Here is a 576,716-nt window from a genome sequence, read left to right as displayed (position 1 = left end):
AGGAGAAGTCAGAAATACCCCTGCCATTAGTGAGTCTAGCTGAAGAATTAATACTCCCGGCACATTTTTATTTTTTCACTGTTCCTACCCAATGGGAGGTTAGAAAGTAATTTTGTCTAAGAACTAAAATTAAAGTAATTACTAATTTTAACCTATTCTGCTCCCATGTGGTTATCACAATTAAAACCAGAATTTATAACAATCACATCCAACCAGAATCCAGGTTTCACAACCTTTCTCTCTAGACCTTTAAGTGAACAGCTGATGTCTTGCAAACCTTCTCTGCTTAATTGCAGTTTACACACATTCTTTCTAAAAAAAACTATGAGATTTAAAGGTGAATTGAATCTGGGTGCAATTAAAAAGTTATTTGGACAGCATTCCTTGCTAAGAAATGTTACCTACATAATGTTTGTTGACAATTATAAAGTGTGGTTTGTCATCTATAATTCAGAAACTTTATGTGGCTCTGTCAAAATAAAAACATAATATACTGTAGTCCTGAGAAAGTATTTTTTTCCTGAGGAGCTCAAAACATTTCACCGATGTTTTCTCATTCGTCCTCAGCATTTCCCTAAGGTAAGTAGATGGAAAGTGTTGTGCACATTCAATAGATGGGGGAACAAGGCCAAGAGAAATGAGTGAACATGCCCAAGGTCATGGAATACGTCAGAGGCAGGGGAGGGATGAATCTCAGGTCTTCGAATTCCCAGGGATCTGGTATTTTGTAACGTAGGGCAAGGTACCAAACCAGTTCTTGTTTGGTCTGGTCCATCTGTATCCCCATGTATACAATTACAGGGAACTAATAATCAGACATCTGTTCTAGGGTATATCTCTGTGTCTGGTGTTTACATTGGCAAAGGGTTTTCAGTGTTATTTTTAAATGAATACAGTTGAAGGATCTAAAAATGCAGCAAGATTAAAATATTTATTTCATATATTGTATGTGGATGGTCTGTCTGTCTACGAACCTATCTGGCTATAGGAACTTTATCATTCTGTTAAAGACTAGATCTGTTGCTTGCTATGTAAGGAATTAGAAATATAAAAATACACAACTGCACAAACTTCATTGTATCATTTTCCCACGGAATGTTTGCATCCGTAATAGGATATTTGAAACTTGTGAGCTGCTATAAAAAGTTAAAGACGCTTAAGCTTTGGTTTTAGGTTTTAAAGTGTTTATATGTCCTCTCATATTAGTATATATTCTTGCTTCTCTGCCTTTTTCACTCTCTTCCCGTCCTACATCTGAATCGTGATTGTAAAAAATTTCAGACACACATAAACATAGCAAGAATAGTACAATAAACCTCCTCCCATCACCCTGATTACAATTATGTATAGTTATCATTATAAAAACTTTGCCACACTTATTTCATTTTTCCGCTTTTTTGCTTTTGCTGAACTTCCAAAAAGTAAACCTCACACATCATCTCACTCCTATATACTTTCTCTATGAATCTCTAAAAATAAGAACTTTTAAATCATAGTCCTAATGCCACTGTTACACCAAAAACTTAAAAACAGTGCCATTGTATTATCTAAATTCCATTCCCTAATGACATTTCTCAGGGTGTTCAAATCAGGATCCAAACACGTGGCATTTGGTGGCTGTGTCAGCCCCTTGGATGCCAGCATTTCTCTCCCTTTTTCTCCACCCACTGCTGTTAACTACAGTGGGCCCTCCATGTTCATGGGCTCTGCATCCACGGATTCAACTAACCTCGGATCAAGAATATTCAAAGAGGGGTGAGGATATAGCTCAGTGGTAGAGTGCATACCTAGCACGCATGAGGTCATGGGTTCAATCCCCAGTTCCTCCATCAAAATAAATAAATAAATAAGGGAACCTGATTACCTCCCCCCAGAAAATAAATAAATAAAAATAAATATAAAAAAACTTAAAAAAAAAAAAGAATATTTGAAGAAAAAAATTCTAGACAGTTCCAAAAAGCAAAACTCGAATTTGCCACCAACTGACAATGGTTACATAGCATTAAGTTTGGTGTCCGTGGGGTTCCTTGAACCAATCCCCTGTAGATTATGAGAGACTATAGTTGTAGTTGCAGGAATCCGTTAAGTTGCCCTGAAAAACACCCCACATTCTGAAATTACCTGTTTGCTTTTTTGGTATTATTCCATTTATTTCTTTATTTCCCTATTTACTAGCTCAGAGACTTGTTTATATTCAAGTTCATTAAAAAAAAAACTGGTGCTGCAAGAACACTTCATGGGAGGTACTGTGCGCATCCTATTATATCATGTAAGGAGGCCCACAATGTCTGATTGTTCCACTCCTAATGATGCCAAGATTATCAGAGGGTTCATATGGTGACATCCTGATTCTTCCAATGTAAAGTTCCCATCAGTCTTTCGACTAATGTTAGCAACCGTAGGTTATCTTTGCCTGAATCAATTATTCATGGGTTTCAAATAATTATTTCCTTCCACGTTTATTAGTAGAAATTCTTCTGTAAAGAAGAAACTTTCCTTATCAACTAAGCATGTTAGGTTAAAGAAAGAATTAACTCTTAATTCTTTCTTTTTATTTGACAAGGGGTTGGTATCCTAGTTACATTCATTGGTGTCCAGTGAGATAGGTTTCAATTAATTGCACTCATGATTTTTCTTGATACTCATATTCATGCACTGAATTTTTATTTCTAACAACAGCAAATAGTGGAAGAAAATAATATATAATAAATAATAAATCGACACATAGATCTTTGGGGAAGTCAATGGTACAATACATAGACCCCTGTTTCTAGTACAAAGTACCTCCTCATCTCAAACAAATGATTTTTTTTTCCTCCTTGGGCTTTCTTCTGCTCATGGGGCTGAATGCGATGTAGAAACCAAAGAGGAGGGAAAAGCAGGGAAAAGGCCAGGTAGATACAAGAGGAGAAGAATTGTGACTCACGGTCCCAAGCCGAGCATCTTGGAAAAAACAAACACAAATAAACAATCATTCCAAAGGAATTAAAAAAATACTTATACACCATCTCCAGCCTTAAAGGAAATGAACAACTGCAGAAGGTTTTTTATACCTCTGTTCAAGGCATATGCATTGAGCTTTATCAGTCTCTTGCCTTAATAATTGTATTATTAATTGATGAAAACAGCTAAAATGGGGAGATGCTGATGACCAGGACTTCTTGCAGTGCTGAAATCTTTCATGTTGTACATGAGAGCAAGATTGCTAGGAAGAAATACCTTTGTAAACACATAAGCCAAGGTAGGTGATACTTTCGGTTTTCCTGTGAGCCCACAGAGCTTGTGGGATGCTAACATTAACAGAGAACGTAGCCTAGTTTGTGCAACAACCACTGGCCTAACTGGTTGGATAAGTTCTTTCTAATAACAGCCCTTTATTCAACAACAGGGTATTTTTTATTGTCAGTATCAGAAATAATTTCATCTTTTGCTCATGTACATGAGGTTGGAGACTAGCTTTCAATAATGAAATTTATAACATTTTAATATCTGAGTAGGGATTGCCTGAGTGTATCCAATATGTAAAAATTCATTAAACCATAGATTTAAAATTTGTATGCTTTATGTATGCTATACCTCAAAAAGAAGTAGGAAGAAAAGTATTTATTTTTAACCTCATTTCTCTTCTTTTCCTTCTCCCATCACACACACGCACACACACACTCACTCTCACATCACACAAGCTATATGGCCCAAATACCCTGACCAGTTTACATCTGAGCATCTCTTCCTCAGGAAACAGAGTGTAGGGAGGGGCAAACTTGTGTTTCCCCTAGTGGTTGGTGCCAGGGATACAGTGGCACATAACAGTCCCAGACAAGGGGGCTGGGTATGGGTTGAACTTCATTTCCTGAGATTTGGGAGTGAGGAGGGGCAGATCTGGAACCCTAAAGGAAAGGATATCTAAAGAGATAAGACTAGGTTCTTAAAGGGACTAAAGAGACTTGCCCACAAAAAGCTAGATCAGAGTCCTTTTCTACCCAGAAGTTGCAAGAACAAAAGAGGATCAGAAACAGCGATGATTTTGTGGAACACCACAGAGCTAACAGCCCAGATTCTGTGATTCCGCTGCTCTAAGAACAGAATTAGCTCCAGAATCTGCAGTGGGGTTAAATGACAGGTAAGAACTGTGTGGCCCCATTTCTCTGAAAGGAGTCTGAGCAATCATTAGAAATACCATCTGAGGCCAGAGAAACCAAAGGAAACTAACTCTCACCAAGGGATTAACCTGAAACCTGAGGCTCATTAGCACTGTATTTTAATCAAGTGTCTTCCAAAGAGTTAACAGGCACTCAAGACAAAAGCAATATTGAACCTTTTCAGGATATGAGACCTTGTTCCTTACCTTCATGGCTTTCAGCTTTGAGAAAAATATAACGTGTCACTGGCATAGGGCACATAATAGGATGGCGGGATAGAATCTCTCACTGCAATCAGTAGATCCAGGAATATAAGTGTAGCTTGTCTAAGATCAGACATAGATGCTATTGTAACCAGAAAGACCGAGCAGCTCTCCATTGCAGTCATTTAAGGACAACGTTAGCCATTCTAGCACGCAGAGAACGCTGTCAGAAACGACAGCTGCATCTGAGAATGCACTGCTCATCAGAGACCAGCAGTGGACTGGGCGATCAAATGGAGGTCCCGTAATTAATTTAGAGATTGTCCCAAGCTAGCTCCTGGTCTTATTCGTCGTTGCCATTTATTAGAAGCTTTTTTTTTTCCAGCCAGGACAAGAGTACGGTTTATAGAAACTACTCCTCCCAGGGACAGGAACTGCTGCTGGATTCCCCTTCCTGAAATGCCATTTCCAGGATGCTGCTCCTCTGCTCACAGCTGTTCCCAGCTCTTCTTTCCAATGTATCAAATATGCATCATTTTAAGTGGTTTTCAAGATAGTCCATTTCTGGCCTCATTCTGTGTGGCAAAAATTTTTTCTAACTGCTTGCATGACTCCTTCTGCTTTGGCCAGTTTAGAAAGCCTTTGCTGGTGCTGATCCCTCACCTGGACCACGCTCTCAGCTTCCCTCTCACCTGTTCAAACCATGAGCAGGCTTCAGAACCCACTTCTAGACCTCCCTCTACAGACGTGCAACTCTTCTTGGCTCAGTCAATCTTCAGTGAGCTCATCCTCAAGTCTCTCAGCATGAAGCCTCCCCAGACAAGTTAGCCCTTCACTTTACAGAAACAATCTTTCAGGTTTTGCTCTTGTTTGAGATCATTTAGTCTTTTCTGGGACCTCAGAAAGCCCCATGTGGCACCTTCCTATTGACATCCAATCTCCCCCACCAAGAAGACCCCTATTGTAAATTTCAGTGGAAGAATTTCTCTAGAGTCCATACCTCAGAATGGAATTGTAAGTTGTAAGGTATATGGATCTTCCACTTTACCAAGTAATTCCAAACTCTTTTGTAAAGTACTCATATCAATTTACATTCCCACCAGGGAAGTAGACTCTGAGACAGAGATTTCATGCTGCAGGTTTACCAGGGAGTACTCTTGGGATCAACAGGAGTGGAGGGGAAGCGAGAGAAGCTGGATTTGACAGAGGGATTGCTGCAGTCTCAAGGAAAGCCTCAGCTTGCAAGGAGCCCTGAAGCTGGGACACTCTAGAGCTGTCCTACTGGGGCTGGAGGGCCGGGTCTCTGTATCCCCTGTGCCCACTCGTTACATGCAGGCTGCTCTCAAGGAGAGCATGTAACTTTGGACAAGACAACTCCTTTTAGCTGTTTTATGATGTTTTCTCATGGATCAAGCTTCTGTAATGTGTAGGTTTGTTTCTGGGCTCTCCACTCTGTTTCACTGGTCTACTTGTCTGTTCCTCTGCCAACACCACATTGTCATAGTCACTATTCCTGCATTGTGGCTGTAAATCAATTTGGTGAGAATATTCTTAAAATATTGAGTCTTCCTATCTAAAAAGATGGCTTATCTCTCCAGATACTGGAGTCTGTTTTAATGTCATTCAATAAATTTGTAATCATCTCTCACATAGGTACTTACACTTTTTATTGCTACTGTAAATGGTGTTTTCCAATAGCTTGCTGCTGGTGTTTAGAAACACAATAAATTTTGGTTTTTATCTAGCAATCTTACTAAATGCTCATATTAATTCTAATCATTTTTCTGTAGATTCTTTTCAGTTTTCCAGTAATCATATCTATTTTATATTCTGGCACTGGCAACCATATGTTTCTAATAATATTTCATTACCAAAGTTGTCTAAAAACAAAGCTAATTATTGCCCTGTCCTCTGTCGCATTCCACATTGTGTGTCTTCATCATTCTGAGTTTACCAGTATTAACTGTTTCCTATGCTGTCCTCCTGGTTCACTCACCATGTGTACCCATTAGCAGGGGGAGGGGGGATGGGTCATTGGCTTTTACTGGAATAGGACTATAACTAACATGTTATTCTGCAACCTGCTTTTTTTTCAGCTGCCTATTATCAAGTTCCCTAACTCCACCATTTTTCCTAATATCTTTATACATTTTTAATAAATAAATGCATAAATGATCTCATATCATATATGCTGGCTGTTTTTTGGTTGATTGGTTGGTTGGTTGGAGTGCCTCGCTCTTTAAAGAAATGAATAATTGATTAAAGAAACAAATAACATGAAATACGAAGGCTTTGACCCTCCATCAAAAGATTGCTGAACTAGTTACACACATAAGTTTTAAGTTTAAACAAAATGCTTAAGGCATCTATGTGTCTTTTGTTTGTTTTGAGGGGGAGGTAATTAGGTTTATTTATTTATTTAATGGAGGTTCTGGGGACCGAACCCAGGACCTCATGCATGCTAAGCATGCACTTTACAACTGAGCTATATACTCTCCCCACTGTGTCTTTTTTAATGACTTTGACTTTTTTCATTTTTGGACACAATGAGAGTTACATACTGCTGAGGGACAAAGTGTGTTTAACCCTAAAGTAGTGAGCAGACACATAAACCAAATAAGAAGCCATGCTCAGCAAAATACGTTTTAGGCCTCCAAAGACAGAATAACAGTCTGACTTTATTTGTTCTGGGGAAATGGGCTGTATCAGGTGACTCCAGTTGTTTCAATGGCGCTGTGCCGGGCCACAAAGATCGTATCTGTCCAGTGGGATTAAGTGCGAACAGAAACTGTTCCAATCAGGCTGCCAGTACCTCAATGGAGATCTGAAAGCTGTCATCTAGCAGTGATTTGAAACTGGAACAATGTGAGGAACCAAACATAACGAGACTTGGTCATTCTTGCTATGTCTTTGCAGTAGAGTATTCTACTTCTATGACAGCATAGAAAGTCCCATTATGTCAAAATTCTAGGACACCTGGAGACTTTGGTAGAAGCATGACATGTTATCTGCCAACAAGCTATTAAACCAAATTCATCTGCTGTTTTCTGTAAATAATTCACTCTTATTGTCTAGCATCTTGTAAGTATTGACTATGTTTGTGAAAATAGAATTCAAGGAATGACCTATCCTATTTTCTGTGATTTCACTGAAGAAAGAACCTGTTGTTATTTTGTATATTTCATGTCAGCAATGTTTCACAATTATAATTCCATGTTAATATGTTATTCTTGGTAACATGAAGTCATAGTATTTTCCAAACTAAGTGATTTGCTATTCCTTTGAAAGTTGTGGTATGTGTATTTCATAATCTTCATTGTCACCATTAACAATAAACATTAAAGGCTGAGCTTTAAGACCTGGGTGCACGCCACTCTGTGATCAGCTCTGGCCAACCGTCCCTTTCTCTGCCCATCGCTTCCTTCTGCACACCCTACATTACAGCCAACTGAATGGCTCTTGGACACACTGCAATATCCTGTAACCATGTCCTTGCATGTACTGTCCTACCACCTTGCATGTTCTTCCTCCCTCGTCCAAACACAACACTTCTTTTAAACACACACACATGCACACACACACACACACACACACACACACACACAAAGCCCCCAACAAATATGAAGTATCATATAGAGAGCTCTACTGCACAGACTCCAGAGAAGGACGCAGGAATATACGGTGTGTAATTTCTGCTATCCAGGATTAGACGGGGAGGGAGGTAAGATGTCAAAATATGAATAAAAGATAATCACGATACCAGCTTTTTGAACTATGAATGACTATGTTCTGATGTTATGCTAAGTGTTTTTCACAATCCTCACAATGACCCAATATGGTGGGTAGTATGTCTCCATTTTACAAATAAGAAAATTCAACTTGACAGAAACTTGAACTTGACTGTGAAGTTTCATTCCTTCACTTGATAATGATCCCTTCTTGAGTATCAGATATTACATAATACAGGAATTCAGGAGGGGGAGCTGTATTGATCTGATCTTCACAGCTTGGTTGGATGTTAGTGAATGGAGAGAGAGAAACAAAGAGCATCCCAAGGAAAAAGGCACTTCCAGAAGTTGAAAGCATGAAATTTGGTGAGAACAGTTGAACTCAAGTGAGTCATAAGTAGGAGAGTGAAGGTGAAACTCAATTCTATCTTCAAATATTTCTTAAAGCCTGGCAAAAATAGTTTGGGGACAAATTGTTGAATGCTTTAAGTATAAAGCTAGGGAGTTTAGACTTTATTTTGTAGAACGTGGTGAGTCAAAAATGATTTAACATGTGTTTAAATTAAGTTATAATAGTCTCGTGTGCATTTAAAAAAATTCAAACAATGCAGACGTATAGAAAGAATAAGGTAAAAGTTCTCCTCCCTCTCACCATAACATAATTTTACTTCTCAGAAAATATCACTGTTAATAGTTTGGGTATTAGCTTCCAACCCTTTAAAATTAATAAAAATATAGATTTATTTTTAAACTTAAGTGGAATTATACTATGCCTGCTTTTTGGCCACCTATTTTTTTCACTGAGTAATGTGTCACCAGCACTACTGCATGTCACTACATGCTGTGAAGACTTCTGTACAGCCTTCAGCATTTCAAAGCTTGGATGCACTAAAATGAAAGAAGTCTAGAAAATGCACATTAACATAACCAATGTTGCAATAAATATCTTTGTACAATCATCTTTCTGCACTTGTCCAATTATTTCTTTAGGCTAAATTCCTAATATTGAAATTGCTGAACATGCACATGTTAAAATTTGATATAAACTTTCAAATTGTCCTCTGAAAAATTATATCAGTTTATGCTCTCAAAGAAGGTGTTTGAATGCTTTTTTTTTCCCCTGTACCTTCAGCAATACCAAATCTTATCAGCAAAGAAACTTTTTGAGTGAGAATGTGACACTCACAGCTGTGCTATGTGAAGAAGCTGGCCTATTGCAGATCATTGTCTTTAATGCATGATTCATTGTCTATTTAAAGCCTGAAACCCAACAACTGGGTGAGCAGACACTAAGGAAATAAAGATTTCTAATATATTAGGAAGGTGACTAAACAGAATAAATCTCTTCTGGCAGAAAACTAATCTCTTCGCTTTAAGTCAATGGTACTGAAACCTGAATGCACACAGAATCATCTTGGGAGCTTTAAAAACTATCAGATGTCTGGGTGCCACACCCCAAATTCTCATTTTATTGGTCAGAACCTGAGCATTGAGATTTTTTTTAAAGCCCTTTAGGTGATTGTAATATGAGCCACGATCATTAATTTCCATTTTAAATGTTAATTTTAAAAGCTGCTGAACTCCAAGTCCACCCATTTCATAAAGGTGCCTGATGTAGCTTCCTTTTTCTGAGGCTCCTTGAAAACAGGTTAAGGGTTCCGCGTTTGGGGGAGAGCTCACTAGAACTCTCTTAATTTCATTTCTACCCCTTAAGTCACAGAGACTAGGAAACATAAGAATTCGCGGGCTTGAGTCAGACACCATGTTAGGCCTCAGGTGAATTAAATAGAGGCCTGGTAACTCCGCAGAAAACAAACAAAATAAATGGACATAGTCCTTAGAATATTCCCTGGAACATGAAATGTACAGGTGAGAACAGCTCCGGCCTGGCTGACGTACAGAGAAGGCAGGGTTTACATAAGGCAGTATTAGCAGATTAATGAGTGACCCAGTCCTGTGGAGAATTGTTCTCAGGTATTTCAGCTGTATGAGATCTCATTTCTCCCATCTGATTATAATATAATCTTTAAACATATTCATTGTGGTGAATAATATTGGGAGGAAAATCCCGTAGTGTTTTGAGGGGTGACTGTCCCCTGACTTTGCTGACCAGGAGAACGAATCACTCCCTTCCCACAGACCTCAGGATATTTCGGGCTCCACGTCAACCCTTCACTGCCAAGCGGCAGCTGACACTTTCACGTCAACTTCTGCCCGTCAGAAATGGAAGCTGAGCACTAAGTATCGGTATTCGGAGTTTCACACTTGCCTGGGTCGGTGACTTTCTAGGGACGGTGAGAAGCAGGGTGCTGATAAGGCAACAGAGCATCAGGCCTGGGGTGCTTTTCTTGACATCTCACCGGAGAAACAGGCAGGATGGCTCGATCCAGACTGTGATGGTAAGCCAGCTCTCGGGGTGGAAGCCGGGTGTAGGGGGCTGATGCGCAGCATTTGCCAATTTCTGGGGCGTAAATACTCTCATCACGGCTGACTTTAGGCTACCAGGTTTTAAAAATCAGCACTCAAAATCCTGAAAATTTAACAGTTGGCTCTCTCCAGCTGGCTCCAGCATGACATTAGTTCTCCCTCGCTAAGGACCAACAGTTCCGGTTTTCTGGTGGGTGATTATAGATTGACAGCTAAAATGTAGTAGACTTATTACATGTGAGCCCATTTTGTTGTTCACAATTCAGCCAAGGTGAGAAGCAAAGCCCAGCTCCCACAGAGACCCCAGGTATCTCAGCATCTCCTTTCAGAGACTCGCAGGGTCTAGCAACACAAGAGCGCAGCCATTAGCCCTTTGGAAAGATTTATTTATAAGAATTAGAGTCTAAAGAAAAACAGTTCTTTTGGGCTGGGACCATGGAATGTATTGAAAATTAAAAGACATTGAATCTAATAACGGAATCGTCTTCTCAGCTATAATCGTCCCACACTTGACTGTGCTCCTCTCTTCTCATCAAGTTCAAATGGTCTTTGAGGAGTGAGCAGCTGTTCCAGATCCCGTTTTATCCAACCCAAATAAGAGTTGTAATCTCTTTGGAAGAAAGGACTTCTCTGTTTTCCTTGCGAAGGCCTATGTCCATCAAGTGGATGGCTTCTAGAACAGAAAGAGGCACTGGTTGGCCTGGCTCCTATTTGGAAAAGGAACCCATGGACGTCTTCCCAGAAAATAATCATTTTTAATGCACATGCTAAATTTTTTATTTAGCACTGTTCCCTTAAAAATATCAGAAATGTGTGTGTAAAATGTGTAGGTAAATGACAATTTAAAACAATCACCTGCATGTTCTTTCTAACCACCATATCGTAAAACCCACTTATTTTATTACCATACAATAATAATAATAACACCTTGCATTTGTAGAGAGGTTAAGAGTAGTGTGGAGTCTGAACAGACGTTAGTTTGTATCCTGTTTGTAAATTAGTATCCTCATTTGTAGAACAGATATCAAATATGAGGTTCAGCATCTGAAAAGAAAAAAGAATGTATCTGTATAACTGAATCGCTTTGCTGTACACTTGAAACTAATGTTGAAAATCAACTACACTTCAATTAAATTTTTTTTAAAGAAACATGGGGTTGTTATGAGGATTAAATGAGGTAATTAATGTAAATAAAGCCCTTAACATTGGCTTGGCATTTAGTAGATACACAAGAAATCAAGAAATTATTATTTTATATTGCTATTCTTTTGACCTTATGCAGAGTTCTTTAACTAACCCAATTTCATATGATCTTTTATTAAAGTCATGTGACGTATGTAAGATAAGCATTATTATAGCCCTTTTAAAGATAAGGAAATGGATTAAGAATTTCCCAAGATGGAATAGCTGGTGACAGAGCTAGGCTGTGCTTTTCATCATGTTATATTTAATATAGGGTTAAACTAATAAATAGCAGTAAAACTGGTATTCTTTCATTCATGAATAAGGTAAACATTGCTAGCTACTGATTTTGGAAATAGTATTATTCCTTAAAAAACAACCACAAGTTTTTTCTTTAGTAGCAGCAGCAGAAACTATTTCTAAATGTTTTCTATGTGCCAAGCACTATATTGCACCCTGTATGTGTTCCACCCTTCTTGGTCCTCAGGACACAGATAATCATAACAGCTAACATTTATGATCACTTCATCTGTGCTAGACATTGTGCCAAGTATTTCACGTGCATTCATCTCATTTTAATCAACCCAACCAACTTCTGAGATAGAGAGCCACTATTAATATTATTCCAGTTTGCTAATGAAGATAATATATAGACAAATTTGCTGTTGGAATTACAGAGCAGGAAGCATTATTAGACGTTGTCTCTGTGTAATTATATAGTGTAAGTGTCCTGCTAGGATTATCCTGCTCAAGTCAGTCCCATCAAAAATAATTGTTCAGGTAGAGATTGGAAGGAAAACAGTTGTTGGGGCAAAATTATGTTCAAAGTGTGTTTGTGCGTTCCTTTGACACTACTCCCTCCCCTAGAGCTGTAGAAGAAACAGACATGCAGTGAAAAACTTGAATTTGAGGGAGTCATTTGAGGGCGTTTGAGTAGAAATTAGTTCAGTTTGGCAACTGCACACTGAAGAGGAAACTATTCTTAACACTCAGTAACACACCATAGCCTTTCCAAAGATAAAAACAGTATCGGGGTCAAAGAAGTATGTTGTTTCAGGGCATACGTTGCTAATAATAAAACAGTCTCTCTGCAGGAAGTATACACAGACAGCTCACAAAAACAGGAAAGTCACTCAGGAACCTGCTGTAAAACTCCTGGTCTGAACACATGAAATTGCCCACAAGTCACAAGGAGTGGATATATCACACCTTAGAAGTAAAAGAGAAGAACACAGGTTTCCTCATACTGTGACTCTGACAACACTGTATTTTCAATCCTGTGGAAACTGATCTAGATGGACTAAGGGAAAGAACTTTTTACACCAAACCCATCATTTTTCAGATAAAGACACTAAGATCACAGTTGGATATGATAAACATCTAGTGTTTTTGCCTGCCCAGAGTCCATTTCCCCTTCTCATAACAACCCGTCCCATGGGATTTTCTCTGGTGCTCCCCCTGACTCATGATCTTCCGGTTTGGAGAGGGCTGGTCACACCCCCAGTTCCAGGGGTGGGAACAGAGCAGGGATGGCCAAACGGGGTGACAGCGGAGCATTCACTGACAGGCACGAGGCAGAATCTGAGTTAATTTAGTACAGAGGTTAAAGTGAACCCAAGACCACACAGTTAATGCCAAAGCTACAACCACATTCCAAGCCCGATGCTCTTTTCATGCTGCAATGCCACAGCACCTATGTAAGTGAAAAAAAAAATTCTTAGCAATTTAAAAGAATAGTTGTAGGTTCCATTTCAGTGCTAATGAGCCAGACTCTCTCAGAGTCTAAGCTACTTCCTGTTTATAAGGTACCTAGAACATATGCCCACATTTTGTTCTATTTCCTTAACGGTTTATACCACGGTAAGGAGAGGACAATGATAATTTGCTTTATAGTCAATGTTCCTCTAAAGCCATTGAAAAATTTTCTCATGCCTCTAGGATACCATGATATATTTTATTCCATTAATGATTACACTATGGTTTATAGCCATGTTCTCATAGCTCCTTTTTCAAAAGGGGCTGGGAAATAAATGGAGAAAGTATAGTATTCTAAGATGTTTATAGTGGTTGCATTGGAGTGACAGGGTTATAAATAATTCTCTCTGATCCCTTAATTTTCCCATTTTTAAAGTAAAATTATATTTCAAAAATAAACAAGTTTCTATTTTTCTAAAAATATAATTATTCAAAGATCAATTATCTGTGCTTCAAATTATTTTTCACTCTTTTACAGCTGCATCTTGCTGTTTCTATTTTGACTATTAATCTCCTTCTTAATTCTGCTGAGAGAAAAAGATGTGAGTCTCAAACTAGACAATATACTGCCTGTCTCTGTGTGTAATTTTCCTAAGAGCACTGCTGTGAAAGTGTGGGTGGATCAGGACTGGCTGTATCAGGGCTCCCAGGAGAGCAGCCTACTCCCAGGTTATCAGTGAACAATAAAGAGAAGGTTTAGGAATTATCCAAATCAATTTTAATTAACTGTATCAACATGGTTTTTCATTACCTCAGAAAACGTGGAGTTGGCCTATCTTAAAATTACATTCAGGAGTCACACACAAAATGTCTGCACTAAATTCCTTATCTTTCCCTTTCCAAAACAGTTATACACTCTGCACACCCATACCTCTTAACTCTTCTTCGCTGCCTGCATTTAGAAGTCATCAAGTCCCAATGTGTTTTCTCCACCAAGATCATACTGCTGCATCATCATTTGCTATTTGGCTAATAGTTTCTCAGCCATCATTCTCATCCTCCTCCTCCTCCTTTTAATCCTTTATGATGATATTTTAAATACAAACTCAGTCCTGCCATTCCCCCGTCCCCCATCCACCCTGACTCAGTATAATTAAATGGTTCCTTATTTTCTTCAGGATAGCACCCAAACTTCCTAGGACAGCTTGCACATCCCTTCAGGATCTGGCCTTTGGCTATCATTTCAGCACCCTCTCAGGCCAGCCCCTGTACACTCACTGACTTCACTCCAGTCACATCAAACCGCCTGAAAGACCTAGCTGCAGCTGTACAGTTCACTCTGCACAAATTATTGCCTCTCTCTGGAATAGCTTGGTGCTTCTACCTGGGGTTAATGAATTCACAGTTGTTGATAAAAGAGTTTGTATGGTGTTGTGGCTTTGGTGTAAAACAGACTATTCATACATATGCTTTCACATACAGACTTTGTTTCTGGAAGAATACACAAGAAACTGGTCGTATTGGTTGCCTCTGGAAAGGAGAACTGTGACACTGAGATGTGGGGATAGGAGAGACACTTTGCACTGGATTCTCTTTTGTGCCTTTGACATTTTGCGCTGTGTAAACATACCAACAATTTGATTAAAGCTAAAGATATGTCCACTCTGGGTTCCAGCGGGATCCAGGAATTCTGACCCCTGGTAATATACCCAGAAGGAATGAATGCATATGTCCACCAAAAAATGTATGCAAGAATACTTGTGGCAGCTTTTCTCATAATAGACAAAACTGAAAACAACCCAAAAGTCCATCAGTGGGAGAAAGAATATATAAATTGAAGTATATTTATTTGATGGAATACCACATAGCAATAAAAACAAAGAAACAAACTATGATATAATCCATCAGTGAAAAGATAAAAGATCCAATGCAAAGGAGTAAATACTAGATGATTCTAGTTATTTCAGGTTCAGAAACAGGCAAAATTAATCAACTGTGGTAGAAGTCAGAACAGTGAATCACCTCAGGCAAGGGTCGGGCAGGGAGAGCCAGGAGGGTCAGGTGGGAGCATACTGACTGGGAAGGGAAAATTAGGGGGTTGTAGGACGCTTCTGTATCTTGAGGTGGGTGGTATATGACAAATGAGTATGTACCAATGTAAAATATACATATTCAATGGATATATACATATGTAAAAAAGAATTGAGTTTTATGCTATAGACTAGCATATTTTACTGTATGTGCATTAATAACATTTTTTAAAGTTTTAAAAAAGCATAGCAAATATATGTAACCAATTTGAAAAAAGTAGATAAAATAATTTTAAAAAATCTCACCCAAATGTCAAGTGACTTCTACCTTTGCATTGATAAAATTCGATGCAACTCCCATATTGAGTCAATTTAAAAAAAAAAGCAATAGGGAAAATACTAAGAATTTCTTTAAAGAAAGAGAAAAGTTTGAAGCAAATATTGATTGCAAGAAGAAAATTTTGATTAAACAAATCATAAAATAAAAACAGAATTTTCTATCTTGACCCTACAGCCTCAAAAACTGTAATGAAATGTTTCAGGCCATAGGGGCAAAAAGGTTTCTTTTACAAATGTATTAAGCAACTTTAAGAAATATAAGTGAGATGGAACTCAGACTGTCATTTTATTAGCGAACACCATGGTAACCAGGAGAGAGAATTCAGTTTGCGGAAAAGTGGCAGCTAGAAATGGAAGTGACAAGGGCAATATTGAGTAAATAAGGTTTACCTGGTCCACAGAGGCAGAACAATGGTGAGGTTTGTAGGGAGACGGACAGAAGAACTAGGTGGTGAAAAGAAAGGGAAAGAAGCAAGGAAGAGACAGAGCTCTAGGCATCCGGAATATTTACAAGTGAATTGTAAAAGGTGCGTGAAACTGTAAAAGAAGCAGCTTTAGAAGATATCAGATGAGCTCAAAAACAAGAGGAGGGAAGGGGAGGGTCACCCAAAGTGAAAGCAACATGGGCTACTTTTTAAAAAGACTCCTTTTCGGCAGGGTATAGCTCAAGCGATACAGTACATGCTTAACATGCATGAGGTCTGGGGTTCAATCCCCTCCACCTCCTCCACAAATAAGTAAGTAACCTAATTACCTCCCCTCCCCAAAAAACTTAAAAAGGCTCTTTTTTCAGTTCAGGAGAGGCAGTAAGATGTCAACAGGAAGTGTTTAGGTCAGCCCCCCCCCCGCCACTCCCGAGATTTAATACTTTGAACATCTAATTTGTCAGGTTTTTTTTTTCTTAAGTGTTTTTTTTTTTTTTTTAATGGAGGTACTGGGGATTGAAACTTTTTTTTTTTTTTTTAATTAAACAGAGCTTCATTGTAGAGCATTTGGAAAATACAGAAAAATTTTAAGGAGAAACCAAAAATCACTCGAGATGTCCACTGTAGCATTTCAGTGTAGGACACTTTCCAATAGGCAGAAAGTGGCAAAGCAAGAGCGGGGTCAGAGTTTCTTCTCCCCTAGGAACACAGTTTATCATTGGAGATTTGTCATTTTTATTTTATTGGTGCATTTTTCCACTAGAAGCTCCGTGAGGGTAGAGATTTTTGTCTGTTCTTCACTGCTATAACCCGGTGCCTGGCACATAATAGACACTCCAGAAATGTTTGTTGAATTATCTACTTTTTTCACATTTACTTATAAAGATTAGCTGCTACTTCTTATTTTTTCTTTAATTATTAAAACCTTTAAAAATCCTTTTCATGTTCCATTTCATGACTTTATTTATCAGAAGAATCTAGTCATTAAATGAAAATGTCTATTGAAGTTTAGGAAAATGTCAAATGTAAGCAAAAGCTTCATGATTCATATTAATAGCACGCTGTATTTCTTCTGTGACGCCTGGCTGCACACTCTCCTTGAATACTTGTAGAAACAGTTCCTTCCATTCCTTATGTTAATCTATTGCCCACATAACTTATTAAATAGAATTTGAAAACCAATTTAACATTTAGGGCTTTGTAGCTCCTTTCTTCTTAAAGACCAGGATTTCTTTTTTAAAAATTTGAGTTGGGATATTATTTTTTCCCCCCAAATGTAAGACTTGTCTTTGAATAGTGAAAAATGATGGAGAGGATTCCATTATGTTTAGAAGTCTCATAAAGGAAGTTAAGAATATTGAATATTCTAGCAGTAAAAATTTTCAGGGAGGGCAGATGGAATTACTCAAGCTTGAAATGTAGCCAGAATTCTGTAGGCAGCATTACTACTCTTGGAATTAAACAGGACCCTGGGAGTCTTCCATAATAAGAGGTATCCAGGACCCTTCAACCATTCCAAGACAACTAAGCCCTGCCAGGGGCTACAATACAGTTATTTTGGGAAAAAATATACACCACATAGTTGAGCAAAAGGGGGTTTTATTGGCTCACATAACTGGGATGTCTAGAGGTGGAATGAGGCTGGGTCCAGGGGCTTTCACAATGTCAGGGTTCTCTCTCCCAGGATCCATGTGATCAAATCTAGGAGACCTATTGGTCCTGCTTGGATCATGTACCCTGGATCAGTGATAGTGGCTAGAAAATAAGATATTTGAATTGGCAGAGCATGGGCAAGGCCTGAGCCACATACCCATCCATATACGGAAGAAAGTGGATGGATCTCACCCAAACCAAGTGAAGAAGTGGATTCTCCACAAAGGGCGTTCTGTCACCACCTGGAGTGGCAAACGGTATTGGAGGCAGTGTTGAAATCCCCTGAGCCCTGTGCTTCTGAAACACAACCCCCTCATACACATACTCACTCACCCTTTGTGTTCCAGGAAATGGCTCACTGCAAAAACGCTTACCCTTATGACTTAGAGAAGACTCCGAATGACCTCCTTTTCTACCTATGATGAGGCCAGACATAGATTCTCTAAATTCCCATTCTTTTTCTCAAAATGACGAGCTGAACCATTGGTTCCACTGATCAAAATGCTCACTAAGTCGACTTGAATAAGCTTTAGTCGGGCTTCTCTCTTTCCCCTGACCGTGGCCTACCTTTGAGCATGAGAACAAGGAATAACTCCTCCATAACTGCCCCCACCCTTTTTTTCTAATTGATGTAATGGGCATTGAACCCAGGACCTTACACATGCTAATCATGCACTCTACCACTGATCTATACCCCTACGCTCCCGTAACTGGCCCTTCTGACAATCAGCTTTCCTCTAAGGGAAGCATTCCCTGATCAGCTGCCTGATAACTCCACCTACCACGCCAATCCCCCCACCTGGTTCATTCCATCCTTTTTTACTCCTCCCTATAAAAGGACCCATCTGTGTGCTCTCTGAGATGCTTGCAGATCTTATGGCCTATGATCATAAATCACTCTCCCTGTTGCAACAGTCCTCCACCCCTTGTTGCAAGAATCCTTTTGAATGAAGTCTCTCCTTACCTCAGTTCATATTTGTGTTTTATTTGGCACTGGCCAGACAAAACAGTAGCTGTCTGCCACAACACTCTCTTATCCAGTCTGATGGATCTCGAAGGGATGAAAATTCATTATACCACTTCTTCCCACTCTCAGTTTTGAATCAATTGAGAAGTAGAAATGGAAGCCCCAGTCAGGCAGGTAAGAATTCAAAATGTCATCTTAATTGAAGGATAAATGGATAAAGAAAATGTGGTATATACATAGATTGGAATATTATCTAGCCTTAAAAAGGAAGGAAATGTTAACCCATGCTACAGCATGGATAAACCTTGAGGATATTAGGCTGAGTGAAATAAGCCAATCATAAAAGAACAAATACTGTATGATTCCACTCATATGAGCTATCTAGAGTAAGCCAGTTAACAGAAAGAGAAAGTATAATGGTAATTGCCAGGTGCTGGGAGAAGGGGGAAATGGAGGGGGTTGTTGACTAATGGCAGTTTTGCAAGACAAAAAAAGTTCTGGAGATTGATTGCACAATAATGTGAATTCAGTTAAAACTACTAAATTGTACACTTGGAAATGGTTAAGATGATAAATTTTATGTTATATGCACAATAAAAATAATTTTTAAAAAAGCTTCATTACTAACAATGCTGGTTGGAGAACGTGACATAGATCTCTGGTCAAGCAGGCTCACTAATACTCATGTTGCTGAATTAAAATATCAACTTCAGTAAGCCAGAAAGAGAAAGAAAAATACCATATGAGATCACTTATATGCAGAATCTAAAAAAAAAAAACCATAAATACAAAACAGAAACAGACTCATAGACAGAGAATACAAACTTGTGGTTGCCAGGGGGACGGGGGGTGGGAAGGGACAGACTGGGATTTCAAAATGTAGAATAGATAAACATGATTGTACTGTGTAGCACAGGGAAATATATACGGGCTCTCGTGGTGGCTCACAGTGAAAAAGAATGTGACAATGAATGTATGTATGTTCATGTCTAACTGAAAAATTATGCTCTACACTGGAATTTGACACAATCTTGTAAAATGACTGTAACTCAATGAAAAAAAAAATGCTTAAAAAAAAAAATCAACCAGGCCTTCCTGCAGGACGGGGCTTACTCTAGTAAGGTTATCACAAGGTAAGTCTTCATGGACAGGCCACTCTGAAGGAAGGAAGGAATAAGTGACACATTAATAATTCCTTCCCTCAATCTTACCAAAGAAGATGTTTATTCCCCAAGGAGAGAGTGAGCAAGGAGGAGAGGCTGGAGTGTGAAAGAGCTGAATTTAAAAAGAAAACTTTTTTCTTTCTCTTTGTACTTTTCAAAGAGAGTATGTTTAAATATATTTTTTTCTTTAATTTGTGGTGAAAGGACCAACTTAAAAAGTTGCAGTTATTTGCAGATTTTAAAGAGAAAAAGAATTTATTCATATTGAGTGTAAATTACACCTTAATTTAAAAATTAAAAAAACATAAAACAAGGTTAGGGAAAAAATTCCTCTGTGAGAACTTCAGACAAATACATGAGTGCATTCAGAATAGGCTGTGGTGTAACACTTTGCTTAGTATAGGGCGAAAATAGTTTGCTTCTTTGAAAGAAAGATGGATACTGTTATATCAAAAGAAAAATGTATATCCTCTATCAAGCCAAAGCACATTTGGTTTGAATACTTTCTACATCCTTAGAGACATTCTCTCTCTAAGGAATTAATCCATTTAGGAAATTACTTCGTAGAACTTGTACCAAAAAAAAAAAATGGAGAGGCCTTATCTATCACATGTGCTTTGAGGGGAAAATGGTGCCCCTTAGATAAAATATTACAGTGACCAAAATACTTCCCATCTGTCAACTTTATATTCCTCTCATTTAGTTTCACATCATGCACTTTGGCAGGATTCATAGGAGAAAAGGAAACAAAAACCTATTTTTACCATTGTTGAAAGCATGCCAAGTTGGCAAAGGTGTGGGACAATGGGCAGTCCATACACAGTAAGGATGACAATTGCTTCAGCCTTTCTGGAAGGTAATTTCCAATATGCAAGTTATCAAAATTTTAAATATGCATATCCTTTGGCCCAGAAATTCAACTTCTGGGAATTTTTCCCAAGTGAATGAATTGGACAAATATATAAGATATACATAAAGGGCCTTCAGGAAACATTGTTTACAACAAGGATGAGTTAGGAACCACCTAAATCTTTTATCACTAGTGGACTAATTAAATACATTATGATATAGCTATTCAGTGGAGTACTTTGTGGTGCATTAGAACAATCATGTATACCTGTGTTTATTGTTAAAAAAAAGTTGTAAGGGGGAGGTTATAGCTCATTGGTAGATTACCTGGCATGCAAGAGGTCCTGGGTTCAATCCCCAGTACCTCCATTAAAAAAATCAGTAAATAAACCTAATTACCTCCCCCTGAAACAAACAAACAAACAAACAAACAGCGTGTTGCAAAAAAAAGGAAAAGTTAAACAGTCTGGGTTGTAAAAATTTTTCCACATGCATAGGAAAAAGCCTAGAAGGATACATAGCAAAATAATGTTTTTACCCCTGAGTTGTGGGGTTTCAAGTCATTTTTACTTTTTTATTCCTTTTATTTATTTATTTTTTGGAACTATGCCGTGAGCATGTGTTCCTTAATTAGTCATAAAATACATGTGTTCTGACTGGAAAAAAATTAAAGCATGCCAACTTAAACAATTGTTTTTCAGGAGAAAATATTTGCAAATCTTGTATCTGATAAGGAATTAATATCCAGAATACATAAAGAATTCTTACAACTCAACAACAAAAACCCCAAACAATCCAATTTAAAAATGGGCCATGGACCTGAATTGAGATTTTTCCAAAGAAGCTATATACCAATGGACAGTAAGTGCATGGAAAGGGGCTCAACATCACTGATCATTAGGAAGATGCAAACTAAGCCCACAGTGAGATATCACTTCATACCTGCTAGGATGGCTATTACGAAAAAACAAACAAACCGAAAACAGCAAGTGTTGGTGAGGAAGTGGAGAAACTGGAACCCTTCTGCATTACTGGTGGGAAAGCTGCTGTGGAAAACAATATGGCGGTTTCTCAGAAAATTAAACATAAAATTACCACATGATCAAGCAATCCCCCTTCTGGACAAATACCCCAAAGAACTGAAAGCCGGAACTTGAGCAAATATTTACACACTACTGTTCATAGCAGTATTATTCACAACAGGCAAAACGTGGAAACAACCCAAATGTCCATTGACAAAAGGAATGGATAAACAAAATGTGGTGTGTGTGTATGATATATATATATATATACATATATATATCAGTCCAAAAAGGAAGGCAATTCTGATCATGCTATAACATGGATGAAATCTGAATACATTATGCTAAGTAAAATAAGCCAGACACTAAGAAATACATACTGTTTGATTCCACGTACATGACCTATCGAGAGAGGTTAAATTCTTAGAAAGCAGGGTGGTGGCAGCTAGGGGCGGGGGGAGAGCAGGATGGGGAGTTGTTTTGTGACGGGCACAGTGATGGTTTCCCCGCAGTATGAATGTACGAAACACCACTGAACTGTACACGTAAAAATGTTAAAATGGTAACGTTTATGCTATGTATTATTTTACCACAGTTAAAACATTATTTATTGTTACTATTTATTTAGTAAATTATTTATTATTTATTTATTTTCAAGAAGGTACTGGGGCTTGAACCTTGGACGTCACACATGCTAAGCATGTGCTGTACCACTGAGCTATACCCACTCCCCTATTTTACCACAATTAAAAAAAAAGCAGTTGTTTTCCACATAGAGGTATCTATTTCTATCATGAGTAAGAAGATCTAACTCATCCAAAAACCATCTATAGACTTTAGACCACAGAAAACTTATATTCATCTCAATCCATATTCTCTCACACACGACCTGGCCTACATTGGAAGATATAAGTGACGTTAATCCACATGAATAGGAATTGAGTTAATCCTCTTTATTTTTCCCTCAATCCAATTAGGTTTATTTATATGTGACCCCTATTTCTCCCGAATGTACCAGGTACCTGAACGATAAGGGGAGATTGCGGGGTAACCCGGGCAGACTTGTACTCCAGACGTGTCAGCTGTTTCCGCCCACCTGAAATAGTCTGGCTTCTAAGTGGTTACAGCTCTTGGGGTTCTTAGAAATAGACTGGGGGCTTCCTACCTTTTGCTGAGCCCCTTGTGGGTGTCCTCGACTTGGTTCAACTCCTCCCTGTGTTAAGGCAGCTGCCAGCGGGGTGGCCTGTTGTTTATTCTCCATTGTTCCCTTTTCTCCTGCACCTGGTCCCTGCCATTCAGAACTTGGAAGGCAATTTCAACACGTTGTGACACAGGCATCCCTAAGGCCCTTCCACCTTCAGCAGTTTCTTTTGTACACTGGGGCTCTCTGACCAATAAAAGTCATATTAACCGACTTTAAATTCTCTGGGGCCTCAGGCTCTATATCTGTATATTGCCTATAAGCTTTAAGGACCCTTTCTAGAAATTCTGAAGGATCCTTGCTGGGTTTCCGCCACACCTCCTGAACTTGATTAAGGCGTCTTTGTTCTGGCACCCCTCTTGCAGTCCCGCAAGAATGCAGTCTTGATAATGCTCAAGTTTTGGCCTCTCCCCAGCATTCACATCCCGATTCGGCTCAGCTGGTGGTATAGCTGTGCTGCTGCAGCTCCTATGGGGTTGCCGGGAGTTCCTGTGTGTAGCTGACCTGTCTCCTCCCCGGCTTTATCCAGCAACGTTCTACCTTCCTCTGCAGTGTGGAAGGTATTTAATAAATTCTGAAAATCTGCCCAGGTTGGTTGTGTGTTGCAAAAATCGATAAAAAAAGATTTTCTATTCTCTTTGGGTCATCTCTATAAGCTGGCATATTATTCAATTAACTACAATCTGAGCTTGTAAAAGGGGAGTGGACCCAGATCAATCCTGTTGGCTGCTGAGTCTCAGCATCCACACTCACAGTGGGAACTTGCCTTAATGGATACTGTCCCACATGAGTTTGGTTAGCTCCCTATTCTCCCCATACCTGGTGGGTACGAGAAGGTAAGACCATTCCTAGTTCTCATTTCCCGAGGTGGGGTCTGAGCCTGAGGCTGTGATTCAGCAAAAGGAGCAGCAGCACCATCGGAAGGGGGTGGAGGAGGAGCAGTCAGTGTTTGAATCAACAGCAAAGTCATACTCCTTTTCATCAGAATCAAACAAAACCGGTTTCTTTACCTTCCTTCCTGTTGGACCATAACCTTACATCTTCTTTGCACAGTAACAGTAACATAAAAGACCGTACATAAAGTATTTCATCCCATTTTCCTTCCAGTTAACAGAATAAATCTAGTTGCAAAATTGTATTGTAATTTAAGGATCCGTTTTCAGGCCATTTTGCTCCAGAGTCTCAAGGATATTTTGTCCATGCAGTGTTACAAAAAATAAAATCTTTTTGTTTTCCATGGATTCGTAACTGAAAGTCACCAAATTTTGGAGAATGCAGCATAGAGGACTACAAGACAGAATTAACATTGTCATTTTGAAGAGGCTTTGCTTCCAAGTAGGTGAAGCAACAAAAATCTCTCTACAGATCCTTTCTCCGGGCACCAAGAAGTTCAATCTCCAATAGCAAATTCTTAACAATTAAGACAGTCAGACATAGAGGGACATAGATAAACGAGACCAAAAACCAGAGCTCAGGGTCTCTAACCCAGGTATGAGGTACCTTAGCAGCTGTAACCTTTTATAGTGTCTGCCAAAATCCCCCCAGGTTGGCCTCCAACCCACGATTTGGCCAGGAGTGCCAAAATCTCGGCAGGCAAGATCCAGTTGGAAAGCTAGCGGTCCTGTCCAGTCTTAACCAGCTCAGCTCAAACTTGACACAGCTGACTTCTAGTTCCTGGAAAACAACTCCAGCACACATCTTATGGTTTAGGCTACGGGTCTCTTAGAAGACATGCAAGTCTTAAAACGACCTTGATTAGTGAAGGCAGGTGAATAAAGTTGACTAATCATTACCCATGGTTTCACTCCCCTGTCTCATGGCTATTTAAGTTCACAGAATTTAGCATAGATGTGAAATTAACTGTATGAACAGAAAGGTTAAGAACTACAGATAATACACCAAAATAGCTAGTTGGAAAATAATTTAATTTCTGAAAACAATCAAAGTCACAAAGTTAGGCATGTACACACACAAAGACAATTTTTTCAGTCTCAGCTTTGGAAAATTGGGTCCTACTTGCTTTTGGAAAAGCTCATATTCTCTATGGCTCAGCCATTCATGGTTAATTGGAAAAGGTCTTTCTAACCATCTTTTATAATTTATGCCATGAGACTTGGAGGCTTGATGCTCTCCGGTGGCTGCATGGAGTTGGTAAGGTAGGAAAGGTTTAGGATCTGCCCATGACAGTTGGATAGCAAGATGGACCTGGCTGCAAAGGTTGACTCCAGAAGCCCAGCCAGCTACTTATGAAATGTCCAAAGGACACAATCATTTCCATTCCAGAAATGGTGACCATGGAGCTTCCAACAAAGCAGGATGGGCACAGTAGTAGGAAATTTGGGTGGTACTCACTGCACAGGACTCAGATGAAAAGGGAAAGGAGTGGCACGAGTTAGAAGGGTAGGGAAGGGCTTAAGTCTAGTATAATTTAGGTATGGAGATCAACACAAAGTCCACTTCATCATAGACATGAGAGGGAAGAGACAGTAACATATCCATAATCATTCAGGGCTCTGGGTTCGATCCCCAGTGCCCCTACTGAAAATAAATACATAAACCTAGTGACCTCCCCACCCCGCCAAAAAAAAAAAAAAAAAAAAGAATAAACATAATCATTCAGGGCTCATTCCCATAGACACCCTAAGTCAGCTAACAACATGAATACCTAGGGATGAATTAGCTCCAGGGGTCATCATTAGGACACTAATAGTTGGAAGAATTCACACTCTTTTAGCACTCCTGCGTGCTTTTCACATAACAAACACACACGCAAAGAGAAAGAGATTTATTGCAAGAAATTGGTTTATGTAATTGTTGGGGGCTAGGTAGGCAAGTCTGGAATCTGCAGGACAGGCCATCAGGAAGGGTAGGCTGGAAACTCTCAGGAAGGAGTTGACACTTCAGTCCACAGGCAGAATTTCTTTTTCTTTAGGGAAACCTCAGTTCTGTTCCTAGGACTTTCAACTGATTGGATCAGGCTTCCCCAGGTGATGGAGTATAACCTCCGCTCCTTAGAGTCAACTGATTGCCAGTGTTTATCACATCTACAAACTATCTTCACGGCAACACCTAGATTAGTGCTGGACTGAATAACTAGGTACAGACTAGCCAAGTTGACAAATAAATCTGGACCATCATACCAGTGAAATATCATTGAGTAGTTGTCAAATGTCTATTTTAGATTTGGAATCTGAGCCTCTGAGAGGTAATGACTGTGGGTTTTTTTGTGTTATACCATGCCTCACAGAGGGAGACAAATATATTCCAACATCTACTTGATTAATGTTCCTAAGACTTAAAAGTGTGGGAGAGACAGAACCAGAGATGTGCCGCTTATGTCAGGCAGGTATAAATCTGGAAACAAGTGAGACCGAGCCTTCGTGTGAAGAACTCAGCGGGGCCAGTTGTGGAAACGAGGTAGGGCAGAGATCAGGGGAGGTGGCATAGCTTCATAAAAAGATGATAGACTTTGGAATCGGACACACCTGGTTTGAATTATAGCTTTACTACTTTACAAATGCTGATACCTTAAGCAAATTGCTAGTTAAAAAAATTCCCTTTATTGAAGTATAATTTACATACATTAATAGTGCATCCATTTAAGTGTATATGTCAACGAGTTTTAACAAACTCATAGACCTCTAGTAAGGTGTGTTTGAGCAAAGATCTGATGGAAGTTAGGACATGAGCAATGTAGGTATTAGGACAAGAATGTTCCAAGTAGAAAGAACAGCAAGTGCAATAGCCCAGAGGTGAGTGTTGCTGGAATGTTTGAGAAACTGCAAAGAATCCAGTGGGGTTGGAGTAAGGGGACAGAGATGGAAAGCAGAAAAAGATAAGAGAAGAGGCCCAGGTAGGAGAAGGCTTTATAGTCCACTGTGAAAACCCCAACTCTTAGTGCAACAGGGAGCACTGCAGAGTTTTGAGCAGAGGTGTGACATCATTTGACATATTACAAGGATCACTTTGGCTGCTGTGCTGGGAACTGACTGTAGGGGACAAGTTCAGAATTAATGTAAAGTGCCTGATACCCAGTACATGTTCAATAAATTTTAGCTATTTGGGGGTTATTGATTTCTTAGAACAAATGATGCTGTGACCTCTTTTTGTTTGTTTCTTTTTGTAGATTGCACATACAGATTCATTCATTTACTCAACAAATCTTTGTGAAGCATGATTATAGTAGGTGCTGGGGAATACAAGTTGAGTTAAGAAAGATAAGACGGCTGCAAATTCATAAAAACAGAAAGTAGAATGGTACCAGGGATGGGCGTAGGGGAAAATGGAAAGTTGTTTAATGGGTACAGAGTTTCAGTTTTGCAAGATAAAAAAGTTCTGGGAAAAAAAATTCTGGAAATCTGCTGCACAACAATGTGAATATACTTTGCTGAACTGCAAGCTTAAGAATGGTTAAGATGGTAAATTTTGTGTTGTGTGTGTTTTAACCACAATTTAAAAATTAAAACAAATTTAATATAAAAAATTGAAAGTTTTATTTTAAAAAGCAGAAAAAAGGGGATGAGTATAGCTCTGTGGTAGAGCACGTGCTTAGCATGCAGGAGGTCCTGGGTTCAATTCCCAGTAGCTCAGTGGTAGAGCACATGCTTAGCATGCAGGAGGTCCTGGGTTCAATCCCCAGTACATCCACTAAAAAAAAAAAAGTGGAAAAAAGATACCACTATTGTTAGGGAAATCAAAAAATTTATATGAGAAATATTAGGTAGGGATAAATATGATGAAAAAATAATGGTGATGTGCTGTGACCGAAGGGCTACTTTAAGTTAAAGAAAAAATAAAGATCAATAAGAAAGTATGATTCTGTTTATATATAAAGATGTACTTAGATATCTGTTACCTGACTAGACCCTACTCACTTAAAAGAATTATCTCACTATGAAAAAGTTTTACCTCTTTTATCCCTTAGGATGTGGAATCAATTATATAGTTTTAAAAATAATGCCATTTTTCCTTTTTGTACTACTAAAGATAGATGTGTACATATACGCATATAACATGTACGCAGGTGTATCCATATACATGTACACACATGCACACATCTATATGCTTGTGTACATGTATGTGTACATATGTGTACAGGCCACATAGAGCAGAGACGTGCCTGGTTGCTTATCCAGAATCCATGTCATAAGAGGTAACTTGGGGGTGACTTTCGTTTTCATTCCTGTACTTTTATCTATTGTTTGAATTTTTAAAATAATAGGAATGTAACATCTTGAAAAGAATGAAGTTATTTTGAAAATTAGACCTACCACAATGCAGCAATACTGTTGTGCTGTGGGCGTTGATGAACATTGATGAACCTGGAACGTAGTAATGTAGCAATGCTACTTCAGAGTTGGCTGTTGTTATTCTGCTTGTTACTATGTGGCAGGTCCTGTTCTAAGTATTTAGTTATTTTCTCCCTTAACCATTGCAGATACTCCACATACTGAGACCCAGACAGGTTAGGGCAAAGATCACATAGTTTTAAAGGAAGAAGACCGTATTTTACAGACAAATGTCTTTCAACTCCTTTAACATAAATGGCAGTTGACAGTTCCTTGGCCCTGTACTTGTGTAAAAACTCATCCCTGAAGATGTTCTCAACCGATACTATAATATGTAAGTGCTTTATATGATTCAAAAGAATGATGTGTACATTCTCATAAGGTTTCTGGAAGGATCTGTCACTTTTAAATAAAGGAGTTGAATAACTCTACATTCTAAGACAAACAAAATTCTTATCATGAAAAAAAATTTGTACCTCAAACTTTATAGCAAAATTAGTAACGATAGTACCAGTTTTCCCTTGAAAGGTAATTTTTTAGTTTAAAAGCACATTCACATACATTGGCTCATCTTGATCTCCAAAAACCACTGAGTGAAGCAGGAGGGAGGAGCAGGCATTAATATCCCTGCTTACAGTTGAGGAAGCTGAATCACATATGTGTGCGTCATTCAGTAAGAATGTCTTTGGCCACAAGTAACAACCACCCAACTCTACCTGGTTTAAAGAATACAGAAATAAATTGGCTTGCTCACTTGGATGCCCAGACGTGAGGTGGTCTTCAGGGATGACATAATCTAGATGCACTCACTCCGTTCTCTTTAACTCTCTGATTTCTGCCCTTCACCCCATGTTGGCTTCATCTTCAGCCTGATAGTTAAATGGCTGTCCTGGATCTCAAATCCATATACAACATTGCCGGAGGAAATGACTCTTCCTGTAGCTTTACCTTGAGAACTAGGGAAGTGCCCTCAGAAGTCCTCAGTGAACTTCTCCTCACTTTTTATTGGCACAGATTAATTTATATGATGATTCCCAGATCAATTATTGGCAGGGGTCATGGGATAACCTTTAGATAAATCAAGATACTTGGTGAAAATCTGGACTCTGTTAGGAAGCAGGAAGAAAGGGAAATTACAATGAATACCAGCGGAGCACCACAACCTGGGAAGGAGCTGTCCAGGAGTCTAACTCGCTCTTTTAGGGGAAGCCTCGGGGCCACTCAGGCCAAGATGGCAGGATTCAGCCCCCTAAAGCCCATGCTTTTCAGATAACCACCTCAACCATTTCTGATTCTCATTAGATTAGGATGCCCTTTTTCTGGCTTATATGGGGGCACCCAAGGGGCATTCTTAAACAGAAAGTTTGAAAGTGGGAATCCCATTTTTTTTTTTTTTTGTAAGATTGAAGTTGGATGGCCTGGGAAAAGTTTGCTTTGAAAGCTACATTCTGACAAATTCTCATAAGTATTATTCTTTTTTATTATAAAATATTTCAAGGAATAAAAAACAAAGCTTCAAACAATTTATTGTATTAGACCATATTTGCATTGGATTTTTGAAGAAAACAAATTGCACTTACCGCTGAACTCCCTGAGTATGTTTCCCAGATCGCATTCTTCCTTTCTCCCTCAACAGAGGGAATCACAGTCCTGAATGTGGTACTCATTTTCATGTGGACTTTTTTTTTTTTTTAGAATTCTATAATATTTATTCTCTAGTCAAAAAATAAGCATAATTACTTACAACCAACTCTTTTATTTAAGTTTGGGAAATTTAATCATTTAAAATACAACATTAAACAAAGCCAGCAAGGGTCTTCCTTCGTTATGGGGTAATAAAAAATGGTTCAACTTTTCTGATGGTAGTTGGTCAACCTGCATGTAAATCTGAAATAGTTATAGTCTGACTCAGGAGTTTTAATCATGTGAACGTTTTTATATTTTTACTGCTATGTATAGATCCAAGATACATAATTTTGTTTTGAATATATATATGTATAGATACAGATAGATAGATAGACGTTATATTTATCATAGCCTGAACAGCTCCTTCTACAATGGCACTTTCTGCTCAGCATTGTTCTCGAATGATATCTGTATTGATATATGCAGCTTAGTTCACTCACCCTGATTGTCATATAGCCCATTGTTCAAATACACCCCAGTGCATTATTCACTCTTTGTTGACAGATGTTTGGGTGGTGTTCACAGTTTTACTATTCCAAACAAAGATATTGTGGACACTTTAGAAGATACCTCACGTGCACAGGCAGAAGGGTTCGTCTGGTGGTACGCATTCTGGAGTGGAATTACTGCATGTGCTCATCTTCAACCTTAAGAGATATTGTCAGGTTGCTGCCAATCTGATGGCTGTGAATGGAAGTATAATAATTTCATTTTTTGGTGATATTCCCTATGAATTTGAAATTCTCCAGTTTCTTAAATTTAGTCCCATTTTCCATATTGGTAATTTATTTTCTTTCCTTTATCATGGGAAATTGCAGTGACTATTATAAATCGCTTCAGTTTGATATAGCCTAAGTTAGCCTGTTTTGTCCTTTGAAATATATTGTACCACTTACTGGACAGAGAAATGACACTGAAAGAAAAGAAATAAGCACATTTATACAGATACTTGTCATTTTCTCTCCGAATTGTTATTTAAGATGAGGTAATCTTTTCCTGATAATTTCTGCTCAGTTGATGAAGCACATAATGTAATTAGAATTTCTGTAAGTTGTGTAGGGAATGGAATTTAGCCCCCTTCTTCTCACTGGAGAAATCCCAAGATTAGAAGATTTAAGAATAGCATTGATAACCAATTAGTTTGATTAGTATTTGGCAACTGTGTCTGGTAGAATCCTTGGACTTGCACCTGGAGTGTGACAATGACACTATTGAGTGATGTCACTTTAGCATCTTAAAGCACCAGTCTATTTTTATACAGTGTCTACCCAAGAGATTCAGCTGCACTTGGAGTCACTTTAAGCAAGCTCCCCGAAGAGCTTCCCTGTATTTAGGGGAAGAATTAATGTCAGTAAATCAAAATTTACACCTTATTGACCTAGGAAGTGCAAAGGCAACACAAGAAACAAACATGAGATCATATTTCCATTTTGGTTGAGCACAAGGGGAACATCTAATCCTGAGCAGAGTGAGAGAGAGAGACAGGAGGGAACAAATGCACACTGCCTGAGACTGGACTGTTTTCTCTTGCAGTTTGCTTTGCAAAATCTAGATGGGAAAGGAATAGGCATTTATTTCTCTCATTTTCTATGCCTACCTTTCAAGCAGCTTAGCATCAAAAGAAATATCCAACCTGAAACTGTATTTTCTTTCCTCAAAGAATATGGTGTGAGAAGGTACATGAGAGGGCAGAGGTGCAGCGTGAGCTTGGTGGGCACAGAGAAATACTCAAGTCAAGTCACGATAAAAACGGTAATTTCCAAGACATTTCCAGATGCCTTTGATTTGGGAGAGTTCTTTTATGTTGATTATAGGTTCCTAGAGGGTTGAGCAACACCATTTTATCCTTCTGTTTATAGATCACGCTGTTTAGAAGTGTTACAAACTGTTGTCAAGTTTGCCCGACAGCTCCTACAATGCTTCCTCTGGAGTCCCCAGATGACAATAAGATTTTCTGGCATGCACAGCAAAGGTCACCTCTGGTAATGTTCTGTTAAAACATGACTATAGGACTTTTTATACCTAACAGGTAATAAGGAAGTTTTTAGGAGTTTCCTTTTAACTCATACCTTTTATTATTAAAGGTTAGCAAGTCCTGAAAACATTTTGAAAGTGATTTATTCTCTTGTATTGTTTTTGAAAAGTAAAACTTCCCCTACTCCTCTTGAATTAAAGTAATAGTTTGTTAATCAAGCGGGTTTTTGAAACACATTTTCTTCTCTTGAATATTAGTGCTCCCCCTTTGATTCTTAAGACAACCCTGGTACATAGTCAACCCTTCTAACTGTCAAGTTCTCCGCTCTCCATTCGAACACTAACACATTCTAACACTCTCAGCGTTTCCCTTCTGATAGACACGTTTAAACTTCAGCCTCCACACCAACCACTGTCATTACCCTCTCAAATAGCATAAACCTCAGTGTTCCTTAAGTGACACCTCTGCCTCACCAGCTCCTGGCTGCTAGGACCCTTCCAGCTGATGGACTAGTGATCTTAGCCTGGGAGAGTCAGTGTGTTCAGGGTGAGAAGTGTACTCTTGGGTACATGACTCATTTTCTAGTGTAATGACTTCATTTCTGTTATCCCAGAGGAATGCAGCAGGCATATTGACATTTTGTCTATTGGCCCCACAGAAACCTGTGTTGTTGAACTAACACGCCCAGGCTGGGTCCTGATTGGGCCCCAAGAAACCTACTAGGTGGACAGAGCAACTAATCAGGTCTTTGAGACTTTGACACAAATAGACACCACCCTTGTGACACAAGTTAACTAGGGAAAAGTTAAACTAGGGCTTAAAAAGTTTAACCAGGGCTTAGCAATTTTTTCCCCCTTAATCTGAACTTAAGTAGATAAAGGTCAACCAGGTAGCAGTCTGTTTGTCTGGAACAAGTTTGTAACCTTACTTAAAATTTTGTTGATGAGTCATGAAAAAAGCCAAATCTTTGAGAGCCCTTAGGTATTCTACACAGAGTTTTAGGACATTTCCCCAACCAGGCTCCCTCTTCCCCAAAGGAAGAAATATACTGGGATGTATAAGGGCTTGAGAGATGAAGTGTGAGAGATTTTTCTCTGGCCACCTGATCCCAGTTGGAAATTCACTGGCTAACTGTGTTGCTGATGGAACAAAAAAGAGAATAATAGCCTCTGGCTGAAGATTTTATAATTGAAGCTGAGACAGAGTGGGCCATGTGCATGTTCAGAACAGTGACTGCATTGTGAATTACAACAGAAGTCCCACTTGTCAGTCACACAGACGTTTAAGACCGCAGAAAGGCATCTGATTTGAGACAGGGATGACAAAATGGATCTTTTGGTTTTCCCCACTTTGCCCTGAATACAAAGAGACTGATGACGGCTTTGTTCTGGGATAAAGTCTTACATTCCTTTTAGGACCTACCCAATCATTAATAGAGGAAGAAAATTCCTATCTGGAGTCACTCCTACAATTTTCTGGAATAAGTAACCTTTAGTCCTCATCACCCAGTGGGGAAAGAAAGCAATATAAATGATACCACGCCAGATATTTTGCTTTGTTTGCTAATCACTTTTCCTTCTTTATCTTCAGCGACTGTCTCAATGTTAAACGACTGTAATAAACAGTGTAAAGAAACATGGCTCTAATTTGACAATCTGCCAACATTTAAAACACCTCTACTCTGAACCAGGAATTACACTTTCAAGAATTTATCAGACAAACTGACCAAATGTGGAAAACAACATATTTACAAAGATAATCTTGGCAGCATTGTTTTTCTTTAATATCCAAAGAGTGAAAACAACCTAAAAGTTCATTGACAGTGAACTGATTAAATAAATTACTGTACCTTTATACAGGGAAATAAGGTTAAATAAGGTTGTTTAAAGTCCACTTTCAGTCCTTGTCACGAACCCTGGAACTCTGAAGTTTTTACAGTCCTTCATTGATCTAATGTTTAGTTGATTGCTGTTCCCATATAAGGAAGTTACAAATAATAGGCACTGAGGTCTTGCAGAGTTCAGTGCTTTTCCTTTGGCTCTTATTAGTAGTAAAAGAACATTAACAACACTGATGGGAGAAGGAAGTAAGGAATCTTGACTAATTCTGGACCTTCTCTAAGCAGCTCAATAATCATTTTAACAGCCTGTTTTCTAGATTAATAGGATGTTCCAATGCCTCTTGGGTATATAATACTTAACCAGGTCAAGAAGAGTCATTCCTCTAAAGGCTAGAGGTTTATAACCATTTGATCACAATACATAAAAATAGTTAAAGTGAATATTTTCATCTCTTGTTTATGAGTCTTTTAACCACAGAATCTAAGAAACTCCTGGATGTAACAGATAGAAGAACACCATTAATCCTACTGCTGACATGCTGAAAAGAGAAAATTGACCATTTTGTTAGAAATAAGCCTATGGTGGCAGGTGGATGAGAATCATAAAATTTTGTGGTGCCAAGGTCTAACTGTACAATGGAGTCAGCCAGCGTTGGGGAAAAACAAGAGAAGCTCTGTACGCATACCTTTTTTTGATAATTTATCTCAATGTATTATGAACTTAATTGCTATCCTCACTACACTGTGAACAACCTACGTTCAAGGCTGTTTGTCGTTTTTGTGTCCTCAACCCCCGGCACAGCACCTGATACACGATGGCATTTTATAGTCTTCAAGCTGAATTCAAAAACAGAATTTTGAAAACAAATTAAGGCAGTAGTTCTTAAATTTTTCTGATTAATGCTAGGGATCCTCTCCCCAGAAAAGCTGCACACATCCAGAAATTTCAATATAATTTCAGGGCAGTCATGGACATCTGCTCTCCTCCTCCTTTCATTGACTTTCTAGGGAACCAGAGGTTCTAGATTAAGAGATTCCTAGGTTTAGAATACATAATCACAGAGAGAAGTCGAGGAATCTTTAAAAACATTCCCCATTCTCTCTCTTTTTTCTTTTTTTTACAAAAAGTATGTTTCTTCCATTACTTCACACAGAAGCTTTTTCAGTACACTAAGAAAAAGGGCCCCTTCTTGCGGAAGATGTAAAAACAGTTTATCTATGTAGTTTTAGATTCATTTACAAATTAGATATTTTGCAGTTATTGTAGAAAAATGCATCTTTAGAGAAAAAAGGAATTTTTAAGAAGGCATGTTTATTTAACAAACATTTATGGACTACTCCTTATGAGTCAACAACTGTGGAGGACAGGGGCTAGAAACAATGACCCAAAGAGACCTCAATATGGTGGAGTGCATGAATAATAAACTGGGTATTTGAGTTTGATTTTTGTCTCTGTGTATGTGCAGTGAAGACAGCGGTGGGTGGAATGGACAGAGAGCAACTGTAAATTCTGTAAAGGAAGAAAAAGAACCTTTATTCATTCTGTAAGAGCCTTTGGCTTTCTTATGGTCATATACAGCTCTTAACCTCCCATTCTCAGTTACCAGATAACCCACAAGAAAACGGATGATAATTTCTGAATAAATACTGGCTGATTATGAGGTCTAAGACAGTGCTTAAACTATATTCCTACAGTATAAAGGAGTTGCAGCCATCTAAACGCCATTTCTAAGAGCCAGCATTGTAAACATTTCTCTCATCTGAGTGATGTATTTTTCTTTTTTTGTGTGTGGGGGAGGGTAATTAGGTTTATTTATCTATTTATTTATTTAATGGAGGTCCTGGGGATTGAACCCAGGACCCCGTGCATGCCAAGCAGGCACACTACCACTGAGCTATAACCTCCTCCCTGAGTGATGTCTTTCTGATATTATGTATTTGCTGCATCTTAAACTTTGGAGGAGACCTCAAAGCTGATTTGGTATGAACATCTACTCAAAAGAGGAATTCCTTCTTAAACACTCCTGGCAGCCACAGGCTTTGTTTGAATACTAACAGCAGCAGGATGTATTTGTGATTAACAATAATTATTAGAAACTGCTTCCTCATACTGAGCTAAGCTCTCGTATTTTCCAACCATTTCTCTAAAGCTTTGGCTTCTGAAGCAATGAAGAATAACCCTACCCTCTCTTTCACAGCCTCCAAGTATTTGAAAATAGCTGCCATTTGGATGTCTGAATTCATCTCCAGAAAGAACTTTCTTAATTCTTTTATGTATTCCTCTTGAGAAGTATTTTCAAAGTCATCACCCTCCTGTTCCTACTCTTTCAAACGTAATACTTGGCCAAAGTCTGTGACACCTGGATTAGAACACAATATTCTAGCTGTGATTAATCTCAATGCATCAGAGTCCAGCGGGACTATTCTTTTGATCAGGACACGTCCTTCCATCAACACTCTTACAAGGCTTCAGTTCTCTCCTCCTGTCCCTTTGCCAGGTGTGCTGTACTGTGGGTTTATACTGGAATTTGGTCAAATAAAAATGCTAGGTTTTTTTTCCTGAAGATACCACTATGAAGGCAGGTTTCCCTTCCTTTTACCTTTGCAATGGAATAGGTCCAATTTCATCTTAAATTTGTCTCAGCACTGAAGTAGTTTTAAATCTTAATAATGTCATCATATTTAAACATTACAGCTCTCTTACATGCAAATTTGATAATACCTTCCATAGAATTCTTCATGTTTTCATCCAAAGGACTGGAAATTTCCTCATTTAATGTGAATCATTATTCAACTTGCTTAGGAGTTTCAATAGCTAGGAATCCACCTGGCTAACGATTTTCCCATCATAGCTTCCACCTTAGCCTTAAAGACGTCAATAGGGCTGTCAAGTGCCTTGTTGGACTCAGTGAACACTGTACTTTTAAACCTTTCTAAGCCATACAGTTTCTCTGATGACAAATGCTAGTGACATTTTATCATGGCAGTAAAATTTTACGTGAGCTTCCAAGCTCTATGAAATAAGCAGCTAGAATGGGTGTCAGCTCACAGGAGCAGAAATAAGAGAGCCTGGGTCATATTCACCTATAGCGAACCAGATCAATGGTTCACTGGACCTACATTTTATGAGGAAAGGAAACTACAAGGTAAATTCAGTGAAATAAAAACTCAAGAATCATTCACTGGAGAGGGGTGTTTAAAGGGTTGTGTTTATTACCCCAATTTTTCAAAAAGATTTTTATGAAGTATCCATTTATACAACTTTATTGTGGGTATGTTGAAAAAGGCTACATTAATCTAGTTTTTAGATTTTCTAACCTTCACCCTTTGCCTTGATACAGTTGGTACTAGATAATTATTTAGGCAGATTTGTTTCCAGTGGAAATTTCTCCATTAAAAATAAACTAAAAAAAAAAACTTTGGACATTGACTGTGTTTTAAAGAAAATGAGAGGGGAGGGTATAGCTCAGTGGTAGAATGTATGCTTAGCATGTATGAGGTCCTGGGTTCAATCCCCAGTACCTCCATTAAGAAAGAAAGAAATAAGTAAACCTAATTACCTCCTCCCACCAAAAAAAAGAAAAAGAAAAAAAGAAAATGAAAGCATGTTTATCTTTTTTTGCTTTTATTCTCACCAAACAGTCATAAGAGAAGGTACATTCAATTTCGAGGGGTTATCCAATTTCAGAAGAGACACATAACTGTGTAACAGTGCTGTGTTGGGGAAAGAACAAAGCTTTGGTCGTTGCATCTAGTCAGAGGGGATAAGGTTTCTCTTTTAACACTCTTTGGGGCTCAGCTAACTCTACCTAAACCCAATTTGGGGGATTAGTATTTTAATGCAATTTTCTCCAAGCATGAAAAATACTTCTTGTGCATGATAGAAAAGGAAAAAAATGAAAAATGCTAGCAGGCTCACTGGTGGGGAGCAGGCAGGATCGCTGTACACCCTCATTCATACACAAAGGCCAAAGGCAAAGTGGCAAAGTAGAAAGTTAAGTCATTCCCTACTAATTAAGGTAAATACAAAGTGCAAGTACAAAATCCTATCATTTTTTTTAAGAGCTATTTTCTTGATTTTGGTTTCTTACACAAAGCAGTCTGTCAAGTCCAAAGAGCTGCAGATACCTACCTGTCACCGCAGAAGTTCAGAAAGGCAGGATTTTGGTGTAAATAGCTTGGGTGCTAATTCTTCAAGATAATTTTTAGTTCTCTATCTAGGTAACATGCAACATTTATACTAGAGGAGAAAAAAAAATCTATATTAGACGGCATCACATTAGGACTCCTCTTTCTCTTCTCTGTGGCATCTTAAAATTGAAACTTTAGGAATCAGGCCTACTACATTTTCACCTAAGATGTTTAAGAACTTGCCCTCAGTGACATAACAACTGCTGGAAAACCTGAAACAGGCCCAAATCTGCTGGATCGATAACCAAGAAAGACTTTACTATATGCATCTTAGTTCATAAATCTAAAGTGTAGGTTGGTTAATTATAATTTTTTTTACAGTTGTTTACACCATTCAGAACAGCCACCAACACTCTGTGCTCTGATCTAGAAAAAAGGAACAAGCAGATGAACAGCCCATCCAAAAAGGCTTTAAAAAATAGGTCCTTAGTTTTGAATTACGGTAGGGAATGTTTTCTTGATGACTACTTGATATTGTTGCTCTTCTTTGGCAGATTTTAAATATGGGATGTGGATCCTAAATACAAAGACTACCACAGCACTTCTGTTCTGTTATGCATTTCAGTTTTAACACTGAAGTATGAAAGAAATGTGAATTCATTCTTGTGACAGTAATGTAACTTTATTGTGTGCAGTCTTATTCACATCAAGTATTAGTTTTCCCATGTGAAATAAGTTAAGATTTAAAATGAGAAAGTTATTGTTAATGAGATGCACTGGGCAGTAGAAAAAGCTGAAGAGAGTTTTTGTCTGAAACTAGAAAACAGAACATTCTGGGAAAAAAAAAAAAAGAGGAAAGTACCATAAGTTGCTAAGACCAAAAAAACAGTTTTAGGGACCCAAGGTGGTGATGCTGAATGAGCGTGGGGGAGAGAGGGCCAGGCAACTGTCTCGGGGATGGTTGGGTGGGGGGATTTTCTGTGATGTTTAATAAGGTATTTGCTTGGCAATAATAATCTTTGAATTTTCTCCTGCGTTGCTATAGCTCTTGGTTTTTCCTGCTGTTGACACTTTTACTCCGCAGCATGATATTTGTTTAGTTAGCACAAAGTCCACTTTGTCCTGGAGAAGGAAAAGGTTCTCATTTTGTCCCTGGCGAGCAAAGTCAAACCTCAGGTACACACGGGGGAACAACTGGAAGTCCTATGCAGAATGCATACACTCAAAGTTAGTTTTTTAATTAAAAAAAATTTTTTTTAATTATCCTAGTTTGGTTTCCTCACTGAGTAGACTCCTAGAGGGAAAATAAGTACAGCGAGTTTCCTGGGCTGCTGCAGAACTGGAGTTTAGGCCCACAGTAAACAGTTAAAGAGCTCCGAAGGTTCACGTAAAATCACCAGACAAGGTAGGCTGTGGCCGAGCCCCTCCCCAGGGCTGAGTGTGAGCACGCCTGACACTTTGGAGCAGCTGTCCTCCCACACGTCTGTGCAGAACCCACTCCACTCCTGGGCTTTCCGCATTCTTCACGCCCTGGGTCTGCTGCAGCTCTCCTCCCAGGACACGCTGAACGGACACTTGTGACGTATCTACCTGCCACGCGGGGTGAGGGGGGCAGCAGAGGAGGCGAAGTCCCTACCACTTATTAGAAACATGAGAAGAGAAAAACATCCTTGGACTTGCTTTCATGTTCTAATTGGCAAATATGCGAAAAGACTGACAATCTTGTATGCTGAAGCGGAAATGAACCTCCAATCCGAGACGCAAAATTCTCTAATACAAGATGTAAAAACTTGCAATATCCATTCGACCGTTTCAGCTAAAACTCATAATTTTTTGGAAGTCAGACAGAAGAGACAAAACCAATTGGAAGAACATCATTTAAGTGTGGCAGAAAGCTGGGGATCGTGAGGCCTGAAATACAAAGATAAATGCATTACTGAAGCATAGTCCCCTGGCCCTGAGGTGTGTGGGCAAAGAGGTCACACTTTACTGGGAGATAGTGGCAAAGTGGATGCAGGGCTCCAAGAAAATATTTATCGAGGAACGTGATGATTCATTTATCAGTTCAGAAATCCCAAGTACAAAACTTCAAGATATAAGAAGGATCAAATTATATAATGTACATGATTCAATTAAAAAATTCTTAGCCCTCTTACATTATATTATCTAGATTACAATAGTAAAAAAATCAAATTACCTTCATATGAAACTTTTATAAAAAGAAATCAAATCCATTTTTATGAAATTTTATAGTACAATTATTTTCTAATGGGTCTTTTCTTAGCTCACAGTATTTATAATTCCATTTACATCTGTATAATTTTTCAAATCAAAAAGCAAAAGGAAGTCAATGGAAACCTACATTTTCATTTGCAAAACTCCCTTCAGTTTCCAGGCCAGTAACACATGGTGATGTCGACTTGTCCTCCAGACATGGACTGCTCCCAGAGATCCCACGTTTATGGGGCATGCAGGCCTCTGCTCATTAGGAACGCTTTTTGGTTTGGCTCACGTTTCAAGAAATTCTGGAGCATGTCCATGCCGTCCAAAGATCCCCCAGGTTTCAGGATTAGGTTTCTGTATTTCATTCCAACCTAATAAAATAAACATGCCTAATAATTCATGGTTATAGCAATTTTCCAAATCTCCAGATGCAAAAGAGAAAAAGGGACTTTAGCTACACTGTCCGTCTGGAGGCTCTCCTTTGCCGAGACTATAGCTCTGCAGTATTTATTTATTTTGGTAGCTAAGAGATCTGGAGCTTAGACCTCCGGTCTTCCACACTTCCCCTCTATTACTGTCTTGTCTTAGATTCTCAGCAGCACACTGGGAATGTAAGCAAACAAACAAAACACAGTCAAATGGAATATATAACAGGCTCCTAATTTGCTACCTCATCTCAAATGCAATTTCAAAAGGGTTAGCAAAGCAAGTGTTCAATGAGGCTAAAAACAGGGGTTCTGTGCTGTCAAAATGGCTTCTGCAATGTTTTTAGGAGGGGCTTATAAACAAACCTTCCTTATGGATGGGGCAACAGCACACGTCCCACGGTGCAGGGTAAGACATTTTTGCGGGCCCAGCATGGAGAAGAGGGACCTTTGTAAAGTTTTCTTTGGGGACAAGGTCTGGAATTTTAAAACGTATCACAATTCCTCTGCCTTTATTTACACAAATAGATGAGCAGATAAAGTGAAAGGAAACAACTGTAATTCAATATCAGCATTATTCAGTATTTTCACTTCCTTTTCACCGACCTTTTAGGGAAGTAAGGCAAGACAATTCAATGAAGCATAACTCTAAACCTATGCGTAGGACAGCTCACAGGGTAACATTTAAATATACATCCATTGTATCATTTGAGCAATCACTGATAGTCCTTTTGAGTACAAGAATAGCTTGAGAATTTCCAGAGACAAAAGTAATCTCATTTTTGACTTATGACAATGATTCTGCTTGGCACAACCATCTGAGGTAAGTCTAGTCAAACCGTTGAGGAGAATAAAACGTTGAGGAATGCAATCTAACAGGTAAATGTCTTATAGGGGTCGTAAAATCAAAACTTTTGGGGTTATCTTTTAGCTATAAACAGAAATCTTCTGTACCTTACTACTTATCTACAGGCTAATAGCTAACTTTAAGATGAGCCTTAATCAGGAGTAAACAGTTAGTCAAACAAAGTTACCTTTTGTAAACTCTGGAGAGCACCGTCCAATAGAAACACAATGTGGGCCACGTATGTAATTTAAAATTTTCCAGTAATCACATTAAAAAAGTTAAGAAAATAGGTAAAATTAATTTTCATAAAATATTTTATTTAAACCAGTGTATCAATAATAGTATCCTTTCAGCGTACATCAATATAAAGTTACTGAGATTTATTTTTTGTTGTATGTCTTCAAAATCAGCACATCTCACTTCAATTCTTCAGCAGCACTGGCCACAATTCAGGTGCTCAGGAGGTACACGTGGCTGCTGTACTGCACCGGTCTGGGGCCTGGAACACAGACCGTCCTTAGAAGGGCTTGGAGACAATGCTCTAGTTTAACACTGAAGAGGTGAGTAGCAATCTTGTTGCCTTATTTATAAGTTTTGGGTAAAATTTTTTAAAAAGGGCGGCCTGTAATCACTGAGATTGGACTTCTTGAAAATCCTAGTAATGAGGGCTTGGAGGTACATTTATTTTTCTTTAGGAAAAACAAATGATGTGTCATTTTTTGCCTGGTCTGCAGCAATTCATGACTGTTACAGTAGTGATCTAGAACCTAAAATGTGAGTGATGGCCATCACAGACTTTATCATTCTAGCAAGTAGCAGATCAGAGTTCTTGAGACCAACACAATTCACCCCTTTCCCTGTCATTCACTGCCCAACATTTCTAAATTGGACCAGTGTTAAGTTAGTGGGTGGGGCAAGGAAGGTCTGTGCTCTCTGGGCATCGCAGTAGAGGAAGAACTTAGAAAATGAGAATTAAATTGATAGGAATGATCAAAATATTATAAACCACTTATTGTGGAAAAATTTTAAACATACACTAATAATAGAGACAACAGTATAGTGAACCCTCTCATACCCAGCATGCAACCTCAATGATTAGCATTTATCTGTGGAAATTCTTAATGCTCGAGATCTGAGAATCTTTTATTTATTCAGAAGACATATTTTGTTGCACAAATATTATAGGAATAGTAGTAAAAATTTAAATAAAGTAAAAAAGAAAAATCAGCAACATGCTGACATCTGCCAGGGTATTCTCTTATCTTGTATGGAGGGCTGTTATTGTAGGCAGTAAAGAAAAGCAAGCATTTGGGGAGCTGCACGTTGCTGGGAAGAGCCAGCTCATGCCTCCTCTGACCGGCAAAGTCACTGCAGGGCCGGGCACTGTTCAGTCTCACAATATGCGGCTCAGTGCAGCGCAAGTCCTCCCCTGCTTATAGCTCCAAACAAGCTGATTCAATTTCCTGAATTACAGAGCAATGGTCTTTTAATAATTTCATTTCCTTTGCAATGAAGTTTGGAGAAGAGTTTAAGAGTCATTTTGGTAATAGGATCTTGTTTTCTTAAAAAAGAAAAAGTGAAGTGAATTTTTCTGCTTTAGGAAGGATCCGGGCTCTCTAGGTGACAGAACCGTGTTTGCAGGTGGCAGGAGTCTCTGCTGTAAGTCGTTCTACTCTTGTTTATATCATAAGGGAACCTTAATTGTGAGCAAACTAGGAAGAGAAGCTCTAAGACAACCGCTAGAATTTCTCATGCTAAAAATCCTCCAGGAGGACCTGCGTAGAGTAAGAGCTCCTGAGGAATATCAGCATCGGTCACCTCTGTGGTTTTTAATCCCAGAAGATTAACGTGTATCTTCCGGCAGCTGTGCAGGTCCTTCCTAACACCGATGTTTTCTAAAGCAGGATGAGGAGTTCTGGAGTCAGGCCCAGGTCTGAATCTCAGCTCCATCCTCAGCTATGTGACCTTGGGCCTTGGTTTCCATACCTGTAAAATGGGAGTCTGCCTACCTCCCTCAGTTTATGGGGAATTAAAGGAGATGATTTCAGTACCTTGTCTGCTCCCTAGAATAATTCCTGCCATACAGGGGTATTCAATACCCCTGAGTAGTCATCCATCCTCCTTTCCTTTCCTTCCTTCTCACACTGCCTCAAAGTGCAGTTACTTATACACAGCCAGGGAAACAAATGCACTCCTGATTCAGCATTTCCTTAAAATTAGTTCTGTCTCCTAATAAAGCAAGAAAAAAAGCACAGATACTTCATCTCCACTATTAGCATAAAATAGAATACATAATTTGGTAGGAATATTAAGTAGGAGAGACAAGGCACTCACTTGCAAGAATATGTATGCTTTATCTGAGGTAATATTTTAAGAGCAAGCATGGTTACCTGAGTGAAGGATGTCCACCATCCATCAGTACCAAGAACATATAAATGGGAAACAGACTATGTCTCCTGCCATCTCTGGAGGAGCACATGCAAGCTCCCTCCCTCCTCTGTGACTGACCCTGGGCAGTGGAGCCAGGCATCTCCTTTCTACACTGAGTAACAGGCATCAGGGCAGAGGGCATCCACCCACTGGCAGGTACTGACAATCAGGCTTCTAACAGGCTCACCAGCCCGCTTTAAAAGTAGACTTTGAAATCTTTCCTTCCATAGCTCATCAGTAAACTCCTACCCAGCACAGCACACACTTTGTTTTCTACAAGTGAGGGTGGGGCGTTCGTGGGTGGAAAAAGACTACCTTTGACCACAAACAGGAAGGAGGGAGAGAGTGCAGGTTGGTGCTGGTAGTCAGGGAGATGCAGACAAAGTACAGTGGTAGGAATCTTCCCTTGATTGGAAGAGGTCTACTGGAAACCTTGAGCAAAGTTTCAGTTTGTGAGGATGGAAGAATAAATTTAAGGGGTGGGAGGAGGTCTGGAGAAAAATGGTACCCTAGGTAGAAGTTTGTATTAGGATGAAAGATGAGTGGAAGCAGATGGGGGAACTACCATTTGGGTCCAGTAATAGGTACATGTAACAGTTTTGAAGCAGAGGACGAACACAAGGACAATTAGAAGGGCCTTATGATCTACAAGGTGAGATAAAGGAACAGACAATTAACAAGGCAGATCATTAGGGCCCTAAGAGAGACAAAAGGAAGGGCTGTAGGAGCACGAAAAAAGAAAAATGCTTCCAGTTGGTTGGGATTCAAGGCTAAGAAGGTCTGGTGTTGTAAATATTCAAGAAGCAGGTTGGAAATCAATCCCATTTCCTTCCTTTGTCCCTTAAATCAGGCCAAATTTAAGGCTGTTCGAAAAGGCTCAAGTGTAAGACAAATCAGCTGTGGGGTGGCAGATCAGGGGAGCTGAAGCAGAACTTAGTCCATCTGTAGGGACCCTCAGGAGGGGAAATCTCACATTCTCTCTTACAACACATTACAGCAGGCACTGGGCCTAGGATTCTGTTTGAAGAGCTCTGGGATACCGTGCTTTGTAACACACCTTCTGTCAGCCAACTCTTTTTCATGTTTAACCAAGACTCTTCATGTGTGTCACATGTAAGATCTACTTCCTTATGGCTCGGGGCATAGTCACACTTAACTATCTTGACTTTCTCAGTACTCCTTTCTGCCTGGAATCCTTGGTTGTATTTCTTCTTCACTGATGGAAAAAAAACAAAGCTAAGCAATTACTCTCAACGCAGAAGAGGAGGACATAATTCTAGCTTAACAATATAATTGCCTTTGAATCCACAATGTCTATGACCTCTAAGGAAATTTTCCCACAATGAAGTCGCCTTATAAAAAGAAATAATCCTAGTTAAAATGCTCTCATTCTTTCAACCCTACGATTAGCTGCTGGATTTTGAAACTGTTTGGGAACCTTGAAGGGATCCTGAAAGAGCGCCTAAAGTTTGCTGGGAAAGCGTTATTCCCAGGCAGTTCCTTTCCATGGTTATTAAAGAGATGAGCTGGAAAAGTGAAAGGTATGTCTGATAATGACTCTCCACGTTTACTTAGATAATATTTAACAAACTAAACAGCTAACATGTTACACCTATTTGCTATGAAGAATATAGAAAACTACAGATAACACCAGAGATGGCAAACTTTTAAACTATTAAAGGTAAGGGGCCAGTTCTAACACTTTGATAGAGGCCATCAAAACAGAATGGAAACGACTGTGTGTAAGATATTCTGTTGCTAACACCTGGTGTCAGAAGACTGCAGGTTTACATTTGACCCTTCCTGTTACTGTTTTCCCAGTGAGTAGTGCACTTTCTACAGTTCTGCTTGTTAAGATCTGAAACGGTTCTCGCCCAGACCTGGGCTTTGCAGGGTGGCAGGAGGTGACAGAGGGAAGGCCTGGAGATGTTCTTTTGTTGATACCAGTGACCATGACCAATTATGTCAACAGTATGTGATCTTTCAGCCCCAGCCTATCTAGAGCTTGGGGACTAAGACTAGCAGGCACTGACTCTGTCACGAGCCATCTTGCTATCTTCTCAAAATCTCCAAATACGTACTACGGAGGCTGAGGGGCCTTGAGACAACAAAGTCTGCATGATATACCGTGCCTGCTCTGAGTTCCTTAACTTCTGATCAAACTCAGCATTTCTTTATACCATAAAAATTCTTTCTCTTCATCATAACACAGTTGTAACAATGATCTGTTTCTGTAGAACAGGATTGTTATTCCAAAGTATTAATTTTAAATGAGTATTTGAATTGTGTAAATCGGGTGTTTATTTTAGAGCAAACATTTGTAAAAAAAAAAAAAAAAATTAAAACCAAACAAGCAGTACACTGAAGGAGTGAATAAAATGGCTATATTAAAAGCTGCTCCCGTATCTGCCAGTGCAGCGAAGGGTGTGAGGGTCGGTGCAAAGGAATTCTCCTTGGCCAATGGGGCCAGATTCACTATGGCTGTGACGGCAGGGAAACAGGAAATGACATGATATCCAGAGTATTGGATAGGAAGGAAAAAGAAGGAATTAAAGACAGCTTCATGGCATAAGATGAACAGTAATATAAAGCACTGCTGAATCCAGAATTTTACTAAAAATGAGAACTGTTTTTAACATCACAAGGCAATAACTCCGAGTTGTGGGGAATCTGGCTTTCTCCACATTCAACCCAGCCCTTCTGTCTAAGTCAAGAGTAGTCTGGCTGCCTGCCAAGCTGAGAAGCTCTAGAAAAGAGGAGGTACGTAGCAGCATAATAGCAGGGGTGGCTCCTGCTGGACTGGCAAGTTCCTTCGGGTCCACTGGGATCAGTATTTTGGCTGTGACCTTGACAGCTGGAAGAGGAGAGGTGACGGGGGAGGGTCCTGAGGGTGTGGTCCTGTGAGTGGAGCACAGAAGAGGTGAATGATGAAGCTTCATCGAAAGAGGTGCCTTAGCGTTGATGCCCGGAAGCCTCACCAACTATAAGAGCTAGTGGGAGGTCAGATGGTACCTTTCTATATTTGGACCCTGTGTCTCTTTAAAAACTGTTTTCTGATTTCTATAACATACTCCATGTAAAAATAAGGAAAAGCTCCATAAAAAGTGCAGAAAAATATTTAATAATCACTCATTAACTTACCACCCAAAGATAACTTTTGGTAACATTTTGATGTGCTTTTTCTCTAAATGTATTTTTGAAAATAAAAGTTTGCATCCTATGATGTAAAATATTTTATAACTTGATTTTTTTTTTCATTTTGTAGAATAGTTTTGTTAAACAGTCCAGATGTTAAGAAGCAGCTTATTGAAACCCTTTCCCCATGCCTAAAACCAAGTTCCCTCTTATGTTTAGAGGATGGACAGATCACTTTTGGTTTGGAAGATCTGGAAGACTTCATACATGAGTGGCCATCTGAATAAAGGCCTTTACGCATAGTAGGATTTTGGAGCAGCACAGACAAGGAAGGTGTACATTTTAGGTGGAAGAAGTAGAATGAATAAATTTGTGAAGGAGGAAAGACCCAAGGGGAACACACAGAATTGGCTGGCACGCTGGGTGTTCTGGGAAGTAAGGAGGGGATCTGTTTGCTAAGCTCAGGGCTGGGACAGAGAGAGGAATACGAAGAAGCAGGAAGTAGAACAAAGGAAGCTGAGGGCCTTTGGGAGCTGGCAACTAGATTGTCAGAGGTCACTCTGGAGGGCGGGTCACTGTCCAGTTTAGCTAGTGGAGGCAAAAGCCAGGAAACAGAGGGGTGCAAAAATTGTTTCTTGTACCAAGAGAGTCAGCTGTGAAAGGAAGAACAACTAAGTAGGAGCACTGAGAAGATCAGGGTCAGTGCTAAGTTGCTTCCCTGAGATGGCAGACCAGCAAGTCTCAGTATTACAGCCATCTCCTCTGAGACAGGAGGAAAGAAGATAAAGACTGAAGTATAGAAAGAGAAAGAAAGATGCAGGTACTGACTTTCAGTGATCTTAATGTTCTTAGTAAAGAGGAGAGATCACCTGCTGAGAGGGGGAGGGGTGGGAGGGTGGGGAACCGGGGGAACCCAGTAAGGGAAGGAGGGCAGGACTGCAGAGGAACACTGAGAGTCCAGTGCAGGTTCGACAGGGTGACTGCAGTGGGGCAGGTAAACGGAGTCCCACCATCTTCCCCGGAACACTGAATCCCAAGGGCACTGTCTCTCAATGAGATGGCAGAGGACTGGGGCTGGGCACCAGCTAAAGGTCATGCCGAAAACAGGGTATTTATGAGAACAAGTCAGTGGCTGATCATTGTAAATGCATCGGCTAGGGAATGGAAGGAGACCCAGAGCAACCTAACAGCCTGGGTAAGGTGGAATGGACGATGCAGTAACTGGAAAGGCTAGTGTATACCATGCAGGTACCCTGGAGGGCATTTTCCTGGGGGGAAGGGTTGGGGGAGGGGGTGGTGATCTAAATTACACCGAAGTCTTCCAGTGCATGTGTGTAAGGTACTAGGAAATCCAGAAACACAAAGTTTGGAGAACAAATCAGTTGGTTGCAATAGGCACAGAAAGCCTGATTTTGATAATTTTGTTCTTCTAATTTCTGAATCAAACAGAATGAAAAACACACTGGAAAACCCATCAGCCCTAGAAATAATCTGACTGCTGACTCTTCAACGAGAGTGGAGGCTGAGGGACTGTAACTCAGGAAGGGTTGGCTGGCAGCCACCTGGCAGTCAATTCACTGTACACGGAAAGGAATGGCTCAGGTTAATGAAGCAGCTTAAATTACTTAAAGGCATTTAGGTTACAAACAATGCAGTAGGTGGGATATGCCAGTCACAGAAAAAAGGGTGCCTTCCACAGAAAATGTATGATGAAAGTGTGTAAAGTACATCAAAACATAGGCAGACCATTTATATCAGGAAGGAGTTCACCTTTCTTTCCCAACCTCCTATAAAACACTTACGGCACATGTCAAAACTAGCAGCTATAAATGCTCAAATGCATAAACAAAGCTTTGAATTTTCATTATGCAATGTATTGGAATGTTAATAAGCAAGAAAATGCAGTAGGTTTTTTTTTTAACTTATAGAATTAAGAGTTAATCACTTGTACACTACACTTAATAAGGTACGATGATGTGAGAAGATGCAAGACTTTAAAAGTTAAAAGTTGTTACCAAACCTCTTCCTCTAAAATCTAGCTGTCATTAACATTTTATACTAGGTATTAAAGGGGAGGGGGCAGCTACAAAATTAAAAGGAGGAAAAAAAAAACAATACCTCTGGATTCATTATCCCTTCTTTCTTAAAGCAGCTGTAAAACATGTCCGTGGAAAATACTTCACTCCAAAGGTATCCATAATATTGGCCATCATATCCGCCTGCCAAATGCCCAAAAGTAGCCGGCATATTTGTGCCTTTAAAGAAAGATACATTTTAATTACAGTGATGGCAAATAAATACCAGATTATCAGCTAGCCAGCTTCCCCATGGTGGGGCCAGCCGTGGGAGGAGCGTCAGGATCACTTCTAGTACTCCCGGGATTTACGCATGCCGTTGGCTGACAAGTTTAGAAACTTCTCTCCTGTGGCGGCTCCACCTAGGAGCTGGTTTCGGCCCTCAGCTCTGGAATGCCTAACAGTAGTTTCAGAGGCTTTGTCCACACCCATCACACAGCTCAGTCCTGTCTTATCCCTTAGACACACGTGTGTCTTACAAATACTCTAATATTAAGCCTACTTATTGTCACACCTATTTATATCCAAAATACATCAGAATGGCTCTTATTTTGGGTTCATAATTACTGGAAAAAAAAACTCTTTCAGTGGAAAGCTAAAAAGGTTTTTACCAAGTCAATCTACCTCTAGGGCTATTTTAAAAAAGGATTTCATCAAGTGGCCTGAGGCACAAAGCTGCTGTTCGGCCAACTAGAAACAAATCACAAAAGAAGCCTGGGTGGACTCAACTGACTATTCTGACCTTTATTATCTCTATAAATGTGACTGATTCAATGAAGTAACAATTTCTTTGGTGGAAAAAAAGTCACCTTTCCGTTCCGACTACATGTTTGCATAAAATCTGTAAATATAAATGTAAATGCATTATGGGTGAGCATACACCCACCCACTCTCATGAATCTCATAAATAATACTAGGTTAGAAGCTGCTAGTCAAACTGCCTTAAGTGACCTCAGGAACAGAATCAGAAGCAAGGTATAAGTCCGTGCCTCTCTAAAGCTGCCCCTTCCGCCAGAGTCTCACTGAAATACTAGGGAAGTCACGGTGCATACAGGGAGGGTGGGGCCAGGCCGGGGCTGCCAAACGTGAACGGCTTTCTCTGCTCTGGGGTGGAGGCCAATTGCTCACGCCTGATTACACTAAAATGCTGCAAAGCTGGAGCCGCCTTTCCTTCAAGCCCTTTTGGACAGGATAACTCACGAGGACATGGTATGCCTATTTGAAAGTCATGGCCTGATTATAGAAATCAGCCCAATAAACTGTACCTTCTCTGGCAGTGTTAGGAGTCAACCCTGTGTAGACTTCACAGGAAAATGGAACTTACAATGATAGGATTTACATACCTGGAGTAGCTGCAACACCTAAGATTTCTGTGCAATATTTGGCATATTCGTTTGCAGCATCCAGCGATGTGATGGTATGGAGAGACTGATCAACTTTGCTCAAAACAATCTGGCGTAAGGTCAGGAGACCTAATAACATAAGAATGTTTGGGCATGTTTTGAAGAGAGAACAAATGTGTTCTAATATCATGGACCACAGATTCATCAACTGATTCCTGTAGTACTCATTCCAAAATCAGAGCGCGGCATCTCATTCTATTTAAAATTTAAAAGGAAATGGTTTTTTTTTCTTAGACATAACTCCAGAGTTCAGTATTTAAATATATTTAGCGGTCCTCCTTCCTCATGCTAACACTCTAAGGGCACTACCGTTACAAAAGGGGAAATAAGTTCTACAGAAGCAGAGGCTATCGATTCTCCATGAAGAAGTTCTCATTTATATTCCTCTTATAAAATTATAAGTCATACCTGTGTTGACCAGTCTAGAAGCAACAAGTTTTTCAAGAAGATCATCCGTAATAGGGCTTCCATCTTTATAATGTTTTGACAGTCTTCGGAGGGAATCGATGTCCCACACCCAATTTTCAAGCATTTGTGATGGCACCTCTACAAAGTCAGTTTCCACATTTGTTCCACTAAATCTTGCAAAATCCGTCTAGAAAGTAAACATAAAGGTCTTTTGTAAAAAGCACTGAATGAAAACTACATATATGATGAATTATAATTAAGGCTCACCAAAACTTAAGTCAGAATCAGGGTCAACTACCTCTTCGAATGAAGGGTTAGGATAACCTCAAATTTAAATGAAAATAAGACAGAGCAACCAAGCAGCCTGAAAAATAATCTCCGAATACTCTATATTAAAGTAATATTTAATTCTTCTGAATCACAAACTTGGAATAATCATCAGGAAATCATATATGAAAAAAAATCAGTGTAAGTTAAAAGAAGACTTAGGTTTTGAAAGTGAAAATATTTTAGAAGAATTTCCCAGGGAAGGAGGGGATAGTTCAGTGGCAGACTGTCATGCATGAGGTCCTGGGTTCAATCCCAGGTACTGCCGTTAAAATAAATAAGTAAATAAATAAACCTAATTACCTACTGCCCCCCCCCATTTTTCCATTAAAAATGAAGAAACCCATAATCTGAGACAATCTCTCCCTAGCTCCCCTTTCTATTTGCATACTTCTGTTTATTCAATACATGCCTTTCTGGGGCATTCATCACTCTATTACTTAATCACTCAAGTTTTCATCAAAATCAATTAAAGAGTTACATTACAGACAGATACCCTTTTCATGTGTGTGATGCTTTGTGTTCTAAACTTTAAATAAGTGTTTCTAAGACAACCGTGCTGTAGAAAGCCTGAGTTGTACCTCTCGGATTGGGTAGAAGATGTTACCTTAAAACAAAAAGCCACCTCAGTGGGAGTTAGTGCTGTATATTAGTTGGCAAATAACGTGAGTTAAATGCAGCTATAAGAAAACAGAAACAAAGGATATACTCAAGAGTTAAAGCACCCCTCGTAAAAATAAAGGATTTATTCTGAGGGTGTGGGCTAAGAGTGAAAAAAGTTTTTTGTTTTTTTTTTTAAAAGGAAATTTTAGTAAGTTGCTGAGTCAATGTCAAAAAAGCTCTTGAGCAAAAAGATGAGAATTCACTAAACAGGCTGGTGTTTTTCAACCTTCACCCTGTCCAGAGAACTCATGTAAAACTGCCACTGGCAGGGGAGATTTAACTTTTATCCAACTGGATCATCTGCAGAATGGTTATTATTCTGTTATCTTTCCTGACCCTCTGTCCTGTTTCCCTCTTTAGATGCTTCACATCCTTGTCTCCCTGACTTCATCATCCCTGGGGCTTTAAAGGGAAGGAAGGGAAAGGAAGAGGGGCTGAACCACTGGAGAAGGTAGCAGATGGGATGTCGAATCAGCAGCAAATAACCACTCTGCTTTTGGCCCAAGGCAGAGGCACAGATGTCAATGCCATCTCACACTCTGCCTTCCTGTCTTTATGCAGAAAAATGTTTTGCTTGACTTCCCATTATGATTGTACCAGTTCTCGATGTGAAGAGCTGCAAATACTGAAGGACCAAGGGAAACTAAATTCACTAGGTACTGGAATTAGGTAACCTCCCAAAAGACTCTTATAGAGAAAGCTTCAAGGGTTCCAGAAAACTGAATATTGTGACTCTTTCTGGTATATTATCTTCTAAAAATAACTACATTGTACATTACAGATAAAATAATTTTACACAGTAATTATAATAGCCAACATCTATTGAGACTGTTTACTATGTCAGGCATTTTGCTAGGCTCTTGACATGGATGATCTGATTTAAATCCCAAAACAATTGTATGAAGCACTGTAATCTCCATGTATGAGATAAGGAAATTGAGGCATATGGAGATTAGTGGTAGACCTAGGGCTTGAAACCAGGTAATCTGACTCCAGAACCCCAATTTTAACCACAAATGCTATATAATGCTTCTCTATTTTACAGAAAAATGGGGAAAAGAAGGTTAAATTACAATGTTACAAAATGATGAGATCTTCTTGTAAGGGATCTAAAGCCATTATCAGACTTGCCTTTATGTGAAGAGTAAAAACCAGGCTTCAGTGTGCTTCCTTAGAAATCTGATTCCCTTTATATACTTGAAGCATTTTCAAAGATCAGACATGAGATTGAGGTGTAAAGGCCAGCCTTGGTAGCCATCGATCCTGGATTTGGAATTCTGTAATACTAATGGCATAATTTTCTAAAGATTACAGTTTTAAAATAAGTACTAACAGAGCAGATGAAGGCAGAATCACACCATCAGCTATTTTGACAAAAATATAAATTTTGATACCCTGCGTGTGTGAACATTTTTTGGTTAGTATTTGCTGTTGAGGGGGGAAATCAACCCCAAATAACAGCAAAATGTGTGTGTATTTGGTGGTGGTGGTGGTGTTTCAGAACCTAGAAAAAAAACACGAACAAATAACCCATGAGTTAAAATTAACTGAGAATTAACACAGTTATGTCATGCAGAGTAGAGAAGAGAGGGCTTATTCTAGCCAAAGCCACCCTGTAGCGGGGGAGAGAGCACAGCAAATGAATGAACAGATCAACAATGTCTTCTGAAGAACAAAAGGAAATGTTTGCAAGGAGTAAAAGCTAAAAATAACTCTATTGCTTACTAATTTCCCGAAAGTCAGTCACGCTGTTTCTCTGGGTGCCCTCTGGGCAACATCATTTAAATATTTTTCAAATGAGGGGAACAAAGAACTTACAAAATCCAAAAGCTCAATTTCCAGCAAATAACTGAATTTGAAAGGGAAAGGAATCCACAGTCGGCCACTGTGTGTATGTCCACAGAGAAACTCTGGGCAAGTCTTAGGATCCAGCAGCCTGACGGGGCCTGACACACGGAACAGCGTGGCTACTGAACTGCATTACTCATTGTTGACCAGCCAGCAAGTACCACTTCCCAGTATCGAACTGCAGGTTCCAAAGAAGCCAAGAAGCACTTGATGCAGTTTTCAACACGAATAATTCGACAATTCTGAATATAGTATCGTATGGGCATTATTGCTGCAGGAAATATTCTAACAATAAAAACCCAGAAAACAATGTAAATTTAAGATTCCTGTTTGGTTAGAAGTTCTTGAGAGGACAGTGTCTAAAACTATGAGATTTTTCTATATTATCTTTTTAAACAATCGAATACCTAAAATACACTCCGTTATAGATGCCACAGAGATTAGCTTCTCAGTTCATACAACACAGTGAGAGCTGGAGCAAAATTATATAAACTAAAGTTCTAAAAGTCTTGTGAGCTTTTGTTGTATTGAGAGACCAAATCCCATGGGTTGTTGTTCTAATTAAGAGACTGGCTGCTCTCAGTATTTACAACTGAAGTGTTATTTTCATGATAGCAAACCTCAACTCAAAGAAAAGGCAGTTGCTGAAATCAGGAAATGCATTGTGTTTAAAGAAGAACAGGGCTCGGGAGAGCTGACCTTGCCTGTCTAAGACGATCCCCTATTGATTTCTTAGCAGTCATTCCATGTCCTGACCTGTCTGATCTCCCCCTAAATCCAGAGATGATGAAGATTAAGTAACAAGCATTAAAAAAAAAGAAAAAGAAAAAGAAAAGAAAAGTACCACTGTCTCCTAGGCTTTGCCATAAACAGAGGGTTAAAGGTCATACTTTTCACTTCACATATACCTAGCAATCACTGGAAATAGTAACAGTAATAAAGAGAACCTGAATAACACTTCACTGCCTTTCACAACAGCCCTATAGTCCAACAGGTCAGGATCCACCACCACCATTTAAAAGGCATGTGAGACCACACATTATCTGCAGAAGCCTTGAGTACTACACCTTAAATTTACAGGCTTACCCCCCAAACTGGCTATACCTTCCTGACTATTATTTCTTACATATAAGTTACCTTTTTTAGATGAAAACAAATAAAAGTACTATTCAAACTCAAGTGCTAAGAATAACCTTATATATATATATATACCTTATTAACAACTGTACCTCCAAAATACAGCACATGCCCAGAAAGCTGTAGACAGTCAATTAATCTTTGTGAAATAAATGAAGCTGTGAGGAAAATGTTTCTGTATGAAAACCCAACCCTGAATAACTTGAAGAGATTTTCTCTTTTTATCATACTTGACCCAACCTCTTAGCTTCCAACCTAACATCACCTCTCTACTCTGTCTTCTTTTAATACTTAATATTTAATTTGTATGACTTTACTTAATAATATTGTTTTTAATTTTTTGTTATATTTCACATCCTCAAACTTTAAACATTCAAGATACTATCTCTTTTTCTTTTGAACCCAATGCTACCATTTCTAGTATATTATGTCAGACAATAGATAATCAATAACTCTGTTTCTAAGGAATTAACAAAACATTTCTCTTTTAAAAATATCTTTCTAATTATATTAAAAAAAACCCACATGGAAAATACAAAACAGAAATAGACTCACAGACATAGAATACAAACTTGTGGTTGCCAAGGGGGCAGGGGCTGGGAAGAGATAGACTGGGATTTCAAAATTGTAGAATACGTAAACAAGATTACACGGTATAGCACAGGGAAATACATACAAGATCTTATGGTAGCTCACAGAGAAAAAAATGTGACAATGAATATATATATGTTCATGTGTAACTGAAAAATTGTGCTCTACACTGGAATTTGACACAACATTGTAAAATGATTATAAATCAATAAAAAATGTTAAAAAAAAAAAAAAAAAAGAAAAACAAAAACCCACATGGACAAAATGCAGTAAGAAAATGAAAAGAATAAGTCCCCAAACAGAAATAAACAGTGCGTAGGTCATCACATTTGGTTTATGACTCCAGCATTTATTCTCGGTATATGTGTGTATGCGCTTGTGCATGTATAAACAAACAAACACAAGAATATTAAAATAAAAAAAATGAGACCTTGAAAGAAATTAATTCCGACCCTGACACTGGAAACTAAAACAGTGTGCGGGGTTGAGGGCAGGGAGCAGAGGCTACAAGGCTGTTGATAGGTGTTTGCTGTACTTCAGGACTGAAACCTAAAAGGTCACGTTACACAGAGGGACACCTGGAACTAGATAAACTCATCCATTCCACACAAGGTTACAGGAGATTGACTTAGAGGGAAGGTCATTTAAGAAACTTACGGGAAAGAAGTCCACCCCAACAGAATACAGACTTGGGTCAGAGCACCTGACGTAATGCCGTCTCCAGTGCACGGACTGGGGGCTTAACGAATGGTTACAGGCAATAAAGTAGAGTGGTGAGGAGCAGGGTGGTCAGATCTTGGGGGGACACTTCACCTTTCTAAGTCTCAGTTTTTTCCACTAGGAAAAAGGGAGCAATAATAGTATAATAGCATAGTAATAGAAGCAGACTGACAAGCCCACTTCAGAAATATTGTAAGGATAAAATTAATGAATATAAGGCACTGACTGTAATGCCTGGCACATGGTCAGTGCTCAGTGACTCTTGGCCACTGTCATACTTCTCAGCCTCCCCAGTTTGGCTGACCAGGGGTGGTCTTAGCTGGTCTGACCAAGCCTGTCCTCAGCTTCCTCCAAGTATCTATTCCTTGGTGTTAATACTGAAGATAAATATGCCCACATTTCTCTTCAACTAAACTGCTCATTCTGCTCCAGCTCCAGAAATCAAACTTCAAAGCAGGCAGTGGTCATTAAAACAAAACAAAAATACCAACGTGGTTTCCAATTACCTTCCACAGATCTCCACCCTAAACCCACTGAGGGTGAGCATCTGTGAACTCTTTGAAACCAGAAGTGACAGTGCTCTTCCTCCAGGCTATCCCTTCCCCACCTTAAATTCTGACCTGTGCGCTACTTATTGATCTCGAAGGGCTGAATTATATATAAGCATAGTTACAAGAACACTTCAAATATGCATGGCACTTTATGCTTCCCCAACTACATTTTCACACATTAGTTAATCTCCCCAGCACTCCAGGGAAGTAGGTCTCAGAATTGTTGTTGTCCCCACTTTATGAATAAGAAAAAGAGCTGGTTCAAGGAGGTCAAAAAACTTGCCCAAAGTCACACAGCCAGGCTCACAAGTACATGGGTGATTTCTAATCCAGGGTTCTTGTTATAACCCTAGGGTGCCTTCCTGACTGATATAGGCTACGTTTATTTAAAACAGTATCTAATTCAAAATAGTTAAAGCAGACAAGATGATCTATGAGTCTGTAGGCCAGATTAGATTATTTGAAATCTGAAGTTTTTTCACCCTTCTATCCCTTTCACTTCAATAAGGCATTATGGTGATTCTCACGTGTTGCTTTAAAATAATGATCTCTAACAGTCCAAATGAGTCCAAAACTCATTCCTGCTTTTAATGCACAACCAACACAGACATCTCATGGAGGCTGTTAAGAAGCATTAGTCTTGTCTTCCATGTAAGTTCAAAAGGCCAGTGGTTACTGAGAGCCCAAACCACAATAAAGCCATGAAACAGGAACAGATACTGGAGATGCCATCTCTTGATTGCTATCTTCAAAATTATCTACTCTGAAGTGTAAACACAAAAAAATATGAGTGAAACTCAGCTCCTGAATGATGAGATAGTAGACACCTTGAACCAGTGCATCTACATGTTTGAAAACTGGCTGTTCCCGCTGACACATTTAAATATTACCATGGCAAGCTCCAACGAGCTCTTCTGGTCATCAAACCTGCAAACTGCCATGGTGGAGAACTCAAACACTGGGCTGTCATATCTTAAAATCAATCTACTGAATATATATGGCCAATTTAAAATTCACTATGTATTTTTCAGATAAGTCAGAAGTTTTACTGAACACAGAGACTATTAAACTCCTTATTCACTGCCATCTAGTTTAGGTCAGTACAAAAGGTTTTGTAATTATTATAAAGCTGCAAATATATGGATCTGTGTCTATTACTTTTAAGACAAAAGCAGAGATCACTGGTTTCAAATGTGTTACCTTAAAAGATCTTAAAATGTTACAGGACACTTGAAAGGATTAACAGACAAACAAAAGATTTTTCAAAGATAATCTCATTAAGAGATGACCAGCAAGGGATTGTACTAACACACTATTCACCCGTATGACACATTTTATGTTCATGAAGGAGGTTAGGCTAATTCTAGGAACTGACTATAGTCTACTGTTTAGAGACAGAGAGACATCTTCATCAGTTTTTCAGTATATACAGATTCACATATGTATATATATTCACATTTTCAGTCATCTATATAATTATATACTCATGTATAGTTTATTCATATATGTGTATATATATGAAATATATATTTCATTCATCAGTATATATACTAACAGAAGTATATCAGTATATATACTGATTCATATATATTCATATATAAAGTTCAGTCATTTATATGTTCAGTCATAGATATACTTTTCATATATATAGTTCATTCATATATACATATATAAAGAGCAGTCATGAATTACAGAGCTTTAAGATGCCATAGTACCAGGAAAGTTATTTTCCAGTACTAAAATGGGTATTTCAAAGGATCAAAATTAATATAAGAATAACAGAGCTGCAGAGAGCTGTATCATGAATGCGTGATAAGCATATGACATTACGGTTACAAGAGAGCCATGTTTGAAAATGAGAACATGCATCAAAAGCACTGAAAACCCATTTGAGGATCAGTATTACTTTAATAAATGTGATTAAGACACCAAATTACTTCCTCATGAAATCATTAGCTGATAATTAACATCCAACTAAGGAGGAAACTGCTCTAACTCAGGAGTTCTTAACTTGGAATTCGGTATGGTCTGGGCTTCAGGGGGTAAAAGAGCTCTTTGAAATTCCATGTAAAAAATTTGAGTGTATAAGTGTATGTACATTTTTCTGGAAAGGGTATCCATAGCTTAAATCAGATTTTTATAGGTTCTCAGATACACAGAAGTTAATTAAGATCCACTGTTCTAAAAGCAGACTATTTGTTTATCTATGTATAAACACATAACTAGATCTTGAATAACCTAAGTAATATTCTTTAAGTCTGAAATTAAGAAAAGTATTTGACTTTTCTAAATTATTCATAAACATACTTTAGAAAAATGAAAACTAAACTTATCCTAATTAAAGGAAATGTCATCCATAGAATGGACATTGATGGAAAATAAGTCATTTCAGGAAACCAATTGCTGTAAAAATAGAATTTTAAAAATTATCTAAGAAAGAAAATTTAGGTTATTTTGAAAGATTTATTTACTTTGGATTAAGCAGAGGGTAGAAATGGCTATATCAGTATACCAGGATTTATTTGTCTGAATAGATTCATATCTTATTCCCCTCGGTTTTTAAAAACAAAACATGGAAGCATCAGGATGTAAAGACAAAATGTTGAAAGAACTAAATAGCTTTTAAACAAAAATGATAGTAGTATTTTAGAAATGAGTGTGTGCATTTTTGGTTGTTTCAATGATTAGGGGCTACTCTGGGAGTGGGATGCTGGATGTCCAGGACTGAACTGCACACGTCAGGACAAAAAATTATCCCATATTCTGCTTGTCATTCATATGTCCTACTGGACATGCATATAAATGAACAATCTTTAATTAAGTAAGCCTAGAAACTAATTCCATTGCACATATTTTTACAAAGTATTTTTGCACACTTACTGTTTCCAAGACTCTAACTACTAAGATGAATCATGCAAATCAAAGCATGATTTTTTGCGGAAGTTTCCCAGGAGGTGTTCATCACTTTGTAAAATCATGTCACCATTGATGCTACAGACTGAAAATCTGTCTCACACCCAAATTCATCCGTTGAAACCTAACCCCCCATGTGATGGCAGGAGGTGACAATTAGGTTATGAAGGCAGAGTCCTATGAATGGGGTTAGGAACTTACAGAAGAGATCCCAGACAGCTCCTTTCCATTGTGTGAGGACACAGAGAAGGTGCTGTCTCTGAACCAGAAAGCAGGTCCTCACCAGACATCAAATCTGCCGGCACCTTGATCCTGGACTTTAGCCTCCAGAACTGTGAGAAATTTCTGTTGTTTCTAAGTCACTCAATCTATGGTATTCTGTTATAGCAATCCAAACTAAGGCAACTGGTTATACCATTCTTGGACTTCGGTTGACAAAAAAAACCACTTATATATTAGTGTGTAGTTTTTGCTGCAGGATTCACGGTTATTCTCATATAACCTGAATACTTCATTATGTCATACTGCACAGTCATGTCAGGCATTGCCATTTGAAAAACATTTAAAAAAATGCTTTCTTTTATGTTCAGTGAGGAAATTACATAGACTTAAAAAAATTACCTGTATAGAAAAATACTATCAGGGAAAAACTAGTAAATTCCAAATACAGTGTGGAGTTTAGTTAGGAGTACTGTACCGATGGTGTCTTCTTAGTTGTGGCAAAGGTACTATAATAATGCAAGATGGTAACAGTAGGGGAAACAGGGTGTGGAGTACACAGGCAACGGCTGTACTATCTTTGCAACTTTTCTGTAAATCTAAAACTATTCTAATAAACAGATTATTTTTTCAAAGTATACCTGTAGAGGTGCATAGAGATTTCAAATTGGGAAAACTGTCCCTCTGCTTCTGTAAATATCAGTCTTTTAAACTGTTAGGCTGAACTACTGAACTAGATGTTTTCATATGTCAATAGTGGTTAAATATTAGCAAGTTCATATGGTTCATCCTAGAATAGTTTCAGTCTAGTTTACTAGACTGTGTTACAAAGTTGAGAATAAATGCATTTTTTTATTGTCACAAATAAGGAGAAATTAGTTGCAATTCATTGCACACATACATCCTCTCCCCAGTCAGTTCTCCACGTGGTTACACCATGTTACCTGTGATATAATTTAAAGCTAGTAAAGGAAGGTGTTACACAATATTTATTATTAGAAAAGGAGTATAGGGTCTGGACGGTTGAAAACTATTGAACTAAAGAAAGCATTAATAAGCAGAAAAGACAGAGTGAAGCACAGTTTATCTCTGAAGCTTACACCAAATTCCTATGAGAAAAGAATTAAAAGGAAAAAACAGAGTTGTGTAACCCTTGTTTAATGATAGCCTTCTTTCTTCTTCCATAGGGTGGTATTCAGTGGAGCTCTTTCATCAGCAAATTAACCCCTGAATAAAAATACGCTGCGAAAGAGGACCCAGTAAGAAAAATTTTGTGTCTTTGCAGAAGGCCTATGAAATTCCTGAACATGTTCAGCTTCTGAGAAAACATGTTAAGGGTCTCAAACCTGACAGCAGCAGGAAAAAAAAATCTGGAAAAGAAATTGGTAGGTTGACCATAAAAAAAATCCACTCACCTGTGCACAGATCTGATGCATGACATGCCCAAATTCATGGAAGTAAGTCCTCACCTCATCATGCCTCAGGAGAGAGGGCCGACCTGCCAGTGGCTGCGAGAAGTTCACCACAAGGGCAGCCACGGACATCATGCGGCTCCCATCAGGCAGGAGGCAGCCGGGCTGGAGACCAAAGCAGGCTGCGTGGTTGTATTTCCCTTCCCTGGAACCAGAAACACTGCTGGTTAGGTAAAACACTCTTCTCTAGCAACAACGGCCTCTCTCTGTCACCGGTCATACATGATAACAGAAGATGCTCTGAAACATTTAAGTCTTTTATACAGTAGGTCTATGCTTTGCTGAAATGAAAACTAAACAAACAAAAAACCCACCATCACTTGATCTGAATGATATTTCCAAGGTGTCTTTTTTGAAAAATCTTAATGTAAGAATTGAGAATATATAGCACAAGCAGGCTACAGTGGATGTCCGATGTATTTTAATGAGCTCCTGCTTCTCTTCTTCAAAGACGGGAGTCATTAAATGTTAAAATACTGTTGAAACAAATTCGAGATAAAAGATACAGTTTGATTCATTAGGCAGTTTTTCCTTAAAATTAAAATTGATAAAAACTAAATTCCAGACAGCAAGGCGGCTCCTTTTATTCAAGGAGGGAAGACTCCATGCTCACAATTAAATGAGCGCCTTTTAAACTAGATAGGGCTTTTTTGAAACAGAATCCTTTTAGCTACCCTGGGAAAAAGCATGAATTTTACTATAATAAAGGCATCTATTCTAGGACAATGTGATATCAGTGACAGTCTCTCCAAAAGCTATGGGCCATTAGACTGTATCACAGGAAGAGGTTTTCTCCTTTTTTTTTTTTTTTGGGTGTGTGTGCTCAGAAGACTAAACTGTTCAGTTTTGGTGTGGATTTTTTAGTTTGATGTGTTTTGATTTATGTATCTTTTTCTATATTATCTTTTCTTGGTGACTTATTACTGTGTGTTTTTTTTTTTCCTGCTGTTGCTATTCAGGTAAAACAAAAACAAAAACTAGTCTTTTTACAGCTTCCTTTTAAGATGTAGAAAGCTGAAAAGGGCATGCTTTTATTCTTATAACATGATGGACAACCTGCAAATCACAACTTTTCTTGAATCCATCAGAAAGTGAAGGTTGAGGGGCAACTGACATATAATCTAAGACAGGTGCCTCCAAGGAAAGAGAGAAAAGAAGAAAGCATTTTTTTTTTTTTTTTAAAACCTGGGGCAGACACTTCAGACACCAGTAAGACTACTTTTTAACAAACTGCTGAAGACTGATGGTTGACCAGCAAAAAGAAGAAACCACTAAGAGTTGTTAGATAAGGTTAGATAAGGGAAAGTTTGCATCCATTTGCAGGGTCATCTCTTTGGACCTCACTGGCTGCACATAAAAAAGACACAGGCAGGGTGAGAGCCCAGAGAAAGAATCAGTGCAGATGCAGGCCTGGGAGAAGGGAGTGTTGCCTAGATCCTTCTCACCTCTCCTCTAGAGAACAGCAGCCTTGAGCTTCTAGGGGAAGAGCAACACACCCTGATGCTCTAAGAGCACTGGTGAAACCCATTGCCAGTGGAGGGAGGTAACAGGAAGAAAACCCTTCTACCCCAGAAGGAAGGACAGGAATACATCCTGGGCCCAGACCTACAGCCGAGTGTGAGGCAGTGTCACTGAATACGCCCACTCCTAAGATCCAGGGACTCAGACCCTATCTAAGACTGAGACGTACTCAGAACAACAAAAAAGACCCTCCCCAAACCAGGCTAACCGGCATCCAGTAACAACTGCAATCTACTACCGGGAAAGGAACAAGAGCATGCAAAGAGACCTCCTCTAAGGCGTAGCACAATTGGAAGACCTCAAATTGAGGGTGGGAGAGACACTGAGAAAAACGCTGGCAAACCAGCTCTCATCCTAAACACAGAAAGGAATCTGAAGCTTTGGGTTCACTGCGGGTAACTAGCAACAACAAATCCCAAAGCCAGCTCACCTACTAAACAGAATGAGTCAAACACTCACACTAAAGGCCTAGCAGAAGTAAGTATGCGCCCACTGTCAGGTATGAGAAGCATTTACCTTAGTCTTTGCTGTCTTACATAAGATGTCTGACTGACTTTCAAAAAACCTGTAAGACATAGGGAGATGCAAGGAAAACATGAGTACAACGTCAAGAGGCAAAGAAAGCAAGAGAAACAAACTCAAATATGACAAAGATGTTGGAGATATCACAGTAAAATAACTAAAATTGCTAAATGTTAAAGGTTCTGGAGGAAAATGCAGACACCATGCCCCATGCACAGTCAGATGCATAATTATCACAGAGAGCTGGAAACTATGAGAATGAAATGAAAATGCTAGAAATAAAAAGCATAGTAACAGAGTAGCAGATAGCAGGTGAAGAATGCCCTTGATAGTCTCATCAATACACTTGCCACAGCCAAGAAAACAATCACTAAACCAAAAGATAGGCCAACAGAAATTACTCTATCTAAACACAAAGCTTCTAATTTATTTAATTTAATTTTTTATTAACACAAAGCTTTATAAAAGAGTGCAAAAAAGAACAGAATCAGAGCTGTAGGATAATACCAAATGATCTATTATACACGTAGCTGGAATTTCAGGAAAACAGAGAAGAGGACAGGAAAAATATTTGAAGAATAGCTGAGAATTTTCCAAAATTAATGACGCTAAATCATAGATCCAAGAAGTTCAGAGAACATCAGGGAAGAGAAATACAACAAAAACAGACAAAAATAACAAAAAAAAGAAGAAAATTATCCTACATGTCTAAGTGTATGGAACTATTGAAAAGCAGGAACAAGGAGAAAATCTTCCAAGCAGTCAGAGGAAAAGAACACATTACATATAGAAGGACAAATATAAGAATTACAGTGGATCTCTTGTCAAAAACTATGCAAATTAGAAGACAATATAATACCATCTTTAAAGCACTGATAAATATACCTGTAAACCCAGAATTCAGCAAAAATATTTCACAAAAGAAAAAGAAAGATTTTTCTCAAACAAATAAAAACTGGTATTCATTACCAACAGACATGAACTACAAGAAATTTTAAAGGAAATTCTTCAGGCAGAAGGGATATGATATCGCTCTAAACATTTCTACAAAGCAATTAATGCTGAAAATATAATAAATAAAGATATATATTACAATTTATTTATTTTGAATTGCTCTGAATAATAGCTACTTAGATCAATAATATTAACAATGTGTTGGGCATTACAGCATATGTGAAAGTAATATGTAGGCCAACAACAGCACAAATGATAAGAAATATAATATAATATAATATAATATAATATAATATAATATAATATAATATAATATGATTTGAAGGTAGGCCCTGATTAATTAAAGATGTATACTTTAAAGCCTTAGGCAACCATTAAAAAATTAAAAGGAGATACAAATAATAAGCCAACAGCAGAGAAAAAAAAATCAAAAGAAAACCTACCAACCCAAAAGAAGTCAGGAAAGGGGGGAAAAGGATAAATGCGACAAATAGTAAGATGGTAGACACAATCATATAAATAATTATTTTAAATGTAAATGTCCTAAGCACACCAATTAAAATTATTAAGATTATTAGCGTGGATAAAAAAGCAAGCACCAACTACACTGTAAGAAATCCATTTTAAATAAAAAAGACAAAGATAGGTAAAAAGTAAAAGGATGGAAAAAGAGACATTTTGCAAATATTAATCAAATGAAAGCTGCATGGCTACAGTAATAGTAGACAAATAGAACAAGGGATATTACTAAAGATAATAAGGGACATTACATATCGATAAAGGGGTCAATTCTCTAAGTAGATGTAACAGTTCTACATGTGTATTTACCTAAAAGCAGAGCTTCAAAATACAGGAAGCAACAACTTATGGAACTGAAAGGAGAAAGACAAATCTGTAGTCATTTAGAGACTTCATTCATCTCTTGGTAATTGACTGAATAGGCTAAAAGAAAATCAGTCTGGATATAGAAAATCTGAACAACACTATCAGTCATCTTCACCTAATCAACATCTATAGAACCCTCAACCCAACAACAGAAAGCAAATACTCAAGTGCACATGGAACATTCTAACAAGACTAACTACATGTTGGCTATAAAATGAATCATAACTGTATAAAAAGAATTGAAATGATATATAGTAACTTCTCCAATAATAACAGAGCCAAACTAGAAATAAAAGAAGGATATCTGGAAAATACCAAAATATCTGGAAGTTAAAAATGTACTTGTAAATAATAATCCATGAGTCAAAGAGAAGATCACAAAGGAAAACAGAACACATTTAAATTGAATCAAAATGAAAGCATGTAAGGAACAAGAAAAGGATGTCCTCTCTTCCACCACTCCTTTCAAAAATTATATTGGAAGTCATAGCTAATGCAATAAGACTAGAAAAGGAAATAAAAGGTATACAGATTGGGAAGGGGGAAATAAAACTGTCTTTGTTTGCATATGACATGATCATCTATGTAGAAAATCCAAAAGAATCAACAAAAAAAACTCCTCCTGAAAAGAAACCAAGAAAGAAAGAAAGAAAGAAACAAAAACCCCCAAAACCTTCCTAGAACTGATAAGTGATTATAGCAAGATTGCAAGATACAAGGTTAATATAAAAAAGTCAATCACTTTCCCATATACCAGCAGTGAACAAGTACAATTTGACATTAAAAAATATTACCATTTACATTAACATGCCCCCAAATGAAATACTTGGGTCTAAATCTAATGAAATACTATAAGATCTATGTGAGGAAAAGTATAAAACTCTGATGAATGAAATCAAAGAAAAATTAAAAAGTGGAGAGATATTTCATGTTCGTGGATAGGAAAACTCAATATTATCAAGATTATTTCTTAAAGTTAGTTCTTCCTAACTTCACCCATAGATTCGGTACAATCCCAATGAAAATCCCAGCAAATTATTTTGTAGGTATTGGCAAACTGAGTCTAGAGTTTATATGAAGAAGTTTATATGGAGAGGCAAAAGACTCAGAATAGCCAACTCAAAATTAAAGAACAACATCAAGGGACTGATACCATCTGACTTTAAAACTTACTGTAAAGCCTTACTAAACCAAGACAGTGTGGTACTGGCAAAAGAATAGACAATAGATCAGTGGAACAGAACAGAGACTTCAGAAGTAGACTTACATAAATAGTCAACTGCTCTTTGACCAAAGGGTAAAGGGTATACAATGGAGTAGACAGTTTTTTCAAAAAGTGGTGCTGGGACAACTAGTCATCTACCTGCAAAAAAGTGAGTCTAGACACAGACCTTACACCCTTCAGAAAAAAATAACTCAAAATGGATCACAGACCTAAATATAAAATGCAAAACTACAAAATCTCTAAAATATAAGACAGGAGGAAATCTAGATGACCTTCAGTTTGGCAATGCCTTTTTAGATGCAACACCAAAGGCAGAATCCATGAAAAAAAAAAAATCAAGAAGCCGAATTTCATTAAAATGAAAATTTTCTGCTCTGAGAAAGACACTGTCAAGAAAACGAGAAGACAAGCCACAGATTGGGAGAAAATATTTGCAAAAGACACATTTGATAAAACTGTTATTCAAAACATACAAAGAACTCTTAAAGCTCGCCAATAAGAAAACAACCTGATTAAAAAATACACCAAAGACCTTAACAGACACCTCATAAAAGGAGATACAGAGATGGTAATTAAGTATATGAAAAGCTGAAAAGCTGTTCATCATATGTCATCAGAGAAGTGCAAATTAAAACAGCAATAAGATACCACTACACATCTATTAGAAGGGCCAAAATGCAGAATACTGACAACACCAAATGCTGACAAGGATGTGGAGCAACAGAAACTCTCATTTATTGCTGGTGGGAATGCAAAATGGTACATCCACTTTGGAAGATAGTTTGGCAGTTTCTAACAAGACTGAACATACTCTTAGCATACAATCTAGCAATTGTACTCCTTGATATTTACCCAAGGAGACTGGAAACTTACATCCACATAAAAACCCGCACATGGATGTTTATAATAGCTTTATTCATAATTTCCAAAACTCGGAAGCAACAAAGATGTCCTTTAGTAAGTAGATGAATGAATAAATAAACTATGGTACACCCAGAAACCAGTTATATCTTGACAGAGAAATAGCAGATGGGGTGGCAAGAACTGCTATCTTTGACCATGGAATGAGAATCTGGGGACTGGAGGCTCCAAGGTTGAAGGATTTCCTCTGAAAGAATTCTTGGCCTAAAACTGTTATCCTGACACTATTCAATTAAAAACAGACTTAATAACATTTGGCACAGATTTATTTTTAGATAACATCAGAGATGAAAGTAAGTCCATAAAGCACTAGGATAAGACACCTCTGCCCCCTGTCTGGTTGGCAGCAGCTATCCAGCCTCCTTCCTGAAGTCACCCCAAATCAGTAGATTACAAACTTACATGTGCTGCTGATATAGGGAGATGCTATCATTTCCTTTGGCCTATTTAGTAAAATGGATTATTAATTGCAACAGGCTGGCTTTGTTTTAGAAAGCAGCCTACTGAGAAAGTAATCCAAAGCCTTTCATGTCTGATGAAACACTGTGGAGTCCATCGATACCACGTCTTACAGAGACAACACTAACAGCATTTTAAATTCTTGCCACGGACTGAATGCCGAAGCTGGGTGATTACCATATGTAGTCTAATGCACAAGGGATCCCATAGTACGGAGGTGGAAACAGAGACTCTTGAAAGGTTATGTCACGAGCATCCCAACTCGAGTTTGACTGACAGCCAGGATTTCGTTATTCCTTTGTACTGTGCTGCCTTTCAGCCAGATTGAGGGGAGTGGCCATAGATTTAAAAGTACTGGCAGACAGATTACCTGAACAGTAAATATTTTGAGGTCAATGTTAAAGTAAGTAAATGCAGTATACAAACCAGATGATGAGGATAATGATGATAATAAGCAACTAACATTTACTAAGCACTTGCTATGTGCTGCATAGTCTTCTAAATGCTTTGCACATAATTAACCATTTTAATCTTTACAACAACCTTACAAAGCAAGTATGACTAGTATTCCCATTTTACAGGACCTATAACATAGGTAAGGAAACTGTGGCACAAAAAGATTAAGAAGCTTGCCTAGTAAGTAATGGAGACAGACGTACTGGCTTCAGAGCCCATGCTTTTAAATCTCTTTACTAGGAACCACATATGAGAATTTTGGAAGACAAGAGCCTTAACGTGGGTAGGAGTTGAATCCCTAAGGTCCCTTACTACAATGTGATCCTCAGTACCTTGGATAGAGGTCCAAGTAGAACTGTCCTAATACTTCTCCTGAAGCTTTATCCTTCACAGTGTAGAGTGTAACACTTTGATTCCAAACATGAGCATCCGTCACCTGCTCAAATGAAAGTCCCAACAGCTCCTGGTAGATGTTCAGTAAGCCTTCAGTGACCACTTCAATTGGGAAGTATTCCTTGAGGATCTCTTGGTCTACAGAGTACTTGAGTTCTTCTGTCAGAGTCATGTAGTAATGAAGATCCCAGGCATTGATTCTCCCATCGTATTCAAAACCTCTCTCTTCACATTCCTTTTTCTTCAAATTTAAAATGAACTCTCGTTCTGCCTCACCCAAGGGTTTTAATTTCTGGCTTAAATCATCTGTGAGGGACAAGGGAAAAGTTTTAGCCATCCATCGCTCTTGGGGGCAAGCATATTCATACATACTACCAGGATTTTAACATGGCGCTTCCTCTTTTTCATACCCAATGCAGACATATAGGAGAAGAGGAGGAAGGTAGGAGGGAGGGAGAGGAGAGGAAAGCAGGCTTTATTATGACAGCACTGCTGTTCTTTTCGGAGAAATTTTTTTATGGCTCCCCACGCCCACTCCTTTTTTTCAACACCCAAACTAGGCCACAACTTCCTCAGAGCATCAACAAAGCCGGAGTTTACCTCAGAGAACTTGCACTCAAGAATGTTATAATTCAGGGAACAAAGCAATAGGCGAACTAAACTCATGTTCGTGATTATTTTTCAATGAGGTCAGGCTCCTCAGAGAGTCAGGGAAAACAAACCAGATGTGACCAGTGGTTAGGATTACTAAAAACTGCTCAACGCCTTTGACAGCCATGGGTTTAATCTATCACTACCCCGTTCCTATGGAGAAGGCCTATTTGGACACAGCAGTTCTACTTTTTAGATGCATACCATAATTTTTATAGTTTGGTCAATTTTTGACTGTTTCACTGTATTTGGTTAAATGAGTATGCTTTTAGCATGTATTTATTCTTCACAACTTGTAAACATATGTCAGAGAAAATGTGTTGGCTCTGTAAGGGGTAAGGCAGTTTGAGAGGCAGCCCTATAGTATGTGGTGAAGGCAGCAGCCTGAGGAAGGCTATGAAATGAAAGAAGGAAACCCATGGAAGATATAGAGATATAATTCTGATTCTATCTATCTATCTATCTATCTATTTATCTATCTATCTATCTATCTATGTATATATATATATACACACACATATATATACACACACACGTATGTATACATACACACATACATACATATATGTACACACACACATATATATATATATATACAGTCACCACTATAGGAAACATTCTCATCAAACCCATTAAAGCCCTTCTCTTGTATAAGACACATCAGAATATATAGCAATTGCCTCTTCACATCTCTGTTGTTTCCACTCAATGGAAAATTCATTGAAGAAAGGACCTTGTCTTATTCCTTTTTATAGTCCAACTATGCAGCATTCTGCCTATTATAGGGTAGTTGTTCCATAAATGTCTCATGAATGAGTAAATGAATCGTACAGATTGAATAGCTATCCTTTATGGAGCAAATGCTAGATGCTGTATGTAACACCAGCATATACATTAATAATTCAAGGTAAGGCCACTGAGAACACAGTGGAGTAAATTTCAGGCTGAACACTGTTTTTAAAACATCATTAGTCATCTTTAACTTAGTTAACCTACTAAAATTATACACTATTGTTAAAGGTGAAAAAAAATCTGAAAGGGATCAGTGAGAAAGTAAAAAAAAAATCATACTCGGGTAAACTCTGATTAGGGAAGATTAAAACAAAAATTAGTATCTTTACAATGGCAATGTTATTCAAGCATTCTTACTAAAATGAAAGAGTAAAGCAAAGTGACTGCTGAAACAGTGACACCAAGACTGAGAAGAGGGTGTGGAAGGGTGACAGAGGGCCAGTGACTAACTGTCATGGACATAAGAATCATGGTTTTAAAAAGATGAATAAAAAAGATGACTTTAAATGAATGTGAAGATAGTTATTAGACAGTTTTGATGCATATTATTTTGTATTTTATGTATTAACAAGTGGTTTCTGGAATATAAAATCTTTTTTTACATGCTCTATTTTCATTTATATCCTATTTACCACCTTATTTCATACAAATTCGTAAGCAGCCAAACACCTAGTAACAGTTGAACAAAGCCAGTGGGCTAATCCTCTGTGTAGAGCCCTAGCTATCTAGTTAGGAAATAGTATAAAAATCCCAATCAAGATACAAGACAGAATGAAGCAAGAACTAAAACAGTAATACAAACAACAGCAACCCTGAGGGCTAAGCATAGTATCTAACACACAGTAGGTGGTCAATAAACTTCTTTTGAATGAACGAAAAAAAGCAGAATGTTCTCAAAGGCATATGAGGTTCTGAGGCCCTCTATCAAATTGGTATCACGTGGAAGAACAGTCATAAGAAAAAAAAAGGAAATACACCAGTGACTGAGAAAAGGAGACCTAACCTAGAAAGGCAGTTACATGGCTTGTACTCTTCGCAGTGTTCATTTCAAGAACAAAGTCAGCATGCGTGCTGTAGCCCAGCAGTTTAGCTACTTTGGCTCGCAGTGGAAGTAGCTGCTGCAGGATTATGGTGTTTTCCTAGTAACAAACAACAACAACAACAAAGACCAAAATAAAGGTTATTAATTAATTGCATCCAAAGCACTCAGAAGATTCATTACAGTATTTTTATGCTGGTAAACCTGTCAAATATTTTTAGACCTTCTCAACTTCTAGTAAGTCATTCCATTTCAGTGTTACACAATTTTTTTTTGATTCATAATCCAATTTTATTTCTGAAATAATGGACTTTTTAAACCTCAGGGGATAGAGATTGAAGTCTTAACAAAATTTTAGGTACAGTAAACTTAGAGTACAAATACTTTATTAAGGACTAAAGTGATTCCACATTTAGTCTCATTGAGAGAACTGCACCAAATATCGGTACTTAAATTTTTATCTTATTGGTATACACAATACAAAATTTACCACTTTAACATTATGCCCATAAGTATGGCTATCTTTTTTTAAGGAAAATTACAAGTATTGGCAAGGATATGGAAAATTTGGAGCATTTGTGCATTGCTGATGAGAACATAAAATAGTGCAGCTGCTGTGGAAAACAGTATTACGATCCCTCAAAAAATGAAACCTACAATTACCATATGATTCAGTAATTCTACTTCTGGGTATATATTCCAAAGAAGTGGAAGCAGTGACTCAAACAGATATTTGTACACCCAAGTTCACAGCAGCATTATTCATAATAGCCACCCAAATGCTCAAAAAGAAAATGTGGTATGTATATACAATGGAATATTATTCAGCCTTAAAAGGGAAAGAAATTTTGACACATGCTAAATCATGGATAAACCTAGAAGACGCTATGCTAAGTGGAATAAGCCAGTCATAAACAGATAACTATTGTATGAGTCTACTTACATGAAGTTCCTAAAGTAGTCAAATTTATAGAGACAGAGAGTAGAATGGTGTGTGCCAGGGGCTGGGGCGTAGGGAGATTGGGGGAGGGTCAGTGTTTAGTGCGTATAGAGTTTCAGTCGGGAGAGATGAAAAAGTTCTGGTGATGCATGTGGTGCTGCACCACAATGTGAATATACTTAATGTCACAGAACTCTACTCTTAAAAATGTTCCAGGGATTTTTCTTAAATTATTACATTTTCTATATTTTATTTGCATTGAAATGCAAAAAAGTGACATTGTTTTATTAACAATAAAGGAAAAATTATGTAGAGAAATGAAATAAATATTGAGGCCGAAGAAAATGTACTTGTGATGATTAAATCATCCAATTATTTATAGACATGTTCCTAAGGAAAAATCACACAATGAGGTCAGACTACTGGGGCTCACAATTTTGCTCCACCCTTTACTAGCTGTCTGACTATTGGTAAATCCCTTAACCTTCGTAAGCCTCAGTTTTCTCATCTGTAAGACGTGGATAATACAAATAGCTACATCATAGGGTGATCATGAAGATTCAAATAAGAATATAAGTACAGCACATAGAACAATGCCTGGCACAAGAGCAAATACTATATAATTACGTGTTATAATTAGCATTATTTTAAAACTAGAATGGAAACATGGATATAAGAAATGCATAATTCTATATAATTCCACATAATTTAGAACTAAAGTTTAAAGTTTTCTAGTTTGAGTTTTTCTTTCACATTTTTCAGTTTCCTTAGAACTTTTCCCTAGACCGCCAATTTTCTCCCAGTATCTATTCCCCCATGGTTGTTTTTAGTAATAAAAGAATTCCTCTGAGCTTTTGCTGGACACATGGTCACCTGACTACCTCTCTTGGCCTTCTTTAAAGCTAGTTGTGTAGTTGGGGGAGGGTATGGCTCAGTGGTAGAGTACATGCTTAGCATGCTCGAGGTCCTGGGTTCAATCCCCATTACATCCATTAAAAAAATAGATAAATAAACCTAATTACCTCCCCCCCGAAATAAAAAACAAAATTAAAGAAAAAAAGCTAGTTGTGGCCATGTGATACACAAGGGAGCAAAGGAACGTGAATGAGGTAATGAGTGAAATTTCTGGATCATCTCTTTATAGATGCTTGTCTTGCTAGCTGTGAACTGAAGATGACAACAATGACCTTGGAAGCCATATAATCTGAGGATGGCAGAGCTGTCTTCCAGCTCTGGACCACTCACCTCTGTACTATTAGTTGCAAGAGATATAAATTGTTTTTTAAAAATTGTAGTATAACATATATAACATAAAATATACCATTTTAACCATTTTACATGTACAATTCAATGGCATCTATCACACTGTTGGGCAGTAACCTTTAACACTATCTGTTTCCACAACTTTTCCAACATCCCAAACAGAAACTTAGTAACCATTAAGCAGTAATTCTGCAGTCTCCCCAGCCATCAGTAACCATTAATCCTTTCTGAAGAAAAATGACTCACTGTGCTTTTGGTTGACTTTGTATCATTACTTAACCTGTACCCTAATGTCCACAGAGACTAATATTACACATAGGATGCGGCTATAGCAAAAATGAAAAATGTACAGGAACGGAAGGTGAGGACGCAGACACTGTTGGCTGGGAAGCTGGTTCTCCTCACTATACCACGGATAACATTTGTTGAAATTGTTGCTTGCCATAACTTGGAAGGCAGGCCAATCTCCTCCTCAGTCTTAGCTCTAGGCAGAGTGTTTGGACTAATAATGTTGGTGTGTTTGTCAGTATCTGTTCCTTTTAGAAAGATTATGTGAATTCAACTAATTCAACTGAGAATTAGTCAGTTTGCAAAGACGGAAGGAAAAGAATTTTGCTAAGAAAGGTTCTGCCCATGGCCCACAATCTGGGGTCTCAGAAGGCTGGAAAAGCCAGTTGCTCTGTATTCCTAACGTCGGGAGAAAAGATTGTGACTTACAGTTGCTGAACTGCAAAGACAGTCTGAGAATGCTGCCCTCCTCCTCAAGCCTGCCATATCAGAGGGTCTTGAAGCAGATGCCACTACACAGAGGAAGAGTAGGGTGGACACCATACAGGAGTCACATAGAAGTATACAAGAAAAGACTTGGTAGTTTTAGGACCTAGGACCAAAAGTGGCATTTGGGGGTAGTTATTTTAAAATAAATCTGATTGGAAACAAACAGATGAGAAACCTACTAAATTTCTGAGGAATTTTTATTACCAAAGATATCATAAACCTGGCCTAACATGCTTGTGATGATTTGACCCCTAAAGCAACCCTCAGGCTGTAAACTGGCACTAGTAGGAATGTACACTAGCAGCTGCCAGGTTATCATCATGGAGGGTAATGGACAAGAAAGAATTCCCTGCAGACAGAACCATGGGGCATGCAGTACAGTTACTAAAGGAATTCCTGCTAGAAAGGAGATCCAAATAAGTCCAACAGGCTATCCCAGGGACTTCGCCAGAGCACGGAATCGTCACAATTCCTGACAAACTGTTTCTGAAAATTGGTATGGGTCTGCTGTCTCTCCTCTTTCCTTTTCCAAACGGGAATCTTTAGCGTGGTTTTTCTGTTCCTATCTTATCACTGGTTGTGCGTGTTGGAGGTAAGGGGGCCAGGAAACCTGTCTTCCCTTCCATAGGTTTCTAGGTCATGAGAAGTTGTAACAGGGGAGGACTATGTACCACCTAGAGACACTGGTCTTTGAGCTCAAGGCAGTAACTGGTTGGGATCTGATATATGATGAATGGATTTTGTCTGGTGGGGCGGGGGAAGAAAAGGTGCCCATGATTACTTGGATGGCCAGAGAGGCAGACTGTGGTGGAGTTACTAGACTCTTGGGTTCCATTTCCAATTCTTCCTTTTTTCCTTTTAGAAACAGGATTCCCTCAGCTGAGCAAGTGGCTGTCAAAAGGAGGCTACATTTCCTAGCCTCCCCTGCAGCTAGACATGGTTATATGATGGCCTTTGGGGTCAATGGGAAGTGAATGGAGTTCATGCATGTCATTTCTAGGTCTTCTTCTCAAAGATGCTCACTCTGCATTTTACCTTCCCTCTCAATGGGTTGGAAAATGGTGACAACTGGAATGGCCTTGGAAGTCACTTGCTGAAGAGAGAGAGGTACCCCATCAGCCTTGGACTGTTGACTTGGGAGAACACAACTTTTAGTTTATTTAATCCATTCTATTTGTATTAGAACAGCTTAGCCTATGGTCATACCAAGCAGGTTGCCAATGAACAAGGAAAAAGCTGTCTTACAGGCTGGAGGAATTAGGAGGCAGAATGCTCACATAAATGGGAATATCAGTCTCCGAGCTGATTTCAACAGTAGTAAACAAAGCAAACCTTTTCCCTAAAGTCCTCCATAAAAACAAAAGAAAGGCAAACATTTACAGTACCTCTTTGCATCTTGTATTAAAAGCCATTTCCATCTTCCTTCTGGTTTCAGGGATACAACATTTCTTCATGACAGGAAAATAGTGTGGGTATTTTAAGGTAATTTTATACTTGTCATCATCTGTCTTTTCTAAACTGTCAATGAAATCATCAGGAAGAGCACCTGCAAAAAATCATTTTCTCACACATCAATTTTCCCACTCATGATTGGTTTATTTAGCACTGGCATGGTGCCTTTAAGAAGCTCTAGGAATTCTGTGGAGTAACTGAAATTAAAGTAAAATAATGACAATCCTTATAATAACGTTTTGATGTTACGGGAATGGGGGTGGTGGTTAGAGGACAGGTGGCCTAGGAGATGGTAATTTACAAGATGAATAGGCTTCAGTGCACTTGTACAGATGGTGTTCTGATGGAGACCAGGCAAAATTAAGCCAAGAAAAATTCATAACAGAACAAGAAGAGACTAGTTTAAGTTACAACGTAGAGGACACTGTGAGGCAAAAAAAAAAAAAAAAAAAAAAATCAAAGCACTGAAGGGTGTTAAACATTAGCATAAGTTACCATGAAAGATTATGAAATTTCTTCTGGACTGTCTCCAGAAATCGTACACACTCCTATAGCCTAAAATCTAGGCATGGTTTGGTTGGGTTTTGTGTAGAAGAGGTGGTGGGTTCTGTAGAAGGTATGTTTTTTAAAGAACTCTTTTAACTTTGATTTGGCAAACTGTGAGGTGACATTATTTGCCTAAATTATATGATCTAATCTAGAAAAATAACAAAATTTTACCAAGTTCAGCCTTGGAAAATACAAGGAAGGTATCATCCTCATTGAGGTTTTTGTTAAAGTCAATGCATAGTTCACTCATTCTTTTCTTCATTGCTTTGATTTCCTAAAACAAAGATAAAAATACAGGACATTAACAATAAAATGAAACTTCCATTTTTATCACCATCAGTGAAGTAAGTTTCACTTTTATGTGAAGACTGGGTTTTGTATCTAACCCTCAGGAAGTACTTTCTAGAGATGTGCTTGATCAAATAGTTTTCTTCAATCTTCTATGTGGTGTCAATTAGCATCTGCATGTGACATGTACAATAAGGCAGTCCTGGCGATGTGTTAGAAATTAGGCGTAAATGTGTAAGAACTAAATACATTTAGCAGATGTAGTCAAAGCAGAGTCTGGCACATAGTACACACACAATAAGTAGTTGCTGAGTGAGTGAATGAATCTAATAGCCTATTAATAATGAACATTTCTAATCTTTCCCAATTTAGAATTTTAATTTAGCAAATCAATGTTCGGTGCTGAAGTAAGCCAAGAGATAAGAACCGAGTAATTAATTCTATGGTTCCTTTGGAAAACAGGATATGCCTTAATTTTATAGGGTGCTTGCAAACAAAGGCAATTTATGGGCCCTAACATTTGTATAGAAAGTATTAGGTGGGAGAGCAAAGGAAGAAATAAGAAGAAAACCACAAGAAAACATATGAGATAATTTACTAATCTGCCATACTCTTCTAAAAATGCTATATAATAAAATTTATGTAAACCACACTCATTCTCAAAGTGTGTACCTGACCAGAAGCACCAAAATCACCTGGGAACGTGTTAGAAATGCCAATTCTTTGTTTTGTTTTGTTTTGTTTTTTGTTTTTCAGGGGGGGTAATTAGGTTTATTTATTTATTTTTTAATGGAGGCACTGGGGATTGAACCCAGGACCTCGTGCATGCTAGGCATGCACTCTATCACTGAGCTGTACCCTCCCCCATAGAAATGCCAATTCTTGAGACCCACACCAAACCTACTGAAAAACAAACTCTCAAAGGTGGGGCCATGTATAATCAGAGATTTAATAAGCCCTCCCAGTAATTCTGATGCACAGTAAATTTCAGACTGCTTATTTAATACACAGTGTCACTTTTAAGCACTCTGCTTGTCTCCCCAAGCCCCCTTTCCCCTTCTCCCCCACTCTACAGTAGCCATGTAGTTTAGGTGGGACCGGAACCCATCTGAAGGTCCATGCATGTGACCTCTACACCAGTTAGGTAATCCCACCCTCACTGCAGCAGTGACTGGTTCAAGTAATCCTGGCACTCCCCTGACTAACAGTGGATTCAGGATTAGGCATACTATCCAGTCTGGGCCGCAAAGACATGAGGGGAGGTTTCATGGGGCGCCTGCTTTTCAGTGGTGCCCTCACACGTGTCTACCGTGTTGACATCACTCGGTCTGAAATTTCTTTCAAACTTGTTTCCAGTTCTCCTGGCTAGAAGAACAACCTGGAAATAAATCATGATTATATTTCCTGTGCAAAAGAATGAGCTAATTCTGCAGTCAAGTTTATTTCTGAAACTGGAAGCTCTCAATGGTATTAGACAACAGAGAAAGTTTGAGAAGCAAATCTCTCCACCTTTAAGGGGCATATATTCATCATAGGGTGTTTCATTCCAAAATGCTAATTTTACAGAAATAGACTCATAGACATAGAATACAAACTTGTGGTTGCCAAGGGGGTGGAGGGTGGGAAGGGACAGATGGGATTTTAAAATTGTAGAATAGATAAACAAGATTATATTGTAAAGCACAGGGAAGTATACACAAGATCCTATGGTAGCTCACAGAGAAAAAAAATGTGACAATGAATATATATATGTTCATGTACAACTGAAAAATTGTGCTCTACACTGGAATTTGACACTACATTGTACAATGATTATAAATCAATAAAAATGTTAAACAAACAAACAAACAAAAAAACCAAAAAACAAAATGCTAGTTTTAAAACTCTATGTCCTAAGGATTTTATCACCAGTGCTCTATCTCTGTATGAACAAGGGAGTAAGAATACAAATCAACTATTAAGATCTGAGCTAGCTATCAGAGAATGTACAACAGAGAAAGGAAAATAAGCTTAGCATACGTGAAACAAATAAAGCCTGGACAGGATTAAAACCAATTAAGCTAACAGTTGTTGGTCAGTCATCATGAGGTTAATAGTTGCAGAATGTAGTCACTGACTACCGAATACACTGTACGTGGATTCGTATTATGGGCTATTTCTCATGTTATAAACATGTGTTTCCCTAATTCCTGTTTTTTGTTGTATTGTGTTTCATTTATTCTTTTGTTTTTTAATAAGAAAAGGAAACAAACTCACATTTTGTACTTGTTCTGGAAGATGGAGCCCATTCCTTCTTCCCATTTTAACTGATTTTTCCAAGTATCGTCGGGCTTCAGGCTTTATCTTCCCCAGATCACAGGTCTCCTGAAATTAAAGAGTGTGACAATCTCTTTCATTTCTGTTACAATAGTGCATGGGTAAATCATAAACTATGAGGCCAAAGCAAAATTTATTCATCATCTCTCCTGGGCTATGAAGCACACAGGTGATTATGAGGCAGCCCTTTTTGAAAACCTAATTCATTTTATGCTTTACTGAGTTTCTGCTCATTTAAAACAGAAAAATAAATAAAGAGCTGACCAGAATTTCCTTGCCTTGCATCAGAATCAAGTGTGCCTGTACCACTTGAAAATGTGACTAGAAACATTTGCATGATCTCATTCTGAGCTTTCTTTATGACTGAGTGGTCTTTTTCACAAAACAGGTTTCTTATCACAAATCATCTGGATTTAATTTTCTATCATTTGCTAACCTGGTTCCACTTGAGAGGCAGGAATAGAAAGAATGGGCGAATTCTACACAAATGGAGAGGAGGATTCTTTTGCCAACATACCCAACACGGACAGCTGGATTGAATGCCAGCAAAAGGCTTCCAATACTTCAAAAATGCCTTACTGTCATTTGGTAAGCGAGGTCAAGGGACCAAGGCAAGCTGCATATGAACAAGCATCTGGGGAAAATGAGTCAGCACTGCACACAGAGGAGGAACGCTGGACAGTATATGCGAGCCTGTAGGCAGCCAGGCAACCACACTCACTGAAAAGGACGAGGGCCCTGGAGGAGAGGGGGACGTTCCCCTGGCCACAGCAAGGCAATAAACACACCAGATGTTTCTTTAAAACAGATGGCAGAATACACATGGCACATCTGGGTAGCGGGTCAGTTCGTAGTCCCTGGGAAGTGTGCTCCAGACAGACTCAGCAGGTGTAAAGGATTCAGTCTGGCTGAGAGCCAATGAGGGACTCCTGTCTCTAGAGGCTTCGAGTCCGCTCAGCCCTCGAGCTCTACCGCTGGCTGCACTCTCTCCAGGAAAGACTCGGGCCGTTCACCCCAAGCTTTATATTTTCCCACTAATTAGATCTTTAAAAGGACTGTGTTTAGCTCTAGGGCCTGCATTTTAGATTGTTGGTAAAAGGCTCTTGCTGCAATAGTTCTGTCATTTTTTATATTCTGCTGCAGCAGGTAAACAGAGTCGTATTTCAGCTGAGGGTACTACTTGATACAACAATCTGTATCTCCCTTTACCTACCAGCAAATAGTTCTGAGTCACAGCACTAAAGCGCTTATTGTGCATCCATTACTCACAGTTTCCTCTGACTTTATCCTCAGTGGAGGCTGAGAACAGTTAAGACTCCTTTTTCCATAATAACCCGTTTTGTGTCCTTGGGGAATTTCTGAGCAGGCTGGCATGACTGGAGGTGGAACCCTCCCTAGCTGGTATTGGCACATACTGGGGTCCCAGCGGCAGGTGCCTGCAATGGCAAGAGACCCAGGATGGCTGGGGAGATAGCCGGGCTGTGGGCTGACTCCCTCAGAGAGGGCCAGCAGTTCAAATCACAGTGTTCATCCGGATATGATTAACTTGGGTTGATTGAGCTTCAACAGCGCCAGGAAGTCTGTCCTGAGGCATGGGGCATGGCAACAGGAGTCCCTAGACAGGACAATACTGGAAGTTGTAAGGCTGGGGAGAATCTAAGCAGCAGTTATGTGCAGTGGGGGAGAGGGAAAAAAAATCCCTGGTGAGAAGGGCCTGGCAAGGACACAGGTGAGCAGGCTGAGACCCAGAGCAGAGAAACCTTCCCACCTGGGCAGTGGGCCAAGGCAGAAGCAAGGCACACAGCAGGACAACAGTGCGGGTTCCTGGGCTTCACCTGGTCACACGTGGCCCTGAGCTTAGCAGAGAGGCTCATCGCAAGCCTTGCCAGCTTATGTACGGAGGATTCTTACTCTAACGCTTGATCAGGATGGGCTCTCATACTAGGTGGGCCTGGACCTGGCATACCTGGGAGCATCAGGGCTGCTACTTGAGAAAGCCTGTAGGTATACTCAGCATAGGAAACTCACAACTTCTGGTCTAGGTTAGGTAAAACTACTGACCTCCCTAAATAGGTAATCTAAGTGTAAACAGGAAGAAGGATGTTCTGAGAAAAATCAGCCCTGAATTAGGTCTAATTAACTATGACTAATTACCTGTCCTGAAATATCTGACTTACTACAAAAATGACACTTAACAAAAATCTGATTCAATTATAACCAGACACCTTGTGCCAATCAAACTCAGGGGGTCGGGAAATCTCCGGAGGTCCCTGGAGGGAGTAAAGCACTTCTAAAACGTGCTTCTACAGCACATTCCTGTCCCAAAGCTGATCATAATAATATTCTCCCTTATAATCTTCAGGCAAGGTCAGAATTGCTGCCCAAGGATTTTCTAAGAGGGAATCAGCCAACACTCTAGAAGGCTCTGCCACGTTGCACCTTCCTTTCCTGTAAAAGAATTTAATCCCTTGAATCTGAACAAGGTCTCAGAACTCTTTAGGTGAAGTTTCTTCTCTTTGGGGTTGGGGTGGGGGTACAGGTAGGAGCTAAAGTTCTCTGAAGTAATTTTCAAATTGATATAATCTGACAGCAGGGGATGGTATTTTAATCTATGTGGTGATGAGATTTATTTTTCCCCAACTTCCTCGTATAACTAAGAGCATTTGTATAAAAGTATGTATGTGTGCACGTGCGCACACACGTGTTCCTACACATATGCTCATATGCTCATTTTACAGACAGAAAACTGAGGTTAAATGATTTCTCTAAGATCACACAGCTGTTTAGTGGTACAAATGGGGATAGAAATAAATTCTTCAAAATCTTAGTTTATTACTTTCCCTAATATGCCACACTGCTACATTACCATCCTTAATTCATTATCATTCTTTAAAATTTCATAGTGAAAAAATGAAAAATTGTCTTAAATCGCCCCAGTGCTCCCCACCTTCTGACCCATGACTTTGTCCTTTTCTTTACAAGACCTTCCCATTTCCAGTTTCTAAAATATGAAAAAATATTTCAGTGGGATTTCCTGTATTGTGTATCAAACTAGAATTTACAGTTTGTTAAAAGAATGCTGAAGATTAAGATAGTATATTCCTCTGAATATCATTTAGAAAAGCTGATTCATAAGCTCTGAATACACTAAAGAAATCTAACTGAATAACAGTATGATAATATAGGTCTTACTGCAAAAGCTAAAATAGAGATACAAACTTGTATAACTCAATGTGGTATATATGCAGTTTCTTTCCCCTTTTTTCTGTGTTTTTTCAATCATTTACTGTCAGGTTTCTATTGTTTCACTGTGAAGAGGACATTCTGAGGCAGCTGCCTGCACTCTGGACAGGAGGGCTGCAGAAAGGCCTGCTTGCTGATCACTAACTCAATATGCTCACACAAGATTCTCTGCTTCTGTGTGGGCCTCGGCAGGGCAAGGACCTGGAGAGGGGAACCACACTACATGGAGACACACTGTAACTGGGACCAGTTCTGTTCCATTCAACATCCATTTACTGAGCTCCAATTTATGTCAGGCACTGGGGAAACAAAGGTGAATATCCTGGAGGCTCCTTAAGTCACAAGAAGGAAAAAAACCCCATATGTTAGCAAATAATGTTAATATCATGCAGTGAGTGAAGAGAGGTAAGTACCTGGGAAGTACAAAACAGGGGCATCTGGCTAACAGGGAAACGAAGGCAAGGTAGTTGAGGCTTCATAGCAGATCTCTAGGCTTTTAAGAGCCTGACAAAGGTACAAGCTTCAGTAGTATTATGACCAACAACAAGACTTACACATTTCAAAATCAAGAAGGCATGGTAAGTAAAGAAAATTACCATCACCATGCTGAATTTTGGAAGTGGCTTTTCCTCTTTAAAAAGTTTTTCTTTTTGTTCTCTTCTTTCTCTCTCTCTCTCTTTTTTTTTTTTTTGTCATAGTTTTAAGGCACTGCTTTTTAAAAAAATCTCATTTATTTTAAATTAATTAGTTATTTTTTATAAGGCATTGGTTCTTGTATTTTAATTTGGCACCGGGTCTCCATGGCTCAAAGTAGATCACATAATGCTTAAAAACACTGATATGCAATCTCGTGACTCATTCAATTACACTAGAACATTAAAATTCTGTTTAAATCACTAACTGGCTAAGATGAATTGGCAAGACCAAAGTCCATAGCTCTGAAAAAACATAAATATTACAATAGGTAATTGTATTTCTCAATTCAGCTTGTGTAATTCAGACTCAATTTCCTTAAAGAATTCTTTCTCTGTACTTACTATTTAGCAGGCTACTGGCATAAAATATTATATGCCTGGATTGTTTTATAATGAAGACAGTGTACATTTTCTCACCAATATGGCCTGAAAGAGTGTCTATAAAGCCTTTTTGATCTTTGCTGGCTTTTCAGCCAATGATTGAGAAGCCTTTGTCAGGCCTGGGAAACACCGAGACTTGAGGCCACAACTGCTGGCTTTTGATATCTGAACATTTTTCAGCTAAAGGAATAAGGACATCCTTGTTTTCATTTCTTTTTCTTGTATTTTTTCTTCTGGTAGAATTAGGGATAAATTAAATTTTATATTTTTATGTAATATTTGACATCTACAAATGAATATAACTACACATATATGTTATGAAGACAAATTGAATCCACTCTTAAACTTATTAAATAGAATATTAAAACACTGCTATGAATTGTGTTAAACAATTTTTTCCAGTTTTACTACTTACATATACATTGTTTAGTTATGCTTCTTTCTGACTTTTTAAAATTATATATTGTATGCAGTATTCTGCAACTTTGTTTTTTTTTTTCCTTGTTACTAAAATTTAGCCATGATGTTGCAAGTTGCTGTAGTTTATTTCCTTAACTTGTATAAAATATTTCATTATAAATATACTACAATTTATTGATCCGTTTTCTTATTGATGGAAATCTGAGTTGTTTCAGTGTTTTCCTATTATAAATAATGTTGCCATGAATATATGTCCAATTTTACCTGTGCACAAATACAAAAGTGTTTCCGGGTAAATGCTGAGGTGGGAGTGGGGAGGGTATGCTAACTTAACAGAGAATGTAAGATCCAACTTCATAATACTAGATTTCCCCCCAAATTAGTTATTACTATTATTTTAAAAATCAATTTATACCTTCATCAGTGGTGCACAAACATTCCCAATGATTCATACCCGCACAGACACTTGGCATTGTTAGATTTGTTAATTTCTGCCAATCTGGTAAGTGAAAAATGGTATCTTATTGCAGTCTTTATTTACATTTCCCTGATTTAATGAGTGTAAATATTTTTTCATATGCTTAATTGCCATTTCATCAGAAAAGTGTTTCATCTGAAATAACTTTCCATGTCACTTCCCCATTTTTCTATTGGGATGTTTGTCTTTTATTGATTGTAGTAGCTCCTTTTATACACTAGGTACTAATGCTTTGCTAGTTTCATGTTTTGCTAATTTCTTTTTTTAGTATTTGAGTATGTTTTAGTATTAATGTCTTTTCACTTTCTTTATTAATAAAAGTTCTTTATTTTAATGTAGTCACGTTTATCAGCCTTATATTTTATGTCTTGTTTAAGAAATACTTCCCTGCTCAGATGCCATAAAGGCATATTCCTATATAAATTTCCAGAAGCTTTAAAGTTTACCTATTTAAGACTTTAATCCATTAGGAATTGTTTTCACTTGGCTGTGAGGAAGCAATCCAATTTTTTTTCCCCACGTGGATAACCTATGTCCCAGCACCAATTACTGAAGGCCTATTTTTCAGATCTGTCATAGTTTCTCACTTTACTTTGATGAACATTTACTAAATGTTTACTGTACTTTGTACCAGGCACTCTGCCAGTGATACAAAATAGAATCAAACATGACACCTCCCTCCTTTGAGGGTTTTAACATAAAGTCTACATGACTTCTGGCAAGCATTTACCAGCTACTTCTATGCTGAAAAGTTATGATTTCTGAGCCTCAGTTCCTCCACTTATAAAAAGGGATACCTCAGAAGATTGGTGTAAAAGTTAAGTTAGATAATGATAGTGCTATACAAATGTAAAGTAGTATTACTAGCCACACTTGGGAAGGAGACAGGAAGACTAGAAGCACGCTGGTTAGTCTTGTGCTCCACTGTGATTTCATCCATCCAGTTAGTCAACAAATTGCTATTTTAAAGGTCCTGAAACGTGACTGCAAGTTAGTTGATACTCCCTACACTGAGAGGTGGTATCCCTTGAATCCAAGCAGATCGCAATGACTAGTCAATCAATATAGTACTGTGGAAGTGATGGTATGTGGCTTCTGAGATAGGTCACAAAATGCAATGCAGCTTCCATGTAGTTTGTTGCAACATTTGTGCTGAAGCCCTCTGGCTGCATGAAAGAAGTCCTACCACCCTGATGCTGCCATGCTGTGAGGAAGTCCAAATTAGTCCACATAAAGAGACTACATGGAGGTGCCTGGCAGGGACTTGAAGACAGAGCTGCCTGGCTATCCTCTACATGCTCCAGCTCCAGCCACCACTGCCTGCAACCACATGCGAGACTCCAAGCCAGAACTCCCCAACTGATACCTTTCTGAATCCCTGATCCACAGAAACTGTGATTGTTGCTATTTTTAGCCACTAAGTTTTAGAGTATGTTGTACATCAGTAGATAACTAGAACACTTATTTATTTTGCCATAAAGAAATGTGAAAGGTAATCTCATATTTCTATTCATCAATCTTAAGTGAAAAATAACATAAGAGCTAAAATAACACATTCTGTATCTAATTAAGATAATATAGTTGATTATCATCTACATTGGTGGTATCTTGAGACTTCAGTATTATTTACAGCACCCTCATTTTTGTAGAGCATGCCTGAAACTGATGACTCTACATAAACTTAAAATTCTATTACCCAGCCTAATGAAGGCTTTATGTATTATATTATGGTTGCCCTATTTTACTTACAGTGTTACAGAGAAACATAAATATAAGATTTAGATATATTTAACTTTGTTTTTTAAGTATAAATGGGATGAGTCCATTAAAGAGTCCATCTCTAGCAGAAAACTGATACTGGCAGTTTTAGATTTTTAAAAATATTGACTAAAAAATTGTAACTATTTGCCAAGAAAAGTATTTAAAGGTAACTAAATTCATTCACCAAATAAGCTCCAATGCATAAACAAACACAGTAGATACTTTTTATTATTCTGAAGTAGCCTTAACATTGTAAATGTTCTTAAAGATGTTCACACAATAATCCACATGTATGAGAATAAACTACTTTGGAAAGAGGAAAAATCATGTAACCAAATCCGAAACTATTTTAAGTTAATATAATAAATCCTGAAGTGAACGAGCTCAGATAAATGAACAAATCTAATGAATGCACTGGTGTTTATCAGGTCACTTATCGTGTGCTAGGCTACTGTCTAGTCTACTATCCAGGCAGCAATTTTTTTTCCAAATTTAATGGTATCAGAGCCCAATATATAAAAAGTTGAGAAGTATAAAAGAGAAGTCTAGAGTGACAAACCTCCCATATCCTGATAACATTCATAATAATCAGAGAAGGTGGAACAGTAACAAGAACATTGAACTCAATTAGTAACATTAAGACTGCAATAACTTTTTGAGGCAAGAAAATCCCAAGTGAGAACTTAGAAGTCAGGATGAAAGTAGAACTAATCAAGGGAAAGTAGAAATGCTGAGGAAAAGTTCTAAAGAACATATATACTATCCATTCGGAAAAGAAATTAAATTATTTGGGGATGAAATAAAAATAGGAGACTATAAGGGCCATGATTTGAATCACATAGAATAACAACTGGGGTCAAAAGGAGAAAAGAGAACAATTTACCTAATAAAGAATAACCATAGTTATTTTAACTTAGGTTATTTTTATAGAGCCAAAGATGAATGATTATGAACCACATAGATGAATATCAATTATAAGGTGAAAAATGTCTGACATGAGAAAACAGACAGTAGGCACATCTTACATGTCTAAATAAAGTCTTGATTACATATTCTAGAGTGAATTACAAATAAAATACTTGAAATAAAACTGCTTTTTATTTCAACTCTTGTTGTAGTTTGCTGAAAGGAACACAGTTTTGAGATTTTGCATGTTTTTATGCAAAATTAAACAAAAATGCCTATGTGAAACATTGGTTGTTTTCCAAACAAATTGCTGAGTGCCATGAAAATAAAAAGTCAAATAAAAGACATGAAAATGCTACGGAGCAAATTAACGTCGGTGATGAAAAGACCAAAACAACACGTGGCAGACCCACCTAGAGCATTCATTATCCGTAATCTCTGTGAATCCTGAAAAATGTGAGGATGACAGATAGGAGATCCTCTGGCCTGCAGCATCAATACTATGTCATCAATACTATGGCCAAAACCACACGATTTGATAGATAATTCAATTTCATTTGCTTCTAGCTGATCTGATCTAATATAGACCTTGCAATATTTTAAAAATTCAAAGAGGTTTTTACATTAAACCATTAAGTTCATGATGGTTAGAAAGCCTTGTATTTATGGATGTACACTCTTTTATACTTGGTATTAATAATTTTAAGTGAATGTAATTAGCAATTCAACATAAACCTAAGCGGTATGACATAACATTATATAACACTGTGCTGCACCCATTATAATAATTAGAAACAAAATCTAGGAACATTCAAATACTTTTTATCGTTGGTTAAAGGTTTTTACTTTTTTATTGTCAGGTTTTTTTTTCCTTTTTAAAGGATTTATACCATCATTTACCTTTAAATGAACAATTCTCAGAAAGATATCTTCTCTCATGCTCATCTCGATATCAAAGCGAGAGAGTTTTTTGTCCGCTTCTGTACTTGCTGCTCGTACTTCTTTGTCAGAGGAGACGTGCTGGGGAAAGTCTAGCATGGTTCGCTCCACTGTTAACAGAAGAAGACACCATAAGGACTCATCAAATCAGTATCAAGAAAAATATCTCGCACCTACAGGAAAGATTATCCCAATATAAGTTTTTCATTTCATACTTTCTGTAAAGGCTCCTGAGGCTGATGAGAAGCAGTCTCTAACGCAGGACTTGGCTATTCCAGGGCATTGTAAGGAACAATAAGGGTGTGCATGGAGTACTTACCAAAGTATGTCTAGCATGTAATTTAGTAACTGGGAATGTAGATTTAAAAAGATGTGGTTCTTATACTGAGGCATTTTATAGTCTGGGAGTTGGGGGTAGGGAAGAGTACTTAAAAAGATAAAGAACCATACAGGACAGACCAGCTTAGCTGTCAAATGAATGGGACAGTAACTCAAAGGCAGCAGCATGGAGGGCTGCAGCAAGCACTATGCGATGTCTGAGGGAGAAAGCGGAACCTAGAAGATGGGCAAGAGGAAGAGCTCCGTCAGGACTGGAGAAGCAGAGACTGCAAGCCTAGGGACTCCCAAACACAGAGGATGTTTAAGAAATGAGCAGACCAATTTAGTGGGATGGGTTTGTTTAGAATAGAAGTTCTCAACTTTTATGACAGACGCCTTAGAAAATCTAATCAAAGTCATGGACCCTCCTTCAAATGTTAACATTCATACAAATATAAAGACTTCCATATAATTTCAGAAGATTCCTAGAAATCTCAGTGGACAGATCCAGTAAGCAGCTGAATATTGGGGCTATTCCTGTTAAATGATGGTGGTAATGTTGTCCACTCTCATTTTCACATATTAAAGTTGGTTGTTGGATTTTTCATCATTTTTTGTTTTGACTTCAATAAATCAGTATCGTTTATAGGTATAGTTGGAGTTAAGCTGTGACAATGAATAGATTTCAACTTTAATATCTTTAGCACTTTGAAGGTATTGTAAATAGGTAAAATGTACACACGTGATAAAAGGTTGGCAGTAAAGCTATCCTTTACATACAAAGAAACTGCCCAGTTAAACAAGCTACCTTACTCGTGTCAGTCCTCTTAAGGCACTGTTACAAAGAAAGCTGTAAAAAAAATCGCCACAAATATCTGAATAAATTCATAATATCTGTTTAAAAAATCAAATTAGATCATTATTATTTTAGGATTTAATACATCATTTTTTGTTCCTTGATTAAAAAAAGAATGAAACATAAGATTTAAAATTCAATATATACAGCACTTGTTTAAGTGAGTTCACTACAGAGTTACAATTTCTGTTTCCTTTTAAAAATTAGCTCCAAAAGGTATTAAGAAGGAATCAAAATTGCTCAAGAACGTAAATGAGCAGAACAACATGCAGGAGTCTAAAACTGGAAACATATTCTTAAACAAACAATAATACTGAAAACCATTTCCTTCCTTACTTTGCCACAAAGACCTGGAACCAGACTTATGTTCTCACTGCCAAACTAGAAACAATGCTGGTGCCTGGTACCTGACACTAGACAAATGGGGTTTTAACAGCTACTGCAGGAGAGAGAATGAACTCTGAGAACATACACATTTAAGAGAAAGTTAGTCTTTAAAAATCCATTCTGAAACTCAAACATTTTTATGAATACCCCACAAAGATAAATTTGCGGGAGAGCAAGAACGAATGTCACAAAACTAAAGGTATACTTAAAAGATGAATGATTGGTAAAGAAACTGAATTTAAGATAATTCTGTTTTAAAAGGTTTCATTTTTCCCCCACCAGTTTTTACATTTGTTCGATGCACAGGCTACCAGGCTGGCACACTGTCTTAGCCATAAATGTCTCAAGACGTGAGTGAATATGTGAACCAAGGGCAAACCACATACAGTCTGGGAGCTGCACACGAACCTGCCTGCTGGGAAAGCTCTGCTGAATGGGGACCAACCCCATCCCTTTGACACTGACTATGAGATCAACCAGACCTTTTTTATTCAAGAGTTTAAACTCAAGGCTCATAGCAAGATTTAGTGGCTAAAAATGAGAGGGAAGCAGTGGGTAGCAAGAGGCAGAAACAAACAAAAATGCAGAGGTAAGAGAAAGTAGCCAAGCTCTGCTATGGTAAGACATAGGGTAAGGAACTCTTAGTGAGGGTAAAGAGTCACTAGGTCATTAGGGCTGTGCAGGATTCCGGACAACCTCCCAAATTCCAGAACACATGCAGATGTTTACGATATCCAGTTCTACAGATAGCCTTTGTTCTTACAAAGCCTGGGTACACAGCCAAGGTTGTTTAGCCTTAATTATCCTACAAAACATATCCAATCCTTTGAAGTAACTGGTATGAATCTTCATCCCTTATAATTCAAAGGGTCTTATATTATAGAAATAATATATTTTAAGGGGGAGGGTATAGCTCAGTGGTAGAGCATGCACTTAGCATGCATGAGGTTCTGAGTTCAATCCCCAGTACCTCCATTAAAAAATAATAATAAATAAATAAACCTAATTACCTACCCCCCAACACACAAAAGCAAAAAAAAAAAAAAAAAAAGAAATAATATATTTTAAGTGTAGGAAATATGGAAAATAGAGAAAATCTTAAAGAGTAAATTAAATATCAAGTATAAACCCAGTACCCAAGATACCGGCCTTTATTAAATTTTTTTCTTCTGATTTTCTTTCTCTGTGCTTTAAAAAAAATGTTATTAAATGCTGTCCCTAAACATGATTTTAATGGCTACATAATGTTACAGAATATGAATGTATTATAATTTATTTAGCTATTCTACTGACTGCCACCTGGGGGTTGTTTCCAACCTTTTGCTATGGTAGAGTACCTGTTTAGACATAAACTTACACATGATTTTTCCTATATCTGATTATTTCCTTAGATTATGTAAATGCCTAGATGTGGAATTAATTACTGGGCTAGGGTATGAACTTCTTACAAATTTTGATATATATTGCTCTCCAGAAAGCAGTTATAAAGAGAGTGTACATTTTATAGCACCTTTGCCACATAATAAAAATTTTTAATCTTGGTAATATAATTCTAAGCAATTATGAATCATTAACCATTTAAGCAGTTACAAATCATTATGTAAAAATCAATGTCTTGTAAAATTGGAAAACGAATTGCCAAGGCAGGAAGCATAAAATGGTTTATGATGACCACAAAGTGAAATATTGATGTGCTTTTGCATCCTACTCACCTATATACTTCACCTCTACATCTGCCAGGGCCTGCAAACAGTTCTCGTAAGTTACTTCCTCAACGTCCAGCATGCCAATAGAATCATACACCTGTTTGGTCTGTGCAATGAGCTCCTCAGTTCTTGTTTTGATTTGCTCTGGTGAAAGATCCCACCTTAAAACATTTCTACCAGCTGCAGTGTAGGAAGACATTGCCTGAAGAGGAGACATCACTTCTCTTCCTAAAGTCATTCTCAATAAAATCCTGGAACCACCAACTCTAAAAGGAATCAGAAAAAAGGATAAAAATTAGGCATTTCTGTTGATCCAAAGTGAACATACAAATGTATATTACCTAATTAAATTTTAAATTAAAAAGAACTTTTTAATAAAATTAAGCAAGTTTCTTTCAGGGGAACACATATACACAAAACTAAATGCACTTGTATTTTCTTTTTTTCTTGCATAGTTAACAGAGTTAATGGAATCTGTACTTTCCAAACACTGAATTGTTTATGTAATTAAATCACATAGAGAAAAAAAGTTAGGTGCCAAAGACATAACAATTGTCCTTTATAAATTAAACCAGTAATCGTTCTTATTTAAACATTTTTCCTGTGCTAATGTCTACCTACTATGTATGTAGACTCAAAAAATATTTTGAGATTCAGCAAGGAAACATTTTCAAAATTCTCTTTTTATATGGAACAATAATTTTAAAAATGTTTTACCAAAATTTCAAGAGAATCAACTATGGCAATTTGAATTTAAGACTTGGAAAATAAACTCTGGTATAACTATGGTATTATCCTAAAAGAGAAAAGGAAAAAAATTAAGAATCATGATACCCTTCCTTTACCCCCTTAAAACAATGAAACTAAAAATTGATGCCATATGTGTGTACATACATTTATAACATATAATTATGTATAATGTATAATTCTAGAGCTTATGAATAAAAATATTATAATTAATAGGTAATATTTATTGTGTTTGGGCACTGTACTAAATGTTTTCTATTTACTAACTCAGTTCTCACAACAACCCTCTGAGACAGATACTGTGGTTATTCTCATTTAACCAAAGAGGTAACTAAGGCATAGAGAGAAGTTAAGTAATTTGCTCAAGGTCACACAGCTGGCTATATGGTGGAAGCTAGGATTAAAAACCAGGTAGTACAGATCCAGAACCCACTCTTCTAACCACAGTGCTAAACTTACTTCCTATTATCGTACAAGACCCCAAAACAACCTTATAATGTAGACAGGACAATACTCCTTTTTAACAGATGATGCAATTGAGGCTCAGAGAGGCAGTGACTTGTTTAATGTTATTTGTTTTGCAAATAAATATGCACTGTGTCTGGTCATTGTAACAGGCACCCGTTAAAAAAGGCAAATTGACTGGGACCCTGCTATTTATAATACAGTGGAGAAGACAAATTGATAAACAGGCAATTGTACTACATTGAGATGAGTGTCATGATAGGGTAAACAGGGAGGACTTTGAAAGACCACAGAAGGAGCGTTTCTAGAAAGATTTTCTAGAAGGAGTAGAGTAAGACAAGATCTACACAAGATGCAGAAATTATCCAAAGGCCAAAGGCTGTAAGGCAAGAGAAGTCTGAAAAGGTTAAGTGGGACTAGAGAATGAATAGCTTTGGGAATCATTTAAGAGTTCAGACTTATTTTGAAAGCAATGAGAGAGCTACTAAAGGGTTTTAATCGGGTGAGAGATGAGAAAAGATATGCATTTTAGAGAAATCACTCAAATTATAGTGAGTTGAAATGTTTAGAAAACAGGGATCATTTGAAAGGAAAGCTCCAAGTGTAACTGGGGAATAATATTATAGTATACCTAATTAGGAAACACAGGGAACTGGAGTGATGTAAAAGATATTCAGGAAGTAGCATCAGTGTGATCTGGTACTGAATGGATGTCAGGAGGAGGTGAGAGAACAAAAGATGATGTCCAGACTTCTATATTGGAACTGGAGAGATGGACAGAGGTGCTGTTGCTAAAAAAGGGAATTTAGATGAAGGAGGAGGCTCTTTCGGGGGGGGAGGGAAAGAAAAATTCAAGTTTGGATTTGTCAAGTCTGAAGCAGCTGTGGCACATGTAAGAGGAATTCATTAATACTAAACGGTAATTGGAGTTACATGGGTGGTTGAACTGGCCCAAGGGAATCTGCAGAGTAAGAACAGAAGAACAACTGAGCTCTAACTCTAGTTTAATCATTAAGGTAGAAGGAAAACCAAGTAGGATGGGCTTTAGGAATTGTGAAAAGTAAAACTGAAAAACGGAGGGAGTGAGTAACAGTATGAAATGCTGTACAAATCTCAAAGACAGAAGGCTCTCTGCTGAATTTAGCAGCAGGAATGTCACTGGTGACTCTGGTAAGAGCAGTGTCAGTGGGGTAGTCGCAGGGGTGGAAGTCAGATTTCTGTGGTTGGGGGCTACAGAGAAGTGAAGAGCCAGAGAGAGCATAGCTCAGCAATTCCCCACAGAGCTGGCTGTGAAAACAAGGAGACCTAACGCAGTATAAGAGAAAAGGGGCTGAGACACAGGAGGGTGCATTTTAACACAGGAGAAACCAGAATACTGACCCCTTAACTGTCTCCACAATAACTGATGTCCCCCATGTGAAACCTACTGGCTGATGGTTACACTCACGATTGGCAGACTATTTTCTAATGCATTTCCTCATTTTTCCTTCAACCAGTTTACATATTTACCAAGAGTTAAGTCTGTTTGTTCCTAAATCTGTTTATGCCTATTACACTGGTTACCATGTAATTTAAATATTTAACTGATTAAATGCATGCAAAAAGAATAATCTGTTGTTTAGGTAAACCATATGGGGAATACTTTTTAGAAAGATAGTTACTAAAAAGCTAACCCCACCCCCCAAAAAAACACACCAGAACTGCTGTTACAGAAGATTGAGAAAAGAATTATGAAGATTCAGAAGGCTTCTAAATTCAGATTACTTATATATGTCTGGAGTGTTCTTGTTCTACTTTAAAGAAACTGAAATTGGAAATGAAAAATTTTCGGTAGAGTTTATACAAGGACAGTGAGGAATGCCAATCAAGTGATTCACACTTAACAAAAAGGCCTTGGTCCTACATTAAAATATATGAAAATAAATACACATTTATATCTCGTGTGAATACATCGTTTGAGCTATTTATCATTTTCTTATGATTCTATTTGAAACCAATTTTTAAAATTAATTATGAAATGACATACAGAGCAAGGTCCTAATGGAGGTCGGAAGAAACAGTATATAAACCATGGGCAGAGCAAATTGTTTTTGACAGGAAGATACTAAACTCTGGGTAAAATCAATGAAACAGGTAAAACAGAAGCAGTTAGGGTATAGTAAAAAAGTGAGATGTTTGAATTTAAGAAATCAGAGGTTAAGCCTGACAGAACCTAGATATTTTTCTAGAAGTGGATGGTTGATATAAACGAGTTGAAAAGAGCAAAGAACCGACAGCCTCGTATTGGACAGACAGTCTGTGTGAACACTGGAGTCAGCAGCTTGACAGCTGGGCCTGGGAGTGGAAAAGGAATGAAAACCTTCAAAGAATGAAGGGAAAGACCAGGTGGGTGGGAGAGGACACACGAGCCGGGGTAGAGAATGGCAAAACCAGACTGTGGGCCTTGAAGGTGTTTTACACAACGGTGAACAAATGCTGGTCTGGGAGCACAACTGGAGACGAGGCAGGAGTCTGGGAACCAAGATGTGGATCTTTCCTCCTTCTTTGTGGTCTGGGGTGGGGAAGAAAGAGGGATGTGGGGAAATATTTTCCTCAGGGTTGAGTGGATTTCAGGAAAGGGTAAGAGAAGAGAGGATCCAGAAAGTATGGAAATGGAGGGGTTTGCTTACTAAGCTACAAGGACTCCAGAAATAACAAAGGAGGAGTCCTAGAGTATAACCGATAGATGAGGACGTGCTGGTTGTCCAGCCGTTACCTCCTCCCCCATCTGATTACCACACACTTTCCTCCCAGTTCTCATGCATCCCCCACAAAGTTCATGGTCTGAAGGTGGCTGCCCCTGCCCTTCGAGCTCCTGTGAGAGAAAGGGGCCTCGTTCCTGCCGAGTGTACCTAAGCAAACTTGTGTCCTTACTGCAGCTGGCATCCACCTTATGAGAAAGAGTGGAACCTAATTTACGATGAACTAAACACTGTGAACGGAAGAATAAAGGAAGGAAACCAAATATTTACTGACATCACTGACCCCTTAGCTCAACTAAGTCTGAAGCCTGACCTAGAGCTAGACTTTCCAGTTATGTGAGTCTATTGTTTATGCCAGGTCAAATGTGGTTTTATGCTATTTGCTTCATACAGGATCTTAACTGACAAAGGAATAAAAATTGATAAAGGAATGAGCTCAGAAAAAACAGAGTATGAAGGTCAGGGTATAAGAAATGATGGCTGACTGGAGGGTCTTACATGCTTGGCGGTGGCCCAACATAATAGGGATATGAAGTCCAGTGTGTGGAGTTGGCTGAAAATTTCCAAAACAATTACTCCCTTAACCCCTCATGGATACGTATGACTGAGGCCTTGGCCATGACTGGTTGGGCTTCCAAGGAAGTTCCAGTGAAGAGGTTGGCCACGGGATTACTGAGGTAAGGAATAGTGACAGGACAGACAAACAGAACATAAGATTTCTGCATCTCAGTACCGTGTTCTTTTCACCATTCCTCTCAGTACAAACCAATTATTCTGGACAAATTTTCATTACTGTTAAACAGCTTTAAAAGAAAATTATATCAACCATTCCATTGATAAGATAACCTCCACTGGTCTTCATTTATTTCCTGACATTTATCAAAAGATTGTTATGTCACAGCACACCTGATTTCAACTCAGGTAAGCTGATAAAGATGTCAGCACCTCCATTTCGGCTGAACAGCTATTCCCATAACCACACTTGCACAGTTTCTGTTGCAAGTAATGAAAAGCTACCACCCCTTCCTTAAAGTAGTATTATTCCTTAAGTGTGGAAGGGGTAAAAAGAAAGGGACAAAAGTTAGAAATCATGATTTCATGGGTCAACAGAACACATGGAAATTTTTTATCTTCTTGCCTTCTGGGATTTTGCCTCAATTCCTTTCAGGACTTATAATTCTTGTTACCAAAGAAAATGAATGGAGACAGGATTTCCTTATACTTTTAACTAAAATAGTTTGATCTATTGAGAATTTTTGTCTCTGCATCGTCTCTGCTTTTCCTCTTCCATTTTATTTTGCTGAGTATCCCTCCTCTTCTCTTTTATTATGATTTCAGGCTCATTCAGATGCTGGTATGTTTGCCTCTTCCTCCCGTTCAGGCTCTGCAGCCCTGGAGAACCGGACTTGGGGGGAAAACCAGTGCACCTGCAGTCATTCTAACAACTGTGCTTACACCCTTGAGAATCTGGTGAGGCTTTTTTATTGATTTTCTGCAACTGAGAGCTACAAAATTTGAAAGCAGGCAACATACTGTGATTCTGTCTTTCTTTACAGGAGTTCTAATGTGCAATTACCTGAACATGAAAATCTAGATTAAATCTGAGATTCCTACTGTCTAATTAAACACTAGGTTTTTTCCCCTATAAACTTCCAGGCTCTCTGCTACTTCAGTTGCAACCACACTGTCTTCATTTTCTCCTTCGTCTTTAAAGCACTTTTCAACATCCAACTCTGTGAAATTTCTAACCAAGAAATAATACAGAATACCTCAGTGGAATTGACAGGAAAATGCATTTGTTATGGGTCTGGTCTCCTGTGTCTAAAAAACAAATAAAGTACTTAGCGAGAGGAAATAAATGGGGCAGATTTTGATAGAGATCACCGGGTTGCAGAATTTCATTTGGACAAATGAGCATGCCACAGTTATTCTGAGTTAATTATTGTCTTAAAAAGTTTAGCAAAACACTTTATGGAATGTCTTAAAAAGTTTAGCAAAACACTTTCAGAAATGTTCTGATTTGCTGGATTCATTTTCTTTTGAAGCATAATTTAAAGGCCTCCACTCCCTCCCACCAAGGTGTCTTTGACCATTCCAGTTCATACAGACCTTCTATCACCTTTTATCTGTGCCATTCATTTTAGACACTTAAATAACTGTCATCCACCTGTTCCACTGTTTGTGTTGTATTAAAAGTTAGACTAGGACTTTCCCTCACAATAGCCACTGTACATTTCTTGTGTCACAACCCCGGAACACTGCTGAGCACACAGCAGATGTTTGATATATTTGAAATGAGATGGCGCTGACATGGCTAAAACATTACTGCCAACACCATCTCCCTTCATCACCACAAATAAACATCCATACAGGGAAGTGTTTTATCAGAGCCAGGACTAGAGAGAAACTCCACTGTGTTAAATATTACAACTTCCATTTCCTCAGAATTTACATTTAATCCACGTTCCCACTCTTCCCTTATAGTGTTACTGTGTTGTAGTACGTGGTTCGCATGGTATTTCCTGAAATTGGCCCCAATTCTTTGAAATACTTAACAAATATTCCTAGAATTTACTTTGGAACTAATGTTTCTCTACAAGCTGCTATTGAGGGCTGCATTTCATCAACCCCTCCCTCATTCCCCTGACTGGAATTCCTTTATGTTCCTTTTTTTGGGAGGCGGGGGTAATTAGGTTTATTTGTCTGTTTATTTAGTGGAGGTACTGGGAATTGAACCTAGGACCTCACGCATGCTAGGCATGCATTCCACCACAGAGCTATACCCGCTCCCCACCTTATGTTTCTTTTAGTTATTTCTCATCTGGCTACTTTGTCAGAACCATTCCTTTCTAATGTTGATTCCTAGTGTTCACAAAGTTGTGTTTTTCAGCCACTGACTTAACTAAGTCACCCCTCTTCTTACAACGTACAGGCCACAGCTCAAGTCCGGGCTCCTTTCATCAGAGTACATAGGGCTCCTTAATTTCGGATTTCACCACGTGCCTCCTCCAGGCTTACCTGCTCCTTCAGGCACTTAGCCCACTTCTACCATGAAGCCTTCAGCCAAGGAGCACTCTGTCTGCTACATCTGTGCTGTCCAGCACAGTAGCCACATGTGGTTATTTAAATTTAAAGTAAACAAAATAAAAAACTGAGTTCTTCAGTTGCAGTAGGCACATTTCAAATGCTCACCAGCCACCACGGTAAGTGGCGACCACACTGGGCAGCACAGACAGAGAGCATTTTCATCACTGCAGGAAGTTCTAGTGGACAGTGCCACACCAGACGATCTCACTTCAGGAAGGAGATGTGCGCCTGTTCCCTCCTATGGGTATCCTTTCTCCTTCCCCTCACAAAGCAGCTCCCTCAGTGTCTTCTTTGGAGGAAAGAAAGAACAGAGCAAGTGAGGAAGGGAGAACTCTTTACTAAATAGTTCCTACGTACCAGGCAGTGTTAAAAACACTTATTCAATCCTAACACCATTCTGAGAAATACGTCTAAGGAAGCACTATTTTCATGAGCATCAGTGTAGTAGAAAAGACTTTTAGTTCTTTCCACAAGAAGCAGGGCCAAAAGGTACCAACAATATAATTAAAATATAAAAAAGGCTTTTCTACAAGATCGTTTAAATTTTACAAATCTTTTTTTTTTTTTTTAATAACCGGGAGTTAATCTTAGCTGTGCTTACCAAGATAGAGGTCAAGTTACAAAATTTGACCTGCAGATTCCTGGTGCTAGTCCCTCCACATATCAAAAACATGTGAACTTACTGTTTTCTCTTGACTGTAAGTGTCTTTTTCTCTCTCATATTCCTGCCACTATCCCAAAGGTTAAAGCATCTCCAACTGGTGAACCACTCCCATAGTCCCAGTCTCTCTCCTGATACTCAAACTTCAACTTTCTCACATCCCCAGTCTCTTCACATAACACTCTCTTTCCCACTCTGTCTTAACTGAAACCTCCCTGGAGAACATCACCTCCACTATGAAGCCTCTCCTTCTTTCAGGCTTCTCATGCTACTGGGCCTTGTGACAGGGTGAACTTTCTCCTAGATCCCCAGCAGTTTCCAAATCACTACTGTGTCACAACCCTACTCCTCTGAGGCTGTTGACTTCCTGGACCACTCGCTGCCATCAAATGATCTCTCTGCTACTCCCTCACATTTATCAAAGATTTGGCTCTATAGCCTTTCCATCTTAAGCTCCAAAATCACGCCATGGAGACTCTAAGGGTAGAGGGATGAGCTAGACCACTCCCTTAACTTCAGTGTCTTGACCCACTTCACTCCAAGAATCTTACCACCACTTGCAGATGCTCCTAAGAAATGACAAATTCTGATACTCCACTCTCTGACCACAACCTTCTAACTTTTTAGGTTCCATTTCGCTATTGCTATGAGACCTTTTTTTTTTTTTTTAAACCTCATTTCGATCTCAGGTCCTTTGATCCTTCCCTTTCCTCACTCTAACAGGCTTTTTCTGCAGCTCCACTTAGACCTGGGGAATTACCACACTTTTGAGGGGCCCACCCTGGCCTTCCTCCACCTGCACTCTGATCAAAAGCACTAAGAGGAGGTGCCCATGCAGAGCCTCGCCCCTGCCCACCACACAACTATGCTTTGAGCAGCCAGGGCTCCGGGACTCCTTGCTCAAATGGCTCCCAGAGCCTATATGGGCTCCTTCCCTGGGTCAGCACTCCTGAGGTTGAACTGCACCATTGGTACAGTGTACACCTGTTGGACTGAGGGGTGTCATAGGTAGGAGAGAGTGTGGTTGGAGCTTGAACTTACAGGTGGGGGTGTCCATGCACAAGTGAGGCCCCTCAAGGTACAGGAGGGGGCCAGGGTGGACTCCCAATTGGACTATTGTCCCAGGTTACATAAATGTGAGAAGTGAGCCTTATGTATTAATCCACATCCTTCTCTAAAACCCAAACTGCCCTGCTCCTAGTCCTTCTGCTATATCCACCTTAAAAAATCTCTGCCCCGAACCATTTTAACTTCCCTATTCTTACATCTAGATTACTGAACAAGGTGGTAGATGTTGATGCATTTATATCATGGTCTCTGATTCGAGCTGGACTCTCAAGGCTTTAAGAAAATCCATCCATCAAGGTCTGCCTCTCATTCCCCACACCACTTATTTCAAACTATGACCAGCCTCCCAACATTTCTCAGAGCTCTCACTGCTGCTAGCTGACCTTGCTGCCTATGTTACTGAGGCCATTACACAGAAATTCCCTCAATTTCCCACCTAGAAACATAGCTACATTGATAATCACCCTTTCTTCTTTTCTCCTAACTAGTAGAGGAGGCTATCTGTCTTGTCCAATTTCTCACTCTGTGCTTGGGTCCTCTCTCACCTCTTCTGGGAAGAGAAGAATTTTAAGTATCTCCTTTGTATTGTCTCTTTACACACATACACATGCCTGAGTCCTTAGTTTCTTCATCTAAATAAAGCAAAACAGTAACTTCCTTGATCCTGGGTCTCTCACTAGAAAACACCTTCTATTTCTCCCCTTCCCTTCATCACCAAGACTTTTCAGAATGGTTGAGCCAGCCTTGCTGTCTTCATGTTCTCATCTATCTTTGATTCTTCAATCTACTTCAGTCTGGGTCTTGGCCTCATAAAAAATGAAAACTGCTCTCAGCAGGGTCCCAATTTCTATTAAACCCAACTGATGTTCTTCAGTACTTACCTATCTTGACTTTTTGTGGTATTTGACAGTGTTGCAAGCCCTTTTTTTACTCCCTCTTTTTTGCAGTTTTCCCTTCCCTTAGCACCTGTGATAATAATTCTTTTCATTCTATGTCTCTGGCTGTATCTTCACAAGTTCCACCATCTGCTCTTCTTTTATCTTCTTCTTTAGGATTCCCCAGTATTCCTCAGGATTCAGTTCCATGCTCTTTTTTCTTCTCTTTTCATTTTATACACCCTTCTAGGTGTTCCGGTCCCCTTGTGTGGCTACATATGCGACCTATAGCTAAAGACTTCCACATGTGTATATCCAGCTCCAATCTCCTGAGCTTTAGACTCACATATCTAATGCCTATTAGATAGCTCCACCTGGATGTCAACGGTCACCTCAAATCCACTGTGTCCAAAAATAAAGTGACGACCTTCCTTAGTTCCTAGAACCAAACCTGTCCTCCTCCTGTATTCCTTATCTTAATTAAGATCACCAGCATGCATTCAGTTGCCCAAGTCAAAAACCTAGAGGACTTTCTAGATGCCTTCTGACATATCTTCCAGATCGCCTGCAGAGTAATTCTTCTAAAATGTAAATCTTGTCATGGCACTTTCCTTCAGTGCCATGGTTCGGGATCAAGTTCTGACTTCACTGACTTCAGGATCAAGTTCAAGCTACTTATACAAGGCCCTCTGGATCTGCCCCTATGTCACTGGCTTTCTCATTGCCACCCTTCTGCCCTTGAATCTATGCTCTTGGCATAAATAACTACTTTCACATCTCCCTAAAATTGTTAGGCTCTCTTCAGGCCTTTCCAATGTTTCCCCCTCTGCCTGGAATACCTTTCCTCTCCCTTTCCTGAGAAACATCATTTCTATCATGTCTTATTTACCTTTTATATCTCAGCTCAGATTTCATTGGCTCCAGGAAGCCTTCTGTAACTACTTACAGCTGTTTTATTAATTCTTCCTCTGTGCTCCTAAACTATCCCACATGTACAGTGATCAAAGCACTTATCACACTGCATAGTATTCACCTATTTACTCAGCTGTGTCTCCAACAGACCCTGAACAGAGACTGCGTTTCAGTGATATTAGTAGGCCCTGAAATTAACATAGTTTGTGGTATATTTATATTTTAACAAGTTTACCCCCCAAATTCCACTTAAGGTTATTTGTTTAATACTTTTCTTCCATTATCTATATGTCCAAAATACAAGTTCCATCTGAGAGAGTTTAACTTCCATGGAGTATTATAAAAAGTCCTGATATCCAATTAGGGAAGATGACACAGGTTGGATAGAATGGCATATAATGGATATGCAGGCATCCTGAAAGTTGCCAAAGGTTTTTCTTGTGAATGAACTGCCACACTGGGGAACCAGAGACAGGAGCAGTACTCAACAGTTAATGAGCCCTCCGCTTTGGGTACGCACAGCCCTTAACAAAGGTAAGCGTTTGGTATTCAAGTTACTAGAGTTCCAGACAATAGCTTTTTCATTTGTGGGCCTTTTAATTTGGCTTAGGATCCAACTGTTTTATGAACAGAATGTTCTAAAGTTAAATGCCTAAGAATAAGTCAACTTTAAAAGTAAACAGAGATTTACATTCTTAGCCAAAATTGTTTGTTTTGATGTTCTTTAGTGGAATTAATGTCCAGAAAGATCATTCCAGCTTTGTTTCTAAGTTTACAGAAAATGTAATTAAGTATGATCAAATGTGTTTATATCTCTCCTTATTCCCATTTTATTCCTGAGTTTTAAAGAAAAATGTGTGTCCTCCAACCTATGGTCTTCAGCTTTTCAGTCCTGCAATTTTCCCATTTACTCTCTTCAATTCCTTGCCTATAACTAATTCTTCCACGCTAGCACACCAAAAATGCTCTGGCAAATGTCATTTTCCTGCTTTCCTAGTCCTTCTTCCAGTTCTCTGACCATTTCTTCTCAGACTCCTTTGCTGGCTTCTCCTCCTGAAACCATTCAAAAAAGTTGGGTATCTCGCAGGATTCCAGCCAGATCTCAAGCTGGAGCTCCAGATCCACAGACATCTCAAATTCAGCATGTCCAAAACTTGATCTTTCTCACAATTCCCAATCTCAGTTTACCACTCTTCATCTAGGCTAACTTAGAAACACGTCACGAATATGAATGATGAGTATCATCATCAACCCTAATATATATTAAGAGTCTGTTCATGTGCCAGGTGCGACATCAAGAGTTTATTACATGCCTTTCCTTATTCTATCCTCCGAACAAGGCAAGAGGCAGGTATTATTAACCCATTTTTACTGGGCACAGAGAAGTAAAGTAGCTTGCTCAAGGTCACACAGCAGGGGCGGAGCTGGGATTTAAACCCAGGCCTGACTACACAGCCCATATTCTTAACTACTGTGCTATACTCCCATTGCACCTGCATCCTAGAAAAGGAAAACATCAGGTTTCTTACCACTTGCAACTCCCTGAGCTTTCATCCTGCTTGTAACGAGGAGAGAATAAGATAGGCAGTTAAAGCATACACATTGACATCACTTGTCTGATTTGTTACCCATTCCGCTCCCTGAAGGACTCCTGCAAGGGTTGTGGAGGAGTGCCCCACTTCAGCTTTCATGCAGCTCTGAAAAACAGGCTGTGTAGGCATGGGCAGCTTTTAGTCATCCATTTCCAAAGAGTAAAACAACTCAAACTGGGACAACCTGATGGCTACCGTTTGTACCCAGGCCTCATTTTTTTCCAGACTCCTTTGATTAACTATTTTTTTTTAATTGAAACATAGTTGATTTACAATGTTGTGTTTCTGGTCTAAAGCACAGTGATTTAGTTATACACTTATATATATATATATATATATATATATATATATATATATATATATATATATATATATAATTATTCTTTTACAAGATATTGAATATAGTTCCCTGTGCTGTACAGTAGGACCTTGTTGTTTATCTATTTCATATATAGTAGAGTGTATCTGTTAATCCCAAACTCCTAGTTATCCCTCCCCTCGCTTTCCCCTTTGCTAACTTTATTTTCTATGTCTGTGAGTCTGTTTCTGTTTTGTAAATAAGTTCATTTGTATCATTTTTTAGATTCCACCTGTAAGTGGTATCATATGATATTTGTCTTTCTCTGTCTGACTTACTTCACTTAGTGTGATAATTTCTAGGTCCATTCATGTTGCTACAAATGGCACTATTCCATTCTTTCTTTTTAATGGCTGAGATGACTAACTATTCTTAGGTAAGCAGTAAACCACTTTTGATAAAGCACTCCTAGAAGCTGCAAACACTTTCTTGAAGTACTCATGCAAACAAATAATCTACATTTCTTTTAGATGAAATTTAGCTGAGGCATTCTAAGAAATTTTCTGTGCAACAATTGCTACTTCTTTATTCCCTGGTGATTTCTCAGATAAGATATATTGACTTGTTACTATCATCTATGATTATACCTAAATTGTAGATTATATTCCCCCCTAAAAAGGCTTGTTATAAAGGGATTTCTCATAAAGTAAATTGGTTGATTCAGTCATTCCTTCAGTAAATATTTGCTGAAGTTACAAAGATAAGACATAGTTATTGCCTTCTGGGAGCTTACAGACTTGTAAAGAAGAGACATAGAGATGGATGTGAATCCAGGCAGCAAATTTTATACAAATAGAGCAAAGGGGAATTTAGAAAACAGAGCAAGTAACTACCTCGGGGAGGTTCTTAAATTTCTCTCTCTTTACACACACACACAAACACACACACTTTAGAATTTGGTTCTTCTCTTTCTTTTATATCCTTTGTATAAAATACTTTATTATTATTATTAGTTGTCAGTAAACAGCTAATAGAATTGATAGAGAATATCTTATTTTTATTTTATTTCAACTAATGTTTGTGGAAGGCCTTCTATGTATATTTCTGGAAATGTTACTCACGTTAGCTACTTCTAACTTCTAAATCCTTCAGTTTAATATTTTAGGGTTTATATGTCAACTTTCTCTATATAATCTGTACTGAGAAATTTAAAAATAAATGATAATTCTGTGAAGAGTGTTTTGATCTTTTAAAAAAAAATCTGTTAGAAAAAGAATATGTTTATAAACTAAGCCCCTATATAGTACCTAGTACTCGGTAAATATTTGTTGAATAAATTAAAAACTGTGTGAATACTGAATGCCGACCATAGGTTAGTTGGAGGTACACTAGGAAGGCTGAGTGGTATGTTATCCTAGGCCAGAGGGGAATGAAGAAGACAGCCTCCTTCTAATTCTACTAGAATGTAAGCTGTTTGAGAATGCAGATCAGGTCTTAGTCATCTTTTTATTTCTTGGCGAATGTGGAAGAATGTATCAGCACATTGCTTGTGTTGTAAATGTTTAATCGAGTACAAGCAATGAAAAATCTAAATTAGCCTGTCTTAGAATGACTATTAAGTTCAGCCTCAGACACTAAGTAAATAAGCTGATAAAGCAATCAAGAGAGGTGCTAAGACAATAAAGTTGTTGAAGAAAAGTAATTAAAGTGAGGGATGTATCATAAAGATACTCTGAGTCATGGATAGATTATCTACAGGACATGCCAGTGTACTTAGAAAGCAAAGTACAATTTGACTGCTCTTGCTTCCACCTGCTGGTATGGGAAAGTAATTTTTAGACAGGGCAGAAAATGTTCAGCAGCTCTAGAGAAAAAAAAAAAAGACTTTATGAAAAGATGGAACTTTCAAATTACTCCTGCCAAGGTAACGCAGTGTATCTCACATAAACAGCCATTCACATAAATGTACACCATGAACTCAGCTCCAAATATTTTGAGTTCAGAGCAGAACTACCCTAAACATGGAGATATTCCAGTGGCCTTTATTCTGAGAAGTCTCCAGCATCTGATAAAGTTAAAAGCATTACCCACTTTCATTGTGCCATCCATTTTTCTGTACTCAAAAACATAGCATTTAAATTTGAAGACTAAAATGATCAGTGCAACAATAATGGTCCAATCTTGGTCTTATATCATGAAAACATACTATTTTGGAAAAGTGCCACAAACAATCTCAGTTGTGTACAACTTCCTCTATAGATAAGGCTTAAAGATAGGACTAATTATATCATACAAAGGCTCCCCTAGGAATAAATGACTTACTTTCAACTCTTTTTTAAAATGTTAGTGATCCATTTTAAAAAAAGGCAATTTTATTTTAGATTTTGGAATGTAATGGAAATAAGTTGTTTCCAAATTTCATTGTAAATAAATGAAAAGGGACTATTCAAAGTCATCTTTTCCAACAAATAGGAATGAAGATTAAAAATGTTAGAAACTGCTTAAGGTCAAGTGAAGAATTATGTGACACTAGAAATATTTATAATATTTCTGCTCTAAAAAAACAACTTTTAGAAAAGGTTCATATTACTAAGGTTATAAAGAATGAAATAGAAAATCTCAGGTTCTGAAAAATAAGCAGCAGAAGAAGATAGTAGTCTAATTGATTTTCTCCTAACTTTCTGTATAGGACAAGTAGTTTTATAATTACAGTTTTTAAAACAAATTTATTATAAATGGACATGAAAAAAATGACTCTTCTTATTAAGACATTTAACTGGATTAAGTAAAGCCACCAGAGACCACAGAACATCTAAAATCAAGTGCTGTGTCACAAATGAAATCAAGGCTTCTTTAATAATTCATAAGTAAAGGGTCTACCATGGAAAACCACAACTCAAAAAAAGACATTCTGCTTTTATTTTTCTCTAGGAGGATGAATAAATTGCTTCTGGCACATTTAATTGGTGTTTGGGGCATACTTTCTAGAATTGAAATTCTTAGTAAATTACTCAGGAGAGTCTTCTCTCCTCAGTACATTATTTAACACTCAGGCTTTTTTTTTTTTGGGTCATTGACATGTGGATATTTTGTTGAGTGAATAATGATGCCTGGGGGAGGGTATAGCCCAGTAGTAGAGTGCCTGCTTAGCATGCACGAGTTCCTTGGTTCAATCCCCAATACCTCTGTCAAAATAAATAAATAAAAGTAATTACCTCCCTTCCCTAAAAAAATAAAAATTAAAAAAAAAAAATGATGACGCCTAAATCCTCATCCTAGGCCTGGCTAATATCTAGTTTGCTTTTCTTTTTAAAGACTGGTTCAACCACAAATAGGTGTTTATTATTTTTACATGTGACAATGGTGCTGTGATCATGTATTTTTGGAAAATGAATTTATCTCTTAGAACTATATATGGAAATACTTACGATTATACTTATGATTCAAGTAATATAATGTTGGGCATATGTTTCAAAATAATTAGTGGATGGAGAGGTATATGAAAAGAGTCGTGAGCTGACAATTTTGAAGCTTGCTAATGGGGAGGTTCATTATACTAATTTCTTAACTTTTATTTATGATTGAAAATTTACATAATAAAAAGTAGAAAAAATAACTGTTCATGTGCTTAGCTCCAGCTGCTATTCTAAATTCAGATATGTTGTTTAAAAAACATACAAATTCAACATTAAGACAACACTCATGCTGACAAGCATATTAAAAGGGATCATAAGTGGAGCCAACCCCAAGGGGAAACTAGAGCACAAGTGAGAATAAATGTATTTGATCAAAAAATGAAGATTTCATAAATTCACAGTTGAAAGGGTCTAAGAAACCAGCTAGTTCAAGTCCTCTAATTTAAGATGAAGCTCAGTGATGCTAAATCACAAATAATTAACTAAAGGCCTGTGCTTAAGCATTTAACTTTATTGCAGAGACAGCGAATGTTCTGCGATAAATGGATTATAAGAGAAGATTCAAAGTGATTCTGCTTTCTAGATTCTAAACCTTGAGGCTGACAACTGTAAGCACAGCTATCAAATACTTTAGCTAGTTACGAATAAGCCTCTAGCTGCTGTTTGGCCACTGCCAACCACCACCACGGCTACCATCAATAATAACAACAGTGTGAGCCATTTACACAGCAGTGTGGCTTTACATATACTAACTCATTTAACCCTCTGAACAATAACACTGCGATATAGACTCTATTACTATCTCTACTATCAGAAATGATGAAACTGAGGCACAGGGAGGTCAAATAACTTACCCAAGGTCACATAGCTAGAAGTGGTAACGCAGGCAGCCTAGCTCTGGAGTCAGTGCTATTAAGCACTATACTGTATCACCAGTCACACCAAACACTGTGGCAGTTCTGCCGTTCTCTTCAAGTTGTCCACAGCTTTTAATCTAGTACCTCATCAATGTCTGCTACTTTTCTTTATTCTCTCTTGTCCTTATTGAGAGACAGACAGAGACAAAATCACAAGGCGCAGCCTAGATGGCTCTGTGAAGATCCTTGCTGTGTCCCAGTGCTCCTGCTGGTCTGGCACAGCAACCCCCAGAAGACAACTGTCATTAACTTATGTGAGAAATGAGTAAATCCACAGACTATGGTGAGAAAAAGAAAACAATGATGCCTTGCATTTCTACAGTACATAAGCATACTTAGCAGATTTTACTTTAAGATGACAAAAATGATTTCAAATTCTTTGCCTATATATCAAAAGGCTAATCTTCCTCACCAATAAAAGATAAAAGACAGGTTTTCAAAACAATTTCTAAAAAGATGAAAGATGAATAATTACCAGCCTTAAGTCCTTTAGATTTGCAAGTCACAGTGAAAGCAGGGAAAGCATCTACTTGAATATAATGCAGAGTTGTTCATGCACTTATGAAGTGCTAATTATGTCCATGTACTGGCACTAAGTGCTTTTATGCATTATCTCATTTAATCGGCAGTCTATAGATGAAGAAACTGAGGGACAGAGAGGTTGAGTTAATCATGCCAAAGTCACACAACTAAGTTAAGTGGTAGATCCAGCATGTGAACAAGGCGATCTTAATCCAGAGTCTGAAATATTAGCTATTTACTAAGCTGCCTCTTTCAACCTAAAAATGTTCTATTATTTTGTATCAGCCAAGCTGCTGCTTACCAACAGAATAATAGCATTTCAGAACTGGAGGTCATCTAGATTGAGAGTCCCTTCTATAGCAACCCAGTAAGACCTGGTGAGATGAAGGTGGGAGGAGAGGGGGAGGCTCTGATGATGACCATGGGTTTGGGTGAAGAGGAACTTTACATACATTCAATTTTAGACACACCGAGTTTCTAAGGCCAGGAAGACATCCAAGAGGAGATGTATAGTAGGCATTTGGAATTCAGGAGAAAGTGAGCACCGGGCTACTTGCTAAAGAGAAAAGATGACTAAGGCTCCGAGGAGCTTACTGGCTAATACGGCAGAAAAACACATTAGAGTTAATGGAGCAGATACTTACTGATTTTCTGTGTACCAAAGATAACAACAATATAGTGTTGTAAATGCAACTACAGAGTTACATACAAGAAGCTATAGTTGGACAGAGAAACAATACTCAGACTGGGGAGTCAGAGCAAGTTTCCTGGAGAGGAAGCATGAATAGGAACTACCTGGGAAAGGAGGGGGTGGGGTGTGTGGAGAGGTGTAAAGAGTAAGCCTGGGATAGCAGACAGGACTAGCAAAGGGCCACTTTCAATCACTGGCCGTGTATTCCAAGAATTACGACCAATTTGGAAGTTAGAAATGGAAATTAGAGAAGAGATATGGCTGGAGAGGATGACAAACAAAATTCCATGGGCTATTTATGTCATTCTGGTGACCTTAAACTTTGTATCATAAGTCATGGGAAGCCCTGAGTGAGAGGGTGAGATCTGTGTTTTAGCCAGGCACTCAGAGGGGAAGTGCGGAAAGTCAAATTTAGGAGGCAATGGAGATCCTTTAGGAGGCTTCAACAATTCAGATCAACCACTAGAATTAAAAGTGGTAGCTGAAGTGGGAGAGGGAACCATGGATTCAAGAAATACCCAAGAAGTAAAACTGGCAGGACTTTATGAAAGATGGGATGCCGAAGTTTCTAATTTGTGTGAGATGGTGGTGGTACTACTACTGATAAACACAGCAATACTGAAACAAACAGAAAGTGCAAGAACAAGGTCAGGTTTGGAGAAACATTACTAGGTAAGTTTGGGCCATGTCGATTTTTCAGTGCCTGTGAGATATGCCAGGATGTGGAATTGTGGTGATCTGGCAACTGGATATATGAACCTGGAGGCAAGGAGAGGGCGGGCTCCAGGTGGGTGACACAGATACAGATGTCTTCAGGTGTGTACAATTCTTAGCATAAAGTGGGGCATCTAAGGACAGTATGTAGGTAAGAACACCAGGGAAGACTGGAACAGTAGGGAAAGGAAAAGAGCATACTAGGTGGGCTGAGGGAAGGTTTCAGACAGGAGGGTGTGTGGAACAGACTTCAGCATGTACGTATGTCAGCTCAAGGAAAGGAGACAGAAAAGAGACCGAATAGACACTTGAGAAAAACCAAAGCTTGAGAGGCAAGTGTCAAGAAAAGGAAGCTTGAAAGAAATCTGAGGAATGCTCATAATAGAGGAAAATTAGGAATTTATTTCTCTAGAAGTTGAGCAAATGTGTCTGTTGGTACAAATGTAAATTGGTGCAGCCACTATGGAGATCAGTATGGAGGTTCCTTAAAAAACTACAAATAAGACTACCATATGATCCAGCAATCCCACTCCTGGGCATATATCCAGAGAAAACTCTAATTTGAAAGGATACATGCACCCCAGTGTTCATGGCAGCACTATGTACAATAGCCAAGACATGGAAACAACCTAAATGTCCACTGAAAGATGACTGGATAAAGAAGTTGTGGTAGATACACACACACACACACACACACACACACACACACACACACACACACACATACATTTCAGCCACAAAAAAGAATGAAAGAATGCCATTTGCAGCAACACGGATGGGCCTAGAGATTATCACACTAAGTGAAGTAAGTCAGGCAGAGAAAGACAAATATAAGATACCACTTACATGTGAAATCCAAAATATGATATGAATGAACTTATTTACAAAACAGAAATAGACTCACATGCATAAAAAACAAACTTATGGTTACCAAAGGGGAAGGGGGTAGGGATAAGTTAGAGGAGTCTGGGATTAACATATATAAAATAGATAACCAACAAAGGCCTACTGTATAGCACAGGGAACTATCTTGCAACAATCTATTAAAAAAAAAAAGAATCTGAAAAAGAAAAGATTTGTATATACATGTGAAACTGAATCACTTTGCCATACATCTGAAACTAACTTAACATTATAAAGCAACTATACTTCAATAAAAAATTAAACTAAATTAGAAAAAAAAAAAAAGAATGTGTGGTCAACAGTGTAAATGTCACAAGGACACCAAGCAAAGTCAGGACTGAGAAGTATCCACTGCATCTGGCAACTAACACCCAAGGATTAAAGTGTCATCTGATTAGTGGCTCTTTCCTCCTTTGTTCTTTGGCAGCCACATCAAGCTGCTAATTCACACCGAACCGGAAAACAACTCAAGTTTCTAGTTTTTCCCACGTGCTGCACTTCCAGCATCCGGTTCTCAGGCAGGTGATGTGTGTAGCTTAAATATAAGACTTCATATTTGATACTCCTAAGAATCTCCTCCTTACTAGAATGGTGTTGCAGCGAGCAGAGAGCCTCTGGAACTTTAATTTTTTCCCCTTCACTTAGAGTCACCTAAAAATTTCATCAGTAGGTCACTTTTATCTTCCCCCAGTCACTGATAAAGCATTCGTGAGCTTCAGTATCCACAAATACAGTGTCCTCCACCGATAATTGCTAAACCTAAGAATTTTCCGCTTTATAATGCAAAAGCTATATGCACCTTCTAGAAGCCATACTTCAAATTGTTAATTTCATCTTTTCCTGGGCTAGTGATACCCGAGACGATCCCCTGCTATGATGCTGGGCAGCAGCAGCAAGCTACAGCTCCCAGTCAGCCAGGCGATCACGAGGGTGAACAAATGATACACTTACTATCACTCCATACCCACACAACTGTTCGGTTTTTTTACTTTCAGTACCATACTCAATAAATTACATGAGGAGTTCAACACTATTCTAAAACAGGCTTTGTGTCAGGTGACTTTGCCCCACTGTAGGCTAAGTGTTCTGAGAACACTTAAGGCAGGCTAGGTTTGGTTACAGTGTTTGGTAAAGTTAGGTGTATTAAATGCATTTTGACTTATTTTCAACTTATGATGGGTTTATTGTGGCATAAGCCCACCATAAGTTAAAGAAGATCTGTACTCAGTTCTTAATTGTACAAGTCCTTAGGACTACATTTTTCTTCTACCTTGAATGGAAGGGAGGAAACTATGTCACTATGTACTTAACTTGGTATCAAGCACCATGCTAGACGTTCTCACAACATTAGTTGCTGTAATCCCTACAAAAATTATGAGAGATGGTTAATATTATCTCTATATTAGGTTTGAAGAAACTGGGACTTAGATTACACAAGCATTTGAAACTAGATCTGCCTCTAAAGCTATTCTAAGCTATATGGTTTACACATCCTCTTTCCTTTTTTTTTTTTTTTTTTTTTTTTGGTGTAAATCTTTACATACTGAGATTTGAGGGGTTTTTTTTTTTCAGGCTTTACTGAGGTATAATTCACACATAAGATTACATAAGTTTAAGGTGTAGCATATTTTCCTTCTTGGAGTCATTTTATTAATTTCTAGCATGTTTGCCTTGGACATTGAACTAACTTACTCAGTGTGCTTATTTCTAAATTTGGGTAAATAGTCTGAAAATCCACTCCCCTGATCTTCACATGTCCAAAGCCTTCCATCCTGCAGTTACGACCTCACCTCTCCCTTTTATCCTGAAAGTCATCTCCTGCACCCCTGAGCTCCCATATCAGTTTCTCTGTCACTCTCTGTGATAATTATCACCTTCTAGCTTGTATTCTAATTATTTATGTATGTACCTTATCACCCTAAGTAGCCTGTACTGCCTTGGCCTTTTAAGAAAAGTCAGAATAAGAAATATCCTTTATAAAGTCTACTTCTGCACTTACCAAGTAAGTATTCTTGCAACTGTTATTCATTGCATTTACTCAATTTCCTCTATACAAAGCATCTACACGATAAATTTATCTCACAAACAGTACCAGGAAAAACTTTGTTCCTGATCATTTTTAACAATATGTTTTCCCTTTGCCTTTATTGCTAGAAAGTCCACAGCAAAATTCTGAACGCAGTTAAAACAACTAGACTGACCCTAATGGTTTAAAAATTTTTTTGCCTAATATACTTTTCTTCTTATTAATTGTAAGGTATATTTTTAAGTAAGCATCAAACATTAATTATGGTAAAGAGGGGAGTAAAAGTAAACTTCAACAAACAAATAATACCAACCTAGGTGCCTTGCAAACAGGGTCTGAGTTTGTTTTACATCTATCCTCGTGATATTTAGCACAGTCCCTGGCATATAGTAACTGCATTCGGTTAGTATTTGTGGCATGACTGAATGAAGATTTGCAATTTACATATATGTTTCAACCACATTCTACTACTACCATTTCTGTAACTTTACAATTTTTCAAAGTCATTAAAAACATTTTTGATGAGCTGCTATACACCTTACTGAGTAGCCGTGGGTCTTTTTCGCCATTCCGAGAATGTTTCCTTGTTTTTACTTCCCTTTAGCTATTTCAGAGCAGTTATGGGAGTATAGTTCTGATAGCACAGGGATGTGATTTCAGGATATGAATTCATCATCATGGCTTTTCTGGGGTTCTTCTTTTCTGGGGTACTTTTTCCGCTGGGTAGGGCAAGCTGCATGTCATTACCTTCTTGGTGTGACTAACAAGTATTTCTGCTTTCCTTAGGATTTTGCTCTGCTCAAAGTTATGTGTTTTCCCAGTTTCAAATAACTCCCACATCATACTAGTCCAGAGAGTCTGGTTTCCCTGCCCTGAGCTGGCCCCTGGCCCACTCATGAGAAGTTCACCTTCTATTCTTTCTCAGCTTGGTTTCTTCTGACCCAGTACTTCAGAGATTGGTACCTCCTCCAGTTTCTTCCATATCCGGGTTGACATATATGAGATAATATATATTATAATATATTAATATAATATATTAACATATATGAGATAATATATTATAATATATTAATATATTAACATATATGAGATAATATATTATAATATATTAACATATATTAATATATAGAGGATTCATTAATTAGACTGTTACTCTATAGACCTCCCAACTAGGTCTGTGGGGGTACCAAGTCATTATTTGAATGCTCCCAGTGATGACAAGGGAATATGACAAAGATCATGTCTTTTAATATATGGTTTCTCTTTTCCCTCATATACTTTGTATATACACAAAATTCCTATAAATCTGTTGGTTAAGTTAGTTTCCTACTGCATATTACTCGACTCTGTAATTTTTATTACACAACTAGGTGTAAATTAATACTTAGACACAGTAATTTCCTCTGGCAACTTTTTTTTTCACATAAAGAAATTCACAGTGAGCTATTTCATATAGGATTTGAAATATTTAGTTTCTACTGAAAGTTATACCTGTCATTGTCAATATAAAAATGCCAAATCTAGGCCTATCCTCCTTAGACATCAGGAATGAATGCTGAATTTTCAGTTATTATCACTGATAACATCTTTTTATCCAGCCACTCAAAAAATACATTTGTTAAGCAACTACTCTGGGAACAACTCCATGCTAAGTTCTGGAGGTACAGATATGAACAATAACCAGAAAACTGGCTCCTGATCTCAGAAAACTTGTGAACTAGTGAGGAAGACAAACACTATTAATAATAATGTGTGTGCTATGAAAGTCCTTGTAGTTGTCAGAGGAATCAGATTTAGTAGGAGTTTAGTGCAGTGGCAGGCATAGGCAAAATACACTATAAATATGCATTTCTGAATGGAAATCAAATGAAATATATCTAGAATATATAAACAGTACTTAAATTCAATATGAAAAAAAATAAACAACCAAATAGGAAAATGGACATAAGACACAAACAGGCATAAAATACAAATCGCAAATAAACATGAAAACATGCTCAAACTCATCAGCAACAATGGCAATGCATACAAAAACCAAGACGTACCATTTTACAGCCATTGGATTGGTAAAAGGTCTGACAACACCAGGAATTGCAAAGGACAGAGGATCAATGGCTACTGATTAATGCTACACAGGGAAAGGGAGTAAATTAGGATCGCCACTTTAGAAAAGGACTGGACATCATTTGGTAAAGTTGGGAATGTATATAAATCCTACAAACCCAGCAATTTTTCTTAGGTGTATATCCTTGAACATATATCAGGAGAGATTACAAGAATATTCACAGCAGTACTGCTTATAATAGCAAACAACTGGGAGCAACCCAAATATTCATTGACAAGAAAATGGATAATAAATTTTGGAATGGCCATACAGTGAAAGATCTTACAACCATAAGAATGAACCACAGCCATGTCAAATTAGTTTCATCATGTGAATCTAAACCATATATTGTTTTGGGAAACATACATTTGTGGTTACATTTTAAAGAAAAGCAAGAGGACAATAAATGTAAATTCAGGACACGGATTATCTCTGGGATGAAGAGGAGAGATATGGTTGGAAAGGGGATCATGAGAGCCTTCAAAGATACTAGAAATATCTTTTTGGATATATAGATACCTTTGTTCTATTCTTTTAAATATATAGATATAAAACATTTTATGTAAAATATTTTACAACAACTTTTAAGATGAATGACAGGTATTAGCCAGGCTGTGGAAAGATAGGGAAAGAGAAGAATGCTCCAAGTGAGGGATTAACATGTGTAAATTTAAGGCCAGGAGATGAGCATATGGACTCCAGCTGAAACCCTGAGTTCATGGAGTGAGAGAAGCTGGGAAAGCTAAGTCACGGTCAGAATGTATAGGGATTCATAAACCATGTGAATGAGTTTTGATTTTATCCTAAGATTAATGGCAATCAAAAGAAGAATTTTAAACTGGAGTGTGACACATCACATTTGCATTTCGTAAGGATCTCTGTTTTCATAAGGAAAGTGTACTAGGGGGAAGCAAAACTTGAGGCTGGGACTCATGGTGAAGATTTAGATTATAACCACAAATAGAGAAAAGAGAAAGAATTTGAAGACTTGGCAGTTCATGGAAAAAGCAGAGAGAGGAAAAGGCCAGGAACAGCTTTGAGGCTTCTGATTTGGGTAAACGGTAACGTTCACTGAGACAGAAAACAACAGCAAAAGAGCAGATTGTTAAGGGAAGGCTGTAAATTTAGTTTGGGATAAGGTGGCATTGAAATTGAAATTAAACAATAACATAACAGGTGCTCAATAAATATCTGTAAAATGAAAAAGTGTCTGAATATGAGCCCTCCAAAAAAAAAATCTGTTCAATTGGTAGCTGGAATCTAGTATCAGTCACCTACGTCATTTTTACATAAATAATTTGTGTTTCTCTGTTGTGCCTTGGCAGAAAAGAATTCCTGTGAAAACCATAAAGTTGTATATATGTAAAATCTTCAGTGTTAGAATGATAAGCTCTAACCATGTAGCCCTTATAGTATATATGTTACGCACTGTAGCAAGCAGGCTTCACCTCAAAGCTGTGATTATTTCAGTCACTACAATTCTGACTGCGACGTGAGGCAGAGAAAAAAAATAGGTATCAAAGATATCAGCTAAATGTGGTTGGGAAATAAGAGGGTACCTTCTGAATGCTACGCAGGAGGTGTAGATAATCTCAGAGTAGGTGAAATAGGACAAGTCTTCCAAAGTGAGCTATGGTGAATCAGAAACCCGTATTTTATAGGCTGAACTTTCTCTTATACTTACTGCAGCTTCTGTGTTGATTTTCTTTTTGTTTTGCATAATAATTAGAAAACGTCTTTCAAAAAAAAGTCAGTCTTCATGACAGAGAAAGGGTTTAATAGCGAAAAATGAAATATAACAGAAGAAATCCAGCTGATTTAAAAAACTTATAATCTTGGGGTAGGGCATGAGACCAGAGGGAGAAGTCATAAAGGAAAAAAGAATGATATGCCCTATTGCAGTAAAAATTTAAACTTTTGTAGGGCAAAAAAGCAAAAAGCAGTAACAGTCCACCTCAAAATTCAAAGACAAAAAAAATTTGCAACATCTACAAAAGGCTCTTACAAATGAATAATCTCAATTTGAAAACCTCCAAAATACAACTAGGCAACTCACAAATGTAAAAATAATAGCTAATATTTATTGAGCTTTTAGGTGCTAATGTGGACTAACTGCTAAAATGGCCTCTGTTCTCCATCCTTCTATGTATCTATGCCTTCTGTTAATTTGAATTTGCTGTCCCCCTCATCAAAAACAGGGTCTATTTCCTTATTTTTTAAATCTGGGCTGGTCTTAGGACTTGCTCTAGCTAGTAAAATGTGGCAAGTTGAGGGTGTTCCAATGCTCAACCTTGGCCTTAGGAAGGCTTTGTATAATCCCACACTCATGGAATCCTGCCACCGCCATCAGAACAAGCGAGGCGGCCTCCTGGAGGAAGGGCGATGACGTGAAAGAGAGCCAAGCGGCCAGAGCTTTGGCCACCCTAGAGCCTCAAACACGTAAGAGAGCTCAGCCAAGATCAGCAGAGCTGCCTACACAACCCACGGCTGATCGGAGGTGCAGAATGAGCCCAGTCAAGATCAGAAAAACTACGTAACAAACACGTAGATCTGAAAAATATTTATCATTGTACTCTATTGAGATTTAGTTTGTTATACAGCATTCTTGTGTCAATAGTAATTGATTTAGCCAGGCAATGCTCAAAGTGCTCTATATTTGTTATCTCTCAATCTTAAAAAGGTGATACGAGTTAATAAAAAAAATATATATACAGTGGTCTCTGCCTTTAGTTTCTGGCACAGAGCTCCTAAAACCCTTGTAATTTCCCAAGTGATAGGAGCACCAGGAACATATTTTGTTCCAATAGTTGGTCTCTGACCTTGGTTCCTGACACAGGGCTCCTGAAATCCTTATAGTTTCCTGGGTGATAAGAGTGTCTTTTGTTCTAATGATGTGACCCTGAGTGGGCTCCTGGATGGGGGCTGGTCAATGGAAAGACCAAGCCATAATTAAAAGCTGGGCATTTTCAGCCCTGCCACCCCCCACCCTCATCATGCCTACCTGGTGAAGCCTCCACAAAATCCCAACAGTATGGAGTTTGGAGAGCTTCCAGGTCAGTGAACATATCCATACCCGCAGAATGACACACCCCAGCTCCACGGGCTCCCACGCTTGGGATCCTCCCAGACCTTGCCCTACACATCTCTTCATCTGGCTGTTCATCTATATCCTTACAATATCCTTTAATAAACTGGTAAATGTAAGTGTTTCCCTGGGTCCTGTGAACTGCTCTAGCAAATTAATCAAACCCAAGGATGGGGTTGTCAGGACCCCAGATTTATAACCAATGGGTCAGAAGCACAGGTGACAACATGGGCTTGCAACCGGCATTTGAGTGGGATGGGAACAGTTTTACGGGACTGATTCCTCAAGCTGTGGGATCTGATGTTATTTCCAGATAAAAAGTGGCAGAATTAAGTTATGGGACATTCAGCCGGTGTTGCAGAGAATGTCGTGGGGAAAAACCTACAGACGCTTGGTGATGAGAAGCGTTGGAAGTGAAGGGTACTGTGTGAGCAGTAAAGGAGACTCACAGGAGAAGGGAGACTAGGGTTTCCTAGTACAGCTGAGTACAATTTTCCCCTCTCGTCTCATCCCCTACTCACCTGTCTGATATCTCTTCCATTCTAGTCACAGTGCCCTCTCCACTTTCTCAAATACATCATTTGAGGCACAGCATCACCTCAGCAAGCCCTTTCCTGTCAAATCTTTAATTCTGCTCCGACCAACACATACTAAGTACACCCTTTCCTGCTTCACTTTTGCTCCTTAGCACATTTCCCCATCTAACATACTCTGTATATTCCTTAGTTGTCTCTTCTTCAAAGGTAAGCTCCATGAACACAGGGATTTTGGGCTGCTTGGTCCATTGCTGTATCCCTAGATAGACTACCGTTTGGCAGATAATAATAAATATTCGGTGAGTGAAGAAATCAGCCAAATTTACTGATGAGGAAACACACAAAGAGAAGCTAGGTAACTCTGCCTGAAATCACAGTGCTAGTCAGTGGCAGAGCCAGCATTCAAACTTAGGCAAGCTGGCTCCAGATTATTGCAGCCTACCTGTCTAGTCCAGACGACTTTGCTACCTGTCTTTCTAACGCAGAGCTTAGCATACACATATACACCCAATAAACATCAGTTTCCTTCATTCTTCATATTTTAATCTAGGTGCTTCTCCCCATGGAAGTTCCGTGCTTTTTCTTAACCAAAGAGGCGACAAAACAACAACAGCAAAAATAAACCCTCCTTTACAACTTTCTAAAATTCATTTTTATAAATAATTTCAGTCTAGCCTCTGATACTTGAAACTTAACATCTTTTCTTCTTTAAAAAAAAAAACTTTATTAGTCTATTTTTCTTTTTCTAGCACCGTTGTTTTAAAAATTTGGGATATATAGCTACTGGATTTGGTGGGAAATTTTCAAGTTTATTTAATTACAGTCAGATACATAAACATTATTACATTTATGAATGACAGTAATTTAATTTGTATGACTGTCTAATATTTCTCATATAAGTAATTTCTCACATCAGAAAACAAACAACTTTTTTGGTTTCTAAATCACAAGTTCTTAATTTTTGTTAAGGAATTATAGTCACCAAATAAACCTTCAATAACATAAGTAAATGCAAATTATAATAAGAGGAGTTTCCACTTATTAAATTGGTAGTGATAAAAAATATTAAAATGCCTGGTGTTGGTAAAGGTGTAGGAAACTAACATTGTATATTCTGCTACTAAGAGCATAATTTGGTAGAAACATTTTGAAGGGTACGTAGTAAGTACCAAAAGCCTGAAAGATGTGTGTACCTTTTGATGTACAGATTCCATTGCTAAGAACTCATACTAAAGAAATAATTAAGGATTTAGGAAAAAACTTAACAGCAAAAACGTTTATTTAAGCACCGCTACGCATAGCATGAAGTTGGAAATAGATGACACGTCCAACAGTAGGCATTACTTGGATTGTCATCCATCCCCAGATAGACTACATTATAGGTGTTTATAGTATGGAAGGATGTTTATATTACATAAAAATTACAATAGAATGTATTATATAATCTTGTATTTATTAAAAATGTCTGTACATGGAAAAGAGTTTGGAAGCTATTAGTAATTGGTTCTTCTGGATGGGTGGATTGTATATATTTTCTTTTGCTTCTCAATATTTTCTAAGTTTTCTACAATGAACATGCATTGCTATTATAACTTTATAAATCAAACTTCCTTTTCTAGTTGAAAGAGGAAACTAGGGCTATTCTAGCTATAATTGGACAAAATACTGCTGAATCATCTCTCTCATTTCTTTGACCATGCCATCCATCCCTCACTCTATAGTACACATTAGATTTTGCTTGGCTCGTATGCTGTACAATCTGGCCTCAAGGAGGGGAAATTCTCCTGATTTTATTTCTATGGCAACAAGAGTTGAAAGAAACCTTAGATATCATTTAGTCTATTCCTTTTCATTCTACAAAATAAGGAATTTGAGAGAAATCCAAGAAATTGGATGATTTAATTAAGGTCACACGGCTACCTAAACAGCAATTGAAATCCAGTCTCCAGATTCCCCATCTGCTTATTTCCAAGTAATTGGCTTAACAGCCCCCATCAATGATCCTGGCTGCCAAGTTGGCTTTGGGGAGGGGGTACGCAGCAGCTCCACCAACAGGAAAACCCAAGAGAAATCATAAGCCAGTTGAACAAAAACCTAGTTACTCTCATAACACTAAAATGAATTCCCAAGTGTCAGAGGAACAGGAAAAATATATCAAGAGTACACAGAGGTTCTTCCATGTTGTCAAGTATTGACTCCTTTAGGAAGATACAGATGTTGAAACAAAGAGATTCTGTGATTAAGTCACTCACGAACCACACGTTGATGACTGCTACTACTACTGTAGGAGTTGATTAATGGCAATATATATCCTTAAGTAACAAAATAGTTCATATATTAATGGTAGATTGTTAGCTTCTAAAAAAGTAATAATTATATGGCTTTTAACATTTATTTTCTTCCATGCATAAACAAAGAATATGAATAACACATATCAATGGTTCTCAAAATGTGGTCTGCCATCCTGGGTGGGTGTATGGGGAATAGTTGTTGAGACTATTTCAATAAGTACGTGAGGTTGAAAGTATTTTGTAATAATACTAAGACATTATTCACCTTTTCACTTGGTTGATGCCTGCACTGATGGTGAAGCAATGGCAGATGAAATGGTTGGCACTTTAGAACAAATCAAGGCAATGGCACCAAACTGTTCTAGCAGTCACTATGTTCTTCACTGCCACTCCCTCAGGCTAAAAATAATGTCAACTTCACTTTAAAATGTCCTTGGTGTGATAGTAAAAATTATTAATTTTATTAAATCTCAACCATTAAATACATATGTGTGGCAAAGTAGCCATAAAGCACGCCTGCTGCATACCTAGGTACAATGGTTGTCCAGGGGCTCTGGCTGTCTGAATAAAAAGCACTTGTGCAACTGACTGAACTTTGAGCTGAAATAGCTGCTTTTTTCACAGAACACCATTGGTACTTGAAAAAAACGACTGGCAGACAAACTACAGTTACTCAGACTTAAGTATTTGACAGAGATTCTCTCAAGAAAGTATGCCTGTCACTTCAAGGAAGACTACTGAAAGTATTTGTTATCAATGAAAAAATGCCAGCTTTCAAATGAAAATTAGAATTTTGAAAAATTGTATCTGCCACCATGAGCTTGCCAGCTTCCTAATATTTGATGACTTTTGCAATGGGATGATGATATTAAGGAGTATGATTGCTTGATATTATATAATGAAATGTGTCAACATTAAGGAAGATCTGTGTAACACAGTGAAGATTATTTTCCAAATGATCAGTGTTTGATACTACAAAATCACTCAAACTATAAGACAGATCTATGGATTTTAATGTCACAGTAGGAAAAGTACATTGATAGTTTCATATTTCATGTTGCAATCATCCTTTAAAAAACTACCACTTGTCACACTTTGATGTGATATCAAAGAATACCCATGATTATCTTAAAAAATCTATTAAAATACACCTCTTTTTCCAACTATATATGACAGGTGGGATTTTCTTCATTTTCTTAATCCAAAACTAATCAATGCAACAGAGTAAATGCAGAAGCAGATGTAAGAATCCAGCTATCTTCCATTAAGTCACAGATTTGTTTTACAAAAGTGCAAAACAATGCTACTCCAAGGGTGATTCTTATTTAAGAAAACAAAACAAAACCCAGAAAACAAGTGTTGATGAAGATGTAGAAAAACCAGGACTCTTGTGCTTTGTCAATGGAGTGTAAAATGGTACAGCTGCTGTGGAAAACAGTATGGTGGTTCCTCAAAAATTAAACAAAGAATTACCATATGATCCAGTAATCCCTTTTCTATGTATATACCACAGAGAATTGAAAGCAGAGACTTAAACAGATATGTGCACATCAATGATCATAGCAGTATTATTCAAAACAGCCAAAAGATGGAAACAATCCAATGTCCATGGATGGATGAGTGGACAAATGAAATGTGGTATGTCCATACAATGAAATACTATTGAATCTTAAAAAGGAAGGAAATTCTGACACATGCTACAACATGGATGAACCTTAAAGACATTATGCTAAGTGAAATAAAACAGTCACAGAAGAACAGATACTGTAATACTCCACTAGCATGAAGTACTTAAAATAGTCAAATTCATAGAGACAGAAAGGATAGTGGTTACCAAGGATTGAGAGAGCGGGTAATGAGGAGTTACTGTTTAATGAGTTTGGGATGATAAAAAAAGTTCCAGAGACAGATAGTGGTAATGATTACATAACAATGTGAATGCACTTCGTGCCACTGAACTGTGCACTTAAAAAAGATTAAAATGGTAAATTTTGTGTATATTTTACAATTAAAAAAAACTGAAAAAAAAATCTAAGGAAAAAAAAAAAACCCATGTCACTCTTCTCAGACATTTTTGGAAACATTTTGGGAAATAGTTATTTCCATTAAAAATGTTATTTATGCATGTAATGAGTTTATTATTGTTTTTAAAATAAACTAATAAATACTTAAAAAATCTCCCTGGTTTCATTTCTAATATGGTAAATATGGAAAGATATAACTCATGTAAACAGAAGCTCTTAAGTCTTCAGTAAGTTTTGAGTGGTAAAGAGGTCCTGAGACTAAAAAGTTTGAGAACTACTGTCTTATTTGAAATGTATTCTCTTTTTATACCTGCGTTATATGAAGACATGTATTTCTTCATTTGTTGGTTTAGCTTCATTTGACAGCTATATCACTTGTAGCCTGAAGACTAAAAGGACATCCTGGAACATGGTCAAAATCATCACATTAACTCTTTATGATTTCTATTGTTCCTGCATGCACCAAAACTACAAGGACTGAACAGCACAAAACTCCACAGATGACTGGAAGCATACAACAGGAAACTGTTAAAAAGCTTACATGCTGATTGATATGTTCTAAAGTAGTTTTATAAGGATCTAGCAAGAAACACACATTTTCCTTTTTCTGTTGGATCTTCATTCGGATTTTCAGTTCAAGGCTAAATTTGGGAATGGGGGTGGTAGTGGCATTGTTTCTGAAAACCACTCCATCCAGCACATCCGTGCAAAGAATTTAATTCTCTCACCATCTTGCTACTGGTCTACTGCAGAGGGGTGTGGTTAGGGAGCTAGGAAGCAATCCAAATCAGCAGCTGAGGCTGCCCCAAACCCTGTGCAAGCAATTATTTCCTCCATTTTGGGCCAAGTCAATTTTCCCCGGCAAGAGGCAGACTGTTTCATGGGGAAGAAGTAAATAAAAAGGACACTAGAAAGCATGGGCAGAAATAAGTAGCAAAACCATAGCGGCTTTATCGTGTGTGGATGTTAAACGATTTGTAAGCCAATGGTATGCATGAGGGGCAAATGAAAATTGTTATTCAAGTCTATAGCTGCTGGCACTTTTAATGACAGATCTGCAGTTCCGGTTGCGGGAGAAAGTCAAATGATTTTCTTATCCCGACCATCTTTCTGCATCCGTTTGGGGCCGGCCTGTGACCAGTCTCGCTGCTTGCGGCTGAGGCAAGTCCCAAACAAAGAGGAATGGATGCCCTCCCAAGGGAGCGGAGGAGGGAAAGGTGGCCCCAAGTTCCCGCGCCAGGCGTCCCTTGGGGTAGACTACGCGGGCCACGGGGAGGGAGGGTTCCAGGAGCGTTGTAGGGTTGCTGCGGAGAAAGGCTGGGCCGGGGCGCCCGGCACTGACCGGGCAGAAGACCCCGCCCTGCCCACGGTCAAGATTAGCCCGCGCAGGGGAGGTACCTGTGGAGGCCTCGCACAGCCGAAAGGCACTGGGCGATCATGGGAGCGCCGAGAGGCGACGGCGGCGGCGAGCGCGTTGTCCTCGGGTTTGGTGAGGGGGAAGCGGGGCGCCGGGAAGCCGCGTGGCGGCCTAGCGGAGGCGACAGCAGCTGCGGCGGCCGGCTCTGCCCGCGCCCTCCCACGTGCGGCAGCCCCACGCCCGCGCCCACTTCAGCCCCGCCCCGGCCCCGCCCCCGCCGGAGCCTCGGCCCCGCCCCGCCCGGCGCCCCGCCCCGCGCGGCTTGTACCGCCCCTGGGGGCGGTTCTGGCGAGACCCAGCAGCCGGGAGCAAAGCGCACAGCCGGGTGGGCTGAGGGGCGACGGCGGCCTGGGAGCCGGGGAAGTTTGGGCCACCGCTGGCAGTGCTGCGAAACGGAGGCAGGCTCAAGCCCGTGGACCAGGGGGCAGGAGGACCGGCTTACGGACGCCCTCGGGACCGCTGCCACCATCTCGCGTCCTCTTGCCTGGTAAGGGGCTTCCGTCTGGGAAGGGTGCATCTCCCGCCGCCCCAGACTGGGCCTGCACCACGCACCTGCAGCAAACCCCTTCAGGGCCTAGGAGAGGCCCGGGTACTGAAGGGAGGGAGAAGGAGGTCGATGTGCTCTAGGGAGAGGAAAAGAGAAAAGCCCGGAGGAGGTTGGACTTCTCCATTTCCCCTTCGCACTCCCTTTCCCCCTACCTTTCCATTCTTTTTTCACCCTTCTGCCCTGGGTCCTTATTTAGTACTTGCAACCCCGTAGCCTATAGGCTGGACTCGCCTTTAAAATAAGCACACCAATAATAAACATCCTAGCGGTGGGTACCACACCCTGGCTTTGAATTAGGGAACCTGGGGCACAGATGGATGATGCGATTTAGTGGAAATAAGCCATTAATGCCGTCTGGCCCTGCGCCACTGTTTGGATGCGATAGTATTCCATGTGAATGAACATGACCCGGAGCTTCCAGGTTGTCCACGAGAGCACAGCTACTGCAGAGAGCACTGGTCTGTTTGTAGTATCATCCACTTAGGCAGTGATTCTCTGACATTGTCTGTTGATTAAATAGAAATGCCATTTTTATTAAAAATGACATTCAATGGTTGAACAACCTTTCATTAATATATTTCCTCTTCACATAATTTTCTCCTCCTTCAAAAGTAGGTGGAATGCAAATTATGCATACATTTAAAAAAAAATCTCATGAAATAGAAGAAGATGCTCAGTGTGGATCAGCTTCTGAGTCAGCAGTATGAAATCTCCCTCAACTTAGTACTAAGGCCTTTGGGGGATTTCTACACTGTATCTATACCCCTGGCCTTATCTGGATCTGTACCATATATATAACGTTAAGACACAGCAAGCTATTCGATGAGAGTCTCAGCTTATGTTGTACATGTTTTGAGAAAAAGTTTGCTTTTGCAAGTTTAACGTAACCTAATATTACTGGGTATAAATGAAAATATGTCATACATTTCCATATGGATACTTCTCTAGAACTCTTTAAAAAGAGGAAGGAGTGAAGGTAATACAGGTTTTTGTTCTTGCTTTTTTTTTTTTTTTTTTTTGGTTGGAGAAGGTAAATTAGGTTTACTTATTTATTTATTCTTGGAGGAAATACTGGGAATTGAACCCAGGACCTCCTGAATGCTAAGCATGCTCTCTACCATGTGAGCTATACCCTCTCACCTTGCTTTTCACTTTTAATGTAGCTTATGATCCTTGTTATTTATAATCTTCACTGATTCTTTAAAATTACTCAGTTCAGTGTTTTCCTTTTTCTTACTGAGGAATAGTGTTTACGCTTTTAAAATGTCATCCATCAAGCACCTGGTTTATGCAGTTATTCGTTTCTTACGGGAACAAAGTCAGATGGATGCTTATACTTCAGATGAACAAGAAAGTTTGGAAGGTAGGCCCTGTTCTCTGTTCACTTGTGTTATAAGTATAAATAAAGACTAAATTAGCTATAACACTGACTCTATGATCTGTAATGTCAAAATCGGAATATTTTGTTGATTTTTTCAAGGAGAGAGACCTAACGATAAGGTTATGATGTTTTTATTCTCTGGGGCTTGTTTTGTTTGTTTCAATTAACAATAAGAGGACTGTTATTTATTTATTGAACAACTGTTATGTGTCAGAACTATGCTATTCGGATTAGACGGAATTTTTTCTCCACAGTGAAACAGATCCCTACTTAACAGATAAGTAAGTGAAACTAGATAGATTAAGTAACGTAACACAGCTAATATGTGGCAAAGCTGAGATTTAGATCCTGGTTCTTACTCTGAAGGTCTTGTTGTCTCTTTCTGATAGGAAAACATCCAGTTTAGAATCAATATGGAAAAACACTTTAGTCATCATAGAAGCACTATGTAAAAGTCTAATAATTATATCATTATTAAGTTCTGGTGACTTACTATTGGGGAAGAGAAGATTTCACTCTTGTTTTATGTGGGCTTTAAATATTCGATTCGATAATCTGTAAAGTTGAGCAGGATTTGGGTGACAGCATCACATTTCTTTGACACCATTGTTTCCGCTTCATGTTTATGCATTAGAAAATTTAAATTCAGCTGAACCATAACAAGAGAGAATTCTGCAGATGGGCTTGTGGATGTTCAATGAGCCCAGCTTCCTTGTGGCCTAAAGACTTAATTATTACAATGAGGCAGTGCATTTGGGAGAATTTAATAAATAACAGTACTATTTGAATTTCCCATCTTGGCGACATGTCTATCAATTTCAACAAGGAGTTCCCTTATGAATATGTTTTTAGAAAGTGGGGATGAAAATTGGGCATTTGCTCTAAATCTGCTTGCAATCTGGTGAGATGAAATCTTTCCAGGTGGCAGTGAGAGGAGCAGGTGACACACAGTTGGAAAACATTGCAATTAGTCCATTTAATCAGTCCTTTTGTCCTCCTTGATGGTTAGACTGTGTGAAGACAAAGGTGATTGGTTATCTAAAGAAACTGTTTATGGTTGCTCGGTAGCAAACAGATCAATGAAATCATTTAATAAAAGATGTTTCCTTTGTAATTAAAGGCAGTAAAATACTTTCAAGGGCCAGAAAGAAAACTGAGAGTTTTTTAAAAAACCAAGATGTTATGTCCTATTTTTAGGATGGTATTCAGCCAAAAATGTGTGCCTTCAGCTGTGTGTTATATATGGCAGTCAGAAATGGTGCCAGTTGTTTTTGACTGACCCCTATTTTTGACTCTGTGAGTCTGATTTAATTGAATATGAAATCATGTGAAAATGTCTGCCCACCTTCTAGACATTTAAAAAAGACCTGGGAGAGGAGCCTGGTTTTAATACCAGCTTTACCACTATGGTGAAGCTGGTATATTATCAGCTTTGAGCCTTATCATCAGACTATGTCCGTCCTAACTGTTGTCATCTACTGACATCTGCCTCATGTTTTGATTGTTGTGGCTACTGTTCACTGTCTCTCTAGCACTACTCCTATTGTAATTGTTGGCAATTGCGGTACACTCATAGATGATTCTTCCCGTTCTCTCAGCACTCAGTTCCTTAACTTTCTCTCCTCTAGTAATCTCAGCCACTTACTTGCTTTGTCATACCCTGGACCAGTGGTTCTCAGTGAGGGGCAATTTTGCAATATCTGGACATATTTTTGACTGTTACGATTGGAGGGCTGGTATTACTAACATCTAGTTGTTAGAGGCCATGGATGCTGCTGACAATACTACAATGCACAGGTTGGCTCCCAACAACAACAAATGGTCTACTACAATATGCCAGTAGTTGCTGTGGTTGAGAAACTCTTCCCTAGATCTTGTCACTATCCTCCATAATCTCTGTCTTAAACATTTCACTTCCTGACCACTACTGCCTGCCTGTCCAGCTCACTTCCTCTAGAATCCCTACCCCAACAATTCTTTGACCCTACCAATACCTCTGAGCTGTTGATCCCTTACCATTTCACACCCCTCTTCCTACCCAGCTTAAATTCCATGGTTGATCATTAAAATCGTGACCTTGTATATCTCTCCCTTTCTTGCAGAACCCAACCTTGTTTAAATCCAGCTCTCCACCTACTCTGTGCCCATATCCACATGATTATGTATATAGATGAAGCAAAGCACACTGCTTTGCTAACTAGCCCCAGTTTGAATTTATGACCACGAGCCTCAGGTGGACCTTTAATCCTACCCTCTGTTCCAAGTCCATAGTTTTGCTTTCCTAGATGACCACTTTAACAGTTTCTTTTGTCTTCTAAAAACCCCAAACGTCCTCCCTTGTACTCACTTTTAGTTGATGACCTTGCTTCTTCACCAGAAAAACTGAATTAATAAGAAAACAACTTCCACAGACTCCCCCTGCCCCATCTGCCCACTCACCAGCATCTATGCTCACATATTCTGCCTGCCTGCCTAGCTATTACCATGTACTATGGACTAAATATTTGCGTCCTCCCAAAATTCTTATGTTGAAACCTATTGCTCAGTGTGATGGTACTAGAAAGTGAGGTCCTCATGATTGGGATTAGTCCCCTTGTAAAAGAAACCCCAGAGAGCTCCCTTTTTTGTACTGGGTGAGGACACAGCAAGAAGGTGTCATCTGTGAACCAGAAAGCAGATCCTCACCAGCCATCAAATCTGCCAGCACCTTGATCTTGAACTTCCCAGCCTCCAGAACTATGAGAAATAAATTTCTATTGTTTATAAGCCACCCAGTCTATGGTATTCTGTCATAGCAGCCCAGACTGACTAAGACACCGTCGATAATATCCATTGTCCTTTCTAAATGATACCCTCTGCTAGCAGACTGGATCCCACCCTGTCTCACCTACTCCAGGCTCTCACTCTAATTATTTACCTTCCTTGTCTTACATCAGTAATTTTTCAACTTCTGCTAGCTCATTTCCATTGGATATAAACTTTCCATTATTGCTCCCTTCTTAAAACCATCAAAAACAGCAATTGATTACTCTTGGCACACTACCACCCCTTCTCCTCCCCAGACATTGCCTACCTTTTTGGTCTCCCTTTTGATGGGAAACTCTTTGAAAGAGTTTATACTTGCTTCTGCACTCTCTCTCCTTCTATTCATTCTTAAACCCACTCCAGATAGGCCTTTACCTCCGTCTCTCCACTATACTGTTCTCATCAAGGTCATCAGTGATTTCTGTGTTATGTAGTTCAATGGCCCGTTTTCAGTCTTCATTTCGCTTATTAGTTGCCATTGATAAAGTTGACGATCAGTCCCTCATCCCCATCCACCTGTATACTTTATTCACTTGGCTTCCAGGATACTTCATACTCTCTTGGATTTCTTCTTATCTCATTGTTTTCACCTTCTCAGTCTCCTTTGCTGATCCCTCTTCTTTTCCCTGACCTGGAGTACCTAGCATCTAATGCTTGATCTTCTTTTCATTATCTACACTCACTTTTTTGGTGTTATAGTTCAGCTTCTTGGCATTAAATATTTTCTGTTTATATGCTGTTATCTGTCAAATGTGTAGCCTCAGCCCTTTCTTCTGAACTCCAGACTCCTATATCCAACTGCTTACTAGCTACCACCACCTGTATATGTAACAGGCATCTCAAGTTGAACATTTCCAAAACTGGACTCCTGATCCTCCCAGGCAAAATCTGTCCTATTCCATGACTTGCCTAACTCAGTTGATGACTTTCCTAACTCCATCTTTTCAGGTGCTCAGGCCAAAAGTTTTGTTGCCAAAAGTTTTGTTACCATTCTGGACTCGTCTCTTCTTAGACCCTGCATCTAATTGTTTAGTCAGTCCTGTTGGCTGTACTTTCAAAATATATCTTGGCTTTTACCCACCTCCACTGAGCTCACCCCTGGATAGAATTAAGTATTTCTCATCTGTTTTACTGTGATAGCCTCTGATTGGTCTCTCTGCTTTGATATTTGCTGCTTCATTGAGTATTCTCAACACAGCTACTGGTGATCTTTTAAAACAGAGTATGTCAGATTCCATCATTTTTCCACCCAAAATCTTGCACACTCTTCATGTTACTACATTGTTTAAGGAATCTGTATAATTTGGACTTCTGTGATGTGTTGTTTACAGACTCCTCTTTCTCATTTGGCTTTAGTCAGATTAGCTTCCTCACTCTAAATGCACCAAAAACTCTTTCCTAAGGGCTTTTGCTGTTTTCTCTACCCCCATCTCCTTCCAGTGTCTGCCAAACCTCTTTTCTGAATGCGGATCCATTAAATCTGCAGCCTGCTTCCCTGCTCTGCTCCCCACGCTCTCATCCTCTTTGCACTGTTCTCTGCTCTTTGCCTTTTGTAGTTTACTGGCTACAGTCTACCTCTCCATCCCCCACTAGAATGGCAGCCCCAAGAAGTCAGGGATCTTTTCTGTTTTATTCACTGGTATACACAAAGCATCTAGAAAAGTGCCTGACACACAGTAGGTGCTAAGTAAATATTTGTGGAATTGAATTGATGAGTCGAGTCAAGTGATCCTGAGCATCTCACTTAGTTGGTCTGTATCTTTATTTCTAAGTCTATCAGGTGGAGCTCTCTGCCCCCCTCCTGCTAATAGATTTGTCAAGAGAATCAAAATCAGTGATAGCAGGTATATAGTATATGGGAGCTTTGGTATAACGTGCTATACAGATGGGATATGGTGGTATTGACTAGAATTCTTCACTTGTCTTTCTCTTCATTGGTACCAAACAAACTATTATTGTTTGGTGTTAAAGTGGAACAGAATTGTATACAGAATTTCCTTAGATTTTTATGACTTATTCCTGAGTAGAACCTCTGAAAGGAGGATCACATGTAATAATCCCCATTTCATAAGTGAGAATCTTGAGGTAAAAGCAAGATAAATTATAATACCGAGGTTATTTGTTTTTTTTTTCCTCTCGATTAGTAATGATAATGAGATAGTCCTGAGTTCCAAGGCTGTGGTGGTTTTTTCAGTAAACCATATGTCTCTCTAAGTAAGTGTTAATGTTGAACACTGAACAGTTTGGCAGCAAGTTCACTTACCAAAACAATGGTGTTTACTTAATGAGGAATCTAAAATAGTCAAATGCGTAGAAGCAGAGAGTAGAATGGTTGTTGATACAGGCGAGGGTAGGAGGAAATGGGAGGTAATGGTCAAAGGGTTCAAAGTTTCAGTAACGTAAAATAAATAAGTTCTAGAGACCTACTATACAGCATAGTGTTCTATAGCTAACTGGATTGTATACTTAAACTCTGATAATGGGGTAATCTTACGTCAGGTATTCTTAACACACACACACACACACAGCATTAGAGGGGACAAGAGGAAGTGTTGGGAGCTGATGGGTATGTCTGTGTCCATGGCCTTGATGGTGGTGACGGTTTCATGGGTGTGTGTGTATCTGCAAGCTCATCGAGTTGTGTCCATTAAATATGTGCAGATTCTTGCATGTCATCATACTTCAGTAAAGTGGTTTAAAAACAATTGTGTTTAAAACAAAACAAAACAAAAAACAGTTACCTCCTTTAGTGATACTTGATTGTGTCTAGAATGTGCCAGATCTGTGTTCTCAGGTTAGTGGCAGCAGAGATAAAGGAGTTGGACTGGATTACCCTGACAAAATAGCACGCAAAAATCCCCCCGAGTCCCCTCAAGGACTTTTCACCTGTCAGCGTGTAGCTCTGAAGTTTCATATTCTGGTTCTGGTTAAAGCTTTGGTGGAGTTCCATCCATCTTTAACAAGGCTATTAATTAATATTTTGGGGTGGGGGGAAGTGCTCTTTTCCACAGATTTTATCACTTTTATTTCCTCAGAAATTAAACCATTACTTCCACTGTAAACAAAGAAGTAGGATGTACTGAGCATCTACTATTTGTCAGATTCTATTAAAGTCAAAGATGAATAAGATGCCAGTCTTATCCTCAAGGAGACAGTCTAATATGAGAGACAGACATTTAAGTGCATATAATATAGTGTATATGATACGTACAAAAATAGAAATATGAAATGACGGATCTGATCAGGGAGGAAAGATGCTGATCCAGAATAAATAGATACGTATACATACATACATACATACATACATACATACATACATACATACATTAATTGTTTTTAATCAATTGTCTTCATGGCCACAAGAAAATAGGCTCTCATCCTATTTTCTTGTGGCCCAGTGTTTTTAGTGTAAGTACAAGAACGCCTACTTGGTGTAGGGATAGAAAGGGAGAGAATGAAGGATGGGTAAACAGTGGATTATTTTCTATCGAAAAGACATTTTTGACTTTTGGTAGTTGCCAACTTAGTTGCTTATTCAGTGTCTTTTCTAAGGAACATTGTTCTGTGATTAGTGAAAGTAATAATGTTTCTTTTTATTTTCTCAGAACAACAGTGAATACATAATATATCTTTTAAAAGTCATACACAAATGTACGTGAATCTGTAAGTAAGAGTTAGACAAATACCCTATGATCTCTCTTATATGTAGACTCTAAAAAATAAATACATAAATAATCATAAAACCAAGCTCATAGATATGTAGACTCTAAAAAATAAATACATAAATAATCATAAAACCAAGCTCATAGATACAAACAACAGATTGGTGGTTGCCAGAAGCAGGGGGTGAGAGATGGGAGAAATGGGTAAACTGTTTTTGGTTTTGGTTTAAGTAAACCGAATTTTTTAAAAAAGTCATATACAAATGTAAGTGAATCTATTCCACACTGTCTGGAAGTACACTGGATATTTTGGCTACATTCTCATCTTGTTGAGCCAGGAGAGAATTCCTTTTCAAAGGAGAGCATTCCCAGGATAAGAATCTGCCTCCCTTCCCCTCACTGAATACTTGCAGAAAGGACAGGATATGCTTTATTCACTGCTCCTGCCCTAGTTTAGGCTCCTTGTCTGTTTAGGTCATTGAAGTAGGAACCCACTTGGTTTTTTGCTTCCATTTTCTTCTTCAGCTTCCCTCTGTAATCCGTTCTCAACATTCTTACCAGACTTGTAGATCTAGAGACAAATCCAGTTATGTTCTTCTTCATGAAAATCTTTAATGGCCCTCCATTGGCCCAGAGCATGAAGTCCACATCCTTTAAAAACCGTATTCAAGATGCCTTATCATCCAGTGAGGCACGTCTTTCTACCTGGTCTGTATCCAAGCCATACTGGTTATCTTGTCCTACACCAAATGTAGATGAGGCATGTGTCACCACTTAACATGCCATGGATTTTACTTACTGTGTTTGTCTGCCTCCTATGAAGTGTAAGTTTTATCATGTGGATCCTGATTTTTGTGTTAGGTTAACTGTTGTAGCTCTACCACCTTAGAACAGCATCTTGTACATAGTAGGTACTTGATAAATTTGCATGCATGAAGGAATTTTTAAAAGCCAACCTATTGTCACTTAATTAAGTACACCAGGATTAATATTTAGTGCTTCCTATGTGCCAAGATTGTTTCTCTTACTATTCTTAATCAGGTTGAGAATTCTACTTCCCACATTAAAAAAAGATAATTGTAAAAATTTTAATTCAAGACGTTAGGACATTGGTGGTTAATCAGATATTGGTAATGGGGAATGTGGTGTTAATGAGTTCCTTTAACAAGAATATGATGTAATCCATAAATTGAGAAGTTGTATTTTAGGTAACGTTTTTCTTTAAGTGAGGAATAAGAAACCAAGCTCTCTTCCCTCAATAGCTGGTCTATAAACAGAAATCTCTGCAGCTGAACCGTTTAGTTTTCCTTATGTTCTGTGATCATAAATGCTGAATTACCACAGATTGCACAGTACAGAGTTCTACCAGGAAAAAAAAAAAGGTTGTTTCTTTTTTAGGTTGCTAATTTTTTTTTCACTATTAAAATTTATTTCAAGTTGCAATCCAGTGCTTGGAGACAGTTTTTAAAATCAGCTCAGAAGATACACATCTAGCAGTTTCACAGCCTTTGACAGAAATGTTCACAAATTCCTTCTGTAAGGTAAGCTGTCATTGTTCTCTCATTTATCATCTGATTATCTAAGTAAAACTGCAGTATTATGTTGGATTGTTAGTATTTGAGGGACCAGGCCTATAAGTAACTAACTTCTTCTTGGGTATAAGATAGTTTGCCCACATGGATATTATTTGGAACCTAAAATATAACTTCTAATATGCTTAAATTTTCATGTTAGTAACTCTTCTCATCCTTTCACCCTCTTATATTTAGTATGTCTTAGTTGACTTTTTAAGTTCTTTATATTATCTGGGTGTTTTTAGGTTTCTTAGATCTGAATTAATATTCCCCTCAAACATGACATAGAAAACAGAAGTTTTAATGTTTAGGAGGAAACCATATAGAAAAAGATTCATCAGGATTTGAGTCATCAGTTAGAAACAGATTTTATCAAGTTTGGCCACTGATGGGGATCTTTAAAACATGGAAAGGTTCAGGGTCAATGTGCAAAATCAAGACTGAAACCCAAGTGTTCTGATCCCTGTTGCCGACCACTGCCTACATGATCTCTGGTTTCTGGCCTTTTCAGGAAATATGGACTGTAAGACTGAAAAATTTTAAGGCTAGTGAGTTTAGGGCCTCAGGGGGACCTCCCATGTGGGTTTTCATTACATTTTGGTGCCACGTGAACTTCTTTGATTATTCTAGCTCTGTATTCATGCTTCAGTACAGAATGAGGAGCTCAGGAGAGGAGCTGCAACAGGCAGGGTGTCCTTCAGCCTGGCAGGGACATTGCCAAGAGTGCTGCCATGACTGTTTCTAGAACTCGTTGGGAAGAGGTTCTTAGAGTTGCAACGGAGATGGTAATTTGGCAGTAAACTGCTTGCTCCCTCTTTTCATACTGGGAAAAAAGATAATGCAGTTGTACTTGAACTCATCGAATAGACAGATGAAGTGTATGTTTGCAACAAGATGTAAGGAGACAGTGGCATGTCTCCGTGTTCCTTATCAGGGAATCCCTTTTTCTTCTCTTTGGTTTCTGTGGTTATTTCATTGTCCCAGCTTGTGGCCTCCTTAGGGAGTCCTATTTCAGGGGACTCATGGTCATGGCTATGGCCAAAGCCGACCTTCTTTACTCCTTGATGCCCGAGACCCCTGTGCTTGGGACAGCACTTGGATTTGCTCACTATGTCGCCTGTCACCACTGACCTACTACTGCAGAGATTGTCACTTTTTTTTTCCTCCCCTCAAAGCTCAGATTGACTTATTGACTGTTATACTCGGTTTGAATAGAGCTCCTTTTTTTTTTTCCGGTCATTTCTTTCTGATTGTATTTAATTGTATCTAAAATATAGTTTCTTAAGACTGGCTCCGTAGTATATCTACCTAGTTGTATTTGTGGTGTCAATCCTTCAATAGTCCTTAACAGCTATGGCTTCATGACATATGTTTGTTAGCAGATTATGGCGGAGAAAGTCTAAAACTTGGTTGAAGCAGTATCACAACTATTACAACTAAAGAAGTTATTGCCTTACCAGTTGTATTGGGTTGTTATATTGGGCAGTTTATTTCTGGGATACTGTTTTTTCTGTCCCCGCCCCCCCCCAATTAAGTTTATATGCTAAATGGATTCCTTCCTTTTATATAAAGTGGCAAACACTTGTCCTCACGTCATGGGCTGCTCAAAGAGGTGTTCAGTGAATATGAGAATTAAATTTCAAAGTTGTAAAACTGTGGCAATTTCATTAAAATAATTCAGAAGGATGTAAAAGACAGAATGAATTATAATTCATTTTTCAATATGCCATTTTTCTGACCTCCAAAAGTCACTTTTTTCATGCATAAACTGTCTAGGCTTGTTAAAAGATTTGAAATAGATGGAACCCTGGAAGCAAGTACTGCAGGGCAGTAATATGTCTTTGAACTACACTTACATCCTGAGTGACAACACAGTCAGTTTTAAGTAGTGACCTCTGCTTATTAAGGTTCTCATTTTGATTCTATACAGTTTTATTCTAATACTTTATGGTTGGTAAAGACTTTTTTAAAGTAGGAACAACTCATATACTTTATCAGTGATCTTGTACTTGTGAATATTTATGTATAACTAGCACAGTGTATTTCCAGCGTTAGCGCTATCAAGTTTATTGAAATTTTACTCAAGACAAAGGTAATGGTGGATATATTTTAAATATGGTACATAGGTATATTGGTTACAAATCATGCTTTCTTGAAAATTATAAACATTTATGAACTTTAAAGTCAAGTTTAAGAACAACGCCATTTTAAAAAGAATCTTTCAAATTGGAAAAATACATTGTGTTCTCAGTGCCACTCAGGACATTTCTAGATTTTTATTTAGCTTCCCTAGATACCTTTAGTTTGAACCTTATTATTGCAAAACAGGTTTGAGGATGATAGTAGGTGCTAAGAACAGGAGTGTTATACATTTTTCTTTGTCTTATGGGGAAATAAATATATGTCCATCGTTTTAAATAATTTGGACAATATGGACTGAGAGAAAGAAGAGACTGAAAATCCTACTTCCAAATATTTCTACTGTTAACCTTTTTTGTATACGTTTCCCGTCTTTGATTTTCAGCCTGTGTGCATGTGTATGTATGTGTGCACATATTTACATAATAGGATCATATTATAAATGCTTTTTTTGGTACCTGTGAATTTGACTTAGTAGACTATCTCTTAGGATATTAACACTATGTTTGGAAATTATCACTAATATAAACAATCCCTTGAACATGTTTCTATTACCATTCTTTATATACTGATTCCATGTTTTACTTATGAAGTAGGATTTCTTGGTATGGGGAAAGCAAATAAAAAAGGTTTTGATTCACAGTTGCCCATTTTTTTCTAGAAAATTTCCACATAGTCACTCTTCTAATAAAAGTAGATGAGAGGACTTCCCCCCTTTTTCTTGCTAACATTATTATTTAGATACTTGATTTCATGGCATGGAATTACGGGTGATTTGCTATAGTGATGGGCAAGTCATGATTATTTAATGTTCTCTGGGATGACTCTTTATGTATCTAAATGGAAGTACTTTGTATTTTATTTAATTTCAGAATGACATTCTGCCCCTTTCAAACTCGGTGCCTGAAGATGTGGGAAAAGCTGACCAATTAAAAGATGAAGGTGAATATTTCATGGAAAAATTACTTATTTAGTAAAACTTACTGTAACTCTGGAGAAAGTGACTCTGTCAACTAATAAGATTCTGGTTTACACTGCCAAGACTGGATTGTCATAAGTCCACGTGGCATTTGTGAAGCAGAAATGAATGTGATAAGGAAGAAGCCTGGAAATATAGAAATGGCTTGGGGACAGTATAGGTATGGCTTGCTTCAAGAGGAGCAGATCTGTTGTGAGTAAAACTAATGAAACGGGTATCTGAAAAGGTGATTGTGTTTGCTGTGTGTACTCTAGGATCCTAGATTCTTTATGTTTAATTAAAGACATGAAAATGATTTTCAGTATTATTTTAACTTTTGTGTATTTAGTGTTTTTGAGTTTTTTGAAATTTGTTAATGTATGTGTATGGCACTTGACTTAAGTGTTTATTAGCCAGCACGTTTGATGACTAAGTTATTAAATTTTCTAACAGTGGTTATTGAAGCCTACTTGGTTTTAATAAATGAGACCATTGAGGATCTGTATTCAGGTTTTCCATCGTGTCAGTTATGTTAAGCTATAGAGGCAAGCCAGGTCAGGCCTACGAGATTTGTACTAAGAAACTGTAGGCAGAGTCCTGATCGTTAGCAGTGAATGAGGACCGACAAATACCCTGTCTTATAGGCAGAGAGTTATTAGGGAATATGTGATATTCAGAAGCTATACAAAAATGGTTCACAACCATTTTCTAGCCTTTTCTTTAGTGCATACCTTGAAGAAGGCAGTTGAGTTAAAAAAAATCATTTGTTGTCTAAAAAGGTAGATATCGAAAGAGTATACTTTTCCTATTCCTTGAGGCTGGTCCTCTCTATTAGGTCTATAAATGTTCACTGTATCACTGCTTTTAATGGCTGTGTAGTGTTCCACAGTACTGAGACCATGATTTTCTTACCTAGACAAATAATGTTGTAATTCTAAGTAACGTTGTCTTAGTCTTTGTCATTATTTATTTTCACTCTGGGGTGATTATCTTCTTTGGATTACATTAGAAGGTGCTGTGTTTCCAACAGACAGACTGGCTTCAGTTTTCAATTGTTTATTTCCTCTAAGAAATGATATCACTACAATGACTTAAAATTTTACAATTATGACTTTCATAAATTTCATGCAAAGTAAAGTAACAACCAGATCCTCATTGTCATTTGAGTTATAGTATTCCCTGAAGAATTTGGATTTAAACTATCCAGAGACATATGCATTTTTCATATAGTAGTTTGTAGTGGAAACAATTGAATTGATTTTTCTCCCTTCCACTCAGATTTCTGCAGTGGGTGAAATCCTCAGTGATGCGTCAGATGCTCCACTACCATTTCGCTTTTGCAGCTCTCTTGCTTTAGCTCTGATCCTAAACGGCAAATTGAAATTTTCTTTTTGCCTTTCATGTTTACTCCCTCTGCATGGCAGAACACTGGGAGACTGCATTCCCTGTAGAGTTTGTTTTGATGAAATGAACGTTAGTAAATCTAGGGTTGGAAGGTGCAGAATGAGACTCCTTTACTGTGGCAGCATGAGTAGACTGAATTCCTTACTGCTTTTGCCTTTAACCAAAAGCTCTTATTCTTTGTTTTCACTAAGACATGTCACATCTAAGACATGTTACACATAAAGTTAAAGTAGTTGAGATTTAAACAGGTGTGCTGTTCATGTGAAAACAGATGGCCGGGTAGACTGTCAAGCACAGGATTATTCCAGGCTGCATGTTATACTTACCTGCGTCAATTAAGGCTTCCAGCCAGCTAGTACTTTCTGGTACACACAATATTTTTGTGTTCTTTGCTTCTGAAGTGCTGCAATAAGATCAGACAAAACCAAGAAGGATTCATTGCTGTCATTCCCTGACATGTCACAGAAGTGCAGGCATGTCTCATAGGGTTATCTTGCTAATTAAAGGAGACAGGTGAGTACTGTGTATAACTGTAAAGTGCTCTGCACTGCTTAGTTATATTTATCTTCACAAATATCTGTGTCCGGAGCTTTTGTATATTGAATATTTTGTCACTTGAAGCTTTTTATCATTAATATGTATCAATATGCATATGTATATATACATACTATATATATTATAGTATCTATACATTTGATGTGGTTTACAGGAAAAGACATACAACAGATTTTACTCCTCCTCGTCCTCCTGAGATGCCATCCCAAGATAAAAAGACTCAACAGCAACAAGAGAATAACCCCCAAAATTTAAATTTTTTACAAGGAAGAAGCAAATCTATTTAAGTACCGAGGCTAATGTAATTTCTTGCTCAAGTCATAAAAATTATGTAATCCTTTTAGCTTCCTTAGAGGCGTTATATCTATTTCTTTTTGGGGTTGGGGATCTAAATTAATGTTTTAACTTTTAAAAAACAGCTTCATTGAGCTGTAATTGACATACCATGTGATTTACTCCTTTGACATGTACGAATTAATTGATTTCTAGTATATTCACAGAGTTATGTAGCCATCACCACAAGTACAGAACATTTTTTATCATTCCTGAAAGAAACCGGGTAGAAATCACTTTTTATTTTCATTTAGCAAGCACTCTTTATACTCATTTCTGCGTCCTTATTTGCAGTAACTTTCGTATAATGTTAAGTGCTTTCATCTACCTGTCTTTCCTTTAACCTTCCTGTTCCTGTTCTCTGCAAATTTACACTCTTCTTCTCTCATTAAGTAACTAATGATCTATTAAAAAAACAAGGCTAATAGGAGAGCTTCTGGTTTAGAGAAAGCTGGAAGGAATGATAGAGGCTTTTGTGATATAAATCCTTCCTCCTAATTCCAGTGTTTTAAAAATTTCAATTTTGACCATTGGTTCTTAGAAGTAAGCATGACACTTTTTTCTGTTTACTGGAATAGAAATGATAACTACAGGAAATCCCTTATCTAGCTGACCAGTTGTTAACATAGCTGAATATTGCCAGATGTATCTGCAGATGCCCTTCCTGAAGATCAGTACCCTGTGGGCTAGCTGTGGTTATCTGAAATTCTTTCTAGAAATTAATCTCCAATAATCCCCCTTTAAAAAGAACCTGTCTCCAGAAGGGATAGCACATAAATATATTATCTGCTGATAACATATTAACATGATTAGCTTTACTGGCTTAACCACTCAGCATGTCCTGAGGGCTTGGTTGTCAGCAGGTATACATTTTGACAGGGAGGACCAGGTCCAGACTGAGATGGTGATTGAGGGGGGTGTTCCATTTGGAACAGGATGGGGCAGCTCTAAAAGGAAAGAGAGATGCTGATAAGGAAGGTAAGAAGAGATTAGATTTTGCTATGAGATCATCACCATTGTTGCATTTACTCACTTATTGAAGTCTGGTTTTATAAGATACATAAACATTAATTTTTAAAGACTGCACTGTTAAAATAATTCAAGCACACTGAAGGCTAAGGAGTATCAACTCTATAGTACATATAAAATTTATCTCCAGTGTGGGGAGGGGAGAGTATAACTCAGTGGTAGAGTGAGTGCTTAGCATGCATGAGGTCCTGGGTTCAATCCCCAGTACCTCTGTTAAAGAAAAGAAAATTTAAATTAAATAAATAAATAAACCTAATTACCTATCCCCCCCCCAAAAAAACCCAAAGAATTTATTTCCAGTGTGACTGAAAACTCTTGTTGCTGACCTTCATGTTATTGTGGTTTCTATGATTAAAATTTATCTTTCAGACCTTATATTTTTTCTGTATATTATACCTACTGTGCCTATTGATTACTTCTTTTTTAGGCAATAACCACATGAAAGAAGAAAATTATGCTGCTGCAGTGGATTGTTACACACAGGCAATAGAACTGGATCCAAATAATGCAGTTTATTATTGTAACAGGTAAACTGGCAGTATTGTGACAGATTTATAGTTCTTAAACATTTGCACTAATAGCTCTGAAGGAGAACTGTAAAATTTGTTTTTTTATTTAGGAAATTTTGAAAGTTTGGAAAAGTAGAAAGAAGGAAAAAAATAAACCCGTAAACTTACCAGTTAGAGGCAGCCACTGTTACTAATAACCTTTTTGGCATCTTTTATTTAATGTAACTGTAATTAATTTCAGATTAATCTTTTTTCACTAGGAATATCATAAACATGTCCTTATTTTACTGAAATCCGTCTTAAACATTATTTAAATGGTGTAAATTAGTCTGTTATCACCTCTTAATCTTTTTTGTCTTTCTAGCACCTATCATTACAGCTGGAAAGCAGTACTATTTTTTAATAAATGGATAGATGTATCTTAATTTGCTTAACTCTTGACCTACTGGTGGACATTGAGGTTGCCTTTTTTTTTTTCCAATATTATAAAGCTGCAATGAACTTCTCTGTTTCTAAAATGATTTTCTGGACTCAAGTTTTTCTAGACTTTGGATCTATCCTTGGAAATGCACTTAATTGGTCTAACAGTATAAATAATTTAAAAAATTTGTTGATGCTAATTTCAAAATTGTTCCAACTGCTTTGAAAATATTTTGAAAACTAGTTTCCTCCCAAGCATATATGAGTATATTTGTTTTTACCACATCTTCTCAGTGCCAAGTACTTGAGTTATTATTTATTATTGTTAATTTAATATTAGTCTTATTTTGATAGTAATTTTTCTGATTTACATTTAATTACTATGAGGTTGGGCATTTTTCAAATATTAGCCATTTGTGGTTTTTTTCTTTAGATTATCTGTTTGTACCTATCCCAGCCCTCAGCCTATTTGACCTCAGACTTATTTCTTTTCTTCCCTGTTGTGCCCCAGGGTCTGACTCCTATAGGCTGCATTTCCCAGGATCCTTTGTCACCTGGGATTTTTCTCTGTATTCAGCCAAAGGAGGTGCTGGCAGGAGATTATAGGGCAGAAGGAAGGGAGAAGTTGGGTATTTCTTCCCCTCTTTTTACATCCGAGTATTAATCCAGCAGGGACTGCTTCTCTTCCTTATCTCCAGCTCCCACCCCAGACACCTGCTGTTGTCCCAGCTTTTGCCAGGCAATGTGGGGTTTTGGGCTCTGCACTCTGTCCCATCTTAGGGATGGTAATGGCTTCCTGCTCTTGCTAATCTCTGGACTGCTGCACAGCCCCCTGTTTGGCATCTCAGCTCTTCTATCAGCTATGTAATGAACTCCCTGCGCTAAATTATTCTCTTTTTAAATATTAAAGTTCCAATAGAACTTTCTGCAGTGATTGACATGTTCTACATCTATATTGTCCGATACAGTAGCCGCTAACCACAGTGGCTATTGTGCGCTTGAAATGTGGCTCATGCAATGGGGAAACTCAATTTTTAATGTTTAATTAATTTAAGGTCAATTTACATAGATTAATTTAAATTTGAATAGCCACGTGTGGCTTGTGGCCACTGCATTGGACAGCAGAGCTCTATATTAACGATGGGATCTCTCTGTTCTCATCACAGAGCTTATTGTTTGACTTTTAATGTTTTCTTATGTAAAAGTTTTCAGTACATGTGTAGACAAATTTGTTTTCCTTTTCTTTTGAATTTTATTACAGGGTTTTTAGGCTGAAAGCTCTCCCCATTTATAGACTTGGCAAATAACTTCTGTTTTCTTATTTTTCCTTTACATTTAAATTTTATCATCTTGTCTATTTTGGTCGCTGGTGTGACTATTTTAATCAATCTGATGCTTTTTATGACAGATTTATAAAGATTATATTTTATTATATAGTAAGTTCTTAGATTTGAAAGAGATCTTTAAGTTAATTTGGTCCAATCTTTCATTTAGTTTTTTAAGGTATGTTCATATGCTTCTGAGATAGTTCCTTCTCCCCACCTTTTCTTTTGTGGTTATATCTGTTAGAAAAGTCCTCCTTATGTTGACATTGAATTTGTTTCCCTGTAGCTTCTGTAGCTTCTCTCAGTTGACTTTATTTTTATTCTTAAGAGCAATTACAGAGTAAGTATGATTCTTCTTTTTCATGACAAAACCTTACAGTTTGAAGTGTGCTACTTCGCTTATTTGAGTTCTTTTCTCTGCATTAAGTATTCACAGCTTCTCCAATTATACCTTACATAGTTCAGCTTTAAATCTTGCGCTTGTGCTCTACACTTGTTCCAGTTCACCTGTATCCATTACTGTGTAGCTCCCATAAGTTAGCATGGCGTATCTGGCCTTGGTCTGAGTAGAGCAGTCTTGTGGTGTGCTCATTTAACCTACCTCTAGATAACATCTACCTCTAGATTAGTGGGTTTTTTTTTTTTTTATTGAAGTATAGTCAGTTTACAGTGTTGTGTCAATTATAGCTTAGTGTTTTGTAGCATTATTTATTAAATTTATATTTTACTTTCAGTTTATTAAAGCCTGCCCTTCTTTTTCACACACTCTGTCCATCCTGTCACTCAGTCATATATTCATTTGACAGGTTCTTGCCCAACACCTGCTGTGTAGCAGTGTTGTCACAGGAGGTAAAGTGGGTTGTCTGGACTCAAATGCAGGGTCTTACATTTTATCCCTATAGAATTGTATCTTGTTACAGTCTTTTATTCATTTGTCCCTTAGTTGTTTGGAATAATTTGTAAAGTAATATATTTGCTTTGGCTCCTAGTTTCATGTTCTCCACAAACTTGAGAAGAGTACCATATGTTACATTGTGTCAGTGTTATGAAGTCAACTAAGGCAGCAGTCATGGGGAAATGGTGAAGAGCAGGGGTTCTGACCCAGGCTCTTTGGATTCTGATTTCTGACTCTTTCACTTAGACCTGTGTGACCTTGAGCAAATTATCCTAACATATCTTAGTTTCCCCCATTAGTAAAATGTGGATAATAGTACTTATCTCATAGGATTGTTGTAGAAATCAAATAGTTAATACATATTAAGTGCTAGGAAAGTGTCTAGTAAAGAGTGTACACAACAATAGCTATTATTATTATTATTATTATTTATGCAGTCTGGGTTTTTATTGCCTTAATCAGCATATGAAAAGAGATCCAAATTTATTGGGGTCCAAATATGTTGTCAGTTGTTTTTCTCTGAGTTACCAGTCTGGTGGTAACACTATTAAAATAGAAAGGAAATGATGTTAGCCTGATAGGACTTGTTCTAGATTAATCTACTGTCATTTTTCTTCTTTTCTTGATCTCGTAACGTTTTTTAATGAAAATTTTCAAAGTGGAAGGTAGTTCACAGTGAATATGCATATACCCACACCAGGGCTGTACCATTAATATTTTAGTATGTTTGCTGTATCACGTTTATTCATCTCTCTGTGCCTTTCTATTCATTATTCCATCTTATTTTTGATGCATTTCAAGGTAAATTGCAGGCATCAGTACACTTTCCCCCTAAATATTTTAGTACTCATATCATTAACTAGAGTTCAGTATTTTCTAATTCTTGAGGTAAAACTTACTTGCAGTAAAAAACACAAATCTTAACTGTATGTATGTTCACTGAGTTTTGACAAACGCATACACCTATATAACTCAAAACCCCTATCAAGACAGTGAAAATTACAACCAGCCCAGGAATTTCCACCTGCCCCTTCACAGTCAGCTGCCTAACGCACTCACCAGAGAAAAGCATTGTTTTGTTTTGTTTTTCCACTATAAATTAGATGTTAGAATTTCATACATTAGGAATCATACTATATGTACGTTTCTGCGTGAGTTTTTTTGGCTTAGCGTAATTGTTTTGAAATTCAACCATGTTGTTGCATGGTTTTTTTTTTAAACTGCTCAGTCATAGTTTGAATGTATCACAGTCTGCTTAGCCATTTTCCTCTTCATGGGCACCTGGGCTGCCTTTAGTTGTTGTTATCATTGTTGTTGTTTTTGTATCTTATACACAATTTATAGTTGTTATTTTTGGAAGAGTTGGATCCATAAGGAATTTAGTTGGCCATATTGAAAACCTACATTTTCTTTTATCACAAATAAATCTCTTTATTAGTCTCAGCTCAGAAAAATAGAAAATACAGATAATTTGTGGAGAATTAATTCCCCAAGCTGTGCTTTTATATTTGGATTTTATTCTCTATAATCATATGAATATGCATGCTTTAATTTAGCATATGAAATCTTGAAATAAATACATTTAATAGTGTAATAAAATGTTATTAGCAGATAATGAATGTTACCAGAAAATTGAATATTTACAGACCTCAGTAAGCCATATACTTTTAACTATGAATATGTTAAATCTGAGCCTAAATAAATCATTTACTTTTAATGAGATTAAAGTTTGGTAATAGTCTTATGTCCACTAGTGCTGTATTAGAAGAGATTTTTGGCAATACCCATGCTTGCTTTTCGTTTATTGTTAAATTGAAATGAATAATTATGCTCCTTTTTTTTCATTTAAATAGTATTAAATAGTATCTTCTTCCCTGAGGAGTTCAGTAATAGAGCATGCAATTTAATATTACATAATTAGAAAACTTTATTTGTGCATTTAATACAAATATTGAATAAAGCTTTAGGAATGTTTTAGAGTCTAGTGGCTGTATCTCAATAGTCTATAGTCTTGCCAGCTACCCCTTGCCATTTTTCTTAGCCAGCTGACTGCCAAAGGTTTGGAAGCTCAGAATAGCAGATCTCAATCTTTCTTTTGATATGCATTTGCACAGTTTTATTACTATACAAAATATTGGTCACATATTAAACTTGCTAGGTTGAACCTAAGTTTATTTTTCGTAGAAGTGACTTTTTTATATGTTGTAGAGTGGTCAGTTGGTACATTTCTTAAGCATGTCTTTCTTTTCTAGCATTTATTTCTATTTTGACCTTTTAGGATCCTAATGATGCTTTAGGCTCAGCTTAGAGCCTAAAACCTGAGATCTTCCTTGAAAACCTGGGTTCTTCCTCGAAAATCTCTTATTTAGTTTTGCTTCTCTTCTGTGCTCCTAGTACTTACCACCACATATAACATTTGTATGTTTATTGTATGTGTTCTGCCTTATTTTATAATTATATGCATACTTGTTTTATTTCTTCTGTGGAGGACAGAGATTGGATATTGTATCTATTCATATTCCCTATGGTACCTAGCACTGTGCCTCACAGGAGTTCAGTTTTTGATGGATGTCTGGAAGACTATAGAAGAAATATAAGAAATTTCCAGTGATGTTGAAGTGATCAGACACTCTAACACTTAATACAACAAATGATTGAATATAGGTCTAAAACATTTCCAAGTCTTTTATAATATGAAATGACATTTCATATTGAACTAGCTATTTCTGTGACTTCTGTCCCTAAACAGTACAGATCTCCCTCAACCTGTGATGAGGTTACATCCTCATAAACCTGAAAATGTCATAAGCTGAAAATGCATTTAATACACCCAACCTACTGAACATCATAGCTTACCCTAGCCTACCTTAAATGTGCTCAGAACACTTGCATTAGCCTCACAGTTGGGCAAAATCATCTAACACGAAGACTATTTTATAATAAAGTATTGAATATCTCATATAACTCATTGAATATGGTAATGAAAGTGAAAAACAGAATGGTTGTGTGGGTGCAGAATGGTTGTAAGTGTACAGGTTGTTCACTCTCAAGATCGCATGGTTGACTGGGAGCTGTAGCTCGCTGCCACTGCCCAGCATCATGAGGGAGTATCATACCATATATCACTAGCCCAGGAAAAGATCAAAATTCATAATTTGAAATACAGTTTCTACTGCATAAATATTCTTTCGCACCATCATAAATTAAAAATTGTAAGTCAAACCATTGTAAGTCAGGGACCACCTGTATTTGAAATGAAATCCTTACAGATGTATCTTTTGTGCAGCCTCATTGCTGAGTACATTACCTTACCCAGAGTCTTCTCATGTTTTGGGGATGGACAGATGGTTGAATGTCTGAGGCAATAAGTGGAATTAAAGATATCAGGAAAGAGAGAGAGTGTGATGGAGAGAATTTGTCAGAAGGTCTCTCATGTGATGTGGGGCATTTGCGCTGAAGGTGGATTTGATGGACAGGTGGAGCTGGAATAAACAGAGGAGAGGGGAAGGCATTTATGTTGGAGAGCATAGTTTGCAAGGCAGAATTAGGAAGCAGAAAGGCATTGTACCAAGGAATGCTAGTGACAGTGTGAGCTCTGAGAAGGATGGGAACAGAGATCACATTGTTTTCCTCCACCTCCATAAGCAGCATGTAGTCATTAGGTTCACTGGGATTTGAATCTGGTTTGTTGAACTTGGAGTTGAATCTCAGTTCAGCCACTAAGTAGCTATGTGACCTTGGGAAGCCACTCAACCTTTTTAAGCCTCAATTTCTTCACTGGTAAAATAGAGAGAATACTAACCACTTCACAGGGTAGTTGTGAGGAATAATGAGATGTATATAAAATCCCTAGCATAGTTCTAGCCTTTCAATATTTTTGTTTCTTTCAAAAAACGATGTAATTCCTAGTTGTAGGAATAGATTTTTGTTATAATTTATGCGTAGTATACAATATGGGAAATGTTAGGTACCTGTGATTTTTTCTGCCTTATTTTTCATAAAAATAGAGCACAAGTTATATTCATGCTCTTGCTCTAACAAAGTAAAGAAAGCGAGGGTGTCTGCAAACATGATGACTCTGACTGTTTTGTTCTGCTGGAATTTCATTAGTTCTGCCCTGATAACCAGACAGCAAGGGCAGAGAGAGCAGACCACATTGTTATTCAGTTCAGACATTGGCGTGTTTGGCTTCATCTCACAGAAAATTCAAATACAGCCTGACTTCGCTTCCCTTTCCTAGACACAGATCCAGACGCCTCTCCTCTTTCTTTTGTGAGCCACACAAATCTCCTTTCATCCCAGCTTGCCGTTTGTGATCTTTTAAAGCTAACGCCATCACAATTGAAACACAGTTGTACTCTTTCCTTCTGCCCACTCTTCTTTCTGATCTGAATTTCCCTGCTTTATTCCTTGTCTTATCAGTATCTGAAGCTAAAGATCAGAGAGTCTTCCTCTATGATTCCCTTTTCCATATATCTTCCAAATAGCTCATTTGTTCTCTCCTTCATTCTTATCACTACTCCTTAGTCAGCTTCTTAATTTTTGCTAACCTAGTACCATAGTAACTTCAGTTGGCTTCCCGTTTCTACTTGCACTCATTCCAGACTTCAGTCAGAAGGATTTTTCTAAAATGTGAAATTAATCATTAACTCTTGCTTTCTGTTCACTAGTTCCAAATACCTACATGACCAAATTTAACCTCCTCCAAATGATACATAAGATCTTTTATAATCTAGGTGCTCTCTTTCTTTTTAACTTTATTATCCTCACTTTTCTTCCTACCCCATTCCTCTTCTCTCTGCTCTCTATGCACATGTAATTTGAAATTTACTGACTTCCTGCAAATGCCATGTTGGGACATCGCTTCATGCTTTTATGTGCTCCTTCCTCTGCCTAGAATATTTTCCTCCCTTATCTAATTGGTCAATTGCTAGTCATCTTGCAAGATTCTGTTAGGTGTTGCTCCTTTTAGGAAGACTTTCTTAATTTCTTCTCTCTCCAGCCTCCTGACTATGCTCCCCTTCCCTGCCATGCCCCATGGAGAGGTGCTGCCCAGTAGAGTAGCTCCTAGCCACATGTGGCTGTTTAAATGTAAGTCAATTACAATTAATAAAACAAAAATTCAGTTCCCAAGTTGCACTAGCATATTTCAAGTACTCTTTAGTCACATGTGGCTAGGGGCTGCTGTTTTGGATAGCACAGGTGAAGAACTTGTCTATCACAGGAAGTTCTATTAGACAGCTCTGCATAGGGTTAACCATCCCCTTCTCTGGGTTGCCTCTTCCTTTGATATTTCCATTGTTGCACTTATAATATTTTTTATTTATTTACATATATGTTTCCCTATTAGACAGTGAATGTTTAGAGGGCAAAGATGTATCCTCTTCATTTCTATATATTTGGTTTTGAGTTGGGTTTAGTTATTATAGGTATTCAACAAAATTTTGAGTTGAATTGATTCAGTGAATTTTGGAAAGGAGAATAGCCCCTACTTGAGGACTTCTAGTGGTGAAACAGCCACATGGCAGCATGTTGCTTATGTATGTATTCACAAATAATGTATATTTAGTATATATAATTTTTGTATGACATATATATTTAGAGAAACAAATTATTTGTGTATGCATATATACATGTTTGTACACGCACAGACACAATTTTCTTGCTGACTCTAAATACTTTAGTTATATTTCCTAAGAATAAGGATATACTTTGCATAACTATCTTACCATTCACATGTAAGAAGATTACCATTAATATTAAATTTCTCCAGTTGTTCTTCAAATAAGCAATCTAACCTTACATGTAAAGAAACTAGAAAAAGAAGAACAAACAAAACAAAAAGTTAGTAGAAGGAAGGAAGTAATAAAGATATAAACAGAAATTAATGAAATAAAGACTAAAAAAAAACAGAAAAATCAATGAAACTAAGAGCTGATTCTTTGCAAAACAGTATGGAGGTTACTCAAAAAGATTAAAAATAAAACTACCATACAGTCCAGTAATTTAAGTTCTGAGTCTTTGTCCAAAGAAAACAAAAATAGTTATTTGAAGAGATATATGCAGCCCAGTGTTCACTGTAGCATTATTTACAATGGCCAAGATATGGAAGCAACCTAGGTGTCCGTCAATAGATGAATGGATAAGAATGATGTGGTATATTTATATAATGGAATATTACTCAGCCATAAAACCCCTGAAATCTTGCCATTTGTGACATGTATGGATCTAGAGGGTATCATGCTTCATGAAATAAGACAGAAAGACAGATATTGGATGATCTCACTTATATGTGGAATCTAAAAAACAAAACAAATAAACCCAATGAGAACAGGTTCATAGATACAGAGAACAAATGCATATTTGCCAGAAGGGAGTGGCATGGTGGGTTGGATGAAATAGATGAAGGGGATTAAGTGGTGCAAACTTCTAATTATAAAATAAATAAGCCAGAGGACATAATATACAGGATAAAGAATATGGTTAATAATATTGTAATAGCGTTATATGGGGACAGTTAAATACTAGAATTGTCGTGGTGATCGTTTCATAACAAATGTAAATAACGAATCACTATATAACTTACCTGAAACTAACATAAGATTGTACATCAACTGTATTTCAATTAAAAAAAAGGAAAAAAATTATCTATACTGTCAGATCATGTGAATAATCCTGTTCCCCAATAATCTTTTACTCACTGTTTTATCAACCATTAATGATCTGTCCCCGAATCATTAATACACTGATGGTTACAAAATGGTAATTTTCTAATTTTATCATTTTCTTAATATTTATTTCCTCTGTATTTCTGTACAGAATATTTTCTTTCCTTCTCCCCCTTCTCTGCTTTCCTCTTCCTGTGTCCTCCCAAACTTTTTGAGTATTTATTGTATGGAGTCATGAATCTTAAAAACTTCACTATCCAGTGTGTTATCACCATAATTATTATTTTATGTCCTTAAATCATATGATATTTTGCTAGTGGGAGCCCCTTTAAGCTGGCTGTGTGTCCTTTTATATACCTTTATTTGTTTTTGCACACTTTATTGCTTTCTGGGACAATAAACTATTCCAGATTTGCCTTGTGCTGTCTCTGCCCTAGACCTGGGCTCAGCTATTTCTGCAAGGAGCTCCTGTTTCTTTTAGTGGAGAATAGTTTCTAGGAACCAAGATCTGGTTGCAAGACATGAACATTGCTACTGAAGTGTTATTGCTTCTAGGTTCTTTCAGAGGACAGAGCTAGGAAATACATTTTTTGAAAAGTCATCAGGAGGAGGAGTCCTCAATTTGTGTCCAGTGTCACAGAGATCTTCCTTACCTTCTGCCATTTTATGTTTGTATCTCTCTTCTACCAGAGGAGAGCCCTGCTTTCCAACAACACCAGTGTGTGTAGTCATTAGCTCTGTCCGTCAATTGGTATTACAACACCAGTGTTACGCCACTAGCAAGCCTACTAAATAAACTTCAGAATTTCTTTGCAATTTATTTTTTTGTCCTTGGAACGCATCTCACCAAGGATATATACTCAGAATACAATACTTGAAAGTTACGTAAATTCTTTCTTTTTTGATATACAGTTAGCTTCATTTGTTTCCGTTTTATTCTGTTTTAAGGTTTACCTTTTCATCCTTTCTGAAGTGTCATTCCCATTTCAGTCCCATCTGCCCCTGTCCAACCATCCTCTAGAGGATGAGAGTGAGGCTTTTAATGACTTCTGAGTCATGTAAATCTTTTTCATAAAATTAAACTAAAAAGGATGATAATAAATAATGACTCTCACTATCCTTAGTAATGTTCTTTGCCTTACACTTGATATTAATATTTCTACACCAGCTTTCTATTGCTTGGTTTTCAGTTTGCCTGATTGTCTTTTTCTATCCGTTTAACTTCAGCTTGTGTGTGATTATGTTTTAGGTGATATCTCATGTATACAATTTGAGAATCTGACATTTATCTAGGCAACTTTATGATTACTTATATATTTGAATTACTTTTTGTCTTATATTTTGTTTTCTTCTCCCTCTCTTCTCTCTTTCTTTCTTTTGTATTGATTGTTATTTTTACTTCATTTTTTTCTTTCTAATTATTTGGAAGTGGTACATTCTATATCTCTACTTTTCATTGTCATTTTAATGGACAGTCTTGTCATCCTGTTAGTTTTGTGTCAAGTATTCAGTCAAATAAACCCATACCTCTTTTTCGCATGAACTACCAAAACAGGTTTGTTGAATCCTATACTTTCATATTTACATTTTTTAACTCAAGCAAATAAGACTATGTGTTTATTTTTTTCCCCACATTTTATAGTCTTAATCAGAGAAGTAAGGGTCTCAGTCATGCTGTCTCAAGAAAGGTTGACAGAAACCTGGACTCACCACAACCTTTTCTTTACAGTCTGGCAGCCCTCAGCTGCACCCCTACCCCTCCACCCCAGGAATCTAAGCACGATTGAGGCCAGGAATATTATTTTGATTACTGCTCTATCCATTATATCTAGAAGAATGCCTGTGCATTAGCTAGCCCTTAATAGATGTATCAGTTGAATGAATAAAGTGAAATACTTAGTCTGGACGAGAAGGAGTGAGGTAAATGGTGGATGCAGGGTCGGAGACATTATGGGAATTTTTAGTCTGAAGGACTTGCATGTTGAACAGTAAGTCTGCTTGCTGAGTAAAGCCCTGAGGGTTGAGGTGAGCATTACTGCAGAGAAACAGAGAGCTATCTACTATCTGGGTTGCATGGAGGGGAGTAAGTGGCTTCATTATATTGTCAAGTCCCAGTTATTCTAGGAGAGTTTTGCTAGAGATAACTTGGAAGGAATTAAATAGTCCTTAGTTGCTCTGAGATTCTATGCTAAGTAGATGGAATACGTTGCCATACTTACCTACAGCCAGATTTGGGCACCCAGGTAAATTTCATTTTTCATCTTAGACTTGGAGATAATCTTAACCCTGCTAGTAAACTGATCACATAACAGTACAGCACTGTGAGTAGCCATTCACAGCAATCACTTAATTTTTGTTCCTCCTTCATAATCCCAAACATCCTGGTGTTTTCCATTTTCTGTCTGGGAGAATTAGGAAGCAGTATGTAGGTAGATCAGTTGTAGGATTCTCATATTTATCTTGTCTGTAGCCAAGCAAACTGTGAAAAACAGCCTGCATATTTTCTCTGAATTGTGTTTCTGAGTTTTCTTTTCATTTGATTATAGAATTATCTTGATTTGATTTAGATATTTACTGGGAGTGATATACAAATTGGGACAAGGAAAATGTAGTTTTATTACCACCTGAAAAATCTAAATTAGTGCCTTGAATGCTGCTTGTATTAAAAATCTCTTCTTTTTCTCTTAGGGCTGCTGCTCAGAGTAAATTAGGTCACTACACAGATGCAATAAAGGATTGTGAAAAAGCAATAGCAATTGATTCCAAGTACAGCAAGGCCTATGGGAGAATGGGGTAAGTTCTGGGAGAATGTTCAAAACAGTATATCAAATAGTATCAGATATGCTGTTCTTAATGGCTTGGTTGTGAATTTCCTGCTTAATATTGTACCCTCTAAACTAATAAGATAAATATGACATAGAGAGAGGAAATAACTGCAATTTCTGTAACTTGAGAGAGAAGATTAGTTGTGTGATGAATGGCTGGTTGTTGGAGAAAGTCATACAACCATACTGAGTAGATCCACTTCATATTCAAGGCCACAAATCTCAAATGAACTCTCAATATTTTGGCAGATAATCCTACTACACTTCCTTCTAAATTCACCTTCCCACTCTCCGAGTTGACCATTTCACACCTACTCTTCTCTTCACATTTCCCCCATACATTCCATGGTGACTCTCAACCTTTTACAGTTGAAAAAATAAATGCGTTTAGAAGAAAAGTAACTCTTCTTACTTGTAAGCCCACCAATCTATCTGCATTTGTATCTGTACAGATTGCCTTTTTTCCTGTTAAAATGGAAGGGTAAGACCACTTCCCTTCCCACTCACTCATGCTTTAGGGCTCATCCCTTTGTACCTTCTCCAGGACGTTACACTTGTAATCATCTCCTTTGTCTTTACAGCATTAGTTTTTTCTGTCTCTAACAATGGTAATGACTGCTTGTAAAAAGATCATCAGAAATCATCGGTTAGAACCATCCTTTTACTCAGCTACATAATTTCCCAGTTCCTGTTTCTCTGCAAAGGCCCTGATAGTTGTCTGACCTTGCTGTCTCACCTTCACCGTCTCTTATTCTCTCTTCAGCTCACTCTCGTAGGACATTTGTCTGTATCACTCTGTTGAGAGCGCAATTCAAGGTCTCCAGTTGTCTGTATTTTCCCAGGGTCAGTATTCAGTTCTATACCCTTACCCTACTCCATCTCTTAGTATTTGGCATGAGTAACTACTTTTTGAAATACTTCATTCTCTAGGCATCTGTGACACCACGCTTCATGGTTTTCCTTCTACTTCACTGGATGTTCTTTCCCAGTCTCTCTTACTGGCTCTTCCTCCTCTCCCACCTCTAAATAATAGTGTGCTCCAGGGCTCCCTCCTCTGCTGCTGCAGTTTTTCTGTCCATATTCTACTTTTGATTCCAGTGTGTCCCATGCTTTTAAATTCCATCTTTAGTCAATATGCATTATTCATGAATTCTGTATTTATGAATTCACCTACTTGCTAAAGCTTTTTTTTTTTTTTTAATGTAACCCCAAATCTGTACTCACTGTGCTTTTGTTGTCATCCACAGAGTGGTGAAAAACTTGAGTCACCTGACATGCAGGATCTCAGCTGAGGTCAGATAAAGCAGTGCTCTGCCTTTTGGTTTCAGTTCTCATGCTGTAAAATGAGTGTCTTTTTTACAGTCAGCGTAGTGCTATATTGCATTTTTGTGCTTTTTGTTGTTGATTTCCCTTTTTACAATTGCCCCCCTACATAGGTTGAAGTATTATCTTAGTGTTCCTAAGGGCAAGAAGGCTGTGATGTGCCTCACCAAGAAAATAACATGTATTAGATAAGTTTTGTTCAGGCATTCTTAGTGCAGTTGGCTTAAGTTCAATGCTAATGAATTAGTGATATGTATTAAATAAGGCTGCTTTAAACAGAAACACACGTAAAACAAGGTTGCATATTGATTGGTTGATGAAAATCTTGTGACCAGAGGCTCACAGGAACATAACCTTATACTTCTTCTAGGAGAAATTGTTCAGTGTTTGCTAATTCAGTGTTTGTGGTGACTTTGTAGAACATAATTACTGTGGATAATAAAAATAAACTGTATATGTTGGTGAATCTCTTAAGTTATACGTCTGAACTCCATACTCATATATTCAACTACTTTTCATCTCCACTTAGATGTTTCATAGATATTTTAAACTTAACATATCCCATACAGAACTCTTGTTACCTTCTTAAATCTCTCTCATCTGATTAAATGTACTATCATTCCGCCTACCCAGTGCTCAGGTCAGAAGCCTAGGAGTCATCCTTCATTCTTACTACACCGACACATCTAATCTATCAGCATGTCCTGCCAATTCTAGTTTCCAGATACTCCTTGAATTCAAGAATTGATTGCTATCTTGTTTATAACTCTAGTCCAAATTACTGTCTCTTACTTAGGCTATTGCAATAGCTCCTTAACTGGTCTCCCTGCCTTCACTCCACTCTCCCCATCTTGTTGGTCCTTTGCAGACAAGTGAGAGGGAGCTTTATAAAGCATAAATCAGATCATGTCATTCTGTTGCAACCAGAATGAAATCCAGACTCCAAACCATGGTCCTTTGTTGCCCTGACGTCATCTCTTCCCACACTTAGTTTTCTGTGCTCCCTCTTCCTCGCCTTTGTCCTGTTCCTTAAGCATCCCAAGCTTGCATTGTTTTCAGGGCCTTGGTGTTGATTGCTGCTTCTGTTTAGAATGCTTTTCCCCTAACTTTCATGACTGCTTTCTTTTCATTGCTCACATCCCTTGAATGTGGCTGCCTTTGAGCAGTTCCCCTATTTATCCTCTTTAATATTAATCTTTTTTATCTGCATGTTTATTGCTTTGTCTTCCCAGATAGAATGAAATTTTCTTAACCTCAGGAACTTTACCTTTTTCATTGTGGAATCTAAAATAGTGCCTGCTACACAGCAGGATTCCAATAAATATGTACTGACTGTTGAGTAATTGAGGATTCTGATGAAGTATCTTTCATGGTTGACTGGTAGGAAACTAATTAGGCTCTGAGATTTTTTTTTCCTATGGCTAGGCGTTGTATTTTATCTAGATCAGAAGTCTGTTAGGTAAGTCAGCCAAAAAAAAAAAAAAAAAAAAGAGTAATGCTTAAAAATAAACTAAGAAAAAAAAATTAAAAAACCCTCAATACTATCTTTCCATGTGTACCATTATTGTTTCATTCTCAAGTAATTTTCCAATAAATAAATTCTAACTAGGTAGAGGAAAACATCAAATTTGGTAACTCACTCTTTGACCTGTTCTTGGGGTAATAATGTGTTATTCGAGTTGTAAAGGCTGCTAATTTTATCTATTTCACAACTAATGTGTCTTACCCAGTAGTGACCAGCTAACACCCCACAGCCTACTTTGTGTATTTATTTAAATTATTTTTTTAATTGAAGCGTAGTTGATTTACAGTGTTGTGTTAGTTCCTGGTATATAGTATAGTGATTCAGTTATATGTTATTATTGGATTATTATAAGTTATTACTGGATATTGAATATAGTTCCCTGTGTTATACAGTAGGACCTTGCTTTTTATCTATTTTATATATAGTAGTTTGTATCTACTAATCCCAAACTCCTAATTTATCCCTTCCCACATTCCCTTTCCCCTTTGGTAACCGTAAGTTTATTTTCTTTGTCAGTGAATCTGTTTCTGCTTTGTAAATAAGTTCATTTGTATCATTTTGTAGATTACACATATAACTGATATATATTTGGTATTTGTCTTTCTCTGTCTGATTTACTTCACTTAGTGTGATAATCTCTAGGTCTATCCATGTTGCTGCAAATGGTATTATTTCATTCTTTTTTATGGCTGATTAGTATTCCATTGTACATATACCACATCTTCTTTGTCCATTCAGCTGTTGATGGGCATTTAGGTTGCTTCCATGTCTTGGCTATTATAAATAATGCTGCTTTGAACACTGGGGTGCATGTGTCTTTTTGAATTAGAGTTCCCTCTGGATTTATGCCCAGGAGTGGGATTGCTGGATCATATGGTAAGTCTATTTTTAGTTTTTTGAGGAATCTCCATACTGTTTTCCGTAGTGGCTACATCAAATTACATTCCCACCAACAGTGTAGGAGGGTTCCCTTTTCTCCACACCCTCTCTATCATTTATCATTTGTGGACTTTTTAATGATGGCCATTCTTACTGATGTGAAGTGATACCTCATTGTACTTTTGATTTGCATTTCTCTGATAATTAGCGATATTGAGCATCTTTTCATGTACCTGATGGTCATCTGTATGTCTCTAAGTTTTCTGCCAAATTTGTTTGATTGAATTGTTTGTTTTTTTGTTATTAAATTGTATGAGCTGTTTGTGTATTCTGGAAATTAAGCCCTTGTCGGTCGCATATTTTGCAAATATTTTCTCCCAGTTCATAGATTAGCTTTTGGTATTGTTTATGGTTTCCTTTGCTGTGCAAAAGCATCTTCTTTGTATGTTTGGTAGAATTCCACAGTGAAGCCATCCAGTCATGGACTTTTGTTTGCAGGGAGGTTTTTTTTTGTTTGTTTTTTGTTGTATTACAGATTCTGTTTCACTTCTAGTGATTGGCCTGTTCAAATTATCTATTTCTTCTTGTTTCAGTTTCATTGGACTTGTTTCTATTTTTTGATTTTTAAGGTAAATTGATATGTATTGTGGCTCAGTGTCTCTGCTAGGAAGGAAGAAAGTGAGATATTATGAAGTACAAATCTAGCTCAGAGTTCTTAAAACGGTTTTAGCATCACGGTGTTAAATGGCCATAGAATTGTTAGTCAGCTCACATCTTTATGGAGCTTAATCATTCATAAAGCAAATTGTTTCACATATTAGGCTTAAAAATGGAAAGATATGTAAGGTTCATTTCTAATCATTAAGTCTTGATTCATGTAGGAGAGCCAAGGTTATCACCAAGCAGAATTGAGAGAGTGCAGATTTACAGAATCTTGGAATTAGAAGGCAGTGATACTCCTGTGAACTATGGTACAATTGACCCTTGAACAATGTGGGGTTTAGGGGTGCTGACCCTCTGCACTCGAAAATCCACGTGTAACTTATAGTAAACCTTTTGTATCCACAGGTCGTCCGTATCTGCAGTTCCTCTCTATCTGCAGATTTAACCAACCTCAGATTGTTTAGTACTGTAGTATTTACTAATGAAGAAAATGCACATATAAGTGGACCTGCACTCTTCAAACCCATGTTGTTTAAGGATGAACCGTACATTGAATAAATTAAGTGTAATCTGGATTCAAATTGAATACAAACTAGGTGTTTGATTAAATTTATGATGTCCTGATGTTATTTAATTATATATCTTACACTCTTACACTGTATTCTTTTCAGGCTGGCCCTCACTGCCATGAATAAGTTTGAGGAAGCAGTTACAAGTTATCAGAAGGCGTTAGATCTTGATCCTGAAAATGACTCCTATAAGTCAAATCTGAAAATAGCAGAACAGAAGTTAAGAGAGGTATCCAGTCCAGTAAGTTACTAATGCCAAATGAGTGACTTTGTCATTCACAATTTACTGTAATCAACTTGTAGTGGTCAGACCATATTCTGAAGAGAAAAAAAATCTCACTTTTAATTGTCATAGGTTTAGATTACTGTTTTATACTGAATAACTTCTTCAGCAGAATAGGTAACATTTATTATATTCTAAAAGTAATGTTACAAATATGCTAGTCAAAGTAAGAAAAATAATTTTAGTCAGAGTTAATTGCATGAATAGAATAAGGCAGGGAAGTGAGATAAAGAGTCTATATTTCAAATCCCTCCTTTATTAGTTTTAATGAGATGAAAATTCAGAATTCTGCAAAAATTTCAGCTCTTTTACCATGTCTGAAGTTCTCAAGAAAAATAGTAATAGTCCTCTCTATGGAGAGGTCAGCTTTTTCACAGTATTTTATAGAATATTTATAAATATATATATATTAGTTTAAATTAAAAAAATTGTAGTGGTTAGTATAATTCTCAGATATAATTGTTTTACAGACAGGAACTGGACTGAGCTTTGACATGGCTAGTTTAATAAATAATCCAGCCTTCATTAGTATGGTGAGTATATTTCCTTTTCTGCTTTGCTGGCTCTATTTTCCACTAGAGCTATATAGTTCTAAACTTTTTAGAAACAAACAAGAGCGCTTTTGTGGTGGTGGTGGCAGGAGAGAGGTAATATAGTGCTGTGGCTGTTGTCTTTAACCTGCCCATGTACTGCTTTGTGGAAAAGCCATGGGTGGACTTCAGGAAGATAAAAACAATTCCCCTCCCACTGTGAGCACAGGAAGGAGTGAAACTACGAAGTCCTACGGAGCAAGGTCACGTCTCTTACTTTTTTAAAGAATTATTTATTTATTTATTGGTGGCGGAGGCAATGAGGTTTATTTATTTACTTATTTGGTGGCGGTACTGGGGATTGAACCCAGGACCTTGTGCATACTAAGTATGCATTCTACCACTGAGCTATACCCTCCCCTCTTCTCTTGCTCTTTTGAAGTGGCCCTTCTCAAATGTAGGAGGTTCTTTACGCTTTACCAGCTTGTAAAGAAGTTTGTAAAGCTTCTGTTTTCACTTTTGGCTTTTACTGGTCTGATCAGTAGTTAGTAGTAAGTAAACTGCTGTCAATATCCTTAGTCCGTAGTGTTACTTGTAATCTCTTTTTCCTTGAAACGTATTTTCAATACCATTTTTTCTAGTACCTCCTCTTTTTTACATTCCCATCATTCACTTTGTGTAGCACATTAAAACTCAGCAAAATGTTAGGACTTACATGGTTTAGTTTTTATTCCAATGCTTTTAAAAAAAACTGTTACTATGAACTGCCTTTAATGGTAGATGCCATTTTTCAATTCCAGGCAGCAAGTTTAATGCAGAATCCTCAAGTTCAACAGCTGTAAGTATATAGAAAGAGCATATATTTCCCGCTTCCACTTGTCAGCCTCCTAATTGAGCACATCAGCTCCAAAATGATAAAACTGGCCCGAATGCTGGTCAGTGGGAACTTAAAGTCATACCCATTTGGTCCAACCTACACAATGTGTGTTTATTTACCTGCTTTTCTTTGGCCAGTATCCTGCTTGCCAAGCGTATATGCCAATTCCAGTGATACATCTCTTGCCCACTGTAGAATGTCAGGAATGATGACAAACGCTATTGGGGGACCTGCTGCTGGAGTTGGGGGCCTAACTGACCTGTCTAGCCTCATCCAAGCGTAAGTATTATTTAAAATAGAAACAGTAAAAAAGTATTTCATGTTTTATAGTTTGTGTCTAAGGTGAGGGTACCAAGGCTTTCTTTTAAATTTTCATCTTTTACTGTTAGTATCAGTGACCTCATTAATTATTAAATCTAAAAGTAGTTCATAAATTGAAATTTTCTGATTGAAGGGCAGGAATCCAGAAGATCTGGGTCCAAGAAACATTTTTTTCAGCAGGTTTGAATAGCTATTCAAGGATGTATATGAAAGTCAAATATCTACTTAAAGTATGTGTGAATTTAGGTACGCAAACATATATATACTTAAAGAATTTATTTATTAAATTAGGTTTATTTATATAATAGAGGTACTTGGGGATTGAACCCAGGACCTTGTGCATGTTGAGCATGCGCTCTACCACTGAGCTGTACCCTCTCCCCAAGAATTTATTTTTTTAATTTTACTTTTTGAGGGGTGGTAATTAGGCTTATTTATTTATTATTAGTTTGTTTTTTTTAAATGGAAGTACTGGGCATTGAACCCTTGTGCATGCTAAGTATGCAGTCTACCACTGAGCTACACCCTACCCTTCACACATACATATTTAAAAATCATATATTATAAATATGAATGTTTCAGACCACTTAGGAAACTTTTATTCACTTTTTCAGTGCCCATCATTACTAAAGGAACTTGTTTCATCTTCTTGAGCACATTACCTTTACCTCCAAGTTGCTTAAGCTACTGTGCTTTTTGAATTGCTTTTTGAATCTGTGTGATGCTGCCAGTGGAAACACATGAAGTGAGAAGTACCATTTCCTGTTTGTGATCATAACTATGTAACCCTATTTGCATTTTTAGAGTGATCTTTAAGTGGCATGATTATAGTGATACCTAACACTTGCAGTTGTGAGTCACACAGAGGAATTTGGATTAAATTTCTTTACCTGTTTAAAGATCAGTGCTGTTAGGTGACTTCATAAGCATCCCCAAATGGGTGTAACACCTGCCACACGAGGGATGATTAAGACTTGACTACAGTAACAAATACCTTGCATTATATTTGCAGACCTATAAAAGCACATACTTGTTAGCCATTGGCTCATTTGTGGTTAAGCACTTGGGGATGGGGTGGTGGATTTCACCTCATTCAGGAACTCACTTTTTAGCTTGGGTGTCTCATTTCTTATAAAGAACACTGCACTGTAATAATGCTGTATGGATGCATTGGTAAACTTGCAGATACTAAAGTTATGAATCTAAAACTTGTTTCTATACAAGACGTTCCCTTTGGGTAGTATCCATATCTTTTGCAGTTCTTTTTGCATGTGTATTTTGTGACTGGAAATTCCCTAATTCATACTACTTTTCCTCTTTACTATAGGGGACAGCAGTTTGCTCAGCAGATACAGCAACAGAATCCTGAACTTATAGAGCAACTTAGAAATCACATCCGGAGCAGGTCATTCAGCAGCAGTGCTGAAGAACATTCCTGACTTAACCAGAATGCAGACAGTTATGGCTCTGAAGTGTTTGCTATAGATAGTGGCCAAAACAAAAACAAAAACAATCTAAAGAATATATCTGTCTAAACAATAGGTTTATCACAAACAGACCTGCACATAACATGATTCCTTTGTAAATGAATGATCAGTAGCCTTGTTAAGTGCTAGTATAGCACTTAACTGGACAGGGTTCCATTTTCAAATCTTCATCATGTTTGTATATTAGACTTAATAGCAGAGTATATTTATTGAACCATAGGGCTGTTTATTGGTGAGTTGAGTTCTCTAGCTTCAAATTCCCCTAAGCAAACTTTTTGAAAGGGGACCAAAGAGGAAGGTTTCTCATTCTGATTTAGGAGAAATATACTTACCACTGAGCAGCATATCTGGAGAGAAGGTTGTTACCTGGGTTTAGCTTTGATAGCTATTGGTAATGAATATATGTCATGGGGGCAGGTGCTATCTTTAATGCTGCTTATTCTGATGGGTGATGAAATCTTAAGAGCTGGTGGAAAGCAGCATTTGGTGCAAGGGCTGTTATTTTGAAAAGAAATAGATGCTGTGAATGTATAGAAAGTGGAGGTAGGATGCTCAGGTTTTAGTTCTTAACTAACCTCGCCTGCAGTTTGGTATTGATAACATTAGCATGGCCAATTATGCTAAGTACATAATAAAGTACATTTAGAAATCCTTAATGATTCTGGTTAGGTCAGTTGTATAACTGTTCGGTTTAACTATCACAATTTCCCCAGTGGTGACTTTACTGTGGAAACCCTCCAATACATCAATATTTAAATAAGCCGATGGCTTGGCCCTTAAGTTAAGGATTTTCTAAGTGGCATTTTATTATGTGCCTGTAAACACTGATTTTTTTTTTTAACTCAGTACTTATTTGATGGGTTACAAAAAGCATCTATCGCTAACATTGCTTGTTCATGTAATCCTCTGCTATAATTTGGCTTGGCATGTTGCTTTTATCCTTAACCTTAATTTGATACCACTTAAACGTAACAGGGGACTTGAAATATTTTATTGGAATTAGGATACATACTAGTGGAGAGAGATGTTAAAGTACCATGGGAGTGGCTTTAACTACAGTGATAGATGAGGCCATTCTAATCGCAACTGGAATTTCTTTTGTTTATTATGAAATTGGTAAAGTTGGCAGACACATAATGATTTCACAAGTGTTGTGAGAGAAAACTGAAATAGAAAGTAATATAAAAGTAAGTCAGTAATACTGATGATGATCAGAGCCTTACTATAACTGTCCTCAGAAGGCTAATTACTTGGTATCTTGAAGTTTAAAAACCAATTTTCCCTTTGTGAGATTACAACAGAGGTTCTATAATTTCATTGTAAGAATAACCTGGAAATTCATTAAAAATGCAGATTCAGGGGCACAGCTTCAATTTTTATTTAGTAGGTCCTTTAATAAGGTCTGGGAATCACCATTTTAAATAGCACCTATACTTCTGGCCAGAGAGAGCAGGACTTAAACCTAAGCTAAGCCTTCTGAATTAAATATGCTGTATTGCATCTAAACCAGCTTCATTTTTCATGAAGTTAAATTCATCTCCTAGAGTTCAGTGTTATACAGAATGAAGTGCTAACTAACCAAAGAAAAATGACGACTGCAATGGAAAAAAAAAAAACCAACAAAAAACGCAAAGTTGATCCTTAATAAAAAATTAGTCACTCCTACCCAGTGTTGAGTAAGAAAAAGTCCCCAGCATAACTATCTTGAGTTTATTAACAATGCTTTCAGATCAATAAAATTGATGAGCCTCTAGCTGACTGACTAGGAAAACAGAGAAAATAGGTAGCAACAGTATCAGAAGTGAAAGAGGAGATACCATTACAGACCCTGTCGACATTAAAAGGATAATTAGAAAATACTATGACCAATTCTAGGTCCATATATTTAACAACTTAGAGGAAACAGACAAATCCCTTGTAAGGTACAAACTACTAAAGCTCACGGAAGAAGATACCTCCAGAAAAGACAGCTACAGGCCCCAGCGATTTCAGTGGTGAATTCTCCCAAACATTTCATATCAATTCTACACAATTGCTCCCAGAAAAGAGAAGAGGAAACGCCTCCCAACTCTTTTTGTTTAGCCATTACTCTTATACCAAAATCAAAGACATTATAAGAAAAAAACACTTTAAAACAATACCTTGATTTGCTAATATCTGTAGTTAAGGTAGGCATTCTTTTTACATGAAGTAATGGGAATTGGGGTATTTCTTCCATTTTACCTTCTGGTTTGTTTGTTTTCTAATATATCACCCATTATAAATTAAATCTAGGTATCTGTCCATTTACCTGGATTTCCATTCTATTCAAGCCGTTTTTCCTCTTTAAGTGCTTTCACCACTTTGGAATCACTGCATTCATTGCATGCTATTTCAAGAAGGTTTACTCTGAAAATTATAAGTAATGCTGTAAATGTTACTTTGCTTGTCTGAAACAAGAGGATGTTAAAGTAAATTTTTATATACATTCTACCTGGGAATGACTGACTTCTATTAACCACATTTCACTATAGTAGCTGTAGCTGTTATACTGCTGTGTAAAACTTATAATGTCCTTTTTATGCAAAAGACATTTTCATTTAATGTACCAAACTGTTCATCTAGTTTTTATAGTATGGTTTAAACAGATCCTTTCTAAGATGACACTGTCTAACCTTAAAGAATGAACAATATGTGTCTAGGTTATTGCTTATAAAAGGATACTTTGTAATTAAATCAAATTATATAGCAGATTTTAAGTGATTGTTACACTTTACTTTCAGAATTTGAAACAGAAGGTTCAGTCATGAGAAGATGCTCGGAAATCAATAGAAGTATCCAGTGCAGTGGCTATAAAGTCTTATTTCATCATTTACTCAATTGTGCTCATTTTGGAGGAAAGGCAGACTTCAGTTTTACTGCTTGCACTTTATTTTCATTAATTACCTCTCCAATTTAAGGGCAAATCTCATTCTGAATATAGCTTTCATTTTGGACCAATTTGTCATGGCAATAAATAATTATGCATTTAAGAAAAACCAATTTCTGTATTTGACTTAATGCATTCTTACATTTAAGCAATTATATATACATGCTTGAAATTCAACTTACCAAAATAAGTCTTTATTTAACAGCATTAGTTTCTGTTTTCAAAATATTGAAACTTTTATTACACTCATGTTGCAAAGTTGTGTACATTCTTAACATTCTCAGTTTTGTTTATGGTGTAAGTCAATTAGTATGATTACATGCAGAAATACAAAGTTTTATAATATCAATACATGATTTACAGTTCAAGATTAAGTATCAGAAGCTGGAAATCCTGTAAATATGCCTTATGAAAATAAGTGGCTTATTTTTCAAAGGGAAAAAATCTAGGACTTTTTAACTTGGAAAATTATCAGGCTTCTTAGTTCAGAATTAACAGAGTAATCAACAACTTAAGAAATAAAACCAATTATGATCTACTGTAACTGAAACTTAGACGGGCGTGTTTGTATGTAGACACAAACAAAGATAAACACCAATACAATAATTTTGAAAACAACTAGAAAAACTCATACTGTTAGCAAATACAAGGTTACATAAGGACTACCCAAGTTGTTTTAAACGTTTTTGTTACTGACCAGCTAGGGGAAAAAAAAAAAAACTGGGGTTAACTGAATTATTTCTAAATAAAGTATGAAAAGAATTCTGAAGTTTTAAGACACGACGGTTATCTTCTAGATCGAGGCCGGTACACTACGGCCTGCAGGCCGGACTGGCGGCTGCCTGCTGTGAACGGACAGCTGCGCTCGGTCTGTCTGCTGGCTGCTTTTGCCCAACAGCAGCAGGGTTGAGTATTTTCAACAGAAACCACACAGCCTGCAGAGACCTAAGTATTTACTACCTGGCCCTTCACATGAAAATTTTGCTGACCCCTGTTCCAGATACCTGCTAGGGACAAGTGGTCTCAAATATAGACCTCTTGGGGAATAAAGTCCAATGGTCATTTAAAACGAAACAAAATAGCATATGTGTAGAAAATGTACAAATGTTCATTTAGAATATAACTCACAAGATAAAATCAGCAGATGGTTCTTTTCAAAACAAACATTTAATATTTAACTGCTTTACAGGAAAGAAATTTAAATAATACATACTTATTTTTGCTGTTGACTTGATCATTTTACAAAGGTGACAGAAGTACACAAAGTTCCTGGAAACTCAGTGAAAAGCACAACAATAGAAATTTTCTTCAGCTTTCCACTTTAATGGCCGAAGATACCACACAGACTTGTGCGATGTCGTCGTATTCATATGTTCTCTTTAAGAACGTGTCTGTGAGTCTTAAGCCGGAGACGCTCTATTGAGAGAAAAATATAGATCGAAGTTTTCATTCATTGGTAATAACCAGAGAAAATGTGGGTTAATATTTTCTACAGTCCCCAAATACTGAAATTGTTGAAAAGAGAGCATACTTGCAGTCCCTGTACTGAAGACAGTAGTGTAAGTGCAAGGCAGAGGGAGGAACTGGGATGTAGTTTTCCAAGCTGTCTTCCTGAAATGCCACACCAGTGGATGGAATTGGTATTGCACATCTCCAAAACCAGATCCATAGTCCTTTCACTGCTGGAGGAATCAGAAAAACAGGAATAAATCTTGTTCCTTTCACAAAGAGGTACTGCGATATTTATTCCACTCTTGCCAGTGAATTCCTTTTTTGAGTGTCCAATAGAAAACCAGAAACAGAAATGAAAAGCTATCATTTCATTTTCATTTCGCTTAAGATAGAATCAGGAAAATGAAAGGAGACAGCATCTTCTAGGATGCTCAGGGGAACTGAGACTAATCTGCCTGTCTGGATGCGGGCCTCCCGGTTCTTTTAGTGAACACTGGCTCCCTGATGCTGATCGGTTAACAGTTTTGCCACTTTGAGAGACTTCCAGGCATCTGTGTTTAATCTTATTGCTATATATTCTTCTTATTTTTGTTAGGTACTCTACAGGAAAGAAGAAGATTAACTGAGTCTGGTCCAGTGCTTTTTCTGTTTAATCTATGTTCCTTACCATTCACATAATATAGAAAATGACCAGCAGGATTAATAAGTAAAAGTATTCAAAATTGTAGAATAGATAAACAAGATTATACTGTATAGCACAGGGAAATATATACAAGATCTTATGGTAGCTCACAGAGAAAGGAATGTGACAACGAATATATATATGTTCATGTATAATTGAAAAATTGTGCTCTACACTGGAATTTGACACAAAATTGTAAAATGATTATAAATCAATAAAAAATGTTAAAAAAAAGTCTTACACTAGAAAAAAAGAAAAAAAAAGAAGTAAAAGTATTCAGGTGTTCAGTGTTAACATGAAAAGACTACTTCTGTGTATAACTGATATCACGAGTTCAACTTAAACTTACTAAGTTAAAAAACTTTTAATGAAAGTATGCACATTAAAAAAAAAAATAACCAAAAGGCTCATAATGAAAAACAATCTGCTACTCTACCACCATTCATGACTACTTTCATCTCTTAAAGCTCTTTTCTTCTTCTCATAGTTGGCTCTACATTTTTCAATTTAAACTTGATTTTTAGACATATTGATTTAATTTAGCTTTTACATGCCTGTCTCCCCCCAACAATCTGAAATGTCCACTGTGTGCCCAGACCAGTGTATATGCACTACATGAATTTTCTCATTAAGTTTCACAAAAATCCAGTAGGTGTATGTTGTGTGTGTATGTCTGTGTGTCTGTATGTGTTGGGGGGTGGTAATTCCATTTGTATAGATGAGGGAACTGAAGATCTGAAGCACAAGTGCTTTTTAGAAAGCCTATTTGAATCACCAAAAGGTAAAGTACCCAAAATAAATGAAATTTCTTTATTTATTACAGCACTTTGTCATCTGGCCAATAACTGATTTGTTATAACTTGAAAATGCAAAACAAAAAATCCAAAAGTACACCTTATTAGGTACAGGGTCTTTTATCTTGTGTGTGTTATTGTTTGTTGAGCTCCTATGATGTGTCAGGCACTACATTTATAATGCTAGGTAAGACATGGTCTCTTCTCTTGAATTATTTGCAATCTAGAGAGGAAGAGATTAATAATTATAGCAATAAATGAATGTCACTAAAAAACTGTATTAAATTTGCTAGACAGAAAGGGATGATTGTACAAGGGAAGGTCCAGTTATCTTCATAGGGAAAGTAGGTATTTTTATCATTTTGAAGGATGTATATTTCCTATCTCCCTAGTATCACAAAGTCAGGATGGATATAGAATTGAAAAGGATTATATATTCAGACCATGAGGAATGGGATTCATCGCTGCAATATTATCAAAGTGCCCCAAGTAGTAATACAAGTAGTGGCAAAAGTGACAGGACTGGGATTTAATTCTAGGTTTTTCTGGCTTCAAAGCCCTATCCTCTTTGCTTCCCAATAGCTAGATTATACTCTATTATCAAAGCCTTGTTTTGAATCTATGATTATTCCTTATATTAAATTCATAACCAATTTTTACCTTCTTAATACGAAAGATACAACTCGGGTATAAGTATGCCTCAGAAAAATCTATCTTATTATAGTAAATCTATAATGTACTGTTCTGTAAGAACCTAGTAGCTCATGTTTTAGTAATCTGAAGTGTGAAGGAAGTGTAAACAAGGAAAAGAACACGGACTTTGAAGTCAAATACACCCAGTTTCAAATTCTAACCCTATCTCCACTAGCTCTCTGAGCTTGAATAAGTCACAACCTCTCAGTTGGCTTTCTTTTGCATAGAATGTAAATAATTAATACCTACCTCATAGATATGGAAATAAAATACAGAAAATGTCTAATATTGTAGGATCTCTAAAAAATTTAATATACAGCTACGAGATGAAGAACTTCACAGTATTCAGTGTCAACATCAGAGATGGATATATGGCAAGAGGAAACTTTAAAGGAGACAGTGTGTTTAAAAGATTTAAAAATTCTCTCTTAGATGAAGAAGAAAGGACATCCATCCACAAACACTGGCATTACCTGCAGTTTGTTATTTTACAAGTAATATGAAAAGGTTCTTCTAGGTTTACAGTATCTGGAATTGCCTCCAAAGACAACCTAACATCTCCATAACCTGGAGCCTAAGAGAAAAAGCAATACAGTTAACATACATCTATTACAAAACCTTTCCATTTTAATGAAGGTATCAGTCATTCTGCTGTTCTTCATTCTAACTTCTTTTGTTGCTACTACGTGTAGGATAGCACTATAGCTCCTGACATTTTTGTTATAATTACTCCACGTTTAGGAGAAATATAATGAATCTCACAGGTAAACAGTAAAGAAGTTTCAGGGGGTTTGATCTTAAAGATATGCTTTCTAAAGATACTGTAGCTTATACATACTCTACAAGGTTACTGCCTGCACAGAAAGAGGAAATTCACTGAAATGATCCTGGAAGAAAATCATGTCTGTTCACAAGATACACTGGCAGGGACAGACCACAGAATCAACATGCCATGGTGGGGAGGGAAGCAGCTCAGTGGTAGAGCATCAGAGATGATAGCTAATGGCTGTATCCAGAGGTAATCCTTTTTCCCCAATTATTACCTCAAATAGTATAAGAAAAACAAATTTTAGAATGTATCTCAGTAGGTACTACTCAGTATAAAGTGAGGATTCTGTAGCATATTCTCACTAGCATAAGAAAAGGAAGACTGGCAGCCGTTCATACTATTCGAGTAGCAATCAGGCCAAATATCCAACCAATGTCTACAAGATAACTTGAGTGGGACTCACCTGAGTTTCAGATGACCTAGACCTAAACATCTTAAAAAAATGTAAGAACTGAGTAGGTAAATGTAGTGTAAGTCCAAGAGTTCCAAGACATTGCAAAAAAAGAAAATTTTAGTACAGTGGAAGTCAGACGAACAGCAAGCATGAGTTATCACATTCATTTAAATTGTTTGGAAAAGTAAAAAATCATGTATTATGGACAAATTAACATGTGAACATTTCTCCTCATTTAATACCCATTTTCTACCTAGAGACCAGTGTAATAACTAGTCTTTTATTCTCTACCAATATTAATGCTTTTTATAGTGCTCTGATTTTTAGTGACAGACCTAGGAAAATTTAACCTGTTCTAACTATTTGCTCCCCACACACCAAAACCCCCACCAATGTTTTTTCTAGACTCACCATTCTTTGAAGTTGGCTGGTCTGCAGTCTTCCTCTTTCACCTAGATTTGTTTTCCATACTATATCCAATTTTCCAATTACTGTTACTCCCTTAATGATGCCTGCTTTTTCTGCAAACTCCTTCTTGGGTTTTAGGCAGTACAAGTATTGGCGTGTATCCATTGGCTGCAAATACGCTCTTGACCCAAATGTAGTTACACTGAGGGGTGGAGACAGAGATGGAGACAATTCTCTAGAATCTTTTAAAAGAGAAACCAAGGCTGTGATTGTTCCTTTGAACAGGAATTGAATGATTTACCATCCAAAGTTCTAGAATAGAACAGGTCATTGGTTTCGATACAAATGAAAAGGACTTGTACTGGAAAGACTTATTTTTCTTTAATTTGTTTTCAGTTTATATGGAAAATCTTGAAATTCGTTATAACAGAATGTAATAAACTACCTAAAGTATTGGACATGTATCAATTAATTGAAAAAATGCAACAGAAATCAGAACCTTAAGTATCCTGTTCCTTTTCTCTAAAACTATGAAAGAAAATAGTTTAGAATAAGAAACATACCATTCTAAACTAAGTAATCATTTTCAAAATGAATTAAAAGATCAGGAAAAGAATGGAAGATTATTGTTTTTCTCTGTGGGGGTATGAGATGCTAAGAACTCTACTGTAGCCACCATAATAAGATAAAAGTAAATTTTTCTTTCTTGGTTAATAACATCAGGTACTTTCTACAGGTATTATCTTCTTATCCATGTAAATGTTAAACCTACAATTTATTCTTCTTCTGAATTACCTACAGAAACACATGTGTATCTCATTTTCATAAAAAATTAAATCCTTTATTCTTATGCTCATTCTTTTTGATGCTGAGAGAGTATTTCTTCTGCAAACTCACTGCTTACTCTTACCCTAACTTCTCCATCATCATTTCCTTTATCATTTGCAGCATAAGGATGAACTGTTCCATACTCACCTCACTGAAATATTATGAAAATTAAAAGAATAAATGCTTCAAATACAAATGGCTAGTATCTTATTTTTATGTGAAGGGAGGGACGAGTAGGTGGACTACAGGAGATTTTTAGGGCAGTGAAACGATTTTATAAAAAAGTCATGATGGCTACATGTCATTACATCTGTCAAAATCTATAGAATGTACAACATAAAGAGTGAACCCTAATGTAAACTATGGACTTTTAGTTAATAATAAGAATCATTATTGGTTCATTAATTATAAAAAATGTGTCACATTAAAATAAAATATAAATAATAGGATGGACACTGTAAGTGCGGAGGAAGGCATGTGGGAACCGTACTTTCTGGTCAATTTTTCTGTGAATATAGAACATCTCTAAAAAAATTAAGCCTATTAATTAAAAAATATATACAAACTAACCAAGAGTAACAACGTTAGAAAAAGTTCATGTCCTTCAAAATGAAAACAAACACTTCATAATTCATATTTACCATTCTCCAGCTAGGTTGACTGAATTTAATTCTGCTACATTGTACATTATAGATGGTTCCAGTGAAACTTTCTCCATAAACATGGGTGAGGTTGTAATATTCTGAATCTGGGCTTCGAGAAATACTTCATCAGTCTGAAAATATGAAAAAAAAATCCACCAAAGTATGATGGTGTTTAAAGTATTTACCTCAACAATAATATCTAATTTATATGAAGAAAAAACATTAACCACAAATGTGATTAGTTCATGCCTGCAAATCAAAGTTATCATAATTAATGCAAGAAAAGAAATCTTCATCCTACCATAATTAACAGGGGTAAAGTCAATTGTTAGTCAACTGATAGCTTTTCAAACAATGGATAGGGGATAACTATAATAATTTTTTGTATTAATGTCCAAAAATATTTAACTGGAGTTTCATTTACATATATCTTAGATTTTCTAGTAAGTTATTAAAATGTTAAAATGCAATTTAGTATAATGAATATACCTGTGCACCTATCATTTCAGTGCTACGTTAAGATAATGGGTCTTCATTATAATATTCCTGCATAATTTAGCCTCAATTTTCATATTACTTCGATTTAGACAGTATAGGGACCACTAGTATAGTTGAATGACCCATTTTATAATCTTATAGAATTTAACTTTTTAATTAAAGCAAACTTTTTAGTGGTCAGTAGCTGGATTTCTTGGTTCATTGTAAATGTACATTTAGGGCAAAAGCATCTGAATTATACTAGATAATCTTTGAGTTTTTAAGTCAAACAAAAGGTACTATGTAGCCTCAGTGACAGATTTGAAAACTAATGCTATACTTCAGTCAGTGGGTAACTTAAATATGTACTTTTTCATAATTTTTTAATTTCCTGATTATGCTAAACATCTTTCGTTTTATGCTATTTAGTTTTTTTGTGTGTTTATAATTAAGGATAACAAACAACTTGGCTCATTTTTAAACAAACCTATATACAAAATGGTACACTAAGGATATTTAAGAATTATTTTGTTCAAAAGTTTCATAGTAATAATACAAACAGAAATAAAACAAAATAAACTACGACCAAAAACAAATTGGCTCTTATTCAGGAAAATAGAAATCATTTGCAAAATTATAATGAAAGTTATAATTTAATGTATTATTAATCTAAAATGAAACAGTTTCTTTAGTCTTTGGCACATGTGCTCAAATGAAAATATAAATACAATGATTTACCAGTTTAAAAGAATGTACATGTTTAAAAGCATTTTTCTGTTACTTTTTCTCAGGGAAAAAAAAGTAAATATATCCCATCGATCCATTGCTTTAAAAAAGAAAAAAAAAACCACAGACCCACATTTCAAATTTTCAAATGCAATTTTCTGCATAAGTTTAGAAGCGCTTAGATAAAATGAAAGAAAAACAAGCAGCATAATGGAAAATTAAGTTAGTTTGAACAGTTAGTATGAAGTAATTTGACACCTGAAAAATTAACATAAGAATTCAGTGCTAAGGCAGTTGATGTTATAATATATGTAGTGTGTTATAAGCAAATGTTGCTTATATTTAATAGAAATTTGAAAAGATTTTAGCCAACTTGGGAAAATTTAATTTTCTCCCATTTACTGTTGTCAAGGGGCCATCTTTACCTGACCCAGACTTAAAACTAAAGCCACCGTGCATTTGAAGATGAATTTCAACTACATAGTTTATTCAAAAAATTATAGTATGATATTTTATATTAAGGCTATTTTAAAAAATGTTAACATGCCTCTTTTAAAAAATATCTACAAGAAAAATACTAAAAATGAGAATATAATTGTTTCAATATGATCATTTTTCTTTGGTTTATTTTTTTCCCACAGAATAAGACAATCAATATAAAATAAAAAGTACAAATTGTATACATTTTTTTGAAGTCACATAGATAGTATTCACAACTAACTTTGTTTTTCCACTATGTTTTGTAAAGAGATTAATTAGGCAGAGTCAAAAAGTGGTAAGAAAAGCATATAAATTTATAATAAAAAATCAAATTACCACAGAACTGAGGTCACTCTAATGGAAAAATAAAAAAGAAAAATTAGAAAAATCAGATTAAATGTTAAAGAAAAGGAATAACTTTAAAATAAAATGCATTTCTGCATTTTAAAAAATTTACTAAATAAGACAGCATTAGTAAAACAAGGAAGTAAACAGAAAGTAACATAAAGAGATATGACAAATCATTTTTCTAAAAAGGTGAAACTGCTAAGGTTAAATGAATAGAGAAGAACACTATATGTGAACACTCACACAGGAGCAACTATTCAAGGGCATATCTTGGGGAAGAGAGGTATATCCCATGCTTTTCTAGTTCTAAAAATTCTTTACCTACATGGTAATTCTTCATGGATTGCGTAGGATGGATACACACGATCTGCCACATTCAGAATATATACTGTATGCCTTCTCCTAAACTTATCTAATTAATAAAGGAATCATTTTATCAAGCAACATCTTGGATGATCAGAGTTCCATTGATCCCACTTTAGGGAATGCTGGGCTAGACTACTTTAGACAACTAAGAGTTTATTCTCTTCTTACTAACAGATTTGTTTGTTTTTTTCATATATATTTCTAAAGCAACTTATTTATTAAGGGCCATCTCAAATGTCAAACACAGAGCTGGAAATCATTTTTCACCTTTCTATGTTCCCAGAGTCTAATAACACTTCATGATCGTGGTGGGGTGTGGTGCTTAACTATAGTTATGTCATGTTGTCTCCTCCACCAGATCTAAGTACCTTGAGGATTGGGAGGATGTTCAGTTTATATTCATTTCTCTTCAGTACCTGGCATGGAGCTCTGTACCTAGCAGGTGACCAAGTGTTTGAAGTGCTTCTAATGTTACCAATTTTTTTTTTTACAAGTTTTTTCTATTTTAGAAGACTATAACAAAGTGTCTCATGAAATTTGTTTTCCTTTAGGTGATTCACATATTATTAGAATTATTAGAAGCAGCATAAAAACCATGTTTGAAACAAATGTGGGCTAATACTAGTCATCGTGTAAAGACTTTGGCATAGAGTAATAAACATAACTATGGATATTACTGTAGTTTACTAACTCCTACAATTTACCTGAATTGGGGACCAGAGATTCTGCCTCATGCTACAGGCTGAACAGTATTTGTTTGTCTAATTAGATAATATCAAATATCTTAGAGAGACACTAAATGCTATTTGTTCACTCTTCACTTTAAAAGAAATGTCTATTTTCAAAAGTTCAGAATTTTAGTAAAATTTTTTTAGCTTAAGTTCATTAGCAAAGTTGAAAGATTATGTCTGTATTTAATGTTAGCTGGAAAGCACAGCCAATAAAATTGTTACTGAGTATACAAACAGAGTATTATATATAAATGAGTAAAGACTGAAAGGGAATATTGATTAATAAAAAACCAATTATTTTTTGGTGTGGAGGAATAGTGGGTTTTTCCCTTTGTTTTGGGGGAGTGTGCTACTTTTTCAGTATTACTCATGGAATAACTAGCAATTAAAAAAAGGGTTTGCAACTCACTCTGAACATTAGTGTGATAAAACTACTTGATTAGCATCTTTATGTACCACCATATTTCAACAAAGAAAACCTAAAATAGCTTAATATATACTCTCCTAGGAGCTAAATAGAAAAAAAAGACCCACCTACAGCCCTGTTTGCTTTTAATTTTCCAATATATCTATACCAGCAGAATAGTTAATCAATCTCGCCTCTCACTATGAATGAAAACTTTCCCAGTAAAGACTTTAAAATTCCCCAAGCTGGATAGATATACTATAACTAATCAACAGTACATTATTAATAACAAAAAATGATAGAACAAATATGTAGTATCTCAACTCCCCTATGCCTCAAAAAGAAATGTCAATTCTTTAAACATCTAGTAATCTCCTTGATGAGACTGTATCCTCCCAACAAATACATATACTCCTCATTATGTAATCAATATTCCATGTGCATTTGCAACTCTTCTTGGAATGGCTTCACGGCTCTGACACTTGGACATTTCTAACACCTATTTCTTCCAGACTCTGCTCATGAAGCTTCTTCAGACTACTCTAAAATCTCATCCCCACAGTTCCTGTAGCACACCTTTTTTATCATCCTCTTTAGTTTCACTATATACTACTCTAATTACCTTTGTTATTTTATGTGCTTTTTTCTTTTCTCCTAATAGGTCTTTACTGCAGGTCAGGTTCCTTATCTTAAGACATCTCAGTATGGCCAGTTGTAGCACAAACTTTATACTGAATAAAAACTCAGCTGCTGATTGTAAAAATATGTATCAAATTTGACATGTGGCTGCAAACTTCTGATCATCTGGTTTTAGAGTAATAAAAATATACTTTTAATTTCAAAATATTGTATCTGAATATCTTCAAGTTTATCAATGTGTTATGAAACACGTGAGTTTTGGAGGGGAAGAGGCTTGCTAGGAAATCTGCTTTTTCTGGCGCTTTAGATGCCAGGATAAAATAGAATTTTGTAAAATAAATTTAAATAATAAAACCTTTCTCCTATGGCAAATTCCATTTTATCTCTTTTGTTAAGATACAAGATAGTTTGCCTTCTATTTAAAAGTTACTTCTTTCTATATTTTTGCCAAATTTGTTTCTGCAAAGGAGCATTTCAAGCCATTCACCAAACAGCAACGTAACTCTGGATGGCACAATGACTTCACAGGATAAAGAATTTAATGAGCTGAGCTCTATTTAATATTCTTCTACATGAATATTAAATTTTTTCCAGGGTTAGATCTACTACTTTAATTTCTGTAATATTAGAACCACATTTATAAATATATTTAACAGACTGCTAATGCTTTTTGACAGTAAAAACAACTATTCAGTGGAAGCATAGGGCAATCATTTAATGAAAGGGGTTGAAAGCCTCACAAAATTAACAAGAATAAAAATCAAGGCATACTGATTCCATGTAAGTTGAAAACAGCAGATTAAAAGAGATCTACAATGAAGTTATTCACTTTTGATTGAACTTTATGCTCATTTTTCACAAGTAATTTGTCGTCTTGTCAGCAATTTACTTTAACATGAAAAGAAACATAATAAATCAGAATGTTGGTCAAATAAGATCTTAAGGTTGAATGTGAAATACCATTAAGTGCCCAACACTTACCTCTGCATTGTAAAATTTGGTTTTCACGTCCAAAGGTTTGAGAACCTAATTGAATAAAACAATCAAAGGAGATTATTATCATTTGACCGTTTATTTTTGTTTATTTGTTTTAAATCATAGGGCTTAAAGTTGTCAAAGGCATTTTCCAACTTTAACTTTTCTAAGCCTTTTTTAATGGATATTTAATACTCTTGTAAAAACAAACAAAAACAATCCCAAATGCACTTTTTACAAAGCAACCATAATTTCTTGACTGGGTTATAGTTAAGTTATACAAGTTATATGCGTTTGTACTTCATAATATTTTGTTAAACAAAACATATTTTATGTATTTTTCTTTACATATTTCACTAAAATGTTTATCAAAATAAGCAATTGAACCTTTCGCTTTCTTTTATAAGGCATGTAAAATCTTAAACAAGTAAGTGATGCAGCAAGGCAACAGCAAAATTTATTTTCCTATTGATAACGCTTTTTCTTCCACTTACAAAGAGGGGGATAAAAATACACATAGCATCATATCTATGTAGCTACATATGGTCATCTCATCTCCCCATCCATATGCATACATGTGTTAAACCAGGGGTTTTTGACTATTTTTTTGATCATGGACTTTGAAAATTGTGTATAAATACAAAATTCTAACTACAATTTCAGTGATTTACAGAGTCTCTGAAGGCAGCTTGGTCCAGTTAGCCCAGGTCAATAAACTTTCACTTAATACTTCTTTAGAAATTTGACATTATTTACACTTAGTTTGTCTAGAATTTACACTCACTTTATCCCTCTTCTAGATTCCTGTATATTTAGTTAAGGCATGAGTAACAGTTTTTTTTTGGATAAAAATCTTCAAGTAAAACATTACACTGGTGATGACAGTTTCTCTGCTTTTATTTAACTTACTTTTGTATGACTTTAGATTGCTAGTAATATGACAAATCCTAAGATATTAAGCTATTTGCTTTATTTGGAAGCCAGTTTTCACTGCAGATAAATAGGAATAACTTCCTAAGGGGGGGAAAAGTAATCTAAAAACTATTTACCACTGTCATATTCAATACCTGAAATTTGAAGAATTTTCTAAAATACATTTTTTCTCCACCCTGAGTTGTATAACTCACTGCACACACCAAGCTGAAACAGAAAGACGTTTTAATGATTTTGAATTATTTTCAATTTTGTTTCTTAATAGTTAAAAATTCTATCCACAAATTTGGAAAATATTTATGCCAATGATGTGACAATGTAGCCAAATGAACCTAGAATAGGAAAAAAGGAGTTCCAGCAGAGATGGATATAATTCTATGAAGAAGAAAGCTCTGATTAGTAAAGGAAGATATACCAGTTTTAGAATAGGAAGTCAATAACTTTTCCTTCAAAAAGTGAAGTATAATCCAATATGTATGCCAGAATAACGAAATAGCTGAATGAAATATAAGTTCATATAAACTAGAATATAATTTTTTAGAAAGACACCAGAATAGAGAAAGACTTTTTAATATAAATGCACTGGAAAGAAAAGGTCTCTTAAAAATGTATAAATTGAATAAATCAAGAACACTAAAACAAAATTAAAAAACAAACTGGGATAAAATACTTCTAACAATACGAAGAGAAATTCTTGTAAGCAAAACTTTAATATCTCATTCCAATTAGGAGAAAAGGATACACAGGTCAATTGCAGTACCATAATCAGTTAACAAAAATGTAAAAGTGTTCAGCCTCACAAAGCAGTCAAAGAAACAAATTAAAATAATGAGAGAAGATTTTTCCATTTCTTAAGATTTGACAAAAATTCTTTTTAAGAGCTGTCAGGTCAGGGTTGGTAAGGAAAACTGACTCTCTTTACACTGCTAGTGGTTTTAAGAAATTCAGAAAACATTCTGTCAGTAAAAAAGTCTTAAAAATGCTTATATACTCCTATACTATCCCATTTTAAGTAATCTATCATAGGAAATATTATAGTGTTAACTACTGTGTTATTTATAATAGTGAAAGACTAGAAATAATGTAAAGTCCAACATTAGGGTAAACGAATTACAGTACATGGTCCAAGCGTATAAGGTAAAGGCATTTTAAAAATAATGTTTTCAAATAATACTGACTCAAGGAGGAAAATGTTCACAGTGCATTGAAAAAGATAAAACCATGGTAATATAATTAAAATTTTATAAAATATTTTAATATTTTAAATATACTTTATTAAAATAAAAATATTTATTCAATATACTTTAATATTTTGATATTTATTTTAATATACTTTTATTTTAAAAATTTAAATATATTTAATATTAAACTACTCATACATATCTGATATATATATATATACACATAAACAAGATTAGAACATAATATACCAATATTTAATAGTGATTATAGTAGGAACACAATATACCAATGCTTAACAGTGATTACAATGGTGACCAATATAGGAAATTAAATTTCTCCTTCATACTTGTACCTAGTATTAAAACAGGTGCTAGGGACTTAAGAGTTCACCAAAACTCAATACTTGCTCTCAAAGTGCTCACAGTCAGAAGCAGGATAGCAAGGTATTGCACTGGTTTTGAAGCTAGATTAAGATTTCTATTCTATGTCATCATGTACTAGCTATTTAATTCTACAAGAGTCTCATTTTCTGTAAATGGGGATTTTACACGTTTAATATTATTTCAATAAACTCAGTTCCAACAGATACTAACCACTGTTCTCTGCTAAATCCTGGAGATACAGCCAATTTTACAGAACTCACACTTTAATAAGGACGACAGGCACTCAGTAAGTAATTTGAAGTACAAAAGACGTAGAAAAAAATGGCAAGTTGTGGATGCTCCAGAATGTGCAGAAAGGGAGATTTAATCTTGTCAAGGAGGTCAAAAAAGCCTCTTTGAGGAAGTCATGCTAAATCTGAGATATGAAGAAGTAACAGTAAACTAAGCAAAATGACACGGGTATTCGTTTGTCAGGGAACAACACATTTTAAAACATGGAGGAGTTCAGAGATAACAAAAGACAATATGACTGCAGTGCAGAGAGCGAGGGAAGCATGATGAAGGGTGAAACCTAGAGTATGTTGCGCAGAACTCTGGAAAACCTACACAAAGTCAGAATTTCCTAGGGCTTGTGGGAGATCAGTCAAGTGTTAAGTAACTTATCCAAGATCACACAGTTACATAAATAATTGAGCTGAGATTTGGACTCCAGAAAATTTGACTTCAAAGCTTATACCAACCACAGAATATATATTAAGAAGTGTCTGCAACAGAGCTTATTATCAAAATGAATTAGTTAAATAATAGCTAACATTATATACTTCTTTAAGACAAAGAAGAGAAGCAAAAATGGTGATGTAAGTGGAGATGAAGAGGGGATACTGAGAGACGGTTAATAAGAACTAACAGGACTTTGTGAATCAACCGGATGTGGGGGTGGTAAGGCAGACAGAGAAGTCTAAAATTACTTGAGATGGCTCAAATTTTTATATTTGCCTCTCAGACAAACAGAAATAGAGCATTCACATTCAAATACATACAGAGGTTCAGGAATACAGAATTTGAGATTATTTTCCTCATCGCTTGTCTGACTTTGGTTCTGTATTTTTGATCTCTCAGGGTAGAGTGTATTTATATACAGTTAAATACAGAACTGAAAATTTTTGAATTTCAAAGTAAATGCTATAACATCAGTTGTTAGCAATTCAAGGGAATAAAGGTGCTTTTAGAGTGCTACCTGGGTTTTAAAGGTTTGCATTGATTTTGATTTTTTAGGTAAGATTTTCTGTAGATGCAAAAATGAAACTAGAGATAAATGAGGGTAAATTACATTTTTTTTCCCTTACAAAACACTTGTTTGAAGTTTGTTTCTGGCAAGCATGTTAACATGGAACATAAAATTCCTTCTGAAGTAGGTTCTTAGGCTTAATAATACATGGAAATAAAGCAAAAACGTCAAATAAAGGCATATATAAGTAAAAGCCTCTGAGATCTAGTAAAATTAATTCTTACATGTGTGTTCCAATCTCCTTTACTTCATGGTGTATGACATCATCAATACAACAATCAGGTTTTAGTTCAGCCACTGCAGAACTGGAGGCTGAAAGATTTAAACGCTGAGAACTTGTCTGAAGATCAGCCTTGAAAGAAAGAGAGAATAAAATCCAAATGAGACTGGTTACCTACTGGGTATGGACAAAGTATGGGTGGACAAAATAGGGGAACAGGAACAAGGAAGCAGGGATAAAGGGGGAAAAACACTTCTCTGGGTAAATCTTTCTGTATAGCTCTGATCTTTGAACCATGGTAATACCTTTATTATATATTCTGTCTCTTACATATTCAGTTATTAAACAGTAGTAGCTCACATTTACTGGGAACCTTCCTACATGCAAGACCGTGTTCTAAGCACTCATTTAATGCCCACAATCCTGAAATAAGTAGTTGCACCACCCCTATTTCACAGACAAACCAAGGCACAGAGAAGGAACAACTTACCAAAGGTTATACAACTAATAAGTAATGAAGCTGAAATTCAAAATTCTTTAACAAACATTTTAGAAAGTAGAGAAGAAGGGAAAAATAAAAAACTAAAATCCACAGGCTTTCGGTCCAATATATTTTCCTATGTGTTATTTTTTAAACCATAACTAGTGTATATATTATATGTAGCTGAGCACTTTTACATTTCTCCTTTTTCATGTTACAAATAATGCTGCACTTAACATTACCTACCAGGGTTTTTCCAGGAGCTGGAGATATATTAGTGAACAAAACAGACTAAAATCCCTGCCCTTATATAGTTCAAATGTTTGTGGAAAATAAAACAGAATATAGGAGGAATGGAGGGTTAGCTTGAGGTAGGGGAATACAATTTAAATTGTAGGGTAGGCTTCATGCTGCAAATTCGTTTTTGGATGAGTAGAATTAAAAAAAAAAGCCAGAGAGGAAAGGGGAGAAAAGAAACCATTCCAAGTAAGTTAAAAAGAGTTAGCAAAGCACCTTAAGTGTAAAAGCTCAAGATGCATCAGAGGCCATTAAGAGTTTGGTATAATTAAGTGATTCATGTTAAAAAGTAGGGAAAAAATATTTAAAAACATCAAGAATAAGCTTCAAGAGAATAGAAGCCTTGTCTATTTTGTTTCCTGCTATAACCCTAGTATCTAGAAATTCTTCATGCCTGGAACATGGACTTGTTGAATAAATGAGCAAATGCTTATTACACACCATTGGTTCTAAGAGTATGGCTCCCAGACTAACAGAATCAGCATAACCTGAGAACATGTTAGAAATGTAAATTCTTGGGCACCATTTCTGATTGATTAAATCAGGAACACTGAGGGGTGAAGCTCAGCAATAGTGTTTTTACAAATCCTCCAGATGATTTTAATAGCTTCTAAAGTTTGAGAACCAACGATACAGACCATAGGAGTTATCTACTATTTTTTTTTTATTTATAGCACACTATAATGTTTTTTGTTTCTAGAACACATTATTTTTTTTGTAGCATGCTGACGTTTTCACACTTACTGCTGAAAAATTCTTTTCAATTAAAAAACAAAAAACCATCTTAGTAGTTTCCAGTTAAATATAATAGATTATACAGCATTTTTATTCTCAAAAGGAACAGTAAGATATCAATGAAGGAATAAAAGAAAGTAAAGATTCATAATCTGTTTTCCACATTAGAAAATTTTAAAAGCTATAAACAAAGTTTTGAGGGCAGAATTCTGAGTAGCTGAAGTAATGGCAGTAGAGTAAACTGTTAATCTCCTAAGTAATCCTCAAACAAATCAAATAAAATAATTAACTATACAAACCCTGTGTTAGCATAACTAGAGGGCAGCAAATGTATGAACTTCAAATTACCTGTAAGGAGATAAATAACAAATTTCTGCAAACAAATTTCTCATGCTCTTGCCATGAGCCTTCACATCGGACAACAAAAGTTCAGGAAAGAATTGAGCTTAAGAGAGAAGATGAGAGTAGATACGGGCCTAAGAATGATCAAACCCACTGCCCGAAAGACAAAGTCTAACCTAAGCATGAAAATACTCAGAAAGTGCATTACTGGAAAATGAGAGCAAGTCTACAGGGAAGAGACTTAACTGTATGTTTGATTGTGGAGAGGCAATTTTGGAAAGATAAGACTCCAGGGGAAAAAGAGAGTTAAAAAGCTGAGGAACCTTTTGCAAACCATCAGTGAAGAGAAAAAGCAGCAAGAGGAAAAACATTTAGGATGCTGCCGTTCATAAGAAAAAAGAAAAACTGAGGAATACTCAACCTTTTCTTCCTCCACCACTGTACCAAAAGCCACTCAGTAAAGAAAACATACTTTGCTCACAATGCTGCAAGAGGGTGTATGTGAACTAGGAATAACAAAGCATGCCAAAGTGCATTTTACAGAATGCGAAGCCACCCGCAGTCATCAGCTATACAAAAATACTATAAAAAGAAAACACAATGATAACAAATAATTCATTGATCAAAACTGCCACCCAAAACCAGTGGCGAAACAGAAGAAAACTGTATCACAATATTCAAACTGAATTAAATATCTCTTTAAAAAAACTGGAGGTAATTGCAAGGCACCCAAGGAAATACAGATCTGAATGAAAATTTACTAAGGGGAACTAAAGAAAAGCAGATAAAGGAGAACAAACTTAGATGCAATTGCAGTTTGTAAAATGATAAACAAAATGCAAGTTCTTAGTTGAAACTAAGATGACTTGGTGACCACCGCACTGCTCAATAAACATTAGCTATTGCTGTTACTATTCCAAATCGCACTGCCTTTATAGAAATTAACACCGAGTAAAGCCCATGGATACATAAATACATATTTTATAACAAATATGTTCTTGTAATATCTGCTTTTTAAATATTGACTTAAATTATACACATTTGCTGATTTATTCACCTTACAAAAATAAATTTAACATTTACTGAATGCCAACAGTCTATGCCAGGAAAAAAGTTCTAAAGTCAGACTTTTTCATAATCAAATGCAGAGGTTGCCAAACTTTTTCTTTAAAGGTCAGACAGCAAATATTTTAAACTTTGAAGGTCATACAGTATCTCTTGCAACTACACAATTCTACTGTTGTGGCCTGAAATTTGCCACAGATAATAAAGAAATGATTGAGTGTGGTTGTGTGTCAATAAAACTTTATTTATGGACACAACATTGTAAAATGATTATAACTCAATAAAAAATGTTAAAAAAAACTTTATTTATGGACACTGAAACTTGAACTTGATATAATTCTCACTTTACAAAATAAGCTTTTATTACCTTTCTATCATTTGAAAATGTAAAAACAATTCTTAGCTTAGCATTAAATTGCTTTACAAAAACAGGCAATGGACCAAATTTGGCCTGCAGGCTGTAGTGTGCCAGTCTCTGATAATGAAAAGCGAAATCCCAACCATAGTATGAGAACCATATGCACATGTATGCAAAAATGTGCATCCAGTTTCTCCAAGTTGGGTCCTGTATGAAATTCGGAATATTTGCTCTCTGAGGTCCTTTTCAATTCTAGTACTTGATGATCATGTTCATCCTCATTCTAACTGGACTTCCCTTTTGGCAATGCTCTGGTGACCTAAACTCACCACTTGAAGACAGTTTTGACAAAGACTTCTTCCCTACATACAATGAATTTTTACTTTCTTTATACCCTTTCTCCTTGTGAATAAATTTCAAGTTGTTTAATTGAGTTAGCATATTCTGTCTCTTGATTTCTAAACTACTGCAGGAATTTTCTTATTGATCTATTTCCTACAAACCATCCTATACAATGCTTTCATGTTAGTCTTCCAACACAGTATGACTACCTCTGCTCAGAAGTCTCCATGGACTGTCCACTGTCTTAAAATATCCTTAGCCTTAGCTTTGCTTTTAAGATGCTCCACTGTATGGCTACTACATATCTCTGCAATCTTCCCGACTCTTGTCAAATGAATTTTGTTCACTGCTACAAGAACACATTATATATTTCTATGTCTCTTCCAATTACATTCCAATTACCAGCTGCTTCCAATTACCATGACCCTCTTTGTCTTTTTCTTTAAATCCTGCCATTCTTTCAAGATCCTCTTGTGTTCCCTCTCCTTCAATAAGCCTTCCTGAATGATGCAGTCCCCTGTGATCTTTCCTCCTCTTTCAAATTTTATCACGCTAATCACAAATTATTAACAAAATAAAAACAAAACCCTATTTACCTTTGGTACATTTTCTCACTCAAGCCATCACAAAATTTGAGGATAGGGAAAAATGATTCTGTGCTTAGCATAATATTTTATTATTTTAGATGTTCAATTAGTGCTTGTTATTAATGACAATTAAAAATCTAGTATCAAATGTGGATTTTAATGAAGTTCCAAAACATAAGAATAGAAATTAAAAAGATTTTTTAAAAAGTCCCAAGTTAAGAATGTCACTTACTTTTACCAATATATCTTTTACGACTTGATTGCTATCATTATGAACGCTGATATAACTGGAAAAGGTCTCTCCCAAAAATATATTCCTGTGAAATAAAATTAAATTTTAAGCAGAAATCTATTCAAGTTTGAGCAGCACTGTGAACTTCAAATGGAGAAGTTACTGAAAGATAGAGATCAGGTGAGATACTATTTCAGTATTTCTTTGTTTACACTAGGCTGGTCATTCATTACCTAGTGCAATTCAAAATACTAATTTAATCTATAAAACATGTCACATATCTTGGCCCCCAACTACTGCACAAACTGCCAGTTCTCCTAGATATAAGTCACTGAAATCAGATCCATCTTAAGAGTCTTAAGATTTGTTACTGAAGAGGCTAGAGAAATGCAATTTTTGAAATAATTTATGCTCTGAATCTACAAGAGACCCAAGTTATTGATGTAAGAGTATTTTTTACCAATTTATTTTATTTTTCCAAGTTATTCTAATGAAAATGACTAGTGACATTGGTTTATATTTTTATAAGTATATATTTTATACATATAAATACATAAAGATACAAATATATATAAGTGACCACATTCTATAAACCTTTTAAAAAAACCTGAAAAATTCCTTTTGGTATCAAATTGTCTCAGTTGCAAACAGAGTGGAACCAGGAGCTTCTACCTCATTAACAATCTAGAATAAGAGAACAGTTAAGAGCAAGAGAAGGAACAAAACATTTACAGCTCCTAATTAGCTGACTGGTCTGATAATTTATATTGGGAGAGGGCTCTGAAGATGTATAAAAAAAATGCTTTTGAAAGACATTTAGACTGTCAGTTAAAATAAAAGGAATTTGTGGGCATGAAAAAAATATGGTAAGATTTAAAGAATAAAGTTAAAATCCCATCATCCTAGGAACCACTATTGATATTTTGGAATGCATCTTATTTAACTAAAAAGACCCAGAATCACATAGTATAATTTTTGTTAAGACTTATTTTTTAAACCACTTAAATTGTATCATGAGCATTTTTCCATCTCATGGTTATTTTCTGAAAACATCATTTGTAATGGCTTCAAAGTATTGTTGCATTTCTTACCCAAAATTCTGTGGTAATGTCAACATTTCTCCCAACATTAAAATTTCTGCACCATTTACAGTTGAAGGATCATCTCTCATAAGCTGGTTAAAGAGATCTCCTGTAGAATGAGAAAAACATCAAATTTTAACATTTACCTTATAAATAACTTTTACTGACCTAAAGAAATAGCTGGGAGAAATATTTTAAGAAATAATCTCTTAACAAAAACTGTATTTTAAAAAATCCAATTTCTAATCTTCAATACAACAATGCATGCCCCAAATTCTGTTTCCACAGAGAATGAACACTCCAGGAACAAAGAAAAACGTATGTCATGAGATATAAAATACAGACAGCTCCAATAATTTAAATAAAGGAAATGCTAACATATATTGATGGAACATTTGATGATAAATGAAATTTTTATAGTGTCATTACTAGGAATGTATTTTTATCAAAACTAAAATAAAAGTCTCTTGCTGCCATGAGGTATCAATAGTATCTTGAATTATAGATATGAGTGAGATCTGTTACTCAGGTAACTACCACTCACAGAACAGGCCACAAAGAATGCAGCAAAGAGCATAAAATTGGAAAGGTTAGGCTTATTCCAAGGAAATACAGGCAATCCAGGTTTCAACTTTTCCATAGGTGCAAGTAGAATAAAGCATGTGCCATACCAGGTAAGTCTTTCTCTTCACATGTTACCGGAATATTGGTGAATAAAGTAGGTTTAGTCAACCGCATCACTGTGATTTAGGAGAGGAAAAAAAAAAACAAAAAGAAAAACTTAGATGCAATTGCAGTTTGTAAAATGATAACAGAATGCACCTAACATTTATCTAGAAAAACAAATAAATAGCTTAATATGTGCCTTCGTAGAAGCCAAATAGGAAAAAAGACCCACCTACAGCCCTGTTTGTTTTTAATTTTCCAATTTATCTATACCAACAGAATAGTTAATCAATCTCCTTTCTTACTATGAATGAAATCTTTCTTAGTAAAGACTATTTAAAATTCACCAAGCTGGATAGCTATACTATAATTAATCAACAGTATATTATTAACAAAAAAAGATAGAACAAATATGTAGTATCTCAACTCCCCTATGCCTCAAAAAGAAATGTCAATTCTTTAAACATCTTTAAAAAAAGTCCTAAGTGACTTCACTATAAACAATATCAGGAAAGTATTATCCAATATTAGCCTAAGAGGGAAAAAAAGTTTAGATGTACCATTTTGAATATGAACAATAGTTTTATTCCAAAAAAATTCCTTGTAAGTTTTATCTCTTGGTTATAATCATGGGCCACTGGAAGTTCAGTAAGTGGCCCTTTATGTAATACTAATTCTATGTAAAATTTATGAAAGTATCAGTTAAATGTATAGGTTTATAGAAGTCCAACCAAAATTAATATTTGTTCTTGGACTGTAACAGAATGTATCTAACATTTATCTAGAAAAACAAATAAAAGTAAGCTAAGGAAATTAATGGGAAAAAAATGAGAAAGAAATGGACTAAACATATATTACAACATTTCGGCCCATAACCAACTAATTGGCTTACTAATGCAAGACCATACAGATATACTAGGTAATTTTAAAAAAAATATTAGGTTGCGGCAAGAAAAATCAACATTACAAGGTGCTAGGACAAGTGGTTAGCTATCTGGGAAAAATAAAATTAGTTTACAATTCATTTCAATATCAATTAAATTGTATATACATCAAATTAAAATAGACAAAAATTAAGCTATAGAAAACTAGACAAAGTGAAAATTTATTAAACATAGTCTAGCAAAAATTAAAAAAATCTTTTTCAATTAATTTTAGATTAACATTTCGATCACATCAAAATAATACTAGACAACATACAATATAAAGACAAAAATATAAAATTTAAAATCACACAAACTTGTAAAATATTTCAGAAAATGAATCTCAGAAGACTCTCTTTATGCTCTACCAAAAATGCTCATTTTAATCAAAACTAAAATCTTTAGATTATTGACCTAAATAACTAAAGCACAATATGTGGTATTCATTACCATGTGTAAAATTGTAACACCTAACTACTAATTAACTAGCTCTATCATTCATATGAAATTTAGTGCCTTTTTCATCTTGAGCTTAGCTTAAATGTCTTTTTCAGAAAAAAAGTCACCCTGTTTCTCTCATAGCACCTTGTATTTCTCATGAACTGTGTTTACTTACTTACTTGTTTATAGCAGTCCTATCCTTCTTGAGGATTAGGATCATGCTCAGTTTTGTGGCCTCGGTGCTTGACACAGGTTCTGGCACATAGTATATTCCATGGATCTTTGTTGAAAGAATTAGCACCTCACCAAAATCCTCAAGTGGCATTATTTTGAAATTAAAGTTTTTTGAACTAAGACCATTAAATAATTTTATATTAAATAGATGGCTTTTGAAATAGTCAAAAGTGCTAATGTTAAAATTTCTGAAGTCACTTGGGTAGCTGGAATCTACTGAGCATTTACTAGTGCCATACACTATGCTAAATACTTTACAAGTATTAACACAATTAATTCCCATAACTTCAAGGTTGGTATTATCATTATCCCCCTTTAACAGATAAGGACACTGCCTAGGGAGGGTAATTTGCATATGAAAGATTATACAGCAGATAGATGATAAAACTAGATTTGAATTCAAGTGATTTCCCTCTGTTTAAAAATAATTTTCCCTATTAACTATAAGCCCAGGGTCATAAACCTGGAATCATGCCTTATCAGAAACATCCCAAGGGAACTCAAAGTGGGACTCTATCTCAAACGAACATTAACCATCAATGGTGTGGCAGGGAAGTGGTTAAGGAGGCGTTTCTGACTTTCTACTTTATTCTTATGTTCAACTAGGAAAACAGATTAAAATTAAGTACAATATGAAGGGGATAAAAAGATGTTCTGAAAATGATATACAGGAGATAGTTCTTCTCAGTTTAAATATCTGACTCTAAGCTCACTTTTAATACCAATTGGTGTTCTGTAGTCTCCATTTTTTTTTCATTTCAGATGAAACCAAATATTAAATAAAGAGGAAATACACTCTCAAGGGAATTATGAAACACTCTTAAAAAACTATTCTTGAATTCACTCAAACTGTGTAGCCAGCTTATTTGCTTATTATATGCTCAAATTTCCATTATGTACAAAAGTCCTATAAAGCTTAGTTTTTGGTGATTCCATGGTTTTCTAGGGAATGAGACAGCAGAGAGTGAATAAACAACAACCCTCCATTACAAGTAAAAAGATCCCAAACTGGTACTTAAAACACCTGTTCATATTTTCAAAGAGGGTGAAAATTAGCAGAGGGGATAGCAGTTTATGTAAAGTACTATCATCTTGTAGACTCAAAGAAAATTACTATAAAGCACCATTTGTCATACTGCAGATATTTAAACACAAACTGGGAAAGCCAAATTAGTGACATAAAACTAACTCATTGCTTGAATGATAATACAAAATAGGCCCATATCAAATAGAGGTTTAAAATTCAGTATTTCCTGTCTTAATATGAATTAATGGACCTCAAAAATTAAACTGTTGAAAAAGAGCAAATACCAATAAAAAACAAGGTTTAAAAAAACTGGCAGAGGAACTGTAAGAAAGCTCTGGTTATTAAACAGTGAATATGTACCCAATTTTGAATGTTAAAGCAACTTTTTGGTCAAAAATTAAAAACAGAAGATGTGTTTTTAGTTGAGTGACAAGTATTCACTACACACATTGCACAATTAGTGCCATGTGTAGAAACACTCTGAGTGGAGCTCACAAAACAAAGACATTTGATTTACTTATGAAGTTCAGGTTTCATCTAAAATATTCCAAAAAGCTTTTTAAAGTCTTCAATAAATGTAAAGATAGCCCTGAGGTTACAAACTAATGAATTAGGCCAAGTTCATCTTGCATGTACATTTTGCTTGCCCAGCACATTAAAAAAATATTATGGAGATTTTCTCCAGAGTTTCGTAGTTTCAGAGTCGTTACCACAGTCTTATTTGTCTAGTCCCTGAAGGCATTCAAGTTTGTGAACTTTGAAATAATTTAGGGCATTTTCAGCAGATTAAATCAAAGTGAATCATTATGCAGGAGCTCATCTTAAAATTTTTCAAAAAATGTTCTTTAAGATATTTGATAAGTTGGCAAAGTTAAATTCGTGTGATGCCCTCCACACCTTTTTTCTTAGAATTTGAGTTAGTATTTAAGGTAGATAGCTTGTCAGGGAAAAATAAAATTATGGTACTGTTGCTACTTTCCCGGAGTAAGTGCTTTGGCATTTTACCAAATGGTTTCAGATTCACCTTCCTGTATACTTCTTTGCTCCCCTGATTTGTTTTCTTGCTTATGACTTAACAGTGGAACCCAGAAATACTGCTGAGCCCAACTGTTAGCTAGTGCTAGAATCATCAGTCCTACGGTTCTAAATACTCTAAAAAGGCCTCAAAGATTCTAAATTCTTAGGTTTTGATTACTCCCTAAGTCCTGTCTAGATAGATGAGAAATGAATCTCTCCTTCCTTTTAGATCATAGCACTATTTGCAGTAAAACTCAATCTTCATATTGTCAGTTTAAAAAAAAATATTTATTTATTGTTTACTTCTCTTTTTTTTTTTAGGGGGGAGGTAATCAGGGTTTTTTTGTTTGTGTTTGTTTGTTTGTTTGTTTTAGTGGAGGTACCTGGGATTGAACCCAGGACCTTGTGCATGTTGGGCATGCACTATACCACTGGGCTATACCCCCTCACCCCATATTCCCAGTTCTTAATCACCTTTTCATTGTTTTTCAATGGGGTAGAAAGTAATTTATATAGAGTAAATTAGAAAATTTTTAATCTGCCACATATGAAGACAAAGAAGCTCTTTTTAACGTGAGATTCTTAAAAAGCTACTCATGAGACTGTCATAAGAAAATATTCACAAGAATATTTTCAGCTCCATATAAAATCATTTCAAAATAATAAAAATGTATCAGAAAAACCTCATTGTGGTCTATGTAAATGACCTTGATTTAGGATTACCAACTTTTAATCCTTGATTAGCAACCTAAATGCTAAGTAAGACCTAACAATAAAAATCAAATCCACCCTTTATGATTGCACAGTAATATTACCCAACTCTTGTTTGCAAAGCTCTCTGGCAATTATTCTGCATTCTGATTTTTCTTCAGCAATCTTGAAAATCGAGATGACTTAAATGAATGAAAAGAGGAAGTAATGACTGAAAAAGTTATCTTGGAAACTCCCTCTACACCTGGTGATTTTTTAAAGACTTCTGGAAGAAGTCAAGGACATGATGATTATTTTCTACACAGCAGTCTCAACTGAGACAATAAAAAGGTACTCAAAGTAGTTAAAAATAAAACAATGTTTGGATAGTGTGAAACCTGATTAGAAAAGATTACCTCTTTAGTTAAAATTGGTAAACTCCTTGTGTTTTAAACAAGCTCAGCCAGGCCAAGCTATGAGAATCCCTCCAAAGGACATATTTACTACGTATTATCAAGTCCCTACAACGCCAGGCACTGTACCACAAGGCAAATGTGTTTCTGCCTTCCTAATGAGTACAGTCTTAACCGATTTTTTTCAGGGATGTGGCTGACTCCATGTAAACTCTGTGAGGGCAAAGTCCATGTTTGTCTCCTTCCTTACTTTATTCTAGCACCAAGCTCATGGTAGGCATTTAAATTTGTTAAATAAATACAGTTTTTTAAAAATAAAACTTTTATCATATAATCACTCTGGGTATTTTTATGAAGTCATGTATAAACCCAATTTATAACATTTTGCTATGGGGAAACCACAGTGACTCCAAGAACCAGAGAACTAGTACTCAGCATTAATGGTCATTAAGACTGAATTACCTATATTAGATTAAATAAATAACAACTTGATCTCTTACCCATATTTCATACTTCACTTCAAAAGAGGCTGCCTTATTGCCTTAGAGATACATTACAGTCCTAGGCAAATTATATATTTTGTACTTGTGTTTCATAACAACATATCAACTATTGTCTATTACATATCTGTGGAAGTATCAACAGAATCTGGGCTGGTCTCTCAATCTGAACTACATTCATGCCACTTGAATATCATTCATGCCACTTGAAGACCATTCCCAACAGAATTGGTTTTAGTTTTATTTGGGATAAAAAATCACTACATTTTAGGTGAGTAAAGAACAAATACTGTAAAATTAGATTTTGGGGATTTATCAAAATTCAAACTATTCACTATATTTCACTATAATTCGACCACTGGAAAGATGAACAAAAGGAATAGAACATTTTACCTCTAAATTCAGTATAAATAATAATTTATCACAATTCACTTAAAAGAAGGCTGCTCAAAGTAGAACCCAGAAAGTTCATGACTTAACTGACAAGCCTATGAATTCACCTGATATTTATTTCTGGGATATAAACTGCACACATATTACCATACAATTATTTTTCACAATGTTAGGAATAAATAGCTTATATTAGAAAGGGGTCAAATAAAAAAAATAACTTATTAAAATTTATCTCATTGTTTCAGTTCATAATCAGATCATTCAGAATACTATTCTTTTTGACCATCAGTGGAATTCATTACATACTAAAAATAACACCATATTTATTCACAAATAAACTTATTTCCCCAGTAAGTGCTAATCTTCCTTTAAGAAGATTTCCCACATATTCACAGTACATAACATCACAGAACACCCATATCTCGCCTAAATGTCTCTGAATTGTAGCATTACAAGATGGAAGTTCATTATGCCTGATAATTCGATTGAGTTTTGCCCAAATGTCTTCCAGACTTTGGTTGTTACAAACAGTGTGTTCTATTATCCATCTTGCTCTATAAAATGAGTGCAAATTTAGTGCCTTTAAACTATCTTGCAATTTTTTAGACAAAGGAAAAATATTTTCAGTACAATTACTGCTGGGAAGTGAAACACTCCAAGACCTCCTTTTGTGTTGTCTTCCTTTTTCTGTTCGTTCATCCAGGTTTCCAGGATTAGTCTGTTCACTCAGTGTGTGTGATTGGATTAAGTGCCTCTTTTTTGTCAAATTAGGTTGAAACTCCAATAGATCTACTGTGCAATCATAACTCTGTGATTTAACATCATGTTCTGAAATGGTTAAGTATTGTCTCATATCTTCAGCTGCCTCTTCAGAAATCACAGGTGGTGATCTTCTAGGTTTGAGAAGTTTGGACTCGTCATGAGGAAACCAAGGAATAAATCTTGATAGTGGCCGAGTGGGAAAGTCTTGAATTGCTTTCTCTGCAATTTTTGGCAGTTGTGTGGGATCCCTCTCACTTGGTCGATAATGTATTATTACTTCTGTAGTCATTCTGCAGTAATCCAGTTACTCTTAATGAAGAGAAAATTTCTTAGCTGAGTTCCTCAGAGCTAGAATGTAATTTATAATTACAAGACTCTCTTTCCAAATCAGAGGGAAACAGGACCTAAAGTGGAAGTATTGCAAAGAATAAGATATGGTAGAGATAGCCTATATATAGATAGGCAGAGGAAAAAAGGAAAATCAAAACCAATCTCAATATATTTTACCAAAGGGCTACTGGTAAATGTGAATGTAATCCACACACTGGAAATCCTTTCTCTTACCAAAATAAGGGATCTGGATTAGATGCCCTATAAGATCCTTTCAGCCTAAAACTGCTAGTAGTCAACATGTTTAACTGAGCAGATATAATGGATCTGGGAGTATTGATATTAATATATTATACAGTAATGATCTTAAGACTATAGCAGAAACAAAGAGTAAATTAGTAATATTTAAAATGCTAGGTTCATAAGAAGATAACAAAAATGTAATAATCCTTAAAAATGTGAGACATCTGAATTGAAGACAACAAAAATCACTGTACTTTTTAATCTCTTGAATAAAATGTATATTATATGTTACAATTATATGAATTCTACCAAACAAATATACAGACAGAATACTTAATGATTTTATTTCATTTTTAGAACACTGAAAACATGAAAATGGCTTAACTTTGCATTTTAACAGGCTAGGAACTGGTTTCGTGACAGTCTCGTCTGTATAATTGGGGCACTTAAGCACTATCAAGACCTTAGTAGCATGGCTCTTAAATTCCAATTGGGAGGATGAACAAAAACCCTGAAGTCTTTTTTTTTTATTTCTTTTTGCTCTTAGAACAAAGAAGTCCTCAAGTTGCCCCCAGTTAAGTCATTGATAATAAGTTCTAGCACACAGTACACAGGCTCAAGAATGGAGCCTTCCAGCATCTGCAAGTTAGGCTTCCTAATCAGGCCCAAAGCTGCATAAGCTGTAATGCAGGCTCCTAACTACTGGAGACAAAAACAAGTTGAATCCCTTCTCCCATAAATCATTAGAGAACTACTTGATGGGGGTTTTTCCTTTGCCAGGACGACTGTGAGTGGGGATTCCTTGCCATGATGTCACAATACTCATTCGACCAGATTCTGAAGAGTCAAAAAAAGTAACCAATCTCAAAATGATTCTTTTCACTTACTGTTAATGTTCACTGAGTAACAGATTTGACAACTCAAATTCATAAATGACTGTGATCCTTAACATCCATAATTTTTAATATGAATCTAAATATAGATAGTACATTCTTTCAAGAAAATAATGCTTTTATCTTTTTCTCCCCTCTTCCTTACATTTTCATATTTTAAGATATGGCATTGAGAATTCTTTCATTGTTGTCTGAACTTAGTGTTGTATTCGAGGGACACTCAAGTTGTGAGAGCACCTTAGTATTTTACATATATAAAAAAGCAAACTTAAATGACCATGTATTTGACATCCAACATTGGTAAAATTAAAATCTGTGAAAATTCCTGGATAACTATGACAACAGGGAAGAATGGTATCAAAGAGCTTTAAGAAAGCTGAAACTATCAATGATTTTAAAGCACTTGTCCTTTTAGGTTGCTGAAATACTCTTCCCAAGGAATCTTCTATTTTGGAAAACAGAAGATACCTGGGAAAGACTATTTTATCAGCCTTGAAGGACAATGGCAGTTAGCTTCCACTCTCTGGAATTTAACTGTGTTTAATATCTTCCAATTTGTATAAAATGACACCTAGAAGCTAACGTAACTGTTCCAAATTCCCATCAAATTTTAAGGGAATGATGTCTGAAAATGCTGTTTCCTTCATTAGGAGGCAACTTGGAGTTGTGGAAAAATGAAGACTTTGTGTTAAAATATTACCTCAATCACTTACTAGTTTTGTGATCTTGAAAAAGTTTAACTTCTGAATTATCTATTCCACATACTTGATGTGAGATGACCGATAAAGAACATGACAGTTTCTTCTTTCTTCAGAGAAAACCCATTTCAGACCAGGATATTTGCTCAGGATAAATTTACAGGTCCTACTGCTATATCAGTTAACATTTCAGTTTCTTAGTTCTACAGTCAGTCAGAGACAGTTCTGATAACCCCAACTATCAGAATATGATTTTACGTTACAAATGGAACTGGTGAGCTTCTGGAATGTTTGATGCTTACACCACAACTGAGGGGTAAGAGTCCCTCAAAATGGACACCACAGGGAAGGTAAGTGCAATTCAACTGAATTCACATGTCTAACGAGCATTTTCTCAGCTCAGTGCAAGAAGATAATGGTAACCACACAGTGGCCTCCAAGAAATAAGTGCATTTGTGGTAGTAGAAAACAAATGAAATAAACTGAAAGCATTTCAAATAAAAGTATTAAGAAAACAACAGGAGTTCCAAAAAAGTATGCCCTGCTGGTTTTCCCACAATAATGATCCAATTAAACCATCAAAACTGTTTGCTGTGGACAGAAAAAGAAAATTGACCTGAATTTTCCCATATACACACAATACTTTGAAGTAAACGGCAGTGTGTTTTAACAAATCTAAATTATATGTTGTACTATGTATCTATAAATTCTTGCCACGATACTAGAGTAATTTCACAGATGAAGCGGAAGACTGGTAACTGTCATTGCCGCAGGAAGAGACGAGACAGAAAAAAAACCACTTTAGATACCCGCTGTTAATCATACTGGTTTACAGGGCTCTCCCCGGCTTGGGAGGGGACGCGAGCTTCTGCGGCTAAAATCTGTCTGGTGACTGCAGCAACACGTAACAGAGTAAGTAATTCACCAGTTATCTACTCCATTCTACAGGGAGGCTCTCAAACCTAAAAAGCGAAGAGAAATCCCTTTCTTCCGCTCAGAGCCAAGGAACAGAGCAGTAGGAGAGTACCGACAGTGTTTAAAAAGGACGAGGCCTATATCCCAGAAGCCAGGTCTATGTGCCAAAGGCTTCGAGAACTAGTGAGAGAAGGAGGGAAATTAAGGGGAGTTGGGCTCGCAAAAGTTTACCTTTCAGGGCCAGCAGGTGCTCCTGCTTGGGGGGATTCACTTCCATTTTGACCGGCACTTTTGACTCACTGGCTACGGAGGCTGAAGAGGTTCAACCAGCAAGCATGAAAACAGAAAAGCGCACGTTCGGGAAGACAGGGCATCAGTTTCTCTCTGCTGCCGGTGGTGCCTTAAATTCTCCTCTTACCACGTCCTTTACGGACTCAACGGCTTCCTTTTACCAAAGCCATCTCCTGCCTCTTAGAGACTATTCGTAAAATACTTCTTTAATTTCCAGCCACAGTCAACATACCGCGACTTCAAGAAACCACTCCTCGGGAACTACACACGGCCTCCCAAGTATCTACACTGCGGAGTAAAAGATGGAGATGGGGCCTGCTGGGATTTGTGGTCTAAAAGCCGCACGGCATGCAGGGAGATGTAGTCCCCCGTCCCCGGTCCGTTTTACTGTTGGGAAGACTATATGGTTACTGGAGCGGGAGTTAACCTTCGCCAACTTTACTTCTGTTTTACCCCTTCTTTTCCTCCTTAACTTTATTCCTTCCATCAACTTAAGACTCCTCAATAATAACAAGAAAAGTAACAAAGGCCCCCCACCCATGGCTGTGAAGCCAAACACCTAATGATCGGCGGGAGGAGGAACGAAGAGGCTGGCCGAACAGCACCCCACGTCGCACTGCGCCTGTGCGCAAGCGGCGAGCGCAGAGGCTTCTGGGTGGCTCTGCCCCCGCCCCTCAGGTGAAGGCCGTGAAGGCTGCTTCTGCGGCACCGCTCCTCCTAGGATGGCTGCCCTGATTGTAAACAAGCCTGGAGCGGGACTAGACAGTGGCCGTCAGGGCAGCCGGGGGACGGCCGTGGTGAAGGTGAGGGACTTTGCGTGCTCTGTTCTCCACCATCGGCCTCCCTTCGTTTCATTCTCGGAGATCTGGCGGCAGCGCCGCGGCCCTGGCTTTTTTGGGCGGGATGCGCGGCCTCTGGGCCTCCTTCGGCATTACAAGGCTTGCCCTCCCCACCTCGACCCTTATAACCCCACGCCTGAGGTTACCTGGTCTTCTGCTCGTGCCAGTCCTCTGCTTGGAGTCGCCAGTGGGGACATTTGTGTATCCACCTGCAAGAATGACCTGGGCTTGTCTTTGCCCAGGTCCTTTGCTTTTAGTTAAGCTCAACAGGCATTTATTAGCTTATTTTTTGTTAAATTGAGCCATTAGTATTGTCAGATGTAGTTAGATATTTTAACTCGTTCATGTCTACTTATGAGAAAGGTTAATTCCCGTTTTACAGGTGAGGAAACTCAGGTTTCAGTTAACGCAGTGTGTAGCAGAGTCAGAGCTGGCTGGCTCTACAGTATGCTTTTCGCTGTTGCACTACTTCTATAATCAGACCTGTATTATTGCTTGACCTGCTCTTGGTAGGACAATCTGTCAACACTTTTGAGAAGTCTCCAACAGCACCATAAATGCTGGGGGATGTGAATTGCCCTATGCTTGAAGTCTGAAATTCTACCATATGTAAATGCTCTAAAATGTATTTACTGAAAAATCAGTTGAAATAAGAGGAATTCATTTTCCCTTTGATTCACACATACACGGCAAAGATCTGGAAGGGTTAACTGATCTCAGTGGTTTGTAGAATAACCTTTCAGGATCATCTATAATTTGAGATATTAGTAATTCTTGTTCTTTTTTAAAAAATCTTAATTCTTTATTATATATTAGAATCACTGAGGACTTAAAAAAAAAATCTACTTAATCCCCCAGTTCTGATTAAGTTGACGCCAGTATATTTTTTGCATTGCCAGAGTGATTTTAGTTTGCAACCAGGTTTCAGAACCCCTGGACCAAATATCATAAATTCTTTTAAGATCTTAAATAATAGGCACCTATGATTTTTCACATAATTTTGGTTTTATATGACAATAAACAATATATTTCTGCTCACAACTGTATTATCAGTCATTATTGGTGGTGGTTGATTCATCTGACCATGAGGTATTAATGAAGTTATTCTGAAGGTACACGACATATCTGAGATGCAGGGGAGCCCTCTTACTAGGCTTGTTGTAAAGTTGAGATTTTATTTATTGAATTGTGCTTTTTCTAAGTAGAGACTACCTGAAGATTATTTTGTGAATTTACTTGAAGAAGTTGTAATTGGAATGGTTATTACTCTGTAACTACTTTTCTTTTTTCTTTTTTTAAACTTTTTAGGTTTATTTATTTATTTATTTTAATACAAGTACTGGGAATTGAACCCAGGACCTCATGCATGCTAGGCAGGCACTCTACTGCTGGGCTATATACCCTGCCCCTGTAACTAGTTTTATTATCCTATTTGTCTTAAAAATCTCAAAAATAAACCAAAGCCTAATGTAACTCCAGTTTATTATAGCACAGAGTTTGATATATTAGAGGATGATTTTGTTAATTTTCATTTTTGGCATATTGTGAAGTTTATAAAATTAAAAGCTTTTTTCCCTACCTAGGACTTAATTTCTTATGCTGTTAGCCACAATTTCTATTCATAAATACTGAAGAAAGAATTTTTTCCTCTGTTATTTACTGCATTGATGCAAAATAGTCTCATAACTATTTTTGGACCCATGTTTGGTTTACTAATCAGTGGAATTTTACTAGTGCTTTTGGAAAAAACCTAGGGTAGCAACATCAGGAAGTTATTTTATCTTGTGTAATGATGGGATCAGAGATATAAGGTATGAATGAACAAAGTAAAATTTTAATTTGGTTCTTTGGAATTTTTTGTCATATGTAAGTTTAATGTATTATGGTGTCACTATAGTGAGAACATTTATTTAAAATGTTGCATTTATTTTATAATATCTAATTCTTTTGTGAATACCTTTTCTGTATTTAACTGAATTTGATATTTAAGTGAGGATATTTAAGTGAAACTTTTTAAAACAGTAAGATAAATTGAAGTGTGTATTATGTATATATATAAAATTTATGCAGAGCTGTTCCCCGTTTCCCTTCCTTATTGAGAAGTGCAATTCCAATGTAATGTTTCCTGTGTATCTTGCCAGAAAGATAGTATGCTTGTAAAACAATATATATAAAAATATATGCTCTCTTTTGCTCCCCTCCTTTATGAAAAAGTTAAATATTCTGTATGTCACTTTCCACTTTGCTTTATTAATATGAAATCACTTTGTGTGTGTACATAAACCATCCTCTTCTTCACTAGACTGCATAATTTTGCAGTATATGAATGTGTCCTAATTTATTTTCCATGTATATTTGCTTTGTTTCCAGTCTTTTGCTAATGCAGAAAGTGCTGTAAGGAATAGCATATAGATCTCACACACGCGTGATATATTTATAGGACAAATTCCTGGAAGTAGAATTACAAAGCTACTCAAACATTTGATGGATATTGCCAAATTGCCCTCCACAGTGGCTATATTAGTCAATAAACAATTCACAGCAACGGCAATGTATTTGCTCTCCCACATGTCTACCAGCACAAAGTGTTACCAACCTTTTGATCTAATCTGAAAAAAGTATATTGGTGTAGCTTTAATTGCATTTCAAAATGTTTTGGGCGAGGTTGAACATCTTTTCATATAATTAAAGAGCTCTTTTCATTTTCTGTGAACTGCGTTACATTTAAGCTTCTTTTGAACCATACTGGGATGCAGGCCAGTTATGAATTATTTGAATTATCTGTTTACAGTGAAAGATGGTTGCATTTTAAACACTGACTCCAAATTAATTGCAGAGTTAAGATTAAAATTTGTAGTAGATCATGGGTGGCAGGCACAGGAATTTGTGGTACAATTGAACAGTTCAGGGTGGGTATTTTTTAAAAAGTCAATTTGTGAAACACTTAAGGTATATTAAGACATAAGAGTACCTTTGGTATTTACACTTTGTTGACTACTTATAAAACAGACTCATGAGCCTGGGGATCAGAATATGCCAATTCCTGTCACCTTTTTTTTTTTGACTGACTGCATGACCTTGAGCAAATCATGTACTTGTAATTGTAACTAGATAGACAAAATATTTTCTAACCCAGTGGCATATCTATTAATTGAGAACAAGGAATTGAAATTTAAGTCCAATTGCATTCTTACCTTTATATTATATAATGGAAGTGGCTACTAGAAGATAGTTAAAAATTACTTACAGTATTTTCTTAACAAGTTCTTTATCATTTACAAGGTAAATTGTCATCCTAGCAAATATTTCAGATTACTTTTATCCAAAGTAATGATGATTCTTTGAGAGTTATGTAATTGCAGAGAAATAGTTTAAGAATCCAACTTTGGTAGAGTTATATTTTGTTACGGATTTAAGTATAATGAATCAATTCATAGTTTTCAAAAGCTAAAGATGTTAATATACAACGTTGTCTTGGTCCCTGACACTTATCATTTCAAGATTTCACTATGTAGAGTCTGTCAGAGAAGGTGATAAAAAAGGTGATTTAAAGTTTTACACCTAGACAGTTTTTTCATGGAGAAATAAAGTAACTTAACAAGATTGATTCATTAAGTTATGCTTTTAAAGTCATTTAAAGATCACATGTTTCCTTTCCAATTATTAGGTGCTGGAGTGTGGAGTTTGTGAAGATGTCTTTTCTTTACAAGGAGACAAAGTTCCTCGCCTTCTACTTTGTGGCCACACAGTCTGTCATGACTGCCTCACTCGCCTGCCTCTTCATGGAAGAGCAATCCGTTGCCCTTTTGATCGACAAGTAACAGACCTCGGTAGGAAAATTTACAATTGTTCATGTAATACAAATGTCATAGAAAACAATTTCTTTCCATTGATTTTTAAAAATTTTAAATTCCAAGGAGGTTTCAGGTCCTGTTAAGGCCAGTAGTCTTAAAACTATAAACTAGCTCACTTTTAGGTACTAATTTTATTTCGCCTTCTGAGATGTTTATATTCAGTGCTTATAGATGAATAGTTTTAAGATACCTGAGAAAAACATTCTAACCTTATTCATTTGCCTAAAGCCATTATTCCAGGAAAACAATGTTTACCTTAGAAATGAATAGACCAATAATGGAAACACAAATAACTAATTTGAGTCTTAGCGTGTTGTTGACTGATATCAGAGACAAAAGTGTGCAGCTTGTGAAAACTACTCCTTGTTTTCTGTTAAAATGAATTTAAAGGTCTGATGGATTTTTTTCAGTTTCTTGCATACTTTTAAAACTTCACTTTATTTCAAAATGAGTTATTGCTGTGGGAGATCAGATTTGGAAATAACAACATTTATTAACATTTGAACAGTTATTTTACAAACATAAATTCCATGTTTATTCTTCTCGATAATGGAATTTTCTCCAAAATTAATAGTTTGAGGTTGTAATTTTTTTTTAAGGTCAGTAGTACTATTTGTTTTAAGCTTGTTTCCATGTATTCATACTGTATGTCAAGTGGAACACATTCAAAATAATTTAGCCACCAAAAAAAGAAAGCAAAAGTGCCCAGATTTTTAGACTGTAAAGCTTTAAAATGCTAAGAAACATGATTGTAAAATGTTTTGTTGTAGGGGATGAATAGGTTTCTTAAGGTTTTGGTAGTCTTTGAGGGTATCAGTCAAGACCAGATTTCCAAGCTAGGTAAATTAGGAGATGGCTGTGTTTTTTAAGAGGGCTTAAGGCAGCGTTCCTCCCCGTGAGGGCTGGGAAGGTTGATGTGGGAGGATTCAGAAACCGTTCCATCACCTTAAGTGAGTCATCAATCCCTGAGGCCTGTCTGAAAGCAGGAGGGAGAGCCCTGATTTCCGTGGAGGTTGCCTTTCTGTCTCAGATGGGGAGGAGTAGTCTCTGAAGACCTGAGGAGGGCCTCCCGTCGGCAGGGCCTCCTCTGGGGCCTTCTGCGGGGCCAGGAGGCTGTGGGATCCTCAGACAGAGGCATCTGTTGACTGGGCCACATAGGAGAATAGGATTTATAAAGTTAAATGGTAGAAAAATATAATAGAACTTTCAAGTGTGTTTCTACTTAGAATGCTAAGGAGTTATGTATTTTAGAGAGATTATTAAGACAATTGTTCTAACATAAACAGAAAATGGAGAAATTTTGAATTTGTAAAATTTAGACATTAATAATTATTAAACTATGTGACACAGAAATTACTATTGAGTTATGAGGTAGAATGAATAATATTCCATTTTGTTAGATTTAGTTTTTATTTTTATATTCCAGGAGATTCAGGTGTTTGGGGATTGAAAAAAAATTTTGCTTTATTGGAGCTTTTGGAACGATTGCAGAATGGACATATTGGTCAGTATGGAGCTGCAGAAGAAGCTGTTGGGATATCTGGAGAGGTATTAACTGAACCTGGTGAAATATTTGTTATGAGCATGAACTTTGTCTTTTAATTTAAAATACTTGCCATTATAAGTACAATATTACCTCACTTACCTAGCAGGTAGGATTCCAGAAACACAACTTTTCACTGCATTACAGTTCTGAAGGCAACGATATCACCAATAGAACACAAAACTGAAACTTGAATTCTCTGAAAATACTGTACCCAAACTATGTTTTAAATTTATCTCCTCATCATCATGAGTTCTACCTAAGGATAAAGTGAAAGAGTAAGAAGATTGTGGAAGAATAAGAAGGCTGTGTAAGCTCCAGTAAAGCAGAGGTTGCAAAAGTGAATCATTCAACAGTAAAGCACAGAGGAAGAAAGAGGATCTCCATGAAAGAGGCCTTTAGTGTAGAGGCAGGATGCCTTAAAGGTAGCAGTAGCTCCTGATGGATTACTATTAAATATCTTCATGAAAAGGTTAAATTGTGTGTAGGTGTATTCTCTTTATCCAGACATGTAAATATCCAGTAAATATTAGAAAAACCATTAACACAAGTTAAACTACATTTTTAACACTTAAAGAAATTGTCTGTATAGCTCATAGACTGTTCTGGGCATAAGAATAATTGTAGTAAATAACTGTTAATAATTTTAGTGATCAGCTTTTTTTGGTTTATTATTTTTATTGACAAGGTTTATAAGAACAAATTAAATAGTTAAAACCAAAGGCCAATTCTTAAGTCTCATTTAGTCGTTTATTTCACTCGTTTGTATTAAGTATACGTTTTTCTAATGTCTTAACAACTTTATCAAGAAACAAGTCAAATCTGTGAAAATATTTTAAACTTTAAAACCACATCTTTAGTACCAAGGGAGAAAATGTCAGATTGGTTTTTTTACTGCTCTTTGATTAGATCATGATTTCTTAATAAAAAGGAAGTTAGTGAAATGAATTTCAAACTGAAGCACTGTTTTCTAAAATTTTTGCAGTTCCTTTATGTGATTTATCTTTTATTTTGAAAGACATTAGAATATTATCTAATGTTGACCTTGTAAGTTATTTGTCAGGTCTGGAAAACAAGATGTGACATTTCTATTTTACATATATACATTTTTCATAATTGCAAATAAAACTGTTTAACTTTGGCTTTATTTTTTATTTAATGTAATATTGAATGACACCACTGATGTATTTGCTAAATTTTATTTCTGGAAGAATTTGTACCAAATCTTTCCCTTTCCAGCTATGACCTTCTTGTAATCAGTGAAAGTTTTCAAAGCATTCTTGATTATCTGACAACTAGAATTTTCCATCTCAAAACGCTTTTTAGTAATTTGTAAAAATCAGAAATAATATTTAAAAGCTTATATATAACATGCATTTTATTTTATTTTTTTCCCCCTAAATCAAAGGTTTTCAGCCAGAATAGTGCAATGTGGAGCTTTAGAAAAAATACATAGCTCAGACTTCATCTACAACCTATTGAGAAAGAAGTATTTCTCAGGTTGGAGTCTGGGCATCTATGCTTTTAAAAGCTTCAGGTTATCTACATAATGTTCGTGCTTCTCTTCTTCTACATATCATCATGACAAGTAATATTTAAAGCAGTGGGGATCTATTTAATATCAGTTTTTTCCGCCATAAAAAAAGACTTCTAACCTTTATTGTCAGTTTCTTGTGTGAAAAGTGAGGGGATTTAGTGGAAGATATGTTTTCACTGACTGAATCAATAACGATAGTTTTATTTTTGGCCTCAAATTCATAACATATACTGATGATTTTGGAAATAGTTTCTCTTTTATCTATAGAAATGAATAGCGAATGAATTTTGTATTTAATTACTGGTATATTTTTATATATAAAGGCTGATCAGTTAAAAAAGACGTATGGACTTTTATATTTCAAAATTTGGCATGTTATAATGATTGGGGTTTAGTTTTAATATAAGACTTTTTTGTTTATCAGAGCATCATTCGTTGTGATGAAGATGAAGCTCACGTTGCATCTGTATATTGCACTGTATGTGCAACTCACTTGTGCTCAGAGTGTTCCCAAGTTACTCATTCTACAAAGACATTAGCGAAGCATAGGAGAGTGCCTCTAGCTGATAAACCTCATGAAAAAACCATGTGCTCTCAGCATCAGGTGCATGCCATCGAGTTTGTTTGCTTGGAAGATGGCTGTCAAACTAGCCCCCTTATGTGCTGTGTCTGCAAAGAATATGGAAAACACCAAGGTCACAAGGTATGTATATAGTTAAAGTGGGTAGCTCTGCCTAGTTTACCAGCCCACCATTCATTTTCACTGACTTGGTTCTTTATGCTGGAAGTAGAGGTTGAAGGAGAGCTAAATGATGAATGAGCCGAGCTTGGTAGTGCGAAAAGAAGCGAGAGATTTATTTTCTGAATGTCATAACAAATTTCAGAGAGGCCTCGCTCTTGGGAACGAGCCTGATTCTTTCTTTACTCAAAAATGGCTTTCCAGTAGGAAACAGAAGTTCTTTTCTTTGTGTGCATGTTTTCATAATGCACTGGATTGTTTTGATAATATTTGTGTCTACTGATGGACTAATGCTCGTGATAAAATTTTAGAGAGAGTCTTTTGGATTCTTGTTTAGTGATAAATGGACTTCCAAATTTTAAAATATTTCTTTGAAGGATAAATAGTTTTGAGGTGAAGGTGAATTAGTATTTCTTAAGCTCTGCTTTTTGTAAATGTGTTATAAAAGCTGCTTGCAGCTGATGCCTTTTTTTTAAGTAATAGGAGTGACTTAAATAGCATTTTATGTCATTAGTCACTACTATGCATTGTTTTCTATAATTATGTTGCATCTTATAGCATTCAGTATTGGAACCAGAAGCTAATCAGATCCGAGCATCAATTTTAGATATGGCTCATTGCATACGGACCTTCACTGAGGAAATCTCAGATTATTCTAGAAAATTAGTTGGAATCGTTCAGCACATTGAAGGAGGAGAACAAATAGTGGAAGATGGAATTGGAATGGCCCACACAGAACACGTATGGATGTTTTTCTTCCCTACTCTTTTCCCCTCTCATCTTTTCACCTGCTAGTATTTGTTGAGCAATTACATTGTGCCAGTACTGCACTAATCATTGGAAATAAGTTTCTAAAAAAAGTCTCTGTCTTCATGGAATTTATAATCCATCATGGAAGAGAGACAGTTTCAAGGGTGGTAACTGTGTACTTTGTCGGAGAAGTACAAGATGCCCTGGCGTGGACATTTCGAATGGCAATAGTTTAGGTGAGGCAGGGAAGGCTTTCTAGAAGGTATGACATCTAAACTGAGACTTGAAGGAATTTAGTCAGGGAGAAGAGTAGGGTGGGGAGTGAGTTGTCCCAGAGAGGGAAGCATATGTTAAAATGCCTGGCAGGGAGAATTGGCCATACTGTAGACATTTAACTAAGTTCACTATGATTGAAGCTTTGAATAGGGTGGGGCATGGCAAGCAAAGATGTTAGAGTGTTGAGGGCCAAATCATGTAGGATCTTGTTTGCCATGTTAAAGAATTTGGACGTTATCTTAGGGGCAGTAATGAGCCATTGAAGAATTGGCATAGGAATAACATAATCAGACTTGCATTAAGAAAGTTTGCTCTTTAATGTAGAAAAGGAATTGGCAGAGCAACAGAATTGGAAGCAAGGAAACCTATTGGGAGGTTGCTGAAATTACCTGGTTGAGAGACTTGTATGGCCTATAATTCTAGAGTGGTGAGAATGGAGAGAAGGAGGTGGATCTGAGATATTAAGGAAGCAGACTAGGTAGGTCTTAGTGACTGATTGACAATATTGATTGGATAGGTAACTTAGAGGGTGAGGCATGATGCCTAGGTTTTTACCTTGCTCAGCGTGGTAGATGGTGATATCAGGCACTAATGGAAAAGAAAGAAGAGTTTGGGGAGGGGAAAATGGACCAAGGTAGTAAGTTTAATTTGGATGTTGAATTTATTATTTCTGTGAAATAAGGGGAGATACCCTCCAGGGAATTAAAGGGTAGGTGGTGTTGGGAAGTGAGTGTGTCTAACTTTTAAGAAGTTTGGCAGTGAAGAGAAGGAAGGAACTAAAGTGGTAGTGGTAGTTGCTCTTTAAAATTGTGCTATAGAGGAGAAAGGGATCTTTTCAGATGAGAATATAAAACCCTGGGACAGACAAAATGTAGTGTTTTTCTTTGGTAAACGAAAAGTTAAAGCTAAATCATTGGGGAATAATGCTAGAACTGCTTTCTGTCAAATATAGTAGCCATTAGGCTCATATGGCTATTTAAGTTTAAATTATTTAAAAATTCAGTAAATGCAAAGTTTAATTCTTCAGTCTCACTAGTTACTTTCCAAGTACCTTTTAGGTGGTATAACTAGTGGCTATTATATTGGTCAGCACAGATGTAGAGCATGTCCTTCATCACAGAAAAGTATATTGGACGTTGTTGTGCTGGAGTGGAAATATTTTATTTATTCCTTCAGCAAAACATACTAAATGCTAGACACTGTTCTAGCTAATGAGGCACCACTGTACAAGTCAAAAATACCTGCCTTTGCAGAGTTTACATTTTAAAGTGGGGGAGAGAGACAACACATAAGTAAAGTACTTATGGCAGAAATATGTTAGGTGCTTTGGAGAAAAAGAAGGGAAAGGGGGTTGTGCCCTTTTATGTCATGTTTGAGGACAGTCTCCCTGAGAAGGGCCATTGAGCAAAGACCTAAAGGAGATAAGAAAGGGAACCATGGCTAATATTTGAGGAAAGAGCATTTCAGACAGAAAGAAGGCAGCACAAAGGCTTTGAAATTGGAGTGTGCCTGGTGTGCTTAAGAAATTGTGAGGAGGCTGAGTGTAGCTAAAGTAGAATGATTGGTGGGGACCATAGCAGGAGTTGAGATTAGATAGGGCCTTATAGGCACTTGCTCTTCTTTCTGCCAAGAATGCTCTTCTTCATGATTTCTTGAGGTTCCCTCTCTTAAGTCCTTTCGGTCTTTGCTCAGATGTCTCTGTCTCAGGGAGTCTGTCCTTGAACATCCTATATAAAGGATTTTGGCATTTACTCTTAGTGGAATGGGAAACCGCTGGGGAGTTTGAGCAAAATAATAATTGTTTTTCTGACTTAACATTGAAAAAGGGTAAGTTTGGCTTCTGGGTGGAGAATACATTATAGAGAGCAGGAGTAGATCTAGTGAAGACTATAGAAGACTGTTACAATAATCAAGTGAGAGATGATAGAGGGTTGGATCACACTGATAGAGGTGGAGAGGCATGATCAGATTCTGGATGTATTTTGAAGTCAGCAGAATTTGCTGAAGCACTAGTTGTGGGATACAAAAAAGAAGTATTAAGAGTAACTCCAATTTTTTTAGTTTGAACAACCTGAAAGATGGAGTTGCTATTTATCAAGATGGAGGAAGCTAGGTTTGGGGTTAGGAGAGACTGGAGAGTAGGTATTCCATGTTGCTTGAGATGTTGTTTAAACAGTTGGACATCCAAAGGCTATGGTTAAGAGGAAAGATCTAGTGTGGAGATACAAATTTTGGAATTCTTAAGGGTATAGATGGTATTTCAATTTTCATTATTTCACATATAAAATATTTGTTAAGGTTACAGTTTAAAACTTATTTTTATTTCCTTAGGTACCAGGTACTGCGGAGAATGCCCGATCATGTGTCCGAGCCTATTTTTCTGATCTACATGAAACTCTGTGTCGTCAGGAAGAAATGGCTCTCAGTGTTGTTGATGCTCATGTTCGAGAAAAACTGATTTGGCTCAGGCAACAGCAAGAAGATATGACTATTTTGCTATCCCAGGTTTCAACAGCCTGTCTCCATTGTGAAAAAACTTTGCAACAGGTAGGTAGTTTAAACATGTTAGGACGTAGTTTAAGAAAGAGGATTTGTGAGCTTAAGTAGGTAGTTACCAGAGGTACACACCAGTCTATTTTATTAATTTAATAAATATTTTATATTATTACTGTATGTTACTGCGGGCATTAACGCTGTGCTTAGGACGTGGTCTCTAACCTCAAATTGCTGCACTCAGCCATATCAGTGTCTGCTTCTTCACATGTCCTCCCCACCGTAAAAACCGTGGGTTGTAGAACCTCTCTAACTTCTTGTCTATTCTTCAGTCACGCCAAGCCCTGTGACCCTTCTTTGCCAAGCATGTACTATTCTTTCTGCTTGGTGGGCTTATATCTCCCTTTTCTGATAGGAGAAATCTTTCTTCAAAGTTTAGTGTGAATGTTTGCCATTCTTTGAAGCTCCTCTTCATTGTTCTTTTTTTTTTGGGCGGGGAGGGGATTGCCTCTCTAGCATGTACTACATTTCTGCTCTAATTTAGTGGTTCTTAATTTTGATGTCACACAGCAAAAGTAGGTTTTTTGATGGTTGAAGTAGCATAAGCAATTTGTTACCTAGTTTGCAGATGTTGTGCTTTTAAAATACATTAGATTTAAGGCTATTCTAACAAAAAGTCAGTCTTTCTTGTTACTTTTTTGAATCTGTCTTCATGAGCATGTGATATAAGGCTAATTGTTGCCCTGGGAATTTCCAATAAGTTGCAGTCTATCTTATCTTTACTCTGTTATTTCTAATGATTATGTTGATTTCAAATCATTGTAGAGCTAAACTTTCTACTATTATAGAGCTTTTCCACTTAAATATCTGATTAGACTTATATGAATGTAGCCAGGCTGTAACCATATCAGTCTTGAGTCCTTTAGTCCTTATCACATTGAATTGTAGTAATTGATGTTTATGCCATTTATTAAGTTGTCTCTGAGCCCCAGTCCTATTCTTCCATCCTCTGCTTTGTGATGCTGGGACTGGAACTCTACCAATCATGTACCTACTTTGCCAGCTGACTCCAGGCTAGTTTAGTGAAGTAGAGGGAGGCTGGAAGGTGGGAGGCAGTTTCCTGTGTCTGCTTGGAGTTCTTGTGGATGTCACTGCTCACACAAAGACCGCTTTCCTTAGAGAACAGACTTTCAGCTCAACGTGCCCCTCCTGTAAGTTTCTAAGTTTTAATAATTCTAGCATCTCTACTTTTTCCCCTTCTCCCTGAGGGTGGTAGCTGTTTCCTCCACAATACCTCAGAATTCTTTTTACCCTTTCTGTTACCTAGTTAATAACTACACCTAATTAACAGGTCTTCATATTAATTTTTTTTTGTTCATGTTACTGGTGTGTTTTTTTGTCTCCTCACTTGAACCTAATGATATAATATACACATTTGTCCCTCTGATTGTTGATAGGATATATCTTTGTATCTCTAAATTCTTTGTATCTGGATAGAAAGAGCTTAATACTTGTTCGGCTCATGATAGATTATCAAGCTATACAGCAAAATCAGAAATGGATCATGTCCTAAATCATACTTATGTGAATATTTCAAAGTATTTTTATATTTATTTTATTAAAAAGTATGTTCATAGTTACTGAAACGTTTAGAAGTATTATTAAGAGTTTCTGAAGCATTTTGTCAGAGTGAACAATAATTATTAATGACATGGTATTATCTCACTATGTTAATGCAGATGAAATTGGGATCTTGGATTCATTCTTCATACAGACCTGTTAGTTTTGTTCTGATTTATGGCCACAGGACTCTAACCTCAACCAATAATCCTAAAAGTTCCTGGTACAGGGATAATTGAACAGAGGAATGGCTGGAATATCACATGTTTATTACCAATTTTGAGGACAAAACTTAATCATCCTTCCCTCTTCTCCAAAAAAAAAAAAAAAAGAAGATATATCATCTAAGTTCAAGGCGTGATGCTGAATGGTTAGGATTTGTTTATTTACTTAGCAAGTATTTGTTGAGGGTCTACTACATGCTATGTATAGTCTGGGTACACAGAATATGTCAGTAAACAAAACAAGCCAAAATCCATAATCTTGTGGAATTAACATCCTAGCAAGAAGACAATGAGCCATAACCATATCTAAATAAGTAAATTATATAGTGTGTTAAAAAGTGATAAGAGCTAAGGGAAAACACAAAGTGTAAGGATACCGCAGATTGCATTTTTAAATAGTCAGGGTAAGCATCATTTAGAGAAGGTGAGATTTGAGCAAAGACTCAAAGGAGAAGAAAGTGAAGGAACTGGTTCAAGACCTATTGGAGGGAAGAAGATTTCAGCTGAGGAAATGGTTAAAGCAGAAACCCTAGAGTGACATGCCTGGTGTGTTTGAGGAACTGCAAAAGAGGGCACTGTGGCTGGAATAGAGTAAGCGGCGGAGAGAGTAATAGGAGCTGATATTAGAGGTAATAGGGAGTATATGTAAGGAGGGCCTTGTGGGTAATTGAAAGGACTTCAGCTTTTACTGATTGAAATGGGGAGACCACTATGGGGTTTTGAGCATAAAAATTATTTGGTTTTACTTAAAAGAATCACCCTGGCTGATGTGTAAAAAATACATTGAAGTAAGGCAGAGATGGAAGGAAGGAGTTCAACAGCCAGGAGACTACTGTAGATTCCAATTAAGAGAGAATAGTAGCTTGGATAGTCGGGGCTAGAAGTGCCCAAATTCTGAATATCCAAGAGGATTTGTTGACAGATTGTGTGTGAGGCATAAGGGAGGAGAGGGCAAGAATGACTTCAAAGTTTTTGTTCTGAGCTATTCAAACAACTGAATTGCTGTCAACGAATGTGAATATACAATAGTGAGCAAAAACTGAACACCACTTCTCTCATGGAGCTTACATATTGCTGGGAGGTCTCTGTCTTATGATGAATGCATTAGTATAGAGTATCTCTGGAGTAAAATTTGAGAAACTGGAAAGTGCTTGACTTTGAGGAGAGGGAGACATCACAGTTTAACCTTTAGTCCTTTTTTTTTTTTAAATCCAATACATGTATATCTTAAATTATTTAGGAAACTTTTCATAGAAGTACAACATATACATATAGAAATACGTGCATAAGTGTTCAGCCAGCCAAATTTTCAGACCAGACATTACTGTGTAATCAGTGTCCAGATTAAGTAACAGAATATTTCCCGCACCCCAAACCCTTCAGGTGCCCTTCTAGTAACTATCTGTCTTTCCTCCTAAGGATAAACCACTGTCCTGATTCTAATGCATACTTTGTTTTTGCCTGTTTTGGTTATTAATATAAATGGAATCATACAGTTCAAACTCTTCATGTCATTTCTTTTTTTACTCTACATTATGTTTGTGAAATTCTTTCATCACATGTAATTGTGGTTCATTCTCATTGTAGTAGTGTTGCATTTGTGAATACGCCACAATTTATTTATCCATTCTTCTTCTGATGGGCTCTTAAATCATTTATTAATGCCTGGTTATTATTATCTTAGTCAAATTTACATATAAGTTAACTCTGAATACTGTAATGTTGAATGAGTTTTCTTGAGTTTTGGTGATATCTCTTTTTCTTGTATGTCTTTAAAAAGTTTACAAGACATACTGTCTTCTCTTTTCTAGGATGATTGTAGAGTTGTCTTGGCAAAACAAGAAATTACAAGATTACTGGAAACATTGCAGAAGCAGCAGCAGCAGTTTACAGAGGTTGCAGATCACATTCAGTTGGATGCCAGCATCCCTGTCACTTTTACAAAGGTAATATACTGTACTTCATTTTTAGGTGTGTTTTCTGACAAATAATAATTGTTTTACATTCCATGATAATCTGCTTGAAGAGACAACTAAGAAATTAATGAACCATAGATTAAAAAAAAAACTATCAGAGGAAAATAGAAAGTGGTGTAAGAAATTCCCTGTACTCATCACCCACTTTAACAGTTAAAAACTTTTTATTTCATCTGCTCTTTCCCTCAGTCTCTGTCTACCTGCAGCCTCCCAGGTTGCTTTTTTTTTTTTCAGATTTTAAAAACTTATTTTTTTTAATTTTTATTTTAATTTTTTTAACATTTTTTATTAAGTTATAATCATTTTACAATGTTGTGTCAAATTCCAGTGTAGAGCACCATTTTTCAGTTATACATGAACATACATACATTCATTGTCACATTCTCTTTCACTGTGAGCCATTCCCAGGTTGTTTTAACAAATTCTGACATTTTTCATCCTAACATCATATCATTCCATCTATGTAATATTTTTGTGTGTATTTCTAAAAGGTAAGTTCTCTTTTTAAATGCACAACCAGAATACTATTATCACACCTAAAAAATTTAATAATACATCTCTATTTTTTCTGTTATCCAGTTAATATTTAAATTTCCCAGATTGTTAAAAAAATATTTTTTAGGTTTTTTTTTTTTTTTTTTTTTTTTTTGAGACAGAATCCACACAAGGTATGTATTTGGCATTTTGGTTGATATATTTTGGTCTCATAAAATGGATTCTCCCTAATTTAAAAAGGCATATGTTTTCCATTTTGCTTTCTATTTTTAGGGACTGATTTTTTTAGATTTTAATCTTGTTTTATAATTATGTGAAACACTTACATGATCCAGAGTCAAATCTACAAAGCAAGTTTCATTCAGAGAAGTCTAACTTCTCTTCCTGCTGCCTCCAACCTTTTCCTTCCTTCTCCAAAGAAAAGCATTAAGAATTTTTCTTAGTTTTATTCATCATTAAAAAAAAATAGAGAAATCTATTTGTATGCACACTCCCCACATTTAAAGGTAGAATACCTTACACACCTTGCACTTTTCACTTGGGTGTTCATCCTAGAGCTCACTCTATAGCAGTATACAGTGACATTGTCTGTTCCTTTTTACAGCTGCAAGCTGCTTTATAGTGAGGATGTACCACATTTGTTTTTATTGTGGAAAAAACACATAATATAAAATTTACTATCTCAACCATTTTTAAGTATATAGTTTAGTATCGTTAAGTATATTCACATCATGTGAAACATCTCCAGAAATTTTTCATCTTGAAAAACTGAAACTATACCTTATAAACAATAACTCTCCTATTCTCCCCCTTCTCATCAGTGCCTATAATTATCATTATACTTTCTGTTTCTTTGAATTTGACTTCTCTAAATTTCTCATATAAGTGGAATCGTATAGTTTTTTTCTTTTTGTGACTGGCTTATTTCATTTAGCATAATGTCCTAAAAGTTCATGCATGTCGTAGTATGTGACAGAATTTCCTTCCATTTTCAGTTTAAATAATATGCCATTGCTCGTTTATGCACATTCTGTTTTTCCATTCATCTATTGGTGGTTATTTGGCTTACAGCTACCTCTTGGCTATTGTGAATAGTGCTCCTGTGAACATGGGTGTACACATATCTCTTTGAAACTTCACTTGTAATTCTTTTGGATAAATACCCAGAAGTGGGATTATTGGCTCATATGGTGGTTCTATTTTTAATTTTCTGAGGAATTGCCATACTGTTTTCCATAGTGGTTGCACCATATCATATAAATCCCACCAACAGTGCACAAGGGTTCCACTTTTTCCACATTTTCATCAATACTTGTTATATTCTGTTTGCTTTGTTTTTGATAGTAGCCATCCTAATGGGTGTAAGGTGGTTTTGATTTGCATTTCTCTGATGATTAGTGATGTTGAGCGTCTTTTCATGTACTTCTTGGTAAGTTCTTCAGAGAACTTTGTACATGTCCTTTGCTTGTTTTTTAATTGAGTTATTTTATTTTTTGTTATTGAGTTGTAGGAGTTCTTTGTGTATTTTGGATATGAATCCATTATCAGACATATGATTTGCATATATTTTCTCCCATTCTTTAGGTTGTTTCTTCACTCTGTTGATTGTGTCTTTTGAGTCACAGAAGTTTTTAAGATTGATATAATTCCATTTGTCTATTTTTGCTTTTGTTGACTGTGCTTTTGATATGATATCTAGGAACTCATTTCCAAATCCAATGTCATGAAGCTTTTCTGCTGTTTTCTTCTAGGAGTTGTATAGGTTTGGCTCTTACATTTAGGGCTTTAATCCATTTATTTATAATCCAAATATTTGTAATTTTTATATATTCTTTCTAAATTTACCCTTTTATCATTATATAATGACCATCTTTGTCTCTTATAACAGTTTCTGACTTAAAACCTATTTTGTCTGATATTACAGTAGCTACCCTTACACTCTTTTGGGTGTGATTTGTATCCCAAAAGGTTTGCATCTTTTTCCATCCTTTCACTTTCAGACAATGTGTCCTTAGATATAATTTGAATCTTTTGTAGACAGCGTATTGTTGGATCTTGTTTTTTTAATCCATTTATTCAGACTAGGTCTTTTGAGTTGTGAGTTAAGTCTAATTATATTTAAAGTAAATATTGACAGGTAAAGACTTACTATTGCCATTTTATTCATTGTTTTCTATATAACTTGGTAGTTTTGTTTGTTTGTTTCTCCTTTCCTCTGTCATTGCCTTCTTTTGTGTTTTATTTACCTTTTTATAGTGTCATGGTTTGATTCCCTTCTCATTTCCTTTTGTGTATATTCTATGGATTTTTTTTTGCTTGTGTGTTTACTATTGCTATTACATAAAACATCTTAGTTATAACATTGTATTTTAAATAACAATTTAACTTCAGTTGCATTCAGAAAGTCTACTCCTTTACAGTTCTACCCCTGTATTTTGTTATTGATGTCACAAATTAGGTCTTTATATATTGTATACCTATTAACACAGGCTTCTAGTTTTTTTAAAAATGTTTTTATTTCAATTCTATGAAGAATTAAATTTATGCACCCAAATTATAATAATACAGGTTGCTATTTGTCCATGTAGTTTTCATTACCATTTTAAATTTTCTTCATGTTGCTGTCTAGTGTCTTCATTTCAACTTGAAGGACCCCTTTAGCATTTCTTATAGAGCACATCTAGGGGTAATGGCTCCTTCAGCTTTTGTTTTTCTGGGAGAGTCTTGATTTTCCTTCACTTTTGAAGGACTTATGCCATATATAGCATTCTTGGTTGACACCTTCTTTCTTTTAACACTTTGAATATATCATTCCCACCCCTGAGAAATCTGCTGATAATCTTATGGAAGCCCCCTTATATGTGATGAGTCACTTTTCTCTTTCTGCTTTCAAGGTTCTGTCTTGACAGTTTGATGATAATGTCTCAGTAGGAGTCCCTTTGGGTTTATCCTAGTTGGAATACATTGAGCTTCTAGAATTTTTGTGTCCAGTTTCTTTCCACAGATTGGTAAGCTCTCAGCCGTTATATCTTCAAGTAATTTCTCTCTGCCCCTTTATTTCTGTATTCTCCTTCTGGGACTCCCATTCCTGGAAGTCTCTTAGGGAGCTTCACTTTTCTTCACTCTTTTCTTTTTCTTCCTCTAACTCGATGAGTTCAAATGACTTGTCTTTGAGTTGCTTATTCTTTTCTTCTACCTGATGAAGTCTACTGTTGAAACTCTTTAGTGAACTTTTCAGTGCAATTATTTTATTTTCACACACAGATTTTGTTTTTTTTTAAAGTTTCCATCTCTTAGTTGACATTCTCATTTTGTCTATTCAAAGTTTTCCTATTTTGTTTATTTATTTGTGTTTCTTTTAGCTCACTGAACATCTCTGTGACAGGTTTTCAAATTCTTTGTCCAGCAGTTCATAGATATGAATTTGTTGAGTGTCAGTTACTTGAAGTTTATTTTGTTCCTTTGATTGGGCTCTTTTTCCCTGTTTCTTGGTATGCCTTTTGATCTTTTGTTGAGATTTGGGCTTTTGAAAAAACCACTGCCTCCCCCAGTCTCTATGGGCTGTCTTCGTGCCTGGGAAACCTTTCATCTATAAGCCCAGCTAGAGATTCTAAGACTTCCCAAAACTCTTCTGGGGAGATGCCTTTGAGCTTGTGCGTGCTGCTTTTACCTCAGGTTCCCTGCTCAACTTGCCCCTGTCTTCTCAGAAGCCAGTAATTTCTTGCTTCCTCTGGTGTTTCCCCAGGGAACTGCAGCTCTAACATGCCATGTCTTTGCCTCTGTTTCCAGTGGCTTCCAAACTATGTCACCAATACTAAGAGGTCCAAGTCTGGTGAAACCGAAACTAGTGTCTAAGGCCGCCCCCAGATAAGCCAGAACACTGGGCGCTCAGGCCGCTCTCTCTGTTTCTGTCCGGAGGAAGGAGCCTGGTATGAGAGTTTTCCTCCCTGTCACACCATGCTATGCCAGGTAGGGGGAGGGCCACAGATGGGTGTGTAGAATTCGGTGAATTTTCCTAACCCTTTTGGTGGAATCCCTCCTTGGTTTTATGGCCTGGGTGCTGCAGCTTCTCAGCTGGTCTCTAGAGTTCTCACAAAGGTATTCTGATCCACATATTGTTTCTGAACAATATGTATTTCTGAAGCTTAGGACTGGACTGAATTGTAGATTTGGGAATCGGCATCATATAGATGGTAATTCAAGTGCACGGAGCAAAGGAAAACATGTAGAATGAGAAGGAGGCCTCATATAGACTCTGCAGAATGCCAACATTAAAGAGGTGGATCAAAGGAAAATGACAGGGAGCATCCATAAAGGTGAGATGAAAACCAGAAAAATTTGTATCACCAAAGTCAAGAAAAGAGTGGTCAAATGAGGAAGGAAAATAATTTCTGACACTTAAATAGCAGTTACCATATCCCAGGGACTGTTGTGAGGATTTTTAGAAATCTTATAAAAAATTAATCCTTGCAGAAATCCTATGTAAGTTAGGTACTATTTTTATCCTCATTTTATAGATGAGAAAAGTGAGACGGAGAGGTCATGCAGCTAGCAATATATACAAGTATGTTCATTGCAGCATTGTTTATAATATCAAAAAATCAGACATGACCTAATATGTATCAGTTGGAGACTGGTTAAATTGTGGTTCAAGGAATATAATGAAGCAGTTGAAAGAAAAAGGTAGGTCTGTATGTTTTGAAATGAAAGGACTCCATAATGTACTATTGAGTGTAAAAAGTTAGTCTCAGTGTAATGAGGGTTTTTTTTTTTTTAAGTATATTTTTGTATGTCAACCAGTGTGTGCACAGGGAAGTGTCATGAAATTGTTAACAGTGGATATTTATGGGAAGTGAGTATCTCTTTTCATTTTTAATTAATATATTTAGCACAGCATAAAAAATCTTAAAGAAGATTCAGTTTAGCTATAAAATCTGGGAAAATTAAGTGGGTGAGTGTATTTTTTTAACTTACATAAAAACGAAGTACATAGTCAGTTTTCCTAAGCTGAGATTTAGCAAAGCAATGAGGAATGATTCATCTTTCTAAGAAGATCAAGGGCATTTTATTTTATTTCTAAAGGTATTTTAATAGGGAAATTCAACTCAGGTTTTAATGGGTTAAGGAATGAATAGGAGACAAATAATTTAAGATATTTTGTAAACAAAAGTATTAGTGCTGATACTTTCTAACTCCCTGTCAAAATAAAAAGATTAAAATTTTTTTAAAATTATAGGACAATAGAGTTCACATTGGACCAAAAATGGAAATTCGAGTTGTTACGTTAGGATTAGATGGTGCTGGAAAAACTACTATTTTGTTTAAATTAAAACAGGATGAGTTCATGCAGCCTATTCCAACAATTGGTAAGTATGAATATTGCTTTTTACCTTAATGGACATTTTACAGACAAACCCTAGCTTACAGCTAAGTTCTTGGGAGTCTTATTTCGTGCCAGTGTGGTGGGGAGATTGGCTCTTAAGACAGCAGCATTTCAGAGAAAAAAATGCAAGATTCGTGGCTATGGGATGAAATGTGGCTGGTGGGATAGTTAGAAGGAGCAAAACATTGGTTGCTGAGGTTTAGGGGTGAGGTTTAGGGGTGAGGAGGTGGTAGTGGTACAGAGATGACATTTGGGTGCTCAAGGTCCTAAGGACTCTTGATGGTTTAGAGGGCTAACCCTGGTTACAGGTATATGTTTCCCTATGTATGTTTATTAGGAGTGGAATCAGTTGGGCAGCAGTAGATATTGCTGTATGAAAATGATTTGTAAGTCACATTTATAAATGGGGTTGCCTGTGTTTGATGTGTCACTTATTATAAATATACATTCAGTATTAAAGTAACTTTTTTTTGAAACAGGTTTTAATGTGGAAACTGTAGAATATAAGAATCTAAAGTTTACCATTTGGGATGTAGGTGGAAAACACAAATTAAGACCATTGTGGAAACATTATTACCTGAATACTCAAGGTAAGAGTGTAAAAATGACATCTTAATTTTTCACATTTTTAGGATGCCAGTTTTCAGTGGTTTGGCTTATAAAGCTGATATTCTAGCATTGACTAAATATATGACTATACTTTTAAATATTGGTAGCGAGCCCCACATTATTAGGAAAATTAAGGTGGAAATCCTGGATATGTACTCTGGTTTATTTCATGAAAAATTATAGCATTAAGGTATTTAAACTATATATGTAGGCAGTTAACAGTATTTACCTCTTGTTGCTCTCAACACCTAAAGTATGTTATTACCGTTCATATGATTGATCGCTGGCAATATTGTGGTGTAGGGTAGAATTTGTGGTGTATAATTCTGTTTAATTAAGTACAGTGCAACATTTATCTGATTATAATCTCTCAATAGCTCCACTTCTTCATTTTCATTCACAATTACTTGCTACCTGCAGAAGAACCTATAGTAGTTTGCTTTTGACCAAACTTTGTTATATCACATATATTCCACCTAGCATTTATTCACATTTGGGCTCCATTCTACACCTTGCTTCCTGTATGCCAACACAAATGTTATGTTCATGCTGCCTGTTCCATATGTCATCCTATTTTCCACCTAGAAGAAAGACTAGATAATTTTTACTTCGGGATTTTTTATACTAAGTTTAGTATGAGCCAGTGATTAAGGGGGGAAAATGAAATTTTGAACATAAGGAATGCTTGAAAAGTCTGGGATGTTTAGCTACAATAAGGTAGCTGGAAAGATTTCAAAACAAAATTAATTCAGTAGATATTTATGAAGTCTCTGCTGGTATTTTGAGTACAGTCTATGGAAAATGCTGTACTAGACACCTAGAGAGAACACTCTGGAGAGATACAGATGGTGATCTATTTGTTTTTAAAAGACTATTTTTTGGTAAAGGCAGTAGTAATTGAAGAAGTAGTATCCACAGGTAGATCATGAGAACTACATTTTCATTTATTAAGAGAAAAATATTCAGTGATATGCACAGCAATATGTGTTTGGTAGAGCAAGTGTTGTAAATATTGTTATTGATGGGGAAACAAAATTTGAAAGTTACGTGAACTCTTTGAGATCATATTATTTCTAGGTGATCCTATGATAATAGGCAGACTTCCTGTGAAAATAATGATGGTAGACTAACCATAATATAGTAATTAGAACATTAAAATATTTAGTCCATTTACTGAAACTTAATAAGTGACTGAATATTTTTGTTGTCTTTTTTTTGGTAGCTGTTGTATTTGTTGTTGACAGCAGTCACAGAGACAGAGTTAGTGAAGCACACAGTGAACTTGCAAAGTTGTTAACGGAAAAAGAACTCCGAGATGCTTTGCTCCTGATTTTTGCTAACAAACAGGTAACACATTTCAGAATACTTATTTTAGCATTCCACATAAGGTAGCTGTTACTATTTCAAGAGAAATAATTCAGTAGATATTTATAAATTTTCTGCTCTTTATTTTGAGTACAATCTATATGGAAGATGCTATACTTGGTACCTTGGAGTTTAAACAAAAAAAAATAAGGTAGTTGATGTCCATCAGAAACTTTTATGTACATAGGTAAGCCTGTTAAGTGTATATTTCTAATACAAAGAAAACTGGTAACTTCAGTAATATTAACAAAGTATGGTGGGAAATTAGAGAGTAGTTCTAAAGGTGGAATTCTAATAAGATTTATAAAAAATTTGAATTGAAATTATGATAAGAGTTGAAATTAGGGGTAAGACTTTGAGTCAATATGTGAAGGAAGGAACACTGCAGGCAGAAAAAATAAAAGCATGAGTATTTTTAGGGAGCATCAAGCAGATCTGTATGTAGGGGAGTAGGCAGAGGATGAAAAAATCTAAGAGTAACAGATGACGCCATGTCGAAAAGGCCTGACAGGGTCTGACTGAGAAATTTAGGTTTTACTCTGTGAGCAAAGAACCATCAAAAGGTTTTTGGGCTAGTTGGTGATAAGATCATATCAGTGTTTTAAGATTGTAATCCTGGGGGTATGATGTAGAATTCATGAGGGTCAAGGGAGTGGAGACAGGCAGATGGAGTAAATTGCTGCAGTAATTCAAGTGAGAGTTAACAAGTAGTTGAATTAGAGGAATAGAAGGGTAGAAGCAGATTGAAGAGACTTTTTCATTGAGATAGAATTGTTAGAATTTGGTGCCTGAATGGGGAGGATGAACAGGGAGTACTAGATCTTGAGCCTAAACTTCTGGGACGAGGAGAATGCTTTTCTTTAGTGTAGTAAGGGGGGCTTAGATATCATAAGAAGGAAGAACAGGATGAACAGTAAAGGATTTTCCCCTTAATTAAAAAAAAAAAGAGGCAAACTGTTAAGAGCTGATATACTTTGTTTTATTTATGATTAAAGACATGCAAATAAGGCAAAGTGAAATACCATTTTCCACTTACCGTATTGTTAAAGACAAAATGTTTGATAATCCTCAGACTTGCATATACTGTTGGTGTATTAAACTGAAACATTTTCTTGGAGGACAATATAATACTTGTCAAAGTTTTAGATGTGCATGCACTTTACCCTGTATTTCTATCTCTAGTAATGTATCCTGCAGACAAATATCCTAAGGTTATTCTAGGGACAATTTTGCAAATGTATGTATGTAAAAAATATATATGTTTGCATCTATTTGTATGTATTTGTAATAGCACAGAAGCACATGACTTCAACCTACATATACAGTATAGGACTGGTTAAGAAAACTGTGTTCCAACTAGTTGGCCATATAGCAGTTGCACTGTGCAATATTACAATAAGGACTGGGAAAATTTTAATGGATGTAAAGTCTATTACGGTTTGGGATAGTATTTCTGTCTAGTTCTCAGTGATTTAAATGTGACCAAGCCTTCTGTACTTTGTCACAAAAAGCGGGTTTTCCAGGTGTCTATTTTGGTGAGTGTCAAAATAAGAATTTATGGTGTATCACTGTCAATTCACTTTGAATTAAAATATATATATTGCAGAAAAAAAAAAAAAAAGAAAACTATGTTCCACCTACACAGTGGAATGCAACTCAGATGTTAAAAATAATGTGGAAAATCTGCTTGTCCTGATAATGGAAAGAACCTATATCTTCGAGATGTGTATTAAGTAAAAAATAAAAAGAAAACTAGAGTATGTTCCTACTTATTTTGCATGAATATGCATGAAAGTTTTCTGGAAAAATATGAAATAAATTGTTACTGATGCTTGCTTCTGGGAAGAAGTAGGTATTCAGTAGTGGTAGGAGTGAGAATTTAATAAACTCTTCTTATATAAACCCTATATAAAAGTCATTTTTTTAATGATATACATGTGTTAACTTCTTTTTAAGTTGATGCCTTATAATTACCTAGGCAGTATCATTCATTTAGGGGGCATGGCCTTTACTGATTTCATTGTGAGGCTCTTCTTGCAAACTATATTATAACCAAAACTCTTAATTTTTTTCTATTCTCATTAATCTCAGGATAATTACTGAACGGTGAATTTAGGTTTTAACTTTAGGCTTTTGTTAGAATGGTACCAACAGAATTCTAGATGGCAATAATTACAAAAATGATAATTTTGATGGGCTGATTAAAAATAAAATTCTGATGTGTATATATCTCTCAGGATGTTGCTGGAGCTCTGTCAGTAGAAGAAATCACGGAACTTCTTAGTCTGCATAAGTTGTGCTGTGGACGAAGCTGGTACATTCAGGGCTGTGATGCTCGAAGTGGTATGGGACTGTATGAAGGGTTGGACTGGCTCTCACGGCAACTTGTGGCTGCTGGAGTATTGGATGTTGCCTGATTTTAAACGCAGCAGCTGTTTACAGTTTTGTGATTAAGAGTTATTTTGCACACAGTATGTTGTAATAAATTCTGTATCTCAAAGATAATTAGTTAACTTAGGATGTGTATATAAAAGGACTCTTGGATTGGAAATTCAGTACAATATTGCTTTTAAAATATTCTGTAGTGAACTGTATCTGATTGAGTAGATTAAATTGGATTAAATAGGGACTTACTGAGTATACTTTTTTGAGACATTTGTTATTTAAAGTTTTCAGATTATATGTGACCCATATATTGGGAAAGAAGTAATCACAGAGAAAGGGTAGGTGAAGGTTTATTCTTTCAATGAAAAAGGAATATCTAACTGAGTGCCTAATGGAACCTCTGTATGAAGCAAGTGAAGCATGGCTTCATCTTTAACTTGCCTTTTCACTGGATTTGGCAGTATTAATTTAGCGACAGTGACTTAATGAAATAAAATCCAAACTGCATCTTTGGGTAATGGGATTAATTTAATGTTCAGTATAACAGAACACCTTTAATGCTAAGAACTATAAGCTATTGAAAATTAGTATTTTATACAGTGTTTCACTAAAAGTTTCTTGTAAAACCTTTTGTATAAAACCCAGTGAGTCAGAATGAAATGTTACCTAACTAGGCTTGTCAGATTAGTACTACACTGAAGAACAATTCATAATAGAACTGTGAACGTCAGTTATATACTAGTTGATCTTCACTTATGAAAGACTCATTTGTAGGGCTGAGCCTGGATGTAATAATTTCCTAGGTCAGACCTCTAAATTGGCCCTTGTATTTTTCCAACATAGTTAAAGTACTTAGTGTGTTTCTTTTTAACATAATATTGCATCTTTAGTGAGAGTGGCTACAGGTAAAATGTAGTAAGTTACACATAGAAACCTGGGTTGGTTTTGCATAAAAGGTAGAGATCTAAGTAGCAAACTGCCTTTACCTCAAGAGAAGTCATTTAAGCAGTGGAGACTGCTTATTACCTTACTTTAAAATGTTTTCCCAAAATAAGTGCATTTATCTTGACAATAAAACATGATCAAGGCTTTTCATGACAAGGCCTTGGAAAGTTGAGAGAGAGAACATGTAGAGAAAGGAAAAGAAATGTACAAAAAGTTTACACCACATTTATTATGCAGTGTTCGAAGTAAAAGTTTAAAACTTGTGCTCTTTACTGTTTTTCATTTTTTAAGGAAACTCCCTTATTATGGCAGTACAATTTATATTTAAACATAGCCAGATTGGATTTTATGGGTTTTTAAAAAATGTTCTTTATATTTTAGGATGAAGTTGAATCCTAAATCTTATTATTTGAATTCCTGTAAGGACATTGATGTCTGATGACAAGATGTGACTTTTCGGTGGCACTGTTCTAGTTCAGTCTCTTCAAATGTATTTTTGTTTAAAACAAAACTTTGAGAAAACAATGCATTAAAAAAAGTCCATCAGTGTTATGGGCAGTGTGTAAATATGTAAATATAATATTTCATCCTTTATTTTTCAAGTAAAAGGTCATGCCATTACAAATGTAGCTTGTGCATATAAGTAATTCTTCTGAATTAGTATTTGACTGATTGCAATAACTGTGAAAAATTTAGAACATGTTACATTTACCTTGAGCCCTTGAACTGTTTTCTCTACTAGGTAACTGAAAAAAAAGTCTGACACTAACATGTAAACTTGCTTTCCTTGTAAATTATTTCACCAATTTAGCTAAACATTTAAATTCACGTTCCTAGCATATTGTTAAAACACAATTTAAAAACTGCTTAGAAGTGATTATAATGTACATAACAGTAGTGTTTGTGTGTGATTTTTTTTTTTTAAGAAATATTTTTCTCAGGTTCTTATTACTATTTGTGGTTGTATTTTTTCACTAATTATTAGTTAAGATTGTGTTAGTTCCCTCTGGGAAATGTCAAATTTAAGAATAAGAGAAAGGTTTTAAATACAGTCTATTAGGATTTGTCTCCTAGCTCTGAATTTCTGTATTAAGCCTTAATAGTATTGTGTATGGTTTATGAAAGCAGGCTTTTTAAAGTGTATAGCCCTGGTCTGTAATTCTGGAATGCTTTATAATCACCAGAAGCCATTATTTGCATTACATATATGATCAGTATAGACAGCAATAAAATATTGAAATTGTTTTAAAGTCCTATCATTATTCTAAAAATTCTGTTTTTTGAACTGTCTATCTAGTACTATTGCTAGCAACCAGTTAGTCATATTTCTGCTGCAGTTAAGAAAACCAGTAAGACAAAAAGGGGAAGGGATTGACTTGCATGTCCAATTTGAGATGCAGTTTATTAAAAATTTAGAAATAACTTACTATTTGCAATTTAGGTCCCATTACATGTTTTATAAATGTAGTGTTTTGAAAGGAGAGCTAAAATTTTGCACTCAACAAAGTAAAACTTGCTTTTTAAATTTAACCTTGTTTCATGGTGCATTTTAAGTAACTGTTTTGAGAAAATGGCTTGGAAAACTTAGCTATCTCCTATAGGCTAATATTGCTAAAAAAAAAACAAACAAACTTTTTGTGTTAACATTGATATACTTCTCAATTTTCAAAGTGGTAATAAGGAAGACAGCTGTGCTTTTCCCTAAAAGAATAATGAATGAAAAGGATTAATGAGTATAAGTATCAGATGTTATTTGCTAATAATTTAAAACATAATTAAAAAAAGACATCTGGCAGCGTATGTTTTTAGGTCTACTGATTAAATCTGTGATGTAGAATAGAAAAATTCATTAATCAAAGTATTTTGGGAAGAATGAGGCATTACCACCACCACTTGGTGGCAGTATTACCAAAATTTAGGATTTAGCGTTTAGGAATGATTAAGTTGCTAGGTAGTTAGGTCAAAACACCTAAAATTAGGGAGAAAAGGCAAATGTCATAGTGAAAGTCATCTTGTGTCCAAATTTTAGTTCTACTTTTTAAAAGGAGGACACAATATTAATTTAAAGTAGAACAATTTTGCATATTCTTCTATATCACACAGTTTGTGGTACAAAGTGGGTAAAGGAAATAATATTACTGATCAATAGAGAAGTCTAAGTTTACATTTAAAGCATAAGGATGCGAAGTCTGTTGAACATGTTCCTCCTAAATGTTCTTAAGAGTCTGGAAAGGAGAAGCAGTGGTTCTGAATAGCTACGAAGTAATTTATAAGGGTAAGTAAAGAAGAAATGATATCAATGTAAGATTGGACTCATTGTTTTATTGCTCCAATTTCTACTAATCTATTATTAGATAATATTTTTACTCAATATATACTTTCTTGACTACATTTAGTAAGGTAAGAAAAGATATACTATAACTTGGAGACAAAAATTGTTTAGCTACATTAGAAAAATGATGTGAAAACAGTAAATGAATCAGTATATAAAACCAAGGACTCAGGTATTCATTTATTCTGATTCTTACATTTGAAAGAATATTTCACAATTATTAAGGAATTTAACACTTCTGACTAAAGGTACTTCCTATTTATTTATTGAAGTTTTACTCCCACTACTTACTACTTAACTAATCAAAAACCAAAATTATTTGGCATGACACACAAACCTTGTAAAAGAAAGGATATAGTATATTACTATCAGATCCTGGTATGCTTTCTTAGTGGATCTAAAGAAACATATAAGGGCATATTTCTAAAAAGCTAAGGAACAAATACATAACCATTCTTATCACTTAATATGGTTTTAAGTCTCATGAGAAATACATGTAAAGAGTGCTGTGTCTCAGTTTTAGTCCATTTCAATTAATCACCTCGTAGGATGAGAACTACTGCAAGAAAACTCAAAGGCAGAGTTTTTTTTTTTTTTTTTTAAATAGCCTTTAATGAAAAATACAATACTGAATCCTTGAAACATGATTTGTATATTCAGCAAATCTTAAGGGCTTCCTCGTGTAAAATAATCCTATATTTAATATATGTGTATTTTTATTTACACATACAATGAGACAAATCTTATCTTACTTTACAGTAATATTTATGATGCTGACATCCTCATAGGGCTTATCTGTTTTGGGATTGACTTTGACGTTGGAGATCCTTTGTACAACTTCCATTCCTTTAGTCACTCGTCCAAATACTGTGTGCTTATTATCAAGCCAAGGCTGTGTTGGAGGACAAATGGAAAATGTTGGTAAGCCCAGATTTCTTTAAACACACCCTCTGAGCAAATTAAAGAGAATTTATACTTTGGCTTTGCTTTTTAAATATAACTTAAAAGATATACTTCCACTTAGCATCTTTTAAGAGTGATTTCCATGTTTATATGACAAAATATAAAAGCAAAGTATAATGTTTAACTAAATATCTGCATCTTTCAGATCAAAGGGAGTTGGAAGATGTTTGCTAAAGTTTCTTCACATGGTTTAAAGAATTATGGGTAATTATTTAAAGAAACATGGGTAAGAATTATGGGTAAGGCTTTAAAAGTTCTCTGCAGGAATCCTACCTGCACAGTTAAGAGGCAGTAAGGAATAGTTTATGCAGCATGTTCTTTGGCATCAGACAGATGGGAGCTCAAACACTGGCTCTGCTACTTACTTGACCTTTGGCAAGTTAATCATGTCTCATTGTTTCTTCATGTAATTTTTTTAAAACTGGGTATACTGATACTAGAACTACTGTGAATATTACATGAGACCATGTGCCTGGCAGATAGTAGTTACAAATATTTTCCCTTCATTGCTTGGTGCTTAATTCCAAAAATAAAATATAATTTTTATAATTTGGTGGAACTGCATAGTGATAGAGAGCTAGATATTCTTACATTGTATTTCATCAAATCTACAATGTCATTGATTATGGGTTCCACTCTGATTTCATAGATAGAAAAATGTGGAAAAAAAGTCTTAGTATCACGAATTCTTGTACTCTAATCCTCCCATTCTAAAGATGAGGAAACAAGCCCAGAGGTAAAATAATTAGTAGTGGCAAAGTTCGCTTAAACTCACATGTCCTGAATTACAAAATGATTGTTTTACAAAGTTAAATCTGATTTGTTAGGTAATTTTAATTTTTTTCTAAATTGTTTCCATTTTTATATTTTGGCAGATACAAATAATGGTAGAGAATAAAGCAGCTCTCTCTTCACTGAATTCACTCTCTCAGATCATAACCTATAAATCTTCAGCTTATAGCAATGCTGTTCTACTTACCGTTGGTACTACTGTTATGAAAAACTGGGATCCATTAGTGTTTGATCCAGCATTGGCCATGCTGAGTGTATATGGTCTGTCATGTCGCAATGTTGAATGAAATTCATCTTCAAATTCTCCTCCCCATATGCTTTCTCCTCCCATACCAGTACCTGTTGGATCTCCTGTCTGAATCATGAAGCCCTAACAGAAAGTAGACAAAACTGTATTATACATATTACATATATGTATGCTTTGGAGTCTGTTTGTCAAAAGTGTTTTGCAGTCAGTGAAATCTTAACTTTATTAACAGTCATCCTATAAAGTGATTAAACCCATAGTTACATTTTAATTTGGGTAATGTATTTCCATTGCTTAACTAGTACATTACTTCAGTGACTGAAACAAAAATGCAGAGGTCTTTCCATTTATAAACATGTAGTATCTTGCTCATCTAGTTAAAGCCAATTATTAGTGTAAATGAGTTTTAGGATACTGTATACCATGTTAGGTCTTACATAACTACCCCACTCTTCTATCCTCCCTTTCCCTACTCTGGATTTCCTAGTGAGTAATTTCACCACTTCCTTCAGAACCCTGAAAGCTGATTTTTACTTCCGATATTTTTCCTGCCATTTCTGACCTGCAAGTAACCAAGAACTACATCACTGCCCCATCCATTTTACGGAATGCTGCTCAGCAAAATCCTAGGCTGAGTTCATTCTGCTCTTCAGGTATTAACGGTAGTTTTCACAGATAAAATGGCAACATGGCTCTTCTATTATTTAATCTTATCTTCTAGATCTAGACCTTATCTAACCACTAGGAACATGTTACCTTGGCTATAGGTTTTATCTTAGCAAGACACTTTACTCATTATCTGACCCTTTGATTTAGCTGCTGACAAAAATATTGCTGCATTGTTTCTAAAAAGGTAACCATGCTACTATCCCTATATCCTTGATTCTAGATCTGATATTCATGACCATCCATTTTTCTTTGGGCTTCGATAGTCCGTTTCTTCTATTCCTTTCTAATAAACTCCTAAGTGGGAGAGAATAAGATTCTTTACATTTAAACCTCTTGTTATGTAATAACATACTATTCCTTAAATCATATAAAATTTGTATAACTTACCTTAATTATACGGTGAAATGTATGCCCATTATAATAACCATTTCTGCTGTGAACACAGAAGTTTTCCACTGTCTTAGGGCACCTAGTAAGAAATATATTAAAAATGTGAAATCTATTGGCAGCATCTTAGGACAGTTTCCTTTGTAGTTTGGCTTCCTAATGGGTGTTTGCAATATCTTTTGAATGCTTCAGAAGGACAGGCTGTTTTTCGTAACTGCTGATTTCAGGACAACCAAGAGTTGAAAGGGCATACAGGCAGTAGCATATTCTTATAGTTTAACATTTTATCTTTAGATATGATTGCTTTTTACAGTTGAGTTTTACAGTATTTAGATTCCAAAGTCATTCTGCAGTTAAAAAAACATAATCATAGCACTATATGTATATAGTTAACTGCACATAGTGGGGTTAAGTTCCTGGGAAAGGTAATTTTCTTAACAACGTCATAGTATGGTGACATATTCCTGACCAAGGACTTATTCACTGAAATGACAGCTTCTAAATTTAACAAACTTTAAATGACAGTCACACTCACACACACTCAGAGTATGAAGTTTCTAAATAATATTAACTAATCTCATAAGATGATTTAATATAGTACATTATCATGTCGTAACTCCTAAAGCTAGGAATGGCAGACAGATTCAAAAGAATCTTGCACCAAACACAGTAGGGAATAGGCTTAATGGATGCATGGGTTCTGAACACTTAAAAATGAGATGGTCCAGGAGTCTAGAACTGCCTAGTTTTTGGTTCAGTACCAAGGTACGGTTTGGATATAAAACATTCATGTCCAAAATAAATAAATGCTTTCAAGTCAAGGTGTTGTAAAAGATGTCCTCTTTCAGATCAAGAACAACCAGTGATATTGTACTGTATTTGGTATTGCATGTTCACTTTGCAAACTTTTAAACTGTCCAGAATACTTTTCTGCTTTTTCAAATGGAAGCCCTTATTTTTTTTTTGTTGTTGTTGTTGAAATTTATTTTTAAAACATCGCTACTGGGACTAAAGAATAGGTAATATATGTCTAGCAAATGTCAGTAAGGAAAAATAATTATCATCCCTTTTAAAGATGTGCTTTGAGAGGAAAGCTACTTACAACAAACAAGCCACAAAACTTACAAAGTGTAAATTAATGATAATGGTGATATACACTTGTATAGCACTTTATAGTTTACATTCAGTGCTTTCACAGCCAATATATTTTGATCTCATAATAATAAACCTGTGAAGTATGTGTATATATCTATAAAACTTTCCCATTTTCTAGCTTAACATTTAACAGAAAGCTCAGGCTAGATGCTCAAACATTTAAATTCTTCAAAATTCCTTCAGTCAAAATAACAAGAACTTTTAAGTTGTATAATACGTTTCTTTGAATATACATATTTACGCTTGTGTGTATTTACAACAATGAAAATAGTACATACTCAACAGGAAAAAGTTTGATGTGAATGTCTCCCATGCTTGTGTGGATAATGGCACTATCTGACACTCGTTTAGGTCCCTCAGCTTGGGTAGCTGCCATGACTTCTTCTTTAGAAGGTTTCTCATTAAAAACGTCTCGGTCAGAATCTGCACTTTTTGTATCTTCTGGTTCTCGTTTAGTAAACTCAAGGAGGAAAATAAAAAGTGAATTAAACTTTTCATCTGGTTAAAATTTAGGACAATAAAATTTCACTTCTAATGAAGTATTTGAGGAAAGTAAGAATTCCCATCAGAATAAATCCTTATTTTAGTAATCACTTCCTATCACAAGCTGTGTAAGGCAGTTAAATTATTTCTATACTTACCTAATATGAAAATTCATATATTGAAGATGTATAATTTCAAATGGAATTTAATTTTTTGGTGTGGAAATTTTTTTGAGTATACATTTAACAAGATGCAGTTTTAATGGAGTAGTTCTCTGCTTCTGCCATATAGTACATCCTACCTAACCTGCCGCCTGTTGCTTATTCTTCACTATTTAGATAGTCTGGGCTTGGATTCTGGCTCTGCCTCTTACTAGTTATGTGACTTTGGTGAAGTAAATTAATTCCATTTCCTCATTCATAATGGGGATAATAATTACTCCAAATGGTGCCTGCTGTGAAGATTAAATGAAGGAGTGGAAAGTGCTTAGAGAACAGTGCCTAACATATAGAAGGTGCTATATACACATTAATAATTGTTATTACGATGAGCAGGACTGGCTGCTGGTAGGATGAGGATTCAAAAATGAATCAGTAATGGATCTTGACCTTCCACTTTTTTCTTCTTCTTTTTTTTTTTCAGCACCCTAACGATCTATCTAAATCCTAAAATGTACATTCTGAGTGAAGTTGTAGAAATCTCAAGATCTTCATGTTTTAGGGTGAATTGAGAAAAAATTTTTTAGTTGTTAAAACTCTGACTTCTCAAGTCCTGTTTCTTTTATTTGACTCTTAGTAAGCAGAAATCTTTTTCTCTAAGACAGCTCTAACTGGGTATCAACTAGTGCCCAGGCCCTGTCTTGCCCAATGTCATTCCTCGATCCACCTGGATAGATTCCAAATAATGGAACAATCAAGCTAGGATGTTACTGCCTTAACATCTTATTCTCCAGTTGTCAGAGGAATGGCATGTCTGTTGTACTATTTAATTATATGAATTTTTAAATAGTTATCTTAATTTAGTTCATATATGGAACTATTAAAGTTCAAATTTTATAAAATTTTATTTCATGATACTTCATTTGAAAATTTTAGTTTTGCTAAAGAATATATATGCCTAATAAAACAATGAAAATTTATGAAAATGTTAGCTGTATAAATACACAGTGAGTGACAATTTTTGTTTTTCTATTTCTTTGAAGTTTATAGGAACAGACATGGTTTAGTCAACATAAAAATAAACTCTGGGGTCCCTCACACCATACACAAAAATAAACTCAAATTGGCTTAAAGACTTAAAGAAGACATGATACCATAAAATTCCTTGAAGAGAACACAGGCAAAACATTCTCTGACATAAATGGCAGCAATGTTTTCTTACATCAGTCTCCCAAGGCAATAGAAATAAAAGCAAAAATAAACAATGGGACCTAATCAAACATAAGCTTTTTGCACAGCAAAGGAAACCATGAACAAAATGAAAAGATAACCTACACACTGGGAGAAAATATTTGGAAATGACACAACTGACAACGGCTTAATTTCCAAAATATGTAACAGCTCATACAACTCAGTAACAAAAGAACAACCAACCCAATCAAAAAATGGGCAGAAGACTTTAATAGACATTTCTCCAAAGAAGGCATCGAGATGGCCAATAGGCACATGAAAAGATGCTCAACATAGCTAATTAGTAGATAAATGCAAATCAAAACTACAGTGAGGTATCACCTCACACTGGTAAGAATGGCCATCATCAAAAAGTCCACAAATAGCAAATGCTGGAGAGGGTGTGGAGGAAAGGGAATCTTCATAAATTGGTAGAGCCACTATGGATAACAGTATGGAGGTTCCTTTAAAAACTAAAAATAGAGTTATCATATGATCCAGCAATCCCACTCCTGGGCATATATCGGAGAAAATTCAAATTGGATAAGATGCACGCACTCCAGTGTTCATAGAGCACTATTTTCAATGATCAAGACATGGAAGGAAACTAAATGTCCACTAACAGATGACTGGATAAAGAAGATGTCATATATACACACAATGGAATATTAGTCATAAAAAAGAATGAAATAATGCCATTTGTAGCAACATGGATGGACCTAGAGTTTACATACTAAGTGAAGTCAGACAGAGAAAGACAAATATATGATACCACTTATATGTGGGATTTAAAAAAAAATGATACAAAGGAACTTATTTAAAAAACAGACTCACAGACATAGAAAACAAACATAGTTACCAAAGGGGAAAGGTGGGAGAGGGATAAATTAGGAGTTTGGGATTAGCAGATACACTACTATATATGAAATAAACAAGGTCCTACTGTATAGCACAGGGAACTATATTCATTATCTTGTAATAAACTATAATGGCAAAGAATCTGAAAAAGAATATGTATGTGTGTGTTATATATAAAATTATATTTTTACACTTTGTTGTATACCAGAAACTAACACAACATTGTAAACCAACTATACTTTAAAAAAACAAAAACTAACCCTCTGGGGAAAGAAAAAGCAAACTTCCTAATATTTTTTAATAGAGTGGATGGAAAATTAGTATATGTGTTTTTAGTGTATATCAAAAATTATCATTTATGATTTATTTTTACCTTCAAAATAGTTAAATTACAGGTAAAAACAAAATTATTTTCCTTTAACATGTATTAATAAATTTTTAGTAATGAGTTTGAAAGTTAATAACAAAATCCTCATCTTAAAGGAATGTACCCATTTTAGGTTAAAAGCTTGGTTGGGGTAGGTAAACTATTTCCTACATTTACCAAATGCTGGTAACCTTTAAAGCATCATAGCTGCTTGTAATATATAGCTAAATGAATGATTATACTACAATAGGCCACTTTACCAAATTCCATGGATTCAACAGTGAAGAAAACACACCGCCCTTTATGGATTTCATATTATCTTGAGGAGGGGAGAACAGTGTCAGAGACCAAAAACAAACAAAAAAAAACCCAAACAAAAAAAACTCAAAACATAAAAAACCAAAACAGCAAATTATTCCAACAAGTGTAACACATAATACAAGGAGGCACACCTAATCCAAATTTGATGTCAAGAGAAGGCTTCCAAGCTGAGACATCAAGTATGAGTTCAGAACTGGGGAGACGTGTGTGTCTGGAAGAAGAAATAGCCTGTGCAAAGGCCTACAGGCAAAAAAGAACACGCAACTATTGCAAATGGGATCAAGTTCAGTATGGTCAGTATAGCAAATGAACTAAAAATGAAGAAAGATAAACTCAGAGCGCAGCTATTGTAGATAGCTGAGGAGTCATTAAAGGATTTTAGGCAGAAGAATAATCACACATGGGTCTTAGAAAGTCTCTTCCTGGGTAGTGAAGGACAGAATACAAGCACAGAGGTCTCTATACTTTAGATTTTTCTGCTTGGCTGAACAATTAGAATGGCGCTATTCCTAGACAGCTTAGGAGTTTGATTCTGACCTCCATCATAGTTAATGTGCAAAGTACTTCTCATTCTCCAGAAAAAAATTCTTCAGGAACTTACAATTCCAGGGTAGCATCATTACAGTGGAGTCAAAAGGTAAAAAGAGATGTAGTTAGAGAAGGAAGTATGCAAGTTCTGGGGAAAGAAGTTACGTTCAAGAGAAAAAGGTGAAAAATACTAAAACTGAAGAATTTTAAAATCTCCACAGCAAGAACTATTTTGGATCCAATTATTACTACAACCACTTACTTCCTATCATCTTAGACAACACAAATAGTTATAGAAGCTGGGCTGAAAGTTTTTCACTACAGGATGGAAAACAGTACAGAAATAGTTAAAATCAAGACCTAGTTAAAAATTCTACAGTATTAATTTTGTAAAATGGTACTATGGTTGTTTAGAATGTCTACAATTATTGCCAACATTCTCTTCAGTTGAAAGCACAAGCTAAGAAAATAAAACTCCAACCAAACTGGAAGAAACATTAAGGTGTATCTCCTAGTACTTCCACATACCATATAAAATCTGTTCTTTTTGAAAGAGGTACACACTATTGTTGGGTCAGCTTGAATATTCTGAAGAACTGGATTTTCAGAAGCTTTCATTTCTATAGTAGTTGCAGCACGATGTTTTTTGGCTATTCCCTGAAACAAAGCCAATTGCATCACTCTAATATTCTCTTGCTTGCCTAAGATCCGCACACACCTGGAAAATATGTTTTATACGATAAAATTATCAGGATTCACTCCAATTATAACAACTTTACAGATGAAAGTTCGGAATCAACTATCCTTTATCTTTGTACAAAATAACTAGTAAAAGGTTTTTAAAAAGTGTTTCTTTACCCTTCCCACCACCCACAAGAAGTTATTTTAAATTGGTAGGTATCTATAATTTTCAGGTTAAAAAAATACAGTCATTCATACAGTTTTAACCTGTCCCTATTATCTTAATCTTTCTGCAAGCCTTCAAAGATTTTGTATTGCCAAGAACTACAGAATAAATTTGTTTATATGTGAGAATGTACAGCACAAGATTTTTCCTCCTTTAAATATACTGTAAGTTCTTTTCATTTACATTCAGTGATAGTATCTGATTATAGCAATTTTGTTCTAAGACCAAATGGACTGTTTGCACAAAAGGCTTATTGTGGTTTCATGCATTTTAGCTTCTGATTTTTTGTCTAGCAGGATGTAATGCTGAATTCTGTGGTTAAAATATTTGGCAACATTTAACATGAACCAGGCTAATTTAAATCAATAAGCAAGAGACAGACTGAAACTTGTTAAAAAAAAAATTGCAACTATGCATATCTTCCTTCCATTTCTTTTACAAACATGAGTGGAAACTTTTTACATAAGATTATAAACAACCAAAAGACCACAGAAAAATCCAGTCAAAACATTTGGTTAAGTTTAGACGTTTGGGACCATTCCACTTGTCTTGGAACAAACAAAACTCCCATTGTTTCTCAGAAGGAGGAAATGGTCCTCCAAAAATGCATTTTTAAAAAGCATACATCATATTAAAGCTTACCGGTTTGTTTCTACATTTATAACTTTAATGCCCAGCATTGTTCCATATAGCACGAAGTGTCCAGTTTCATCAAAAACTATATTAATTAATCTTACTGCATCCACCTTCTCCAGTTCACGTTCTACAGCCATTCGTCGGCCAAATTCCATGTCTGGTAGCTGTTGCCTCATCTGCTGCAGTTCAGTAAACATCTAAGAAACAAACCATTTATTAACAAAAAAGCTACATGATAAAGGGAATGAGAATTTAAACAGAAGCAGAGTATACATTAAGAGGCACTGACAGTTGGTGTACTTATATGTTTTCTTAGGGAGGATTCTAAACACTATAAGCAGGAAATAAAAAGGCATTAATAAGTTCAATTATTAAAAAAACCCAGTATTTACACTAACTAGTTCTTCTAATGAAAAAGATACATAACTATTGCTTCTTTACAGAAACATACCTGGTGCTTTTATAAGCCACAGACTAGCACTTTCCAAATGAAACATAATGCAAACCACATATGTAACTTAAAATTTTTTAGTAGCTCCTTTAAACAAAGTAAAAATTATCACGTAAAATTAATCTTAATGTTTTATTCAGTCCAATATATACAAAATATTATCAAAAGACCTTAAGCAATATGAAAAATATTAAAACATTAAGCAATATAAAAAATGAAGTAAGTTATATTCTTTTTTTCCTTAAGTCTTTGAAATCCTGTGTGTATTTTATACTTTTAGCCCATCTCACTTTGTACCAGTCACCTACCAAGTGCTCAACAGCCATATGTGCCTAATGGCTATTAAATTGGACAATGAAGCTATAGATTGTGAGGTCCTTGTAAAAGGATCATGGGCCTGCCATATTTTTGTTGAATGAATGATTCAATTCATTTTGCTGAATGAATGAACTCTTTAATGATTTCACTAATTTATAAAAATTTCATGATATCTCAGAAAATGTTTCAAGTTGTTTTGGTGTATCACTACAGTTATATCATTAGGTAAATGTGATTTGGGATAGATGAATATTTTTATGAGTGTCCTTTAGTTTGGACATTTGGTTTACTTTATTGAGATATTTAATACACCACTTCCAAGATAGGGGTCACATCTTAATTACTATGTACTACCACACTCTAAGTCTCTCAAAATATGTAATCTTTACATTTAGTTTGCCAGCCATTTAGAGCAACAAACTGCAGAAATCAAAAATAGCTCTCCACTGCAGATGAAAAGAAGCCAGGCTTATGTCCCATCTACTTCCTATTTTCATGCCTGCATTAATAAAATCTCCAGTTTTTCTAGGTATGGAAAGAACAACAATATAAACAACTTTAAAAATGAAAACGTGCCACGTGTATTAGGGAACAACATGAGGCAAAGGTCTTCTAGGAGAGCTAAAAAGCCTGGCCATTAGGGTTTATTGTCTCCAGTCTCTGACACTGATATGCTGCTTTACTCTTTTGCTGGAAACAGCCTAGATGCTGGACTACATTTTTGTAGTGTGGGACTCCGATTATTTTTGCTAGAGAGAAGATTCAGTTTCAAGACTTAAAAGTTTGCAGATGGCCATCTGCCCACATATAAATATTTTATAAATGTTAATTCAGCCTTTTAAGCAATCAGTTATCTTTTTACAGTATTCAAGCTTTAATAGCAGGGCTTCTATGACTTCTATCACTGCACGGTCACAAGCAGTGATCCTAGTTAATAAAAACTAGAGGATAAAACTTTACATCATCCAATTAAATTTGTCTATTTTAACTAGGACTCTAACCAGCTAGAAGCTCCCTCCCTTAACATGGAACTATGGGATTCTAGTCATTAACTAGTCACTAGCATTGTTACTTATTTGATTGGCATTTGGCCTTTTTTCCTGCAAACTCTCTCATTCTCAATCTCAACTTCTCTCATATGCTTTGCTACTGACTTCCTCTTATTACCCTAGTCCTGTAACTTCAACTTGTTGAAGACAACAATGAAGAAAGAGTGGATTAAACAGCTCAGAGAATAGATTTTAAGTATTTTTCATAAGGAATCTTGTTAGACTTGTAAGTTATAAAGAGTTTTAAAAATTACATTTAAGTTGAAACTAATATGTAGTTACCCACTACCATAAAGAAGAATACATCATAAGAGAAGATTTTCCTTTAAAGCATAATGGAAAGCTATCTTGTTCCATCAAGAAAATGAGTTATGAGGATGACTTGACTAGCAAATAATTTTTCCTTTTGTCTGGATTCATATTACTTCAGGTAGATAATCCACCCAACTTACAATCACTTGCCACCTAATAAGAGTATCACCTGAGTGGTAGAATTTTTGAAGAGCTTAATGCAGGAACCTAATGTAAACTGGTGACTACCAAGACTGTAGAATTGACACTATTATATAAAAAACACTATTGCTACAAAGATTCAATCCACCGACTTTCAGAGGATTTGACATACCATTAGCAGTTAGAGAACCACTTGATGGAAACAGGTGATGAGACTCAAATTTCCACAAAACCTAGTTACCTTTGTGTGGATAAAAACTCTTATTCCACAACTACATGCTCTAACAAATTCTCATTAGCAGTAATTATGTATTAGGTACTGTTCTTAGTGCTTGAAATACAATGATGAGCAAAACAGATACAGGGCCAGAGATCACACTCAGTTGAGTCTATTGGGGATGGATATACAGTAATCAAACAATAAGATCATACAAAATACTATAAGAGAAAATAAACAGAGTGATACACAGCCACATAAAAAAAGTTCTCCTTTCACTATTGGATGAATAGTGAAAGATTCCCAGAGGAAGTGACTCTTTGAGATTTGAAGGATGAGTTCAATATGTAATGGGAGGAATCACTCCCGCCACCAGGAACAGCATATGCAAAGACCCTGTGGTGGGAGGCATATTCAAGAAATTGAAAGGCCTAACTGGCTATAGTAAGAGGCAGGGAGAAAGGTGATTTACAGTAGGTTGGAGTGGTAGGCAGGGACACAACACGGCAGATCTTAATCCTAAGAACAACAGTAGGAGGAAAGCAGAATAGATAAAGGGAGCAGGAAATGCAATAGGCCAGGGAAAAGATTATGAACTAGGATAATGACAGCTGTGCTAGAAGGAAATGGATGGATTTAAAGTATATGTAGAAAATAAAATCAACAGGATTCATGATGAATTAAATAGAAGGGTGAGAAAAAGAGTTAAAGATGACTCAGGTTTCTGGCTTGTGCAAGCAGACAGATATCGGTGTCATTCATGAAGACAGCAAAAAGAAAAAGAATAAAAGAACAGGAGACTCAGTCTGTTTATAATAGAAAGCTGGAGAAATAAATTTGGAAGCAGTCACACAGACAGACAAGAATGAACAGCTTAAGAAGAAAAGGAGGCCTAGCATGAATTTTGAGGATCTCAAAAGAATGAGTTTGCAAACAAAACAACTGAAAAAACAGCCACATTAAGTGTAAGTGGCTCAGAAGATAATACATCCTAAACGTAGGGAAGAAAGTTTTAAAGAGCAACAATGCAAGACAGCAGACAGCTGAATAATATCTTTAATATCTTAAGAGAAAATAACTATCAATCTAAGTGTCTGTATCCAGAAAAATACCTTTAAAGAAATGGCAAAAAATAAAGACATTTTCAGAAAGTAAAATTAGATTAAATTTATATTGCACTTACACTTAATGATTCATCAAAGACTCTCATGAGTTTTCCAGTTAAAAATCTGAAAATTCTAACTTTTCTATCAGAACCAATAGTAGCTATTTTCTTCCCATCAGGTGAAAAACATATGCTGGTCGGATAAGCCTTGCACTTGGCAAATTCATATAAATCTGTGTCAGTTTTATATTCCCAGTTCACATTTTTGGGGAATTTATATTCATGAGGAGGACCAGTCCAGTATTCAATCATTCCAGATTTGTCAGAAGACACTATTGCTTTGTAAACTGGGTTTAGCCGTATCTGAGTAAGAGGTGATGCATGGAGTTTGTCAAAAATATGTAATGGCTGGTTATCTCCTCGACCATCGTAAATGAAAATTTTTCCTGTACTCTTCTCAGAAGCAGCAACTGAAGATATGGCATCCCCTGGGCAATAGATCCACTCACATTGTCCCGGAAAATAGCTAAAATAGTAAAGAATTGAGGGGGAAAAAAGAGGTCAATACAAGTAAGCAACCCTCCCCATTCTCATCAGCAAAAAATGTCCTGGCCAATGATTTAGCTTGTTTTGGATTCCTTGCTCAAAAGTAGCAGAGAGACACAGAAAAACAATGAAGAATAGCCACTATTTTTTCTCTTTCTGATCACATCAATGCAATGATAACTTCTGAAGATCTATCAAACCACAAGAAGGGAACTGTATACAACAGATCATTTATAGGGAAACCTAACCAGACCTGGGCCCTAAAATATTCTGTGGTATAGTTTTTCAGATCTCTGTCTATGTATAACTTACTTTTAAATAGGTTAGTGTGTAACAGTATACTTTATAAATCCATTCTCGAAATATTTAAGATCAAAATATTTTAGTCATGACTATGCTCCAAAGAAAAACATTCTGATATCACATTCTCATTATTGGTAACTTGATCTTAAAACCATGAGCTTTGAACATACTACCTGATAAACTATACAAGAACTGGGACAGATTTAATCAACACACCAAACTCAAACTCAAATGTTTGTTGTCTCCTTCGAAGTAGTCAGCCTGAGAAGTTACAGTTATTCCAATGATTGAGCTAAAGCTCATAACTTTTTTGGGGACTCTCAGAATTTCTACCAAAGGTTAAAAAATTACAGGCATACCTTGAAGATATTGCAGGTTCAGTTTCAGACCACTGCAATAAAGTGAAAATCGCAATAAAGAGAGCCACACAGATTTTTTTGGTTTCCCAGAGCATATAAAAGTTATGTTTATATTATCTGTGGTCTATTAAGTGTGCAACTGCATTATGTCTAAAAAAACCAATGTACATATCTTAATTAAAAAATCATCTGAGCCTTTAGCACATCATAATCTTTTTGCAATAGTAACATCAAAGATCACTGATTGCCATAACAAATATCGTAATAGTGAAAAAGTGTGAAATGTTTTTGGAATTACTGAAATGTGCAATAATGACACAAAGTGAGCAAATGCTTTTGGAAAAATGGTGACTTGCTCGACACAGGGTTGCCACACACTTCAATTTGTAAAAAGTACAATATCTACAAAGTGCAACAAAACGAGGTATGCCTGTACTCTTTCAACATCCTCAGAGGTAGCAAATGTTCAACATTTATGAATAGATTTAATTTTTTTTAAATAGGTAAACCATGGGGGAAACAAATCTGGGGAAAAGGAGATTATCAATAGGTATTTCTACTTGTAGTCAAAAAATAAGTTCTGATCATACATAATGAGACTGATTTCCTTTAGTGGCTCATAAATTGGTTTTGGAGGAAATTCCAAAAGAAGTTCTGCTACATACTGAATAGTGTAGTTACATTCCCACCCCTACCCCTCACTGCTCCCTTCACACCCTGAAGCCCTAATCCCTAATCCCTTTCTCTGGAGAAAAGGTCTTTAAGAGCTAATTAAGGTTAAACGAGGTCATAACCATAGGGCCCTAATCCCACAGGCCTGTGGCCTTCTAAGAAGTGAAAAGCAAGACACCATCCCTGCCTTGTCCCCAATGATGATAAAGTGTGAAACCCAGAAGAGCTCACAAGAAACTACACCCTGCTGGAACCTCAGTTTTGGACTTTCCAATCTCCAGAACTGTGAGAAAATAAATTTCTGTTGCTTAAGCTACCCAGTCTATGGTCTTTTGTTTAGTCTCATTCCCATACAGTCTAACCACAGAGTCTGGGTGTCAATGTACTTCAAAGTTCAAAATTACTAACAACTCCAAAAATGTGCATAAGCCTTATAAGAACACAATCTCCTATTACTGAACTAAGCACAGCAAGGAAGTTGATTCCAAGTGCTAATAAATTAGACATGAAGGATCCTCATTAATTTACTAAGTTGTATTAAATGCATATAACGACTCCTTGATGCTGTTTGGAAATTTCTGCTGTGATTAACAACAAAAACCACAGCAGTTTTCAAACAGCATCATAACAAGGATTCATAATATCTAATTTTTCTGAGTAAAACCTAAAGGCGCATTTTTTAATGGAATAGCAATATATTCTGTTATGTAATGGTTAAGTTCAGTTTAAAAATTATTTCACTAAGTAAAAAACTATACTTTAAAAAAGACTTACCCAAGCTTTAGCATATTGATCATGTCAAAGTTCACTACATCAAACACCTTCATTGCTTTATCATCACCCACAGAACAGAACAATGCTCCCTCAGAGCTAACTGCAATACTCTCGATAACTCCTATTTAAATAAATCAAAACAGTCTAGTAAATACCAATGAAATAAATGGACATGATTCAAAAAAAATTTTTTTAAAGAAACTTTAATGAATATAATTTAAAAAGAGAGAAAAAAAGTCAAATTCTTACCGAGGTGACTACGAAAATGTTTAACAAATTCAATCCCCTCTTCTATTTTTTTCCAGAATTTAACATGTCCATCATGACTGGCAGTAATAATAAAGTCTGTCCTGCATATATAAAATGTGGAAATTAATTTCTAATGCAGATATAAGAATCACTTAGCAACCGCAAAGCAATCATTCACTGAGAATCTTGGACTCTTTTGTAACAGATTTGTAAAAAAACCCAAAAAACCCCAAAAAACTTTCTTTATGCAAACCACTAGATTAGGGTAGAAAGAACACAGCAAAATCTGAAGCTTTTTTCTGTCTATCACAACAACTGCTGCTGCACTAATTTTAACCCTAAGAGCTAGGCTCAGAATTGACCTAGGACTTGACATTAAAAAAACAAACCAAAACAAAAAAACCTCACTGGGAATCACTAGATTTTGGGAGTTCTTTATTGCTAAAATTACCCTATAGGCAGTTTTTTCACAGGAAAAATGTACCATTTTTCCAAAGCTGATAAATAATTAAATTGCAATATACTACTTTCATATACAGCAAGATTCAATGTAAGTGTGTTTTGTATCTTCTCCCAAGTATTTTGATTGTTTGTATGAAAAAGATTTTGTACAGTATAGCTTTCTCTGTCAGCTACATAAAAATAGAAACCATTTATTGAAACGTGGTATGTAACTGAGATAATGTGTACTATTATTATTATCCTTCTACAAATCCCCATTCATCTATTTTGAAGGTCCTGTGACATTTCCACAATGTCTTAGTTCTCATCATTTCCCCCTTGAGTACTGAGGATGTCAGCTACCAACTACTCCCATCTTAACTAATACACCCTTCTTCTGGGAAGCTCAGGTACTACCTGGATCATCCTCTTTTGGCATTTATCTCCAGAAGACATATACACAAACTAGGGAATTTTGTCTTAGAGAAGGCACTCCCTGTATGATACAGAAAAGAGCATGTAGGTCTTTATTTAACTTAAACTAATACAAAATCTATGGAATTAAATAGAAATCCATTAATATGCTAAAATTACTTCTACAAATCCACCTCAAAATTGAAGTGTTTAAAACAAAATTATACTTTTCATAAAAAAATGAAGATGCGATAGACTTACTTGGTGCACACCACATGGGTGATAACATCTCTATGCATGTAACTCCGTTCATACATGGATGCACTGGGGAGATTATCAAGATAGACTCTTTCAAACTCTAGAACTAAGGGAAAAAAGTAAAGAAAAAATTTTATTTTTTAACAACTGGAACTAAACACTATTTTGTATTTTCTTCTAGATTTTAATTTCTCTCAATTCATGTGTAATGAAAAAAATATAATGTCTGTTATGTCAGTTGTAACTTTCATTATTTCACAGAACTGAGCAACATCATTATTTAATCAGTCAGGACAGGTTCTCAGGCATTATATAGATGTTTAACTGTTACCAGACTTAAGAATTGAGTGGTTCTGGCTTAATGTAAAGCTTTCATTAAAAACAAAAACCTTAAAGTTTCATGAAAATATCACAACCATCTTTCTAATCACGTAGATTCAATTTTTGTGCTAATTTAAATAAATAATGAGGTCAGTGGTCATCTATATTTCTCAATTTATCTTGAAGGCACTGACCCTCTTTGAAGTCACTGATACCAGGTTTGAAACAAATAGACACAATAAAAACTTAGATTTTTAGAGCTGAGAAAGTCCTGGAGGATATCTAGTTGAGTGCGTCTCAAGCTTTTTACAAGAACAAAATATTTTTAAAGCGGCAATCTGAGTAAATATTTCATTATATGAGCTATGAAAAATTTTTCCAGTAAGAAATGACATTTTATGCGTACCTAATAAAACAGTCCAATGATGGCCAAAGTTGCTACAATAAGTTGCTAAATGAAACACAAGCTGTTTCATAGTTTTTTCTAATTACTAAATAGCAGACTCAAAGTTGTGTCCAACAAGCTACTTTTACCTTTTTAGTAAAAGAATTCCCATTTTTGTATGGGAATACTGACATCCAGCTATAAGAAGACCTTCTCTACAGTTACATGTGACCATGTGCCAAAGAGATAAAAGTGGAAGTATTGTATGACAGTCAAGAAGTCTCCTTGAAGAGGTGTGCCCTTCTTCCTTTCCTCAACCTACAGCTTGGAACCGGGAGATGAGCGCTGTATTTCTAATAACTGCTAAGGACAAAGATGAAGTCCATACACTAGTGATGTTAGGGCAGAAAGCTGGAGAGAGCCTACGTCCCTTTGGAGCCTCCACACAAACCTTAGATTGTCTATTTTAGGACTTTTACTCATGAGAGAAGTATACCTCTATCTTTTTAATGTTACTGTCATTTTGGATTTTTCTATAATATGTAGCTAAATTTAATTCTATCTGATACACATTCTTTTTTTGCTGTTTGTTAGTTCACTTGTTGAACAGATATTTATTGAAAACAAAATAGGTTACAAAGCACAGGGACAAAAAGAAGAGTAGCACATAGTTTCTGTCCCTGAGAAACCATCAGTTTAATTAAAGTTGGTGCCACATAATTAAGAAAAATGTCTTTCTGGAAATGTCTACAGAAGCCCAATGTCCAAAGGACATATTAAAGGGGATGTTTCCATTTCTAGAAATTTAAATATATTACTAAACCCCTGTCCTTTTAGACAAAATCTTCTATGGCATTTTTCTAACATTTCATATGTGTTTTTAAATTACAATTCTTTTCTTCAAGCTGAATACACTACTGACTGGCTTAACTACAATAAGCATCTAATTGTCTCAACTGTAATTGCGTTTATAAGCTCTTTGTCTCCTAATGCTAATATCAGCACTTAAACATTTTGGGATTTTTTTCCATTTCCTCCACTCTTTTCCATAAAAAAGGACATGGAAAAATACTGTAATACAATAAAATAATTAAGAGCATCAAAATCGTAATATTCATTCATTCATTCAATACTTACTTAGCACCTACTATATGCAAAGCACTGTACAAAGCAATGGAGCAAAATATGCAGTCCTTGCTTTTACATGCTCAGTTTTAACAATGGAGAGAAAAATTAATCAGATAATCTCATGAACAAATATACAATTACAGAATGTAGCAAATGTATTGAGGAAACAGTTGCTATGGAAGATTTAAAAGGAAGACCTAGACGTAAAAAAGGTAAGGCACTTCAAAGGTGTTAATGTACAATGTTCAAAAAAGTATCTTCTTCAAACTCGGATACATAAAATTTGAAGGCTACCTATAAATTCAGTGTGATAAACATACCTCAGAATTATGATCAGTGTGCTTTAGAAACCCATCTAGACTGGAGAAATCACAGGCTTCCCAGATGAGGGGTGATAGCTGAGCAGTGCTGAAGGTTGAACAATAGTTAGCCAAGTGAAATGATGAGGGAAATTACTCCAGGCAGAGACACCATGATACTCACCTCGGCATCCACAGGAGAAAAAAGAGCATAACCCATTCTCAAGTGTTTTAGTATGACAGGAGTACAGAGTAAGGAGTAAGGGTTTGGGAGAGAGAAGTAATGGAACAGTGCTGAGAGATGTAAGGAGAGATCCTATCAAGAAGGGCCTTGTATGCTATGTTTGGGAGTTTGGAGTTGTTTTGAAAATAGTAAGAAACCACTTTAGAATTATAAGCAGGGAAAGTAATAAAGATTTGAGCTTTCAGAAAAGTCACATGTTAATGGTCTTAAACGTTTAAGGAAAACATTTCAAAGAACTTGAAAGATAAAATCTAATCTATCCCTTTCATCACTCTTTCTATTCGATAAAATTCTGTCACTATTTCACGCTAGTGGCAAAGTGCTGCGGGCCATGGTATCCCATAAGTATGGTTTGAATACCACAGACCTCGGTTTTTAGATGAGAAACTTGTGATTCAGGAAACTTACGTAACTTTCCCTAGGTCAGAAAACTCATTAGTGTAACAGTCAGGATTGAAATGATTTTTACCTATTCTTTACGATTCTAAATAGGCACCGCCTTCCCCGGCGGCCCAACACACTAACACCACTCTTGAACTAAAAGCCTTAAACAGAAGCAGTACTCTTTTCCACATCTACTGAACGGAGTTATAAATTCCAACCTCTATAGCTGCTGTACGGATTAAGTGCGAGGCGCCAAACGCGTTAAGTATCGGCGTAAGTTACCTTTAGCGTCTGTTACAAGAAATCAGAGATTAATAGTGTTAGATACCATCTAAGAGACGCTTTACTCCGACCAAATCACTATTTCGGGAGGACGTACAAGTACCGAACGGCCAGAAGTGACAAGAGGACCCTCTGTTCCGAGGGCACAAATCCTCACAATCACACACCCTCCGCCCTGGGGTCCGGCTTGAACTCTATCAGTACTAGGGGGACGCAGCATTCCAACTCTCCCCTGTGCCTATCTCTGTAGCTACCTTTCCTCTTCTTAGCCAACGTTGCCTCTACAGGTAAAGGCCCAACCCAGCGCTCTTCATTTTCCTCGTCGTTCTCTTGGGCCACCGCCACTGCCAGCTCTCTTTCGCCGAGTTCCGTTTTTTCCGGTTCCTCCGCATCCCGGCGCCTTCTCCTTCTCTGCTGAGAATCACTACCACCCTCGGCGGCCATGTTGTCCGCATCGTCAGAAAAAGCGCGACCCTTACAGCTGGGCTACCAATGCTGAAGCAGTGGCGCAGCCTGTTCGTCAGCGGCCGAGCGAGTTCCGGGATTGGCTGGGGTGGGTGGGAGCAGATCCAATCAGCAAGCAGCGCGCGCGTTCCTGGGCGGTGGAGCCGCGTCTCGCGTAGGCTGAGGCGACCTGAAGTCCGCACGGCTGTGGTGGTAAGCGGCGGGCAGGGGAGAGGCCTAACGGTTGAAATTTGCGGTCAGGGTTGGCAGTTCCCGCGTTATGGAGGGGGCTGACCTCGGAGGATGGATGCCAGACGTCCAGCCAGGCCTTGAGTCCCTCTCTTCTCCTGCTGTAGAACCCCAGCCTGTTCGGGGAGAAAGAAGGGTGGGGAATTGAAAGAACTGTTTAACTTGGCGGTCCTCCTTTCAGGTGCTCCAAACATGTCTTTTTTCCTGAGCTTCTTGGTTGTTTCACGCTCTAAAGAAAGTGTGCCCGCTTGTTACTGTTTGGCGGGGGGAGGGGCGAGGCAGAAAACGCCCGGTAACCTAAGTGGCCGGGGCAGGACCATTCTCCCTTTTGCCTTCACCCTGGTCTAGATTTCCATCTCTTAATGTCCATTTGGACTTAAGCTCTCTTCTTTAAAAACATTTTTTAAAATTGTGGTGCGCGCGCGCGCACACACACAAACACACACACACACACACACCAAAATTTACCAGCTTAAAAAAAACAGATTTAATTGACGTTATATTAGTTTCAGGTGTACAGCATAATGATTTAGTATTAGTATTGGGAAATGATCACCACAGTAAGTCTGACATCCATTACTTTACATAGCTACAGAATTTTTTTTCTCTGTGTGAGAACTTTTAAGACCTACTCTCTTAGCAGCTTTGAAATATGCAATACAGTATTATTAACTATAGTTACCTTGTTGAACATTATATCCCCATGATTTATTTATTTGATAACTATAAGTTTGTACTTTTCAGCTCTCTTCATCCATTCCCACCCCGCCTCCTGCCCCCTTTTCTGGCAACTATCAAACTGTTCTATAAGCTTAGTTTTTTTTTTTTTCTTTGTTTTTATTTTTAGATTGCACATGGAAGTGAAATTATGCGGTATATCTTTCTCTCTCTGACATTTCACCTAGCACAATGCCCTCAAGGTCTATCCCTGTTGTTGCAACTGGCAAGATTTCATTCTTTTTTACTGCTGAATAATATTTATCCATCTATGTATTTTACATTTTCTTTTTTCATCAGAGGATGGTCACTTAAGTTGTTTCCGTATCTTGGCTATTATAAATAATGCTGCAATGAACATGGGGCTGCATATATCTTTTTGAATTAATGTTTTCATTTTCTTTGGCTAAATAACCCAGAAGTGAAATTGCTGAATCATTTGGTAGTCCTATTTTAAACTTTTTGCAGAACCTCCATATTATTTTCCGTAGTGGCTTTATCAGTTTACATTCCCACCAATAGTGCACAAGGGTTCCCTTTTTTCTACCCCCTGCCAACACTTGTTTCTTATCTTTTGGATAATAGCCATTCTAACAGGTGTGAGGTGATACCTCTTTGTGGTTTTGATTTGTATTTACCTGATGATGTTGTGCACCTTTGCTTGTAACTGTTGGCCATCTGTATGTCTTCTTTGGAACAATGTCTATTTAGATTATTTTTCATCTTTAAATCATAATGTTTTTGGTATTGAGTTGCATGAGTTCTTAATGTATTTTGAATATTAGCCTCATTTCAGATTTGAATATTAGCCTCATTTCAGATTTGTTGAAAATACATGATTTTCAAGTATTTTCTCCCATTCAGTATGTTGCCTTTTCATTTTGTTGATGGTGCCCTTTGCTGTGAAGAAGCTTTATAGTTTGATACAGTCCCAGTTGTTTATTTTTGCTTTTGTTGCCAAACCCCCAAAAATCATCACCAAGACTGATGTCAGGGAGCTTATCAGTTATGTTTTCTTCTAGGAGTCCTATGGTTTTAGATCCTACATTCAAGTCTTTAAACCAATTTGAGTTAATTTTTGTTTTGCATGTGCTCTCCAGTTTTCCCAACACCGTTTTTTGAAGAGACTCTCCTTTCCCCATCATACCGTATATTCTTGGCTCCTGTGTTGTAAATTAACTGACCATATAAGTGTGAGTTTATTTCTGGGCTCCCTATTCTGTTCTGTTGATCTATGTATAAAATTTACCATTTTAATTTCTTCTTTTTATTCATTACATGTAACTTGTAAAATGCCCTTCCTAAAATGATGCTTTCAAAAGCCTTCTGGTTCCGTATTTCAAACCAGTAAATCTCTACTTTAGTTTTGAGGTAGACACCAGATACAAGGAAAGAACTGCCCATAGGAAGCACTTGTTAAAGGTTTTTATTTTTTCCTAAATTTTAAAGACTCCCATTTTTGACCCACCCTACCTACTCAGTTTCTTTTGTGTCTCACAAATTTTCCATGCTCATACTTGCCTCCAGGCTTGTTTTTAATGCCTTGAGAGCATCTTCACAGCAAATGCAGGTTTCACTTTTACAGCTTCTCATCTGTTAGAGCCTATGGCAAACATCATGAGGGATAGCATTGTTATCAAACAATGATAATAATGATCATTATCATTTCTAGGGAGCTGGTACTGTGTACCAAGCACTGTACTAAGCCATTTGTTCTTCCAGGTAGCATTCTCTCATCTTCTCTATCCTCAATTCTGAAAGCACTTGTAGTCTATGTTGTAAAATTTACCACATGATAGCACTTCCAACTACCTGAAATCCTGTCGGCTATTTAGTTGTGCATTTGTTTATATTGTCTCTTCTCAGTGAGAATGTAAGCTCCATGAGGACAGAGACTTTTTCACCTACACTGCTATAGCCATAGTGTCTGACAAATGGCACACATTAAGAATGAATACAGCTTAGAATTACATGGGTACTTTCTGTTACTTTATTTCATATATATTAGTCTTTTTCCAGTAATAGTATGAGGTTCTTTAATTAGTGTTAGATCTTTTAAGTTTGTATGGCATAGTATCCCTAAATATAGCAACAATATTGTTCTTCAGTAAGTGGTTGAAAATTGAAATACTAACTGAGGGCCTCAAAAGATTGACTTGTTCTCTTTCCGGAAAAATAGTTTAAAGGGAAGGGGTAAATTTAAATCCTTAAATGTTTTTGTTTATTTATGTTCTCATACTCCACTGAGCTGCATTTCAGCTAACTTGTTGAATATATTTCTACATGCACACACAAAGTTTCAAGTTACTTTTGTGTACTGATAATGTATTTTATTGGTTAGTATTCTACAAAGTGGGGAAAGATCAATTTGCACTTAAATTCTAAACTGAGATATATTTAAAACAAATATTTATGATTAACTTTTTTGCTTAAAAATATTTTGAAATTATTCATGACTGTTTATGGCTTTGTGAACTTCACTATATCTTTTGTGTACAGCAAGTAAGATGTTTAGTGTTAACATTTTGTATAATAAGTTTAACAACTGGTGGGGCAAGTCTTCCCATCTTATTCTTCGTGAGGATCTTGGCTGTTTTTTGCCCTTTGCACTTCCGTATAAATTTTAGAATTAGCTTGTCAAGTACCACAAAAACAAACACAAACTTTTAGAATTTTAAAATAGATTCAATAGATTAACTTGGAGTGAATTAACATCTTTACAATATTGAGTCCTCTAATCTATGACATAGCTCTCTTTTTATGTCTTCTTTAAAACCTCTCTGTTGATAAATAGTTGATTATTAAGCAATATAAAACTTAAGTTCCATATAAAAAAAATTTCAGGGAGTAGGTTATTCTGGTTTGCATTTCGTGTTGTGGGATAGATGTCCTCATTGTTTTTTATTTGCTCTGTTCATCTCCTTAAAATTACCCAACTTTGAATCTTACGCCATCAAACTCTACCAGCTGTCATTCCTCCTTGCAGCAGTTATCTATCTAACAAGACTGTCGTGCTTCTTCATTCCTTGAAGATTTTTAGCTCCTGACTCACTGTCACCCTCTGTCACACTATTATTGTAAATCTTGATTTTAATATCCATGTCTTTCCAGTAATGTGGCCTCTCTTTTTCTTGACCTCCTTTCCTCCAGTGATTATATTCTCCATCTTATCTTAGCTAGTTGGTCCTATGATCATACCTGAGAGACTTTGTCATTCTTTCACTTTGTCTCTGTCTGCACCTATGCTCCTACACTGTAGAGGAAACACACATCCATGTTCTAGTTTCACTTTAAATTCATGGCAACTAATCTCAATTGGGCCTTTAATGCTATGCAGTAATCCTACTGTTTCACTCTCTCCCACTCTCATACATCTATTTTATCCACTTTTTTTTTTCGTTCTTAAACCTCCAGTGCTTTTTCCCCACCCTCATTCATAGCTGATGGCCTTAGTTACCATTTCATTTAAAAAAAAAAGAAGCAATCCAAGCAGAACTTCCACAAGCTGCTACCAACACATGTACTCACCTACCTGTATCTGTGCCCCTAATATTCTGTCTACCTTCCGTTAACTGTATATACATCTATCTTAAACCAAGCCCTCTACTTGTGTACTAGATCCAATTCTTCTCCTTCCTCTTCTTTATCTCCTGCATCAGCATTATTTCCTTCTCTTAGTGTATCATATAAAATGCTGTATTTTCCTCCATCTTAAAAAAAAAAAAACTCTCTTGTCCCAATATCTCCCTCCAGCTGGTGACTAATTTCTCCTTTATAGAAAAAATTTTGAAAATGTTATATACTGGATTGCCATAGTTCCTTGCCTTCTAGTCTCTCTTGAATCAACTCCAGTCAGGCTTCCACCATTCTACTGAAACTACTTTATAAAGGTTAAGAATAGCCTTCACTTTTGTGTATTTACTTTAATGAAATTGTGTGACAAATTTCTATAAAACGTTGAGGTATAAAACAACCATTTATTATGCTCAGTGATTCTTTGCATCAAGAATTCAGGCAGGACACAGCAGGACACACATTGTGTCTCTGCTCCACAATGTCTGGGTCCTTGTCTAGAAGACTCAAAGCCTGTGGGCTGAATCATTAGAAAACTTGTTCACGTGCATGTCTGGTGGTTGATGCTATCTTTTGTCTGGGAACCTATCCTTTCTGTGTGGGCTTCTCCACTTGGAGAGGGGCTAAATGTTAGTTAGCCCTAACATCTGTGCTAATTTGGGCTTCCTCACAGCATGGTGGGTGGGTTGCAAGGGTGAGTATTCTGAGAGAGACAGACAGATGTAAGCCTTTTATTATTTAGTCTTGGAAGTCATGTGACAACACTTCCATTGTATTCTATTCATAAAAGTAGTCAGAAACTCATTCTCAGATTCAGGGCTAACAGGCTCTGCCTCTGAATAAGGAATGACAACCTGAACTATTGTTGTGACTATTTTTGGAAAATACAGTCCCCTATCCATATTGTCAAGTAAATTGTCAATTCTCTGTATTTATCTTATTGACCTACTTATCACTAGTATTTGATAGTTCATTATTCCTTCCTTGGACACTTGTCTTGGACTTCAGGCTATCACAGTTTTGTTTTTCCTCTTACCTTACTGGTCATTCCTCACATTATTTAGGTAGTTCTTCCTCATCTCCTTAATCTGTCCAGGTCTGGAACTCTTTTCATTTCTATCTGTACACTCTTTCTTTTCTGATCTCACCCAGCCTCATGGCTTTAAGTATCTGGATGGGAATAACTCTCAAATTCTAGCTCGAAACTTTCCCATGAACTTCAAACATATATATATATATATATATATATACACACACACACATACATGCGTGTGCGCGTGCACACACACACACACACACACACAGTTGACTAATTAGCAGCTCCACTAATAGACACCTTAAATTTAGCATGTCCTAAACTGAATTCTTCATCAGCACTCCCTCATGTCTTGCTGAATCTATTTTCTTCTGCCATCTTCTTCATCTCAGTAATTGGCATCTTCATTTTTCTAATTGCTTAGGCCCAAGCTTTTAAAATAATAATTGATTCATCTTTTTCTTTGACACTTTGTATACAGACTGTTAGGAAATCATGGTGACTGTATCTTAATATATTTAGACTTGGACATTTTGTACCACCTCAGTGTTATTCTGGTTCCCATCTTACCTGGATCATTGCAGTAGCTTTCTAACTGGTTTTCTTGCCTCTCTCTTTACTGGCTATAGTTAACCAGAATTATGTTAAAGTGTAATTCAAATCATGTCATTTCTCTGTTCAAAACCGTCTAATCACTTAACATCTCAGCCTCAGTTCTTAAAATGGCCCGTGAAGCCCACATGATCTCATCCTATTGTCTCTCTGACCTCATCTTGTATTCTCTGACTTACTTAGTCTGCTCTGATCACATTGGCAACTTTACTGCTTCAGGAACACAGCAGTCATATTCCTACCTCGAGGCCTTTGTACTTGCAGTTCCCTCACCAGTATCTCTTCCCCTAAATATCCATGTCTTACTTTTCTCTCTCCTTCATGTTTTTGCTTAGTTGTCAACTTCTCATTGACCTTACATGACCACCTTATGTAAAATTACATTGCCCTTGTCTCAGCACTCCCTATGTTTTTCTTCCCTGCCTTTCTTTTCTTCACAGTACTTATAAATTATTTGATTTACAATAGTATATATATTTTAATCTTTTAAATTTATTGTTTTTCTCAACTAGACTGTAAACTCAGTGGTAGGAGGGGTTTTTGTCCACTTTGTTCACTGTTACATTTTTAGCTCCCAGGTGAGTATCTGGCAGGTCATGGGTATTCAACAAATACTGTTAAATGAACAATTTTTACTTTAGGTTTTCTTATAAGGTTGAGAAAGTCACAAGCACATGTCATTGAGTCAGCAAGATCTAGATCCAGATAGTACTACAGATATGGAAGATGTTACAGATGCTGAAGAGGAACTTATTAAAAAATGTGAAGAAATGTGGAAAGATATGGAAGAAGTAAGTATCAAGAGATGAAAGTGATATATTAATTACTATAAAAATTAATTCCATTTCAACAGTAGACTTAGGAAAGAAATAATAGTGCTGGTTCTTGAAAGCCATTAGATTATGATATATATTTATATAGTTTTTAGACCTATATGCTTTCATTCAAGAAACATTATACTAGGTAAGCTGTAGAAAGAGAAAAAATTATGGCAATCCTTGCCCTCAAGGAGATTATCATCTAAGGAGGCAATAGCAATTATATTAGAAGTATTGTGTTAAAGTGCAAAGAATATGTGTGTACTTAGGAGAAGTACCAAGCCTAGACTGAAGGAGTCAAAGATAGCTTTCTAAAAGCTATCTAAATGACTCAATTCATTTCTAAAGGATAAATAGGAATTAGCCTGTGAAAATGGGGGAATACAAAGCAGAAAGGACAAAATATATAATGGTTGGAAGAGGTTAGAGAACTCTAAGTAGAATAGTTTGACTTATGTAAATTAGGACTCATTTTGTTGAGTGGATATTATGGTAAATTAGTAAAGAATTATAAACATGAAGATATATGTTGAGGTTTGGGAAAATTACTCTGGTGATTTTGGAAAAGATGGAATATGGAAGAGTGAGACTACAGGTAGAGCCTTCAGGAGGCTCTAGTAGTAGTCCTGGTAAGAAGTACTGAAAGGCTCAATCCTGTCATTGCAAATAGAAGAATAGATTCAAGAGATATTAAGGAAGTTGGACCAAAAGGACTTGAAGGTTAATTGTTGTGGACTGAGGAGGGGGAATTACAGATAGTTTTAGGTTCCTGGTTTGGGCCATTGAGTGGTCAGTAGGGTTATTTCCTAAGATAGAGAACATAGAGGTGGGGACGGTATAGCTCAGCGGTAGAGTGCCTGCTTAGCATGCACAAGGTCCTGGGTTCCCATTAAAATACATAAAATAAATTTAATTACCTCTACCAACAAAAATTAAAACAAATTAAAATATATATATAGAAAGGGGAGAACACATACTTAGGGAGTTTAAGTGGAAGTATGATTTAATTTAGAAAATGTTGTGTTTGAAAGGTGTGTACATTTTCTAAGTTAATGAGATAGAGTCACTTCTGGTACACTGTATGCTTGTAAAAATTTGTTGTACTTAAAGTAGTGTAATGTATGATATAGGCCATAGACATTTTTTGGATCATATTCTTCCCAGTAAAGTTAAGGCAGGTTAGTGGGTTTTTTTCCTTTTTTTAAAATTATTTTTTAACATATAACCTTGGTACACTGGATCATGACTGTATTTTGAAGATACTTTATATAATCTTGTTTTTTTACTTTTGAAAATTTTTTTAATACAGAAATTTAAATTTAAAAGTAACAAATTTTACTGCAACTAAAAATAAACACAAAATTTAAATTGTCCATATTTTTACACAGATATAAATCACTTAACAATTGTGGGGTTTTTTTTTTAATGGAAAAGAAGCAATGTCTCCTGAAGGCTTTATTTTCTTGTGATCTTAACTATCTTCTTACCTCTTTTCTAATTTTTCTATAGTGCTTTCTCTCTTTTTTTTTATATTTCCCATTTTTCCATTGTATAGTTTCTAATTCACTCAAGTTGTTAGTTTGTTTTTTTTTTTCAATGCTCATTTTTTCATTCTGTATTGAGTCTGTTATCTACTTTTACTTTTGATGTATTCACCTTGTTTGGCTGCCTTCCTGATCTTCTTGCTTAGGAAGTGAGGAATTTAAACAAACTTTTCTCTTACATCAGATATTTGTGTATTGTTTTAGTGGAATATTACACTGACTGATATAAAAGGACAGGGAAAGGAAATTGTCTGTGGGTTATATAGTGTGTGACTTGTTTTTCTTTACTTTTTAAATCAAGTGTCAGAATAAATTATCACTTGTTGGAACTGAGACACTCACTGATTCAAATGCTCAGGTATGAATCCTTTTGTTCTTCCTAAAAAATAGGTAAGTGGAATTCATTGTGTTTAGATAAGAAGTGTGTCCATCTATATTTATGCCAAGTATAATAGCTTTGTTAATACCTGTATGCCTAATGATTTGGAAGATTTCTACTCTTTCTGATTTAAGAGAAGTATTCTAAAATTTTTTGAATAAGATGTTATAAATAAATAAGATAATATTTTCTTTATTGTTTATCTAACAACCGTATACATTTAACTTTGAGTGAATTGCTCATTGGCTGCTATTATGGTACCTTGTTAAAAATTAGAATGAAGACCATCCTACTTTATGTTAGATGCAGTAGCCAGTTATTTTACTGTCCAAGTGGAATCTTAACTAGTTTTACCCTAAGCTTAAAAAAAGGATTAAGATATTCACTTTAATAATCAAAGACCTATGGAATTAGTTTAGGAATATACTAGTGGATCAGTGCAACAGATTAAGAATTTAGAATATGACAAAGGTGATAGTTCAATCTTTGCGAAAGGGATGAATTAGTTGATAAATGATGGTGGTACACCTAGATATCCTTCTGGGAGAAAATAAAATTAGACTTCTCTCTTTCATTATATAAACATAAGTTCTAGATAGATTGCTGTAAAAATCTTATAACAAAAGCTTGAGACTATTTATGCAATCTAGGTAGGTACAGGAGAAAACGTCTTGGCTAATAATAGAAAACTAGATATTGTAAAAGTAAACTTAGATGTATTTGACCAAATAGATTAAAATGTTTTCGTGACTAAACGTCTAAGAACAGAGTACAAATAATTCCCATAAAAGTTCTCCAAAACTGGTAGGAGCATGTCAGAAGACAAAGGAACCAATTAAAGGGACTCTTGCAGTCCAAATTTGGTATCCTTTGAGCATCAAAAGAAATAATGGCTTCAATTGATTATAATGATACGAAAACATAAAAATATATGAGTGTAATAATACTCAGTAATAAATGAGAATGAGAGAGATAGAGAAAGAAATGGGGGAAAAACCTACTTTGTCACTTTTGGAAGAGCCTATTACACCAGATCTTCAAAAATTTGTGATAAAAAATTAAGCTAGCTTTTGTAAAAAGAAAAAATTGTATATCGATAAATAAAGTGTTCTGTTATACAACGTAAAACTAAATATTGTATTTGGAAAAACATACAACATATAAATTATCATCTGGTTTCCTTTGGAAATGTCATTCTTGTAGAAATTGAGACCTACTGAATCAGAATTACGGGGATGAAGCCTGTAAGTTTCCTCAATAATTTTCAGGCAGTAAGCCAAACACTGGTTTTGACTCTATCTCCTTATGTAGTTGTGACTAATCAGTATCCTGAGATAGTCAATAATAACATTATCTAAAGAATCCACAGATTGTCTTTTCCTACTGTCTTCAGTGTCCCCAAGATTATTTCCAGGTTTAATGATTCTCTAGGAGTACTCATGGGACTCAGTTTATAGTCATACTAATGGCTGAGATTTATTACATTGAAATGATGCAGAGTAAAATCAGTAAAGGGAAAAGAAGCATGGGGTGAAATTCAGAGGAAACCAGGAACAAGCTTTCAGGAGCCCTCTCCCAGTGGAGTCACATAAGATATGCTTAATTACCCCAGGAGTTGTGACAAGTGTGAAATGTTGTCTAGCAGGGAACCTCATTAGACACTCAGAGCCCAGTGGTTTTTGTCGGGGGGTAGTCATATAGGTACTCTTTGCCTAGCAGTTGTCAAAATACCTGACTCTTGGAAGGAAAGCAGGTGTTCAGCATAAATTAAATTTTTGTACAGTGAACTACTCTTATCAGTTAGGTTGGTGGGAACCATCTCAAGATCTAGGTTCCCAGATGCAAGCCAGGGCCCACCGTTGCAAGCAAGCCTTTACAGATAATCTCAGGCTTACTTTTTAACTCTTTTCTGCATACCTATTAACTCCAAAGCTTCCATATTAAAACTCAATCCATTTTCTAAAGCAAGAAGTTAGATATTTAAGTGGGAAAATGGCAAGATTAAAAAAAATTGTGTTTAAATCATTTTAGAAATACTACTGTTATTTTCTTTTTTAGAAAGGGTTGAATTTTATAGCAGGGTCAGAAATAATTTGGGTGTTTGCTTTAGCTGGGCTTTAGCAAGGTAAGAGCTGTGTTTCATCGGTATAGTATGAGATTAAACTGAAATTACAGTTTTTTAATAGGTTAAAAAATAAGTACCAGTAATTTTATATATTTCATTCTAATATATTCAGGAAAAGTGATGTAGATTCCTTTTCGTTGTGATAGTTTTGCCTAGTTTAAATACTGCTTTTTAAGAATTTTTTCTAGTAATAATAAACATTTATAAATCACTTTATAGTTCACAAAAAACTTTTTTACATTCTTATTTAATTATCTATAAGAAAATAATATTAAACTCTGTTTTGTAAAAATTTTAATGCATGGAAATGCATTTTTATATAATTAAACCTTTCAAAGAGACTAGGTTTTTTTCCTCTGACTGTTCAACAGACAGTATTATGATCGGGAGCAGGGTCTTAGAACTCTGTATCATAAAAATTGGTTAAAGAAAGACAGGACTTGGTGTCCTTTTAGTGTCCTTTTACAGGAATATTTACTGCATTTCTGAAATGTGAATTTTTGATCTGTTTTGCTACCTATAAGAATTATATAGAAGAGATAAATGTTCTGAAATTTAACTTTAAGCATACATAGATTTTAATTTCATGGTCTAATCGGACAACAGATATATCACATAGGTTTGTAATGATCAAAATTATAGTGATTAGAACTACCTAATATCAAAAAATTTATCATAATTTATCTTTGACTAAAGGGGTACACCAATTAACAAATTATTGTGCTGTAAAACTGGTTTTTATATGTGACTTGTGGAACCAGTCTCATTTTATAATTGTCTCTATGTATGTGTTTAAATTTATTTTTAGCTACTCAGATTAATATATTTGCAAGTTTTCTGAAAATGCATAGAGAGGAAAAAGAGCATCTTCAAACCAAATTTGTCTAAAAAACATTGGCAAGAAATAACATATTTTTAAAGAATATTAACATAGGGAATAAACTTAATGTACTCAGGTTCTTTAAGGTTGAATGGTGAAGTTAGAATTGATCGTTTTTAATACTGTATCACTAGCATAATGGCAGTTGATGAGCTATAATTAGTGTAGTTTAAAGCAAAAATTCTGTTTGGAGTGATACTTTTTAATAGTTTAGATGGCTGTTATATTAGCCATATGTGTTAGGAACTTGTATTAAAGAATTAAGACTCTACACTTTCATCTATGAATACATACAAGAAGTGACTGTTTTATTCCCTTGTTTGTTTTGTTTCATAGCTGTCATTATTAATTATGCAAGTGAAATGTTTGACTTCTGAACTCAGTCAATGGCGGAAAGAAACTCCTGAAAGTAAGATTCTTATTTTTAGGTTTATATTTTTGTGAACAAATTAATGGTGAATTAATTTAATGGTCACAAGAATTCAAGATCCATTTAGCTTTCTTGAAATTACCTAAATTCCATTGATATTAGGATGTCACCTTAATTTTCTTTTCTTACATATATTATTTTATGCTTATTTTATTATTATAGATGAATGTATCTGTCTCACATTAGAGTATAGTAATCTTGATTATGGAGACTTTACTAATAGCCATCATTGTTTTATATGCTCCAGTAGAAACTGTAAATTGTTTCTTAATGAATGAAACTTACCTAGTGGAAGAGAGAAATTCTTTTAGATGCTTATTTACATAAGGGCCACATAGATTTTATGTTGCCTTTTGACTTGTCCAACTGAGGCCAACTATATTTTTGCTTTTAGTGGAGAAAAAAAAGATGACTTAAAAATTTGTAGTTATAATAATAGAAGATATTTTTGTCTTATGAAAGCCTACATTTCTCTGTTGCATTTTTACATCTGTATTTGATCTTCTGTATAGATTGCACCCTTTTTATTTTTTTGTATGTCTCCCTTCTTTCTCCTGTCCCCTGTCTCCTTTCCTTTAGTTCCCCCTACTTCCTTTCTTAGTTTCTTTTGTAGGCTTATCTTTCTCTATTCCAGTTATTGGAATTCTTTTCTCCTCATTCTCTTCCTAGACAATTTTATCTGCATTCTTTTCTTCAATTACTATATTCATGCCAATGTCCACCACTGTTCTATGTCTTCACTACCATCTAGTAATCTTTTTAATTTTAGCACTTCTGCTAGGTACCTATATACAATTGTGATTTTAATTTACATTCAACTGTGTATCATATTGCCTCCTCTAGCATTATATTGACCATCTCAGTGACTACTCATACTCTGTTGTTAAAATGTTGGTGTTTTCCAAATGACTACATTCAGCTTTTTTCACTTCTTTCTTTTTATGCTCTTTCAGGATTATATTTTCTGCTTCTATTTTTATGTGTTATATTTGTATTAGACTTCTATATTAGCTTGCTAGGGCTGCCATAACAAAGTAGCATGGACTGGGTTGCTTAAACAACAGAAATTTATTTTCCCATTATTGTGGAGGCTAGAAGTCCAGGATTAAGGTGCTTGCAGGGATGATTTCTTCTGAGGCTTCTCCCTGTGTCTTAACAGGGTCACCTGTCTGTGTTCTAATCTCTTTGTATAAGAACACCAGTCATAACTGAGTAGGGCTTACCATGATGACCTCATTTTAACTTAATTACCTCTTTAAAGATCTAGCTCCAAATACATTCACATTTTGAGGTATTGGGGATTAGGATTTCAAATTATGCATTTAGACAGGGTGGGAAAGGGTGGAGGAATGGGGAAAGGACGTAGAATTGTAACAACTCTCAAGTCTATATATCCAAATCAAACTTCTTTGTAACATCACACTTTACATATCCCTCTACCTTCTAGATATCCTTTCCGAATTATTCTACAGATGCCTCAGATTCATGAATTGATCTCCATTCCTTGACCCACTGAATGGGATCTATTTGATCAGCCATGATTTTAAAAGTCCTTCTAGATACTTCTAGATTTTTCGTATTTCACATATAGTCTGTAAATACTGAGCCCTACTGCCACAGATTTACTTTAGGCCTTTATCACCAATCCACTACTTTATTATAATAAACTTTTTATCTCTTGATCAGGTTTTTTTTTAGTTCTAGAAATGTTTAAACTTAAAAGTTGAAGGTCCAACTTCATTCTTTCGCGTATGTATTACCTAGTTTTCCCAGTAGTTTTGTTGAGAAAACTGTTCTTTCCCGCATTGAATTGTCTTAGCACTCTTGTCAAAAATCAATTGATCACACAGTAAGAATTATTATTTCTGGGCTCTCTATTCTTTTCCATTGGTCTGTATATGTATGTCTCTATGCCAGTAGCACATTGCTTTCATTACTATGTCTTTTCAGTAAGTTTTGAAATAGGAAATATGAGACCTTCAACTTTGTTCTTTTAGGAAGGATTTCTCTATTTCTACAAAAAAAATAATTGGGATTTTGATAGGAATTTTACTGACTCTGTATATTGCTTTGGTGTTGACATCCTAATATTAAATATTAAGTCTTATAATCCTTGAACACATGATTTTTTTTTCTATTTGTTGGTGTGTCTTTAATTTGTTTTGTCAGCATTGTGTAGTTTTCAGTACACAAGTTTTTTGCCTCCTGAGTTAAATTTGTTCTTAAGTACTTTATTCTTTTGAATGCTGTATGTCAGAAAATTTTAAATTTTTATTTTTCTAACTATCATCACCCCTTACATACACACATTGTACTGGTAACACTGAACACATTGATCTGTTGGTCAAATACCTACTGTGCTTAGGGTTGCGAGTCCCATAGGCTACCATACTGGAAAGACTTCTAAAATCTTTATATTCTTAGAGCCTGCCATATTGTACTGGTTGAAATGATTGAATGAATATTGAAATGCTACTTTTGGCCACACTGGCCAAGAGGGAGATTTTTAAGCTTTATGTTCTTAGTATCCTTTTCATTGTATAGCCTTCCTGGGGCTGCCTATAATTAATTCAAATATAGGGCCTATGAAGCACATAGCTTTTTCCTGTTAAAAGATCCTCTAGAATAGCAGATAGCTTAGAAAGTTTTTAGTAACATATCATTTGTGAAATTTTCAATAGCACTTTATTAGGAAAGGTAAACTTTTTTAAGTTTAAGGGTTGAACTTTTCCAAGTGTAAGGGTTTGATTTTGCTACCAGAATTACAATGAACTCTTAGTTTATGCTCGTAAGACTGGCAAAAATTTTAGAAGTCTTTATAGTATCTTATTTATTGCTCCTAGGAAATTTTAAAACAAGAATCCAGCATCCTGTTTTAAAATTCAAAATACACATTTTAATCTATGAAATTTCATTTCTGGGAATCTGTCCCACAGAAATGAAAGCACCAGTATTAAAGACACAAATAAGAGAATGCTTCCTGCATTATTGTTTTTTGTTGCTAAAAATTAGACACAAAGTCATAGCTCAGTCAACAGCAGAATTACTTAATACATTATGGTATATTCACTCTGTGGAATATAATGCAGCATAAAAAAGTATGAATTAGGTGGAGTGTATAGCTAAGTGGTAGAGTGCCTGCTTAGCATGTGTGAGGTCCTGGGTTCAATCCCCAGTACCTCCATTTAAATAAATAAATAAATAAACCTAATTACCTCCCCTTAAAAATTTTTTTGTTTTAATTTATGAATTAGACTTATACCAAATGAACAGAAAGGATTCCCATGGGGAGTTTTGTTGAATGACAATACAAATAATGTGTATGATATGATCCTATTCTTAAAACCAGCAATAACCCTCATATGTATATGTACAAATATATATATACAAATATATATGTATGCATAGAATCATATGACCACAGAAAACTATTTAAGCAACATGCTATAGATTATTAATTTTTTTTGAGGGATAGGGAAAACAAAATGAGAAAATAAAAAGGCACTAAAAACAAAATGCATAAATGTCACATTAAAATTATATTTAAGTTGGCTATATGTGTAAAGATGTTAAATAAAACTAATTTCATAGAAACTGTACACATTTTATTAAATGTTCTATAATATATAAATGGAAAGAAAAGGGGGTATCTTTGAAACTACAGAATCAAATTCTTGGTTTTTGAGAGTTAACTAAGCATATGTATAATTTTATTTCATTTTGTTCCTGTAGTGATTCCACTGAAGGAAGAAGTTCTGGTGGCATTAGGAAAAGAAGAGGTAAGTCACTTAATGAATTTATAGTAATCCCAAATAATTTGTAAGTAGAAATGTTTTGGATAAGTTCATGCTGTGACAAGTAAGATAAAACCATTTTAAAATCGTATTTTTTATTGAACAGAATATTTTTAAAAATTTGGATTTTGAATTTAATATGTAAATTTTACTCTTGTGTTCAATTTTCAGCTGATTAAACTCTTCATAATAAAAGCAAAAAGGTTAAACATAGCTAATGTTCATACATATATCTGTCCTTCTCAAAAGTTAACATAAATGTTGATAAAGACATGTTTTTAAAGTGTAAGGTTTTTAGACCAAAGTGTAGGAGGGAAGATAGAAACAGAAGAATTTTAAAGAAGGTTATAGAGCATGGAAATAGTATCTGTGTGCCTGAAAAAGAAATGGGGATGATAAGAGAGATTATCTACCCTACAGAACTGAAGAAAGTCTTTGGATTTGAAAGAACTTGGTACTTCAAAATTCAGTGTTTAAGTGTGAAACTAAAAACAAGGAGATTTCTTTAAAGTAAGAACAGACTATTAGACCCTGTCTCCCTTTCTCTTTCCCTGTCTCTTTTGTGATCAAGCAGCTAACTTTTACCCACAAGCCTGAAAACTGGAAGTGTATGGTATGGAGACATTAAAGTATTGAGAATCTGGACTCAGTGATACCAGGTTGGGTGTTTAGTAGATGTGGTGTGAGGTCAAAAATCAGAAGGTTCAAGTCAACATTTTTATACTTGTATTGTGGAAGTACCAACTCTTGATCTGTCTCTTGAGGCCCTGCAGTCCGGTATAAAAGAAGCCTCAGACTGGAGGTAAAATAATCTTCTCTGAAAAATCTAAATGGCTCAGGGAAAAAAGTCTATAAGTATTAATATATGGGGGTTCCCAGTGAAAAGCAAGGCGGCTATACATCAGAAGCCTCACTCATAAACAGAGTATGTTTTTTGAGTTTTAAATGTGAATGGCCAACTTTTATTCAACTTAGTATTGGACTTCCTAGCCATAGCAATCAGACAAGAAAAAGAAATAAAAGGAATCCAAACTGGAAAGGAGGAAGTAAAAGTGTTTTCAGATGACGTGATAGCATACATAGAAAATCTGAAAGTCATTACCGGAAAACTACTGGAGCTCATCAGTGAATTTAGTGAATTTATGGGTTACAAAATTAATATACAGAAATCTGTTGCATTTCTATACATTAACAATTAACTATCAGAAAGAGATATTATGGGAACAATCCCATTTATCATTTATCATCACATCAAAAAGAAAATACCTAGGAATAAACCTACCTAAGGAAGTAGAAGACCTATACTTGGAAAACTGTGACAGTGATGAAAGAAATTGAAGACACAAGCAGATGGAAAGGTATACTATGTTCTTGGATTGAAAGAATTAATATTGTTAAAATGACCATACTGTCCATGGCACTCTGCAGATTCAGTGTAATCCCTATCGAAATACTAATGGCATTTTTTTCACAGAACTAGAACAAATAATTTTTAAATTTGTAGGGAAACACAAAAGACCCTGAATAGCCAAAATAATATTGAAAAAGAAGAACAGTGCTTGAGATATTACACTCACTGACTTCAGATTATACTGCAAAGCTACAACAACCAAAACACTATGGTGCTGGCACAAAAACAGACACATAGATCAATGGAACAGAATAGACAGTCCAGAAATAAAACTACAGACTTATGGTCAATTAATCTACAACAAAGGAGACAAGAATATACAATGGAGGAAAGAGTCTCTTCAATAAGTGGTGCTAGGAAAACTGGACAGCTACATGTGAAATAATGAAATTGGCACATTCACTAATACTATGTATATAAATAAACTCAGAATAGATTAAAGACCTAAATATAAGATTTGAAACCATAAAATTCCTAGGGGAAAGCATAAGCAGAACACTCTTTGACTTAAATCATAGCAATATTGTTTTGTATCTGTCTCCTAGAGTAAATGAAATAAAAGCAATAATAAACAAATGGGACAATACCAAACTAAAAAGTGTTTGCACAGTGAAGAAGACTATCAACAAACAATAAGACCACCTATTGAATGGAAGAGGATGTTTGCAAAGGATATATCTGATAAGGTGTTAATATCCAAAATATACAAAGAACTCATACAACTCAACATCAAAAAAATAAACAAACCAATTAAAAAAAGAGTGGAAGATCTGAATAAACATTTTTCCAAGGAAGACATTCAGATTATCAACAGGCACGTGAAAAGATGCTCAACATCACTAATCATCAGGGAAATGCAAATCAAAAACCACAATGAGGTATCACCTCACATCTATCAGAATGGCTGTCATTGAAAAGAATACAAATAACAAGAGAGGATGTGGAGAAAAGGGAACCCTTGTATACCATTGATGGGAATGTAAATTGGTGCAGCCACTATGGAAAATGGTATGGAGGTTTCTCAAAAAACTAAAAATAGAACTACCATATGACCCAGCAATTCCACTCCTGGGTATTTATCTGAAAAAAGGAAAACACTAATTTGAAAAGATATTTGCACACCAATGTTCATAGCAGCATTATTTACAACTGGCAAGATAGGGAAGTATCCTAAGTGTCAATCAACAGATATGGATAAAGAAGAGGTCACGTGTGTGTGTGTGCGCGCACGCGTGCGCGCACACACACACACAATGGAATACTACTCAGCCATAAAAAAGAATGAAAATTTTGCCATTTGTAGTGACATGGATGGACTTAGAGGGTATTATGCTAGTGAAATTAGTCAGATGGGGAAAGACAAATACCACATATCATATGTGGAATCTAAAAAAATATGACAAACTAGTGAATATGACAAAAAAGAAGCAGACTCACAGATATAGAGAACAAACTAGTAGTTACTAGTAGGGAGAGGGAAGAGTGAAGGCAGGGTATAGGAATAGGGGTTTAAGAGGTACAAACTATTATGTATAAAGTAAGGATATATTGTACAGCATAGGAGAGATAGCCAATATTTTATAATAACTATAAATGGAATATATCCTTTAAAAATTGTGAATCACAGTGGGGAGGGTATAGCTCAAGTGCTAGAGTGCATGCTTAGCATGCATGAGGTCTTGTGTTCAATCCCCAGTACCTCCTCTAAGAATAAATAAATAAACCTAATTATCTCTCCCTGCAAAGAAAAATTGTAAATCACTATATACCTGTAACTTATATAATATTGTACATCAACTATACTTCAGTTAAAAAGAAAGGCCAGCCAGTGATTATTGACATTTGTGAAATACCTCCAAATACAAAGGCAGAAATCCAGAATAACTGACAAAGATGAATCATAAGGAAATAGAGACAATTCAGGGAACAAAGAGAACTTAGTAAAATAACATCTTCAGAGAGATAAAAAAATTTGTTTAGTCCACTAAATAACAGAATGTAAATTTTAAAAAGGGACAATTTTACACCCCCTAGGATGACTATCATCAAAAGACAGATAATAATAAGTGTTGGTGAAGTTCCAGAGAAATTAGAGCACTTACACACTGCTGGTGAGATTGTGAAATGGTGCAGCCACTTTTGATGACAGTCTGCTAGTTCCTCAAAAGGTGATAGAAATATTCTTTGAACCAGCAGTTTCTCTCCTAGGTATATACCGAAGAGAAATGAAAATATGTGTGTCCGCACAAAAACTTACCCATGAATGTTTATAGCAGAATTTTTCTTAATGGCCAAAAAGAGGAAACAACCCAATGTTGATCAGCTGGTGGAAGGATAAATAAAATGTGATATATCTGTACAATGGCATATTTGTCAATAAAAAGAAATAAAGTATTGATATAAGGGCATATATACTGATATGGATGTACTTTGAAAACATTATGCTTAATTAAAGAAGCCATTCAGGAAGGATCACGTATGATTCCATTTATATGAAAATTCTATAGAGACAGAAAATAGATGTTACTTGTTGATTAAGGCTGGATATTTGGAGAGGAAACAGGGAGTGTCTGCTAGATATTAATGGCTACTGCTAACAAGTGTCCCTGTGAGATGATAAAAATGTTCTAAAATTGGTTATGCTGATGTTTGCACAACTCTATGAATATACTAAAATTACACACTTTAAATGGGTGAATAGTATGGTATGTGATTTATATCTCAATAAAGCTGTTACTGTCAATCAGAGGTGAAGTAAGAGCCCTTCTGTTTTCTTTTTTTTAATGGAGGTACTAGGGATTGAACCCAGGACCTTGTGCTACTAAGCATGTGCTGTACCACTGAGCTACTTCCCTTCCCCGTTTTCATTTTAACTATTACAGATAAAAATAACAAAGGAGTCAGATATTTAGCTTGTCTCTCATTATTTTGCATTTTCTTGTGCATCCAGTGAGCCAACTTTCAGAGAATTGTTTCTATTATTTTTAACTTTCAGTGATAATTTCTTCCTGCAGTAACTGACCTTAGTGCAGCTGATGCCTTAGATCTTTCTTGCACACTTCTTTTTATTCTCTTAATGGTGTCTTTTGAAGGGTTTAAATTCCTAATTTGATTAACCCAACTTAATTAAGTTTTTTTTTAAAGATTTATACTCAAATATAAAAATATTTGCTCAACTTGCAGTCAGAGATTTTCCTGCATTTTTTTTCTTTTTTTAAGAAATTTTAAAGTTTTACATTTAGTATTTGGATCTGTGACCAATTTTGAAATAACGTTTATATGTGGAATGAGTTATTGATAAAAGTTCTTTTTTTTCATATGCATACTAATTGTTCCCGCACAAACTGTTGAAAAATTGTTTTCTTTCTTTTGAATTTTCTTTGCACATGCATTGAAAATTAATTGACCATATACATGTGGATCTATTTCTAGACTCTCCATTTTTCTTCCATTCTGTGCTGTGGATGTTTATCTTCCTTTGTTCTGTGCTTCTGTCTTTAGGTCAAATACCATATTGTTTTGTTTACTGAAGATTTGTAATGTCTTGAAATTAAATAGTATGAGTTCTAACTTTGTTGTTCTTTACCAAAATTGTTTAGTATTTTCATATAAATTAGAGTTGGCTTGTCTATCCCATAAGTAAGCTAACTGAAATTTTGACTGCGATTGCCTTGAATCTGTAGTTCTAATCGAGGAGAAGTGACATCTGCTACATACTGAGTTCAGTTCAAATCCATGAGTATGGTCTCTGTATTTATTAAGGTCTACATTTATTTGGTATTTTGAAAGTTTATCTCACCAATGTTTTGTAATTCACTGTATCAACAGACTAAAAAAGAAAAAAGCATTTGATGATTTCAATGAATTAAAAAAAAAATGACAAAACTCAATATTCATGATTTTAAAAAAGACTATAAATTATAATGGAAGTGTGCAGGTCTTGTACATGTTTTAACAAATTCATCCATTTAGTATTTCATATTTTTATGTTATTAAAATTGTATTCCTTTTTAAAATTTCAATTTCCAATTATTTATTGCTAGTATGTACAAATACAATTAATATTTATATATTAATCTTGTCTCTAGTGTTCATGATAAAGCCCTTTTTCTAATAGCTTTTTTGTAGATTCTGTAGGATTTTCTATATTAGCTAGTCATATCATTTGCAGTCAAGGCAGTTTTATTTATTCTTTTCCATCTGGATGCTTTTTATGCCTTTTTTTTTTTTTTGGCTTTTTGTACTGTCCTAGAATATTTAGTAATATACTGAATTCAAGTGGGCAGAATGGACATTTTTGCCTTATTCCTAATCTTAGTAGATAGCATTTGCTCTTTCACCATTAAGTGTATGTTAGCAGTAAATTTTTCATAGATACCATTAATAAAATTGAGAAAATTACCTCCTGTTATAATTTATGAAGTCTTTTAAAAATCATGCATTAATATTGAATTTTGTCTTTATTTTTTCTGAATTTATTGAGAAGATGTTTTTTCTTTTTCAGTTTGTTAATATAGTAAATTTCATTGATAAATATTTAAAAACTGACTTCAGCTGTTTAAGTTTATTCCTAAGGATAGACTCCACTTTGCTGTAATGTATTAATCTTTTAAATTTATGGTTGAACTTAATTTGCTAAAATTTTTTAAAGATTTTTGTATCTATTTTTTGAGAGATACTGGTCTGTGGTTTTCTTTTCTTGTAACATCTTTGTATCAGGGTAATACAAGGCTAATAGAATGATTTCAGAACTAATCTCTCTTCAAAAGAATTTGTATAAAATTAGTATTACTTACTCCTTAAATGTTTGTCAGAATTTATAGGTGAAGCTGTCTGAGTCTGGAATTTTATGTGTGTGAAAATGTTAAACTATAATTTCAGTTTCTTTATGGCTAGTCAGGTTTTCTATTTTTCCCTGAGCTTTGGTAGTTTGTGACTTTCAAAGAGTTTGCTCATCTATGTATCAAATTTATTGACATAAAATTATTCATAGCGTCACTCCATTACCATTTTAATGTTTGTAGTAATGCCAGTTTTCCCACTCCTGATGTTGGTAATTTATGTCCTTTTTTCTCCTTTAATTAGTTTGGGTAATTTTATTGACCTCAGCGAATCAGCTTTGGGTTTCATTGCTTTTTTCCTATTTTTGTTTTCTATTTCATTGATTCAACTTTTTATCATTTTTTTCTTCAGCTTATTTTTTATTTTATTTGCTCTTTTTCTAGTTTCTTATGGTGGAAGCTGAGGTCATTAAATGACAGCTTTTTTCTAGTATGAGCTTTTAGTAGTGTAAATTCTCATCTGAGTACCTCTTTTGCTTCATCCCAGAAATTTTAATTTTATTTTTATTTTCAGAAGTGCATAATAATTTTTTATTTTCCTACTGATTACTTCTTTCATCCATGGATTATTTAGAAGTGTGTTTTCATTATCCAAATATTTGCAGATTTTTCCAGGTATCTTTCTATTATTGATTTTTTAAAATTACATTATTGGATCATATTTAATGTAATATCAACATGGCTGCATTAAAATTACATGATTTTTCTTTCCTATTTGTCCTACCTTTTCTCTGTTCCTGTTTGCCTGTCTTCTTACTTTCTTGGATTGTGTATTTTTAAAAATAAGCACATTATTTACATTATTAGCTTATTAGTTATATCTCTTTTTTCATAGTGACTCTAAGGTTTATAATATACAGCCTTATATTACCACTGATTTAGATTTATAAAAAGCTAATGGAAACCCTTAAACATCAGGAGAATGGAACTAGCTAATGTATTCTAGAAACTAAAGGATTCTTAAAATCTAGAGCTTATTGTTAACCCCCTATAGCCACACAGCCTTCTTTTGTGTTCCTCAGATACCTTCAGCATACTCCTGCCTCAGGGCCTTTATACTTACAGTTCCCTTTGCCTAGGACATTCTTTTGCTAGATAGTGACATAGGTTACATTTGCCTTCTCTCTCTGCTACTAAACTGTTAACTGATTAGAGAGGTCTTTTCATATCATCCTACCTAAAAAAGCCATCCCTGCTCCTCATTTCTATACTCTTGTTTTGACTTATTTTTACTTCATGGTACTTATCCCTCCCTGGACTTACAAATTTGTTTGTCTGGATTCCTCTCTTTGTTCTGTTCACCATTACATCCCTGACTCCTTCAACGATGCCTGGTGGTCAAAAACTGATCAATAAATGTTGACTAAGTGATATTAATTTGTGTCTCTTTTGTATAGTCTCCTTAGAAAAAAGACCTCATCTTCCTTTTTACTCAAAATTCACCACTAAATTGCCTTTCAGTATGAAATTAAAATTTATTGCTCAAACTCCTTATATTTTTTAATTTAACAGTGAAATATTACAAAGAACTTAGTACCTGCTGTGTATTTCCCTTTCAAAGACTTTCTCCTGGGCTTTTTTGCTATTGATTTCTGAATATATATTCTAGACCAATATGTAAATTTCACCATCGTTCAGAAATATAATTTTTTATAGGATTAAAGACTAAGCAATTAATTTTAATTATTTCATTCTAGTTCCAAAAATTGAGAGGTGACCTTGAATTGGTACTATCTACTATTCAGTCAAGGAATGAAAAGTTAAAGGAAGATTTGGAAAGGTATATTTAAAAGTACCGTTAATCATTGATACATATTGACTTGGTATTAATATTTTATTTGACTATTGTTTATTTTGTTTTTCCATGTTTTAAAGGGAGCAAAAATGGTTGGATGAACAGCAACAGATACTGGAATCTCTTAGTGTACTACACAATGAATTGAAACATCCGGTTGTGACATTTTCTGAATCAAGGTATTGATTTTGTGTTCTAGGTTTTTAAATTAGGAGAAATTATTTCCTTTTTAAAGTTACATGAAATATGTAGATGAAAAAAAAGGTAAATTTTACCAGAAATTGTGAGTCTTACTCTAACTTTTGCTAATTGTTAGATTATGTAATCTTTTAATAATTCTTTGAGTAATTTGAATTTTAGTTTTCCTACACATGAAGTAGAGAATATTTCTCTCAAAAAAATGATGTAAATGAACTTATTTACAAACTGGAAATAGACTCATAGACATAGAAAACAAACTATGATTATTACCAGAAGGGAAAGGGAAGGAAAGGAGGGATAAATTAGGAGTTTGGGATTAACATATACACAGTACTATATATCAAATAGGTAAACAATAGGACCCACTGTATAGCACAGGGAACTGTATATTCAATATCTTGTAATAACCTATAATGGAAAAGAATCTGAAAAAATATATATATACGTGTAACTGAATCACCTTGCTGTACACCTGAAATTAACATAACATTGTAAGTCAACTATACTGCAATTAAAAAAAAGCCAGTTATTTGATTTGAAAGTTTTGGGGAAAAAACTGAAGTTTGAAAAAATATTTTGAAGTTTTAAAAAAATTTTTTGATCAACTTTATGAGTAACCAGTTGCATATACTTTTGTATTTTATCAGTGAAATATTTCTCTTAATTTATTTTGAAATCTGTTAGAATCTTTAATCAGCTGAAAACTAAAATGCGTGACATAAAGGAATATAAGGAAAAAATCTTAGTTACCTTGGGCGAGTTTCTAGAAGACCATTTTCCTCTGCCTGATAGAAATGTTAAAAAGAAAAAGGTAAGTTTCAAAGAAGACATTAATGTAGATATTCTTATATGAAATTGTTTCAGATAGGTTCAAGTATAAATTTTCTGATATATTTTTGTACATTATACATTTCAAAGATATATACACATGGATACATGTACAGAAATATTCAATGTACAGAAATATTCAATCATCAATCGCATTATTGTATTTGTTGAAAAATTAGAAGCAACCTAGTTACTCAATAAAATAGGACTAAATACTTTTTTTACATTGTATCCATATGATGGGAAAAATGCAGCTTTTAAAAATAAGGTATTGAGCACTATCAAAGGAGTTTATAAAATGCTCACAGATTATTGTTAGATGGGAAAAACTCAGATGATTGAATTGTATGAGTCTAATTTGTACCAAAAAATGTAATAATGCTTGTGTCTGGGGCTAGAATTGTAGGTGAGATTTGTTTTTGTTTTCATTTTTACTTATGTTCCAAATTTTCCATAAAAAACATGTAACTTTTAAAATCAGAAGGTATCTGTTAATTAGGGTAAGTTACTAGCTATTTTAATAGTAGTTATGATGGAATAAACCTTTTCCACAAAAGCAAATAGATATTTCATTGAGTTTCAGAAGATTGGGAACAACACTTTAATTCCTTTTTTAAAAACAGTAAATGCACAACATTGTAAACTGCTTATACTTCAATTAAAATAAGTAATTAATTAAAAAATAAAACCAGTATATGGTATAAATAAATGGAACTTGTAGAAATGGAATAGACACAAAGGATATCTTTGGCATATTTTTTAAAAATCTCAAGACTTGGTGGGGGATTTCTCCATTCTTCTGGGATGGAATGTTCTCTGTAGACGTCTGAGGGCAGCCTGTAGATGTCTTGTTGCTTCTGACTATATGCCTGAAGAGTTCTTTATCTTTGAACTTCAGTAACTTAACAGGGATATGTCACAGTGTTGATCATTCAATATCAGTTTTGCTTTGAAGATGACACTGTTTCCAGGGGCAGATTTAGAAATCATTTCATGGAAATTATATTTTATTATATCATATTCTTATGTTGAAACATTTTTTCTTTGTCTGCTTTCATTATATTTTTCCTCTGGATTTTCTTGGATTGTCTCAAAGCTTTATATTTTCATTTGTGCCTAGCTGCTTCTTATTTCTTTATCAGTTCTATAATTGTGTTTACTTTCATTACTAGTGAATGATATGCTGCTTTTTGCCATTTTTTCATTTAGTATGGTATTAGGGGACAGATTTTGAGATCCAGCTTTACTGTCTTTACTCAGGAATCGCAGTTTTGTTTTTTTTTTTCTTTTGTTTTGTTTTTTTAACTATTTCTTTAATGTGTTTGTATTTCCATAAGACCTGATAAGGACTCCATGGCAGTCTTTGACTTTTGTCAGGAAAGTACTAGATGTCCCCATACTTGGAGACTTTGCAGTTAATTGAATAATTGTCTGAACTTAAAAGTTAATGATTAGGTTTATTATTATCCTGGGAGATTTCTAGCAGTTTCCCTTAGAAACTTGTCCTAGTGAACATTTTCAACAGTAATTTGGATAAAGAGGTAGAAGACATGGTCATTAAAGTTTACAAATGATGTGAAACTAAGAGGACTAGATAGTAAAGTTATTGGATGACAGAATTAAAGACTGTTTTTCAACTGGCCAAAATAAAAGAGGATGGCCCAAATAAAATTGGATGATACTTAGTGGAGAATAGAATATCTTTCTTGGGTTTAAAATGTTCAGTAATGAAGGAGACATATCTTAGCTAAATATAATGAAAGAGACTTCAGCATTTTAGCTGATGGTGTTCTTAGATAAAGGTCGGCAGGGTGAAATAGATGTCCAGAAGCTAATGCAATCTCAAACTTAATGAATAGAATTCCAACATCTACAGGTATGGAAATGAGTCTTTTCTTTTCATCTTTGATTTTCAAATCATACCTATACCATTGTGGAGACTGGATGTTTTTAAAAAGGCAAATGAGAGCACATTCAGAGAACAACCATGATATTGAGGAGCTGCAAGTCTATGAAAAATAATTGAAGAAACTCCTGAAGACTAATATGGAGAAGACATGGAGTTCATAATAGCTGTCCTCAAATATTTGAGGAACTCTTGGATAGAACTGGAATGAGATTTATTCTCTGTCATTCCAAGGAAAAAATAACTACTGAGTTGAGTTAACATTAGGAACTGTCAAAAACTATAGAAAGATGAACAAGCCTCCCTGGGAAGCAAGTTTCCTGTCCTGAAGCTATGTAAATTTAGCCTGGAATGTCATTTGATTGAGATATTTTGATTCAGAGGGTTCAAACAGTTTCTTTCAGGTGTGTTATAATACTTATAATATAATTTATCCATTATATGTTTATAGATAGACAGCCTGAATTGTGTCTTCTGGTAATTGCAAAAGATTTCCTTGTCTTAGAGGTTGTTTCAACTATATTTTTATGAACCTTACTATTTAGTATAAGCAGGTTGCTTTTTTCAGAATTCTTAAATCATATAATTATAAATGTCTGGTTTTAATATAACTTGTATCATTGTGATTGAGAAATATTAATTTAAAATTTTTTAAATGAATACAGTCTAGTATTCTGCCATTGGCTGAATCAAAATGTTAATTCTTTGTTATTCATACTTCTCTCAAAGAAAAACATTCAAGAGTCAACTGCACAGCTGATAACACTGCATGAAATTTTGGAGGTAAGCGTTTTGTGTGGTTGTTTTGTCTTTAAGATGTCTCTTAATTAGTGATTTGTGAGCAGTTATATGTAGGCTTGAAAATGAAAAAATGTGGCTTTAGTTCTTAAGGTATACACCAATTTTTATTAAATATGTGTATATTTATTTGTCTTTAGAGTAAAATTAGTTTCTATTTTCTATAAAATACTAGAAAGAATATTATTTTTTAAAAGAAGATGAAATTGACTCTTGCCCTTAATCATATTATCAAGATTATTACTTTAAGAACATTTTAATAATGTTATTTATTATCTACACAGTGAAGCCCTATGGTTTTACATTGATGTAATCTTTAGTTGGCAACTCTGTATTCTATCTAAAATACATAAGTTAATTTAAGGATTCTTTCCACAAAGTTGCAGACATTTGTGCACAAGTTTTCCATAAATTAACACCACCTCCTTTTTTTCATAATGTTAGGACTGAGTAATTCCAATTTCTACTTCACATTTACTTTTTTTACCAATATCTTGGACCTTTTTAAAAAAAAGTTTTGAACTTCAGCCAAATTATTAAATATATTAAATATTTTAGAATATCTTGATATGACAATCTATTGCAAATTAGACAGACAGGAAGGTAAATAGTCTGTGAAGAGCTATTTAATGACTATTGTAGCTTTTAAAAATCACTGGTAAGTTTAGAAGAAAGTAGTTTTAGAAAACTTGTTTTATTATAACTAAATTGGATGCCAAAGTTTCTAGTTTTTCCAGCTAAGTGGTTTTGATGCTTCAGGATATCTTAATATAAAATATTATTGCTTTGAAAGCAGAATGCAAATATTTATTAGATTTGTGGTTAGAATCTTTTAACATATTTCTATTTGCTCCATTTTATACTGAAACTAAAAATACTACTATTTCTCATGGATGACTTAACTTTTTAATAAAGATTGTCATATATGTGGCAAATATTGACAGTTATTAACTGGAAAGTACATGTGTGATTTTTCAGTAGTGTACTATGGGATACTATATAAAACTTAGAAACCACTTTTGTCTCTAAGGATTATATTATCAATGATAGAAGGAAAAATTTAAACTGCAGTCAGTGAAGAATGAAACAATATACATGTTCATCTTAAAGTAGAATTTTTAGCATTTTATTGTTTCTGGCATCTACTAGAATTTTGATTAAAATAATTGAAGATAGACATGAAAAGTAAGAAAGATTTTAAATTGTGTTAAAATAATCAATTGCTCTAAAATAGGACTAATATTTAATTCTCTTATTGCCATACCTAATAGAAATGAGACCAAAAGCTTTTTTTATCCAGGATGTGGTAGTTGAAATAGCTAAAGTTAATGACAGATGAAATTTTATTTCAAGAATTGAGATATTGATATTATTATGAAATGTCATTGAGATGAGAGCTTTATAGTTGGTTTACCATTTAATTTTCTGTGGCATTTTATATTTGTATAAATTGTACTTTTCCTTTTCTGTGTTTCTTAAAATAATATCTTTAAGTTAAAGCTTTGGCCTGGCAATACAGAGATACAGAGTCTAATCCATAATCTGCTATTAATTATGTGCCCTTGGAGGAATCTTTTAACTCTTTTGAATTCTGGCTTTGTAAATTATGAAGGCACTGTGTGGGAACTGAAGAGGTAGAGTAATAATTGATATACATTTAGTATTTTTAAGTATGTTTCATAGAACGTCAGTGTCCAGAGAATTTAAATATGTCCTCTTGGAAAAACTTCTATAATGCCAGTGGATCTGAGAAAGACGGGTGATTCTCAGTGCACATTAGCAATCTTTCCTCAGCTTGTTTAACCACAGAACCCTGTTTCTCAAGACTAAGAGAATTCTCATGGAGACCAATTCCATGGAATGCCCTTTGGGAAGTGTTAGTCTTATATAATTTATACAAATACTCAAAACTTCTCAGTTTGTGGTTATAACCCCTCAGTATCCTCAGTGAAAAAATCAAATATTTAAGATGAATTTGAAGGAAATGATGATGATAGAATTATTGTTTTGAGGATTTATGGGATGAATCAGTGGTTTTTTTTGATGTGAGAGGTGGGGGGAAGGGTTGGTGATTTCTTTCCCCCAAACATTAAGACATGCATGCTGTGTTTTTGAACTCTATGTGTATTTTGTTGAGTATTTAATTTTTAATATTTATTTTTAAGAAATTGTTATAACCAAAATTCTAACATAAACATAAACATAACATAAAGAGAAGTGGGAAAATTGTAAATGCCTTTTAACCAGTTTTTAGGAAATGTTTTTAAAAGTTAAGATGCAGAGGTTCATTTTAAAGCTTTTTCTATTTACTAATATTTGCAATTAAAAAATCAATAATTGAGTATATAGAAATGATAAAAAATTCAAAGAGAAAAGAGACCAACATTCTTTGGTAAAAAACTTAATGTTTTATTATGGCTATATCAATTTTTTCCCAAGTAAGGTATATTTTGAATGATATTTTTTCCTAGATTCTTTTAAATAGATTATTTGATGTTCCACATGACCCGTATGTCAAAATTAGTGGTTCTTTTTGGCCACCTTATATTGAGCTGCTCCTGCGTAATGGAATTGCCTTGAGACACCCAGAAGATCCAACCCGAATAAGATTAGAAGCCTTCCATCAGTAAAAGGATGGTCTTTTTTCACAGTACTTAAAGAATCTTGTCATTCAAGGATAATGGAAACACTGAGGGCTACTTGGAGAAAGAACATTATTTGCAAATCAAATGATATGGTTTTGAAATTTTAACCATGTAAATGTCATTACATATTTTTTAAAAAATCAAAAAGTGAAGAGCAAATTATGAAATTCAAAATAAACTGAAACATGAACCAAAAAAATAAAAACCATTATTTGCAAATCAAAGCACATAGGCCATCTTCCTTTTATGCTTAAAATAACACATGCTGCCGTCTACTATTCATTTAAAAATGGTCCTTTCACATTCAGTCAGTGCTTTGGTGTTTTCAACTGGATGGACAAGAATGCAAGTAAAAAATACTCTAGAATTAATCATTATAAAACTTTAAGTGTACTTCTATGGAAAATTCTTTGTTAATTTATAATATTGTTAATGTAACATTACTCTTTTGAAATTCATGAATTTCTTTTACACATTTTGATTTCCATTTGGTGCTTACGTCCTTTAAATTTAGAATTATAATGGAAAGTCCACTTAACTTGCAAGATGTTCAAAAATTGACTTAGTGTCTCACATAGAAGGGAGTATAATTTAGAATTATTTAGTAAATCTGTTCCATGTATCCTGCCATATTTCTTGACTTGTTAAAAATTGGAATATAAAAGAACTAATGGATAAAGGTAGCATGAAAACTATATTTTAATGTGTATTATATTACAGGTGATACTATGTATTAAACCATTCTTGATTCTGTTAATTGTTTCTAACAAAATTGTGTTCATAAAATTTTGTTAATCCTCTGTGACTGTTCTGGAAATAAAATTCTCATTTTAAAATCTCTATCTTTTTTGGTGATGTGGCTTGATATTTTAGTAGATTAAACAGACTTTTTCATAGGTTGATGAATGAAGATATTCTAGAACTACATACAAGCTAAACTAGAGAATTCCAAACCCTTTTTGTACTAATAATTTTCTAAGAGGATTTAGTACATACTTTTGTATTTGAAATGCTTTCTACTGTAGTATATTATCCACATTTCTTGCTTACCTTCAATACTTCATCTTTTCCAAAGTAAACAAATACTATTCCAAGTATACCATGTCCCTTTTTTAGAAAATACAAATACTGTTCAATATTTTAGAAAATGTAAGTTTTTTTATGGGAAGATGACACATAAAATCAGCTTCCTGGAATACTCCAGTTGGGAGTCAAAGGAATGAGCAACTTTATTCCTTGAAGCTGCCGCAGAAGGGAGAAGTCTGACGTGAATTCTACAGAGCAGGTAGTACTGTTGTCCATGAACTTCTCTGTGTTGCAGATTACAGAAATAAATAGGTAAAGGCAAAAAACAACTTGATGACTTACTCAGCAAGTCTTTATTTCAAATAAATTTATTGGTTAGGATCTTTTTACTACAGAATTTCTATAAAAGTTTAAAGAAAACTACGATGATTGCATCCTACTTCTTAATTTGTTAACCCAGGCTTCTTATGTAACAAGATTTTTTGTCCATTTTTGATCTCAATCATAAACAAATTAAATTGTAGTAGAATTAGTCTTAACTTGTATTCCATCTAAGCTTAGAGCCCTTGAAGCTTTTGTGGCTTTGAGTTTGTTGGAGAAAATGTTTCAAGTTCTGAGGACCTATATGTAGGAGCCATCAATACTGATGGCAGAAACATTAAGAGTGTAATAAAGGAGTATTACAAGTAACTCTGTGCCCACAAATTTTATAACTTGGATGAAATGGGCTAATTCTTTGAAAGACAGAATCTACCAAAACTCACACAAGGAAAGATAACTACTCTCCAAAAACTTTTATCTGTTGAAGAAATTGAATGAATAATAAGCTGCCACAACAGATAACATCAGGCCCAGATGGTTTCCCTGGTGAATTTTACCAAACATTCAAGAAGAAAATAATGCCAATTCTGTATAACCTCTTCCAAAAAATAGAAGAAAACTCATTCTGTGAAACCAGCATTACCCTAATACCAAAATCAGACAAAGACATTTTAAAAAAGGAAAGCTACAGACAAATATCTTTCATGAACATAGATTAAAAAATCCTCAACAAAATAATCAAATTCAACAAAAAAATCAAATTTAATTCAACAAATAAAATTATGCACCATGGCCAAATGGTATTTATTCCAGTTATGCAAGACTGGTTCAGCATTCAAAAATCAATGAATTTAATCTATCACGTCATCAAACTAAAATAGAAAAATCATACCCATGGATTACAGAAAGGCTATTTGACAAAATATGATACCCATCCATGATGAAAACTCTTAGCAAGCTAAGAATAGAAAGGAACTTCCTTAGCTTGATAAAGAACATCTACAACCTTATGTTGTTATTAAAAAATTCTACAGAAAACTAAGAGCTAACATACTTAATGGAAACTAGATTCTTTCTCTCTAAGATTAGGAACAAGACAAGAATGTCTCTTCTCACTACAGCTAATCAACATTGTACTGGAATTTCTACCTAATGCAATAAGGCACAAAACATCCCAAGAATCAACAAAAAAATCTCTTAGAACTAAAGACCAATAGCAAGATTGCAGGATACAAAGTTAACATAAGAAAGTCAGTTGTTATCTATATACCTGAAACTCAAAACATTATTACATTAGAGTAAAAAATATGTACAAGATTTACATGAGGAAACCTACCAAAGTTATAAAAGAAATCAAAGAAGATCTAAATAAATGGAAAGATATTCCATGTTTATGGATAGTAAAACTCCATATTGTTAAGTCTTATTTCTTTCCAAATTGATTTATAGGTTTAATGCAACCCCAATCAAAATACCAGCAAGCTACTTTGTGGAAATCAACAAATTAATTTTAACTATATGGAAAGGCAAAAGACTCAATAGCTGCCACAATATTAAAGAAGAAGAACAAAGTGGAAGGATTGACAGCAACCTTAAGACTCAGTATAAAGCTACAGTAACCAAGACTGTGATATTGGTGAAAAAGCAGATCACTGGAACAGAATATAGAGCTCAGAATTATACCATACACATATGGTCAGCTGATCTCTGATAAAGAAGCAAAGGCAATCCAGTGGAGAAAGCTTACACTTTTTCAACAGATGGTGCTAGAACAACAATACCTTGACATGCAAAAATGAAAAAAAGAAAGAAAAAAATAGACACTAACATACTGACATTACATCTTTAAAAGTTTATTTTATTTTCATTTTTTTGGTGGGGAAGGGAATTAATTTATTTATCTTAATGTAGGTACTGGGGATTGAACCCAGGACCTTGTGCATGCTAAGCAGGTACTCTACCACTGAGCATACTCTCCCTTTCTGACATTACATCTTTAACAAAAATTAACTCAAAATGGATCAGAGACATAAATGTAAAATGCACAACTATAAAACTTCTAGAAAATAACATAAGAGAAAATATAGTTTGACCTTGTGTTTGGTGAAGACTTTTTTAGATAAAACCCCAAAAGCACAATCCATGAAAGAAAAAAATTGATAAATTGGACTTTATTAAAATTAAAAACTAATGATCTGTTAAAGGCACTGTTACAATGGAAAAACTAAGCCACAGGTTGGGAGAAAATATTTGTAAAACATGTATCTGAAAAAGATAACATAGAACACATCAAAATATACAAAGAACTCTTAAAACTCAACAGTAAGATAACAGAAATCCCAATTAACATGCACAAAATGTCTAAACAGACAACTCACCAAACAAAATGTACAGATGGCAAATAAGCAGATGCAATGATCTCCACATTCATAGAAATGTAAATTAAACAACAGTGAGATACCACTACACACCTATTATAATGGCCAAAATCCGAAACATTGACAACATCAAATGCTGACAAGGATGTGGAGCAACAGGAATGCTCATGTATTGCTGGTGGGAATGCAAAATGATACAGCACTTTGGAAAACAATTTCGCAGTTTCTTCCAGTACTAAGCATACTTTTTCTATACAGCCCACCAATTATGCTCCTTGATATTTACCCAAATGAGTTGAAAACTTATGTCCATACAAAATCCTGCACACAAATGTGTGTAGCAAGCTTTTTTCCTAATTGCCAAAGGCTGGAAGCAACCCAAATGTTCTTTAATAAGTGAATGGATAAATATACATCCATAAAATGGAATATTATTCAATCATGAAAAGAAATGAGCTATTAAGCCACAAAAAGGCATGGAGGAAACTTAAATGCATATTCCTGAGTGAAAGAAGCCAATCTGAAAAGGCTACACATACTGTGTGATTCCAGCTGTATGACATTCTGGAAAAGGCAAAACTATGGAGACATTTTAAAGATCAATGGTTGCCAAAGGTGGCTTCAGGGGGTTGGCAGCAGGGAGGGCAGGGAGAGATTGAGTAAATAGATAAGAGTATTGTGAATATTTAGGGCAGTGAAACTATTCTTTATAATCCTGTAATGGTGAATACATAACACTATGCATTTGTCAAAACCCATAGAACTCTACAGTACAAAGAATGAATCCTAATGTAAACTATGGACTTTAGTTAATAGTAATGTATCAGTATTAGTTCATCAGTTGTAGCAAGTGTAAAACACAAATATAAGATGTTAATGATAGTGGAAACTGTGTGCAGGGGGAGAGATCCTAGTACTGAAAGTGTATGTGAGTTAATGTTTTAATGTGAAACACTTTATTATAGCACTGCAAATAACAGGAGTATCAACATTGTGCTGGGTTTCTCTGTACCAAGTCACACTGAGCAATGAGGTGGGTGCTACACATGCAATGGGTTTTGCCATAGCTAAGGAAGCCAGGACCAAAGAGTACTTAGCAACCTCTGTAGCAAGCAGCAAACAAGCCAGTCCTCCTTAGCGGGAGCAAATACTTAGGTTAGTCATGCTGTGGTTACCTTGACATATTTAGTTGTCTATGTGACTAGTTCCAGAAAGTGCTCAATATTAGAATATGGGTAAACCCTGTAGTTTTGCACTTAGCAAAAGCATGCAAGTATGCTCTTGGCCCAAGGAGGACTGCCTCTCCTAATATATATACCAACAGATGAGACCAAACATTTTAATTATATCAATGAGAATCCTCTTAACTCGCATACCAAAACCCAATTACCTTATGCAGGAGATATACCCAAAACAAAATTATTCAGAAAGGTTAAACATAAAAGGATAGAAAAAGCCTATAACGCAAATGGAAATTTTTTTGCCCACTTAAAAATTGGATTGCCTGTCATTGAGTTTTGAAAGCTTTTGTGCATTCTGAATACAAGTCCTTTATCAGATATAGAATTTACAAATATTAGGTAGGATTTACAAATATTGGATAAGAAAAACCAATATTGGAAAAACTACTGAAATTTGAATAGGGTCTACAATTTAGTTAATAGTATTGTACCAATGTTGGTTTACTGGATTTAATAGTTTTAATGCAGTTATGTAAGATGTTTATATTCGGGAAGCCACATGATGGACAAATGGAAACACTACTTTTGCAGCTTTAAAATTACGTTAAAATAAAAAGCTAAAAAAAAAGACTTCAAAGTGATACGATGAGTTCTCACATTAGTGTACTCTTTTAAGATTTGACATGTACAGGTAAAATTTCAAAGAGCAAAGATGAGGAGAAATATATAGAAAGACTTAAGAACTAGGTATATTAGTGGATCAGAAATCAGAAAGAGAAAGTTGTGAGTGGAAGTGATGCCACAGTCATATATGCCTCTGGATTTAGAAGTACTTACTGTGAGAATTTGGTTCTTTCCTGGTAATGAATATTAAAACTTTTCCAGATGAGAAAGAGAAGTAGAATCAAGGTCACTGAAGCTAAGGGCTTGAGTGAGTCTTTTCACACCCAAAACCTTGTGAAAGGAGGTTTAAAACAAAAACAACTACTACTATGGCTTATAACGTGCTGTGGTACTCACATCCTTGAGTAGCCCCACGTACACAGATTATGTCTGCATTAATCTCTGTGACCAATAGCATTGGTGAAAGTGACAGTGTGAAGCTTTGAAAGTAAGATCATAGAAGACATGGCCTCTTCCATCTTGATCTCACTAGGACTTTTGGCTCTGGGAGAAGCCTGACACCATGTCATGAGAACACTCGAACAGCTTGAGTTGATGGCCACATCAGGAGGAACTGAGATCTACCAACAGCCAGCAGCACTTGGTCAGCTGTGTGAGCGAGTCACCTTCAGCCTTCAGATAACTGTGGCCCGGACCAGAATCTTGACTGCAACCACATGGGAGACTGAGCCAGAACTGCCCAGCTAAGCTGTTTCTCGGTAAATGACGCACTGAAACTGTGAGAAAATAACTATTTGTTGTTTTAAGCCATTTACTTTTAGATTATCTTATTATATAGTCACATATAATTTTATCATGCGAATGTTAAAACATCCTAACTGGTTATGGGTTTGAGGATGGGATAGACTAAAGCAAGGAAAAGGAGTCAAAACATAGGGGGAGAAGGAGAATAAAAATGACAAACCATAACATAAAGCACAAAATACTTTTCCTAGGAAAATGATCACACAAATAGAAATGTTAAATAAGTAAAGAAAATTAATCAAAGATAGCCAAGGTGCAGCAGATTTTGTTTTTGCCTCTGCTTTTCCTGATTTCTAACAGAACTAAATTTTGTTTGGGTAATCCACTCTTCTCTACACAACCACGCATTTAACTAAACCAAACGTGGTTTGTGTGAATTCCCTTCTTAGTGATTTATTTAGGAATACATTTGCTGCAATATTGACTTAATATATATGTGTCTACTGAGGAACTTTAGGGGAAGACTTTTCTTACTGATTAAAATAATATATAGGAAGAGATGGCTTCTCTTATTCTAGTGGATGTAATTGGGACTGCATGGAACATCTGGAACTCTTTAACCATAAAGAGATTGCTATGGACAAATCTGGCATATTTAGTATGGCAGAGTCTCAAAAAAGAGAACAAATTCTGATAATGCTATTGAGCCAGGGAATTAATTGGCCCTAGAGCTACTGTACTGGGGAACATGATATACAAGATAATAAATTTTCCTTCTGGTTTAAGTCAGTTGTGACAGGTTTTTTATGTTACTTGAAACTGAAGACATTCAAGCTGGTAGCAATAGTCAATAAAATCATCAAGTGAAACTCTCACTTAGGATGAAATTATTTTATGAAATAGTCTGACAAAGACTTTAAAATGCATATTTTGGGGTTGTTGGAAAAATTAATTTCCTTTTAAAAAGGGGTAGGCACTGTAACACAAAAATAGGAACAAGTGAAGTAACATTTGGTTATGAAAAGGAATTAATTACAAATCCCATATCTGCTTAAATATAATAATTTAAATACAAATTTTACAAGTAGGATAAACTCTTGACTGGATAGTAAAAGACTCAGTTAAAGAATTAAAAGATAATTTGAAGAATTCACCCAGAAATATAAAGAGATAAAAATTATAAGAGCAGATAAAAGATGCAGAGGACAAATTGAGGAACTTCACCAACATAGAAGTTCCTGATGAAAAGAACAGAGGGAATGATGGATAAGTAGTATTTGAATAGGTAATAGCTGAAAATTTTTCTGCAGTACAATAGAAAGCCTCATAAAAACATGTGCACTGAATACTGTGCAGGATAGATAAAGCTGAAATTACACCATGAAACAGTTTAGTAGAACTAGAGAACATCATGGAGAAAGAAGAAAAGAAGAAAAAAGAAAAAATCAGTGCAGAACTGGTCCCGCAGGGAGGGAGCGGCATAGGAAGAAAGGCATCCTCGTGCTAGGATGTCCCCTCTCAAGCCAGGAGGTCAGCAGGGACAGCAGCGGAGCTTCTGAAGCTTGGAGGAGAAAGTGGCAGCTGCTTGATAGACAGAACTAAAACAAACTGGCATGGAGGGACCCTGCGATCCCCAGTCCCAGACATGAGCTAGCAGGGATGAGCCAGGACTGACTGCTGGAGATTGGTGAGGAGCCCAGGCAGAGGGCTGGAGCCCACTGCACAGGGGACTGGAGGACAGTGTGAGCTCTGGCAGGGGGTGTGTGCGGAGCAGAACAGCCTGGGACCCCCATAAAAAAGCACCACTGTCGTTGTATGTGTGGGGAAGGGGTGCAATGCAGTCACGCCATAGCTGCTTTCTCTGCTTGGCTCCATCGTTGGTGTGTTCTTGTGAGAAGAGAGGTGGGGCTTGGTCATAGCCATCGCTGAGGCAGAGTTGAAAGCTGAATCTATATCCAGCAGCCCTGCAACTTCACAGGCAGGACTGAGATATGTTTACAGCCTAGGCAGAGAGGGTGGATTTGCTCTCTCTGGACCCTTTGTGGACCCACGCCTCTGCTCACAGGCAGGGAGTGGAGTTCTGGTGCACAGTTGGGCCAGTACGGGTATTTACAACAGGCAGGTGAAACTTACAGTACATGGAGGTGGGGCTGAGGTCTGCACTAACCCAGTGGCGCACCACGGACTGAGGCTTGTAACTGCACACTCACTATGGCGGGCCCTAGTGCCTGACTTTGGTAGATCTGCCCAGGTGGTTCCTGGGGCCCAGAACCTGGGGGACACCAGAGTGGGTGGCCAACATTCCCACAGCTAAGGCTGGGACAAAGGCAGCATCAACAAAGAGTATTCTGTAAGCCACATAACAAGTGACAGACAACACCACATAGGGCACTTCCCAGTGGACAACTCCTGCCTACTCTTCTTCCCAGCTGAAGCACTCCAGCCCTGCCTACTATACATCGTAGCTCAGAAACGGGTCTAGAAGCCTCTGTTCCAGCAACAGGGGAGCAGACCAGGCCCCTTTCAAGGCTGTGACAACCACAGAACAAAAAAGGAAGCCCTGCTCAATAACAACAATCAGAGCATGCTCTGAATGAGACAACGCCAACCACATTCCCCAGTCAAAGGGATAACAGCCAGCACACACGGAAGGAAGACAACCATCCATACTAAGAACAGTCATCACAACAAAACTATCAGATGCACACAGTCTACACAGGAATGCTCCCATTTTAAATAAACACAGATAAAACAGACTTTCAAGACAACAGTAGAAAACTGACACTCCTAAATCCATACAGTGAGAAAATATAAGTAAGTGAAGAAGCAGAGGAACCACTCCCAATTAAAAAAATAAAAGAAATCCCCTGAAAGAGCAGTTATTGAAATAGACCTCAATAATCTACTAGATCATGACTTCAAGAAGGGAATGATCAATGCACTGAAGGAACTACAAGAGACTATCAATAGAGATAGAGAATACTTTAAAAAAGAAATTGAAAGTATAAAGAAAAGCCAGTTAAAAACAAAACTCAGTGACTGAGATAAGAGCCGAGCTAAAGGCAGTCAGAAGCAGAGGAGATAATGTAGAGGAATGATTAAGTGACTTAAAAGACAGGATAACAGAAGTCACCCAATCAAAACTGCTGACAGAAAAGCAAGTAAAAACCAATGAGAGCAATATAAGGGACCTATGGGATAATATAAAGCATGCCAACCTACACATAATAGGGGTCCCAGAGGAGAAGAAAGAGAAAAGGAGATTGAAAAGGTATTTGAAGAAATCATGACTAAAAACTTTCCAAACCTAAAGAAGAAAGCAGTTATCCAAGTACAGGAGGCACAGAGGGTCCCAAACAAGAAGAACCCAGCAGACCTACACCAAGACATATTATAATTAAGATGACCATGGTTAAAGATAAAGAAGGGATTCTAAAGGCAGCAAGAGAAAAACAGTTAATTGCAAGGGAACCCCTGTAAGGCTTTCAGCTGATTTTTCTACACAAACACTGCTGGCCAGAAGGGAGTGGCAAGATATATTCAAAGTCCTAAATGAGAAAAGGCTGCAACCTAGGATAATCTATCCAGCAAGACTATCCTTTAGAGTAGAAGGAGAGATAAAGAATTTCACAGACAAGCAGAAACTAAGAGTTCAGCAATACTAAACCTATGCTAAAAGAAATATTGAAAAGTCTACTCTAAATAGAAAAAAGCAGGAAACTATAGAAATGAGAAAACCATCATTAGAAATGTGATAACTACAGGGAATTGCAATAGAATAAACATGAAGATGTGAAAAAAAAAAAAAGACATCAAAATCATTAAAGGTGGGAGAGGGGAGCAAGAAAATAGATTTTTTTTCCCTTTTCTTTTTTCCTTTTTTTTTCTTTTTTTCCCCTTTTTTCCCCCCATTTTTTTAGGATGTATTGGAGCCTACATGACTACCAGTCTAAAGCAAACAGATATAGTAAGGGGTTAACACACTTGAAAAACAAGGTAACCACAAATCAAAAGCATATAATAGTCACAAAAACTAAAAAAAAATTAAGCTAATACAAAAGAAAATTATTGAACCAGAAAAATAGCATATGATACCACTTAAATGTGGAATCTTAAAAAAAAAAAAAAGGACAAAATAACTTATTTACAAAACAGAAACAGACTCATGGACATAGAAAACAAACTTATGGTTACTGGGGGTGGGGAAGGGGATAGGAAGGGATAAATTGGGAGTTTGAGATTTGCAGATATTAATATATATAAAATAGATAAACATCAAGTTCATACTGTATATAGCACAGGGAACTATATTCAATATCTTGTAGTAACCTATGGTGAAAAAGAATATGAAAATGAATATATGTAGGTTCATGTATGACTGAAGCATTGTGCTGTACACCAGAAATTGACAACATTGTAAACTGACTATACTTCAATAAAAATATATATTAAAAAAAATAAAGAAGCCAATGTTTTTTGCTTTTTTTGTAAGAAAAAATTATAGGAAGTAGGCAAAAAATTTCTTTAAGAGAATACAAAGAGTCTAAAACATAAAAGAACAAAGAGTTAAAATTGACTATGTTAAAATTAGGAATTTCTGTCTATAGCAAAGGAAAACACCTTTAGAGAGCGTTAGAAGGCAGCCCAAAGAATGGGAGAAATTATTTACAGTATCTGTATCCAACAAAGAAGTCAAATCTGAGATATATAAAGACTGTCCCCAAATCAGTAAATAGAAGACATTCATTCCAATTAAAAATTATACTGGTGAAAAAAACTTAAGAGACACTTCATAATAGAGAAGAAGTATCTTGAAAATATTTTTAAAATAAAGGAGAAAGAGTGTCTTAGTTTGTTTGGACTGCTATAAGAAAATATCACAAACTAGGTAACTTGCAAATGATAGACATTTATTCTCAGTCCTAAAGGCTGGAAGTCTTGAGATCAAGATGCCAGCATGATCAAGTGAGGGCCTTCTTCCTGGTTCACAGTGACTTCTCCATATGTCCTCACATGGTGGAAGGGATGAGGGATCTCTGTGTGCTCTCTTTTATAAGAACACTAATCCTATTTACAAGGGTTCCACCCTCATGACCTAAGCACCTCCTGAAAGCCCCATCTCCTAATACTATCACACTGGGCATTAGTATTTCAACATATGAATTTTAGGAGGACACAAATATTTAGACCATAGCAGAGAAGAATTCTAGTTTCTGATTAAGATGGAATAGACACACTTCTCTCTATTCCTCCTGCTAAGTACAGCTGAAAACTTGACACGTTATGAAAATATTAAGAAAACTGAAAAGTAGACTGAAGAGGGCACACTGGCTAAGGAGTTAGTGAATTGTAGTTCTATTTAGTAGATAGAAAAGACAGAGAAATAAGCTGAATTCTGTTTATGTCACATGAAGTTTGTATTGCCCATCAGATACAATGGAATAGATATTTAGATGGAGGAGCCGTTGACATATAGATGATTTTTAAAGCTGTGGAAAAAGGGTGCATTAATCAAAGGAAAAATTAGTTGACAGAGAATAGAATGGGTATCAGGAATGGGCATTTAAATATTTAGTGACTGAATAGAGGAGGAAGGACCATTAGGGGAGGAGGAAAGCTAGAAAAGTATAGTGTCAAGATCCTGAGGGAGGAACATTCAGCATTTCCAGAATTTGAGAGTGATCAACTGAGGTGGATGTTGTTGGGAGTTCAAGAAAGAACTACAAAATTGACAAGATTTGGCAACATGGATGTCTGAAAAATCATTATTTAGACTTCACTGAGTTCCCTTATTTGAAGCCCATAGCACTTACAAAATATGTCACTAAGTTATGTAACTTATTGCAATTTTTCTGTAACCTTATTGAGGAAAGGAACATTGCCTTATATTTTTATACTTCTTTGCCTTTTGCACAATGCTGAAGAGTAGGCATTTGTTATTGGCATATCAGGGTCTTTGCTGTTAGCTCAGTGATACTCTTTGCATCTTCTCCTCCTTTTTGAATATTAGATATTTGTATAGTAAAGTTATAAACCATTGATTATACCCACACTTTCCTTCTCAAGTTTTAAAAAAATTCCTGCTTTTGATCTCATAGTCTTAATAAGAAAGTAAATAAGGAAAGAGGTTAAAATGAAATTATTTTTTGCCACTATCTAAGGTAAAAATTTTGGGTATAAAGACTAAAATTGTAAGGTAAAATTTAATACATGAATTTTAATTTGCTTTGCTCACCTGTAGTGTACCAGTGTATTGGTAATTGCAAATTTTAACTCTTTTTGAAATTGCCAGATGAATTGTAATAACAAATCACAGTAATCTTTCTTTTTTCGCCTTTTTGTAAAACTGTAAATTATACCAACTATACAGAGATTAAAATAATAGTTACCTATGTACACTCAATACCCTGAATTGGTAGATGTTAACATTTTATGATAATAATTTATGTTGTTTTGTTTTTCAAAGAAAATTTTACAGATTTTGTTGATGACCACTTTGTGCTCTTCCTTAATCCCATCCTCTCCTCTTTCTCCCCTAGGTAACTGACCTTCAAGGTACTGTACGTTCTTCCTCTGCATACTTTGGTAAGTTTGATATATATATTTGATGTTAAAAATAATCATAATTTTAAAATTTTATAAATTATACATTTCCTATCCCAGTATCATGTTAAATTTTATACATCGTACCCAGTTTGAATCATAATATATCCTATTAGAGCATTTCAACTTAATATGTAATTTATCCACATTGACATGTGTAGATGTAGTCTGTCATTTAACTGCCATATATTATTCCATTGTGGGAATAGATTACAACTTACTTTTTTCCCAATTGATAATCATTTAGGTTGTTTCCATTATTCACTGCTACAAATAGTGTTGCCGTGATTATTAATGTGGATTCTCAAGTGCAAGAATTTCTTAAGATTATATACTTAAAAGTAAAATGGCCAAGTCAAAGACTGCTATGCGCATATTCCTCTTTATTAGATATTGCCAAATTCTTCTTTGTGATGTTTGCCCTTAATTTACACTCCCATCAGTGGTATATCAGATGTCCAGTTTCCCCAATCCTCCCAAACACTTGATATTTTCAAATTTTAACATTTTTGCCACTCTGATGAAAGAGAAACATTTACATTTCCATGATTCCTAGCAAGACTGAACATATCATTTTTCATTTATTGGTCATTAGCTTTTTTCCTCTTGTGACTTTCCTATTTATGCCATTTTCCTTTTTTTTTTTTTTTTTGGCCTGTCCCTTATAGATTTGTGAGAGATCTTTCAATATTCTAGATATTCATTATGTCTCAGTTATATGTGTTGCAAATTCTTCTCCCACTTTCTGGCTTTTGTTTTTACTTTTTAATAGTTTTAAAATTTCCATTTAATAAATTTTAACTTACCAGTCTTTTCCTTTATGCTTTGAGCCTTTGCACCTTAAGATATCCTACAATAGTCCTTTAAAAGATTAGTAAATATTTCACCATATCAAATTCACATCCAGTCTCATTGAAAGAATAAAATGTTTTGTGTAGAAAACGTATTGAATTTGGTTTTAATGTGTTAAATCTGGTTTTAATGTCTGGGAGGTAGAATTCAAAATTTATCATCTTTAGAGATAGTCACCTGCTCCAATTTAATAATGTCAAGCAAGCGTAAAATCAGAATTCTTCATCTAATTTTTTCTGAAAATACAAGCCAACAATCTAATTTTAAGAAACGCCTTAATTTTTAACTTAAAAACATTAAATTTCATTCACTTGCTAATATATTAAAAATTATAAGGTAGAAGTTTATTCTTATCTCTGAAAGTTCCTTAGTCCCTATTCTTTGGCTCTGAAACTCTCCTGCCTTTCTGTTTTTCAGTTTCTGAAATACATACACATATACATGCATACATACAAACTCACTCTTCTCCCAAATTTCCATTTATTCCTTCTTTGATTTTCTGAAAGGGCCTGTCCACTTAGATTTAATTAGGCTTCTAAAGACTGATAGCAAAGCTCTTTTTTAGATGTAAGTAGTGGGTTTGCTATTAACTCTACTTTGCACATAAATCTTCATCTCTTAATTAAACAGAAAGAGAAGGAAAGCTGGAGGGAAAAGTTTTCAAAGAGTAAAGGACTGGTCATTATAAAAATTTTAAAGAATTTCTATATCAACTTAAGTTCTCTCAGGGTTTGATTTAAATTTGTTTCATTTAATTCAATTTCAATCCCTGGTACCGCCTCTAAACAAACAAACAAACCCAATTATCTCCCCCCACCAAAAAAAAAAAAAAAAAAAAGAAAGAAAGAAAAAGAAAAAGTAATAATGCCTGGATATTACCCTAAAGCATGTACATGCTAACAGAAGTGCTACACATAGTATTAAGATGGCAAGATATTAATATAGTATTTATATTACAAGATAAGAAGTGAGGAGGAACCAATAGATTAAAAGAATTACATGGTTACATGGGTAGGTTTCTTTGTGAAAATTTATTCGACTAAATACTTTTCATCAAATTATATATTTATGTACTTCTCTATATGAATATTTTACATTAATAAAAAGTTTTTTTAAAAGGAACATACAAGATAGATCAACCTAATTCAGTATATAGATCCTGGTTCCAATAGAAAGTTTTTTAAAATCTGTATTTGCAATTGAGGAAGTCTGATATTTGATGAAATTAAGGAATTATTAATGTTTTAAGAGTAATAATAGTGGTATAGTAGTGGTTATTTTTTAGTCTTTATATTTTATAAATACAGGTAAATATTTAGTGGACTCAATGAAATGCTACCTGGGATTGGTTTCAAGGTAATCCAGTGGGGTGGAACAAGCAACAGGGTTTGACACTTGTTGAAACTGGATGGTGGATACATTGGGGTTCATTGTACTATTTTTCTACTTTTGAAAGTGTTTGCATTTTATGTAACACAATTAAAATGTACACATACACACAAAAAGTTATTAGCCCTTCATCAGTTCTCATGCTAACAATTTTTCACCCTTACTCATACTGTTTTTCTTACCTCAATCATTTGAAGGAAAGGAATCTGTTGGAAATTTTTCATTTCTCTGTTTAGACGCAGGATGGCACTCTTTGAATAAGTAATTAGCCAAAGTCCACTTCTCATTGAGTAAGCAAGCTCCTTTCCTTTACAGTACTGCTATTTCCTAGGGCAGTTTGTCTTAGTTGAGAGTAAAAACTTTTCAGATGGTTTATACAGATGATTACTACTCATATCTTTACTTTAGTTTTCTCTTCTGGCTGTGTCTATCTACTGCTAGTTTTTAAAAAATTAAGGGTAAAGTTCAACAACTATTTAAAAGGTGGTTTGATGCAAAACCAGCTCTGTGCCCACTGTATTTTTGCTGTTTACAATTATTGCTAAGAAATTAACCATCTTGTGTATTTTAATGCAAATATCTATCTATATATCTATATCTAAATAGCCCCATATGAATCATCTTTATTTAAAACTGTCAATTCCAACCATAGGACATATTTCTACGTTTTAAATGGCACTGAGCCAAATACTACTGATTAAGGTCAAGATGAGGACTATTGACTGTGGACAGATGCTTTCCCCTTTCAGTCCTCAAAGAAGAATGGAAATAACTCTATTCTTGGATGTCCTCAGTCTGATTCATGCCTTCTTTTAGCCAACTATTCATGTATTCACCAGAAGAATTACACCTACTACCTCCGGTGTAGGAAGGAAAAAAAAAAATCAAATGAGCAATAATGTTAACAGAAGCTTGAAACTTAAGAGCTGGTATTCAGAAAGGTCCTTCTCCCCACCCCCTTCCCTCCGGTCCAATTCCCCTTTCTGGTTCTGGCCATCGGAAATTGACTTGGCGTTAACTGCGGACTGGAATTTCAAGGCGTCAATTCCCGCCCCCCTTGGGCCCACCCCCCGCCCCCCCCCCCGCCCTCGGAAACTCTTAAACCTCTCCCTGCCCTATTCTCTACTGTAGAGACAGATAAATGATGCAGCAGATTACACCGCTGAAAGGCAGCATTTGTCCTGAGCTATTTTCACATTTTTTCCTGTTTCCGATTTGTGTGCCAAACTTTTGTTTGCTTGCTTAGGACATGGATAACATATTTGGGTATGTTCCCCACCGTTTAATGCCAGTGGCTTTCTCCCAGCAAATGAAAGTGAAAGTGCTACGTTGTAGCTGTGTTTTATTCTTAAAGTATGGACTGGCAGCTGGTGTGTATGGAGTGGTGGGGAGGGGGCGGGGAGGGTGGATTTAGGAAGCTTGAAGAACCAGTTTTGAGGTTTTGTTTGTTTATCTTGAGATCGCAGCAGGATTTCTGACCACCCCCCTTCCCCTTTTGGGGTCTGACTTCGGTTTTATTTTCATTTGGGCAGTCACTGAAGTTTCATTCAATGTACTGACTTAAAAAAAAATACAATCCTCTTGTAGCTTTCCCCGGTTGCACTTTAAAACACCATCCAGTCTCACCCTCATCTGGAAATAATGCAAGCTTCTCTCTCTTCCCCCCGCTCCCTCTCCTCCCCCACTTATTCTCTCTCTCTCTCTCTCTCTCTTTTCTTTTAAAGCTCCACATAACCTGAAGTCGGTAATCAGATGGAAAATGTGCTGGTCTTAGTTTATTTTAGTCTACTCTCCCTTTTGGTGACAATTTTATTTGTTGAGATATATAAAGAAAACACAGGCATTTTGTGCACATGTAGCTACCGAGTCTTGAAATCTGCCAGTGATCGAAGTTTGTTGTAGTTTCCCCAGAGACACTGTTTATGTGCAACTCTTAACATTTCTGTTGCGTTGATTTTTTGAAAAATACATGGAGAAGGGCACCAGAGATTTTAGCAGTGACATTAGTTCATCTAAAGCCATTCATCCTCCCTCCCCCTTCCCTTTACTAAGAAACTAATCACAATCCAGGCTAGAATTTCTAAAAAGAGGTTAGAGGAGGAGGAGGAGGAAAAGAGGCGGAGTGGGGAAGGGGACTGAGGTTAGAAGGGCCAGAATTTCTCTCATTCACAGGGTGGAAAAGTTGACATTGTCTAAGCCCTTCTGAATGGCTGGTAGTTGGTTACCCCGATTGTACCTCTACCTCCCCTCCCCCTCCACGTGACGGCCCAGGACACATGCGCACCCGACGCAGCCCAGCACATCTGCAGACTGACGTCAGTGTGCTCTGCCTCCGAGGAAAAGCTGCCAAAATTTTGCTGCAATTCAAGTTGGCTGGGGGCCGGTAGTGAGATCTAGGGCTACTTCAACAAAACTTTGCTGCCCTTCCTGCTCCTCTTGTCTTCTTTTCTCCTGATACCTTTTGATGCTCTTCACATGTTATTTGCATAGCAAAGGCACTAAAGCTGTCCAGGAAGAGAGGGCACCACTTCCACCCCCATTAAGCCTTTTTTTTCCCCTTCCTTCCTTTCTTTTTTTTTTTTTTTTTTTTTTTCTTTCCTTTTTTTTTTGGAGGGGGGTGCGAGAGAGAAAGGGGGTTTTGCAAAGGCAACATCTCAGGATGATAGCCTGGATGTATTGAAGGCATCTCTTTTTCTGCCAAATCGGAAAGTCCGTTCTCTAAAGCCCGGGTTAGTCAGACTATAGGGTTTTATTCTGGCTGCAGAATAACTAACTGACTGCTGTGGCTTTGCAAAGGGGGGCAGAAAAAAAAGTTAAAGAGGAGAGGGAGTACGTGAGTCGTCCAGTGCAATCTCTATTGTTTGAAACTTACTTTTTATCAGAATTTGAAGATGAAAACGGTAAGGAAGACTTCACAATATTCAATGAAACCGTTTTTTTTTTTAATTAAAACTTGTGCTTTGCTTGTCTTCCGAATAACGCGTAGAAAACTTTTTTCTGTGTCTGTTTTTTTTTTTTTTTTAATGGCAATGAGTGAGCTTGACTGAACTCATTTTACAGATAGAAATCTTTTAACTCCAGACTAGTCGGGGGATGGAGAATTCTGGGTCTTGCAAATATTTTATGATGCAAAAAAGATACGTTTATTATACAAATAGACGTGTTTTGTGAAGTGTGACTTGATTATGATTTTTGTGGTCTTTAATCACCAAAAAGTAATCGGGAAAGTAATAATGATGTGTATTTGAAACTGATTTCCAGTTTTCTTAAAGAAAAACCTTCTGCATTTTATAGTTTCAAGTCAGTGTCTTAAGTAGTCAGACAAGTGCATATTTTATGCCTGGGCTAGAGGGCAGAATTAATGTGCTAGCTATAGCCTCGATGCTCAGGGATATGTTAAGCTCTTAATAGGCTAATCAAAGAGATGGAAATGTGTGTTTTTGATTTACTTTTGGTCACTTGGGACGTGCTAGACTCATAACCCTCCGGAGCCTTGAATATGGGGGTATGTCTGTATATATGGTATATGAGATCAAAGTTCAGAGATTGGTGGGGGAGGGGGTTGTGCTGGAGGGGTCATTGGAAAGCTGCCTTGTGATAATGTATACTACAATTCCTGTCTTTGGTAATTTCTTTCCTTGTTGTACTGGAGGCAAAGAGAGCGAGAGAGTGAGAAAGCGCACTGAGAGGGAACAAGAGAGTGAGTTTCTTACTCTTGTTTTTATTTGAGCTGCCGGTGCAACGCGTTTGGGCCAAATGCCAACTGTCTGGGTCACACGCGTTTTATCCAAATAGATTTAGCGCTGCTGTCTGGAAATGGGCTGCTGAATGTTAACTTTAGGATCAACTCAACCAGGGCAGCTCAGACTGTTACCCTCTGTCTGGGTGAAGTGGGATGGGGGGGCGGTGGGGGGTGAGGGTGTGCAAAACGGGGGCAGGAAAGGGGAAACTGAACCATTGCTTGGAACTTTTAAAAACATTCTGGAGTGTGATTTTCAACATATTCTTTTATGTTCAAATTTCTCATACAAATTTTCTTCCTTTTTCTTTCCTTTTTAAGCTTATATTGATTAGGCTGAAATTTAAATGTGTGAATGACAGTTCTCAAAATTCATGACAGGAAAAGAAGTGTAACATAAAACTGGTATAGTTGAAAGGAAATTGAGAAAATTATTTTTGGAGATAATTGTTTTCCTGTGTTTCACCAAAGTGGTAGCTGTAGTTCTGGTTTATATTAATTTAGTGTTTATATGTGATCACTGGTGTTTTGGATTTTTGAAAAATAGCTGTAGAGGCAAATACATTGATTTCAAACAAGTCCAGGTTCATTCATTTCTCACAAATGGCAGCAAATGAAATATATGTTGTGGTATTAAATATTTTTGTGATTCTCAAGGGGAAAACCTCTAACCTCAAGACCTTAAATATTTTAATACTTTTCATGTCTGGGCCAATACATGTAAGATTAATTGCTACTCTTGTCTACTCTTACCACTTCCTCTTCATTTCCTTAGCAACCATTAGTAGCTACTAGTGGTTTAGCACAGGCCTCTATGCCAGATCTTACCCTGTGTATGCTTTTTGTGAGAGAATAAAGAGAGGTAACATATTAAGAGAGTTAATAGCACATTCTTTGGAGCATTTTTTCGGGGGAAGAGTAAAAGGTGGAAGAGATGGATAGCTCTTTTGGTTCTACCAAAAGACATAGTTGATTATCAACATTTTGAGTTAACCTCAAGAGAAAAATGTGTTTCTATTTTTCAAGAGAGAAGTTTTAATACAGATAACATATATTTAACTTTCCATCTGGAAAAAAAGTTTGGGACTATATTTAATTTAGGGCTTGATTTTTATAGAATAATATTTTGTAATTTTGCTTTTGGCTTATTACCTTTTCTTGTTAGGTAACTTTTGAGTGTCTTTAACTACATCCTTCCTTGGTAACCAATCTCACAAAATTGATGAATGACCTGGAATCCTTTGTACTTCAAGCCTTGGCATATAGTGGGTGACAATAAATATTTGTTGGGAGAATAAATGGAAAATGAGATGAGAAGTTAATTTTCACATATAAAAATTGAATAACCTGAAGGAAGCACAGTATTGTTGCTTCCTATGTGAAAAAACCGAATCAGCTTTAAAAGAAATAACCAGACTTAAGATGGATGAGAGAAGTTGAAAAGGATGTTAGACGTGTTCTTTAGCTCCATAATAATAGTTCATGGGAGGAAATCATTACCTTGGCTACTCCTAGATCATTTGAGTGGGAAGTAAAGATGATAGAGGAAAAAGACAAGTAAGTACTCTTCAACCAGGGCAGACTACTGAGGGAGTCACTGAAGCACAAGTTGTCTGATCTTATTTCTACTTAGCTAGTTTAGCTTTGATCCATGGAAGCAGGTAAATGATCCCTTAACTTTACCAGTTGGTGCATTTGTATTAGGGAAAAAAAGCATATGTGAAATCAAAGTAAAATGCAAGTTTTGATTCTCTTTTCAAATTTTTAATAGTTGTAAGCCCAATTATCATGACTTCTTCTTTACTGTTTGCTCTGAAAGAGAGTATAACCTATTGGTCGATTGATTACATCATCATATTCAGCAATTCCACATTTTTAAGGGAAGGAGGAACATGAAGCTATTTTTTGAAGGAAGGCCTTTGAAAAGTGATGACTCAGATAAGCAGAAGAAGGGGGCTCATATTTATGTAACCATTAAAATGAAGTGTGTGGACACTTTACATCATGTGTAATCTAATTTAATCTCTCAACAAGTCTTTGTAAGGTAGATAACATTATCATGGTTTTAGAGATGAGGAAGCAGATTCAGAGAGGTTAAGTTGGAGTCAAGCCAGGACTCAAAGCCTTTGTGCTTTCCACAGCATAATCTACCATACAATTTAAAGAATTAATGCATTATGATTTTGGGACAATTGTGTAGTATTTTAATGTTCATCTGAATTTTGGAAACCATATCTCGAAAAGCTAGTGCCTATGTATATTTATTAATGATGTCCAGATTAACCTCACCAGTAGGTGCCAGAAAGTAGGTTCTCCCACTTATTTTTATTGTGTACATGACTAGCAGTGGTTAGATATGTTAATCATTATGGATTGTAATTGAGCTTAAGCCAACTCATTTTCTTATTGTAAGTTTCTTCACTGGCACTGGGGCCCTGAAAAATGTGGAGTGGGAAGAGGGTAGTGAGAAAGGAGAAAGAAATTCAAATTTCTTGAGTGCCCATGTGCCAGGTACCATATGTAGTGGTGGAACCAAGACTGTAGCTCTGGTTTGCTTAACTTCAAAGCTCCTGCTCTTTCTATTATACATCAATGCCCTTCTTACTACAGGTCCTTAAAAGAACTGTTAGTTTACTTCTGGCCAAGTAGTTACATACTACTTTTCCTCTCAATGCCACTGGCTTACTTATCTTGAGCATTTATAGGACAGTTCTAGTAATGGTGAGAGTGGGAGTTAAAAAACTGTGAAGAGCAGAAAATTTCTCAAGGGGAAAAAAAAATTGTTCCCTAAACCCAGCTAACTATATTGTAAGTTTGTCAGTTTCAGAGCCCAGGAAAATTGGAAAAAAGAATGAATGATTCACTACAAATCTATCATCACTACTAGAAAATTAACTCAAATGTGTTAATTATATATTCCTCTTTAAACGGAAGATTAAAGTATATGAGGGACTCACTCAATGTCAGACAGTTTTCTGCAAAACACTCAAGTAATCTGATAAATATTAAAACAATGAAGAGTAAGTGTTTATGAAGCAACAATTATGGAGTTGCAGACTGTAGGTAAGTAGGTTGGAAAGCAAGATAACTGGATTTTTTTCTTTACAACTGACACTTGAACAACACAGGGTTGAGCTGTGCAGGTCTACTTTTACAAGGATTTTTTTTTTCAATAGCAATTCTGAACTACTACATAATCCTCAATTAGTTGAATCCCCTCTGAAGGAACTATGCATGTGGAGGGCCTATGATAAGTTATATTCAGATTTTTGCAAAAGGTCGGTGCCCCTAACCCACATTTGTTCAAGAGTCAATTCTACTGTTATTAAATAATGGTGTGATTTAATCTCTTTAGAGGTTTTTTTTTCCTGAGAAAGGATTTATAGTGTCTGTTGTCACTTCTAAATCATCACAGAAGTAATTTTGAGATGAAGCAATTTTTTGTATCAAGTTACTTAAAACTGTTCATGTTAATTAACCTGTGTCATTTATGAATATCTGGTTGTATGCAATTGCTATTAAATATTTAAATTCGAGTAGCTAGAAATGGAAGTGTGATGTCATACAAAGAATTTTGACTTTGGAGCCAGGTAATCTTATGTATGAATTTGGGCTCTGCTGTTTTTGAGCTGTGTGGCCACTATGGGCTTCAACTTCCTTATTTGTAAACTGGCAGCTGTATTAGTTATCAATTGCTGCAAAAAAAACAAAAAACAAAAACAAAACTGTAGACTTAGCAGCTGAAAACAACACACATTTATTAACTCACAGTTTCTGTGATTTCAGGAGTTCTGTGGTTGATGGCTTAGCTCTGTGTTGTGTTTCAGGAACTGTTGCGAGGCCACAGTCAAAGCATTGACAAGGACTGGGGTCACCACAGAAGGCTTGAGTCGGGAGGGTATCCTTCTAAGTTCACATATTAGCGGGCAGGATTCAGTATCTTGTAAGCTATTGCCCTGAAGGCCTCAGTTACTTGCTAGTGGTTATCTGAAGGCTGCTCTCAGTTCCTTGCCATGTGAGCCTCTCCATATGGCGACTTGCTTCATCAAAGCCAATAAGGAGAGACTACTAGAAAGGTGGAAGTCGGAATCTTTTGTAATCTTATCATGGAAGTGACATTCCATCAGTGTGGAGGTATTCTATTGGTTAGAATCAAATTACTCAAAGAAAGAGGATGGATACAAGGGCAAGGATATCAGGAGGTAGGATCATTGGACCATTGTAGATTCTGCCTGATTCAGGGGCAATAATACCTACTTTACAAGATTTTTGTCAATGTTAAAAGAAGTAATGTATATTTAAAGTTCTCTTTACTTTTGGTCTGACCTTAAACTACCTTTCTATTACCTGTTAGTCTTCTGCACAAGGACCAAACTTACTATTACTACTTTTACTGATACTATTTTCCTTTTTTTCTTGCTATCTAGACTTTGTGGAATCTGTTTCTTTAATTTGTTAGGATTGCCCCCAGCAACTGGACTTGTGAAATTACTTCCATCTTCCAGAGCCTATCTCAAATGCTACTTTTTTTTCATGAACTTTCTTCACTCATTCTTTTTTGACTTACAACTCATCCCCCTCATCTGATCTCCTCTAACACCTTTCATAACTTTATTATGGCATATGTCGGTCTGTCCTAATTTTTCCTTTGTTCCTTAGATTATGAGCTCCCTAAGACAACGACTGTATCTTAATCTTTTCTTATCCCCATGTTGGCATAACATCATTTAAAAAACATAGTAAGACAGTATTTGTTGATTAATGGATTAGTTTTTCCAGGTTGAGCAGTTTAATAACTTGTAGAGACAGACATAAGAGACTAAATGATTGTGGTTGTAATTACCAATATTTATAGCATTATAGGGAATGAAGTATTCGACATTTGTTAATTTTACAATCAACCTTAAATATCCTTTAATATACCTAAAGTGACTATTTTAATCACTATTTATTTATTCATTTACTCATTCATTTTTTTCAACCAACAAATATGGAATTATTATATGATAATACTATATACTAAGGATTTGGGATGAAAATCTTTCTATAATATCTTTTGTGTACTTCTCTATCATAGCAGTAAGTTATCTTATTAGTAGTAATTTAACCTTTTATTCCTGACTCAGGCATAGTGTTTTGAATATCAGATATTGAACTGTAACACAGTCATATACACAATATGAACTGTTAAGCTATATAAGGGCCATTTGCCTCTATCCCAAACTGTATTGCTTTGGGGTTCTAAAACTATTTTCTAGTTTTTCCTCTTCTTTTGTCACTTTAATGCTTTCAGAGAGCTAGTTTCTAATCCCATTATTTTTTTCTTTTAAAGTGCTGTATGCTGGGACGTCAGGTAGCCAACTATGCTACTGTTTTATATAAAATGTGAATTCATGGACTCTGAGTGAAGTTGTAAGTCGAAAGGAGAGTACATAAAATCTGTTGTGATACCTGAGATGAATTTTTAAAAATTCTTTTCATAAAATTAATTTCTTTTTTTACAGTTACATTCTAGATTAAATTGTTTCATATGTGTTGCTTATGACTCATATAAGACTTCCAGATAGAGTCCAGGGTTACTGTAAATATGCTTCAACTTTTTAGAAGTTTAGTTTATGCTACTGTGTGAGCTTTCACAGACAGTTGCTCAGTGCCACTGTGTATTTCTAGATGCACTCTCTTAAGGAAAAAATGATAAGTGCCTCATAAAGCAACAAGTCAGTCTCTGGATAGGAGAGTACTGAAAAGCATGTTAAGAAATGAGATCACATACTGTTTATCACTTTCATAAAATGAACTCTGTGAAGTCAGCTTGTTTTTTATTTTATCTATTTATTTAGATACTTGTACAATATCTTCAAAGTTTTAAAAAGAGACTTTTTATGATTCCCTTTCAAATTCCATCTTTGATTATTAAGTAGCTCTGGCATTATCCTGCTAACCATTTAGTTTTCTAATTCTGTGTTTAGTCTTGTGAATGTTTATTTAAATTACAAAGCACAACATTGGTCTGATTTAATTATATTATTGTGTAGTATATGTCCTTTGGCAAGCATTCAGCAATATAGATCTGTCCATTCAGTATATTTTTCATTTACCTTAAACTTTTTTTGTTTGTTTTTCTAGGTTAGAAAATGGCCGTACTTTCATAGCTAATCAGCTTAATGCTCTGCTTATGAAAATTTCACCATCTTTTTTTTTTTTTTCATTTTGGATTGAGAAAATGAATCCAGATATAGAAGAAAGTATGGGATGTTGGAAAAAAGTACCCGTTAAGTAGTGGAACATCTAATAACTCACTCTCAAGAAGTTTTAAAGAAATAAAGTTGTTATGCTTCGATTTTGGTATGGTATTGACTCTCTAGCACATAGGTAGCCCTCTAAAAAATCATCCAGTTTTCTAAATTATGGAAATTTTGTGGAAGTCGTTGACCTGGATTTTGAGCCTCATCATGGCTTCATCGGAATTTCATAGTGACCACAGACTTTCATACAGTTCTCAAGGTAGGATTCCTGCTTTTGAAACTGACAAAAATATTGCTATTAATCTGACGAGAAAAGACTAAATATTTAGGTTGGGTGAATGTCTTCTTTGGGATATGCAGTGGTAGGAGTAGAGTCCTACTGTGTCAATTCAGTGCTAATTTCATAAGTGTTTCAGTGCTAATTTCATAAGTGTTAAAGGCTTTAAGAGTCTGTCTACTAGTGTTTCACATCCACTGCATTTTTAGGGTTGACTGGTCTTTCTCAGAAGATAGACTCAGGACTCTTCTTTTGAATCCTAAACTTTAATAGGCTCACTCATTCCTAGGGTTTATAGGCAAGGTATGTTCAAAAGGAATCCAAAGGTTTGTCCTATAAAAGCAAGAAGCCAGACAAATTCTGATGTAGTATCCTTCTGATATGGACCTTTAGTGAAAAAAAAAAAAGTCTCCAAACTTAAGAACTCTCATCTAAGGAGTAAGAGCTGGATAAAAGAGTAAGAGTTATAAGAAGTTTAACTTTTCAAATTTGAATCCATAAATCCCTATAATTTTAATACATAGAATTGAACTTTACATCATAGAAAAGATCTTAACAGAGGTCCCAGGAAGGGAAGGTCATTTTGTTTTCCTAGGTCAGTCTAATTCTTATAGAATTATTGAAACCATACCTTTTGGATTCTCCTCTCATGAATGTATAGTAACAGATCATTTTTTGGTGCTGATGAGCCAGATTTTCAAGGCTGTTACAAATTGATGTAGAAATCCAGAAGTCCATGTGTACAAAATGTGGCTCTCAAGGTAGATCAACAAAGTCAAAGCATTTAGTATGAACTTTTATTTATAAGAAGTGAAATAAATATTGTCTTTCATTTTTTTCCCATTTGATCATGGTTTCATGGGAGTTTATATTTGTGGATGAACTCCATGTATAGACAGTGAAGTAATTTGAAGACATTTGGTTCTTTTTTAATGGTAAACTTAGGTAAAGGGAGATGTGATTAAGGAAGTAGACTGGTAATATTTAGTACGCCTAAGTGAGGAAAATATATTTAATAGTACTTTGAATTTTTTGTCAATGTGATGATTTTTAAACAACTTTATTGAGGTATAATATACATACCATATAATCAACCATTTAAAGTATACAATTCAAAGGTTTACAGTAAATTTGTAGAGTTATACAACCATCATCACAATCAATATTAGAATATTTTCATCACCCCCAAAAGAAACTGTGTGCTCATTAACAGTCACTCCCAATTTCCTTCTAAACCACCTTCCCTGCCAGCCCCAGGCTACCTCTAATGTATTTCTGTCCATAAAGATTTGCCTATTCTGTATATTTTATATAAATAGAATCATGTGACTGGTTCTTTTTACTTAGCATAGTGTTTTTATAATATTAGATAATGAGTTTTGGTTTTGAAGGCAGTTATTATGGAGGTTCATTCATGCCATAGCATGTATCACTACTGCTTTCCTTTTTATTCCAGAATAATATTCCATTGTGTGAATATACCTCATTTTATTTATTCCTTCATCAGTTAATGAGCATTTGGGTTATTTCCTCCTTTTGGCTATTATGAATAATGCTGCTGTGAACACTCATATACAAGTTTTTGTGTGGCTATATGTCTTCATTTCTCTTGTAAAGATACCTAAAGGTGGAATTGCTAGGTCAGATGGCAGGTAGTTCCATGTTTAGCTTTTTGAGGAACTGCCAAAGTGGCTGCTGTATTTTACACTGTGACTGATAATCTGAAAAAAAATTCACCAAGGCTATAGAGATTCTATATAAACTCCTTTGGATAGCTTTTATAAATATATTTTATCTGAATGAAATTCTGTTCTTTTATATGTGTACTTTTCACTGTTTTTTACTTCAATATAAAATATTCATATTTACTGTAGAATTTAGCTCTTAGAATTAATGTTTTTAAAATAAATTTATAAAAGAAAAAAGCCTTTTAAAATAATATTATTTTAAAGAATGAAATGATTGGAGCTCCATTCATCTTTAGATTTTAAACTTTTACTATTTCATTTTTATTTTATGCAACATGTTTTGTTCATACCTCTCATGTAATGATGCATAGTTTTAACTGATATATTTGTTATTTATACTGCTACTTCTTTGTTCTGTTAAATTTTCTTTTCTTCCATGTGTTTTTTCTGGATTCTCTGCCTTGTGACTACAAAGAGGAATTCCTGACTTATCTAGAACACTACCAGCTAACTATTCCAATAAGGGTTGATCAAAATGGAGCTTTTCTCAGCTTTACTGTGAAAAATGATAAACACTCCAGGAGAAGACGGAGTATGGACCCTATCGATCCACAGCAGGCAGTATCTAAGTTATTTTTTAAACTTTCAGCCTATGGCAAGCACTTTCACCTAAACTTGACTCTCAACACAGATTTTGTATCCAAACATTTTACAGTAGAATATTGGGGGAAAGATGGACCCCAGTGGAAACATGATTTTTTAGACAACTGTCATTACACAGGATACTTGCAAGATCAACGTAGTACAACTAAAGTGGCTTTAAGCAACTGTGTTGGGTTGGTAAGTAGATGTTATAATTTTAAATTTCTGATGGGGAAATAAATTCACAATGTAAATGTCTTTCTCCAGATTAAAAAAAATATAAATGGTTTACCTAGGGATGGTAAAATTATTAAAATTATTTCTGCTCCTTTGCTCTTAAGCTTTTTAATAATGTTTGCATTGACTTTTCAAAGTAAGAACTCTTTTTAAAACTTTGTATTACTGAGTAGAAGAATGAGCGAAACTTCATGTTTCCGCTTAGGTTTACATTTTTCTATTCAAATACGATAGCCTTAATGCATAAACAAAACTCAATCATTGATGAAGAGCTTAAAAGCATATGTGTATGTATGTGTATTATGGCAGGAGACCATGGCACCGATTGCCTCCTTAGGTCTCTTTCTATAGTATCTTTCTCTGATAATTAACATAGCTTAAAACTACTTATGACCTACTTATGTTCATAAATTCTTGAAGAAAAACCTTTTATACCAATGGTTCTTTTATGAAATAATTTTCCTTACATTTATCTGAAGATTGATAATAAATCTTATTTTACTTAGAAATTAGATTTCAAGAGTATAAGATCTATGCTGAGCATTTGAGTTCATTTAATGGTAAATACACAGTTCAAGGTTGCACATAGTAATGCTTGTAGAACAAAGCATAATCTTCTATTTCCTCTACTTTTTCTACTCTACACTTCTGCTACTGCTTTACCCTATTCAGGCTAATGTAGATGCTCCACTGAATCTTTGTATAAAAGAGTACAGACATTTTGATGCTCAGCTCATATTTTTCAGAAACTATTTTTCTTCTTTACTCTGTCACATCCGTATCCTCATTTCTACTTCAGTATAAAAAACACTTAATTGGATTTGGGTTTAAGTAAGTTCTAAATTTGAAAGGAGTAAAAGAACCATAGAGTGGAGAAAAAAATTTTGCTGTAGATAATGTATATAAGAATTTGCTCAGATTGTCTGTTTTCTATAACTTAAAAGTTTTTTTTATTAAAGTGTAGTTGATTTACATCTATAACTGTTGAGTCAAAATGATTACTTAGATTTTAATATTTAGATTTAAAATAGGTACATTGAGTAAATTTATCACTAGCTTGTTTCTCTGTAAGCAATTGTTAAGCTTTATATACAACAGAGACTTATCTTTTTGAATAAAGATAAATTATTCAGAATAAATTTGTTTTAAAACTTCTTATATGTTAAAATGACATTTGTTGTTAAATATCATAGAAAAATACTGCTCCTTGTGATTGACCAAGCTCTTTAAATTTGGCATTAACATTAATTATGCCATTGATAATTTTAACAGGGTGGTGAAATGAACAGATTTGAGATTTAGGGAGAAAAAAAAAACTAATTCCATTGTGAGATTTGAGGGAAGAGGAGTGATTGGAGATATGAAGATGAGTTAGATCACGTAGGAGATAATGAAGGCCTTTACAAAGACTCTGGCACTGGGAATGGAGAAGATAGGATGAATTTGAACCATATTTTGGTGAGAAAATTTATAGGATTTGTGTCTTATTAATCTTCTCTTCCCTGGCATATAGTATATAGTAGATATTTGAAAATATTCTAAAAAATTGACATATTAATGAACTCAGTGTGTGAGAGAAAGAAATTGAAGATAGCTGAGGTTTCTCTTTTGGATGAGGCTGTATATGAATTTTGCTAGTTGAGAAAGGGAATCCTAGTGGAATGTTGGATTGGAAAGGAAGATACGGAGACTGATTTTGATACTGTAAATGTGAGGAATCTGAAGAAATCAAGGTTAAAGGTGTCTAGTTGACATTTGGGAACTATAGCTCTGATCAGAATTTAGAAAAGAATTCAATTCTGGAAACAAGTAATTTGAGAGTCATTAATATAAGTGACTACTGATGAAATTGTGAAAGATGTTGTTGATGAGTCAAAAGTGAGAATAAAGTTGAAGCTGGAAAGTTTTCTTTACTTAAGGGGATAGTAGAGTGTCACCCAACTATTCTTCATCCTCACTGAGACTTTCTGTGTCTCTTGTTCTTGTTCCTTCTGTTTGTTAACACCTGTTTTGCTTTGCTTCCTATTGAAACTGCATGGTCCATGTTTACTAACTTTGATTACTTGATTAAGGTGTGTGGTCTGCCAGGTTTGTCCACTAAAGTTACTATTTTCCCCTTGGCAACTAATAAGGAATTTGTGAGCAGATACTTTGAGATTATGTGAATATCCTATTCATCATCACACTTTTACCTATCAATCTTAGTAATCCTCACCTTCGTTCTTATTTTATATCATGTTACATTTTTAATCAAGTGGAATATGTAAACAAGTTTTTTTAAACCCCACTTTTCTTAGGCCCCTTTTGACCAATTCTGTTTTTAATTGTTTTATATAAAATAGTTTTTGATATTGAGATCATAGTGTTTTCTAATCCTATTTCCTTTCCCTTAGTTTGTGTTACAACACTTGCACCATTCAAAGAAAAAAAATTCCTTGTGTTATAGTTTATCAGTTGTTCAAAATAATGTCACATTTTAGTTTACTTTATATTTGGACCATGGCTTCTTATTCAGGTTTTGTTTTTCTGGAGTTTCTAGTTACTTTTATTTTGTCTTATTGAGAAAAAAAAAAGATTTCTTTACCAACTTGTCAATATTATCTAGTTCCTTTGTGCTTGTAATATATTCTGTTCTTCTTTGGAGGCATTTTTCTTGGAGTCTACTGGTTAATTAATTTCTTGAGCCACTGCACATCTTTCATCTTGGGATTTCTTTTCTCCTAGGTTAGTTCCACATCTTCTTCTTTCTGAGTTTACACCCTGGTTTTGTTGGAGAACATCTTCAAGTAATTACCTCAGAAAAGGTGCCTGAGAAGTAAAATTTCTAAGTCCTTGCCTATTTGAAAGTGACTTTATGCTACCCTCATGTTTGGTTAGTAATTTAGCTAGATATGGAATTCTAGGTTTAAAAATAATTTTGCTTCAGAACCATGGATGATGGAATTGGGAAAGGAAAATAGGAGACATCCAATTTATCTATATGGTTTTATATCTTAGGAAAAGATTTCAAGATCTTAAAGTAATAGCATTGATTCATTTGGGGTGACAGATAGAAGATTGCTTCTTGTTCTTTTCTTCTTTAAAAAAATTTTTTTTCAAAATGGTATGAGTTTTTCTTTACCCTTCCATTTAAAACATAATAATGTGGTGAGCTGTGGGTCTTCTATCCTGATCCCTACTTTGTATTTGATGGGGACTTTCAATTTAAAGACCCTCCTTCAACTTAGAGAAGTTTAAAAAAAAATTTCCTTAATTTTCTCTCCTTTCCCACGACTACCCTGTTTTTTAACTGGTTCTCTGCTTCTCTTATCTCTCTCTTTTTCCAAACCTTTCTCTTTTTTGTTCTAAGTTCCATGGGATGTTCCCAATTTTGCCTTCTTTTTCTTTAATTGATTTTAAAATTGTGACATTCATATTTCTAATTTTCAAGAGATTTTTCTTTTCTTGATTGTTTCTTTCTTTATATTTTGTTCTTATTTCATGAAAAGTGATTTTTAAAATATCTCTGTAGATACTAAAGACTATATCTCTAGTTAGAAAAGACTAATGACCCTATTAGACTTTCTGGTCACTTAGTTATGTCCACACTTGCCTCTCTATGTTTTCCATTATTCATTCATTCATTCATTCACCAAATACTTCTAAGTACCTATCATATAATAGGCACTGTTCTAGGTAGTAGGAGAACAATAATGAACAAAACAAGAATCCTTGTTATCATATATAGCTTGTATTCTAGTGGAGGAGATACACAATAAGAGAAATAAGTAAAAACCATAATATGCTGGATAATGATAAGTTATAATGTAGAAAAAATGTTGAGTAAAGACCTTAAAAAATGAAGAAAGGAATGCTGACATCTGATAAGATTTTCAGGTAGAAATCTTCAAGTACAAAATTCTGATCTGAGAGTGTTTGAGGAACAGTGAGGAGACTACTCTCATGACTAGAGCTGAGTGAGAGAGGAAGAGTAATGGTAGGTGAAGTTAGAAAGAGAGCTGGGGGCCAAATGTTAGGTTTTAGAGGACACAGGATAAAATCAGTGAGGACTCCAGGCTTGGGGCCTGAGCAACTAGAAGAGTATAGCAGCCCTCAGTTTTGATGACAAAGACTCAGGCATTAACTGAGATGCAAATGCTGTAGGGGGAGTAGGTTGGGGAGTGGTGTATATCATAACTTCAGTTAGACATGTCAAACTTGAAATGTGTGTAGGATGCTGGATATGCAAGTCTGGAGTTCAGGAGAGAGATGTAAATTATGAAGTTGTAACTTTGGGAGTCATCAATGTATAGATGACATTTAAATCCAGGAGATTATATGAAATTGCTTTGAGAGGATTATATATAGAATAATGAAGAGGCCTAAGGACTGAGCCTTTGGGCTTTCCAAGAGCTTAGGGAGGTCAAAAAGACGTAGGGGAGACAGCAAAGATGAGCAGGGTAAGAAAGTTGAAGGAAAACTAGACAAATATCCTAGAAGTTAAGAGAAGGAATTATTTCAAGGGAAAACTGCTGCTGCGTAGAACAAAATAAGAGTAGGACTGAAAAATGACTACTGAATTTATTAATGAGGTGTTACTGATGACCTCAACAAAAGTGGTTTTGGTGAATTCATAGTGGGATTTGGAAAAGAGGCCTGATTGGAGTAGATTTAAGAAGGAATGAGAGAAAAGAGTATATAGACAATTATTTTGAGGACTTTTGGAAAAGCAAGGAATGATCAGTTGCTGCAGGCAGAAGTAAGGTCTTCATCATTTTGTTTGATAAAGATGAGAATCATGATGTAAAGAGAAGGGAAGTTTCTTGAGTGAGTTTTTTGATAGGTGAGAAGGGATGAAATTATCCATATAAATGGAATAATTGTTCTTATCTTGAGAATGGACAGTTAGGAGGGAAGTAAGAACATGAAGTGGATGGAGGACAATGAAAAGGTGATGGGACCATTGGGGCCTAGTGTGTGTGAAAGGACTGTCTCTTGGAGTTAGGATACTAGAGGAACAGTACTAGAAAGACAAAAGAATGAGATATTTGAAATTGACATTATGGCAGAGTTACAAATATGGATAATGTTATAATCTCGGGTTCATAACTGTGGGTATGAGTAAGGTCAGGTGAGGGACAAGATATTTGAAGAAGAGGAAGCCAAGGAATTGAGAGGACAGGGATTGAAGAGACCATGTATGATGTTAGTAGTTCCTAACCTGGGGTCTATGGATGGAATTCAGGGGCTTTGTTAACTGGAGTGGGGAAAATTTCATCTTTATCTTTCCTAATTCATATCTGAAATTTAACATTTCTTTCATTTCATAACAAGCCAATAAAGTAATAGCAGTACCTGTGACTTTGTCTCTAATAGAAATTATAGATATTTTCATATTATGTTGCAGTTTTTGCAGGTCCTTTAAAATATTACTGTTAATCACTGTTGTGAAGTTATGGTAGTCACTAGGTCTACTGCAAAACTTCTTATTAAAGTGTTATATAATGTCATATGTGTTACTATGTTACATTTAAAAATATTTTGATAACTATATTTCATTACAATTATTTTTTTAATAATCCTGTATATTTTGCATTTAAGATATTATTCTGAGAAGTGGTCCCAAGGTTTCACGTCTAGACTTCCAGAGGGGTTCAGGGCACATGTACATACACACAAATTTTAAGAGCCAATGGTATAAGAAGATAAATGAAATCAGCAATTATTCAGGAATGGTTTTGCAGAGAGTGACTGTGATCCAGAAGCTAAGATCTCTGAGTAATGAAGAAAGTGACTCTGGGTCAGTAGGTAACAGCAGCTAGCAGAGGGAGAAAGTGATGCTATGAGATTCAGAGGTGGTGAGGTTTCTTCTTTTCTGTTTATTTTCTCTCTCTCTCTCTCTTTTTTTTTTTTTTTTTTTTGAGAGAGAGGAAGAGTTGTTTAGAAATGGTAGTGAGCCACAGGGACACTTACCTTACCTCCAGGTCCAATAGGAGGCATGTAGAAGAGAAAGCAGCCACCATTCCAGAGGTTTTCAGGAAAGAATGAATGTTATTTAGGGAGATTCAGGTTTTTGTTTGAGCAAGATGAAGTGAACATTCACGGATGAGGCTGAGGGTATAGGAGATTTTGTAGGTAACTGACCTTGAGTTTGAGAGGGCATAGAAGCATTTTAAATAGTGAAGGGGGAAGTAGGAGATGGGATCAGAAAACACGATGTGCATAACCATACAGGGAATAGAATCCAGGGGATATGTCTTGGGCTTTTTGGAGGGACTGATGTGGTAGGGAAAGGGGGCATGATGAGATTAATCCTGATGATCCTGAGGCCAACAGTATAGAGATGAGTGGGGACACTGAGGGAAGTGAGAGTAGGACACTTGCTAGGCATGCACGGATTTCTGGGACTCCCCCTTAACTCAGGTTCTTCATCATCTGGACTCCAGTACCTTTCTAATCTTAACATCATTTTCCCCTTCTCTCCCTTTAGCCGCAGTAGCTCCTTGCTTTCCTCAAATACTGCACACATGTTCCTTCCTGATTGCCTCTGCACTTGCCTCCTACTGTCTGATCTGCTCTTTCCCAAGATATTTGTTTGGCTTGCTCCTTCACCTTATTCACGGTTCTGTTCAAATATCACCTTACTAGACAGGATGTTCCTGACCATCCTAAATAGTTTGTATAATTCCCTCTGTGCTCTGATTATTCTCTGTCCTCTTATGGCTTTGTTTTTCTTCTTAACATTTCTTATTACCTAATTGATCATTTATTTATCTAATGAGTTCTTTTTTTCCTGGCTCCTCCCACCAGAATGTAAGCTCTGTGATAGAGCCAGAACTTTGTTTTGTTCACTATTGTATTCCCACCTCCTGGAACAGTACCTGCTCTGTGATAGGCACTCAAAACATACTTGGTGAATGACTAAATAAAGTTAGAGAAGCAACACTCAGAGGATGAGGGAATTATAATATAGTGGCTAAGAGTCCAGGCTCCGAATTCAGTTGAATGAATTTGTTACTTAACTTTGCTCAGTATAGGTTTCTCATCTGCAAAGTGGACCTGATAGTAGTAACTTACTTCAAAGAGCTATTATGATTAATGAGGTAATGTGTGTAAACATCTTACAGAGTACCTAACACGTCAAATCTCTGGGTTTTCTTCCAGGGTCTTTCCATTCTTGAAATTAGAGATTTTGTTTACTTACAAAAACCAGGTGTCTGACTCTGGTTTTCTCCAACAACCTACTCAGGTTGCTGTTGGGGACTTTTCAGCATCCTTCTGCCCACAGTCCAGCATCACATGACTTTAGTGCTCTGCCCTTTCTTGGCAGCACTCTAGACCCTGCTTCCTACACTTCCCTCTTAACAAAATTTCATATACAAGGTCTCTTCTGCACGTGCCCTCCTTTCTTCAGAAACCTTGCTCAGTTTACTCTCACACTGTTAATCTTTCTGGTAAAGTAATTCATGATCAGGTATTAGAGTTTGTTAGTGGCATATTATATTACTCCTGACAATATTTGCATATGATTTCAAGACTGATATCCTTAAAGTAAAGCAAACAATGGTGAAAATAATGTGAAGTGACTAGGACTGCTTTTTTTGTTTTTTGCATTCTCAGGAATGCTCATTTCGTGTAGGTGGTTGCCAACTTCATCTGTAAGTTAGGGGAGCTCTGATTATGTCTTATTTTTCTTTCTAAGCATGTGGTACTTAACATGAGTTTTCCTAAACACAATCATAGGAGTTTAGATTCAAAGGGATCTTAGAGGCTATCTGAACCAGAGGTTTTCAGCAAAACTCTATTCTCAAATGAAAATATTATGTGGAAACTTAATATATAAATTAATAAAAGCACAGCTGATTCCTAAGCCCAGGAATCCAAGCTGTGTAGGTCTCCCTTTGTTGTCTGGAGCAACCCCTGCAGGCACTTTCATGGAACCCTTAGGGCTCCCTAGAGTGCTGTTTTGAAACCACTAATTTACACCAACTCTTTCATTTTTCCAGCTGAGGAAATACACCCAGAGAGTTTGTGTTTTGTCCAGTGTTATAGGGTAAATTAGTTGGATTAAGAGCAGTCCTCACATGTGCTATTCTTGGGATAACACTATTAGAGAAGAGAGGAAGTTCTTACTTCTGGTGCATATAACTTTTACTATCTCATTTCTTTTAATCAGCCAATTTTACTTGGTATATATACTGCATATGAGACACTGTCTATGGCTGTAACTGATACAAAGAAATATGAGACATAATTCTTTGCCTTAAGAGAGCAAATAGTATGGTTGGGAAGATGAAACATGCAGTTGAAGTTATACCAAATTTATGGCTTTTTTCCTGTACTTTATTATTATAATTTTTTAATGGAAGTATAATTGGTTTACAATGTTGTGTTAATTTCTGGTGTACAGAATAGTGATTCAGTTATACATATTTATATATATATTCCTTTTCATATAACAAACTTAAATATAGATGCAATACTTGAAATGCAGCAAAGCAGTGTAGAATTAATTAAAAAGAAAGAATACCAATGATATGCTCTGCTGGATCTGAGAAGAGGGTAAATTTGCTCCAGTTGGGCTAGAGAAAATTTTAAAGAGGAGCTATGGCTGAGCGACGTAGGACTTGGCTAAGTAAATAGGTGTGAGGCAGTATAATACTGTGAATAAGAGCAGAGCTTTGTGTGAATACCTGCTCCTTCACTTACTTCTACACAGTATTAGACAAGTTCTTAACCTCTGAGCCTATTTCCTCATCTGCAAATGGGGATGTGTGGGATGTGTATTAATTCAGGACATATTAATTAATGTAACACAGACCTTAAAATGTAAGTATTTTATCAAAATAGAAGTTTACTTCTCTCTTATATCAGTGTCTAGATTGGACAGCTTTCCATGAGGTCACTCAGGGACCCACGTTCCTTCTCTTTTGGCTTCCACCTCCCCTACGTCTTTTCTCAGAGAGAGTGGAGAATTCCACTGGGGAGATTCTCAGAGGCTGGGCCTGAAAGCGGTATATGCTTTGCCCATTTTCTGTTGGCCAAAACTCAATTATAAAGCTATATCTAAACAAGGCTTATAGCATGTAGAGATATTTAAACATTCTTTTTAAAGAATAGGAAAATTTATATAATATTTTTCTGAGTAAAAATAAGTCACTAAATTTTTATTATCATGTGTTTTAACCTCCTTTTTGAAGGAGTATCAATTTATTTTTGACTCCTGATAATAAGGTAATTAATATTTAAAAGGATTCTTCTTGGTAAATTCTTTGCTTTGTTTTCTTTTAGCATGGTGTTATTGCTACAGAAGATGAAGAATATTTTATTGAACCATTAAAGAATACCACAGAGGATTCCAAACATTTTAGTTATGAAAATGGCCATCCTCATGTTATTTACAAAAAGTCTACCCTTCAACAACGGCATTTGTATCATCATTCTCATTGTGGGGTTTCGGGTGAGTGTGTGGTTTTAGAAAGTGTAGTATTGTATTGCCATTCTCTTTTTTCTGGCATGTATAAGATTAATAGTAAAAGTAAATAGAAATTTGAGTAATTAGAACGATAATGTCCAGAGTCCTCTTAAAAGATGTGACCTATCAATAGTTTTAAGTCAATTCTGGAAGGTCTTTAAGAAGTCCTTAAAATACAAGTCTGTGTAAAATTTGATTTTCTTTTTTTTCCTTTGAAGGGGAAACTCTATTTTATCCAAGTAATAGTTACAACTTTTGTGCACAGGTGTCCCATAGTACTCTGTGCTGTTTAGTTCGCCTGATTTTTATGTTAGTGGTAGGAATCTAAACCCTTGAATAAGACTTGAAGAGTCTTAAGGTGGTATTCAAAGACATTATTGGTTAGGGTACTATAGAAATTCATAATAGGGACAGCAAAGCCAGACTTCGGTGGCCAAAGAAGGCTTCATGGAGATGACTTCTGAGCTGAGAGAGCAATGGGTAGAGTGTTCCATATGAAAGAAATAGCATTTTAAACATTTCCGAACCAAAAGAGAGAATGTCACATTCTAGTGCCTGACAGTTTATGTAACTGGATATTAGAATATGGATTGGAGAGATAAGGGTGAGATTCGTAGTGTTTGGGGGCTGTGGGGTGAAACTGGAGCGGTAAGAAGGGACTAAATCACAAAGGACTTGTAAACCATGTTGAGGAGTATATCTTTAGTGTACTGGAATCCCACTGGAAGGTTTTAAGCAGTAGAAATCACATGATCATATTTGGGTTTTAGAAAGAGAACTCTGGCAGCCATTTGGAGACTGAATTAGAGAAGAGGAAGACTAGATGTAGGGGGTTAGGTGGCTGTTTAGTCTAAAGATTAGAAGGCTTGGTGAAACAGAGGGTATATAGCATAGCACAGTAGAAAACATGGACTTTGGCAATGCTGTGGACAAATTACCCAACCCCTCTGAGTACTCCTGTCAGTACACGTTAGTTCCTCAGTCCAATTGTAGCTGTCATTATTATTGGGATGATTGTTTCTAGCATTTAAAAAACCACTATATTAAAATAAAAAGATTAGATTTATTCTATGTAGTTCTAGTAGCTGGAACTAGGAGCAGAATATTTCAGAGGCAGATTTCAGCTTAATACAAAGAGTTCACTAACAAGTAAATTTGCTAAAAATGGAATGGACTTTAACAGGTACATTTGTAAAAATGGAATGTGGATTAGTGAACTCTCTTGTTTCTTCTCCATATCCTTCATGGCCTCTTTTTCTTCTCTATCAAGTGTTCTTTGGAGTTCTTTCCTCAGCTGACTGTTCTTATTCTACATACTCTCTTCTTGGGTAACCTCTGAGGCTTTTAATCATGGGAGGTCCTTGTTTGGCAAGAATAATTGATTCTAGAAAAAGACCACTTAAAGTGAATCTACTTGAGACACTAAATAAAATTTCATAGTAAGTAATAAAAAAAAAAGGTTTGATTTGTCTTTGGCTTGAGTAATGAAACTAAACATTATGGAAATAGTTTATCTTGTATTTAGCAAAATTTAGGCTATAAGTACACTATATATAAATTCTTTGAAAACTAGGATTCAAATATTTAGTTGTTTATGTGATATGATTTCCCCATAATTTTTTCCATAACATAACATCCTTCATGTCATGATTGCAAAGATCACTTTTTGCAAAAGTATTTAAAGATTTCATCATATTCTGAAAGGTATCTCTTAACCATTTGATGTTCAAATTATCCTCTTTTTGAAGTGACTATCTTGTTATTAACTGGTATTATTAACTGGTAGTTCCCAGGCAGATTCTTATTTTTCAGTGGTTTAGGCATGAGTCAGGCAGTTCTCCAAATCATACTAGCCATTTCTGCTAACCCTAACACCAGTCCATTTGGTTCAGACCCTCATTATCTCTTGCCTAGAACACTGTAATGACTTTCTACCTAGTCCTCCTGTTTCCACGTTTGTCCTTTTGTCTTTTGTCAAGTCTGTCTCCTAATTCTGTCTTATATATCTTCACTGGCTTCCCATTAGTGGGAATGTAGTAATAGTTCTCTAAGTTCCATGGGAATGTCACTAGATGTTATTGGGGAAAAAAGCACTTTATGTTTTATATGTTTGGGAAATGTCTGATTAAAAGAACTACTTATCTTAATTGTGATACTGTTTCAACAGTGTAGTTCAAGTGATATGTGCATTTACAGGCATACATTGTCAGTTAACTTATTCTCAGGAACTCAAATTTATATCAGAATATAAGATATAAAAACTCTTTTGACAGTGGGTGTATTTTTCTCATATTCTGATATGAATGTTCCCATTTTGATTTTTCTTTAATGGAGGAACTGAGGATTGAACCCAGAACCTAGTGCATGCTAAGCATGTGCTCTACCTCTGAGCTATACTCCTACCGCCTGAATTTTCCCATTCTAATTAGATTTAAGCTACTGATAAAATTTTTTTATGAAAGCAATATCTGTTCTCTGTAGAAATTTTAGAAAATACAGGATAAAAAGAAAAAAGGAAATGAAAGTTGCTCTTATATCACCACCCAGAGATAACTGAGTGTTCTTGTATTCCATTCTTATAGGTATTATTATGTCTCTATATCTGCATTATCTACTTATGTATTTATTAAATAAGTATTCATTTAGCATATATATGCAAGACTATTCCAGGTGCTGGGATGCAGCAAAAAGTAAAGCAAGAAAAGTCCTTACTTCCAGAAGTCTTACATTGTAGTGAGGGGAGACCCTTACTAAATAAGCATTTAAACAAACACATGGCCAACTATCAAGAAGTAATAAGTGAATAATGAAAAATAAAGCAGATCAGTGAGATAATGTTGCATGGCCATATATATATTAAGAATATTTTGAGATTGAGATTGATCAAAAACTCAAAATAATATTTCCGTTGACAAAGAGCCATATATTTGGTTTTGGGGAAAAGTTCTTTTTTGTATGTGTTTGTGGAGGAATGTTTTCTTTAACATTCTATCCAGAATTAAACTGAGCAAAAGCACACGTAATGAGTATCATTTGAAGAACTACTAATCTCTAAAACAAGTCAGTTGTGTATTCTATTTTAAACTAAAAATATTAATTATATATCATTAAGCTTAATGTTAAGCAGTCAATTGACAAATATAAAATGTAGATATTTTATAATGATCAAATCATGCATTAAAGATGTTTAATTTAATCTTTAAATTGAAACTGAAGATACTCTCTCTTTAGATCTTATTCGTTCATTATGCATGTGTTTATATTATATATATTTATTAGACTACAACTTTTTGTGTATAGGGATTATACCTTTTCGTTTATGAATGTCCATCAAAGACCCTGTATTTTATATCTGATAGAGCAATAGCCAAAGCAAACTAACAATTGAAAACATAAAAAGTTGAAAATTATGAAAAGGGTGTTAATAACAGCAGCTACCTTATACTAAATGCTATCAGATGAGAAGCATTATTGCTAAGTGTTTATTTTGCCCAAATGTGTCTAATTCCTTTTACAATACTTTAAGTAAAAATAAGGAGAAATTGAATGATTCAGAGAAGTGAAAATGATCAAAATAATGGAAATTAAAACTTATATTTAGACATTTAAGCTGTCCAGTCAGAGGACGAGAAGACTAGGCATGATTTGAATACATGAGTAGTTTCATCATCACAGAAGACTGAGCAAGAGAAATTGAAGTAATGTTTATTCTGAAAAGATTTTGGTCGTCTCATAACAATATTACCACAAAAAAAGTGCATTAAGCAATGCACTTTTATTATCTCATGGTTTCTGTGGACCATGAGTCTGTACCTGGATGGGTTATTGATTTAGCCTCAGCCAGGACTGGGTTCTTATCCAGTCTTTATTGGGGAAGAATCCACTTCCTCATCCCCATAGCAGTTGGCATCATTCAGTTCTTTGTTGTGATAGGACTGAATGCTTTAGTTTTGGGCTGTTTGTCTTCCAGAGGCCACCTGTAGTTCCTAGCCAATTATGGTTCACCAGCTTGGTTGGTTGCTTCCTCTACATCAGCAAGGGAAAAACTCTAGTAAGAGAGATGCTACAATATTATGTAACATAGTTATGTAGTCATATACATGTGATCATGTACATTCCATCATCTTTGCTGTCTTCTGTTGTTAGAAGCAAGTCACAGGGCCTGCTCATACTCAAGAGGAGGAGATCAGGAGGCAGGAGGTTATGGGAGTCACCTTGAGAGTCTGTCTGCCACAGTGGACTTAGGGGAATACTGGCTGTCTTCGGGATATGCTGTTAAAATAACAAGCAGTATGTTTCTGCCTCTCTTGACCATTAGGAAAAAAGACACTCATTTAATTTATATGTGTTTCAAAAGTGTTTGATGCTTCTTATGGTCATTTCTGTCTTATTTCTTAAAATTTATAACTTCTGTCAAAGTAATTTTTAAAAGGGAGAGGCTATAGGAAAACAGAATAGTGCCACTTTCTGTCAAATCAATTCTATAAATTAGTCTAATTTTTCCCTCACTAAGTTTTTCAGTAAGAAGAGGTTAGAAAGATTTCCTGTTCATTATAAGGATATGAAAGTAGGGTATACAGAGGACCTGTACCTGTTCAAGTTTATTAAATGAAGATGAATATCAATGAGGCAAATGTTTACAAATACCACAGTACTAAAATGTTTCCTCTGTAGTAAAAGACCAAATGTCTAGAAATCAAAGGATAGATCTACAATCCACCTGAAAATGTGATTTAAACTTAGCCATGCTCATTCTTGGAGTCTGCTCTAAGGTGGTCAAAGTAGCCAGTGACTCTCTTTTGGCTTTATATAAAGGCATGAAGGAAAGATCAAGATCATAAGTTTTGATGGTGAAAGCATGATAGTAAACAAATTTTCATATGCCAATAAACAAACAAACAAACAAACTTAGTCATGCTTGAATTGTCTTTCAACCCTCATGCTAATGCCATTTACCTCTAAGTTTTGGAAAAGGAATACTTTGGGTACTTTGTCAGCATGAATAGTTGTAGATTGCAAAAATAAGTGAAAAAGATAATTCACAGCCTTTTAGAATTGAGATTTCTAGAGCAGTAGAATTGCCCTAATTAAGATAGTTTAATAAAAGCATCATACTTTGCAATAAATGTGCAAAAGCATTTTAAGAATAGATTTTTGCAACATTAATATATTTCATCAGAACTGTCTTAGGCTGTTTAGAAAGTTAATGCTCTAGTTGCTTTTTAAACAACTTTAAATGATTTTTTAAAATACCAATTCTAAATTTAAAAGTATTGTGATGTAATCACTTACTAGAATAATATGAAACGATTATTTGAAGATTCTTTTTTAAAGATAATTTATTAGATTTATTTTGTTTTGTTTTCATGAGCAGTTGGAAATTATTAATGTTTAACTTTTTAAGATAATATGATTATTTTGAGAAATTTGAATTTAGTTTTTTTATTACTGCATTTCCTCATCTCCTTCCCTCACTTTGAAAAATCTTAGTATATTAGAGAATTTATGAGAAGTATATCTACATGAAAGCTCTATAAAGAAGTTTAATTAGTGAAACTATCTGAACGAGTTAACTGTTTTTATTGTAGACCTCATAAGAAGTGGCAAACCTTGGTGGTTGAATGACACTTCTGCTTTTCCTTCTTCGCTACCGATTAATGGCACACATATCCGCAAGAGACAGAAGAGATCAGTAAGCATTGAGCGGTTTGTGGAGACATTAGTAGTGGCGGACAAAATGATGGTGGGCTACCATGGCCGCAAAGACATTGAACATTACATCCTGAGTGTGATGAATATTGTAAGTTTGATCCCTCTATGTAACTTTTTAACTTAATAGTTTATTGTGGTTTTTGACTATTAGTGTTTCAGTTCCATAGAACATAAATTTAAAAGTGACCTTATTGTTCATTTTCAGATATTACGACTTTCTTAATGGATTATAGATCTTATTTAAGAGGTTTCCTTTGACTTGAAATATCAGCTCACCCTCTTAATTACTATGTTGTAGTTCATCTTTATGAGAAAATATTTCTTGAGATAGACTTGTATAGCAAACCTTTTACTGAAGCATCTTGGAGGTAGAGTTCTAAGTGATATGGGATAAAATACCTTTTAGTATACACAGTGGTTAAATTGATGAAAAATTGTTTTACCACTCTAAAAAAATATCAATCACCCTATGATTTTTGTCTGACTTTGTGTCTTTTCTTATTTTCTGGAGGTCAGGTTGCCAAACTTTACCGTGATTCCAGCCTAGGAAACGTTGTGAATATTATAGTGGCCCGTTTAATTGTTCTCACAGAAGATCAGGTAAGAGTGAATTAGTTTATAAATCTAAAACTCTTAACAGACAGGCTATAGAATTATATATTACAAATAATATACTTTATTATTGCTTCTCTTACGAAGTTCTAGTTGAATATGATTTTCAGCTCTAAGCATTTAATATTTTAAGCAAATTTTAAATAGTTTACAAGAATATACCTTATGTCATGTTAAAGCTATATATGTATATCAGCTACCCGTTTCAATATAAAGATGAGCATTTGCATGACAGACCTTATAACAGTGGTTTTGGTTGGTTTTGTATGCTGATAATCACATATATTCATGTTATCATTAAAGCTGGAACTCGGAGGAATATCTGTTCAATAATACACTAAATTAACTCTAGGTCAGATATTACAGAGATAAAAATTGGCAAGAGATTATTCCTAGAAACCACTACTTCTAATTATAGTCCCACTTAAGCCTTCAAAAGTTTTAACAACTGACCTTAGTAATTTGTTTGGAACATTTCTGGTATGCATGTTGTATTGCAGCCAAACTTGGAGATAAACCACCATGCAGACAAGTCCCTCGATAGCTTCTGTAAATGGCAGAAATCCATTCTCTCCCACCACAGTGATGGAAACACCATTCCAGAAAATGGGATTGCCCACCACGATAATGCGGTTCTTATTACTAGGTATGGTTTGTTGCAAGTATTTTACCTTTGATTGTTGTGTTTGATATTGTAACTATATTTGGTTCTAGCTAAAGCCTCATTCAGGTAATGAGTATAGAGAAAGCAAAATGGTAATTTATTATTCACCATTAAGAAAGAATACCTTACACTATTATTGTATTTGCGTCAAGTGAACAAAATAATAGAAAAGATTTAGAATTGACCTAGAAATTTAATAAGTATCTTTTCTTCTACTAAGATCTATTCATAAGTTTTAATTGGAAGCACATGTATGTTTTATTAATTGAACAAAATACATATTAAAAGCAAGATTTTAAAGTCTGAGAAAAATAAATTTTAAAAATAAAAATGAGTCATCACTCTTAGTTATAAACTATATTATTCTCACCTCCAAATTGTTAAAAGTGAGAACATCTGTAGCTACAGAATTTACTTAGATGAAAGTTTATTTAATTAAAAATATTTTACTTAAGAGATGTAAGTATAAAAAAGCGGATTTATGTTAAACATCTTGTCTCTCAGGCAAAATTATTACTTGATGATTACCCGATGAATATTTATATTTCTTTCCAGTTTTACAAAATTGTATTCAGATTTATTTTTTTCCCTTACTCTCCAACAATTCTGTGAAGTAGATAGTGTTATTATTTTTTCCATATAGAAAATGAGGAAATCAATTCAAAATATTTAAGTGAAAGAACAGGGCTCAAGCCCTGGTGATCCTGTCTTCTTTGATTTTACTATGCTGTCTGTCTTAGTTTTTTTAATACTCTAATTATGGTTGATTAAAGGCATGCCTAAATCGTTTAAAAATCTTTGTCTTTTGACTTCTTAACAGTATTTAAAAATGAGAACAAAATTAATAATAATAAATTAACAGTAAGCAAAATGGAACATTATTCTATCTTGGCTAAGTGAAATGGCCTTTGTTATCTCAGGTATTTCTTTTATTTGCAAGGCAGTATTTAACATATGTTTCATCTCTGTTGAACCCAGTGGCTCCACACTAGACTCTATAGAGGGGGAGTATAAAGTATTTGGAATCAGAATCTTGAGATCCAGTAAGATCATGTAAATTTAGCTTTTTGAAGAATGTTCCTGTTAACTTAGAATGTTCCTGTTAAACATTCAGGGAAACATTGAGTTAAAGTTTCTGAGCTGACTATTTTTTTTTCACAATTATACTTGTTTTAATTGACTGCATCTACCTGGCATCATAAGCCAGAAAATTTTGTTTATGATATGCTTGCTGAATAAAACTAACATTGTAAGTTTCTATATTCAAATGTGTTGACACATCAGTTTGATAAATTCTGCAATTCCTCAGAGTCTTGTGGTCTGGAATGATTTCCAGATATATTTGAGGAGTTAAAAATATACTAGAATTTGCAAATATAGAAACTTTTGTGTTAAAATATATATGATATGATTAGTGTCAATGAAATTACTAAAGGAAAATATCTCTTATATATTGTTAACAGAATGGTCCCAGGTATTTACATTGGCTTCTGTGTTTATATTTATAAAACCCTACCTCTCCCTAAAAAGTAATGCCCCTGATGCTTCACATTTTTGTTATTGTATCTTCACTGGATTTTTAACTTTTGCATCAAATGACAGGAGTTGTACTAAGACTACACATTTGTAAATATTCGATTAGTGAAATACATCTGGGCAGTTAGCTATCCTTTCTTTGTATTCAGCTGACTGACTTGTTTCTCTGACTTGGTCCAGATATTTTTTTGATCCTCTGCAGAGCTCTTCTTTGCTTCTGTAAACTATTTTGAGTGCCTTTTTGATGTCTGAGATTTGAACATAAAATCTTCTTTTTAAACTTATCTCCTAGTGGTTAGATAACACTAGAAATGATCTCAGGATTTAAAGGACAGTACTACAGAGAGTTCTTACCTCAGATCATTTTAGATTGGTTATGTAATGGTGGTTAGAAACATGCCTCTTTGGGACAGCATAGAATGCCTTTTTGAATTGTTGTTAAAGTCTCAAAGTAACTCTTAACTTATTTAAAAGTCTACAGTTATCTTTGAAATATTAGGGCCAAAGAGGACTTAACTAAATGAGATGACTATCTGAGTATTATCTCTAATAATTAGGTTGTTTTTTTTTGTTTGTTTGTTTGTTTTTTTGTTTGAGGTTTTACCAGGGCTCGGCTCTCCTTTACATATTTTTGATTTGTGAAATTGAACATATGTTTAAATCATACTGCTACTTTTAGTAAAAGTAATTATGAGAATTCCATAAATGATTTTATATCAATGTTGAAAATTGTTTCATATAACTCACTTATTAACATGTTCAGAGTTGTGACTCCACCTTTTAGAGGTAAGATAATGATTTATGTTTGCTGGAAATGTCAGCTCACCAGGGAGAATGTATAATGTGTTTATTGAGAATTTCAGAGGAAAACTGATGGATATGTTTATCTCTACTAGGCCAAATTTTGTCCTAGGGATTTAAATGTTTTAAGCAGAAAACCATTTGGAACTGTAGTTACTTAGGTAATAATAGTTACTTTTGAAAAAAGGCATAAAAACTCAAAATATTATCTTCTCTTAGCAAATGATATTTTGTTTTATTTTACTGATTTAATTTTAAACAAACTATACTCTACAAAACTATCAGATCACCATGACTATAGACAGAAAGAAAATAAAGAAAATTAAGTCCCCCTTCGAAGAAAATGAAGACAGAAATGTGTCCTCAGGGGCAGCCTGTCAGGTTTTCAGGAAATGCCAACAATATTAAGCAAGAGGTGGAAATGAACTGGGACATAATACAGGTATGCATAGCCTCTTTCTGTCACTTCAGTTCATTTGATTCCTTTTTTGTTGACAAGGATGGCAGTGGCAGTGGCACTAGCTAGGGAAGGGCTGGGAGTTTTCTGTTCTCTTTTCACTTTTGCCAGTGGTTCCTTGAGGCTTTGGCACCTGATTCCTTTCCTGGGTATTCTCTCTGGTATTTTAGCTTATTGTCATCAGTTGTTCAGCTCAAAGCTGTGACCTCAGGCAGGGTAGGTCTTTGCCATGGTGTTCTAGTGAACATGCACTGTGTCAACAGATTGCACTAACAGATTGGGCCCTCATAAGTTTGTTGTTAAGTTTTTGCTTTGAACTTGGACTGAATTTCACCATGAAAGCAATGCAAGTATATCTATTTGTGTATCTATTTAACTCTTAGTGTAATTTTGTAATATACCACGAACAAGGCCTAGTAATTTCTTTTTCTTTTCTTTTTTTTTAAAGGGAGGTACTGGGGATTGAACCCAGGACCTCATGCATGCTAAGTATGCTCTCTACCATTGAGCTATACCCTCCCCACAAGGCCTAATAATTTGTTAAAGGAAAATTCAATCCCAATTCCAATCTGAGCTATCATAATTATATCTCTTACTGCAGGAGAAATTGTATTTCTCCCAGTTTTTTGGCCTGGCTTTGGGGATGGTGAACAAGACCCGAGGAGTGACTCTTAAATAGTGGTTCTCAGACTTTTGTCTGTTCCAACACACTCTGGGAACATTTTGCAGTCATAGCAGTGCCCCTTATTGTAGATGCCGTAACCTCCTTCCTTATTGTCTGTCCCATGGTGATTCTGAAGTGTACTCCTTCCTCTGCTGTGGATTACTGCTCTGGAGCCCAGGACTTCTGCTGGATCCTTATACTTCTTCTCAGTCTGGGATCATGTGTGTGTGTGTGTTACCTTTTCCTTCAGAGGAACTTCTTTTTACCCCTGCTGGGTTTTCTATTACCTATTAGTCCAACATTTCCAGTAATTTTTAATTATGATTTTTCTTCTCTGTGTTTCACTAAGTCATGGAATGTTGCCTCATAGCTTTCTTCTCATTCTTGTTCCTGAACTAAACAGTCCAAAGTTTCTTGGAGAAGCACAGTGTAATAAGGCTCCTTTCTATGCCTCTTTTTCTTTTTTCATTTAGACCTACAAGAAAATGTTTTAAATGGGTGGTTCAGGGACAGCCTGCATCAGGTTCACCCAGGCTATCTTAAAGTGCAGACTCCCTGGTTCTAGTCCAGACCTACAGGGATAGGTGGACATGTCCCACTTCCCTTCTCTACTTTATTTTTTTAAAAAAATTTCATTGAAGTATGCTTGATTTACAACATTGTGTTGATTTCGAGTGTACAGCAAAGTACAGTTATGTATATATGTATTTTCAGATTAGTTTCTATATAAGGTATTACAAGATATTGAATATAGTTCTCTGTAAAAAAATTAAATTTTTGTTGTTTTATCTGGTATCAAAACTATTGGATTAACACCAAAGAGCATTTAAAAACAATTAATATATGTGTATATTTTAATTTTTATATATATTTATGTTTATTTTAATATATAATATATAGTGAACATCTGTTATACATCAGCTAGTTTAACTAACCTTTTTTTGAAAAAACTGAGGTATAACTGACAAAATTGTGTGTTTAAAGTGTACAATGTGATGATTTAATGTGCATATACATTGTAAGCTGATTGATCTAATCAAGTTAAGTAACACATCCATCATCTCATAGTTATCTTGTTTTTTTTTTTTTCTTTTTTTTTTTTTGGTGAGAATGCTTCAGATCTATTCTCTTGACAAATTTCAAGTATACGCATAGCATTATGATTAGTCACCATGCTGTATATTAGATCCTCAGAATTTATTCGTTTTGTAACTAAGTTTGTGCCCTTTGACTAATATCTCCCCATTTAGCCTACCCTCCATCCCTAGGTAACTACCATTCTACCCTTGGTATCTATGAGTTCAACTTTTTTTGCTTTTTTTTTTTAAAATACCATATATAACTGAGATGTCTTTCTCTATCTGGCTTATTTCACATAGCTAAGTGCCCTCCAGGTTCATACATGTTGTCACAGATGACAAAATTTCCTTCTTTTTTATGACTGAATAATATTCCTGTGTGTGTGTGTGCGCGCGCGCGTGCACGCGTGTATGCGTATTTTGCCTTTTCTTTATCTCTTCATTCATTGATGGACACCTGAATTGTTTCCATATCTTGCCAGTTGTGAATAATGCTGCAATGCATTTAAGGGTATAGATAATTTCACTTCCTTTGGATATATACTGAGAAGTAGGATTGCTGGGCCATATGATAGTTCTATTTTAAATTTTTGAGGAACCTCTATACTTTTTTTCCATAATGGCTGTACCAATTTACATTCCTACCAACAATGTACAAGGGTTTCCTTTTCTCCATGTCCTCAACAAATTTGTCTTCTCTTATCTTTTTGATAATAGCTATCCTAATAGATCTGAGGTGATATCTCATTGTGGTTTTGATTTGCATTTCCCTGATGATTGGTAATGTTGAGCACCTTTTCATGTACCTGTTGGCCATTTATGTATCTCCTTTGGAAAAATGTCTATTTGAGTTCTTTGCCCATTTTTAAATTGGATTATTTGTTTTTTTATTCTTGGATTGTAGAGGTTTTGTTTTGTTTTGTTTTGTTTTGTTTTGGTGGGAGGAGGTAGTCAGGTTTATTTATTTATTTATTTTTTAAATTTTTGTTTTTTTAATGGCAGCTCTGGGAATTGAACCCAGGACCTTGTGCATGCTAGGCATGCATTGTACCACTGAGCTATATCCTCCCTGCTAAGTTCTTTATATATTTTAAGTATTAATCTTTTATCAAATGTATGGTTTACAAATATTTTCTCCCATTCCTTAGATTGCCTTTTCATTTTGTTGATTGTTTCCTGTACCGTGCAGAGCTTTTCAGTTTGATGTCCCACTTGTTTTTATTTTGTTGCCTGTGTGTTCTGGTGTCATATTAAAAAAAAAATCATTTCTAAGACCAATGTCAAGGGGCTTTTCCTATGCTTTGTTCTAGGAGTTTACAGTTTCAGGTCTTACATATAAGTTTTAAAATTCATTTTGAGTTTATTTTTGTGAGTGGTTTAAGATAGTGGTCTAATTTCATTTTTTTGTATATGGATATCCAGTTTTCCCAACACTATTCCAGAGACTCTCCTTTCTCCATTGTATGTTCTTGATGTCCTCATCAAAGATTAGTTGGGCATACATGCATGGGTTTATTTCTGAGTTCTTGATTCTGTTCCATTGGTTTCTCTGTGTCTATTTTTATGCCAGTACTGTGCTATTTTGATTACTTTAACTTTGTAATATAGTTTGACATCAAGATTTGTGATGACCCGAGCTTTGTTCTTCTTAAAATTGCTTTGTTTTTTCAAGATATTTTGTGATTCCAAATGAATTTTAAGACTTTTTTCTATTTCTGTGAAAAATACCATTGGAATTTTAGTAGGAATTATGTTGAATCTGTATATCACTTTGGGTGGTATGGATATTTTAACATTAATTCTTCCAATCCAAAAACAAGTGGTACTTTTCCATTTAGGTATTTTGTCTTCCATTCCTTTCATTAATGTTTTATAGTTCCAGTATAGACCTTTTACCTCCTTGGTTAAATTTATTCCTAAGTATTTTATTATTTTTGATGCTATTGTTAGTGGGATTAATTTCTGAATTCTTTTTTAGATAGTTTATTGTTAGTATATAGAGATGTGACTGATTTTTGCAGGTTTATTTTGTATATTACAATGTTAGTAAATTTGTTCATTAGTTCTAACAGGTTTTTGGAAGGGTCTTTAGTTTTTTTTGTGTATAAGATTATGTCATCTGCAAACAGACAGTTTTACTTCTTCCTTTCTAATTTGGATAAATTTAATTTTTTTTTTCCTTGCCTAATGACTCTGTGTAGGACTTCCAGTACTATGTTGAATAGAAGTGGAAAGAGTGGGCATTCTTATCTTGTTCCTGATCTTAGAAGAAAAGCTGTTAGATTTTCAGCATTGAATATATATATAATGTTAGCTGTGGGCTTGTCATATATTGCCTTTGTTTTGTTGAGATACATTCTATTTTTAATTTTGAGGGAGTTTTTATCATGAAAGTCTGTTGAGTTTTGTCAGGTACTTTTCCTGCAGCTATTGAGCTGATCCTATGATTTTTATTCTTAATTCTCTTCATGTGGTATATAATATTTTTTGATTCATGAATGTCAAACAATCCTTGCATCCTAGTGATGAATCCTACTTCATGGCGTATGATCCTTTCAAAACTCTGTTGCATTCAGTTTGGTAGTTTTTGTTGAAGATTTTTGCATCTATGTTCACCATGGATATTGGCCTATACTTTTGTTTCTTGTAGTATCCTTATTTGGCTTTGGTATCAGAGTAATGCTGACCTCTTAAAATGAGTTTGGAATTGTTCATTTCTCTTCAGTATTTGGGAAAAGTTTAAGAAGGATTGGTATTAATCATCTTTAAATGTTTTGTAGATGTCACCAGCGAAGCCATTTGGTTCTGGGCTTTTCTTTGTTGGGAGATTTAAAATTACTGATTCAATCTCCTTACTCATTACAGGTCTATTGATATTTTCTATTTCTTCATGATTCAGTTGATAGGTTCTATATTTTTAGTGATTTATCCATTTCTTCTAGATTATTCAATTTATTGGCATGTAATTGTTCGTGTAGTCTTTTATGATCCTTTGCATTTACATGATTCAGTTTTAATGTCTCCTCTTTCATTACTCATTTATTGGAGTCTTCCTCTCTTTTCTTCTTAGTCAGAGAGCTGGTGGCTGGAGTGCTAGTGCTTGCAGAGTGACAGCAGCTTTGGTGTTGGTGTGCTGGCTGTCCCACAGCAGTAATGATGTATGAGTTGCAGGTATAGGTGAAGTGGCCATGAAGATGAAGTCTGAAGCATGGGCACCTAGAGGGCAACAGTAGCAGTTGGGTCTTGGTGCTGGCTAGCTTGAAGTGATAGTGGCCCTGGTTCTTGAGATGTAGGCATGTGTGGAGTAGCCATAGATCTGGAGAATGGGTGTCACAGAGTGGCCCTACATCCAGAGGCTGGAGTTTGGGAACAAGTGTAACAGCTGTGGCTCTGGAGTCTGGGATGTGTTCAGGGTTTGGGAATGCTGGCAGTTCCATTTCTAAAGCAGCACAATAGCCGCTTCTTCTTGGAGTGGGCACAGCAGCATCTCCTTCCCCAGGGTGTGTGGCAGCAATAGCTTTTGGTTACTTTGGTGGTGGAAGCTGCCCGTCTTCTCTGGAGCAGGCTGCTGGGCCCTGTGCCAACCAGCACTACAGTATCCTCCACTGTGAAAGCTGTGGGGAGTCCGTGGCAGTTGTGAGGACTGTTGAGGCTTGTTCTCACCCTTCCTCTTTGTTCCTGGTTGTCTCCAGACATCTCTAAGCCAGTCTCCGCAGTGATCCTTTCTGTGCAGTTATTCTCCATTTTTTGCTGCTCTATGTTGCTCTAGGTTCCTTATTGGACCCTTGAGCCCTCCCAGAGCTATTTTCCTTTGTGGATTGCTATCTAAATTGTTGTTTTCTGTTGGGTAATGAAGGTTGGTATCTCCTACTTCACCAGGTTGCTGATGTCACTTCCCTACCTTTATCAAATCTTAACATTATGCCATACCAAAGAGCAGTTTCATGTCACTTTCTAAAGTGATATACTTTAGAAACAATGGTTACTTCTTGTAGTATACTACCTACCTGACATTTTCGTTCTGAATACCTGAGTTAGTGCTATAATGTATAAATTTGTGGAAATATGGTGATATGAAATAAGTCAACATTAATGGTGGTATATTGAAACTGATCTTTCATTTTTATGATTTGTTTTTAGTTAAAATATCAGTAGTTGTAACTTACATTGATTGCTTCTATAGGCTAGCTCTGTTACAGTTATCTGACAAATATTAGTACTCATCTAAATCAGCTTGACTCGACATCTATTAACTCTTTAAAATAATGGAATATGACACTATATAATTAAGTCAAAAAATGATTAATATTTTGTACTTGATACTTTAGAAACAGAATTTAAGAAGATAAAATAGGACTGTATGTATACACTTAAAATGTTACACTTGCTACAAAAGTTTTAGATTACCCTTGTTAAACTTTATACTGAGAAATTAATGAATTGTATTAGTTAATAGTTACTTAGGGACATAAGTCTAAAATTTTTCAGATTATGTTGAAATTGTTTATATTTTCACATGAAATCAGGAAACATCCACCACAAATTTAAAGTCTAAGCCAATTTCTAAATTTATTTTGTTGCAAAAACATTCAAGAAATCCTTTTATGTCTGAAAATAAGTAGGAATTCAGTCACAGAGTGTACATGCATCAGTGTTGAGCAATTAACATGAATAGACTAATGTGTGCATTTCCTTCCTGGCTTTCCATCCTATCAAACATTGGAATCATATTTTCCATCTGTAAGATATTATTATTTAACATATATGTTTTGAATAAGAATTATAACCTAAGTTCTTCCTTTTGGTTACAGCTTTATTGAGATAGAATTCGTAGACCATACAATGTACCCATTTAAAATGTAAAATTAAATGGTTTTTAGTATATTCAAAGGGTTGTGCAGCCACATATAATTTTAGAACATTTCCATCATTCCCAAAAGAAATTATCCCCCATTTCTTTCATCCTCCCCACCCCAGCCCCAGCCTTAGGGGTAAGGCTAATCTGCTTTTGTCTCTATAGCTTTGCTTATTGTGTATGGACTTTTCATATGAATGCAGTCATACAACATGCAGTCTTTTGTTACTGGCTTCTTTTACTTTGCATAGTGCTTTCAAGGTTCATCCATGTTGTGGCACATACCAGGGCTTCTTTCCTCTTATTAGCCTAAATTCTTGAAAATTCAAGGAATAGATCTTTTAAGAGTGTCTCTGTTAATAGGCTATTGTTCAGTAATTATACTTTCTTTTCAGTTTTTCATTCATAAAATGTATAGGACCTATAAATACAACTCAAAATACCGATGCAAAAATGCACACAAAGTCACATAATTTAGTCTTTAATTAAAATGAGCATATTTATCCTCTTAAGGGATCATGACTATTTGCTTTGATGCTGCTGGATTTTAAAGGGATTAGAATTTCCAAAGTCAAACAGTGTTTTCAGGTGGGAGATTAAAAATAGCTATAAAAATGGTTTCTTGCTAAAACTTGGCCTGTAGTATGTAGATTTAAACAAGTTTTTAAAAAATATTTTGAAGAATATATCAGAATTATATGTTGACTTCATGATTATATATTAAAACACAGGAAAGTAAAATTAAATATGGTACATTTATTTGGTATGCATTTACAGATTTTTCTTAATCCTTAAGGAAATGCCAGTTAAATTTTTTTATGAAGTATTAGTAAGCTTTTAAGAATATGCTCAGTTCACAGGCAGCAGAGGAACTTTGAATTCAGATTTTGGGTGAATTGATTTTGGTATTTGGACATTTTGTAACATTTATTATTCTCTTACCACTCTGACTCTACCATTCTTACTTATCTCCACTGCCTATACCTTTCTCCTTCCTTTTTCAGTTTTTTTTCCCACTTCATCCCTTGTTTGTTGGTTCCTTACTCAAATATGTTTATCTAGATTCAATTTCCATTCCAATCTAGGATTGTGACACACTTGAGTGACCTTAACTTCTTGTGCAATCTGGGTCACTTTAAGAGTGAAAGAGGGTACCATTGACAGTTAAACCTAGACAAAAGGCACAAACTAGGACCAGGCAAAACAGGATTATAGTAATCCCAGGCATTGCCTATGTTTACTTGTTAAATTTTAATTAAAAATAGGAATAAGAAGATACCTTTCCCTCAGTGCCTAATGTTGACTAAATAACATGTAATTTAGTAAATAATCTTTGTACACATCTGGACTAAAACTGTACTTTATTTGTGATGGGCATTATTAAATAGTTAAATCAAAGAAGGGTATGTTGTAATCAACACTTAACTTTAAGGAATAGTAAGTTAAATATTTATGTTGGTTTTATGGATGTATTTATGTTGTTTATTACGTGCCAAAACCAGATATTTACTCATTTAAACCTCACATTAACTGCATGAAATTGGTTCTGTTATTATCTCCATTTTATAGAGGAGGAAACTGAGACATAGGGAAGTTAAATGATCACACATTAATTAGAAGACTCAGGACTTAAACCAGATAATCTGGCTCCAGAGTCCTTTTGGAGGAATTATAAAAATGTTCAACAAAAATTAATGTGGAAATACGTTACTAATATTAGTGCCTGTGGTAGACAGTCTTCTAAGATGGCTCCCAGTGAGCTCTGCCTCCTGGTGTTCGTGACTTTGTGTCATTCCTTCCTTTTGGATTTGGGCTAGACCGAGTTAGTTGACATCTTAACTGTTAGAATTCTTCCTACCTACAACGAAGGTGTATCTCTCCACTTACTTAGGTCTTTAATTTATCTCAGCAATGTTTTGTGGTTTTCAGTATTTTCACACTTGTCCTTTTTTGATGTTATTGTAAATTGTATTGGTTTTTTAAATTCATTTATAAATTATGCATTACTATTATATAAAAATGTAATTGATTTTTGGTATTAGGTGGGTAATATTGACCTCACAGAATGAATTAGAGAATATTGTCTGCTTTTCAATTTTCTGAAAAAACTTTTGTAGAATTGGTATTACTTCTTCCATAAATGTATTTATTTATTTGTTTGTTTACTTGTTTATTTATTTAAAATTTTATTTTTTTTCATAAATGTTTAAGAGAATAAGTGAAGCCACCTAGACCTAAAATTTTCTTTGTGGAGTGATTTTTAACTGCTATTCAAATTGTTTAGGAGATCCAGGTACCTGGTAGGGAGGCATGATAATAATTTGGAGCTATTATTAACTTTATGTTTTGAGAGCAACCAGGATTTGAGAAGAGAAAGTATAGTGGGATCATAGAAGTAGCACCTGATTTTACATGGAGGTATATTTGATCAGAGACCTCAAAATTTCATACATATTTGGATAAACTATAGGTGCTTATTCAGGAAGGAGACAGTGCATATGAAGGATGTCGAAAATATGAAAGAGAAAATTTAGATAACCAAAATCTCAGTATTTTTAGGGTGGAAAGTGAGTAAGGAATTACAGGAGCTGAGGTTAGACAGGTAGAATTTCATTCATTGATTTATTCATTTGATCTTTATTTATTGAATTGAAAATATGTCATGTGCTGTTAGCTGCCAGGTATTCAGTGGTGAATGAGTCAAAGACTGAGCTTGATGGGTATGAAGAAAAGAAGTGAAATGTAGTGAATAAAGTGGAGAGTGATATGAGGTAATGTTAGAGATGTTGCAGGGGCCCTAGCATGAAAGGTTTTGTATGCCATGCTTATAGGTTTAACACCATAGATATAGATTTAGATATGTAGATAGATAGCCACTTCCCCTATTCATGAATATTTAAACTGATTTCTTTTGTTTATTTTTCAGTTATTAAAAACAGTGTAATTCTTTTTGTGCGCAGGTACAAGTATGTCTGTATTATATGAAGTGCTAATTAGGAGTATATGGAAATGGAAAATTCTTCAAGACATAAAATAAAGCAAACAAACAAAGCCACAGAATAATACAAAAAATCATTATTTCTTTATTTTTTAAAGAATCAACTAATAAAAAAAGAAATTTAGCTTTTATTTTCTTTACATAATGGGTGACATTGGAGAAATTTAAGCGGAAAAGTGACATGATCAAAATTTTAAAATATCCCAGGCAGGGGTGTGGAGGAGAGATTGTGTGTGTGTGATTAAGTGCTAATATATGCAAAGCAGTGAAAAATGAGTAGAAAAAAATCAATGCCTCTTTTCTTTCTAGTTCAGAAAGGCTTTTTAGAACCCTTTGAATTAGCATTTCACTTTCCTTTTTTTCTTCTTATCCCAAAGAATTGGATGCTAGGAAAAAATCTTTGAGTTCTGATGCTGGAAGATGAGGACTTGATGAGTGAGATAAAAGAGAAAAGGGAGATTTGGGGCTTAAAGAAGGGGGGAAACTCCATTTAGAAACAGGTATTAGAAGTTCTTTTCTGGTTAAGTTTTTACACTGGGTTCTTTTGGGACAATATTTACTAAATTAGCTTTACCTTTCCTCCCTCACTCCCCCAAATTTATCAAAAACCAGCATTCCTACAAATGATATCTTTCTCATTTCATAAATTCTCAGACCTGATAATATGCCATTGTTAAAGGAATATTGATAGAGATAATTCTAAAAAGTCTTTCTAGAAGAAGCAAAAGCAGCATTTGAGTAACTTACCCACTTCTTTCACAGTCTTTTCTCGACTTACATTTACGATTAGTGACCTCATTCATTTTCATGATTTTAAATACCATTTATATGGTTAGGTACATTTATCCTTAAGCACCGTTTATATCTAAATATACATCTTTAGCCTGGACCCCTCCCCTAAACTTTTTATTTGTATATCGAGTTGTCTAATTGACATCTCCATGCCTCCCAAACTTAGCATGTCCAAAACCAAATTCCCAGTCTTTCCTTTAAACCTGTTCTTTCTGCAGCTTTTCTCATTTCAGGTTCTCCCTGAATGGCAATTACAATATATTTTTCTGTCATAAAAAGCAAAAGAGGCTCCAATTAGGAAACTAATTATCAAGAAATTAATAAGTTGATACTTGGAAATTAATATATATTAGATTCAGCTGTCATAGAATTCTCAAGCCTTTTCTCTGTTTCCTTCCTTTACATTGATTTTTTGTTGTTGTTAATCTCCCATATCTTTGGTCTTATCTCCTAATAGTTAGCTTACGTATGTCATGAGCTATTTTAGCAAAACATACATACTTAAGAACACTATTAAGAGGGAAGAAGAGGAATTATAGTGTTTGCAAAGGTATATGAAGTATTTAGAAGATCCTGCCAACCAGTCCATTTTTCTGGAGTTCTAGGTTTAACATTCCCATTGGGTTTAGGGGCCTGAAAGATACACTTAAAATAATACAGTAACTTTGTAAAAGTTCCTTTAAAAAATAAATTGTTCCTCCTTTTCACCTATGATAAAGGCTAATTGAGAAAGCAAAGACTAAGAGACTTATGTAGGGCTCTATAGTGCTGCAGTGGAAATACTGGAAAAATAAATAGATAAATGATTAAAAATAATCTTGAGATGTACAGAAATTGTCATCTCCTCTAAGAAATATTGTAAAGCTGCATTCATTCATTCATTGAGATATTCAGCAAACATTTATTTATTGAGTGCTTACTATGTGTAAATTGTTGAGATCACAGTGACCAAAAGTCTGAGCTCTTAGCTTTCACTCTAGAGAGAGAAATAGATTATGAAGAAGTAAACAAAGAAATATATAATTTTAATGTGTGATATGTATGTACAGAGACAAACTACATATAGTAGATGGTAGAAAAGTGTCTTTAATAAGGTGGTTTGATTTAAAAGTTCTGAAGGTGGAGGAGGACATGACAAGGGCATGTGTTTTAGGCAAAAGAAATAGCACATGCAAATAATAAACACTAGTAGGTAAAAGAGATGGGAAAGAGTTTGGCTTGTATGAGAGTATTTGCTACAAATGCATACAAATGCACTCTTTCCCCCCCTGTTTGTTTTTACTTTCTCTTTCTTTGAGTACTCTTCGCTGTTCATTTTGAAGAAATGCTAATTGGGAACATTATTTACATTAGTTAGGAGTTGTTGACTTTTTCCCTTAAGGCGATTGCATATTGGATGACTTTTTTCATGGGAGCAAAAGTGTCAGTGTCTATGGGTCTTTTCTGTGAGACCTTTTAATTTATCCAGAAAATAACCTAACAGTTTCCTATCTAATTACATGTGTTCTGAAAGATGGGGGAGAGGTGGAAAGGTTTCCTGTGAGGACATTGTCACTTTTTTTCAATTTTGGGCTTTGCTATTGCCTTCCACTGGTTAAGATGTCCTTGAAACTAAGCCTCTCTAGTTTCATTTCTTCAGAAAACAAAACTGGAGGTCAGCGGTATGGAGGGGAGCTGTTTTCTAAATTTGCAGAGAAATATCCAATCTGTTGTATACAGATTTTTGAACCAATCCCTGTTTTTAGCCTCTCGTCTCTGTCCTTTCAAAGGTGGTTAATTCTTTATTTTCCATTTCCTTTTAGCAAAGATAAATTTAAATCATTCAGAAATATAGAACTAATGTTGATAGTGATAGCCGAAGTTAACTATTATAGTGATAGTTGAAATTATCAACTAATATTGATAATGAAGTATGTGGAATAGACAAAATTTTGTTAAATTTAAGACAGATTAGTGAGTGTAGTTTTGTGACTTCATGTAACCATAGTAACATGTTAGTTGCTGAGTAACAGTTATTAGAATATCTACTTTCTTAAAATCTGCTTGTAAAATCAGACATGATTGGAGTACATAGAATGTAATAGTTTCTAATTTTGTATTTAAACTCTTCATTATTAAAATAGAATTATTGTGTATTTTTTCTATATAGAATGTATTAATTACTAGCCTTTCATTTTATTGACTTTCTTTTAAAACATCTCCAAATTAGTGATTTAATTTTGATATTACCTAGGGTTGGTTAATTCTGATTAATCACTCAGTATTATATTTGTAAATAATATTATATCTATAGCAAATTTGTTTTCTATAAATTTCACTTTCTCATGTTCACTTTGTCTTTCTCTTTTCCCATTGACCCTGTACCTCCCAAAGGCAGTTCTTCGCTTCCTCAGTTTTTTCTTAAGTATTTTGTTTGTGATCCTTAGTCTGGTTAGAAGAAAGCTTTGATTTCCTACTTTTTGTACAAGTGTCATATCAATATAGACTGAGCATCCCTTTGGACTTCTCCCCACTAAACTCTTTAAGAAGCCATCAGAATTGATAGATACCGTGGTACTGTATTGCATAGTAGGATCCTCAGGAAAATTCAGACATGTAAAATAAGTTGTTTAATAGTTTTCAGAAAAAAGCAAGTAGTTTTCTACCCAACTTGAGTGTAGAATATAAATTACTGAGTCATTTCGGTGCTTAGTAGGCATGTACTCCTTGAAGCCCTTTAACTCTGCTCTGGCTTTCCTCCATTGCCATGTAAGTATTTTTACTTTTCCATGGAGTTTGTAGAAGAATAATGATAATGTTTGCTAAGTGAAGGGTGACTAAAAATAGTAATACTTTCTCAGTGTGTGCTTAGTGAAACTTTCTAGTGGGAATAGAGGTAATGATACAAGTAACTTTCAAATCATGGTTTTTGAGCTTTTGAAGTAAACCTGTTACATTACATCCCCTTTTCCATAAATAATTTCTTAAAGGAAGAGAAGTTTGTAGTAAAAATTCTTGTATTAACTTAATTGTGACTAGAGTTTTGGTTAATTATGTTTTCTTGCTTTTAAAACTTACCCTTTTTGCTAGAAGTATAGCTGCAAATTAAAGAAAAAAATCTTTTCAAATATTCTGAGTCATACTAGCATTTGACTTATACCTGCATTTAGCTGTGTTTGGTTATCTATCTACTCTTATTCTAAACTTTGGGGTTTTTTTATTCCAAATATGTATTTGCACTCTCAGTAAGCTCTCTTTCGTACCAGTATTGGTTTTGTGCTTTTTTTTAAGCCAGTTACGTTTGCCACTTACTATAATCAGTCCCAATTTTAGGAATCAGTGCATTTATGGAAAAAAACCAAAACATAGTTGTATTGTTTCTCTGGGATTGAGCTTTTTTGGTAATAATTTTATATAGATGCAATCCACAGACCATATAGTTCACCCCTTTAAAGTATACAATTCAGTGGTTTTTAGTATATTCACAGAATTGTGCAATCATCACCACAGTGTATTGATTGAAGTTATTTCAATTGTATTTTTTTAATGGTTACTCTTGAAATTTTATCAAGCATATGTAACAAAGTAAAGTTAATTAGTATTATTTTTTCCTGGACAAATCAAATATATTGAAATGTTTAAATATGACCACTCCTGTTGACTTCTGTGGTATTGTTGTTCTGTATTTTATTTCAGATTTTTTTTCTAATTCCACAAACTAGACACCACCACCACCATGCCACCATCACCACTACCCCTTCATTATCTTTGCAATTTTTGTATAGACAACAGGTGTTTTCATTCATTTCCATATGCGTCAATTCCTTTCTTGACTGTATTTTCTTGCATATTAGGGATCATTTTCCTTCTTTCTGAAGTGCATTTTTTAGGAGTTTCTTTAGAGAGTCTGTTTGTAGTAAACTTTCTCTGTTGTTGATCTGGAAATATCTATTTTGGCAGAGTTCTTGAAAGATAATTTTGCTGGGTTCTCAATAGTAGATTTATGATTACTTTCAACATTTTGAAAATAACATTTTATTCTCTTTTCGGTCTCATTGGTAATGTGTGAGGTTAGCGTGATTGTCAGTCATTGTATGTGTAATCTATCTTTCTAGCTACTATCAAATTCTTCTCTATATCTTTGCCATTCTGAATTTCTCTTGAGGAATATATTTCTAGGTATTTATGTTACTTAATATAGAATGTGCCTTTTGTGTCTTTGGATTCATATATTTCATCAATGCTGGAGGTTTATAAGGTATTAGATTTGCAAACATAGGTTTTCTTCAGCTTTTTGTATTTCCTCCTGGGTCTTTTTAGGTGTACGTTTAACCTTATTTAGCCTTCTGTTCTCTTAATCTTTTTTCCCCATAATTTTCATCTACTTGTGACTTTGTGCTGCAGCCTCGGTGATTTTTTCATATCGACAAGTTTCTTAATTCTCTCCTTGATTCAGTTTTGGTGGACTGTATGTTTATAGCAACTTGTCTATTTCTTTTAAGTTGTCCAGTTTATTGCCATATAGTTGTTTGTAGTGTTCTCTTAGGAGTTTTTGTATTTCTGTGGTGTCGGTTGTAGTCTCTCTCATTTTCATTTCTTATTTTGTTTGTTTGTGTGCTCTCTCTTTTCTTCTTGGTGAGCCTGGCCCGGGTTTGTCAATTTTGTTTACTCTTTTAAAAAACCAGCTCTTGGTCTGATTGATTTTTTTCTATTTTTTTAAATCTCTATTTTATTTATTTCCTCCCTGATCTTAATTATTTCTCTCCTGCTGATTTTAGGTTTTGTTTCTTCTTCTTTTTCTAATTCTTTTAGGCTAATTCTCTCTTCAGCTGTGATTAATCTGCTATTTAAGTCATTAATAGATTTTTTGTTTCAAAATTATACATTTTTTTCTTTTTTAGAAGTTTTGTTTTTTTCTCAAGTCTGCCTAGCCATTTTGACAGCTCTTTTTCCATGTTTTTATTTAATTTCATTTTTTTTGTTTTTAATATTTTACATTCACTTTCATTTTGTTCATGTGGCCAGTTCCCTATATAAAATAAAAAGTGGATTAATCTTGGATCTAACTGAACCCATGTAGTAAATTTGCCTTTCCTCTTTTAAGTTTATTTATTTATTTATTGCTTAATAATAAAGAAATGATATTTTAGGAAGATATAATAATGGCTAAATTACACTAGGGACAGAGTGACCAGTTAGGAGGCATCTACGTGACATATATATTGTATTGTTGACTTAGAGAATGGGAAGTATATGTTAAGCAGAAACATTGTAAAGACAATTCTATGTGAGAACTAAGAAAAATTAGGCAAAAATAACACCAAGTTTCACCTTCTGGGACGAGAATGATTTTTGCATTTACAGGTATGGAAAAATTGAGAAAATTATTGGCTTTAGAATGTAAGAATGATGATGGGACATTAGGATAGAAAGATCTATTTGAAGAAAGTACAGATCTAGCATTTAAAAAGTAAAAGATTGTGTATCATGAGGAAAAAGAGAGCTGAAACAAAGAGTATAAGTGCCTCCAAAGGAATTAAATTTGGAAGAGCCTGAGACTTCTGTGTAACCGGAATCAGGTCCTAGAAATAGATGTGGAGTCCATTGGACAAGACAATTTGTGTAATTAAGAAATCAGGTTAAATAAAATCAATGAAACAATTGATACCATAAATTTTACTGTATTTTTCTATGGAGTTGACGAGATTTTGGGGGTGTGCATGTACTTTTGTTTTTTTTTCTAAATAGGTCAATTTCAAGAAAGCCCAAGAAAAGATACTCAACATCACTACCTTTAGGGAAACACAAATCAGAACCACAATGAGATGCCACTACACATCTATTAAAATGGCTAAAATTAACAAATAAACAGCTAATAGCACCAAGTACTGACATATACCTGTCAGGGGCAACTGGAACTCTCATACATTGCTGGTGGGAGTTCAAATGGTACAGCCACTCTGGAAAACAGTTTGGTGGTTTCTTATAAATGGACACTTACAAGTGACCCAGGAGTTATGCTTCTGGGTATTTATCATTGTTAAATGAAATTTGTGTTCACACAAAAACCTGTATGCGAATGTTTACAGGAGCTCTAGTCACAGTCATTTAAAAGTGGAAACAACCCAGTTCTTCCACATGTGAATGCTACCCAGCAATTCAAAGGAGAGAGCTATTGACACATACAGCAATTTGGATGAATCTCAGAGACATTATGCTGAAGCTAGTCTCAAAGATTAGGTACTACTACAATTACATTGATATGACACTCTTAAAAAGACAAAAGTACCGTTTTGTAGTCACCAAGGGTTAGGGTTAGGGAGATGGTGTGAATTTAAAGGGATAGCAAGAGGGAGGGTTTTTTAAAAAACAGTAATAGAATTGTTTGTGGTAGTGGTTATACATTTATATATGTGTTAAAATTCATAGAGCTTTATATAAAAAGTTAATTTTACTGTTTGGTAATTGTTAAAATAAAAAAAATTTTCAAGTGCCTTTAAGAAAAAGGCAATTTGGTAACAGTCATAAAAATTTAAGGACATGCTATTTTAAGTAGTTCAGCTTCTAGGAATGTATATAACCGATGCTGTCCATATGGTAGCCAATAGCCGCATTTGGTTAATGAGCACTTGAAATGTGGCACATCTGAATAGAGATGTCATTTAAGCATAAAATAAATGCTTGATTTCAAAGATACAGTGCAAATAAAGGAATGTATAGCATCTCATTACTAATTTTACATTGATTTACATGATATAATGATAATATTTTGGATATAATGAATTGAATATAATATACTTTTAAAATTTTTAAAAGGCCATTTTGTGATTTATAGAGGCAATCTTAATGCTTATTTGATCCTTTACTGTTTTCCAAATGCACTGTCATAGAATCATTTGTGGAAATGTATTCTCAGAGCTTTAATCGGAAATGCAACTATAATGGAAACGTCTGCTTTCCCAACAATGCTTATTTAGCACCATTAAATGTATAACCATTTACATATTATTCCAGGAGTTTTGATATAGGAAGATCAAGAGACTTTGTTAATTTCATGCACCTATTCTCTAAAGCATCCATCGACAACATGATAAACTAAGTATGTAAATTCCTAATTTAAAAACAATAAATTTGGTCCATAAGTGAATGACACTGAGTACATTTAGTTGTTACATATAAATTTGATTTTCCAACTAAAATTGCCCACTTAATTGCCTACTTCGAGTTCTGTAGTAGATCCTTTGGGGAAAAGACCGTTTCAGAAAAGCTTTGATTTATTCTTTTTTCATGATCTGTACTTCAAAGTAGAATTTTTCTTGCTTGATTACACTTAGGGGAAGGGGGGTGGGCAGAAGGAGGAAAATCAAAGTAAGCTATACTTTAAAAAGAAAAGAAAAGAAAAAAAAAGAAAAGAAAAAAAAAGAAAAAAGAAAAGAAAAGAAAAGAAAAGAAAAGAAAAGAAAAGAAAAAAAGCAATGACAACCTGGAAAATGAATTTGCCTCTTTAGTTTTATATTGTTTCAGCAAAACCCTGTGATGAGGTAATTCCTGGTGAACTACTTTACAAATACTGCTGTTGTCTTGCTATCTTCATATTTAGGCAAGAGCAAATTAGGATGAACAGTCAATACATATCTGATGAGTTAGATTTATTCATTGTTCTTAGATGTGAAATGTAGAATGGTTGTGAATACTGGGCTTTGAGATTCCCTTTTTTAAGTAGCAGCTGTTAAAGTGTAAAATAAATACTTAGTAAAATGGTATTCATAGTTTCATGTTGTGTATATTATGATTAAAATTGGTCAGGAATCTGAAAAGATGTATAACTTCAAATACATTAATGTCATATTTTTGTTTATTCTTTGACGATTTTTATCCTAATATGAATTTGAGTTTAGTTTTGCTGGAACAATAATAACAGAAAAAATCCAAATAAAAATATTTTATCTTAAACAATAAATTTTATATAGACTTTTGCTGTTAACTGCTATTGCTTATCAGCTGGACTGTGTAACTTTAACTTTAGGAAGAGGGCCTTCTTAACTTTTGTTTTATTTTAAACCAGCAATGTTAAAGTCTTGCCCTGGAAATAAAAATATTACATTATCAGCTTCTGGAAGTATAAATTATAAGATAGAATTTATAAGACTCTCTCCCTCTTTTTAAGTTAGAGACACTGCAAGTTGGGTTTAGAATGCTTTTCCTTTTTCAGAAAATAGTCTGATATGTGTTTACCTTTATCTAATTAGTTGATAATTTAATTTGAATTTGGAGTATGTATGTAGAGATCATATTATTATGTAGTTTGTTAATATTTTGAATTAGTTATTTTACAGTAGAAATGCACAGAACCTTTTGATTTTGCATGCAAACACAACACACACAGTTTTAAAGAAATTTGTATTTCAGACTAATCCAAAAGTGGGGTTGAGGTGTCAGTTAACATATATTTCTGTATTATTTTGTGTGTGTGCCAGGAGGATATTACTTGAGAAGAAAGAAAAACAATAAAAAGACATTTTTAAGATAGTAATTTTTATGGGTCTTACTACAAATGTGCTTTTTTTTCACTTTTATAGTAGCTTCTTAAGGTAGATTTTTCTATTCATTTAAGAAAAATATGATGCACAAATACAGACTTAATAGTTTAAGACTCATTATGTTTTCTGTGTTGCTCTCTTGCAAGCTACTGTATATTTCTTGCTATTTGCTCTGATTTCTTAGAAATCATTGTTAAATGCTTTTATTGTTTCTATATAATTGACCAGCCCATAAAAGCAACTTATAATTATTACCACCTTTTTCAGAGCTTAAATTTTCTATTTTTCTTTCTGATAACATGCTCACGTAATTGTAAGCTGCCACTGTTCATTTTTGGAAAGATAATAAATGAATGATTAATTACTCTCCTATGATAATCACACTTATGGGATATAGACGTTTCTTTAAAGTATCTAATAAATTTAGAGACAGGTATCCAAACCAGTATTGAGGAGTGAAATATAAAAATTTGTATCTTGTGACATTCATATTGACAGCTTGGAATGAGAAAGAGTTCGAAGTCTCATTCTCTTCACAATTGTAGTATCAATTATTATCATTCATGCTCATAAGTGTGTAATATTAATTTATATCTGACTAAAGAATTGCCTTTACAAAATTGGCCTTGAAATTCAGTAGAAGTGACCTAAGTAGTTTTCCCCTCCAATATCAGAATTATTGTCCGAAAATATCGAGAAATGTTAAGAGAGTAAAAAGAGAATGATTACTGTTGGAATATTTATTTCAATTATGATTAAAGATAATATGGCCTGATTTTATTGCTAAGTAATAAATGCTTCCTACATGTAAAAGGAAATGCTATCTCAGTTCATATTTAACTTGTGGCTCTAAAGTGAGAATATAAATTTGTCTAAGAATTTTAACTTTAACAGATTTCCAAGGAAAATTTTGACTTTTATTTCTAACTTCTGAATTACTTAAAATGATTTTATGACAGGAATGCTGAACAGTGGAAACTGATACGAAGAAGATGCTTTAAGATTTCATGTAATGTTGCACTTTGCCTTTTAAATTATTTTTTAAAAATTGATTTATAATTTGGCTTTGTGAATGTATTGAATCCTAGTAAGGGCTCTACTGGAGCTTCAAAAATTAAGAAAAGGGGCTGAGAGAACAAGATCCATAAAGAGTGAAGATTAGATTTTAGGGGCTAAGAAAGACACAGGAGACCTGAGATAGAAAGGAGGGGAAAGGGGATTCTAGGATAAATTTATACCCATGAGGTTTTTGTAGCATCACCTTTGTGGGAGAATGAGGGAGACATTGAGGGAGACAAGTCAGAGACCCTGAGAAGTGTGTGTGGAAGAATTTTATGAGCATGATTGGGCTGACTCATTTGGATGGATGGAATTTGAGAGGTGATATTAGGGTAGGGGGACCAGAAACAAAGTGCTACTTTGGAAAAAAAGATTAGTAATGAATTTCTAAAACACTTTAATTTGAATGTAGAATGAATTGGTGATTACTGTCTGATATTAAAGTACAAAATAAAGAGTTCCCTAGATTTGACACTAGATATTCTTTAATCATTATTATCATCAGCAGAGACAAATATCTTTTTGAGTTGTTGATTTTAACTTTGGTTAAAACATTCTTTGGAGATTGGTTTAAGAGAAAATAAAAGCCAAGTGAAGTTATCAAAGATTTAAATCTAAAATACCAAATTACAGGTATTGTTTTTAATGTTAAAAAGTTACCAAGAACTACATTATAGTTGGATTTTATCCAAATTTTGCTTTATTACTATTAATGAAAGTTGGGGAACCTAAACAGAATTTTATCTTTACTTCAATAAGTCACCCAACTTATTTGATGCTTACTTAGACGGAGCTTTTTAAATAGCCTATTGATTTTTTCTTCCTATAATTATTCTTCCTTACTATTAATTTCAGTGGTACTATTTTGCTCTTTAAACAGTATTCAAACTTTACATTAGAATTTAATTAAGAATTGAATAAAAGATTTAATAGACAGTTCTCTAGAGAAGATATACAAATGACCAATAAGCACATTTAAAGATGGTCAGCATCATTAGTCATTAGGGAAAAGCAAATCGAACTACAGTGATATACCACTTTGTACCCACAAGGAGGGTGGTAATCAAAAATGACAGAAAATAACAGGTGTTGGTGAAGATGTGGAGAAATTGGAACCCTCATATATTGCTGATATAAATGTAAAATGGTATAACCATTTTGGAAAACAATTTGAATTTGATAGAAAACAAAACAAATTGGCAATACTTTAGGGGTTAAATGTACAATTACCTTATTATTCACCAGTTCCATTTCTAGGCATAAACCCAAGAGAACTGAAAACATGTGTCCACACAAAAACTTCTACACTAATAATAGCATTATTCATAATAGCCAAAAAGAGGATACAACCCCAGAGTCCATCAACAGATGAATGAAAACTAAAATGCAGTATCTATTCTTATATTATTCAGTCATAAAAAGGAATGAAGAAGTGATTCACGGTATCATATGGATGAACATTGAAAACATTATACTGTGTGGAAAAATGTCGAATACAAAAGGCTATATATTATATGGTTCCATTTATATGAAATATCCAGAATGAGCAAAACTATAGAAACAGAGTATAGATTAGGGGTTGCTTAGACTGGGGAGAAATAGAGAGTGATTTCTTGTGGGTAGAAGCTTTCTTTTTGATATGAAGATGAAAATGTTCTAGAATTAGATAGTGGTGATGGTTGTATGTGGTGAATATATAAAACAACTGAATTGTACACTTTTAAAAGGTGAGTTTTATGTGAATTCTATCTTAGTTTAAAAAAAAAGAATTAAAAAGTGGAGGAAGATAGAAAAGTAGGCTAGAGTCAGATGGTAAAGTTTTTATTGTTGATTTATAATATTTCTTTATATATTCTGTATACTAGACTCTTATCAAATATATGATTTGCAGATTTTTTCCCATTCTCTGGATTATCTTATTATTTTCTTGATGGTGTTTTTTGGAAGCGCAAGTTTTCAAATTTTAATAATTCTGTCTTTCCCCTTTGGTTCTTGTGCTTTTGATATCATAGCTAAGAAACCATTGCTTAAAATAAGGTCACAGATTTAATTCTGTGTTTTCTTCTAAAATTTCTAAAATTTTTTTCTAAAATTTTTAGGTCTTACATTTAGATCTATGATCCATTTTGAATTCATTTTTGTATGATTAGAGGTAGGAGCAAGGGGCTCTTCTTGTCCTTCATTCCTACAGAACACATTTTCCCAATTTTTGCCTTTATTTGAAAGTGTTCATGCACTTGGGTTAGTTTTCTTCTATTCTGAATCATCTCTAAATTCTATCTTTCCTTTATGGCCTATTTCACTTGCCCAGAAATCCTTTAAAAATTTTTCCCTTTTATCCACAAGAAAACAGGAATAATCATATCTCTCATATGGCTTTATCTGTATTTTTCTTACAGCACCTTTGTCACTTTCCATCTAGTACTATAGTTATTTATGAAAATGTATTAGCATTCCTCCCCTTAGGGCAGGTTCATAGTTTGATTTGTTTTCCATAGTTTAGCATTTAGTATATATATCTGTTGATTGAATTACATAGTGAATATAGAGGAGGCAAAAGGAAATTACAATTGTTTAGAGAAAGAATAAAATTAATCTCAAACACCAGTAGACTAATAATCTTCAATGACCATTGAATTTGTAGAATGTGTATTGGTCCTTTATTAATTTTGTTATTTTAATGTGTAAGAAAAGGATATACTCTAATCGTAAAATGACTTTTACTTGTGGCATCAAGTTACAAACGCAATTTTTTGTGGGATTAAAAATGAAAGTCATTCTATGAAAATGTTCCTTGGGAATGGAGAGGAATCTTTCATTATTTAGTTTAACTGGCCAATTAGGAATAGTTAATAATATTGCTTATATTTTGTCTTCTTTTAAATATTAATCTTCTTTTACAAATGGTCACTTATAGATAATAGTGAAAAGTTTACTTAAAAAATATCCCTGCAGTGCTTATTGGAAATGTTTCTGGAAAATCTGAGTTATACATTGCCCTACTGAAGAAAATTGCCTGGGAAAACTGTGACTGACAGCTTATACTAAGGTTTGCAATCTTGCATAGGTATCATGCCAAGTTTTCATTTATTCATTTTCTTGAAAGTGGAAGGAGACAGGAAAATGTAGGCTTACTGCAGAGTTCCTTTAGAGAAACCATTGTCATCTGAAAGGATGTCCCACTGAGCCTGACTCTAGTTGTAATCAGTGATTCTTTAAGAAGATATGGAGCCTCTTTCTATGTTTTTTATAGGGTCATTTTGAGAGGATATAAATTGATCGAAACTGCAAGTTCTTCCTTCAGTGCTTTGGAGAAATAAATGCAGTTCCATGAACTTTGATTTTTGATGTGTAGGTTAGAGCAGTTTATTAACAAACTACTAAGCAACGTTTGCTAAAACTTGATATTCATAAAATTAATCAACATATTAGAAAGTACTGAGATACATATGATTAGGGACTTGTAAACTAGTACTAAACAGTTTCAGCTGGAAATAGTTGGATTTTCAGAAAAACACTTTATCAATGTTGTTTTGAATTAGTCATGGTCTCCAATAATTTCATTGTTGCTTTTCAATCATACTAATAATTTATGTTTATTTAATTAGGTTTGTTATTTGGTATCAAATATATATATATATTTTTCAAATATATATTTTGCATAAGCATCTTTACTGTTTGTTTTTGATGTATAATATTTGAATAACTTAACTATCATATTCTCAGTATGAATCATCCATAGCTTCACTGCTAAAGCATATGTACATACATTATCCTCTTCTCCAAATATATTTGTATAGGCATATATTATTGGTGATGTATGATATGAGTGTGTAACATTTAAATAGCTTACAACATATTATTGTCAAGGTATGAGAATAAGATTATTGCCTTAAAAATATTTGACATTGTTTTATGATATAAAATCATGTATATATGGTCAAGTGATATGTGTATGTGTATGTATGTTTGCTTCCACAAAAAATGCTTCTACATGACTCTACAATCCTAATTTACTCTTTCAAGGACTAACTTTGTTAATGGGTGAAATTCTACATTCATGTTTGCCATTCTACTATTACAATTTATCATTTTGGTTCTTCAAGGCTTTTAGCATTTGCTGTTTCCGTTTTTACTTATTCAAATATATGTTCTTGTAGACTATAACACATCTTAACCATTTGCTGCATTAAAGATCTTTATTATTGTTATTATTTTTTAATTATTAATTTAATTTTTGAGTAAACAAAGTTTATTCTAGGAGGAACAACTCATTGAGAGCTAAAACCGTTTTAAAATTTACATATATGTACTGTTCATTTTTTTAAGGCTTTATTTATTATCTGTCTTATTACTTTCCTAACTGTATCCTTGGGCAAGTTATTTTACTTCTTTGTAATTAACTTTTCTTACCTATAAAATGGGGATTATCATAATGACCTACCTCATGGAGTGATTATGAAGATTAAATAATTCTTGTAAATATCTTAAAACAGTGCCTGGTACAAATTAACACTCAATAAATGATAGCTGTTATTAATATGTAGTCCCCTTGTGGGATTAATTGACTTGATAGGAGATTTACAAGTGGAATACATAGTAAGAAAGCTCTAATTTCCTACTTCACCACCTTTTATGGCATAGGAAAGTGACCTACAGGAGAATCTAGAACTTTTAGCTTGTGACAACCTTCAACAAAAGCATAATTTCTTTCAAGAATTCTGTGCACCTGTTACTCCATAAAATATACCTATGTTTATTTTAATAATAAAAATTTTCAGTTACCTTTTAAATTGTTTTTCTCTTTTCCTCCTCCTCAATGTACCTCTAACTTTTAACAAAATTGAATCAACAAGAAGATGCACCATATTTATCTTATGGTTCTACCTATCTTATGGCAACCTGCCAAGCACCTCTAGTTACTCATACTCCAATTTGAAAAGTACAGGGACCAGATAGACTATGGGGAAGAACTGGCAGCAAAAGATGGACACAGCTAGAATAGGAAGAAAATGCTGATGAAAGAAATCATAGGATTGTATTAGAGTTATTTACATATTTGGCTTTTACACATTTTTATTTTCATTTTAAGTTGTCTCAGCTCAGGCTGGAATGACAAAATACCACAGACTGGGAGGCTTAAACAGCAGGAACTTATTTCTCACAGGAGGCTGAGAAGTTCAAGGTCAAGGTGTTAGCCAATTCTGGCTCCTGACTCTTGTCCTGGGTTGCAGACAGCTACTTTTTCACTGTGCCCTAACAGGGGAAAGAGAAGGAGGGAGAGAGAGAGAGACGACCTCTTTCTTTTCTTTTAAGGACACTAATCCTATTATGGAGACCCATCCTCATGACATCATCTAAACCTGATTACCTTTCTAAGGCCCAACTTCCAAATACCATCACATTGGGGGTTAGGACTTCAACATATGAATTTCAGGGAGGACACCAACATTCAGTCCATAACATAAGAAAAAGAAAGCTTATAACTATTATTAGCTGTTAACTTGTATCCATGATTTATTCAATTTAATAAATTGTGCATAGTTATATATAAACTGTTAAGAATAACATGATTGAATTTGTATATAATAATTTATAGACAAATAAATGCTATTTTTCATAATACACAGACATAATGCTTAGTTGGTTACCTGTACTACCTGGAACTTAAGCCCCTGTGACATGACCAAGTTTGTAATTGGGATTCCCAGCTTCTCTTTTTGATGCCGTTTCTCATTCTTTCCTAGCTCCCAGTATTGCTTGGGAGCCTAAGTATGTATTTTGGAAAGAATATGATAAATTCAGTCAAATGAAGTTGTAAATAATTTTCTGAAATTACAAATACTATGTTTTCTCTTCTAGATTATGTGACTTTCATAGAGACCAAAGCCTTTGAGTAACTACGCTGCTTATGTCAAAAGACTCAGTCAAATATGGTTTCTTAATTCATTGATGAATTAGTATCAATACTAAAATGTGAAATTTTATTAGAATTTTTCCAGGATTTGATACATTACATCTGGATATAATGAGCAACTTGGATAAAGATTCTTAAGCAGTGATTTTAAATTGGGATAATGTGTAATACTCATGAATTTATTTTTATTGAGCCCTTGTACACTGTGCATTCTAAGAGCTGAAGTACAGCAGTGAACAAAATTCCTGCTCTCTTTGGAATAGCTTACATTTAAGTGGGAATGCAGATAAAAAGCAAGACAAATGAATATAGAGTAAACTAGTGATAAGTTCATGAAGACATTAGAGACTGTAGAGTCACAGTGTGTGTTTAGGTATATGTATAGGAATTGCTGTTTTACATAGTGTGATCAGGAGGCTTCTCTTAAGGTGATATTTTAGAGACTCAGTTGAAATGACAGAGTAAGCCAGGTGGATTTGGGGAGATATTTATGAGAAAGGCATCTGGTCAAATGATACAGGAATAATAAAGGCCTTGAGGTAGGAGCAAGCTAAACATATTCAAGGAAAATCCAAGGGACTAGTGTGGCAGGAGCAGAGTAAATGATGGTGAGTGAAGTAAAAGGTAAAATCGGAGAGGTGCATGGACTAAATCAGGTATGACCTTGGAGATCATGATAAAGATAGTTTTTAACTCTTAGTGAGAGAGAAAGGCAATGCAAAGTTATTTTGACTTCCAGGTAGATAACATGCTGTATAAGAGCAAGTGTGAAAGCCAAGTTACCAGTTAAAAGTTATTCAGCATTTCCTGTCAGACATAATAGGAGCTTGGACCAGTGTGGTGGAAAGGCAGTCACATTCTAAATATATGCTTAGAAGGCAGAGTAAATAGATTTTTGCCATTATATTGGATAGGGGCATGAGAGAAAGGAGTAAATGAAAGCTCTATAGTTTTAGACTGACTAACTGGTTGAATGGAGTTGCTTTTTACAAGAAATGGGGAAGCATGCTTGAGGAGCAGGTTTGTAGAGGAAAATCAAGAGTTCTTGGTTATGAGATAGCCCAGGCGAAATGTCAAGATACATGAGTCTGGATTTTAGTAGGCAGTATAGCACTGTAGTTAAACATTTGAGAGACATCAGTTTACAGGTTGTATTTAAAGCCCTTGAACTAGATTAAAACACTCCGAAAGTAAGTGCATGTAGAGAAAAGAAGTCATCCAAAGGTTGAGTCTAAATTACTTTAATGTTTAGAAATCAAAGAGAAGAGGAAAAATCAAGAAAGGAAACCAAGAAAAAGCAGACAGTGGGGTAGAAGGAGAACCAAGAGAGTATGGTGTTCTGGAAGACACATTAAGAAAGTTTCAAGGAGGAGACCATGGTCAGCTATATCAAATGCTCTTGACTGAATAAAATGAGATTCTAGAAATCACCATTAGATTAGGAAAGATGGAGGCCATTGGTAATCTTAAAAAGAGCAGTTTCAATGGAAGAGTGAATTGAAAACCTGATTGGAATGGGTTCACAAAAAAAATAAAATAAAATAAAAGGAAAAGAAGTGAAGATGGTGAATGTACAAGAGGTTTTTTTTCAATGAATTTTGATATAATCAGACAAGAGAAGTCAGACAGCAGAAGGGATCATGGAGTACATGGAAATTTTTGTGTTTATTTTTGCTTTTTAGGATGGGTAAATATTACATGTATGTTAGTGAGAATAACCAAAGACGGGTAAAAAAATTGATAGTATTGAAGAAAGAAGGGAAATCTCCAATAACAATGCCCCTGAGAAGGCTTAAAAGCATGGGCTCCAGTATTCAATATGAGATAAGAGTCCTTGGGTGGGAATCTGTTGATTTTATTCCTTGTAACAGGAAAGAAGGCAGAGCATGTACATCAGAATATTGTTGGTGAGATTTGGTGTGTGAATATCTGGACATTTTTTTCTGGTTCCTTCTACTATCTCAGTGAAATAGGAAACAGTCAACTGAGAGCACATAAGAGGAAGAAGAGGTATTGAAGATTTGAAGAGAGAGGCGTGTGAAATAATCATTGATGAGAAGAGTGGAATGTAGTAGCATTGCTGAGAATTGCTAAGGCCTTACTTGAGGTTACTTCTTGAATTTAAAGTGAAATCAGTCACCGTGATCATGTTTCTTTTCTTCATTCAAATTCTTCTGGTTGGGTGTAGGCATAGCATAGGTAGAAATTTGAATTTCCTTAGGATTGGAGGTTTTGCAGGTGGGTACCTTGGAGAGAGAAAGAGGAAAGGAACATGAAGGTTATAAGCAAGAGGGTGATGATAAAGTGTGACCATGGTGTCTAAGCCTATGAGGGGAGTAATTGCACACAGGTGGTGAGGAACAGTGGAAAGTGGGAAGAAGCTGGGAAGACAGAAGATGATGGTCAGAGAGTAGAATGCTTGAAATTAGCAGTGACAAAGTCTTGAATATGACCATGGGATTAGGTGGCTGAAGCAGAGGGGGGACAAGACTATTAGAATTAAAACTATTAGACAAAATTAGAATGTTGAATAAATAAGAGGCCAGGATATAAGGAAGATTTTAGTTGATACTGAAATTATTAAGAGTTATGGCAAGTGACAGTGAAGACAGTGAAAGGAAGAGAGGGAGGGAAAAGTAGAAAAGGAAGAAGGGTGGGTGGAAAGACAGAGAGTGATCTAGAAAAGTGCTGTCTTCTCTGTGAAGATTATTTTGTTAGGTATTATAATAATTACAGAGAAATGTAAGATGTAAGGATCTGGGCAGTGAATTTTTTTCTATTATTTATTTATTTATTTTAATTGAAGTACAGTCAGTTACAACTGGGCAATGAATTTTTATGTAAAAAATACTCGTTCTAAAAGAAGAGGTAAGATGAAGTAGTGAGATTGTCTGACAGGAGAATAGAATAAAGATTGATTTAGTTAATTATTTTAAATACCCAAATGATATTTGAGTGTGGGGTGCTAAACAGTTACTTTCTATTTTCATATAGGATGGAACATGTGTTTATGGTTTATGTTTCCTGATTTAACTCTGCTTTAATACACAGACATGATACTAAGAAATCTGCAAAATAGCGTATATTTTTATTCTTTTGCTTTTTATGAATATAGGAGATTTTTAGCAAATTGCTGTAAAATGTTACTTCCATAGGGAGAAAAGAAAGTTCCTATGAGAGTATCTGAAAGAGATTGAAATTATCCTATTGAGAAAAGATATTATTCTTTTCTTTTTGTATAAGCATATTAGAAGTTATCTAACAAATTAATTGGTTAAGACTGGGGACTGTGGTGGAGAGAAGTTAAAAATTTTATGTGTCTGAAACACCTTCATAATTAACTTGGAAGATTTTAATGAATGGAGAACATTTTTAATGAAGATCTCACAAGTTCTTATAAATTATGCCAGTAAATTAATTAATTAATTATTAAGTATGTGGTTCTCCTGAGTTATCCATAGTCTCACAGTTTTATACTTCTAGAAATCCTTCTTCATCTTCCAATTCACCACACAGGCAAAGTGCTGGCAACATCACTGAAAAGCATTTAAGAACTTGAGCTTGTAGGAACATGATGGCCCACGATGAAGATGGGACTTCGAAGGTACAGGACTTTCATCTGCCTCAGTTGTTAATAGTTTTTTTTCCCCCTTTGGAAGTACTACATTTATTATTTAAGATATCTCTTAGTATTAGAAGGCTCTTAAAAATTGCCTTGCCCAATTTTTGCTAGTATTGCCAAGAAACTAAAGGAAAAAGAGGAATTTTATTCAGATGCTAATTCAAGGGAGTGAAATCTAATTGAAATATTTAGACATGAAATAAAAAAGTATGCATGACCTTATGGAATCAAAGTGGTCTTCTGACCACTCAAAATAGTCATCAAGTATACAGGAAAAGACTGAACCCTCTTGAAAATTGTGGAATATGACTAGCATAATTCATATGTATTTATATTTAATATATAAAATTCATATATGTACAATTCATTAACAGTATGAGTGAGATGGGTTAGGTGAAGAGTGACCAGAGGAGAAACTGGGTGGCTATAGATAGGAAATGTCTGTTTTAATCAAATAGTAGTGTAAATTTCTTTCTTATCTCATGATCAAGACATTTTAAGCCCTGTAAGTTTTATCGTAATGTTTCTTTTTCTGAATTTAAATGTTTTACTTAGTTAAAGACTATTACCGCTTTCTAATACTTGGCAAGAATTCTTAAAATGGCTATGTACACGCATAGAAACAGGGTGGTAGTAATTAAAAGTGACATCAACTGGGCTATTTAATCACCTTCCAAAAACGGAGGGAGGAGCAAAGTGTGTTTAGAATTCAAGTTTGCTTTCTTGAGATAGTTAGTGTACCTTATTATTTTTTGTTGCTGTAAGTTTTCTAAAGGGAAATAATCCTGTTGAACTCTCTTGGTATATTACTTCGATTGTGTTTGTTTATTTTTTAGACACCGAAGTGCCATTCTGGTAATTAAGCAAGTGCATTGTGGCCTGTGGTGGGCTAATGTGATGAGTATGTGGCTTGAAGCCAGTGAACTGTCTGAATCTTTCCAACCATATTTAGTTGTTTTCAGATATATAGCTGTCATGATTACTGTGCTATACTATTATGATTGTGTCTATTGTAATAGTACAACTTCTCTTTAGCTGTCAAAATATAAGTTGTGTGATTTTGTACCATCAGTTAGAAGATTTTTTTGGTATATCTTTTCAATGTTGCAAAAGGGACCAGGGATTTACAGTAGAACTACCGAAGCTTTAAAATATTAACAGCCCATTAAGTGCAGGATATGGTTCATGAGGTTTAATGGGAAGTTGTTAAAAGGAGATGGAACTATTCCAGTGGTTGGGGAGGGTGGTTAGTGGCAAAGAACAAGGCAAAGAATAAAAAAGCTTGCTTTTCCTATAAATAATCAATGTTTGTAGATGAACAACAACAGCAACACAGCAAGCCTCTTTTGATCCTGATAAGCAGTACTAGGAGCTCACTGAGAAAGTCCACTTGGTTTGTTTGTTAACTTTCCTGTTCAGAGGATATCCAGCAATGTTGTATTAAAAAAATTTCCTGTGGATTTGAGATGCTTGGCATTCATTAAATCAAACATTTGGACTTTGAAATAGCACCTACTTTGTTTAACATTTTAAAAATTACAAGTCTCCTGAGACTAGTCCTTGGAATAGACTTTAGTGATTATCAAGAGAATAATAAAAATGCAAGTTTTTCAGAAAAGGATATTTTTAAAGCAAAAGAGTATAACACTTAAGAGCATAATATTTAACATAAACCTGAGTCTTTGTTCCTTGGAGAGTGGTACACTTCTAGAGTACATGTGACAATTAGAGTCTAATGTATCATTTGTTTCCCATGCACATACTTAGGTCTTGGGTCCTAGGTCAAGGTAGCAGGTCTAGTCTACTTGCTTGAATTAAATACATTTTTTCCCACAGCTCTTTAATCCTGAGTAATTTATGTAACTTCTCTGCGTCTCAGTTTTCTCTCTCTGAGGCTCTGCTACTTTACAGGATTATTTATAAGATCTAGTGAAATCATATATATGAAAGCACTTTGTAAATTATTATTTACTAAGTATATATAATGTTGGTAGATTAGAGTAGGTAAATCGGAAGCTAAGACTCTGGAACTTTGGAGATAGATCCAATTATTGAAATCATAACTCTACTTAATGCTGCTGCTAACTCTTTTCAGCAGACCAAGGTTAGCTTTACCACTTAGGCTTCATGGTTTTTTTTTCCTTTGGATTTTATATTTAATCAGTGTTATTGAATGAACTTTGAAAAAACTGAGGGCCCTGTGGACACTTCAGTGACAATTACAATGAACATTCAGCCCCACTTTCATACCTTTAATTCTTTACCTGACATTCCTTTTCAAACCAGTCCATGGTATTATTGACTGTTCACTGTCTGGAATGCCAACATGTTCTAGTTGCCTATGGCTGCATAACAAATCACCCCAAAACTCAAGGGCTTAAAACAACAATCATCATCATCATTATTATTATTACTCACATATGCTGTAGGTCAGAATTTGAGAAGGACTCAGCCAGCAGTGCTAGCTCTTTCTGTAATGCAGTTGCAGTTAGACTATGACCAGCATTGATTAAGGGGGCTGATGCAGCTTTTTCTCTTCGTGTGGTTTCTCCATGTTGTCTAGTTTGGACTTTCTAACAGCATGCTGGCCTTAGGGCAGCCAGCCTGCTCACAGGAGGCTCCAAAAGACAGTGTCCTGAGAAAAACAAGAGGAAGTGTAATGTTTTTTATGACCTTGCTTTTGAAGTCACAAACCTGCTTAGACTCTAAAGGGAGAAACATAGATTTTACCTCTTGAGAGAAGTGTCAAAGTCACAGGTGCATGGGAGATGTTATTATGACCTTCTTTGGAAAAAACAATCTGCCACATGAATGATGATTGATTCTGTCACTTCATATATAGCACTTGCTCCCTGTTAATGACCTCTCTAGGACCACAATATGGAATGATTTACTTTCCCTTTTCTTTTGTAACTACACAATTTTCCTGCTATACATGAACAAGGAAGCAATAAAAGCTAACTAAAAATAATAGATCTAATCTTTTTATACTCTTCTTGAATCTTAAATCAGCCTCATTTTAGAAAGATTGTTTACCATACCAAATGAAAAAAAAAAAACCCAATTATCTCTGGAGTCATACTTAACAAAAGATGTGCTACTAAATTATCATTAGTTTAGAAAGTGCATTAAAAGCATGCATTATCACTGATTTGCATTAAAACTCCAGAAACTCTTGTTGGAAGAACAGTTTGTGCTATGACAGATAGTGAGGATGTTTATCCTTATTTTATATGGCACTTTTATACACTTTTCTTATCAAATTTATCACTTCACACTGCATTATAGTTATGTGCATATCCATCTTCCTTGTATGTTGTCATCTCTTTAGGGGTAAAATTTGTTGCTGATTTATTACTACTGTAGAGTGCTTGATAAACATTTGCTGAATTTGAGAAAAATAATCTATATGTTCAGGGAGTTGACAGGAATGGCTTCTGGGATGGAGATGATCACCCTGTTACGTTAACATTCCTCTCCAGCCAGCGGTTGGTAGCCTTAGGTAGTTACAGTTATTCAGTATTAAAGAACATTAGTTATTAGCACATTTCTGGTGTTGAAACCCCAACCTATTAAATCAGGGATTAAGTAATTCGGTAATTTACCCATACTAAGTGATACTCATTCTGTTTCTTTTTTCCCCCCCAGATTTACTGTGATGTAATTGACATATAACATTGTGTAAGGTTAGGGTGTACAATATAACAGTTTGATATAGTATGTATATATTATAAAATAATTACTAGAAAAAAGTTATTTAACTCATCCATCACCTCACATAGCTACCTTTTTTTTTTTTTTTACTTTTTGTGGAGAAAACTGAAGATTTACTTTCTAAGCACCTTTCAAATTTACAGTACAGTGTTAACTATAGTCATCATATTGTACATTAAATCCTAGAACTTCTTCATCTTATAACTGGGGATTTGTACTCTTTGACCACCTTCATTTCCCTCCTATTTTTCTACTTCAATATCTGCCACTCCCTGACAATCACTGATCTAATCCCTGTTTCTATGAATTAGGTTTTTTTTTTGGACACCACATGTAAGTGAGGTCATTTGGCATTTGTCTTTCTCTGTGTTTTTTATTTCACTTATTACACTTATTTCACTAATCACAATGTCCTTAAGACCCATGCAGATTGTCACAAATGGTAGGATTGCCTTCTTTTTTATAGCTAAATAATATTACACAAATACCCACAACATTTTCTTTATCCAATCATCACTCACCTATGTGTTGGCTATTGTAAATAATGCTGCAACAAACATGGGGGTGCAGCTATCTCTGAGACAGCGATTTTATTCCCTTTGGGTATGTACCCAGAAGTGGGTGTCCTGGATCATATGGTAGTTCTGTTTTTATTTTGTTGAGGAGCCTCTATACTGTTTTCCATAGTGGTTGCACCAATTTACATTGCTATCCAAAGTGTACAAGGGTTCCCTTTGCCATCACTTGTTACCTCTTTTTGATAATAGCTATTCTAACAGATACGAGGTGATAACTCATTGTGGTTTTGATTTGTATTTCCCCAGTGATTTGTGATGTTGAGGATCTTTTCATGTGCCTATTGGCCATTTTTATGTCTTTTTTTGTAAAAATGTCTATCCAAGTCCTTTGCCCAAATTTTAATTGAATTATTTGTTCTCTGCTATTGAGGTTATGAGTTCCTTATATATTTCGGCTACTATCCCTTATCAGATATATAGTTTACAAAAACTTTTCCCATTCTGTTGGTTGTCTTTTCATTTTGTTGATTGTTCTTTTGCTCTACTGAAGGTATTTAGTTTGATGTAATCCTGCTTGATTTTCTGGCTTTTGGTGTCATATCCAAAAGATCATTGCTAAGACCAATGTCAAGGAGCTTTTCCCCTTTGTTTTTCAGTTTAAGGTTTTTAACATTTACATTTTTATTCTGTTTATTTTTTTTTCTATTTTTATTCTATTATACCTTTATTCTATTTTAAGTTATTTTTTGTGAATGGTGTAAAATAGGGGTCTAATTTCATTCTTTTTATGGGAATATCAAGTTTTCCTAACACCATTTATTGAAGAACTATTCTTTCCACATGAATTTCTTGGCTCCCTTGTCAGATATTAGTTGACTACATATTTGTGGGTTATTTTAACAAATTTAACTCTTCTGATCCATGAACATGGGATATCTTTTCACTTATTTGTGTCTTATTCAATTTCTTGCATACATGTCTTACAGATTTTAGTGTATGAATCTTTATCTCCTTGGCTAAATTTATTCCTAATTTTTTTGATGCTTTTGTAAATGAGATTGTTTTCTTTATTTCTTTTTTAGATAGTTCATTATTAGTGTATATAAATGCAACTGATTTTTGTATGGTGATTTTTTTGGTATCCTGTACTTTGTTGAATCCATTTATTAGTTCTAACCATTTGTTGGTGGAGCCTTCAGATTTTCTATATACATGATTATGTCATCTGCATACAGGGACAGTTTTATTTTTTCCTTTCTGATTTGGATACTTTTAATTTCTTTTTCTTGCCATATTGGTCTGGCTAGGACTTCTAGTACTAAGTCAAATAGGAGTGATCAGAGTGGATAGATCACCTTTGAGTTGTTTCTCATCTTTGAGAGACTGTTGTCAACCTTTCACTGTTGACTATAATGTAACTGTGGGATTGTCATATTTGTTACATGGGCCATTACCATATTGAGGTATGTTCCTTCTATACCTACTTTGTTGAGAGTTTTTATAATGAAAGGATGTTGAATTTTGTCATATGCTTTTTCTGCATCTACTGAAGTGATTATATGATTTGTATCTTTTTTATTAATGTGATGTACCACATTTATTGATTTGTGTATGTTGAACCATCTTTGAATTTGAAGGATGAATTCTACTTTATCTGGTGTATACCTTTTAATGTGCTCAGTATTTTTGTTTGCTGGTATTTTGCTGAGAACTTTTGCATCTGTATTCATCAAGGATACTAAAAGGAATTTGTAATGGCATTTTCCCTGTAAACTTCTTTAAGCAGTTTTACAAATTATCAGCTATCTGTAGGTTCAGTAAATGTAACATTGTAAGCCAAGAGAGTAATAAAAAAAAGCATTCTTTTTATCTTACTACCTATTTGTCTTCTGGAGAAAGGATAATTTGTTAAGTACTCTTTGACTTCAATATTTGAATTAATTTTCAAGATTGCCTTTAAATGAACAACTATAAAGTAATACATATGTCAGCACTTTTTGAAAATCAGTTTTTAACAAGAAAAATAAAGCATTGCCAATTTGAAATGTTGATAAAATTTGGTAGAGTTGGCAGGAAATGGTTGGAGTATACTTCTCACATCCTGAGATTCTAAGTAAGTTAGAAAGAAATATAAAAATGTAATGTTTTTAAAATTGCATGATTATCATGTTTTAGATGGCTCTAAAGTTACTTGATAGTTGAGACATTTAAGCCTTTAAACAATCAGAGAGTTTTAAATTTTTAAATCACTGGGCAGTTTTATAATGTTGGCTTCTCCAGTGTTTTAGAACCTACTAAAGTAGATTGATCTTTAGATTCCAACAATAAAAATATTCTAACTTTGCAAAGAAAAGGAGGACTTAGAGGCTCCTCAGAGAAATGGCTGATTTCAGGAGTAGGTTAGGATCAGTGCTCAAAAAATGATAGCATTATGTAACAAGAACACAAGAGCCCGATTGAAGGGGTTCACATTTGCCAACCTGGGACCAACTGGGCATCAAAAGAATTAATTACAGTAATAAATTATAAACCATTGAAAAACTAGTAATTGATGTGTCCATAAATAGAAAGAGAGGGTCTTCTAATAGAATGCTGAGGGTTGACTGTAAATATAGAGGACGTCTGAGTTGGAAAATCATCATGGTAAAAGTTAGATCAGGCAAAGATAATGTATGAATGTTAAATCTAGAGAGAAATTTTGATGAGGAGCAGGGCATTCGAGTGACTTCAAGTAACAAGTTACTTATTAGGTTTCAAAAGTGGAAAAAAAAGTCCCAGAAATTATGCAGCGGAGAAATCAGGCAACAGCTTGATTAGGTAATAAAAGTGTACAGAATGAATGAAGGACAAATAGACCTAGTATATCTCCAGGTGTGATATTCTGGTCAAGAATGCCTGATTTCATCCTAATCACATTAGACAAATGCAAAATGAGGAATGTTTTATTCAAAGAAAGGAAGAAGGAACATGTCCTTTAAAAATGTCAGTGTTATAAAAGACAAAGACTGTGAAAATGTTTACGTAAAAAGATATTGAAGAGACATGACAACTAAACGTAACACATGACCCTAGACTGTTTTTCCTGCTGGAGGAGAAAAAAATAAATACTATTAAGGGCATTATTAGGTCAACTGACAAAGTTAGAATATTAGATAAAAGTATTTTATAAATGTAAATTTATGTAGTTGATATTCTTTGTGGTTATACAAGAAAATATGCCCAAGCGAATTTCTTAGGAAATATACACTGAAATTTTAAGGGTAAAGTTTCATGATGTGTGTAACTTACCATCAAATGGTTCAGAAAAAGATTTATGTGTGTATACAGAGAGCAGGGTGTAAATAATAATGCAAATAGGAGAAATTGTTAACAGTAGCTGAGTCTGGGCTAGTCCCTATGATTTTGGCAGCTGGTATAATCAAAGCTGTGAGAAAAGTTGTTGTAGTAAAGATAAAAGAAAAATAGCAATGAGCTTATTGTTAATGTCCTCATCTCTATTATTTTGGTGTATTCAGGTATGTAAGTAAGAAGGGACCCAAACTATTACCTGTTCTTTTAGCATATGTACAGTTAGAGAACAAACAGCATACATACTTTCAATGACCTGAGTGACTATGAATTTTACCGTTACTTGGGAAAGTATTTGCCAATCTGTGCTTGTGTATTAACCATTCTTTTGTTTATACCTTACTTTGAAAGTTCCCTTTGCTTCTGTCCTGCAGCCCTGTAGCTAATCTTCTAATCTACCCTAATTTTCACCAGCTTACTGAAATCTCTGGCAGCCTGTTCTCAATCACTTCCTTACGTATTTTCTCTTCTAGTCTTTGACCCAGAGTTGCTCTTATGAATTAGTCAGGAGGAATCCTGACCAATACAAACAGTTTTAAAATGCTTAACTAAGCAAGTCACAACACCAGGTGATCTCTCTCTCTGTGTAGTAGACCTGGTCTCTGATGAATTTTGTTGTATTTGTGTCTTTGTTATTCTTAATATGCTTGTATCAAACTATTTATGGAAAGAGGTTATTAATTAAATGAAAAAACTACCTTGTTTTCAGTGACTTTCTACTTCTTTCAGGATTGTTGGAGAAGGCTAGAATTATTTTATAACCTGTTGAGCCCTAGCTACTTCAGCTTCAACTTCATGATTTCAAGCTTTGAGAGTTCTCTTGACTACCTGTTCAATAGAACAGGTTCTCTTTGTTAGAACCTCCTATTCTTTTCATTAAATCAAAGGAATACATTTCTAATGATAAACTCCCAACAATGGTCATTAAAGGTGACTTTTTTTCACTCGAATGATGCCACAAAAATGAGTATTAAATCTGCCAATCTCTACCCATTTGTTAATTTCTGCTATATCAAGGCTGAAAATGGAAATCAAATCATGCCCATCAGACCACCCTTCTCCACCCTCCAACTATTACCATGGACTGGAAAAAACAAGCACACCTAGTGAAATGCCAGATAACTATGTAATAATAGATATGTACAAGGAAAGGGGTGGGTACTACATTTTACTGAGATCTATCTTGGACTAAGCACTATTTATACATTATCCCAGTTTCAAAAATAAAGAAAAGCACTAATTCCTTTTAAAGAAAAAAATATTGTCTCAGATACTCAATATGAAATTAAAATATTTTTATTATCATTGTTATTTATATATAAATGTGCAAATATAAAACAAAGTATGATTTTCTTATGCTCATAGGTCTTATAGAATCATAAAACCAAAATGAATTATAAATATAATAACAAGTACAAAACCAATAAAAGTTACATCACCTTCAAGGCAAAAAGTATTATTGGGGAAAAGGGTATACCTCAAGTGGTAGAATGCATGCTTAGCATGCACAAGGATCTGGGTTCAATCCCCAGTACCTCCTCTAAAAACAAACAAACAAACAAACCTAATGACCTCCCCCCACGAAGACAAAACTTTAAAAAAAAGTATTATTGAAACTAAATTGCCTCTCAAAGTGATTATGACACATGTTCCTGTGAGTTCAGCATGCCTCTACCATTGTGTGATGATGATTCTCCTGCTTTTTTTCTTTATTCAAACTGTTAGAAACCTTCATTTATAGAGAATTATGACCTCACTTGGCTTTCACTTGGCACAAATAAACTTTTTATGCAAGTTCCTCTGCTGGATTCTCATTAAACTATGACAATTAAAGTAGTCCTTATGGAGGACAATGTAACCCAAAACACAAATGTGAAAACAGTACTTTGTGAGCTGAAAGTTCATTCACTCTATATGCTTATTTTTATCATACATATGTTCATTATTTTATGAAAGATTGTCATCAAAATGAAGATCTAAAATTAAAAATAATAGATCATCCCTGACCAGGGGGAGTTTGTGCACCCCCTGGATGAGAGACACTGCATTATCAAATTTAATCCTTGTAACAACCTTAATAGATTGATATTTTTCTCCATTTTACAGATGAGAAGACTGAGGTTCAGAAAAATTAAATGCTTCAGATCACATAGTAGAAAGCAGATCTAGGAGAACACTTAGGTGCATTGGACTAGAGCAGGGTAGTAATGGAGGAGTGATAAGGGTTAGGTTGCATGTTATACTTAGTGTACCAGTCTTATAACATTTATTGTACAAGTTTTATCATTTATTTTTTTTCTTTGGTCTCACACCTCATATAGATACGCTAAGGCAGATGTTAAGTTCACTATTGTTTCAATTCACTGAGTAGTCTTTTGTACATGGTTGCATATGGTAATCTACAAATTTTGGGGCCAAAAGATTAACCAACAAACCTCACTGTGGAAATTTTCAGGGTAACCCATGAGTTTAATCCAATGAGATGCACATCAAACAACTTACTGATGATCTCCTTCATCACCTCTGAGACTATACATAAACGTCACTACTATAAAACTGTTGATGATTACCTATTTGTAGAGTAAGAAACTTATTCCTGAAGTCAAGTGCCCTGTTCCATCACTCAGATATCAGGTTGACTTGACTTAACCATGAATCTAAAGTAACAGTGACCTTACTGTTAACCTGGCAGACATTTTAAAGCCTTCAATTTAAAAGTTACATTGTCACCATGTATAAAGTATAAAATTCTAGTCCTGTGCTGGAGGTAGAATTATAAAATTTGAAAAGTGTTAAAAAATGTATAAAATTTGAACAGCTAGTTATAATAGTTTAATGATGGAAATAGGGATGATGGAATTAACTAATCTGTGAGCTACCTTTTCTTTCTTATTCTGAATGTGCTTTAAATGAAATGACTATGAATTTTTTTGTGTGTTTAAAGGTAATTACATATATATGTGTGTGTGTATGTGTGTAACTAGTTTTCTAGCATTTACACTAAAATTCAGACTAGTAGTGTAGGCTTTATTTCTTCTGAATATTTTTATTAAAATAAATAGATTACCTGTGCTGGGATCAATAAATGTCAATTATCGTGCATATTTCCCCATATTTTGAACCAAAGAATGACTCTACTGAAGAAATTTCAAGTACCATGGAAGGCCAATATGAGGTAATTTTGAAATTGTATGTTATCCAAATAATTAAAATAGAAACCGGCTTGCATTGTTGTTCTTCCTTCTTTAACAAATCAAATGAAATCATCTTTGTTTCTCAATAATTATTTTGTATTCATCAGGAGCAAAAAGTTAGTGCAAGTTAATGGTTGTTAAGATGTTGATTAAAGAAGCTAATAGCAGTGCTTGTTAAGGTCACAGGCCCTCATATCCCCTGTGTTTGGGTAGTATAAATTGATATATCATTACTGAAAGGCATTTTGTCAATACGAATCAACAGTCTTAATATTTATATACCTTGGATCCATCAAGTGCATTTTTAGGAATCCCTTTTAAGGGCATAGATAGATACATCATCAAAGATTTATTTATAAGGATATTCATTGCCTTTTTTTTTTTATAATAGGAGAAAACTGGATGCAATATAAGTAACCAATAAAGGAGGATGTTTAAATATAAAATTTCAAATATATACAAAAATAGAATAGATGTACTCATTAACCAATGTTAATAAAGGAACTTTTTTAAAAAAAGAAAAATGTGGGATATTTTCAGTGTCAGGCATGATGTAATAATATATGGGTTTAAGTTCAGTTAGAAGAAAAACATCTAAAGGTGTAGCTGAGAAACCATTGTTGTAATTCTTTGTTGAGCACTCACAAACCTGGTAGAATATAACTTAATTAGTAAGTTACAATCTTTGTTGTTAAAATATTCAAATATCAGGCTAGAGGGGTTCTGATTAAATAAACTAAAATCTGGTTACCATGAACACTTTTTCTTTTCTCTGACCATAGAAGTCATCACTGCTCCACAGGTCTTAGTCCTTCCTCTATGCTCAGCCAAAATGAGTAGTGGTAAATTGTAATCATCGTGTTGAACCTTACGTTTGGGCAGTGCTTATACTCTGAGATATTTCACATACTGCACTATTCCTTTTGATAATTTTTAAATTCCTGCAACCACTTCTTCTCGGGTATTATAAAATTGGCTGTGTTTGCTCCTTTCTTTATAAAATACTCAGTAATTGGATACAATATTGTGCTGTAGCAAATAGGAAGGACAAGCATCCTTCTATCCTGATGCTTTTAAAATTCATTGAGAATCAGATTTGTTTTGAGAAATTGTTTATCTTAATATGGAAAGGATGACTCAAAATATAAATAATAGTATATGAAATACTAAAAATGTAAACAATAAACATAATAAGAAAATGATAATAGTTTTTTTTTAAACTAAGTAACACCATGAGCCAGTCCTCTGCTAAGCACTTTATACATATTAGTGGAGTTTTGTTTTTTTTTAAGGGGATTCACATGTTGAAGAGAAGTGAAGAAAGTGGTATATACAGAGTGGATTGCTTGAATGGGGAGACATTAAAAATAGGGAGGCCAATTCAGAGACTGTTGGGACAAATCAGACTTGAAAGATTAAACTGAATTAGCACTATGTTGAAAGAAAGATTGATAGAATTGATGGTTAATTGGATATCAGAAGATGAGACGAATAAGCTAAAGATTATTCAAGAGGTCTAGGAGCATAATGATAGCATAGAAAAATTTGTTGGAGAAAATAATGCATTTTGTATTTAATGGGATAATCATACATCTAATTTGAAATGCCCATTTGTCAGATGCTGTATGGTTGGATTGTATCTCCCTAAAAAAAGACACTTTGGAGTCCTAACACCCGGTACCCCAAGTGACCTTACTTGGAAATGGAGTTGTGGCAGATCTAATTATTTAAATTAAAGTTATGTCATGCTGGAATAGCATGGCCCTTAATTCAGTATGACTGGTGTCCTTATAAGAAGAAGAGAAGAGACACAGAGACAGAGACAGAGACACACAGGGAGAAAACAGCCATGTGACTACAAAGTCAGATATTGAAGTGATGCATGTATAAGCCAAGGAGTCCCAGGGATTACCAGCGAATAAGGGAAGCTGGAAGAGGCAAGGAATGATTCTCCCCTATAGGTTCCAGAGGGAGTATGGCCCTGCTGACCACTTAATTCGGAATTTCTACCCTCCAAATTGTGAGGCAATGAATTTCTGTTGTCTTAAACCACCCATTTTGTTGTACTTTGATATACAGCCACAGGAAACTAATACAAATGCTAATGCTATTGTTTGATTATTCTTTTTAACCATTCTCTTTCCCCAGCTTCCTCCCTGGGAAGAACTTAAAAAAACAAAACATAAATAAGTAAATGGAGTCAAAAGTAGAGAGGAGAGTTTGTTAAATTTTTAAAAATATCTTTGCATTTATTAGTGTTTTATTTTCTTATCATTATTCTTAAATGGAATTTTAGTGTGGGCCAAATCATCTTGTTAAATTATGCAGGGATAGCTCATTAGAGTGTTCTGCATATGCTTTCAGGAAATAAAGATAATAATGAGTCTTTCCAGCTTGTTTGGCAGTTTAAAATCCCATAACCTACATTTTCAAGAATATCAGATGTCAGAATGAAGTGGAAATTTAGCCATATGAGATGGGAAGAATATGGAGATAACAAAGTAATCAAAGGAAGCATGGTCACAGGGCATGTGGTAATGACATATGCTCAAACGCTTTGAGGACTTGCTATAATAAAAAAAAAAATTACGCTTTGAGGACTTGCTATAATAAAAAATAAATTAAACAGGGAGAGAATAGTAAATGCTTATCTTTGTCTTATCTTTATCTTTAAATGCTTATCTTTATCTCTTATCTTTAAAGAGGTCCCATGTAAGTGCGTGTATTAATGCTGGTGTCTTAACTGTCAAATTCGACTTTTTTAATGATTGAAAGGATATCCAGGTTGTGTCTAATTTTAGACACTTCCTTTTCCCCTTAATAGGCTTTTCTGGCTTGGTTTCTGGTGTCAGTCTGTCTGTCTGTCTGTCTGTATCTATCTATCTATCTATCTTTCATGCAGGAATATTCCTCTTTTTATTTTGCTTTTTAAGTTTTGAAGATTGGTCAGTTAGGCTACCAAATATCTGACATAATTTGGGAAGAATAACTCTTTTAAGTGCATGGAGACATTTGATGTTTTGGAACTCACCGTGCCTAGGCCACAAGTTTTTATTCTTTTTTAAGTGAAAATATAGACTGTGACTCTCATTGACCTTGCTACATAATTTCCTTTTCCCAGAGGGTATACACTATCCATTTGGTTTCCGTGCAAAATTCTCCCTTTGATCATTTTAGTAAAGAACAGTCTTTATTTCCCTAAGTTCTATTATCGACTATGAAACCTGAGTGACTATAGTTTTGTTGGTTTAGATGATTTCTAGAATTGTTATCTTGCTGCAGAATTAATCATAGCAAGAGAAATTATGCCAATGTGGAAAACTGTAGGCTGAAAAGAAGCCAGGTAACTCATATTTGTATACTTGTTAATATACCTAATTTATAGTACTTAATATCTTTATTCAGTTACTAATTTGATTAAATAAAATGCAAAAAAACTTTAATATTCACTCTTAATAAGATGCCACAGGGCTGTTTAAGTGGATACTTAAAATTTTTTTGAGGTATTAGTTTTCTATAAAATATGATTTGGCTGTAATCATAGTTCATTTTTGCTTTATTCAGATTCTAGTGTTTGTTTTATTTTTTAAAAAATGAATCATAATAGTGATTAATGGCTTAGCTGGCTAGGAACATAAGAAGATTTGAATGTTTAGCCTCCATCAAAAAGATAGTTTGTCTGTCTGAATTTGTATATTTCATAGTTTGAACCATATGAAACCACCATGTTGTAGGTCCAATAGAGAACTTAATATGATTCAACTTGTTACTTAGCTTAGAATAATAAAGACTGTGGTCTGTCCTGCTTTTGATGCTTCTTTGCAAGATTGTAACACATAAACTATAAAGCAACAGTTTATCCCACTTAGGCATCTTTTGGTACAATTAGGATAGATGTTCATATTTGAAAGATAGTCAATTTTTTAATCCAGTACTTTAATTATTTTACAGTTTAAGATCAATTCATATTTTGAAATTACGGTTCTACAGCTGATGAAACCAGTACTCTGTATAAAAGTAAAAGTCCCCTCTTACTGCTTAAATGGATATTTGATTGTTTAGTTACAACAAATGAAACAAAGACAGAAAATCAAACTATTACCACTGGCTTCATTATGGAATTAGATTATTCAAATAAAACAACGTTCTGGAAATGTAATATTAAATTAACTTTATTTGAACAGATACAAAGCTGCTTCCTAAGGGGAAATTCTGTTTTTTCCTTTATCACTGCATACGTATGATAAAGAGTTTTGTTTTGTCACCAACACAGAACACCTGCACAAATGACATTTCTTAGTAACCCTACTCTTGCAGTGTTAGAAGGGGTTATCCAAAAGGACATGTTACCCATTCATTCTTCTAGGATAGCCCTTATTTTAATCAAATTAGATTACTAAACTAAGTGATACACCTTACAAAGACTCAGATTATAGCTTTGTGTCTCCTTTCAGTTTATCCCTTGTTCAGGTTCCTTCTCTCCCTCCAGCCTCTTCTTCCTTCCTTTCATTCATTATTGTGCCAAGAGTTGGTAAGTATTGTTCAGTCCCAGACAGCTCTTAACACATCGTCTAATTCAGGGAAACTTGAAAAGAAAATGTTATTCAGTGTCCCTGTGTAAAAACTTGGTGAAATTCTTTATATAACTTAATGTTAGAAGAAGTTTGTTTCTGTTAGCGCACAAATATGCATCCTGTAATTAAATAATGAGTATAATGGAAAATTAAAAGTAAATTATTTACTGGTTTAAATTATTTTTTTGTGTGTAAAAAGAAGTGTGGAGGTAGCCAGTCCAAGGGCAGATACAGTGGCTCCCTCTAGATTTCCATTCTGCTATACTTCGCATGTGGCTTTTATTTTCTTTCTTCAAACTCAACATGGCTGCTGCATTTCCAGGCATTACATTTACTTTCCAGGCAGGAAGAAAAATAAAAATGGTCTTTTTCATGAGGCTTCCTCCCACTCTCTACAAAGAAGGGGAGTTCTCACCAGGGAATTCTACCTGCATCTCATTGTCTAGGATTGTGTTACATTCCTAAGAGTATTTTTGTTTTCTAATCTCTATAGTAGAGGAAGGCAAGGGAAAGTGGCATTGAAATGGGTATTGAGTGACACCATGAAGCAACAAATGATAAACCATTCCAGACTAATAAATTCCAGCCCAAATGAGTTGATCTTTGCATTCTTAAAGCAGATGTGCTTTGAATAACATCAGGATCCAAAAGAAATCTTGTTATAGGTGAAATGATAGCTTAAATAAACAAAAGGAGTTTCTCCTCTTAAACATAGAAAGACAAATTGATTTCTGATGATCATATTTGCTAAAGGAAAATGTAAAATTAGAATGGGGAGGCAAAACAGACACACTATGATCAACTCCACAAAGTTAATTGACCTTAAATCTTATCTTTATGGAATCTTTCATTTCAAAATATAGCCCTCTAAAGCTTCTGAATTTCATGACTTTAATGAAGGTAGATTTTCATCCTGTGATTTTTTTTTACATCTGTCTGTCTGCCTATCAATGTGTCTATCTATCTATCAATAAAGTTGGCATACACTATTATATTAGTTTTATGTATACAACATAGAGATTAGACGTTTATACACATTATGAATTAATAACCATAAGTCTGGTAACCATCTGTCACCATACAAAGTTATTGCAATATTTTTGATGGTCTTCCCAATGCTGTACATTACACTTCCATGAATTACTTATTTTATAACTAGAAGTTTGTATTTCTTAATCCTTCTCACCTATTTCACACCCCCCACCTGTGGCAACTACCCATTTATGCTTTGTATATGTGAGTCTGTTTTCATTTTGTTTTATTTGTTTTGTTTTTTAGATTAAATATGTAAGTGAGATCATATGGTATTTGTCTTTCTCCATCTGGTTTATTTCATTTAGCATAATACCCTCTGAATGTGTCTTTTAGCTTGTGTTAGCCTGCTAGTGGGCAAGGCCAGGGCACTGGGGGTCCTGGGGCTGGTTCTGGCTTCCTGGTGAGCTCAGCAGGGTCCTAGGTTCTCTGACTGCAAGCCCTGGGGGCCCAGGAGTTGTATCAGCCTGCTGGTGAGTGGAACCATGGCCAGGAGCATTCTAGGGGGGCCTGCCCACTGGTGGGCAAAGCTGGTCCTGGGCTAATCCCTAGCCTACTGGTGGGATGAGTCAGGTTCTGGGGACTCTGGCTGCAGGGCCCTGGGAGTTCTAGAGTTGGTGTTGCCCCACTAGTGGGGAAGGACCTTCTTAAATTTACTGAGATTCATTTTGTGGACTAACATGTGATTTATCCTGGAGAATGTTCCATGTTCTTGAAAAGAATGTGTACCCTGATGTTTTGGAGTGGAATATTCTAAATCTATTAAGTCAATCTGGTATAACATGTCATTTAAAGACCTATGTTTCCTTGTTGATTTTCTGTCTGGATGATCTATGTAAGTGAGGTGTTGAAGTCCCCTATTACTATTGTATTATGTAACTATCTCCCTTTATGTCTGTTAATATTTGCTGTATATATTTATATGCTCCTATGTTGGGTGCGTACATATTTTAAAGTGTAATATTTTCTTGTTGTATTGTTCCCTTTATCATTGTGCAGTGCTCTGTGTCTCCCTTTACAGTCTTTGTTTTAAAATCTATTTTGTTTGATATTTATATTGCTACCCCAGCTTTCTTTTCGTTCCTGTTTACGTGGAGTATCTTTTGCAATCCCTTCACCTTCAGTCTGTGTGTCTTTAGATCTGAAGTAAATCTCTTATAGGTATCATATGTATGGGTCTTGTTTTTTTCCTCCATTCAGCCACCCTATGTCTTTTGATTGGTACCTTTAGTCCATTTACATTTAAAATATTTTTGATAGGTGTATACTTATTGCTATTTTGTTAATTGTTTTCTAGTTGTTTTTGTTGTTCTCTGTTCCTTCTTTTGTTCTTTTTTCTTGTGACTTGACGTCTTTCTTTAGTGTTAAGTTTATATTACTTTCTCTTCAGTTTTTTGTATGTCTGCATAGGTTTTTGGTTTGTGGTTACCATGATGTTCATGTATAACAACCTGTTCATGTAATAATTGATAGCTGCTTAAGTTCATGTGTATTCTAAAAGCACTACATTTTTAATCCCCCCAACATTTTATGTTTTGGACATCATGTTTTACATCTTTTATTTTGTGTATCACTTAAGTGATTATTTTAGATATAGATACTTATGATGCTTTTGTCTTTTAAGCTTCATACTAGCTTTATAAGTAGTTGATCCCCTACCTTTACTATATGTTTGCCTTTACCAGTGAGATTTTTTTCTTTCATAATTTTCTTGTTTTTAGTTATGGCCTTTTCTTTTCCATTTAAAGAAGTCCCTTTAACATTTCTTCTGTTGCTGGTTTAGTGGTGATGAACTCCTTTAGCTTTTGTTTGGAAACTCTATTTCTCCAATTTTGAATGATAACCTTGCTGGGTAGAGTATTGTTGGTTCTAAGTTTTTTTTTTTGTTTTTGTTTTAGTCTTTGGGTACACATTGTCAGACCTTTCTGGCTTGTAAAGTATCTGCTGAAAAATCAGCTGATAGTCTTCGGGGGTTTCCTTGTATGTACCTAGTTGTTTTTGTCTGCTGTTTTAAATATTCTCTGCCTTTAATGTTTGATATTTTAATTATAATGTGTCTTGGTGTGAGTCTTTTGGGTTCACCGTGTTTGGGCTCTCTGTGCTTCCCAGACGTGGATGTCTGTTTCCTTTACTAGGTTAGAGAAGTTTTCAGGCATTATGTTTTCAACTGGGATTTCTGTCCTTTTCTCTCTCCCTTCTACTTCTGGGACCTCGACAGTGTGAATGTTAGTATGCTTGATGTTGTCCAAGAGGTCCCTTAAATTATCTTCATTAATTTTTTTTTTTTTTTTGCTGTTTCCATTGGGTGATATTCACTACTCAGTTTTTCAGATCACCAATCCACTTTTCTGCATTCTCTAATCTACTGTTGGATTCCCTCTGGTTTATTTTTCATTTCAGTTATTCTATTCTTTAGTTCTGATTGTTTCTTTTTTATATTTTCTGTCCCTTTTTGAAGTTCTCACTGAATTCATACATTCTTCCTTCAAGTTTGTAGAACATCTTTATAACTATTTCATTGAACCCTTTATCTGATTTTCTCCCTGGAGAAAGTTCCACCAGATCTCTACCTCTGGCATATGTCCTAAAATTAGTCAATGAATATCCTTCTTGTATGACCCAGGTGCTTATCAAGCTCTGCACTGGGACTCGGAGCAAGTGAGCTTGTGCATGAGCCCTTCAAGGGTTGAGTCTCCAGTACCCACAGCACTCTGGCTCTCTTGGACCTAAGCCCCACTGGTTTCAAAGCCAGATATATGGGGACTCCTCTTCCTTATGCAGATCCTCCATTCTGGGGAGCCTGACGTGGGCTCAGACACCTCACTCCTCAGGATGACCTCTGTAGTTGTGATATCCCTCCTGTTTATAAGTTGCCACACTGGAGGTGTGAGTTCTAATTAAACCGTGTCTCTCCCCTTCCTACTTGTCTTGATGTGGCCATTTCTTTATATCCTTAGTTGTAGAAAATCTGTTCTGTTCATCTTCAGGTCCTTCTCAGAGATAGTTATTTTATAGGTAGCTGTAATTTTGGTGTGTCTGCGGGAGGAGGTAAGCTCAGGATCTCCTTACTCTGCCACCTTCTGATAGTTTTTTTAAAAAATAGAAATAAAGCCTGAAGTAAGAAAAGAATTTTGTGCAGTAGGGTATGATATAATAGTATGATCTTAAGTAGAATTTTATGTGATTGGTTATATGTGTAGTCTTGTTTGATTTATATATAATTCTATTTGATTTATCTACAACAATTGCAGGTTGGTTCCCCAGGAGGCCGAATTAATATGCAAGGAGGCAAGAAATCTTTCATGATGATAGTGTAACAAGGGCTGAGTTTCAAAACTCCAGGGGGCATACTCATATTGTATTCTCTATGAATGTTATCCTCAGGAGTTGTGTGACACGACAGTACTCCATGATATATTAAGCATACTAAAAGAGAGTAGTTATTCAGTGAAGAAGCTCTGAAGACTGAGAGGTCTTTTATTCTGGCTAACTCTGATTATCAGTAAGTCATTTTCCCAGACAGAATCTTTTGGTCTTAAAAGGCTGAGGTCAACTCTCACAGCTGCAGTTTCTCCAGGGAAAAATAGTCCTTGTACTTCACCACAGGACTTTCACATCAATATTTGAAGAGAGAGAACCATGTCCTGCAGTCAAATTGAGGATATTTATATCCCTTCCAAACACAGAGAGGATGGGTTTTAAGATGGTAAGCTGTTTGGCAAGATGACAGGAGTTCAGAACACCAGAGTCCTTGTCACATCTTCATGTGATTTTTGCACTTTAATCTTTTCTAAAGTCAAACTGGATTGTGAAGATAGCTCTCATTTGGCTCTGAGAACTTTAAGTTATGGTTTAGACAAACTTGAAATATCCTGGAATGATTTTTAAATGATTCATATTTAGGTACAAGCTTTTCACGATGTTAACATTTCTATTTGTCACAGAAAATCATTCTTTTTTTGAATAGTTGATGATTTATTTTGATTTGAAATTATAAATCCCAAAGATAATTTTCTTACCATGAACATTGTATTGTTTGGCCAGTGGCTCTCCCTAAAGATTTTTTAAGTCTCTTACCTTTAATTGAATATGTAACACAGCATAAAAATTCACTAAGCAATGCTTCCAAAAGTTATTTGGTTTTAGTGGATTATGTATAACCCCCTTTCAAATTTGATGAAAGGAGTCAATAATAGTAAAATGAATTTAAATACATTTTCAAGATGTAGAAACACTCGTTGCCAAAGAGAAGAATGAGTATTGGTCTCAAATGAATTAGCAATAAACTCTGTATCTTATACCAGAAAGTATCACTTTGGAGGGAGGGAAAAATAAGGATTTTAAAAATTCATGTTAATGCTAAAATTTTCTTTCACTTTGCTAATGCTAATTTTTAAATTTGCCAAAGTGGCATTATTTGCAGTCTAAACATAAAGGTTATGTAATTTTCCTAGCATAAAAGAGGTTGAAGCTCTTGTTACATCCTTGTTGGCCATAGATTACTGTCTTGGAATCTTATCATATTGACTTAAAAGTAGAAAAATAGAGAAACCAGCATTTGAAGCAGCTTAAGCTGAAATTACATCAGTAACATACTATCTATATTCTCTGGTTTTTTCCTTCAGAAAGGAGAGTATTAAGTATTGTATCTATATGAGAATTATAATATTTTATCTATGGATTAGAACATAGAACTAGGCTACAATAAATACTTAATATGAAAATTACTTTAACTATATTTTAATACATGATAGATCAGAAATACTGATAGACTCCTGCATTGTGTTGGGTACATCTTTATGCATTCTAGATACTATATAAGACCATGGGAAAATGCTAGTTGTTTTAATTTGATCTTTTGAATTTTGGGTAAACTGGGGTTTGTTATATATTCCTTCTACATTCTCTGATGTCAGATATTTAGAAACAAATTATTTTTTCAATGATATTTAAAATTTTCCTTTTTAAAGAAGTTCTTTACTGAAATAGGATAGTACTCTTTAGTTTTAAAATCACATTTATGAATGACTTCTCTCCTGGAGTGAAAATTGTAGACTGGGCTCTATTTGTCTCTACCCCAACTGAAGGCAGAAATCTCTTCTGGAGTCAATCAAAGGTTAGCAAGATAGAAATAAAGTAAATGATTGGAAGAATTGAGTCCAGTGGTTCCTGCTATTATGGTAACTTTCAACTGAAACATGTGGAATACTCTTCAAGCTCTATTTCCCATTGTTAAGTTAATATACTAAATGTCTGTAGAATATGATTGGGGCAATGTTTACTTTTCTAGATTTATAATTTGATTTTTTTACGAAACAGTCTCATAAAAGTACTTACACTTGGATAATTTGTTTTGGAGAAAAAATAATGTTCATTGACAGAATTCTCTCTGGGTTAAAAAAAAATAAAATGAGATTATTTTTATTCATTTTAATTGGTTAGTTTACTAAGCTCATTAAGTACTTTTCTATTCATGTGGAATATTTTCATCTGGCTCTCCTGGCAATACCATGAAATTGAGAGGGTCACTATGAGAAAATTATGGCACAGTGAGATGACTTGCCAAAGGGTATATACTAGTTACTAGTAGTTCCAGGACTAGAACCCCGACCTGACAGGCTAACTTCATGTTCTCTTTAGCCAACCACTGTCTTGTTTTATAGCCTGTTGATCACTATATGCCGATTTTAACACCATAAAAATGAGCTCTTTAAAAAAAATCTACCGGAATGATTCTTTTGAGTACACTACCATTACTTCATACAAGGCATGTTTTTTGAGTGATAAATACAAAATTACCATGATTAAATAAAATAATTTTTTACTCATGAAGATAGAGAATGGAAATAAGGTGATGCATTGAGTTGAGGCATCAATTTCTAGCCCAACCGACTTAGATCTTTATCCTGGCATGAATTTGGTGGCACCTCCTAGTCCCTCATGGACTTTTTTCCACATCAGACAAAAACCACTGGATGGTTTTGTGCAGTCTGGCAGGATTGTTAGTTACAGTGGTGTAGAAACGGAAACAATTTGGGAGTTGTAGGTTGAAACTGAGGTGCCTGGTTCTATGAAGTGGTATTGGTACTGAACTTTGAATACCAAATTTATGTATATACTTAAAACAATTTTTTTTTAAGATGGATGCTAGTGGTGACTATTTGAATGTCTTTGGAATACTGTGACAGTCAACATAATTGTATATCTTATAAAGAAGAATTTTGGCACAGGATGGCTTGTAAATTCACTGCAAATTTAGAATCCAAACAAAATTCATTTCATGTTTGTATAATCTATTTTAAGCCATCTTGTTCTTACTAAAAGTTTTTTTTTCTCTAATCTGTAGTTTTTGTTTTTAAGGCCTTTTTCACTATGGGATTTTATATTCATGAGCCTGCTGAGTCACTTCTAGATGGTCCCCAAAGAGATTGATGCTGCTCAATTTGCAAATCTTTATTCGCAAATCATTTTCATGGATTTACAGATTTCACCAAGTTCTTGGAAGAGTTTACATGGTAGAGATAGGATATGATCAATACCTTCCAAAAGCTCATTTTAAAGGGGTGTTAGACTAACATAGTAAACTATTTTAAATTGTGATACATTTTATAAAAGAGATTCAGCATTAAGGTTGTATTTTTAGCAACTTCTTTACATGAAATAGATAAATTTGGAGATCTTTCAAGGACGTAGTCTCTTTCTCCTCTGAAGTCTCTTAACATTCACTATCTTAGATCTTGGATCAAAGGACCATTCACAGTGCTTTGTAATGGTAGACTTTCAATGTATGAATGAAATAAGGGAAACGGTTTTGAATTACAAATATGATACTGTCTTAAAATCTACAATTCCATTAATTTTTTTACAAGGTCATCTTATCTAATTGCTGCTGAGGTAGTTATAACACATGCAGTAGTTTTTGTTTTAAGTCTTTTGATTTTATTGAAGTATAGTACAATATTATATGTTACAGGTGTACAATATAGTGATTCATAATTTTTAAAGGTTATACTCTATTTATCATTATTATAAAATATTAGCTATATTCTTTGTGTTGTACAACATATCCTTGTAGCTTATTTTATACATAATAGTTTGTACGTCTCTCTACTGGTAACCACTAGTTTGTTCTATCTGTGAGTCTGCTTCTTTTTTGTTATATTCACTAGTGTGTTGTATTTTTTAGATTCTACTTATAAGTGATATCCTACAGTATTTGTCTTTCTCTGTCTGGCTTATTCCTCTTAGGATAATACCCTCCAAGTCCATCCATGTTGCTGCAAGTGATAAAAATTTCATTCTTTTTAATGACTGAGTAGTATTCCATTGTGTATACATACTACTTCTTTGTCCATTCATCTATGAATGGACACTTAGGTTGCTTCCATATCTTGGCAATTGTAAATAATACTGCTATGAACACTGGGTATGTATCTTTTTAAATTAGTATTTTTGGTTTTTTCAAATATATGCCTAGGAGTAGAATTCCTAGGCCATATGATAGGTCTATTTTTAGTTTTTTGAGAAACTTCTATACTGTTTTCCAAAGCGACTGCACCAATTTATATTCCCACCGAACAGTGTATAAGGGTTCCCTTTTCTCCACATCCTTGCCAGCATTTGCAGTTTGTGTTCTTTTTGATGATAGCCATTCTGATGGGTGTGAGGTGATGGCATTATGGTTTTGATTTGCATTTCCCTGATGATTAACGATGTTGAGCATCTTTTCAAACGTGCCTGTTGGCCATCTGCATGTCCTCTTTGGAAAAATGTCTGTTTAGGTCTTCTGCCCATTTTTAAATTGGTTTTTTTTTTTTTTTTTTTTTTGATGTTCAGTTGTGTGAGCTATGTATGTTGGATATTAAACCCTTATTGGTCATATCATTTGCAAGTATTTTCTCCCATTCAGTAGATTTTCTTTTCATTTTGTCTATGATTTCCTTCACTGTGCAAAAGCTTTGTGTTTAGTTAGGTCTCATTTGTTTACTTTTGCTATAACTTCCTTTATTTAGGAGATAGATTCCCCCCAAATATTGTTATGACTCATGTCAAAGAGTGTTCTGCATATGCTTTCATGTAGGATTTTTATGGTTTCTGGTCTTACATTTAGGTCTTTAATCCATTTTTATTTTATTTTTATGTATGGTATTAGAGAATGCTCTAATTTCATTCTTTTACATGTAGCTGTCCAGTTTTCCCAGCACCACTTATGGAAGAGACTGTCTTTTCTCCATGGTATATTCTTGCCTCCTTTGTCATAGATTAACTGACCATAAGTGTGTGGATCATGGAGTAGCTTTATACCTAGTTTTGAGTGCAGTAAATTCTATTAATTATGCTTTTACTATTTGCTTGACACTCTTCTTTTTTACCTTCATCCCTACCCACACCTACAAGCAAACTCCATACCAAACGCAGTTAGTGGCTCCCTGTCTGAAGTAGCGGCTATATCACTATTAATCTTATCACTCCTAAAAAAATGTGACATCATCATTTAAAATTAAAAGCTCAACAAAAGTGAGTTGAAATATGGAAGGAAAGCAAAGATGGAGAGCTAAACACCTTCAATGTTCATTCTCCAAAATACACGATTTGAACATTCTCCTAAGACTTTAGGGAGCAGCTGCATCAATATTTGGTTGAAACTTAAAATCCCTAATAAATTCCAGCTTCCCAGCAAAATAGAGTTTGAGCAAAGTGATAAATGTTAATATAGTGTTATTCGCTTGAGTTAATTTGAAGAGACATTCACAGAGGGGATCCCTGGAAGGGATAAAAATGCATGTAAACAAAAGACATAAAATGCTAAACGAGAAAAGGTGTAAGATGTTTTCCCTAAGACAAGAACTGGAAAGCATGGCTCTTTGGAGCTAGCCAACTGCTCTCTGGATCCTGGGGGATGGGGTCCTGTTGTTCAGTGCTTCCTTCATATTGCATGCTTTCCATTCTTATGCAGGGAAAGAATAGCAATCTTCATTTGACATAATTGTAGAGAGGTTCACCGACACACCACAACCAAGAACAGGATGCAGTTCTCCTTTTGCAGAGATCAGGGCGCACGCGCTCTCTCTCTCTCTCTCTTTTTTTTTTTTTTTTTTTTTTTTTTTTTTTTTGAGGAGAGCTAATTAGCATGAGACCTACAAAAATGTTTTACTTTTCAAGATAAAACGTTTATAGCTGACATTATTTCAGTGAATTATTATTAGAAATGTCTGCCTTGCTCTATTTTATTTTTGTGATTCCTTGTATTTTTCTGACTGTCATGCTCGCAAAATAAATATCATATTGATGAATTGGATGTATGAAATACATTGACAAAACCTAAAATTACATACATTTTTTAACTATTTAAATGTAAGCTAAAAATATGTCTATTAAAAGTAGGAACCCTGGTACTAAAAAAATCTCATTCAAATATGAATGGTTTCCTAGCATCACTTTATTGTATGAACGTATGTGTTTGTGTTTGAGCTAGAAGTCAGTAATGCAATAATGAAATTAGGGGATGGAAGGAAGCAATTTAAAAAATAAAGAAATAGAATTAAATATGTATAATTTAATGTTATGACAGTGATGATCAATTCCAGGCATATTTTCTGAAATAACTTCATTCCTGAAGAGTATGTATTTTTAGTTTTATTAAACGTGTTCCTAGACCTATTTTAATACTAATGCAAATTCTAAAAAATTAATTTAAATGAAGCTGATAATGTTAATGTTATTAAAATAGCATGTTTACCATGCTTTAGAGAGAGTATTTCATTTCCTTTTTACTCATTTCCCATGGGTAGGGTAAACCCAATTCTGTTTATCCAAGGTGGTTTTGTGTTTTATCTCTCAAGTGGTCACTATTTTGAAACCTTAGTGGCTAAGTGCCATGACAGGCTAAAGATGAATTTAGAGAATTCATTTGATTTGAGTGGGTAAAATACTATCTTTACTTTGGCTGAACTTTTTTTTTTTTGGTTCAGTAATGTTGAATATGGGTGTCACAGTTTAATTTCCCTTTTGCTATTATAATTCCTTTATGAGAGTAGAATCATGTCCTATGTAGCATAGGAATTGAGTAAGTTCATAATGGAACTTGAAACCTTGGATGAAGATAAATTTTCCAACTATTTTGGTATTTTGAGGGTCACTTTGAATTCTGGAATGTTGTTCTTTGTGTCTCAAATATTTCCACCTGGGGTTATTATTGCCTTGCCTTTATACAGTTTTAACATATCATTGTCATTATATTTTTAAACTATCTATATAGGCTCATTTTCATGTTATATTCATGTTGATGTTCCCATCAATATGATGGTTTTGTGATAGAACATTGCAACACACCTTTGTGTTATGATGAATCCATGAATGGACATTAGGACTTTTGCTCAGAAAAATTTTTAGTCTTGGAAGCAGTGTAAGGGGCAAGAAACAAGAGGAATAAACTAAAAGATATACTAGATTTGGCCAAAAAACAGCAAGAGCACTTTGGGGATTTAAAATTTGATTTATAACTATTCCAAAAAAAAAAAAAAGCTGACTACTTTTACAGTGCTCATGAGACTAGAAGAATAGTTGTTTTGGAAGAAAGGTTAAGGATTCTTTTAATTGGCAGATCGAAAACATTCACCAGCCAAATAGGCCTTCATACTTGCCGCAAAACCTTTCCTGACAATTCATTTATCTTAACTACATTAAGGCTAGTAATTTTTTAGTTTGGCAACCTCCAAGAAAACTTTATTGAAGATTCAAAATAAATTGTGAGGCAGTTCCTAGCTTGTTCTTAGTTTCATTATAATTCTACAAATATCATCTTTTAGTGTCCATTTTGTGAATTTAATTGTGACTCTACAGAAAGTAGGATATTGTTAATTGCCTCATTATGTTTAATAAAAAAGTTATTGTTATTTCTAAATTATGCAGTTTACTGATGTGAAATTTGGAATTTGCAGTTAAGTTTTAATAAAGAGATGAAAGAAAAGTGAGTTACTAGCATTGTAAACATAACTGCAAAAGACCAATTCCCAGTAAGTACTGAATGAGACTAACCTAATCAATTAGTTCACAAATCTTATTAATATTAACTAAAGCAATAATAATTAAAATATCAGTAACATTTATTTTAAGCTTTTAGTGTCCTAATATGGACAGTACAAATACAATACCTAAGTTTATCCACAAAGCAATTCTAGAAACTGTAGTTACTATTTTTCACATTTTATAGATGAGAAGACAAGTTATACAAATAGATGAGGGATGGGGTTATTCTAGAATCTGTGCTGGAACTCTGTTAAAGAAGATACTAGGGGAGGGTATAGCTCAAGTGGTAGAGCGCATGCTTAGCATGCACAAGGTCCTAGGTTCAATCACCAGTACCTCCTCTAAAAATAAATAAACCCATTACCTGTTCCCCTGCTAAAATAAAATAATTAAGTAATATAATAAATAAATAAAATATTTTTTAAAAATAAAGAGGATACAGAAGCAGTAGAAATCATTGCCTTTTCTCTCATAGGCTTGCAAACTAATTGGAGAGATAAAACTAAATGGAAAAAAGAACAATGAAAAATATGAGGCAAGATATAGTTTTTGTTTTTTTTGTTTGGAGGGGGGAGAGGTAATTAAATTTATTTATTTATTTATTTTTAGAGGCAGTACTGGGGATTGAACCCAGGACCCTGTGCAGGCTGAACATGTACTCTACCATTTGAGCTATACTCTCCCCCTACAGGGTATAATTAACCAATAATTTAAGTGCAGCTGGAGCTTAAAAGAGAGACCACCAGAAGAATCAGAAGGTAATTCTTCCTGGATGAGATGAATCTTAGATAGGAACATAGTACTGTCAAGATAGCAAGGTCAGATCATTTAGAGCCACATAGGCAGTTATATGACATGGGGGTTTTTTGTGAGTGTAATATTACCATTATGCTTATTTGAAATACGGTACTTGTCATCTGGGAATGGCAAAGTTACCCTTTTTTTTCTTTTAACTGAAAGAGGAATCAAGATAAGAGATCTTAAATTTCATATATACCCAAGAAAATAATGAGAAAATAGAGATTATATATATGCCTGGAGATACCCTGCAAATTTTTTTTTGCTAAGAAAAACCATTAATGATTCCCTGTGATTATTGAATATTCTGTTTTATATTGAAATGTATTTATATCATTGTCATCTAATCTGTTCTAAATTTCTTTTAATCATGGAATGTGTTTTAATCAAACTTGTGTAGAATAGGATTTTTTTCATTAAGTTTTTTTAACATCAAAATAATGTATTATTATGGTAATAAACAATAATGTCTTGCCCCATTCTTTGTCAGCTATTATTTCTGGGAGTTAGTACTCTATCTATAAATAATATGATTTCTATGACAATTTTTTGATTTGTCAATTTTATATACTTTTTGCTTCTTTTACAGATAATAATTTCACTGATTCAAACCACTGACTGTATGCCCATCTTCTTAATACAGTTAATCATTTTTAATTCCTCTTTTGGTTACCATTTTCACTTTAAACAATGAATTAACCTTTATTTCTTATTTTATCAGTTATAAACATCTTTTGCTTCTGCACTTTGTAGAGGACAATATTTGTGTTCACTTAATATTTTTTAAAGTTGACTAGAAGCTTTGTTCAGATGGAGTACAGAGCATCATGATTACTTTTCTTCTCCATGGCAGTTAAGCACTGATCTTAATCTTTCATCTCTTAAGTACACTTACTCTTGAATAGTATTTAATACATAATTCATGTCTTTGTGATAGCAATAAGTGACTTGCTGGACTTTATATATACTTCCATGTTAATAAGTTGCTCATCAGTGGAAACCAGGTCAATTTAATTTTCTTGGTATTTTATCTGATGTAGCTCCACAGATGATAAGGTCATTATGAAAATACCTTTTTTGATAAACTTGTTCAAACAAATCTTTTTCAGTTAATGTCAGAATAGAAGGCCTAGTGGAGCGAGGTAACCCAATAGTTATAATGTATTGTGATCCTGCAAGCTTTTCATTGTTTTCTGTAAAAGAAACTGGTCAATATATTGGGAAATTTTTAATCTAGCTTTTTGAAATTATGGAAGCATTTTGGTTTTTCCGATCTTCTACCCACTAGCCTCTGAGACAGTGAGTGTTGGGGCTGAAGGTGATGGAGCAAATTTGACAAGGCCTCCATAATCATATTTCTTCAAAGGATGATGAATTTTGGCATGTTGGTTTTTTTAAGAACACTTAAATTCCAATTATAGACTTGTGATGGTTAGGTGTTCTAATATTTTTAATAAATTATTGACAATTAAAATTAGAGCAAATATGGTAAGAGACATCAGTATCTTATATCACAGTATAAAGTGGTGTTAGACTAAAATAATTTCGCTAATTGGAATATTGGTTAGAAACTAGGATAATGAAATATTGTAGGGAACAAATATAAAGCAATATGGATAAAGAGGAAAAATAGCATAAGCTCCAGAGGATGAGTAACTGACTATATTTAAGTTGAAAAGCCCCTTAGTAGTAAAGGCATATAGTATTATTATGGGTTAACATTGTAGTGCCGTGGTTAAAGCAAGCACAATACAAGGTCACATAAGTAATAATCAAAAATGTAGGAAACTTGAGATTATTTTCCCATTGTACTTGCTACTGGTCAGACCCTTATGAGAGCATTGTTTCTAGTTCTGGGCTCTACCACTAAAGAAGGACATGGAGAACTTGGAGAAAGTTCAGAAGAGTACCACAGAGATGATTAAAGGGTTGAAAAAGAAACCTAAAAGAAAAATGTTAAAGTAGCAGGGATTATTATTATTCCAGAGAAGAATTAGAGGTATTTAATTTATGTGTAAAGGATGGAGAACAGATGTTCTCAATCTTCACTGAAGGTTAAGCAAAAAGAAATCAATTTACCCTGTGGCATGAATAATTTAGATTAGATATGAGGAAAATTTTACACATAGAGTGTTAGAATAAGTGACTTTGGGACATACGAAATCTTTTGCAACACTGTAGATCCTTGCTGATTACATCAGACTGCTCAAAGGGCATTTGAGGCATTTATTACCCTAGTAGCTCATTAGGTAAACCTACGTATTTTTCATTCTTTTTTTTCTGACTGAGAAAAACTAACAGTTAATGGAGAAATTCTGACTTATTATCAGTTCTTAAGGAAAATTTGTCTAGTTGACTTGATAGAGGTAATGTAATTAAAATTGTAGTCAGTTCTATTAATAAGACAGTGTAATATGATGTTCCTATAAATCAGAAGGGTAATCAATATGACCTTTTTCCCCACTTTCTTTAACTAGACCATGCTTTAGAAGATACATGGCAGTTGTTCATTATTCATTGGTTTGATGGTAAATATCAATAAGAGAGAAATGATTGGGTTGAAGTTTAATTATATTTCTATTTTATATTTAACTTTTATATATATACTCACAAATGATAAAGTGCTTGATGGTGCTTTTCTCAGAGTCGTCCTTTTTTATGCATTTTTAAAACACAGTCAGGCTTTTAAAGTTAATGTTGTTAAACAGTTTGCTGATTGACCCTAAATAAAAAATTATTTACCTTTACAAATCAACTACTAAAGTACTGACAAGCAGAACTAGACTATTGGTCGCTTGTGGCTAGATTTTAAGATCCATATACTAACAATAGAAAAATTCTTCTCCCTATTGAGCAATGCTTTGCATGTATATTATGCTTTTCCTTTTTTTGCTTTAAATAGCTTCTTTGGTTTTGAGGTTTTTGAGGAAGAAGACAAAATAAGCTGTGTACTTCACTTTAAGGCAAAGAGCTGTTGTGGTCTACCATGTTCTGCAAGGCTGAAAAGATGTCATAGTAGCAATTTAGAAAGAAAAAATTTTTAAATGTAGTAAAGTGTAAAGTTATTTGTATTAACCATCCTTCTATATAAATAATATAAAATGAACTCATCAGTTTTTGTTGTTTCTGAAGCATTTCCATTTTATGTTGATGTCAGATATCATTTTTTCTTAGTATTGAAGGAAGTTGTACTTTTTTTAATACGTAGGTAATTTGTTTTCTAAGCAAAGAGCAACCTGTTAATTATTTTATTTTTAGAAAACCAACCTTTTATTTATTTAACAATTTTATCCATTTTTGTTCTAGTTGTAATGGTTGTAAGTATTTTAATATTAAAAGTATGTAATATGTTTCTTTATGTAGCTGTGAAGGAATATTGCGATTCTTATTTACTCCCTAAAGAAGAAACTATATATCTCAGGGTGGCATTTATTAGTTGGGTGAATTTAGCACACTCTAGAACCTGGCCCTAACCTTACAGATTAAAAAATCTGATTTTTGTCAGCATGGAAATCCACTTTTAAAGATATACTCACAATTACCCAAACTCTTAAAACTGATCTATATGAAATCAAAATGCCCCATTCATTGTAACTTACAGGGAGAAATATGACTGACAATAGACTAAAGTCCATTAAGTTGACATAATCATTACTTTTCTTCCTTGTGACTAAACCACATGAAAAGCTTAATCATATTCTGAAGACCATTTAGGATTTTACAATGAGAAATATAAGTATTCTAAAGGTAAGAAGATCATAAAACTCTCATAGTCACTGTCTTCTGTTCTGTATTCTCTATCTCTCTCTGTTTGTTTGAATGTTTGGGGGGTGATGGACAGACTATATTATATCTCTAAATACTTATGTTAGTATTTGGGAGGAAAATGACATTATTTATATTAGTAACAGTAGTACAAAACAAAGTGTGAAACCCAAGAATGCTGTAATAATTACAAAAGGGATAGGTCACTTCAGGCATAATGAAGGATGAGGTATTTGAACTGGGGCTAAAGTTTGTCTCCAATTTCACAGTAGAAATGGGGAGGATATTTCATGATCAAAGTGTGGGATGTAAGAAAGTTCAGGGCATTTTTAGAGAGTAATGAGTATCTAGTCAGATTTGGCTAGAGTAAAACACGTATGTGGGGAGAAGTAAAAGATAATTCCAGTAAGGTAAATTGAGATTTTTGAGGGGTCTTGAACTCCAAGTTAATGTGTTTAGATTTTTGGAGACAGTTGTATTTCTGAGTGGGTGAATAGCATGAACACATCTATGCTTTGGGAATAATATATGAGACTTGGATAAAGGATATTTGCATTCATCCCAACAAGAGATACTTAAGGATGTAAGCTAGGAGTTATAAGTAGAATTAGAACTGACAGGATGAATGCAGCTACACTGGGAAAATGTTATCCAGTTCATGTGAAAGAACAAAAAAAAGGAGGGCACAAAAATAATTCTAAAGTGACCAAAGTTGAGTCCAATAAATTGTACTCCAGTGGTGTAAAAGAGTGAAAAACACTTTCTCTTTCTGGTGATGCCTGACTAAACCTTTATGATCTTAGAAAAGTCCTAAGCTTCTTCAGATAAGGGGTATGTTAGTCTTGTCCTTGTTTTTCCTTACCCTATCACATGGTAAGCTCTCAGTAAATATTTGTTGAAAAAAAATTTTAATTTTCTAATTTGTTAATACGAGAGAATCCTTCAGCAGATAGATTTTTAAGGAATCAAACTTATTCCATTATCTACTTACCAAGGCAACACTATGTTAAATGTACCTTTAAAAAATTTCTGTTTCCCAGATGACAGAAATAAAAGCAAAAATAAACAAATGGGACTTAATTAAACTTATAAACTTTTGCACAGCATAGGAAACCATAAGCAAAACAAAACAACAACCTACAGAATGGGAGAAAATATTTGCAAATGATGTGACTGACAAAGGTTTAACTTCCAGAATATATAAACAGCTCATACAACTTAATAACAAACAACACAATACAGGAAATGGGCAGAATACCAAAACAAGCAATTCTCCAATGAAGACATACAAATGGCCAATTGAAAAAAATGCTCAATATTGCTAATTATCAGAGAAATGCAAATCAAAATTACAATGAAGTTTCACCTCACACCAGTCAGAATGGCTATCATTTAAAGGTCCACAAATCATAAATGCTGGAGAGGGGGAACCCTCTTACACTGTTGGTGGGAGTGCAGTTTTGAGCAGCCATTATGAAAAACAGTATGGAGATTCCTCAAAAAACTAAAATTAGACTTACCATATGATCCAGCAATCCCACTGCATATATCCAGAAGGAACTCTTAATTGGAAAAGATATTTGCACCCCAGTGTTCATAGCAGCACTATATACAATAGCCAAGGCATGGAAACAACCTAAATGTTCACTGACTGATGGCTGGATAAAGAAGATGTGGTATATTTATACAATGGAATACTACTCAGCCATAAAAAAGAATAAACTAATGTCATTTGCAGGAATATGGTTGGACCTGGAGATAGTCATTCTAAGTGAAGTAAGCCAGAAAGAGAAAGAAAAATAGCATATGCTATCACTCATATGTGGAATCTAAAAAAAAAGGAAGAAAGAAAAAAAGAAAAAAGAAGATATTAATGAACTTATCTACAAAACAGAAACAGATTCACTGACATAGTAAGCAAATTTCCGGTTGCCAAGGGGAAAAAGAGTGGGAAGGGATAAATTGGGAGTTTGAGATTTGCAAATACTAACTACTATATATAAAATAGATGAACAATAAATTTTTTCTGTATAGCACAGGGAACTATATTCAATATCTTGTAGTAACCTCTAATCAAAAAGAATATGGAAATGAATATATGTATGGTTTATATATGACTGAAACATTATGCTGTACACCAGAAACTGACACACTGTAACTGACAAAAGAAGTTTTTTCTGCTTCCCTGACACAAACACACAAGAACTTCATTATTTAACTTTGTTTTGACCCCTTAAAATAACTTTCTTCATAACTGGTGACAAGGGTATTGGGAAATGGGCTTGTGGAAGCATAAACTGATATGACTTTTCTAGAGGGCATTAATTGTATAAACACTAAATACTTACTGTGCTCCAAGCATTGTGCTGAGTTCTGGGATACAGCAGTGAGCAAAACAGGCCAGTCCCTAATCTCAAAGAATTTGCAGTCTAGTGGGAAAGACACTTACATGAAAGTACCAGTCTGGTAAGAGCTATGAAGGAAAATTTTAGGGAGTTTGACAAGTATTTATTAGGGGAACCTCATCTACTCAGGGGAGGCTTCCTTGAGGAAGTACATTGACTAGGAATATGTAAGATTAGTAAGAGTAACCTAGCAAAAAGAGTAGAGTCAGTAAAAAAGTATTTTAGAAGACGGAAGAGCAAGGTCAAAGTTCATGAAATGAGAGGAAACCAAAAGAAGGCTAATATGACTTGAGATTGCAAAGAGGTGGAAATAAGGCTAGAGGAGTGGGCAGGGCCGAGATCATGACTATCTGAATAATAATCCTTAAATGTGTTTCATTTCTAGGAATTTATGAGAAAATGGTCAGACAAACGTGTAAAAATATAGTGATGTTCATTGTGATTAAGTTTCTATCAGTGAAAACCTAGAGTCTCAGTCATATCTGATTTAGATGATATTCAGGTAAGACTCTGGACTTTAGAGTTGATACTGGAATGAAGTAAGACTATTGAGGCTATTGGGATGGAACAAATGTATTTTGTACATGAGAACGACATGAATTTGGGGAGTAGGAGTGAAATGTCATGGACTTAATGTTTGTCTCCCCCACCTCCAATTCCAATGTTGAACATCCCCAATGTGGTGGTATCTGGAGGTGGGGTCTTCGGGAAGTAATTAGGTTTAGATGAAGTCATGAGTGTAGAGTCCTCATGTTGGAATTAGTGCCCTTATAAGAAGAGGAAGAGACACCAGAGCTTTCTCTCTTTTCATGATCAAGCACCAATGAAAGACCGTGTGTGTGCACACAAGGAGAAGGCAGCTCTCCATATGCCAGGAAGTGAGCACTCACTAGACACTGAACATGTGACCACCTTGATCTTGGAATTCCCAGCCTCCAGACTTATGAGAAGTAAATATCTGTCATTTAAGCCATCTAGTCTGTAGTTTTCTGTTATAGCAGCCCCAGCTAAGACAGGTCGTTTCATAATCTTTTTCATTTATCATAAAGAGCAGTATATACTCTCACATATATTGGGTTAAAATAATTTTTCTCTTCATTATTTTATTACAGTCGTCTTTAGAGGTGAAGTCAGTTTTAAAATGCTGCTACCTCAGGACATGTAAAGAAAGCAGGAAAGTGCTGGGTCACTATCATTTGGCTTTTGCCACCACATCTAAGAGATCAAAATGGGACAGCATAGTACATAGGACGTTCTGTTTGGAAGTTAGTCTATGACTTAGTGTTAAACAAATGAAACTCAAAGTTTAGATTTTGATTCATTCCATTTTCAAAACTAAATCATTGAAAGGAATGCTTCTTTGCAGTGATTGTTTCTCTTACATAAGAATGGAATGAATGAAGAATGGAATGAAAAGATTTTAAGAACCCATGTAGGTATTTCATCATTGTAAGGTGGTGCTGTATGTTGCAGGCCTTAAAATGGAATTTAATTATGTGGTTTGGTCAGTTTCTCCTGATAGCCACACCTAGCCAAAAATGATTAGGAGATTAAAGAGTTGAAAGTACCCACCACAGAAAAGTATACCAGAGTTATAGTAACAGATATTTAACCAACTCTGGTTTCGATCTTGCTCAATCAATTCAACTTACAAATTTAGGGTAAGGAAATGACATGTATGCATTCATCTACTCATCCAAAAGGAACCCTGACTTCCCTTAGGTATCTAACTTTATGTCAATTTCCTATGATCACATTTCTTAGCTCTTTTCCTTCTGTCCTAAGCCCTTTATTATTCTTTCATGAAAAGAAAACAAAGAAAAAAGCACCACAATGATAAGGTGATGTTTATCTATCCAAATTCAGAATCCAGAGAACTTTTTCTAATCATATTTCAGCTTTTCTCTCACTGCTTGTACTCCTTAGCCTTGCCTGTGGCTTAGACCAAAGGCTGAAGTTTAGGGGCTCCTGCCACAATTGGTTTGGTCAAGAGTTAGTAGAGATTGATTTGTCTGAAGGGTGCTGAAAGTGGGTAAAGGAGAACTCCTTTTCCTTGGTCTCTTCTTTCTTCAATTTGTGTGGCAGCAAGATAAGTCCTAAAAGTACGCTGATTATACCTCTGGGTTAAAGCAAGATTCCTGCAGTTTTTTCCTTTGCAGTTTTCCCTGAAATGGCTCAGGTTTGGAGGAAAATAAGGCAAAACCATAGTATGTTAGAGAAGAGTTGACAGAGTATAGAGTGAATTTGATGTGAGGTAAAAATGAGAAAGGAGAAAGGGGAGCAATGTGAAGATTCTTACGGCGTAATGTTGAAAAATGATGTTTAAAGGTAACATGTGGAAAGACTGAGGGATATATATTGAGAAGCTGAAATGAGCTGGTTCATACTTGGCCTAGTTTGAGAAGTCATGGTTTAAGTGTAGCATAGCTTGAATTAGATAACTCCTCAAGACCCTTTGTCTGTTTCACGGGGCTGACAGCAAAGAGATTGTCAGAAAGGAAAGAATCAGGAATTCATGCATGAAAAGGAAGGAAAAATAGTTATGAAATAACACAAAAAAGACATTTAAAAGGTAAAATGTGAAGGACGAAGTTTACAAAAATATGGAGGTAACGGAACAAAAAAAAAGGTAAACAATTTTTAATTTTTAAAAATATCTCAAATGATTACCTTGCACTCATACTGAGCATTTGCTTATGTACAGGTTACACAGTGTTGAGCAAGCACACACAATCAAGGTGTGGGAAAACACTTGTATTTACCAATTCCGTGTTGAAGTGGAAATTCAGTATAGTTGAAGAAGTTTACCTTGAATAGAAACTTAGGCTTTTCAAATTTATCATTCCCAATTTTGATACAAACGTGATTCTATATTATGTAATTCATGGATAAGACTGTGTAAAGTTTTTAATCCATGGCTGAAGTCTTCCTTCTCCTCACAATTACAATAATATCCGAAAGAAGAGAGATCTTTAGAAGTATGTATCATAGTGTATATAGCTACATGTAAATTATTTTTTCTTATTACTGTATCACCTCTTCCTTCCATCAATCAGGAAATTTTATTGTTTCAAATAGATCTAAGCTAATATGATGAGACATACTCTTTAATTAGGTTTGTTTGTTTGTTTGTTTGTTTGTTTGTCTGTTTATTAAATGGAGATACTGAGGATTGAACCCAGGACCTTGTGCATGCTAAGCATGCACTCTACCACTAAGCTATACCCTCCCAGCATTGTTATCAGTTATAATGAAGGGAAGTTTTATATCAAATTTCATTAAGCATACAAATGTTTATTTAAAAAAAAAATGGGAGGCACAAAATAGTTTATGCTCCTTATTTTATAAGCTTGATGACATTCCAACTGCTATTTTGGTGCTCTGACAATACTTTGCATGAAAAATGCACTCCGTATGTATGTGAACATATTTTAGGGACAGACTTCTGTCCTTATAGTTGTCATCTTGCACCATGATCCTTCAAACCAATGAGTGGACAAAGAAGACATATCTCTGATGCTTTACCTAAGTGTATAGCCTACAAAGTTTGCTGGATTCTTTTAAGTATTCATACAGAGTAGTGGAGTGTTCTGAAATCTTTTGGCCAGTCTACAGATCTGGAACATCACTAACTTTTTTCTTTACTGAAAAACACATTTTCAACATTCATCAAACATTAATTAGGCTAATTATCAATTATGTTTTCTGTTGATCATCAGAGACTGGCATAGATGAAACGCTTTCTGATTAATTGTTGGCTATACAGAAATCATTATATTCTTCCTATTCTCCCACCTCTTCCTCAGATACCCAGTTATCCTCCCAGGTTTTTATCTGTATATAAACTAAATCTGTATACACATTCATGTAAACATACTTAAAAAAATTTCCTACTATGCAAACATATTTTCTACTTTCTTTTGCCTATAGAAAAAAAACAAATCTGGTTTGGTATTTAAGATACCAAATTCTAAATTCATATTTTGATATTTTGTCCTATACATTCAGTGTTTCAGCCTCTTTGAACTTTTCATGGTTCCCTGTATTTGCCATACTCTTTCTAGAATCTATTTCTTTGATTTTTCTGTTCTGCCTAGAATGCCTTTACTTTTGTGTTTTCTCTGGCTAAGTCTTTAAAATCTGTTTCAGATGTTATATACTATATGAATCTGTTTCCTCGTTTTCTATTGTGGAGTCATTCCTCTGTATTTCCATAGTATTTGATATATAACTTGACTATGGCAATAATCATAATTATAATAGCTAACAAGTGTTGAATCTATTGTGTGTAAGTAAGTTTAACTGTTAAAAATTTTTTTATTGAAATGTTTAGTTGATTTACAATGTTAGTTTCAGATGTACAGCAAAGTGATTCAGTTATACACACATATACATATATATCTTTTCAGATTCTTTTCCATTATATGTTATTATAAGAAATTGAATGTACATCCCTGTACTATACAGTAGGTCCTTGTTGTTTATCTACTTTACTTTTAGTGATGTGTGTCTGTTAATCCACAACAGCTAATTTAATCCCTTTCCGCCCTTTCCGCTTTGGTAACCATAGTTTATTTCCCATGTCCGTAAGTCTGTTTTTGGTTTATAAGTAGAATTTGTATTTTTTTTTTGAAGATTCCACATGTAAGTGATATCATATGATGTTTGTCTTTCTCATTTGTCTGACTTACTTCACTCAATATGGTAATCTCTAGGTCCATCCATGTTGCTGTGGATGTTTATATTTCATTCATTATTTTTATTTATTTATTTATTTTTAACAATATAGCATTTTTTATTTCAGTCATTATTATGGCTGAGTAAACCACATCTTCTTTATCCAGTCATCTGTTGATGGACACTTAGGTTGCTTTCATGCTTTGGCTATTGTAAATAGTGCTGCTATAAACATTGAGGTGTATATGTCTTTTCAAATTACAATTTTCTCCAGATATATGCCCAGGAGTGGGATTGCTGGATCATATGGTAAGTCTATTTTTAGTTTTTAAAGGAACTTCCGTACTGTCCTCCATAGTGACTGCACCAATTTACATTCCTACAAATAGTGTAGGAGGGTTCCTTTTTCTCCACACCTTCTTTAGCATTTATTATTTGTAGACTTTTTATAGATGGCCATTCTGGCTGGTGTGAGATGATACCTCATTGTAGTTTTGATTTGCATTTCTCTAATAATTAGTACTATTGAGCATCTTTTCATGTGCCTGTTGGCCATCTGGATGTCTTCTTTGTAGAAATGTCTATTTAGGTCTTCTGCCCATTTTTGGATTGGGCTGTTGGTTTTTATGATATTTTGATTTTGATATAAAATAACTTTTATACATTTATTTTATATAATAATTTTTTCACATTATTTTGTAATTTATCTGCTTATCTGTCTTTTCCCAAATAGACCACAACTTACTTATCCATCTTTAGATTCTAGTATATGGCACTATACCTGGGCATGATAGGTGCTCAGTAAATCCCTGTTTGAGAGAATGAATGTAAAAATGTTGCTCTTCAGTACTTGGTTTTAAAGGTGAGGCATAGATCAAAATTGTTCTCTATGAATATAGAATAGAGGAGGATACAGTGTGAACTCAATGCAGAAGCCACTGATAAATGGTATGTCTTTTCCCTATAGAATGGCTTGTAGAGAATTCTGTAAGTATGTCAGAGGATTGGGTAAAGCTAAAGAAAAGGCAGGTAGAATTATCTTAGTCTAAGATACTTTAGCTTTTATTATTTGTTGATGGCTTTAGCCTTTGTGCAGGTATTTTGGGCAGTCATGACAGAATGAAATAATATTCATCATGAGCATAACATAAAGGACGCAGGCAAAATGAGAACAAGGAGAGGAGATGAGAAAGGACTGCTATCAGGTGGAAATATAAGTTGTATTTATTTGTGCTCTTCAATTTTTTTTTGCTTAATTTGCCTCCTAAAATAATTTTTTAAAATGATGTACCTCTTTGCATATTTTAAAGCTGATATCTAAAATACTTTTTATCATAAGTTTCAGGCTACAGAGACAATATTTTAAAACATTTTGTACTGTATAAATTTTTTCAAAACTTTGGAGGTGCTTGTTTCATTCAGTCTTGAAAAATGTTCACCATAAAATCTAATTGGCTAAATCAGTCCTTTTTGCCAAACTACTTAGCTAAGTCAGACTTAATGTCTGTCAGTAACAAGCCTGACTTCACCTTTTAGATCAAATCAACCTGGTAATACACTCCATGACAACCATTCTCACTTCTGAATTCTAATTGTGAGATAGAATTAGATGGATATTTTGATTGATTTGTAAACAGTCAGATAGACTGATAGACACAGGGTCTTGTCAGGATGAAACAAGCATCATCCCCTTCAATTTTTGCTGCTTTGTTTAAGGGATTATCCTTCAGGATCAATGAATTCTTGAGTTTCCCCTTTGTGTTATGCTCTGGTGACTTACACCTGGGAAGACAATGCACCATAATAAGGTTTGGGGTGGGTGAGAAGTATGTTTTCTTTTTTATAAAGGAGAAAGAGGACAATTGTGAAAGGCGAAAGAGAGACAAAATACTGGTGACTTGAAAGTGCGTCCTCAGGCAGATCAGTTTTAGGAAACCGTACATATGAAAATTAAGGATTTAGAAATGGATTCTGTTTAAACATTTATATCTGCATTACCCATGAGAAGACTTTATTTACATTTTCTTGAGGACTGCTGGTATGGGTTGTTTCTATGTAACATCATAGGCATGACACACTATGATCACAAGATAAATTGATTGTGACACCCAGAATATACTTTCTGTTGCTTTGAGAAATACACCAAATACACTCTCTCTATCTTATATTCGAGAGTATACCAGATACTGCAATCCTGTGGTTTACCAATTACAAGAGAATAGAGAGGATGAATGTGTGAATAGTCAAAAGAGAAAGTTATGCAGTAGGAGAAGAAATCCTTTTCCTCAAATGTAAAGTGAGCAAGATGAAGATTTTGAAATTCAAAAATAGGGAAAGGAAATCTCCAGGTATTTTAATGAGCATAACCAGTGGTTGTAATATTTGTTTCTTGAAAATACATTTTGATCTGATGAACAAGAATGGGATTAGTTATTAACCCCTTCCTCCTGTAATATGACTAATCATTATGTATACACAATGAAAGAGAACTTTTACAACTTGAATTTTCCTGTAGATTGTGAAATTTTATTTTTTACCCAAAAAGCTTTTCATTCCTAGCATAAAACATAAATAAAAATGTCCAGTCTTTATTTTTCCTTTTTTTAAAAATCACCCAGACCCACCTGTCACTGTAAGGTTAGTGCCTTTGATATCACCAACAAGAATTCACCAGGAACAGCTTCACAACCTCACAGTGTGTGGTGGGTAACAGACTTTACTGAAGGAACAGTCCAGAGACTTGAGCAGATACACTGTGTGGGTTTTGGAGAGTAGGGCACTGCCCACTTTGCTCTCTGTCCTATGGGACAAGTGTAGGGGAAGTTTTGTGTTCAGTTGTTAAAAATATTTTTCTCACTTTAAAACTCTGATTACTTTTTATTTTAAAGATTAGTTTACAAGGATATTATTAAAATACTTAAATGTCCATATCAATACTTATTTAGCATTCTAAATGTAATATATTTTTAAAAATGCAACATTACTTTATGAATTCTAACTTTTGTATTAAGTTATAATGCAGTACAGCATTAGAATAAGTATTTGACCAACGTTAGGAAAGCTTTCTATTGAGCTGTTTATTTGGCTGTTTGTAAAATATTTGTGTTTTAACCATACCTTAAATTGCTGGTGTACAATTAGGAAAACTGTATGATATCAATTTTATTCCCATTGCTGTATTGCCCTAGTTTTTTTTTTTTCTTTAATAACAACCTGTGTTAGAGTTGAAAGGACTCCACATATTGCTTATAGCTCAGAATTATAAAATACAGTCTGTGGCTATAATAAGAAACTATTCCAACAGGTCCAAAAGATACTGGGAATAAAAAGCCACCCATTTTCTTTTTGTAAAAGCAGTAGCAATCTGCAGACAAGCTATTCTAGCTTCAAAACAGCATGGTAGATGGTTTTATGGAACTCACAATTACAAAAATCCACTTTAACCTTTCTTTCTTACTGGCAGGTGTCCCACTGGCTTGCAGCCAGAGGCTGTGAGTGTAGTACAGCAGGCGTGTCCCCCAGAGTGCTGAAAATGCCGACACTCCAGCTGGCTGCTCATAATTGCACTGATTGTGGTCTGACAACCAGAGCTCCATGAAAGAAATGTGATGAATATACGAAAATATTTTACAAATTTGATCAGATTACAAATTTCATTTCTCTTTTTTCTTCTCTATAGATATGATATCTGCACTTATAAAAATAAGCCCTGTGGAACACTGGGTAAGTTTTTTGTAAAGGGAGGATAGTTCAGATTGTCTTTTGGTTCAATGGCTTTACTCTTTATTATTAATAATTTGGTAATTTTCCTCTCTGGCACAGTTGAAATTATTCCTATAAACTGTTAATCCTGACCTTTGTGGATATGTCACTTACTGGGAAACAAGTAGAATGATGATTTAAAACACCTTAGAAGATGATTCAAAATCATCAAACAGTAATGATAAATCAGAAGTTACCACTTATTTTCATATAATCTATCTCTGCAATGTTTTTCTCAAATAAGGAGTTTGAGAGCAAATTAAAGCAACCAGCAACTTCAAATCTCAGTCTAGGAAAGAGAAGGAAAAAAAAAAAAAACTTGGAGGATATTTATTGGAGAGGCATTAAGAACAGTAATTTTGGGCCAATTTTGTGGAAAGAGAATATCCCCATAAATAAAGATATTATTGGAAAATTTTATTACCTGAATCGAAAAAAGCAATTTTGTAGAACATTGAAGCCAGAGGTGGAGAGAGGACAGAATTATCGTTCTTGTGCTCCCCAAATATCATGTTTTTTAAAAAGCAATTTTGTAGTATTCTAGAATTTAAAAAATCATATTTGTTGTAGAGCATAACCTCATACTGGTTAAAAGTTAACTGCAAATACAAATGGGGGAAAATTGTAGCTTTCAAGTAGACTAAATTTTGAGCAACTAGAGTTATTTTAAGAAACAGGTGCTTTTTTTCTATGATAATATTTTTAATGTCATAGAGACTTTTTACAGAATCAGAAGTTAAGCAACTGAAGGTGAATTCCTTAGATTTTCTGACAAGCCTCACTTTTGATATCTGTAAAGAAATAGTTATGAAATCTGTTCCTATGTACCTCATGAGAATTTTGGAAGATCAAGTTTAAAGTAGAGGTGGGAGAAAAGGTGTTACCCAACTTCCTGGGGGAGTTCAGTGAAACATCTCTTCAGAAATTAAAATTTCTTTTAATGATTTACCTGCCTTCCCAGGCTTCTCCTACCCCATTTCCCCTCAGGATTTATGGCTAAAGAAGAAACCCCAATTTGCCAGTGACAAGTATTACGGTGGAGAAGTTTGCTATTTAAAAAGCATAACAGAGAACGAGCTCTTTGCTGAGAGAGCTCACTTCAAAGAGATTTCTTTGGGGTGTTTTAGGTTAAAAAGACCAACAATAATCCAAAGGTGGGAACCTGAACTGTAAACCAACAACTGGCTTTGACAGTTTCAGTGCATTACCTTTTACAGTTTATTTAGCTCTTTCTTCCTCAGTTTCCTTATCTGTGAAGTAGGAGTTAATTTTTTTTTTAATTTTCTATTTTTTGGGGGGGGGAGATAACTAGGTTTATTGATTTTTTTAGAGGAGGTACTGGGGCTTGAACCCAGGACCTCATGCATGCTAAGCATGCATTCTACCACTTAAGCTATACCCTCCCCCCTGTGAAGTAGGAGTAATATCTGCCCTTATGCTGCAGGGATATTGCTAAAATCATTTAAGAAAATATAAAGGTGTTTAGTAAAGAATATTGTAAAAATAAACTGGTATTATTATTTAATGTAGAAATTATCTATACTGTTTAACTTCCTCCCTCACTCTACTTTTGTTCTACTTCTATAAGCATTTACTAAGTACTCAGTTTTAGATACAGTATTCACTAAGCCTCAAAGAAGGTACAAGCTAGAGCTTGTATTTTCTAGTGTATATATATTTGAGGAAATATGTATGTAAAGATATACACATGTATACATCTATGCATGTTCTATTCTGCCTTTTGAAAGTAGATTATTTGCACTGAGGTATGTTCTTCATAATACTGCCTAGTACTTTTATTGTCATTTTTGTCAAAATAGTATTTTCTTATCCTACCTCTCCTTTTATTTTTTTCTAAATAATGTGTTCCAATTTTGATTATTAATTTCTAGAATCAATACGTTAATACTTGGGTACCTGTCAATGCATTTTCAAGCCTAATATACTTTTCAAATTAAAAAAAAATCATAAATTATTTTTGTACTCTCTCTTATTGGGAAAGCTGTATGAACTGTATTAAATATACTTGTATTAATTTTTGTATGTGGAAAATATATTATCAGCACAGAATTGATCAGGTTGTTTTCTTTTTGAGTGGTCTTTCTAGTAACTTTCATATTGGTTTTCATGTTGATTCTTGCATATTCTCTTGCTTAGTACTTCTGGTGACCAATTGTAACATGGCTAAATAGATTTAAAGGTGCAAACTGTGACCATCAAACTGAGGAAATCTAAATGACCCGAATAGTAATCAAACCCCTATTAACACAATCACACATAAGAATTTTGACAGCTTCAATTTTACAGGAATATAAAAAATGGTGGGGAGTTGTGAAAAATACATTAACATCTAAATTATTCTTTTTACTTTTAGTTACGATTTACCTTTGTATTCTCAACAAGTAGTAGTTATTTTCCAAATATATTTTTTCTTAAGTTGCCCTGTTAGTGGAGCTAACAGTTTTATATCAGATGCAGAGGTAAATCTGTGTTTGCAGATACACCTTGGGGAGTCATTGAGAATTCTCAATTAAAAGTACGGCCGCATGACAACACACACACCAAACAACAAGAAAAAGTTAATCCATGGAGTAATATATTTCAGGAAATATAAGAAATGTTAATTTAACAGTAATTATTCTTAGTAACGATTTTTTAAAACCAAATTTCTTAAAGCTCAAAACAGAAACAGTGTTCAAAGAGTGACTTTGTTCTTTCCATATCATGGAACATATTGAATCCAATAGCTTAAATGCAGATAATGTACTGCAGACTTTCTTGTGTTCTCCCTCTTTTTGTGTCTTAGTGCAGTTTGGAAGTAATATTCATTAAATATATTTGGTTAACAACAAAAAACTTAAGTCATCTTGCCCCAACTAGTCCTTCTTTTTTTACCTCCTCTTCTTCAGGTCTCAAGAGTTCTAAGTGAATGGAAGGGCAGAACAAGGGTATCAATATTTACGGTATCTCTGTGAGGCAGAAATCAACCCTTTCCTCAACTCCTGCCCCTCCCACATAAAACAGTAGGAAAAGCAAGCAATCTATTAGCAAATCCAACACTAACCTCAACTCTGTTCCAATGTGGTTATTATGTTGATATTTCATATTAGAGGAAACAGAGAAACACAATTTTTAGAGCTTGTCAGTAAAAATATGAATTCAATAGCTTTTACTGTTCCAAATTAGTGCAACTGGGACATTGTATCTAGCACAGAACATTGTTTATTGCATTCAATAAATATTCATTTAGTTGGATTGAAATCACTTTTGGTGGGTAAATAACTATTAATATTCAGGTGATGAAAGTAGACTACTAACATGTAAAATATTTTCCTTACATTTCTTTCAATTTCTTTTAAATAATTTTAGTACATATGTGTGTTAAGTATGATTTGGCATCTGCTTCCTTATAACACATGACTTTTTATATTTCTCACAAAAATTCTTTTTTCTCAGCACTATTTTAAAGCTGTGTACTAATTCACAGAGCATGATATTCATTTGGAAGTATATATTAAAGCTTTTACGTACTAAAATTCCCAAGGGAAGAATACCTTGAATAACATAACATTTCACTAGAATCAGTGAATTAACACCATAGTTTTTGCTTTATTACTAAAACTCAAATGCATTTAAGGGGGATGGGAGAGAGGAGACTCACACTGAATGTGTGAATGACTTTCCACCCATTAAAATACTTAAAGAAATTGCTGCATCACTAGCAGGACTAATTTCAGAAGATTAAAAAAATGTGAAAACCTCCCATCTTTAACAGTTTTCCTTTTTCTCTTTTGAATCATTCATTCTTCTTTTTATAAAAATGTCATTTAAAAAAACCATTTGGGATTCCCTTTTTTTGGTAACTCAAAAGTTGCTTGTATATTTTTATGAACCCACTAAACTTAAACAGATCTCTTTAGAAAAATAATGTGGATATATTTTGCTTTCTACAGGCTGAAGAATGTTAAAATAGAAATGCTTTCTTGAATTCCCTCTTCTGGCTCAAGTTACTAGGTGGTCCCAAGTTACCAGAAGTAAAATTTATAAATCTAACCCCTAGTCTAGACATTTTCCAGCACTGACTGCAGTTCAAAAAATATTAATGTCTAGCCGGCAAAGGGAAACTCCCCCCAGTGATTTTGCAAATGACTAGAAAGTTAACCTTTTGCCAACTGCTCCTTCTGTGCATGGAGGTTATTAAAAAGAATCCAGGCATTTATAAGTATGGGCTTTTTAAGACAGAAACACCTTGGCTTGACCCTTTGTGTCTCCTTCTGTTTATTCAGGCTTGGCCTCTGTGGCAGGAATGTGTGAGCCTGAAAGGAGCTGCAGCATTAATGAAGACATTGGCCTGGGTTCAGCTTTTACCATTGCACATGAGATTGGTCACAAGTGAGTGAGTTTAAGAAAATCAAAATAAATTTTAGAACTCCACTCTTTTGAGCAACTCATAACTACTGTGTGGAACGCCTGTGCTCAACCATATTTTACAGGCTTTTTGCCTGATTTCAATAGAGAATGTTATCATTTAAGATACTGGGATAAATCATCTTAAGAATTGGAGACTTGTTAAATAATCTTTTTGATTCAATGACTAGTGTCCTTGGAGTGGTGAATGCACCACACTTAAATTTTGTTATAGACATTTGAAATAACTTAGCTTTACTGTGGTCCACTCAACACCCAGTTTTTCAAAGTCAAAGTGTTTAAATGATCTTTCTTTTCCTCAAGTGACAGTACATACATATTTTAAAATCATCATTGACACCATTACCATAAAATGTACTTTGAATTTTCACTCTTCATACAGCTGTGAACATTCCTTTTCCAAGTTTGTGTAATCATTGCTTTGCAACTTGTATTTTCAGGTGTACTTGTGTGTCAGTGAAAAAACAAACAAACAAAAACTAATGTTACAAGAGTAATGAGCTATCATCCTCACTAATTTTTAGGAGGATCTTGAGTTTTTAATATTTCTTTTAAGTAAATCTGTGCCCCAAACTATCCTATGATTTCCCCTTCCCCCAATACATCCCTCCCAATAGCAATAAAACCCCTTCTTTCTTTCAAACAACAGGCAATACTAAATGTAAAAGCTACCTTATATGGAGGGAGAGAAGTTTGAAAACTTTAAAAACATAGTTAAACATTTTTAACTAAAACAAGCAGCCTATTTGTAAGAACTTCTGCCGTTTGTATGATTTAAGTTTTACAATTTGCTTTTTTGGTAGAGAAATGGATGGGAGTAAAAACAGGACAAGTAAAAATGAATGTTTATTATATACCTGCCTCAGAGGTCATTCCTGAGATAAGTCTACAGTTTAGCTTTTTTTTTTTTTTACAAAGTGGAGAGTAAAACTGGATCCGTCTGTTGCATTATCATAAAACTTGCGATTTAAGTTTTACCAAACTGGTATTGATTTATGTGTGAATTCAAGTAACCAACATGTTTCAAATCTGACTTAATTCAGACATGGGAAAATCAGTATTATACTTTTAATGAAGTCCTAACAGTATTGGTAACCTAGTTTCCATTGCAATAAATAGCAGAGGAACGAAAGGGAAAAGGCCTCTTAACCACGCAGTTTATCTTCAACTCACTTATAAACCTGACTCATTAATGACTGTCATAATCTTATGCAACCAGACTGGATTTAATTGGTTCTGTTAGATTCAATTAAGTTAAAAGTTTAGGACAAGTAACATGCAGTGGATGAATAATGTGTGGATAAGAGCACCATTACCTCATGCAGCCACAAGTTAGTCCATGTCAACATATGCATGATAAGTCGCATCCTTGTATATACTTACATAGCCACGGTAAGAGTTTATCTTTTTGTATCTTTTATTAGGATTCTAACTGAGCTACTCTCAGGCTTCCTATATTTTCTTGTTGACCTTGTGGATAATCCTTTTTAATTCCTTCTAAGATGAATGGTTTGTACCTTATGTAGAAGAAATGTAAAAGAGAAGTAGAATATACCTCTTAAGATTGATGTGCCTTAGAGTAACGTTATTTCACAGCTAATTCGTGTTTGATGATGTGAGGGTTAAAAATGAGGGGAAAATCCACAAAACACTTTATATTGAAAGCCAGAAGAAGTGCTTCCATTCAAAAATGTTATTTAGCACACTAAAAATCAGCTTTCTTTCTGTGTTGATTACTATATCACTATCCTCCTATCTCCTTGTCCTCAGATGACTAGGTAGGATGTGTTTAACACACCATCTTTTCCAATATGTCAAATTATTATTAGTCAGTTAAGGAAAATCTAATTCATGGATGAAAATCCTTTTCTTGTTTTTATGATCTTAGGGTTTAGCTTTAGGAAACTTAGGAAGCCAACTCTGGTAAACTCATGTCACCATTAAAATACAGAGCTCTCTATTTTTCCTGAAACAAAACAATAATCATGGTAGATGTATCAAGTATTCTCTAGGTAGAGTATAATGAACTCTGTACTCCATAGAGTATAAAACAGACGTTTTATTGAAGTGACACGACTTCTGAGATTTGCTTTTAAAAGAAAGAAAAAAGAGAAAGATAAAACAAAAATAATAACATCTTTAACTTTATAATGTTGATGGTATGTAAATGAGAGTTCATTACACTACTCTCACTACTATTGCATCCTGATATTTTTCTCACAAAAAAATAGGTCCTATGATCATAAATCTTTTAGATTGGACTTAACTCATTTATTAGTTAATAGTGATTGAGTGAACTATAACTCTAATTTTGAAAGAATTAAAAGAAGTGTCAACAGTTGTATTGGGTATATCATTCTTGCTTTTAGAAAACCAGTATCAGTGTTTGGTCTTACAAACAGGGATATACTTTCTATAGAAGATTGGGTAGGAGATTCATTTTTTTCAAAAAGGAGAAATACAGCAAGACTTCAGGATAAAATTGTAAATTAGGTTACCTGTGTTACAAGCTCTTATTACTCTTTCCTTTATCTAAACTTTCCTTCTCCTGCTGTAACTACCTAAGTGTCTTTAACTGCTTGATCAGTGCTGTGCTTTCTTAATAGAAGGCTAGTAATAAACATATACCAAGGTAGTTGGAACATACATGCCTTTGTTTCGTTTTGGTATCAAAATAATGTGAGTCTTATAAAGTGAGTTAAGTATTCTATTTTCTGGAAGAGTTTGCTTTTCTATGAGTATGTTTCAAAACATTTGGATATAATTTCCATACAATAAATATGCATACATTTTGTGTACCATTTGATGAATTCTGACAAATATATGGAACCATGTAACCACCACTATAATCAAGATATCAACATTTATATTATCTGAAAGAGTCCTCTTGTTCCCTTTTATAGTCAGTCTTCACACTCCTCTCCCATTCCTTGGCCCCAGACAACCACAGATCTGCTTTCTATCTTTATAAATTAAGCTTGTCTTTTCTGTAGGTTCATTTACGTGGACTCATAGAGTGGTTACTCTTGTGTCTGGGTTCTTTCCCTCAGCACAGTTGTTTTGAGATTCATTCATGTTGTTCTTGTGTATCAATAGTTCTTTTTTTTTTTTTTAGGGTATTCCATATCATAATAATACGCATCAGATTTTAGGTTGTTTCTAGTGTGGGGCTGTTATGAGTAGAATTGATGTGCACATCCATGTACAAGAATTTGTATGGACTTATGCTTTCTTTTCTCTTAGGTAGTACAACTGGTACTGTGATATGTGTTAGTTTCACTTTATAATAAACCAGCTTTTTTAAAGTGTCTTTTTTTTGCCACTTTTTTTTTGCATTCCTACTAGCAATCTATGAGAGTTCCAATTATTTCAGATCCTTGCCAACATTTATTATGTCTTTTTGATATGACTATTATTATGCATTTTAGTGGTATCTCATTGTGGCTTTAATTAGTTGATTATCTGTTTTCTGATAAATAATAATGTTAATGATGATGAACATCTTTTCATGTGCTTATTTGTCATTCATTATCTTCTTGAATGTCTATTCAAATCCTTTCCCATTTAAAGAAACTGAGGTATTTTCTTCTTATTGAGTTGTAAGAGTTCTCAGTATATTCTGGATAAAAAGTCTTTATCATGCACACATAATATGAATATTTTCTCCAAGGCTGTGGTTTGCCATTCGCTTTTTTTTTAAGTTTTTTTTAATTGAGTTATAGTCATTTTACAATGTTGTGTCAATTTCCAGTGTAGAGCACAATTTTTCAGTTATACATGAACATACATATAGCCATTGTCGCATTCTTTTTTGCTGTGAGCTACCTTAAGATCTTGTATATATTTCCCTGTGCTATACAGTATAATCTTGTGTATCTATTCTACATATGCCTGTCAGTATCTACAAATTTCAAACTCCCAGTCTGACCCTTCTCATCCCACCCCCTCCTCCCCTTTGGCAACCACACCATTCATTTTTCAATGGTGTCTCATGAAAAGCAGAATTTTAAAATTCTGATGAAATCTAATTCATAATTTTTCTTTTGTCATTTGTGTTTTTTGTGTTTTAAGAAATCTTTGCCTACTTCAAGACTGTGAAGATTTTCTTCTATATTTTTAATCTAGATGTTTTGTACTTTTAGCTTTTACATTAAGATCTATAATCCATTTTGAGGGTTTTTTGGTATGCTATGAGGTAAGGGTTTAAGTTCCCTTTTTCTCATATGAATATCCAGTTTTATTTCAACACAATTTGTTTAAAAAATTGGTTGGTTTGTAGTTTTCTTTTAATGTCTTTGTCTAGTTTTGGTATCAGAATTAAGTTAGTTTTATAAATTGAATTAGGAACTGTTCTATTTTCTGTAAGAGTTTGAATACATAAGTTTGATATTTCTTCCTTAAATGTTTCATAGAGTTCATGAGTGAAGCCATCTGAGCCTGGAATTTTCTTTGTGGGAATATTATTATTAGTTTAATTTTTAAATTAGATAAAGGATAAGATATTATCTAAATCCTTTGAGTCTTTTTGGTTAATTATATCTTTCAAAGTATTAGACTATTTCAGCTAAATTGTCAAATTTGTTATATAGTTGTTCTTAATAGTCTCTTACTGTCTTTTTTAATGTTTGCAATATAATGATGTTCCATCATTCATTCCTGATATTTGTAATTTGTGTTTTCACCTTTTTTCTTTTTTTTTTCCAGCTTTATTGAGATATAATTGACATATAACATTGTATAAGTTTAAGGTGTACAACGTGGTGATTTGATACACGTATATATTGTGAAATGATAAGGTTAGTTAAAAGATCCAACACCATATAATTAACTTCTTGTGTGTGTATGGTGAGAGTATTTAAGGTTAATTCTCTTGGCAACTTTTAAATATACAGTACAGTATTATTAACTATAGTCACTAGGCTTTACATAAGACCCCTAGAATTTATTCATCTTATAATTGGAAGTTTGTATACTTTGAACAACATCTCCCGATTTCCCCCCAGTTCCCAAACCCCTGACAACTATTAGCTTATTCTGTTTCTATGAATTCAGCTTTTTTACATTCCACATATAAGTGAGATCATACAGTATTTATCTTTATTTATCTGACTTCTTTCACTTTTCATAATGCCCTCAAAGTCATGTTGTTCCAAATGGCAGGATTTCCTTCTTTTTTATGACTGAATAATATTCCACTGTGTGTGTGTGTGTGTGTGTGTGTGTGTGTGTGTGTGTGTGTGTGTGTTTGTGTGTGTATGTGTCCGTCCGTCTGTCCATGTGAGTGTCTGTGTGACATTCCACTTATCCATTCACCCATTGATGCCAGCTAGGTTCTTTTCATATCTTGGCTGTTATGAATAGTGCTGCATTGAACAAGGAGGTGTAGATATCTATGTGAAATAATGATTTTATATCCTTTGACTATATACCCTGAAGTGGGATTGCTGGATCACATGGTAGTTCTATTTTTAATTTTTTTGAGGAACCTTAATACTTTTTTCCATAGTGACTACACCAATTTACATTCCTACCAACAGTGCACAAGGGTTCCCTTTTCTCCACATCCTAGTCAGCACTTGTAATCTTGTTAGCCTTTGTAACACATGTAAGATGATAATCTTATTGTGATCTGTTTTGCATTTCCCAGATGATTAGTGATATTGAGCACCTTTTTATGTATTCATTGGTCATCTGTATGTCTTCTTTAGAAAATCATCTATTCAAGTCCTTTGCTCATTTTTAAATCAGATTTTTGTTTGTTTGTTTTGGCTATTGAGTAGTATGAGTTCCTTTATATTTTGAATATTTACCCTTTATTATATGTGTGGTTTGCAGATATCTTCTCCCATTCCATAGGTTGCCTTTTCATTGTGTTGATTGTTTCTTTTGCTGTGCAGAAGCTTTTTACTTTAAAGAATCCCACATGTTTACTTTTGCTTTTGTTGCTTGTGCTTTGGATGTCATATCCAAAAAATCATTCCCAAAATCAGTGTCAAGGAGCATTTCCCCTATGTTTTCTTCTAGAAATTTTATAGCTTCTGGTTTTACCTTTAAGTCTGTTATCTATTTTGAGTTAATTCTTGTGCATTGTATAAGATAGGGGTCCAATTTCTTTTTTTTTACCATGGGAATGTCCTGTTTTCCCAACATCATTTATTAAAGAAACTCGATTATTCTTGTCTTCCTTTTCAAATATTAGTTGATGATATATGTGTGGATTTTTTTCTGGATTCCTCATTCTGTTCTGTTTGGTTTATGTGTCTATTTTTAAGCCAGTACCATACTGTTTTGATTAATATACCTACTTGCAATATAGTTTGAAATCAGGAAGAGTGATACCTCCAGCTTCATTCTTTCTCAAGATTGCTTTGGTTATTTGGGGTGTTTTGTAGTTCCATACACATTTTAGGGTTATTTTTCTATTTCTATGAAAAATATCATTGAAATTTTGATATGAATTGCAGTGAATCTATAGTAGATGGTTTAAGTAGTATGGACATTTTAACTATTAACTCTTCCTATCCATTAATATAGGATATCTTTTCATTTGTTTTTTTCTTCTTCAATTTCTTTCATAAACATCTTACAGTTTTCAGTGTATAGATCTTTTACCTCTTGGCTAAATTTATCCCTAAATATTTTATTTTTTGTGCTACTGTAAATGAGATTGTTTTCTTTATTCATTTTTCAGGTAGTTCATTATTAGTGTTTAAAAACGCAAAGGATTTTTGTATGTTTATTTTGTATCCTGCACTTTACTGACTTTATTAATTCTAATCATTTTTGGTGGCATCTTTAGGTTTTTCTATGTACAAGATCATGACATCTGCAATTAAAGATACTTTTACTTCTTCCTTTCTGTTTTAGATGCCTTTTATTTCTTTTTTGTACCTAATTAGTCTGGTTAGGACTTTCAGTCCTATGTTGAATAATAGTGGTGGGAATAGAGTGGGCACCATTTTCTTTTTCCTGACTTTAGGGGAAAAGCTTTCAAGTTTTCATCACTGAGTATAATGTGGCTTGTCATAAAAGACCATTATTATGTTGAAGTAGGTTCCTTCTGTACTCACTTTGTTGAGAGCTTTTATAATGAAAAGATGTTGAATTTTATCAAATGCTTCTGCATTTACTGAGATGATCATATGATTTTTAAATCTTTCATTCTATTAATGTGATGTATCACATTTATTGGTTTATGTGTGTTGAACTGTTCTTGCATCAGAGATGAATCCTAGTTGATCATGGTGTATGATCCTTTTAATGTATTGTTGAATTTGTTTTGCTAGTATTTTGTTGAGAATTTTGTGTCAGGGATATTGGCCTGGAGTTTTCTTTTCTTGTAGTGTTTGGTACCAAAGTACTGCTAACCTTGCAAAATGAATTCAGGAGTGTTCCTACAATTTTTTGGAAGAGTTAGAGAAGTATTGGCATTAATTATTTTTTCCTAAATGTTTGGTAGAATTCACCAGTGAATATATCTGGCCCTGGGCCTTTCTTTTTTGGAAGAATTTCAATCCCTGATTAGTCTCCTTACTTATTATTGGTCTGTTCAGATTTCTACTTCTTCATGATTAAGTCTTAGTAGATAGTATGTTTCTGGAAATTTTTTCTTTTCTTCTAGGTTATCCAATTTGTTGGCGTATTATTGTTTGTAGTAATCTCTTATCTTTTTATTTCTGTGGTATCAGTTGTAATGTCTCCTCTTTGACTTCTGATTTTATTTAAGTCTTTTTTTTTTTTTTTTTCTTCTAGTATTGTAGACTTAGGTTTGTCAGTTTGGCTTATCTTTTCAAAACACCAGCTCTTGATTTCATTGATCTTTTCTATTATTTTTCTAGTCTTTGGTTTACTTTTGCTCTGATCTTTGTTATTTTCTTCCTTCTCCAAAATTTGACCTAATTTTTTTCTAGTTGTTTGAAGCATAAAGTTAGATCGTCCATTTGAGGTTTTTTTTTTTTTTTTAATGTAGGCATTTATTGCTCTACCTTAAGTTTTGGTATATTGTGGTTCCATTTGTATTAGTTTCAAGATAGTTTTGATTATCCTTTTGATTTCCTCTTTGACTAGCAGTATATTGTTTAATTTCCATATATTTGTGAATTTTCTTGCTTTATCCTGTTGTTGATTTCTAGTTCCATACTATTGTAGTCAGAAAAGAGACTGAAAATGATTTCAGTCTTCTTAAATTTGTTGAGACTTGTGTTGTGACCTATTATGTGATCTACGTTGGAGACTGTTCTATGTACACTTGAGAAAAATATGTATTCTATTACTGTTCAATGGAGTGATCTGTATATGTCTTTTAAAATGATTTGATATAAAGTGTAGTTCAAGTCTAATGTTTGTTTCTTGATTTTCTGTCTGAGTGATTTACTGTTGTTGAAAGTGTGGGTATCATAGTCCCCGTCAATTATTGTTTTGTAATTTATCTCTTTTTTAAAAATTTGCTTTATATATTTAGGTATTCCATGGTTGGGTACATAAATATTTACATTTGTTATATTCTCTTGATGAATTGGCCCTTTTATTATTATATATAATCTACTTAGTCTTATGTTGCAGTTTTGATGTTAAAGTCTATTTTGTCTGTTATAAGTTTAGCTACCCTTGTTCTATTTTGGTTAACTTTTTCATGAAATGTCTTTGTGAGTGTCTGCACTTTGAACCTATTAGTTTCTTTAAAGCTGAGATGAGTCTCTTGCAGGCAACATATAGTTGAGTCTTATTTTTTATCCACTCAGCTACTCTATATCTTTTGATTGGAGAATTTAATCCATTTACATTTAAGTAATTATTGATAAGAACTTAGTAATGCCATCTTAAATTTTTTTGTGTGTGTTTTTTTGATTTCTTCATTACTTTCTTGCTGTCTTTGTGAACTGATGGTTTTCTGTGGTGGTATGCTTTGACTCCTTTCTCTTTATCTTTTGTGTATCTACTGTAGGTGTTTGCTTTGTGGTAACCATGAGCCTTGCATAAAGCATATTATGGATATAACATCCTATTGCAAGCTGATGACAACTTAACTTTGATTGCATACAAAAAACTACTCTTTTTTACTGCTTCCTGTATTTCATATTTAGAGGTCATTTTTATTTATATTGTGATCACTTAATAAATTATTGTAGGTATAATTTTGTATAATTGTGTTTTATGTGTTCTTTAACTTTTATGCTCTAGTTAAGTGATTAGCACTACCATATTATAATATTGGAATATTCTGAATTTGACAATATATTTGCCTTTACAGTATGTTTTATATGTTCTTATGTTTTCATATTACTTATTAGCATCCTTTCTTTTCAGCTTAAAGAATATGTTTCAGCATTTCTTGTTTGGCAGGTGTAGTGGTAATGAACTCCCTCAGCTTTTTTGGTCTGAGAAAGTCTTTATGTCTCCTTCATCTCTGAAGGAGATCTTTCCCAGTTGTCCTTTGTTAAGTGTTTTTTGTTCATAGTTCATTTCTTTCCACAGTTTAAATATACCCATTCTCTCCTGGTTGCAAGTTTTCTGTTGAGAAGTCTCCTTGTAGCCTATAGTATGTGAGTATAGCCCTTGTATGTGAGTAATTTTTCTCTCTTACTACTTTCTATAAATAAGTTTTCTGCCACATTCTCCTCCCTCCTCTTTCTCTAATAGTGCATAGATAGCTTCTTTTAAATGATATTGCATAATTCACATAGGCTGTCTTCACCTGAAAAATTTTTTTTTCTTTTTGCTCCTCTGATGGGATAACTTCAATTGACTTTTCTTCAAGTTCACTGATTCTTCTGCTTTGTCAAGTCTGTTGTTGAAGCTCTCTATTAAATTTCTCCATTCAGGATTTCTGGTTTTTTTTTTTTAAATGGTCTCTATTTTTTCATTGAATTTCTCTTTTTTTTTTCATGCATTTTTCTCCTAATCTCATTTAGTTATCCATCTGTGTTTTTTTGTCGGTCACCGATTTCTTTAAGAGAATTATTCTGATTCTTTTTCAGACAATTCATAGATTTCTGTTTCTCTGTGGTCAGTTGTTGGAGCTTATTAGTGTCCTCTGATCCTGAAAGTTTGCCCAATTCTTTGTGATCTTTTTATCTTTGAGCTGGTATCTGTGCATTTGATGAAGCTGTCTCTAGCCTTACACAGCAGTTGTTTGGGGCTACTGATGTGCTTCCCTGTCATGACTTAGTATCAGATGTGCTACACAGCTACCTGGCATCACCTGGCAGTTTTCCTGGTTGGGTGGGGCTGGACATGGTGGTCAGCAGTTGAATAGGACCTTGCTTTCCTCTGTGAGTGAGGCTCTAAAATGGATCCATGGCTAGGATAGGTTAATAGCTGGGGACTCATACCTGGAAAAACTGCCAATCATGTTACCCAGCCAGAAGGAAACACTAGGTCGATTCTGCAGATAAGCTGAGCCACTGTTTGGGAATCTCTGCTCAGGTATCACCTCCACCAAGAATGCAAAGTGTTCATTGCTGTGAGCCTCAGTCTCCCTTCTCCCATCTTTATCTGATTCCCAAAGTGATCCCTATGAGGCAATAAGTAAGTGGTTCTCCTGGTATATGTCCTGGAATGCTGGGAAAACTGGATGGCCAACCTTAGATCTCCTTTTTCCACCAAGGAATCTATAGGCCTAAGATTATCCACTTGGTGCAGTGCTGTGCTGGCCTGGGACATTTTAATTGTCTTCAATAAGAGATTTTTAAAACAAAATGCATAAAATTTGAATCTCAAAAATCCTTTATTGTTGTCATAGATTTTTACTTCTTTATATGTTGCAAATCCTACAAGTCCTTGTTTTTTTGCTTTAGATAGTCAATTACATTTAATAGAAATTGAAAAAAGTAAGAAACAATGTATTTTATGTGTACACATGCATTTACCATTTCAGGTTCTTTTTTAATTCCTTGCTGTAGATCCATCTATTATGTTCATTCTGCCTGAAAAACTTCCATTAGTATTTCTTATAATGCAGTTGTCCTGACAACTTATTCTTTTACCTTTTCTTTGTCTGAAATTTTAAAAATTTACCTATACTTTTGAAAGATATTTACATTGACTTAAAATTCTCCATTGGCAGTTTTTTTTTTCTTTTTTGAGCAATGGCACTTGAAATATCAAAGAACATGGTGCTTCATGATGACCATATGGAATTTAATGATGGTGAATGGTGAAATACCTAAACAAGAACTTGTAAAATGAAACTGGTGAGGTAGACAAGAAGTAGATGGCAGATTGCTGTGTATACATAGTAAGGAGCTTACATGTTATCTCTGGACAATGGAAAGCCACTGAGTAATTCTGAACAGAGACGGCATGATAAGATTTTCATTTCAGATGGATCACTCTAGAAGAATATGGGTATGACTTTCACATAGGAAACCATGTAGCTGCAGTTGTCCAAATTAATACTACTCATTATTTGGTGTTGGGGGGGGTTGCCATGTTCCAGCATCTGTTAAACACAATGGCTGCACACAATAATAAATATTTTCCCCACTATACAGGTGAATTAATTGAGACACAGCAACATTAAATGGTTAAGCCCTCTGGCTCTAGGATGGCTCCTAAACCTTTCTGCTGTATAAATTAGGGATAATGATGATTGGAACTAGGATGGTGGCATTTAGATGGATTAAAGACATGTTGAAGAGATAAAATTAGCAGGATTTGATGACAGAGGGAAAGCTGAGGGTTAGTCTCATCTTTCTACCTTAGAGGGACGCTGGTCACATCAGTACCACCCAGTTGAAATAAAGATGGAACCCATTTAATTGAAGAAGTAATAAGTTCAGTTTTTTATATGTTTAAATTGAGATGACTGTAGGATATCTAAGTGGAAATATACAGAAAGAAATTACAAGGTTAAAATTAATAAGATAGGTGTAGGCTGCATATAAAAATTTGGGAATCATCCATAAAGGTAAGGCTCTAGAGAACTGGCATAAATCAAAAAGGCAGAGGGCTCAGAACTGCATACATAAAACCTTGTTATATTTTAAAGTTTAAGAATTGCTGTAAGTTGAGAAAATTGTTCCTCTACTCTAAGAATCAAGGAATAGTGATTTCCTTAATGTATCCTATCTCTTATTTTATTACAGTTGTAAAACATATAGCTTATGTAAATAAGAAAATACTTTATGACTTTGATAAAAAGGATGTATTATCAACACAGGCTAAAATATTTCAGTTTTGAAGTTTGATATATCATGAATCTAGTCATTGTGATGTAATTTATTTTTAACCCTTTATAAAAGTTATTTCTAAGTTTAGCATTACATGATTCTTAAGTCAGTAGTCTTATATTAAAAAAATCTGTGTTCAATGAAACAATACAGTTTTAGTGCATCTTATTAAAAGCATAAAAGATTTGCATGTGTGGAGGTTAACAGAAGAGAGAAACAACATGCAAGTTTTGTTCATTTTGGTTTCATGTTCTGAAGAGAACTTTTATAGTAAATCTTATTTGTTTCATTATTTGAGTAAGTACAAAATTGTCTATTCTTTTTATCAAAGATCAGTTCACTATATTTGTGTGGATCTATTTCTGGGTTCTCTACTGTGTTCCCTTGGTCTAAGTGTCTCTTCTTTTGCCAATACTACACTGTCCTAATTACTGTAGCTTTATAGTAAGTATTGAAATTGCTAGTGTGAGTTTTCCAACTTCATTTTCTTCAATAGTGTGTTGGCTTTTCTAGACCTTCTGCCTTTACATATAAACTTTAGAATCAGTTTTTCAATAACTGCAAAATAGCTTGCTGGAATTTTAATTAGGGTTTAATTTAACCTGGAGATCAAGGTGGAAAAATTGACATCTTCAGTATTCAGTATCAATACTCAGTATCAACAATATTGAGTGTTCCAATTCATGAACACAGAATATCTCTCCATATATTTAGATCTTTGTTTCTTTTTCTTCAGAATTGTGTTGTTTTTTGTATATGAATCTTCCACATATTTTGTGAGATATGTAGCTAATATCTTTTTTGGTGCTATTGTAAACTATGCTTTAAACTTGTAATTCCAATTATTCTTTGCTAGTATATTGAGAAGCAATTGACTTTTATACATGACCTTACTTTCTGAGACCTTTCTGATTCATTCCAGAAGTTTTTTGGTCTGTTTGGAATTTTCTGATGAGGCAGTTGTCATCTGTGAATGAAGACAGTTTTATTTCTTTCTTCCCAATCTCTATAACTTTAAAAAAAGTTCATTCATTCATTCACTCATTTATTTTTGTCTTGCTGCACAAGCTAAGATTTTCAGTATGATGTTGAATAGAAATAGTGAGAAGATAGGACTTCCTTGAAAGTTCTCAGTCTTAGAATGAAAGTATCTAGTTTCTCACCATTAAATGTAACTATAGTGTTTCTTCCTAGATATTATTAATGAAGTTAAGGAAATTGCCTTGCATACCGAGAGTTTTAGTATGAATAGGAGTTGGATTTTGTCAAATGGTTTTTCTGCATTAATTTTTGGATTATTTGATTTTTCTTCTTTACCCTGCTGATGTGATAGAATACATTGGTTGATTTTTGAACGTTAAACTAGCTTTAAATACCTGAAATAAATCCCACATGCTCTTAGTATATAATTCTTTTTATACATTGTTGGATTTGACTTGCTAATATTTTGTTAAAGATTGTTGCATGAGAGATATTTGTCTTTATTTTCCTTTCTTGTTTAATATCTGTCTTCCTAGAATGAGTTATGAAGTACTCTCTCTGCTTTTATTTTATGGAAAACATTGTGGAAAATTGGAATAGTATCTTCCTTAAATGTTTGATATAGTTCATCAGTGAAATCATCTGGCTCTGGTGTTTTCTATTTTGGCAGGTTATAAATTATTTAATTTCTCTATATGCTGTGTGAATTTTGGTAGTTTGTGTCTTTTTTTGTGTATATATATATATATATTTGTTGAAGTATATTCAGTTTACAATGTTGTGTCAATTTCTGATGTACAGCACAATCCTTTAGTCATACATGAACATACATATATCCATTTTCATATTCTTTTTCACCATAAATTACTATAAGTTATCGAATATAGTTCCCTGCACTATACAGTATGAACTTGTTGTTTATCTATTCTATATATATCAGTTATTATTTGCAAATCTTTAACTCCCAATTTAACCCTCCTACCCCACTCCCCCTGTAACCATAAGTTTGTTCTCTATGTCTGAGCGTCTGTTTCTGTTTTGCAATTAAGTTCATTTGTCTTTTTTTTTTTCAGATTCCACATATAAGTTGATGTCATATGATATTTTTCTTTCTCTTTCTGGCTTATTTCACTTAGAATGACAATCTCCTGGTCCATCCATGTTGCTCAAATGACATTATTTTATTCTTTTCTTATGGCTGAGAAGTATTCCATTGTATAAATATATCACACAGCTTCTTTATCCAGCCGTCTGTTGGTCGTTTGTGTCTTTCAAGGAATTAGTCCATTTCAGCTAAGTCATCCAATTTGTTAGCATAATATTCTTTTATTATTGTTTTTCTATGTCTAAGGGATCAGCAGTGATAACCCACATTTCGGATGTTAGTAATATGTGTCCTCTCTCTGTTTTAGTTGCTTATCTTGGCTAGAGATTTATCAATTTTATTGAGATATTCAAAGAATCAACTTTGGTTTCTGAATTGTTTTCCTGTTTGCAATTTCTTTGATTTCTATTCTCATTTAGATTATCTTTTTTTTCCTGCTTGTCTTAGGTTTAAATTGGTCTTCTTTCTTTATTTCCTAAGTGGAAATTTAGAAGATTGATTTTATCTTTCTTCTTTTTAAACATATGCATTCATTGCTATACATTTCTTTCTGAGAACTGCTTTTGCAAAAGCATCCCACAAGTTTTGATAAGTTGTATTTTCCTTTTCATTTAGTTCAAATTATTTTTTAAATTTCTCTTGAAACTTCTTCTTTGACATGTGTTGTTTAGAAGTGTGTTCTTTAACCTCCAAATATTTTGAGATTTTCAACCATCTTTATGTTATTGATTTCTAGTTGAATTCCACTGTGATCTAAGCACATATTTTGTATGATTCCTATTCTTTTAAATCTTTTATTAAGGTGGCCTAGAGTATGGTCTATCTTGGTGAATATTCCCTGCAAGCTTGAGAAGGATATGTATTGTATACTTGTTATATGGAGTATTCTATAAATGTCATTTGGATCAAGTTGATTGATAGTGCTGTTCAGGTCAACTATAATCCTTACTGATTTTTTTTCCTGCTTGATTTATGTATTACTGAAGAAGGGGTATAGAAGTCCCCAATTATAATTGTGGATTTGTGTATTTCCCCAAGCATTTCTATCAGGTTTTCACTCATATATTTTGACATCGTTGTTAAATGCATACACTCTAAGTTTTTTGTCTCCTTAGAAAATTAGCTTCTTTATTGTTATAAAACTAATTCTTTATCCAGAAAAATTTCCCTTTCTAAAGGCTTTGTCTGAAATTGATACAGCTACTCCAGCTTTTTTTTGATTCATGTTAGCATGGCATACCTTTTCCAATCCATGTCTTACTTTCAGCCTAGCTGAGTCTTTATATTTATAGTGGATTTCTTATATTCAACATATAGTTGGCTTTTGTATTTTTATTCTTCTGATAATTGATGTCTTTTAATTGATGTATGTAGACTATTCGTATTTAAAGTGATTATTGATATAGTTGAACTAGTATCTACCATGTTTATAACTGTTTTTGTTGCATTTTGTTTCTTTTCCTTCGCTTTTTCTCCCTTCTCTATTTTTAATTGAACATTTTATATGATTCCATTTTATCTCTTCTCATAGCTCATCAGTTAGTTATACTTCTTTTAAAAATTTTAGTGGTTGCTCTTGAGTTTTACTATAACATTTTTACCTTAAATATATTTAATAGTGTAGATACATATATAAATGATTATATATTTATAAAATTTATATATAATAATATATAAAATTTATATATGATCTATGTCCACCTTCTAATAGCAGTATCCTCCCTCATGTTTATTATAGGTGCCTTATGGCAGCATACTTTCTCAATTTCTTATTCATGTCTCTGTGACATTGCTGTACTTCATTTCACTTAACCATTTATTATAATTACCAATATATTGTTATTATTTTTAACAGTTATCTTTTATATTAAGAAGAATAAGAAAAATATATTTTATTTTTGCTTTATTTATTCCTTTTCTGATGCCTTGCTTTTCTTTATGTAGGTCCAAGTTTCTCACCAATATAATTTTACTTTTCCCTGAAGAACTTCTTTTAACGTTTCTTTCAGTACATGTCTGCTGATAATAACTTTCCTCAGTTTTTGTTTGTTTGGGAAAGTATTTATTTATCCTTCATTTTTGAAGAATAATTTTACTGGGTATAGAATTTGCATGGTGTCTGATCAAAAATTGCTGTTATTCCTCCCCTTGTTTGTTTTAAGATTTTAACATTTTCTTCTTTTAAGATTTTCTTTGTGGCTTCCATAGTTTGAACTGATATACATAGGTGTAGGGGTTTTTTGGGCATTTTTCCTGGTATTCTCTGAGCTTCCTAGGTCTGTGATTTGGTCTGTTGTTAATTTTGGGAAATGCTTGGCTATTATTACTTCAAATATTTGTTCTGCTCCATTCTTTCTGTTTTCTATTTGTAGTATTCAAATTACATATATATTATACTCTCAGATATTGTCTCAGAGTTCATGAATGTTTTATTCTATTTTGAGGGGGTTCTTTTCTTTTTCTTTCTTTTTTCTCTTTGCCTGTCAATTTGGGAAGGTTCTATTGTCCTGTCATCAAGCTCACTGATTCTTTCCTTAGTGAACACAGTCTCTTGTTTGATATCTGAACCTAGTTTTGATGCTTGTTTTGTCTCTTTTAACTGTGTTTCAGCATGTCTTGCCATTTTTTATTTAAAGCCAGACATGACGTATTGGGTATTAGGAACAGAGGTAAATAGACCTTTAATATAAGCTAATAGGCATTCTGTCAGTAACTGTTAATGAATGAATGAATGAATGAATGATGAATGTTTGTATTGTAAGGTCTAACTCTAAAATGAAAGTTGTGGTTCTTTTAAGGTTTTATGCCCTTTGGAAGAAGCAAACGAACTTTTTCTTTTCTGCTATGGAAATATTTTTAGTCAATTTTACATTGACAGTTGATTAAGGTTTAGAGCTGTATAGTGTGACATTGATATTTACCCACACTAGTGGTACCATACATAATATTATTTCTTATTTCTTTCCATTAATATTAGATTTATTAATCCACTACAAAATTTTATATATTTCATATTAGAACAGATTGTTTTTATTATTAAAATACTACTTCATTACTATCTTTTAATAAATATTGCCTTTTGGTCAGGTCAAGGACAATGCCAAAATTATGTTACCTATCTGTACACACACATATATGCACATACATACACATACATGTGTATGTTACATATACAATATGCATTTTCATATATAGGCAGTCACATATGCAGCCATGTTCCTATAGTAGATAAAGCAAGTGTTTTTTAAAAAACAACTGTTTTTTACAAAAGTTATTACAATAAAGTCTGACAATTAAATTATTTCAGTCATTAACTATTTCCCATGATATGCAGTAATGACCAAAAAAATAATCAAAATGAGGTAATTACTGAATTAAGTATCTGAATTACAGAATGAAGTAAGTGTACAGATGGATGTATGTGTTGTAGAAATAATAAACCTACTAAAGTAGAATTTAATTACTATCATCTTTAGGAACTTTGATAAGGCATTCCTTTCATTTTGCTGGAAAAAATAGAAATGAATTCGTAGGCAGACACCATTGTATTTGGTGATATGAATTTCAGCTACCAGAAACTAATTCAGTTTCATTTTACCCATAGTACAAAAAAGATTATAATAGCAGAAGTTTCCCTGTTCAAACTATCTTACATACTTTTGCTATGGTTTCCTTATCTTCCCTGTCTCTTTCCTATACACACACACACAGAAATGCACGTACGTGCATATACCACATCCAAAATATTAGCATATCTCAAATAGCTTGTTTCCTCTGGTCCCTGGCATCTTTGCAGTTAGATGAATGGAAAAAAGTGTAAAGTAGTAGTAGAAAAGTTGTAAATGGATTACAGAGAATTCATTGGCTTTGGAAACCTAACTTTCAAGTCAGAAATATTTATACTGACACCGCTTTTTACACATGTGGAAAGAGTCTAGGTCCTAGATTTTGCTAGGCATCCCCCCTCATTAAATATCTTTCTAAATAAGTTCAGAATCTTGAGTTCACTTAGTTTAGTAAATTGTATATGAAGCCCAAAAGTAGAATTGAGTTCCAAACTCTGTTTCAGAAAACACATGAACAAATTGTAATAACTATCCTAGTGGGTAACTATTAAATCTAAAATGTTTGCCAGATGTGGGTGTAGAAGTTCCTGAATACATCCTTTAAATTTCATCTTTGCTTTTTTATAACAAGTGATTCATTACCAAGATCAGTTATGAATAAGAACATATCAAAGAGATTATAAATGGAAAATAATTGTAAAGAAACATGTCCCTTTGTTCTTTTGTATTTTTCTACTACAATGAGAAAACTTTAGTTTTCAGATTTTATGGCTGTCACAACTTAAAACTGTATCTCATCACTTCTTGAAGAGAAATTTAATCATATTTTAAAAACATTAGGAAACTATTCTTTAATTTTGCAATTGTATATCTGTTATCTTTTTGAAGAAGTGAGTGATCTTTTATTTATTTTTTTCTTTTAGTGGCAAAGTTTAAAAGTACATGCTTAATGTACTAGTTATCATTGAACAAAATGCAATACAGGGCTTAAAGTACCATAGTTATCTAACAAAAACAATGATGTTGATACATTAGCCATATGGTAAAATTAAGATTGCTTAGACATAAAAATTGAATTAAGCATTTTAAGACTTTCCTTACCTATACAGATTTTCTGTTAGATTTGAAAACATTTGTTATATTGTAAAAAGAAATACAGACTAAATGCATATTTAAAAAAATTTACAAAGTAAATGCATATGTTATACTCAGTAGTTTACATTTACTCTATTTTAGTTTTACAAGTCTTCCAAAAGAACTAGTAAGAACTGTGTACCAAAATCAAGGGAGTAAGCTATTATTTTGTGGTACAACATACAGTATGTTACTTTTTCAGTGTTAAGTGGTCATATAATATATGGTGAAATGGCGTCAAATATAATTACAAATGAGCTGTCTCTTATATATCCTAAAAAATAAAAAGATATAAGAAATTCTCTCCTTAGATATATATATATATCTCCTTATCTATCTACCTATCTATATATCTATGTGTTTATTTCAAATCTAACAGAAAATCTTACACTTAAACTTTTAATCCATTTGAGTTTATTTATTTTTTAAACTTTTTTGGGGTGAGGGGTTATTAGGTTTACTTATTTATTTATTTTTAGAGGAGGCACTGGGGATTGAACTCAGAACCTTGTGTATGCTAAACATGCATTCTACCACTTCAGCTATACCCTCCCTGCAAGTTTATTTTTGTATATGGTGTTACAGAATGTTCTGTTTTCATTCTTTTACATGTAGCTTTCCAGTTTTCCCGGCACTACTTGTTGAAGAGACTGTCTTTTCTCCATTGTATATTCTTGCCTCCTTTGTCATAGATTAATTGACCACAGGTGTGTGGTTTTGCTTCTGGGCTTTCTATCTTGTTCCATTGGTCAATATGTCTATTTTTGTGCCATTACCTCACTGTTTTGATTACTGTAGCTTTGTTGTATAGTCAGGCAGCATAATTCCTCCAGCACTGTCCTTCTTCCTCAAGATTGTTTTGGCTGTTCAGAGTCTTCTATGTTTCTTTACAAATTTTTAAAATTATTTGTTCTAGTTCTGTGAGAAATGCCATTGATATTTTGATAGGGATTGCATTGAATTTGTAGTATAGCCTAGGGTAGTATGGTCATTTTAACAATATTAATTCTTCCAATCCAAGAATACAGTATGTCTTTCCATCTGTTTGTGTTATCTTCAGTTTCTTTCATCAGTGTCTTATAGTTTTTGGAGTACAGGTCTTATGCCTCCTTCGGTAGGCATATTCCTCGGTATTTTATTCTTTTTGATGCAGTGGTAAATGGGATTGTTTCTTTAATTTCTCTTTATGTTGCTTCATTGTTAGTGTATAGAAATGCAACAGATTTCTGTATATTAATTTTGTATCCTGTAAATTTACCAATTCATTGATGAGCTCTAGTAAGTTTTCTGGTGGTGTCTTTAGGAATTTCTATGTATATGCAAACAGTGAGAATTTTATTTCTTCCTTTCCAATTTTAGTTTCCTTTATTTCTTTTCATTCTCTAATTGCTATGTCTAGGACATCCAAAATAATGTTGAGTAAAATTGGTGAGAGTGGACATCCTTGTCTTGTTCCTGATCTTAGAGGAAATGTGTTCAGCTTTTTACCATTGAGTATGTTAGCTGTGGGTTTGTTATAAATGGCTTTTATTATGTCAAGCTATGTTCCCTCTATGCCCACTTTCAGGAGAGTTTTTATCATAAATGGATGCTGAATTTTATAAAAAAAAAAAAACTTTTTCTGCATCTATTAAGATGATCATTTGGTTTTTATTCTTCAATTTATTAATATGGCATATAACATTGATTGATTTACAGATATTGCAAAATCCTTGCATCCCTGGGATAAATCCCACTTGATAATGGTGTTTGATCTTTTTAATGTGTTGCTGGATTTGGTTTGCTAGTATTTTGTTGAGGATTTTTGCATCTATGTTCATCCATGATCCTGGCCTGTAATTTTCTATTTTTATGATATCTTTGTCTAGTTTTGGTATCAGAGTAATGCTGGCTTCATAGGATGAATTCAGAAGTGTTCCTTTCTCTGCAATTTTTTGAGATAGTTTCAGAAAGATAGGTGTTAACCATTTCCTAAATGTTTGGTAGATTTCACCCATGAAGCCATCTGGCCCTGGACCTTTGTTTTTTGGGGAGTCTTTAAATTACTGATTCAGTTTCATTACTGGTAATTGGTCTGTTCATTTTCTATTTCTTCCTGGTTCAGTCTTGGGAGATTGTACTTTTCTAAGAATTTGTCCATTTCTTTTAGGTTGTTCATTTTATTGCTGTATCCTGTTTGCAGTAGTAACTTATGATACTTTGTATTTCTGTGGTGTCAGTTGTAACTTCTCCTTTTTCATTTCTGATTTTATTGATTTGGTCCCTCTCCCTTTTTTTCTTGATGAGTTGAGCTAAAGATTTACCAATTTTATTTTTTCAAAGAACCAGCTTTTAATTTCATTGATCTTTTCTAATTTTTTTTTTTTTTTGGTCTCTATTTCATTTATTTCTCCTCTGGTATTTATGACTTCTTTCTACTAACTTTGGGTTTTGTTTTTTCTCTTTCTCCAGTTGAGTTGGGTGTAAGGTTAGGTCGTTTATTTGAGATGTTTCTTGTTTCCTGTGTAAGCTTGTATCACTATAAACTTTCCTCGTAAAACTGCTTTTCCTGTATCCCATAGGTTTTGGATCATTGTGTTTTCATTTTCATTTGTCTCATATTTTTTAATTTCCTCTTTAATTTCTTCAGTGTTCTATTGGTTGTTTGGTAGCACATTGTTTAAACTCCATGTATTTGCATGTTTATTTTTTTGCAGTTTTTTTTTTCTTGTAGTTAATTTCTAGTCTCATAGTATTGTTGTCAGAAAAGATGTTTGATATGATTTCAATTTTCTTAAATTTACTGAGGCTTGTTTTCTGGCCTGGCATGTGATCTATCCTGGAGGGTGTTTCATGTGCGCTTGAAAAGAATGTGCGTTATATTGCTTTCAGTTAGAATTCTCTATATATATCAATTAAATCCATTTAGTCTAATGTGTTACTTAAGGCCTGTGCTTCCTTATTGATTTTCTGTCTAGGTGATCTGTCCATTGATGTAAGTGGAGTGTTAAAGTCCCCTACTATTATTGTGTCCCAACAGTGTACTCCCCTCCAATCAACCAAGCTGTAAGCTCTTGGGCTTCCCGCTAAGAGAGCAGCTTTGGTCCTTCTGTTGCAGCAGGCTGACTATGTTGGTGGTCTGGTAGGTTTCAGTGGCCCCTAGCCCAGTTAGTTAGTTGATAGGCCATGCCTTGTGTGGATGCTGCTGGCTACTGTCTAGTGGGGCCTGGTCGTGAAGCAACTGGCTGCAGAACCCTATGAGACCCAGAGCTAGTGCTGGCTCACTGGTGTGTGGAATCAGGGTCCCAAAGACTCTGGGGCTGTTGCCTGCCCACCAGCAGGTAAAGCCAAATCCTAGGGTTAGTGTTGGACTGCTGGCAAGAAGAGCTGGTTCCTAGAGTCTGGCTGCAGGGCCCAGGGATCCCAGAGCTTGTTTCAGATTACTAGGGTAGAGGTGTTCTTGACATAGCTGTGTTTGGGGCCCAGCTGGTCCAGGGTAGGGTCTTGTGAGCTGTGAGTGGGCTGGATTTACAGGCTGTTGTATCATAATTTTCTTGCATCTGTTGTCTGCCTTCTGGTGGGTGAGGCTGGACTAGAGGCTAGTGCAGGCTTCCTGGAAAGCAAGGCTTATACCTGCCAGCTGGTGAATAGAGCTGGGTCTTAACCGTCTGGTGGGTAGGGTTGTGTTTAGCAGCAGTTGGTGGCTCAGGAAGTCTTTAAGTAGTCTCTCTGCTGATGTGTGGGGCTGTGTCCCTGCTCATTTAGTTGTTTGGCCTGAGACGTCCTAGCACTGGCACCAACAGGTTGTTGGGTGGGACCAGGTCATGATGCTAATGACTCAAGATGGCAGCTGCCGACAGCAGTGTTCACATGGTAGAATGTTCTCAAATATGGCTGCCACCATGTCTGTGTCCCCAGGTTGTGCCACAGCCACCCCCGACCTCTCCAGGAGACTCTCCATGACTAGTGGATGGGTCTAGCCCAGGCTCCTATCAAATTACTTCTTTTTCCCTGAGTCTTGGTGCATGTGAGATTTTGTGTGCACACTTTTAGGGTGATGTCTCTATTTCCCTCAGTCCTGTGGGACTTCCCAAATTAAATACTGGCTTGTCTTCAAAGTCAAGCACTCTGTTGGATTTTCTTCTTGGTATAGGATACCCAGGCTGGGGAGCCTGATGTAAGACTCAGAACTCTGACTTTTCTGGGAGAATCTCTGCAATATAATTATTCTCCAGTTTGTGATTTTCTCACTCAGAGGGTATAGGATTTGATTATATCCCAAGTCTGCCCCTCCTACCTGTCTCGTTGTTCCTTCTTTATGCCTTTAGTTGTAGAAGATCTTTTCTGGTATGTTCCTGTCTTTTATATCACTGGTTGTTCTGCAGATGACTGTGATATTGGTGTGCTCATGAGAGGAAGTGAACTCAGGGTCTTTCTACTCCACCATCTTGTCTGCTCCCCCCCAATTTTCCATCTCTTGGTCAGTTGCTTCAAGAACATCTTCTGAATCACACAGTTCGTTTTTTGTTTTTTGTTTTTTTTTTTGTATTCTTCTTTTCTTCGTTTTATTGAGATATAATTGACACATAGCATTGTATAAGATTAAGTTATACAGCATAATGGTATGACATATACATCATGAAACAATCATCACAATAGGTTTAGTAAATTTCCATCATTTCATATCGGTACAAAATTAAAGAAATAGAAAAATCTTTGTGTGTGATGAGAACTCTTAGGATTTACTCTCTTAGCAGCTTCCATATATAACATATAGCAGTGTTAATTATATTTATCATGTTGCTACATCCCCTAGTACTTATTTATCTTATAACTGGAAATTTGTATCTTTTGACCACCTTCATCCATTTTTCCCTGCCCTTCCCTCTACCTTTGGTAACCACAAATCTGATCTCTTCTTCTATAATTTTGTTTTTGAAGTGTGATTGACCTCCAATACTATGTTAGTTCCTGTTATACAACATAGTTATTTGGTATTTCTATATATCCCAAAATGATCACCACAATAAGTCTAGTTATGATATGTCACCATACAAAGATATTACATAATTATTGACTATGTTCTCCATACTGTACATTTCATACCCATTTCAAACTCATTTATTTTGCAGCTGGAAGTCTACCTGTAAGCCAAAAAAAAAAAAAAAAAGCAAAACTACTAGGCTGAGGTTATGTAGTGTTCATGGTATATCTTTATGAGGGAAAGTAAGAAAAACACAAATTTTTAGATTTAGATATAAAAGAATCAAAACCATTTACCTACAGGACTTTTTGATAATAGGTACAAGTGCCTTTTAGAAGTTCAGTAACTTTTACTTATCTTTTTCTTTGATAAATCTGCTCTTCTTCAAGTATTATTAATTCTACAGAAAAAAATTAATATATTCCATTTTGCTTGTTAATTCCAACAGTGTTGTCATATACTATTTTCTATTTCAGAGGCACAGATTTAGTCTGTAAAATAGGTTAAATAGGCTTATGTAAGTTATCCTGGACATATAGTAATAATTTATACCATTATTTGTGAATTAAAATGTTTAAAGGTCCCAAAAATTAGCTTCAGAACTATAAAACTGTCATTTTACAAAGCCGAGTTAGCTATCTTATATAATTGGTCTGAAAGGAAAATTTAATTGCTGAGTTTTAGAACAAAGTATTCTTTATATATTCAGATACATGTAATTAACTATATAGAGATTTTCTTTTAAAATGTTTTACTTTGAAATATTCTGTGTGTGTGTCTATGTGTGTGTGTATTGTAACAGACATCCATGTGCACACTATTCAGATTTAACAAATGTTAATATTGTTCCATTTTTATTTCATACCTTTTATTATTGTTATTTTCAAAGATTCCCTGTGTGAGGACATGTTGCTTTAATTACTTTAGTTTTAAGACAGATACTGAGGTTATCCCCTCCTTCTTCAACACCCTCTTGGTTTTTTCCTGAGCCTTTACTTTCCTATGTTAATTTTGGAATCTGAATGTCAGTTTCCATAAAAAATATCTGATAGAGTTTTAATTAGCCTTTTTATTAAAATAGCATTGATAAGTTAACAGGCAATTTTTATGATTCCTGATTGTTTCTCCATGCACTGAATGAACATCTGTACTCACATGAGGTGAAGTCAAGAACCTTGGTTGAGCTTTGGAGAGAAGGACCATCCAGGGAGTACTATGCCCCACAGAAGAGAAACTTTGCTGGATAGGGTAGGTGATGAAATCAGGCCAAATGAATAGAGTGCCTTTTTTTTCCCCCTCTAATGACATAGTTGCAGTTCTTAAGATTCTATGTTATTTAAAATTATGTTTAAAAATATTATTTGCATATGAAAAAATTGATTAGAAACCAGATTGTCAACTCATTATTTCAAAATCATTTTTCCTACAGAAATTAAACTACTGAAGTTTTTGATCAAGCCTGACAAACAAACCTAATCACATCAACTTTTTCCTTTTAACAACACACCATAGCTATTGTCTTTTCTGTCTCATTGGCCTTGACCTTATATTTCTGCTGAGAGCACAATGCTTAAGCATCAGTAGTTCTTAACAAAAGCACACAAAACCATGGGTAAAATAACACTTGAATAAAGCAACTCGAATAAATCAACTATGTGTTCCTATGCTACAGTCATAAGCTTTTGTTTTCTAAATTGGACTAGTTCCCAATACACCCTGCTGTATAACCAACAGGAGTCTATTTAAATTATGGTAACTAATTAAGCACATTATATCCAACTCATGTTGTGAGAACTTTACTAGTTTAGTCTGCCAGCAGTGTTTAGATAAAAATTCAGTCAGGAAATTGTCAATATCAGGGAAGTCCTGTGGATTTCTATAAGTGTGTATCATAGAGGGTGAAGCATAAGGCAACCTGAGTTACATACCTAGGGCTTTTATACCCCGAAGCCAAATTAAATCCCTCCTCAAAAAGAAGTGGAATACTGGTCAGGGTCTCAGAATTTCAGGAGCAAGTGAAATAAACAAGGATATCAGGTGTAAGATAGTGTTTTTTTCCACAAGGAATAGGACCAGAGCCCAACAACTACAGTTACCTCAAAAACTGGAACTGAACTGGACAACATGCCATATTTGATGCTGTTCCACAAGTCTATTGGCTTCAGTCTCTTTAAATTCTCCCTAACAGTGAATAAAATGGGTCCCAGAACCCATAAGCAGAGTTGAGCATTCCTGTACTTATGAGTTACATAACTCTAGTTACAGTCATTGCAAGAAGTGCAGAAAAAAAGTGAAGTTCATTGTGGTGAATATGGAGTGTCAGATTCTATGTAGTCCATGCTTAATCAGAGAATGTTTATTGGATCTGCATTTTAACCTTGTGAGTCCCCTCAGTTTATGCGAGTTAAATGTCAGCTGTAGATTTTTCGTTCACTAAGCCTCTAAGTCATCATCCCCAATTATTAAACTCTGATCATATGCTTCGGATTGTGAATCAAAAAAAATATTAAAAAATACTTTCTGCTTGGTGAAGTAACATGTGAAAATGGATCCCTGTGTCAAGCCATACATAACCTCAGGATTTATTATTAACAGTCACTTTGGAAGACAGTTTGACATTTTCTTATAAAACTAAATATACTCTTACCATAGGACCCAACAATACCTAAATGTGAAAATCAAACTATTAAAGGTTTTAGAACACATTGTAGAGGTAAATCCCCATGACCTTGGGGTAAAGAAGGATTTTTTTTAAAATAAGACATAAAGATCACTAATCATGAAGTATATGGTTAGCAAGTTTAACTACATTAAAATTGTAAACTTAATCAAAAGATACCGTAAAATGAGAAGATAGGACACAGCATAGGAAAAGATGTTTGCAGCTGATATAGTTGATATAAGGAATTCTTCTTACCACATAAATGTACAAGGTACTTGAACATTTTACAAAGGAAGAAATCCAAATGGTCGATATATGTATATATATAAAGATATTCAACCTGATTAACAATCAGGAAAATGTAAATTATATCCATCATGCTCAGTCTGACAATACCAGATATTGGTGAAAATGTGATACAACTGGAATTCTTATACTACAGGTGAGATTGGTGCAACCACTTTGAAAATCTGTTAGATATTATCTAGTAAAGTTGAAATTTTATATAACTCATGACCCAATAATTTATTTTCTACATATATCCTAGAGCAGTGATTCTCAAATTGTGGTCCATAGACCCTGGGATTCTCAAAGAACTTTCAGATTAAAACTATTTTCATAATAATACTAAGACTTAACTTGCCTTAAAAAGAAAACTATTGATGTTTATACTGATTGTGCAAAAGCAATGGTGGGTATGTACTGGCACTTTAGCATAAGTCAAGGCAACCATATTAATAGTCGTATTTTTTCCCCATCTTGCCAGTTTCACTTAAGAATGATGAAGCAGAAAGATTATTGACTTTATTGAATCATGATCCTTAAGTACATCTTTTATCAAATCATCTATATTACAAAATGGAAAGTATGTAAAGCACTTTTTGCTCCATATCTTAGTCTAATGGTTGTCATAATGAAAAACACTTGTACAATTGTTTGAAATGAACTAGCTGCTTTTTTCCTGGAACACACTTTTTATTTAAAAGAACAAATGAGAATCTATGGGTAGTTGACAGAAATACACTTGAAAAGTGAACAGATGAGCTTATTATTCAAGGAAAACAACTGACACTGTATATTGCCAGTGATTAAACTGGAACTTGTGAGCAAAAGTTCAAATTTAGGAAAAGTTCTGTCAGTATGAGCTTGACAGTTTCCTAATACTTAAAGACTTTTCCAATGAGATTGGTGATATTAATGAAATGGGACAACAAAAGATCATTGATAATGGTTTCAGAACCCACACTGCAGCTAACCTTTTAAAAATAAACTACTAGTTGTCAAGTTTTATTGTAGTATTAAAAAATTCACAATTATCTGAAAGGGCTGTGAAAATACTCTTCCCTTTCCAACTGTATATAAGTGTGACTCCGTATTTTCATCATATACTTTAATCAAAACAAAAACCACCCTAGATTGAATGAAAAAGCAGGTATGAGAATCCAGCTGTCTTCTAGTAAGCCAGAAACTAAAGAGATTAGCAAAAATATAATTAAACAATATTACTCTTCTCACTGACATTATTTTATTTTTGAAGATTTTGAAAATTTAAATGGTTATTTATGGGTTTATTAACACTTTAAAAGAATTAATAACTTTTTAAATTTTCTCAATTTTAATTTTTAGTATGATAAATATCACTACATACAGCCTCGTAAACAAAAGTTCTTTGGGGTCATCAATATTTTTAAGAGTGAAAAGGATCCTGAAACCAAAAGTTTTAGAAGCTGTTCTAGAAGTACTCTTATATATATGACTATGAGTTATGTTTAAGAATGCTCATAGCAGCATTGTCCATAGTTGCCCCCTACTAGGAGCCACCCCCAAATCTTTCATCATAGAATAGATAATTAAATGGTATGTATATGAGGAAACCTATATAGCAGTGAAGATGGGTTATGTATATAGCTAGACAGCTCAGCACAGATAACAGTTTCTAACAAGTTGTTGAATAAAGGAAGCAAGTTATCAAAGACTGTATACAATGTGATTCCACTTTTATAGATTTCAACATCAGGTAATATAGAGGTTTGGAGGTGCATAGGGAATGATTACCACAGAAATCAGGATAGTGGTTCTCAGAAGAGGAAGAATATAATTGTTAAGGCAAATATAAGAGTCAAGGATTTATTCTGAAAATGTTCTATTTCTTAAATTGGTAGAGATAACAGTTTTTATTTCCTTCAAGTTTTCTTATAGCAGTTTTTGTAAGAATGATTCATATGGCCTCTATTTCTTGAGTTCTTGTTCAAATGATTTTATACTCAGTTTTGGCTGGATGCACAAATCTTCCTAGGCACTACTTCATGGTATGTTGGTATTAAATATCACCATAGAGAAATCTGAGGTTAATCCAATTGTCTTACTATTACAGGTAATTTGTTCTTTTGCCCTGATTCCCCAGGATATATTTTATTTTTGATGTCCAGTAAGTTTACTAGGATTTGGCTCAGGGTGGATTCATCTGTGTCAGTTTTTCCTAGGACATAGAATAGTTCACATTTCATAAGATTTTAGCAGTTTTTATTTCCTACTAGTTTTCTTTTATCTTTTAAACCACTTTACTTTCTGTTTATTATTTTGATTCTTCTCTTTGGGGACAACAGTGATCCATATATTGGATTCCTTTGATCCTTTTAAACTCTTTGTCCAATTTCATTTTGCTTGCTCTTTTCATTTGTGAGGAATGTTTTTAGCAGTTGCCCTTTTTTTTCTTTCTTTTGCTACCTGAGCATGGCCTTTCTCCTGTGATGGTTTTATTCCCCCTTGCCTCCACCCTCCAAGGGATTTCCTCACAGTTCATGTTTTCATCTCTTCCCTGATTACTTGTATCTCTGCACTGAATTCTCATTTTTATAAAGTGATGGTTTCATCAAGTTTGTTCAACTTCATTTTTGTCCAATTATTATCTTTCCTGTAGCAACATTTTTTCCACTGAGTGCCCCTCATTCTAGTTGTATTTTCCTATTCTTTAAAAAAAAATCATTTAATACATTTATAGATGCACCTCTTATTCCTTTTGAATTACAGGTCTTTGAATGAGTTTGATTTTTCTAGGTGAACTGCTTGTTAGAAGGTTTATGTTGTGTAGGGGCCAGAACTACTTTCTCAGCAGATACTTGTTAGTGATATACAGTATTGTATATGATTCAAATTCAAATTCTTTAACACTACTGTATCTCTTTAAAAAGTACTGATAACGTACAATCTCTCTTTCACCTTTCCTCACTGACAGACTGATTCCTACAAATATGGTTTGTATGGCTCCCCAGTTAGGCCACTCTACTCTTCTGACAATTATAATGAGAGTGTATATTCCAACAGTTTGCACCCTTACTCTGTAGGAAACTACTGTTGGTTTTGTTCCTCAGATTGTTGCACTTAGCTTTGGAGAACATGCTTGGCTTGTTTTAGCTTTAGATCAGTTACTGTTGTCCCCTCTGTGTCTTTCTGCATTCCTCTCTGAGTTTTCTGTATTCAGCCATCCTCCCACATATATTATGATATTGTGGTTTATAGTTTTAGAAGTTTCCTACTTTTCAGTAAATATAGATTTTGAGTTTCTGTTTCTTATTTTTCTTATTGCTTTTTGGTGATGTCTTAGAGCAAAAAGGGGGAGAACTTTTTACTGAATAATATAGAAATAAGAATGTCCTTTAAACTTTTGAGATAGAATCAGAAATACTAAGATATGAGAAAGGAATCTCTGGTCTTTTACTTGTATCCACTGTGAGGTTCAGTTGAAAATCTTCAACTTACAATTTATTTTCCAGGAAAGAAACAAAACAAAAAGCTTACTTTGTTTTAATAGTTATTTATTTTTGAAATTTTGGGCTTCATTTCCTGAAAAATTAAGACTAATTTTGAAGCTTTTAGGATTACTTAGCTTTCCATAATTCGGTATGAAATCCTAATCAACTACAAACCTCTCACTGGATTTGAGATTTGATTTTACACTACTTTTAAGCTAACAAGTTAGCCTGTTACTTTTGCATGGATGCTAACAAAAGACATGAGATTCCTGGGTCAGAGACAAAGGACTTCATTAATTCAGCACAGCAAGCAGCATGAGCATCAGCATATTTATTTTGGTTCCTTTTGGCCCCAAATCTCATGTAGGCAATACAATACGGTTTGGATAAATGCCACACATTTAGTGGGTTTGCATCAAAGCTGAGAAACACTGAGCTTGGGCAATCTACTACTTTCATAGCAAGCAGTAAGTAAATCTGCTCTTGTCCAGGAGGAGATGTTACCTCATTTCTCAGAGTTATCTGGAGGAATGGCCTGGGTTAACAGCAGAGCTTGCAGGACTTGGCATGCTCAGCAAAACGTGGGAAAATCACAAGAGGCCTAAGGAAGACTGTCTCTCCCAATCTCCCTCTCTCTCTTAAGTCCTCGACAAGTGAGAATCGTTACCTGATCTGAAATGTTTTCTTAAATACATAAAACGAACCATGGAAGTATTCTCTTGTTACCACTGTTCACTTATCAGGGTGGACCCCAGGTTTACCAAACTCTCTTTTATTCTTTTTTTTTTTTAATTATTATTTTTGAAACTCAAGAGCATAGACTTAGGAGTTTATATTATATTTAGCATCTATCTATTTATGTATCTATCTATCAGACATCTTTATCTTCATCTATCTATCTATCCTTTGTTCTTGGTACAACATCACTATCAGTCCCAGCAAGGAACCTTCTTGTTTAACATGTGTGTGTGTTATGTTTGTGTGTATATATTTTATTTGTTTGTTCATTTATTTAATTTCTATATTCCCATTCCCTACTTCCATGTCTTCCCTCCCAGATAGCTCATTTAATAAATATGATATGTATATTTGAATTCATATGTATCCTTGCAAAAAATTGCAGGTTGTTTGTATATATATGTGTTTATTTGTTCACTTTTTAAGTTTGAGACTTACAGAAAATTTGGCATAGTAGACAGATTTCCTATGTGCACTTGACTCAGATTAAAAAATTGTTACTATTTTGCAACATTTCTTTGTCTCTTTTTGTATGTGTACCTGTATTTTTTTTTCTGAACTATTTGAAAGTTGTAGACATACCTCTTATCCCTTATTTTCAGCATCTGTTTCCTAAGAAGAAAAGATAATCTCTTACATAACCTCGGTACAATTATCAAATTAGAAAGTTTAACATTGATATATTACTATTATCCAATATACAGGCCGTCTTTACATTTCCTAAGTTGTCCTAGCAATGTTCTTTTTAACCTCTCTCCCCCTCAATTCGAGTTCCCATTGTATTTGGTTATAGCTCTTCAGTCTTTAATCTGGAACAATTCCTTGGCTTTCTTTGTTGTTAATGTGTATGTAATTTTTGTTTACATGTGTGATCTACTGCTATAAATCTTGTTCCTTTTCTTAATTTTTTGTTCACAGTTTTTAAGATCTAACTGTATTTATATGTGGACATACATCTTGTCTGCTGCTTCCAACTTCTGCTTACTATTTCATAATAACACATCTGCCAAAGTTTTCTTACCCATTCCCCAGTGTCAAACACCTAGATTGTCTTCAGCTCCTTGCTATCATAAACAATCCTGTCATGAACATCCCCATACATGTTCCCTCTGGGAATGTTACTGGGATATCTCTCCAAGAATAGGATTGCTGGGTCATGGTGTATCTCCCATTTAATTTAACCAAATACTGCTGAATTGTGCTCTGAAACAGCTGCCTGACCACACTAGAACTGTTGTGTACTAAGATTACAGTTTCTCTGCACCACTGCCAACACCTAGTCTTAGGTAGCATTGTAATTTTTCAGTATGATGGTTTTAAAGTGGACTCTTGTTTATTTTCTCTGACCACTAGTAAGTTTCACTTTTTTTGCCAAACTCTTCACTGATTGAGTTATCTGAGGAAGGAACTTATCTTTAAAATATATGTATATATATACTCCAGCCTAGTCAGCCTACTATAGGGGTCTTTTGAAGCTGATGTCGTAAATGGTAGTTGTAAACTCCCATTTCACTTTGTGTTACTGTCAGTGAACTAATTGACATTGGTTAGGTTATTTCTTGGATTTCTTATGTTTTATATATAAGCTGCAAATGTATACATTCTTTCAGACAGCTGAAACCTAAATCCTTATGACAGCTATCTGCATCTGACACCTAAACTATAAAGATTACAAGTATAAATAGAATTTAAGATTTCCTCCTTCAAATACTTGAGTTCATTAGTTTTCAAATCTTTTCTCTCATGTACTTCTGAAAGAATTTTTAAAAACTATATACCCTATTATTTATTTTTCAATTGAGGTCCAAAATTTTTTATCTTATGCCTAAGTAATTTCAAAGGCTGGAACTTTGCAAAAGTTAGTATGTAAATAAAAACCTCCTTTAAGTATGCCTGAGCAAATCTAATTGCCATAGCAATTTGGTAACTGTCATCATGCATTTAAAAATTACACAAACAGGTTCTTCTTTTATAGTTAAAATTTACATCTTTTTCCCCCTTCTTTAACTCAGTATGTATGTACCTCCTTCCCTCCAAGAATATTAATCTTAATGTATATTTTAATATTTCTTAATATATTTTAAATGTTTTATGCTTAAAATTATTTTAATTATATCAAATATTGCTATAACAAAAATATTTAAATTGCAGTTGCATTTTTAAAATTTCCTGTGATCATAAAAAATTTTTTTTTCTGGATCATATGTTCATTACATTATAATCATTAGTTAGTTAATGAATGATCAGAAGAGCATGTAATACTACAAATTTTAATACACAATTAAAGTTTTTATTAGAACATGTATATTTAGATGTATGTTTTCAATTATTGCAGTTATCTCTGTATTGCTAGAATGAGGCAGAATTTTAGCACCAATTTGATTTATTTTGTTCCTATAGATGTGAATGCTAAGAAAATTTATTCACATAAATAAATAGATAGATGGAAGAAATTTATTATAGAAATATCGCTCAGTTCTTTGAACTCCTTTTGAATTATTTGTCAAAATATAACCATTATGTTCTTCCATCAGAATTTTTAACAACCTATTGGTTATTAATTTGACTATGCCCTCTTGTAAACTTGGTGAAAGCAAGAAACTACATTTGTTATTCAATCATTAAAGCCATTCTTTTTCTCATCCTGACTCCAAATGTTTCCAATTGCTTTTTTCCTTAACACCCATATTCTTATATCCCAAGGCAATGAACTATTATAAAATTATGGATGGGGGGAAAATAAGTTTTTCTTTTGTAAGATGGGAGAAATATGATTTCAAAAAGAAAAGCTTTTCTTTTTTTAGAAAAGAATACATAAGGAAGTTGAGGATCTCAAAAATGATTTTCTTAAAGCCATCTGTGCCTGCATACACCTATCTTAACATGCCTCAGGGATATGTATGAGACTGCTGATAAAAGGAAATAATATTCTTAAAACTATCATCATTTGAAAAGAATCATAGCAGTATTCATACAGTAACATTAACCTTTGAGAGAAATATAGAATATTGTTCATTGAATTATAAATTTTCAGTAAGGAGCTTTTTCTGTAAATATATAGCTGATTGTTTTGACAGAATATGGGTCTAATTCAGCAAACAGTGAACTCCACCACTGTGTTCCTAGAAGACCCTTCAGAGATGTTGATTTTAGCATATTTATGTCAAACAGGAGAAGACTAAGTATTGATGTTCTTGGGAAGTTATTTGGTATTTTAATCTAGGAGGTCTCATATACTTCTCTTCCTTTGCTTATATTAGTTCCCACACCTGAATTACTAGTTCCTTCTCCCTGCTCCCCATATATGGATATATCATGTAGCTTTTTTATAGCTCTTTAATATTATATTTATGAAGGCCAGTTCATTCAGTTTCCTGAACATGTCTCAAATCTAATCCCACTTCTCTATCTAGTGCCCTAGTTCAGACTTACATCATTTCACAATTGGTTATCATCTTCTATCTGTGCTCCCTAGCTCCATTCTCTTTCCACTCCAGTGTCTGCAACACAGAATTACTATAATGACCTGTCTAAAATACAGATCAGTTCCATGTAAGTCAGTTACTCTTACTCTTGCTGAAAAATCTTCAAAGTCTGTACACTGCCAAAAGTATTAGTATTTATTTGCATTTATTATCTTGTACTTATCTGTTCTCAACTACCCTTCCAAATTTTCCTCCAGCAACTATCCTTATCTATTTTATCCTCATGTCACATAAATTACTTATTTCTCTGAGCACCTATCATGGTGCATTTATTAGAATGATGCAGTGGAGACAATAGTGATGTTTTTAAAGTGATTTTCAACCTAAACTTTGGCTTCTTGTGAAGAAAAGCTAAAATTTATTCATATGCAGTAGGTGTATCCTTTACAGAAAAATTTTGTAATTTGTCATTGAGATATGTTTTCAGATCACATTGATAGTACTAAGCACAGCTACAGGACACAGGAAAAAAATTACAAAGAAAAGCTTTGAAAAACCAAGGGAGACTGTGGTAAACAAAGGGATTGTGAGATACATAATCCTTAAATGTATCAAGATTTTTTTCAAAAGGTGTTTTGTAAACATATATACACACAAACATAAATTACATATCTATTTAATTCTTCTTTACCCATATTAATAAAAGAACTGTGTTTGCCCTGTAACTTAGAACTCTGTAGATCGTAACTATCTTTTCATTATTCCCTTTTGGAGTCAGCATACGGAGGTAGCTTGAACTCTAGCATGTTAAAGGTAGATTCTACTAACAATTTCAGCATTTACTAGCTATGTGATCTTTGACAGGTCAATTGTCTTTACTAAATCTAGTTTTTCTCATCTGTAAGTTGAGAATTAATGTGAATCCCCTGTCTGTTCAAGGAGAGATTGTATCATATGAGATAACATTTGAGAGTATATGATACATTTAAAGAGAGTTAGAAATATATTGCATCATTATATTATTCCTTAGTCTCTTTAACTTTAATCCTTTATTTCCTTAGAGGATCTGGTCCATCCTGATGGAAGCCATATGTTGATAAGGCTAATAAATGATCAAATAAGGAAATAAAGGATGTATTGAGGGTTTATTTGTTTTACTTTTTTCTAATTTTTTTCTTTTATGTTTCTTATGTTTCTTCCTTGTTAAAACAGTTTTGGTATGAACCATGATGGAATTGGAAATTCTTGTGGGACGAAAGGTCATGAAGCAGCAAAACTTATGGCAGCTCACATTACTGCAAATACCAATCCTTTTTCCTGGTCTGCCTGCAGTCGAGACTATATCACCAGCTTTCTAGAGTAAGTAATCTCTGGAGAGTGATGATGAATTGCTCCAGAAGCAAGCCACTGATAGAAGCCTAGTATGTAGTGCTTTAAACTTTGCATAATGAGTAAGTTTTATAGGGCCCAGTGATATTTCAGGCTGTTCCCAAAATACTTTAATGTATCATTGTGACAAATGTTTTCCTTCATACTCAAACAGAACACAAACTGAACAGATTAGAGGAACTGGAGCTAGGTTATAAGAGGGGTTGATGATGTGAGTGTTAGAAATGTTCAATAAATGGGAAGCAATGTCATAAGAATTTAGATTTACATAATTTAATAAATAGAGCATAAGCCAAACTTTAATTCAGTGATTGCATATTTCATTTTGTTATTAAAAAACTGAGTTCTATAGGAAGGCCAAAGTATCTAATAGTAACAAACAACAACAACAAAAAAATCAAACACCCAGGAAATGAACATGAGAAAATGAAAATTTGTCTTTGAAAGTTTATTAAGTGACTAATCTTTTCTACAGTTTGGGAACTTCTTTGCTGGTCCCATAATCTATATTCCAAACATCTGGTTGTTTAAATATGAAGAATATAAATTAGCTCAGATGTAACTATCACCTGTATAGCATAGGGCTTCAGGATTGAACTTTAGAAACTGATTGACTTAGGTCACACTTTCTAACTGTGTGACCTTGGGCATATAACTTTACCTTTCTAATCGTCAGTGACTCCATTTGTTAAATGAGTTTAGGTAATAATACACACATTATCTGGTTATTATATAACTAATTATGTGTAATGCTATAATTTATAAAAACACTTAATAGACATTTCATTAAGTGGTAAATATTATTATTTTAAATAATATCAAGGTTTCAAGCTTTATTACTCTATCATTACCTTCAGCTGTTTTGTGCCATTTTTTTCTTGGGGAGAAGAGATTAAATACTCTGTGAAAAAGTGAGTTATACATAAACAGGTGAGCAACAGAAGTTCTCTTTAAAAATTGTCTTTGTTCAAGTTCACCTTAACATGATTGTAATGTAAAATTTTAAAAATTCAGATAGGTTATATAGGATAACATTATTCACTAAAATTCTGGTTTATATCTGCTAATAGCCAGATCATATTCTGAAAACTTATAATTACATATTTTTAAAAGCCCCAAGCAAGAGATTTTAAATTACCTAGCACAAATGCTTTGCTCAAATATCAAAAGATAAATGTTTAAAATAGGCTCTTTTGAATTAATTACTGTATTAGTGAAATTGAAGGAATTTGAAATTTATTTTAGGATGTAACTCTTCTGAATAACCATACTATAACCAACAACTTTTGATATTAGTAATAGATAAATTATAACACTGTACTTGATTAGTGCCAAAACTGAGTGAAGGGCTGTTAAGATAGACCGCAGAGAATTTGTTTGACATCTTTTGGTAGTTTTTAACACAAAGCACTAGCAATATCATTTTCTAAAATGTTTTTAACATGATCATATTACTTAAATTTTAAACACTGTTGAAGATCTGCTCTCCCCAGAAGTCAAGCCAGATCTGGAATTTCTCCCTTGACTTGGCTCATGTTTTTATAATGGAATCTTAGTGTCCATCAATTGCATGCTCAGTATTTCTGTGCATTTTCAAAGGCTTTCCTCCTTTTTTTTTTTTTTTTTTTTTCCAAGTACCATTTCTCTCTCCTCTGTCCTATTTGTTAGGACTGTCTCTGTATACTGTATACTAGGACAAACTGTGATCTCTTGCCAGACCCTGCCTAGTTGAAACAGTATTATTAAGACCATTAAAACACTCCAAAGGGGAATCCCTAAATTGCTGATAAAATACAGTTAAGAAATCACCACTGGTTTGGTGAGAGATGTAAAATTATTACTAGTTGCAATAAACTGTTCCGTTGAATTAACTGAAAGAATTAATCCAAAAAGCATTATGTAAGCCTTATTGCCTCTTTGCATTTTCTACGTGTAAGCATGATTAGTGTTGACAGGGTTCTAATGGGCTTATTTATCCGGTATTTTATCAAAATGTTTCTCTTGTGTGTCCTCATGGGAATGCTCATAAAGTTAAAACAATTAGTAAAAGATAGATGTGAAAGACAATGGGTAGAGATTTGGGAGAAGATTGGGTATTTTTCCCCCCTCTCTAATAGAAAACTAAACAACTTTGATTATAATCTGACCAAGCAATAAAAGTTTTTTAAACACAAGGCCCTTTAAAAAGGTCAGTTCACTGGAGCACAAAGACATAATAGTAATTTTCTTGTATTTCTTTGTTCCTTTTTCTTAATGCAGTGGACTTAATTGCTTTAACAGCTATGTGTGATATTTTTAAAAACCCTGTGATATTTTGATCAGGGATTGAGGTTACATTTATGTTTTATAGTTGGCTCAAAAAGACTCATAACATTTTATTTTAGTTTCTCTTCTCAAGAAAAAAGAAATCTTGAAAGATGAATTGTTTAGGAACTGCAGCCCAGCCAACAAAATGCATACTTTTCTCTACTTAGTGACTGTATAGGCCAAAGATGATGGTGGATTTTAACAATGAGTTTCCTATGATTTATAGAGATTCACTATTCACTATGTTCAACTGAAAACAATTCCATGGCCTTTAAATGCCAATAGAGTAAAAAGTCTCTCATGTCATTCTGAAACACTAGGTGCTATTGATCAGTCAGGAGATGGTGTTTACCAACTCCCAATATTTTTTTTCAGATTTCTTAAACTCGGTGATTCAATAAGTGGTTCATGAATCGCCCCGAAGCCGTCCTGATTAAATAATAAAGAACCCATTTCCGTTTAAATGGACGTGTTATGCCAGCTTCTGATGTTTTCGACGACGGCTTTGCAGGTAGTGTCCTTCCTATCTGCCTGCGGGACTTACTTATTTATTATTTATTTATTTAGAAATTATAGAAAGATGAACCTGGTATCATGGCTCACACTCACTGATGTCTATGGGCTAATTTACCAGGCAGTGGAAGGCAGCCAGAAGCAATGTAGGCCAGTTTTTCATACATTTTCCACCACTTAGTGGTAGTACAGAGTAACTTCATATAGTCTTCAAAAATTCTGGGGCCTCTGTGAATCAACTCTTGTTCTATTTAAATTAAAGTCTGTTAAATTGTTTGAACTGTCAGAGATCTATAGCAAAATTGCCTGCAGTTCCAAATTAAATACAGATTAGCTATTTTCACAGATAGAATGGATGCTAAAAAGAGGCAATAATTATAGTTGATGATGAACTAGGAAGAAAGGTGAGCGTAGAATTCAAAAGAAGTGATAAAAGATGAACAGGATTACCAAGACACTAACAGATCCTCTGTAGCAATTACCTTTGAAGATCAATATCGATAATCTATTAGAAAACATTTTATAGATGAGATTGCCTTTTTTATGGGGAACCCAAGAAACAGCTTATCAGAACAGATTTCTCCTCCTTCTATTATGTGATATGTTTTGGGGACTTCACTCTAACCCATAAATATTTTTGGTAGGTTGTAATTACATACGGAGAAAAAGAGCATAACTTAGTAAACATTATCAGTATAGTGTTTGTGTATTGAAAGCCTCAAGTTGAATTGTATTCAGGTACACAGAGGGCAAGAGAGAAAGGTCTGATTAGAATGACTCATTTTAGAAGGTAATATATTATTAGTTTTGTAAAGATTGATAGAGCAGTTTATGAGAATGTAGACACTTGATTTGCCATAGATAATACAACTAGTTCATTTTTACTTAGTTTAGATATATTAGCACAATTTTGTGGTAAAAAGTAGGAGATAGTATTATCTATTAACTTTTTGTTGTTGTTGTTAAGAGACTGTTAAGATATGTACAAGGTTATATAGAAAGATTTATTTCTTAAATTGACCTACTGTGTTGTAGACTAAAGGTCTGTACTTTATAGTATAATTGTTTAAGTGAAAAATAAATCTTAAATTACAATTAGGAGTACATCCTCATGTGTTCTGGAAACAAAGCCAAGAGAGCATATTTTACATAGAGATCTGTAAATTTTAGTTGAAGACTCAATTCTGGCGCATGTTCCTATTTTCAAGACTAATTTTTGAGCTATGTAAATAAGAATTTTCTAAATTAGAAGTAGAATACATAAAATATGACTTTGCTATCATGCTGCAAGGATTTCTGGAAATGTAAATATACTTTGATTTACTAAGAATATAATCGAGGGAAACACATATTCTTAAACTAATATACATCTTTTTGCCTTGTCTTAGAAGTGTAAACAAAAGTAGAGTGTATTAATTCAGTAATTATCTATATTGCTGTATGTATTAACTAGGATTGGGCTTTTAGTTGTGAAACATATGCTGCCAAGGAAATAATCATACTTCCACTTTTTGTATATACAGTTTTCCACAGGACAAGTATATCTATGCCTAACAATAGTAAGTTGTAATAGCATCTCATAGATGGAAACTACAGTGTTTCTCATTTCATTTATTAATGAGTGAGGTTTATGATTTCTGAGTGAAAAAATTCACATATTATACAAACCAGCTATGCTTAAAAATGGCATTTAATGAGAAAATTCAAGAAGACCTATATATAATATTACCACTATTATTTTTAAAATAGTAGCATAAATAGCACTAGGCTCAGCATCATAAGAATTGTATACTTATATTGATTGACTAGAAACCTAGATTAAATAAAAATTACCCATAGATTCCATTTTGTTAAAAGAAAACAATTGTAAAATAAAAGACAATACCTTATATCTAATATTTTTAAGAAAAGAAAAGCATTTGTACCAGAAGACTATACAAAAATGTTTATATCAACATAATTTGCAATTTCCAGAAATTAGAAATAATTTACATGTTCATTAATAGAAGAATGAATAAATAACTGTGGCACCGTCTTAAATGGAATATCAAAGGACAGTATAAATAAACAGCTGACAGTTATTCTCATTAACATGGATATATCTCACACTCATAATAGTGAGCAAAATAATATCAAAAAAAAAACCTTTCAGTATGTCTCCTTTATATAGAGTCCAAAAACAAGCAGATAATTACTAAGAAGACCAAGGAAATTATTATTTAAAAAATCATAATATTAGTTACTTCTTGAAGAGATAGAAAGGGATGTGATTGGGGTATGCACTTAGAAATTTTCTAAGGGAAAAAAACAAAGAAAAGCACTTCGAGGGTTAAATATACATTTCTTGGATTCATGTCCTCAACCTTCTATACGTATATCTGTGATATTTCATAATGGTAAATAATGATGCAGAGGCATGAGAATATCTGGAATTATCTTCTAAGAGTTAATTAATAGTTGTGATCTATAGATCTAACTTACAGGAAAGTAGCAGGAAAGTAGCAAATTTAATAACATTATGGGGAAAGTATTTTTGTAGCTTAACCCTCAGTTAAGAATTAAAGTATGAAAATTGCCTCACTCCTCCACCCCAAACACTTTAATCAAAGTTTTTACTGTACATAATGTATATGGTTACTGGGGGGAAATATGTAGTACATTTTCTACCCAAAATGTAGAACCAATTTACATCAGCCTTGCGAATATCCCATACTTGCTTTCCCAGAGCCAATACTAGTAGGTAAGTCACTTGCAAACATTGGTAATTTGTACAAATACAGCCAAATCCATTTTAAAAGGTCTTTGTTGATGCCATATTCCTAAATATGTATTCATTATTTAAAGATCTATATGATTTTTCACTTACATTGTATTTCATGTAGTGTTTTATTCTGTAAAAATATACTGGAAAAGAGAATGAGACGTTTCTAGATATTTAATTAGACCACATTAATACAAAGCAATAGGTACTTCCAAAGAATTGAGACACAAATCACTTTTGAGATAAACTTTCTTAGAAAAATTTGTCCACAGGTGACCACAGTGCATGGCATTCTTTGTTGTCTGAAGTTTCCTGCAATGGTCATCTGATTTGATATTTTTTAAGGAACATGAACCATGACTTGAAGACCACTAATGCCTGGAAACAAGAACTTTAAATGAAGTAATTATTGTTGCTTCCTCCTAAGTTAAGCCAATTTTCAGTTTGCTACAAGAAAGAACTTTTGCCTCAGTGTATCTGTTCTTAAACTCTTTTTTGAGGTCCACATATTTCTAAATTTTTAGGTTAATTTTCTGTATTCCTAAAAGTAATTGTGTCTAATAATTTTTAATCGACTTTGAGTTGGTGCCACTTAGTTGAATATATCTTATACTTTCTTTTGTTACTCTTTTGACAGATATTTTGCCTATAGGATTCTGTGCTTAAGTAATTCAGGAAATTTAAAATTCTCCCATTGATTTATAGTAGTGCTTAGCTTTATATTTTATTTTTGTTATATACTTAGCTCCCTTCGTAGAAACTTTTATCATTTTTTTGTAGATAGAGGTAAAACTAATATTTCAAAACTACTAATGCAATGATCTCATAAATTCTTTTTTCATTATACTTTTCACATTGACCTCTTTATCATTAACCTTAATATAGAATTTTGAATTTACTAGTAGAATTGCACTTGCCTAAAATTTGTGTACCCATATGAAGATATTTTACATAATAAAATAGAACTTTCTAATTTAAAAATTCAACTAAAATAATTTTTCTTACTGAGTTACACATCAACTTCTAAAAGTACAATAAGCAAAATTAAAAGCATTCTGTCATAAAATCTAGATAGCTGGGTAAAATAAAGTTGTTCTCTATTAGTTAGACACCTTGAGCAGTGACAAGTGAAATGATAATATTCAATAATAACATCTATTCAGTACATTTAATATTCCATCTGATTATTTTTATTGATTAAAAAATTAATCAAGAGGGACATAAATGAAAGAAAAAGGGCATAAATATTTTGCCCCTTGGGTCTTTGAATCTATCACCTTATTAATAGTATGGTTCAATTTTTAAAAGGTATGAATTTGCTACTGTGTAAATATATATTTTCATGTAACAAATTAACTTTTGCATTTTAAGGATATGATTAAATTTTAACTGCATATGAAACTCATTATTATGCATGGTTCTTTCTTACTTATCTATAAATGAAAATTTGTACTGTCCTAAATAATAGTTGAGGAACTTCTACTTGTGAAATTATTTTGCTTTGGCAAAGTGGATGGAAAAGATTTGGAAAAAAAAACACAAGTGCTGGCACAATTGACAGGAATGTTGGAAAAAATTTTTAAATGTTGGCATAGGAATTCTTTAAAAATTCTAACTTACTCACATGTGAAATGAAAGTAAAAAAGCATCTGTCCTATTTTATGCACACTGGCTAAATAAAAATGAACAATTATATTTAGCAAAGTATAAAGCTCTTTAAACTAAGGTATTCTGTCTGGCTTTTGGCGATCTTTATGTTATTTGTTCCACTGAATTAAAATATTATGTTTGAGTGCAAGCATACTTTGAAAAGCAGAAATTATAAAGAGAAGAGAACATTCTCTTTTCCAACTCTGATGACCCTAGATGAAATATGAAATATTTGAGAGACTAAACAATTCTAATATACTGGAGAGGAGAACTTTGGATCTTGGCCTCATCTATCATTCAGCCCATTTGTTATTGAAATACTTCAAGAACCTTTGGACATGTCTTACCACAGTATCTATTGTTCTGCCCAAGATGGAAGTATATAGATTAGGTCTTTAAGGATTACAACCACAAATTTTTTTTTCACATTTTGTGTTTTTGATTCTACTACCAGATGTGGTTATATTTTCACTGAAAACAAACAAGAAGCTTAGAGCAACATGAAAATGTTTTGATTCTTTAAGAAATTAGTTTAAATCAGTGTTTAAAGGCCAACATGACATTTTTAGGTTGTTTTGTGAGATTCTTTTATTGTGTCTTGGTGCTGGAAAAAACTATAGGAGCTCTTATTTAAATTTTAGTAAAGCAATTCTGTTTTGCCATGTGTTTGTTTTTGTTTTTTTTTTTTTGTAGAAAGTATTGTTTTTCATGCATCAATTATTAAAACAAAGAGCTTAACACATGGTTTAATAATTGTGATTGAAACAGTGCATAGTGTACCTAATTTCCTTTGATGCTTTATGTTGAACAGTTCAGGCCGTGGTACTTGCCTTGATAATGAGCCTCCCAAGCGTGACTTTCTTTATCCAGCTGTGGCCCCAGGTCAGGTGTATGATGCTGATGAACAATGCCGTTTCCAGTATGGAGCAACATCCCGCCAATGTAAATATGGGGTAAGAAGTCCTATTCCTTATGTTTAATTATTTATATGTGTGGTCATGACACAGCTTTCAAGATGCAATTTTGATGAATGTACTCTGGTAACATCATTAACACAAATATGGCCTTTGACACTGCTCTTTTTCTGGTATCATTTATATAATATTTATTATACAAGTATTTATTTCTAAATGTTTGAGTAATCAAGTTAAACAAGTTTCAAGTGTCTTGTGAAGGATGCAGGTAGAATTTTTGAAGTTTCTAATTATTTCTTTTTTAAGTTCTGATTTTCTGATGCCAACTTTTTGTTTGTCTTTGAAATGTTATAATTTTGAAACCTCCCCCCATTCCCCGCCTTTTCTGGTACTCTAATAATTGGATTAAGGGCATTTTTATGTTGGCTAGGAGCCTTTAATTTATACTTTTAGTATTGAGTAATTTCAAGTTACTTTATCCACTGACCACATTCTAACGTAATAACTGAGTGGGGATAAGGTGACATTAACCCAAATACAGAAACAAGGAAAAGTGCTATGGAAAAAAATGAAGGTATTATAATTGACTCTTCTCATCTGCCTAAAAAAGTCTCAGTGTCTATCTCAGAAAATGTAAAAAAAGAAAAAAACAGTTCCATAGAGAAAGATTTCAGAGTCTAGTATAGAGAGATGTTCATAGTAGGTACACAGTATAAGCATGTTGAATGAAAGAGTCACGTTTTAAAATGACAAGTTGTTTGTCAAAATAATTCAGATTTTAAAAAGTAAATTTAAGGCTTAGTTTCTATTTTTATGTAAATAGTGTGTTTAAGATCCCTTTTAAAAAATAATAACAATAAAAAGAATAAAGTTTTAAGGTAGTTAAGACCAAACAATATATACATTGTACTGTACCAGTTATTCCTCTTGGGTGCAGTACAAAGGAAAGTGATTTTTTAAATAGCCCTTAGTGACAAGTATATTATTATTCCTGGTAGGGTTTGGCAGCACATTTTGTGCACTAGATTTAAAGATTGTGTGCAACCATCTGAAAATCTAGAGCTTTGAGTAAAACGTTGGCATTTCTTGTCTCTCTGTAAAGAGTCTTTACTTCTATTCTTGTTTCTGTATAGTTTTAGTTTCTTTTTTACCTTGGGTTGCTTTTTGCCTCAGAAAAAGTCTTTTTTACGTTGGGTTGCTTTTAACCACAGTCTTTGATATACTTACAGCTTACTGAGTTGAAATTCATGATCAACTGAGTTTACAGATTTTCTGTTAGATTTATTCTTACCTATGGTCTCTCATTTCTTTGTTAGCAAGTAAAAAAGTTCATCTACATTTCAGTTTTCTATTGGGAATTGGGTTTAACTCCACCGGTACATTTCCCTATTAGATAGTTTATATTATCAGTTTTACAGGATCTCTGGATGTGTTTTTTTTCCTTCAGTAAATTAATTAAAAATTTGACCTGATTATTCTGTCTCAATATCTGTATATCTCATTCATTTCAAACTAGTTGATTTGAAGTGCAATAAAGAATTGATAAACTGTACATTTCATTCTATGATCCTTATGTGCAGTTTTTAGATTCTATTTTTGTGTTATGTTTATAAAGATTTTTATAATAGATGTAAAATGAAATTAGAAAACTTGGGGAAAGATTTTAGCATCTTACAACCCTATACAATTTCATATATTTTATTATGAATTTTTTGTGTCTACAATCCTATATAATTTCATATTCTTTCTGGTGAATATTTTTCACTTTGATTTGTAACAAAATGGTTTCCTTAAACTTATGTACTATATGAAAATGCTTTTGCTACTTTTTTATAAAGTGCTATACATTACTAACAAAGTTTCTTGGGTCATAACAGATTCTTTATAACCACTCCCACCTCTTATGCTTGTGCCTGAAGAGTTGAGTTTACACAATTGATAGCACACACCAAAACTCCCAGTCTTTATCTGGATTATCCCTAAGGTTATAAATTATTCTAAATGGTACTTGAGAAAACAATAGTGGCTTTGGAGGTGAAAGTTCAGTCAGGTAAACAAATCATGCTTCAGATCATAGCTGAAGGGAAAAACAAACCAGTACTGATTTAGATAGCTACCTGAGTGTAGCATCCTGAGATGAACACTAAAATATAAGTGGTGGAGTTTTAAAAGAGCACATAGCCTTTTATGCAGGAGATACTTCTGATGCTAAAGCATCATGAAATGATCCTCTTTCGACTATCAACTATCAGGGAAGATTTTAAACAGTGATCTACAGGATGACCCATAACTGCAGCAGTGATCAGCTTTCCATCTCTTCTACTTTGGTCCCCATGTGGTCATTGTGGAGATTAACAGTGATTACATCTGTAGTTATGAAAAATCTTGCCTGAATTCTTTGTTAGTAGGTTCATTAATATACATTTTAGACACATTTGGGAATTTAATTTACCCATGGAACAGAATAGAGACCCAGAAATGAACCCATGCATAAATGATCTGATTTTCAACCAGGGTGCCAGGAATACAGAATGGAGAAAGGATAGTCTCTTTAGTAAATGGTGTTGGAAAAACTAGACCCTTATCTTATATCATATGCAAAAATTAACTCAAAGTGGATTAAAGACATAAATGTAAGACTCCAAACTAAAATACTCCTAGAAGAAAATGTAGGGGAAAGGCTTCTTGATTTTAGTCATGGCAGTGATTTTTCAAATATGACTCTAAGAGCACAGGCAACAAAAGCAATTATAGACAAGTGGGACTACATCAAACTAAAAAGCTCTACACAACAAAGAAGTAGTCAACAAAATGAAAGGTCAATTTATGGAATTTGGAAGAAGTATTTGCAAACAATATACCTGATAAAAGGTTAATGTCCAAAATATATAAGGAACTTAGTAACAAAACCCTAGAAAACCCAATTTAAAAATGGACAAAGGAACTTAATAGACATTTCTCAAAAAAAGGCATACAGATGACCAACAAGTATATGTAAAGGTGCTAAATATCACTAATGGAAACAAAAGATAGCCAGTGTTGACAAGAATGTGGAGAAAAGAGAACCCTTGTACACTGTTGGTAGGAATGTAAATTTGTGCAGCCACGGTGGAAAATAATATGGAGCTTTCTCCAGAAATTAAAAACAGAACTACCATGTGATCCAGGAATCCTACTTCTGTGTATATGTTCAAAGGAATTGAAATCAGGATCTCCAAGAGTCATGTGTACTCTCATATTCATTGCAACATTATTCACGATAGTTAAGACATGGAAGCAACCTAAATGTTCAATGGCAGACAAATGGATAAGGGAAGTGTGGTATATACTTACAATGGGATATTATGCAACCTTAAAAAAGGAAATCCTGCCATTTATTACAACATGGATGAACCTGAAGGACATTATGCTAAGTAAAATAAGGTAGACACAGAAGAACAAATACTACATGATACCATTTATATGAGGATGTTAAAAGAAGAGATTAGAGAAGTAGAGTGGTGGTTGCCAGGGTCTGGGCAAATGGGGGAATGGAGAGGTATTAGTCAAAATGTACAAAGTTCAGCTATGCAAGGTGGTTAAATCCTGGACATCTATTGTACAGCACAGTGCCTATAGTAGACAAAACCATACTGTATATGTAAAAATTTGCTAAGAGAGTAGATCTTAAGTTAAATGTTCTCATCACACACTCAGAAATAATAATAATCAATAAAGAGGTTGAGAGGAAACTTTTTGGAGGCGATGGATATGTTTATTGCATAGTTTGTGGTAATGGTTTCATATACGTATCTCCAGACTCATCAAGTTGTATACATTAAATATGTGCAGCTTTTAATATGTCAATCATACCTCAAGAAAGTTATTTTTAAAAGAGAGAGAGAGATGATTGTTCATCCACAGGTAGATTTAAGGCCCAGGACAAAACCAGAGAAATTTTTCAGGTATGGCTTTGTTTGGTTTATGGGGAATTTTTATTATCTATGAAATTTGTCACTTTTCTGTTTACATAGACTTGAGTTAGCACATTATTGCTAGTATTTTGTACAATAGTTATTACTTAATCCAGTGTAGAATTGAGCAATGTTTTATCCATGGACCTTATATTCTGAACCATAAAGGGGGACACATGATCTAAGATGTGGTTCCATGGTAGAATGGAATGTCTCTTAACAGAATACTTTGAATAACAGTCTGCTTGCCACTAATTATTACCTATGACCTCAAATTTACCACCAATAGATTTTACTCAGCCACTTTTTTTCAGTGGATAGCAGCTAACTTGTTCTTGTAAACTTCAGATAGCTAAAGAGTATGACAAGCATGCAAAGTACCTGGCACATGGCAGATATTCAATAAATGTTTCCTTTTCCTCTATGAATATCTATGTCATCCATGATAGCATTCCTACATAGCTGATATGCTAGTGGTGCTTTAGAAGCAGCTGAGCCATCTGCACTTCGGGGAGCATATTAAGATACTCTAATGGTCACATTTTGACTCATTCTCATCCTTTAATTTCAGCTCAAATGCATTTCTCTTCAGACAGACTTTCTGTCTGATCCATCTGCAAAGGCTTGTCTCGGTTACTTACCTTTATGCTTTCAGTTAAAACATAAAGGGAATTATGCTTTATATTTCTTCGTAACACTTATTGCAATCCATATCATTTCACTTGTTTGATTACTTGTTAATTATTTAAATGTAATCGTCTAGTTAAGGCCTTCCCTAACAACCTTACCTAAAATTGTGCATGCTTGTGTGCACATAGGCACACACACACACGCTCACTTTCTGTCATTTTTCCTTGCTTTATTTTTTTGTTACCATTATTACTTTGTAATATACTATATATTTTACTTGTTCATCTTGCTTACTGCCTGCTTTCACGACTAGAATCAGTTTTCCTTAGGGGCAGAGATTTTTGCCTATTTCATTCACTGCTCTATCCTTAACACTTAGAACAGTGCCTGGCTCATAATAGGTGCTCAGTAAATATTTGTTGAGTGAATGAACTGATAATTATGAGAATGTAAGTTCCATGAGAGCAGGAATTCTACCTATTTGTTCATGGTTATTTATAAAGTAAGTAGCATAATACCTACCTCATAATAGGAGCTCAGAAAATATTTGGTGAATAAATGAGTGAGAAGAATTATCTGGTAAAGAGATAGTGGAGGGGTTAGGGTGTAGCTCAGTGGTAGAGTGGGTGCCTAGTGCACAAGGTCCTGGGTTCAATCCCCAGTACCACCATAAACAAACAACAAACCTGATTACCTTCCCCCACCAAATAAAAAGAACCCTGACAAGAAAATATTGAAAGAAAAGAAAAGAAAAAAAGATAGTGAAGCAAGGACCTTTGTGAAGACCCTGAGGCTGTGTATTTGAAGAGCTGAGACTCTGAAAGCAAGCATCATATACATGATGCAAGAAAACATTACGAGCCAAATCAGACTGCACTTTATAGGCCGTGTGAAGAATTCTAGGTTTTTATTTTAAGAGCAGTGGGAAACTATGGAAGGATTTTTAATGAATGAGACCAAGAGAATTTATTGATGTGTGATCACAGAATTTTGAAGACACATTATCTTAAGAAACAAATATAATTTTGTAATCTAGGGAAATCATATTGGAAAATTGGAGACTTTTGTAAAGGGATCTGTGTCCTCTTACCTCCCCTGTTCCCTTCCTCTCCAAACACACCCTACACAGAGTACTAAAGCATCTCTGCTCTGCCACTGATGATACTTCCTTGTGTGATGCCCTTGCTTTCCTGTATAAATTCAAATGTACTTTTTATACTGGAGGGTACAGCTTCATAATTCTGAGATGAAATGAATGGAGGTGTTTATGTGTAGAAGTGTGTGGGCTTCATAATTTTGACTTTAAGATTGCAGAATCCCAGTATATTATGGTGGAAATAGAACTTACAAAAAGAAAATATGACATAACTTTGGAGACTTTAAGACTTCTCATTCATTCTTAATCTTTCCAGGAGAAATGTATTTGTGGCAAGGTCTGTATTTTACTTACAGATCATTAAACTTTTTAATGTTTCTCTTCTGCATACCTCAATTAAGTGATTAATGATAGAATAATCTATAAATGGCTAAGTGTACCATATTTGCAAGACACTTTGTTATGAGAGACTTTTAGAATCTAATATTAGATATGAAAGGTCAAAGGGAATATATATTTCTATATAAAATTAGATTTATTAATTTATAGTAAGAAATATAGCCTCTCAGTTTATATTCAGTCAACTATACTAAAATTTGAACATTTTATTACCTAAGGAAATCTACTCAGTAGATCAGTTTATTATCAAAAGTTAATTTGGTAAACATAGAATTAAAATACAGGACAGCATAAATTATTTTTATTCACATGTTAATTAATGACTATAATAAGTATGCCATCAAGCTATGTCTGCCTGAAGTACAGCTCTTTGCATTCAGGGTAACTGACTTGAGATAATATATTTGAGTTCTCTAATCAGGGTATTATCCCCCTAGAGAGTACTTAATAAAGACTGACCTATTTTTGTCTCTTAGACTTTAGTTTTTAATGTTTTTTGTGCTCACTCAGTTTTGTTTATTATTTTATCATTACCAATTAGATAAGATTCAAGTCATCATTCCAGTAAAAATATTTTATTAGTCTTCTTAGGGTACTGTTGGCTATCTATTTTTTTTTAAGAGATGCAGATAACTTGGGAGAGGATAATAATGAAATACTTAGAAGTACATATAAGGGAAGTTTAAAGAAATTGAGTATGAGTAGCCTGTGAAAAAGAAAGCTAAATGTTGGCTTCAAAATCACTTTCAGACTTTGGAACATTTATTATAGTTTGACTGCTGGTAACAAATTGTTCTTCTTACCCACCAAAAGCATAAAAAAACACAGTTGCCTTAATTTTTACAGCTGGAAGGCAGGCTGTAGATTAGGTAGTAGGAAGAATTTCAAGTTGTTAAATATTGGAAGTTTGTACTCAGGGAGGTTGTAGAATCATTTTCCTTGAAGATTTTAAGGTGGTGTAAATATTCTACAGTATGGTTTAATATGAGTTTAGGGAATAAAAGGCATGGGATTATTTTAACACGTCAGTATACGTTCGGAGTCCAAACATATATATTTATCAGGCATATACTCGACAAGAAGTTGATTTGACTTTTTTTCCTTAAATTTCAAGCCAAAATCTTAAGTTCATAATCATTTATATTCTTAAATATCAGTAGTTTTTACTCTGGGTTTGCTTCTTAGAAGTATTTTTTAAAAACCTTTTAATAATTTTTAACCCCTTCAAATTGATGATTAGTTATTTAATCTGAATTTCTAGATTAGTTTTTTATTTATATATGTATTATATCTGTGTATGTATAATACATATATAACAAAAACATGTATAAAACTTTTTTTTTTTTGCCTTTCTAGGATCTCTTATACTTAAATTACCCACATAACAGGATTAACCTATTTAAAGCTGAAATAAGGGTACATTATTCTCTTTCTTCAGATGGCTACCAAACACCTGGAGCCAGGCCACAGGGTCACCATATGTTGGTTTTCAGTTTTCCTTTGTGTGATACAATGATAAGTAACCTTTCTAATCACTGATGCTCCTTCTTGACCTCTTCAGTTCTCCGCTCTCCCCCTTGGCTGTCACGATCCTTTATTGCAAACAGCTGTTGAAAGATGTTACTGATAGGATAATGAGGATGAAGAGAATGTTTCATATCCACAACCAAGGACCCAAGATGGCATAGGGTTTAGGGTTTCCCAAGGGCAGAAAATCTGTGTGAATCTCTTTATTGATCTTTACAATTGTTTAAAAAAATTAAAAAACAAAAACCATCTAGCAATAAAGATGCCATTTTCCCTTCATATACTGTTTTATTTCCTTAATATAGCAATTATAAAGTGGTTTTGTACTTTTATGATATCACTTTCCCCCTTATGTAAACTGCTAATTTTGATTTTTTCAGGTAAATCTAAGAGCTTTTCTTCCCAGTTTTCAGTATCATTTAACAGCTACAGTTAGTTTAAAAAGGATGGAAACATTAGAAAAAATAGTTCCAATTTCTTTTATTTTGTTGAAAGTGTCTTTTACTGTAATTTATTATTTTATTCTGATCAAAGGAGCCCTAGTTCAATTCTTTACAATGTTATTTTCTTAATATAAGTTTTATACTAATTACTTTTATTTTATACTAGATAATTAATTTAAAACTCCATTCTCTCTGTATATTTTTATTATGATTCATACTTGCTTATATTTTTTATTGCTGTTAATGTTTGAAAGTTAAATAGACTAGAAATCTGGGAGTTGATATTAATTTTAAATAAGTAGGAATAGTTTAAAAGTCTTGTATTTTGGAAAACCATGTAATACTTTTGAGGAGTATATTAACACTATTTTTATGTGGTGTTGTTACATTCAGAAGTTCCAATAATGTATAAGTTGATGCCTAAGCTCATACGTTGAATGAATATGTTATGATTAGTACATAGTAGTCTTAATTTTGAGATATCATCCTTTAAAATACAGGTAAAGGGTAAGAAGGTATTAAGAACATTTAGTGGGATTTTGTATTATATTAGAATGCAAGTAAACCTTTACTAATCAGCCTTAATTGGCCAGTGACTTTATTTAATTCTGACACATTTAAGAAAAATGGAAAAGTAGCTTAACTGTGTGGAGATATTTTGGACATTGCTATCAGACAGCTGATTCAAATCTAGATTTAGTTAGGATTAAAGCAAATTGCTAAGTCTTTCTGAACCTAAATTTTCTCACACTTTCTAAGAAGATTGTCATGATGATTAAATGAAAAACAAAGGTGAATATGCCTGACACAGTAGTTGACAGTATACCCTGAAAAAATGTTAGTTCCTTTCTTTTTTTTTTCTGCCTAAAACATTGCTGCTAAGAAGTCATTTAAGTGTATGCTGGAGTATCTCCAGTGATGGGAGATTCAGTTTTATTTTATCATTATTCAGCTCTGACTTCTGGAAGATTTTTCTATACATTGAACAGAAATCTGCAGACTCCTCAGCATTTAAAAATTTTTTTTCAGTTTTATTGAGAAATAGTTAACATACATCAACTGTATAAGTTTAAGGTGTGCAGCATGATGGTTCAATTTACACATATTGTGAAATGATTACCACAGGTAATAGGTTTAGTTAACATCTATCATATTGTATAAACACAATAAAAAGAAAAGAAAAAAAATTTCTCCTTGAGATGAGAACTCTTAAGATGTACTCTTTTTACAACTTTTCTGTGTTTCTCTTAGCTTTTACCCATTGGTTGAACTGAATTCTAAATTGACATGCATATTTTGTCTCCAATCCTTTATATAATTGGCTTTTTAAAGAATGGGGGAAAAGTTTCAGTTTAAAAAACATGATAGAGTAAACACAATCACTCCTTTAGGTATGAAAACAGAATATGCTAGATAAATAAAACTAACAATATACAATTGAATATAATTTATTTAGCTACAACATGTATTTCTGTGATGAGAAGATACATAGGTAAAATTAACAAATTGTGGAATGATTCCAGTGTAATACATAAGTCTTATTTGTTCATTTATGATTGTTCCCTAGTGCATTAATGATGTGAAACTATCAGCAAGTTCTCCCAAAGAGAAAAACTATAGCAGTATATAAAGACCTATAGAATGGTGTTTCTTTGCTGGACATAATGGATAGCTTAGTGCTTTCATCTCCAAAACACTAAGCTTTTGAAGTCATGAGGGCAGGTTAAGAATCTGTGATGATGCATCAGTTTGTGTTATTTTTTAAAAGTTGATTGATAAAGAAGCTATACCCTGAAGCCACTTCTTAATTTTTATGAAAGTGATCTCTGTTAGAGGCAGATACTCTCAAAGACCTACATCTCTAAAAAGGAAGCATCACAAGCCACAGAGTTTAAGCCTACAAAGGATTGACTGATTGGCATGATGGGAACAAATGCCAGTCAAGATTTAACAGTATAAATGTTTAGTACTGTTGGTGTTTTTCTTTGTTTTCTGGCTACAAGGTTACATAGGTTTTGAGTGGTCTTTTTTTTTTTCATAAACCCTAGTTTTTTCATAAGTGATATAATATTGATTGATTCATGTATCATTTTTCAGTAGAAAGCTTGTATATATCAAAACCAAAAGATGGAGAGGTAGGGATGTGCCAGAAATGAAGGGGAGTTTTAGTTCAGGTGGTAAACTAGTGAGCTGATACTGTTCGTGTTGGGATAGGAGATATCACCTTGGGCATGAACTAAGGAATTCGAAAGGAGACCCTTTCATACAGCCAGAACTTGAGAAGAGTCAACTTTCTGTGAAGAAAGAGCTAAACGAAAATGATAAGTAAGCTTGTCTGCCCTTTGCTCTGGATAGGGAATAATAGTTCTCATGAGAAATTGAGGCCCTAGGCTTGTGGCTCACATAAGAACATGGTAAGACTTTATACAGTCTACATACATGGTGTGACCAAATAAATCAACATGAAAACCGTGAAACCTTGAAATTGAAGATGACACAAAAAGGTGGAAAGATATACCATTTCTTGAATTAGAAGAATCAATATTGTGTTAAAATGACCATACTAGCCAAGACAATCTACAGATTCAATCCCTATCAAATTACCAATGGTATTTTTCACAGAACTAGAACCAAAGAATTTTAACTTTATATGGAAACACAAAAGACCTTGAATAAAACAGTCCTGAGAAGATGAACAGAACTGGGGGAATTATGCTCCCTGACTTCAGGCTGTACTACAAAGCTACAGTAATCAAAACAGTATGATACTGGCACACAAACAGACATACAGATCAAAGGAACAGTATAGAAGCACAGAAGTAAACCCCGACACTTATGGTCAATTAATCTATGACAAAGCAGTCAAGAATATATAATGGAGAAAAGACAGTCTCTTTAATAAGTGGTGCTGGGAAAACTGGACAGCTACATGTAAATGAATGAAATTAGAACATTCTCTAACATCGTATACAAAAATAAACTTAAAGTGGATTAAAGACCTAAATTTAAGACTGGATACTATAAAATTCCTAGAAGAAAACATAGGCAGAACACTCTTAAGATAAATCACAGCAATTTTTGGATTCATCTCCTAAAGTAATGGAAATAAAAGCAAAAATCAAAAGAGGAGACCTAATTAAACTTAAAAGCTTTGCACAGCAAAAGAAACCATAAACAAAACAAAAAGACAACCTGTGGAATGGGAGAAAATATTTGCAAGGGACTAATTTCCAAAGTATACAAACATCTATATATAGCTGAATCACTTTGCTCTACACCTGAAACTAACACAACATTGTAAATTAACTACACTTCAGTTGTTTAAAAAAGGGAATAAAACGGGAAAAAAAACTGTGAAACATTGGAATGTATGATAGAAACAAATGCATGAGGATATACCTCTCCAACTCAGGAGATACAGGATGCTCAAAGAAAAAACAATATTCACTGAGGATAAGCTCAAATACAAAATAACAAATAGTATGAGGGAACAATACACCATGAAGTCAACAAGCAGAAAGATTAGCACCCCGTGAGAATAAGATACAGAAAATATGAAAAGAGGTTAAGAGACATGGTGGTTAGAATTAGAAGGTTCAATACAAGTTGAGTAGGAGTTCAGAAGAAAGAATGGGGAAGAAGTGTGTTAAAAGAAATAATGACTAATAATTTTTCAGAATCAAAGAAAGATATGAATCCTCAAGGTATGGATCCCAAATAGAGAAATAAAAAGAACACCCAGGTGCAGTGGTCAGACTGAACTAAAAGAAACACAAAAAGAACTCTTGAAAGCAACTTGAAAGACTTTATCACAAAGAAACAACAATTAGACTGGCAGGTTACTTTTCATCTGCTCTCTAAAGTCCAAATGTCAAGGGACTTAATACCTTCAAGTACTGAAGTAAGATAAATAGATTAGAATTCTACATTCAACTAAAATAGTATTTTTAGAGTGAAAGTAAAATAAATATATTTTCAGACAAATAAGAACAAGAGTCCCTTGCTAAATTAACTGCTAAATAATGTGTGTCAGGAAGAAAGAAATTGAATTCAGAAGATAGTGGTAAGATATAAGAAGCAATTAGTTATTAAAGGCATTGATTAACACATAACTACATCTAAATAGACAGTGATTATCAAGTTTTGGTCAATGAGTGGTTCATAAACTTTTAGATTTTTGTAAGCTAGGAAAATTTCTCTCCAAAAATTAATGCACCAACATAGGAATGCCAAGTTTTACTTCTGCCAAGTAGAAATATTTTGTAAAGACTGTGGTAAGCACACACATCTTGACTTCAGGAGTCTTAGTCTTTTGTAAAACCTGAAAATTAAAAATAATAAAATGTAATGAACAAAGACAATTCACTAAAATTTTAAAATTTTGTTTCATGAAAAAAATTAATCACATAGACATCATTCTTCTAATTTCATCACAGAATATTAAAAACTTTATCACAGAGCATTACCAATCCACGGCATTTGGAAATATGTGTCAAATTATACACTGCCTTCTTTCTGGTTCTCATAAATTCTAAGTGATAGTGTTATTTTTTCATAACACTAACATGTTGCCTGATGTATAGTAGATGCTCAACAGATATTCTTGGATCAATGGGAAATAATGCTATTACTTTTGTTTTACTATGCAATCCTCCTAATTGGTTAGAAGTTGACCCCATGAAATAGGAGATTCTATTTCCAATGGTTTTGTGTCATGTAACAGAAATTTTCCTTAATGGATTGTTGTTGATTTCTCTTTTCCTCCTTAAGTTTAAAGGCAAACATCAAGACCCAGATTTCTCCTAGAGAGTCTCTCCAAAATGAATTGTAGGCTTAAGAATGTAATTGATTGCCCTAACAAACAGGCCATGATTTATTAGTCCATAGAGGTCATGAGACTAATCTTAACCAATCTTAACTTCTCCTGTAAAGAATCGTGAGTATGTGAAAGGGAACTGTGGTCTACTAGAGCTAAGATGGTGGGCAGTCAAAAAAAAATCATCAGTCCCTCTCACTAATTATACTTCATCCCTTTGTATATTTTATTTAGGCAAATTAATCCACCTACTATGATGGTTGTTATACAAATTTGCCCAAGAGGCAAAAAATTTCAGCATGCATTTAACTTACTTAGAGATTGGGACCTACCTTAGGGTGCTTATTCAGCAACTGATATACATGTGCAATTAGAACTAATATTCCTTTGCAAATATATCAGCCATGTTCTAGGACCCAGCAGTTTAGAGAAAAAGGGGTAATTCTGAAAGTGTGAAATTGTTCTTAAATCTTGCAGCAAGTGTATCTCTTGCTTTCTTGGCATAAAATAAAATTTTCTTGGTTTTTATCTTCCAAGAGAGTATTTTTTTTATCTTGGGAGATCTTAATTGGGATATCAAGATCTTTCCTATTCAGTTGATATTCTAGATGAGAAGTCTATCTGAGAACTCTTTAGAGCCTTCTCCAAGAAGGCTACACTTGACAATACTTGAGAGTATTTCCCATTACATAGATTTCCAGGCTTATACTTTAAACAGAAGTTAATGCCCTAGCAATTCAAATTCCAAGGAGCCTGGATAAGATCTTCTTAAAAGTGGGAATCAACCTTTCAAAATATGTCATTCCCTAAAGGAAAAGAGGGCTCTGTCAGAGGACTCTAATTGTGAATCTTGAGATTAAAGTTTCAGAAAGAGGATCTTGAGCACTTGCCATTTTGGTTAGAGATTTTCAAGGCACTTTTGGAAAATAGTTTCTATGACTTGACTAAATAACTCTTTTTCCTAATAGATGCTATGAATATTGTCCTTTTCAGTGATAGAATTTTCATTGTGTAGTTCTGTCTAAAATAAACCTTAGGCTCTTATTTTTCACTTCTGTCTAAAGTAAGATTTAGACCTAATAAAAATCATAGAAGATCAGGAGTATGATCCAGGATTATGGATTTTTTTTTTTTTTGGTAATTTCTTATACGTTGTTCTAGCAATGCTTCTCTATTTTTGTGAACACATTTCTCTTTGACTATGGGTATTTTTGATACATGGGATAATATTTTAAGAACCTAAAATATTAGTCCTACTGGTTTTAAAATAAACTGAAATAATATATTTAGGAACATATAGTAAGAAACCATCTCCTATAGAAAAGGAAGAATAAAGTAGTATAAATATCCTTCTCTTTAAGCAGAAACTGAAGCTTTGAAAGAAAGTAGAAAGTTTTATCTTTGTATTAAAATCCACAGCACATGTTTTTCTTTTCTGATGTCTTTTAGCTTTCTTCTAGCTCAGTATTTCTCCACATGGAGTTTAAAGTAGACAAATAAATTAGATATAATATACAAATTTTTAAGTAGTTTAAAACATTAATTTTATGTCTTTTTCTCTGTCTGGTGGAGGGGGACACCCTAAAGAGGGGCCAAAGAGATACCTTCTTTTTGCTGTATTCTGTGGGGCATCTCCATTTGTAGCAACGGATAACCAGTGAATTAAATGTTATCACTATATTTCTGAATTGTGTTTATGTGACATAAATTATTTTTTAAAATCTTTATTAAGATATACTTGATATTTTATATTAGTTTCAGGCGTACAACATAATGGTTCAATATTTATATATATTGCAAAATGATCACCGCAGTAAATCTGTTTAATATTCATCACTATTCATAGTTTGTAGTGATATGTGGCATAAGTTCTTAACAATTATTTTGAGAGTGAAAGGGCAGTTGGGGAATAGTAACAATAGAATTGAATGTCATATATAATGTTACATACAAACGTTATCTTTGCATTCCAGAATAGTATATTTTTATTGCAAATATGTATTTTGTACTAAATAGTTTAAAAACTTTTACTATTAATAATGATGTTAGTTGGTGATCATATATATGAAAAGAAATGAAAAAATTCGGGTATTTCCTTCAAAGTAAGCTTGTTTTTTTGCTATTCAAACACTTTACTTAGGGAAATGTTGGACAGCTTATTTTAAAATTTGATAGATTAATATGTGTGAACAAAATGAGGTATTTTGTATTGCCAACATCACAATAAGTGTAGTAATTCTCCCATGCTGAGGTGGAATAATGAGAAATTATAATAAAGAAGACAGGGCACTCCAAACAACATCTGAAATATGTCAGTTATGAAAATGGCACATAAGTAGCAACATTTTTTGAAAACCAAATTTCCCTTTCATGAAAGTGTACTATATTAATAAACTGCAAATAACATTGCTAGATTTTTCTTTAAGCATATATGAATTTTAGAAATTACTCCATGCACATTCCCATAGTCTCTCTTTTTTTATAAAAAAAATCTTTATTTGAATATTACAATAGGTCTAGGAAGTCATCCACCTGTCAACATGCTATTAGTAATTGGAAAGTTTGTGCTATTGTGTACTTTGAGGAGTAGTAAACATGTATTTCCTTTCTACATATTCATTCATTCTCACTATTTTTTTCTATTAATGAAATTTCTGCACGTTATTTTAAAGATTCTAATCAATCACCAGCAAGAGAGAATTAATGCTGAGTATTGCTTATCTATTGTGGGTATATTTTATGGACTAGTAGACATGATTTTAGTTTCTACTTCTGATCAACTTGCTTTTGCCTTCTTTCCTAGGAAGTGTGTAGAGAGCTCTGGTGTCTCAGCAAAAGCAACCGCTGTGTCACCAACAGTATTCCCGCAGCTGAGGGAACACTCTGTCAGACTGGGAATATTGAAAAGGGGGTAAGCTCAAATGATTTATTAGCTATTTGATGTGTAGACTAACCTGATAAATTTCTGGTTTTGATATTCAGCTACTAGGAAATCAAGCGTACTAATTAAAATGTACTTGAAACAGTAAATTCCTAGGCTAGTGAATTTTCTTGATATCTGCAAATATATATTGTTTAGGAAATTATATTGAATGTTTTCTGGGTCAATTTCTCCTTCTATACATGTATGTTTGAATTGTATTGAACAAAAATATCCAACAACAAACTTACATAATAGAATCTGTTTAGTCATATGTCTGTTTTTTTCTGACAAATAATTTCCAGGAAAGTTATGTGATCCTCAATAGATTTTACAGCTATAATCTAATGAGTCGTTTTTAAATTGCAGTATGAGAGAAAGAATTAATAGTAGAAGAAAAAAATTAAACAATATATTGAGCATAGAAATTGTTGCCAAATAATTTTAGTTTCATCAGCCTAGTTTTCAACAACTATAATTATTAAGAATTGTTCAAGTAGATAAGAATAATTTATGCTATTCCTGAAATTCTTTAGGAATTGCTATATATGTGGATTCTAGTATTTATTGCCATGGACTAAATTTACAACAATAACTACTACTATCATCTGTTCTCAGTTCTGACTTCTTCCATGTTAGTTGGGCTGGTTTCAACAGAGATTACACTGAATTTCAGCTTGCAATCTGATGTTTAAATAAAAAGAATGAAAGCTTTTGGGCAGCTGTCACAATTTATTAATCCTTGCTGATGGCTTCATTCAGGATCCATGACCTAGTGCCGTGTTGATGGCTTTTCCATTCTGAGTTTGGAAATGTTGGTAAATTATGCTAAATGTATGAATTGATAGGGTCATTTTTAAAGGATTAAGGATCTTTTTTTGAGACTTTATAAGTAGCCAATAAAAATACAGAGACCTTTACACACTACCAAAAATTCCTTCTTTTTTTCACAAAAGTAATAGAAAATATTAGGAACCACATTCTTGAAACAACAGTCTAGGTTTATTTTGGAACCAACAACTCTTGTCAATGACAAGTAGCAATTTACATCAATCTGTACTTAGAAGAAATACACAACTGTAAGGGGAAAGTCACAGTGTGAATCTCTCTCTTTATTTACCATTGATTGATTATTATTCTTGTGATCTACACCAATGGTCTACTGTTTCTATTTGTCTATAATAATACTATCATTAGGCCTGATGGCTTTTTTTATTTTACTTTATTTTTTAACCCAAAGCATAAAGAACTCATTCTTTTAAACACCTCAGAGCTCTCCTAAAAGCATTCTGTAAATTATATAATCACTCTAAGTTAACCACAAGTAGTGGCTATCTGAGAACATGTAATTCAACTCAGTCATCTGTCTGATAAATATATTTAATACCTTATCATTTGTGCTTAATAGCAAAACTCTCAAATGTCGTATCTTATAGCTTATGTGCATATATTTGATAAAGATCAAATTTTCTTTCAAATTACAGTTTGAAGGTTACTTAGAAAATACTCTAAATAATATCAAAGCTAAGAGTATTGAATTTAAATTTAGATAAGCAAATAGAGGGAAATATAATTACATCCAAGCATAAATAAGAATAACCACAGACAGGAGACAGTGAATAAAATGGGGCAAAAATATATTTGGTTTCTAAAGATTTGCATTCTTAATCTAGGTTAATGGATGTCAACTTTTTGATCCTTAAACTCTTCTTTAAATGGGTCTATGTAACTCTGATAAATTACGCTTGAAAAAAAAAATGGGTATGGTCGAGTTAAAAGAACCCCTTGCCTGCCTCCTTACCCTGTCCTTAGAGTCTTGTCAGCTTCCAGCATATCTCAGCAGAACATCTTGGGCTCCATGAAAATCTATTTAAAGAACTTGTACATGTAGCAAAGTTTGTCTACCAAGAAGTCATTGATATTCACATTAGAGTGTAGTTTCATAAAGTCAGTATGTTGGATTTCATTATCTAAAATTAACCTACAAAAAAAACCTTAGCCATTCTTCCAGAGACATGAAGGCCAATAGACAGCTTTAGGCATAGCACTAGGAAGTTTTTAAATGAATGAATGAATGAAAAAACATACACATGCAGATTCCTAGAAAGAAAAAGACAGAGTGCTAGGCAAAAAGCCTCAAAATATCCCTATCATTAATACCTCTATCACTATTAATTTATGAAGAGAGTTTCAAAGAACTAGATCACTCTACATTTTTTAAAGGAGAAAAGTACCAAAAACTACTCAGTGAGCTGAGCACTTCTTAATTTATTTTTAATTTATTTTTTTTACTAACTGCATTTGCCATGTTATCTATTTATGAATTGTTGTTGTTGATCATTTCAGTTATTTTTTCCTTTAGGGAGAAGCATGTTTACAGTTGCCAAATGCAGATTTTCCTCCTATGGCTATACCTATTTGGATATTAAACCAGAGTTAGAGTTCAGAAGTTTGACTCAAATCAAAACAGCCATGCAAACACCTAGTCACAAAATTAAAGTGAAATTTTCAATTGGTGTAGGCAAATTTGTGTGGCCAGACTGTATTCTTGCCATATAAAAATAGTTGGCATTATCAGTAACAATGATGATGATAATAATGAATTGTTTCAAAGTATTTACACTGTGCCAGGAACATATTTGTTCTGTTTGCTATTGAGAAAAATCCTGGGAAATGGGGACTATTTTAACTCTGTTTTACAGATGAAGAAAGACTTGAAAGCCTAAGATTACACAGCAGTTTAATAGAGAGCTGAGATTCCAGCCCAAATCTTCCTGATTTCAGAGTGAAATCTCTTTGCTGCTTCTGATCATACTTTACTTTCAGATGGGAAATTTTGCAGAGAAAAAAGAAAATTTTCATTGTTACACTGAGCCTGAGATGGGTGGTAACAATATATTTTACCCCTTTAATACTAAGTTGATTTTTCATTTATTTACCTGTAACAGTTTCTTATCTCAAGAATCACAGTAAAAAGGCATCTAGACAGAACATTGAGCCTAAGACTATATGATAGTGTTACAACTGGCAAAAATAATGAATCTCTACTTTAAAATGAGAGAAAATCTATCTATATCTTTCATACAGGTATTGTGAGGATGGAATGAGAGAATATCTCAGTGACTTTCTGTGGGCTTCCTCAGAGGTGCTAGTATATATTACTAGAGCATCATCATTACTTTTTATTATTATTTGCCAATCTTAGATGATGGTGGGCAGAAAATTCTTTGGCAGACAGTCTTAACTGGCAGTAACGAGCATCACAGACTATAAACATGAATTTATGTGTCTCAGAAGTATGAATGGAATATCCACAACCTCTGATCTTAACTCTGAATTTCAAAACTACTCACATCCGAAGGAACAAGAAAGAACCTACATCCTGTCTAGCCAGCAGGATAAAACCAAAGCTGCTCTTAGTTTTTTTTAATAAATCTTTTTTTAAAAGGTTGGAGGAGGGGAGAAAATGTGGCTCAAATGATAGCTTAGACATATCCAGAGGACTGGATCCACAATGATCTCGTCAAACTCTGGCTGCAAAAGATATGGGATCTTTGCCCGGGGGCACAGTTCCACAAATGTTCCATGTAAGTATGGGAACTGTTCCATGCACATTTAGCAGATGGAGTAAGAAATATGGCCAAAAAATTAAAAATTGATATTTGCATGAGTCCTGGGGGGTCTGACATCGCTATTACAGCCATTGGATGTTTGCCTGAATAAGCCATTCAAGGACTGAATAAGAACCATATGGTCTGAATGGATGTGCTCAGGGACAGTAGCATTAACCAAAGGAGGAAATTTGATGAGCCCAGACAGTGCTCTGGTACTGTGTGTCCATGGGTCAAACTCCTACAAATCAATCAATATAACTTTCGGCCAAAAGAACTTTCCTTAGTCGTGGCATCAGCAATAGCCCTTGGGACAGAAATCAGAGGTATACCATATTTGACAACATAGTAAACAAAGATTTAGACTAAAAAACTCTGATAGTAGCATTGGCATTTTTACTGCACAAGATAGTAAGGGTAATCAAAACCCAATCCTCGCAAGCCTGATGGTTACCACAAAGAAGGTTACAGATACTTGGTTTATTGCCAGAAGATTGATTTAATAATTCTACAAGGCCAAATCAGAGACATAGCCCAGCATTTGGGCTTACATATACATGACATTGATTCCTAATATTTTTGCATGAGAAACATAGGACAGGATTAGAATAAGATTATTACATGCCCTTCTGAAAGCCCTGCATGTATAATTGGACATTTGCAGCCTTAGATCTTAATTCATTTAGAGTAGAATGTAATATGTTTTGACTTGGTCCCAAACTATAAACACAGGAAGTGGAGAAGGAATAGCTCTTCCAATTGCTCTAGAAATTTAAATTGTACAAGATGACAATTTCTGATTTAGAATTTGGGCTGAAAGAAGTTTTAGCGTTCCCACACCTGGACAGCAGAAAGATACGGCTTTTAATAACACTGTGCTCGAACTCTCAGCTTTTCTGATTTGGGAAGGATGTTTTATATTGAATCACCAAAATGACTTCCTTTAAAGTCTTAGCTTTCCTTAGAGGTATCTCATTCCAGATGCTGGCTAGACCCAGTTGCTGGCTATGGTGCAAGATCTACCATACACATCTGAAAATATCTCTAGATTAAAAAAAAATGTTGAAATACTCTGTGTATATGCATTTCAAAATTTTTCTTTGTAGAATTTTGACAAATTTTCAAAGTTGGATTGTTTGATTTATAATATATCTTGCTTAAGCCAATTCCCAGATGGAGATCATGAAATTCAGTGGTCTAATAGCAAGAGGTGTTGTTTAATGATGAGTAAGTGTTTCTTAAGAAATATTTTAAAGCCTGACTGGAATATATCATCTTTCTAGATAGTTTTTAAAACATATTTCTTTTATTTAGAAGGAATGCGAAAAGCAAGAATGAACAACTTGGGATTTTATTTTTGGAATGTGATAGTTTCATTTCATTCACCTTTCTGAATCTGGTTAAATACACCTGAATTAGCAAAAAGATGAACAAATTTATCCAAATTATCTGGATAATTTAGGTTGAAGTAACATGACTGATATTTAGAATAGTTCAAAATCACTAGATTGGCTATTACCCTTGGGAATAAAGATTTAAACCCGGTTTTCATCTGAATATTTAACTTTTCTAGTTTAAGAAGTGAAGTAAGATTCTACACCTGTGGAAATAGAGCTTTTACAATTTTGGCAACTTCAGGTTTAAAAAGATAAAAATAGAAAATACAACTCTAAACAGATCAGTGAGCTAGAAGACAGATTAGTGGAAACCACTACTGCAGAACAGAAAAAAGAAAAAAGTATGAAAAGAAATGAAGATAGTTTAAGAGAACTCTGGGACAACATGAAACACACTAACATTCGCATTATAGGGGTCCCAGAAAGAGAAGAGAGAGAGAAGAACCTGAGCAAATTTTTGGAGAGGTAATAACTGAAAACTTCCCCAACTTGGGAAAGGAAACAGTCACCCAAGTCCAAGAAGTGCAGAGAGTTCCATATAGGATCAACCCAAAGAGGAACATACCAAGGCACATAATAATCAAATTGATAAAAATTAAGGATAAGGAGAAAATATTAACATTAGCAAGAGAAAAGCAACACATAACATACAAGGAAACTCCCATAAGGTTATCAGCTGATTTTTCAGCAGATACTCTACAGGCTAGAAGGGAGTGGCATGATATATTTAAAGTGATGAAAGGGAAAAACTTACAACCAAGAATACTCTTTCCAGCAAGGCTCTCATTCATATTTGATGGAGAAATAAAAAGCTTCACAGATAAATAAAATCTAAAAGAATTCAGCACCACCAAACTAGCTTTACAACAAATGTTAAAGGAACTTCTTTAGTCATCAAATCATTAGAAAAGAGAACAAAAAGAAGAAGAGAAAAAAAAAACCTACAAAAGATTGCTTTGAAAATTTGGGATCTTTTATGGTTCCATATAAATTTTGGAATTGTTTGTTCTAGTCCTGTGAAAAATGTCATGGGTATTTTGACAGGGTTTGTGTTGGCTCTGTAGATTGCTTTGGGTAGTATGGCCATTTTGATACTGTTGATTCTTCCAATCCAAGAGCACAAGAAATCTTTCCATTTCTTTTTATCATCTTTAATTTCCTTCATCAGTGTTTTACAGTTTTCAGAGTATAGGTAACCTCCTTGATTAAGTTTATTTCTAGGCATTTTGCTCTTTTTGATGCAATGGAAATGTCTATGCCAGTTATAAAATTCTGGTTTTTGAAGTGAAAAAGAAAAAGTGAATGAAGGGCCACAAATGGCAAAAAATAAAAAAAGAGAAAGAAAGAAAAAAAGAAAATACAACACTAAAAACTCTCACCTTTATTGTGCTTACTGGATTTATATACTTCAAGTTGCTTTATTTGGTATAATCTAATTCTATGATGACTTTTGCACATTAATATCTTAGTATATATTGACTAATATAATCCTCTAGAAATTAGCTCAAATAACTTGATCCACATGAAGTTCTCTATAGACTTCTTAAAGCACATATTATGAAGTTTCTTTAACTTACTTAACTTTATTTATCTTATAAATAAGTTTCTTTTCTTAAAACCATGTACTACATCAAGATACTTACTACTACTACTACTACTGCAGGAGAGAAGTAGAAAAATCCCAGAGAGATTCTTTTCTATAAATACAAGGTAAGGGGAAACTAAATAAGCACAGAAGAACATTGTGCCAGAGAGAAGTTAAACAAGTCCTTTGATAGATTTTTAACTTCTTTGAAGGTATGTTTGCATAGAGCTCATTTCTTAAGTCATCCTAATCCAACTATATTATAATTGAAAAGTAAAGGTAGTCCCCATTTTATAGTTAGAGAAACTAAAGAAAAGGAACAAATGACTTTCTTTGGACCAAAAAAAGATATTGCTATAATGAGAACTCAAGTTTGTAACACAGGCTACACACAGACTGAAGTTGTCCCTACACAGACTAAGTTGTTAATTAGTTGTTAAACTAGACGCTAATCTCTTGTCAGCTGCTAGATGGCTGAACTTATATTATCGTTGTGAATTCTTCATTCTTTACCCATTAATCTGTGTTATTTAGCTTTCTGATGTAATTGTCTATTATGTTACAACTCCATGGAATAGATATAATCAGTATCATGAATTTATGCAGTAAAAGGTTTTAGCCAACCACTCATGAAATATTATTGTCTTGTAGATGTTAATTAATTGTAAGAAATGAGCAACATTTAACAGACTGAATATTTGTATTTATCTTTTACCTTAAGAATAAGTTTTAAAAGGAAAACAAGAAAATTTGTGTAATTTCTTTCCCTGTTCTACATGTTGTGAGCATGCAGGAAACGTATAACAATATTATTAAATACTTTAGAATCTATATCTTTCAATATTTTTGTGGCTTTCACAATTTCGTCCCCTGAAAAATGCAGAAAGTGAAATTTTTTCTCTACCAATTATAAGAATACTTAAGGAAGTATGAAATAGCCCGTGGGTGTATATTTGCAGCTAAATGGGTTTAAAAAAAACCCTCTAGTGTTATTTTGTACTTTATGTAGTAAATACAGTTCAGTAAAGTATATTAGAGTATTTTTTAATGTCTTCAAATATATAATCCTACACCTCCAGTTGATGTTTTTCCACTGATTTTTGTGTATGTTTGGACAGATAATCCTTTTCTGCCAGTGAGTGACCCTGGGCAAGTCAACCTCCTTCAGGTTCTGGTTTCCTTATTTGAAAAAATGAAATGCTTAGATCCCATAAATACCAGAGTCCCTTTGAGCTTGAAGTGCTGCTCTGCGATGATATAAAATAAATGTTAAGTTAAATTTATTGTTATTTGAAATCAATGCTAAAATTCTAACTTAAGAAAAAACAGGCAGATTTTAAGATTTGGAATTTTTAGTGTTAATTGTCACTAATTGAAACCAAAGAAAAAAATCAGTAATTGCTGGTTAATACTACATTGCTCAGTTACTCTTATAGGAAAATAGGTGCAGGCATAAATATTCTTACGCACAGCTATTTGTAATAATAAAAATGAAAATCAGGAGATTATTTGATCCACCACTGTGAGTTTATATAAGTGAAGGTCTGACACAATTAGCATATCATTATACAGATGGTTGGTCTTCAAGATCAATTCAAGGTAAATCATAAGCTGGCAACTGGAATGTTCTCTTCCTCTCACACGTGCACTATTAGCAACCCTACTCTCAGAGCTGATACTGTATTATCGGTTCAGCTAACTACCTCAGCTTTATCATCTTGGACAGCTGATTTTTTTCTTAGTGGTAATTTTCATTGTCCAAAATTCATAAACTTTTTAAAAGTCCTACTTTAATATTTATTTTATTTAGGATCAAAATGTTTGGCTTTATAGCCAGCCACATTTTGACTTCCTCTTGCCTGATTTTTTTATGGACAAATGTTAATTGCTCAGCACTTCTGTAAAAAAGTCCTTTATACTGTTACAATTACTGAAATAGTCACTGAATGCCAACCACCAGGAAAACAAAGATAAATTTGACTTTCTTTACCCTCTAGTATCTCCAGTTCCTTCCTGACATATAGTAACCAAAATAAGACACAGAATTCTATAATTTAACTAATTATTCATTCATTCAATAAAGTTTTGTTGCGTATTTATTATATTTTAGACACTGTTCTAGACATTGATAGAAATGTTCTATCCACTCTGTCCAATGTTGTGGCCACCAACCACATGTGGCCATGGAGCCACAGAAATGTGGCTCGTGGGTCTGAGGAACTGAACTTTTAATTTTAATTAATTTAAATTTGAATAGCCATGTGTGCCTCTCAAGGCTTTTGCATACTAAGTAGAGGAGACAATAAAAGTAATAAAGAAGTAATTTGAAAAATAAACAGAGTAAAGTAGTAGTAAGTAGTAAGAGGGGACCGAAACAGGAAGACGAATCTCTGTATATCCTGGAATGGGCAGGAAGGGTAGTGCAGTGCCACTGTTTCAGAATAAGGATGGTCAAGGAAAGACCTCTCTGATGAAGTGACACTTGACCTGAAACCAAATGATGGGAAGACAACAATATGAGGAATCAGGAGAGGAGTCTTCCCAGGAGGACTAGCAAATGCAGATATCCTAAGGACAGAACAAGTTTAGTGTACTGAGGAAGAGAAGGAAGGTCACTGTGTCTGGAGCATTCCATACAAGAGAGAATAAGTTCAGGGAAGGAGGTAGGCGCTAGATCACAAAGGCCACAGTTGAACAGAGTTGAGGGAAGGAGGTAACCACCACAGTCTTTTAAGCAAAACAGTGACATGAAGCAATAATATGTTTTTAAAAGAGTTCTCTGAGAGCTTCCTGGAGAATAGACTGATTACAGGCAGAAGAAAGTGAGGCGGGAGGACCAGGTAAGAAGCTATTCCATTTGCCAGTTTAGTCTAGAGCGGTAGCAGTACAGATGGTGAAAGTGACAGAATTGTAGATATATACAGTTAGTATAATAAACTGATATATAACATAGTATAGAGTAATAAACTTTCTAAAATCACGTGGCATACTCCCTTCACATTTTAATATAAGGGTTGAAATTTTATTTAACAATCTGACATTGCTGACAGTTACTCAGCTCTAATAATGTTCCCTATTGTTATTCATATAAAGCAATGACTTTCATAGCATCAGTATGGTTCATCAAATTTTTATAGCTCAGAAAAATGCACCAATAAAAGCCTAGAAATGCTTGTTTTTTAAAAAAAAAGTTTCATTTTTACCATATTCTGCAAATAAGATTTATCATGTTAGAGTTATGAGCTGATTATGCGATGTCTGCGTCTCAATAAATTATTCCTGGCTTTCTACTTATGTGCAGTATGTGTGGTTTATTGCAGAGAGTAAAACTGAGAAGAATTCCAGTACACATGTTTGTGCAGGGGCTATACACATGGCTAGTCATTGTATATAAGGGTTTTTTTGTACCCTGTCCCTAGTGTCTTGGCATTACTTTTATTATGTCTGCAGTACTCATGTAGATGAAATGCCACAACACATTCTTTTACTATTGTAGCCTCAACCAGGCTTTTTTTTTTTTTTTTAAGAAAAAGCAATTACCATCATAAAAATTCCTTACTGGGGAACTTTCCATATTGCGTTATCATTCCATGAGTCTAATAATAGTGGAATATAAAGAAAAAAAATTTTTTTAATACTGAAATATCTAAAAAAGACTTTTGAGGTCTCTATAATGAGAAACACTAAAAGTCTGGAGGAGGAGAAATAAGAAAAAAAGAAGTAAAGTTTTTTAGACTCCTGGTACTTGTTACAGATTTATAAAGCATTGCCTAGCTAAAGATAATTTACAAATCACATGCACCTTTACCAATGTCTAAACACAGTTAAAGAACTCTCAGTCTGTCATCTGTTGGGAGATTGCTAATGCCTGTAATTGGTCATTGCCTGACCTTTATGTATTTCTATCCTGATAGCTCTATCTGCCTAAAAGCTAATTCTGTGTTTTCTGTGAAATCTTGCAGTGGTGTTATCAGGGAGATTGTGTTCCTTTTGGCACTTGGCCCCAGAGCATAGATGGGGGCTGGGGTCCCTGGTCACTATGGGGAGAGTGCAGCAGGACCTGCGGGGGAGGCGTCTCCTCATCCCTAAGACACTGTGACAGTCCAGCGTAAGTAGCTAAAGTAAGCCGGAGCCAACAAAAAGACACAGTTGGAAATGATTCAAAGCTGTGGTTTCGCATGTTATCTGTAAAAACGTTTCACTAGTGAGCCAAGTGCTTGTCTTCAGAACAAGCACTAGGCATAGGAAAGTGGAGGAGCCTTGTTAGACAGACTTTCTTTTTTTTCCCTTTCACCTTACTATGTAACCAAAAATAAAAGAAAAAGAGAAAAGAAAAGCATAGTGTATCTATCCCAGGTATAGCCAGAATTTTAATCTAGTAATAATCAGATAGATTTCCTCCTGCAAAGACTACTGAATTATGGATGGATCCAGGTCTGGTCTTAGCTACATTACCATTATTCCCAGGAAACCTAAGTTCTTTTCACATGTCACATAAAATTATTACTGCTACATTAGTATCAAAAGGACCAATGAGAGCACTTCAAGGTTTGAAACGCCTTGATTCACATCACAAATCACAATGAGAAGAATACTAACCATGTGTTAAAATAGTTTCCATTCACATGCCCCCATTAATCATCTTCCAGGGCTGCCGCCACTTTTCTCCCCGTGACTGTTTTATGTAGGTCAGACTGCTCCTCTCCCACCACTCCTTTTCGCCAGCCAGAGTCCCCCTGGCGTAAAGCCAGCCCCATCAGTATTCCTTGCTAGCTGTATTACTTCTCTCTCCCACCAGTGCCCATTGCAGGTGGACGATTCCTCTGGTTGGTCTTTCCTGTCCTCCCCGGGCCTGAACTGCTCCTTAGCTGCTACAGGTCAAGTGCTCTCATTTTTGTCTAGAGCTCAGGTCGAGGGCCTTCCTTCCTGACAAATATTTGGTACAGAATAATGTTACAATATCACTTCTTTTTTTCCCCTTTCTGGGGTAAAAGATGATCTATTTTAATTTTTCGCTTTTTCTCATTTTAACTCATGATCCCTCCCTTTGGTTCCTCTCTCTAATGTCTCTTTTCTTCATTTTTACTCTTTTTAGCTTGAAATTGCTTCCCTTTATATTAGTTCTTTGTTTCCATTCTCCCACTTTCTATTCGATTATTACCCACCTGCTATATAGAGCTCTCTGTCACTGACTCATGAACCAGCCTTGCCACCACCACCCCCCTACCTTGTTTTTATCTGACCAACCCATTTCTCCCATGCTGGTTCAAGCTGGGCCATTTTTTCCCCTTCCATAGAGTCAGCATTCACTGGAATTCAAAATATATTACAAGTGTAACTTTGATTTTCCCACTGATACCAGTGAGCCAAAATTATAGTTTAGACAATCTTTTTTAAACAGTTACAGAATAATTAACCTAAGTTCAACTGCAGGCATAAAAGCATAAAACCCTATGATAATAGATTATATACCCAGATACTTAAGAGAATGACCTAGACCTCTCTAAGAGAACAAGTTATTTTTTTTCCATTCAAGAATAGCATGCCCAAGGAATAACATATGGCTTTTCCTAATGTTAAATACTTATAAATTAATTTATGTAAAGCAAATATTTGACATCCTAATTTAAGTATAATATAAAGTATTATAATGCAGGCCCGTCTCATGTTTAGATTTAATTTTTTAAAACTTCATATAATATTTGAAATGAGATATAAATTTATTTCTGCATTTTATACTTTAAAGTGAAGCTATTCCCAACCTGGAAAAAAAGCACTTTCCATTTCCTACTTGGTGAATATATAGCATCAGATTATGTGTTTTGTTGTATATGATTCAAATGGCTTTTTGTTATAAATGATTTTTAAACTCGTTGCATTGAACTGAGCACCTATTTACTATGATTAGAAAATACATTGATTTAATTGTATTGTCTTAAGAATGTAAATCATCACAATTAAAAGCCTTATAAAGTTACAATAAATTACCTTAATTTTTGTGCTCAACAACCATAATCATTATTACTATCACCAGCATGATTATTACTTTAATAACTAATAAAGTGTCAAATTTTGTATTTTCTTAAAGTAAATGTTAATATGTTTTCATCAAGCAATTTATGTACTCTTCATGTGGTTAGATATATTATATTCACATGTTAAACAAAATGTGTTTTCAGACCTTCAGGAGGTGGAAAATATTGCCTTGGGGAAAGGAAACGGTATCGCTCCTGCAACACAGATGTAAGTAAAACCAAACTCTGCTATGAAAAATTAGCTTACATTTCCCCTAGAGCAGGGAAATATTTTAAATTGTAAGCTATTTGATCAGAAATCCATGTGTGTGAGGGTCACATGAATTTTTGAAATTGAATGGAACCAGCCTCAAATTCATCAATTCCATCAACAAGAGTCAAGAGGAAGCTTCATTACTGGAAGCAAATACACTCTCCTGCAACAGAGTCAAGAGAGAGACACACACACCCTGAACTTCCCTGACCCCCCAGCACTCGCAACTTTGCCCCCATTATCTTTCTTGAGTTCAAGAAACAAGGATTAATCTTATTATGCCCTTTATTCCATTTTATGTTTGCTATGGCAAGAAGTCCCAGACTCCCTCATCACTCCTCATCTCTTGCCATCCAAGCCCATAAATCTGCATATCCCCACTTCTGTTTCCTAACCCTGCCGAACCACTGAAACTCTTTTGTGCCCTCAGAAACTCACAACCCATCATCAGCAAAATTCCTCATATCCTGACATCTCTGAATTTTCCTTCCCTTCATCTTCTTGTTCTCATGGAAACTAGCTCTGTGATACTGCTTCCTCTGCAGCCCTCAAAAGTTGAGGACATGTATTTTCTCCCTTAGCTCTCGAAAGACTGGGCCTGGAAGTGAATTGACTGTCTTCTCTATATCTCATTACTCTTTCTAGATAGTTTTTCCTTCCTTCTATCTAAAAATTACAGCTTTTAATTTCATGTCATCAGAGTAATACCCACACTCCATACTATTTCTCACTCTTATGCTCTCCAACCCTATACTTATCTTAATTCTTGATTATTCATAAATATGTAGATGATTTTTCCAACATCTTCTCTTCTAGGTTTTTCTGTAAGCGTACAAACATGCTGTTATTTCTATCTTGAAAAAACCTGCCATTTAGTTTTCCACTTCTTTGCTCCTTTTGAAAGAAAATTCCTCAAAAGACTATCTATACTTAGTATATCTAATTCCTCTTCTCATTTTACCCTGAAATTGTTCCTCTCAGGATTTCACCTCCATCATTCTATTGAAAATGTTTTTATCAAGTCACTGATGTCTTCCATGTTGCGAAACCCAATAGTCAATTCTGAGTATTTATCTTACTTGATCTTCACTAGGTTTCCATGACACTGTAACTTTTTGGTTGTCGCTCTATATTGCTGCTTATTCTCTCTCATTCTTCTTTGCTGGTTCCTACTGTTTTCTCTGACCTCTTAATGTTTGAGTACCCAGGACTTACCCTTTGGCCTTTTTCTCTGCCTTATCAATACCGTTTTCTTAGTGTCCCATCCAGTTTCTTTGCTTTTGATACCATTCATCTATTATCGACCCCCAAATTTATATTTTCAGCCAAGACTTCTTCCATGGGTTTCAGGCTCATATCTTACCATTTGTTAGACTTTTAATGGACATGTAATATTTAACATGTCCAAATGTTATCTCCAAAACATTTCCACAAACCTATTCTTCCAGCAGTTTTCCCATCTCAGATGTCAACACCATCTGGCTCAAGCTAAAACCACTCTATCTTTCACTGGATTACTTTTAAGAACTTTTTCAGTGGATTTCCCAATACTACTCTTGCTCCCTGCGGTCCTCAGTATAAGAGGCAGAGTGATTCAGCTGGAGTATAACCTTTACTCAAGACCTTTCAATGGCTCCCCGTTTTACTTAAATCCAAATTTCTTACAAAGGCTTGCAAGGACTACACAATCTGGCCTTCCATTACTTCTCCGAGCTTATCTTTTACTGTTTTCCTCCTTATTCACACTGCTCCACACAGGCTGCCTTCCTTGTATGTGCCAGGTGTGCTCTCACCTTAAAGGCTTTTGCGTTGGCTATTCCCTTTGCCCTGTATACTTTTCCACTGAAAATATCTACATCACTAGCTCCCTCACCTCACCTTTACTCAACTGCCATCTTCTCAATGAGGCCTAGCCCAAATGCCGCATTTAAAATTGCAAACCTCTCTACTCCTTACAACCCTGGAACTCCTAATCTTCCTTCCCCTTCTCTATTTCCCCTCATACTACCTCTAACACACTCTATAGCTTATTTATCATTTTTACTTCTATTGAATTTTCATGTTGAAGTAATTGCAGATAGCTTCAATTACAATGATTATTTTAAGTTATCGGTATTATTCATTCACTCAACAAATAATTGAGTGCCTACTTGGTATCAGACTGTGCTAGAGTGAAAAAGACAATCTCTGCTCTCAAGGATTTTATAATTTCTTGGGAAATCTCAGAAAATCACAATATAGCAAAATATGCTAAGTGATATGATATAGTATGATATGATAGGATAAGTATGGGATGCTATGAAACACGTGGAATTGGCACAGCCTGATTAGAGATTTAAGGAATTCTTCCCATTGGAAGCTAAAGATCTGAAGGGCAAATTGGAGCTGAACAGAGAAGAAAGTGACAATGAGAGCATTCTAGGCAGGAAGAAAATTAAGTGCAAAATGTGGTGGTTGAAAGATTCAGCCTCACATTTATGCTTTAGATGAAAGTGGATTAGAGAAAGTGAGATTACAACAGAACAGTAAACAAATTAAGAAGAATTTGAGGATACTGGTGAGAATGATTGAAGTGCTGAGCCACGTGCTATGCACTAGGGAATGATAGTAGAGTCTAAAGAGGGCTAACAGGGAGAAAATTAAGATCTGATTTTGAAAAGTCCACAAAAATTAAAGAACCAGTGTTGTAGGAAAAACAGGGTATGAGAGCCAGCAGTTGAGGGGATCAGAGAATGGAATGGATTTGAATTTGAGATATGAGAAGTGAGGCCGTTCTCAATGAGGACAAATCTGAAGTGTGGCCATGGCAGTGCTTGCCTAACCTCGAGTGGAGGTGAGGGAGTTCCGGGAACGTCGAGGCTAGGGAGTTTGGGGAGTCTTCCATGTGGAGGCTGAATTCATTCAGCATGTTATTAGGACTTGAAGTGTATAATGAGACTGTTAAGAAGCAGGTATCAAGCTCTTTAACAAATGAGGGGAAGTGACCATCATGAGGTTAGTAGGAAGCAGTGATGAAGCCAGATAGTGATTTGGATAGATAATGTGAATCTCAGAAAAATAGAAGTTTGTGCAAGGGTAGAAGAATTGAATACCTACTGTATGTTAGACTGTGTTAGGTAGGAATGAGAAAGCCAAACCCACCTCTCAGTTCCCATCCATTTCCATTGTTACATAATTGTAGGGACGGGCACACATTTTGGCCCTAATAACACAGGTAGTATGTAATATGAATAATATGTGACAGGTAACAGAAAAAGAAAAAACCATGCCAGCCATTTCAGGCTAGTCGCGTTTTACCCATGAATTGTGCTTTAGATGCTCAGGTTGTAGAGCTTGCTATTGGTGGGTTGCATTTCTGTCACTATCTTTGTCTTCTGTTTCAGCTTTTAGCAAATGTAAAGGGGGTATATTTAACATATCTATATCATGGATATACAAATAATTACGTTTTTTCATTAATCTTGACTCTACTAGTTTAGAATTTGAGGCAATTCAGTTACCACACTGAAATTTCTTTTCATGCTATCCAAGTTAAGAAAGCTGTCTAAGCATTAGCTGTGTAACCTGGAGCCTTTTAAAATGTAATGTAATACATGAGAATTTAAACTTTCAAAACACATAATCTAGCCCAATGCTGTCCAAGAGAACTTTCCTCACTGATGGAGATATTCTACATGTGCACTGTCCAGCCTGATGACCAACAGCCAAATTAACTATTAACCACTTGAAATGTGTCTAGTGCAACTGAAGAACAGAATTTTTAAGTTTAGTTCATTTAAATTTGAACAGCCACGTGTGACTATTGACAACCTTATTGGGCAGCACAAAGCTAGTCTAGCGATGCAGTAGAAAAATAATTATAAAGAAGATTGTAAATATTATATATAAAATCCTTGAAACAAGTCAATATTAATTCTAATTTTAGAAACAAATGTGAGACTTCTATTTTTGGTAATGACATTATTCTGACAGAAAAAAAATTTTAAATTGCTGAATAAGATTTCACACTTTAAAATCAGCCAAGAGCTGACAGGTAGTGTGGGAAATGCCCTAAGGTCGTACTCTTTGTCGGTAAACTCAAAATACAAGTGGAGCATCAGAGCAAGTAATGCACTTTTACCCTGACAATATTCAGAGGAAGAGAAGAGATAAAGAGATAAAGATATCTCCTTAAAGACAGAGATAAAAATCTAGTGTCTCTTTTTAAGTATAAGGAAAGGTGTTTTTTTGTTTTTGTTTTTCCAGAGGTCCTCCCCTGCTACCTCAGCAGACTTCATTCATGTTTTGTTGGCCAGAAAACCACATAACCACATTAACTCAGTCATAGGCAAAAGGAATGGTGTTACCATAATTGGTTTAGACTAATCCAGATATGCCCCCTAAAATGGGGTTAGAGTCACCTTCCCTGAGAGGTAGATTCCTGAGCAAAAATCAGAATTCTGTTGGCAAGAACGTAGGGAGTAATAGATATTGAGTAAGCTACAGATGTCTGCATCAGCGCTCTTTTACTTTCCATCTTTGCTAATGGAAGCAGCAACAGAAGGAGTAGTAGCTGCTGCTAACATTTATTGAGCACTTACTACATACCAGACCTACTGTTTTAACCATATTTTCTTTCCATACTGAGAGTTCTCCTCAGTGTTGAGTTGGCTTGCTAAGATATTTTCAATCTCTGTATGTTCAATATAAATCTAGAAAAAACAATGCTAATTTAAGGTTTTGGTATAATCTGTTCTATAACAACCTTGTTTCTGCATCACAGATTAGTTAATAAGTGATTGAGCTATTTTGTGCCACATTTTGTGCCACTAAGTAATATAGCAGCTGAAGTCAAACTGAATTTTGACTTTATACAGTTGAACAGGAGACAAAAATTGTACATGATGACCATTCACCCCACATTCTTCTTTTGGTTCAGTTTAGCCTCATGCTCTGTCATTTCTATGTATGTGTTATTGTGTGTTTCTGCCTGCTCTTTGCACATTGGCCTTTTGTCTCTGTAAGTCAGCAGCCTCAGCCCTTTCTTATTAACTTATTTCACTTTTTTTCTTTAAAGATAAAGTGTTATGTTTACTTCAATATTTCTTCATTAGGAATTTGCCATGTATTTTTTAAATTGTGCTGTTATTTTATTAGAATTATCACTGTTTGTGTTAGTTTTCTGTCTTTGAGTTGTCTGCCTCTAACACTGTTTTTCCTGTGTGCCAATTATTTTCAGTGTGCAATTTTTGCAGAAAGAGGTTTTTCAGCAATGTATGTATCATATTAGAGCAGAAATGCCTATACTGTAGTTTTAAAATCTGTTCTAAAAGTTTCCATTACATAGACTACATTATGGGACAGATAATTTAATTATAAATCACGAAGGGTGAATTGATTAGAGTTAAGACTGAGTAATCCAAATGCAAGCAGCATTTTAGTATTTTCCAGTTAGCATATAATGGGTGTTACTATAGGAGCATTATAAGGTTATTGTGTTTGTATCCTTTAAGTTAACCTTGGTCCTGTTTTCTAAATGTATAATGGTTTAAATGTTCTTTTTCACTATAATGACTACATGTCTATTATGTACAAGCTAATTTAAGGGATTCAAAAGAGTGTATTTGTCTTTTATCATATCAGCCTCCTGCCATAGTGCATGTTTTACTTAATTTAATCCTATGCACATCATATTTAGTGACCCTTTAAATAAGAACTTAGAGAAACCTTTCCAATTAGTTAGAATCACTTTGGCAGTCGAGAACTAGAAAAAAAGTCATAAGCATTTTTGGCTTGGTCATTTATGATTCAAGAGCTTTTCTTAACACTTAAATAGGGGTAATACAAAGGATAAATTCAAATGATCCTGGAAGAACTTTTAATGTCATGAATCTCTGAGGCTTGCTCTCTGCTTTCTAACTTAAGCTCAAAATGCACATTACAGTAACAAATAGAAAATAGAAAACCTAGGAGATATCAGGCAGATTCACATATATTTAATAGGTCCTACTTGCATCCCTTTTAAAATCTTATGACTCATTTCACCCATCCTATCAGTTTGCCATATACTATAGCAGCCTTGACCCTCTCTTTTCTGTGATTAACCAGCTGGTACTATGGATTATTGCATAGTTCTTTTGCTTTTACATACAATAATACTCATTATTAGTTATAACTCTCTTATTAGAGTTGAATTAGCATCATTAAAATAACAACAGAAAAATAGAATAAATCAGAAAATCAGAGGAAAAGGAAAATGATATAAAGCTGGGATTAGTACCTAAAAAATGTACCTCAAGTTCCTTTCACTTACTAAAGTGGGCCACAAATTTTGCTTTGAGTTTCCTAGTAACCTAAGTAAAGAGGCAAACACTATCAGTTCTAAGATTCATAATGTCTGGTAGCCATGAGAAAAGGAGATATTTCCACAATGTAACACTTCATTATTCTGAAGCTTTGATACTCCTCCTTTGTGGATCTCTACACTTGTGAATCAGATTGAAACATATAAGGTTGACAGTATTCTTCTTGCTGAGGTTTGAGGAGGAATTGGACCTAGAACCAATGCAGACCAATCTTAAAAAGTGGCAAGCACTAAAACAAGATAGCCACACTGTCTCCCTAATGCTGGTGTAATTCCCACCACGGACATTTGAAGGGTATAGGAGTGGTGCTCCGTTAACTCCTTGTCCCACTTTCCCCAGTTTCAGAGAAAGAGATCTACAAGAATAGAAGAGACAACTTATAAAGAGAGAATCTCAAATCTTTAAGATTTTCAAATAAATCAGAAAATAGCCAGCTGTAAAATTGGCCTGACCACTCTCAGCAGCAACATAATCACCTCAAGGCCAGATATTCACACACTAGACTCTGAGGCTGATTATCTGTATCAGGATGTATTGGATGTGCAGTTTGTTCAATACATCACCATTGGTCACCCTTAGAAGCCTTCAAAAGCATCTAAACAAGGACTCCTTCTTTGACATCCATATGATGGTCTCCAGGACAGAATAGCAAGTAAAGATAATAGCTGTGGCAGGAACAAATGAATATGCTTTTCACTTTGAAGTTGCTGAGAAATTGGGAGCATCTATTAAAGACAGGATAATTGGATGAAGTTTGGTCTCACCATTAAACCAGGAACTTCAATAGAATATTTGGGATCATAAACTAATCTAATAGATACCGTCTTGTGGAACTTGGGTTTGGAGAGCAGAATTTCATGCAAGTCATGAGGCCTGTGGTTTGTTGGCTGAGGACACAATTCCCCATTCTGGACATAAAAATAAATAATTGATATGGTCCTGACAGTTTTTATAAATGTGCAAAGGTAGGAGCTAACATGATTATCAGGTAGTGTCATTATGAGACATAAAAACCCCAGATCTGTGCTCAAATCTTCTAAAATGTGTTTGCTCAAGAGCTGCTCAAAAATACTTTATTATGTATATGGAATCTCCTTTTAACTGGCATAAAAGAATTTTGACTATTAACAAGCATTTTGGCTTTCCTGAGCAATTTTTCACTGCAGTGACTTAAAATTATCATGCAAAATGTTCTAAGAGGGTATAAATTGTTGTACATAGTGTAAGTATTTTAAGTAGCTGAATATGTAGGTCAGTGTTGTGAGTACTTTACTTGAAACTTGATTTTTTTTAATAGCACAGGGAACTATATTCAATATCTTGTAGTAACCTATAGTAAAAAAGAATTATGAAAATAAATATATCTGTGTGCACAGTTTTTCCTGGAAAGATAAAAAGCATCAATAAGTTTAACATAGGCTCACACAGGCACCTCTCGTCTGTGTGGCTGCTGCTGTCTATGGCAGTGTACCCTGATAAACTCCTTTTCTATTCTCAAAAAAAAAAAAAAAGAGGTTTAATATAGACTGAGAAGGTTGATTTTAAACCCTCTAATTACTGAACCATCTATATGTCTTCGGGTAGGAAAAAACATGCACATTAACGGGATAATTGGAGATCACATTGATAAAAGGAGGAAAATAGGTGACTTTTTTTTTCTTTTAGACAATGTACGGTAAGTTTTCATGAAAAAATATTTTATTCTTTAATAAATATTGAGCAAAGTGGCTGAAACAAATGAAAACTTGATTTTTGTAAAGAGTAAAAATATGGCCATATTAAGGTTATAAACCAAATTTTATATCTAAAGCTAAGGAAGTATTAACTACCATGAAAAGGAATTTTCTACATTTCTAAAAAGACTGTCTGGGTGTTGCTTAGCTGTTTTCCAAAACCAAGAAAATCCTTGTGTTTTTCCTATTCCACATTATTTGCGATTTGTGTGTCTGCTTGATAATGTGACTAGGATAGAACTTCTGGTGAAAAGCCTAAGATCCACTTTGGCTGGGATGAAATATTATTCTTACATCTTAAACATCTCGTTTCCTCCTTTATTTTATTCATCAAGACTATAAAAAATTGTGGAGACAAAGGGTTTTCCAGGTCATCGATAGTCTATTCTAAAATTTAAGCATAGACTGGGTAGTACCTGGGTATTTTTTCAGTCAGCTTTGCTAGAGGGGCATGCTATTCTGCAGTCTTTTTCTTCTTCAGTCCATTGCTTAAGGTCATTAAACAGTGTTATTGCCTTGATTGTGGTACACAGGAAAAGTATAGTCTATATTTGGGGTAGGATTGTACTGAAAAAAGTATAGACTTTGGATTTACATTGACTTAAATTTAATCCTGAATATAATAGGATTGGTGTTAGCTGACTTTGGCAAGACACCTAGCTGCACTAAACTTCAGCTAACTCCTATATAAGTAGAGTATAATTATATCAAACTTGGAGGTTTATTTAGGAATTAAAAGAAATAACACATTAAAACATCCACTGCCCCTCCTAGTACTGAATCTATACTCAGTACAGTGTAGCTATCATTGTATCCATTGATGTTTTATAGATTACAAAGTACCTCTATATAACCTCATTAAATCTTCAAATCACTTTTATAAAAGGGAAGGGCAAGTTTTTTTTTAAGTATTTTAAAGCAAGAAACTGAAGTTCAGCAATAGGCCAGTACCATGGAGGGCACTCAGTAAGGCATGGAATTTCTGAGTAGCGCTCTAGTCCTCATATAACAGATGGAGCCTTTGGGAGGTGGGTGTTGCACAGTAACGTTCTCTGAAAGAGATTGGTCACCTGGGACATTGTCTTACTTGTGGTCTAACCTTACCCTGCAGCAGAAACAGATAACTGAAAAAATTATGAAACTACAGACCTTGCCCCCAGGGTAAGGTGTGGGATAAGTGATGACAAGGTACAAAGGGGATCCATTAGCTAACAATGTTACAGCTGTGCCCCAAGTTATAATTAGAAAACAAATATGTATCAACTGTGTTATTCTTGTAAATATACTTTAATATTAATTTATAAAATATATTTTCATATACATTATAAATGTAGATATGTACATATATAATGGCAAAAGATAACAGGAGCAGTGCCATTATCTTTAGATTAGTATGAATTTTATAGTGTACATCTTGTTTTGAGGAAAAAAGACTAACTTTTAAGCACCTGATAGAGCTTGCTTATTTATTTTGTTTTTTAAAGAGACATTTAAAAAATCACAAAGTAAAAGTTTGTTTCTTAACACTTTTATAGGCTTAGGGGAAAGGGTCCTCCTATGGATAGATGGCATTTTCATTAAATTTAGACTAACAAGGCATATAGAAATAGCTTTAATTTTGAAAACTTGCATAGAAGATTATGGTATCAGACATGATAGCTAGATTCAAGTTTGTTTAGACAATGTAGGTTTATCAAGCTTTTGTTTTCTTTTTCTTTAAAAGTAAATGTACAGTGAAACTACCCCCCTCCCCAAAGCAGAAACTATTTGAGGGAGAAAAGATGAAAGATTTGCATCAAAACTGTGATATGATTCACAACATGCACTGAACCTTGGAAATGCCCTTGTGAATTACTTCAAAGGGATGATAAGAAAGTACCTGATAATTAGGAAATCAGGAATTTTGTTTGCAACTTGTAAGAGAGAGTCTAGAAGCATGGCCTCTGTTAGCCTGCGTGGTATCTTTATGCAATTTTTAAAAAGACACCTGTCTGGGTGAACAAAAAGAAACATGTCCCTTCTTCACAGCCCCATGTCAAGTGCATGACTTGCTAAGCATAGCAGGGTTTGGAGTCCAACCTCCACTTGTGTTCCCTCAACTAACAGGGTATATCTGGCTAAGAATATGTTGCTATCCTGGAAAGGAAGAACATTAAATTTGGGGAGTGTAGAAGGTTGGTCTAGTGTAACAGTGAAGAAGGAAAAGTCCATTGGGCATGGAAGTAAAAAAAGAAGAAGCAGAAGGTTGGAAAAAGAAAGAAAAGGAGTAGAAAAATAAAATGCCAGTTTTGCTCATTTTGCTGTTTCCCCCAAGCCCAGAGAAATCCTGGTATCTTCCCAGCCTGCCCATCTTTTCTAGGAGAAAGAGAGGAAAGGAAAAGGGGAAAAGAGTTTTCATTCTCCGCCTGCTTCTCATTCTTTATTACCCATAAGACATAGTACAGTATTTGGAGAATTTTCCTCATTTGCAAAACATTTTGAGATATGTTTCTCTTAATGATAAGGGCATATTTTGCAAATGAAAGAAAGAAGGCACAAAGCGATTCCAGCACTTTCCAAGGTCACCCTATTCTTTCAGACAAAACCAGGATTACAGCTCTGGTAATAGAAATGCCACTGCACAGTTTATCAGCGGAAACTGGGATTTCTTTCTACAGCAGTTTTTATGCCCCAATAAATTATTCTTTTTTATTTTAGATTTATCCACCAATAACAAGCATTGAGTTTAGTCAAGAGGAGATTCTTTAAAGCTATCAGTATAATTGAAAGCATAAGGTAGTTTATAGAATGTGCTAACTTACACAAATCTCTGAAAAAAAAGTGGTGATAAAGGTGCCAATATTAATTTTTTTTCTATCTTTGAAAATACTAAGATCAAAAGATGCTGAGACATGTAGTATTGCTCTCTGGATTTATGTGGGGCCCTGCTGGTTGCTTTTTAGAAGGAGAGGATGTTTGATTAGTTTAACACTAGGAGGCTGAAAACCTGTCAGGCTTTACATAAAAATTTTGTTGCTTATGCCTACTGCTTTATGTTAGGGTTTCTGCATAGTGTCAGCATTTATTTTACTTAAGTAATTTAAAAAGCATTACTCCTTAAATTCTCCACTACTCTTAAACAAAACAGAAATATATTTCATGTAATTTTTCCTTAAGAAATTCCTCTTTTCTTTGATCTCTCTCATTCTTTGGAACTAGAATATACAACTCCTACTGAATTTATTTCTAATCAACAGATTCAGAGCATTCACTGAAGGAAATATTGAAATCAGAAGAATAAAACCCTCACTGACATATTCTAGAAACAGGCATGGGATCGAGTCCCCAAGTCTACTATAATTTACACTTTAGAAGACCTTCCATCCTCCATGCCACTCACTCCTGCCTCAGGGCTTTTACATTTAATATTTCCTGGAACACTCTTTTCAAAGTTATGTACAGAAGTCACTCCCTCAGTTTCTTTTAACTCTTTGCCCAAGTACCACTTTATCAGAGAGAATTTCCCTTACCCTACCGTTTAAGACAACTCTCCTGACCCCCGCCACCTTACTGTCAATTCCCATACCTGCTCTATTTTTCTTCCTTCTCATTTTCGACTAGAGTGATCTCCGTGGAAGTAGGGACCTAATCTGTTTTGTTTATTGCATTACCTCCAGAGCCTAGATCATATGTGATATAATAAACATTTTATATTTATTTGCTGAATATAAGAAAGACATTTAAAGCCAGTTCTTGGTGCCTGGTTTTAAGGGGACTAATGACAAGGTATTATGTTCCCATAGGAAAGCCATCAAGGCCTACATAACTTTCAGTTAGGGATTAGATTTGTTTGGTGTGGGTCCAGAAGGGGCAAGACCACTGGGTTATGATTTGCGCTGAAAGTGTTGCTGGTGGTGACTAAGTTCTTTTCTTGTCACAGAAAGAATTCAGAGATGGGACATGGAGGTTAAGAAAGTAAAGTGGGGATTTATTATTTATTAAGGGATGGATCGTATACTCTCGAGGGGAGAGTGGGCAGGCTCAGGTTAGCAGCTGCCCTGAGTCTCTTTGGCAAGTTGGTTACCTACAGTGTGAAAATGAATGGGCCGAATATTCATTGGGAAGGGAAAGGTATGAGGTTATATTCCCTGATTTTCACCCCAACTCCATCTTTCCAGAGGGAGGAGGGATTTTTGTCCTTATTTAGTCTGAATCAGAAGTGTCATGGCATCAGTGCATGATGGGTACTTCTAATCTACAAGGCTAATTTTATTGTAATAAGGGCATAATGAGCAAAAGGTTACATTTGGAAATTCCCTTTTCCCACCTTTCTTTGTTGGCTTCCAGGCCACTTGTCAGTCCAAAACGTATGACCACTTATTATCCCAGAGGTTCCTGCTTTTCTCTCTCTGCTGAGGGACTCCTGTTGTTTATATAGTATATGGTTTCCTGGATTTGGCCTGTGCCCCTCCTTTTTGCCCAATTACTGCGATTTGGCCTGTGTCCCCCTTTCTCTGCTCACATCTAGCTATCTGCCTGCTCTAACAAAAGTGAGAAAGAACCTGATAATAATTTCAGCTGTCTGAAAAGTGACCTGTCTTTCTCTAGATGTTTATACAGATTGTGTGACCACTTTGGAGATAATTAAAGAAAAAATATAAGCATCTTGTGCAAATTATATTCTGACATCAGTTCGTAGAAGTATATGATTCTGTATTGACTCAAAAATTAGCAATCGAGCTTGATTCTTCTACAAAATGCTGCCAGACAGTTGTATCTGTAACACCCTAAAATCAAGGGGTGGCAAATCGCACCTCCTGTGTCAAATTTGGCCCATTGTCTCTTTTTGTAAATAAGACTTTAGTGGAACACAGCCCTGAATGTTCATTTGCATATTGTCTGTGGCTTCTTTCACAATATAACGGACAGTTGAGTAGTTGTAACGGAGACTGTATGGTATCCAGTCTGAAATATTTACTATGAGGCTCTTTACAGAATAAGTTTGCCAACCTCTGCTCTTAACCAGTAAATTGTAAAACATAACAAGGAAACGTATCTCCATTCTCTAGTCTCCCAAGTACTACTACTATTACTTGTACTACCATTTTGTCAATCCTCCTCCTCCTTCTCCATCATCATCATCAACTGTTGTTACCTGAAAAGATCCAGCCATGATAATATAAACCATTCTGAACATTTAAATAGAGGGGATTTAAAGCAAAGAATTGATTACATGGATAATGGAAGAGGCTGACAAGTCCGTAGATTAGCATCAGCAGAGAGATGCCACCACTCCTACAAGAAAAATGTAGGAAGGGAGTACTTTTATTTAAGCCTAGAGAATCTGGAAGCATAGGATTGAAAGTGGGTAGAAGTGGCTGTTGTCTGAAGTTGGAGACACAAAAATATTCTGCTTCTACCTAAGATGCTGCCTGCGATAGAGAGGAAATGAGAGAAATACCCTGGCTTCTCCCACTAGTGCCTTTTAATGCCTGAACTCAACCTGAAGTCAACTGACGTAGAAACCTAGGAAATGGTCCCAGCAGTGTGGTTTCCCTGAAGTAAAAATCAGAACAAGAGAGGGGTGAGGATTTAGTCTAAGGATGTCTAGACCAAAGACCACACAGCTGCTAATAGTTATTAAGTGCTGCCATGTACCAGGTACAGAGCAAAACAGTTTATACAAATCCTCACCTACAGGGTAAAACTAGTGTTATCCCTAGTTCATAGATGAAACTTGGAAAATAAAGTACATTGGTCAAGGCTGTGAATTAAATAAATAACTAAATTAGAATTGAATCAAGGTCTGTCTTACTCCAAAATTCTTACTTTTAGCCCCTCTTATTTTGTAAATCAGGAAATAGTAGCTTGGAGCAGATAAGAAACTTGCAGCTGGTAATGGCAGGGCTAGGTCTAGAACGCAAGTTCCTCTTACTAGGTTTTTGTACATTTTAACAAAGCTAAAAACCTATGCTGTTATTGTAGCATTTAAAGAGTCCAGAGGCAGCTCCCCCTCAGATGAAAGAAGTGTCTTGCACCCCGAAACTACTACTAAGCAGCCTTTCTGTATCCAGTTTGCTCAGCTGTAAAATGGGATTATTAATTATAATTACCTCATAAGAGTGTTGAGAGCTTAAATATAATTACCTCATAAGAGTGTTGAGAGTTAATAGATCTAGAGACCTCTGAACAGTGTGCCGTGGAATAGGTACTTACTAAATGCTTAGAAAATGGTAAGTAGGTTTTGTTATTGTTAATATTTTTACTATGCTAACCCTGGGAGTGGTTATCACAGGAAAAGAATAGATCAGAAATTTTATGAAGTGTCATCTAAGTATTCCATTAAATGGTAATATCTTCCTGTTGGACCTTTTACATCCCTTGCATTTTGAAGACAGTCAAGAATAGGACTTTCGTTTGTTTTTAAGTGAGTGGTTCTCAAGATGCCTTAGTTTATTAATTCAGGGCTTTTTTTATTTACCAGTTATTATCTTATCTATGAAGTGTATTCTCTTATACTTCCATACAGTTTCTTTCTTTTAGCCAGGATGGCCTTTATCCAGCTACCCCCAAAATATGACCTTTTCCTTCCTGTCTCCATGGCTTTACTTAGCTTCATTCTTAATAGTTTTTCCCCTTTAAAGTCATTTTTATTTCTTAATCAGCTCAATTCCTGTAATGCTTTATAATAGTATAAAGAATATTATGATACTTTTATTATAATTCTTATAATACTCTCAAGATTTTTTTCCTCAACAAATACTCCCCTAACTAATCACATGACACATTGATCATTTACCTATATACAGCACCTAGAGACAACCTGTAACATGCTGTCATAAACTTTATTGCCTGAAATAGAGCTATAATTTTTCTATTTTTATCTTGTTTCGCCAAATAGATTGAAAGCCATGCTTGGGTGAACTTTTAGGTGGTTGGTGCTTTACAAATACTTAGGTATTATGTGAAAACTTGTAGCTAGAGTTCAGATTACTTGCATTTTTTAAAATTGATAATATTTGCTTAAAAACTAGTCTTGCTACATGGCAAAGCCACTGACCACCTTGGTCCTTGTGTGAGATTCCCTGAAAATGACTTGTAAAGGAAAGCATATACTTCCATCGAGATGTACTATGTAGCCTACGATAAATAGTTGTTTTCATTTTTTTTAAAGGCAAGAAAGAAGTATAATTTGGCAAGCAGAATCTTTAGGTTTAGCATTGCAATGTCATATTTTAATGTGCAGAAAATATTCTTAAATGCAGGGTTCATAACAAAATGCTGACCTGCTGCCACTATTTTAAGAATCTAAGACTTTGGACTTGATATGATAGAAATTTGAACCATAGTATATAAGAAGTAGTGATGACTATACAGATATTTGCACATTGTGGTCTATTATTTTGCACATGCTTCAAGGGACCGTTTGCAATGTTCTGACCTCAGGAAACTGTACAAAGTAAATGTAGAGATCCAAGGGAGGGCAGTAAAATGTCTTCAGAATGATCTCTGACAATGTCTGTAACATACTTGTCATTTATTCACAATTGAAAATTTTATCTAAAGACTTGTTCCATTCTGTCATGTTTAAGAGGACTGTTTCCCCATGAGTGTTTCAAAAGCACTAAAAGATAAGTCAAATTAGGTCATATTGCTCAAACACTATGAGAAGTTACACTTTTAATTCTTTGTAAACTTAAAGATTGAATTTTGGATGACCCTGTGGTATTTGGAATCTAGGCCTAACTAGATTGGCAGAATTTTCTTCTTTAAAAAATTTAGGTAGAAGAAGCATTCCAAACTTTTAAAAACAAATAATCCTCTCTTCACCCTCTCCACATCCTTCTCTCCTCTGCCACTTGATTCATGTACATATTTTGAAATTTTGGTATTTTATTTCCTGTGATGTCAAGATTAAATGTAAATCTTAGTAAGTCCAAATTTCTTGAATTTTAAGGTGTTTAGACTTGAGGACTAGCATTTTTCCCAGTTCATTCCACATCTTAAAATATGTTTTTTGTCAGGGCTAGACAGTAAACAGCTATGGTAGTTTGGATCCAAACCACAATTAACAGTGCTGAATGTCATGTAACAAACCTGCCTCTTGATTTCTTAAAATAAAGAATTGGGAGTAGCTGTGGCAGCTGGACCTCAAATACTGTTACCGAAAAGGATTTTGTGTTTTGGTTTCTTCACCTAGTTTTTATGTGTGTTTATAAGGAGATACCTGATGGATTGATTGCATAGTGGACTATGACATGCATCTGAGTGTAAATTTATATGGAAACTGTCTAACATTGAACTTTGTTTAAATTACTTCAGTTATTTCTTCTGTGGCTAAGATTACAACTCAGACATGTCAGTCTGAATACTGGTTATAAAACAGTAAAGCAAATGCCAGAAAGATAGCCAGAGAGTAAGGAAGGGAGTGAGCTAATGTGATGGAGTTCAGGCACTTTTAGTTTTAGGGACATTGTTCCTTGGTTTTGGTATTTTTCAACAATCACACCATTTATGATTTTATTTTATTTTAGCCATGTCCTTTGGGGGCCCGAGATTTTCGAGAGAAACAGTGTGCAGACTTTGACAATATGCCTTTCCGTGGAAAGTATTATAACTGGAAACCCTATACTGGAGGTAATGTATAATCTGGCAGAGCATTCATCATACTTGAGAGCTTTGCAAATATAAAAGAATATGTAAATACATACAAACACACACATACATTCATATATATACTTGTAACAATTAGCGTTTGCAAATCAAAGTAGGAAAGGACTTATAGTACTATAAAGGTCTCATGTTTTAGTTTCCCTGTAATTAGTGCAAGTGATCAGAAATCATTTATTAAAACCTAATTCTATTTTACAAGGAACATACGTCTTAGAAAAGATACAAATTCAAATAATATTTCTGAGTTCTTGAGACTTCCTTGGGGTCATATGGACATTATACTATAATAATAATTTATAATCATTGACTATTTGGAATTATCATCCAAAAAACAAAATATAACGATATAAATCAATTCAAAAGAGGCCAGGAAAATCTGTTATTTCTTGGTCAAAGGCCAAGAATCTTTCCATAGATGATTATTGTTTTTTTTAGGGAAACATTTTTTGCTCTTTAATTTGGGCAAGTATCAAACACTAACTGCTCAGTAAGCACAAGTAGTTTTCTTATGCTCCCAAAATACAAACTAAATCTTGTTAAAATTTTCTCTTGCAAAAATAGAATGTACTGTTTAAAAACTTGCTGTTTGTTTTTCCAACACAGCCAATATTGAAACAATTTTTCAGTAATAACTGTATACCCACCGCTAAGATTCTATCATTAATATTTTAACATACTTTCTTCATTATATGTTTGTCCATCTCTCTATCCATTCATTAATTCATTCTGTTTTTTAAGTGTATAAACTGTAGTCATCAGTATACTTTCCTCTAAATACTTCAGTGTGTATAACATTAACCACAGTTTGATATTTATTTACCTTTTTGTTTTGAGGGAAGTTTATGTACAATGAAATGCACAAATCTTAACTGTACTTTCCCTGACTTTTGATAAATACATCCACCTGTAAAACCTTATTGAAATACAGATCATTATTATCATTACCTCCAAAATTTTCATAGTCCTCATAGTTCTTCCCAGTCAGTGGCTGCCTCTACCTACTTCTTCCAAGAGGCAATCAGCTCTGATTTTTTTTTCTTGACATGTGTTCCAGAATTTCATGTAAATGAAATTATGCCATATTTACTCTTTTGTGCAAAATTTCTTTAAGCGTAATGTTTTTGAGATCCTTCCAGGTCATTGCACGTGTAATTAGTTCATTCCTTTTTATTGCTGAGCAGTATTCCATTGTACTAATCAGTTTGTTTTTCCATTCTGCTATTGATGGAAACCTGGATTGTTCCTAGTTTTCATCTGTTATGAATCAGCTGCTTTGAACATTTGTGTGTAAATCTTTTTGTGGGCATATGTTTTCATTTCTCTTGGGTAAATACTTAGGAGTGGAATTGCTGGGCAATAGGGTAGCTGTGAGTTTAGTTTTAAAAGAATCTGCCAGATGTTTTTCCAAAGTGATTTTACCGGAAATATACACAAAATGTTAAGATAACTCACAGAGAAAAAAAATGTGACAATGAGTGTGTATATGTCCATGAATGACTGAAGAATTGTGCTGAACACTGGAATTTGACACAACATTGTAAAATGATTATAAATCAATAAAAAATGTTAAAAAAAAAAAGTGATTTTACCAGTCACACTCCCACCAACAATGTACGAGAATTCTGCTTGCTCCACATCCTTGCCAACATTCAATGTTTTCAGTCTTCTGGTGGGTGTATAACGTTGTCTCTATGCAGTCTCAATTTGCATTTTCTGATATTGATTATGTTGAGCACATTTTCATGTGCATATTGAGCATTTATATATCTTCTCATATAAAGTGTTTGTTCAAATCCTTTGCCTATTTTTAAATTGGCTAATTATCTTTTTATTCTCAATTTGTTCATTTATCAGATAGTTTTCACAAATATTTTCTCACAATCTGTGGCTTTCTTATAACTTTTTTAGTGGTGTTTGAATGAGTATAAACTTGCAATTTTGATGAATTCTAATTTTTAAATTTTTTAATATTTTGTGATCATTGTGTTCTGTCTCCTCTCTTAAAAATCTTTTGCCAATTATAAATCAATAAAAAATGTTAAAAAAAATCTTTTGCCTACCTTAATTCAAGAAGGTATTTTATGTTTTCTTCTAAAAGCCTTATGGTTTTGGTCTTTATATTTAGATCTACAATCTAAAACTAATTTTAGGGTATGGTATATATTTGTAGTGTATTTGTGGACTCTATTTTTTTCATTGATCTATTTATCAATCCTATGCTAATTTTTAGGTTGATTTTAACTATATAGTTTTGGACATAGGTAATGTAAGCTCCCCCTACACTTTGATCTCTTTTTTTTTTTTTTTTTGAGATTTATTTGAATATTCTAAGTGTTTTGCATTTCCACATAAATTTTAGAATCAAGTGTTAATTTTTACAGAAAAACATCCTGGGCTTATGACTGCTGTCATGTTGAATCTATACTTCAATTCAGAGAGAACTAATATACTAATAATATTGAATTTTCCAATTTATGAACGTGGTATATCTCTCCATATTTTTCTTAATTTCTCTCAGCTGTGCTTTGTAGTTTTAGGTGAAGCTCTTGAAAAAATTTTTTAAACACTTTTATTGTGGTATTGAAAATCTTTTGTTCCATCTATTTCTGAGCAATTTATGGCTTTGACACTATTATAATACACGTTTAAAATTTTTCATTTTCAATTATTTGCTCTAACATATAAAAATAAAATTGATTTTTGCGTATTAACTTTGTATTCTGTAACCTTTCTAAATTCCCTATGAGTTCTAATAGTTGTTTTGTAGATCGTTAAGAATTTTCTTGCTAAATAGTCATGTTATCTGGAAACAGATTATTTATTTCAATCTTTATGCCTTTTATTTTATTATCTTGCCTTAATTCACTGCCTTGGCCTTTCAATACAGTTTGTGCATGTGTTGACTGTATGTGTTTTTCTTCTTTATTCTATTACTATAGTGACATAGTTGATAGTTTTATAATGTGAAACCAACATTTTATACCTGGGATAAACCCCATGTGGTGATGATTTATTATCTTTTTATGTGTTATTGGATTTAGTTGCTAATATTTGATTAAGGATGTTTGCATCAATCTTCATAAGGAATACTGATTTGTAAATTTTTTTCTTGTTATATTTTTGACAAATTGTGGAATCAGGGTTATTTTGGTTTCCAGAAATAGAATTTTTATTTATTTTGAAAGAGTTTGTAGGATTGATACTATTTCTTCCTTAGGATATATTTTACTAGTAAAACCACCTAGGCTTGGTGTTTTCTTTGTGAAAATAACTTTTTATTATAAATTCAACTCCTTTAATAGATAGAGGGCTATTCAGAATTTTTTTATACTTACATCAGTTTCTAAATCTGCGTCTTCAAGAAATTTGTTACTTCTATGTTGTACAAATTATTGGCATGAAAACTGATTATAACATTCTCTTATTATTCTATTTAATAACTGTAGGATCTGTAGTGATGTATACTCTTTAAATTCTGATATTGATAACATGTATTTTCTCTTTTTCTTGATCAATCTTGCTTGAAGTTTATCAATTTTATTATTCTTTTCAAAGAATCAATGTTTGGCTTTAGTACTTTTCTCTAATTTTTGTTCTTATTATTGGGGGTTTGTTTTGCTCTTCTGCATTCCTAAAATTTTATGTATTCTTATTTCCTTCAATTCAAAACATTTACTTACTTCTGTTACAATTACTTCTTTGACTCATAGGTTATTTAGAACTATGTTATTTTTATTTCCCAGTAGTTGACATTTTCTAGATTTTTCTGTTATTAATGTATAATTTAATTCTTTTATGATCACAGCATACTCTGTATGATTTAAATTGTTTAAATTAATTGAGATTTGGTTTATGGTATAGCTAATTGTCCATGTTGTATACTTGAAAAGGATGTGTTTTCTCCAATTGTTGGATATAGTGTTCTGTATGATAATGAGGTCAACTTGACTGATAGTATCATTCAGCTGTTTTAAATTCTTTCAGATTTTTTTCTGCTCTGATTTTTCTATCAATTCCATAGAGAAATGTTAAAATCGTCAACTATTATATGACTTTACTTTTTTTATGTGTGTAAGTTTTTGCCTCATGTATTTTGAATTACTTTTAGAGGGTGCATATACATTTGGGATTGTTTTGTCTTACTGTAGGAGGAGAAGTAAATCTCTGAAATAATTAACATATTTAATAATTAGCATCTAGATAATTGTATACTTAGTAAATTAACCCTGAGTTTATAATAAGCATTAACTGAAGGTAATCAGTAATGTGACTTTCCTTTTAGAGAGGCATCTTAAATCCCTTCTGGAAATAATAGTGGTACCTCTTCTGAAAACTTATTGTAGCAGAGGAAGCTGAACATATCTTCAGATGTAAAAAAAAAAACAGAGAGAATAGATTTATTTCTATTATTATCACATAGAGTGGGCTAAGGAATACAACCATAGCATTTATATGTCCTGCCTATCAAATACCGTCTTACAAAATTAATGCTAAAATTGAATAAATAAAAGACTCATGTTCTCTTTTTAAAGCTTGATACATAAAAAGTTACATTAAATTTCAAAGCATTACAATAAAAAATGGGGAAAGAACTATACTGGGTAGCAATGAAAAAAAAAAATCCCAGTAAAGTCTGTGGAGATTTAGAGCAATTTTATTCATGAGAATCTTATAAAAATAAATATAATACGTTGATTATCAGTTCAGGAAGAAATTATTTTATTTATTATTTGTTATTTCTGTGCTCAGTAGAGCAAAATTTATCATTAATTTAAGCATAATAGTAACATTATAAGTTATATAGATGTTCTATAGCCTGTAGACATTGAAAATGGAAGAAAACATGGACTTCAGCCAGAGATTGTAAACTGGCAGTTTAGGAACCATTTTTACTTATATACATGTTTTAGCCTCCACATTTGAAAACTTTAAATGAGTTGCCAAGAAGAGTTTATATTTTTAAAATCTAGGTTTTTAATCTTCTCCTGAAAAAAACAGGCTGACAACAGTCAACTGTAACAGGAATCTCCTTTAATGGACTGTTCTTTCTCTAATTTATCATTGTCTCCACCACTCAGTTGATTTCCCTTTTACTTCACCCTACAGAAACCTAGTTTCCACCTTTACTAAGACCTAGACATGTCATTTCATCTTGCTGCATAATTTTCCTCATTAGAGGTGGTCTTTATTTCAGAGAAGTTTTATCAGCATCATTAGAGTAAGGACAAAGTGTTCTTCATGAAACTTCATGAAATGAAGTTTCACAGAAAGTATTTTTAAGTCATAATTTCAATCAGTAATTATATATTTATAAATAGCTTTTTATGTGCTGTTTTGAATAAAATAAATCTATATTTATTGCTACTTTTCCAATATACTAAGAAGTTATGATACAAACTCTGCTTGATTTTTTTAAATTGCTACCATTTATGCCTATTTTTCACATCAGCCTTAAAAATACAAATTTCAATGACAAAATGAAAATGCTCAAGTTATTATATGCATTTATTCACAAAATAAAATTAGATGTTTTAGTTATTTGAGTTTATTTTTTAAGTTTTTATTAAATTATTTCAGCTAAAAAACATTAACACTATGTAATATTTATCTTTATTAATCTCATAAGAATTATTCAAATTTAAAGCTATAATTAATTTTGACTTTGATTTGCTAATCTTACAAGAATTTATCTCCATGATAAAGCCATGTTCATGGAATATGACATGTTTAAAGCAAGTACAAGTTTAGTTTTGTTTTACAACTAGCATATCTGCTTTGAAGTAGCAGTTTTTGTATCATCTTCAGTAACAAGTGACAATTTGCAGAAATTCCTATTTGTCATACAAGGCCATTCTCAAGGCCTTCTTAAACTGTATTTCCTTAGTTTTTTTTTTTTAAAATAGCTTTTATTTCATTCATTTTTTCAACATTTATTTACCTCCACTGTGATGCCTTTTGTCTAAAATATATTGAAAATACATATGGGAAATACCTGAAAATTTCAAACCTTAAGATTACTCATTGGGTCCTCCTTCCATTTGCACAAGCAATGAAAATAAGCATGAAACTTAAGCAAAGGAGGAGAGAAACCTACACAACTAGGTTTACAATCAGGGAATGATGTCCGCATCAATTGTAAATTTGCCATGGATAATACTGAATCACTGTTCCTTAGAACCACTCCATTTATTCCTCTATTACTATATTTGTCCAGGTGGGGTAAAACCTTGTGCACTAAACTGCTTGGCTGAAGGTTACAATTTCTACACTGAACGTGCCCCTGCGGTGATTGATGGGACTCAGTGCAATGCGGATTCACTGGATATCTGTATCAATGGAGAATGCAAGGTTTCTCAGATTATGAATTTCACTTCTTTATGTTGGGGTTTTTGAGACTTTTGTCTTTCTTCTCAGATGGTAGCTCCTAATTAATACTATGCTTATTTTTAATAAAGAGAGCTACATTTTAGAGTAATTTAATTTTTAATAAAGAAATATACATAGTTAAAGATAGAATTATCCATTCATATTCAAGCACCATGTAAATGTGATTTATTGTGGTGTTTTAGTTATGTTTATAGTGATTGCTAGAGCTATGAAAATATTTTGGACTTTAATTTCCATTATTCTTCTGTTCTGTTTACAAACAACATGCTAGAAGAAGACAGAGATTCAACTCTTACTTCATATGGCTGCCATATGTTCTTAATGAAAGATTATTTGATATATTTCATAGCAAAATTTTTCCTTGAAGTGTGAAACAACTATGCTTCTCCCACTTTGTCTTCTTTTGAAGCATTTATAATGCTTTTCATTATAGAGTTAGTCTTTACCTTACTAAAGTGTTTACTTCAGAGAATTAGCCAGACCGGTTGGGAATTGCAGGAGCAAATCCATGCTGTTTTTCTAGACCTGTGTATGAATCTTTTCATAAGAAAAGCCACAAATGAAGGTTCCCTTAACTTTTTGCCTTGTTTGTTTTTGTCTTACCTTAAAAAGAAGCACAATATTAAGTGCCAGAAACTGAGAAAGATGAGATAAAAACACTATTTTACTTGGTCTCATAATTTCTTGAAAGTTTCTATCCTTCTGGTTAACTTGCTTCCAAATATATCCAATAATCCTGTGTGTGTTTGTGTTATTTCTGGGACAGTATTAAATTTTTTTCAGATAACAAAGATCGAAGTACATGTTGAATTCAGCCATTACTTGCCTAGTATCAATGGTTAAAGGTCAAATTACATATTTAAGTGCCAAAGTATGTACATAAAGTATATAAAAATCCACATTTCTATGGTTAAATTTAAAATTGAAAGGTAGAATTTCAGCCTCTAATGTTGCGTGTTTACATCTCCTTTTTGTTTATGGTAATTTTCTTCAGCTAATGGAAATAGGTATTCAGTTTTAGAGATACATCCAAGTATGAATTTCGCAACTAATCCTTGACACTAACACTAACAGTTGGATATCCAGTAGAGCCAGTGGTCTAGAAAGGACAAACCATAATGCCCAGTCAAGACTCTTGTTCTTACAACCCTCAGTAGGATCATACGCCATTTTCCTTAGTTCTTGCATTTCTTGATTGAGGGCATAAGTAAGAGCCCACTTACAGTATCTATAAATGAAGAAGAAATATAGGTTAGAAATATAGGCATGCATAAGTTCCTGGGGAATCAGAATTTTTTTTTTCTTTAAACTTATGAGTTGAGAAATGTTAACTAAATGAAAGTGTGAATGTAAAAGTGGAAAGAAGAAAGTATTTCCTGTTTTGATTTCCTGTACTGGAAAAACAAATAAACAAATTATGTATTTGGTTAATTATGGGTTCAAGAGTTCCTCTTTTTGTCACACTGAATATTATTCTCTCTTTTCAGCATGTAGGTTGTGATAATATTTTGGGATCCGATGCTAGGGAAGATAGATGTCGAGTCTGTGGAGGGGATGGAAGCACATGTGATGCCATTGAAGGATTCTTCAATGATTCGTTGCCCAGAGGAGGTGAGTGTATAGAAAGAACTCTTCCTCAAACTGCTGGTATACTTGGAATAGCCAAAACACATGATTTCTCCTCTTATTTAAAAAATTTCTTTCTCTTGGCAGACAATGTTTTTTCCCCAAATTTCGTTCAGTCCTTTAAATATTAAACGTGGCTTCCTGTAAGATATTTTAAGGAAGTCCTATTCCCTTTCTACTTGATTTCATTTAGCCACATTTCTTTAAGATGAGAATTCCCACAGAGCATTGATGTGGAAGCCAATATTATACATGTTGAGACTTTAATGATCTCTTGAGATAATTTTAGAGAAAAAGACAAATATTGTAGAAGTATTCTTGAACCAGAGGCAAACTTGCTTATTGTCATAATTTATAAAGTGTAAAGTCAAGGATAGTGTGGAAAAATAAGGAAACTTATTAACAACTGAATAGTTTACTAAGTGCTCATTTTCTGACAAAAGCTCCAGAGGCTGCTTATCACTGGCTCTCTTTTGTGTTCCAGGCTACATGGAAGTGGTGCAGATACCAAGAGGCTCTGTTCACATTGAAGTCAGGGAAGTTGCCATGTCAAAGAACTATATTGGTAAGCAGCATATTTTGCTAGATTTTAAAAACTAATGAGGAAAGGAGCATAGTATCATGAAGGAAGACATATACTACTCTGAGGTAAAACACTTTTCAGGCTAAAAAGAAGGAAGTTCTACTTGAAAGAACTAAACAAAAATATTAGTAGTTTATAGCTTACTCTTCACTGGGTTGGTTATTTGATTTTTTAAAATGAATTTTATTGATGTATAATTTATATATAATAAAATACATCCATTATGAGTGTACAGTTCAAACTGTATTTACAGTTCTTTATCTCTATATATCCATATAAATACCACAACCAAGATGTAGAACATTTCTGTGAGTCTAAAACATACTCTAAATACCCTTTGCCATCAAATACCCTGAGCTTTAGCCTTGGAAAACATTGCTCTTTCTTCTGACATTATATTATTATTTTCTGACATTGTTATTTTACTTCTAATTATTCTGGAATTTCACATAACTGGAATCATACAGTACATACTCTTACATCTGGCTTTTTTTTTTTTTTGGTTCAGCATAATGTTTTTGATATTCATTTATACTGTTGAGTATATCTGAAATTCATTGCTTTTGACTGCTGAATTGTATTCCATTGTGTGGATATACTGTAGTTTATCCATTCACTTATTGATAGATATTTGGATCATTTCCAGTCTTCAACTATTATGAATAAATCTTCTTTGAACGTTCATAGACAAGCTTTGTGTGGACATGTATTTTTATTTCTCCTAGATAAAAAGCCTAGGAGTGAAATCAGTGGGTCATATGATAAGTACATATTTAACTGTATAAGAAATTAATTAACTGTTTTGCAAAGTGATTTTATCATTTATATTCCCACCAGTTATGTGGGTTCAGTTACTCTACATCCTTGTCAATATTTAGTATTGTCAGTCTTCTTGATTTTACCCATATATATATTTTTTTTATCAAGTATCTAAACAAATATTTTTGCCTTTTTATTTTTTTCTTTCTATCAAGTTTTAAGGGTTCTTTATATATTCTAGATATGTCTTTGTTCAAATATATGTTTTATGAATATTTTCTTCTAGTCTGTGATTTGTTTATTCCTGTTCTTAATGATTTCTTTTAATTTTGATGAGATCTAATTTATTAACTTTTTATGGTTTGTGTTTTCATGTCCTACCTTAGAAATTTTACCTACCCCAATGTTGCAAAGATTGTCATCAGTGTTCCTTAGAAAAATTGTGGGTTTAGCTTTTACATTTAGATATGTGACCCATTTTGAACTTTTCTGTCAGATATACATTAAAAGATGATTATTTTTAATTATTTTCATGTGGATATTCAATAACTACAGCACCGTTTGTTCAAAAGACTATTATTTCTCCCATTAAATTACCTTGACATTTTTGTTAGAGATCAATTGCACATGAACACATGGATCTATTTCTCTTCCCTCCCATTGATCCTTATGGCTATTCTTAAACCAAACCACACTGTATTATAGAGATTTCCACTAGGTCTTGAAAACAGGAAGCCTTAGGTCCTCAAATTTGTTCTTCTTTCTCAAAATTATTTTTTGCTTTTCTAGGTCCCTTACATTTCTATTTACATTTTAGAATCAACTTGTCAATTTCTACAAAAAGATTATATGGAATCTATAGATCAATTTGGGGAGAATTGACATCTTAAACATATTATCTTCTAGTATGTAAAAAGACTTACCTATAGATTTATGTAAGTCTTTACATTTGTTCACTAATGCTTATTTTTCCATGTACAGTTCTTGCACATACATATTTTAAAAAATCTATCACTAAATATCTCATTCTCTTTGATATTATTGTAAATAATATTGATATTTTAATTTCATTTTCAAATTATCAGTTGTTGTATAGCAATACAATTTATTTTTGTATTAGCCTCATGTCCTATGACCTGGTTATGTCACTTATTAGTTCTAATACTTGTTTTGTAGATTTCTTTGGATTTTCAACATAGATTATCATGTCATACTTGAACAAAGGCAGTTTTACTTCCATCTTTCCAATATTTATGTCTTTTATTTCTTTTTCTTGTCTTAAAATAGTAGTCAGGATTTTCAGTACAATGTTGAATAGAAATGAGGAGACTGGACATCCTTTCATTGTTACCAATCTTAATGGGAAAATACTCAGTTTTTTTATCATTAAATATAATGTTAGCTAGAAGATTTGTATAGATGCCCTTTATCAGGTTCAGGAAGTTCCCTTCTTTTTCTAGTTCTGGGAGTTTTCATGAATGGGTTTTGAGGTTTATTGTGTGATCATGTGTTATTTTTCTCTTCTTTTCCCTGTTAATATAGTAAATGCATTGATTGGTTTTCAGATGTTAAATCAATCTAGCATTCTTGGGATTAAAAATCACTTTGTCATAAATGTATTATCCTTCTTATATATTGCTGCAATTGGTTTACTAATATTCTATTAAGAATATTTGCATCTATGTTCATGAGGGACATTGCTCTATAGAGTTTTCTTGTAATATCTTTGTTAGTTTTTATATCAGGATAAACCTGGCCTCATAAAATGCATTGGGAAGTATTCCTTTCTCCTCTGTTTTCTGAAAGAGTCTGGGTAAAATTGGTATTATTTCTTAATGTTTGATAGAATTCTACTGTGAAGCCATTGGTGCTGGAGTTTTCTTTATGAGAAGTTCTTAATGAAAAATTAAATTTCTGTAATAGCTATAAACTTGTAGGATTTATTGGCATAATGTGCATAATATTCCTTTACTATCCTTTTAATGTCTGTAGGCTCTGTAGTGAAGGCTCTTCTTTCATTCCTCACATTGGCTATTTGTGTCTTCTTTTTCTTGATTATTCTAGTGAGGGGTTTGTTAATTTTGTTGATCATTTCAAAGAACAAGCTTTTGGTTCAAAAGACTTTTTTCTGTAATTTTTCTGTTTTTCATTACATTGATTTCCTCTCTTCTCTTTATTATTTCCTTTTTTGCTCTTCACTTTGTGTTATTTTTCTAGCTTCTCAAGAAAGAAACTTAGATTATTGATTTTTAAAATCATTTCTACTCTAAAATAAGCATTTTGCACCATAAATTTATCTCTCAGCACCACTTTAATTTCATCCTATGTATTTTGATGTGTTATTTTTTCATTAACACTTGAATTAAAATATTTTCTTGTTTACCATGTGGCTCATGGCTTAGAAGGTATTATTCAATTTCCAAATATTTGAGGGGTTTCCAGATGCTGTTACTGATTTTTAGTTTAATTCTTTTATGGGTAGAGAACCTTCTCTGTATGATTTTAGTTCTTTGGTTGAGGTTTGTTTTATGACTCAGAGTATTGTCTATCTTAGTGCATGTTCCATGTGCACTTGAGAAGAATGTATATTCTGATGTTATTGGGTTTAATATTCCATAAATGTCAATTAAACAGGTTGATAGCTTTATTCAAGTCTTCTATATTCTTATTTATTTTCTGCCTCCTTGCTTTAGCAAAAATTGAAAAGCCATATTCAAATCTCCAACTAGAGCTGTGGGTTTGTTTATTTCTTCCATTAATTTGTAAGATTTTGCTTCATTTATTTAGAACTTTGTTGTTAGGTGTATAGACATTTAAGATTGTTAGATTTTCTTGATATATTGAGCATTTTATAATTATCAAATGTTCCTCTTTATCTCTTATAATATTGTTTGATCTGTGTCTATTCTGTCTGATACTAATCTAGTTATTCAGATAACTTTTAATTAGTCTTTGCATGGTAAATTCTTTTCCATTCATCCACTTTTCACATATAAGTGTTCCCGAACCTAAAGCATATTTATTTTAGACAACATATAGTTTGATTCTTATTTCTTATTTTGTCTAACCATCTTTGCTTTTTAAATTTCAATCTCTAGTAGCAGAGGGAGTTGACACACTTTTTCTTTAATGGGCCAGAGAGTAAATATTTTCAGCTTTACAAGACAAGATATCTCTATCTCAGCTATTCAGTTCTGTTATTATAGTGTGAAAGCAGACATACATAATACAAAAATAAAAGTTTGTAAATAACTTTATTTATAAAACAGGTAGTGGGCCATAGTTTGCCATCTCCTTGTTTGGATCATTTATATTTGATATAATTATTAAAATCGTTGGGTTTAAGTCTACCATTTTGCTATTTTTCTGTTTGTTCCATGTGTTTTGTCCTTTATCCTCCTTTTATGTCTTCTTTTAGATTTGTCAAATGTTTTATAGTATTCTATTTGATCTCTAGTAATGGCTTATTAGCTATTCTTCTTTGTTCTGTTTAATTAGTGGTTGGCTCTAGAGTTTACAAAGTGCATCTTTAATTTATCACAACACACACCTTCAAATAATATTACACCATGTTATGTATAATGTGAGACCCTTAAAACAGTTTACTTTCATTGTTTGTGCTATTTTTTAAAAATACATTTTACTTCTTAATATGTTATAAAACTCAGTACACTATTTTTTGTTTTAAAGAGTCATTTATCTTTTTAAGAAATTTAAAAATAAGAAAAATTACTTTCTATTTTCCTACATGTTTACTGTATCTGGCATATATTCTTTCTTCGTATAGATCTGAGCATCCATCTATATATATCTTCTAGTTTCTCCTCACTATATTCATTTTTCTTTAAAATCCTATTTTAACTATTTAACAGTTAAAATAGCTGCTTGAAAATTATTTTCTGCTAATTCTATAGTTTCTGTTATCTCTGAGTCTGTTTCTTTTACTTGGCTTTCTTCTTGGTTTGGACCATATTTTCCCCCTTCTTTCCATTTGTAGTGGTTTTTCATTAGATGTACATTGAGAACATTTTTTTATTGAGTGTATGGATTCTGTTTTTTTCCTTTAAAGATTGTTAAGTAACTTGTAGATGAGCTTGATCCTTTTGAGGTGTGTTTTTGAGCTTCGTTTGGGTGAATCTCAAGTGGTCTTGAGTTTAGAGTTTGCTCAGCTCTACTAAAAAGGCATGATTCTCTACTGAATGCCCTTCTGGTTGAATCTCTCTGAATTCTCACTCTCGAAATTTTTCTGCTTATGGCTCCATAGCAGTTTTTTGGCCTGGCTTCATGGAGTTGTATCCTATGCATACAGATTACTATTCAGCAACAAATTCCCTCCTGTAATTCTCTGGTTCTACAAATTCTGGCTATCTTAGCCTTCCCAATTTCTGATCTCTGTCTTCTAACTCATTGAGACCACCATGCTCTGCTTGGGTTCTTCTGGTCTACACTGACAGAAAGTGCCTCCAGGCAGAAAGCTGGAGAGATTATATGACGCACCTTGTTTCCTTTTCTGCGTGTCAACAGTCCTGCATAGTCTTATAGCCAATGTCTAAAAACTGCTGATTCATATATTTTGTGAGTTTTCTAGTTGTTTACAATTAGAGGAGAAGCTAATCCCAGTTATGTTACCATGTGAAGAAGTGGAAATTCTGTTTATTTGATTTTTGATCCATTGAGGTTTAGATTCTAGAGACTCTTATGAAATCTGGATGAATTCTTATTCCCCTTAAAACGTCATTCCTTTTTCCTTATATGTTTTAAAATTAAGAATGCATCTTTAGATAGAATACCAAGAAGACTCCTTTATTTTTATTTAAGAAGACTCCATTATTTTTACACCATAATTTTAGACTCTTTTCTGCATCAGCAAAACAAAAATAAGGTTTCTAATGTCAGATTTTTCCCTTTGATAATTCTCTGTTCATAATGCCACATCCTCCTCCCTTATCAAATTTTTATTCAGCCCCTCTTAAATGCTTAGTGTTTTTCTAAACTATGTTATGGTACCAGCAAGGGTGAGTTAGGATTCCTTCACTGAGTAGTTAAAAAAATGGAAAGTGGGAGCTTAAATTGAAGGAGAATTCAAAGATGCTAGAGATCTTGTTTTTATTTTTGTTTTTACTATTCTGTATTATACATGCTCAAATGTCCTTATATAACCTAAGTAATTCTGATGTTTCAAATGAGACAGAGAACCACTGTAAGAGTTGAAAATAAAAATTTTGAAATACAAGACAAATTTAAGACTAAGTAATTCTTAAAATTGGTTGACGTGTTCCTATTGCAAAAAGTTAATTAAATTTATTTTTGACAATTAAATGGATTTCACAACATATCTGAAGTAAAGAAAGTGCAGGTATATTTGCCATGCAGATGGGGGTTGGGGAATGAAAATGCTCTATATTCTTAAGGACAAGTGGTAGAAGTCCGGAGAGTCAGACACTCTCTCCCGTATGACACTTTGGGACTGTTTGTTCATCTCACCTGGTGAAGTTTTTGAAGAAGCTAGCATACTAACAAAAAAATTAAACTGACATTTTTGTTACTGGCAAAGTATGGTAATCATTATCAAAATGATCACTCCTGTTTATTTATAGAAGTTTTTGTGTAGTAGTGCTAATAGCCCTTTTTCTATCACATATTTTAAAACTTTTTAATGCATTTTTCCTATAAAAGTTTTAAAATTATGCATACATATCTATTAATCTTTTTCTTTATAGTTTTTGAGGGTTTTGTCATGCTTAGAAAAGCTTTTCATACCCCAATTTTTTTTAAAGTGCTTCCACATTTTCTCCTAGCATTTTATTATTTAACTATATTTACATTTAAATATTTACTCATCTAGCATTTATTCCTTTCTCTCTTTTTTTAAAACTTTGGGTTTTTTTGAGGTAAGATTGAAATGCTTCAGTCACTTCAAACATTTTAAAGTGAACAATTAGTGGCATTTAGTACATTCCAAAATATTTTAATGACCCTAAAAGGAGCTCTGTCCATTAAGCAGATACTTTCTATTCCCCAGCCCCTGGCAACCACCAATATGCTTTTTGTCCCTATAGATTTACCTATTCTGATATTTCATATAAACAGGAACATATAGTATGTGACCTTTCCTGTCTAGCCTCTTCCACTTAGTGTAATGTTTTTAGTTTCATCCTCACTGAAGCATGTTATCAGTACTTTATTCCTTCTTATGGCTGAATAATATTCCATTGTGTTGTATGTACCACAATTTGTTTATCCTTTCATCCACTGATGGACATTTGGGTTATTTGTACCTTTGGCTTTTGGAAATAATGCTACTATGACTGTGCATGTACAAATATTTGAGTACCTATTTTCATTTCTTCTGCATATATAACTAGGAGTAGAGTTGTAGTATTTATTCTTATATAAAGAATGAGACATAAATTCAGCAAAAAAATTTTTTTTTGCCAAAAAGCTAGTCTTTTGTCTTAGTTCCATTTCTTGTTATCTTTCCTTTACTAATTTAAGATGCTTTCTTTGTCGCATAACTAATTCTCAGATGTACTTGGCTGTTTGGTTCCATTTTTCTATCAGTCTGTGTGCATACCACAGATTGTTCCCACCCCATATTTATATAATTACTGTTTTAATATTTGCATAGGAAAATCTGCTCCCTACACCCACCCCCATCCCCAGTTATTCCTTTGTCATAATTTTCCTTGCTAGTTACACATTTTTATTCTTCCAGATAGGCCTTTCATTCCCTTCTATCAATAGCATTATGAATACATAATATCTTCTTGACAGTCACATGGAAAATTACTATTTTAATTTGTATTTGAGAAAATGGTCAAGAATCCCATCTCTAAATGGAAGTGGATATTTGTTGTATACTTGAGTGCAGTTAATTAATCTGTGACATTGTGTTAAATGAAGTTTTACATTTTTAGGTAGATAGTGATTTAAAAAAATTTTATTTTTTAGCTTTAAAGTCTGAAGGGGATGATTACTATATTAATGGTGCGTGGACTATTGACTGGCCTAGGAAGTTCGATGTTGCTGGGACAGCTTTTCACTATAAGAGACCAACTGATGATCCAGAATCCTTGGAAGCTCTAGGTCCCACCTCAGAAAATCTCATCGTCATGGTAAATATGTCTTTGCCATGTCATTTGTACTTTTTAAATCTGCCCTGTGAAGTAGGGAGGGGCAGGTTTTATTATCTCTGTTTGACAGGTGGTGAAATTAAGATAAATAAGGTAAAATATTATGCCCAAGGATATAAAATCTAGGTAGTGTTAAGGCCATAGGGCTCTTTCCATAAGACTGTTTGGTCTTTTCAGTGCCTGCTTGAATAATAGTTTTGGAACCAAACAACGCATGTGAGAGAAATGGCTCCAAAGTACCCATGAAAATGGAAAGAGAAAGTTCAATATAAGTGCATGTGTTCTAAAAGTTGTAAATTTCTTATAAAACTTACAATTTCTTCTTCAAAAAAGCCCCTAATATCTGAATAAAGGCTCATTGTATTTTAATTATCTTCACCAGTTGTTTTCAATGGCAGGTTCTGCTCCAGGAACAGAATTTGGGAATTAGGTATAAATTCAATGTTCCCATCACTCGGACGGGCAGCGGAGACAATGAAGTTGGCTTTACATGGAATCATCAGCCTTGGTCAGAATGCTCAGCTACCTGTGCTGGAGGTAAGACACCCACTAGGCAGCCCACCCAGAGGGCAGGATGGAAAGCAAAACATTCTGAGCTATGCTTTGTGTTTGCTAAAGAAGCTAATTGGAAACATTTCTTGCAGGTTTGCTTCAAGCTGTAATTTAGCAAAAGAAACTTTGCTTTAATTATATTATATTCCGTTTGTTTTTAATCTCATGTAATTTGTACAGATTTGTTGGTAAAATACATCTTGGCACAATGAGTGTCTCTGCTGGTGCTTCTCCCAAGACTATCTTGAAGGTGGGCTGTTTGCTTTTCGTGAACACATTCTTGGTAAAGAACATCAAGAGTTTTAAATAAGAAAATGAGCAAGAATCAGGCGGCACAGATGCAACGTCTTGTAATGGGGGATGAGAATGTATGTCTGTGTGCTTGTGTGTTTGTGTTTGTGTGCTTGTGTGTTTCCCGCAATCCTATTCAAACTCCCTTCTCCAGCCATCAAAGTTAAGGGGCTATATACTGGGATACTACAATAATTACTGGTGTCTGGGTCTCTGAGTTAATGGTGTATGCAGACCCCATGATAGTCCCTCAGAGAGGTAGCTGTAGGCGGTGGTTGGTGATGTGTTGGTTGTCCCATGTGCGTTTTTCATGGGTGCCTTTTCCCCACAATTTACTCTATTCCTAATCCTCCTCCCTCTAGTGGCCACCAATGCAATTCTTTACCTCTGGCTGGGAGAGCAGGACAGTTGGCTTCCTTCAAAGCCAACACCCTTGCTGCTGCATGGACTGGTGAGTAGAAGTGCTGTGCAAGCAGCATCTTCCTTCTCTCTGGAGACTAAATGCATCGCCTCCACCGTACACCTTGATCCCAATAGGCAAGGAAACAACTCTGTCCCTCAGGCCTAGGCTGGACTAGAGCACCTCACCATTCCAAAAGCAAAGATTAAATTTTGAGTAGTGATATTTAGAATGGAAGAAATGGAACTAAAGTGAATCATCCCATTTTACTTCATATTGCCACGCTTTGCCTACTTTTCTTTTCTAAACTACTCAGAGACGTGATTTAACATGGACTTTATCCTATCTTGTCCTGTACTCACTAAGTCTCTAAACATTTCTGATTCTCAAGGCTTGAATCAGAGAAATTATTTTCATGGAAATGATTATCAGATAATAGATTCAGTTACTTTAGACTCATATAGAATTAAATCATGAATAAACTGCAACTCCAACTTCAGTAGTGAACATTGTACAAAAGCAAAAACAAAAAAAGCAAATGAATAATAATAGTAATGTTTCCTCTTGGTGAAATGTCATGAAACATGTTTATGCGTAATTTGTGGCATATTTAAAAAGATCTCGAATTCCCATCCGTTTTTTGTGTGAAATGGCTGGTGATTTATAATGTAAAGTTTTTAAAACTATAGGGAATTAGTATTTCTTTTAATTAAATAGAGGATATTTGAAATTAATTGTTCAAGTGAATGCCATTATATTTTAGTGGCATTTATACATATATATATTTCTTTGTTCCAATTAAATTCCTTTTTATTTAATCTATAAATTAACTTTCCCCTTTTCACATACCAAAAAGAAGTTTTTATGATAATAGTAAATACATAATTTGGGCCCTGAGGTAAGGTGGGATAAACTTATTAAAGAAGAGTCAAAATAATTTAAAATTAATTTAAAATTTATCTTAGAAAATCTAATGAGGAAAGTCTAAATGTTGAGGTTGATTAGCTTGGAGAAGAGAAGGTTAAGGAATAGGAAACTGAATAGGAAATTCTTAGTGCCTGTTCATCTTTGTACTGAAATGTTTTATATTTGGGGGTGGTTTAGATACAGTCTTATCTGAAGCCAAGGAAGGATTAAGTGAATTCTCTATATTCCTTCTAACTCTATGGTTCTTTTGTTCAGAAAGGAGATAGTTCAAAAAAGAGCTTGGGAGGGAAAGGCCGTGAGAGCTGAATTTAGAAGAAAAACTCTGATTTTATTAAAGTAAAGAAATATGAAAAAAAATCTGAATGTGTGTTATTCTTTTCCATAACACTTGTACTGAGAAATCATAATAGAAAAGTGATTTCTTGTGATGGGGGTAAAACGCAAGAAAAACAAGGAGGTAGCAAAGCCCCTGGAAGGAAATTTTTCTCTTCTTTGTTATTTGTACTTCTTTCTTCTCTACTGGAGCTACTGATCCTAGATATGTGAAGTGGTTCTAGGAACCAGAATTCTGCTCAATTGTGAGTGATTATGACAAGCCTTTGTAAGGCTATTGCCTCTTTTGGAAGAGAGATGTACAGTGTTTGAAAGGCGGTAGGTACAGGTGATGAGCTACCATTTCTCGGTGAGTGGGTCTCCAAGTGTGGTCCCCGGATCAGCAGCATCAGTGTCACCTGAGTATTTATTAGAAATGCTAATTTTGGGGCCCTATCTCAGACGTACTGAATGGATACTCTCTAGGTGGGGCCCAGCAACCTATGTTTTAACGAGCTCTCCAAGTGCTTCTGAAGCTCACTCAAATTGATGTAGCACTGGCCTTGGTTAACAGAGAAATTGAAACCTAGCACCCTAGACACATAGAGTTCATATCCTCATCACTGAAGTCTGTGCATCTCTCTAGACCCATTTTGCACCTAGAGCAATGTCTGGAACATACCAGGCACTCAGTAAATGTTTATAGATAAGTGAATGAGCAAAAGGAACTAATTATTTTGGCAATTATATAATCTGTGTTATTCTTTCCAGTGTGGAAAATTAGAGTTTAGAATTGCTATTTTTCTTATGAGGTGAGGCAAAGTGATTGCCGGGGAAAGACAGTATAATTCTGATTAGCATGCATAAGTAAAACCAAGTTCCTCTCTTTTGTTCTCTTTACCTTGAATAGGTTGAAAGTATTTCCTAGGGTATAGTGATTAGATATCAGTTATTAGAGTTATTCTTCCTATATGTACCCCCACTTTTTAATCCCAAGTTCTTTAAATATAGAAAGCTTATGATTGAGGGAAGTGAAATCCCTTAGGACTCAGGAATCTTGATCAAAGAGAGAACCAGGGTCATCTGCAGGTAATGGTAATGAAATTTCATCTATAGTTAAGGAATCTTTTAGGAAAAAGTCACTTCTTAGTTTTCACTCAGGAACTAAGGATGAATACTAACATGAGTTCTATACTCTCTTCTTTGTAGGGTAGTGCTAGGTATCTCGAGGCTGCCAAAACTTTTAAAATGAAAAAAGAGAAAACAAGAAATCTCAAAGAACTTTCTATTGTAGTCTCAAGACTCCTCAGTGTTCTCGCCTGTACTATCCTGCGTGTGTCTTATTAATGGCAAGACCTTTGGACTTGGAGTTTGGGAGCAATGTTGATAGTTTTCTCTTATGAGATCTTTTAACATAAGAAGTTTTGAGACTGTTTTTCTGTTGCTTAGCAGACCCAATGACAACTGCAAGGCTGTAGGAAACATTGCTGGTGATTCAGTCCAAGTAACGGTCTTTTCTCTGAGTCAGTGATGAAACACTTCCTTAGCCTGAATAAGAACATTGAGATGCTGTGGGGTGTTGTCTTCAGGATAAATGCGATTTTTAAGATACGGTTGTGACTTTTCCTCTGAAAGAAACCCAAGCCCAGTGAATTAAAACTTGACCATTTTCTGAACTACTGTTTCTTTATTGCTTATTCAGAGTGCTGTAGTCTCTATAATTTATCTGACTCCCAAATTTATATACTACCATTGTATTCATGATTAATGTGTCAACTGATAAATCTTGGTTGGGTAGTGGGAATTGTATTATTTTAAAATACAAAGCTTTAGAAGCTTTCTTTTTAAGTGGTAATTTATGCTGGTGTGCCTTTGCACTATGGCTTTTAAAGATTTAAATAGTAAGTAATGTATATTCATCCTTTGATTTTAGTCATACATCTCTTTTTGCTGATGTTTGGCTAGATGTGTGGTTTTCAAGTTTTAGCATGCATAGGAATCACCTGGAGGGTTTGTTCAAGCAAGATTGATAGGTTCTGCTGCTAGTTTCTGATTTGGTAGATCTGAGGTAGATTCCAAGAATTTGCATTTCTAACAAGTTTCTAAGTGGTGCTGGTGATACTGGTTCAGAAACCATACTTCTAGAAACATTGGGCTGGACACTTGGATTTTATAAAGCAAATGTCTTTTAAAACAAAGTGGCAAATCTTTTAGGTGATAATCCATATTACAGGTGTAATCCACATTACAGCTAGTCTTTTTAATGATAAATGGTTCTATTGCTCAGCTATGTTATAACAAATAAAATTTTACAGCTTATGAAACATTTTTTGGTACCCTATTTCATTTGCTCATTCTCAGAAGCACTATGAGATAGGCATTGCTATTGTTATTCCTATTTTACAGGTAAAACTCAAATGAAGTTAACTTGCTGAAATCAAGACTTAAAAATCTAGTGATTTTTCTAATGTAGCATTTTCTCTTATATTAAAAGTTGTCCTTTACCTTGGACAGAGCTTTTTCATCAGTTGTTATCCTCAATAGAGCAACATGATATATCCACACTCAAGAATTTCTTCTTTACTACCTTGAAATTTCACTTTTTCAAATGCTTTCCCTAAAGCAGTGGTTCTCAGCTTTGGCTGCATATTGGAATCACCTGGGAAATTTTAAGCAGTTTTGATGCTTGGGCCCGCCCCCCCAGAGATTCTGATTTAATTGCTTAATAGTATGGCCTGAGCATCAGATTTTTAAAAGCTCCCTAGGTAATTCTAATGTACAGGCAAGGTTGAGAAGTATTGTCTTTGAGGCTGATTGAAAAGTTTATTTAGTCTTCAAGTAAATTTACATTCAGATGCAAATATCTCTGAGAACTCACATCTCTGTTATTAACCGGCTACTAGTTGAATGCAAAGGTCACTGAGATTTAGATATATGTATCTGGCGTGGGGAAGTAGCTAGGGACATCAGAGAAGGGAATGAAAAACGTGGTAGAATACCTATTAATTTCATAATTTTGTTTAGTGTGGCCATTGACCTTGGACATGCCTTTAGAAAACTTTTATTGTAGTTTAGTTTATTTACATGTTTTTTTCTTTACCTAATGGATCATTTATAAGCATCTAATTAATACTTTTAAAACTGGCTGAAATTGTGCTAAGTAACAGTTCTTGGCCTTTTGGCTAAGATCAAGTGAAATTGTGTTAACAGATTTTCCAAACTTTCTTCTAATTTCAAGTTTCTGTGGTAATTACGAAGCTAAAATGAATAAGTGGTTATATACTCAACCAACTTTAATTTAGACCCACAAGTCAGAATGTAAGAGGCATATGGCCCCTGTTTTTAACTCAACATTTATAAAAAACTGATAACAAACTTTTTTTGTCTTTGTGGCATATAGTTCTAATCAGAGAAGGCCTTTTATTGTTTTAGGAAATGGTTGTTTTTGTTAGAGAATGAATCTTTGCAAAGTGCACATTCATGATAATTTCCTACCCTATCTTTCTGGATGTGCTCTCATTTCCCACTATTCAAACCATTCCCTTTCCACCTTCACCATCCCCCTAACTCCTCCTCTTATTTAATACAACCCTTAGACCTAAAGCAAAAGCTTCTGAAGTCAATTAACTGGGAGTTGACACTGTACTGTTACATCTGTTCTGTTAACAAAAGAAACTTTAAGGATGCTTTAGTTGTGCAAAGGAAGGTCAGAAATACATACGGATGTTGCATATATTCATTCTCTAAACATACAGTCTTTGTCCTGCAGTCGAGTCTATTGACACTTCTGATTACTTTCTTCACATTGTTCTTTCTAGGTTTTTCTTTCTTCCTCTTTGTGTAGAAGTACACAAATTGCATACCAATTTGGTCAGGTTTCTACTGACTGAGGCATCTTTTTGCTAAACATTCATTGCTTGGCAACTCAGAAAAAGAAAGATAAGCTAAAGCTATGATAAGACGGAGGACTAGAAAGGGGAGACATGTTTATTTTTAGAGGCAATTTTTATTTTGTTTGAAGATCAGAAAGGATAGATTTTTCGTACATATACTATGGAGTGTTTCAGGAATGTTTCTGATCAATTGTCTGACAATTTAAAATGTTATCATTACCTTTTCTCTTACGTTTACATATCTTAATTAATTTTTGTTGTATGTTTGATGCTTAAACATTTATATGGATGCTTATTTTATTTGTTTTTCATTTTCTTCCCTGGATGTCACCTTAAGCCTAATGTATGTGTGAATGTGTGTGTGTGTGTGAATAGTATATAAACTTGAAAGATATTCTATGCTTTTTTTCTAACTAGGACATATTCTTTTTATTTTACTTTTTGTGATTTCACTTAGTTCACCTGGATTCTTATACAAATTGGAACTGATTTCTACTCTTGAAGATTTTTAAGATACTTTGTATAGTTTCCGACTAGTATTTTGTATTTTCCTGATTTACGGCCATATATTTCACACTGCACCGCGGTGCCCCAGGACACTGCAGCAGATGCACAGAGGTGCTCCAGACTACTGTGTGTTTCCAGTGGAAACACAATGACACAGGTCATGCACCACACATAGTATTGCTATTGATTTGTTTGAACCTAACTACTTAATAAATGAAACTCTTAGATTTTTTTTTTTCTGCCTGGGAGGGCTCTGAAAAAATTACTGAGATACTAAGGGTGCTATGAAGCCAGAAAGCTTGAGAACTCTTGATTTAGGGTAAAATAAGTATCAATAAAGTTGGATAAAAACTAGTAACCTCACTTTCTTACAGTAGATGGTGAATTCTATTTCTTAAGAGGGGGAAAATGCATGTAAATTTCTTACTCAGAGTCCTGGTGTTGTTCAGAGTTTAAAAATGGAGACTCTTCTGCACTTCTATTAAGAAGCTAGAGATTTTGAGGAATATGTACATTTCTCATTCATATCTGTATTAAGCATTTCTTCTAGACATGCTCTCGTGAGTTCCTGTCTCAGTTCAGTTTCAGGTTAGTGGGTGATTAAAGCAAAAAAAGAAAAAAGAAAGAAAAAGAAGAAGAAAGGAAAAAGAAAAAGAAGCTATATATTTAAAAGAGCCCCTGATAGCAAATAGTTCCTTAAAGTTTACCGCCTAGCAAGTTTATGTAATAACCCATACTATTCCATTTACTAATAATAGAGTTTAAAATCATTTTAATGAATCTATCATGTAAATTACCTAGTCCCTTTAAAAAGTAGGATATTTTTACATGATTTCTATGGAAATATTATATGATAATGTCATATATTTCATAGTTTTCAGGAATGATACAACACAGCATAATGTGTACTTAAATGTACAGTAAGTGCATTCTAAAATAACAATTAAAAAATAATTATTAGAAAAATATAATGGGATCTTTAGGCCAGTACTAAAATCTGGCTGAAAGAGAACAGTTCTCAAGGTACTAGATAAAACAGAGGCAAATGCTTTACACTTTTCCCAGGTCTCTCTTTAATTTCTATGCTAATTCTAACATGTTTAACATATTAAACATTACTAATAATGGTCATTTCACATTATTAGTGGCCTAACAGAATGTTAAATAAGGATTTTGAGACTTGACTGTTATAGGTATAATAACAATAGTAATGACTCGCACTTGTATTGTAGCTTATAAAGGACATATACACTGTAACTTGGACCGAAACTCGAAGTGAAGGAGTCTCAAAATTGAGCCGAGGAAAACAAAATCTGGTTGTTTTTTGAGATTAAAAATAGACTTGATTAAAATTAAGTGTGAAAGATGTTAATAAATCAAATTTTATAACTCTTTGCTTTTCTTTGATTTAGGAATTACCATCCAAATGTTACTCTCAGAGTTAAGTAAGTGCCAGTTGATAACAACTGGAAATTTTAGTTTGAATAATTAAAAGCCCTTTAGCCATTGCCAATTCTTTCCCTTTGAAGAAATACAGTTTTTAAGAAAAATTCCCTATAACAGATATTTTCTGTCTGAGGTTGCACGATGTACTATTGTTTAAAGCTGTAGGCATCCTTTTACTTTGATTCCTGTTATATACCAAACTTATCACTGTGATATCACTGATCACTGTGATATTACTGATCACTGTGATATTTTTACTGATACAAGTCCTTTGTAAAAAGTGACTTGAGTTTACAAGGAATAAAGATTCATATTCAGCTTTGTTTGTTATTCCCTAATTTTTCTTTGGCCTTTGAAAAATAAAATATCTGTAAGACTAGCAATAGTCTGTCATTGCATTGACCATGGCATTCCCTTATTCACTCTCTCCCACTGTCCCCTTCTTCAGCTCATTTTCAGTGTTGAGAAAGAAGAGCACCTTTAACATAAGGGATTAGTTGTACCAGGCGTCACAGCAGGGCACCTGTGAACATCACAGCTCCCAAAAGCATGCACTGTGTACCCATCAGTTGCACCTGACTCAGTTCTCAGATAATATGCCCTTGAGAGGAATAACTCCTCTAGGTAAACTCATGCTCTTGGCTGGTTCACACTTCTGGAAGTTATTCTTTTATTTGTCTCTAATAATTATTTTTGTTTATTTTTTCCTTAAGTATATGGCTTCCTGTATAGAATATACTTTAAAAAAATTCTTTGAATTGTCCTGTATATTTTCAATATACTTTAAGCTTTCTAATTTCTTGTAAAAAAATCTAACATATAAAAGTTTAGTTTGATATCCTGACATTTTTTATGGTTACCCCCTGCATATTGTGGTTTAAGTTTTCTCTAATGTTAAGGTATGTAACTGAAGGCAAAAAATCTCTGCTAACCCAAAACATTCCTCCTAATGCTATTCTTTCTCTCTCATTTTATTTCTATTGCTTTAGAGATTATATTCTTCCCTAACATAAATAGGGCCTAGGTTCATTTTCACTCACTGAAAAGCCTGGGTAGAATTTTGATGCATTCCAATTGTAGTAATGATCTGTGTGTCACAGGTCATGTTCTACTTCCTGAAACTTTTGTCCTAAATCTCGTTTTTGGCAGTCATAGCATTATGCACCTTTACAAGATATTATGCATAACATACTTTTGGAAAAAATAAAATCTTATAATGATAAGCAATATCATCCCAATTTTATAGGACCTTTTGATATTACTATTCCCTGTTTTTACCTAAACAAAATGAATGTTTTAGCTTAAGAACTATAGACCTTGTTTATGATTGTGTCCTTGTTATAACTTAAATCTGAAATATTTACTCTTTGGTTCCAAGAAAAAGGATTTTATATATAATTAAAGAAAAGCTTCTTTATTAGTAATAAGTCCATCGTGATATGTGGAAGAAGATCAAGAACTCCTTGTACGCCAACATCATTCCTCTAAAATTTTTAATGAAATAATCCAAAACAAGTAAGCTCCTACTTCCTAAGTTCATGGAAATTCTTTTTTAGTATAATATGAGTTAATTCTTTGTATTAGGAAACTTGCCTCTCACAAATTCCTATTTCCACTTAGTGTTTTGCCTTTTGACATGTCTGATTCTTTTGATAAGTGCCTCACACTGGTAAGAACCGAGGCACTGAAATAAGACTACAAAACCAAATGAAATCTAACAAATGCCTGTTTTCCAGACTTAATATTTTGTAGAGTACAAAGGCAAAGCCGACAGAGGAGGGAAAAAATGAACACTTGAATTGTGAAGGAAGAAAAGAAAAGACAGCTTTCACAGAATTTTGAATCTGGAAGAAACAATTAGAAATCATCTAATTTGATTGTCTCATTTTACAAAAGAGAATGAAAGCTTGCCTTTACCTAACTGCCTAGAATTCAAAAAGAGGTAACGAAACATGGCAGAAGTTGGAGTGAGAAAAGAACATAGTAACAAGATAAAGTGAAAGGGAATGACATCATAGACTTTTGGCTATGAAAAGAGTTCTTAAGATCCATGAAGATCAAGGAAAGAGAAATCAGATAGAAACATAACAAAATGGAGGAACTATAAAATTAAAAATATTAGATCTGAAAATGCATTATTTTATTAGGTAAGGTAGCTTCTATAATATAACTATAATGGTAATTGCCTTATCCCTTCCCCCCATTTTAATGTAATCTCATTGAGGTCAAGTCTGTCTCACTCATTTTCACCCTTATGATAACAAAAACCCATGGCTTAGACATAGTAGGAATTCAATGAGTCAAATTAAGTTAGACACTTTCCATGGAAGAGATTACTGTTAATGTAAAATGAGTAGTACGAATTCCCTCCAGGAATAGTGTGATTTCGAATAAACGCAGTATATGTATACTCCACCCTACTTTACCATCACTAAACACAGTTGCTCTAGAAAAATAAATATTTTTAAAGCTTCTTTCCTTTTCTTAATCCTGCTTCCTTGGGACACTTAATTTTACTTCAGACAGAAGGGAAGACACTGGAAAGACAGAGAAAGAAAGCCATTAGAAGATAAAAAACTAGCAGGAGTCTCTTCAGAAAAAGGAAGCATATGGGTGGAGCTGACTGGTACCCTGATGCCAGCTGTTAGATCCAAGGCAGATGCGCTTTGCTCTGCCCTACAAGTGCTTATGTCTGGCCAATAATCACACAGCACAGCAGCCAGATTCCAGCCATGAAAGGCAGAGCAGAGAGACATTTTTTTTCCTGGCATTTGTTGTTCTCTGGATGCTATCTGTACTGAAGATTTAGATTAAATTAATATTGTTGGCCATATGCTCTGTATACTGTGGTTATAGAATGTTGTCTTGGTTGCTAACTACTTTGGATGCTGTGGTTAAGCAAATTGTTGCCCTAGCCACCAACCATATTTTTACTATCAGCTCTGACTTACTAACTTTTTCTCCCCTCTTCTTCAGAAGACTATTTCTTGAGTAGATATGATGTGCTTTGCTCCTAGGTTAAATTATCTAGATGTTAATAGCCCACCAATCCCAAAGTTACATTTTCCTCTCTTTCTTTCCCTTACTGACTCACTCATATGTGGTTATAACTGCTCACTTACCAACTGAATGGTCTAGGGCTGAAATGCTGGATCTTATGAGTAGATTTGGAAAGACTTAGATGGACTTCCTCATGCACCTAACCTCTCCCACATCCCTCTTGGTTTATACATATTACTCTTTCAAGTGAAATTCAGGTGGTAATTTCTGTGCATCTGGTGCCCTTTCTCTACTTTTAAAATGGTGAACTTCCCTAAGAAAAGTGATAAATTACTAAATATTATGACACATGGATTTATAAAATGATGCTGTTATATGAAAGAAAAGAAATGAGACATAGAGGAGGAACTGAAAAGGAGGCAAGAAATGAAGAGGAGTTATGATCTCTGAAGTCTTCACTCATGACTGAACCTAGGACTGCAGCTAACACACGAAAGACGCTCTATTCTTGAACCATCATCACCCTTTCCTAGAGTAAGCACAGCATATGAGGGATCCCACACAGGGCTCACTTGCAGCTTGGTGGACTTCTTGCTCATTTTCTTATGGAATATGCTATTTCAAAATACTAAAAGCCATTGCTTCAGATGTGGCTAGAGCAAGTGTTTCAAGTTAGAGATTCTTCCCAGTGGACAGCAGAACCTTTGGTGGGCAAATTGATCATCTGTAACTTTTAACTATTGGCAAAAATTAAACATAAGACCTCACAAATTTAAACTTCCAGGCTAAAAATAAGGGTTATGTTTCCATGTTAAGAATCATCAGATTTGATGAATAAGCAATAAAAGCTTCTAAACAGGGTATACCCATTTTAGAGAGTTTAAAGTAAATATATATTGGTGATAGCATTTTTTTCTTTAGTTTTATAATATAAAACCATTCATTTTTTTAAACATGGAAGTGAGTTTGTATTTAAAAACAGAATACGTATAGAATTTACATTCCAGTAACTTCAGGTGTTTAAGAATAAAATATAATTTTAAATTTGACCAGTTAAATTCTCCTGAACATTTCTATATCTCCACGGGATATGGACACTGAACCACCAGAATTTTGTTTTTTATTAGCTGTGTACTGAAAGTTCATGTGGACGTTTTATATTTTGGGTTATAAGCTATAAGTCTTCAGATTTGAAAGCATAGTGGCTTTGTGTAACTGGATGTAATTATTCCCAACGGGGTTTAAATCAACTTCTTAGCAGTGTTTTACAGATTACTTTAAAAGAAGCTATGTACAAGAGGCTTGGTCATATAAGAAGATTCTAAACTAAATCATTTCTCTTGTTGATTTAGTTTAGATTATTTCCAGTTGACCTGTATTTTCTAATTTCTAAAGCTAAAAGCTGTATTTTCCTTAATCCAAAAGTATGTGTTGAAAAATCCATCCAATTAGGTGCACTGGTTTAGACAGTTATTCTCTTGCTACTGACTTTTAAAGAAAAAAAAAAATCTGTAAACCTGCCAAGAGTGGGAGTAAAAGTTGGAAGGAGATTTGTATGCTGTTGAAGGAAGATAATTCAGCGTTTAGGAAGATTTGGAATAGATTACCAGCATGGTCAGTTCTTGAGTGTGAAATACCACACTGTATAATGTAACATTTTAGAGGAAAATTAATAAAAGATGAATGCAAGCAAAATGCATCTCCATAAAATTATTTCAGCTGTTTATTCAAGGACTTGATTTCTTCTTCATTAAAAAATTGCATTCTAGGGGAGGGTGTAGCTCGAGTGGTAGAGCGCATGCTTAGCATGCGTGAGGTCCCAGGTTCAATCCCCAGTACCTCCTCTAAAAATAAAAAAACCTAATTACCTCCCCCACAAAAAAAATTTTTTAAAGCATTCTGAAATTATAACACTGAAATACATCCCCAAATACCGTAATTCCTAGTTTTTAAGGAGAATGACCAAATTAAATCAACTTATAATTCTTAGCAGTTAGCTTTGTATCTCTTGAGAACTATAGTGCCTTGTATTTTGTAATTATTCTCTGTTGAATGAATGAATTGATGAGTGAATGAATGAATGACCTGCTAACCACATTTAGATGGCATTTTAAGTTGGTGTATTATGTAATTGTAAATTAATTACTGGATCCCACCGAAACAAAATAGCCTTAAAATGAAGGTCCAGAGCAAAGAAAAGAGATTGTGGATAATTTTTATTTTGTTCTTTCTGGTTTTGTGTATCTTCCAAATTTTTAACAATAAATGTTATGTAGCTAAATTTTTTCAGGATCATACATGGCTTGCATTTGTCTTCAAATCAAATATCAGTCTTACCTTTAATAACTGATATCTCATCTGTGATTCAAATTTTAGAGCCTTTGCTTTTACATTAAAGGCTGTTTTTTAAAACTAATGTCATTATGACCAAACAACATTTCTAAGATTAATTTAAAGGAAGTACAATGTTATGTTAACCTGTAGAAATTGAATTAATGTTTCTGCCACTGATATAAAGCAGCATCAATTCCATTTTGTAATGTTTATCCTCCTTCAATAAAAACAAAATAAAAGAAAAAGAAAAGGTTTATCTTTTTCTGAAAAACAATCAAGATACTAGACTGAATGCCAACTTTACCCTTGCAAGTGTAATCATATTTTTTTAAATATTAAAACATATTTATAAAAGTTGGCTGAAGTTGTAAGTTCTTTGTATATGTGGATGGTCTGAGTCTCCCTGCCAAGTATTATTCTATTTGAGAGACTTAGAAAAAATAACCATGCTAACCTGTAAAAACAATCCCCAGCTCTTCCTGATAGGAACAAAACATTGAACCTTGGGTGGATGGATATTTTGAGCCACTGTGGCAGTTGGTAGTTGAATCCTGTGACTAATGGTAGAGATGTTTGTCTAGGTGAATCACATGGGCTTAGTTATCTGCTCACTGGAATGACACAATGGGGTGATATCTGGTGAATATTATGGAACATCTGTGAATGGCTCACAGCTATGCCTGCTATGAATCATTCTTCCTCAAAAATCTTAAGTTTAGTAGTTAAAAAATTCCAAATTGTTGTCACATAAACTGAAATGTTTGGCCTATTCAGAGGGTTGAGAAGGAATGAATACAATGCATACTCTGAGACATTTTGCCAGTAAGTTGTTTGGCTGTGTTTTAAACCCCTAAATTTAGGAAAACCTAAAAATTGTTGAAGATGAGCGGTAAGAGCCTTGGGTCACTGCAATGAATAAAATATACCTTCTTCAACTGTTTGCCACCATCATGGAGGTTATGGGACTTAATGGTTTTCCCCATCAGGGAAGTAGATTTCTCTGTCTTTTAAATTCAGAGCACTTAGTTTAAAATGCATGTAACGTGATGACTGAGGCCCTCCCACCTGCAGAATTCCCATGATTCTTAAGGGACCTTGGGATGAAGGGATGAAGCATTTGGTGCTTCTTCAGATGATAGTTTCCTTCACTGAATGATCCTGTTTCACATTAATTTCCCTAATTTGGGATCAAACTCTTTTCTTTAGGATACTAGTAAAACTGATAAAAAAAAAAAAAAAAAGAAAGGAAAGCTGAAGGTTTCCGTGGGGCTTAGCTGAGTGTGAAGTTGGACTTTCCTGAATACTGCTAATGCTGGGTTTACAACTGGTTCTGGGTAATTTAGCCATCCTGGTTGCAGAGATGGGGTGGGTGAGTAGGGGGATAGCTTAGTTTGTGCTTTTATTTTCAATTCCAGGAGAAAGCTTCTACTTCTGCCGGATCTGAAACTTTTAGCATTGTCTTGTAGTTTGACTTTTTCTCTGAGACCTTGATATACCTATCTTTGCTTGTTTTGATTCCTTGACACTGAAGAGAAAATGTATAAAGTCTAATCACTGGGCATGTTTACAAATAAGAGTGTGTTTGTGTGTGTCTTTGTATTTTGTGAAATGTGAGCAAGTTGTGGTGGATATATTTGCCAATAAATAATAAACAAACGTTTAGAATTTTACAAATTTTACAAGAATATGTTTAGTTATGGCAAACAGTTCACACAGACTAATTTTTAAGAATGAGATAAGTATTTTGTGAGTCAATATTTGATGGAATCTGTGTATATCTGACAATGGTGTCATCAACAGAGGCCGACTCTGTTAAAGCAAACAGACTACTAATGGGTTGCAGTCCAAAGAGGCTCACTGCAATCTTTAAATTCTAGACTTTGTGTGGGCTTTCAGAAAAATAAATCTCTAAATGGAGGGAAAAAAATGTCATGTGTGAATGTTATGTGTTCCTAACAAAAACTAAATTGATGGGATTTGTTCTACAAAATATTAAAAAGTAAATTTGTCCCTAATGTTTTGTTTCATACATTTTATCTGATTATATTTTGGGAAAATAAAGTTTTTGTTTTTGTTTTTTTTAAGGAAAGCACGAAGAAGAATATACAAATGGGAATGCTAATTATTTAAAATGACCAATAGTTTCTTTTCTGAACTTGAAAACAGTTATGTTTCTAAATATGAGAACAATAATTTTGCCTAAATTTGCAGTATAATGACCAGGACTTCTCTCCTTTTTAGAGAAGCAGTCAAGTGTTTCTGGAACAGATAAGACAGCAGCGATCCAGTGAGGTTGATGCCCCACAGAGGAAAGCTATGCATACCTAACGTACTGGAAGGTAAACTACTCTTCAATTAATGATGTCCTCCTTTTCTCAAGGTGTCCAAAGACAGGAGGTGGTCTGTAAAAGGTTGGATGACAACTCCATTGTCCAGAACAATTACTGTGACCCTGATAGTAAGCCACCTGAAAATCAAAGAACCTGCAACACTGAGCCCTGCCCACCTGAGTAAGTAAGAGAAAGAAGTGAGAATTACTTTCTTCAAGTACAAAGAGAAAAAACATTAGATATTCATATTTACAAACATACATTCATACAATATGAATACATTAGGCTGAGAAAAGGGGATGAAAACATCACAGAGGGTGAAGTTTTGATTCCTGTTTATCCATAAGTTTTAGTAATTAATTCCTTTAAAGCGGGAACTTCAGTAGATTGATCCTGGCACAGTGCTGGAAATGATCATATTTCATCAATTCCAAGGCATATTTCTTTTCACATTTTAACATCTATGAAATTGGATTCATTTTGTAATTGATGATGTCTTATAATTGGCATTATTTTTTCTATCTTCATGGTACCTAAGATAATGGTATCTTAGATTCAATAAAATACAGTCAATTGGCGTGTAATCATGTCTTTTCCAGATATTTATCCTAAAGGCCTAAAGACTTTTTAAATAGTTTAGAAATGTTTTGTAATGGAATATCTTTGCTTTAATTTGCTGACCCAGTTTCGAGTTCTGTCACCCTAAGGCATCCTATCTTCTGAGTGTTGAGCACAGGCGTAGAGGTACACTTCAGTCCCTTTCTGTTGATTAATGTAGCAATTACAATCCACTGTAAAGGGAAGCACAAGAAGAGAGCCCATCCATCTTAATGGTGACTTTTGAAAAAGTAAAATTTAAAAATATGAGACCTGCTGTCAGTGGGCCACATTTTATAATCTGTAAGAACAGAGAGTTTTCTTGATTGAGCAAAAGGCAATGATTATGTGAAAAAAGACAAAGATGCTGAGTTGATCATGAACATACTGATCTTTGTAGGGATTTTGCCTGATTGTGAATGGCATTTCATTCTTGGTTGAGAAGTCAGGGTAACCATTATCCCCCATGTTAGCTAATTATCCCAAAAAGAAATTAATATAGACAAAGAGAGTAAGCCAATGTATGTATATATCCCAAGCTTTCTAGAGCTGGCAGGGAATGCTCTATAATAAAAGTGATCCCTGTTTCCAAAAGTGGAGTCACAAAAACTTGAGACTTATAGTGGATAAAGAATTTAGATTCCTAATATGGCTGAAGCAAAATGCATTTCCTGATATTTGTTTCAAAAAAGTAATAATGCCTTATGAACTTTTATTATTCAAAATCACTGTCTGCCTGAATGAATCTTAAAGGGAGATATTCACTCCTAGTCTCTTGAAAAGATTTAAAGCAAGTAAAGAACACATGGAATCTAGATTGATAGAAATTTTATTCTAAGACTTAAAATTTTGTAACTCTTCTTTTTGAAATGTGATCACCATATAACTAACTCCTTAAAATGCAAGCAGAGGAAAGTACAGAAATACAACCTATGATATGTATTAACAAAGATAAGATATTTAGTTGTTTTTTGATTTTCCTTTCATTTAATTATTTTTATAAATTTATCTCAAGAGAAGCTGAAAAACTATATAAAACAAAATGAAGCTCAAAAACTGTGGACTAATTTTTGACATTTCCAACAACTTCAGTATATTTTCATATAATTGTGAGTCTCAACCTATCAAGTTAATTCTCTAACTCTGTATTGAAGGTATTATGTTTGGCATGATCAGCCATTTAAGCCATCTGAGTGGGCCTGGTCACACCTGTTCTATTTTGGCCAGCTTTTTTATTTGTTTGAATTTAAATGCTATTCAAATGTCCTTTGAAATTTCAATGGTTGGTCATTTCATCCCATATATTGTGTGTTTGGATATTATGGGATTTTTTTTTAACACTTTAAGGATAATTGACATATTTGAATTAACCTATGTGATTAAAATTAAGTTTTCTATTTCCCTTCCTTTTGTAGTTCTGAAATAAAAAGTTACTTATTACCTTTCTTTTTAACTTTGGAGAGAATGGAATTTGAAAAAGAGAAAATTTAGGCTGACAGGTTTTTTTTTGGAAAATGCTAATGATACATATTTAAAATATTACTCTTTATTAGTCCATTTTTTCTTAGTTCCTTTGTAATTTATCCTTTATTCCTTCAAATTCAGACTATGAAAAAGGAAATCTAAATTCTTCAGAATGGTTTTCTTTTGTAATAAGATTCCCGGCAGACAGTGGTATTATAGAGATAAAATTCACTGAAAGACTACTGAATTCAATTAAGCTCTGAGTGTGGAAGGAAGAAAAGGAAATAAGTTTTTTCAGATGACAGTGTGATAATTGTACTTGTTTTTTGTAATACATATTAAAGCATAAAGGTTTTTAAATGCAGGTAAGTAGAAAGAAGAAACACAAAAAACACTTAAAATACTTGTAAAACCACTGTTAATATTTTGATCTATATATTTCATCTTTTTTCTGTCTACATAGACACGTGTATATAACAAAATGGTATTATATTGTTTATGATGCTTTGTAGTCAGTTGTCAACACATTGAACATTAAACACTGTCTACAACATTTAGTGGATATGTCACTGTTTATTTAAATTAGTTTTCCACTGTTGAACAATTTTGGCTGGGTCCTAGCTTTTGATCCCTTTCTATTCCACAGTGTTAACCATTTTTGCTACTAAAACTTTGCTGTCTGTAATTATGCCCTTATGCTAAATGAATAGGAATAAAATTTCTGTTTCAAATGGAGTTATATTTTAGTCTTTGAGACATATTGTCGAATTGTTCTCCAGAAAGAATATATGAATGTATTTTCCCACTGACATTATATATATAAGACTGTCATTTCTCTGAACTGAACAATGCTGGGTATTACTATTTTAAAAACAATTTTTAACTATTTTATATTTCTATAAACACAGGGTTTACATTTTATAGAAATGTTTCTGATTGTTGTTTTATTTTGTATTTCTGGAATTGCTGGTGAAGCTGAACATTTAAAAATCATGTTCAGTGGCCATTTGTATTACTTTTTTTTTGTTTTCCTCTTCATGACCTGTCTCATTTTTCTGAAGTATTTACATTTTGTTATTGATTTGTATGAACTCTTAATGTATTAAGAATATCAACTCTTTTGCATATGTTGCAAATATTTTTTCCATGTTATTTATGGTGTTATGATCTATTTTTAAATATTATATAGGAAAACTCAAACTTTTATGCTCTTCATTCATGTAATGTTTAGGAAGATCTAACTCACTCTATGATTATATTTTCAAAAAAATTTCTAATGTAAACTTTAATCTATCTGAAATATGTTTGCCTGCTTTGAGGAAAGGATCTGTATTTATTTTCAAATATTATTGTTTTCCCAATACCATTCATTTAAAATCCTAACTGGTATTTTTTTTTTTTATCAGAAATTGTCTTTTCAAACAATGAAATATTTTAAATATCTTTTAGTCATACTGGAGACTTCATAAGTAGAGTATGGGAAAATAGAGGACAGTAAGATTTATCCTTGTGTGTTATTGTCATTATTATTTATTTGGAAGACCTTGGAGAGCCAGTGAAAGCCTCGCTGGGAGAAAGCAGTGTGCTCAGAGTGGTAGCACTTTCATGAGAAAGGGAATGGTTGTCAAGATGGCGAGGTGACTAAGGATAGGGAAAAAAATGAGAATTCTAGAGGCATTGAATGAAAATGGTGAGATTAATGCGATAGGCGGGAGGAAGCTGATAGGAAGCTAGTGCCCCACCTTAAGAAAAGGAAGTAACGCCCCACCATAAGAAAGGAGAATCCAAGAGTTCAGTTTTGACCATGCTGTCTTTTAATAGCAAGAATATTTCTACATATGACTGTAATGATTCAGCACTTGATGTTTTCAGAGAAGATTTTTGTGTTCATATTTTTACCACTGAATCTAGAGGAGGAAAAAAAAATGAGAATGTCTTCAGAGGGTCAAATGCATGGAGAATGAAGGTAAAGGAAACAGTCTATCTTAAACTGGACAGAAGAGTGGTGAAACTGGGGAAAGCAGAGGCAGTGGTAAAATTGCGAAACTATTTACATAACTAGATGGTGACTTAATCCTTCAGAGAGATATGGAAAGGGATGATTTGGTGAGCAATAAAGATGCAACAGGGACTAAATGTGAAGCCTGAAATCAGAGTTAAAGACAGAAGGGTAACTGGGAGGGTAGTTAATACTTTTATACATTCTGAGTTAATGCTATAGTGATACATCTAGTCTAAGAGGTGGTTGGCAATAAAAGAGAGGAGAACAAATGAGAAGGCGGAGATAGCCCTGACCTCATGCAGCAAAGAACAGCAACACCTCCTGAATCACTGCTGTTACTCTGGGCACCTGTGTTTAATTTGAAGGCCTCCATCCCTCTTACATTATGAGACCTAATGAGATCATGGCTGGAGGTGGTATGAGTGAACTTTTTGTGGATGAGTTATACATATTTCTGTTTTATCCCATTATGTTGGTGATGAAATCACTGTTGTGCATTGAATCAGAGTTTCACTATGGCTGGCATGCAAGTATTATTCTCAGTACAGGTTTTCCTCTTTACCAAAAATGGTACTAACAGCTTGGGAATCCATGTTCATCTGTGGAAAATAAAACAGAAAGAATTATGAAAATCACTTTAAGTCTCCCCTAGAAAATGACCTAGAAAAAAGAACATATAATGTCAGATTTTCAAAATTCAGGATTAAGTTGTCATTCTTTAAATAAATTTTAGACTGAATTTTTTAGATTTTGACAAAATATATTTTAAGTCTGAGAAATTGATTGATTAATTAATTGTAATTAATTATAATGTTTCTACCTGTAGGTTTCCCGCTGTAAGTAAAGATAATACAAATAATAATGAACAAAGGCCATTGTGATTTATTTGGCTAACTATATGCTCAAATTTAGGATACTAGTACTCTGACTTTACTAAGGTACCATCTTCCACATACAAAACTGGCACAATGAGCTAAGCTCGTGAAAAGAGTTAGAAATTTGTTCCTAAACTTTCTACTCTCCTGTCTGGATAGTCTCTTCCCCAAGAGCATAAGCATATCCATTTAGGGTAGGTGCATGACTTATAATCATAGATTGAAGAAATCTTCTGACTTCATGCTTGTGATCTAGGTTCTTCTATTTGGCAAAGTTAAAAATGAAATTCAGTAGATGGTAATTGATGGGGATCTAGTCCTAGCTCCATCATGGCACTTTTCATGATTTTGGAGAACGGGGTCTTACTTTCTTCTATAAAACACAGTGCCTTGGGTACAGTAGGCATGCAGCATGTATTCATTACATTAAATACAGTAATACATCAGTCAGGACTCTGGTTGGAAACAACACTACTTCAACTTTAGCTAGCTTCTGCACTTAAGAGGATTTATTGGTTTATATACCAAAGCTGAGGGAAGTATAAGAGTGGACCCTTCAGGAATGGCTAGAATCAAGGACTCAAATACCTTCAGGACTCTGTAGCTCCTTTGCATTCTTTCAGATCAGCTAATTCCACTTGACAAGGACATGGCCACTTTATATACCTTTGTGACCAGAGAGGAAAGGGTTCCTTTTGCTCTCACTGAGATATAAAAATTCTAAGGCCAAACTCTTGTTGGTCTGATTTGGATCATGATTCACATCATTGGACCAATTAATGTACCCAATAGAGTGAGTCCTGCAGAAGTATTACACACACAGACGTACTTGTGCACACACATACACAACCCTGAAATTATATATATGAAAGTTTATTGATGAATTTAGGCAAAAGGAGTGGTATACCTACAAACGTGAGACATGTTCATTTATTAAGACATTTCAGTTTCTTCCACATTAGCTGTGTAGAAGCTGTTTACAAGACTAAAGGGGCCAAAGCAAGGAATTTCCATTTTCAGGGAGCTGGCTCAGGGCCCTGCTCTTGCTGCAGGGTTTTTAAGACTCCTGTCTTTAGGATGGATACCTGGGCTATCTCTATCCCTACAAGGACAGTAAAGTCATCCATCTTATACAGAGCCTGATGTTTATTTCTGGGAATCAGAAAACAAATCCATAGCTCCTGTAGTGTGGCTTTGTCACAAAATTCTCAATTGTAGGAGAGCCTGTCTCAATGTAGTAATAAAAATAGCTACTGTTTCTTGTTTGTTATGTGTCAGACACTGTTGCAAGCTTACCAGCAGTGTGCTGAAGCTGTCTAGGACCGGCTCCTCAGACCACTTTAACTAGTGTATCTTCTCTTCTTCATGTTCAATATGTCAAGGTGTTAGCTTGAAATTGGCCATAGTGAAGTATTTATACCATAAAAATTGGCAAATGCAACAGATCAGAATTCCCTCACTCCCATGAGGAGCCAGTTGTTAAACATTTACCAGCACATGACTATGAACTTCATATATGTTACCTTGCTTATCCTCATGACAATCTCATGATTGATATTGTTATCATTTTAGACATTAATTTAAAAAAGGAGAAAAAGAAGCTTAAAAACATAGTGCATTGCTTACTTGAACCTGGGTTCTGCCTGCTCCAAAGTCCATACGCTACACTCTAGAAGGCAGCTGGCAGTGAGTTACCTCTTCCTTAAAAGATCTTCCATTTGTCATTTGTCACATCAACAGACACTGAAATGTTGGCTCTTCTGGGAAGAGGAGATAGTCCACTGATATCTGCCTTCACTCAGCTGCAATCTCTGGCTGCACTGAGGAAATGCTTTTCTGTGTTTCTTCCACTTCTTGCTGCAGGTGGTTCATTGGGGACTGGTTGGAATGTAGCAAGACTTGTGATGGTGGCATGCGCACAAGGGCAGTGCTCTGCATCAGGAAGATTGGACCCTCCGAGGAGGAGACACTGGACTACAGTGGTTGTTTAACACATCGGCCTATTGAAAAAGAGCCCTGCAACAACCAGTCATGTCCACCTCAGTGGGTGGCTCTGGACTGGTCAGAAGTAAGGAAATCTGAGGCTGTATGTTTTGAGATGTCTTAACTATCAATACCAAAGCATTTAATATTAAGGACACCTGAGCATGTGAGCATCTTAGAACTCAACAAGTAAGGACTGCATAACAGTGAATTTGGCCATGTTATATTTTATTGCTAATTGTCAGTGAGTAAGGTTTTTTTGGGTCAGGGAAATCAATTAGAAACTAGTCACCAATTTGATTGAAAACAAGCATAAAGTGAATTTGAGAGAATATTATAGTGAGTACTCCTATAAGAGGTTTTTCTCCTTTGCTTTTCTTGAACAGCATTATAGGCTCAGAATTAGTGATATATTGTATCTTTTTTCCCAAGTAATGTTCCAGCTTAACTATAGAACTTTTGGATATGAGTTTGTTAATGTATTATCACGTGTTATTTATCTATATATGTTTTAATTACCTCTTGTGTCTGGGGAAGAAACTTGGAGTTGTGGGTTATAACATATCAAAGAGTCAAAATCAGATTTTATCATTACCTCACTTACATGATCAGTGAGGAAGATCTGACTCAGATAATGTTTTTCTGGCATACATATATATTAAAAAGCCTAATATAATCCCAAGGCCTCAGAAAAATGGCCTTATGAAAAAAATGAGGTAGGAGGTAGAGTAAATTCTTGACTCCTCATTCTGCATGAGACATACACAAACACACACTATATCGTTCTTCACATTTCCCGAAGAAGACCTGAAACCTTCTGTAGTGTTGGTTACTGTTAGAAAGAATGAGTACCTGGATATATAACTACAGGTCATTCTTCCAAGTAGCAAAACAGGATGCATTTCCTGCTGGAAACATTGTGGTACTTGCTTTAGGTATTTCCTGTAGACCTCATAAGTTTGTCAAAAACTAAACAAAAACCAAATTAAACATTGTTCTTTAGGAAACTCTGGATGTAACTTTTCTCCCTTGTGAATCTTTCTGCCTGAATAGCCTTATTTTGCTAGAGGCATGGGGCTAAAAGAGGGAGTGTGTTTAAGATGGTGCATGGAAATGGAGCTTCTGCCCAGTTGTGGTTATCCATGGAATCTTTGGCAGGAATTGGGAGTGTTCTCCCAAGTTTCCTGGCCATAGTCCAGCTTCAGTAATTACATTCTGCCTACCTCACTTTTATTTGTGTTTCAATCAAATGTAGAGATATTCTTGGTATTATCACTCAGTGGTTATGAAAAACAATATGAACTCTTCTGTTCCCTAACAGTGGGTGTATTAGCTCCTAAATTCACTTGGAAGATAAAATCCATTGATAAAGAATAGACATTTTACATAATTGTACACGTTAGTAGTTATTTTACTTGCAGTTCAGTGCCCATGACCCTTACAGAAGTCTATAAGTAGTCTTTGATAATGATGACAATGTTGTTACTGGAAAATCATAATGGGAGACCTGATGATTGACTGCAGCATTTTTAGGATTTCAGCCCAAGTCAGTAAGTATAATTGGGTGCTTACTAAACACACTGGGATAGGCACTATGGAAAATACAAAAGAACCTTATAAGTTTGGGAACATAAGAACTATCCAGGAAACAGCTAAAGCATAACGTAAGACAGCGTTTAATAAAATGGTGGATTGTGAGGTATAAATGTGTAAGTAATATAGAAATTCAGAGCTGAGAAGGTCACAATAGACTGGAGTAAGATCAGAAGGCTTTTTAGTTGATGGATTTGAACTGAATGTTGTAGGAATATAAGATTTGAAGTAGGGAAGAGAATAGGGAAGCTAGAGAAGTGTTCCCCATAAGAGAAACAACGGAACAGAAACAAAGTTCTTGTGAAAATAGGGTGGGAGAAAAGGGTTTGTTTTAAAGAATAAATTGAAGATAAGATTGAATAAAGTAGTGATAGTTAACAAGGAGGCTTGAACATAAAACCCTATAACACATCATCTTTCTACAAAAAGTGGAGAAAAATAGACAAGTTCAAAAAGAGAAACTAGAAAAAATTTGTGCCAACCACTAAAACACTAAAACTTCATGTGCAGACTCATTTCACATTGGTCTCTTGACCTACATTTTTCTGTATCATTGTATTTTTATTTTAACATAAAACACCAAATATATATTGCCTTGAGAAATAGATGATGTATATTATTATATGTTTCCGTTCCATATATCATTTTCAGATTTTCTTCCTAATTCAATCTCATACAGGTTGTTGTTACCCTACTTTTAGCATTTGGATTCTTTTTAAAAAACTTTTTTATTGATGTGTAATTGATTTATAATTGTTAGTTTCTGGTGTACAGCCAAGTGATTCAGATACATATTCTTTTTTGGATTCTTTTCCATTATAGGTCATTACAGCATAATTGAATATAGTTCCCTGTGCTATACAGTAGGACCTGATTTATCTATTTTATATAAAGTAGTTTGTAACTGTTAACCCCAAACTCCTAATTTATCCCTCTTCTGCCTTTCCCTTTTGGTAACCATCAGTTTGTTTTTGATGTGAGTCTGTTTCTGTTTTGTAAATAAGTTCATTTGTATCATTTTTTTAGATTCCACATATAAGTGATATCATATGGAATTTGTCTTTCTCTGTCTGACTTACTTCACTTAGTATGATAGTCTCGAGGCCCATTCATGTTGCTACAGATAGCATTTTGATTCTTATCTATCCAGGCTTAGAAGTGACTTGCTCAAATGGCTCTCTGAGGCTCTTAGGCTCTCCTGGAAGCTGCCTCAGGAGATATGTACAAACTAAGGGGACTTTTAATCACATTTCTGCTATCTTCATTGAGAGAGCTGAGTCAAAGCTTAGGGGAAGGAAGTGGAGATGAGGGCATGGAGTAAACATGTTAGGACTATCACCTCAAAAAAAAAAATTAGTGGATGTTGTTGTCTCTCCACAAACAATGCAGGAAGACTCTTCTGGGGTAAGCATGAGTCAAGAAATGCTGCCGTCACTGTCTCAGACATTCTAGTTAGATAGCATCTGTACCATCGTCTTCATCCTTTGTTCAGGAGGAAAGAGATGATTATTGTCCCATACAGTCTCTCCTGTTTATTTTCCAAAGGAGAGGGTGTGCTCTCACACTTCCGGTTACTTACTTCACCACAAAGTCCACCGCTTCTCTAGATGAGTTAAAAATCAGTAAAAGTAAATAGCATTAATTGAAATAAATGTCTGAGTAGCTATGGAGAGCAAAGTGAGAACAAGGACCCTGTTCTTCCCAGAGGGATAGAAGCTCTCCTTCTAATGAAAAGAGGAGGTCCCAGCAGAAGAGCAGACAGTGTGCAGCCTCTTTCAGTTAACTTTTACAAAGATATTTCACACAATATCTTTTTGACACACCCATGAAAACTTGCCTCCTCTTTCTGCCCCATTCACACTTCCAACTATCTGCTGTCTGAGCTCTGTTAATCAAAAGGTGAGGTTCAACTGGCGAAAACATGTTGCAGCAAGAGGAATGTACCCTCTGACCTTTTTCTTTTCTTTGCCGGCTGCTCTAACATAAAATTTCTATTGTTGCAAAGCCAGGAACTGTTTTCATTTTCCCCATCAGTGAAACTCACCCTGTGCTTATGGCAAAAAAAAAAAAAAAAAAGAGAGAGAGAGCCAAATTAACTTGGTGGAAAATGGGTCTTTTGCTGTCTTTTGTGAAACCAGCGAAGCCACAGCTTTCCCATTTCCTACAATCTAGTCTCACTCTTGGGATCACCCTTGCTATGGCTTTCTGTTTTTGCCCTCTCTTGGCATGTGACTCTTAAAGCATTGCCGCGCACTATGGATGAGCTCCAGCAATCCTTAGCAATTCTTTTGATGTACCGGAATGGCTTCTTTTGACTCCCACAGAGTACCCATTGGAAAAGATCTGTTTCTTGTACTTACCCTTGGACAAGTGGATAACTGGCATCATACTCAGTTGAGTTTGTACTTAACATTTAGGTAGCATTCCTGAAGAAGGATGGGGGCAGAAATGTACCTACCGGGGACTGAGCTTTGTTTTAGTAGGCAATTGTGCTACCACCTTGTTTACTCCTGGGTTCTACTCTGGTACCATAACTAGGTGAATTAAACCCCTCTCTCCAGAAAGAATTCAGTCTAACCCCAAAATGTTAATATTCCTATCCTTTACAAATGAGAGCCAAATTGTTTTCCCTGGTGTGGTTTCAAATATTTTTTTTCTGCAAAATATGTTTTTGCTTCTTAATCATAGAGCATTAAAGTACACGTGTATCTCTAATAAAAATTACCTCCTATATCCCACTGAAATGAGAACAACAAATGAATGGTTTGGTCAGGCTTTAAAGAATTTTAAGATTCTGATTATACAAATAAAAGAAAAATAAATATTTATCTGCAATAAGGAGCAATAGTGAAAAATAATTTTACTAAAGAATGACTATTTCCTGAAATAATATCTTCCACCCACCTACCTAATGGTTTACTATGAGTATGAATTGAGTGGATTTTTGTGTTTATAACTGTATTTTAATCTAAAGAATGACTTTTTATTACTGAACTAAGTATTCAATTTCTAATTATTTCTAAGAATTTTACTGCAAACTCAAAAATTCTGCAAAAATATATCCTTTACATGGGTATAGACTAATGATTATCTCTGAAGAATGCTCTGAAGCCTTCATGATTAATTTAATGCCTATTAGTCATATAAATAATCATAGTTATGCCTTGCTTTTCTGGAATTTTTTTTAAGATAACTAAATAAAACTGTGGCTATCAGATAGGTAAACATTTATTTATCAGAAGGCTAAAGAGAGGGAAAGATGAAAGGTAGGCTAAATAAAGCAGAGGGAAGAAGTAAAAATAAAAACAAGCTGAGGGCTGTCCCTGCTTGAACACCTCTGACATAAGGTCAGAATTTGCAGGGTAGAGTTCTACTCAGAACTAGGCTGGTCTGAGGGGCATCCTTGTGCCTTTACTATTTTTTGCAAGAAATTTCTAAGCATTTAATTTTACAGTCACCCTTAAGAAGTGCAATATTTGCAGAGACCAGAGCTGAGATTCCAACTATTGACATGTAATACTTGTGGCTAAATCTGCAGGGCTCATGGCTGGTGTATTCATTGAATCTGAATGTGGCAGAAATGTCATTTTCAGTCATTTACTATTTTGAGAATCCAGTTGATTATCTCTCTACTTCCAGTGCCGTAGGATAGAATATTCCTGGCTTATTTAGTGGAGCTTGGCCTTTAATTTTCTAAAATTATTTCTTGCTAGTAGAAGATGTCACTATATGTTCGGCTTTGCATGTAACTTCACATTGTCCCACAGAGGATTTGTGTCTTTTTAGATTTGTCTTTCAGAGCATTACCTTTTACAGAGCTGCCATCTGAGTTTCTCTGTACTTCTTAGTGCTTCAGTTTCCCACTAGTAAAATTGGTGTGAAAACAGCACCAGTGAAGTTTCCATGAAGATTAGGTAGATTATGACATGCAAGGACTTAGAACACCGTCTGACACTTAGTAAACATTACTGTTGCTTTCTCTTTTTATTCTTCTCCGCATTATTATCAGTCTTTTTTTGTTTTGTCTTGTCTTTGGCCCCCTGGGGACTTCTCAGACACGAATGAATTGTCTATCTTTGCATTGTCTGCCTCCCCTAATTGTAAAAGTTTTCAGGACTTTGATATAGGCTCTTAGGAAAGACCGCTAGATATTAACACAGTCTTCAAATAACAGCAGAAGCTACTTGCTACTGGAAAAAGGTGTTAAAATAAGCAAGAGACATATGTCCCAGGCTTTACTATACATACATGTGCTTTTAAAATGTGAAGGGGGTAAGAAAGTGGCACAAGTGCATTTTCAATAAATGTTCCCAATGTAGAAAAATTAGCCTCAAAATACTAAAACTGAATTCCCTATATATCCTGTGTGTTTCTGCCCATATCCCTAAAGTCTGAGGTACTCTTCTATCCTCTTGTACTTTACCTCATTTGTTTTTCATAATAATACTTCTTATGTATTCTCAAGACTGTTTTTGTCAATGCTAAGAGCTAAAGTGTGGATGGGAAGGCTTAGGATTTAGTTCCAGCTCTACCACTTGCTATCTGTTTAACCTTAGATTAAGTTGCTTAAACTTTCCTCATCGGTAACAACACTAAAAGCTTGTGTCAAAATAATTTATTGAAAGCGTTCTGTGAACTATCAAGCTCTAATGGAATATAAGGTAGTAGTGTTGTTATTATAATCAATAATAATATTAAGCATTAAGAAAGTGACAGAAATCCTTTAAGGCTGTGTCTTCTAACATTGGTGGACAGTGGAAGAGATTTAGTGTGAATTTAAGAGGACCAGACACAAGTGGAGCAAACTCAAAAGACTCGAATCAGGGTTTTATTCATTCTACGGAATGCATGATTGCAAAATAAGATTGCACGTCTTGACTTCTTGAACCATAAAATGACAGTGTGGTTGTGAGGATTAAATGAGATAATATATGCAAAGTACAAAGTGTAGTGCCCAACAGCCAGGAAACACTCAGGAGTTAGCATGAGGTCTGCCATTTAATCACTGCATGACTTTCTACCAGTCACTTTACTCTCAGGTTGTTTCTTCATTTTAAAAACAGAATAATAATTGTCATCTCACAGAACTTTTGTGAGGCCTATGTGAACTATGGCCCACAGCACAACACTCGGTGTCTACAGTATTTCTTGGATGGCCGCTGCTGTCATCATCCTTATTAGCAGCAGCAGCAGACAAAACTGGAGGGCTTCAGCCAGCTACCATGTTAAACAGGTGCCTCTGGAACAGAGCACTCCAATTAACTTGAAAAAGAGGTCAATCATTGACTTCATGATATAGGGAGAAGCGTCTTTCCCTCGGTATGAAGAACAGACTGGTCCAACTGAAGAATAGTCAGACACTAGCTTGCTTCACAAAAACAACTCCTCATGGTCTACTAGTAACATAAGTATTCTTTTCAGAAGACTGTACCTAGCAAGTAATAAACCAAGAATTCCATGTTCCAAAAATTAGCAGAATCTTTTCACCGCTGAATATGGCCAAGGATAAGGAGGAATTGAGGAATAAACCTACCCACAATCAAAGAAAATATGCTGCCAAGAAAAGCAAACTTTGGATTTAGCTCTTAAAGACTTAAGGGAAAAAGTAAAAGTTCTTCTGCTTAAGAACTTAAGGAATCTTCATATCTGAACGACTTTGCCTAGAATTTAGTGTGTGTGTATGTTGTATATCCAAACACATATTTACTTGAAGAAAGACTTTCCTCAAATTTTCCTCCTTAGACTGTTGTTATTCATTAGTATTTCTTTTATTTACAGTGCACTCCCAAATGTGGCCCAGGATTCAAGCATCGGATTGTTCTGTGCAAGAGCAGTGACCTTTCTAAAACATTCCCAGCAGCACAGTGTTCGGAGGAGAGCAAACCCCCAGTCCGCATCCGCTGTAGCTTGGGCCGCTGCCCTCCCCCTCGCTGGGTGACAGGAGACTGGGGCCAGGTAAGGCAGCTGGACGGTGGGCTCCTGCTGAAGCAGCACCTTGAGACACTTGAGGTTCCTGATTGGGTCGTTGCAGGGGCTCAGGAGATGAGTAACAACGCACAGAAATCCAGGTGTGTGATGTGAGTGTGAGGCAGTGTACAGGCAGCCCCAGTCACACACAGACACCTAGCCACGTTTCTCCCACACCTACACACTTCCCACTGTCACCTTCTCCTTGGATCCTAACATTTTAACTTAAAATTAAAAGAGAAATAGTTTAGATGCCCAGAGATTTGAACAAGCTACCAAAACTTTGGATTCTAGTGCCAACTCTCTCCACTAATTTAAGAACGAATCAGTTAATACTGTTGTCTTAATTTTCCCACTTGCAAAATAACTCCTCTTAACCTCATAGAAAATATGTGAGGTTTTAATTAGCTTGATAATGACTGACAATCTTTGAAATAGTATTAGTATTTATTCTTTAGTGGATTTATCTGATGGAGACTATGAATGGGGAAACAGTATATAGAGCTTTTGGTATGTATTTTTGTATTGATTGTAATCATTTCTATTTTATGTTCCAATTCCTATTTTTTCTTTCTTCTTTCTCACATTTAAATTGTGTTATCTTTCTGAAGGTCACCTTAAATTCCTTTCAAAGCAAACTGATGTATTTGGATAGAAGGAAAATTAAGTATTGTTCTTTTGAATGTCAAAAATCAAATCTATTAGGTTATATTAAAAAATAATGCTCCAGAAAGTAAATTTCTAGGCAATCAATACTCTTTCCCTGTGGATTTATAATTAAACTTGTAGATGGCCATTTTTAAATATGAGACTCAAATAAATCATAGTGGTATATAACTACACCAGCATGATTTTGTTTGTGCTCTGAGCCTGCCATTACTTATTAAAAATGGCATTTCATAGAACTAGTTACCAAAACTATGGCCAAAATTCAGTATTGCTAGAGTTAGCAGTATCCACAGAGCTTTTAGGGGAGCAGGCAAAGATTTTGAATCTCCACGAAGGTAAATAAATATACTTGCTCTGTGCTCAGCCCTGTGGGGGAAACAAAAGAAGTGTGATCATAAAACAATGAACATTTGCATTTGTATAACAAATAGGTAATAATTTGCTTTTGTTTAACAGTATTTAGTTTAATTTACAAAGTGCTTAAGTGGAATATATATACATCATAAGCTTAAATAAACACTGAATGTAATTACCTCCCTGTAGAAGTGTGACCATTTCATAATTTATAATTATTATGCTATTAAGGAATCAGTACAGACATGCTCTCATAATTTTTATTTAAACCAGATAGGAATTTCCTTTTTTATATATTCTTTGTTGCAATGCACTCTTATATAAAGATCATTTAAAAGTTTTTGCATATTCATAATTTCACCAAATTTACAGTTATGAATTTGAGATTGTTCCTAATGTTGTCAAGTCCTTTTCTTCTCATCTATATTTTCAATTCAGTTTTCTAAAATTGAAATTAATCAGTGAAAATACATTTTCAAAGATGCTTTAATACATCTCTAAGGTGCACTTATTTGTCATTCTGTACTTAGAAACTTAAAAATAAAAGTGTCTGTGAATATCCTTGCAAGTCCTAAGTGCTTTGAAAGTTGTTGCAAATAAATTCAACAGAGCCTCGGTCTGTTTACCTTGTAAACATCACCATCACCTGTCTTCCCACCATTAGCTCCTCATCCCTTTAATCCCAAATCTCACAGGCTTTCTGGTATTCTGGGCACCGGGCCCAAAGAATAGATGCAACTTCATTCTTCAGCCTGGACAGCGGATCAGTCCCAGCTGAAACTAAGCCCCTCACACAGTAACTTCAATTCTAAAGTATCTGAATCCACACGTAGATGAAAAAGGAGAGGGAGACATGCTAACTGGCTGACACCGGACCTCTTCTCAGATTTGTGTGACTTTCACTGCCTTACAAAACTCAAGATACTTACTTAAACTCTTTTTTTTTCTTAACTGACCCCATCACCAGGCCCCACAGCAGTCACTGCTGTTATACTGAACTAGGATTTTCTTCATTTTCAGAGCACTCCAGTAGACCTTCAGGTGGTTTTCCCACAAACCTGTGATAAATAGGGAGCAATAGTGGAGTCCCAGCCCCAGAATCTCTGATTATTTCTACTTTGTCATAAAGATTTCCTCATTATACTCCTGTTAAAGTTCACCAGCACTGCTTGGAACTGTTGGAATAATAGCCCAGGAAGTCTCCATCTGTTGTCTTCTGGAAATTCTACTGCTTCCATTTTCTAGAGCAATAACATGATCCTTGAATTTAGTAGAATGACCTAATCATATACCTCTCCAAGATGAGCTACATACAGGCTTTAAAAATTAACATATATGGTATTTGAAATAACATAGTATCTTTTTTACCTCCTGAAAATTGTTGAAATCAGTATTTTGTTTCTCCCTGTCTTTCGGTGTAGTGTTCTGCTCACTGTGGCCTTGGACAGCAAATGCGGACTGTGCAATGTCTCTCCTACACTGGACAAGCATCGAGTGACTGTCCGGAAACTACTCGGCCTCCATCAATGCAGCAGTGTGAAAGCAAATGTGACAGCACCCCCATTTCCAATGCTGAAGGTGAGTTTCCCGTAGAGAAGGGGCCCGTGGTCTCTGGTGACTCACCTATGCTGATTCTCAGAGTTCGAAGAGCCCCATCAAACCACCTTTGTAGTGTGCTTATACGGGGCATTTGTGAAAGCCACATATGTATGGATATGTAATCAGGAAACCGAAGTGTTTTTCCTGACTCTTCCACTGACTATATGACCTTGTTAAGTCACTTAAGCTTTCCAGAGCTAAGTTTACCTATCTCTGTAATGAGAGATTGCAGTGGATAATCTCAAAGCTTCCATCCAACCTAACATTCTATGTTTAACTTGTGCTAGAAATACAGAGATGATTTCTAATGAACCAAGCTTAAAAGTAAAAACTTGTTTCTTTTTGGCTGTAACAATGGATCTCTACCATTGTGAAGATTAAAATTCATGCTTGTTATACATATAATGAAAGCATATGTTTGAAACTACTTATGTTTCAAATGTTAATTTTCTCATTGTAGAAAAGTAGAAAAATATGATTATACAGTTGTTCATATAGGCAGACAAAGGTCTTCAGACTTTGAAATTTTTCTCTTTTATATATGAGGAAATCCTTTTATTAGCAGATGCATGCCCAAACCCTGAATTTTCTTATATCTTATTTAAACAGACGTACTTTGTTTATTCAGTTAAGCATTCATTTGAAATTTCCTGAATGCCACTATATGCAAGGCACTGTGTAACAGAACCTACGGGGAGTGTAGAGACAAATATGGCATAGCCAGGAAGTTCAGACTGCTTTCTCATTTGACGATAGAGCCATGATCAAATACACGAACATCTGAAGTCACAAATTTTAATTATGTAAGAAATCCAGCCATAAGGCTCTGCTTAAAAAAACAACAAAACCAAAAATAAAAAGCTATGCTGAAAAAAAAAAAAAAAGCTATGCTGAATATAATTTGTTAGTATTTTTCAAATGAAAGTGATATGCTCACAAATCTATTAAAAAAGACTGTTCCTTTTGACCAGATTTATCCAGTTTGAGGAATTTTTTTAAATCCTGTTTTTTAATATTTAAAATCCTATTTTTAAATTTTATTTTAGGAAGAGCAATCATCTTCTATGACAGGAGGCAGACCACTTGCATCTTTGCATCTTTCCTAGTGGTCTGGTTTTGATATCTGAGCCTCAACACAGTATACTTACTGTGAAATTTACTCTTTCAAAGAAGTATAGCCTTACCCTGCTTTAATTCAAAATCACAATTTTAATTTGCGAAATCTCTGGCCCTAGTGCCAGTTTGGTAAGGGACATTCTAAAAATCTAGCTCTCCTTCTCTTGAGAAGGGCTCGAAATCTATGACAAGCAGAAGTATTTTTCATAGCAAAACTATTTCCTATAAATAATCTAAATTTTAAAATCTCTTTTCTATAAGACTTGCAGCAAACAATTTTCACCTATTGTAAATTATTGGCAATCAGTCACATGGGTTTGGGAGTCTGTTTTTCAGGGTTGAAAGATTAAAAGTTCAAGGGGAAGAGAGGATACCACTATCACATTAAACTAAGTTGAGTATTATGGTGGGCCCTTTATAGTCATTATCCGTTTTACATACCTTATGTACATAAATATCTGTGTGTGTTGTATAATCATGATCACAACTTTGTGAGAGTTGGTATAAGCAATGCGGAGACCGAGGCACAGGGTAGTCACTTGCCCGTGTGACGAGCCTAGGGAGTCATGGAGTCAGGATTTGAACCTAGATTTGGAAGAGCCCTAGGGCATGTTATTTTCAACTACATTTATACTCTATTCGTAATTCACTCTTTAAAATCAGGTATTTTAACATGAAAACAGAGCTTCTGATTATGAAATACAGAAACTTCTGGCATGACTGTCAGCCTGAGTCAAAAGATTAACCATTGCTGAAAGAATTGGCTTTTTGACATGCCCACAATAATGTCTGTTGAAGTTATGTTTGTTACTTCATTTTAGGCCATTTTAATAATTTCTCCAAAAGCTTCTCTATAGTGGGTAATTGTCATACATAAGCTTTGCAGCTTAAGATGTAATGCTGTTTTTAGAGTGGGCAGAATATCATTTGCACCTGCACTTATTTCTGCCTTAAAGAAATTTCTTAAAATGGATAGGTGTTAATCTGATGTTTCTTGTATTATTTGGAGAAATACCTCATACTCATTTCTGCCTGGCCAAATCACCTTTTATTAATAATAATCTGAAGTAAGCAGTTAGAATATTTTTAGCCTTCTCAGTAAAGGAGGAAATTTTTAGGAAATTATTAATCCTGCAAGGTATGACTAATCTTAGAATTGTTATTCTCTAAAGCTGTTGACTCATTTAAAGCAGGATCACTTTCTTTTACAAAATTAGAATTAAAGTACAAACAGCATATCTGTTGTAACTTGTTTTGTGCTCTCTTTAGCTTCCCAATAGCATATATTGAATATATTTAAATGTCTGAAACTCTGTTCATTTCATCAGAACCTAATTATTTAATGTTTGCTATGGCCAGCTTCTGCCACTTATTATGAAAAATCCAAATATATTACAAGTTCATAATCTTACAGGGAAGATACTTCTGTTTTAAAAAAGCACAGTGGGATGTATTAAGTTCAGCAGTTTATGAAGTGCTAAGAGTGTTCAAATAAAGGACTAATGACAACCTTTTGGATTAAGGCAAGCTTCATAGACTAAATGGTCTGTGAGCCAGCCGTAGTGCGTAGTTGGAAAAACCCAGCATGTACCCTGAGAAAGAGGATGAAACAATTGATTTGAATCATAACTTGTCATCCATAGGAATATGAAATGGGCAGATAACATGAATTTCAAAAGAGAAGGGGCTCTTGCATGAAAGTAATGTGAGAGTGACCTGAGAGGGCTTCTGGAAGTCAGATTTCATAAGAAGTGCCTCTTATGAAAGTAAAGTTTGGAGGAAAGTGCAGTCGTTGGGAAAGGAGCAGGTTCTGGTTAATGCAGGAGGTAGAAGAGTACCCTTCTTTTTCCAACAGAATCAGGTTCTCTTGACTCTTAAAGAGGAGGCTGCTGAGAATCTAGTTCATCTCTACCCCCAACAAGATAGGGTAGGACTAAGGGAAATTTCTTGGGATCTAAAGTACAGTCTTTCAGTGGGGTCTCTGTGGCTAACATAGGCCACCGATAGAACCTTAAGCATTGTTTCAACTACCATAATTTAGGAGATGGTTCCTCTCCTAACATCTTGTTATGAAAATAATAAAAAGTTTCAAACATATAGCAGAGTTGAAAGAATTTTACAGTGAACACTCACCTCCTGTATTCTAGCGTTAACGTGTTACTGAACTTGCTTTATCATGTAGATATCTATCTGCCCTTCCCTCAAGGTGATGATGTTCAAATTATATGCTCTAGTCATCCAACCATTAATTCATTTAATTAGTCAACATACCTACTATGTGCCAGCCATTGAGACTATGAAAGGTCCCTGTCCTCAAAGGAAGTGCAGTTTAGTAGCGGTGGTAACTTGCAAACAAACAATTTTCACAATGTGGACAGTACCGTAACAGGGGTAGAAAGAAGCTACCATGAATACACAGAGGAAGGGGTAATCAGCAGCAGCAGCATGCAGAAGGAAGGCTTGAGCAGGGCACAGGAGGACTGGCCACAAAGACATTAAGATGCTAGGCATTCCTGGCAGAGGATGACTGTGTGCAGTCACGGGGCTGTGGAGTCAAACATGATTCACTATGGTTACAGTGGGTGGCAGATGAGCAGGCAGTGGAGATGAGGCTATAAAGAGAGAGACAGGGACTTGGTTTTGGAGGGTCCTATATGCAGTGGAAGGAAGTTAGGATTTTATCTATGAGTTCTAGGGAACAAGTGAAGGAAATTGGGGAATGACATGCTTAGGCTGGCAGGTGTATAAAGGGGCAGCTTTGTGTGGAGAGAGTTAAAAAGGAGAGTTAAAAAGTTGTTATAAGAGTCCAGGCTAGAGATGATGAAGACTAGAACTCAGGCAGATATAGTAAGGATCATGAACTGGGGGAAAAGACCAACACAGAAAGGAGAGTGAAAAGATCCTGATGAACAATTAGACAGGGATGAGAATACGATATGCCAGTGTCCACTATGACTCCCAAGTTTCAGATTTACGTCACTGGATACTATTAATCATGGTAAGAAATTTAAGCTTCTATTTGGAAATTAAGCACATTAGTCCCCAAAAGCTGTATAAATATAATGGAGTTTAAATAAGATTTTTAAAAATAAACACTGGAGAGAGGTTGAAGAAATGGAGGGAAGTTAAGGCAACAAAGGATAATAAGAAAGAAAATCAGAAGTGGAACATCAAGAAATCAAAAGTAAGTAGTGAGAGGGAAATCGGAGGAGGAGGAAGAAAGGCGATACAATTTGCCATGTTCAACATCTGCTTTAGTTTTTTATTCCTGAAAACCTTCAGCTAAGAACTAAGGCGATATAGGCTCGATCTTGACAGACTGCCACTGCCACTGATGAGGGTAATACTACATCTGCTAAGAGTGAATTATAGACATACTGAGTATCACTGCATTTGAAATACTACTCAGAGTAATTTTTTAAAAAAATACATCTGGCAGTTAGGACTAGCCTACTCAAGCTCACCTGAAATTCTATCCCAAATGCCATTTTATTCATTTTTATGCAGTTTCAAGTTCCCTTGTAGTTTATATGGTAAGTCTTTTCAGAAAAGCCTCTCAAGAGCACAAGGCATTCTGTCATCTAGCATTTATTGCTGCCAGGTAATGATTCATGGTGTGGAAAGGTGAGCAGGAAAGATGTGGTTAGTGTACATTGGTTTACCAGCCCTGGCTGTCTAACAGTGGCTTTGGTGGGTCTCAGTCTGCCTCAAGTAAGGACTCTGAGCAGCTCCAGAAGTCTCCTAAGATCCCTGGAACAAAACAGCTACTGAATTTGGGTTTTAAAGTCACATCTAATATATTAAAATCAGTGAAAGACATGGATAGTGAAGGTCACTTGAACTTTGATTTTAAGGAGATAAGGAAGACCAGTCATTTTTGTGGCCATTTTAAAGAACTCATAATCTACCTTAGCACTCAAGTTCACATTGCTGGCTATCTGGTTTGAAAAGAACCCTGGATTTGTGTTGGGCTCATAGCACCTCAAAGCTGACTATGGTACCCAAAGCATAAGACTGGATAAGAAGAAACTGAGAAAGCAAGAAAGAAAGGAATGGCTTAGTCCATGCTAAGATGCAATTAGAATAAAGTTCCACAGTTGATATCACCTTGCTTCAAGGATAAAAAATTTGATGTACTATTTCCACTGCAATGAATAATACTGAGTTCCCAAGCAAAACCAGTCTGAATATATAAACTGTCAAGATCTCAAGTACAGTTTCATCAGGAAAAGTATGCTGAGTTCACATCCCCCAGCCACAGCTCCCTCCTGCACCGCACATGCACATGCACATGCACATGCACAGCCTTTACCATCTCACTTCTCACCAGGCTCTGCATCTCTGAGGGCAGTTTGACAGAGGTACAGCTGTTTGCACTTTTGTAATCCAAAAGATAGACCCTTAGGTGAGAGTCATAACTCTCTGCTTACTGGTTCTTCCTCTGAATCTCATAAAGAGTTTACAGGCACAGGGAACATGCATTCTCCAAAGAAAGATGCTGACTGGTCCAACCTGGTCATGGAAGGATACATCCCTGTGTATCCCAGCTCCTCCAATGATACAATTTAGGCAGGCTTGGCAACATTTTATGAAAATAAATACAAGAGCGCTGCATTTCAGGAGTTGCTCTTATACTCCATGGATTAAGTCAAGACATCAGAGTCACAATGAATCTGAATCCAATTGCTTCCTAAATTCATAAGCCTCTGTTCAGCTATTTTTGAAAGCATGTCTCTTAGGTGAGAGTTCTGAAAGATTAATGTAAAGCACCTGGGGAAAAAACCCATTGGCAGATCAGTAATAAGTAGATTCATGTTTTGCCTTTGAAACTGTTTGCCTAATTTTGTCATTCAACTCTACCAAAACCCAGATTACCAATGAGACCCACTTCAGCATATGTGGCAAGTTACTTAAGATTCTAATCATGGGTCTAGTTCACATTGTAGGGCCTAGGGGCTGGCTTTCAGCCCTTGATATATTCCCAAATCTCTCTGAGAAGAATTTAGGTATATTCCATAAATTGTCATTGCCACCAGAAATCTCTGGCCTTGGGTAAAGTGAAACTATTTTCGGTCAGGTGGGTGAGAAGAGATGTAAAAAAAAGAGAAACTAGTTAGGTCCACAGAATATGTCCTAGAAACCATACAATAAGGACCTCCACCCTTCCAATAGCCTCAGAAGAAAAAAGCTATAATGTCTTGTCATTCCCCTCCCTAAAGAGTATTTAGCTGGTACATGATGATAGTCGAGGAGAAAATCAGGCTCCTTCATCTGAAAATCTTTGACCCTGCTGGATCAGATTCTACTACTCAAAAAGCAGTAGATGTAAGTGTAGCTACATGAAAAAAATATCATAGTAAAGACCAAACCTTCAAGACAGTTCAATTTCAGAGTGATTGTATTACAGAAAGATTCAACCTAAAGAATTCCTTTTAGTAACTCTCCTAGGATAATTGTTTATTTGCAGATTATGTATTACTTGGATAGAGAAAAACCAATCGTTAGATATTTTAGATATCAGCTAGAAATCTGTACTAACTCAAGATCATTCAGAAATTAAACCAGAACATGGTTATTATTTTGGTATCAGTGGGAAGATGTGACCTATTTTATGCACAACTTTTCCAGAATGGTTTTATCACAAATGTAAACTGTATTATGTATTGGCTGAAGGATGGGAATGACAAGGCTATTTAATATTTTCAATGGGCTTTGAGGATGAGGCAGACAGACTAGTGAATAATAAGTTTTATAATTAAGACCTCTCAATGATGTACATCCACAAAATGTCAGTGAGTCAATCCAAAGGCTAATCAAGTAAAACCTCTCTAGCTAAGCTCAAAAAGTGACACGTAGGCTGAATGCATCAATATAATTTAAACCTTGTGCTAATATTTTTGAGATTACATTCAGCTTCCTGTAATGATGGGGCTTTAAAACTTCTTGGTGTGTTAAAATTACCTTTCACTCATGTAATTTTACAAAATTTGGGAAGAGAGGGGTAGCTGAAGAAATGTAATCAGGCTATTCTGAATGCCTGCGACCTAGAAACCACCTTTAAAAAATATATATTTTCACTTTCTCTAAGGTGGCAGAGCAAACCTCCCGATATTGATGTCCCCACAGGTTGGCTTATCCCTAGTATCAGCCAAAAACGCAGAAGCATTGACAGGCAGAAACCTTTTTGCATTAAGATGTCAAGAATACTCCCAAAACCGAGTGGTTTTGGAGTCAGACAAACCTGATCTGTGGTTCCAGTTCTCAGACCAACTAGCTGTGTGACCCAAAATGAGTTTTGTAACCTTTTTGAGCTTCAATTTTGCCATCTATGTAAGGCTGACAGGATTAAATTTAGAAAGGTTAAACATAAATAAATACGTAAAACTGCCTAAAGCAATGCCTGGCATATAAATTTTTTCTCTTTATTTTATTTATTTTATTTTATTTTTTAATTGAAGTATAGTCAGTTACAATGTGTCAATTTCTAGAGTACAACATAATGTCCCAGTCATACATATATATACATATAGTCGTTTTCATATTCTTTTTCATTAAAGGTTGTTACAAGGTATTGAATATAATTCCCTGTGCTACACAGAAGAAATTTTCTTTTTATCTATTTTTATGTATACTGATTAACCTTTGCAAATCTCAAACTCCCAAATTTATCCCTTCCCAAATCCTTTCCCCCAGTAACCATAAAATTGTTTACTATGTCTGCAAGTCTGTTTCTGTTTTGTAGATGAGTTCATTAGTGCCCCCTTTTTCCTTTTTTTCTTTTCTTTTTTTAGTCTCCACATATAAGTGATATCATATGGCATTTTTCTTTCTCTTCCTGGCTTACTTCACTTAGAATGACAGTCTCCAGGTCCATCCAGTTTACTGCAAGTGGCATTATTTTATTCTCTCTTAAGGCTGCGTAGTATTCCATTGTATAAATATACCACAACTTCTCTATCCAGTCATCTGTTGGTGGACATTTAGGTTGCTTCCATATCTTGGCTATTGTAAATAGTGCTGCTATGAATATAGAGGTACATGTGTCTTTTCTCATTAGAATTCCCTTCAGATATATGCCCAGCAGTGGGATTGCTAGATCATATGGTAAGTGTATTTTTAGTTTTTTGAGGAATCTCCATACCATTTTCCATAATGGCTGCACCAAACTACATTCCCACCAGCAGTGTAGAAGGGTTCCCTTTTCTCCACACCCTCTCCAGCATTTATTGTTCATGGACTTTTGAATGATGGCCATTCTGTCTGGTGTGAGTTGATACCTCATTGTAGTTTTGACTTGCATTTCTCTGGTAATTAGTGATATTGAGCATTTTTTTCATGTGCCTATTGGCCATTTCTGTGTCTTCATTGAAGAATTGCTTGTTTAGGTCTTCTGCCAATTTTTGGCTTGGGTTTTTTGTTTGTTTTATTATTAATTTGTATGAGCTGTTTATATATTCTAGAAATTGTCTTTGTCAGTTGCATCATTTGCAAATATTTTCTCCCGTTCCATAGGTTGTCGTTTTGTTTTACTTATGGTTTCTTTTGCTGTGCAAAAGCTTGTAAGTTTAATTAGGTCCCATTTGTTTATCTTTGCTTTTATTTCTGTTGCCTGGGTATACTGCCCTAGGAGAACACTGCTAAGATTTATATCAAAGAATGTTTTGCCTATGTTTTCTTCTAGGAGATTTATCGTGTTTTGTCTTATATTTAAGTCTTTAGGCCATTTTGAGTTTATTTTTGTGTATGCTGTGAGGGAGTGTTCTAACTTCATTGATTTACATGCTGCTGTCCAGTTTTCCCAACACCACTTGCTGAAGAAACTTTTCTCCATTGTATATTCTTGTCTCCTTTGTCAAAGAGTAATTGACCATAGGTCTGTGAGTTTATTTCCGGGCTCTCTATTCTGTTTCATTGATCCATATGTCTGTTTTTATGTTAATACCACAATGTTTTGATTACTGTAGCTCTATAGTATAGTCTGAAGTCTAGGAGGGTTATTCCTCCAGCTTTGTTCTTTTTCTTCAGTATTGCTCTGGCAATTCTGAGTCTTTTGTGATTCTATATGAAGTTTAGGATTATTTGTTCTAGTTCTGTGAAAAATGTCCTTGGTAATTTGATAGGGATCACATTAAATCTGTGGATTGCCTTGGGCAGTATAGCCATCTTAACAATATTGATTCTTCCAATCCAAGAGCATGGATTATCTTTCCATTTCTTTAAGTCCTCTTTAATTTCCTTACTCAGTGTTTTGTAGTTCTTCATGTATAAGTCATTCACTTCCTTGGTCAGTTCTATTTCTAAGTATTTTATTGTTTTGGATGTGATTTTAAAAGTGATTGTTTCTTTACTTTCTTTTCCTGCTATTTCATTGTTACTGCAAAAAAATGCAACTGATTTCTGTACGTTAATCTTATATCCTGCTACCTTGCTGTATTTTTTTATCAGCTCTATTAGTTTTTGTGTGGAGTTTTTAGGGTTTCCTGTATATAGTATCACGTCATCCACATATAGTGACAATTTTACCTCTTCTCTTCCAATTTGGATCCCTTTTATTTCTTTTTCTTGCCTGATTGCTGTGGCTAGGACTTCCAAACTATGTTGAATAGAAGTGGTGAGAGTGGACATCCTTGTCTTGTTTCAGATTTTAGTGGCAAGGCTTTCAGTTTTTCACCACTGAGTATTAAGCTGGCTGTGGATTTGTCATAAATAGCTTGTATTATATTGAGATATGTCCCCTCTATACTCACTTTAGTAAGAGTTTTTATCAGGCTGTTGAATTTTATCAAATGCTTTTTCTGCATCTATTGAGATTAGCATGTGTTTTTTGTCCTTTCTTTTGTTGGTGTGTGGTGTGTCACGTTGATTTGCATGTGTTGAATCATCCTTGTGTCCCTGGGATAAATTATTTTTAGTAATCATTACTAGACTAATATCTCATGGAGTTTAAAAACTTATAAAATGAAAGACCAGTCATGGTTGACTTTCTTTGGTGAATAGGTTTTCATCACCCTGAAGACCAATTCTTCCAGTCCAGGCAGTCCCTAGAAGGAAAACCCAAGAAGTAGGAATGAGATCTTCCTCAGGGCCACTCCTTCATAGGAACCCCCTACATTCCATCAAGACTAGGTGTCCTTCTTGAGTGCCCAGGAGTCACCATTTAATGGGCCCGTTATCCAAGGCTTGGCAGTCCCCAACCCTGGATCTTCCCCCAGATCTCTCCTCACTCCCACCTTATCATAATTCACCTGCTCTTTGTTAAAATCTATTCATTAATTTGCTTATGTGTGCCAATGTGTAGCCCTTACTCAGAGCCTATATACCGCTTGACAGGGATCCCAGAGAAATAATACAGAATAGTTGTTCTCAGAGGCACATGTGTTGGTGGTAACAGTAACAAGAGGTAATAAACTAAGTGCTCACTCTGTAGGCGTTACCTCATGTAAGCCTCACAACATCCTATGATGAGGTGGTCTTATCACTGTCCCCATTTCATAGATGAAGAAACTGAGGTTTGGAGAGGTGAAGTCATTTGGCCAAGGACAAACAAATCCTGGCAGGAAGCAGCACCAGAATTCATCTCCAGATCTGCTCCCCTCAACCCCTGGTGCAGGCAGGTCCTGGGACACTCATAAGCAGTCTTTGCCTCCCTAAGCTTGATCTTGCTCCCAGGACACAAATGATTCCCTGCTTTCAATCAAGTTACTTGGAATCCAATTAGCTGAGAACTAACTTAACAGGTACTGGGAAGTTCAGAGGTGGCTACCTTGGCAGCTGCCTTTAGCCTTTCCCTAGACTGTTCCTGGACACTGTTCCTGGCCAAAGGGCTGTGCTGGAGCCCCTGCCTGCAAATGAATCTTCTCATTTCCAGCAGCCATCTCAGGAGCCGAATCCCTGAGTATTTATTTATACTGGTAACAGCCTGAATGCGTGGATGGGAGGGGTAGTTGGAGGAAAAAATAATTTATGAATATTTTATTTTATTTATTTGTTATCTATTATTTAATCAGATTCCAAAGTCTAAATCTAAAAGAAAAATCTGTGAATTTTCTTGTATTTTGCTCATCTCAGAATTTCCCTGGTCCAGAAATTCTTCCAAAAATGAAGTAAAGAATCTCCCAATAAACTAGTACTTCAGAAAATATTCTTATTTTTGTCTTCAAACTGACATACCTATAGAACAGCATTTTCTCAGCAGTGATCTAAATATTACATCCTCACTGAGAAATTCAGAGCACAACTTACTGTCATCAGGTGGTAAGAGATAATAATAACTAGTAGTGATAATAATAATAATAATAGTAAGTCAATGTCCTATACTTACTGAATGCCAGTGATGCGCTAAGTGATGACACAGGACACACAGGCTACATGTGGGAGCGGGGAAGCTCATCATCCCTATTCACAAACAGGGATGCCTAACCTCTTATGCACAGAAAGGTTAAGCAACTTGTTCAGAGTCATAAAGTTACTAAATAGTAAAGCTGGGCTTAAACCCAGGCAGTCTGGCTTCTAATTTTATTTCCTTGTACTATTAAAACAACCAATCCTCCTCTATTCGTTTATCAACTAAATCATTTTTATATTTTTGCAAAGAAGACCAAAGCCCAACGTTTATTTGGTACTTTAAGCCGTCCCACCAAGCCCGGTCACAGAGCTTTGAGAGTGGTAGTCTTTGCCGGCGGGCTAACCCATTAGGATGACGATTTGAAATTAAAGATGAGAGATATTGGGTCAGCTTTTCTTATCATTTATACTTAGCTTTTCTCATCCTTTTAATAATTGCATTAACTGGATGATATATCCCTCTTGGTAACACTAAAACAACTTTTTTTTACCACAAAAATATTCTTAGTCTAAATGTTTTCTTGGTTACCTTTTACTGGTCATGACGCAGAGGGGAAATAATAAGTGAATTCCAAGTTAAAATATATGGAAATATTTTCGTCTCAAGTTCAAACTTGATTCACTAGGTATCATTGATTTTTTTTCTTTTTTTTCTTTTTTTTTTTTTTTTTTTAGTGCAAAGTTTCGAGAAATTTTTCGTCTCTCCTACCTTCTTTCAGCCAAAACTTAAATTTACTGAGAATCCTAGTGTGGAAAGTTTCTGTTCAAATTTCTAACTCCTACTCTCTCTGTAGCTCACATCTCTGTTAAGGGAGCTTCGTAGTGGCAGAGCTCATGCTTTCAGAGGATTGAGGGTTACAGCGTAAAATTTTACATCTTTCATTGAAAAAGCCATGAAAGTGAGATCAATAAAACTGTTACTTTTCAATAATGAGAACTAGAAACTTTCCCATTCCTTTGCATTTAATTTTCTAAGTTTATCGTATGGCTCATGTACCACGTACATGATTTCTTAGAACTTTAGTGGATTTCTGAAGCCAGGGGAAAAACAAGGCAAATAGACAAGGAAACAACAACAATGCTGCTCTGTTACACTAAATGTTCCCCAGTGTTCTGCCTGATTCTAATTACCTTAAACAATTTACCCAGAATGCTTCAGTGTAACCACCTGGAAAAGTGAGCGTAGAACTTTGGTTCTGGGAGGCACATGGAAATTTAATTACTAGATTTACAAAGTATTTTAAAATCCCCAGATAAAAGTGACCAGAAGACTGGAGGAGAGTATCATCGTTAGCAGCATGAGCCTAGGCAGGGTGGCGGGGCTTTCTGAGAGTCGGAGGCCGACGTCTCTTTCTCCACACTGGCTCCTCAGCCTTGTCTTCAGCAACCAGCCTTGAGGGGAGGCAGAGAAAGAATCATTTATTCACCTTCTGGCTGCAAGAACTGCAGACTTCAACTGGGGCAGTTCTAGCACTGAGGAGAAAACACACATAGGAAAAAAGAAGGCCATGTCTCACTTCCAAATTAAAAAAAGACATTTCTACATGTTTCCATAACCCACAGACTGCTGCCATTTGAGGCCAACCCCTCAGAGTTTTCCTCTTTGTCTAGTGCAGTTGCTGAATCTAGGCCACCGTCAGCAGTCCTTTTCGTTCACCCAGGCCCGTCCCCACACCCCACAGATGCAGAGATTCTCCTGAGACGTGTACTTTGGTATCAAACAATGCAACTCATGTTTGATTTTGGATAACCTTGCACTGCTGAATAAAATAACCCTTGAGAAAGAAGCAATAAAAGCTCTGTAAGAAAAATGACTCATGTTTCCAAGCTGTCTAAAGTGATCACTTATCCCAACAAATGGTAATTCTTTCAAGACACAGTGGGCATGCACCATACTTATAAAAGTCTGGGAGAAAAGCCTTGCAATCATTTTTTTTTAATTTGTGTTAAAATATATCAAAAGACTGTTTCTGGTAGGCTGTACCAGACAGGATATGCTTAAAAACAAAAACAAAAACCATATGGATGTGAAAGCCAAGGTGGAACTGGCGCAAGGGGCAAGGGTGTGTGTGGGCCGGGGGGACTGGTCCTCGCCGAACATCCGGGCTCATCGTCTTGTTTATGTACTTGTTTGTATGCCTCTAATCATTTTCCCATTTCTGCCCTCACTCGTTAGAGTGCAAAGATGTGAACAAAGTGGCTTATTGCCCACTGGTGCTGAAGTTCAAGTTCTGCAGTCGAGCATACTTCAGACAGATGTGTTGTAAGACCTGCCAAGGACACTGACCCACAGAAAGCCAGAGAGAGCGCCTTGTCATTCATCATGGAAGTGCATCCGTCACAGAGAGCCACCCAGAGGAAGAGGATTGATGTCCTTGCAAATGCATTACCCTGTGGAAAACGTAACCACTGGTCAGCCCGAGCTGACAGGATTTCAATATTATTTTAACTTCTGTGAAGTGGGATTTATTGATCCAAAGTGCTGGACACAGAATTAGGAGGGAATGCCAGATTGGAGAGATCCAAACAACACAGGGAGACTTGCTTACTGTGGAACGTTTGTGTTCTTTCGAGTAAATCCAATAGCCTGTTTACCTCCTTGGACCATTAAGATAATTTTTATTATGGACTTAGCAATGACACTGAATCCATTTGTATTTAAAACTGTTTAAAATGTAGCTGTTATGACTTGGTCAACTATGGAAGTAAAGAAGATTCAGAAATCTTAAGTCATAGCTTGAAAATATTTACTATACTTTATCTCACTACAACAGCACCACAATTTAAATTCTAAAATGGGCTTTGAACTGTAATTTAAGGAGCAATTATAAATCAAAAGTAATGCAAGTTTGTATTATTCTTCTTCATTCCACTTAATTTCCTTGGGAGTAATCCCCCTGTTCTGAACACTGCTGTGAGCCATGTAGAAACTACATTAAGCCGAACAACAATGAAGGACTTAGTTGAAAGCAGTGCATCAGTTACTGCAGCTGCGCAAGTCTGTAAACTCACTGCTAAAGGACTGGCCAACTTGCCATTGTGCAAGTGAAGCTGAGATTTCCATTAAAACTTTAAGAGAAAAACATTTCAATTTCATGCAGAAGCCAGACCTGGGGTATGGTAGAGACTGAAGTGCCAGCCCTCTGGTGCCATCACACAGGATGCCTCAGTTCTTACTTGAGTCACCCCAACTCACTTGTGTTTACATCCTCTCCAGCCACAGAACGGCTTCTGCCCTGTTGGATTGTTGCATATGCATGTTGAGCTTACCGAGATGATACCATGCAAAAGATAGACTGGCTCAGTGACAACCAGGCAGACCCTTTTGCTGACAATTACGATGGGTTCCAGATGTCCCTTCTTTGATATGGCAGAGGGGCACTTATTTATATGAGAGCAAGTGTGTGTGTGTGTGTGTGTGTGTGTGTGTGTGTGCGGGCACTTTTGGGTGTGTGGGTAGATGAGTGTGCTTGCACATGAATGTGCTATTTCTGTGAGTTTTAAAGTAGGCAAGGGATAACAACCAAAGAAGAAATGCTCATGAAGACTAGAGATCATAAAGCATAATTTTAACAGTCACTCAACCAAGTATTTTGTATTTTTTATGGATACTCTGAATGGCAACTAAATGTGAAACCCAGTTTCTTGGGCGAGTCAAATTCTAGAATCAAATCCACCTAAATTAAATTGACTGGCGTATATTCTCCCTGTCCACCAGTATCACACCATGCTCATCAAAATATCTGACATAGAGAATTTAAGAAGAGAGAGAAAAAGAAGAGGGTACTTGCTTATATGAATATTTTGTACTTGAACACTTGCAGCAGGTTCTTGATGAATGTGTTTTGTGTCCTACACGTGTGTGCGCCATGTGACGACAACACCTCAGACTCAAACCAAACGGCTACTTTTAAAGATACTACTTGCAGTAAAAGAGTATGTCTGACTTAAAGCCATCACTGTGCTCTGAAACGGCATGTCAGGTGTGTCACATATGCCATGACCTAAAGTGGTTGATTAGGTTTTTCAGAAAGAAAGAGAGACTCACAAACTTCAGAAACCAACCTAAACATCAGGTATGCTGTGGACAGTCGGCACGGAACGTTCCTCTGCATGCTCAGTCAGTCACCCGGTGTCCTCGCCTGCTTTCTCAGCACCACAGCTCATGGCCCTGAGTGTCCAGAGAGAGCTCCTGATGATAGACGAGTGGCCAGGGCCCCCATCAGTGCTGCCCTGGAAGGCAGCCCAAGTGCCTCCTCAGCCATTCAGGGAAGGGCAGGCAGCCCACACTTGGGCAGCGCGGCCCCAGCACTGGCTTCCCTTGGCCCCTTGCGAAGAGCAGTTAACTTGGTGCTAATGTGCCCTGGTGACGTACAATACACGAACAAAGGATGGGTGGTTTCTGTGGCATTTTAGGCTTACGTTTGCTATCAGAATCTGCTTTTCTCCGACATAAATATCAGCTCATGTTTTTATTTCCAAAAGATTTCTTACATTACTAACCAAAGGCAACTTTTCACCTCACCTGGGAGCTAACGCTGTGAGGGCCACCCCCTGTGCCCTGTGCAGCACCCCGACTGGTGCTAGAAGAGGAGGACAGCCAGTGTCCCTCTGGGGTGTGCAGGCGCACCAAGGCCAGGAGGCAGAGGGCTCCTGGGGGCAGCGTCAGATCACCTTCTTAGAAAGCGCCAGGCACAGGATGGAACAGGACCAAACACTTTCAGTAGGCCTTGAATTTAAACCTGAGTGGGGAGAAATCATACCCCACAGTGCACCACGGCACTGCTGCTACCCTGTAGTCACGACGCGGCACATGGTGCTCTGGCCCTAAACAATCACAGTAGGACAGTCAGAGGACACTGAGCCGCCCGGCAGGCCCCTCCAGGAGCGGTGAGCTATGTAGGCTACTTAAGGAGCCCTAAGGAAACCGGTGCCCGTGGCCAAGAGCAGTAGCTGCCACTGGCACGAAGGCCCACCAAAAAAGGCAAGGCAAACACACCCAGCAGATTAAACCCCTTGACATACATATGACTCCCCAAACAGTCCATTTCATTAGGAATTTTATCATCTGAGTGAATGTCACATAGGTATCCTTAATAATACAGAATGAAATTACCTTTGTATTATTGTGATTAGTTGTTGCTTATTATTTTATACTCAGTATTAATGTGGTACACTGTTGCTTTTTTTTTTTTTGCTTTTGTAAATTATATTCTAATTTATTGCCATGTTTCCTAACACTTGTCCTACATTCAATCTCCTGCTTGTAATGAAAATGAAAAAAGTCATTGTAACACTTGATGGAGTGAAATTCCACACCAGGCACAGATTTTTTTAACATAGATAATTTAGTGAAAATAAAAATTCAGCTTGTAAGAATGATTCAGATGGAAGTTGTCTATTCCCTGAAAAGCTGGTGTTAACTCACAGTAGGAGGAATGTATCCCTTGGAACACCACAGTACATTATCCAGATTTTCCAGGTAGCATCCAGGATTGAGATACTTTGTTGCATCATTGTTACCCTCCTCAGAGGATGCATCTATTTGTGGTATTTCAGTAACATGTAAATGCAAGGCCTCAGTTATTTCTGGGGGGGATTCTATCCCCAGATGCCACTAGCCAACTATTCTGAGGCTAGAAAGGAAGTCCAGATTGGCCACTGCCAGATACCTTCAATCACATGGCCCACAATTTTCTTGCCCTCTCCTCCTTTTGCCTCCCATGTGAATTCTTTAGACTAGAAGAAGATGCAAAATACTTCACTGTGGAAAGGGTGTTGAACAAAGAGTTCGTGCTTGAGGGATTTTTCTACTCAGACTCAGTGGGTAGCATAGAATCATGATGGGCATACCTTTCCACCTTCAGGCCTTCCACCTTCCTCTTAGGCTGAATCACTTGGCTGAACTGGGGGATACTATCATATGCAAAGGCAACTCAGTATGTGGTTAGAATGAAGCTCAGCAGCTAATATGAAGGTGGCCCTCCTGCATGCTTAGCTCTTTAAGTACTTTCATAGTGACAGCATCATCAGTTACATAAGATGTGCAATGTCCAAGCATGGTTGTGCTTTAATCCGCCTACCCCATGCCCTTCCTCTACACATTCGATCTTATACATTAGAAGAAATCAGGTAAGGTGGTTAGATAGTCCCCAAGTCATCCTAGGAGCCAAAAGTCCTGGGACCAGCTATTTTAACCTACTGCATTTGCAAAGAGTGGTTCTACTAGGAGTCAGGGAGAAGGGAATAGCAAGAAACAAGGCTCGCCTTAGCTTGGATTCCTCAGATTCAAGCCTATCTTCTCAACTACATTTGTTTTCAAGCTTCCAGTTAAATGTTTCTCTCCCTGTGAAATGTCTAAAGGGCACTTGCCTGCTTCACTGACAGCGAGGACAGTCTGCCTGCATAGAGAGTGTGCCGCTCTCCAAGGAGCTCTAGGGTCATCCTTAAGGCCAGGCAATGTTTTTTCGAGTAAATTAGGAAGAACGTTGGGTATTGATCCTTGTAACAAAAATGTGTGAATTTGTGTGGTAGGGTAAGAGTCATTACTTTTAAAAGAAGGGAAAAGAAATGTATTTCAGGAAGAAAAAAAAAAGGCATAACCCAGGAGGACTGGAAAATTCTAAACAAATGATGACAGAAAAAAGATCAGTCACTGAATAAAAAAGTGACAGATAAACTGATTTGCAATTCTGTCTCATTCATATCATCAGAATGTTTGGGATAAGCTAACATATGTTTTTAAAAAGAACAGCTGTTCACGATGGTTTTGTGCTTCAGACTTCAAAACCTCAGGCTGGAACTTAAAAGGAAATGATCTTCTCCCATCTCCTTCTCAGAGTGTTATTTCTAGCATTCCTTGTCCCTCATTTCATCCACAGACAATGTCTGAGGCCAGAAATGAAACAGTGGTTTGAGGGCTGGCTCCACTCTGGGGGGAACCCAAGGTTATGCCCATACTGTCTCTTGGTGATGGCTTTCCTTAGGCCACTGAAAGCCTTTAGCTGCATTAGGTGATGAAAGCTAATTTCCATGATAATGTCCTGTCTTCTCCTAAACAGCACCCTGTGATTACAAGAGGACCTACTAGCACCTGATGTCCCCAGGTCCAGGGATTATGGAGCCTGAATATTCTCGTTTACCTGAAGACATGGAACACCATTCCTGACTAGTCAGGTTCCATTGTCCCAGACCTTAAGGCTTGTGACATGCAATCACGAGGCCTCTTCTTGGATCTTGGCTTGGATACCTTTCCTTACAGAGAGGTTTCACACAGGAGAAGGCAAGTTGTCCCACCAGCTCCAGGCTTCCCAGAAGTCAGGGTGCTTCTTCAGGCCAGTGGCTCAAGAGTGAGTGGCATCAGCCAGCCCAAGGCTGATGTATTTTGGGGGGGCGGGGGCTGGTCGGTGCCTTCAGCAAGGGCAGTTGTGGATAGCAAGCGACCTTATGGGCCCATAGAGCAGTAATGGTGAGATGAGGACCCTGAAATCCCAAGCAAAGGTAGCAGCAGGAAGCTCCAGTCCAGGGCTAGAGGTGCGGCCTCTGTTTCTAGAGCGTGGCATCAGCCAGGGTCAGTTACTTACACAGCCTCCTGTGTCCCTGTTGTGCCCAGGTGCTGTGCTAGGCACTTAACACATGTGCTCTCGTGGAATGTCCTCTCAACAAAACCAGGACAGTACTGTCAGTCCCCATTTACAGGTGCCAAAACTGAGGCTCAGAGAGGTTAAGTAAGTTGCAAATGGTCACAGGCCAGTGATGGAGTGTCACCTCTTTGGCACATGTCAGGGAGCTGCCTGGTCTGCCTCTGGGACAGGGGAAGGATGCTTCTGTACCAGAGAGAAAATGACTCATCAGGCCAGAGGAAGTGGGGTCCTCCTTCCTGGGAGGCAGTGGGCCTGAGGCCTTGGGAGGGGCCTCGGGGGTCAGGGAACGGTGAACTTTGGGCTCCTGTCTGGTAGGTGGTAGTGTTCACTATGAAAATTCCAGTGTGTGGTGACAAAATTACAAGTGGGGACCAAAAGTGGTTTCTGAGCATGTAGTTAGGGTACGTGGGAAGAGGAGGAAAAGGAAGGTCAGAGACACTGGAGGGTGGACAGTGTCTGTGATGGCAGCAGCCAGACAATGTGAAGGCTCTTCCTGCCCCTGAAACGTCCTGTTTTGAATCACGGAGCCTATTCCTGCCTGACAGCCCCCACACCGTTTCCAGACTTGCCAGATGGCCTTGCTGACCTGTTTCCACACAACTGGAGCAGAGTAATTCCCGTGTTGGCTTTGGGGTAAGTTTTGAAGAAGAAAGGTGGGTTCTTCTCTGTTTTAGTCAGAGCAGGACCATCGGGGCTTGAAAGCTCAGGCCATGGGGTTGCTGCCAATAAGCACATTCTTGGACCTTCTGCGGTGGGTCCACAGAGCGGACCCAGGTGCTCTTTCAGCCCATGCCAGAATGGACTGACCGCCCAACTGGCCACCTGCCTCCACCCCACCGACAAGGCTTTGGCTGGCCCTCTACCAAACAGCTGTGCTGGGAGCCACAGGTGGCCGCCCACACTTGTGCCCAGGCCAGCAGCTGCATTGGCCTGACTCAGCCTGGCAAGATGGACCTCGTGTGCCTTTGCCCTCCGCCCCAGCGCCTCCCCGAGCCAGGTCACTCAAGGGGCTGGGGAGAAGGAAAGGCAAAGCTCACAGACACTAAGGAATTGCTTTTGTGATCCAAGGGCAAGCAAAAAGCATACTGTTCTCTTCCCCTTCCTTCGGTAGCATCAATTTTGTTATTTTATTTTTAATCATTCAAATTAATCTGATACAAATGAATACTCATTTAGTTCCTGTGTGTTGGGTGTATTATTCTTAGAATAAAAATATCCTGGTGCTATGTATCTGTATAAATAGAAAGGCAAAGGAAGATGACATCCCAAGTTCAAAAACATAGTATGTAGTTATTATCGGGATAATAATAAGCATTACTTGATATCCTGAAAAAACAACCAGAGAAGTGGCTAAAATATAATATGAGTTTGAATTAAAGTGAATAGCAAAAAAAAAAAAAAAAAAATTATCACAGCTGAATGAATTGCAATAAAAAATAATTTAATTCAGGGTTTTAAACTTTCAAACAGAAAAAAAGTAAAATTGAGAAATGAGATATATTTTAATTTGAGATTAAAAAGAGAAAATGTAAGTTGGAATTATGAAACAAGATAATAACCTGGAGCCACTTTTAGCTTTGAGGATCTTCCGAGTGTAGGCTGGGCTAGGAAGATGTCATTCTCCACTGAGCTCAGGGGCCAAGCCCCCACCAAGGTGGAGAGCTCCTGCTGAAGGGAGGGAAGAGGGGCTCACTGTTTCATTTCATCCCACATTTAATCTCAATTACAGAAACTACATGTAACAACTCTCTTTTATGTCTGGCTTTTTAAATCAATGCATTAGAACTTAACTCTCCAAATGAGCACTGTTCCCTTCCATGTAATCACCCGAGATCACTCTGTACTCATTCTTAGAGCAAAATAATCACTCAAAACTGTTTTCAAATTGCTTGTTTAGACTATCTCCCAGGGTAAGATGGATTTGATTTTCACAAAAGTCCAAAACCAAATGTGGTGAGTAATTTGCATATAATCATTCTGGCTACAAATATCTTCTTACAGATTGACCCCAGGTGATACTACAAAGCGACTCCAAATATGCTTTAAGTGACTTCTTTGAAGAATTTCACTCATTTGGATACAAGGGTGCTAGTGTTTTGTCTAAAAATTATTGACATTGCTCTATAATCCAATTTAAGATTACTATAACACATTTCACTCTTTCCAATTCTAAAATTAGCTAGAATCTGGACCACCTAAACTGCTGTGTTATCTGTTAGGGAAAAGAAAGATCTCTGACCTCTCAGGGTTGAGTAAACCCTTCAGTCCAGGAAGCCAAACCACTTCTCAGACCCTGGAGGTTAGCAAACAGCTGTCCTTCCAGGATTCTCCTTCCAGTGGGCTAATTAAGCAAGGTCTGCCAGCAACATTAGGGAAGCAGCCACCGCCAAGTGAGCAAGACTCAGTGCTCTGCTTCCTCCCCACTGGGGCAGGGTGACCACACGGATGTGCAGCAACTGACACAATTGTAGATGTTGTTCCATTTCTGAAGCGCGATTCATTTCCCATTTGCTTAAATGATCATTCCAAGATGAGCCTGTGCTTGGATCCTTAACTGGCTGTGTGTGGGGCTGATAACCCAGCACTGAGTGTCCTCTCCCTTAGTCTGAAGTTGTTAATGATGTGTAAACAGATACAGATACTCAAACATGTGGGGGAGACTACTGTCGTAAGGAATTCCAAGAGTGGTCTTTTGAAGAGGACAGTTACTCCCTTATTCGTTTAATTTCAGAGTGAATTTTCACCATGCTTTTTTTTTTTTTAATGAAACAGATACCCATGTATCTATCAAGACAGAAACCAAAGTTCCCCCCCCAACATTTTTGCTGAAACTGCCTTAAAATCCACAATTTTTATGTCTTTTTTCCCCCTGAAAGAACCGAATGATTTTAAATTCACACCCTCTCTTTCTCAAGAGCCTCAAAAAGTCTCCTTGGGTGGCCTGGAATTCTTATTCCTCAAAATTAGCAATAACAGCCATAGTCAGGGACACTTTTGGAGTCCATTGTCAATCCAAATTAAGAAGAAAACTTAACTTTAAATGTATTTACAGTTTCCCCTTCAAAGAGGCTAACCAGATCAATCTTTTCCATCAACTTCATAATAATCTAATTGCTGGTTATTGCCTAGGAGAAAAGCCCTGATGAGGCAGACAGATGGGGTCCCTTCAAAGAGTTCTAATGAAGAAAATGATGAATGAATATGTATTTACTTAATGCAATGTCCTTTATAAGAGTGAGAGGTGCTGAGAAATTAGAGGTGTTTCCTGCATCGCTGAAGTTGTTTAATTCAAAATTTTTTGCTTTTGGTAAGAAATCATTACCTTTGTTTCTTTACTTTGTTTTTATTTATTTTGGAAATTTCGAAACATAAGCAAAAGCAGAGTAACTTGTTTGACGACTCTCTTCTCACCCAGGTTCTGGCAACTATGAACACGTGACCAGCCTTCTTTCCATCTCTACTCCTCTACTATGATTTATTTAAGAAACATTATATCACTTCATCATTAAATATATTGGAATGTGTCCCTAAAAGATAAAGACTCTTAAAAAAGACTACGTTACCATTAAAAAATATTTGCATTTACAATGTAAAATTTGCATTTGCTCATTTTAGAACTACTGTCCCCACACTCAAAGAAAGTAATAAAAATTGTGTGTACCACTTAATGGGCATCTATTGTGCACTCTATTCCAGGCAGTATAGTAGGTGCTTTCTGTCCATTATCTTATCATCATTATTATTGATTTTATAAAAGAGGAAACTGAGGCTTAGAGAGGTTGAGAGACTCACCCACTGGCAAGTTGAGCTCAGCAAGACTCTGGAAAACCAGGATTTATGAGAAAACAGCTCTTCCACCGCCAGTACCTATCCTGTTTCTCTGTTGCGAATCACATTTAGGAAGAGGAACATCCAGCACCCCTCTCTGCTTGCTGGTCCCAGAAGAGTGTTCCAAAAACAAGTAACTCGTGGAGAAAACAATCCTCCTTCTCTGGCCCTTCTGGACCATTGCTGCTTCCAACCTTAGTTGCATAAGATATTGCTGCCTTCGCGTAACTACCTTGTTGCTACAAATGATTTCAGCCATATTTTCCTTTATAACCAGCTATAAAAAGCTGCCCTAGTTAAAACTTCTCTCAAGTTTCCCCTTCAATCTCCAACTCCATTGTGAAATTTCCAACTGTGACCATAATTAATAACTAACTGTAACAAGCTCAACTGTGGAATAAAATGTGTAAATAAAAGTTGTCTGTAGAGAAGTGTCATGATGTCTGCAAACAGCTTTCAAAGAACTGATTTTTTTTTTCAATGAGGGGAGGTGTAGAGAGAGAGCAGAAAAACAAATATTGCAAATGTTCGTAGTTGGGAAATAGAGATAAGCAAATAGGAAGAAAACCGCCCATAGAGTGTGCGTGTGTGTGCATGTGCATGGGTGTATGTGTGTATTCACATGCATGCATATGTATGCATGTGTGCTCATGGGCCCCGCGTGTATGCACGTGCTTGTGCACATGCGTGTGCATGTGTGTGTGTATGGAGAGAGGACGGGAGGAAATGAGCAATGGTGTATTGATATCTCAGTCAAAAAAGTTAAAGCTTAGTGAAATACTGTTTCCTATCCTTTTTCATCTTTCTAAGCAGGAAACCAAGTGAAGGGCAGGACTTGAAGTCACAAGTCTTTCATGGGAAGACTGGCCAGAAAGGAGAGCAGCTGGGCTAAGACCCAGTTCTGAGTCCTAGTCCAAGAATGAGTTTTTCTCAAGTTGGAGCAGTGGTTCCCAGACTTTCAGATTTCATGGACCAGTAAAATTTCAAACTACTTTGCAGACAGATGTAGAGTGGCTACCTTTTTATTTTGCCAAGCAAAGACATTTTTTAAAAAATCTATTATTTACTATTGCCATAAAAGGTACCTTCCTAAAAGAAAGGACATTTTAACACCAAAAACGCAAATAAAGTTACTCTTTAGAAGTTACTACGTTGTTCTTATTTTTCCATTTAATGTCTTTTTCAAATAAGAAGGCTTTTAGCTGCAAGTATACACAACTACAAAAGTGACCTGACCACTAACGGCAGGGCGGTTCCAGTTCCAGATGCAAGTCCACTGTCCACACGATCCTGGAGGACCCGGGGACACCTTCTCCCCTCTGCTTATCTCCGTGTGCCCATGGCTTCCCTCATCTGCAAGACGATGGCGGCAGCTCCGAGGGTGCGTGCAGAAGAAACAGCAGTTAGCACAGAGAGGCAGCCCCTGCTGCTGTGTCACTATCACGGAGAAAGAATATTCTCAGAAGCCCCCAGCAAAGGCACCCTCAGAACCCAGCGGCCAGGACTGAGCCACACTCCATGCCCCAGTGCCAGGGAGGCTGGGACGATCTGCAGTATCTTTGCCTCTCTACTGAAGCTGCCTCTGCTAACCCGGAGCAGGGATCAGCTGTTTCTAGGGACCAAGGGACAAAATCAAATTTCTGAAAGCCCCAGCTGGGGCTCACATGAGTCTGAAGCCTGATACTTGGGAGCTATTCACTTAGAGCTTCCCATGCTGAGGCCTGCAGCGCCTGCTGAGCGTATATCCACGGTCTAAGAAATGCTTTATTTGGTTTCATCCAAGTTGAGAGCAGAGATTTATGTCAATACCTCTCAAAGTCTTCCTGCATTGCAAGGGAGCCCGAAGCAGCCTGGCCAAATGATATCATAGCTCTGCTGAGAAAAGCTTGAATAATCTCCCATCATTTCACCCCCAACTGCACGTGAATAATTCCTCATCTTTGTTAACTGCCTTACTGAATTATTCATGAAAGCAAAGGTATTCAGACCCTCGGAACTGGCCTTCCCTTGCTACATAAAGGAAATTGTAACAGCTCCTAGTGAGAGTTGTTAGTGTTATTAAAATGAACCTTTTACTCTCTTGACAAGCTGTGGAAAAAGTGATAACCTACAGATAATTTTAAAACAACATTTTAGCCTGGAGCTGCACTCTCTTTCGAGATGCGTACCATCACTGAAATTGTATAAAAGAGAAATTACAACTGTAAGCAAAAACTGAGGAAACAGATTTCTAGGGTAAAATGACAGAATGAAGCAATAATATAGAATCTCTCATCCCCTAGTTTAATAAAATAAACAAGGGAATTTTTAAAAGGACACACACATGAAAAATCACCAGCAACAAACAGAGAGGCAGAATCATATTCTGCTGTCAGTATTGAAAAATGGAAGCTGAAGGAAAGTCTGGTGCGGCCCACAGTTAACATAGCTTCTAACACTGCCCCCACCCATCATAACTCATGCTTAGAAAAGAAAATGAGTCAACAAGATCTTGAAAACTCTCACAGATATCCTCAAACATAGGAAGAAGCAGACTAGGGGGCTGATTAAGTGGCTCTGGGAAAAGCAGAGGAAAATCATCGAGAGCTGAAGTCCGTGCCTACCGCGACCTCAGAGATAAGGAAGGCCACAATCTATGAAAAACAGTATGGCCGTTGCTCAAAAAATTAAACAGAGAATTACCACGTTTTCCAGCAGTTTCACGTCTGGGTATATACCCCAAAGAATTGAAAGCAGAGACTTGAGACGTTTGTGCCTCCATGCTCGTGGTGGCATTGTTCACAGCAGTCAAAGGTGGAAACGACCTAAGTGTCCATCGACAGATGAGTAGGTAAACAAAATATGATACATACATACAGCAGAATATTATCAGCCTTAAAAAGGAAGGAAATCCTGACACCTGCTACGACACAGATGAGACTGGAGGACATTATACTAAGTGAAAAACTAGTCACAAAAAGACAAAACTCTATGATTCGACGTGAATGAGGTACCTAGAGTCAAATTCATAGAGACAGAAAGTGGAATGGTGGTTGTCAGGGGCTGTGGGGAGGGGGAGTGAGGAGTTAGGGTTTGGTGGGAGCTTGAGTTGAAGAGAATGGAAAAGTTCGGGAGTCAGATGGTGGTGGTGGTTGTACACCAGTGTGAACGTACTTATGCTACGGAACTGTGTGTATTAAAATGGTGGTTGTAAATTCTGTGTTAGGCATATTGTACAACAATTTTAAGGAAAGAAAGTCTACGAGGACTAGCCATCTCCTCAAACACTGGAGATTTTGGGAGAAGATCCCAAGCCCGCAGGGTAGGGATATACTAGCTACATAAGTGGTGGACTGTATTGTCCTTCCCAGCTGCTCCCCCTCCTCCCCATCCTTGCCCTTTGCCATGGGACTTGAAGTGGCCCCTGCTACAGAACAGAGACTGTGTCCCTGCCTGTTGACTTTGAGCTTGGCCATATGACTCTCTGTGTTTAGCCAATGGGATGTGAGCAAATGTGATATTCTCTGTATCCTGGCCTTTGGTGGTTGGCTCTGTCCTTTTTCCCTTCTGCCATGAGATTGGCTTGTCCAAAACAGGCATCGCTTGGATGGTTTCTATTTTGGATGTTCATTTGAGTGTGTTGGAAGCACACATCCACACAATGAGCAAGAAGAAAATGTTGACGTGTTAGCACAAGGGACCCTCTTTCCCTACCTTCTCTTCTCTCTGTAACCCTCTCCCTCTCTTCCCCCAGTAGAGGGGACACTTACTGAAAGCATTGCCCTAGATAGAAGGTTCTTTTCTGTCACATGCCTGGCTTCCCCATCTTGTGAGCCAGGTCCTAGCTGAGGGTGACTATTCCGAGATTCCGTTGTGAAATCTGTCTTCCTCCAAATTTATCTAGAGAAATGAAAACAGCCCATCCTTATGAGCTCATGGGAAAATCCTGGCACTCTTGCCAGAGCATCGTAAGGGAAAGGCCATTGCTTCAGACAGACAGGGGCGTTGGAACCTGGAGTGGAGCGAACTCTCTTCACCAGAGCCCCACATCTCAACTTTCCTCCTCAGCTCGTATAAATATACCTTCCATTGTGCTTGGTTTGCTGCTTTATTCTAATATTCAGAATTTGCCTACTCCTACTTGAGATGTGTAAGTTGCTAAATCCAGGGCAGGTCCAAGATCTTTCCCGACCTAACTCAACAGGAATTCTCGCCTATTCCCTCAGTGTCTGCCCAAAATAGGTACAATTATGAGAGCAGCTGCCGCCCACAAAGTGCAGGCTGCCGTCCCCTGGGCTGTGGATCAGACAGAGGGAATGAGAGAGGGTTCTTGCTAAGAAGGCCTGTGGCAGAGGCCTGGAGGCACACACTTGCCAGACAGAAAATAGCCCAAGATGATGATCTCAGCTTATTCCTGATTACTGCTAATTTCTAGTTGCTGTACTGAACACAGAGTTAGAAACAGTCTGTGCTTGGAGGGTTTGCAGTCTAGGCTGCCAGTGGCATGCCCCGTGCACGAGGCTAGTCAATAAATATCACTTGATGAGCCGGGGGTCTGGCGGGGGCGTGGGGGGGGGGTGACGGGGGTGGAGGGGGGACAAACTGGCTCCCTGAAGAGTTCAAGCACTCAGTACAAGAGGAGAGAAATGGGGATTCTGCCAGCAGTCAAAGTCTGGCCTGGTTGAGAAGGAGTAACAAAATGATAAATAATCATTCCTGTTTATGAGCAAGGAGATTTTAGGCCACAGGACTCAGGTACTTCTGAACTCCTGCCCCTGCCCAGCAGCCTCAGGAAGCATTGGAGAACAGAATCTTCCCAACTTTTGAGAAGAAGTTGAGCATTATGGAGACCTGAGCCAGGTTTCCCATGGTTGGATCGTTACAAATTGCCCTCAAGGTAGGTTTCGTGCCTCCCAGCCAAGGGATACAGTTTTCAGACCTCACGTCTCCTTCTCGGGACTTTTCTGATACAATGCCACCTGTCAAACATTCAAAAAGCTCTATGGCCCAACCCGGTTTGGCTTTGAATTCAATTTGGCAACAGTTGGCGGTGTGAAACGGAGACCTTTCCCCAAGAGGCAAGAGTAAGTGTGGCCCTGGAGGAGTGTCCCCTGTGGGAGAGAAGCAGGCGACACCAGACACCTCTGCTTCCCTGAAGTGTGGCCCCCACAAGTGACAGACATGACAGACTCACTCCCTAGTGCTCAGATCATCTTCTGAGACACTGGATGACAGCTGGCCAAGAACAGGCTCCACACCTGGCTGGCCCAGCTCAGACTTCTCTCTGAAAATAGCATGTGACTCCAAAACCTCCATTCAGGTAGCCTGGGACAGTTTGAAATGTCTAGAACCTGCCTAAAACAACAAGAAAACTAAATGGCTTCCCTACAGACATGGCTGCCAACTTGATCATCAGCAAAGGGAAAAAATCAATATGCTGAATTACCCTGAAAAAATGAAATGGAAGCCAACTAGATTAACCAAATAGGCAAGATCCATAGCTCTTAAAAAAAAAAATCACTAGACACCACCAAAAAGGCTAAAATATAAAATCAGGAGTTGCCAGTCAGTAGAGACTTGGCATGTTGAACGTGGTGGACCAGCTGTCCAAGATGACAGGATTGTTGTTGACGGGTACTGGCCTCCAGGGAGATGGGCTTTGGATGATGTTGCCATGGCCCAATCACAGTTGTTTACATCTGTTCCTTGGAATACTAAAACAGCTTTGTCCTCCAAGCCTCAAGCCCCCGTGGAAGCGCAGACAGCCCTGTCTTGAGAAGATTCCTCCAGACACAGGTCAGCTAGAGGGCACAAGGGGACACTGTGGCAGAAGAAGCATTAGATGAGGGGTCAGAAAGGCTGTTTTCCACCTCTGCCTCTGTCAGCCGTCTGACTTCACTGCTTCAGTTTCCTCTGGGCAAGGTGGGGCTCATACTTCCCTACCCTCTGTGTGGATGTGAAGCTCCAGTGACATCTCACACGTAAATTGCCAGGTCCCGAGGCTGTCGGTGTCCCAGGGCAATTCCACCATCACCTTGGCTTGCAGTAGATCTTGAGATGGTCCAGTGTCACCATGTCAGTCACAGAGAGGGGCTTCGCCTGCCACCTCCCCCCACCAATTCTTGGAGTGTGAGTATATCTTTAGATGTTCCTGTGAATTATTGCTCCTGTTGGATGATTGCCAACTAGAGACGGAAGCGATACCCCAGTCTATGCCCTGTTCCTGGAAGTGTTTGCTAGAATCTAGTGTTCACTCTACTCCAGGCCAAGATACTGAAGATTCTGGCAAGGCTTAGGGTGTCTCCTAAACCTACCCCCAAGAATCAATCCCACAAAAGAGCATTTGACAAGTCCTCAGAATCAGCATGATTATCTCCGTGGTAGAGAGGGAAACTGAGAAGGCAGGACTGAAAACAGAGATGCAGCACTTCATGAGAGGAAAAGTTTGAGGTGATCACAGGGAATGCATGAAAACAAATCAACACATGGAAACCATGAGTTGAAATCAGATTGGGATAGACTAGACTCGATGCACTTTGGGGTGCCTGCCCAGCCCCTCTTCTCTGAGAAGAGGCCCCCCTCACCCGTCAGGTGGGGGCCTCGCAGCCATATTTGTGTAGCGTGGCTCAGCTTCCGTGGCTTCAGCTGATCAGGTGGGACCTCAGTGTGGATGGGCTGATGGAATTTCCCTGGGAATGTGGAGCTGGGATTTAAGAATGCAGCCAGTCTCTGGGCATGGCCGGACCTGCAGGTCATATAAACTTGTTCTCTGCGGAGCCGACATCTACTGCCATGTGCATGGTGGTGCAGGAATGCTGACCTAAATAGAGAAGAGAAAAAACAGACACACAAAGACAGCCAGAGGGGAGAGCCCCCACAGCCTCAAGGAGAGAGTGGCTGCCTTAGTTCCTGGCAGCCACCCAGGGGCTGATTCCAGTCCCTTGGGAAAGCAGCTCCTTCCCTGCTATTCCATGAGACACTTCTCAGTCCTTACACCACATCCTCCTTTCATCACTCACACTAGACTGAGTTCATTTCTCTTCTATGCAATTCTATAATATAATTAGGCAATATAATAATCCAAAGGAACTCAAGAACCTTGCTGATCAAATAAGGTTTAGACTTCATTCTACAAGCGATAGGGACAGTGCACCGCCAGTAAAGTGGTAGCTCCTCAAACCACTACTTAGAGAAAGTGTTGAAATGTATCTGACACAACATCTTCACATAACAGCCACTCAGTGAATGGTTCCTGAATTACAAAGTCAGGATAGGACTTAAGTCATGTGTAGGACACTATATTTAGTATAAGAAAGGAAGATGATGAGAAAATACTGCTGGTAGGTCTTACTAATCATCATGATAATTGAATGATCTGTTACTTATGGCACAATACCTGGGGACCTCCATCTCCTCTAGGTAGTATATTTGTAGAGTATGTCCATATATTCTGGCACCTAGTGGTGTTCAGATGGTACAAGAATGGCAGTATTTATGGAATCTTCTTTTACATATGGTAATTACAAACAGATGGATGTACACTTCAAAATACTTCCAAGGAAAGATGTTTCCCCAATAGATATAAATATTAGACAGATGCTAGACAGGGGAAACCTAGACATTTCCTCCCCAGTGACACAGGACTTCTCAACCCTCCTCCCATTACGCTATGCTCGAGACCGTGCTAGGGACCAAAGAGACATGGACAAACTAGAGATTGACCACATAAATCACCATATGCGGGGACTTTACATTAAGGCGTGAGGTCTTGGACCAAAGAATGCTTGGCATGGAGATTAATTCTTAGTCTTTACTCCTGTCTTTAAATATTTAAAAAATTTTCAATTTGGAGAGGAATTAGACTTTGCCATAGGCTGATCCAGAGGAGGAAACTGCAGGGGCACATTTTTCATCCAAAAAAAAGGCAATATTGTCCCAATATTACATATTTAGTATGGTGTTTCTAATCCTTCAGACAGCAGCTGCCATGCTTGGCCTCACGGCGGGCCAGTCATGGACCCCCTGCCTTGGCCTTTCCCACTGTTTGGTACAGGACTCAGGAATTTCCCTTTCCATCGGTGTCTCTGCCTGTTCAGGCTGCTGTAATAAAATACCACAGACTGGTGGCCTATAAACCACAGAGATTTGTTTCTCACAGTTCTGGAGGCTGAGAGGTGTGAGAGCAAGGTGTCAACACATTCACATTCTGGTGAGCACAGTCTTCTGGGTGTAGGGCCAGTGCCTCTCCCTGTGTCACGTGGTGGAAGGGGCAAGGGAGCGCTCTGTGGGACCCTTTTTTATAAGGGCACTAATCCCATTCACGAGGCTCCACCCTTAGGACCAAAGCGCCTCCCAAAGGCTGCACCACCTCAATACCATCATCTTTGAGGTAAGAAGCTCAACATATGAATCTGGGGGGGACACCAACATCCAGACTATAGCAAATGGGTTCTTGTTACAAGCAACTGAGAGAGTACTGCACAGGAACTAACTAAAAGAGCTGCCTAACAAGAAGCAGGCTGTCCCTCAGCAGTCAGTTCCCACGATGGGGCATGTCCACAGAAGGGCTAGAGGCAGCTTAAAGGGGGCGTTGGGGGAAGGGAAAAATCAAGATGCCCTCTGCATGAACCGTGGTCCTTCCTGCTTCTTGAGCACTCAGTAATAGGAAAAGTCTTCTTTCACAAATTAGCCACTGGCAACTAGGAAATAATACATGTCACATGCCACACACACACACACACGCACAAGTCAGCAAAATGCTGTAAATAGGTTAATATTATACTCAATTACAATTTAAATTTATGACTCAGCTCACCTTGATTAATTACCTCTCTTCCTAACCTCTAAATTCCTTGAGGACAGGGTCAGTGTCTTTCTGTGGTTATTTGGGTTTGGGGTTTTTTGTTTTTCTCTATCCAGCACCTGGCTTAAACATTTTGTATAGAATTGGATATAGGTGGATCTTTGTTTTTAACAGTTTTCAGCTTTTAAAGGAAATGACTTACTTGGATTCAGGAATTTAACTGGTAAGTATACTATCCTGGTTGGCATGGGCTACTATAGCAAGGTATCATAGACGGGAGGCTTGAATACCAGGTATCTGTCACAGTTCTGGAGGCTGGAAAGTCCAAGAACAAGGTGCTGACAGATTCAGTTCCTGCTGAGGACCCTCCTCTTGGCTTGTAGATGGCCACCTTCTCTCTGGGTACTCACGTGGCAGAGAGGGGGTGGGGAGAGAGAGAGTACTCTAGTGTCTCTTCTTCTTCTTACGATGACACTAATCCCATCATGGGGGCCCCACCCTCATGACCTCATGTAACCCTATTTCCCCTCAAGGTCCCCACCACCAAATACCATCACACTGGGCTTAGGGCTTCAGCATACACATCTGGGGGGCATTCTGTCCATAACAGGCACTTATTAAGAAAAGAAACTCTCCCCAGTCTCACCCAAGAACCAGACTTCCTCATGGAGGAAGAAGAAAATGCTCATTAAAACTGTGCACCAGGCTGAGTTCTGACTTCCCACCTCCCCGAGGGCAGCCTGCCACCTGGGGGTGTTAGGAGCAGACTCCTTCCTACCCCAGGGTGGGGCTGGCCCTCATGGCAGGTTGTCCCACTGCTGTGAGATGACATCAGAGTCAGATTTCTTACCTTAGCCCTAGACATGACAGGACATGGAGCTTCCTTCCAGAAATCAATCATTATAAAGTGAGCCCCACCAAACCCCCAACAGAAAGCACCACACAACCGTGGGCTGAACCTCACAGGCCGACCCAGGGCGGCAGAAGCTGTGAGAACGCAGAAGCAAGATTTCTTGAGGATTTGGCCCTTTTGGAAGCCATCTTTGCTCCCCTCTGACCCCAACTGGCTATCCACGAGGCCTCACAGATCACCACAGGGAAAAGGCCTCAGATGACCTTTCCACAAAAAGCTGTCAATCACCATCCAACAGCGCCCACTGGACCCTGGAATTACGGAGTATATGGAAGCACTGGGGGAGCATGAGGGGTCGTAATCTTTTTCTTTCTTTTCTTTTTCTTTCTTCTTCTTCTTCTTTTTTTTTTTTTTTTTTTTTTAATAGAGTACAGGCCTTTACAGGGTGAGGGTGACCAGACATAACTGTGATCTCCGTTCCTGGAGAGAGAGAAAACTTAAAAATCACTTAATTATGACATGTGGGCTTAATATTAACAAGCTCAAAAGTTTTCCAACACCCTTCCACAAAGCTTCTCAGCCTCCAAATGACTTCAGCTGCTCCGAGACAATCCACTCCGTGTCTGGAGCATCAATTTGATTTACAGAGCATTTCAAAATATTTATATATTTTTTAGGGTTTCCATCACAGCCTTAGCCAGTAACCTGCTGTGTTTGAAAATGTCTGGGCAGTAATTGTCATTGTTTGCAACAGCTATTTTGGACTCCAGCGAGTGCCGTGGTATTTTGTAGAATCTAGGAATGCAATTACCAAAATTGTATACATAATCCAAGTGACCTCCTGGCTTCAGAAGCTCAACCCCTAGGGAAAAAAGGATAACAACAGCAAAACGTTTGTTTAATTTTTCTTCTGTAGTTGGTCAGTGGTAGGTGGATTATATTATGGCCAATTTGGCAAAAAGATGATTAGTGCAACAATTCCTTATAAGTACAAAACAATGTTGAATTAAACATACAAGAAAGAATATGGCTGGGATGACGGGCTCTTCTGACCCACTTTCTTACCTAAGTGTTTGTGGAGGAAATTGGATACAGAGGGGACGTCTGGGTCTTGTAATGACTCATCCTTCATGATGCAAGAGATTGTTTTTTACCAATGAAGAGAGGGCTCTCTAACGTCATTTAAAAACAAGCGGCTAACAGTCAAGATGCCTTCATAAAACAACAAAAGTAACCAAAAAGCCAAAAAAAAAAACCCCAAACATTTATTCAGTAAGAAAGAGGTCATTCTGAAGGCAGTAAATGAATTTACAAGTTGCCGTGACTGTCATTAGGGATTTAGGTTTCTTGGATCTTATCAGTTTCTGACAGGCTCGAGTTACTCCCAAATTATTTTTCCCTCTCCTGTGTTTTTCTGCTTTCAGATACTATCTGGAAACCGCACTGTGCAAGCCCTCCCTTAGTGTGAAACAGAGCCGCTGGACCTAAGTAAGGAATCGGTGAACACAACTTCTTGATTTCCAGCAGATCAGTGGCTTGGGTAACTCGGTTGCTAGAAGTACAGGATGGCCAAGAAGAGTTTCAAAACTTCCAGGCTTCCTTTAAGAAAAAGCCAATAACTTGTCAACTAGAAATGACCAGGATCGTTTCGCTAGTCCTTTTCAGGCCTAAGCAGCAGCTCCCCTCTCCTGTCTATCTGCAGGCGTGACAGTGCCCGTGGTCTGGACCCGGCGAAGGTCAAGCCTTTCCCTCCGATCTAGCGCTAGGTGGGTGACATGCCCCGCCTGCTGCCCTGGGCCTTTGCTTGGTGGCGGTCCTTGCTTTCCGGCTTGTTCCGGAGGTGTCAGGAAACTAAAATGAAACCAGCCCTAAGCAGGTCCTCTGAAGCCCTCTGGGAGCCTGAACCTCCCTGAAGTGACTCAAGACCAAAGAAATGGGACCCGGCTGACCCAGGGTCCTCTCGCAGTTTGGGGTTCATTTTTATTTATTCTCCTTTACCAACCCCTTCCCTTCCTCTCCTGTTTCCTCACTCCCGCGTGGAGTTATACTAAGTGTAGACAAACACCCTCCAGCCCCCACACCGCCCGAAGCGCCGCTCTCAGCCCCGGCCTGGCTCCCAGACATCTCCGGGGACAGCAAACGCATCGCGCCAGGAGCGCACACAGGGCCTGTCTCCGAAGGGAAGCTCTGCCAGCGAGTCTCTGTTGGGGAAGGGCTCCGTCAAGACGGGCTAATCACTCCCAGGCGAGCTGGGTGCCGCAGGATGGTGTGTAGACAGCTGTCGGCCCAGAGAGCCGAGGGAGGGGACCTGAGCCCAGACTCGGGAGGTGCTCAGATAGTGGTAATAATAATTATATCTAAAGTGCCCGCCACCTCGAGAGGTGACCTCATGCGCAGACTCTTGATAAATCATCCCCCAGAGCTCCAGCGGGAAGTTCTCTTCCAGGAGGCTCTCCAGTTTTCTCTTTTCAGATTATGCACAAGACCAAGATAAAATATCTTCGTGGCTACTGTTCACATAAATTATATGGCTCCAAAATGCCAATTTTGCATCCAGACAGGCAAATCTTTCAGCCAAAGGAGCTTTTATAATGTAAGCTTTACTAGGTACTTCCGCTTTCATGTCTACTCAGTTCCCCCGGTTTGTCTTTTATTACTGTAAGCATGGCTTTTGATGAAAGGAAATGAAAGCATTGACATTTTTGTTCATTCATTCATTCATTTTAAAAGGAGACTGATGCTTTTGTGATGTAAAGATGTTCCCTGGGAAGCAATGACAGCCCTGCTGGAAGAGCGGATTTAACAACAAATACATTATTCTTGCAGAATTTTTCCTTGTGCCAGGAAAGCAAAGTGATGTGAGCTTCACGGGGGTAACGCCACCCTGTCCCTGTGAATTCAAAGCAGAACCTCTGATGTTCCCTCCAGCTATCCACTAAAACGCCCACAGCAGGAGGGAGCTAGCAAATTAACCCTTTAATGTGTCTTTAACTCTCTTAAAGTCTAGATAGCAGAGGAATGGGGAGGCCACAAATTTATCATCCATCACGTATGCCTGCATCTGAATGAAAGATTTCAGAGTGGATTTTGACAGAAGGGAACGATAGAATGTTAGGGTCTGAAGAATCTCTAGAGGAGATCAGATTCCACCTCTCAGTCCTGCCTTCTACTTTCTGAAAGGCTCTGGTAATGCCAGCCAGCCTATGGGACAGGTGTGTGGGAGAGTTGTTCTTTGGAATTCTATCACCAGGTGATACTGGTCCTAATTCTGTTGTTTGGAGCAAAATACAAGACATTCTCTTTTCTACCTAAGGGCCTTCGAATATTTGAGGATAACCAGTGTTCCCACTCCGTCTTCTGTTCTCTCGGTTTCTGTCCCTCTGATCTCTCTTCATATGGTATGGTTTCCAGATCCCTCATGTCCTACCTCATCCACTGAACCTACTTCAGAGATCAGTGTTTCTAAACTGCGATGCCTCGAACTGAACGCGGTATGCTGGGTGCTCTGTGGATCACATTCTCTGCTTCACACAGTACAATTCTCTTCCCAGAGCTGGCTCACTTGTTGACCTGAAAGCCAACTTTCTTCCTCATGAACTGGTATCACGCCATGTTACCCCATCCTGTACTTATTTTTAATGTAAAATTTATATTTATCCATATTTTTAAAAATCCGCTTGATGCTTCTGGTCTTGGTTGTGTCTCAGTTCTGACATTTTTGTGTACTTGCTGACTTTCTCTTATTAACATTTATCAAAATCCTGGGTAACAATGTTGCACAGGATATGGACAATGCTTGAGATGTGTGGCATGCTGCTGGCCCTCCCTCCAGATAGAAACTGATCCACTGAATGGCATTTCGGATTCTGCTCTTACTCACTTTCTACCATTCAATTTGTCCTTCTATGTCCCATACTTAGCCCAGGGCCGGGCACCGTGTAACTTCACCGTTTACTGAATGAATGCCATCCGCTGTATTTCTCCACTCAGTGCACAAGAGTAGACACTTTACATAAATCTTGCTAAGTGGAAGATAAACTGTCTGCATTACCTTCCCTAATCTGTTGACGTGGCAGCCCATGTAAGAGGAAACAAGTTTGTTTAGAATAACTAACTCAGGGTCGCATTCTTTCCCAACCACGACCTGTGCTTTGGCACAGTGTACTGGCTGTGGCTGGGAGCTCAACCTTTTCTGGAGTTTGCCTAATTTTCTGATTAAGTCCTGGTCCTCAGTTTTCTCTGCCATCCTGCAGGAGCTGGGAGCCTTTCTGTATGATACCTGGAAGGCCCTTTGCTTTCACACTTCATTTTCTATTGCCTTTATT

At 35.3% G+C, this 576,716-nt stretch overlaps 8 protein-coding genes, 1 long non-coding RNA gene and 1 pseudogene across 35 annotated transcripts; 6 read left to right on the top strand and 4 right to left on the bottom strand.

Moving 5' to 3' along the window:
• Window positions 1–10,260: 10,260 nt before the first annotated feature.
• LOC123615119 (uncharacterized) lies at window positions 10,261–61,280 on the top strand. 5 transcript variants are annotated; one of them, XR_012504595.1, is made up of 4 exons: window positions 10,261–10,469; window positions 41,849–41,998; window positions 45,279–45,409; window positions 52,240–58,280. It is a non-coding gene; the product is annotated as an uncharacterized LOC123615119 (long non-coding RNA). The 5 variants fall into 5 exon arrangements; XR_006722680.2 differs by having other exon boundaries at window positions 10,262–10,469; window positions 41,872–41,998; XR_012504594.1 differs by lacking the exon at window positions 10,261–10,469 and adding an exon at window positions 61,046–61,280 and having other exon boundaries at window positions 41,033–41,998; window positions 52,240–52,535.
• Window positions 33,732–124,384, bottom strand: NLN (neurolysin). 4 transcript variants are annotated; one of them, XM_074358983.1, is made up of 14 exons: window positions 123,897–124,384; window positions 90,830–91,089; window positions 87,518–87,666; window positions 78,674–78,781; window positions 76,301–76,403; window positions 75,514–75,674; window positions 71,113–71,248; window positions 68,606–68,972; window positions 61,274–61,475; window positions 50,890–51,076; window positions 50,422–50,550; window positions 49,122–49,258; window positions 37,945–40,537; window positions 33,732–35,322 (listed from the first exon to the last, which is right to left on the bottom strand). In XM_074358983.1, exons 1-13 carry the CDS (start codon window positions 124,382–124,384, stop codon window positions 40,403–40,405), a joined length of 2,562 nt encoding a protein of 853 aa, XP_074215084.1. In that variant the 3' UTR covers window positions 33,732–35,322; window positions 37,945–40,402. The 4 variants fall into 4 exon arrangements, with proteins under 4 accessions (XP_074215084.1, XP_074215085.1, XP_045368363.1 ...); XM_074358984.1 differs by lacking the exon at window positions 33,732–35,322 and having other exon boundaries at window positions 38,604–39,854; window positions 40,306–40,537; XM_045512407.2 differs by lacking the exons at window positions 33,732–35,322; window positions 123,897–124,384 and adding exons at window positions 100,057–100,072; window positions 123,602–123,629 and having other exon boundaries at window positions 38,604–40,537.
• SGTB (small glutamine rich tetratricopeptide repeat co-chaperone beta) lies at window positions 124,269–164,418 on the top strand. 7 transcript variants are annotated; one of them, XM_074359020.1, is made up of 12 exons: window positions 124,274–124,402; window positions 125,704–125,825; window positions 133,748–133,851; window positions 136,896–136,965; window positions 140,730–140,829; window positions 152,808–152,912; window positions 158,006–158,144; window positions 158,657–158,719; window positions 159,517–159,554; window positions 159,789–159,872; window positions 161,242–161,319; window positions 164,164–164,418. In XM_074359020.1, exons 2-12 carry the CDS (start codon window positions 125,726–125,728, stop codon window positions 164,168–164,170), a joined length of 888 nt encoding a protein of 295 aa, XP_074215121.1. In that variant the 5' UTR covers window positions 124,274–124,402; window positions 125,704–125,725; the 3' UTR covers window positions 164,171–164,418. The 7 variants fall into 7 exon arrangements, 5 of the variants coding, with proteins under 5 accessions (XP_010947668.1, XP_074215121.1, XP_074215120.1 ...); XM_010949366.3 differs by having other exon boundaries at window positions 124,269–124,402; window positions 125,710–125,825; window positions 161,242–164,418; XR_012504579.1 differs by lacking the exon at window positions 164,164–164,418 and having other exon boundaries at window positions 158,006–158,132; window positions 159,731–159,872; window positions 161,242–161,306.
• Window positions 164,419–164,481: 63 nt separating this feature from the next.
• TRAPPC13 (trafficking protein particle complex subunit 13) lies at window positions 164,482–196,225 on the bottom strand. 4 transcript variants are annotated; one of them, XM_045512408.2, is made up of 13 exons: window positions 196,085–196,225; window positions 186,380–186,448; window positions 185,718–185,817; window positions 184,627–184,711; window positions 180,192–180,319; window positions 177,249–177,321; window positions 176,188–176,232; window positions 173,053–173,070; window positions 171,031–171,164; window positions 169,565–169,763; window positions 168,404–168,504; window positions 165,841–165,991; window positions 164,482–165,725 (listed from the first exon to the last, which is right to left on the bottom strand). In XM_045512408.2, exons 1-13 carry the CDS (start codon window positions 196,128–196,130, stop codon window positions 165,618–165,620), a joined length of 1,257 nt encoding a protein of 418 aa, XP_045368364.1. In that variant the 5' UTR covers window positions 196,131–196,225; the 3' UTR covers window positions 164,482–165,617. The 4 variants fall into 4 exon arrangements, with proteins under 4 accessions (XP_045368364.1, XP_010947672.1, XP_045368365.1 ...); XM_010949370.3 differs by having other exon boundaries at window positions 165,841–165,988; XM_045512409.2 differs by lacking the exon at window positions 173,053–173,070.
• On the bottom strand, window positions 191,551–196,221 carry SHLD3 (shieldin complex subunit 3). The gene is made up of 2 exons (XM_045512415.2): window positions 196,085–196,221; window positions 191,551–193,178 (listed from the first exon to the last, which is right to left on the bottom strand). Exon 2 carries the CDS (start codon window positions 193,061–193,063, stop codon window positions 192,311–192,313), a length of 753 nt encoding a protein of 250 aa, XP_045368371.1. The 5' UTR covers window positions 193,064–193,178; window positions 196,085–196,221; the 3' UTR covers window positions 191,551–192,310.
• A 567-nt stretch (window positions 196,226–196,792) lies between the features above and the next one.
• Window positions 196,793–224,427, top strand: TRIM23 (tripartite motif containing 23). 2 transcript variants are annotated; one of them, XM_010949375.3, is made up of 12 exons: window positions 196,793–196,947; window positions 200,651–200,813; window positions 202,264–202,385; window positions 204,342–204,620; window positions 205,215–205,397; window positions 208,014–208,229; window positions 211,831–211,965; window positions 217,727–217,856; window positions 218,353–218,463; window positions 219,705–219,829; window positions 222,085–222,200; window positions 222,517–224,427. In XM_010949375.3, the coding sequence occupies exons 1-12, from the start codon at window positions 196,867–196,869 to the stop codon at window positions 222,572–222,574; spliced, it is 1,719 nt and encodes a 572-aa protein (XP_010947677.1). In that variant the 5' UTR covers window positions 196,793–196,866; the 3' UTR covers window positions 222,575–224,427. The 2 variants fall into 2 exon arrangements, with proteins under 2 accessions (XP_010947677.1, XP_010947676.1); XM_010949374.3 differs by having other exon boundaries at window positions 222,085–224,427.
• A 1,050-nt stretch (window positions 224,428–225,477) lies between these two features.
• PPWD1 (peptidylprolyl isomerase domain and WD repeat containing 1) lies at window positions 225,478–246,333 on the bottom strand. The gene is made up of 11 exons (XM_010949376.3): window positions 246,117–246,333; window positions 242,823–242,925; window positions 241,707–241,807; window positions 241,458–241,578; window positions 238,882–239,329; window positions 235,217–235,407; window positions 234,196–234,385; window positions 230,001–230,182; window positions 228,568–228,649; window positions 227,452–227,634; window positions 225,478–226,401 (listed from the first exon to the last, which is right to left on the bottom strand). The coding sequence occupies exons 1-11, from the start codon at window positions 246,304–246,306 to the stop codon at window positions 226,258–226,260; spliced, it is 1,935 nt and encodes a 644-aa protein (XP_010947678.1). The 5' UTR covers window positions 246,307–246,333; the 3' UTR covers window positions 225,478–226,257.
• Window positions 246,334–246,423: 90 nt separating this feature from the next.
• Window positions 246,424–277,728, top strand: CENPK (centromere protein K). 3 transcript variants are annotated; one of them, XM_045512416.2, is made up of 10 exons: window positions 246,424–246,519; window positions 253,135–253,284; window positions 255,157–255,213; window positions 258,576–258,648; window positions 262,402–262,448; window positions 270,413–270,495; window positions 270,591–270,689; window positions 271,396–271,522; window positions 274,175–274,228; window positions 276,715–277,728. In XM_045512416.2, the coding sequence occupies exons 2-10, from the start codon at window positions 253,168–253,170 to the stop codon at window positions 276,871–276,873; spliced, it is 816 nt and encodes a 271-aa protein (XP_045368372.1). In that variant the 5' UTR covers window positions 246,424–246,519; window positions 253,135–253,167; the 3' UTR covers window positions 276,874–277,728. The 3 variants fall into 3 exon arrangements, with proteins under 3 accessions (XP_045368372.1, XP_074215158.1, XP_010947680.1); XM_074359057.1 differs by having other exon boundaries at window positions 246,456–246,519; window positions 253,148–253,284; XM_010949378.3 differs by lacking the exon at window positions 246,424–246,519 and adding an exon at window positions 246,577–246,736.
• Window positions 277,729–293,137: 15,409 nt separating this feature from the next.
• ADAMTS6 (ADAM metallopeptidase with thrombospondin type 1 motif 6) lies at window positions 293,138–556,667 on the top strand. 8 transcript variants are annotated; one of them, XM_074358973.1, is made up of 25 exons: window positions 293,138–293,272; window positions 301,872–302,249; window positions 304,431–304,795; window positions 314,105–314,273; window positions 319,877–320,088; window positions 320,517–320,600; window positions 321,113–321,258; window positions 396,308–396,351; window positions 400,677–400,782; window positions 436,527–436,673; window positions 444,746–444,887; window positions 460,516–460,623; window positions 471,188–471,333; window positions 473,405–473,468; window positions 490,104–490,206; window positions 496,457–496,590; window positions 498,117–498,240; window positions 498,740–498,820; window positions 506,549–506,712; window positions 507,129–507,267; window positions 522,773–522,902; window positions 529,524–529,728; window positions 537,015–537,191; window positions 539,648–539,804; window positions 553,462–556,667. In XM_074358973.1, exons 2-25 carry the CDS (start codon window positions 302,153–302,155, stop codon window positions 553,569–553,571), a joined length of 3,354 nt encoding a protein of 1,117 aa, XP_074215074.1. In that variant the 5' UTR covers window positions 293,138–293,272; window positions 301,872–302,152; the 3' UTR covers window positions 553,572–556,667. The 8 variants fall into 8 exon arrangements, 6 of the variants coding, with proteins under 6 accessions (XP_074215074.1, XP_074215083.1, XP_045368373.1 ...); XM_010949379.3 differs by lacking the exon at window positions 293,138–293,272 and adding an exon at window positions 294,290–294,906; XR_012504565.1 differs by lacking the exons at window positions 293,138–293,272; window positions 539,648–539,804; window positions 553,462–556,667 and adding exons at window positions 294,273–294,906; window positions 507,936–508,024 and having other exon boundaries at window positions 537,015–537,154.
• LOC105064439 (ribulose-phosphate 3-epimerase-like) lies at window positions 476,270–481,031 on the top strand (annotated as a pseudogene).
• Window positions 556,668–576,716: the final 20,049 nt, after the last annotated feature.

The sequence above is a fragment of the Camelus bactrianus genome, chromosome 3 (assembly GCF_048773025.1).
Source record: "Camelus bactrianus isolate YW-2024 breed Bactrian camel chromosome 3, ASM4877302v1, whole genome shotgun sequence".
Lineage (NCBI taxonomy): Eukaryota > Metazoa > Chordata > Mammalia > Artiodactyla > Camelidae > Camelus > Camelus bactrianus.
This window is presented reverse-complemented; position numbering and strand designations above follow the sequence as displayed.

Excerpts from the sequence above, each read along its gene's own strand:
- NLN (XM_074358983.1), bottom strand. The coding sequence starts at position 124,384 with ATGGTGGCAGCGGTCCCGAGGGCGTCCGTAAGCCGGTCCTCCTGCCCC. Across the intron at positions 91,090-123,896 it reads GCTGTGCGAGGCCTCCACAG|AGTTGGTGGTTCCAGGATTT; the intron begins GTACCTCCCCTG and ends GATTCCTTTTAG. Across the intron at positions 71,249-75,513 it reads TTAATACAAGATGCAAAGAG|GAAAACACCATAATCCTGCA; the intron begins GTACTGTAAATG and ends GTTTGTTACTAG.
- SGTB (XM_010949366.3), top strand. The coding sequence starts at position 125,726 with ATGTCATCCATCAAGCACCTGGTTTATGCAGTTATTCGTTTCTTACGG. Across the intron at positions 133,852-136,895 it reads TCACAAATTCCTTCTGTAAG|AATGACATTCTGCCCCTTTC; the intron begins GTAAGCTGTCAT and ends ATTTAATTTCAG. Across the intron at positions 158,720-159,516 it reads ATCCAGCCTTCATTAGTATG|GCAGCAAGTTTAATGCAGAA; the intron begins GTGAGTATATTT and ends TTTCAATTCCAG.
- SHLD3 (XM_045512415.2), bottom strand. The coding sequence starts at position 193,063 with ATGACTACAGAAGTAATAATACATTATCGACCAAGTGAGAGGGATCCC.
- TRAPPC13 (XM_045512408.2), bottom strand. The coding sequence starts at position 196,130 with ATGGAAGTGAATCCCCCCAAGCAGGAGCACCTGCTGGCCCTGAAAG. Across the intron at positions 169,764-171,030 it reads GTCAACCTAGCTGGAGAATG|TGTAACTACATTTGGGTCAA; the intron begins GTAAATATGAAT and ends TCCACCCCTCAG. Across the intron at positions 165,726-165,840 it reads CTTCAGTACAGGGACTGCAA|AGCGTCTCCGGCTTAAGACT; the intron begins GTATGCTCTCTT and ends TTCTCTCAATAG.
- TRIM23 (XM_010949374.3), top strand. The coding sequence starts at position 196,867 with ATGGCTGCCCTGATTGTAAACAAGCCTGGAGCGGGACTAGACAGTGGC. Across the intron at positions 200,814-202,263 it reads TCGACAAGTAACAGACCTCG|GAGATTCAGGTGTTTGGGGA; the intron begins GTAGGAAAATTT and ends TTTATATTCCAG. Across the intron at positions 219,830-222,084 it reads TGATTTTTGCTAACAAACAG|GATGTTGCTGGAGCTCTGTC; the intron begins GTAACACATTTC and ends TATATCTCTCAG.
- PPWD1 (XM_010949376.3), bottom strand. The coding sequence starts at position 246,306 with ATGGCCGCCGAGGGTGGTAGTGATTCTCAGCAGAGAAGGAGAAGGCGC. Across the intron at positions 242,926-246,116 it reads GTTGGCTAAGAAGAGGAAAG|TTCTAGAGTTTGAAAGAGTC; the intron begins GTAGCTACAGAG and ends TTTTTCCCTTAG. Across the intron at positions 241,579-241,706 it reads ACATTTTCGTAGTCACCTCG|GAGTTATCGAGAGTATTGCA; the intron begins GTAAGAATTTGA and ends TTATTTAAATAG.
- CENPK (XM_045512416.2), top strand. The coding sequence starts at position 253,168 with ATGTCATTGAGTCAGCAAGATCTAGATCCAGATAGTACTACAGATATG. Across the intron at positions 271,523-274,174 it reads GAAATGTTAAAAAGAAAAAG|AAAAACATTCAAGAGTCAAC; the intron begins GTAAGTTTCAAA and ends CTTCTCTCAAAG. Across the intron at positions 274,229-276,714 it reads CACTGCATGAAATTTTGGAG|ATTCTTTTAAATAGATTATT; the intron begins GTAAGCGTTTTG and ends ATTTTTTCCTAG.
- ADAMTS6 (XM_074358973.1), top strand. The coding sequence starts at position 302,153 with ATGGAAATTTTGTGGAAGTCGTTGACCTGGATTTTGAGCCTCATCATG. Across the intron at positions 320,089-320,516 it reads TCCTGAGTGTGATGAATATT|GTTGCCAAACTTTACCGTGA; the intron begins GTAAGTTTGATC and ends TCTGGAGGTCAG. Across the intron at positions 539,805-553,461 it reads CCCCATTTCCAATGCTGAAG|AGTGCAAAGATGTGAACAAA; the intron begins GTGAGTTTCCCG and ends CTCACTCGTTAG.